The sequence below is a fragment of the Strix aluco genome, chromosome 13 (assembly GCF_031877795.1).
Source record: "Strix aluco isolate bStrAlu1 chromosome 13, bStrAlu1.hap1, whole genome shotgun sequence".
NCBI lineage: Eukaryota > Metazoa > Chordata > Aves > Strigiformes > Strigidae > Strix > Strix aluco.
This window is the reverse complement of record NC_133943.1, coordinates 2634902-3150234: the sequence shown is the minus strand read 5'-3', so window position 1 is coordinate 3150234 and position 515333 is coordinate 2634902. Positions and strand designations below refer to the sequence as shown.

The window sequence follows — 515333 nt, the reverse complement described above, 5'->3', positions numbered from 1 at the left end:
GATGTTTAAATGTTGGATTCGGAGTGGAGGAGGAGGAGGTGGTTAATGTTTTCGCACCCAATAAGTTCAGTAGCTTTCTCCTTAAATAACATTCATAAAGTGTAGTGATTTTTGACAGTAGAGAATAGTATGTTCACACTTTGCAGAACACTTGTGTTTCCTTTCAGCTTGGTACTGCAGGCCTTAGAGAACAGTGCACAGAAGTACAGTGATACCCACATTAAAAGTTTCATTTCAAATGTCATTTTCTCTTAAACACATCCAGTGAATTAGGCCACCAAGGCAGATATCACACTTTTGGCCACCTGACTGACTATAATGGCTAGAATACTGTTTAAAAGATGTAGAAAATTAACATTGACCTAAATTAGTAGAAGTAAGGGAAATTTTGTTGATTCCTGGCGTTCATAGATGTGTTACTTTATTCCATCTTGGATGTCTTCCAGAACTCTTGTAGCATAGTTCAACTGGCTGAGTCAAACCAATCTAAATGTTTTTCTTCCAGGCTTTCTGAACAAATAACAATGTCCTCTTTAAGACTGTATGTTAATATATTGGTGGAAAAATCTTGCATTTCCTTGCCCTCCCTCAAATTTTTTGTCCTTGTGAAAAGACTGTCTGTAGGGAGAGAAATTTATGCGCTTTCCAGCTTTTGAGGTGTTCCTTCCCACAAAGCCACTCTTTTAAAACCCTGAGCCTTTTGCTGGAGGAGGACTGCACGCAGCTAGTAGCGACGAGATTGCTCTTTGTGAGCTTTTCAGGGAAAACCGTCAAAGGCCTAATGTCAATTACTAAACCTGCTTCTTTGCAGTTTGTTTTGCAGTCATTTTAAAATGCTCTTGCATTTAGCTGCACTGTGACAATACTTGTCCCCCAGATTTAGTATTTATTAGGAGCACGTGACAGCATTTAGGCCTAATGGACTGCAACTCGCTTTGGCTGTACTGCAAATGTTAATAAATTCTCTTCTGAAATGTCCATTTAGCTGTCTTCTCTGAAGATGCTCTTGCAGGAGCTTACCAGAGGAGAAAATCATACCTTGAGCTTTTTGCTTTTGGTAGTCATATCAGTACTGAAATCTTTTGGGTTAGTTAACTGATATTTGAGGCCATGAAATGATGGCTCACCTGTGTGTCTTCTCTAGCAGAGTGCAGCTTTGCCTCACTCCAAGCCCTTAAGACGAGCAGTGATTCTTTGCTTGCTCTAGCTATTGTGCACATCCTCTTTGTGTTGCAAGCAAGAAAAATGTCTTTAAAATATTTATACAATTATTTTTTTAAATAAAGCTATTTACTGATGGTACTGAGGGCAGCTTATTCAAAAGTTTTTAAATTCACAGGGAATTAACGTGAATTTGAAATCCTTGAAGTTCTTTAAACAGGTTTCATGAGGGGAATTGTCTCAACAGAGTCTCTTCTAGGATGCTAAGATATTTTAAATACTTGGGGTGACTCTTGCTCCATCAGGGTGACAGTGATTGTAGCAAGTTGCCCCAAGAGATAGGTTTGGCCATACCGAAGCAGAAGGTTTGAGGATGCCTCTAAGCAAATTAATTTAGATAATGATGTTTGTGGAGTATCACTGTTCTTAACACCTGCGGATCTGCTCCAGCATTCAGCTAATACTGCCAGCGTAACATAGGGGCTGCAGAGCCCGTTAACACGGGTTATTTGTGCCCTGAAAAGGTGATGCTCAATAATCCACTTGTTACCCAAGACATCTTGCCATCCAGTTGCCGCAACGTGGCATGGACTTGCTCACCTGCACTCGTAGCGAGATAATACCAGAAACAAAGTTAAAAAATAGTGAACTCTGACCTCCCCCCCAGCTAATGGCTGTGCTGAATTGCTTCTCCAGCGTGCTTCGTGTCACTGTCACCTTGGTGCTGTACGAAAGGGCCCGCACCCTTGTACAGACCAAAGATTTGAAATGCGTACGACGACTTCGACACGCTTTTTTCCAGGATATTTTTTCATTTGCAATAGCCCTTGGATTGTTGCCTGAACAGGGGAAGTGCCTTGCTGAATGGACTTGGGTAGTTGATAACGCTGTTTCCTGATAGCACCAATAAAAAGGGAAAGGTGGCTCGTGATCCAGTTTTATAAGGGCTCCAGCAGCACTGGGAGAGTGGAGCATATGTCATCCATTGTGCAGTAAAAGAGCCATTTGCTGATGAGGTAATCAGGATTGAACTACAGTTTTTTAATTTCTTTAATTGAATTTGCTTGTGGAAAATTAAGAGCAGGCAATCAAAAATTCATAAAGTGCGGCGATCAAACAGAGGAAAAAGCAAGCAGATTTACGTCAGATCTTGCCAATGAGAAATGTCTTGATGAATTTCTTTACTGAAGAAAGGAAACTTTCTCACATTAAGGTGAATTATGACTTCCATCAATATTCTGATAAAAGAAATAAAATATTCCTGAAGAGCTTTATGATTAAACTTCTCAAGATGAAAGTTGAAGCTCTATTTATGTAGGTTCTCGTTAGTGGTTCAGTTTTATGAAATGAGGAAAGAAATAATGAATAGGATAGTTTAAACAAATTATACATTTCACTTTTACTATTCAGGAAATCAGGTATTTTAAAATATTTATAGTTTAATTTTTATTTAGCACCAGTGCATATTATTCAGCCAAGTCAGCTGTCCTTGGCTGCAGCTCAGTTGTACACAGGGTGAATAGAGAAAGGTTTATCTGAGCAGGGTCGTTTGAGTTATAGGAAATTAATTTGCAACGTGGAGATGAAAAATGTGATCTCACTCAAATAAATTTAAATGCTACAAAAATAATAGGGGAAAGGGATATTTCTGTGGCTCTGTCACAGACTTATTAATATTAGAAGGAGAAGGGGGATGCTTTTACAGCTGTAACTCAGGCTTGGGAAATGTTTGCTTAGTTTCCAAGTGGGGAGCAGCACAGCTGCAGGCCAAGGTGGACAAAACACTGCTTGGGGATTTTCCAAGTCATGGTCAGTTTAGGAAACCTGCGATGAGCCCCAGTGGGTGAGATTTTATTAGCTTGATTGTCCGTGAAAAGCTGGCATGCTGAGCAAAGAGAAATCTGGCTGTCAGCTGGTACTCGTTTGGGCCTCAATTTTCTGCCTAAATCCCGAGGGAGTGTGATCCTGCAGCTCTTCTTGCTCCCAGAGGGAAGGAGTGGATCCTCCTGGGCAGGGCTCTTCTGGCTGAGCTGCTGTCAGGAGGGTGGAGGTTGCAGGTGGGTGGTGGGATGGTCCCCCTGGGATCCCCAGCAGCGGGGTTGGGTTACCGAGAGCTCCCAGCACCCTGAGAGGAGGCTCTTGCTTCCCCTCGCCACGCTCCTCTGCTCTGGAAGGTAAGCAGGTTCCTACCCCAGTAAAACAATTCCTCTTTTAATCTTTCTTCTTCCTGGGTTGATTTAAAGTCATTTTGGGACATTGAGCTGGTTTACCATACAGCCAGACCAGTGCCAAAGCTGGCTCAAGGCAAGCGATGGGAAGTGTTTAGGACAGAGATGGGGATGTTCTCTGTTCAGTAGCAGCAAACTCTTAATTTGGTTTCTCGTTAAGCCGTTATTAAACTATGTTGTAAAACTAAGCCCAAACGAGCATTTTACATTGTAGATTCCAGGTGAGCGACTGGTTGCTGCAGTCTCAGCATAACGTTGGGTTTTGTTGCTAAAAGGCCAGGCCAGCCTGAGGGTTTGAGATTTCTTTGGGTTTGGGTTGGTTTTTATGGTGGTTTTCTTGGAGGGAAATCCCTGAGCGGACTCAAGGGGGAGGCTAAAGGGTGGTGCTGCCCTGTTGCAGTGATGGTGTGGGTATGGTCCTGCTTGGCTCTGCAGCTTCCCTCTCCTGTCCCAAATCCAAACCAAAGCTGTATTTTGTGCTCCTACAAAGCTGAGTAGCTTTATGGGAGTGCTAAATCCTCATGTAAGGCTGATAGAGCAGTAATCTTCAAGGCCATATATCCCAGCCACCACAAAGCAGCAGAACTGATAACATCGTGTGTAAAGTGTCCTTTAAAGAGGAGTCCCTATACTGGTTTTCATTAAACTTTTCTGATCCAGAGCATATGAATGTCCTCACTGTGTTAAAAAATGGTTAATATCAAAACTTCTCAGCTTCACTGTTTCCAATATATCTAATTAGAAAGGGAAGAATTACATCTTTTCTGTAATTGGTCCTTAAATCATTATCAAAATCATTTAGCAGCCTCTTTAAACTTATTTTTAATTACAAGGTCTATTGCCTTGTTAAGTTATTAACACTGAAAATCACTAATCTTGGCAATTCCTATCTTTATTAAAATGAAAATACAAGGGTTGTGTTATCCTTATTGAGGTGCACTCATTGAGGCTTTATTAAAGATTAAGTGAAACCAGATCTAATCACTTTACTATTCTGTAAACAGTGTTGAAATGGATGTGATTAGGATATTTAAGGAAGCTGGTGGGGTTATGAACTGAAGTTCAGGTTCACAGAGGTACCAAGGATGCTGAAATATTTCAAATTCAGATTACATGAATTAGGGGACTCTTGCATTTGTTGATCGCAAAGCTGGTACTCGTTATCAGTGAGCTCTGCAAGGCAGTGGAATTATGTTGTATATTTTTGTTAGCGCCTTACTGCCTTTCATTTTCCAGTGTCACATGGTGACTCGTGATGACTGATGGAAGTCCCTTTTGTCCCTGCATTTATTTACTGTTTGTCAGGGGGGAAATGGTTATTCTCTCCACATGTTCCCCCTCTGCAAGTGCGGGACAGTGAATAAAATTGTCAAAATATACCTACATGGCATGGTTTTTGCATTACAACAAGCCATGATGATCACTTCAGGATGTATCTTTTAAGGTTAACTCATGCTTATTCTTAACAGTTCTGTTAAAGTTTCCAAATTAAATTGTAACAGGGTGACTGTTCTTGAGCTGCAGTCACTGGGGCAAGGAACAGCTGTTTGTAAAGGTGCAAAGTGTTTTCAACATCTAAAAATTGTATTTTCAGTATTAACTGACAAATTTTACCAGTTAATCTAGAATAAATTTTAATTTCTAATGCGTGCTGACTGTGAATCCCAAGAGCTGGAATGCCAGATGTTTAGAAAAGGAGAATTTTATTCCACGTTTGGGGAGGAAAAGAAGGTGGAAGTATAATGGCATCATACAGAAATTAAGCCACAATTTCCAAGCGGTGATGTCACATTTTCAGTATCATTTATAGGAAGGATTCTCTGCATTTGAATAGCTGCTCCCTAGAGAAGGAAAACTGTCCTTGATCCTATCCAAGTTTGGGCTGGATTGTACCATGAGGTGACAAACAGGCTCTGTGACACACACCTTTGCAGTATTGGGGCAGTTTGAGAGGGAACCTTCTGTCAGGCTCTTTGCTATTATGTTTAGCTTAATCTAAAGTGTGCAACTTCCTACAGAGGTGGCTGCAGTGTGCTCGCACGTACCGGTTGGGCGACGCTGGGGGAAGTGGTGGCATCTTCAGTGCTTTGCTGTGGCAGGATGGTTTGTGATAAGGTGTTTAGGTGGTGGTTAGATTTGACCAAAATGCTTGCTGCATGCTGGGTGGGCTGTGCAGATGTGCCTGTCTGGGATCTTCCTCCTGCCTGGAACCAAACGAAGATGATTCTTCCAGAGAGTAGTAAGATGTAAATGCTTGAGGGTCATCCTGGCTCTGCGTAAGCGGTAGAAGGCCCTGGAGCAGCTATGTATGCTTTATGTACTGCACGTTCCAGCTGTTCACGGCTGAAGCCTGTGGGACAGGCTCTTCAGCACTGTGTCACCGCTGAAAGTACAATCTTCTCGAATGTGACATGACAGGAGTCCACACATGCTCCTTTTGTGAGCTCCATGTCTGATTTCTCACTCTGGAGGTCAAGAAATTAGAAGAGGTTGGATGCACTTGCCTGACTCCACCTCTTCCCACCACCTTAGCGGTCACATGCCGATGTGACAGGTTTAAGGGAGTTTTGCTGACTCTGGAGGTTTTCTGCCCATCCAGGTCGGAGGGTCCCAGGGGCCCGAGCCCTGCGTGAGGAGGCGAAGCTGGGAAGTGTGAGCTCACCTTCAGTGACCCACAGGTGGACAGACAGAGCCTCAGAAACAGGCTTGGTCCTTCCACATCACCCTTGGTCTGCATGGGGCTGATTTGCAGAAGGAGCCTATTCTTAAAAGAAAGCCAGGACAAAGAACTGGGGGGTTTCTTTATCTCCTCACCCCAGAAAAGCCCTACACTCATCCCTTCTTGTTTCAATGTGACTATTATGGGTATCACAGTACAAATGAGATGCGTTCTGCTGCTGGGCAGGCGGTGGCTGTGAGAACAAAAGGATCCTGCTGTCATCCACAGCACTTGCCCGGAGCGCTGCCTGCTCCCTGCCTAGGCCTCTGCTGGTGGGTGAGCAGATAAAGCATTAAATGAAAATCGTATTACAGGAAAAATTCAGTGGTGAGGCAGAGGAAGGTATATTAACTGGCAAGGAGGCTTACCTTGCTGGTTCTGTGAAACCGTCATTGCCGAGGACAACTTTTCTCTAAGTAATACCCAGAAGGAAAATAATCATCCGTTTAGTTATTAAAATAATTTCTTTTTCCCTGCTTTTTCCTGATGCTGCCCCGCTCTCGGAGAAGCAGCCAGCAGGGGGGAGTGTGACTGCACCATGCAATGCAGCCGTCCAGCCACCAAAAATCTGGAGAAGTGCAAAATAAATTCAAAATGAGCTTTGGGATCCCTTCAGACAAAAGCTCTGACATGGTGAGCCAGTCGGTGTGATCCCGTAAAGCACACGCCTTCGCTTCCAGCTGCTTGCTTGGGGAAGGAGAGGGATAGGGCTGCGATGGTGTGTCTGGACCGCACCGATGCGGTGCTGGGATGAGGCTGGAGGGGCTCCAGGACCCCTCTGCTCAGCGAGGACAAGGTGATTTCGGGTGCTGGCCCATAGCAGGTCCTTCACGGTTCCTGCACCAAGGCAACAGAGATGCTGAGGGGTGTTTACCTACTCTTTTTAATTTAATTAAAAAAAAAACCCTCAAGAAATGGAGTTTTTCCCTTTGAGTATGCTCTTCTTACAGTGCATCTCTAGACCTGTATATTTTTTTTTTTATTCCTGAAAAATGTGGGTCTCTAACATCATGAGCTCTTACATATTAATCCATCCGAGCTGTAATGATACGTTTATATGAATGAAAACAATCTCTTGTAGGGCTCAGCAAAATAACCTTCAACTTTGAAATCACAGAGATCTCCTCTAACCCCAGGGAAAATAAATCTGTTTCCTCAACCCAACATACATTTCTATTATTGTGCAAGAGGAAAACATTGGAAAACACACACCAATCTCCCTAAATGTTACTGCATGGTAACAGAACTAAATACAAAGGAAAAAAATGTTGCTAATTATGGGATTATAATATGATGAATTTTACCTGACAGCATCTAACCTTTTCCAGAGCAATATACAAATGATTGCTACGTGCTTGAGTAAATACAGATTTAGAAATACGTCACCAAAACACTAGTTAATAGATTAATTACATGCATGCTGTTAATACCCATTTCTTTGTTGAATTTGGTGTCTGGAAAGTGGTTATTTTGTATCTGTAAATAGTTTGCTTGCCTAATTACTTGCTTAGGCATTTCTCCTTCCAATTACACACATGTGCAGTCATTGTATGGGAATTGCTAATGCTTGTGGAGCTGCAATGTTGAGCAAGGATGTATTTTAGAAGAAGTGGGAAAGACTCAGAACAGGGAAGAAACATTTTTCCATTTGGGAGAGTCATAAAAATTCCAACAGCTGCTTTATCTCTGGTCATGTCCAGTGAAATCCTCCTTTCTTCTCCAGTGCTAAAGAAAAGCAGCGCCCAGTGCTGAAAAAGACCCCAGACCAATGAGCACCACTGTGGGAATTGTACATCTCCCACAGTATCCATGTGTCCTCCTTTCTTCTTCAAGCCTTGCCATGCTCTGTATGGATCCTCCAACAGCTATTGAGCCGTCAAAGGCTGTACCACCCCTTCTGAGGGCTCTACAAGATGCACAGGTGATTTATTCACTGTATAACAGCTGAGAGCAGGGGAGGGTCTCCTACTCCCTGTCCTCAGAAACCCCAGTCCCAGAGCAATGAAAGCCAACCCTGTGCTAGCGATTCATTTTCATGTTTACAGCAGCACTTAACTTCTCTTAAAATCAATTGTGACTCCCAACAGCGAGTGCTCAGAGCAGAGCTCTGCTCACGTTCAGAGGACTCCGATGTACCTCTGAAGCATATCAGTCCTTAATACTATCCCTCCTTATGCTCCATGCAAAAAATAAAATTGAATATAAAAGTTAAAACACCCACTAAATTGGTGCAGTCATTAACACGCCTCTTTTGCTAGGATTAAGGTGATTGATTTCCTAACAAAGGTTAATCAGAACTATTAAAAGGAAAACGACCATCATGGCACCCACCACGCCTCCTGGGTGACTTCCTGCTTTATTTCTTTGTAACATGTCAGTCCTAAAACATAGAGCAGGACCCAGAGGTGGAAATAGCAGCAGCAGAGATGGTTTTTCATTAAAAATATACCAGTGAGACTTTGGGAGAGTTTGAAGATGACACAGTGTTTAAGAAGTGGTGGCTCAGCAGCAGCACCAGAGTGATACTGGATGGTGACTCACGATTATTCTAGTGCTTGTCTTGAATATTTGAATCTATTCTTCATAAGCTGAATATCCTTAGAAGTTTTAGACTGAACCGAATGAATTTAATTCATTTATATTATTTATTTAATAAAAGTGTTGCAGTTCCTTTAGGCTTCTCTGGTTTCCATCCAGTGATGGACGCAGGAGTTACGGTGCCTCTTCCTCATGGTAGGGTTGGTTATGTTTTAGGTAGTCCTGTGAGAAGCAGGGAGTTGGACTCGAAGATCCTTATGGGTCACTTCCAACTTGAGATATTCTATGATTCTAAGGTCATGTAAAGCTTCTCAGGTCCTGATACTAATAGTGGTAACGAGTAAGGGCCCTACCAAAGCTCCCTGCTGACCTAGCTGTGGTGCTACCAACTAACCCGAGATGGGCTACGTTCAAAAGGCAGGATGAAAGCGTGAGTGACTACTGCAGGAGGGGTTTGGTGCCGTGAACACAGCAAGATTGAACGAGTCTACATATTTCTGTCCATTTTCTTGTTGCATTGAGTGTTGTTTAATTCCCTCTCTACACTGAATTGCAAACAGATGCTTGGGTAATTGAGGGTTGAGGCTTTGGAGATGATGGTCCGTGTTCTGATGCTGTTACTCAAGCTGGATTATACCCTGCTTCATAAGCAATCCCACCAGCTTTGGTACAATAAACCAAACAATATTGAAGGGGGGAAAAAACACCCTAAATTAAACTGAGCACTGTGTGCAGCACTGTAAATGAAACTTGTTCCTATCGAAATGCCACTGACAGCTTGTGCTGGAGATGCAGGAAGGACAAAGTGGGCTTTTAACAGGCTTTGCTTCTTTTTGCCAGATGGTCTCATTCTCGTCTGGGTTTACAGCAATTCTTTCCCCTTCTCTCTGAATTTTTTTCTGGGCTTAATATCTGCGGTTCTGCAGGAGGCTCCACTGAGGGTGAGGAGCAAAGGGGAAACATTCTGTCTGTGTGAGAAAATAAAAGAAAATGCAGAAAATCAGGGAGTAGTTTGGCTCCTTTGGCCCTGGTTTGAGAGCAGGAAGAACGTGGTTTCCTCCCTTTTCTCCAGGGCTGGTGGCTGCAGCTTTGCTAACACCTTGCCAAGGGGAGGGATGCCCTGTTAGGGGTACGGTGGAAGCTGCTGACTGTGAAAGGAGGAAAAAGATGTCACTTTTTCTCTAAAAGTAAACAATCCTTTCTGTTCTATTCATGGTGCTTGCTGCAAAGTGTGGCTCAGAACGCCCTGTGGGCTCAGGGAAGGGGTTGGCTGTGTTCCCCTTCAAATGAGGGAAGGTGAAGCCATGTCAGTGTTGAGGGCAGGAGATGAGCAGGTAGCTCTTGCGTAAGCACTCAACAAGCAACTGGGTTTGAGAGTGCTTACGCTGTACCAGCAAAGCTTCCCCAGCCTGACATCACCCTCCTAACCCCAGCTGTATTCTCACCCAGCCTCAGGATTATGCAGCTCAACCAGCTTGATCATGCTGAGCCTTAGTTCGCTGTTAGGAACCCAGCAGTGATGAAGGCATTCAAATAAAGTAGCTAGTTTTTATATTTCAGGACAAGATTATCTTGAAATATTTACCATAGAGATGTTGATGGAACCAGCATGTTCATGTCAAAATGACTGACATGTTGGTTCTCAAATAACCCTTTGCTCTTGAGATACTTAAAAGCTTTTCCAAACATATTCTTCTATTTCTGGGGGTATAATCTGCCTGTTTCATTTCTGGTCTGCTAAAGACTGTATTTTTGCTTTTAGGTGAGAATATTTGAACGTCACAATTTCTTCTGTTTGGTGAATGGGACATTTACAGATTTTTATACAAGCATTTACCATTTGTTGTGGAAATCACTGGTCAGATAGAGGTCTTCACTACAAAAATGATATATGGAATGTATCACCTATTACCATCAAACCTCTTGGGGGGGAAAGAAAAAAAAAGTGAAACCCTCAAATATTTTAGTCTATTGAAGATACACAAAAGCCTGTTGCTTCTCACAGACTTCTGACCCCAAAAGAAAACTGCAAGAGCCAACAGTTTTTGAAGTTATTGTAGTTGCTATAAATACTCAGATACTGCAGTTACATGTGGAAATATGCAGGTGTCATGCAGAAAAATGAGGACCCTTACCTCGCAGAATTTATAATCCCAAAGAGATTTTTGAGCCTTTAATGCTGCAAGGTGACCCGAAGAGTGGGGAGCACAACACTTGGCTTTAGTCAATCACAGCTAAAATGTGCCTCAATTAACAGCACAGTCTCCTCCTCCTCTTCTGGGCTGCAGCTCAGGGCGTGGTTCAGACCCCATGTGCTGAGTATAACTGCCACAAAACTCTGAATTTCAGGCATTTGAAAACTGAAAAATTTTAGAGTTGAATCCCTTCCTCTCCAGCTAGTGTTTCCATTATTTTACCACATTTTAGGGCTTACATTTGAACTTTTGTCTTTCCCTTTTTTAGGCAGATTAACCTTGATAAATAAAGATAAGAGAATTACAAAAACTCTAGAGAAAGACAGTATTTGTGGTGATAAATTATGCAGTAGCCCTGCCAGTGATATGCGCGTTCATTAGCGGCGTGATGTGACACATAATGTGTTTGATGCCAGACTGAAAGACAAGCCTTTCCTTGTCCGTGCGACGGATCTGTGCATCCCCGCTGAGCAGTGGGATCTTAACTAACTGCACGGCAGGTAGCCTGGCGTGGTCCCCGGGTGGGTCCGAGGGCTGGGACCACAGCCCCATCCTCCCATCCTGGCAGCGCTGCTGCCTTCGGGGGTTATTTCCGACTTCTGTGCCTAATGACGGCCATCTGGGCTGGGGTGTGCTGTCATGTACCTAGATCTACTTACAATAACACAGCAATAAAATTGCAAGATGCCTACAATCTGTTAGTAATCATCTCCAGAATATCACCACCTGCATCCTGTGACTAAAGATGTAAGTACTTCCTTCTGTGCAGAGCGGCTAAAACTTTCCCAAGGCTCAATTGTCAAGTGAACGGGTTTAGTTTTGCAAATGTTGTAAAGCCTTTCCCCCCCCCCCCCCCCCCAAGAATGCAGCTTTTGCCCCTCCTTTTTATTTTTTTCCTTCCTTTTGGCTTGCTTCTCTTTCCAGGGAGCCTGTTGTTCGATGCTCAGCCCAAGGATTTAGAGAGCCTTGGAAAACCCTGGGTTACGGCTGACCCAGAGGCCCTAGAGCAGATGAGATCCTTTGCAGCAAAATTGTGCATAACACCTGACTTATTCTGTATTACAGAGGGGGAGAGAGACTGTTAAATTGGGTACGTGTTTTCCAGTCCACACAGGTGTCTTCTCTGGCTGTAACACTATCTGAATCTGAGGTAGGCAACTGGTATGAGCTATGAATACATTTATTACTGAACGATAGCGATGGGATATGTAGAATGTGCATGCAATAAAAACATGGATGCCTTCCAACTGCTGCTGGCAAAATGCTTGATTTGGTGGAGATTTATCATAACAAATCATCTCTGCTGGAGGTGGGCTTTCAGATACCTCTGCTGCTGTACAGGCTGCCTCCCGAAGAGCAGCAGTCACAGCAGTGGGGCTGAACTTGTGACAAACTGCAGAAGAGCTCATCCTCTATGACACTTGCAAAGTGGCGGTGTGCCTCTCCTCTGGAGTTCTATAATTTCCTGCAAATAATTTTATTACAGTGTTGTCCAAAGGCCTTAAACCCAGCTCAGAGTTGTGATGTACTGAACATGCTTTCACACCATTAAAAAAAAAAAAAAAAAAAAAGCTGATACAACACGGTGCATCGCCGTGACTTTCTCACAAGCGTGGCAAGGCTATCTAGTCTGTGCAAAATATTGCAGCACTTCGCTCTCCCTGCCTTTGACTATGATCTTTGCATGGCAATTTGTATTTTGGGGTGGTGACAGCATCTGATTTACACCCAGGCAGCTTAATCTTAAATTAACACTTCCGTGGCAGGATCATTTACAAGGAATAGCACATTCCTTGTCTAGAAGATCATCGTTGCTGTAACTAATTAACACAGCATGATTAATTGCTTTGTGCAATTGAAGGTGGAGTTCTATATACCTCCAGTTAGGTGGGGGGGAGCCTGGTGAGCCCCCTCTGTACAGAGTCACCCCAGGGCTGCACTGGACCTTTTGGTGATGGCAGAACTCCTATAGGGAGTCTGGCACCTATAATTATTTTCTTTAAAGACTCTCCCACAGCTGAGCATTCAGAATATTTAATTAGCTGAAAGCCCTGATATCTGTCAATCACGTGTTGCCTCAGATTTCGGGTTTAAAGGGCAGAGTTATTCCTGAAGAGTTATTATTAAAGGAAATTAGTAGTACAGTTGGCTCAGATCTCGCTAAGAAACAAGATTATAGATGGGTAATGTTACCATGGAAAGCCAAACACTTTAATCACACCCCAGCATGTAGCAATAGAATTTCGAAAGCCACGCTACAAGAAAACTTAACAAAACCCAGGTGTTAGATAGATACTTGAATATTAGCACGCACTCAAGGGAACTTTTAAACGGTTGAATTTGTCATGGGGCTTTGCAGCCACAGCAGCAAGTCCTCATGTGTGCCTTGCATGTGTTTGACATGTATGTAAATGGCTGCACAGCTTCACAGGGCAACGAGAAATTAAATCCTAGAGGAAAAAAAAAAGCAAACTATCAGATTTCCAAAAATTAAGAAGTTCAGGAACATGTTGCCCTACAGAGGCTGCTGCATTGTCTGCTGGCTCCAGTTCATAGCTGCAGTGTATTTTACTGGTTTGGTGCTCTTCCCTGAAAAGCAGGACTCAAATGTGTGCTCAGGCTAATCTAAATCTGGGCTAGACAAGAATTGCAGTGTGATGGAAACCATGAGCATGTCGCCTTCAGAAACCTCTTCTGAACAACTCTGTGAAGTGACAGGGTTCACCCGGGGAGCCAGGGTGCACGAGCGATGTCTTCAAATGTTTTTCTTCTGTACGAATGACATCTCAGCACCCCTTTCCCATCTGAAATCAGGAGGTTTGTGCTCAAGATGTGCCAGAGATTTCATGGAGTCTGCTAGGAATAGTGCTCTGAAAATATTATACAGGGAAGGAACCTGGCTATCGAGGCAGTTTTACCTGTTCTGTGGTCTCTGTGGCTTTAGGCTGGGTGCCTTTTCTTGCACCTGAGAGGAGAATTCACATCAAGGAGGACAGAGAGTAAATTACAGCATCTTCCTGTTTGGTGACACAGTTCATGGGTCCCTTAACATCCCCCATGAAGGACTTCTGCTGGGAGCTCCCCAAGAGTTGTGCAGACCCGACATTTTCTGACCTCTCTCAGCTCTGGTCAGTCAAGTATGGGGCAGGTTGGCCTTGTTTGCTTCCTGAATTTGGGCCTCTTTGGAAGAACAGCAAGAAACTGCCATGGCAGGGCCCTGCTCCACAGTGGTGGCTCTCAACTGAAGAGCTGCAGCGTGGGGATCTAGGTAGAAAGTGGTTGGATTTACCAAATGAATCTGTCTTATTCCATAATTGCTGGAAAATAGATACAATTTGCCAACAGTGACTGATACCAGGAGAGTCGTTGCTCCTTTTTTACCCAGAGAGAAAGCGAAAGAGAAGGATTATTCACTTGCTCATGGCCAGGGATTAGGAGATGTTGGTGCCAATGTTCAGGTGTGGACAGGTCCGAAGTTTTGGCCATGCTTTGGGGCAAGAAGACACATCAGTGAGGTAGCAATCAAGAGGATGGGATACAAATCTATGCCTTGTTCTAGTGGAAAAATGTCCAATATCCATGATCTGAATAGGTGCAATACCATGATAACCTGCAGTCTGCCATCTATTTAGAACAAAGTAGTCTCAAGTGCTCAAACTTCTGACGGAGCCAGGATAAGTTGGCTTTTACTGTCCCCTGTAACCCAAAGCTGAAGAAGAAATCACATCATTTGGGATTTCCTCATGTTGTGGCAAGACAATGAGAGTGACTTGGACATTTTATTATAGCCACTGGGAACCAAACGTAAATTATGGACTTAAAAAATGAAGCCGATAAAAAGCAAGGAGATTTAAATAGGAAAGTGGCACATGGCAGTCAGATTTAAAGCCAGCTGGAGGTTATGTAGTGGCAGTGAAATTAGGAGAGCCAAAGAGAAGGCCCTGGGACATAATAGAGCTGATTTGTTATGGGTACATAGCTGAATTAATAATAATAATAATAATAATGTTCTGCCTCTTGCCACACTCTTCCCCTGATATCATAACATTAATAAGATCATAACGAAATGCTGGCAAAAAAAGTGAAGGGTGTGCTCTGGTCTTCTTCTCCTGAATGTCATAGGACAATGCATCTCAACGTTGCAGACTGATAATAGTTTCTTCTCATGCAATCAAGTTATGAATATTTTGATGCATGTTCTCTTAGGCAGGATTTAGTGCCTGAACTGTGATCAGTGTCGGTAATGAGATAATACCTTTCTTCCCCCTTCTCCTGTCTGTGCATAAAGAACAAGTATTATCAAACACAGTGAGGGGGTGAGGTTTGATGTGAGCCAGGAGAACTTTTGGACTCCTCTGAAGGCAGCCTGATGTGGACATGTGCTGATATCTTATGGATATGTGCTAGTAATTTCCATGATGGACAAAGCTTCCTCTGGGAAGATGTTTCTTGGTCCATTCGAATTGGGTTAGCATGTTTCCTAAGCTCCAGTTTCTGAACCTCATGAATCTGGGAAACAAAATGAGAGCTCTTGCAAATGGATCAGTGCAGAAGCTGGTGGAAAGAAAATGTGGGTAAGTGCCTTTCAAAGAGGTAGTGTGGGCTGTGAAATTGTATTCATGGCTCAAGAATGTGAATGAATGCATGAGGAGGCCGTGCCTAATCCCAAACACTCTCGGAGTCTGAGAACGGTCACTCATGGATTTCGGGCTTGCGGTCAGACAGTTACAGACTCACTGATGATTATTAGTGGTCCATCTCAATCATTTTCTCATTCACTTCTGAGTAATCCCCGTTAGGTTAGAGCATGGCTCCTTAGCTTTTACTCCTTTTACTCTTAATTTTGGAGGGACACCCTCGTGCCTCACCAAACCACCCCTCTCTCTCCCAGGACAGGATCGCTACCTCCTCCATGGCATGTGCCTGTTCAGACCATGCCATGACCTGCGTGGAGGAGACGGCCACAGCCAGTCTCATCATCTCCTCACTCCATTCTGCTCCTGCGTGCAATTTCAGAGATCTTCCTATTACTTAGTGCTTTGTAAAAATAAGTAAGCATATTCTGTTGCTGTTGCAACCCAAGCTCGTTGCTTGCTAGAGTAGCAAGAATGATTGTGCATTTAGCTTCCAGGCTTGTTCAAAGGGAAAGTCGTGTGGCTGCAGGCAGCGGTGATGGTTGCTGGTGTTTATGATGCCTCCATCTGTAGCTCTGCTCCAGGAGAGGCTTTGTTAGATGCCAGGATCTAACAGAAGTTCCTGCCTTGCTGGTACCAACAATGTTTTTATCAGATGTTTTCGCAGCCTTGCTCTGCCACACTGCCCGTATCAAGTGTTGCCATAAAAATTCCAGCTGTGCAAGCTGACACTCTTACACCCGTAAAAAGTTCCTAAGTTGCTAGCATGATAGCTTCAGAGGCAGTTTAAACACTTCTGCTTTTCTCTTCCTTTATTTCTAACTTTCTACACCTTTTTTCTTTTTTTTCTTTTTTTTTTTTTTTTCCCCTTCTCACCTCCCTATCTCAGTTATTGACCTGTGGACTGATTGTTAGGCAAAGTGTGGGGGCCCTCCCAGGTAAAGGACTCTGTCCCCTCTCCTCTTTTGCTCTACAGCCAGATTGCACACTGTGAGCTTGTTGGTTAAACCAAAAGGTACAGAAATGACATTGTATCCCTCTGTGTGAGTACCTGGCAATTAATCGGTGTTTCAAGTTCGTTAATAGGTAAATGAAGTAGGTAAGCTTTCTTTTTGACTCCTGAAGATAAGAGGAAATAATATCTTGTTACTTAATTGGACGCACATTTTAATGATTTGCTATGCCTCAGGCATGGCAGAAGAAAAGAAAATGTGTGACTGGGGAATAACCAAGCCAAGAGCTGGAGTTTAGCTAAGAAAAGGTTGTCCTTCTTGGACGTAGCTTTTTAGTTTTAATTACCTACGTAATGTTATCTCAAGAAAATCTTATTTTTTGGCTAATTAGTTAATCCCTGCCTGGTGCTAATGGAAAACTGTGTTTCAGGGCGGTTTGTTGCTGCACAGCTGAGGAGTAAGGCAATTAGTAGTAACATACACTAAAGCTGAGTCTCCAAACTTACACAAAATGTTTAACGAGACGACTGGGACAGATACGATCAGGAGCCAAATGTGTTGCAAGTTGCTTACTGTTACTAAACCAAAAGCATGTAGTTTGGATAGTCTCCCTTATATCTGCCCGATTCCCCCCCGTGCCCCCTTGGCTGGGTAGTGCCTCTCGGGCAGCGCCTGCTGCAAGCGGGGTGCTGTGATCCGAGTTCCCCATCCAGATGTTTCGCAGAGCTGTTGAGCGCTTTCTTTTGCTGCCAGATCTCCAGCAAGGTGAACAGCTTTGTTGTAAGCACCGGATTGCAGCGTCAATAATTGATTTCTTCAATTCCTACTGAGATCTTGGCAATCCAGTCCCTGGCAGCCTGGAAAAATCTCCGCAGTTAGGTAGAAGGTCTTTTGTCTTGGAAACTGGTATTTTCTGAAGATGTATGTTTAATTGATGTGGCTATTATTTCAGCTGGAAGAAGGTGCATTACCAAATAAACACCCTGTCTGCTGCTTTAGTCAGGAGCCTTATGAATTCCTGTAATTCCAGTCACACACATCAAAAGAAACAGATACCATGTGGACCTTGCCCTACAGCCACCACCCATTTGGTTGAGCCCCAAACACGCAGTTTGAGGGCTGTTTCTCTGCAGGCCAGCTGCCTGCCTGGGTACGGGCTTTGGGCTGAGAAGAGTCGGCTTAGGCACTGCTGTTGGACACTGCTAGCTTGGGCTGGGCTTTGGGTGCAGCTTCTTGAAAAGGGAATTTCTTCTGGTGCTGGAGGGAAGCTGTTGCCCAAAGTGCATGTGGTGAAGGGGAGAGCTGGGTGTCCATCTGCTCACGGTGGTGACGCTTAGTTCATGTCCATCAGTGTCACAGGGCAGAGAACCATTGTTCCTGGACCATTATGGGCTGTGAGATGCATAGTTCATCCGATGGTGTCTTGGGTGGGAGTCCGGCTTGTCATCCCCTTGATGGTAGGAGGAGGTTCAGGTGGCTGGTAGGGTTTTTTAATATATTGTGGAGAAGTTGGGCAGGACTCGGAGCACAGCATGCTCCATGTGTGTCCAGTGCAGCTCATGAGTGTTATGTGTGCTTAGCAGAAAGAAAACATCCTTATTTTGGATATCTCCCCCATGCATGTCTATGAGGTCAGGATTAGCCACTAGTTTCTGACCGCTTGTGTGTAACAGTCTCAAAAATGACTTAAAATTACGGTTCTTGGTTTTCTTTCTTGTATGCAACTTTTATAGCGGAACAATCTCCTTTTATTTTAGAGCTGGGGCTAAGAAACAGTGCAGTCCTTACAGCCACTATGATCTTTCTGCCTAACTCCCACCATCTCCCCCAGTTACCCCGCAGCAGCATTACTATAAGAGTCAAACAAATAATTTTCTTGAAGGAAATGACACGCCAGAATGAACTCCCAGGGTGTCTGTCTGAAAAGTGGTTGGCTCCGTAGCAGTAAATTGCACTGTAGTAAATTAGACTTCAAAACTGATAAATTTTTTAATAAATGTTAATATATTCAAAGGAAATTCTGTGATCCAACTGTGCCAGCCAATGCAAGAATTAAGGCAAAGAGTCAATCAAGACACAATTTTGTGATCATATAATTCAGAGTGCCTGTGCGTTCTTTCTAACTCACTTATTTTTTTATTGCTGCGGCTCTATTATGGATAGCCATAAAATGCTGTTTATGCCTATTCATTCATTCTCCTGATCCTTATTTAAAATATAGTTTTTTACAATTCATTTTAAGTTGACAACATGTCAAACTCTGCAGGTAATAGGAGTGTTAATAGAAAAACACTTTACCTGCAGGCTTTCTCAGTGCGTTACACATCGGTTGCTAATTGGACTTGAAGAAATTGCTGAAATATCTTATGAAGGTTGGGCCTGATCCACTAAAGCATTTCTCTGGATCTGTGTCAGTACAATCAATTGCCTGACATCTGGTCCCTTTCCAATTCCTTAAGCCCAGAATAGCCTCTGTATAGTTTGGATTTGCAGAGCGCAGAATTAAAAACTGGCTAAAAGTTGACATAAGTGATACAGGTCACAGAACAGATCAATTAATTTTTTTAGCTTGGTTTCCTAAAGAAATGACACTTGTATTATCAGGCTGCCAGCGTACGTGCTTGTATGAGGGTGTATCCTTTCTTCTTTCAACTTTTGAACCTGTTAACACGTTTTAACCCTATTTTCCAATAGTAGAGGCTTTGAAGTGATGATCTTCCTACAAATTTAGTGAAAACAAACAGACAGCAGAGAAAATCCTTTTCAGAGCTTTAGACTATGGGAAGGGCTGAAGTGTTACCTCAAAACTCCTTGCTGAGCACCAGGGATTCAGCAGAGGAGAGGGATCACCTCGCTGCAGGTGAGCAGAAAGCTTCCCCAAAGCTTGGGCTTTTGAAGGCGAGCAGAAGCTGCACAGGCTCTTCCAGAACTGCTTGTTTAGACGAAAAGGAGGAGAAGAGCTGGATTTTTAAACCGAGTCATGAGCCCTGTTGTTTTTCTTAATTGCTGTAAGACATCTTTCACACTCTCTATTTCATCTTTGGATTCTTTGCCTTGGAGTAAATCCAGACACAAAGCAATCTGAAAGATTGCATGTGTGCACAGTTTTTGTATTACCGGTCTGGTGTGCAAGGTTATAATTCTGGCTGCAATGGTGTATTAGGTACATATATTTTTTCAACAGTCCATCTATGCAGGACCCGTGCAGGGGCTGTGTCAGGCAGTAGTTTGCCTTCCTGTTCATCTGTTGGGTTTATTGTTACTTACAATGCACTCCCAGGGCTGCTGGTTGCTTTCATCTTGCCTTTTTACTGCCTTGCTTATTTTTACCTTCATCCTGTTGTCTCTAAAGAGGTCTTTATAAAACAGTGTCTATCTGCTATGCACGTCTCGCTTTTATTAATAATTCATTAATCAATTTAGACTAGAGAAAAAAGGCTCCAAAACCAACAGCTAGAAGTGATCACAGCTCGGGAACTGCGCTGTGCATATTTTGCACCTCAGGCTGCGTCATTTGCTAGCGCTACCTGCAATACTCCTGTCAGAGATATCTGGAGGTCTGTCTTTGTAGATCTGCTTTTTTTTTTTTTTTTTTTAAAAAAAAAAAAGGTTCTTTTTTGTTACATGGAAAAATGTTCCCTGGGAAATTGATTGATACTGAGCAGAAATGGCATGGCACCGTGTTTCTGGAGCTGGTGTTTGATTTTTGCAGGGAAGCAGACATTTGTCTGTGCGCTTACCAGAGTCTGCTGGGCAAAGCAATTACAGGTTCATCAAGAATTAAAATTCACCAGTGACTGCACAGTCATTTCACTGAAGCTTCTAGTAATAAAGTCAAAATTGTTTCGATGACATGTGGGAATTAATGCCTAATTCTGAGCAGGCAGCTTGTTTTTAGAGCCAATATCATTTGCCAGTTACTTTTAATACATCTTGGAGAGGGAGATTTTGGCTTTGTCTGTGTGTGGGCCTGAGGACTTGCTTGGTCTGACTCGGTCTGAAGAAGCCCTGCCTCATGCCAGGGCAGGACCTGGGCACAGATCCCCACGCTGCCCCTTGGGTCCCATAGCTGGAGCCCTGATGGAGAGTGGCTGGGGAAGAGACTGTGACCACTGCTGTTGTGCTTCTACCTAATTTCTCCCAAAGAAGTGCTGTCTAAGACCCGACACTGCCTCTGATACTCCTCAAGCAGCTTGTGCGAGGCAGTTTAGTGATGCTTCTTCTCCCCAGCTTCAGTTGTGCACAAACTCCTCCTCGCTGGCATTCACCACTGAAGTGTTTCCAAACCCCATTATTTTATCATAACCAAATTCACTCTACATACCTCCTCAAAGCTGCATGGTAAGATTCGCTTTTACTTCTGTCCTCCAGACAGAAAAATATAAAGATTTGCTCAGTTTTCCTATAACCTTTGGGTTTGGTCCTAATCCTGCAGTGTTAAGGCAGTTTAATGCTCCATTAATTATTTTGGAGGCGGTCTGAGACCTGCTCAGGTAACAACGGCACTGCTTATTCAATGCCAAGTAACTTCGCAGCACAATGTTAACCCCCATTAATAAATGCTGCCTGGTCACCAAGGAGAGACTTTTCCCTCTAAGGGAAGTTGAAGCCTTTTCTCAGTCTGCTTCTGACCCAGAGTTTCCCTCCTATAATCCTCCTTTCGGTAGGCACAAAGCAGCACACTGTGAATTAACGGAGCCTGAGCAACCCTCCGGAGGTAGATGAATCCCCAAATACGTAAGATGTTAAACAACTTCCCATACTTCATCCGAGCGTCTGCCACTAAGTCACAGGAAGGGATAACATTATGAGTTTGTAATTTATTTCCATATTCTTTAATCATATTTCAGTGGCTGTTTGCTTTATGACCTTTAAAACCACCTTACATTTAGATTGATAAATGGGTGGCAAATAAATTTAGCAAAATAAGCAATTTCAGCCTATGGAAGGTCAGCAGAGGGCTGTGCAATCACGGCTTCCATTAATATGTTATATTTCAGTCAAAAGCTTTTAAACGCTGAAGGTTTTCAGAGGGAAAACCTATAGCTTTGATGAATGGGTTTCTTCTAATAGCTGAATGGGAAATGAAAATCAAACTAAGGGAAAAAACCGCCTTGTTTCTGAAGCAGAGATGAAGTTAGGCAGCAGGTTTTCCTCTGGTACAGGGGCAGGACAGCCAAGTGGGCTTGGTAACAAGCAAATCACGTTTCAGGTCTTAAGGTCACTTGAATAGTCTTGTAAATTAGTTAACTGACAGAGATTATTCATAATAACTGTTATTATTATTATTGACATGGGACTTGAGCAGAGGAGAACCACAAAGTACAGGTAAACTAACCAGGCATCTTTATTAACAAATCTTAATAGGGAGAGAGAGGAGAGAGCTCAATGATGTTAACTCTCCATTTCCAACTGGCAGCTCTTCCAGCAGTGTCAGCCGATGTCCGAGCTGGCTGGGCAGGGGATTAGACCTCTTTGAAGAGGAAAAGTTTGTTAAATTAATTAGTTGCTGCATATTAGCTCAGCTACATTCATAACCACGTGCAGAGATTCCCTTTTTGCTGGGATATAAGAAGTCAAATTAATGGAGAAATCAATACAAAATCTTCTTATTGGACTGAGATGATCTTTGTGTTTAAAGCTATGGAGCTTTTGTGTGGAGTAGGAACTCAGATCTGTCGCAAGCAGCAGTGAGGAAGAATCATTACAGGAGAGATCCAGGAGATGCACAAAACCAGCACATCAAAAGCTGAGTTAGAGCTTTTTTCTGATTCTCACAAAAGAGTATTTTCACCACAAGTGGAGTTAAAAATCCATTATAAAATATCTTTTTTTTTTGAACAGTGAAATAAAGTCAGTTGTTGCTTCTAAGACCTGTGGGTCGGATCATGGGCCTGGATAAAAATATCTTGAATGGCCCCTGCAAGTCAAAGTTGCCTTAGAGGTGATGTGAGTTGCGGGGCCGGGGTTTGTGTGGGACAGGGAGCTGGGACATCCCTGTCCCCTGCGTGAGAGGTTGCTGGGGTGGGCTGTGGTTTGCCTCTAGGAGATAATTGATGGGGGTGGACTCGGTCTGCTCTGCCCTGGGACTGACGGGAGGAGGTCTCACAGTCTCAGGCCCTTGGGGAAGAGCAAGCAGAGATGTGCCGTTGCCCCATTCCTCTGGTCCCGCCATCTCCCAGCACCTACCGCCAGCCAAGGTGGAGATGTGGGACAAAATGTGGTTGGGGAGAACAAGGATGGGTGCTGGCTGTTCTCCAGCATGGGTGCTATTGCTGTAAAATAGAACCTCCCTGTTGCACTGAGCCACTAAAATAAAGATGCATATGACAACTGAAGCAAAGACTTGTCTGTGGGACTGATGTGCACAGCAGCAGCGATGTGGGATGGGGTGGCAGGAGCAGGGTTGGGTCTGGCTTGGCAGGAAGCCGTCAGGTTTATGCTGGCAGAGGACCTGTTGTCTCTGGAGCAGGGAACTGGTTATTAATGCTTGAATTGCCAGTGGTGTTTGCGTCTGATTTAGTATCACTTAAGTAAGTGATGTATGATTTCAATTAGGAAGCAAAGATGCTTACTGCATCTCCATGATATGTTTGGATGGAGAAAAGTGCTTTGCACAGTCTTTCTGTTTCGGGGGAGGTAAATGGAGCACGGGGTGTGTGGGTTGCTTGCTGCAAAGTTATTTCAATGTCGGCTGGGAAAGCAAACTGCATCAAGTACATTACGTGTGTGCCAAAGTCGATGTAAAGTCACTGGGGCGGACTCAAGGGCTCTGGCTGGCACTGGAGCCGGGCTGGTGAGTGCAATCGGGGGATGATTTTTCTTGGTGTTGGTGCTCTCTGCCAGCTGGAAGAAGAGCGGCTCTGCCATGTGCTGTTGGCCATGCGCTGCTGACACCTGGTAGATATTTTAGGGTTGTAAGAACCTGTGGTCTTGAAGGAAAATGAAAGTTTCATCTTTGTTGCTAATGTGAAGTTCATCAATGTCTGTAATTCACAGATCGCGGTGGTCTGAGGAGCCCCAGGATTTATTAAAATGCTAAAGTTTTGTCTTGCAATGCAGGGCCAACATTACTGCCAAACAAAACCCAAGAGCAGGAGCAGACAGTGGAGTGAGGGAGGGCAACATCAAAAGTCTTTTAACCAAGACCAGCCCCATGATGCTTGAGTCATTAACATCTGAAAGAACTTTGTGTAACGGGGTACACACACATTTCTGACTGGAATCAGCACAGCAGTCACAAAGAGAGGCACCCAGCTCCCCTTCCGAGCCCCAAACCGAGGTGCCACCATCAGTTCAAAACCACCCCCAGGCTCTTGAGTCTGTGCTGCTGGTGTTTGCCTTCATCTCCTGCTGTGTGTTTTAGCAGAAAGCAGCTGGAGATGAACTGTGGTTTGTTCAGCCCAGCAGCTGCATGGGCAGGGGCAGAGCTGTGGGAGCTGCATGTATGTGATATGTAGGAGATCCCCGGACCCGCTTTCATTTATTAGGCCTCCATTAATTCTCCTTCCAGGTCTCTCTGCACTTTGCTGTTCTCCAAGCAATTAAAGCCATTGCTCTCATTGCCTTCTCGCTGATGGGAGTTGCACTGGGTCTGCTGTCTGAGCCTCAGAGCCTGAAATATTGGGCAGTTTTGCTTCCATAGTAGTATTTCTTCTAGAGCCACAGCATTAACTAGTTTGGTTAACTGCATCAAGAAGTTGAGATAAGGGATGCTCAGGAATTACAGGCTTCATCCCTGGGGCAGCAGCTGCAGCTGGCATCTTTGTGATGGCTTCTAAAGTCTTGCCTGTTTTCTCAGATCACCTGTTGACAACAGAGAGGGGTAAGAATCAGGCTGTATTTAGGAATAAGTAGCAGAGTATCTCTGACAAAGTAGAATTATAAATTACGGGTGAGAAAATGCACACTGCCAAGAACAGCCCACCAGAATCTGTGAGTTGGTATTTTTCACACACTGCCCAGCATTCTTGCTTGGGTCAGCTGGAGACCTGCATTGCCCAGGGCTTCAGCTGTAAACCACACAAGGTACAGGATTTGGGTACCAGAGCTATGCTGGAGCTGGCGGGAAAGTGAGGTAAAATGGCTGATACATGGGTCTCCTCATGCTCTCCATGCAAATGTTGCAGTAGCACTGTGTTTCTTAGCAAATTAGTTGATACCAGTACTATTACCCTTATAAAATAAATGCCAATGGTGATTTAAAATGTTGTTTTCAGAACCCAGTTGCTACTACCTCTGCTGGTGAGAGACGTTCCCATGTTTCAGCCATATGAACTTTCAAACTGCTGAGCTAAACAAAAGAGATATATTTTTCCTTTAAAATAACACAGTGAAGTGCTTACAAATTAGTTACCTTGCGCTGATTAGAGGAGTAGCTGGAAAGCCCCTGTAAAGCAATAACAGAGATCGCTTAATTGCTCAGTGATGCATCACCAGTTGTGGCAGCGTTGTGTTTCCTACCAGATCCCATCTGATCTGTAGGCAGAGCAAGTTTCCTAGAACAGGAGAACCTCAGCCTTAGTGCTTTCCTCTGGTAGCTGTGAGCTTTTCTTTCTCAGTGAGAAGCTAGAAGAAATCTTTTATGGGTGCTGGATTGGCTGGAGGTGCTGGACAGTGGCTGTTTTGCTGCCTGCTGGAGTATCTAAAAAGCAACATCCTTTCTCTCCTGCCACCTCCTAGCTTGTGTGTGACTGTTTCTGCTTTACCTGCACAGTCCATCACTTCCCTGCATTGCTTCAGCATGCTCGCTCCACCTTCAGGAAGGGTTTTCCTCTTAATTAAATGTGATTTATTTGCATTGCAATGAACTCCAAAAGGGCGTGAGAGCCCAGACCCCTCTCAACGGACGGGGTCAGCTCCCAGGTGTGTTGCCCGTCCTCTGCCAAGGGATCTTTCAGGTCTGGATTCCCGCAAGCCACATTTTCAAGTTGAAGGTGAGGATGACAGCAAAGCTCTTCAGATTCATGCACTACTCATGCAGTCCTCTAGGCTCCAGTGAAGCCCTTATAAGATAATAAGGAATTAATGAAACGTGGCAGTCTATACCTCCACTACAGTTTTCATCCAGGGATATCTGCGTATCACTAATATTTATTAACTAAGTCTTGCAATAGTCCGGCAGGGTCTGAGATTCATTTTAGACCCGAGAGACTCTCTCAGTGCTGTGAGTCTGTGGCAGGGTTGGGTTAAAACCTCAACTCTTGCTTCCATCTACTGATTATTGTGTGAGGACGGGGGTACCCTGTTTCAGACTCCTCGCCCCCATTGCTACCCCTAGGATGCTACAAGGTTTGCTAACAGAGCTGCTTGCACCTTTGGGGTACCTCTGCCTTCAACACCATGGGAATGAAAGGAAAACTTTGGGTCCTGTGCCTGTGAGGGAGCTCAGCAATATTAAACACAGTTGTGAGTAGAGGTAGATGCAGTGGAAGGATAAAATTAGCGCTGAAATGGAGGACATGGTCAAAAATAATGTCCCGCTTGGCTCTCCTGGTGCAAATGGAGGGAATGGAAGTATCTGGAGACAGAAAGTTATGGATGAGAAAGGGCCAGAGAGCAAGCAGGAGAATTTAGGGAAGGACAGACCTGAGTGAGAAGGGAATGGCAAAGACAGGAGCTGGGAGGTGACAAGAAAGAGTGGCAGGAAAAAGGCATTTGAAGAAGGACAAAAATAATGGGCTGGGAAAATGAGTTAACAGGAAGGATTAGAAAGCATCTGCAACTGTGTGACTGAGTCACTCCCTTGCACATTTCCTATTTTTACAGAGGTGTAAATGTTTTTTTTTCAGCGAGGTTAAGTGTCGTGTTGGCTCTTATTTTCATTTGAAGCTGACGGATCAGCCAGCACCGGGGCCGTATTGCCCCACTTCGGCACTTGGAGCTCCAGGCAGGGCAACCTGTTGACCCTAGCAATGCCCCTTGATGAGAAAGCAGACCCCCTATACTGTCCACTTGAAAAGATATGCTAAAGAAAATTACGGCCGTGATTGATGTGAATGCCTATCTGCCACGTATTGTATGTAGCAAAGAATGTGAAGGAAAAAGTCCATAATTTTTCAGGTTATTGAATCTGTCTCTGTAGCCCACAGATATGAGGCAGTTGACATTCTGCGTTTGCTTCAGAAATCAGAATAATCCCAACCCACAGGCTAGCTCCTTTTCACAGAGATTTCATATCCTTTGTTGTGTTTTTTAAAAAATAAATTGGACAACTAGACTGAAAAATACCTTTTTATTCTCTATGCTTCCTAAGCAATATTTGAAAGCAAGCTTCTTCTGTACTTGTACCAATTTAATTTAAAACTGCTTCTTTAGATCTGTGATACTAAGGACCTACATGTCTTTCACCCATAGGTAGTAGCATCCATACAGAGGAAAAGATGTTAAATATTGCCCGAGTGACTCCACTCCAGCCCTCGTTGAGTCTGATATCCGTGTTTCATATGGTGGTGGATACTAGAAGCTGTAAGAGCTCCATCACAGGCGGATGTGAGATAATCTATTTCTGCCTCTCAATACCTAATCCTAATCCCTAATAATCAGCAAGTGTTTTAGTCCCAGAAAACCCAAGGTTTGATATTCTTTGCAATGTTTTCTTCCGTTGTTAATTACAAACCTCAGTCTATTTGTTAATGTTCAGTTAAATGTCTGCACCTTCAGCTACAATCCTTGAAAAAACCCTCTTACCAGCAATTTAAATAAGACTCGTATTGTAATTTTTTCTCCGCCTACTAAAATTAGATTTCCTATATATTATTTACAGTTGTTTACTGTCATCCTGCTGTGATAAAGACAAGAGCTTTGTGGCTTTTCTGCAAAAATCTGTTGGTAGCTTGCTGTGACATCCCCTCACACGACTCTGTGTGTCAGCACAAGGGTGTTCCTCACGTGGCAAGTTGAAAGCCAGAAACGATTTACATCTGCGGAGTGTCACCACTGAGGTTACTTTTGTGAAAAATTGGTGCTTATAAAAGCTGCTTCATGTGCCTTGTTTGCGCATTGGGTTTTTGCGGTATCTCATCCTTTTCTGTTGGCTTCTGTTGGAGGAGGCTGAGCCTCACAGGAATGAAGAAATTTGGGGTCACATGGAGCTATTCCTCTTCTCTAGAGCAAGGTGAGTCCCCATGATCAAAGCAAGCAGTGACGGTGACAGAAGACTGCCTGGCCTTAGCTCTCCTTTTGTAGCCCTGGGGTGCTGGCAGCAGCACACCTTGTTGTTTCTCAAAGCTGCGAGAGACAGAAGAATTTCAAAGCACTGAATGGGATCCTGCAATGAGAAGCCTAAGGGAGGATATACACCCAAAAGTCTTGAGTTACTGTAAAATCGCTCTTCCAAAGCAATGTAGGGAGTGAGAGAAGAAGGTGTTTGGCTTCTGTAAAAGAAATAAGGTCTCTGAGCAAAAACCAATAGCTCCTGAGGGGTAGGACCAAGCCAAGCCTCTCCATCTTTGGGGTATGTTCATCAGTCAACTCGGGACATTTGTGACACTGAATTCCTCACTTGAAGACAAGCTGCACATGTCTGAGGTGCTCATGGTGACCCAAATGCCCCCTGGCACAAGTGGGGCTGGTGGCCAGGGCCGGCTCCCCCTTTCCCTGCCACAGACCAGAGAGGGGCTCTTTAGGGCACACTTCCATGCAGACTTGAGTCACTAGGTACCGTATGTGTTACCCAAGATGCAGAGAGGTATATCTCACCTGGCAAGGTGCTCTGCCTTTACACCTCCATGTGTGAGAAAAGGATAATTTATTTAAATTTATGATGGCTAACGGGCTTATCTAACTACAGTTAAAATAACTTGCTGAATTATTCATGTGATATTTGGAATCATGATTGTGGGAACAAATTAGCTAACTGAAAACTGGGGACTGATGTTGAATAATGCATAGAGGGAGGCCGGGTGCTGGGTGAGCAGGCGGGCTGGCTCCGAGCATACAAATGGGGTGTTTCCATGTTAGAAATGTTCTTCCTGGGCAGTGGTTGTGTGGAAAAGTGTCACCGGCTCTGCCACTGGCTGAGTGGTTGGATGTGATTGTAGAAGCAGGCATCTGCATTGCATCGGCCAGGTATTCTGTGCCTGGTGCTCAGGATGCTTCTGAGCTGAAGGACCGTGTCCTAGGCAAATGCATGGCCATCCCATGGAGAGTTTATACTTTTTAAAATGTCTCCAACAACAGCCCAAATGCTGCCAGCTTCACTTGTGCAAGCAATCCCAGCAAAGACCTTTTGATTCTAGAGAGTTTCCTTTTAAAGATAAAGTGGAACCCTAGGTCACTCAGTATTTATCAGAGTGATACTTTCCTTCTTTTAGGTCTTGTTTAAAAAGTTAGATTATGTGGTGGATGTGTAAAGAAAGCAGTCTCATCACCTGGAGATCATCTAATGGGCGTTGTTGATAGAAATCTGTTCTTGCAGCATCGAAGAACTGAAAGATATTTAAGGACTCAGGATCACATTAGCTCTGAGGATTTGCCAGATGGTTTGGTGTGCCATCAGATAAGGATGATATAATACAAACAGGGCACGACTTGGATAATGAGGGGCTATATGTGAAGTGACATGATTGCTTGATTAAAATAATAGTTGAAGCATGTGGAGAAGGAAATTATAATTTATATATTGCTGATCGTGAGGTTTATTTTAAGGACATAATTTAAAGATTGTCAAAATCAGAAAGATCCTGAGCAAATAGAAGTCACCGAAAGAAAAAAGTGAAATTGCTACTGAACAATAAATGAGGCCAAGCAAGAGGTGGGCAGCAAAGGGTGGAGGCACTGGAGATGACAAAGACAAGAGCTCCTGTTCTTAGCAAAGAACAGAACCAGGAGCCAACCACCCGTCGGGGTCAGGAAGGGCGTTGCATGTATCATCCTTGGAGGGTAGGTGCTGCTTGAGTTCAGCTGGATGCACGGAAGCTCCTGCCACCGGCTCCTCCAGCCACCCACATCCCTGTTGTTGGGGTCACCAGTGCGTGGGGTCTGAGCCAGGCAGTCCTGCTGCATGTCCTAAGCCATCTGCACAACGCCACGCATCTTCAGCTGTTGGCAGATATCTGGAAAAAAAATAATTGCTGCACCATCTGGGGGAAATCACAGTGTTCTCAAATCAGGCCAAAACATCTAGTGTGGGCGTGACTGCGACCAGCCTTTAGCATCTGGGTGATGCTTTGGCGATGATGAATGTTGTTGGTGATGGTGAAATGCTGCTGGGTGGTGGGAGACGGGGGAAGGGGGTGGGCATGGTGGAGAGGGGCTAACATGGCCCACAGCCACCTGCAGCGGCACGTAGACATCCCGGGGTCTCCAGTGCCACGAGTGCATGAGGACTTTCTCCAAGGCAGCCAGTTTTCTGCCTGCATTGCTGATTTGTTCATCTGCAATGTCTTTAATATGATTAATGTAGAGGCTTTTGCAAACTGATCAAGACAGACCTGGTCTGCCTGTAATTCCAGCTAAATTACAGTGATGTTCAATTTCAAACATACGTTTGATACGGTAATAGAAAAAGCTAATTTAGCATATTGCACAGACTTCAGGTAAAGTGGAGGCGATACTGAATATTGATCAAATACAAACACAGGTAGCAGTATTGGGGGATAGTGATAAATATTTCTGTAGAGACTGAGTAGATTTATATTGTTATCCCTCTGCAAGCTTGTACCTTAACTCCTAATATCTTTAATTAGAGCTGTTCAGGGCAGGCTTTCAGCTTGCTTCCATTGTATTCCCACTATGAATCAAAAGTTTATTTGCTTCTCTGGTTGATGTGTGGGAAATAATGATATGGCATATAAGCTCACAACTTGCACAGCCACCATCAAAATGCCACGGTGAATGAAACTACCCATGTGTTATGACCTTGATGCACAATTTAAATAGATGATTTTTCAAGGCAAATAAAACCTTTCACATTAGGCAGTAGATGAGCCACTTGTATGTGCTACAAATGCAGCTACCCCCCTCTCCTAATTAATAATAGAAAATAGTGGTGGAATAGATTTATGCTTGTCAGCAGAGCAGTTAACTGTCATGCCACTGATGAGTCAATGGCTTGTTGTATCGTAAGTGCTGATAATACCCAGATCTGGGCTGGGCACTAAGCTGTGATATGGCAATTTAGTTTTCACACACCATTTAGTTATGCTTTTATTTCAGATTAATCTCTGTTTTTTCCCCTTTTTATTTCAGTTCTAATGCAATAGGCTCAACAGTGACCATGGGGTCACAGTGTGAGAAGTTGCTGTCACAGGCTGAACTTCACCCGTGACTGTTCCTGCGGGTTTTGGAGAGAAGGATGCCCGGCAGAGCCAGGGGAACAACCAGCTCACGGGCACACCAGCACCCAGTGATAGCTGAGGACCAAAGTCCATGGACGCAGGGATCCTACAAGCAATAGGGAAATGCCACCACGAGTAACTGAAGGTGCATTTGCCTTTCTACAACAGCATCAAATTCAAAAATTCAAATGAATTGCAAAAGGCAGAGGTTCCTGTTCCCAACCATGTATTTTTTAGAGGAAGGGTAATGTAAGGGTTCTTAGGCTGATACTGCATCACCAGAGGGTTATTGTTATTCCATGTGATTCAAGGTGGGATTTAAGACGAGTTTAGGCAGCGCAGGAAGGGCCTGGGTCAGAGCTTGCTGGAAATGGTGCTACGTTTGATTGGAAAAGGGCTGCAAGTCTCTCTTCATTAACCCACAGACTGTCTCCAAAACAGGGGCTTGAAATAGGGCTCAGTGGTCTGTCTTGTTTTGAGGATCCTCAACAAAGATTCTCCTTTAGCAAAATATATGAACATAAATGATCAGGGATCATCTCTGGGCAATCACCATCTGTATTTGGGATTTCATGCATTTGTCCTGGGCTTTGTGCTACCTCTCTCATACTTTTATCTTCCTCCGAGGACTGGCACGTTTCTTTTTGGTTGATAACATCTTCAGCTCTATTTTTCTCAGCAAGGTTCACTTGGATTCCCAATGAACCTTGTTTTATAGGTGACCAGAGCCCTTGGGATGCTGCTGTATCTGCTGTACGTGAGCATTTAGTCCACAGCATTGCAGTTCAAGGAGCATGATGGGTTCAGGAGATGATGGGGGTCTGCTTCTTCACAAAGCTCTCACACCACCTTCACAGGCCTGCAGAGACTCTTTGGTAAAATGGTCCTTGCAAGATGAATTTCCGAGCCTTTTGTGCAGCAATAGATTTTCCCTGCAGACATGGAAACGCTCAATACTGTGCAGACCAGGAGTACCCTGAACCTGTTTTTAGCGTTGCTCTGTTGACATTTCAGTGAAGTTGCATTGAATGAATTTATTTGGGGAAGGAAATCTTGTAACCCTGCACCCACCTTCACATGTGGGCTTCCCAGTGTTAGCAGGAAAATGTCATTCAGGGATAGACAAGCGTTATTTTTTCAGGAGAAAAAAGGAAAATCAGCCTTCAAATAATAACGCATCTTTTAAATGATTTTTCAGTGAAATGATATCTACTATATTAAATTTATGTGTATTTTCTCACATAGAATAAATAGCTTTCTTGGTGCTAGCCTGAAGCTCTGTCAGACTGACCTTGAAAGGTAGAGGAAGATCTCCCGTACACGTGGGACGGAGATGCCTGCAGCAGAGTGGAGGGCTCTGTGTCCAACAGCTCTTCTCTGTATTTTATCATTCACGGTGATATTATACAGAATTCACAAGGAGTCTATTTCTGCTGCCCCAAATCTCAAAGCTTTTTAAAAAATTCAGTCTGACCATTCTTTGTGCTTGTGAACATCCTAGACTGAGGAAAGGTTCTTGTCCATCTGGAGCAGGGTCTGGAAATTCATTGAAAAATAAGACCTAGTAAAATTGAAATGTAGAAGGATCATTACTCCAGGTTGGTGATAGGAGATGGAGGGTAGCTGGTTGCTTTCTGAAAAGTCTGCTTTGAGAAGGAGGTATCTGACACCTAATTTTTGACAGGGTTCCCATGCTCTTCCTCCCATTTCCTAGTCGGTCACTGTGATGTTCGGAGTGAAGTGTTTTTGAGGCAGCATTTCCACACATTTGACTTTTAAATTAAGGTGGGATTATAGTGGTAGCACACGGTTACATGCTTACAAGTGTGAAAGAAACTGCATTTTATATTCTTTAACCCCATGATAATGGGCTTTGGGTGAAAACTTTCATCAGTAATTTCAGATCCCCATTTTGCTGTCGGATTTGCATGGTTGTCAATGGCTTCAACGTGACTTCATGTGCCCCCAGGGATGCATCGCTGAGAGCAGAGACTGAGCAAGCCTCTGTGTCTGGGGTTAGTGGCCTCTATGGTAAGTTCAGTGAATATCTCTCCCCACCAACAGTAGTATTTTATGTTTTTTTTTCTTAAACATCTCAATTGAGCGTCCCTGTTGTTTGGTGCAGTGTAAATTAGGCCGTATGTCCCCCGGTGCTGGGAAGTCTACCTTTCTGAAGGTAGGCTTTAACATTACCATGATTATAGCCTAATGCAAGTTTCTCTTAGGGTATGGCCTCAAGTTAAGGATTTATTTTTTTAGAAGAAAACTAAGTGGGTTAAACTGAAAGCAACCCAAGTGCTCAAATGTCAATGAACTGCGGAATCTAATCACGAGAGGTCAGTCAGTAGCTTTTGAGCTATGTTATTTGGGCAGAGGAAGTCAAAGGCTCTTGTTTATTTTTGCCCATGGAAATTTTTGAACATTTGTCTGCATGATTCCTGTTGAATTTTATGAATTATAGACTAGGTAAATTTTGGAGCATGCAACAAAATGGATAGACAACCCCAAATAGACATACATTTCACCGGTCATCCTGTGGTATTCACATTTGCCAGGAACTCCACAGCAGTGGAGAACACTCCCCTCTGCCACTGCAGCGAATCTGAAGACTTTCATGTCTTTTTTGCTGTTGCCAATGCACTGCAACGTGTTTGAAATAGAAAAGTTTGCAAAGTTCATGTATTTTCAGAACAGGTATTTCTGATATATTTTCTGAAGATCTGTGGATAACTGTAAAAAGGTTGCATTGACAAAATATAAAAATTAGTAACTGAGTTACAAGACCTGGAATATTTAAAGTTCCTGTTAATATGCCGAAGTGCAATAGAAATGCCATATAAATTGTGAAACAGGGAGGGGGCGACAAATCTTTTAAAACTAACTGCAGAGTGTTTGGATGGAGGGGATGCTAGAAAAGTGAATACTGGAAATCTTGTGTATGTGCAGGTAACTGCTAAGACTGTGACACCTCGCCTGCTCCCCGTCCTCTGTACAGTGGCAGCAGATGGTACCGGAGATAGTTCTGACCATTTCTTTATCTCAGTGCTGGAGCAAACAGGTTGTTCAGGGCAGACACCCTGCACGCTGCTCTTTCCTCTGCTGTGCACAGCTCTCCGCAGAGGCACCTGCAATCTCAGTGGCAATAAGATAATTTTTTTTTTTTCTACCTCACATTCCTGTCTGGCAGCATCAGCTCTGGAGTACGGAGCCTCCAAGAAAGGAGAGATGTGCACAGTGTTTATGTCTTAGCTGTGCTCCAGGACCAGCATGTGAAAATACAAATGCTTCGCTTAGATGATAGCCACTAACATCAGTAATGGCTACTTCATAAAAATAAAGCTTGCAGAGGCCCTGAGCTTGGTCTTGGCAGAATGGCAGCAATATTGTCCTTGTTTAATGGGTGGAGAACTGAAGTGCTGGAAAGAGCGTGTAGGTGTCTGAAAAGAAGTAAGGCAAGGCAGATCCTGCTTTGTTTTAAGCATCAGGTTGTCCTCTCGGACACTGCGCTAAAATGGTGTTGTATACCCAACACACCTTATGCTGAAGCTGTTTTATTTGAGCTCAGGGGAGCTGAGCTTAACTTGCCTGTGGCCAGTTAGGGCTGGTTTATATTTCCACTACCTGTCACCCTTTTATATTCTTTGTTCATATACATAAGATAATAAGGCTGAAAGAGGAAAATGGCTATGGTGATAGAGAATATATAAAGAGAGCAGATGATGCTAAGTAATGACCGTTAAACTACGTAATAAATCCTTGGCGATAGTACAAAACCTTTGCATCTGCTCACAAGGTAGAATTATTTCATTGCTTCCAGGCCCCGTACGTGGATATATAAGTCAGTGCATCAGCATCTTCAGGGACACATCCATAATAAAGATAATACTAATTTTCATAGCAATGTTTTTTCCTGTCAGCCAAAGGTAATTAAGTGGTTAAAGGAGAACTCAGTTTGCTACCTAATGTAAAAAATAACTCATGCATTTTATGTCTCCTAGTCTTCTAACTTTCACCAGTGTCAGGCCACATTGGTTTTGCATTTACTGTAACAACCTTTCAGTAGATATGAGACAGAACATGCTAAGTGTGGGGTTTCTAATCACTTTTCTTTTGTGTCTGATGTCCCAGCTATCCATGGACCTTAGGCATGATCAGATCGTGGCTCTGAACTAATCAGATTTAATGTAGAAATAAAAGAATGGATCCAAAATGAGGTGGAACTAACAAATGAAAATAGTAAGGAAATTAAATGACAGTAATTGAAAAGGTTTCTAATGTCTTAGATGCAGTACAATAACACTCCTTTACTATGTATCCAGACTTGAGACCAGTTATTTGCTTTTGAGAAGTTTTGCAAAGGTATATATGTTGGTATAAATGCTGTATTTTTTGTACCTACTCTACCTAGACTAATTAAAAAGCTATCATGGGGACAAAATTGGGTTGGTGTTGGGAGTTCGTGCTTGTGCTCTGATCTTCAGGAAGCTATAGAACTTCTGCAGAAAATGAATTGTTTAGACTTGAAAGTGCTCCATTAAGCTGAGGTAATGGGCAAATTCAACATTCCTCAACAGTGATCTCGGGTTTCTTCCAAATCTTACTACACTAATCGTTATTTCTGCACCATTCAGTCCCGTATTTTCTAAGTTTGCATAGCATATATTGCCAAATTACCTCTGCAGTTGACGAGGCATCGTGGCAGAGGCAGGTACATTTTAAATTACAGAAAGTTTTGCACTGCCTGTTTTAAAAGAGAAGATCATCCCAGGGCAGCAGAGTTCCCACCACACCAGCACTAGAAGGGTTAAAAATCCCCATAAGAATAAAAACACATGCTGAAGCTTCATTTTTCATGTTGTTTATGTGTGTGTATAAAAGGGACACCTGAACCTTGTTTTCTGGCCAGGTCTCCATGAAGTCCATCTGTCTGAGGACCACAACCCTCCCGCAGGAGCAGTCCCTCCGCAGTCGGCACTCGCAGCTCCGCATCGGCCTGTGGTTTTATATCCCTTCTGACCCGCAGTGCCTTCCAAGTGCAGAAAATCCTTTCTTTTCTTCTCTTTCTTTGCTTTTTATGCTTTTCCTTTTAACGGTGTATTAGTGGCAGAGACGCCTGTGGAAATAAAAGCTCTCCACAAAAAGGCTACAACAAAATACTTGATACCAGGGAGGGATGAATGAGACCTTGAAATTACAGCCTGCAATATATGACTCGGTCCTGCTTGTGGGTACTAAAGGCATTAATTTCTGAATACTGTCTGCTTTAGTAGGTAATTTTTGTGAAATGCCTGGAGAGGCTGGTGCATTTCACCATATACTATAATGAAGTATGGCAGGTTTTAGAGAGATGAAGGACTTTGCAAAGGTGCAGCAGCCTGACACCAGGATTCATTTTGAGCATGAGCTGGTTCCTATTTTATCTAAGCCTGATTCCGTCATCCTTGGAAAGGAGGGTGCTTGCTTTTGATGGTGAATCTTGTTATAAGTACTTATTTGGCATGCCAGTGAATAAGAAAAGCTATCATGATTTGACATGTGAAACGTGAAGTCTCAATTACTTTTATGTTGTTTTTCCTTCTGTAGATCGGGAGTGAAAAATATATTTTAATTAAAAAGTGAAATATGATATCCAGATCTCAGCACGCCTCCTGGAGAACAATCTGAATTTTGGAGTGCTTCATAAGTCTTGGAGCAGAGCTTACGCTGCACTTCACAGGCATGGGCAGCAGGCGTGGCTGATAATGCTGACTGATTTATTTGGCCATTATCTGACAATTTCTTTACTTAAGGGAAAAGGAGGCTGTGGATGATGTCCTGCATATTCAGATAGCTGTTATTGTAATGTTCCTTTATATATTTTATATTTTAATCCTTTTTTTGCCTTGCGGGCCTATTTTTTTTTTAAGGAAATAAGGGTTATGAGAGTGTGCTTTCTCCCTTCCTTCATCACCTCCTGCCCAGCCACTTCTGAATCCCTTGACCAACCTCACCTGGATTTGATCATGAGATGAAGGCTCAGAGATATTAAACCTCTGAAAGTGCTGTACTGGTCAGTGGTGAAGCAAAGATGTTGCTCAGGTAAAACCAGGAAGAAGTTGGTTATTATGCATTTTTGCTGGTAACGTGTGTGGGTTATTAGTTGGCCTCGAAGAAGGACTGGCTGCAGCACATGCTCTCGGCCATGCAGCAAGCCAAAAGCCAAAAGTCACGGAAAATGGTGCTCAGGTTGTGGTGGGAGAACGGTTGCCTCTGTATTAAGGAGTTGAGCCTCTATCCCCCATGTCACTCCAACCTGGCATTATATTTTCCACTGACCAGAAATATAACCAAATAAATTCTTTTGCTCAAATTAGTGCCTAATTTAATATAAAAAGGATAATTCTTGGTATGTCGGGCAAGAATGTCTCCTAATGCATTTTGAAGAGCTATGTCTGAAAATGTAGAGGGTGTTTTCCTTGTCTTTGTTTCTTAATGGTTATTAAAGGCATCTCACTATTAATAAACAGTACTAACACATTCCTTCAATCACTCTATTTAGGATAAAGACCTTGGCTCCTTCTCCATTATGCTAAGTGGACTAAAACTAAAGCTTTTTATGGAGTGCCCTCTAATTTCCAGATGTAGCACACCACTTCACCAATAAAGCAGTATTTTTTTCTGAACAGAAAATTCTATTTACCCAACACTTTGCTAAGCTAAGTGTCTTGAAAGCTCACCATCTTTAGTATCTAGCCCATAATGATGCTTGCACTTTCCTTTGAATGCTCCAGCTGCTAGAGGCTGAGATCTCTGTTTATTGATGGATACTTCAGCTGGTGCTTCCTCAAAGCAACCTCACTAAGCAAGCTTAAATTTAGTCCATTCCTTACTGAATAACACTAGAATTGTAAAATCCTAGGCTATGAGATTGGCAATCACTATGCTTGGTGGTGTGTGGTTTAAGCAGTAGTCTGTATGTAAAACTGTCAACAACTTAAAAAGGAATCAAAATCAGCCATGACAAAAATATGGATGGATAATTATGCAGTATTTTAATAAAATCATAAAAAAATCTTTATATTATCTGCGTATCTTGCTCTCTTAAAAAAAAAAAAAAAAAGGCAGAAAAGGAAAAATTTTAAGAATCCTACCTCTGTTAAATTAGAAAGTGCCACAGAATTTTTGTGCTTAGCTCCAGAAGTGACCCAGTGGAAGTTCATGGTATAATGACCCAAAATCTAAGTGACTTTAGGACTGCAGTAGATGGAAAGCTGAGGAGCAAGACGGGGAATGGGAACCCCTGCCGAACCCCTCTGTCTTGCCCCAGCAGAAGCGTTGGGGTACCAGCATCCTTCCTGTGGAGGTGGCAGGGTTTGCCCTTTCCCTCCCAGTGCTGGAACTGATAGAAGATGTGGTAGATGTAAGACTTCTGCTCTCACCCCCTGTCCTCCCACAGTAGGTATGGCCAGGGGACCCCATCCTCTTCTCCAGGTGTATGGAAATGGGCAGGACTCACAGAGACCAGGGGTTGCTGTTTGTAAGCTTTCTGCCAAGTGCTGTTATGCAGATTTGGTGTATGTGGCACATGCTTTTAATTGGGTTGAGGGGTCCATGATTGAATAAACAGGGTCTGCCTACATTAGCCCTTTTGGCACTGTAAGTCAGGCTAGAGCTCATAATAATTGTTTTTTTAGTACTTAGTTTATGTCACTAATCATCTTTACTTGCAAGGAACTGATTATATTTAAACCCTGGGAAGTCAATGGGTATTTTATTACCAATTTCATTAAGGCCAACATTTTAATCCTTGACATCTAAATCTCTGCACTGGAGTAGAAATTTCTCTAGAGCTCGTTACTTTAAATAGGAGAGCAATGGGTGAACCTTACCAATCACACCATCTATTATTATATTTAGTACTGGGGTAGTTGCGATGCTGGAAGGACTTGTCAAATAAACAGTCATTAAGTATGACAGTGATAATGGAATGTGCACTGTGAAATTATCTAATTACTGACACTTCAAGTCTGTATCAACAATTTATTTTGAAATAGAATATAATTAAATTATTTTGCTCCAAGTACATCCTGAAAAGCAATAAACTTTCAGACTTCGAATAACAAAGAGTGAGCAAAAGGTGCCATGTAAAGATGATTTTGAACATTTGGAGGATAATATTCTTGCAGAAAATGTATGTCGTGATTACCATTCTTGGACCTGTTTGCTGGGATCTATTAAAACCTGTTGATGGTTATGAAAAGGATGTTCCCAAAGGAAAGGGAGAAGATGAGAATATTAACAGATGCTACAGCACCCCAGAATGCTTTACTGTTGGCTGTGGAAGATATCTAGAGCCTGATTTGAACGGTAATTGCTTTATTGGGTCATAGCTTTGAAAAGTAATGTAACAAAATGAACAGATGCATCTAATCTGTTATTCAGAATAGGAATGGTCATAGAGGCTTCTAAGTGTGGAAGGTCATCATTGCAATTTGTTGATACAGGCTGTGAAACAAATATGAGTCAGTGCGCTAAGTAATAATTAGAGTTAACTGGACACTTGGAAAGGTGTCTGCAAACATGTTTGATCCAAATCTGCTAGTTTCCCATAAATCTGAGTGTATGAGTGTTGCAGGGGGCAGCTTGTGTTTCACAGACGTGGAAGCCGTGGACGGGGCGGCAGGAGCGTCCCTGCGCTGCTGGCACCGACCAGCAATGCCACACAGGAGGGGACCCAAGGGCTGCGCCGGAGCTGTGAGCCCACCCTTGCTGGGTGTCACTCGTGCAGTGGGTGCTGAGTCACGGCCTGGGACCCTGCGCCGGGCAAGAGGCTGTCTTCTCACAGGTGACACCGACTGTGGCGGATACTGGGTGCTGTGACCTGTTCTGTCTCCTGATGCATGAGAAAGTATTACACTCACTTTGCCAGGAGTCTCCGAGGAGAAAATAGACTCCAGAAATATTTCAAGGGGGGCCTTTCTAGGCCCTAGCACGCGCACCCTTGTCGACAGTAAAATTCAGGAAAGAAAAGACGCCAAAGGAAAGAAAAATTGTTTTCCAGATTACGTTGCTTTTAGCTTGCTAGAACTCCTCCCTGTTTATGTACCTAACAAGAAATCTAGGTTGCATACATTTTTAAAAAAATGTCACTTTTCATCTACTAGCAAGAAAACTTGGGAGTAGTGTTCTCTTCTCATTTTTTTGGAATTAATTAAAAACCATATAACCCAGCAGTATAAACCTGCCGAGAATGTCATCTCTCAAGTATCACAGCCTTTAATAAAAGTCAGAGTGGCACCGTTCATGACCATCTGATGTTTACGGCTGCTGCTTCTAAAGTGCATTGTGTCTCAGCGTCCACCTTGGCTCGTCTCCATTCTTGCTTTAACCTCAATGACTTTGACATAGTTGTTTCAGTGCTGAACTTCGCCCATTTTGTCTTCCGCAGAATATGAAGTCTGCTGCTTGCTTATCAAATATGAAACTGTGTACAACTGGGCAACGTAATGCTAATGGAATCAATATAGCAAAAGAGATCCCACAACCCCTCTGTACTTTTTACAATTTACTTTGTTCGTCACCCATTAATTCTTACATTGATTTTGCTATAAAACACAAACTGCATTCCTATCACAGCCCAGGAAAAAAGCACATTGATTATATTGGAACAAGGTATGTTGTAAAAATGAAATGCCTAAAACATTTAAATGTAGTAAGCTCTGCTAAAGTACATAAATCACATTGTTTAATGTTGTAAATGAGTGGTGCTGCCTTAAACAAGGGAAAAATATGGCGCCATAAACCAATTTTGACACAAAATAACAGTCTCTGTTTCTCTGTACCTGCCATTTTAGAAATACTATCAATAATGGTTACGGTTGTTTGCAAGTGGGAGGGGGGAGTTGTTCTCAAGATCCCCTTTAAAAAGTTCCTTCAAAGTCACTTTGTAAAATTGACAACAGTGGTGTTTTACCTGGCTATAAATAAAGCCTGATTATTATTGTGTCCTGTTTACTTTTATCATTCACTCATCGAAAACTTTTTGATGCATCATTACTAATGATCTTTCCAGGAGCCAAAGTCGAGCCATGTGCTTGACTGTTATTGATGGGGAGGAAACTGCAGCTGCCTCCTACCACCTCGGTGACCACATCATCTGCTGAGGATCATGGACACCATTCCACCAGCTTAAAGAGAAGATGGTTCAAAGGGAATTCATCTTTCTGCACCACTTAAAGCTTAACCCTGAGTAGAGAAGATTACTGATTAGGTATAATTCTGCTCTGGAGGGTGTCATGGAAGTGAAGAGTGAAAACAGAGAATTTTGTGATGTTTATAAAATAAGTGCTTTTTGTCACCGAAGTTATGATTGCAGAAATCTATTCTAGTTGAGATTCCCACAGTGCTTTGGAGCCCTGGTCATGATCCAGGACTCCACTAAGCCCAGTACAAACCCAGGAAAGTCTCTTTGGAGAGCCTGCAGATAACAACGACACAAGTGGCACTAGCCAGGCAGGGGTGGATTTGGGTCCAGCAGGAAAGAAAGGGAGGATGGGAGTAAGAAGGATTGGGAATGGTCTCAACAGCTTAAAAACCTAAGCTGTTTCCAAGGTTTTCAGGATCCATGGAAATAGATTTGAGGGGGATGAAAAAAGAGAGGAAGGCAGGAAGAAAGGAAAAATGAGGGTGATTAAGACAGGTATTGTGCATTTGCTTAATATTTAAGCTGATCAGACCGGAGGCCTTGGCTTCCTGCTCAGCACTGCGTCTGTGCATTATGCTACAAAGTCATCCCTTGTGCCAGATTTTCTTGAATGAGCTTGGGAAGAGGGAGAAGAGGATTTAATTCATCTTGGATTAGAGATCGCAAAACAGGGATGGGACTGGTGTCTGCTGCCTAACCCTTGGATGGGTGTTTCTGTTATTTTGGTTCTTGCTTCATCTTGTTCAATACATTTACCTTTTTGATTCAACTTTTCTTGTGTGTTTTTCTCACCTGTGAATCTGACCAGCTGCTGCAGAATCTGGGATGGCTCTGCCAAATTTTTCATCTGTCAGCTAAAGCCTCCCTGCTTCCAGCCACATCACTCTAAAAGCCAGCAAAACTCAAGTGACTGTAAAGAAGCTGCTATAGACTTTACCTGGCGAGAGCAGAATTTGTCCTGTTCCCCGGAAAGGAGAGAAGCAGAGGATTTTTGTTAGGGGATGTGAAAATTCACTGAAGCTGCTGAGACTCTTCCCACCTGTGGTGTCCCCCATGACAAGGCTGGTAGAAATGGAGCTGGGTGACAACCCTTGGTGCAGCCTGTAGCACTAAACAACAAGCACTGGGGAAGCCAGCACACCTAGAAGATGTGCTGGGTGTAGGTCCCTTTTTTTGGAAAGGGAATATTATCTGTAAGGAGGTAGCAGATGTGAGATTGACTTTGCTCAGCAGGAAATCTGCAGCTGCAAAATTCCAGTTAATTCCTGGGTGCTTTGTTATTTAAATTCATTAGCACTGTTTTTTCCTGTGTGGCTGGCAATCGTTCCTCCTTTAAAGTTATAAAGTACTTTTCTGATGGGATGTTGCTCTTGTCCCTATTGGGTCAGCACCGTTTTTTCCAATTCTTTGGGAAAGTGCACCAGTGGCAGAGCACAGCAGGTTGGTTCTTCTCCATGGGTTTGCAGGGCAGCAGGACTTCTTTCTTACCCACCTCCAGCCTCTCTCTTCCTCCTAGACATGGGGGGAAAAAATTCATAGAATGACTTTAATGTTGAAAACCCTGTGAAGTGGACTCCTGTTTCTGCAAGAGGGAACTCCACGAGGACTGTGCTTATCTAAAAGGTCAGCTCCAAGGCTTTTCTAAGTTAATGACTAAAGTAAATTATCTCAGATATCTCGTCAAGGAAGGCTCTGTTTTTTCAGGTTGACGGTCTTAATTTTTTATGGCAAGAATCAATTCTGTAAGATCCTCATAAGTTTAGTTAGGGCATTTTTGTCCTAATGACAGCTCCTTTGGTCAGCTGCTGCAAATGAAAGCAGCCACAAAGAGTCCCCTAGGCCCATGTGGGTGCTGGAGGGCTGGTTCCTATCACAACGGTTGTGCAAACACAGAAAAGCTGAGGAAAACAATAAAGGGAAGAGCCTCATTTATTTTTTTATGAGTGTTAAGCCCAAATAGCTGTCATGCTTTGCCTGCATGCAGCACGTCTAGGAGAGCAGGTTGCTGTGATAGATGGACAGGAGCTGTAGGTGCTCAGAGAAGTGGCTTTAGATGGGTGACTTGGTACAAGCGTGTGGTGCAGTCTCCCTGTCCTGGGCCATATACCAGCCTGGAGGGATAACTACTGCTGGTGGCAGTACTTCCAGCCTTCAGACATCCCTTTACACCTGGGAGAACAATAACAGAATCGCACACCCATCAAGCTCTTGGTAACTGGCCAGAACACCTCACTGCCCAAGGCTGGAGTGATAAGTATCTGACAAAAGTCAATTAGCTTGGGCCCTAAGTGAGACCCTCTGAGCTCTCCTGGACTGCAGCCGGCCTGGGACCAGCATCTCCCCTGAGCTGGGACACCTCTCAGGCATTAACTCCTCCAGGGACCATCCACTGAGAGAGCCAATGGGAGCCCAGGGCGAAGTCGACCTGCTCGAGTCTCAATTACCACCCATTGAGGGATCCCGAGGCATTGTGAGTATTTAAACTCAAGAAGAGGGAAATTTTACTTTCAGCTAGCTTCTTTTTGCATCCACTCACTCTCTGCTTACAGATGTGTTTAAATATACAGTTATTTTCACAAGTGTGGGGACATACCTATTTTTACTGGATCCAAATACTTTTGTCTGTCTGTGTGATTGTATGTTTTGTATTCGTGAACGTGCATGTGTATATGTATAGATTTAAGGTACCATAGAGTGAGTTAGTGTCAATCTTGTCATCTTCGAATCTGTAGTTAAGTCACTGTTTCAAATTATTTTGTAAACCTTTAAATTGGTTAATGATTAAGTTTTGCTAGTTATTAATAAATTTTGATTTGCTGTTAAATCATTACATTAATAGTCTCATCCACGACAACAAGTTGCTGGAGCTTTTACAAAGGCACAAGTGTGAGGAATTAGATGCAATCCTCCTGCAAACACTGAAAAGCTGAATGTCTGGACCAGGCTTTTAGAGGCTCTGCTCAAACCCCAGCTATCGCTGCTCCATGGCTACTGTTTCCTCGCTGATACCATAGCTGTGTGCTGGGACACATAATAATAACCGAGCCAGGAAATATGGTTTATGGGGTTCTCTGTGGGATAAAATGGGGACTTTGAGGCCAACAAGCAGAGTTACAAAGGGGCAAGTTCAAACACCAGTCCCCAAGCTTCCCTTTTCTCTTTTGCGGAGGTTTTTTAACGAGCAGCTCCTGCAGTCCTCTTCCCTTGTAACTCCTCCGCAGCACACTGTGCGCCTGCAGGAGGTTAATTAGGGAGCCAGGCAAAGCTGGGTCTCTCAACTCACACGTTTTGAGTCACGAAGTTCGTTCTTCTGTTAAAACTAACCTGCATTACAAGCCTGCTTTGTATTTATCTAACGAGGATAATTATCACCTCTAAAATGACATGATCCATTTGAGCCAAGGCAGCTCTTCTGGAGATGGGGAAGATGTTTTACTGCTGGTTTCCTTTGACTTGTCCCTGCAGAGCAGCCTGGTGGTGAGCTGGCCTGGGGCAGCAAAAGCAAAGCTCAGAGCCTGCAGGATGATGGTCCAGATCTGAGTAAGTTGAAAGGATTTTCTTTGTTTAAAGCTGAGTTGAGTATGTCGTTCCCAAAGTGAAGGCTGAACTTGCTGTGGTGCAATGCCAGGAGCTAGTGGCAAAGGTGATGTGTGGAGGGGGAAGCCTACCCTGCTTGGTTTGTCGGTTTTCTGGTGCAGGATTTTTTTGGGGTTGGTTTACTGATTTCCAAGTTTCTGTAGGTCGGTGTCATGACCATGGTATTAGTTAAGCAGTTGCTTGTACTTAACAGATGCTGTGGAGAGGATAAAGTAGCCCAACTTCTGATGGGCTTTAGACATCTGGTTACCAAATAGGTCTTGCTCTTTCTCCAGGCAGTTTCTCTTTTAAGCAAGTCATTGTTAATTGTAAATGCTATTTTGTAATGGCCTGGTCTGTGCTTCTAAGAAGATGCTGTGCCCTCAACTTGAAGTGTTTCATCTCTGTAACTACTTGAATTGTTCTTTTCTGCCTTAGACATATTATTATTGCTGCAAAATGCTTTCTTGTATGATTATCAGTTGACTTGTATTAATACTTACAATAACTTTTTTGTTAGTAATTTTTTGCTACAACAGGAAATGAAATGCAAATTAACAACTGTAAAGATTAAAACATAATGAAATAGGACATGAACTCCAGAGAACTAATGAATAAAGTGGCTTGAAGGCAAAAAAAGATGTCCTTCAAAAACAAACATAGAGATAAATAATAAGATAAATAATTTTTAGGCATTAAACTGACAAAGAGAAAGAAATACCAAGTATGGGATAAATTCTGTCATGCATTATAAGTTATAATTGCATTCCTTTTTCTTAATAAAAAGATGAAGTTTCTCCCTGAAGTAAACCAACTGTGTAATTGCTGCATGGTAGATTTTTTCCTAATTTACAAATCAGCACATCAGAATGTCTCTCTGTTTGTTTACCTTTACTGTACTTATCTGGCTATTTAACAAATATGTTGGTCTAATAGACAGAAACAACTTTTTTTTCCTAATAGTATTTGTCTCCTGTGCTTTCTGTTTTCTAAAGCAGAAATGCGCCTCTTGGAGCTGCTGGGTGCTTTTACGAGGTGTTTAAATCTTGTCCAAGCTGACAGGTATTAGTCCCTGCTTCAGCAAAGCAGCTCCCAAGCCCTGACATCTCTTGTCCTTCATGAGACTCACTTTGGCAGCTGGTTTTAAGACAGTACATCACTCCTTTGTCTGACCAAGGACTGGGGGAAAAAAATCTGTGCATGGGTGCTGCTGGCTGCTGTTCAGGGCAAACCCTCATTGACTAGGTAGCTGTGTTGGTGTGTCTGAACCTAGAGCTGACCCCCAAATAATCTGCATTGCTGTAAATGTTGGCTACATTTTGGCTTCATTGGTTTAAATTGTCTTGGATCTTATGAAATCATGAGGTATCTCTGATTCAGTGCATCTTTAATGCTCTTTCCTGTGTTATGGCACAGCTTTAACATGGTGCAAACATCTGCACACCTCAAGTCTTTAGGTATGAGTCTAAAATACCTCCCCTAAAATCAAGGAAGAGGTTCCCAAGGCATCGCTCTCAGTGGGGCTAATCCTTTAGACTGTAAGTGTTGTCAGGGATGGGGTTGTCCCTCCTGCTTGTGGCTAAACTATGTACAGCTCTGGCACTTCAGAGGAGATGGAGAGGAGCCTTCAGGGAGTTGCTGCTCCCTGATTTGGTAAGATTAGGACAGCACTTGTTGCCCAGGAGGCTACAAACCTCTTTGTCCATTTGGATTACACAGTAGTAGCCCGAGATGCTTCTCCTCTTGCTCTGCCAATAAAACTACTGGTTTTATTAGGGAAAAGGATGAAGGTTTGGGCTTCTGAAGTATCTGCATGCTCCCAGGTGAAGATACTTGCCTAGCTGGATTTTCAGGAGTGCTTGAGCCTCCCTGGAAATAAATTGAAATTAACATTGAACCTGGCTGAATTACTAGACTTAAAAAAATAAAAAAAATATAAAATTTTATTGCAATTTCTGTTCATCAATCTTCTGTGACTTTTCATGACACACTTTGAAGACCCAGGTGGGACCTCGCAGTAGTTACTTGTCCAGGTGAAGTTTGTTTGCATGTGTGAGTCAAGGCAGTTGGGTTCTCCAGCAGCTCATGTCTGGAGCCTGTAATGGTCTGTAAAGATCCAGTTCAGCTTTTACTCAGATTTATTTTTTTTTTTTAGCATCTTTCTTCTTTGTCCCTTGCTATCAAGAACAAAGTAATAAAAATAAGAGCCTCTTATTTTAAAGAAAATTCATGCAAACACCATTTCTATTTATTCTCAGTCTGATGTCAGAATAATTCTGTGTATATCACATTCATTATCATACGTTGAGTTGTGATGGCAAACAGAGGGCTTCACCCAAAGAGCAAAGAGGAGGAACTCTCAAAACCAGATCAAACCTCAAAGGTCAATTTTAAAAAAGAGCTAGCTGTACAAAACAGTGTTTTGTCTTTTCTCTTTTGCCATTTTCACATCAAATTCCCTTGGATGGCCAAGCCCTGGCACAGTAGATTGAAATGTTTTCAGCTTTTTATCATGGAGTCTTCTTGCCTCTTAAATGTCATCTTTAACCTCTGGTTCTAGCTTTGTATCATCTAGCAGGTTCTGGTGGCCTCGAGGCTGCAGCTTGATTGGCTAGAGTTAGTGCTTTCCAACTTGGTAGCACCTCATGATGTCTGAGCAATTAGACCAAGCATAAAAATAGTGTCTTTTACCCTATTACCTGTAGAAGATGATCTATCCTAGTAAATATATCTGGGGAAAAAAATCCTACCAACATTGATATACATTCTCCTCCACCTTTCCATAACCTTGGTGGCAAGTTATACAAATATTTCATCTGCTGAATGCAGACTTGGCTTTAGAAAGTGTGTATTTCAGCTCTCCATAAATAAAAATAATGGGCCTAATTTTCATTTTTGCTAGGGACCACTTGTATCTATTTGGGGATAGATCCTCAGCTAGTGTGAGTTGTCATAGCGTCACTGCAGCCAGTGGAGTTTGGATGCCTTGCACCTACCCAGGGCCTGTTCTTGGGTATTTCATGGCCCCATTGAGTAAGTGCAAATTTACACCGGAGCATTGCACAGGGCCTGAGCCAGAATGAGAAACAGGTCTAATTAAGTTTTGTAACTGAAATCATTATTAAGGTCTCGCTCATTTTCACTATACAAATATTCCAGTTGAAAGGATTATATTTACAAGTGCTATTTATAATTAAGCATTTCACTTGATTTGCCTGCAAACAGAATGTAAATCTTATTTTGCTCCGCTAAAAGGCAAGGAAAAGGGGAAAGTGTCTCAGAGTAATTTATATTACATTTTGTGGTTAGCAAAAACACAAGTTTATGCAAATATAGATTTGTTGAAGTCTGTGTATTTTACTTGTAAGAGTACTTTATTTCAATCAGGCTCTGTTGAGTAGAGGAGAGGGGGGAAAAAGATTGATTTGCTCATCGTCTGTGGTGCAGCTGAGCAGCCCCTGGAGATGCCCGTGCTCTGCAAATCAGATTGGGGGGGTGAACGTGTCCCCCCATCAGTGGCTGTTACAGCCAGGCTGTGCCCACAACAAGCATCCGCAGGGGTCCCGGGAGGTTCAGGGGTACCCGAACCTCTCTGGGATGGGAAAGGTCTCGGCACATCTGTAAGGCGGTTGCCTGACATCCAGGGGATTGCCTGTTTGAATCCAGTCCGTCGAGATGTAAGGGACGATTAAACCCCTGCTTTGGGCTGCCTCGGGTAGGGGAAAGCTGTCTGGAACAAGGTACTGGGATATGTAAGGAATCCTTTTATGTGAGGATGAGATGAAGCTTGTCAAAGCACTGAAAGATGAGGATAGCCAACCCCTTTGGTACCTCCTGGCTCAGTTACAGATCAGATTTTATTGCAATAAATGAGCTCCTAATGTTGCTTAAAGGCTTCTGGGCTTTGTTCCTGAACATGGAAGGAGACTTAATGTACGGAGGGCACTTCTTTACCCCACCACCTCGGGAAGCTGATGCCCAGGAGGTGACCCCTCAGGATACTGTGCAAGAGTTGCTGGGTAATTTCACATTGTTAAGTGGTGTAGCTCCTCCGTCACGTTAGGGTGGATATTACATTTCTATAGACACAAGCTTATTTGCTTTGTGAATCTTTCTGTAGCTGCTACAGCAATATAACTTAATTGATGTGAATGGTAAGGATGAAGTAACATAGGAATTATACTCCTGATGTTACCAGGTCTGAACAGACAGAAATCCATCTTCATGCTTGCACATAAGCATCCAAATAAGATTATTTTTTTTTAGCTTGGTTTCTTATTCCCCTTGTCAGCTGGCAGTTCAAGGCCCTTGTGTGTGGTGCGTGTTGGTTTTGTGGTTTTGTTTGTTTGTTTGTTTGTTTTTTTAAAAAACCCAGCTGATTTAATAAACTATTATTTTTCCACCTTGTCTGCTGTTCCTATGGGAAGAGGATTTTTTGGGAACATTCCCAAATTTGCTGCAGTACCAAATTCTGTAGCCTTTATCTGCATAATGAAGTTCTGATTTGCATTTAATAAATAATCCAAAGTTTTCTTCTTGCTATTCACTGAATTTCAGTAGTTGCAGGCTACCATGAGCCCTCCTCTTGAAGGCTGGAAGAGCCAGCCACAGGCTTGTACTGACAAGATGGCTTTGAGCCACATTAGGAAACGTGGCATTGCTAAGGGTGGTGAGTGACAAAGCTTTTCAGTTCCTGGTGATGCTAACACCAGTGAAGCCGAAAAGGTGGGAGCAAAGAGCAGTCCCTTATCCTCCCACAAAATGACAGTGTTTCAGAAAATTGCAGTGATGCCTGAGCAGCCAGGTAGGCTGGCATGCGGCTGTGTCTGACTGTTGTGAGAGGAGGAGAGCCATCTTCTAATCCGAGGGTACGGGTTCTGCATTGAAGATGAAGGCACCTGCCTTCCTCAGCTGCAACTCCATGCACCTGGGCTAGTGTGCCTGGGCCTCGGTATTTTGTGGTCCATCAGGCAATAACCTGGAAGGGTTGCTTTGGGAAAAGAGCAGTGCGATGCAGATGATGGGAAAAACGGGGCAAGAGAAAAGCTCAAACTCGAGAAAGGGCCAGGACAAGGCGTTTGCAGGAATGGGGACCTCTGGCCCCATCACCAACACAGCAGCCATCCCATACATCTCCCATCCAAGCAGTGCTGGTGTTTTCTGCTCTGCAAGAGAAAAAGTGCACAGGTGTTAGTTTTGGAAAAACTTTTCTTGAATTCCACCTGTTTCTATCTGACACCAGCTAAACAGGGAGAGAAAACCTAAACCTGCAAGCCAACATATTTTGGAGCCTTGACTCTCTCTCCTCATGTTTCCCTGGGCTGTGTTACTTTTCCAGTTGCATTGCTCATTCCCAATTCCTCAAGCTGTCTGCTGGCCGCTTGCTTTGGCTTCTTCTGCGAGGCAAGAACTGGTGAAAGAAATCAGTGCACTGTGGGGGCAATATTTCTATGCCACCATTCATCCATGAATTGGGTGGTTTTCCCTCTTTCAAACGCACTTTGAGAGTGTTTACTAAGGAGGTTAAGTTGGAGGGAAATGGAGACAGATTCTGATTTCTGTACTGGTACAGACTGGGAATAATTCAGTACTGAGGTATGGTGTTCAGGTCCAACCTGATCAGTGTGACTCACGCCCAAGAGGAGTTTGTGACTTGTTCAACTGTAACCACCATTAAACAGACAAAACGTGAATCCTTGGCCTTTGCAGGCACTTCTGCTCTATACCCAGTTAAGAAAATGAAACAAATTGTGAGCAAATGTTGCTGCCCTGTTTCCTTATGGGTACTTAATATTTTCTGCCTGGTATTAAGTGGGATGTTAGTGCAGGCTACAACGTTATGGGTGGTTTGCTGCAGCTGGCAGAAGGAGTGTTTCTAACCTACCCTTGGCTGTAGCAAATATTTCCTCTTGGAGCAAGGCAGGGGATCCCATCCAAAAATATTCCTAAAGAACTGGAAAAAAGGAAACAAAAGGAAATGTTTCCAGTTGGATCTGTGAGCTTGAACTTTTCCATGGGCATGTGGTCGATAGAGCTGACGCAACAAACGGAGAGTGGCTTCATTCAATAATTTAATTTTATACGTAAGCTATAAAAGCACATTGTGTTCAGTTTGAATTACATGTCTTTTTAACCATATTTTTGCTATACTTTAGGTATTTATCCTTTAGTTATCCCAGTTAATTGAGAACCGACTCTTCAATTTACAACTGAAACAGAAATATTTTCATTACCGTGGTGATTAGGAGCTCCAGCCAAGGGTTAGTCTCTGCTTGTGTTAGATACTGTACAATCATAGCTCAAAGATGATACCTGTCTTAAATACCTCATAATCCAATAGGAAGACAAAGAAAATATATGTATCTAATTACAGGGAAAGGGTCTGATGAGCAGAGGCCTGGGAAGGCAATAACCAAGTGATGGCTCGCGCGGGGCTGTCATCAAGCCCTTCCCTATGGGGGGATGTGAGTCACACTGCCAGTTCTGCCTGAGCAGATCTCCAAAATTAGGAAAATTTAAAGGCCATCTGCTGGTAGATTATGTAAATAAAAATATAGTGTAATTGGATTGGGTGCTCATCTCAGCCTTCTGGGTTATAAATGATAGGGAAAAGGTCACATTTCTTCAGGCTATCTGAAGTTGAGTGGATTTATTGTCTCAGCTTTTCATAACTCCCGGGTTAAGATGTAATATCAGTTTCACTGTTATCTTTTTTTTTTTTTTTTTCAGCTGTGGAAAATCTCTCTTGCAATGCCGTGTGCAGCACAGTGCCGGCGATGCTGGCTGGACCCGTGCCAAAGGGTTGCGTGTTTATATCTCTCCCGACTGTGTTTGGAAACAAGTAGATTTCTAAATGACGGGACAAATCAGTTGGGCTGGAAGCTTCCAGCTCAAGTAATTACAGTTCTGTAATCTCCTGCTTCAAAACTTGGTGTTGCAGATACCTCCAGGCGTTCCGCAAACAGCAGGAGCTAAGTTAGCACAGCTGGATCCTGACTGGAGAGATACTGTCAGGGCGAGCAGGATGGGAGGGGAGAGGACGGATGGGCAAATGTGGGGAGGACATCCCAGGCAGGAGATGTGTCAGGCTGAGCAACCAGCTGATGAGATGGAAGGATAATACAAAGGTGATGATGTTATTTTTGACTTTATTTCAATTAATTGGGGAGCCCCGGAGAAGCATAGTGTGACTGAGGCAGAGAGAAGGGATGCAATAAATTATTTTCAAATGTGAGAGACCCAACCTGGAATATTTGTATCTATTTATCAGTGACACCAACAGGATGCCTGGATTAAGAAAACACAAATCAGGGGAACATGACTGATATTTAAATCATACACATTCAGTTTAAAGAACGAATCAGATTTGGAGAGTGAAATAACTGCTCCAAGCTCGTGTCTGTATTTTAAGACAGAGCAGTTCAGCAGCCAGGAAAGCATCCCAAGGTGGAGAGGGAGGTTGCATTGCTTTATGACAGAAGTTCAGTCAAATGAAAACATGACTGTGGAAAACAAAGAACACTGAGGAAGTAGCTTTTGTTCTTCAAGTAGTTTCTTTAGAGCTTTTCTCTAGAAGCATTTATTTTATTTTTTTAAGTTAAAAATAATAACACTTTACATTTTTACAGAATATTTGATTTTAATTACAGGAACTAATGTAATATTTCAGTGTGAAACTGCACTGCTTTTAAAACTTTCAAATTGTTCTATCACAGGTAGACGTTTCCACAACACAGGTTTCCTTCTGTCTAAACATTTCCCTTTCACATACATGGCCATGCCACCATCCCACCTCCTGCTCGCTGTGTGGGTTCCACAGACTAGAAGTGAAACACGATTTATTTTCACCCCAGCAGGACCAGTTTCATTACAGCACCGTTATGCAATGGCACAACACATGCCCAGCTGTAATTCCCACTGTTTAATTTCCGATATTTTAAAAAGTGTCCGAACAATCAATTTTAGGCCAACTTTCTGTAACCCCAGCCTCCCACAGTGTGTAGCTATGAAAATGTCTTTTTAAAAAGTCCCAGCTGATAAAGGACACAAGGGTGAGGACAAGGGCTGCTGTGTGGTGCCACTGGTAAGAAACCAGAGGAGGAGACATCCTCCAAACTAAAACGTGAAGGGTACCACATTGCAGACAACAGACTCAATGTGTGAGTGTTATTTCGGCAATCAGGATCTGGATGTTAGATCCTAACAAAGCAAAGTTCAGTTTCCCCGCGTTCTCAGTGCTGGTTTTGCAGAGGTGCCATAGGATCTACTGGGTCAGGATTCAGCAGCCCCATGATAGGCAAAGAGGAGAAGCTATTGAAGAGCACATTTAATGAAGCAGAATGAAAACAAGGAATATGGGGTGTAGACACACAAAAATGTAATTGGGAGGAAAAAATGAGCTCCGGAGGCCCTGTAGTGCAGATATTAAACAATCCATTTCTCTTCAGCCTGTTTTAATTCTTGCCAGTCTCTGGCAACGCTTATTCAGCCTGGGCTTGCAGAGGCAAGAGGAACCCCATGCCATGGAGCTTGGAGGGGTCGAAGCATTGAAGACTTTTGGGGCAAAGTTGGTGTTTCTGAGCTTGTCTCTCTGGTGGGACATACATGTGCCAGCTCAAACATGGTGGGGGTTTTTTGGGTGCCAAAGGTACCCTGCTTGGTCCAGTACAAACGTGCTTCTGGTCTGGGTGAAGCAAAACTGAGGCTTTTCCTGGCGCGCTGAAACAAATCCGTGCGAATCGAGTCTGTGTTCAAGGAAACAAAGCCCATGAAGATAAATAGGGCTAATCCCACCGCAGCCTGCAAACAAACACCACTGTTCAAACCTGAGACAGATAACACAAACAACCCTGGGAAAGCAGTTTGGAGAGTGTCAAATCACATGACAAAGCCAATCTATTGCTCTGTGACTTCCAATTAGAGACCTGATGCTGTATAATTAAGTTTCTGAAGACACTGTATTTAAAGTCATGTCAGTGCTTTCATTTTTATAAATACTGCTCTGCAGGTGCCTGAGTTCCCAGCTGGAATCTGGTTTTCAGGATCTAATCCTAGAAGTTATTTTTATTTTTCTTTTTCTCATTTCAATTTTGAATGGAAAAAAAAATCCCTCTGAGCAGTTAAGGTACACAGGAGGGAAAAGAATGAAGTATTTTCAGTATATTTTAGTTCTGCTTTAGGTCCCAGCTGAGGATATGCATGCTTTATTATTGGCATTGGGGTCTGTGTGTACCCATGTTTGCACATGTCTGTAAATTAGCAGTAATCACACCTGGAACCTGTGCTCTCCTGTGTATTTTATACTTTACATAAATTGCAAAGGACATTAGTTCACCTATTTTTTTTTTTTCCTGCTTTATTTATACCCCTTCCATCGTAAGATTCATGCATGCAGAACAAAATGTCCTTGCTTTTGTGGGATCCCGAAGCCTCAATGAGAGGGGGCTGGGGTGGTGTTTGGTAGCGCAGGCAGGCTGTGTGCCTCTCGGATGTGTTTGTTGTCACAGTCAGGATCTGATGGGCTGAGTCAGGGCTGGCGTGTGCCCGGCTGCCCCACGGTGAGACAGAGGCAGTAGGTGATATTAAATCTCCTCTTACGTCTCTGCATATAAAGCAGTGAGTTGAGGGGACTGGGAAGCATCCCCCCTCTGGATACCAGTTCATACCCTCATCTTCAAATGTGTCCAGAGCTGAGATGGTGCTAACCTGAGCTGGGAGCCAGCCCCAGCCAGGATGACCATTTTAATGCTTGTGTTTTAACTTTCTCATTTTTAAACTTTTGTGTTAACTTTTGTCAAACGCCAGAGCAGACACAGCAGACTAATTTTTCACCCCCAGCTCATGTGTGCAAGCCCCATCACACGGGAGTGGGAGGTTTTGCCTGGAGCAGGGGACCAGGCTCTCGCCTGGGCTTTTCCCTCCTGGGCAATCGCAGTTCCCAGGGTGGTGAGAGGTGTCGAATGCCACTGATGGCTCCTTTGCAAAGGTTGTGTCCCCCAAACCCAGCACGTTCTCTGCTCTCATCGGGGTCCTTGGCTCGGTGGTGGCTCTGGGGGCATGGGAGGTGGTGGCATGGTGTGGCCAACTCTGTCCCTCCTCCACCTCCTCCTGGGCAGTCGCTGCCTGTGACAGGGAAAACAGTCTAATGAGTTGATTTTTCTTTTGAATATCTTAAAAAAAACCAAACCAAAACAAACCCAACAACAAACAAAACACTCAAGCTGTTGGTTGTTATAGTATATTTAGAGCCAGATGTGGACGCATCCATGCAGTCCTTTTGATTTTTCTGTGCTGATTGAAATTACGCAGAGCCCTGAAGGATGGGGAGCTGGCAGAGTCCCCTGGGGTGAGGAGGACTGTTGGTGCCCTTCTGCCAGAGGGATGGTGGATGTGGGTGCTCCTCCGTTCTAGAAAGGTGTTTGCTCCATCAGATGCAACAGACACAAATATCCACAGAGCTGCAAAACCATGTGTGTGTGCACTTGTGAGGACTAAACCATCTGATTTAGTCTCACTTAAAGAACTGAAATTTCCAAATGGATAGCTGAATTCCTGAGTCCATTAAGCAAGGCAATTTACAGCGTCCTCAAGCTTTGCCCATGGAAACACATTAACACAGTTTCCTGTTTTGCTTGTCAAAAAGCCATTATTTTAAATACAAAAAGGGAGCAAAAATAATTTTGCTTTTTCAAAGTTTATTTGTTGTGTTTGTACCAGCACAGCAGTGTTGAGTGGTGCTGTGTGAAGCCTTTGATGATGTTGGAGGGAAGTGGGGAGGAACACCATGTTCCCATGTTAGAATTGCTCTTGACAGCTTGGATCTACCCAGGTAGCACCCGCTGCTGCCATGGAAATCTGCATTTTTCTGTTTTAGACATGATCTAGCAAATGAAGAATGAAGGCAGTCCTTGGAACAGGCCAGAAAGATGTATCTTGGCATACCTGATCGTTCCTGAAATTGCCAAAATATGCATGAGGAGAGATGGTAAATTGTCCCTGATGTTTAGCACCTCCAAAGAGATTAGGATGATTAATCACTTGTGATAAGATCAATTATTTGGTTTTGTTTTGGTTTTTTCCTTGATATTCTGACCTTTTTTGGGGTGTTTTTGTTTTGTTTTTTGTTTTTTTTTTTTTTTTTTTTTACACCGAATGAGCGTATTTCTCCTTTAGGTGTGAGAGAAGGGATGGATTTGAGGGAAATAGGTGATGTGAAAAGAGGTTTCTTGGCTGGGGTTGGGAGTACTTTGTCTCCCTGAGTTTCTGTTTCCCCTTTGTAAGTTAAACAGCTGCTCATGACATCTAGTTTCTTCCTTGTGGCTTTGGCTCTCAGTGGCATTTGTGGACAAAGCACAGGTACTGGATAGCTCTAGGGATGTAATTTGTTCTCTGCAGGTATTAGCTAGTGACTTTTTAATTCTGATTTTGAAGAGAAGTGGAATTTATCAGTAGTTAATACACTTTGTCTCAGAGAGGCAGCCCATGTAATCTCACTGTTCAATTTAATGCATTAACACTATTTTCCTTTCTGTCAGGGTGATGCTGCCGAAGGCAGGGACAGTTGTGGGAAGGGATACCCAAGCCAACAGCACACGTTATTCATGTAGATGGGTAACTTTAGCCTTACGCTGCTCCCTTATGTTTCCAGCAGAAAATACTTCCAGCACATCTATATTGGGAATTAGCAGCAAATCTTGTTTATCTCTCATATGCTAGCTAAGCAAACACCATGTATTATCTCAGGCCACCCATGAAAAATTCACTTGGAGATGACAAAATGAGTAGGACCTTTTTCCTTTTAGTGGTGACAGTATCTCCATGAAGATCTACCTGAATGGTGGTGTATAAAAATAGCTAAATTGGGCAGTAAATGATCTCCTTTAGATTGAGTTAATTGCTGTTAATCTGAATTCCTTGTGCTGGTCTGTCTTTTGCATTTTTAATTATGAGTTACTAATAATGCTTTCATATTAGTAAGGGGGAAATATAGATTTGCTCAAGTAACTGTGTCCCCTTGCTGACTTAGGAAGATGTTTCCCAGTTCACTTTGATAAGAATTCACATCTTGCTGGCAGAAAGTTATTCTTTCTGTTGACTTCAATGGTCATTTATTTCTTCCAGTTTGTTGCTTTTTCAGTCAGGTTGCCATAATCTATCTAGTTATTTTTGCTTTACTTAATAGTCTCTAGAAACTTGCTGTACCTGGCAGGTGCAGCTGAAACCTTCTGGGTGGTCAATAAGAGGGTGGTCTCAGAGCCTTGAGCAAAAATAGTCTTATAGAAATATATTTCAAATATCGGTTTTGGCTAAAGTAGCTTTCCATTGACTTTCCTGCCTATGACACAGCATCAAGCAGTGGTAGTTTATTTTGCTTTTATGTTCTAATTACTATCTGCTGGTTGAAATTTTGGCAGACAGTTTATTTGAACACGATGATGTGCACAAGGGTAGGAAAGAAAGGAGAATACAGATAAGGTATTACTGCAAGAAGAGATGCATTTGCAGGAGAAACTTGCTTCAAGCCTATTTAGAGGGATGACAGTTGAAAGATGATATATTCATACACATAGAGGAAGAAATGGCTTTTAGAAGGTAAGTGGGCACTCTTTATTATTATTACTTCTGTCGATACAGGTGAAAGAAAAGCTTTCTTTAAAGATATTTCCCCAGCACACAGGTAACTGCAGCTCAGTACCAGGAGGCAGACTTGTGGCCAAATGTTTGAGAACACTTAAGAAAAGATTAGGAGATAAAGAAAATTGAAAAACAGCAGAAAAGAGAACTCCAGAAGATCTGGAGATGCTAATAGATTTTCTTGTGAAAGAAGAAGCATAGAAACAAGCTAGTTACTTCAAATCATAACAGTGATAAGAAAAATACCCAGACCAGGTGTTTCATCATGACTAGTAAACAGGTGGTGTGTGGGCATGTGCGTGCTTGTGGTCATGTATGTATGTGTGATCCTCGTGCTGATAGGGATAATTTGAGCAGAAGTACCTGGGCACACTGTTTTTCCTTGTTCTTTCATTCTTTTTTATTCTTTTCAACTCTTAAAAAAATTAGAGCTTTTAGAAAGGTGGGAAATGGAGGTCCTTCGTGTTCTTTATCTTGCCTTGAGGTGCTCTCTCAGAATAATTAGTGTGGTGCTTCAGGCTTAGTCTGGATCTTAGTCGCAAACCTGGTAGGATTGTCCATTTTTACCCATCAGTGAAGGGGTAGAAGTGGTGCAGTATGAAAAGCTCTTGCTCCCAAGTTACCTCACTGTATGGAGACTTCACTGGAGTCCCTCTTCGGAGCTGCCTGAATTTCCCCTGTCTTCCTGGTGAGATTTAGGGTGCGTGTGCCTCTTGCAGAGCTCACGATTCATCATGGGCTTTGTGGTGTGTTCAGGCTTGCAATGCAAGGTGAAGCTTGCTCGATCACCTTCTCTGGAGGTCACAGTTTGAAGGTCTGGCAAGCTCCTCGCTGTAAAGCAGGATGTTATTTCCTAGATTATCTTGTGAGACTTACCACCAGGCTGCGGAGTTTGTCCATCGCCGAAGCGCTGCAGCAGGCTATAACTAGTGTGATATGAAGGCTCTACAATTCCAGCTGATGATTCACAGCAGATCATTTGATATTTAGGGCTCTGTTCATTAATAAGTTATGCTCCATTTACCTTGTTTTCTGTGGAATTTATGAGTCAAAAGTGCAGAGTGCACCAAAAATGATCCATTCATCAAATTCCTCTTCTCTCCGTATAATTGGCTAACCCATCATCGCAGTCCCCAGGGGCACATTGCGCAAAAAGGTGTGTCCCGCATGAGAGAGCAAAGTGGCCTTAGGAGGGGAAACAAAGATTTGCCTTTTGTTTGAGTCTGCAGGTTGCTCCAGTTGGTGTCTTTGAGCTGCGTAGGCAAGAAACGTCCCAAGCAAATTTGTTTCCTTGTTTGTTCTGTGCGTACCCCAGGTGTTGTGACAGCAAAGGAGATGTCCTGCTCGTCCGCGGGTCCCACCGAGCGCTTGGATGCCGACGTTGCAACTGCAAGAGTCGAGAGCGGAGGGAGGAAATGGCTGTTCTGATACCCTAGATCCAGCTGCAGCTTGCTTGCATGCATGTTAGCATAACCTGGCTTGTGACACAGAATAAAGGTGAATTTGTTGAGTGACAGAACAGCCCCAAGGTGCCAGAAGTTGTAGCACTGAGGGACTGTCAGCTGTGGGAATGCAAGAATTGCTGAGGGGTCAGGTTATCTAAAAAGCAGAAGAAATGAGATGCCCCTTTGCTTGCAAATAATAGGAAAATGTCTGCAGACCACAGGGGCTCTAGTTGGCACCTAAACAATGAGTGCTGTTTCTTTTTTTAATGTTCTTTTTACTTAAGCATATAAATGCTTACCAGTTGGCACAATTACTTACACGTTGACATAAGCTAGAGAAGAAATTTAATAGCAATGAAGACAAAAGAATAACTATTGCATATATCCTTTTGATTTTCCACCACTTATGGGTAAAGCCCTAAATAGAAGACAAAGCAAATAATAATTAGAACGTACTGCTTTACTGGATGAATTGTGAAAATGTCTCTGCTGCTGTCTGCAGAGTAGTGTAAAGATACCGCCAATAGCTTTAAATGACCTGTCTAGCTGGTAAAGCAGGGAGACTAACATAGATTAATTCACCACTTTTAGCACTTGGTATCTTGTTTAAAGCTGCTTTGGATAACTACTGCATCCTACAATATAGACACACTGCCTCACTCCCTTCTTTCCCTGGGTCGCTTGATGAATAACCCTTCAATACTGGGGGTATCTGGAATGTGGTCTTAGCTGACTTTGGGATAATGGAGGTTGAGGAAAGTGGGGTTTAGAAATGCAAACCAAAACTTGATTTCATATACAAAGAGCTGAATTTGCTGGGTAGCTGATTTTCATTCTTTTCCAGATCTAATCTTCTTAGTATCAGGTGGATATAAACTCAGAATATCAGACTAGAGGGTTTGTTTTATGGTAAAAGGAGATACTGTTGCTTTTCAGGGGGCTAGAATTCACCTACAAGTAACAATTCTTGAGGAAAACATTTATATTGAAAAAAAAAAAAAAAACCTCACCCAAAACTGCTTGCTCCCTACCAAGAGGTGAACAGGTTGGTACTTCACCAGGCAGCATTAGAGAGATGGTAGACAGACCTGGCAGATCCTGGTCACGATTGCTGGCTTCCTGTGTTGGATAGACCTGTAATTCCATCCAATTAAAAACATTTAAAAATGTCTTTCAACTTTGAAGCTCAGTCAGGAGAGGCTAGACATGCTCATTGGTTTTCCAAAACCTGTGCTCTGTTGGTTTCAACAGAGTTGCCAGGTGTCTAAGGTTTCTTGTGCTGAGTCACAGACTGGTTTGGGTGGGAAGGGACCTTAAAGATCACCGAGTTCCACCCCCCCTGTCCCGGGCAGGGACACCTTCCACTAGCCCAGGTTGCCCAAAGCTCCGTCCAACCTGGCCTTGAACCCTTCCAGGGAGGGGGCAGCCACAGCTTCTCTGGGCAACCTGTGCCAGGGCCTCACCACCCTCACAGGGAAGAATTTCTTCCTTACATCTAACCTAAATCTCCCTTTTTTCAGTTTAAAACCGTTACCCCTCGTCCTATCCCTACATCCCAATAAAGAGTCCCTCCCCAGTTTTCCTGTAGCCCCTTTAAGTACTGGAAGGCTGCTGTAAGGTCTCCCTGGAGACTTCTCTTCAGCTGAACTCCCCCAACTCTCTCAGCCTGTCCTCACAGGGGAGGTGCTCCAGCCCCCCGAGCATCTTCATGGCAAGTTGAGGTGTCTTGGACAGTGTCTTAGGCAGAAGGCTGTGTAGGTGGCTGTTGCTTTGGACAAGCCCATGGTGCTGCATTCAACATGGCTGAACCCATGTGGTTTGTATGATACAGAAGTTCACACTGATTTATAGGTGGCCTCAAACTGATGTTTGCTGGAGCTCTGGCTTCCCTGCACTGCCTACGAGTGGGGTGCAGCTGAGCCACTGGTTTGGGGAGGGGAAACTCGGTCTTCCTAGCACGTAGGCAGAACTGAAGTATGATTTATTGTGCACTTCAGCTCTGTGCACAAAGCAGTTTTTAGCGCTTCTGTTGATATCAAGCCAGTTGCTGATGTGCTCAGCCGCTTCCAAGAAGGGAGGCTCCAGGCTGAATCTGGCCTCTCCAGTGCAGCTGTGGGACTGCTGGGCTCATGTGTGTGCACCTTACTGCACCAGGGCTTGTGTCTGGAGGGGCCAAGTTTGAAAAGATTGAAGATTTGCTTTCAAAATAGACCCGCTGTACGCAATTTGTGATGTAAACCTAAAAGAAGAAAAATTAATCTTAATAATTTGTCTTAATTGCTATGGTACTTGAAGAAAAACAAACCTCTTTGCATGTGAGTGGAAGCAAGAAGAAAATATTTGGACATGTTTTGGAGGTCATGACTATTGGATTGGAGCTTCTATGAATGTAATTTCTGTTAGGAGTCAAGTCTAATAACAATGTAATTTATACGAAATATATAGCCAGGGGCTATGTCTCGGTTCCACTGAAGTTAATGGTAAAACTTCAGTGTCCTCAGTGGGGGCACGATTTGATGCCTGGAGAAACGTTTTATTATTAAAAGTTTATTAGCACTTCATATGGAAGGGCTATCTTCCCTTGCTGTGTTGTTTTGTCTGTGTAGGCATAAGAGCTGAAGAACTGAACAATAACAATAACGCACCAAACCTTCCTTTCAGTCTGAAATTCTTAACGCAAGGTTGTGTTGAAGGACTGTATTGAAAACATTTAGCAAATAGATTAAAATATGGTTCTTTGAGACAAAGAATCCTCGGAGCAGGGTATACGGAAGAGCTGTAATAGAGTTTTATCCCTGCAATTTTTGCAGTATAGTAACTCGTACTGAATTACAACAGGCAACGTACACAAACAATGAGCAATTTGGCTCGTTAATTGTACATGCTTCTGTCACTGCTCCTGTAGGATTAGCTCTTCACACACCTGATGAGTCCTCCTCTTTCCTGGGTTCTGCCTGCCTGGGATTAATCTCACTCTGCTTTTTTTTGGTCTACGTTTTGAAATACCTCTTATATTTTAGAACTTTAAAGAAATTTTTGGTCTATATAAACATACTTGATGACCGTCTTGTTCCAGGAGTGTCACATGTCACTTTCTTTTCATTCACATGTACTTCAATAGCACTTTTTTTATGACCTTATAGTCCTATCAACCCTGTACTGCAGTTATGGGTATTGCTCTGTCATATCACTTTAGGGGATTGTTAATCTTATAATTAATTCCCACCGTAATCTCAATTAAATGTGCAGACACCTTAGCTTTGCGCTCTTGTCTATGGAAAATGGATGGTCTCTATTATTGCACACTGATGACTGAAGGTGCATTGCCTGTGTATGGAGCTGACGGCTGCTTTTTTAACCTTGTGGTTAAAAAAAGGTGCCCTGCAGTAGAGAGGTAACTCTTTGCACAAACAGAAATGTTCCTTTTTTGCTTGTTTTTGGACCGGTTCTGCTGCCAAATGCGCAGGATTCTCAGGGGGCTTATGCATGCAGACGAGAGAGTAAATTGGAGTTACTCACTAAAAGGATTTCAGCAGCGCTCTCTGGGTGCTTTTCTGCATCTTTAGGCAACTAAATACATTTATCAACCTGACTGCTCGTCTTTGAGAAGCGGCTGACTGCTTAAACACAAAGCTAGGGTATCCCTGGATGTTGGGATGGAGGATGTCTGAAGGACTGTGCTGGTGACCCTGTTCCTTGCAGCCCGTTGGTGTGATTGGGCTTGTGGGATGTTGTTACCCACTGACATCCTGAAGGCCTGCAGGACCAAAAGTGAGCTTGAAAATTTGCTGTACAGCTCTTCATCTCTGTTAGAGGCTGAGAGAGACAATTTATTAGTACTTCACAACATTTTTCCTGTTAATATTTCATACAAGTAAGTTCCTGAAAGGCTTGAAAGGAGTTCTGAAAAATTACCCAGTATTAGTTGTTAACACTATTGATAGCAGTGGAAAATTCAGACTACGGAGCACTTGGGTAGGACTTGCCAAGATAAAAAGGCTGTGATTATGGGGGTGGATTTTTTTTTTGATGTATCTCTAGAGCTAGCCAAAGGGTTATAAGGCTGTATGACTTGTGAGAAAGCATTTCATGTTATAAGAATTCGCAGAAGAAAAGCCTGTTCCTTATCAGTTTTGAAGTCTGCCTAATTCAAAAGCAGATATTACAAAACCAAATCCTAAATGACAGCTGTGTCCACAGCTGCCGTGCAGCAGTTCGTAGCCTTTGCTGGCATCTTGAAAAAACACAACAAGAGTTGATTCTTAGCTGTCAGTTCTGCTTTCCTCCTTTTGGCTGCACTTTGAGATTTCCATCGACTGCACTGTTTTCCTTTAAAAATAGCTGAACTAGAAGATTTCTTATTCTGCTTCTTACTGGGTTTCTACTATTGTGTTATCAGTCCCAGCAATGTAGCTCTGTTGACGTGATTTTAATTGGAAGCCGTATTTATGAACTTGACATCTGGCACAGTGTGCAGGATCAAGACCAGGGAAGACGATTTACCTCCTTGGGCTCTGTGGAACACTGTGAGTGTGAAGGTGAAGAGCAAACAGGGCTGGTGCTCGGGAGTGGTGCTGCAGCTCAAGCATCACTTATCTCCAAGAAAAGCAATCTGGAGCTGCTAAATCAGCTGCCACCTGAAAGGCACAAGAATTTAGGAAATGGGATTTGGGGAGAGAATGTTTGAAGAAATAGAAAGCACCTGAGGTCTGCTTCATCCATAGTTAAATGTCTTAGATATTTGCATTTGAAAAAGCAGCCACCCCAGGTAAGGCCTCTAGCCAGAGTCTGTTTTTAACAGCTTTGAAGTCCAATTCATATTTTCTTTTGCAATTTTACTTTTTTTTTTTTTTTTTATTTCCTGAAGGCTCCACTGTGAAGGCCTGGAAGCAAAAAGTATTATCCACAATGTTTCATTTTAATTCAAATTAGTCCAAAAGCCTTCATGCTTCAGCAGCTACAAACTCAGTGACTTACTGGCAGGTTCAATAAATAAATAATTAAAAAACCCAAACCAAAACTCAGCCTCCCTCTCCCCCACCAAAAACCCCTAACCCCCCCAAAAAGTACAAACCCAGACAAAAACCGAAGCCCAACAGCAACAAGAAAAACAGCCCAACATCCTGCCCTGTCATTTGGAGATTGAGTCTAGGTGCTGAAGGTGGGCTAGGCTCAGGATACCCTAACAACATTAAGAATTTTCTGCAGCCTTGAAGAAGTCTCTGAAATGGATGTGTCCAGCGGAGATTTGCAATTTGGAGGACTGGCCAAATGAACACAATAAGATTTTTGTCCCCCCGATTTAACTTTTAGATAAGACCTATAAACTTTATAGCTTTACCCAGCACTTAAGGAGCTTGGCTGGAACAATAAACTGTGGCTTATGGGACACCATGAATTAAACCTGTTTTCCTTATTTTGATCCTTTTCTTCCTATGTTATTGCTTAAGAAGGAGCGATACTCAATGGCAAGAGAGAATTGGATATAAATTGCAAGGTTTAAAGTAGCAGCAGTAGATAGCTATTTATTAATCAAGTATTAGTAATGGTAGTTAAGCATTTAAGGGTAATAAAATGTAAATGTGCTTTCAGCAGAAGTTGTGGTTCTTAAAAAAAAAAAAATTCTTTAAGAAAAATTCTTGCAGTAAGGTTATGGCTAATAATATTTGCTGAATTTACCTGCTGTACCAAACACTTCTTATACTAAACAGCAACTTAAGGAATTGTTTTTATTAACATATACAACATGGCTTAAATTGTCAGATCTTCTACAAGGTAAAACGTGAAGTCTTTCCTGGAAGATTCTCATTTCAGCCTCCTTGCTCGTGCATCTGTTTTAAAAGATGGTAGATAAGTTGACCCTGTTCTTCATCTAGAGAATATATGAGCACAGGATATAGTTTGCTGGGCTCTAAAGATTGCTCTGCTGTGAAATGGGAAGTCAGACCACAAACATGGCCCTTCAGGTTGGGATTTGATGTCTGTCCTTCAGCAGGAGCTATATCTGTTGATATTAGCAGGCTTTGTGGATGTAGGAGGTGATTTGCAAAATACTGATGTAGGTGAGTTATTCCTCACCTGCTCTCCCATCTCTCTTTCCTGCATGTGTAATGCCATGTTGGTGTCTGTGGATAGATCTAGTTAAAGCAAAAAATGTAATTATAATTTTGTAGGTAAACTTAAGTAAATAAAATTTAATTAGGAAATATTGTAAAGAAAAAACCCAGACACGGTAGATAAGCTTGAAACGCTTCTATGAAAAGCAGGAACTGAGCATATGTGATCTTGGTTGGTTAAGTAGGAATAGCTGATTAGGAATGTGGAGTCTGCTGGCTGGCTGGTGTGGAGAACATGAGAAGCAGCTGCTTTTCCCTCCAGCTGACAAAGATTTTTGCTAAAAGGATGCTTTATCATGAGAACTTTGCTCCTGTATCCAAGTGACTTGGAAATGCTGGAGAGCACTGTATGTCCGTACCCACTGCCCACCCCATAAACACCCCAGGAGGGGTGGGCACGTCCCCGCGGTGGTACCAGCCTGTGCTGGTGGGGTCACAAAACGGGACCAAGATGCTGAGACTGGGATTGGCGGAGCAGCTGTGCTGGGTCTGGTGTTTTCGGGAATGAAATATGGCTGCAATCAGCAGCTACCCCTCTGCTTGTGGAGGACTACCACGCAAAAAAATTGTATTGATAACACAAAGGGTGGCAGCAAACCTCCAAGGTGGAAACGCTGCGAGTCCAACGTTGCTGCCGAGTGCCTTGCTGACTGCGGTTGCTATTTCTGTGTATCAGAATATTGGAGACATTAAAGAGATTTTATGGGCTAATCTATACCTTTGATTGGCTTTAATGATCTTTGCAGCCTGTTATTTATACATGGCATTATTACATAGCAAGCTTTGTAATGCATTAGGTCATTAATGCATTGGCTTTACAGCTTGTTGGTTTTGCTGCCGAGCTAAGCCGTCGGGGGCGTTCCTGGATATGTGCCTTGCTTCTAGATGAGCCTCCTTTATTGACAAAGGCAAAAAAAAAAAAAAATTAGTAATAAAATAAGAAATCTAAAATGGCTTGGTAAGTGAAGGGGTGGCGGCTGTCTGATGCAGCCCTTTCCTTGGGACCTGCTAGGATAACATCTCGTTTGTCCTAATTCTGGCGAAGTTGGACCTTTATTGACTTGTTCCTGGAGAGGATCAATTCCCTTGCAATGGGTAACAGGAGCAGACAAAAGGCATTTCTCAGTTTTACTTCCAGTTCCTAGATAATGTTATGTAAAATCCCTCAGGTCATTCATTTTGTATAAAGCTTTATAGACTCTCTACGTTTGTTTTTCTCCTGGACTTCCACTATAATTCTGAGGATAGGAGGAAGGCAGGTAAGTGCAGCACTGCTTTTCTAGGCTTTCAAGGTGGATCATCACTTATCAAACCTTGATGGACGTGGTGTCTGTGGCAGGGAACCCTATAGCCGTGAGATAACAGGTGTGCTTCAGAAGAAGGATGGAGAGGGAATATTGAACTCTCCTTTGCATCCCCCCCTAGGTTGGAACTGCTTTTTTTTCTCAGCTCCCTTCTCTGCCACTGTTCCCGTGTGTGTCCCTCTGCTACCTTGTACCACTGCGACGGGACTTATTGTCCTGTTAATGAATGTAGCAACAGTTGTCTGAATTATATTTTATCATTAATTCTAAATTTCTTTTTTTATAAGAAAGGTACAATTCAGAGGCTACTGCTTTGATTTGTGCTGCAGAAACTGTTCCCCTGCTGCAAAGTGTGGGTTTTTAACACCAAAATAAACAAAACCACCTGATGTGAGAAGGTCCTCGTGAATGACTTAATGCAAAAAATTGAGTAAAAGGCACTTCAGCTGCAAAATGTTTTAGCAAGGCAGACAAGTCTGAGTGACTGAAAAGTGGAGCTTTTTATTCTAAAGGACGGTATGTAAGTGCAGATATGTAGCATTTCTCCAAGATGACTCATAAAACACATGAATTGGATGCTTTTAAGAGTCAGCTAGACAGGGTGCTGGGCCATCTAGTTTAGACTGTGCTCTTGCCAAGAAGGGTTGGACCAGATGATCCTTGAGGTCCCTTCCAACCTGGTATTCTACGATTTAAGTATCGAGGCAAATTAATTTTGGACAAGAACCCCAAGTGACGCTCAGGTGTTCAACACTAGGACTTGATTTCATGGGTGACAGAGAGCTGGTGTCTCTGCGGGGCTCAGGCTGGCAGCAGGGTCCTGCTTAGTTGTGGGGCTGGGTTTAAATGAGGGGTGCATTTCCCTTCCCTGCCCAGGCTGCTGATGCTGAGCCTGCTGCCAGCGGGTGCTGGGGCTCTGTTGTGTCATTGGGATAGTTTTCATATGGTCCAGTTAATTTCTGATGAGTTCCTGACTTGGGGATGGAGTTGTGTGCTTTAGCTCTGATTTCTACTCCTGGTTCTCTGCATTTACTAAGGGTGTTGCTCAGCCCGTGAAAGCAGCAGGTTATTTGATAGAGGCTATTCCAGTGGCAAGCACTGGGTAAAAAAGGATGATTTTTGTGTCCTCCTCTGCGGCTGGGGGGCTGACAACACCCCCCCTGCTCCATAGCAGTGTTAAATTGCTGAACAAATGAATGCTTTGAACTTGCAATGAGCACCCAAAAAGTCTCATAAAGGTAAATAATCACTTGCATCTGGTTTCTATTATATTCTCATCTTATAAATTAGCACAAGATGAATTTTCTGTCAAGGACTGGAACAAGTCAGAACCTGAAATTTTCTTTTGGTGGGAAATTCTGTCATTTCAAGGCTTTTCACCTAGAATTGGAATGAAAAGATAAAATTGTGTGAAGAAAGAAAATTACTAAAGAAAAGTATGTGAATTATTCACAACTTTTTTATTATTTCAATAAGACCAAATTATTGCCTTCCTATAATTCTGTAGTTTTAATATGATAAGATATGTTATTTCAATTACTTGAAAGCATAATGCATTAAACATATATAAGTGGAACAAAGCTAGTATTTCAACATGATATAAAATTTCAAATGAAATTAATTGAAATAACAGGTTAAATACAAGTTTTTGCATTTCAGAACACAGAGACAATTGTCCGTATTTCTCTTTGACTTTTTCCTATTTGTCCAGGATGGATGTATTGCTACAGAGGGTTTCAGTTTTACAGGCACATGTCTTCTCCAGGAAAACAACTCCATCAAACTGTGGTCAGCAGTCCTGGTGGGTGCCCACAGCACCTTACCCGACCTGTACAAAATGGGGCTGGAAACTGGTATTTAGAGAGATGTCCCTTCCCATAGTTTGACTAGCTGATGTATTATAACCCTGATATCAGATATAATCAAGCTGCAGTTCAGAAATAGCTGGAATGTTCTTACATGTATTCAGTCTTTTTCTCTGAGAACCCAAAACCTTGTAGGAATTTTGTAAGTGAACTAGATGATCTTTAAGGTCCTTTCCAACCCAAACCATTCTATCATTCTGTTTCCCACCTTTCCGCTTTGGAGTTGGATGAGAAAAGTCTATTCCTTCCGGCACATGAACATCTTCTGGCACAGGCACCTTCAGCGGTTTGGCAGGGATTCTCCGGGTGTATTGCATCTGCAGTTGATCCTCTTCTACTCTGGCTTCCTCTGATGAAGAGGTGCGATGGGAGTGCCTTGGTGAGCAGCTCACCTTGAACAGTAAAGAAACATCTGAGAGCAAAGATGCTGCTCTGGCGGTGCCTGACAAGAGGCTGCACAAATGCCCCTTGCCATTAGCGGCTGGGGGGTGCAAACTGAGCTCTGCTGGAGGAAGGGGGTCTGGTGCAGGGTAGCCAGTGAGATCGAGCCACGGACTTGCAGTCTGAGGGACAGTCACCCATACAGCACATCAGCAAGTTGTGCTACTGCAAATGCTTTCACCCTTCTGAGAATATAACCCGATATGCTCAAAATGCAGCGTAATTCACAAATGGAGTGATTCTGGTTAAATAAGTGGCTCGTTGGTTACATGTTGTATCTCTGGTGACTAACTCCTGGGCAGAGCATGCCCATCAGTATTATTACTGTTGTATGCTCAGAGTAAACAGCCTCTTTGTTTTCTTTTGTTTGTCTGCTCCAGTTTGGCTCCTGTCCCTGAAGGGTGGGAGCTGGTGAAGGCAGACCCTGGCCTCGGCAGCCTGGCCTGCAGCTCTCCCAGCCCACGTGGCCACTGCTGTCCCTGGGATAATTTCTCTCTGCGCCCTGTTCTGCCACTGCTTGGGTTGAAGCATCTCATGGCAGAGTGAAGCAAAGACAGCAGCTGCTGTAAAGCTCTGGGTTTTGGGAAGATGTCTTTGGGGTGAGATTGAAGGAGGGAAGCAGGAGTGATGGGAATCCTGCAGAGAGGACCTGTTGTATGTCCTGCAGTGGATGGTGGGTGCTCAGATTCTCCTGGAGGGGTCCTGAGGGACTGTCTCGGACCTGGCTGTGGTGGGAAGGACTTGCACATAGCACAGCTCTCTGCTTATCTCCATTTCTTATGCAGCTCATGCAATGCAATGGCTTCAACAACCAGAAATCAGGTGATACGCAGTTGTATCCCCTGTTAGTGGTTGGTTTTTTTGGTACCTATGTGTTATATGTGCTGAACCCACCCTGACTCACCCTGGCCCATGGGGTGCACCCATACTTCTAGGCTGGATCCCAAACATGGTTCCCCTTCTCTGAACCCAAGGCTGCGCTGTGACTGCCTCCCAAACGCTTTATTGAGTGCATGTATAGAGCAGTGCCAGAAGCTTCAACTTCTCAGTTTGGTTCTCAGTCTATGCTGAGAGGAGCAAAAACTTTGATGGGAACGTGAAATAATAGGAACCTGCCCTGTGCTCGCAGCACAGCTCTCCCATCCCAGTGACCTTGAGCACTGGGGGGTTAATGTCGCTTTCCCTTTGGAGCACACAAAAATGGAGCAGCTTGAATTTGAGGCAGGGTCTGCCTGTCTCTTGGGCTGTGGCATGCTGGTGTTTAAGATCTTGCTCTGATTCTTAGTATTTTATAGTCCAGAGAAGAGCTCAGTGTGGGGGGTGAAAGTGGAGTGAAGGAGCTGCTCTTGCTGGCTTGAAAATTTGTCCTTTTTGATAACATTTCCATTGGAATAAATAAGCTTCAAAGAAACCAAAGAAGCTTTCTCCCTCCTCTGTGTCTCCTTGTAGATAATGACGGTAGTTGTGCTCAGCTGGGATGATTTTGACAGCTCTCCTTGCCTTTGAATGTCTGACAAAGGGAGGCAAAGCATTCTTAATAGACAACTGTTGGCGGTGGCATTCACTGCCAGAGAGAGGCAAGTTTCACTGCCCTTCCAACCCCTGGTGAATGGCTCATCCATATCTTCAGGGCTCTGAGGGTGGAAATAGTGGAAAATATACAGAATATTCTTTTGAGGCAAGAGTCTTCTGGACTGATAGTATCTCCCCTTCTCCTCCTCGCTGTGTACCAAATGCGGTCTGTGTCATGTGGCATCTGAAGTGATGATGCCGGTACCACACAAACCTCCTGACAGAGCGCGTGTTCCTGGCGAGGTATAACTGGTGCCACACCAGCTGAACGTGTGAAAGACACATGCGTTGCCTTTACTGCTGGAATGGAATAAGAAATAAATCTTGTCCTGGTATTCTAAAACAAAACGATATCAGAGTCCAGGGATTTTGTGACATCTCCTTAGAGAGGTGTTCTACCTTCTTTGTGCCAAGCTGGAAGCAGCTCTAAGGGCTGTCTGGCTCGGCAGACTGGTACCTGCAGCAGAGGAGGATGCTGGGGTTTGTGCTGAGCCCATTAAGGGGTGACTCCTTCCTGCTGGTGTGTGCTGGGGCTCTGCCCTGGGTGAGCCCCTTCCCAGGGTGTCCTCCTGCCCGGAGGTATTGTTTGTTGTAAAGAAATACAGTACTTTAAGGGAATGCTTGTTGCAGCTGAAGCAATCTCTGGGAGCTGTGTGCTGCTCCAGCAGTCACTGGGGTTCCCTGGAGGGGGGACCCCCACCCCACCAGCAGTGAGAAGCTGAGCACTAGTGTTCACTGATACATCAGAGACCTGGCGGGAGGGCAAACAGAGCTTCTCTGATTGTGGATCAAATGAGGAGAGGAGATGGCTGGTGTTTGGCCAGCATGTAAAGCCCCAGAAAAGCCAGATGATTTAAGGAATCTTGTGGCAGGAGCTTGGCTCAGCCAGTCCTGGGTTTGTTGTTCTGCCAGTAAGCCTCTTGCCTGGGCTCCCTAATTCTTGCCGAGATGGACAAATCCAGAACACCAGAGCTGTTGTGAGTGTAGTGCTGTTGAGCATCTCTGCAGCACAAATAATGGGACGATGGGGTCCTTATCCCGCTTCCTCTGGGACACGGGTGTGAGGAGCAAGGACAGGTGCTACTGGTTGGCAACAAGGAGGCAGCCCAGGCTCCTGTGCACTGCAGAAAGTTATTTACAAACCTGTTGTGTACAGATAATGAAATATTAATAAGCTGCACATGGAGTTCTGCACATAGTTTTGTTTAGGTCTTTGGTAACAGGCTGCGTGTCCTCACGCTTGCTGTGCTGGTGTTAGTTAAGAGGATCCTGGGGTGGGATTGCTGCTGTGGTCTTAAGCTGCTCTGCAAAGAGATTGGTATGCTACGTACTGTCTGTGTTGGGGATCTTGCTGGCCTTGCAGGGATGAAAGAGATGTGGGGCTAGTGCAGGTGTTGCAGGAGCTCTGCCCCGCTCCGTGTCCCCTCGCCCTGGCTGTGCTCCCGCATCCCCACAGAGCGTGGCGTGGCTGGAACCGGGCGATGCTGCCTTGCTTCTCCTCTGTGAGGAATGGTAATGATAAACCACCTTTAAAACAAGAGAGATTTGTACGGTTTACATTTATTAAAGTTTGTAAAGCACTCTGTGCTGCCTCAGATGGATGCTGGTGCTGCTACACGGGATTATTTTACTTCTGTACCGCTTGGGAGAGCTGCTGTGATTTGCTGTTCTTCTGGCTCCTGGGGAATCTGCAAGGAGTCTTGGCTGCTTTGCAGTCCCTAAAGAGATTTTTCTGCATCCTTAATGTATTGAACTTACTGTAATATAAAGAACATCATGACACTCAGGAGGTTTCATATCAGATTTCATATGAATAGCATTATGGCCAAGCTCAACTTTTGATAAGGAACTGCAACCCCCCGCTCTTGGCTCTGCCAGTGTTTGTTTTTTATTGTTTTTATAATGAAGAGAAATAGGTTGATACAAATGCACGCTGAACGTGATCACCAGCAGGAAAAATATTACCCTGTATCTCAAGTTTTGCTCAAGATGGAGTTTTCTGGTCTGAACATGGATATATTCAGGTTTTGCTTCCTGAATAGGACCCAAACAGGAAGGGAGAGAAGCCCGAGGTCTGACTGGGTGTGGATCCAGGACTAACACTTGCAGCTGGGCTGGGGTGGTGTTTGCCCCTGCAGCGAGCAAAGGATGGGCATTGCTGCTGTTCGTGGTTACTACCAATGCTTTATGTATAGAGAATGGAATCAGGTCAGGAAATTCATCATCCTTAATGACGGATTTCCACTCACTGGTCGTTTCTGGGAAACCTCCCTCATCTTTGTTATCAACAATGATCTCACAGAGTTTGTGAAACGTTTGTATTTTCTATTTTAGATATAGGGAAATAACATTATGTGTTGAAGAGGATTGTGTTGCAAGTAGGGGGAAATGATGTTAAAACAGAAACTACAGTGATTTAGAAAAAGAAAAAAGTCATAAACAGGACTGAACCAGTATCTATCAAGTCAACTTGAAAGAAGGCAGCAGGAGGAGAAGCCCTGCTTAGCATACGGCTAATGACTTGGCCAAATTGCTCTGAATTGCCACGCATGTGACTGAGAGCAGAATAAAGCCCAGGTGTAATCTGCTCAATTCAGGCCAGAAAGGTTGCAGGATGTTTTCTTCAGAATAAAGCTTTCATCTCTGGGAGTTTTTTTTTTTTGTTTGTTTTGTTTGGTTGGGTTTTGGTTTTTTATTTTTTTTGCACAGCAGCTTTGATGTTAGATTGCGAGCCGGAGCAGTGTTGAGTGGAGCCTGCCCGTGCCGGGGCAGCAGACCAGGTGGTCTGGAGCCCCCTCCCTGCTGGGCTGGCAAAGAGAAGCTTGCTTTATTTATTTACTTGTTTTTTGCAGAATCTGCATTTCCTATGGAAATGAGCTGAAATCTGCTGAGATAATTTTGTGCTTGGCTATTGATTAAGCCCATACTGTTCCTCAGCAGGCGTTTGTTGTCCAAATGCTCCTTTTCTTTTCTCCTTGATGATTATAATGGTGCAAATTTAATCCGTGCCCTTATCAGAAAAGAAAGGACACTTCTTTATCTAGCCATTGATTTGAGACACAGCGCTCTTGTCCAGCTGTGCCCTTCTTCTAACAGTGGCTGGTGGGTGCCTGAGATGGGCACCGCAGGCGGACACGGAGCCTCTGTAGCAGCTGAGCAATGGTTTGGATTTGTTTGTTGCTAACGAGCACATTTTGGAGTTGATTGAAACGGGTGTTAATATTGAAAGAGATGCTGTGATGCTGATCTATGTGCGCAGACAGGTTGTATAGATCTCTGCGATGCTGTTCCAGAGTGAAGTTAGTCTTGGATGAAATTATGAATTAATGCCAAAGTGGGGAGTATTGAAATATTTAATATATCATTTATAATATATGTCTCATGATGATAATATACATCTCATTTTGACATTTCCAAAACAAAGTGTTTCTTTGGCTCCAAAAGTATGATTTGAGAGTAAAGTTAGTCGGTATATAGGTTTTTCCTTTTAAATCAGAGAAACTAAAAGAGACATTCTGACTGCAAACAACATTTTTGTTTGTTCTTTGACAGAAATCTAGTAGATTATCATGAGGATGAAAAACAAATATTTTGCTTTCAAGCACTTTTGGGTTTTCCTGCTGGAAAGCCTGCTTTTGTCACAACTCCACTTGGTCCCTGTTTCCTGAGTGTCCAGAGAAAGGAGCTGCAGCCAGGGAGAGGATGGAAAAGGACTGAAAGGATGGAAAAGGAAAGGGCTCATATTTTTCTGGGATGCAGCAGTGGAGCTGAGAGGTCCGTGTGACTTAACAGGGCCACTTTAAAATTCTGTCAAATTAATTTTCTTCCTGTTGTTAAAATGACAACCTCTGGCAATGGGATTGACTTGAAAGGCAATAAACAAGGAAATTGCATATTCTATTGCCAGTGTATTAATTTCATCGTTTGAAACATGAACTCATTTTCTGCCGTTGCCCTGGGTGGTGTCTCTGTGCGTGTGTGCAGGTACCAGGCACTTGGGAAGATCTGTTCCTCATCCCTGCAGAGGAGGGAAGACAACCAAGTGATTTGATCGTTGGCATTTTGGTTGGAGACCATCCGTGGCCCCTCGGCAGCCTGGTGCAACAGGGTCCCACATCGGAAAGGGCAGGAGGTGTCTGGAGTCAGACTATTGCTACTTATCATATAAACCATTTATCCAAAATTTCTGACCTTAAACTACTGACTACTCTACGATTTACAGCTTAGATTTTTATTGCAAGTTGTTGGTTGAAAATGTCCTTTTCAGAGAGATCATCGCACCCGGGTGCAGGGTTGTTTTTGCAGTGTTATTCCACTGAATTGTCATTCAGGAAAGACATTGGAGGTGGTTTTCAGGCTGAAATTTAAAAGTGCCTGAATTGGAATAGAGGTTAAAAAGTATTTCTTGTAATACATGTTTAGTTTCACCGGAGAACTAATTTCCTTCAGGTTTAATCAAGGTCATTAGAACTACACTGGGGCTGAATTTATTCGTAATTTCTGTGTCTGAAGCAGAAATTGCTGCAAGGTTCTTCACACGGATGTGCAGCATGTGTGGAATATCTGGGCTGACGTGTCACAGAGGTTAACTGACTTACTGCAGTATAATAAATAAGTAACTTTCCGTAAGACCCTGGAAAACTGTGGCACTGGACTGTAGCTGTGTTGTGGACAAGGTGACTATATTTTGGTGTAAATGGATCTATTAATAGAGTCTTTTCCTTTTTTTTTTTCTCTTGTCTTTTTTCTTTTCTAGACTCTTGTCATTTTTTCCATGTTTCATGACTGATTCACTGATGCACAGGTGTTCCTGTGCTGGGGAAGGAATGCTACTTATATCCTGATTGAATATATGCTTTAGAAATATCTATAAACCAGATTCTTGGCCGTCTACAAGAGAGCATCTCCACTGAAGTTAATAGAGAATGGAGTGATGCTGCTCATTAAAGAGTAATAAAGAAATTATAATTTCACAAGCAGCTGGATCAGTCCCACCTGTTTAGAAAATGCAGATTCATAAACTGATTCTTCTGTTCTTTGGGAAAGGCTTTTGCACTGACTAAACAATTGGGATGCAGCGATACGGAAACAGGGGGGTGAATAAAATGCTTCCCCTTTTGATGTTCAAGAAGCCAGATGACAATTTCAAGTGCTCCTGAATCCGATACTCTTCCAAGTTACATTTAGAACTGATGATTAAGCTTCCTTTAACTTTTTAATCTTGAACTGATATTGAGAAGTCTTTAAAAAGATGTTAGAGTAAAACAACGGACTTTCTAATCAATCACACAAAATTATAATATATTGGAAACTTATTATTAATAATGGACTATTATTCTTTATGTATCACGTCTTACTATCTAATCTATCTATATTAGTTACTTTTAAAAGGAATCGGGTGATAAATTACTCCATTAAAACAGAACCAGAAGACTTAAGCTCTTCAATGGGGAAAATTACGAAGGGGATTTTTACGGTGACTTAACGGGTTTTGCCAAGCACATTACATGCTGTTGGCTTCCTGGGCGCCGAGCGCTGCGGAGGATGTGGTGCTTCCATCAAGGGATGGGCGTTCATGGAAACCCTGTGTCGTGGTGGGGAGGTGAGTAACATGAAGGCCAACTTGGTGCAGCATGTGCATGCCATGCAGGTTCGTTTCTGTTTTTCAATTTGGTGATGATGAAATAGAAGTTTAAACAGTGTTGTTTTGGCTTGGGCTCCCGTCAGCTTCCATCAGGTCTCTGCTGCGTTCAGTGAGTCCATACAGAACGTGAGCTATGGAAACTTCTCTGCTTGACCCTGTGTAGGAGCTGATAAAAGGAAAAGAAAGCAACAGCCGTTTCCTCAAGCTCTTCTGAGGCCGTAGAGAAAATATATAGGTGAATTTGGGTGAAGGACTGAGTTGGGACATTTACATTCCACCTTTTGCTTTGTAATTTGCCCATCTTTGTCTCATTTTCTATCACTTTGGGGTGAGTTTTGAAAAACTGACTGAAACAGTCTGCTCATGTGTGGTGTGTTTCTGTGGGCACCTTTCCCTGACAGGTGTGGATTTATTACACAGTTTCCTTAATGCACTTATTTTTTCCCCTCCAGCATGCCATGCAAGTCTCTCGAGTACGTGCCAGGCTTGGGGAGATGAAGTAGAGAGATGAGCACATATGTGTTTGCATTTGTAATGGATAGGGAAAAAGACTGCAAAATAGCACTTTGTTATTTTCCTGTGGGCTGATAAAGAGCAGATTTTGTGGGTTTTGGGAAGAATCCCTGTCAACTTTTGGGGTAGGTTCAAACCAAGGTGGAAGGACCTGGATCCTGCTGGGGACATGGGCTGTGTGGGGCTGTTTGAATGCTCTGGGAGTACCCCAGGGCTGAAAGGGTCATGATATTGGCACTGTTATGTGTGGGCTTAAATTCAGCCACCTTTTCTGTTACTACAACTTATTGCTATTAGAATAGCACCTAGAAGATTGGGTTGGCATTGTGTGGCACTGGGCACACCCCCGGGACGTGCTGCAGAAGAGCTGCCAGGTGCAGAGGGAGAATTTGGAAACTCAGACAAGTGGGGAGAGAAAATCAAACAAATGAGCAGAATGGGATTCATCTGTTTGAATGTTTTAGCCGTGCAGTGCACATATAAGGGAAAAATCAATTTACTGAAATCCTAAATAAATAACTGATAAAAGAATACGTTCATCTTGAATTGAAAACAAAAATGGAAATGGTAAATAAATAATTGTCTGAATGGGTAAAAGTGTTAAAAGCAGCACTAGCGGAGTTGGAGGGCTAAAGGCACTACATTTTCATATAAAACAAAATATAAAAGCAGCATAAATTGAGGATAAAGGCCTACTAGTAAGAGGCCTTTGTTTGTTTACTGATGCTTTAAACAGCTCATTTTTCCTCCTCATTTTGATTTAAAATAATCTAAAATGGTGGGGAGGGATTTTCTGGGAAGAGCACAGTATGCAGCCTAATCTTCCATCCCACAGACTTACCAGCATTATCATAAAAATGCTGGAGGTTTTCTTGGTTTTGAACTCATTTTTGTGAAAGTCTTGACAAATGAGCCCAAGTGCATTAATAATGGAACGGGAGTGATTTTCATGTGTATAGAGAAACAGGCAGTCTATTTGAATTTTTTATTTTCATTGTCTTTGACAGCCTTTGTAATGCCCCACTGGCAATAACAAACCCTTCATCTGGGGTTTGGTTTGGCCGGGTTGGGTTTTCCCAGTGCACTGCATCATCCCAGATCCAGCTGGCCCCGTTTTAAACTTCGGTATTGATGGCTGGAAACTTTCCTGTTAACTTTTGTGGGGAGTAAACTGAGAATAAACAGCAGCACAGCTGCTATTCGCATGACCCTCTGCATGGAGTTATCCCATCTGATTCCCAAATAACAGTATCTGAGATTGATTCAGCTATGTTAGTCATAACTGGCATAGTAAATCCATTGATTTTGGGTGTGTTGATGGATTTACCTGCTGCCCCTGCTGAATAACACAGTGTGGTGCCTCAGCTGAAGATGTGATTGCCTCGGGTTAAGCTGGATCTCCACAACCACAGCCTGACCGCCAAGGATGCTGCAGCCATGGGGTTCAGTACTGTGAGTCCTCCCAGGGCTCCCCAGTGCACCCGTACCCGTGTATCTGTGCCAAGGTTTGTGCAGCCTCAACATCATTGCAGTCGGTACCTGGGCTGGGAGGTTAAAGCAAGATCTGTTATGCCTGTCGCTGCTGTCGTAGGTGTGTAGATGGGCTTGGGTTGTGCTTGGACGTTGTACCAATAAAGCTGCAGTTGGTAGGTGAAACCCTTAATATGGATAAAGTAAACCTGCCACAGAGGTGGTTTATTCCGCTGCTGTTATGGCTCGCTGCAGTATCTGAGTGCGAGCACATTTGGAGACGTGTCAGGAAATAAAATCATTACCTTTTGTCGCCAATTAAATGTGCTGTTGTATATCTTGTGCCTAGGGTGGTTGCGTTTTTCACTGCAATGCTCTTTCGTGGGGGAAAGGAAGAAAATAGTGAAAGAAAGTGAATTTTTTGGTACAAAATGCTGGTTGAGTGGTGTTTTTGAATGTTACCCTGATCTTAAATATCAGAGCAATGCTAGTAGTAGCTGTACTTGGAGAAGATTAAATGCCGCAGTTGTTCTGGGTTGTGGCTGTGCAGATGGCACATAGCAGCTGCCTTTCTCTCCTCCTCCGAAGTGGAGCGTCCCAAATCCATCTTTCTGGGGTGTCACCACCGACAGCAGCTTCGGTTTCAGTGCTGCAGGTGATATCTTGGTATTCAACTCGGTAGGTGGCTGTGGCTCAGCTAGCTTTTTATTAGTGGAAGATGCATTTGATCCACTTTATTTTCTTTATTTTTGATGCAGCTGCATCATGAGATCGTATGTACACATGTCCGGTTTTTGAGGGTTGCTGAGCATGTGAGAAGTTGGAGTAAGGTGGTCCACAGACCTTCCTAAGCAAGACAAAAAGGCTGTTTGTTATTGTCTTTTTTTTTTTTTTTTTTACCAGCATCTTTTATCAGCAACTTTGTTCCACCCAGTGCCCCCCCGTATATCTACTGAGGGGTTACGGTGCTTTTGGGGTGCTTCAGAGTAGGAAAATGAAGATGACATCCACAGTCTCTCCTTGTGTGCGTGCCAGTGCTGTTGGTGCTGTGCTCTGTGCTCTGATTTGTGCTGCTGGACCCCTCTGAGGTTGGGTGACTGGAAAGCAGACACCCTTTGAACTGTGGGGTATCATTGAGCTCTGTGATAAAATCACAACACTTTCAGCCTCCCCTTTCCTTCTCCCTTCTCTCCTGTCTGCTCCCAGGAACACATAGAACACATCAAAGAAAGAAATGGTTCATTACAATAAAACATCAGACACTTGGTTTAAGTGCTATTTTTGACTTAAAGCACAAAGACATTTTTAATTTCTTCTGGCCGGGTGTTAAGAGTTGTAGGAAGGACAAACAGCAAATGTGTGAGTACTCCGGTGAAAAGGTAAAAATTTGGAGGTAACTGTTGCATCAGTACCTGCCTGTTCTCCCTAGCAATGGGTCTCAAGCAAATGCTTGGTGTTTCGGGGATTTATGCAAACTACCTAAAGAAGCAAATTAGTGCTGGTGTGGGATGGAAAGTAACAGATTATACAGTTCACAGTTACAAACTCATTCTTTCTGAAACAGTAACTAAAAGCTGTAAAATATATTAATAGCTCCAAATAATATATTGAAGAGTTAGTGCATTACAACCTGACTTGCTTTTGAACCGTGTTTTCCAGTCCAGTTTTAAGAGCACAGTACTTAATTACTTACACAGTACAGAAGCTAGAAGCTTAAAACATTTATTTTGTATCTGGTCTTGCAAATGGGGGTGGTGGTGGGGAGGGGGGCACAGCCACACGTCTGGAGCTTCCGAGTTGTCAGAGGTACTGCTTGTTATTGGCTTGTTATTGTCTTAAATCTTCCTGATATCATAGTTTCGAGTTAAATGAGGCATTATGTAAGAGCCATAGGCTGGTGGATCCTAGATCTTTTTAACTGGGTAGTTTGGCATCATTAGGGGAGCCACCAGCGGAGTCTATTCCTGGGCAAGGACACTGGGGAGGAAGCTGTTCTGGATAGCTGTCCAGAGGGAGGGATGGAAAATATGGTCTACAGAAAAATGTGATTTTTTTTTTTTTTTTTTTTTTTGTTAGGTGAGGTGAGTTCATTTCAACACCGTGTAATACTTGTCTTCTCTAGTCCCCATATTCAGTACTATAGGAAAGCCTACATTTCTACCTATTTTGCTAGATAAAGCAGAATCTTTTTCTCATCTTGGCTTTTAACAATAACTGCGTGTTGCAGTGGATTTTCCCCCTCTAGAACAATAAATATCCTGCAGGACAGGTGGAATTTTAAGACCTTATTTTGCTGCTGCTGCATGTTTGAAACTTCTATTGAAATTAATGGCAATTGCACTCTTGTAACCATGTTAGGAGAGAACCCTGTGACCTTATAAATGCAGGCAATATTGTGAAGCAGCTAGCTGCCTTCAGGTGGTGAAGAGCAAACAAAACTGCACTTTATATTAGACATCACTCATTTGTCCTTTCTCTTCTTCTATTGCACTCCGGGTCCTGATCCTATTAGCCACTTTGTCCTTTTGTAATTTACAAAAGTAATGCTCCGCGCTGGGATCCGGGAGGTGATTTCCTGCATTGCCTCCATCAGCATCACTCTTTTAACAGAGCCAGTGTCTGCAAATAGTCGAGCTGGGGCAAATTCTTGCAGTTCCAGTGCATGCCAGAGAGTCTGTTTTATTTGCTGGCTCAGATATAAATCTGCTTTTAGTGGCCTGCCTCTCTTTCTCCAGCCCTGTGGAGGCAAACTGATGATATTTGAGGGAGGAGGAAATGCTGGGGATGGGCAGAGAGCAGGAAACGGGATAAAGGGGCATGTAATTTATCTGTGATTCTTCCCAGTTGTTCTCCTCTTACCTGTTGCCCTGGTTATTTGGGTTTTTCCCCAGATACAACCTCCTCTTCTAATTCCCATCTGCGTAATTTTCGGAGTGGCTGTGTAACTTAATTCTCTGTAGTCTCCAACGTGTCTTTAAGCTCAAAGGTGTTAGGGCAGCATGGTGAGCATCACAGCGGTTTCCTGAAGCATCCCATCAGTGGCCATTCTTTTTGATGTATGATTTTCAGAAACTCAGATGTTTCTTGACTTTTGTTAAAGGACCTGTTTTGATTTTTTTTTTTAAAATTCAAGTGAGTCCATGTGTATCAGAAGATGGTGACTCATACTCTCAACTTGCTTACCTGCTCTTAAAAACATCTCCATGGTTTTTTCTGAATGCAGTTTTGTGGCACATTCAAATTTCTGTAAGACTTAAAAACTTGGTGTTCTGCATTTCTGTTAACAGTGAAAAATTTTGCATCACTGTAAATGGATTTGGAGATGGTCTCTTTTCCTAAACAGATCAAGGAGCCTACATTTCCTTCTGTTAACTTTTTAAAAATGCATTTTAATATTAATTATTTTCCCCCCAAACGCATTTTAATCCAAATGTTAGAGCACAGTACATACTTTCTCAAAAACATAGAACTTCCTGGTTGCTTTAAAAACATTTGAGCACCAGTAGTGCTTGAGTTCTGCTTTTTTTTTTTTTTTTTTGGTGGGGAAAAAAGAAGCACCTCTCCTCATTCCCCCACCCTACTTGTGGAGAAATCAAAGGATGGGTGGGGTGACCTGACCTTCCCCAGCCAGCACAGAAAGCTGGATTAGATTCCTGCAGAGGCTTCCTGGCCCTGCCTTCATCACAGGCAATATTTCTGGAAAACGAAACAGTCAACATGTTTATAGCTCAGGTTCAAAACACTTGAAAGAAGACAACCCAAATAGAAAATCTGATTTGTTTCCACTCCATGTGCCCCTTCAATCACTGTGTGTCAAAGATGGTGTTGTTGGAGTAGCTCTTCTCTTTCCAGACTCCGAGAAGGGATGTTGAATCTTACTGTAGCGCTAATTACTGAAAATGTCTTGGTGTCCTTTATCTGAATCTTCAAAGGGTGAAACTATTATTATAGAGAAATATCATATCACATGAAATATCGCAATTGAGTGTGCAAGGCCATGGATCAGGAAGATTGCCTGAATTAACTTGACTCGGTGATGAATGAGAAGGGTAATAACTTCTCAGAAGAGCCATAGGAGGCAGGCAGCAGCTTGATTAGCAGTGATATATCATGAGTAAGGATCTAGGGAAACACAGATCCAGAAAAAAATGTCAAAATTTGACTCCTTCATGAAGCCGTGCTCTGGGGAAGAAACTGGCAGTGAAGGCAGGGGCAATGGAGCTTCATGGAAAGCAAGTGAAGGGTTTCCTGAGTGCCAGGGCCAGCACCACGCAGTTGTGGGGGGAACGTGCACCTGGGAAAGGAAGAATTGGAGGAGGGAAGAGTTCCCTGGTCTCTGCAGATCATTCTAAAATTCTCCATCCTGGGGATAACTTGTTATGAATTACGAGGCAGTGATAATCCTTCTGAAAGAGAATTCCCAGCTTTCCTCTAGCTTACCCAAAGGCAGATCAGCGACTCCACAGAAATCAGTGGAGTTTATTTTGATTTACTGAGTTTTAAATGAAAGGATTATGCCAAAGGGCCCAGACTCTTTAAGCTGCTGTACTTTATTGAAATCAATGAGACAGCATCACATTATACCAGCTAAGGACATGGCATGATATATTTTGTTTCTGGGATGCAAATACGAAATCTCTTAATGGGGACGGATATTTAGAGATCCTTCTCTGTTTGCTCTAAATTGTGTGTCTCTCCTAATTACTTAGTTCTAAATAGTCCAGGAAGGAAATTCAACTGTTGATTGCTGGGTTTTGGATTTATTTATATTAATTTCTATTCATGACATAGTTTCAGACAGCTAGGATCCTGAAGATAATGTAACATGAATCAACATTTCATAATCTGATAACAATATTTAACAAACAAAGTGTTATTTGTTAATTCATTGCTTCCTTTTTCTATCTTTCCTTAAAATACAATTTTACCTTATTTTATTTTTAAATCTAGTAAAGTCTCCAGCTCCTCAAGTCTGGGTATTTGTATTTTTTTTTTTTTTTTTATAGTACCATGTATGCTTAATTAAAGCCCACTGAAGTCGACAGAAAACTTTTGATAGATGTTGGATGTCTCAGTAGCATGTTTGCTGCTCACCGTGATGTCCAGGGACAGCTGAGCACTGGTACCTGGCTGAGTGGACCACACCGACCCACGCTCTAGGGAGCTCGGGGATGTCAATGTTGCAAACTGCAATAAAAAATACAGGGTTCACTCTTCCTTCCCCAGTGCGCATTAATGATTTTTTTCATTTTGCATTGGGATGCTTTGTCTGTAAGGTGGGAATAACCCTGGGGTGGCAGGGGACACGGTATGAAACCCTGTTCATACTGTTCCCAGTAGCAGGGGGGTTTGCAGGGTGGTCATCCCAAGAACCCTCTGAGTGAGGAGGGAGTCGCAGCCTCCTGGGGTCTCTGATCTGTGCCTATGGCTTTCCTGGTGCTCCGGCCTCATCTCGAGTTGAGCACGTGCTGAAGCCCTCCTGGGTGATGTATGCTGTGGGCACATCGCCTCTGTTCAGCGCTGATTTCTCCTGATTATATCACTGGACTCAGAAAAATCACATAGCTCTTTAATAACTAAAAACTAAAAAGGGGAGGAGGAAGGAATAAAGCAAGTCTCTTGAGTGCTTCTAAGTACAGGCAACCCACAGGGTAAAGTCAATGGGTCCCTGCAGTGCTGGAAGCACTTGAATTTCCTGCAGCGGGGTGAGAGCTTCTCTGCCTAAATGTTGAGCTGGTTCAGTGCTTCTCCCCTTGTGCGTCTCCAGCAGATGCATCTTTAACAGCCAGCTCCTGATCAGGCAGGAGGTTACAAACTCTCATTTACTGAATTCTTCTTAATACATTAACCAGTTCGCTGGCACAAGATTATCACCGAAACAGAAAATTTACCTTTCTTCCTTGACCATAAAACTGCCAGATTGATACAAATCCTGCTTCTTCCTTATGCAAAATCTTTGTAATACAGAAAGCCGCTGTACTATGACAATTTTTACGAAAGTAGCCCTGCAGATTGCATGTAATGTGGGGGGGGTGTGTGATTTTTTTTTTTTATTATTTTTGTTTTTACTCATGAAGTATTCAGAAGATCACCTAGTGTATAGAAACACACTGCTTCTCAAGACCACTTCAGGTGCTTTGGGATTAAGCTACTAGAGAATAGCCTGGTGTAAAGGGACTTAGTTTTGAAGAGCTGTGTGTGCTGTAGGGTGGGTGGCTGCGTGAAGCCTTCCCAAGAAGTTGGGCATGATGCACCACATCCAAACGCACACGCCCAGCAAGTGCTTTTGGCCCGATACAGCGCTGAAGTGGAAGAGTGACCTGTGTCATCCACTAAAAAGGGAGGCTGAATATCTGTGCTGAAGAGAATAGTTTATTGTAAAATACATCAGTGGCTAGTTCCATGTTAAAGTTCCTTCTAGAAATGGACCCGAGCAAATACCTGAACTGCTGATATTCTTCTGTTCTCACACCGTCCCTCCCCAAATAGACTCTGCTATTAGAACCTTAACTTGTTTTAAATCCTTGAGTGTATGTGGGCTGGATGCTCTGAAAGCCAAATCTTTCTGTCCTGCCTGTCTCTGCTTGCAACACAAGAAGTTGATCCAGCTCTGACAGCATGCACCTGGGTCTACATGCGATGGAATCACTGCAAACAATAGAAATTGCCATGGTCACGGTGGGCTGCTGTTGGTAGCTGTTGCAGGAGGAATTGCTCCGGAAGGTGCCACTTTGCTTTCTCTCATTTGAGATCTCTAAGTAGTCTGTGCAATTAAAAGACAGAAGATGAAACAGCTGTCAGCAGTACAGAGCACCAGCTTTTTGCAAGGCAGTTGGAGCTTAAGAAACTAAAGAAACCTCTATCCAGGGTTTAAGTTCCAAAATGAGATGAGCTTTGGGAAGGTTATGCGAGAAGGAGCAGATACCCAGCTGAGTGTGCAAGGATTAAAAAAGAAAAAAGCAAGGCTATTGCAACTATCACTTTAAGGATTTCAGACAGACCTGACAAAATAATGGACAATATTAAGGAATGGGTTATATTTAATAGAACAACATTTTCTACCATATAGAAGGCTTTTAGATCCAAAAAATTCCTTGTGTAGAGTCCCGAGCCTTAGCCTTGCCCTGATTAAGTTCTTATTTCTCAAGTTCTTATAAAATGCTGTGAAGTTAAAAATTCAACATTTTTAGAGATTACAATAATGAGTTTTAGATCCCTTTCCAGTTTATAGATAAAATGCCACATTAAATGTAAGCAGTATTATGTTTCATTATGCAATTCTGGATAGCTCTCACTCGAAGATAAATCAAAGTAGACTAAAGAAGAGTATTTTTTCTAATGTAGATTTATGGCAGCGCACAATAAAGTGCTGCTTCTCAGTTGCAGGTATTTTTGGCATTCTAGTTAAAAGTGTCAAAATAAATGATTAAATTTAAATTACCCAGTAGCAGCTCTGCTACCCCCATACCAATGTAATAAAGCAAATACTAAACCCATAAGAGACAAATCCAACAGCATCCTCCTGCTGTGTCATTAACTTTCTCCCAATTGCTGAGATATTTACAAGTCTTGCTCCGTGTCTACAATACAGAGGAGGAAAAACACGGATGATTTTAAGCCAGGGGCAGCAGCCCGGCAACCCACATCGTGGGTTGCCCCTCGAGGGGAGAAGCAGGGAAGTTGCAAGGTAAGGATTTAACTATGTCTGTCCCCAAACCAGACCCCGGTGGCTGTGAGGCAGTGACCCCAGTCCTGCACGCTGCTTGCCAGCTTGTTAACGTAATCCTCGGCAATTACAAAGGAAAGGGGACCTGGAATGACTCGGTGGGTTATGCCTGCATTGAATTAGGATCTCTGTTTTGAATTATGTGCTTGATTATACTTCTGTGTCTGAGGGGGAGCTTTGGGCAGCGGGAAGAGGGGTAGGGTGGTGGTACCCATCTCGTGGTGGGGCAGTGAGCAGGAAGCCCATCACTAGGACATGCTCAAAGTCAACGGCCTTCATGGGCAGAGCCTGTCCAGCAGGAAATATTGAGCCCTTTGGCTTTGATCTGATGTGCAGATCCTGGGTTTGAGGAGAGGAGCCTGTAGTTTGTTTGCACTTAGAGTCTTTTGCAGAGAGCAGAAAGACCACTGGATAAATTGCAACGAGTCAACAACAACAACAAAAAAATTAATTTTAATCCAGTAACATGATTTTGAGGCCCTGAGTTGTAAGTTTTGTTTTTATTTTTTATTTTTCCCCTCCCCATTAATCCAAAAACATTTGCAATACTGGCTCCGTAAACAAGTGCTGGGCTAAATACAAAATAATTCTCCAGTGAAAGGTTGTGACAAAGCCGAATTTGCAATGAGAATTGCCAGATATTCAGGCTGGCAAATAAAGAGTGAGAGCAGAGGTGAACTTCTGCTCGATGTCCCTGCTGCTGCAGAGCATCACATCGGCTGGGGGTGGCAATTGGCTTCCCGTGCAGTCCAGGTGTGGCAGAGGTGATCTTCTCCGCATTTTAAACTTGACACCAGAGAAAAACATGTTGGTCTGGGGTTTCAATTACTCGTGTGGAATGTAGAATTTGATGATATTCTATGAAAATTCAATAAACCTTGAGAACAGCATCAGGGCTGATATCTGTAATTTAAAATAATGGATATCAAGAAATTGTTTCTCATTTATCTTTACTGCCGAGTTTCAGAGGCACCAAAGAGACTTCATTAGGCTTTTTTTTTTTTTTTTAAATAGCTTCATTTATCTCAATCAATGATGGGTTCTAGAGGTGGCTGACTATTATGTTTAATAATACACAGGATAAAAAAGAAATACCCCTATCCTTTCACAATTTTTGACATATGTGCAAAGGATGTATGAAATCTCTTCTCAGTGGGAGATAGAAATAGATTTTTTTAAAAACTTCATTATGCAAGATAAATGTGTTTTTTGTTGCACAATGTGATCTATAGGAAAAATATGTAAATCTTTGTTTTACACATATTGAAGTTTCATTAAGAGAAATTACTTTGGAAACTCAGATTTAAGCAAATACTGCTACCTGAACACGACTTGATTTAATCTTGCAAACGCTATCCCCAAGAGGTCTCTTCAGGAGATGAAGATTAGCCTCGACCTTTGAAGAGAAGTTTTATGGAAACCTGAGAATTGGAAGTAGCTGTTTTTAATCCCTCCCAGTCCTCTCTCTCCCTCTGTGAGTGCCAGTTGCCTTGGCCAGGGGTTGTTTAAGGAACATGGGTTTAACGTTATCCCCTGGCTACATAACCTGAGCTTTGGACCCGCTTAGCTCCCTGCAGTGGCGTCTCCCATTCCCCTCCCCTGGGCCCTGTGCTCTGCGCCAGAAAAAAATGTTTCTTTTTTAAACTGAAACTTGGGTCCTGCATTTGGGTGTCCCAGAGAGTAGATGAGTCTCTGCAGGTATGTACCTGCTGCTCTGGGTTGTCGTGGGCTGTTTCAGCCTCGCGTTGCATCTTGACCTGATGGAAGTTGAAATAGGTTTCACAGCTTCTGTTTTTACTCCTCTTTCAAAGAATTTGGTTATGGGTTTGGCATAGATTAAGAAGTGGTCTTGAGGAATTAAACTTATTTTTGATCTTTAAAGTCCTTCAAAAATTTGCAAAATTTTTGAGAACTGATTTTTCACAGGTTATCAAAGGCAGGTTGCTTGTAGTGTCTGACCAAAGGAGTGCTGAGTTTGGGAATGAGGTGAGGTGCAGACGAAGAGTTCAATTAATGGAGAGGAGTAAAGAAAACTTATGTCCAGGAAATGAAGGAATGCAATAGATCTTACCGTTGTGGGCTCACAGACAGTGCTGCCCTCTGAAGTGCTGCTCCCTGGGCTCAAAGGAATTAAAGGAGATGAGAGTAAAAGAAAAATACAATAATAAAAAAAAAGTGGATTCTAAAGAAAAAGTAACAAACCTGGTGCCAAACATGGATGGCAAGCTTGCAGCTCACATCTGTGACTTTGTATGGTGATTCGAAGTGGACAGGTACTCTGACTAAATCAGGGTTTTTTTCACTAAATAAAATTCTAGTCTGCTCTTGCGTGCAGTGTGCTCCAAATCCCAAAGGCCACTGTACAAGCAGACTAAAAAACAAGAGTTTCTATGGAAGGGCTTTCTGAAAGGGATTGTCCTTCATGGTTGTTAGAGAGGAGACTTTACCTGGCAGATTTGAATACTGAAGTCTGCCAAATGAGACACGCTCCTCTGTTCATGAATGCGAGGAACTTGGGAAGTTCCACTCGTGTTCTAAACTTATTTTGCTAGGATTTGGCAGGGAAGAAAGGCTTGTTTGGGGTATGTAGTGCCACTGGGGAATGGTTTAGTGGTACAAGCTCTGTTCTGAAATAACTCAGATGGCATGATAGTGACATGTAACTAGTTCTGTATACAGGCAACAGATGCAAAATATGTCTTTATTTAACTTTGATAAATTGTAGGTGAAATACAGAGGCTTTGTGTAATTGCCAAGAGAGAAAAATGAATTTCTGAAGAGAACTTCTGGAGTAACTCCTCCTGGGAAGGATTGGGCTGGCTATTTCTATGCTCCAGAAACACTTTATTTCCTTTTGCTGCAAAATCTGAATGTTTGGGAGTCCACATTTGAACCGCAGGAACATCAGTTTGTTAATTCAAACTTTGTGGATAATTTCTAAGCAATTTTCTGGTTGAGTGGTCATGTTTCCAAAGTGTAGAGGACAGAGGAAAAAAGACTTGAAAAGCATAAATGGAAAGAAGGCCTTTGACTTCCACTGGCATACAGGGAAATTGGGAAATTTGGTCTATTCCTGTATGGCTGCAGTAGTCTCAGCCTTTTTATCAAGAGAGGATGAGGTTGGAAATGTTAATCCATACCCATAGTTCTGGGTGCTCTGGGATTGCCAAGGAGGTTGCAGAAGTAGGTAAGCAGATGGAGTAGGTGGGTGACAGCGAGTTTGTGACATGTAATGCTGCTGATTCCGGTTAGGATAAATATAAGTGTGATGATTATTCAAACACTCAGAGTATAAATATCCAGATCAAAAATAGGTCTTTACTTTAAGAGATGGCCATGTGCCTTGAGGCTTCCTGCATGACATCCTTAAATATCAGCAAAACCAATTTGATGAGGGCAGAGAGGTTTAAGCTAATGTGAAAATAAGATTAAATCAGACAGGAAATGTGTTAAAATGGTGATCCTTGGAGGTTTTGCTGTATCATCTGGTGTAAATATTAAAGCTGGCAGTTCATCTTCGCATTAAGAGACAACTGAATAATTTACACATTCTGGCAAGCATTATTCTGCAGCTGCAGAAGTAGGGAGAGAGCAGTTAATGTGATGGCAATTAATGAGTTAACTGGAGTGCAGAATCGAGGCAGATGTGCACTGCTTTGCAAAGTCCCATCAAACATTAGCGCAGTTAACATCCAACGGTTAAGTTCTCCAGATAAGCGCAAAATATTAAGACCCCTCTCATAATTCACAGCAACAGTTTACGTGAAATGGGATAATTGGACATGATCTTTCTTTGCAAGTCACAGCTTACCAAAATCAAACATGATATTTCTTTCTAACTTGTTTCATTCTTAACACAAATAAATAATAAATACCTGCGAATCTGTTTTAAAGGTATCTAAGATACAGTGTTTTCTATCAGAGTTTATTTCTTTCAATTCACTCCTAAGAAAAATCCCATCACTTTTGGTTATGTAGTTTTATTTCATCTTCACATTGCAGCTCGAACATGGATCTGTGCTGACAGTATGTTTTCAACAGGCTGTGTGGAGTGTCATGCACAACTAGAGGCTTTCCTGGTGTATATTGTGGAACTGTCTAATTCAACTTTCTGGGTTTAAAATACATCTTCTATTCTTATGGCTTGTTAAAAATGGAAGACTGGTCTTCAGGTTGGTGGTTCAAGTAACTCTCGAAACACCAGAAAGTCAGGGCCAAGCTCTGTTTCCAGAGGCAAAGCTTCTGTTGATTCATTGAGAGTGCTGGGGCAAAAGGATGTCATTAGTTTTAAAGGTAATGCATTTTTATATACACTTAAAAATGGACTCTACATTCATGCTGGATTTCTCAGGCTTCTTTCTTTGAGATCCTATTCACTCTCTTTGCTGAGTGCTATTGAGAACTATAGTTTCCAAAGGTTACAGCCACTCCTGGGATCAATAATTCTGACACAACTATGTACAAGGAACAAATAAATCTCAACTTTCCGACACGTTGGAACGCAGGTTTCTGTGGAGGATGTGACTGATCTCTGGATTTGCAGGAGAAGGTGGTGAGCTTGTACCAAGGTTACTCTGAAGATACTGCCAGGGGCGTTTGCTTAATTATGAGCTCCAAGCAACAAGGGGAAAGGTTTATTCTGTTGCTTGTGGGAAATAAGGGCTCTCAGCTATGTATAGTGTGTGCTTGTGCTGTTTGCCAGAGGGGCTGCCCTTGGGTTGTGGGTAGGAAAATTTTCAGGCAAAAGGATGGAAGTGGCCTGGCAGGGCAAAGCTCTCCCATGGGATGCTGGTCCCTGGTGGGTCCTGGAAGACTGTGGAGATGCTCTGCAAGTGGAGTGCTGTCAAGGGCAAAATCATGAAACCAGGCAATATGCAGTTATTTTTCCTCATGTTTACAGTGGAATTACGTTTCGAGCAATGCGTGAGCTAGAGACACTACATTAGCTACTGTCACATCTAATAAAGTGATCATTATTCATCAATCATTGTCTCTGTTCAGGACGTGTCCACTGTGTATTTATACATATTTCTAAGCTAATGGTTCTTGATACAGTTGTATCGGAGATCTAAACTTGTCACTTAAACTTGTAAAGTGCCTTTTATTAAATTAATCTTTTCATGTTAACATTTTCAAGGACTGGTCTGGAATTTTCTATGAAAATATTGAGCAAAACACTTTTTTTTTTTTTAAAAACAAAATCTGCTGAACTGAATCAACCATCTGACAATGTACCAGACCATCTCACCGGGTTCACGTATGGATGTTGTGTTTCAAATGCTCTTCTGTCCTTGGTGAGGAAACCCATCCCATGGTACCTCATAGCCCTACCAAAACTGGTACAATCACTTCATACAAAGTTTGGCTCATTCTGGAGGACTATCCCTGGAATAAAACATTTTATATATATATATATTTTTTATTTTTTTTTTACTATTGCTGTCTACACATACATGCTGAAGGCCACAGCTTTCATCCAGACAGTTTACCAAACCCTTGTTGAGATTAGCATTTTTTTTTTTTTTTGAATCCCATAAAAAAAATTTGGGCAAAGGTCTGAAATCCAACATTTTTTCATTTGAAAGAAATGGCCTGTTCCTCCCTGTTACAGATTATCTTTTTCCTCTCAAGGACATTTCGGACGTACAGTGTCTTGTGTGTATACTACCATGTGTGGGTTTTTTTAGCAAGATGTTACGCCTGGTTCCCACTGTGCTTGAACTCACCTGATGAAGTCTTCTGATGAAACACTTAATAAACATGACTCATTCTACCTAGTTCATACAAAAATATTATTCCTTTTGAGTGATATTTATGATTTTGAAAATGAAATTCAGAGGGGAGCAGTCAGGGCTCTCCCACTCCCCACCCCAGTGCTGTGACTCAGAGTGGCTTTGGGTATAGGAACAGTCTATTACAAGGAAACAGGACGTATTTTAGGACCTGTTGTAACTCATCTGTGGCTCTGGCAGAACATCCATCTCTGCTGAGCTCTTTCCTCTATCTGCATTAGCAATGGGAGTTTGGCTAAAATAATAGGCTTGAAAGCTCTCTAATATGAATCCTGTCAGTATAAAATTTCTTCTCTTTCCCCTTAGGATTTTTGCTTGTTGGTTTTCCTTGAGATTTTTCTAATATATTTGAATTATTTCCTCCTCTTAATTTTATAAGATTCCTTCTATGTGAATAAATTTTAACTCTAAGACTGCAGCCATTCATACAAACTGTAAATCCTGGGGAAGCTCAAGAGAAAAGAAATGCCATTCTCTGAAGATACATCCCACTTTATTTAATTTTCTCCTGTTATGTTTGTGTCACGTCCAGTGGGGCTGATTACACCTGTCTATGTGGTATCATCATGTAATTGGAATAGAAGGGATTTTTAATACTGCAGTTATTAAGAGATTTTTGTGGCACTCACTAGCACACAAGAAAGTTAACCTGGAACACAGCTACCAGAGCTTAGACCTTCTTCCCACTCGTTTTGGTGTGAAATTTGACTTGGCTTCAATAGGCTTTTGAGGCAAAATTTAAAATGAGCTACTTGCTGCAGAGAATTTTCTATTGGGGATCTATTCTTGAGCAGTTTTCAAGCCTGCATATCTAGAGGGCTGATGGTGCATGTCCCTATCCTGCTGATTAAACAAGAATCCAAACGTGTCTTTATGGTATTGTTAAAGTAACACCTGCGGGATGTTGTAAGTAAGTAAGGGTTGATCTTGCTCATGGCAGGAATGATCTATACACAAAGTGGTGTGGTGTTAACTAGCAGGCTGGCAGTTTCGCTGGAAGAAAGTTAAAATAATTTCAGTTGTTGATTTTTCTGTGGTTTTCTGGGTTTTGGATACTTTTCACTGGTTCTATACAGAGAATATTATGTATTGATTGTGAAAATTGGTTTAAACAGATATGGCATCTCAGAGATGTTTAAAAATGGCTTTTCAACCAAAGTGCCCTCTTTGTTCTCCACAATTTGGAGAATGCTGTAGCTTTCATGATTTCCCGTTTATCAAGCATTCCTCTTTTCCTAGTACCGAGCTACATACTTTTCAATGGAATTTAAGATATGAGGTTTAGGTACATTACAAATGTGGAGATTTGTTGTTGTTTTGGGGTTTTTTTTGTTTTGTTTTTTTTTTCCCCAAATGTGTGGTATCTACAGATAAAGATAACCACAATTCACCAAAGGGCTTTATCAGTGTTCCTAAAATGGTTTGTTGTGTTTGAAAGGGGGGACTTATCAGTTTGAGTTATTTAGACATTTCTGAAAAGTTTCTGTTGTCCAGTAGTTCAAATACATCATGGTTTATCAAATCAAATTTTGTTTCAAGAAATGCCTGGGTGATCCTGATTTGCAAGAATCATGGTCTGTAGTGAGATGGAGTCATATTTGGTGAGATTCATTGAACTTTTCTAGAACTGAAAGGAAAGGATAAGAAAAGAGGGGGAAAGTAGCATTAAAATCTCAAATTGTTAACTTTATCAGTATAGGAATTCTTAAAAGTACTGCTTCAGTATGGGGTGGGACAAAAAGAAAATAAAAAGCCAGAAGAGATTGCAGGCTTGTTACTACTTTTTGGAATCAGGTGGGACTAGTCTCTATCCTCCATGTGTACTCCTCTAGATGTTTGCTCAGGTTTTGCTTGGCCATCTAATTGTTTTATTTTCCTACTTCACCTCAAGCTTTCTGGGAAACCTTGGTTCTCTACCCCCTAAAGGTCACAAACTCCACAGCTCAGTAACGCTGATTTTGTTTCACGAACTCCTGCTCCATTAACACAGTCCATAGGTTATTTCTAATCCCCAGAATTGATTTATTTAATCCTTGTAGATGCTATTTGTTACACGTTATTCTCTGCGTTTATTCACAGCACAAACAGATGGTCAACAAAACCAATTAACCTTTCCGATCTCCCTTTCAGGCTTTCCACGTTTTTTTGAGTCTATGGACAAATGAACAAAAACTATCAGGAGACTTCATGCCAGAGCGTGATGAATAGGAAAGCCGACTGGCACGCGTGCTGCGCTCAAATAAACCTCACCCCCCCTAGGCTTGAGCGCTGGGGGAAGACTATTGCTGACAAAACAGGTAGGAGAAAAGCACTGCCAAAAGGTGGAGTGACCTAAGTCTGTCTGTCTGCTTGTTTAACGGTGTGGAGGGTTGGGAGAGATGACAGCTTAACCTCATTTGTTGTTTGTTTTGGTTTGGTTTTTTGTTGTTTTTTTTTTTTTTTTTTAATGGGATTTGAGGATATGAGGAATGTGTATTTTGAGGTTAAATGACAGGTTTTGTTATAAGTGGTTCTTTCAATCATCAAAGCCTTCACTAAGTGCCATGTGAAAATGAAAAAAAAATCTGTTTTATGAGCAATAAATGTAATATATGAGTAATTATAAATTGCATCCCTGCCCTTCACTGATAAACTGGAAGACAGACCATGTAAATTTAGAACAGTATTAATTGTTAACTTTTATGATAAACTATAAATAAATATGAAGGTGGATCCTATCTCAATCTATTTATCCGTGTAATAAAAACACAACTGCATTTGTGTTGTACAAAACATCCTTTGATTGTTTCATGGCCGATTAGTTTATTATCAGAGCATGTGGCCTGTTGGATGGACACATCCAACTTGTCCTTTTGTCAAAATCCTGAAGGAAATGGACTGAAGGGACTTGGCAGGGCTTGGTAGGGCTGTGTCAGGGCTAAGAGTGGGATTTTTGAGAGTTTCTTTAGTCTCCACAGGGTTTCCTGGTCCTACCTAGCAGATACTACATTGTGTGGAGAGCTGCAACTGTTTTATCTACAAAAGCTGCCTATCTGTGTAATGACCACAGTGATGTTTCTTACATGCTTAACGCTACCCGGGTATCCTGTGCAGATTTTGTATGTGGTAAGCAGAGCTAGAACTTGACAAACCTACCAAAAAAACTCACTCAGACTGTAACTCTTCTGGTTTTAGCGAAGACAGCATAGTCTGTTCCAGCTAGAATAACATCCCACACCAGTCTCTCATGGCTGAGTAGCCTTAGCCTCTTGGAAAGGTTTACTTGGGATCTGAGGTGATGACTCATTGCCAGTAATAGCCATGTACTTGTCTATAGAGAGATACTTGCCATTTATCCCTCCTTTTGCTTAGGCTGTCAGGGTTATTTAAGCTAGGAAATAGAAAGCCAAAGGTGTTTCTCTTTATTTACACCAAGCGTGCCAAAATAAGTGACTCTAGGTATCTTTTCAAAAGGATGCAGACTTTGGTATTGATTCAGTCCACTGGTTGGTCAGATTGTGCTCTGGTAGCAGGTGAGGGACTGGGGCTGTAATTACTCATTTGGGTTAATCCTTGTCTCAGATTAGTACTGAGACAAGTGTGGGGACCTGCTCTGCATCGCGATGGGCACCGAAGATCAGCCCCGGGTTCCTGCTCTTGGAGGCGGTGGGAAGTTGCGTTTATTATTTCTGCAGATTCTTTTCCCTTCGTTTCCTCCATGTGTTAGAAAAGCTGGGTCTGCACAGAGACAGCTGATACACACACCCCCTTCTCCCTCCAGCCCTGAGCTTTGATGCCTGGGTGTGCGCCGGTGCTCTGTGGCTTGGGCTCCATCTGCAACAGGTCTGAGCCAGGAGGCTGAATCCCTCTCTGCTGAAATGCACAGCATAATCATTCAAATGAGATCTCTGCATCTTCGGTCCCTCTCTCGTTATGGTAGAAAAGAGGCAAAGATTAAAGTGCGAGTGACTGTATTCTGCAAATCTGAGTCTGATCTCTTCTGTTTTTCAGACTCCACTCAAAAAAAAAAAAAAAATCCTAGATTTTCAAGCGGAATCAGGGCTCTCTTACATCAGGCTGGACATTGCTTTGTGGAAAGAATCTGTATAACAGAAGTAAATGTTTGAGGAGTTCCTGTATGGCACGTTTGAATCCCTTAACGCTGTGCACGTCTCACGGGTGGGCAGCTTCTCCGAGCAAAGCTGAATTCAGCTGGGGCAGCTTCCACCGCAGACCCCCACGCTCCTGGAAAGGCACTTTCCTTTCCTGAGTGTTCCAAAAATTGGCACTTTCTGAAGTGAAGGTTATTCCAATTTTAATATCCCTGCTCTGCTTGTATGTTCAATTACAGACTATGCTTTTTCACAACTGCAAAAGTCACCGTCTGAGAAGGAATTCTTAAAATCCCGTTATCATATGTGGTAAAAACAGATGAAGAAATCCTACCCAGGGCAGCAATAGTTAATGATACCTATAAAACAAGCTATAAATTCATGCAGCCCTCTCAGCAGGTTTGAAGTCTCCATCCTCATCTTCACAAAGTTTGAGAATGCTGTGTGAGTACGTCGGGAGAGGTGTTGGTCTCATCGCCACCTGCCCATCTCTCTAACCAAAACCCCCCAAAATCGCTGCATCCCCAGGACATGCTGGGTTTAGCTCTGGATTTGCCCTGTGCTTTTATCCCAGCTGCAGTGGGTGCAATTATGTCGCACTCATTGGAGGAAAAAGGGTCCCATGAAATGGGAGAGCCCAGTGGTCTTGTGGGGTGGGGGTCAGTGTAGGGTGTTTCTCTGGTCTTGCGTTATATGAGAGCACATTAATATTTACAGTAAAGACTTGTCAGCAGCAGAAAAGATTGTTTTAAGTTACACTTGTTAAGGTTTCACATATAAAAGCCTTTAGGTATGGTGGCTATTTTATTTTATTTTATTTTATTTTATTTTATTTTATTTTATTTTATTTTATTTTATTTTATTTTATTTTATTTTATTTTATTTTATTTTATTTTATTTTATTTTATTTTATTTTATTTTATCATTGAGTTGGCCTGCCTGTGTGATATCCTACTTCAAGTCTTTTGCATGAAACTCCTGTGTTTTTTGAGGGATAGAGGGGAAATGACTATGTGCCTGCTTTTTAAAACAGGAGTGACGCTCCCTCTCCTTCAAATAAAGGGCATTTATGACTGATAATATATTTCATTTCCCAAACATTAAAATCAGAGGCTTAAGTCTAATTTTGAACTTGACATTCTCTGATTAAAATTTAAAATTTAATAGAGCTCTGTATGTGTCCAGCTATAGGGAAAGTAGTATCTAACTTCCAGCTGGTTGCTCCATCTGTTAAAACATCTCTGTGTAACTACTGGGGCTGTTTGTAAGCTGACACAGAAAATGGTGAGGATGGTTTTTTTGCAGAAGGGGGGTATTGACACCCTCCTGTTGGGAGGTTTTTGCAGCCCTTCTCTGGCCATTGCACGTGGCTGAAACCAGAGCTGCTGCTTTTTGCCTGAAAATTCTCATGGGCATTGTCCTCACTGGGACCAACCATATCGTGACGTGGCTGTGTGTGCAAGTGAGAGCAAGAAAAGCTTTCAGTGAGCGGCTGCTTTGACAGAAACTCTTTAAGGCAAAGGTTTGTTTTGTTTTTTTTTTTTTAATGCCTGTCTACCTCTGGTTTAGAGAAAGATGAAAGGCAGTAGTGTTTATTTGCCACCATTTGCTGGTTCTCTCCCTTGTTTTTATTCTTATTTGCATGGTAAATGCCACAGTTCAGGTAGCTGCAAAGCAATAGTCATTCAAAGTGTATATCAAAGGTATTTTTAAGATTTTAATAAAATCAAATAAGTGGCGAACAGTTATCTTTTAACTCCTATTTAAATCTTATGTCAAAGTATAATGGAAGCTGACGAGGATGCTGTCTGGTGGAGAACAACTTCTTGTCGTGTTTTATGTACCTGATTTGTCATGGGTTTTATTTAAAAAAAAAAAAAAAAAGGACTGAACTGGGTCTTTAAGTTGGGTTTAGGAATCTGTGTATTTTGAAGTTGATAAAGAATGAAGTTTGTAGTCCATCCACAGGGGAAAAGATGATATTTCTTGCAAATAAATTAGCCAGCTTGGTGTTTCATCCCCATGGATGGGAAACGACTCCCAGTTCTCTGGCTGGAAGCTGCTGTGCATCAAGTAGGTGATGCTGGCAAAGCCTGTGTCCTTCGGGGCTTGGGGGGGAGTCTGTGCCAGCGCCGAGCCAGAAAACACGCTGCTGTGTTGAGTAAAGATGAAATCTGCCTCTTTGTGAGCAGCTTCATTACTGACTTAAATTTATCCTCCTCATTTCCTTTTAGAGGATATTTGCAGGATATATACTGTAAAAAAATCATTAAAAGCTCCAGAGAATAAAGACAATCTGCCTTTAGCCTCCTCTCTCTCTCCCGAGAAAAACCAACCTAACCTCCAAAAAATCCCCCCCAGACCCCCCAAAATATTCTTCCTTCTGTCCTGTGTTTCCTGCTAAGGTCTAGTTCTCTCCATCTTCAGCAGAAACATAACCTGAGCAACACTTGCAGTGCTAGAAAATAATGTGCCAGCGGTAGAATATTTCTATAAGTAGAAGAGATCTACAAGTAAACCTAAATTTAGCTTCAGACAGTAAATTTCTTAATACCCTTCATGAACAGTTTCTTGCAGGAGTTAATTACATTTTTAAAGTGGTGATTGATTATCCTGATGTGGTTGAAACCACTGCAATTAAATGTAAGAGCAGTCAGAACAGTAAGAGCAGTATTAATATGCAAAATGCTCAAATAACTTTTTTTTTCCAGCTCCCTATTGAAACGTTCCCACACCTACATGTGCTTAGCTCCCCTCTTTTTTTTTTTTTTTTATAGTAGGTAATTAGCAAGCAAGTTAACTTGACAAACACAGCCAGTTTTATACAATGATAGTTGTGAGATATTTCAGCATTGATATATCTCTGCTTGCATTTAATGCTTTTGGATTAAATCTAAGCTGCACAACTCAAGTATTTTAGTGGCTCTAAAGCAAAGTACTTTTTCTTCTATAGTTTTATCCATTTGGATTTGTGGATTTGTAGTTATTGATTTGTTGGGAAAATAAATATTTCAGGAAGTAACTCCTTAAATTGAGAGTTAGATGTCTTGGTTCTCCCTGTTTTAAATCAAGCTTTGGTAGTTCTGCAGAAAATTCTCCTGCTCACTCCTGATTCACAACTGAAGGAGACTTAAAATCTTTTAAAACTTTAAAATCAGTTTATCTTTTAGCACAAGGGATGTATTAATGAACAAATACTGTTTGTAGCATTAAAGATGAGCTAGGATAAATTGCCCCAGTTGCATTGAGCTCCATCAGCTTATTCCAGTTGGGAATGTAGCTGACACGTTTGGCAAAACCCTACATAAAACTCAATTAACACACATGAGTGCTTTTTGAGGTAAAATCCAGCAGTGTGACCACAAGCTTTTCTATTTTTATCCGTTGAAAGATTTGCTAATTGTTCTGCCTAATGGGGCCTTGTAGAGTCTGGAAAAGTAGTCTAATTTCCTGCTTCAAACCAGTTTTTTGGTTTATTTTTTTCATTTCTGTCAAAAACTCCTCAAACATCCATTAGTTTCATTTGCTATATAGACAATGAATTAATTTCCTATTTTTTTCCTGTCGTGCTCAGTGCAGATTTAATTAACAATAAATAATCTCTCTGTATTCTTGCTGCCTGTTATTTCTGGGTTTTTTTATTATTATAATTTTTTTCACAGAGGATCCAACCCCCCTAAATCCTTTACTGTGGCCCAAAATGACCTTCGGGAGTGACAGACCTTGACATCTGCTTCCCCGTCCCTCAGGAAAAGGCTGTAAATACAGGACTGGGCGGCTGCAGTTGAATCGATAGTCACTGCACCTACTGACTGGGGACTCTAAAAATCGCCAGTGCCAAACGCATGCCTCCGTTAGTTAACAGCTACTCCCATAAGCACTACCTCACAAGAAAACTATATAACTGCCAGGATGATTTATGGTTTTCTGTTGCTAAGCTCCCAGTCAGATAATTTTTCAGTGTCCACTTTTCTGCAGTACTGCGTAAAATAGAATTAAAATTTAGAATGCGGTTAGAGCCTTCACTTTGGGAAATGACTTATTTTGGGAAATGACTTATTTTGGGAAATGACTTATTTTGGGAAATGACTTATTTTGGGAAATGACTTATTTTGGGAAATGACTTATTTTTGGGAAGTGGACAGCAAGGGCGCGGAGGCGTCGCAGCCCTCTGGGCTCAAACCACGACAAGCCACGTGTACCCTGCGGTGGATGTTGGGTCTGGTGGGTTTTTGGGTGCCATTCCCGACACATCCATCCCTTGCTGGGGCTCACATGTCATGGGGAGCTGCTGAAGGGGGGACATGTGCTGCGTGATTAAACTGAAAAGCTGCTCAGAGCACCGCAGAGGCTCTGGGAAGAGGAGACCCTCTAGGCTTAGGTGTGAGTGGAGCAGCTTTTTTTGCAGGAAGGTTTTTATGGGAAGGGTGCCGGTATAATCCTGGGCTGGCAGGATTATCCAGCTGGAGTCTGGCATATAATATTGTAAGCAGAAACTTGGGGATGTGGCAGGGCGAAAAGCCCACCTTTAAAATATGAACAATTTTAGAGAACTTGTGTCATCCTGCCCTGTGCCTGCTAAACATGAGCTTGTGATTTCCCTGTCCTTATGTCCTGGCTGTCCTCTGCTGCCAAACTGGAAGCTTCAGAAATAAAAAGGCACAAATCAAGTGGTGTGGGCATATTTAATAACTACACAGTCATTAACACAAGAACAAATATTGGCGCAACTCGGTTCCTCCAGGCTGGCATCTGGGGGACGCTCAGGTCCTATCCTGTTGAGGCTCAGTGCCTTCAGAGGCCTGCAAGCATTTGTAGCTATATCTCACCCTCTTGGCTCTTGCAATTAAACCATGTTTACAAAGCCAAAAGCATCATTTGCTACATCTCTGAGATACTTCTCTGCAGTGGGTGATTGCAACAGCTCATTCCCCTCAGTGGATTGGTATTGCATTGTGCACGGCTAAGTGTACTGCAACACCTTCTATGCCATATTTTAGAGTTCCTGCTGCCAGCAGGTAAGGGAGTAAGGGAGGATGCCTTTTACTAGAGAGAGACAGATATTCATTGTTATTGCACTTCATTTGTGATAAAGGTGCAGAACATCCGCCAGCAGCAGGAGCTGGTTGATGGCTGTTCTGAAATGAAGTGCTGAGATTTTCCTGGTGGGAACTTTTTCAGCATGTCATGTGGTGAAACTCCATCTTATGTGTTTTTCCTCACAGTCTGGTTTCTGAGCTTTTATTATAATAAAGCACTGACTCTTCTGAATATTTGATTAATGAAAATTGGCCTTTTGCATGGCTGCACTGTGCAATATTTTATATTTTGTATTAGGCACCGTAGTGAGCCCAGCAATTCTGCAGAGATAGAGATTACGCAGCACAATGATAAAGTATGAAAGGTGATGTGAAGTTTGCAAGAGAGGAAGGAAGAATAAAAAAAGAAACCATAGGCAAATGTGTCTGGGTTTTACAGCTTCTTGATATAGCAGCTGCATTGCAATTCTGATATACAAGTGCAGCAGAAGCACTGAAGCAGCAGATTGAATGAGACAAATTTGCCCTTAGGATAAACCTCCGATTTATTTACATTTGTATAAGCACGTGGTGATCTACAGATGAAAAAACCCTGGAGAGCTGCATGGCATTGTAACCGGAGAGCAGAAAGTTCCGGATGCAGGCAGCAGCAGCTGGGACAGATGTGTATTCTTTCACTATCCTTCTCCCTTCTTAGAAAGCAAGAAATGCCTGGCTTAGATAAAATAAGTGTATAAATCACCGCAAATGTGTGTAATTTTATGGTGCTAATTTGTAATGTTGGATTTATCTCCTGCCTGGAGAGAGAGGAAGAGAGTTTTTTCTGATGCCCTCAATGGCTGCTGCTTCCCAGTTTATATCACTTGTTGTCATTTTTTATATCACTTGAAAGGCTGTGTGTGAAAGTGGAATTTGTACCAACATGTTACAGTACAGTTAAAAATAACTTTGGTGGTTGTCCAGGTTTCCTCCTGTTCGCTGGAGGAACAGAGGGCTTTCTCTCAGAGGACTGGTTAATTTGGATTCTGTCTAAAGGTATAAGTTTATTTCAAGATTTAAAATGAGGGCTGCGAAGGGCTCGGCAAGGCAGAAGAAGAAACAGAATAAAATGTAATCTTAAATTTTGAAACTGCGCCCGGTTTCTAAAGTGGGTTCTTCCTGGGAAGAGGCTGGTAAGATAAATAACCTTCCCCTAAGAAATGCATTTTGCTTTATGATTTGGAGAATTGTGATCAAAACTCTTCCAATTTGCTTTTTCACCTCTGTGAGAATTTCTGGTCCAGGTTTTCTCTGAAGCATAATGGTGAAAAGTTATGCTGGTGCACGTGCTGATGGGCACGGGGCAAGGTTGGAGGGCTGGGATTGAAGGAAAGCCATCCGACCTACAGTGCTTGCTCTGCAATTTTTAGACAACTGTGATCGAGCTTTGATTTTTAAATACCTCTGGACAAATTAACATCTAAAACCTGGGTTATGTTCTGATCTTGTTCTTTGAGATAATATTCCTGAGGCCAGCAAGATAGCACAACTACTAAGGTATCAGGTTAAACTGTTTTACCTTGAACCCAAGTATGAATTATTCAAAGGTTTCACATTAGTATTCATCCGTATAACCTCACTTGTCACTCATCAAAGGTTACATTTTCCATCTATGCCCAATTCTTCTTGTCCCTGTCTAGACTTCCCAAACCCTTGTATTTTTTATTAAGCACTGAATTACAGGGGCACAACTGATGGTGCCTCTTCCCCTCTTTAACTTCTGCTAGTGCTAGAGCTTTTAATTTTTATCCAGTCCTCCTAAATGCCAAGCCAACGGCAGCACAAGCTTTTGTAGTTAAACTCACAGAGAACATGGACAAGCAGTTTTCTGGTGAGTGCTTGTTTTTTCCAGGGTTGCACTCTGCAGCAGATTCCCTTGGAAATCAAACGGTGCAGACTGGAGTGTTGTGGTCCCATGAGGTCTGGAGAGAGAAGTATTCTGGAGGAAGCAGTGAGGGACAGGTTGGTGGCAAGTGATTGAAGTAAGAGGTGATCTGCAAAGGTAGGGACAGATGGAGCGTGCAGGTGTTCAGCTGCCGAGGGCTTGGCAGGGAGCTGGGAAGACTTGAGACTGTTTTACTAAGAAGTTGGAAGTATTCAGACATAGCAGATTTGCTATGTTGGGGTTTTTTTCTTCGGTATTTGAAAGCTGTGTTCCTGTGTATGCGTTATCAGATGCATGAGAGCCCTGTCTTGAAAGCCCATCAGGTGATGAAAAGGAGTTGCTGGGGTCAGTGGGTGCTTCCCACAGCTCCAGCTTGACTTTTGCTGGTGTTGACAGCAATGGATGGTGCCTGTCTGGCTTCTTTGCTCTTGGTTTGCGTGTTGCATTCCTTTAAAACACACTGAGCGTTCAGGAAGGAGGGACTTCTGCTCAACTTCTCCCCGGAGATCTAGTGAGGTCCCTGATGTGGTGGAGAAGGTGTCAGGGAAGGGAGAGAGTTTCAGGGAGGAGCAGGGAGCCCCAGCATGATGCAGGGACCTGGTCAAGGGCAGCAGGAAGGAATCTGTGCAGGGAGGAGCAGCGGGCTTTCATGACATCCCATATGCTTGATCCGAACTTGAACACCCACCCTAGGAACAGGACTGGGTGCGGGAGCAGGTTGTGAACGGGAGCAGGCAGCTGAAAGGGGACTTTCAGCTGGCTCTCCTGGGAATCCTGATGGCCTTTGGTAGATCCACAAAAAGTCCCCAGGAAAAGGAGAACCAAGAAAAGCACATTCAGACTCTTGTCTGCCTGTCTGCTTCCTCTTCCCCAGCAACTTTTGAGCCTGTTTCAAGTGCATCCTGACAGCAATCTGGAGGGCTTAAAATTCCTAGGAAGATTTGTCAGAAGAAATGTTTGTCTGGAAGAGGGAGACCTAACAAACACCAGAAAATCCATACAGAAATGTGCCACAGAGAAGCAGGCATCATAAACTTGTTTTTCCTGGAACACGTTTTCTCTGCTGGCACCAGGAGGTGGAAACTTGTGCAGATGTTGTGCCCAGTGGACGTGCCTTTAGCACAGCTGGGACCATGTTGCGAAGGAGGGAAGTGTTGTTAAGCCAGGCTGGGCCGTGCTCTGGCATTGTAGAGGCAGTGGGAAGCTTTTGGCAGCTGCAGGCACCTGGGGAAAACCCTCCTGTCTCATACAGCCAAAATGATGAAGTGAGAAAACCGCTGTGTGATCCACGTGATTTCCTTCAGTATCACTCGATTTCATTCTGAATCTAGATTGAATGCAAGTAATGCATTCAAGTTAATTATAAAATTAAAACATTTTAGGAAATAATGAATTTACACATGATAACTACAACTTGTTTTAAGGTCATTGGGTAAGGACTGTTTAAAAATCTATTAAAGATCTTGCATCTGCAAGACTATGTGATCAAATTAATTCCTCTCCTGGTAGCGGGCTTCTCTGAGTTATTTGGATTTATTCTTGGGTAAAAGGAGGTGGAAGGGGCCTTTTCAATGGCTTTTATTTTAACATTTCATTTCACCGTTAAGGAAATGTGGAAGCTGATGATTCAACCTTGATTGCTATTGCGGTGGTGACAATGATGATTATATATCCATAACGTCCGTTGAAAAAAATTCAATCTGCTCTGCTGCTGGTGTTGTTCCGTGTAATGCGGTGCTTGATTTGACATGTTTGTGTGTTTGTGTCCTTGTCTGAAGCATGGCAGACCTACGGAGGGGCTCCTCGTGCATTCTGCTGCCAGATCTGCCTCTTCTCTTACCGGGGTCACTCCTGCAGCTGGAGTCATTTCAGGTCTCTGTTGTAGGAGTCTCCGTATCCTCTACATTGAATCTGGACCCGTTCTTGTGTTCATTAAAAATTACATCAAAGCTTTCATTGGTGGAAAGAAGAGCTGGGGCTGGACTGGAGAGGGGGAGTTTGACCCATTTAACTTTAGGACTGCAACTTCTATAGCAGGGAGAGCAGAGGAAGCAGTGGTTGTACATTGGGTGCCTGAATTGGTGATTGCTGGGATGGATTCGAAGATGTGGATGCTCTTAATTTAATGGTATTAGGACAGGGGAATTCCTGGTAATAGGAACTTGGGAAGAGTTTAATATCCCTATTGCAATCTGCTCTTTAGCCGCACTGCCTCCCCACTTTCCCGGGGCCATACCAATGTGTTTTTCCTCTCCCTCTGCCACAGCACATTGATGCAGCAGGAGGAGAAGGGGTAATCAGGGACCAGCTGAAACCTGGGCACCACCACTCCCATTATGAGAATTTCAAACCCACAACATCTGAATGACTTCCAATTCTTTCCAGAATCAGCTGCTATTATCCTTGCTTCTCTGGCTGAATGAACCGACACAATTTTATTAAATTAGCCATTTGTTATGTCTCTTGTACACCATGGAAAGCAATTTCAGAGACTAATGACTGCAAGGCCCCTCACAATAGCAGGTGTGAACTCTCTCTGCTGCAGCCAGTCTTGCTGGGGACAGTGTCACCAGCGCTGGCATTGAGTGGGCAGAGATGACAGAGCACTGGTGACATGCAGCGTGTGCCCTTCAGACAGAACGCACCTGAACCCAGGTCACACACCAGCGGGAAGATGTCCCTTTACCTAAGATCAGATCCTGAAAGAGGTCATATTATTTTCCTCCATCTCACACCCCAGTGTGGTGTCACTGGGCCAACTGACGTTTGGGAAAGGAGCTGTGGCTTATCCCATTAGATGGATGTGTGACTTCTGTTAGCTCCCCCAAACTGCATCTGTTAGAAAGGTAAACCAGCCTGGGTGCAGGGAAAGTATTCCCTCTCCTCCAAGGTCATAGAAAGATGACCTTGAAGACAAGAAATTAGATTGAAAATAGAAAAATATGATTTTATAAAAGCAATACATGGGAGGAAGGATGGCCAACCATGCAGTAAAGTCAGGAAATGTTTTTCCTTGAGGAGGAGGAAGGGAAGTGTGTGCAGGTCTGGCAGCCAATAGGCAGCATTTGTGCTGCTGAATCTTGTTTGCTTTAATATGGAGCTTTGCTCTACCCTGCTACAGCAACTTGTTACCCAGCGAGAGGTAAGATGGTGCAAGAGGCAAGTGGCCGCCACCCACTGCACCATGCTATTCTCCTCCTCCCAGCAAGTCACTAGTGGTCATCTTTCTGTAACCTCTGTGAATCAGCTTTTTATTCCTAGAAATCACCAGAGATGGTAGCTTTAAAAAAATGATGCCTTATCCTGGGTCCTGTCCCTGCAAGTAGGTGGAGTTATGAATTGTACTCCTTCCAGGAGGTCACTGGGTTTCCCATCTACAGAGGCACTGGGATATTTATGGGGCACCTCACAGCATTTCTGTCAGGATCCTTTCTCCTAATATATGCATTAGAGATTTTGAGCTTGGTGTGCAAGAAAGATTATAAAGCCTGCACAATAAATCTGCTCATATTAATTCAATGGCTCTCTTGTGCAAAGCCTTTTTACTGCTACCAGTACCGAATAAACACAAAGCAAAGTCAAAGCACAATGATATTTTAGGACAACTTGTGGGTGATGCATAATGCTGAGGAAGCCCATACAGACAACATCAGCCAAATCACATTTGTTAAGCCCTAACAAATGATGGGGCTTTTTTCTACAAGCTAAGGCAGAGGATGTCTAGCAGTGTTTCATGTGATCTGGTGAGCTGTTTCCAATAGAGGACAGTGTTGCACAGTCACACTGGCTGCTTATTAATTAGGATTCCGAATCCAAAGTCATAACATTATCGAGTTTAAAAATCCTGGCCCAATTCTGTAATGGGCTTAGCTCTCCTCTTTTTTAAATTCTTGTTGTTGCAGTGTTTGAGCCCAATCCTTCCCCACAGTGGGGAGCATGTTCTGTTGGGATTTCTGGAATCTCTGCATACTGCTGGTTCTTTGCCTGTTTTGATGGATCGCATCAAATCTCACTGTCTGACAAGGAGGAAGATTAAATTGAAAGGAAAGAGCATCAGAGGAGGTGATGCTGCCCAACCTGCTGCGAGTGACTGAGCAGGCATGCCTACAGCCTGTACCTGCGGGCAGGGTGCTAGGCAGGGTTCACAGACAGCAAAGCCTGGTGAGAAGCTCAGGTTAAATAACCATTAAGTTCCTTGAGGTTACCTGGGCTGAACTCATCGTGTTCCCTGCTAGCACGGATCATGGTCCTCTCCTTTGAACCATCTGAGTATTTTGCCTAACAAGATCTTTACTGTTGAAGAAACCTCAAGCATCCTCATTTTTCTCTTCTTCTGGGGCATCTCGACTGGTCTCTTTAGTAATGTTTTAGGTGTGTTATAGACTCTGGGAAAGTGTTCTGCATCTTTGTCCAGAGAGGCTTTCAGTGGGCTTTTCTGAGTCCAACACCCATCACAAGGCTGTGTGTGATTGCCAAGGCTGGTATTTTTAAGGGAAGGGTCTTCTCCAGTTCTTGTTTCCATAGAATAGACGGAGGAGTTCATAAATTAGCACTGGATTGCTAATTTAGGAGCTAAATTATGTGTTTGTGACTTTGTGACATGAACAGCAGCCTCTGTCCCTAGCGTTGGGGTTTCACACCTTTCAAGAGTAGAGGTTAACCCTGCTGTTGGGAGGCTGCTCATCTCTCTCGGAAAGTGAGGTGTTCTGAATTTTAACCAGAAAGTAGCTGGGTTTGGGTCTGGGAAGAGTTTCCTGGAGCATCCATTCACCCTTAACCTGGAGGGATGGACACTTGGCTATGCCATCAGTCGCTGCCAGATAGCTGGGGAGAAGCCGGTGACATCTGGCATAGGATCACATACTGCTTTCTTATTGTAGTTCCACTGCTTTCTTATCTATAGCTATAATATTAGAAAACTGGGGAAAACCTCTTGACAGATTGGGCAAATAGATGCTGCCAATAAACCCCATAAGCAACAAAGCCTTTTTTATTGCATTGTGAGGCCACATTTTATTGGTGAATTAATAGGAATAACCAAACTATTTTAGTGGCTAACTGGGAACAGTATATTAGTAGCAGTATTAATAAGTGTGGAGTGACAGGAGACTTTTAAGAGTGGGAAAATGAGATAGAGTATTTATCCCTTGTGCAAAATCTCTTTTATTATTAAAGACATCGGGTTAACTAGGGATAGATTTAATACTTCAACTCTATTTTTATTGGATAATTAGTAGTGAGCAATCCCAACCCTGGGACAAGGACAGAAATCTCAAAATCAAGGATGTCATGAAAGGAGGGGAAAGAAAAAGAAAACAGGTAGCAGGTTTGGTTTTTTGCCTTACATCTTTTTACACAGCCACAATGTAAAACTTTGCTGGAGCAGTTGGAGGGGCAGTTCCTCACTCCAGAGACACACGTGGGGAGGAAGGATGTGGGTGTCCCTCCGCAGCCTGGTGCTCTGCCTCTCTGTGAGATAAACCCTTGCAGGAAGGTTTGCTGACTTTTCATTAAACATCTCGCCACCCACCAGCCTGTGCACTGCCAGGTCTGCTACAAGGAAGAATGAAAAAACCGTATCAGTTGTGTAATGGTAAAGGTCTTACTTAATTTTAGCTTCCCAGGTAAAAGCACATACTAAGAATGATAAAGACATGATTTTCAAAGAATTAGAATTAAAGTTGAAGTTTTGAAAGGCTCTGGAGATGTTAAGTGTTGACGAAGGGCACACGGGACGCCAGCATTTTGGGGGGGGGGGGGTTGAAATGTAAACCACACTTCTTAGGCTAATTGTGCAGAAAAAGAGCCTAGTGCTGCAGTTTTCTCTGCAAAACGGTGTGATTGTGCAGCAGTACTAACATTTACTGACTATGGAGTCTGCTTATTTCCCCCATTTTTTATTATCAGCAAAACTTTAATTACAGCTTACCTACCACCTTCTGCCTACGTTTACAATGCAATAAATTTTCAGTCTCCCTATGCAATCTGCATCTCAAACAGTGCAGTGCTCTGGCAATGGACGTTATTGATTCCTTGAAGAAATTATAATGGCATTTGTTCCAAGGAAAACAGGAACACAGAGGCATACATGTGTGCATGCCAGGTATTAAAATGTCCCCTCTCTCCACCAGCACTCTCTCGTCTGTGCTTTGATGAGCAACACAACTCCAGGTTAGAAACCCAGTGCAATTATTTTAAAGGGATTGATGGGAGTCAGGAGGAGCAGAAGGGGGAGCAGGAATTTGGACTGAATTTGATTCCTTACTTTCTAAAAACAGAAGCAGTTTTTGTTTGTTTTCTTCCCCTGGGTTGTAAGACTATTTAAAACTGATATGCAGGAAAAGGCGTTTGTGTAATGATTTAAAAAGTAAATGAGAAATCACTTTGTAATGTTTAACTGATTTTTTTCTGTTTGAATATCAGGAACAGATGTGGCTGTGAACAGTAATTAAAGGTGGAATCAATGGGCTCTTAGCTATTGGGAAGGGAAAAACTAGCTAGAACTGGAGTAAATGAAATATTTGAAAAATAATGTCAGATTACTGCTAGCTTGAAAATATATACAATGGAATTCATTAAAAGAGTCTGAAGGTGAAAATTTACTTCTCATTTGAAGTTTGTGTTAATTTGTCATTAATATTCAATGGTTTTATGAATGCCATAACTGCTGCAGCATCTGGCTGACCTCAGACGAAGCTCCATGTGCTCCAGTGCACTTTACAGAGAAGGCTTCCCACATACTTTCATTTAATAAATGTGATGGCCACATTCTCATCTGATGTAAATTAAAGTGAAATAATCAGTAGAGCCGTAGCGATTAACATCCCGTCACAGTTGTCATGTGTTGGAAGATGCTCAGTCCCAAGGTATAATCCAGCGGGCGCAGTGCTGGCGTACGGGAGCTTTCTGTTACTGTCCAGGGATGAAATAGCTAAAATACTACTAACAGGAGAAAAATGGAACTGTTCAGGTGACGAGTGAAGTACAAAGCCTGTGACTTCGCTATTCTTAGCGCGGTGATGAAGAGATCAGTCAGGAGGGTGATGTGATTCATTCAATCACCGTACAGTGAAAGCAGCGCCGCGGCTGTCTCTGAGCTCCTGCCCCTTCCAAAAATGTGAGAAGTGCAGGGGCTCCGCACACGCGTGTCGGGCGAGGTGTAAAACCGCAACACTGCGTGGCTGCATGCCAGGGATCGCCTCGCAACCCTCCAGGGCTTGTCCTAAGCAAGAAAAATGTCCCTGTTCTTTTATAGTGCCAGCTATTGAATGTCGATAATGATGATTTCTCTCTAGAGTTAAGCTGGAGGAATATTAAAAGGTTGTAATTGTTGGAGAATGAGCCTGATTTTAAGCATGCCGCATCTTATTCCCCTCTGTAATGGGAGGAAGAGAACTTCCTTCTTTCTGAATCTCCTGTGTTTCTCATGCTATAATCTATCCCAAAGCAACAGCCTGCAATGTTATCAGATAAGACGGCTTTGAAAAAAATTAAAGAAAAAAAAGCCAGAAGTGAGGGGTGCTGATTTAGTTTACAAAAATGTCTCTGAAAATGAGGGTAAGGTTGGTGCAGGTCAGGCTGCCTCTGCCAGCCTCGACGACCAGAGCATCACCACGGGCACAGGGGCTGCAGGAGCAGGGGGTGATGCTGCCACTGGGTATTTCTGGGCTGCCTATGGGTGTGTGTTGCATACGGGCTGTGCCTGTTACTCCCTATCACATGCTGCTTATATGGGTGAGAATATTATTCTGTAATTACAAATACTCCCACCTGGCCTTGCTGGCTGAAGGGGATTAAAAGCAGGAGCTTGGAGGATGGTTTTGGCTGAAGACATACCCCAGTTTGCAGAGAAATTAATTCAGTTTCCTTCTATTATGTGATTCTTCTTAATTATTTTTTTTTTCCCCCAATTCCTGCAGTATCTTCTGCTTCAGTTCTCAACCTGAGTGACACTGTGAGGGTTAAATTTAAGGATTTTTCAGACTTCTCAGGTATTGCTGATAGAAGAAAGGCTGGGTTTTTTGGTTTTGTGTTTGTTGTTGTTTTGGGGTTTGTTAATGTAAGATGTGATTCTTGGCTGTGGCACTAGATGGTGTTTAACCAAGCAGGAGCCGGGAGATAAACTGGAATCCTAAACAGAAAGTCAGTGGGGTTAAATAAAAAAGAATTATGGTTCAGGTGTTACCCACGTGAATGAGCACTGCATTCTTGACTCCAAAATTTATTTGAAAAATTCAGGTTTCAGCACCCCTTTTATTTTGAAAATCAATAGCCCTGACATGTAACCTGCACTTAAAAAAAAAAAAAAAAAAAGTTTAGATTCCAACTCAGCCACATCTTCAGCCCTTATATAATCAATAATAGTAAAGGGATAAATCTAGCAATAAACCTTATGGATTCTGGAAAAAATGAAAAATATCAGGCCTGGTTCCCTTGAGGAATTTCAGTTTATACTAACTCTTAAACAGGAGGAAGACGTTTCTCAGAATGAATTACACTGTCCTTGTCCGAGAGGTTCCCCTCAGCGTGCATGGTCCATACGTGAGCATAAACCCTGCTATAAACAAGTGCCAGGTGGAGGGCAATGACGCCAGCACGGCTTTCTGGGACAGCCTCTTATCTTCTAGGTGAGGTAGAAATTGGATGCTGTGTCTTTATAGCAGTAACGGGACATGTGAGGCCATCAGATGAGCAGACCTGGGGAAAAAACAAAATACAATAATAACAACAAGAAAAAGAAAGCAAAAACCCCCATGATAACAGTCCCCAAGTGCTTCAGGACACTTAGGCAAATTGAGTGGAGTTAGTTTAATACAGTACACTTTGTGTACTCACTTGGTGTATAATCTAAAAATAACCGCCACGAGGTCTTATCTAGGAAAACCATTTACAAAAATCATACAAGAAGTGTTTAGTTTGGCAAGCCAAGTGTTTTCCCATGTGTTGATGCTGTCTAATACCTTGTGTTACAGTGTAAGACACTGAAAATTCTGGACTTGGACAATCTCAAATTAAGTTTTGAAGCTCTGATAAACAAAACATGTACAATATTAATAAAAGGTTAGAAAGAAATGAAGTGATCCTCCTTCAGCTGAATCTCCATCCTAAAATACGTTTATAGGGATAAAATTAGCAGCTCTTTTAGATTTAGCGTTATTGAATGTTTTCTAATCCTAGCATACAAGGCTATATGTACAGCTGAGATTAGTCATCCAGTCTAGTGATCCAAGTACACGATTTACCCCCAATGATTGCAATGGAGAAGTGTCTGCAGCACTAGATGCTTTCCATTTTCCTTGTCATACTGTGAAACAACAGAAAACAGCAACGCTTAAAAAAAATTTAAAAATTGAACATCACCACCAGCAGTGAAGCCTGGATGGCAGGTTGTGGTGCTGGAGCTGTGGGGCCACCACCCCTTTCATTTTTGGGACATCTGCTCTGAACGTGCCGCCACGACTGTGAGCAACAGCTGCTGCAGCCTGACGGGGACGGAGCCCTGAGCAGGTTTGGTAATTCCAAACCCATTCCACGTAAACAGCAAATGCTGGTGGCTGTGTGTGGGGCTGGGGTGGGCTCTAACCCCCAGCCAGCCGCGGTGACTCGGTGCTCTCTGTGTGCGGGTCAGGCGTCCACAGAGTCGATGTGAGGTTGTGTGTGCCCAGGCTGAAGTACTCCGAGCTGCTGATCTGTTTTTTTTCCTTAATAGTGTTCTTATGAACACATTGCCCTTACATGAGGCTTTTTTTCTCCAGCTCTCTAAATGCTCCATGGACATGAATTACATCTGAGGTCACTTCTGGGGGGTGAATCTCCAGGTGACTTGGGGACAAAGTTGGGAACAGGGTGTGGAGGTCCCGAGCCCAGCCCATGGGCTGGCAGCCCTTGATGTGGTCAGTGGTTTGGGAAGCTGCTACAAACTCTGGGACCAAAATAAATAGTGAATAGAAATGCAAGGATTACCACATGGGATCAGAGCCTCTCTATCAGTGTTCGTGGGTTTTTCAGTAGCCTAACTCTTCCTGCGTTGATGCAAACCAAGTCCCAGCTTCAAAGACTCTTTATTTAATCAACTGATTCATCTTTTTTATTTTATTATTGGTTTACACATTTAAGTACGTTGTTTTGCATTGCTTCTATCAAGCCAGTGTTTCTTCCCTTACAGCTAAGACAATCAAGTGATGTATGAAATATATAATGCTCTTTGATTAATATTAAATGTGGAGAACAAACACATTTGGAAGATCTTTATCTTCTGATAGACTCAGTTGTTTGCAGTGCTGGGGCTTGTGACAACTCCTTGGGGACACATGGGGTGTCCTCCTTGTTTTCCAAGCCTCATTATGATTGAGCAAAACTTAGACCTTTTCTCACTGTTGCTTTTTTGTTGTATTTCTAATATTTTGGATATTTCTTGGTTCTTTAATGTTTCACACTTATATTAAGTTTTGTAAGTGCTGGTTTTAGTTTACCTTTAAATGGTAACAGTCTATAATTATTAAGGCTTCATCCACCATTGCTCTGTCCTTCCTGATAGAGCAGAAAAAAGGCTCCTTTATGCTTTGGAAGTCAAGCTTTGCTTTATGTGCAGTACTGTATTAGGTGAAATTTTGCCCAAAATAGTAAACAAGTATCTATAACAACTCTGCTTTATTGCGTTTTAAATTAATTTCCTATTCTTTGGGGATGACAAATGTTAGGAGGAAAAAGGTATTTTTCTGAATGAAAGATATACTAAGCATATATGAAAAGAAATGTAATGCTTGTGCAAGGTTCTGCAAATCTGTTATTTTCTGGCCAGAAATAGCTCTCTCCTGTTTACAAATTGCTTTGAACACAATCAGTGGTATTACCACCAGTCATTACATATTTCTGTTGTGTCTCTTCTGTCTTTCACAGCTTTTCTTGGCATTTTATGTCCAACTGTTTGCTCAGTGAGATAAGGAAAGTGCTATAGCTGTGAGTAAATATTCCAGACTTTCAGGAAACCCTGAAGAATTGTTGAAGAATGACACTATGGGGGGTTTGGGAATATAGCACACTTCTGCCAGCATTGACCAGAGTCAGAGGTTATCAGAGAGGAAAGACAGGACACTCGACAGCAATAAGTACTAATGCTTCCAATATCTTTTGACCTTAAAGTCAGTGATGTTGGCTGTGGTGAATCAATAGTATTTCTGTGAGGTGGGACTGACCTTGGACATGTTTGTGTGACATCTGGGGCATAACCTCGTCCAAGGCAGGTGGGTGGGTCCGTGCGTTGCTGGCTTATGCTTTCATTAAGCTGTGTTAACAATTAAAACCAAACAAAACTAAAGACTGAGATAAAACCTGGATGTGTCAGAGGGGCTGGGGGACAGAAGACCTCCCTGTGCTGAAGGCAAAGCCTGAAAGCTGGTGATGTTCCCACCCATCATTTCATCTAACATCCAATGTTGGACAACAAATTGGAGGAGCTTTCACTAGAGCTTCATAAGGCGAGAGGTATTATCTATTACGGCAAATCTTCTCTGTCGTCGTTCACCTTTACAAGTTATTTGTAAATAACAGAGCTTTCTTTATGCCTATAATAGAATTACATAGATAAATCAGTGCTCAGCTCCTTCCCTTTGCTGTAGCCTCCTGCAATTTTCTCTGTGAAGTCTTCACATTGGATGGCCTCTCCAGAGGCTTAAAATGAATCACAGAACAAAATGAAACCTGACCTTATGCTGTATGTATTTTTTATGACTAGAGCTTATCTTCTCAAGCGCTGTTGCCTACCTTGCACCAGAAAGAAATTCCGGCTGATGTTTCCAACCAGAAAGAAAGAGATGTTGTTTTTTCAAGGCTTGATGATACCATCAACCTTGTATATATGTTTTACCCAAGCATGACCTTGCTTAAGAATAAAGCCATTTCTGAGCTCTGTTCTTAGCATGGCCTAGCAGAAGCCCAACTCCTTGGTGGCAGTTGAGTGTGGAGGGAAGGGGTGTTGTGACGGGGCTGACGGCGCCGCTGCTGTCGCTTGGCTTTGATGGTAATTGGGTCGGGCAGATGTCTCCGACAGCTGCAGCTAATGGGCTGCCGCGCTGGGCAGGGACCAGACCTCGATGTTCTTTCTGCTCCACAGCAAATGTACAGGCCTGAGTGCATGGAAAAATAAAACCTGTTCTGCCTTTAGCATTATTATGAAAATTCTGCCCTCGCTACTAAATCAACAAATCGTTGATGTTTTACACTTGGAAGTTGCATTTTTCTTCATAAGGTTGGTTCTTTGGGGTTTTTTGGGTCTTTTTTTCCTATTTTATTTGTTTGAAACGGCTATTTAAATTATTGATAAGATCTTAAAATTGACCTAATTCACTTCAATTTATCTAATAGACAATACTATTTATAATTAACGGAGAAGCAGAGGTCACTTCAGTGTATAATAGCTACCAAGCCAAATGAATAACAATTAGGCAGTTTTTTATGCTAAGCTAAAAATTATGCAAGGACTACCTTCTGAATAGCCTTGAGATGATTAGCAAGAGATTCAGGTGGCAGGCTCTGGGGAAGGAGGAAAGAAATCCAGGGGGGGGTCTCAGAAACTGTGCACTTATTTATCTGGTTAGACTAGCTGTGTTGGCACTGGAAACAAATGATCTTTTAAAATAAACCTTATCTTTAAATCATAGTGGCAGCAGAAGCTATTGTAAGAACATGACCATACATAATTGAAAAGGACAAAGGGTGAGGGTTTTACATAAAACGAGTAGGATTTGAGTGGTGGCTTGCTTCATCTGTCAGTATTTGCCTGGGCAGCTCCTAGGGCTGTTGGTATGCTTAGTTCAGGTGGGGACTAATGTTATCAGTTACATAACCTTTGTTTTTCTTAGCATTAAGACAGGGAGAAAATGTCCCTAAAACATCCCCACCACCTTACTATAGGTTCCTCTGGGGCTTGCATGCTATTTGAGGAAGCAAGGCATGAAGGAATGGCGTTGCTCATACACTGTCTGGCTAACACGCTTTTGTTTGCACAGCATATTTTATTACTGTGAAGCAATGAATGGTTAAAAGAAAAAAAAAAATAATGTAGGCTACAATACAGAGTTGTTGCGCCAAAGCTGAAACAAGTGTAAAAAGTAGCAACAATTGCATAATGGAACGATAAAGAAAGCTTCTTACCTTTGCTTGCAGGACATAATACCAGTTCACAACACAATATAATTAGATTGCCACATCGCCCCTTGTAAAACTAGAAAGAAAAGAAATGTAGGGGTGCATTAAAACTCCTTTCATTTTCTAATGCCTTTAGAGAGCTATAAGACATAGAGGACTTGCTCTGGCAAAAAGCTCTAGTGAGCTATTAGGTTTTTAACTATTTTATAGGGTTTTTTATTGTTGCCAGGCCTAGTTTTTCAGCACAATGACTTTGTCCTCTCTCCCCCTTCCAGCCTGTCACACATTTATCAATCTTACAGATAACATTCACTATAAAGATAAGTCCAGGCTCTTATGAAGCACTGTGTCCTGCTGACCTATCCTTCCTTCCCCCTGCTTTTTTTAGCAGGTCTCACATGACTTCTTTTATCTGATGATCTTCTGATACAAATTTCTTGTGTCAGCTTCAGATCCCACAGACAACAGGAACAAAACCCTGTCATGCAAGAAGTAGATACCATCACCTCCGGGCCAGGTTTAAGTGGAACACATCAGAGGTGAGCAGAGACTCTTTCGGGTCAGAAGATGACCTTTGCTAAACAGTTAACACGAGCAAAGCCCTTACTCTTGTTTCCTGTTAATTAATATAATTTTTTTTGCTCCCCATTAAGACTGTAAGGCTAAAATGCAAGTGGCTCGGAAAGAAAGGACTGAATTTTGAAAAGCAGCTTCATTCTCTCAGTGAAGCTGATGAAATTTGCTTCTAGAAAAAGACAGCTTTTGCCAAGGACAAATGGATGCAAAAATCACTACATTGCTGTGGGTTGATTAGAATTGGGCCTTTTCAAAGAAAAACAATATTACTTATTAGTGGACCTGTCAAATTTTGTCCTGACTCAAATTTTTTAAAATCTGTGGAAACGTCAGAGCTGCTATAAGTGTGCGCAGCTGACAATGATAAGTTGTGTGTATCTCTAACCAGGAGTTTTAAAATGATGCATAGGGAGAGCAGTTGAAAGAAAACTTGCAAACTGATACGAGCAAGAAAAATGTTCCTGATTAATGCGGTGGAAAAAAGAAAGTTGCAACTTCCTTGCATTTATCGTTTTTATGGCAGTGGGAGATGTAGGCTTAGCCGGGAGTTAAGGATTGATCATGAATGTCACCATCCACGATGAGCCCTTCAAGGCTTCCCAGGCAGCTTGGGTCTGTGCTACCAAAAGCACACTGAGAAAGAGATGCTGACCTGGAGAGTGAATGTGTCTTAATGTGTCCTAGTTCACCTCTCTCACCTATTTCACGTTTAATCAGCCATGACTGGTCTCCAGAGCCAGTTCTTGGATCCATGATAAACAAATTCATGTTGCTGTAGAGAGAATAGGACAAGCCTGTCTGGTTTATTCCCCGTCCAGCCATCTGTCCTGGAAGCTGGCCCTTGGGAGCTGAGATGGGGTTTGCTTCCAAGCCACTGCAGTGGCTTCTGGGGCTAAGGCTGGACTGCCACGTCCGCAGCTTCCCAGAAAGGTTTCTGTGACTTTCTCCTGGTCTTAATAACAAACTTCACAACATTGTTTTGCCACTAATAGAGACCTCAGCTGAGCATTTCACTTTAGATCTGTGTTTTGAATTGAAGAGGAGATCAAGAGGAGTCTGTTCTTTGCTCCCTAGGTTGAATTTCCTACCTGAGTTACAGGACTTTTAGCAGGTTAAGTACGCTAAGCTGACAGAATAAGGGTGGGCCACACAGTTCCAAAGATGACATTTCCAGCTGGCCTAGGCTGACATGATCTGTGTATTAAATTAAATTCAATGCCACAAATATCTGACAAGACAGCATGAGGCACCTCTATCAGACTTAAGCTTATGCAAGTGCTACATGTATATGAGTGTACATGAATGTATATGCCACAGTTTTTATATATTTATGTGTAATATATCTATGTTGTTCAATTATCCCTGCTATTGTTAAATTTTATTTAACCCAGTGTGTTGACTCTTGCTGCCTGCAGTGCAGCAATTGAACAGTGTATTTGTAAGCCTATAGAAGATAACAAGAAGAAAAATAATTAACAAGAAGTCACGTCAAACCTATTCAGTTTTCATTTATAGCAGCAACAAACCTTGTGGGTAGCAAGCCAGTTTCACATAACATTACCATAAGCAAACATTTACAGTGTAAGTACAAAACTGGCTGGAAAATTTGCTCCAACGTTAGAATATACCCTGCAAAGAGAGCCTGCTCTGCACAGAGTGGAGTGGATGAGGGGAGGGCCAAGAAGGCGGGTTTTGTGCACAAAAAAGCCTGTTATAAACAAAAACTGAACAATGTGGTCTTAGAATAGTGTAGAATATTTCAGTTGGAAGGGGCCTTCCAACAGAAAAGTCTTCATGTGGATAGGACGAGAAGGAATAGTCTTAAATTGAAATAAGAACAAATCAGGCTGGATAATTAAGAAAAAAACTAAAACCAAACAACAAACAAACAGCAAACCAGAAGAGGTCTGTTGGGGTTTGCCCAGGAAGGTGGGGACGTCGCTGGGGACAGGTGAAGACGACGCTTGCTCTTTTCTCTCTCTAGAGCAAAATAATGCCATCAACAAATGAGGGGCTGGGGCCTTGTTTCTTTTTTCCTCCCTTTACCTCTCCCCTTCGCTAGACAAGGTCACCAAGGTCCCAGAGTAGCTGAGCAGCGGGACCTGCGAGTGGCAGTGAGGTGGTGGCAGAGCGGGAGGCAGGAGGTGTGGGAATGCCCCGGCTACCTGCGGGTTGGGCCCAGCCGGCGAGGTGACGCTTTGAGATGCAACCTAGTGACTGTGCAAATGTCTGGGAATGGAGCCAGTAATTCTACAGCGGCACTCGGCACAAGAGGAAATACCAGAGAAAATCCAATGAAACTTTAAAAGTGAAATGTCTCTTAATTGTTCAGCAGTCACAACCTCTCTCCATCAAATCCCTGAATAATGAGTTTCCCTTCAGCCCTGTTTGGCCTTGTCTTTGCAAGGTAAAAATCTGAGCTTCCAAGCATGAGTGACAAAATTGTCAGTGTTGTCTGTATTTGTGTGAATGGACGTGCTTTTGCTGCATACGAAGAGCAATTTACCCCATTTTTTGGCAATTTTTCTCTGTGATGACAATTGAGCTGAACAGGAAATGATCTAAGGAAAGCAACTTTGAGAACAGGTGTTAACATGTTAATTATTGCAGTGTTTCTGCACTAAGTCACATAAGTTTACCCAGAATATAAAGCCTGGTGCTCGAGCGCTGCTGGGTGATCAGCTTCCAGAAACAACCAAAGATGACTTTTTTTATTTATGTTTCATGTTTCTTGCTAATTTAAATGTCACAGCTCATATCTATGTCTCTGTTACCTCAAGGGTAGGCTACTCAAGTGTGAACTATAATAGTGCTTCATCTCAAACACACTTGAAAAGGTACTTCCATGCGGAATGCCCCTGTTTACATTTAAAATGATATATTATTATTTATTATTATTTATATTGCAGTAATACCCAGCAGCTCCAGACATCTATTAGGAAGCCTTTATGGTCAATGCAAAACAAACCATAAAGTAATGTCCCTACCCCTGATAGCTTTCATTTATAAGTAAATCCAGCCATGAATATATCAGCATGTCTTCACAGAAACCAGATAGATCTGTGTTGCAGTGCTGAAATTATTAGTTTTCAGTCATACAGCTGCCAATGGACTGAGCTTTTACTACACAAAAGGCTTCATCTTCCTTCTTCCACAGCTAAAATCACTTCAGGTGTTCCAGTCTGGAGCTACTCAGGTAAACAAGAAGTAGTATTTATGGTCTGGCTTTTAAATTGGCCTTATTTGGTGCAAATAACAATTTGATAATAGGTAAGTTGCCTTGCAAATGTTCTGTGAGACTTTTGGGACGTTAATGATGAAGGAGTATTATTTGGGTATTCTCTCTCTCTCTCTGCCTCTTTGTTTCCTGGAGCTGAAAGGTTAGAAGCCCACACTACATGGAAACCTTTTAGATCTATTTACCCAGAGATTTTTTTTTTTTCCCTACAGATGTGTACAGGCTGATTGGCTTTGACAGACAGTGCAGCCTCTGCCTCGTTTGATGAGAAGGGCTCTGTGCTAATAAGCTAATATTCTCAGTTGCACTCATAAATGATGCAGTGATCCTAACAGGCTCTTCAGCTGCGACCAAAAGTCCCTGATCCATATGTTTAAGTGCACTCATAAATGCTGCAGGAACAGGGAAGGTTTGCTGCTCATGTCAGGGAGCAGGTATGGTTGTTAACATGTTGTTGCCCTTTTCCATTCTTCTGTACATCTTTTGTTAGACGAGCTGTGCTTAGCTTCCTTCCTGTGTCATGGAAGAAAAAGTCAGTAGTACTGAGTGTGGAAAGACTGTTTCATCTTGAATGAGATGGCAACCTGATGTTGTGCTGGCAATACTGCTTGGTATCTGGTGGATGGAAGGTAGGTTCTTTCATATTGATGCTCATATGTCAGAGGATGTGGCACCCCAATTCAGGCAGTGGTGTGTGAGATGTGAGTTGGGCTGAGGTCCTGGAGACTTTGGGCTGGGATCCAAGACTGGCTCGAGTTTTCTGAGACTCATATGTAGCTCTAAAATATGTCATACAAGATAGCTGGACAGGCTTCTTTGTATGGAGAAACCAAAAATGCCATTCCTCCTTGTTAAACTTGCTAAGTGTTTGGTGGTACGGTCAGGCTGGTGGCTGGAGCAGCCAGTGGCCCCTGCGTTTTGTAAAGGCTTTCCAAAAACATTATATATTATGAACTTGTCAGCATCTCAAGCAAGTTCTGTTGCCTGCTGCCCAAGTTAGTCTCTTGCTCCTTTGTATCATGTACTGTTGTTGTTTGTTTTTCTGCTAAGAAAAAAGAGAGTTAATTAAAAACAATATTTGAACTGGGTTTATTTAACATGCATCTGTTCAATATGCAGAGGCATACCTTTTCCTGAAATTCCCTTTGTTCTCTTTCTTCGCACAAAGACATTTCCTTAACAGCCTTAGCAAAAGCAAAACTGCACTAAAGCTGTCATGACCAGCCCAGACGTTCTTCCTGCCCCCAACTTAAGGCTTGTGTCTCCAGCGTCCCGTGCAGTCGGTAGGAGACAGCGAGCAAGAGACTCTTTGTCTTTGCATCCACTAACTGTACTGGAAATAGGGGGAGAATGGTGGTGTTGTGTATGTTCAACTTGCATATCCAATGATTCACACCCACGCTAACCATCACAGTCATATGAAGATAAGCACAAAATCTGCCTTTCCTCAATTTTTGCTGCCAAAATTATCTCCCCCTGAATCTTCCCTTTCTACCTTGAAAAAAATTCCCCACTGGCTAACCTGGATCCTTCTGGTTTGTGTTTTTCTATTGACAAAAATATATATTTTCAGGCTAAATTGTTGCTTTGCTATACTACTCCAAGAACAGATCAAGGCACGGTTTGTTTCTCTGTTCCCTTTCTGCTGCTTGAGTGAGTGTCTGTGTTTAAAAGCATTTGCCTGAATTGAACCCAGTAAATTCACTTGCAGTATTTAAGAAAAGCTGACAGCGGTGCTGTGTTTCTTGTATTTAATCCAATAAGTATCATATATGTTCTGAAGTCCAGAATGCGAGATGTCTTTGTGTGCCTGTGGGTGTGCATCTGGCTATTTATCTTCTGGTTTTCTGACTACTCTTCAATAGTCTGGACATTAATGTGATCCGTCCTGCGGCCAAAATTCTTTTGTCACACTATACTCATCAGAGTTGGGTTTGATGCAGCGGCTCTGAGTGTCTGCTTTATGCTTGGCACTGGATTATGAGCAGAACAGAGGGATGAGCTGCTGGAAGGGGGACCCAGCAGTGACTGATGGTGGTAGACCCTAGAGGTTCCTCCATGGACTGCAGTGCTCTCCATGATGGCCCCAGTTCCACCACACTGTCCCATAAAGGAGGCATGTAAGGAAGAAGTAGTGGGAACTTATGGGGGAGTACATGGGGTTTTGGTTGATTTGTGTGGCTTTTGGACAACTAGAGTTGAGGATTTAGTGAAATAAAAGCCCTGTGGTGGGTAGCCCTTCACCAGCAGCCGTTTTGCGAGCCCTTCCCAAGGATGACAGAACTCACTTTTGTGAGGACAGAAGACAAGGCTGTAATTAATAAGTAAATCTATGATAATTTGGTGCTGGATCAGTGAAACTCACACTGAAAAGCCTTTAAAATCTCTCTTGTCCCCTTCCCCCGCTCCTGCCCCCTCCAACTTTTCATGTACTTGAAGGAACTGAAGGAAGTAATGCTTCAAACATTCATCGACACAGAAAACCTCAAGGACAAGCTGTGGCCTTTGGATTAGTCTAAGGAACATCACCCAAGGAAGCAGGAGTGTATCGAAGGATGCACCCCCCACTCCCTTGCAGTTGCACCGACAAACTCCTTAGATAAGCCTCAAAGGTGGGAAACTGGGCTGAGTGAAACCAAATGTTTCCCCTCACGCACAAGTACCGCTAATCACTGGCTTTATTGTTTAAGCCCGATACTTTGTGGCTCTGTTGTGCAAGCCAGACACCGTGATTGCCTTGCTAATGTCTTCGCCCCTTCCCCATTGAAGTGTAACAAGAACTGATTGAGGTGAGCATTTCTGGGATGACTGATAAGAAGCATGAAGTCAGCAAAAAAACTCTGGAAACAGAGGAAAAATCAAAGGTGGGCAGGGTGAGTAGAACCACCGACTCAATTGGAAGCCGTGCCCCACTCATGGAAATGAGTTTGTGGAATACCTGCCCCTCCTCATCTAGTATGCTAATCAGCTGATAAATGAACTTAAAAGGCGACAGAAACTTTGCTGGGTGTGCACCCACCACCCAAGATTACTGGACCTGAGACAACGCTGGATCCAGGGGTGGTGATCCAGATTTCTTTTCTCTTTTCTTTTCTTTTCTTTTCTTTTCTTTTCTTTTCTTTTCTTTTCTTTTCTTTTCTTTTCTTTTCTTTTCTTTTCTTTTCTTTTCTTTTCTTTTCTTTTCTTTTCTTTTCTTTTCTTTTCTTTTCTTTTCTTTTCTTTTCTTTTCTTTTCTTTTCTTTCCTTTTCTTTCCTTTTCTTTCCTTTTCTTTCCTTTTCTTTCCTTTTCTTTCCTTTTCTTTCCTTTTCTTTCCTTTCCTTTCCTTTCCTTTCCTTTCCTTTCCTTTCCTTTCCTTTCCTTTCCTTTCCTTTCCTTTCCTTTCCTTTCCTTTCCTTTCCTTTCCTTTCCTTTCCTTTCCTTTCCTTTCCTTTCCTTTCCTTTCCTTTCCTTTCCTTTCCTTTCCTTTCCTTTCCTTTCCTTTCCTTTCCTTTCCTTTCCTTTCCTTTCCTTTCCTTTCCTTTCCTTTCCTTTCCTTTCCTTTCCTTTCCTTTCCTTTCCTTTCCTTTCCTTTCCTTTCCTTTCCTTTCCTTTCCTTTCCTTTCCTTTCCTTTCCCTTTCCTTTCCCTTTCCTTTCCCTTCCCTTTCCTTTCCCTTTCCTTTCCCTTTCCTTTCCCTTTCCTTTCCCTTTCCTTTCCCTTTCCTTTCCCTTTTCCTTTCCCTTTCCTTTCCCTTTCCTTTCCCTTTCCTTTCCCTTTCCTTTCCCTTTCCTTTCCCTTTCCTTTCCCTTTCCTTTCCCTTTCCTTTCCCTTTCCTTTCCCTTTCCTTTCCCTTTCCTTTCCCTTTCCTTTCCTTCAGATATATAAGGCACCACATTGCTTATTATCCTTTTCCAAGTTTAAATTGTTTTCTACCACAAGTAAAACATTTTAACTGGTCATTTGGTGTCATTTCACCTTAACCAAGGGGATCACAGAACCGTTGGGACTCTTTGGGCTTCCAGTCCAGGTTGTGACACTACTGAACTGTATTTTGCAATGGATTTTCAAAGATTTTTTGTTTGGTTGGCTTTTTAGGTTGGTGTCTTATGAGTCTTCCAAAAGCACACAAGAGAGTTGGTTAGGCTTTAACTCCTATGAATTTTAATGAGGCTCAAGCATCTACACAGTCTATATGCATGTGGGTTTTTCAAAAATGTGTGTTTGTGTCACTAAGCACCTTGATGTTACTAGAAGAAATTTGGCCTTCAGATGGTGAATTTTACCTTCAGATGGTAAATATTATTCATTTGCATAGTGTGTATTGATAATTGCTTGTTGTTATTAGCATGGTGAAAAAAACCTGTCTTTACAGGCATTTCTTAAAAAAAATATTGGAAATGGGAATATGGCTGTTAGTAATGCTAATTATTAGAATGGTGTCATGATGGGGAGACAACTTTGTGGATAATGTCAGAGGAACATCTAGAGGTAATACATTGTGAAGTCTAATTATTCCTTGATGTAATAGCTCATAGATTTCTTACCCAACAGCCCTTGAACCCACAGGAAGAAGTGTTCTTCTACACCTCCTTTGTAGATTTATTGGAGAAAATAACCTTTAACTAAGTGACATGAATAACTCCATTTAAATTAAAAGGAATAATAAGAAAGATGAAATCTCTAGCTAATATTTTTCTTCAGAAAGGCAAACCTGAGAAGGTAATCTGTTGGAGCGAGTAGCTCATGAGAGGGGCTTGGAGCATCTCTGTGCCCAGAGGTACAAAACCTGCCTGCCACTGGCATCCGTCCCCTGCGTGAAAACCAGTTGTACATAAGGCCTACAGGTGTGCTTACCTGTTCTGTGGATATGTAGGAAACTCAAAAGGGAAGGAAAAGTGAGACTGATTATGGACTTAGAGACTTGCAGTGAGGATTGGCGCTGTAAAGCAGAAACTCATCAGCTAGAAATGTCTAATGAGGAGAAAGATTCTGGCGTGGTGTTTGATCACAGGGTGATTATGAACCACTAAACCAGTACGGCTGTTTAAAACCCGAATGTACTGTAAGATTAACCAGCTGAAGTATTTCCTCCGTTTATAGAGAGGCATTAATGTCTTTGTGGAAATGATCAGTAAGGGTATTGAATACAGCACTGATCCCTCATCGTCAAAATAGATGGACTCAAGCTGAAAAAAAAGTAGAGCAAAGTGTAGAGAGTTTGATGATAATGTGGGAGAAAGTATGATACAGGATGAAACTAAGAGAGCCAAACCCGTAGGTTATTTGGCCCAGCAAAATGAAACCTTTGAAGGTTGCTCTGTATAGATAGGGAGGAAGAGTAAGGGAAGAATTTCTTAACCTAAAAGATGATACTGTGGTGACAGCAAATGAATATAGATGAGCCACAAATTAATGGGAGCTGGGAACAGCATGGTTCTCTGAAGCCCTTGCAGAAGCTGGCAGGGTAAAAGAAAAGTCATTTAAGATGATGTTTGACCCAAGTGATGCAGTTACCTGCCTCGTGGGGGACAAAGTGACCCAGGAGAGTCCTTCCAGTCTCATGTTTCTGTCTTTCTTTTTTTTCCTCTTACACTTAATCAAGTAATAAGTACCTTCACTTATTATTTGGATGACTTTGTCACTGTTTGCAAAGTAATTCAATTCAGATATCTGTTCAATACCCACAAAAATATTCATGAATCCTGATTGTTTTGTGGATTTCAGTGCCATAATCAGTCAAATAAGATGTGTTACACCTTGGTGACTAGACAGTAAAACACTAGTTCTTTGCTCCATATAAAGTGACAGAGATTTTAATTGCATGCTTGAAAGGTCTGGGGTTGTTTCTGAATGAATGAATGAATCTATTAGTGTCATTGTCTTTGGCTATAAATGTCTTTGCATAATGATGAGGCAAAGCTATTACATTCACTTGTACGGAGCACTCCCACTCTCGTGTTGTTCAAATTGGTTTTAGTCAATGGTCAACACTGCGTTGAAATTGTGATCTCAAAAAGCAAAGTGGAAAACTAATGTAAAGTACCACTGACCCTTTCGGAATTTAAATGGTTTTCAGATTATTGCAGGAAGTGTACCTTCACCTTGCTCAGACTCGTTCCCTGGCTGCAGAGAGTATCTTGCATGAGTTTAATGTGAAGCCTTATATATGCTGGTAGGTTTATTATACTAGTGGGATTGGTCAGCTTACAGGATCAAAGCCACTTTTTCTCCTCAAAAATAAGGAATATATTTTATTTGGCTATTTCTAGCATGATATTTTTGCAAAAGGCAATCCCTAATGCCCAAAACACTAGTGGAGAAAACCACTGGGAAGAGTTTTGTATCAAAAGCAGTATTGTATGGTTTATTACTGACAAAATATTATGATGCCTGCTGGTTGCCTTGTTCTGAATCTTGCTTTAGCATCCAGAGTCTTTTAAGAGATTCCTCTGCAGGTACAAAATCCTGTGATAACGTGGAAATCCTAAGCACTGGCTGTAGGATTTTTTGGGCATGCTGGAGAGCTTTGCCAAAATAGCTGGAATAAAGAAGAGGTTATCTTTGCTGCTAAAAAAAGGTACAATTTTCATCTTGAAAATGAATGTTTAATATAAAATAATATGTAAGAATGATGCCAACACAGAAAACCACCCTGAAGGCTGGATGCATTAATTGCAGTGCCTCGATGAACGGCAAGTTTATTTGTGGTAAAACTGAAGTGTTTGCTCTTGCTGGAATCTGTGTGCTGAGTATTTTTAGACTAAAAAGACACATCCTTTCGTTCAGTCATGACAAGCTCCTGCTGTAGCCACAGCTCATGTCAACCAAAGAGTGCTTTGGGCGCTGTTATTACTCATATCAGTTCTGTAAACAGTCTTCTGCAGGGATAACTGGATCTTCAGTGGGGTTTTTATTGCTGCAAAATAATGTTATGCTTGACTGGAACAGTTATCTAGCCAGGAGTTAAGTGTCCCAGTAAGGGTGAGGGGTCTACAGACTGTGTGAAATGACCCCAAGTGATGGGTACGCAGAGAGGTTGGTCTTGGGCAATGAAGAAATGGGCAAAATGACTTCAGCAAAGGTCGGTCCCCACCGTCCTGCATTGGGGCTGGATTCCTGCTGCTGAATCCGAATGTTTCCCTCCTGTTTGTGTCAGACTTCTTAAAACACGTAAAAAAGTAACTATATGCTAGCACAAAACTTAGCAAATGACTATTGTAGACCACAGGTAGAGTGGAGATGAATGGTAAAAAGAAGATATTTGAGGACATGTAATTATTTGCATGGAAAATCCCACAGTAGAGAATAATGGATGGGGGAAGAGGAGAGGGAGAGATTTCCATTCAAAAATGTTCTATCTGGGTCAAAGGGACAGGCAAAAATCTGGAATTAGTCCTGGGCCTCTCTAAGTACTTGGCTGCATATTTAGGAGCCTTAAATAGGTAGATCGTAAGTTCTGCTCCCACTAATGCAGATTTGTGGGTTTTCTGCTCTCATTTCTTCCTTAGTGTGTATATATCCTCAGCAATAGCAAGCTTGAAGTTACATCTTTCATTCCTAGCTGCACAAAACCAATAAGACTAAATGACTGAAATACAGCATTATGGAACAAAAGCTTCCTCCTCCCTCATTTTCTTCCTACATGCCACAAGCTAATGACATGTCCTCAGAATTATTATATAGCAAGATATCGTTTATGAAAGAACTCCTGCACATCGCTTCTTTCTTCTGTGACACGGGGAAGCGATATCCCTGTGGCACAAAATCGGTGCAACGGAGCACGGAGTCAGATTCCGAATGTGTGATGATGTCTTCGTGTAATAGGATAAATTAATTCCCGCAAAAGAAAGCAGCGCACTATTTGTCAAGGGTGTCAATAAATTTCCACCTATGTTTCCTTTTGTGAGCGGAAAGCAGACAACAAGAGAACTAACAAATTATTCCTCTCCTTCAATGCCTCAAACATCACTATAATGATGGGAAAACAATGGCAACTTCTATAATCATCACGAAACTAAGAATTTACTGTCGTGTTTCTCATGGGATCTAATTTAAAACAGTGTTCTCAGAGAAACTCAGGTCAAGAGTAAAGAAGAAAAAGTTGACGGAGATCTGGTTTGACAGCTGGAATATCACAGAGCATACCAGGTTAAACTCTGAAGGGCTTTATGGAAAAAGGACTTCTTACGGGGAACATGCTTGAATAACAACTAACTGGAAACAAATAGCAAAGCTTTTCTGTTTCTTTGTATATAATTTCCCTTATGTATATATACATATATATATATGCTGTAAGTGCAGACAATTTTGCCAGAAATGTTTTCACGATCTGCTATCTTCTTGCAGCGGTCCCAGGACATGAGTCTTGCCTTTCCTTAGAAAAATTGCAGGGTTTTGCACTAGGGTCAGCGAGTGGCTATGGCTGTGGCTCTTTGAAGAGAATGCAATCTGAAGGCAGAGCATACCTCAATCTGCTGGTGTGTGTCTCTCACAAGGATTTCTTACCTCTTGCTAGATCGTGGATCCTGTAGCCAACACGAATGAAGAAGTCACCTTTCTGACCAGTGAAGATGTGGCTTTGGTCACCCAGCAATGTGCATTTAATCCATCTTCTGGACTTAAGCCCTTCTCTACCAAAGTCTAAGAAAATGCAGTAAATGCCTAAATTAAGCAAATTTTTACATCTTTTCTTTAGGTTTCTGTGCACTGTGCAAGATTCCTTCCACACTTACTCTAGAACTAAATCTGGCACAAATGTTTGTCAGAAGCACAACAGCTAAATACATTTTTTTCTATCTTCTCTGAAAGGATAGGAGAAGAACATACCCTTTAGTTTTAGTCAATATTCCTAACTTCAGAGAAGCAAAGAAGTAACCTTAAGCTCTCAATTCCTTGTAATTTGTTTTAAACTTTTGCAAAGGTCATGTAAGTGAAAGGGTGGGGGGTGCCTGCAGAGAAATGTCTCTTTTTTTTTTTACTGTAAAAGCAGGAACCCACAGTTAAAGCTATTTTTGTGGATTTTGCTAACAGAATGGGGTTTTTAAATGCCTTTATATTCTGGAAAATTTTTTTTATTGCTGAAGGTAGCAGACCACTTTAGCAATACTAAGAAAATAAAAAGCCCCATAGGGTCTTTGAATTAAATGCTCCTTTTGCTTTAAAAGCTTTGAGACTTTGAAATAATGAATGGTGAGGCCTCCTATATTTGGGGACTTTCCTTTTTGAAGTGTCGGTTTTGTTTTACCATCCAAAACATGCTCTGGGATCCTGAAAACACCTTTACAAAGCATGAGTCCAAAAGTCACCTGTTTATGGCAAAACCTCACTTCAGAGGAGGGGAATAAGTGAAACTGAAGTAATTCACCTCAAATAAAGATCAAAATAGACACAAATATAATCAAGCTTTGATAAAAGATTAAATGTTGCAAGACTGGAGAGGAAAAGAGCAGAGGATGAGGAAGAGAATGGGGATTGTTAAAGAGCAGGATCTCATCCTGGGGGGTGTTCCTCCATTTATTGATATTGCTCATTTTGGGGGCAAGCGGTGTCAGCTGTGCAGGATGAGCCCTCTCTTCCTCCCATCGGCAGAGGTCCTGCTCCAAGGTGATATTAAAGACCATAAAAGTTAGAGACATTGCCATTCTGTAATCAGGAATTGGCTGGTTGTAATCGACCCAAATCCAGAACAAAACCTCAGACAAAGCTGACAGGGATCATCTGGTCATTACAACATGAGCCTCTGCCAAGCTTTTTAACAGCATTAATGTAAAAAGCAAACAACATCATGTTAAAAAAAAAAAAAAGTCAGGCCTGAAGTATAAAATAACTTGGAAACAGAGAGAGCTTCTTTTGAAATGTTACAGTCTTCATTTTTTTTTTTTTTTTTTAAGAGAAGCTGTATAAATGTGGTGCCAGACCTCATCTTTTCCATGAATACAATGTCATTGAGAAATATTTTTGCTTTTCCTAGTGTGGCTTATTTATTTAGAAATATCAGAAGTTTTCATGGGTTATAATCAACAAACCAAGGAACTAATATATGCTACTGAATTTTTCCCACACCCTGGCCATATTGTGTTTTCTCTAAACAAACCTGTGCTCAAGAGCTGCCATAAGCTGGTAAAGATAAAAGCAATGTGTCTCCAGGAAAGCACAATTTTGCTGTCTTTATTCTTGTAATTTAAATGGACTAACAAGAGCTGCTCTGCTTGACCCAAATTTTTTCTTGCTGAAGTGGGATGACAGGAGATGGTTCTTCTCTATGAAGAAAATAGCTCAAGGCGGGCCAGAGAGAGATGCTCTCAGCCATTAATGAAGCCAGCCTTCATCACAGCTCTTCAGGTCTTTTCTTTCAGTTCAGGCAAAGGACATCTGCTTTGGCATGCACTGTTTAAAACTAGGTCATTTGATCTGCATTGGGGAGGAACATCCAAACCCAGGGCTGTAGAGTACCCCTGAACACGTCCTCTCCTGGAGAGAGCCCTTCCTCAGGTCACCAGGAATCCACCGCTTTGACCTCCTCTGTACGCTCTGGTCTTACATCTCATCGTATATAAGGTGCATTTTTCACATAAAGAAATCCATGTTGTAACATAAGAGTATATTTTCCCAAAAAGACATTTTTGGCAACCTGACAGAGGTCATCTGCACATGCCAGCTATTCTTTTAAAACCTCAAATTCTCCGGTAGAATAATGATGCTGAAATATGTTTTCATGTTTTAGAAACTTATTTGTTGGGTCTTTTAGTTTGGCTGCTACAGAATGAAAAACATTATCTTCAGTTTGGTTTAAAGCCTTAGATAAAGTTTCCTTGGGTATACGGGTTTGTTAATGTGGTAAGTTTGGGAATTAGAGCTTTTAGACTGTGCATGTGAATTCTAAAAATCTTAACAGCAGTGGAATAATCCACAAATGGGTTAAAGAAGAAAAAAAAGAGCTTTTCCCAAAGAAGGATATAATCCGCAGCTATTATCCAAAGTTTATCATAAGATGATGAAAACAATCCCAGTTTGTGTTATAACTGGGATGTAATGGAAAAGGCTGCAGCCAAAATGGACACTGGGCTTTGCAACTCTGAATTGAGGCTTCTGTTGGGAGACTCCACACCCGGCAGCTGACCTTGTGCGTTACTTCCATGTAGAGCTGCAGCTGGATTGGATGCACCCCAGGTAGTGCTGTCATTTCAACGTGCCAATCACCTTATGGAAAACTAAATGAAAATGTTACCAACTAATAAGGCCTAATTTCATTATCCTTAAGTGCTAGAGATGAATAAGCAGTGTAATTAGACTAACACTGTCAGTGGAGAGTTGCTTTTTAAGCAAAGCCAACAGAAACTGAATAAGAAAATAATTGGATTTATGGGCTTTGACCTGTAGGTTTGGTAGCAATTTTTGGTGAAATGGCTGGTGTATAAACAGTGAAGTCCCACAAGGGGTCAGGCATAGGAAGGGCTTGGAAGGTGCATAGCAATGCACAGCACCATACAACTTCTTTATGGAAGCTCTAGTGATCTGACCTTACTGCTGTAGGTCTCTACTTGAGAAGCACCTGCTTTGTTAGTCCAAATTTTATAGTGATTTTCATATGCTGATCGGCTAAGAGTAAATTTAACCTCAAAGTTAGAAATATGTGGGTCTGTTCAAGGAGCTGTTAGCTCAGGTACAACATGTTAACCTGGTCCTTCAGTAGCTTTTGCCGCCTTCCTAGTGGGTGCATGTAACAGCTCTTCCCCCAAAAAAGTTCTTTGTAAATTAACTTAATTAGCAAATGACCTAACATTAAAGTACAATGCTATTTTTCATCTAAAGAATTTCACTGACAGGTCTCAAGGTACCGGAACATTTTTATCTACAAATCAATAGCAAAGCTCCCCAACACTTGTACTATCAGACGATCAAAGCTCCGATAGCCTGGCAATCAGTCATAGCCACTGAGAGCACAATACTGGCTTCTAATGACAGGAGTGTTATCTGAGATTTGCAGGACCTGATCAATTGAACAAGACAGTAGTTGACGATCAATAGTTTTCTATCATTATAGCGACCCCATTTATACTGCTGGAGTAAGAGGTTTGTCAGCATTTTCATTTTGTGCATTTTTCTGGGTATTTATCCACTCAGATGTCTGAACTCAAACTCAATTTACCAGATGTGTGCTTGGAAGCTGGCTTTGCTTACATCCCAAAGAGCTGAGTGATTTTTTTAATAGTTATTTTTTATTGACAATTATTTTTCTGCATATCCAAAAAGGGAAGGTGAATGAGCCTTAGACAACACTTTTTTGGGGGAGAATTGCAGAGGAGATAATGCTGCCCGAGGGTCACAACTGCTGTTGTCAGTGTAAGTACCCAGGGTAGGGTGGCCCATAGTCCACAAAATTGCAACCACGTCAGTTGTTACTCCATCTGCCTCTCCTGTCCATAGGTATGCTTACATCAGTATTGGATACAGGGTTTAAAACCTTGAATTTTGGCATTTATTTTATGAGTAGTCCTGCACAAGTAGAGCATGACATAGAAGTCTTCTCAGCCAATATTTTTTCAAAAATAGAAGCCAAAATCAGTCCCCTAAATCTGTAGCCAGGCTCTTAAATAGAAGACCTGATTTCTTCAACGCTAAGCCCCAGCTAGCTCCTATTAATTGGATACGCAGCAGTCTTGAAATCAACTTATTTATGAGCTGAATTACAGATTTAAAGCTCGAGTTCGGGTTTCTCTTTCCAATACCCCAGTTTTTGCTGTGCCTGTATTTTTTAAATCTGGTGTTCCAATCATGCTGAGTGTCTGGCTGAGAGGCTCACCCCATCTGCAGCAAAGGTTTGCAGCTTCCCCCTCGGGTTAGCAGCTCTGAGGTTGCTTCCCCCCTTCCTCACGACGCTGGGCTGAGCCAGGGGCGGTTGTTTCTCCCCCCCCCTGCCCAAAATAGCCTGAGCCTCACCTTGTCTTACCAAAGCATTGGTAAATTTTTATATTGCGTTTAATTAAGCAGGGGCTGGAGCAAGACTTTGGTGATAACAGCTCCGCCAGGACTAGTTTCTCCATTAAATTTAGGGCAAGATGATTGGATTCAGTAAAGAGGAGGTGAAACACCCTTGCGCCCTGGAACCACTTTGTGCCTTTGCTTGCTGCTGACTTGTTAGCCGAGGTCTTTTAACACTGACCGCTGGCCCAAAGTAACCCAAAACTTTCATGTGAGAGACGACGAGTGTTTGGGACTTGCTGCCTGGCAGAAACAACATTTTCTAGCAGAGAAGGAAGCCCGGGAGGGTGATTCTGGGGCCAGAAGGTGCCTGCAGGGCAGGGTGGGTCCCATAAGTTACCTTCAGCTTCAAAGTGGCTTTCTTTGCTCATCACACAAACCATCACCTCTGTTTGATGGGAGCTAAAGTTCATGGTCTGCTTATAAGACTAATGGAAAAAATAGTTCTTATTACACAGGGTCATATACTTGACCTTGCCCGTTAAAAAAAAAATACGGAGGTTTAGGATCAGACTCCCACCTTTGGCTGGAAGTTAAACTGCTGGTCATGTGGAAAGCTCTGTGCCCTGCTTTCATTCATTATTTTGTTGTGTAAATAATTCAGTTTAATATTTTCTTGTGATCTCTTGCCTTTGCTGCAGTTTGCTTATCCCCACAGCCATCAATTTAATCACATATTACAGCTGGATTTGGGTTGCTGGCTGGATATTATTTTTGGGCTCCCAGACAGGAGCATATCTCTTTATAAATTCTTTATCATATTTATAGAGAAATACACTATCTCATTTGAATGTAATTAACTTAGTTACTACACAATTAGTTTATAGGATTTATTAATGCAACTATTAAAGCCAGCTAACAAGCTCTGGCAATCCCTATGTGGATTTTAAACCACAATACAGACAGGCATAATAATAAAAGGGAAACTTTTTAATATTCTCCTGTGGGTGCAATCGTGGATCCCCTACATGTTTTACACTGCCTTCAAATTAAAGTGCCTGCCAGCAGTTCAAACCCCGAGGTCCTCACTTGGTTTTTACTTTGGCTGCTTTAGGCAAATTTCTCTTGCCTTTTGTTTTTTTGGGGGGATATTTTCTGTATTTATAAATAAGGGTGGAATTTGATACAAGTATTCCTGAAAGGACTTTCCCCGTGTTTAAGCTGATGTGATTATGGGAATTATCTTGCTCAGATAGATGATTATTTGTGGAGGTGGGTTTGGCCCTGTCTGTTGCTTTAGCAGAAATCAGTGTACTTTGAAAGGAAAATTAGGACTGCTCTGAATTTACGAGAACAGAATCAGAGCATGGAAATGTTTATGATTTCAGTGTTATGTTTGAAAGATTTGTTCTTGTTCTATGTTTATGTATTCATAGCAGTTTATACAGAGGATAGTTTTTTAAAAAAAAAAAGAAAATCCTAAAGCCAAAGCTTCTATTTACTACATTTTTTTATTTACAAGGAAATTAGAAAATGCTAGCCTTTTTCTCTTCAGGATTCCTACTTGACGTAAAATGGCAAAGATCAGGTTTTCATTGCAAGGTTATTAGATTTGGCTTTATGTGGGTTCAGTTTATAAGAATTAAAGGAAATCTTAACCATGCCCCTTGCCTTGCTCCTGTAGCTCTCATGGCAGGGAAAGACATGTGATCTTTTCCCCAGAAGAAAACGATTATGCCCTTAAAGAAAATATAAAATGATGTAGTCACAGGTAAGTGCCATATAGGCTGCGTGGTCCAACCCAGGGACCAGGCATCTCTGTGCAGGGGCTGCAGTGACCCCAGCCCCGTAGCCATCGTCCCCCCGGCTGGACCGGGATGTCTCTTTTTGGCAACACAACACGGTGCAGAGCTGCAACGCGTGGCTGGAGGAGAGGAAACCAGAGCACTGTAATTAAATCATGGGGTGCGTAATGCCTTGGAAAACAGCAATGCCTTGGCAAGCCATGGTGTGTACTTCTGAGCCTCGGTTTGTCTATAAATTGAAAATAACATGACTTTACATTAGAAGGTCTAAGTGACGCTCGTATCTTGCTGTGAAATCTTTAGGTGAGGAATGGTGCATGGTGTGAACGCAAAAGGTATGGTGGATGTTGTTTGTTAACAAACGTGCAGAGAATTGATGGATATATCTGATTATCCACTAAAAAAAGAGGTTTCCTGCTGCCCGCACAGCCCCTCGCATGAGCCTGGCCACTCCGAGCCCTCTGTTTCATACAGATTGGGCTGCTTTTCTTGCACGGGACTTGCTCTGCCCTTGGACTTGAGTCAGAAGTTGTCCTTGGACCCCATGGACGTGTCCCGGTTTTTCCCCTGAGAGCAGAGGATATCTGTAGGGGTTATTGAGTTTACGGAGCTGTGCTCCTTCTTTGAGGTCAGGAGCTGTGATTTCCCTGATTTAGACATGTGTTTGCTCTCCTTCAAAGCCTGTTATGCAGATTTGTCATGTGAGAATGGGTGCTCCCAGCTGTGTTGGAAGTGCTTTGCCATATGTCACGAAATGAGATTTCTGACTTTACTCCAGGTGAAGCATCAAATCGATTTAAATTTTCTATTGAGAGATGGAAGTTATTTTCAGAATAATATTTTTGTTTTCTCTTTACTGGATTGTTATTTTCACAAAAAGATATAGGGGAAACTGTTACTGGAAAAATAAGTGCAGTCTTTGAATGGAAAACCAGAGGATTTATGTTTACATAAATAAACATAGGGGGTAAGTAGGCCATTAGTTAGAAATTTCAGGTTTTGAATCAACATATATTGAAGAAATGACTGAAGTTATAAGCATTAAAAATAAATAACAATAATTCAAGTTTCATAAGCCCAGGTCATTCTGTGTAGTTTAGAGCTTCAGGTTTGAATATAAAGGCTGAAATTCTGGCTGTGCTGAAGTTAAGGCAGCTTTGCCATTACCTTCAATGTGGCCAGAATTTCACCCTGAGGGAAACTGCTGCAAGAGCACAGGATGATTTTCCATGGCAAATTCTGATTTTCCTCTCATTAGAATATTCAGTTTGGAGCAGAGTAATAAGTGGGAATTTCAGCTATTTGTACACCTGAAAGGTGGTGAGAACGGTTTCCCTTCTCCCTGTCCTGCCACCTGGAAGGGAAACCTCAGCTGTATGAGGGGCAGACAGAAAAACTGCGCAGTAAATTCTTACTTGGAAATGTTTATGTAAAGCAACAATCATGTAGATCTGACAAAAATATCTGAAATACTGAACTCCCAGTACCTGAGAGTCTGGTTCTTAACAGAGAATACAATTTAAATATTTCTTATTGTATAGTTATATTTTTCTAAAGTTTGTCAAACTTTCAGGTTCGATTCAATAACAGAGCCGTTAAAAGCTGGTTGTATCACTTCTTTCTTTTCTCCTTGTACCAAATAATTTTACTTGCTCTTTGATGGAGACTTGTCTTTTATATCGGACATAGCTCCCTGAAAAAATATTTTCCTTGGGAGTGAGTTAAACTTAATTATATAGACAGGCTTAATTTGGAAAAAAACTGTCTATCTAGAGTTGTAATGCTGTTTAATTTACCCATTCTTATGTTGTCCTTCAGTTAACTCAGAGGATCTTCCTTGAGAGGCTCGTTCTGGTTTGAAAGGTTTTGAAGAGAGAAATTGTACTAAGTCGTGCTCATGGAAGGTGCTTTTTCACTCTCCATCATTTAGAATGGAGAATGTAACTGGCTTTATCCCAGTGTGGGCTGCCTAGAACAAGACAGGTGTGTTCACTGCTGCCTCTTGAGCTGTGGTCTTCTAGCTTCAGCCAAATTTATGATGGCTGTGACCCCCGGGACATCTGTACGTGGCTCAGTGAAGGACATAAACCCAGGGGTGAGTCTCAGTGGGGCTGGGAACAACTTGTTCTTAGCCAAGCTGCTTAGGTGTGAAATTAATTGCTGGAGTAATTTAGATGGAGACAAACTCTATTAGCCGTGGCCATCTGTGAGGTGAGGATGCTCCTCCACAAGTGAAAAGGTGTAAAAAAAAAAAAACCAACCCCAAAACAATGAAAAAACCCCAAAACCAATGAAAAAGAAGGCAAATACTGAGAGAGTTTCCCAACCTCCAGAGTGAGAGGTGTTATCAAAGTGCTGTGTTGGCTTTGCACCACAGACCTGGCTTGCTGACCCGTGCCTGGGGACTGGGCTAATCTTCCTTTTAACACAATGATCATTGAGCAGTAAGAAAGTGACTTGCCCAAAACGTAAGTCAAGCCACAAATTCACCAAAGAGCATTTTTTGTGGTATGTTGTACCCAGGGACAGAGTTGAAGAGCAGGGTGGCACTTCAGCTCACTGAAAACCCTATGCTTTGTTGTGGCTCATTATTCTAGTGATGTTTCCTGAAGGATCTGATGATTATTGCAATCTTCCTTCTCATTTTGTGGGTGATTTTCATAGGATTTTTGATTTTGGAAAGAAGCTGTTTCTGGGAAGGCAGGAGCACCTTAGTGTTGTAAGCATGGTCTTTCTGGTAGCACCTGGAAGACCCTTCAGTACGTTACCAACCAGGGCCCCTCTGTGAGCTTGTCCTGAACTCCCACTCCAGCTGCTTCTTTCCCCTTTCCATGGCCGTTTGCCTTTACCTGCTCTGTGCATTTGTAAAACTGCCCGTAACAAAACCAAACCTCTAAAGAAAACAGATGCTTCTCTGGACAGAGAGCTGTCATCACATCTCTTAAACCACATTTCCACCTGGGTTATGCTGACATGCCCAATCTATCATTATTTTGTTTACTCGGCAAACACTGAGCTGTGTTTCACATGTATTGTCTTTGGTCTTAAGTGATCCTATCAAATGTTAAATGATCTGCATCTATTACGGTTTTGGCAGTATCTCTCTGCATATCTGTGGTGAGTCTATTAACCCTCTCCAAATGCAACTACCTTCTCTCTTAATTTCCTCAGTCAAATATCAGCACAAAATCACAGACCTGTATGAAGTCAAAAGCCAGAAAAATCAGTATTTTTTTCCACATCAAATGATATTAGGAGAGATTTGTATTGTATTTGCACTGACATTTACCTATACACTTCTGCATCAGTGAGCTGTGCTATTTTGATTTTTTTTGGTATTGAAACAAAAACTGCTGCAGGCACTAATGCATTGAAAAAAACCCGATTCCTTGACTTCTTTCCAGCGTATGTTACTTCTTTTTCAAACTGAAATATTCCAATGTAAACTCTGTCCTGCAAATAGCACATATTACACCCAGATCCAACCAGTATGTGCCAGTGAACAGTTTTGTACATGCACATGAAGGAGCTGAGTTGAAGCCCCTTTGGAAAACATCGTGTCCAAGGTAGAGAAGTTTAAAGGTTAGATTTCCATGTTGTTTTCCTCAGCTACATCTTCAGGAATTGAGAGTCCATCTACTTAAACATATAAACCATCACATTTTTCAGGCCGTGTGTTCTGATGGAGATTTTCCAGACACAAATAAATGGCACTTTCAGCTGGCCCCAATGGGGATATTGCTGACAGCCGGTCACTGTCCGTGGAAAAAAATAATTTCCGTTTTAGTATTTGAAGTTATATCTCTTCAGCCAGAGCCTTAGTTCATGTCTCTGTTGCTCAGAAAGCAGACTTTCTACTGTATAGGTGGATAGTATGGCACAAGCTTGCCCTGACATCCAGGTAAGACAGGCACCACCTGGGAGAAAAAAATATTAATGACTCCATTTTACAGGGGAAGAACTGAGGCACGGAGTGAACCAATGCCCTATCTAAAAATAGAGTGGAAGACTACAGCAGAACTGAAATTGGACCTTGATAATTTAAAAGGAATACATAAGTCTTACCCGCACATCTGTATGTTCTCCTGCCACTCTTGGGGTGTCAGAGTTGCTTTCTGTAGTTTCACCGTTGATATTTGCAAAGTCATCCTGAAGTACTCAGTTTGGTGCAGTGTAGTTTAACTTTTCTCTCTGGTTTTGCACTGAGCATCTCACACGGAGGTCCCTTAACATCTGGGCTTCCAGCTGTAAGACTTTCACCTCGCTCCCCCTCTCCCACTGTCACTGCTGAACCTGAATTGTTTTTGTGATGAGATGATGACAGCCATACCCATTTACAGTTAATCTGTTCTAACTACCAAGACACAGACCAAAGGTTTAGGTTTCCCACACTGGAAATGCCCCTTGATATTTTTTAAAATGTGCAATAATGTTCAGTTTCCTTCTAGTTAGCTTTTCTGTTTAGAGCACAAGCGCAGGATTTCTTTTCAACAAGATATTTAGCATGTAACTCCCCTTTGTGTGTCCTTGTATTGAGAATCTCCTCAGATAGTCACCAGATTAGGGAATATAAACTCATCTGCCTTCTAATCTTCCTCCTTTACTTGAGCTTTTGCTGTGCCCATATACTTAATGCTTTTCCAGTCTTTTAAATTTAAGAGTAAGAACAGATTCCTGGATATTCCTTACTTGTCTTTGATTAAAACAGGACTGTACAAGTAAAGAATCATATTTTATATTCTGAACATAAGGGAAATCTAATAGTTCTTGAAAATTAAAACATGAAATTAAAAATAAAATCAAATTTCAGTCTTTAATTAATCTGATAAACGGGAAACAACCGAGTTGATGAAGGGGATCCAGATTGCTGCGTGACATCAAGTTGAACAACTGCTGTGCTCCTACAGTTCTGCGCCTTCAGGTTGGCCAGGGAGCCCTGTCCCCAACAACCGCAGGTGTTGCGAGGTGAAACATTACCGTGTTAATGCGAACGTGGGTGCCTGCTTATCAGAATTTGAGTTTTAAAATCTGCTTAATTCCCTTTGTCTCTTCTCCTGTACAAGTACAGCTGCCGGTGCTGTGTCGCTTGCCAGGTGGTGAGCTGCTTCGCACGTTCTCCCCTCTGACGGCAGCTAAAAATATCACCGAGCCTTGCAGGATCAAACCTGGAGATTTGCTAATTGTCAAAGCCAGCCAGTGCTGCAGAGCACAGCGGCACCGAGTACATCTACATCCTCGAAGCAGAAGTTTCCTTTGGAAGTTTGCTGGCAGATGTAACAAAAATCTGTAGTTTCTCGGGGTAACTCACGCAGCCATGGATATTCATGCTAGCGTGGGTGTTCGTGAGGTGTTGGGCACCTGTGAGCGTTGATTTAGTGCACTTTATACGGCCACTGTAAATGCTGGGTGGCTCTTGCATTCCTCCCAGGTCAGTCGAGGTGGGGGTTATTCTAGTTCACGTGCTCTCAAAAGAACGTGATTTCCAGGTGGAAGACCAACAGGAGCTTTTGTCTTTCTGCACCCCCATCCAGCAATGGGGTACTCCAAAGCAGGGAGCTGGAGCAATAACACAGAGTTCAGTCTATGTGCAGTCCAGTGAGGATGTGGCACTAATTTCTTACCTCCTTAGCTTTGGGACAAAAAGGATTTCCAGTGAGAAAGCCAAAGCCACTGCTGATGTAAGACTGCATGTTCCTCTACATTTTGACATTTGCACACACAGATGCTACTGTCAAACATTGAAGCCATAGTACAGATTTTTTTCCTCCAAGGTCAAATTCACTGATCTCAGGGAAGAAGGGAATTACTGACACTTGCATAAAGCAAAGGTTCTCCGCCCAGATTTTCTCACCTGCTTTCAAAATTATTGTTCTTTCTGACGTGCAATGCGCAGGTTTCCCCTTTGCTTGTTTGGCTGCTGACCTGATCCTTGATGTCTGGCTTTCCTCTCTGTGCACAGGTAGAAATGCACACTCATACCTCGTATACACAGTCATTATTGTTGTATTTACACTGTGTTCGTGGGGACACTGATTACTAACCCTTAACTGCTCCACACACTGATAGCTGTTCTGGCCAAGCTACTCCCACTACCTTAATGTGTTCACTACCTCCCCACCAAGATTCATCCTTAAGGATTCAAATGACTTTATCCATCAGCTCCAGGAAGAAATAAGGCAGGAGAATATGGTATTTTGTTGGATTATTATTCAGTAGCTTGAACAATTTGAGTGCTTTTCTCAGTAGAATTTGGTGAAGGAAAGTGGAAAGGAATTGAAGGGCTGTATTTCTGTGGGAAAACACACGGTCCATTTTCTTTACATTATCTCCTCTGAGGTCATGAGACGGTGATGAAATAGGTCCCACGGGATGCGTTTGAAGTAATTATGCTCCCAGGTTATTTAGTGAGTGGGGTCTTCTTTTACTTACAGCTCCGTTATTTAGAATTAAATAAATAATTTGCTTTAATAGTTAGTCTCCAATCATTGTATGAATTATGTTTGCTGCACATAATGAGAAAATTGCACCGTGCAATTTTAATGTGTATGTTAGCATATTTATCTTTGGACTAGGTTTATGTTTAAAGAGATGAGTAATCATCTAAAAATGTGTTAAAATGATATTTGAATATTTTTTTTGATGGCTTAGCAACTAAAACAAGACTCCAACCCTGTTCTCTCTCTGATAAGTAGAGAAGACCTGTAGTGGTTTGAGGATGAGGATGGTGCTGGTATTGTTTGACTATTGTTTCTCAGCTCAGTTTAACCCTGCGTGTTTCAGTATGGCTCAGTGCATGATGATAAAACTGGAGGGATAGGGAATAATATATAAAAACAAGTTTTAATAATAAGTGGAGAGAAGTTAATGCAGCAACAGGGCACGGAGACACTCTGAGCGGGGAAGTTGGCAGAGACTTAATTGGTTTAATGGGTGCAGCCCCTGCTGTGGGCCAGCCAAGCCTGTCCTGGAATTGGCACTGGGGGAAGAGAGAGAAGGAAGGAGGGTGGAGAATGATAAAAAGAAAAAAAAAAAAAAAAACAAAAAAAGAGAGGAGGGGGGAAATTCATGAGGAAATGGAGGATGCTGTGTGCAGCACCAGAGCTGCACTCGGTAAAGGGTTGGGCTGAGAAGACCAGACTAGAAGAACTTGGGAATTTGTGTCACTTTAATGCAGCTGAATTAGTGTCCTTGGGCTGGTGATGATTCGTTGTAGGGGATGTATTCAGTGGTGGTAGGGCAAGTATCTCTGGGAGCTATGGCTGCGATGCAGCAGCTGCAGATGTGTGTTAGAGCTGGGGATGAGGCGTTTCCCCTGGTCTCGGCGGGCGGCTGGGGCGAGCTGTGCTCACGTGTCTCCATCCCTCCCACCAGCCCCTGGTTCCTCTGCACAGGATCAGCTCCCAGCAAGTCACCTTCCATCAGTCCCTAGCCAACACGATAAGGGAAACCTCAAACAATGAATGTCTTAATTAGGAATTTTAATCAGTTCAGGAGGAAAAAAATCCATTCCTTCCCTCCCAACCCCCCCAGCATGTTCTTAGCAACGAAGCACTTAGGTAGATCCCAGCCTCCAGAACTATGAAATCGGCAAAAGCTAAAAATATTAAAGAAGGAACCTTTCCTACTGTGTGAAGTTTCTTCCCCATCACTGAGTGAGGAGAAATCCCTCCCACTGCTCCCTGCACTGCTGCAGCCAGGGGAACATCTCCTTGAATCATTTCACATAAAAACCTTTAAAAAAATCCATGGTTCCCTTTATTAAACTAATTCTTAGTCTGGATCACTCTAACTTGGAGCAATACTGGCTGCTTTTCCTCTAAGCCTTTGGCTCCCAGGCTTGAGGAAGAGGAGTTTAGGTCTCCTGTCCTCCTACACAGCTGTATGGGCAGAAGTGCTGCAGTCTAACTCCCATCCTGGGTAAGTTTTATTTCCAAAAGAGAAGAAAGCATTAAGGTTTAATCTCCATGGGAAAGAAATCAAAAGATGCAAATCTAATACAGAGCAATCATTTCACTTTAAAAATCTCCCATCTCGAGCACATCTGGATAAATGCAGACCTTGCACTTGTGCTAGGAAGAGCTTTATTAGCCTAGGAAGAGCTTTATTAGCCTAATGGAAATGGCTTATGATATCTAAAAAGGTCTGAGTCAGTGGGGTCCGTGGCAAGCCAATAGGGCATCACAGAAATTTCTTTTAAGCCCTCACCAAACTCTGTGGAGAAGCTGATCCCTTCGCTGGGGTGGGGGCTCTGCCCATTCCATCTGATTCTGACACAAGGATATAATTTTCTGTTCAGCTGTGCGTTACAGGCCAGAAGCTGCTATTTTCTATCCACTGAGCTGCTCTTTAAAAGTTGTTACGGAGGTTAATAATTGTACCTCTGGGGATCTAAGTTTAGGGATGTGATTTTTCTGTCCGTATAATAGAGTCTACTTAAATTCATGAATTTAGCTCTGCATTGGGAACAGCAGAGAATATTCCCAAGTGCATAATGAACAAAACCTGTCAATAGAGATCAATATAATTTTCAACTTATGAAAGACTACTATTTCGCTTTCATATGCTTTATACGGCTGTCACTCCCTGCTATGCACAGTGAATTTAGATCTTTTTTTATTTTACTTTTTTTTTTTTGGTAGCATAACAAAACAAAACAAAAACTTGGTTATTTAACCATGGACAGTCCAGGGAGAACATGTCCCGCTCTGAGATAGTGAACATTATGTTAAACCAGTGTGTGTAAGCAGGCGTGAGCGTTTCCGTACGCTTGCTGTGCTTCCACAGCTATGGCAAATTGAATGAAGAGAAAGGGGTGGTTGTTTTCCAGGATATGCTTAGTTTCACTGTTTTCCTCCTGTAAAACTACTGGATTGTTAAATGACCCTGCCAGGGATTTTTCCCCATCTAAGCTCATTTAAGCTGACCTGCCGTAAGCTGAGACCTGACGCAGTGCTCGTCAGGTTTGGCTCATGCCAGGGCTTGGTGGGGAGGAAACATCAGGGGGATGCAGAGGTTTCCTCATCACCCCGGACTCCTCCCATGTTTGCCAACGCTTCTGTTTACCTGAGCTCAGATTGCATGTACCTGGAGTTGCATGTCTGCCTGTACGTGAAGACAAAAAAAAAAAAAAAAAAAAAATTGAATTTAGTTTTCTCATCCTTAGAACATCACTGATTTATTGCATTTGAGAAATCTCTTACCCCTGACTCTGGGGCTGGGCTGACTGCTCAAGGTGGGGTATCTGGTGGACAGTTTCACGGCTGGGGATTCAGAAGGGCTGGGAAAAGAGGTATAACAGGGACAAGGAGGTCAGAGGTGCTCTTGGCAAGCACAGAATGAACTATTAAGACCACAACTAGTTGCTAGGACTAGCAGCAGAGTATTAAGGGAGCCTTGGCAATCTCTGCCTGTGAGTGTATATTGTGATCAGGCTCCAGAAATGGGCTTCCTGGCATTCATCAGTTTATGGAAACAGAGAGGTGATGGAGCAGAATTTCCTTGGGTGGGTCACGAAAGGGAAACGTGCCACTATCCTACTTCATGTGCCTCTGAGCTGCCCAGGAGCCTGGAACAGGAGGAGAATTATTCCTGTGTCTGCCAAAATGGTGGAGGAGCGCAAGCAAGGGTCATGTACACTAATGTCATGATCTGGCTCATTGAACATTTCTATTCATGTCTCCTGTAAGGAACTGAGGACACAAACTAAATACGTTTGACTGATACAAGAGGTTTCAGCTTGTGTCTGGAAAAGTGACCTTTTGGATCCAGGGGCTTGGCTATGAAGAATTGTTTGTTGGTCCAGCGTTATCTGTATTTTCAGTGCTGCAGAGATGCAGGATGCTATGAATATAAATCTTCACTAAAAAGAAATAAGAAAAACAAGAGCAGCAGAACAGCAAGCTTTCTAGTAAAAAACAACTGTCAGTCTTAACACTAGAATGTGTATGTACAGTGTGTTCTTATTTATTTGACCTATCTGAAATTTAGTGTTTCTGTTCTGTGGAAGACTGACATCTCAAATTCAATGAAATATTGGAAATTGCAACTATAATTGAAAAAATATTTCCATGCAACCAAAATATTTTTTGTCAATAAAGTTAAAATATTTTTATTTTGGTGTTTTAGTAATGCATATTTCTGTTTTACCTGTAATTTCAAGTTATTGTTCTGAGAGACATGCTTTAGATGGTGGTCTACCTGGAATTGGTAATCTAATAATAACTTGTTTCATAATTTTTAATTGATATTCTAATTAATTTGTTTTGTCATTGGTATTTTAATTGGATCAGCAATTGGGACTTGTTTTTCATGTATGGTTGGTATTCAAAGTGTCCTTTGTAAATGATACCTAATCCTGTTAGGGTGGAAGTGAGGGACTATAGTTTTGGATTTTGTTCCTGTTTAGCTGCAGTGGTTAATGAGTGAAGAGAGCATCAACAAAGCCCCAGGCTCCTTTTTAAAAATTTTATTTTAACTTTATTTCTTCTTTCCTACCCTGCATTTGTTCTCACAGGATGATATTAGGAGAGGGACTATGCTTCAAATCACACCTAGAAACCAGTAACCTCTTCCAAAAAGTTGCACAGGGTGCAGTTTATTCACTTCTTGCTACCTAGTTCAAGTCATTAAACCAAAATATAACCCTCCTCCCCACCCACCTCCAATATTTGAATTCATTGCTGCTACTTTTTATTTGATGCACAAAATTATACTCTATAAAATACCAGAAGCATCTTAGTGCTTTGAGGACAGAAAGTGTGCTTACTGATATATTTTATTCTGTGCCTGGTTTCAAGCCTTTGTAATAAAATGAAACAGGACCTGGCTATGAAGTGAACCTTAATTCAAGCAGACACATTTGTCTCTCGAGGGGGACATGCTTTCCTGATCGGTATGTGTGTTGTTTTAGCCTTTAATACTGGGTTTTTGCTTCAGTGGTAGACATCTGACTTTGAGTGGAATGTGAAGGAAGTTCCCTCCTGGTGGATATTGTCTGGCAAAGACTGGCTGTGATGCGCAGTCCCGGCTTGTCTCATTCAGGGAAAAAATGCCTTTGAGGAGGAGATTTCAGAGACAGTCCGTGGGTATGACAGATGCCAGTGGAGCTGGAAAAGGTGCTGTGATTGTGTGGTGCCTAAAATCTTTACCAAAGGCAACTTGCAGCACTTTTTTTTTTGTTCATTTTGATCAATGTAATGAGCTTTACAATGCAAGTTTAGACAGCACGCATCATATAAATAGCATTTTCTTACCTGTTTCTGCAACAGATATTGACAAATTCCAACTGAGTGGATAGACATGACAGACAAATTCCTAATGGTGCAATAGCAAGGGCAGATTTTGGTCAGGATTACACCTGTGTAACCCCATTAGTGCCCTGCTGATGTCAGTGAGGGTGGGAGTTCACCTGCAGCATCTGCCTCACTGGGAATGAGCTGAAGGCCAAGATTAACTGAGCTGTTGTTTTTAATTTAACATCTTTTTTGGCAGCATGGACAGTGTCAAACTCAGCAAGTTTACCAATGACACCGAGCTCTGAGGTGTAGTTGACATGCTGGAGGGAAGGGATGTGCTGTCCTGGACAGGCTGGAGAGGCAGGCCCGTGCCAACCTGATGAAGTTCAACAAGGCCAAGTGCAAGGTCCTGCCCATGGGCTGGGACAATCCCAAGCACAAATCCAGGCTGGATGAGGAGCGGATGGAGAACAGCCCCAAGGAGAAGGACTTGGGGGTGTTGGCGGATGGAAAACTGCCTGTGAGCCAGCAATGTGCACTGGCAGCCCAGAAAGCCACCCGTGTGCTGGGCTGCACCCAGAGCAGTGTGGGCAGCAGGGTGAGGGGGGGATTCTCCCCCTCTGCTCCGCTCTGTGAGACCCCCCTGCAGTGCTGGGTCCAGCTCTGGGGGCACCAACAGCAGAAGGACACGGAACTGCTCAAGCAGGGCCAGAGGAGGCCACGAAGATGCTCGGGGGGCTGGAGCACCCCCCTGTGAGGACAGGCTGAGAGAGTTGGGGGGTTCAGCTGGAGAAGAGAAGGCTCCGGGGAGACCTTAGAGCAGCCTCCCAGGACTTAAAGGGGGGTACAGGAAAGCGGGGAGGGGCTCTCGATTGTGGGTGTAGGGATAGGATGAGGGGTAACGGTTTTAAACTGAGATTGGTTAGATTTAGATTAAAGGAAGAAATTCTTGCCTGTGAGGGTGGTGAGGCCCTGGCACAGGTTGCCCAGAGAAGCTGTGGCTGCCCCCTCCCTGGAAGGGTTCAAGGCCAGGTTGGACAGGGCTTTGGGCAACCTGGGCTAGTGGAAGGTGGCCCTGCCCAGGGCAGGGGGGTTGGAACTGGATGATCTTTAAGGTCCCTTCCTGCCCAAACCATTCTGTGATTCTGTGAATTCCAGGTTGAGGTTGCAGACTGCTCAGGTTTCAGGTTTTTCATCAGGACTTGCCATGAAATTCCTGAAAGACAGTGAATTTGCGATAGTGCATGGTGTTGTCTTCAGAGCATTGCCTCAGCCTTGCACTACCCTTTTAGAGATGGTGTTTTGCATCTTCCTTTTTCTCATAATGGAGCCAAAGAATTGTAAGATTTCTTAACTGTGTGAAATCCAACACATAAAATTGCGTGGCTTTATGACTTTTTATGGATATATGAAAAACCAGTCAGAGATGAAAATGGTATTTATTCTTCTGCAAAGCAGCCCGATGTGATGGAGCCAGGTGATACTGTGACCATTAGTAGTGTTGGCATGTCCACACTGCAAATGTACAGAGTTGCTAAGCAACATTCAGCAATGCATTCATATCTTGGCACATGGGCATCGATCCTGCAAAATTTTTCATGTGTACCCAAGCAGTTCAGTTAGATTTGACCAGTCCATCCATGTCATGCCAGACATCAACCTCCTTGTAGAAGCGGGGCCCTCTCTGCTGGACTAAGTGGTGCTTTGGGGATATGTGATGGGTGTTGCAGCCCATGTCCCCTGGGAGGTTGTCCAGGTGTCCCCATGGTGCTCCTAAGGCACAGCTGTCCTCATCCTCCCTAAAGTTCTGTCATCAATGAATGCTGTTAAGAGGCTCATTGGTGTCCTCAGCTTGAGGGTAAAATGAGGGGTGCACAAGCAGAGAAAACCCTATTACATTTCCATGATAGGTTGAGAGGTTCCCGACATAATCAGTTTGTACTCTGTGATCTTTGGTTGAAAATTACTGACTAAATGTCACTCTGTATCATCCTCTTCAGATCTTTGCAAATGGATAAATGTTACTGTTTAATATGTTGCTTATTCTGAACTCTATTATCAGTTTCTATTTTTAAGGCTATTGAAATCAAACTAGATTAGCTAAAATTTAGACTACTGAGACAACTAAAAGAACGTTTTATTATCAGTTATTACTGTAGCACTGAGCTTTTAAGATTCAATTATTGTTTTACTTTGCTGCTGACAGCTCCTACACCCTTCACCCATTCTGATTTAACTTCTCACGGGTCCCTTTTGGTTTTTCTTGTCTGCTATGTATTGTTTCATAAATACCGAGGAGAAGAGCTTTCTTTCAGCAGATTGACAATAGGTGGAAGGAAACCCTTGGGAATCTATCAAGTTAAAACCACAGAAATGTAAGTGAATTACTAGCAGTTTGAGTACATGCTTGGAAGGATAGACGTTGGCACATTAACAATTTGTTAATTAATGCAGGTGATGAATATAGGTTGGAAGGGACTTTTGTGAAAATCCTAAACTTAATTTACCATATTTTCTATCTAGCTCTTGGTCAAATCTCACATGCCAGCTATGAAACCAAAACTCCTGGTAGAGTTAATAACATATCTGTGTCTGCATCAAGCACTGGATTGTGCCTTTAGCACAGTAGCCCCACACCTGAATGCTGTTATTGACTTGCCTGGGGCTCCCTGACCTTCCCTGAAGCTTGCACTGTGAAGTGTAAATAGTTGGGTGTATTTAAAACAATTGAAAGAGAGGAAATTCATAATATAATTTGTTCTGTGCTCTGACTAGTTTGTTTGGCAATAATCGGGGTTACAAAAAGTTTTATACCAGCTATTGTGGTAACCACACCTTTTACTTAAATAAGAAACAAAGAGATCAAGGTCCGGAGGGTATTCAAATCTGCTTGACCTCATCCCTTAACTGTGCTAGGATTCATACCGGCATGCAGCAAGTACAAGAAAGGGAAGCACAGCCGATGATAACCATCACAGAAAATTCTCCAGGAGCTCCTGGTAGCCAATTCATCATAAGGGGTGAATTTCACCCCTGTACTGAGTGTCACTACAAGCCCTATTCATCATTTATGTCTCAAAACGCTGTATTTGGAGGAGGTAAGCGGTGCGTAGGCATTTTGCTGGCTTGCTGCTCAGGGTGAATTTTGACCTACATGCTCAGAGTTATTCTAAGTAAGCGGAGTAGAAAGTGAATGTATGTAGTCCTGAGAAAGAAGCTCTCCTCGTTGTAAGAGTTTCAGAAGTGACAGTTAGAAATGATGAACCGTGCGTACTGCAAACAACTGAAGATTAATTAAAAAGAGAGAGTTAACATTCTGCACTATTTCATAATGCTGACATTCTCCTTGAAATATATACAACATCTGCATGCTGAAGTTCAGCCAGACACAAGACATCAAGAAATACTCTGCCTTGAAAAATATAACTTCTTGATAAATATTGCATTAAAGAAGATGATGCTGGTGTCTGCTCAGTGTCTGTTTGGTAGCCTGGCAAGACAATATTGAAATTATGTGCTGCACTCTGCGTGTGTTGCATCAATTAGAGCTCAGGCCATCTCCTGCTGAAGTCACCGATTCGTTATTACAGTGGCTGGAGTACCCTTTGCTTTATACCATCTCCTTCTGTATGGTTCCCACCCTGGAAGGAGCTCGGAACAGCCTTCTAGAAAAGAATGCTTTCTCACCAATTCTGAAAGTGTTATTTCCATCAATATCAAACTAATTAAAACCTCAGTGATCAATATTCCAGCCTTTGTATTTGTTTCTCTTATCTATTTAAACAGGCTTGCTCTGACTCTCCCTTTTGCCCAAGAGGTCTTAATTAATCAGTTGGAATTGAATAAGAACAACTGAGCCAAAGAGAAAATATGAACTCACAGAAACCCTAATGCAAGCTTGGAAAAATTATTTGGGTGTTGGGGTTTTTTTTTGACCACTTACAAAACAGGTCGTCTTCATCTCATCTTCATGGTGCCCTGGAGAGAGAAGCTCATCAGTGCTGCGAGGGAGGCTGCTCCTGTGTGTTTCTTCTGATGCAAATAACGGCATCAAGAGTGCTGTGGCTACCAGTATTCATACCAGAAAAATACTGTTTATTTCAGAAATGGGTCTCTGAATGTAGGAGATGATTTGTTTTGATTTAACAAGGTTGTCTAAGATGTAACAAATTCAAGTGTATCTACAGCGCCTGTCAGTACCACGCAGCAACGGGAAAACGAACCAAAAACACTGAGTTGAGTGTGGAAAGAGAGCAAAAATGGGGAGATTGTGAGAGGAGAGCTGCGGGTGTAGATTTCAGGCTATGGGAGAATTGTGTCATGTCAAGGCACTGCTAAATTATCGTTAGTGTTAATTAGTGAATAGGAAACACGAATGTTTGTTTTTGCTGAAGTTTCTTAGCAACACTTCCAACAGTTTTTGAAAACTAGAAAAAACTTTGTTGGACAACCTCAAGGCAAAGGCCAATGCTTCAGAACTGCCTACCAATAAAAGCTATTTAGGATTTGAACCTAATTCCAAAGTTTTCCCATAGTCTTGGTGGTGTCTCGTGCCGCTCAGATACGAGAGGTTTAAGCTGTAGTGAGCATAAAGGAGAGTCTTCCCGAGGCTGGAAGCTGTTCTCTCTGAGCCATGCAAGATCTTGGTGGTTTCCCAAATCCCGACCTAGACCTTGAACTTATAGAGACCTCTGCCCTGCAGAACAGCCACTACCTTTATGAAGGGCTGCACAGCCATCCCCAGCTGGAGCCAGTGCAGGCAGGAGATGGGCTGGATCTGCATCTCAGTTTCACCTCACCCCAGCACAAAGAGCGGATCCATGCAAATGTTCTTATTTTATTTATCCGTTTGTTTGAAGAATCAGATAACTTGGCAGTTGATAATGTTTCTCTCTTCAGCTACACAGATACAGTGCCAAAAGTGAAGCTTCTCCTCCTCCTGCTCCTTTTTTAACCTGTTTTTTATAACTTCTTTGGCTGAAAGTAGCAAACGGATAAATGTGTTGACAAGCAGCAGCTCAGCAGAGAACAAAAGTGGGGAAGAACAGCTTGAAAGAGGCAATCTTCTTCTGCGTGAGAAGCAAATGCACATGGGAGTGGGAGATGAGCAGGTAATAAAGGTACTTTCACCTTTAATGCATCCAGATCCTGGTATGCAAGCAGAAATGAAATGAGAGAAGCTATTTCTTACCCGGACAGAACAAACATCTGGCAGCATGGGCTACACACATGCAGTGCTGCTGGGTCTGCCACGGACTCACTGCTTTCTCCCTATCAAGCCCATTCAGAGTTATCAACAACAAGAGACAGATGGAAGTCTCGGGGTTTTTTTCCTTTTTTAGCAGGTATATATAACTGTGAAAAATTTGCAATAAAACTTTCAGCAATAAAGCAGAGAGAAGATGCAGATGCTTGATGGAGTCGCTCAATAAGGAAATAATGGGAAGGATCACACCACCAAGTGGGATTTTCCACACAAACTCTTTTTGTTGTTTTCCACGTAATTGGTAGTTTTTGTTCTCTGAGACGGACCTTTAGGATATACAGACTGCATTCATCCACCACCATCATCCGTAACTTCCCTGCTATCTGCTCCTTCGCTTTCACCCTCTTTCCCTCTCCACTTCTCCTTTACCCTTAGGAAAAAGGAGATAGAAATTGTATCTTACATGGATTTCCACTTCAGTTTGCGCTGAGGCTGTGTCCTGCTTAAACTAGAACAGTTGTGGCTGTGGGTGCAAGTAGAAATGAATACTAGTATCCAAGCAAACCCAAAATCTCTGCGAGAAATACCAGCTGAAATATCAACATTAGAATAATGTTATTAGGTATTAGATGTCTCTGCCCACTGTGGGTTGTGCCAATATATAAGCCAAACATATTTGGAAGTGGCAAGATCTAGGTCTTAGCCCTGTCTGCCTCTGAGTGGTCTCTACATCCAAATGCTTTTCTAACCCACACCTGTCATGCTGCAGTCAGACCTGTTTCTCTTATTCAGAGAAATATCTGGCTGAGCCATGGTTAGTAGTGCTTATTTAGATCCTGAACAGAAGAATATTCAGCTCGAGCCCTTCTCAAACTGGAAATTAACTTTCAAGAAAGAAAGCTCAGTTGACCAGCATTTCCTAGACCCAGGGATGATGGAGACAGTCTGCTTCCTGTGCTAAATGATCTTGTCACCCCCTGTACCTCCATGACAGTTAAATGTTCTGCAGCCTTCCAGGCTGGCAGGTAAGAAAACCATTCTCACAAATTACTTTTTTTCCCTCTAAATCGTTTGGTTTCTGAAGAGATTAAATTTTCTGCTCTAATATTTCCAGTTTCCATTGAAAATGTCTCCCTCAAACAACCTATAAATATAGATAACAATGCACAGAAACTGGAAATATCTATAGAAACTCTAAGATGTACATGCAGAAAATGTAACAAAAGATATATAAAAAAGAAAACCCTTAAAACATAATTTAATCTCCCTATTGATTTAGAATTATACCACCCCTTCTCCAAAGCCCACCAGGCAAAGTTTACATTTACAAATCTAATAAATTTCCATGCAAATAAGTAATTGCTTGTTGACTTACCCATTTTGTGCCTGCAGCTTCCTTTCTGTAGCACAAATGTAGCAGAGAAGTGTAATGGGTGCTCTCCTGTTGGCATCGAGCTGTCGTGAAAAACAAGTACGCCAAGATTTTGCTGTTAGTAAGACTCAGTGCACAGTTGTTTAAGACTATCATTCAGATTTGGATAAACAGTTTGTGCTGTTATGGGTAAATACAACATTTCCAAAGAGTTTAGGGCTCTGCTGACAGCTGGAGAACGGGGCACCACCAGCAGCAGATCTGAAGAGGTCAGCAACATCTGTACCTGATAAAAGCTCTTCTGATTTCAAGGGGACTGAAGACACGATGCAGTCCTGCGGGTGCGGGTCTCAGCAGCTTTCCTAACCCCAGCAGAGATGGACACCTGCGTTGTTTCAGTCTGCACTTTGTTCAGGTCTTCGTTATCTCTTGAAGGGTTCTGCTACGTGGGAGAGCCCAGTCTACAGCCTGTGTGTACGTGATTTTGAGGGGAATTCAGACATCTGAAACTTTTCTGAAAGGTTTAGGTCTTTCTTACCCTTGCACCAAGTGGAAGTGTGACCTAAGAGGTCAGGCTAGATGAAGGCAGACATTCAGCTTGTCCCACTATGGTTTTCTCCCACTTATCCTATGTTGGAAAAAGCCTGTGGAGTGCCTTGTTCAGAAGGCCCTTGCAAAGCTTATGTGCTCTTTAAAGCTTCAAAATAGGGCATAAGTAGAACTTAAATAGTTCATGGATGTTGGCCTAAGGGGGAATGTCACATGAGTAGTATTCAAATCTCCCTATCTTCTTGGCTGGGCCTTTAGCCTTTATTCTGCTTAACAGCATTGGTCAAAAGCCAAAGAAATGAAAAAAAAAAAAAATCTAACAGGGTACAGAATCAGCAAAACCTCACAGTAATGGATATATGACTTCTTTTCCCTCCTCCAGACCTTGCATGTAAAAGGAGCATCAGCAGTTCGCCTGTGCTGAGGACCAGAATCAAGTGGTGTGACCGAAGAGGTAGATCAGTTACCCCTTCTGCACAGTTACAATACTGATCCGGGTTGTCACAGTGAGAATTATTTATTTAAGGAGATTGAAATGGAAAAAAAAAGTATATAGCAAACTGATTTTATTTTTTTTTAGATGTTTAGTAGGATGGTGGACTTAAGCCCTTAGTAATTTTCAGTGGCTTAGATCTTTTCCCTGCTACACAGCAAAGCAAAGCTCTTGGCTATATATAAAATTTGACAGCTGCTTTCAAGCCCATATATTGACAGCAGATCTGCCTGTTACAGGTAGCTTCTCTCTTAGGGACTGATACAAATCTTAAACTGATAGGGAGAGGTTAAACCAGCAAATTTGGTAGAAAGGATTTAACAAAAATCTTGAATGAAATCTGGAAATAATAAAAAAAGTATTTGTAAGCTTAAACAGGACCCTGTGAAAAGGTGATAAGTATTGTGCAGTTTCTGCTAGATTGAGGGGTGTTTTTGTGCTGGCTTAGAAGGAGATACTATTCATCTTTATTTGTGCTACAGCTTCAATAGAATGGGCTTAAAAGGTAAGATATATATGAGCTGTGCTCAGTCTCCAGTAGCAATGGCAGTTTGATTTTATCACTGCCAAATGCAATATGCAGTCTTGTGTTCAGTAACCCTCCAGAAATCGAGATGCATTTTAAATGCAGCTGTAAAGGATTTTTTTTTTTTTTTTTTTTTCTTCATAAGAAGCAGTAAAGAGCCTGGCAAATACTGTGCCTCTTACAGAACTTGATCATTACCTGGTGGTGCAGCTGCAGGTGGGATTTGTGTTTCTGTCTCTGACTTTGGGAGATACAGAAATGTGGCTTCTAGTCAGTGGGCTAGGGCAGCTAAAATCTAACTTAGCGGAGCATGTATCCTTGGATTACTGTTGTACAGCCTTTTGGTTATATCAAAGCAGCTGGCATACAGATAATAGTCACTGTCATGAGTTTGAATGGGCTTATTGAATTGGTGCAGGCTACTGTAAATTGAAGTGAGGACGGCTTTTCAGAGATCCTAAGAGGGAAGGGAATAGCTAGGCTGAATCTTCTCGCGGTTAGAACATGTGCACGTACCTTTTGGGAGGAAATAAATATGTTCCTATCCAGTTTCCTTAAAACTAAAATCTTCCGTTTGCTAGCTTTGAAATAGGTAAAGGGACCGTGTATTCCTGAGACAGAGATGTTAGCAATTGCCAAGAGAACTGCTCCGAGATAAAACATGTGGTTGTTTTTGAAACCTAAGGCTGGAAATGAAGCAATTTGGATTCTGTTCTTGACTCTGGCCCAAACATTCAATCATAGAAAAGTTATTGGAAACCTGGTAAAATTTCCTTTATTTCAGTTTCATGATATATAAAATGGGAATAAGTGCACAGGTTCTTTGATACTATGTTAAATATTAAGTGACAACATTATCATAGTTAGTCATTGATATTTGTGAAGCATGTGGAAATCTTTGAATATGTAGCTGTGGTTTTGCTAGGTAATGTTGGTGTTGTAAAGCATAAGTAAATGAAGAAATAAATAAAGAGAAATAGCAACCTTGTAAGATGTTGCTGGTATTCACTTCCCACAGGTATTTTAGCTCAGAGTTTGGATTTCTGGGTGCAAATATAGCCTAGCTCTGCCATGCCTGATTTGTGTGGGTATTTTGGGGAAACAAACAAGGTTTTGAGTATACCCTGATAAAATGAACACTACTGTATCACAAATATTTCCAGCAAGACAACCCCCATATGTAAATACATATATACACAATCTTGCAAAAGGAAATACTGATCAAACCCCTGTTGTTTGAATGAATTATGACATGGCAGGCAGTGTAGTATTTTACATATTGCAGTAACATGAGAAAATTATGTTTCACAACTTTTCCTGCCAGGAAAGTATATTACATGCTTGAGTGAGTGAAAGGTTTCCTTTAGGGGAGGCCAGATATGGGGTAGATAGTACGTGCTGGAGTGTCTCTTGAACTGTCATTATATGCCTTTAAAGTAGAGTATGGTTTAGACAAACTTATTTAGTGTCAAGGTCACAAAAATCCTGTTTAAGTTGGATATGGTTAAATACTATTGAAATGGGTAGAAAGAACTTGAAGGAGCCTGTAGAGATCACTTGCTGCCAGCTTTAGAGAGAAATACTTCCTGACATTTTACTTAAACAGTGTCAAAAAAATTGTTTTTGTTAGTATGATTGCTCTTTGTGAATCTTCCTTCAAAAAACTTGCAACGTTTTCCCACAACCTTTTTGGCCTTTTCATTCCCTCACATCTTGGGGCAACGTTGATGGTGAATCCATGGAGTTTGCCTTTTCTCCTCTCCCTTCTGGGTACGATGAACGTAAGATCACAATCCCTGTACCTGACTCCACATCCTGCTTCCTCTGCCCTCTTTCACCTCACTTCTACATTTTACTCTTTTTGGGAAATCTCATTTGCAAAAATATACTTTTCTTATGAAACATTATTTGCAGGCCTACTATTAAACTCTCACTGCATTTATATTTTTGACAGTGTGAACCAAATTGCTCATAATTCCATTATGTTCTGTATATCACTGAGTTGGGAGAGCAATTCTGGCATATGCTAATGCTCCTTGGTTTACACACATAAAATGCTATTCTGGTAACAAAGTAGTGAGTATGTTTTATAATGGGATATATATCATTATAAATGGAACACTGGTTTTACAAAATATTTTAAGAGGAAGGTAAATTAGATCATGAAAAGTGCATAAGGCCTATAAATTATGCAGTAGCCTAAAGAATTATTATAAAGAGATTTGGTTGTGGCCTGATCCCATGAAACCTTTAACTGTGGCCGTTAAAATAAACCATATCAACTGCTCACAGCCACAGAAGATTTATTACATCCCATGGAATGGTCACCTGAAACTTCAAAATTGTGTACAGCATGAAAATAATGGTCACCCCTAATTCTTGATGCAGATGTTTTTTAATGAGTGATATTAAATGGGAAATGGTGGTATTTTCAACTGGAGATTTTATAGTTCTCTCTCTTGACATTCGAAACATTTTTCCCTTAAGAGGTGCCTAGAATTTTTAGATGGGAAAACCTTTAATGTCTGATTTGGCTTGTGAGAGATGATTGGGGGTGACACACTGAAGTACCATGAGGTGGAGCAGTGTATTTGAAACCATCACTGTCATTGAAGTTCTTCCTTGGGTATTGCAAAAAAACCTTCAGTTTCCCTCCTGTTTAAAACAGGCATCTCTTCACCTATTTTTTTTGTCTTCCTAATTTACCTATTCTTTCTTTACACCACATTGTTTGTCTGTTGGCCTTCTTCCAGCTTATGCGGTCAAACCCTTCTCTCAGGCCAATTTCCTTCAGAGTCCATTTATGGACCTTCTAAAAACTTCTTGGTTAGGTGTCACATCACAGCTGCGGGCAGGAATAGTCTTGAAATGAAAATCTTGGAGAATTAGCAGCAATTTCGTGCCCTTCTCCCTGCTGGAATGGGGCAGCAGGTCAATCTCCCAAGCCCCACCAAGAGGTCTAAGGCCCCAGTAACTGAGCTGAGGCCATGCAGGAGGGACTTGGAGGACTCATCACAGTGTGGTTCTGGGGTATTACAAACTTGCTTAATTTTTATACTGATGAGAGATGAAATCGTGGATTATAGTTAATGATCAACTCTGTCGTGGAAAACGCCCATCAAGAAATCTGAAGAGGAAACTGCATGTATTTAATTTGTGAGCTGTAACAGGTTTGAATCATGGCCATTTTTAAGACCTGAAAAAACCTTTTGCTGCTTCAGATGAACGTAGTGATCGAGTCCATGTTCGTGCTCTGGCACCTGCGCTGAAATTTGGAGGAACTTCTTTAGATAGCACAGCAAGGAAGTGCTGTTTATGAAAAAGCAGAGGAAGGGATAAAGCAAAGTATCTTTGAAAGAAATTAAACTGTAGGCATTAACCAGGTCATTAATTTCTGAGTTATTTTAGGGAAGGGGAAACCCTGCAGCATTGTGTGGAGGAGTCATGCTTCTCCTCACAGTCCAGATTTCCCTGAGATCCCCAAATTCTCTCATCCCTATTCCCTGGGATCAGCAGCCACCGTCCCTCTGGGTGGTTCAGGCTGTCTGTATGTCTCTGTGTGTCTGAGAAGTTGAATCCTTATGTCCCTGGAAATTTCTATTAGTCACTAAAAATTGCCACTTTTGTAACTCCACTATGTGGCTTTTTGTCAATGTAGAGCAGTTTTAATGTTGCTTCTTGATCATCATCACAGCAGTAGATAACATTATTTTTTTAAAAAATGTGTGTAATTTCAGTATAGCTGAATTAGTGTGGAAATGGATCACAAACGAGCAGGCTTTGGAAGGCAGAGATCCAGCAGCCAGCCGGGCTCATCAGGGGCATGTTCTCACTGGTATCCAGAGCAGGTCAACAATTTGGACGCCCTGCTGAGAGACCGAGCGTGGCCGAGGACTCTGAGCACCTCAGATGGCACTCAGTGACTCCAGAACGTGTCTGCAGACCCTGCCTCCAAGCAGGCTGATTCTGACGTCCCGGTGAGATGTGTTGGGTACCACTGTACGAGCTGCAGGGGACTAGAAACGTTACCTTTGGAAGCAGCTTCTCGCCAGTGTGCTGCATTTAACTGCAGGGCTGTGACATTTTAGACAGAACAGCCTGAGAGCTCTGTTCTCTCAATGAGGGAAACACTTCTATTTACTTCTGTTATTGTGTTTTTGTTTTTTTTTTTCTCTCCTAGGTACATGTGGTAAAATCCCATTAATTTCAATGACGCTCTTTATGCTGCTACAAAATAGGAACAAGGGACAATCTGGCTTTATAGGTGGCCACTGTACTTATTCTCCTTCCTTGGACCCTCAGCCCTCCGAAATCTATGGGGAGAATGATGAAAAATTAACGCTGCTGCCCATCTGCAGCTGTTCTTGGTGCATTAGTGTCAACAAGAAAGCATCCTGTGCCCCTATAAAAAATATGTTTTCTGCATATTATATATCCTGTGACAGTCTGCACAAACTTTCGTTTGAATGCATTTTGTTGTTTGTGCTCTGTGACAGCATTGCCAGCTCTAGGGATTTTATCATTAGTCTCCTGACAGGTTTTTTGTTTTTTGGTTTTGTTTTGTTTTTTAATTTCTTCTGACAACAGTACTATGTGGCTTTTGTCAGTTTATCCTAGTTTAATGCTAGTTGATAACAATTATACTAGTAGTTAACCATACTTTTATAGGATGGCTATAATTTGTCTGTAATTATAGCTGGAATGATAGAAATACATCTCCATTTTTAAAGGAAAGTAAAAGTCTAATCTTCATGGTACTGGGGAAAAGAGCTTGAAAATGTTATTTTCAAAAGATTAAAAGCTGGAGGGCTAAAATTAAGCCCTCAATTATATTAAAGCCTAATCTTGTGATACTAAATCCTTTCTCATGTTTTGGGGATCTGACCTGTGATTTTTGTGTGTCTGGGGCTGACAGTATCAATTACATTACAGCAACCCATTAAGCCAATGGCCTTTGGGCATTGACCTTTTCATCTCTGATGTTAAAGGAATTTATGCAGGCGGAGTTTGAAACAAGTATATTTGTTTGCTTTCCCATTTTTCACAAGTTGGCACCAAACTAAATCATCTGTAGTTTCTGGGTGTTTTGTTGTTTAGTCTGGAGAAGAGGAGGCTGAGGGGAGACCTCATCGCCCCCTACAACTACCTGAAGGGAGGTTGCAGAAAGCTGGGTATGAGCCTCTTTAATCAAGTAATAAGTGATAGGACAAGAAGGAATGGCCTCAAGTTGCGCCAGGGAAGTTTTAGACTGGATATTAGGAAGCATTTCTTTACAGAATGGGTAGTTAGGTGTTGGAATGGGCTGCCCAGGGAGGTGGTGGAGTCCCCATCCCTGGAGGTTTCAAGAGGTGGGTTGACATAGCGCTGAGGGATCTGGTGTAGCTGGGATCTGTCAGTGCTGGGTTAACGGTTGGACTAGATGATCTTCAAGGTCCCTTCCAACCGAGATGATTCTGTGATTCTGCCTTGTGCTGATGGCACACCATGATTTCTACAAGCCCTTCTCTAACATCCGTTTGCTGCTTTGAAATGTCACCATGCACTAACTTCAGAGTCTGTATTTCACTCTAGAAACAAACTTAGTACGTATAAGGTGCCCCTCAGGGAGTTGAAAAGGCTGGAAATGTTTCTGTATCGATAAAGCAGGTGCAGCACGGGTGTCAGCCATACAAACACAATCCCACCGTCTCACCAGCACACAAGGTCCTACAAGACAGAGATGAGAAAAGAACTCAGTGTCGTCTGTTTGGAATTCTGCAAAGTGGTGTTTTTGCCATACATCACCACTAAACGCAGTTCTTGAACAGGTGGAAGGAGGCTGGTGAATCGCTACCTAAAGGTTATAATCAGGTTTTGCAGAATTAGGCTTTTTGTCCTCGTGATTTGTGCCCAGCTGTCTCAGCTCTGGTGATGCACTGCGCTGCCTGGTGGGTGGGGTGAAGGGAGAGGTTCTGCATCAGCTCTGGTGATGGTTTAACCCTTGGTTTTGTAAGTCTGTAAAGTGTCCTGAAGCCTGTGGAAGCTGCTGAATAATCATAAATGGTAATAATGTGAAGCAGCAAAAGAGATTAAGGCTTTCAATGATTCTTTTTTGAGAATTGTATGAAAATGTCTGAACAAAATAAGGAAAAAATAGTCTTTTTTTTTTTTTTTTTTTTTTTTTTTTTGGTGTGTGTGTGCCTGTTATCCTGAACCCTTATAATCCAGAAATATTTCCTGGAGGTTTTTAAGCTTTACCCTTGGGTAGATTTAACTCTTTGCTTCAACCAGGGAGTCCTCTTGTGTTTTCAGATTGCTTATTTGATATTTATCCTATCTGAGTTGGAAAACATGTTCCTTTTGTGGGTAATTTGTTTTAGACAATCCACATGACTAGAAAATGAGCTGAAATGCCTCAGAGGAGCCAATTCTTCCTAATGTATATATTGGATGTCACGTATTTCTTCTTTACTCTTTGGATGTTTACCATCCAGTCTTATACAGGGCAATGCTGTAAGTAGAAAAATGCTTATAAATGTACCATTAAGCAGAATAAAAGCCTCCAGCTAGTTTTAGTGGTGATTTAATTAATTATGAACAGCACAAATGCTGTGTGCATTTAGTCATTCTTACGTAGCAATTATGTGTATTATGAGTCTTTATCCCAGCTTTCTGCATATGGACATTCAAATATCTGTATAATTTAACATTAATTATGTATGTATGAACCCTAAGCATATTCATAAGTATACATCAGCTAATTAAAGCTGTAGATTGAGTCTGGATACTCTTTGCTCCTTTTCTATCAGGACTGCCTTTCTTCTCGTGTCTCCCTCCTGACAGCAATGGGGAAGACTGAAGCTGGTCCAGCCCCCATCTTCCTGCTCTCCAGAACCATCATCACCATCAGATTTTCAGCAGTCTGCCCTTCCTTCATCACTGTCTCTGCCTTGCCACGTCCTCTGAACACCTTGACACTCATTTCTCTGAAGCCCTGGCAATCTGGTGATGTGTGATCTGGCCACGTATCACCAGATTGTACATTCATGGGGTTTTTAATTACTTTTTTCTTCCTCCAGGTGGTGAATGTGTCTTTGTTTAGAAGCACAGGGGACAGACACGTGACTGTAGGGTTAACTGATAACCAAGTTAACTCTAGCCCAGTTATGTCCAACCAGTGAGCCCACCTAGCTCTTGAGACCCTGCCCTAACCCCAAACCTAACCCTACTCCAGAAATTCCTGTAGGTATCAGAACAGGCCATGAAATCCCAAATTTTCCTAATGCAGGCTGGCCCCTGACCTAACTTTAGCAGCTGCCTAAGTAGTCCAGGACCAAGCAGACTGCAACACATCTTTAAAAACTTATCTGTGCTGTAATTCCAGGGAAATTGCAGTTGCTCTTTCAAGCACTGGTGGTGGAGGAGAAACTGAGGAAGGCTGGAGTTGGGGAGTATGACATGAGCCACTCCTGGCACTTGACAAATCTAATTTTCCCAACTGGTCATCCAGTATCCGTGGAGTAGGTCACATACCTGGAGGGAAAATGAATTATCTGGTTTATGAGCTCTGAGGGAGGCAGCAGCTCAACCATGACATCGAGATTGCTTTTCAGCCACCTTAAGAAAATCATGTAGGAAAAGGCCTGAGGTAAAATACCAGAGCAGAGGGATAGTCTGGTGCATCTGGAGGAGAAGACAGAGTTGTATCTCAGAAGGTGTAACTTAACCTCCCTTGATCTCCTCTAACACGAGAGAGTGAGCAGCTTGAATTGCAAGGGGATGACAGGCAGAAGATCACCTACACCTACGAGAGTTTGGTAGCTCTTGACTTACCATCGCCAGGGCCTTAGCTAGATTTTTACAACCCAGGGAGCAAAAACTGGTACAGTGATAGAAGAACGAGTACAGCCAGTTGCAGCTTTGGTGAGGGGACGATGTCTCTGCAGATGTTTTTGTCATTTCTGTTGGGCTTTCACTGATGTGACCACATCGCTGAGTGAACATGCTTTATGACCAAGTGTTAGAGACCCAGCCAGCCTGGGTCTTTCTGACCCAGGTACCTCAGACAAGCGGCCTCTCCAGACTGTCAGACAGCTTTGGGGAGCTTGTTAAACAGACTGAGGCTTTTGGGTGTTTCATTTCCACACGCATGAACTGGACTTGAGCAAGATATCCAGTGAATTTGAGATCTTCGGTAAACTTCTCGGCTTCAGCACTCATGTTGGTATCTGCCTCCTTCTGAGGGATCAAAATGGTTAAGATAAAGACAATATGGCTTCCATGTGAGATGGGGGCTGCTTTCCTTTTTCACCTTCCAGCTCTGAGACTGTAATGTTACAGCTGATGTCAAGGAGGATCTCTCAAAAGCAGCTTGTTAGAAAGGATTTGGGGCAGGACTCTGCCTCTGTCCCTTTGTTTCTAGAACGCTCTCTGTCTCTTAGACTTTTCCCTCTTTAGAGTTGTTTCTAAATTCTTAAAGACTACTCTGAAAAGAAAATCATTGAGGAAAGGGGTAATTGAAATTTCCCAGAGGGAATGCTTTAAGGTGGCAATGACTCAATGGTTGGCCAACACCGCTACGAGGCTTTCCATCCTGTTGTCAAAGCTGGTTAACTAAAAGGCTTTCTCCCATTGAGGACTGTCAGGCTGAATTTGTCATGGAGCGTGAGGGTGAATCAATGAACTGATTAGTAATTGTTGAGTGGGGTGTTTTTGGAATTAGCACTGGTATGATTTCCATGGCTTTGTTTGTGTTTTTGAATGTAAAGGACCATGATCAGGCCAAATATAAATAGGAATAGCTCTTGTAATTTCAATGCCTGGATTTGTCCCAGGGGAGGTTTTAGTCCACTGTGCAGCAGAGGAGACATTGGAGTAGAAGTCTTTGAAATAAAGTAAATCAATTGCCCTTCCTTCCTGTATTCCTTTCTCTTTTCTCTTTTAATATTATTGATGAAGTGACCAAAATGGTATCTGGTCATATCTGAAAAATCAATGAAAAAGTAAATCTTAAAAAAAAAAATCAATTGTCCTGCTGTGTGAATTTAAATGTGACCTGCTTTTGCTGTACTGTGTATATACTACATAAGGTACCTGACTGTCGGGAGATATATTTTGCTTTATTTCTTTCAATCGAATTTTTGTAGGAGCTAATTTCTTAAGAGAGGAAGAGGCTGTTAATTTTAGTTTTTCCAGCAAAGGTCCCAAATCCAAGCTCCCTATGTTAGAACTCTTCTGAACTTTAGAGACCTCTGAGGACTTCAAAGAGCTTCCTAATTGCTTTCCATTAGATAATCGTTTAACCAGCTTTATTTAGATTTCCTTCCTGTCTGTTCTTCCTGAGGTTTGTTCTTCTTTTTGACTGCATCTCTCAGACCACTGTACAGTATCTTATACTTTATGAGATCATTTTGTTTTGGTTTAATATTCCAGTTTCTATATCTTTGTCACTGATGGGCAGGCTCACCCCTGCTACATGCAACCTCCCTCTGATTGTTGCCCTGACTTGTTTCTGCTCATGGCTGTCTCCTCTGCCCATGTGTGGCTGCCAGTATTGACTGTCTTCTCCCATCCTACACTGTGTCTGTATTTTCCTCACTCTGGCTGTTGCCTCTGAGCTCAGGTCATGAGGATTTACACAATCCACAAAGAGGACATTTTATATAAAATGCAACAAAATTTAAAAGATAAGAGATCTGCTGTGACTACCACTGCTGATGGAATTTCATCAGGAAGGTCTCAGAGCCCACGTGGAAATATGTATTTTCCATATTTATTATTGATGATACAGATGTGCACAAAAGCACACTTGTAAATCCCTGCTTAGGCAGCACTGCTCAAAGAGCATGTTCTTCACATGAGGGGCTTTAATGAACATGTATTCCTTTGACCAAACCTTCATGTTTTATGAGGAACCAAAGGGTGCATAGCAAGTCTTGGCTGATGGTAGGGAACTGGCCAACAATGGCTGGAAGGGTGCATTTTAAAATGTATAGGGAATGTGGTCTCTGCTTGTCCGAAACAGGACCTGTGCATGCATGGAGGAGCTGTCAGCCTGGTGACTCCATTAAAAGTGGTATATATTGGATTTTACAGAATGGCAAGTACATATCACAAGAGATTGTGATGCTGGGCATGTGCAAGGGTGGGATATACACTGGTCATCATTTTTCCTTCGACCGCTCTTCCTGACAGGCAAAGAAAATCACAGAAGCAACTTGTCCAGAGCTACCCAGTGCCAGGAGCCGAAGTCATGTCTTCTGAGCACAAGGGCAGTATTCAGTTCAACAGTCCCACTTTCTATAGGGATGTGACAGCATAATTTAGCTGTACTGTAATTTATTATGCCCTGCTACGTGTTCTACATTGCAGCAAGGCTGACCAAGTTTGTAATTTTAGTGTATATGATCAACATGCCGCTCATTTTTCCATTATCAGGGAAGTCTGTAATTCATCTCCCTCACTCGTGTCTCATAGCGGAGCATTTCATTTCCATGACTGTGAATTATCAGCGTCCAATCCTTGAAGGTATGATTGGAGATAATAGCCTAAAGTTTCCCAGGTGAATAATTACCTCAGCTGTCCAACTTGTGACATCTTTGAGGGTCTTTTTTTCCCCTACAGAGGAAAGTGTTCAGCACTTTCTGAAGACCATGACCTTCTACAGTGACTAAAACCTATTTTGTTTGAACTCTTATTTGTACAATGTCTGTTATTATGTGTCCTCAGTTTAGTTCTCCCACTCAACCTCCAAAATATTAACAAATGTAGGGCAGAAAAATGAACACTGTTTGTGCTACTAGCCATTTTTTCCAGGTTGCTGCCTGTTATACGTGTTTTGAAATAAGGTTTTGCAAAACTGCCCAAATTGGTCTGGAGCATAAGATCCAGTGAAAGTTCTTGGGATCTGAGCTTCTTCATTTGGGTTTGTTTAAAAATCCTGTCCTTGTTGCCTGGCAATCTCTATTTACAACACGCAGAACAAAACTATCAATTTGATATTTTGAAGGCATAAAGGCAATTAACTTCTCATTTCACACTCAAAAGGAATCAGGTGCTGTTATTGAACTCTCATTTCTCTTTTCAAAACTCTCCCCTAGCATGGAAACATGGTATTTGGTGCAAATATTTGTCCCAATTCTACTATATATACAGTGCAATAAATACCTGAGGCAATCTGTACATGAGTCCAGCCTCTCCAGGGCTTTTGACACAGCAGCATCCCCTAAATGTGTGGTCAGTCTTAATATCCTTGTCACAGATATGATTTATCCTGAGTGTAGAGCCCCAAATGATGCCTGCAGGACATTTGGTGACGTGTGTTGAAGTGCAATGGCCCTTGCTCTTGAATCAGCTGGTGGTGACTCCAGCTATTCTTGGTCTGCCTTATCCAAAAGCTCCATTTTTTAATAGAAGCAATGTTTGGGAATTTGGTCCAGTGAAGCAGAAGGCCAGGCTAATTTCTAGCAAGCAGATGTTGTCAAGGGATTGCTTTATCTTCTCAGCCTGTGTGAGTTTCAAAAGAACAAGTTGTGAGTTTTAAGCATCCTATGAAGGTACTCTGCAAGGCACTAATGAAGAGCACATTGAAATGCTGAGCACACGGAGAGTGTGTGTTGCTCTGATACGCCTTGCATGTGTCTAGTGTGTTCTCAGAGACTTCATTCCTTACGCAGGCATGTTGTGAGCCATTTGACTGGCCACTAACGTGCACAGTTGCAAGGTACCTGTTGTTTTGTATTCACAACTCCATGTCTACAGTTAAAAAATTGGGCAGAGTTTTAATACATCAACAAGCATGATGAACTGTACTGAGCCATCCACAAGCTCTTCCTCCTGTTGGTACAGATAGCAGCAAGCACAATGTTCCCCTGGAAGGACAATTTGCATGGTCTATCACCTGTGGAAGTGAGAAGATTTAAAATGCTCCATTGTGAATCATAGGAAAACCCAGGCGTTGATGCTGTGGGACTGCCAGGACTTGTGCAGGGTGTAGTTATCTCTCCACTGGTTCTCTTATCTTCCCAGGTACCTCTGTTCAAAATTAATTTCTTCTGACTGTGCATCTTTTGTTCCGTGACTTGTCAGGTTCACTAATGTTGGTCACTTCCATTAATGTCAAGACAATATTTGTTGACATAACTGGACACAGGAGTCACTGTAATTGGTCAAACTATCTCAGAAATGTAGGCATTTTTCTGAAAGTGGCTGTTACTTGTTCTAATGATAAAAGTGGAAACAAGAAAACTGCTTACCTTGATCTTGTAGAGATTTTGACTAAGGGATGTCATTAGGTTTAAGAAAAGTGGTTGACTACAAAGATTCACTCACATACAATTTATTAGAAGATGTTAAGGATTACATTTTTATTATTTTTTTAAATACTTCAACTTTTCATTTGCCTCCTGCAAAGTTCATTATTTGTGAGAGGCTTATATTTCCTGGATTTGAAAAAAATGCATTTGCTGTGTCATAGCTAAGTGTTTTTATTGCTACTTAAAACAATGTGCATGTTTTATTGATCACAGGTCATGCTTTAGGAAGCACAGAGCAGCTCTGACCCCACAGAGCATCATGGTTTGGGTGAGAGGGTGGTGCTGGGTCTTAAGTACAGCTCAAGGTGCATTGACAATCCTTTTCTGTTGGGGACATGACCACAGGGAGCTGGACAGAGCTCATAAACTTCTCTTAATGGTCATCAAAGAGTCATTGCTTGTAATGGCTTTTTATTACTGACCTATGGACTAAAATTTTCAAAAGGAAGTCAGGCTCTTGAGCCTGTGCCCTGACGAGTCACTTGGGTATAGCCTCCATAATTCTCAAGGGTCATTGTTTTAGAGGTGTGAAGTCAGTGCAAATCTGGCACATAAATGCTTGTAAAGGTCTGCCTTTAGCATCAGTGTCAAAAACACTCAAGTGCTGGAGTGAATTATACTGATACACTGACAAGCAACACAGCTTTCCCTCCCATCCCCACCCACATAATAAAGAGAGCCGTTAATTTTCATATGCCAATTTGTGAACTGTGCTCTCCTGGGAGCTGCTACACGCTCATTTTGTGGGAGCAGAAAGCCATGGGGCGGGAAGGGTGGAGAGCAAGTAGCAGGAGCTGGCTCAGCCCTTGCAGTAAAATCAGTCACCATACCTGAACTCACACCAGAACATTGTGCCAGGGAAGTGCTTAGCCTACTGCAAGAATGTGGGAGCTCTCCTGTTGCATCCCAAAGCAGTCCATTCCTTGGCTAATTTTAGTTCTTGATTTTTTTTTTTTATTATATCTTGGCAGTTTCCTTCCATCCCAAATAGCCACACCATCATTATTGCGGTAAATAGAAACAAGCATCCCAAAAGTTGTAGAGTTTTTAATCAGTATGTGGAGTCATGTCTACTTAGAATTACAAGCAGAGTCACAAAAATGTATTAAAAAAAATACATTTTTTTGTCAAGAGCTAAGCCAGCAACACATGATTATAATGGAATGACTAACTATTGTAATTGGGCATTGTATGGCTTTAATTTACAAAAACAAGCAGTAATTCAATAACATAGATGCTGGTATTGCTTTTGAAACACTTTCATGCCTGAAGGATAAGTAAATATCCTGGAAGAACTGTCGATTATTTCTCTTGCAATACCTACAACAAAAGGAGCAGAAATGGCTGGGTTTTAAAAAAGCCTGGTACTTGGTCAGGGAAGGCATCTGCATCCCACACCACCTGGGGAGAGTTGTGGTGTGATGCAGAAGGGGCAGAAAACGCCTGTCTGTGACAGTCACCCAGCAAAGCTCATGTAGTCACACATAATATATTCAAGACTTTGAAAAAAAGCTTTCTTAAAAGTTGCTTTGGAAAAGTAACCCATTGTGAGCAACACCACACCATTACTTTCCTAGCAAACCTGAATGCTTGTGTTGGTATTCAGTGCAGGCATTGGTGTTTAAGCCACTTTGAGTTCAGGTTTTGAATCGTGGATTGTCTTTGCACCATGTTCATCACCTCTGTGAAAGAACAGATGGATAGCATGAAATTTAAGGGAGCCTTTTTTCTTTTTTTTTTTCTTCGAGAGATGAATGTTAAGGCCTGGGGTGCAGCCATTATGACCCAGCAAAAGGACAATCTCTACTGGCCCATTCCCTTCTCATATCATAAGACCGACAATATTTGGTGAAGGGATAAGGTAAAAATCTGCCACATTTTCTAGTGGTTGCGACACACATAAGAAGTGAGAGAGAAAAGGAAGAGGTTTATTTTTTTATTTTAAGGGAATTTATATCAATGAGGGGTACCAGCAGATGAAAATGGAGACCAAAGTCCAAAAAGGTACAGCTTAGCCAGTGGATTAACACCAACTTCTCTAACAAATGTGCCTTGGCCCCGCTTGTGCCATGCGCTGACATCACTGTCGCTGCCTGTTTCTGCTGCCCTGCATCACTGCCCTCGCCACCTGCCCATCACCTCCTGCACACCCAACAGCAGTGGGCTCTCTCCTCTCCCGCCTCCTCCACGCGGCTGAAACGGGGATGATAGGCTGTGGAGCATTGGAGGTGATGCATTGGATGAACAAAGCTTGATATAACTAAATTAGCCCCTGTGTTGCTTAAATTAATGATGTTGTTGATGATGACAAGCCAAGGTAAACTGGGGAAGGCTCACCTTTCCTGAACAGGAGCTCACATCATGCTTTTTAGGTCTATGAACTGGAAAATTAATATGAGGTTTTACAACCTCCTGTTGTGCTTAGAAATGGAGGGCTGCGATATGCTTCTCAGAAATACATATTTTTGAAATTATACTTTAAAAATATTGATTTCTTCAAAAGAACTTTTTATGTCAATAAATTATTTTTGCCATACACTTTATTTAACAGCATAAATAATTTTTACAGAATGATATGATATTTTATAATGTCACATTTAGGCCAGTACTCCCCAAAAGCATCTTCAGATCAGTGTGAAAACTGTTATTATTATATAAGCTGTTTACTTCCACATATAAATCTACCTTCCAGGATGGTTTTTGGTACCCTGATGGGCTACTGTAGCATTTAATTTCTTTCTCAGTCTCAATGTACCTTAATTTTAATTGGGAATAGTAAATTATCATGGTAATTTGCGATATTCTCAGGTAGCGATTCACAAATAGCAGGAGGTTTGTTAACATTGTTTGTTGCTCACTGCTGGGAAAGAGGCCTGGGAAGATGATGGTATGAGGAAAACTGAAAAAACCCAAATTATATGTTGCATGTGAATTAGAAATGTGAAAGCTAGGAAAACAACTTACAAAGGCATCTGCTTTTTCCAAGGAAGGGGAATGCAACACACACACACAAAGTAGAGAGGAGAATAACAAGCACAGGCCTGTCCTCATCCTTCACTGATTACCAGTGGTTTCACTAATGGCTTCCTGCATGATTTCATTTCTTCCACCAGTGATTATTTCAGCAACTACCATGCCTAAATCTAAAGGCATTCTTCTCTCATGAATGAGAAAAAACTGTGAGTCTTGGTCCCAGTTGTTTCTGACGTGTGCTTCACTCTGGTTTTCTAACATTATTAATCTTTTTTACCCTGCAAAAATATCCACAGTTTATGGGTATGGCATGAAAAAGAAGGGCCCAACAGCTTATTGTTAACAACATGTAGTCTGTTATTCCACTGTCTACCTAACTGGTTCATATCTCCACCTGCTCCTTCTATTCTTGTTTTTATTTCTTCTGCTACTACACTAGAAAGGGAGTTAAACCTTTCAGCATTCTCCACTGACTTTTGAATAACAGTTATGCTGGGTTTGTTTGTCATTCTTACAGCTGTACATATCCGGTACCGTTTTCATGGAAAATATTTTTCCACCTTTTTTCAGTCCTCCCCTGCATCACCCAAGGTTTGGTGTCCACCTGCTTCTTGTATGCAGAAAATGAGAAGTCTGCTTTGCTGTCTGCAAAATTTTGGGTTGTTGGTTTCCTCCTTCTAGTAATTTTCTAATGAACAAATGCACGGGTGCGGGAAAAGCTTTGCTTGACTCCAGTTGCTACTGTGAGCCTCTTACACCAGGCAGGTTCTCCATAAAGGTTTGCTATTCTTCTCACTATCTCCTGAGATAACCCACATTTAGCCTTTATCTTCTGGAAGCATTTTTGTTGAGACTATCACAGGCTTTTTCAAAGTCAATAAAGTTAATGATGATGGGTGCACAATCCTGCTCCTTAACCTTTTTGTTTTGCTTTTAGCTGCTTGTGTGTCTCTGATTTCATCTGCGATAAAATTATCCTCTTACTAAGTTTTTTCTGATGCTGACAGTAAGTCTATGCTGCACCGATTGGTACAATCTGTCAGATCACAGTAATTTGGCAGTTTGGCAATTAAAGCCTTTTTCCAGTTGCTTGTTACTTTCTTGCCTTTCCAGGTTCACTTGTGCTTGTTTAACAGCCGCATGGTTGTTTTCTCACATCCTGCCTTTAAGCACTATTTTGTCAGCCCCAGATGATTTCTGCTGCAGCCTCTGCCTTCCCGGAGAAGCTCCCTCCGAAGCCACCGGTGCTGATGCTAGGGCTGAGGCTATTTCTGTGTGCACGCCATTATCCGCATCGTTAGTCCTTGGGTTTGGTCAGCGAAGACACTCTTGAAAACTCCCTATTTTGCTAGTTCTTTATCCACAATCATGACATCACAGAATGGTTTGGGTTGGGAGGGACCTTAAAGATCATCCAGTCCCACCCCTCTGCCCTGGGCAGGGACACCTTCCACTAGCCCAGGTTGCCCAAAGCCCTGTCCAACCTGGCCTTGAACCCTTCCAGGGAGGGGGCAGCCACAGCTTCTCTGGGCAACCTGTGCCAGGGCCTCACCACCCTCACAGGCAAGAATTTCTTCCTTCTATTTTAATCTAATTCTAACCAATCTCAGTTTAAAACTGTTACCCCTCGTCCTATCCCTACACCCCCGATAAAGAGTCCCTCCCCACTTTCCTGTACCCCCCTTTAAGTCCTGGGAGGCTGCTCTAAGGTCTCCCCGGAGCCTTCTCTTCTCCAGCTGAACCCCCCAACTCTCTCAGCCTGTCCTCACAGGGGGGTGCTCCAGCCCTCCGAGCATCTTCATGGCATATTTCACAGCAGATTCTTCACTGGTAGTTTTTCCACCATTGATAACTTTTTAGTCTCTTTTTTTAATACGATCTTCTGTGTATTCGTATTCTTTTTTTTTTTTTTCCTTTAGGTCTTTTGTCTGTTTGTTTGTTTTACTCAGTTTATTTTCTTTGCCTGTTTACTTGCAGCTCACAGAGATCTCTTAGATCTCCGCGTTGCTGCGGAGGAGAGGCAGTGGGCTGTCTTAGCCCAGAGTGGGAGGACACCAGTCCCAACAGGATACCCACAGCCACAGCATCTTTCCAGACAAAATGGACTTTATTCTGCTGAAGTAAGCCAGAGCAGACAATAATTTGGGGGGCAGGGTAAAGGAGGAAATTTACTGCTATTTGCATCGATTCTTATTTGATTAAACCATAAAGGGAAGATACACAAATAGGGGAAAGGTTTCCTGAGTATAGGGAGAAATACTGTCAGTGCAGTATTTTTCTCCCACATCAAGCAGCACAAGGAAGTGTTTCTGCCCTTTCGTCTCTAAGGTGTTTTGCTTGATTAACGTTTGCGTCACCCCTGGATTCCATGCAAGGATGAGCTTTACTCCTGTTCTGTGGGTAAACTTTCTCCAAATAACACTCACGCTGCCCAGGGGGCTGCGAAAAACTTTGATTTTCTCCTCCTGCCTCTGCTCCCTCGCAGCGAGTGGCAGTTGTGGAGTCTCTCCTCTGGGTGGCCATGCTGCAGCACGGCTTCTTTTCCCATTAATCTGAGATTTAGGCAAGTCGTTATAGTCTTTCTCTCCAGGGTCAATGGTATAGATTCTTTTTGTGTGATTTTTTATTGATGTAAATAAACACTTGTAAGTAGGGCCCACATTTATCTATTCGCTGACTATAAAAAGGCAGCCAGGATCTTACCTCATTTTGTGAATTCAGCACATGCCTGGTGCTTCAAATGGTCAAAAGCCACTCATAAACATCAAGTTGGAAATTCCTTCCTATTTTAAGTTTGTACTAAGAGTTCCTTGATTGCTGTTCTGGGTACCTGTGAATGCCAACGGGCAGTTAGATGTTTTGATGCTTATTAGCATATGCTGGTCTACTAATTTCATGCAAATTGTTGAACCTGCGTGGGAAGATTAGACAAATAGTAGCAGATGCGTTTTTATATGCTGTGTTATGTGCTTGATTTTTTAAAAAACAAATATCCCTAGTGTGAGCACTGCAATATTTGAAATTCCTTTTTCATCCTTTTCTGAATACTTGGGAAGTAAAGTTTTGGTACATCACTCACAGTAACTATGTCAGGGATGACCTAGGATCACTGTTAGGCAGAAATGCAGGGTGGTTTGAATGCAGAAAGTCTATGGGATCCTGTTCTAAAATATCCACAGATATATTTATTCTGGGATGAAAAGTGAGAAAAGAAGAAATGCATCTGAAAACTGCTTGGCATGGTAGAGAAAGCCATTTTGGAAACAGTAAACATAAAAATCTGTGCAGAATAGTTTAAATAAGAGAAGGGGGTGTGTGACAGGACTGTGCAGGGTATCCTGGTCCTGTGGAGGGCAGTGTGCTTTTCAGCAATCTTTGGCCCTTGTCACTCATTATTTTGTTAATTGTTAAAATAAGCTCTTTTTCCTGTCATATTTTGATCTTGTATTAGTAAAGTGACTTAGCTCCCGAGGAATTCCAAGGTTAACGGTAAACTTAAACAAGTTTCAAAGCTATAGATACAGACACAGACACAAAAACACATAAACATCACTTTTCCTACTGCTAAAGCACATTCTTAGAGTGAATTTCAGTAGCTTCAAAAAAATGCTGGTAGAAATTGTTCAAAGCAAGCAAAACCATCATTTTTCTTCTGAAAACCATGAAACACACTGGTATCTAGGCAGATACTTCTTTTGTTTAAAAACACCCAACTCTTTCATTTAAAAACACCCAACCAACCAAAAAAACCAGAAGATAAATCCTTAGAATATTTGAAGTCCAGGCTTGAGACGGTTGATCTGCAAGCAGGGAGGGGAGCTGTTTGTTTGTCCTTTGATGCAAGGGCTTTCTGCTGAAAGTAATGAAGGCTTAAATGTGACTGAGGAGGAGATTTTGTCCAAAGTAGGTCAAGAGAAGAAAATCTTTACTGTCTGCCTACGGCCTGTCTCATCTCTGGAATAGGAGAGACCAATGAGAAACACCAGGTTGTGCCCCAACAAATACAATTATTGTGTACTGTGTCTTCATTTGGTTGCCACGCTCAGTTAATAACCAGATCTCCACCATACTTCTTTATTGCTTAGGCTGAAGGAGAAAGTAATTAAACTTAATAGGTATTGCCCTTGCTTTAAGGCCACTATACATTTAAAGTTGCCAGCAAAAGTAATTAATACTAATAGAAGTCATGAGTACTAAACAAAGACATTTGTATGCCAACTAATCTACAACATGTACTTTTTGGAATAAATTATTTATATTCTTATACGCTCTTATGAACATAAACTTCCTGCTTCATGGGGTTCATTCTCTCTCCCAAATTTGTAGTGAATTTTCTTTTTCTGTGTCTCTGAATCCCGCTTCTCCCCCAGGATTTCTTAAGAAAAGCTATGAGTTCACCATAGATTTGATTTTTTTTTAAATATTAACAACTTTTAATTTGAATGTAAGCAAGAATTTAAAAACTATATTTCTGTGTTGCAAGTTCTAATAATGCTGGGCAAGCATTGTGCAGAGCTAATTGACCATATGGCTCTTTGATATTCATAGAAGGGGGGAGATTTGTATTATCATTACAAATATGATGATGTCAACATCTTAATGCAGCATCAGCAGAGGCATGAGTACAGCTAGCTGAACTCCTCAAGAAAGCTATCAGTACCATGCTCAGATGTAGCTGTATGATCTTTGAATCATGATAGACAAGGTTTTGCTCAGAATTAGTGTCATGTTTTCCCATCGTAAATCATTTTCTACTTACCTGCCACTCAAGCTTGGCTTGGTTGGCTGCAGCATGGGAACAGATCAATTTCTGCATAGAAGTAAGACAGAAATTGCTTCTAATTGTTTTCTGGGGGAGCCATTAGATCATCCACGTGAAACCTAAGCCTGTACAACCTTGGTGTACTTCCATGAATAACCCGTTTCAATACTTTAGTGACCCAATTATTTTAGTTCTTGAAAAAATGAACAAGTAACTTCAACTCTCACCAACTTCCCAAGGACAAAAAGCCCTGTATTCTCTCTACTGTCAGAATGATGTCAAAAGACCTGTCTGCCGGGTGCAGAACTCCCTCCTCAGCTTGGCTTGCTAGTGCTGAGCAAAAAAGAAACAGTACAAAGTCAAGTCATGCAGTGAGAGGAGAAGAAAAATCTTTGCAGCTCAGAAGCATGGCTTAAAAACTCTTAAGTGGCAAAAAGTGAACATCTGCCTTGGGTTACAAACTTTAATCAGTGCTAGGAAGCTGTACGTTTTCTTTTGAGGTTGTTTGTCCAACTTCCAACACTAAATTGTCATTATACCTTTTCTTTAATGTCAAATGTTCCCTAATACCAAACAACCCTGTGTGTGAGTGTGTGTGCTACTACCGTGTGTTGCCCTTAGGCCAACTCACCAAGCTCAGCTCAATGAGCTTTACACATAAATAACGTGTGTTTTATTTTTCAGCCACTGGGTACATTCTGGGTCCTTTGTGTAGTCTCTTCCCCAATACTCCCATGGCCTTCTTGAAGTGTGAACCTAGAGACCAAATGTGATATTTAACAGCAGTTTTGCTAATGTTACTGTAGGAGACAATATTACCAGTATGTGATGCTTCCTGCCTGGTGAGGTTTTTGGGGAACTGGGTGAGGACAGTCAAGCCTCCACTGGAGAAAACTTAGTGATAAATGCCCTTAATGTTATTTTAGGTAATATGTTCTCTCTATACAGATATTGACAAAAAAGCCATTAAAAATTACTAGGCATCAAGAAGGTTACTGAAGGAAAGCAAAGATTATTGATTTCTTGCTTTACAAATATGTTATTTATCCTATTTAGCAGTTGCAGTTTTGCTGTGGTATCTCTTGTAAGGGCAATTATCAAACTGGTGGAATTAATTATGTGGCCAGGAAAACCCCATGGAGATCTGTCTGAGGAGAGGGAAAGAAGGGAGGGAGCAGTCCTGCGGCTGCTGAGGGACGTCTCTTCCTTTGGGCTGGGTGGAAGTGATTCACGGGCGGTGGGCTGGTGCTGGGCTCCATCGTCTCTCTTTGATGTCCGAGTCCTGATTCAGAGCTGTCACTGTGAAAGCCCCTACCTGTAGGTGTGCAACAGCGTCCTCATTCACTCGTGCACCTGCAAGTGGATATGTGGTATACGTGCATGTACCCTCACTGTTTATGAAAAGAAAGAACAAGATTTTTCAAGAAATACCCTGCTGAGCAGGACAAGATATCATCTTTGTTTTCTGCTTTTCATTTGACAGTGCCACAGTGGAGTCTGTTCTTGTTTTTCTCTTCCATCTCTTTTCTCCCATAGATTAACACTGAAGCTCAGTTTAGGATTATTTTGTATTCTTTCTCTCATTTTGGAGTTGATGATCTCCTATACCACTAGTTTTGTCTTTTGAACACTGAAATAGGCGTGATAAAGATTTAATATCAATTCTTGTTTCTCTTTTTTATTTGTATTGAGAAAGCAGATGGAATCAAAACAGCATCTCTAACGTCGCAATTCAATGAAATACGTAAAGGAAACTCCCAGAGGCTGCTCTAAACAGTCCTGTGGAGAGCTCTCGAGATCTGTTTCTAGAGATTACAGAGCAATGGAGGTGGAAAGGATCTTGAACTACTGGCTGCTAGGCTGCTGGGATATACATCAGCCTAAAGCCAATGGAAAGTCTTGGACATGCTCTTGATTTGTTCAGGGGGCAAAAGATCTCAAGAGAAAATAAATGAAACATGAACCTCATTCTGCTGGCAGGGATGGCCTGGCTCTGCCCCATGGCTGCCCCTGTGCAGGGGGCAATCTGTGCAGGTCTGTGGCAATCTGCCTCATCATTGCTCTTTTACAATTTGTTTTCTCTCTAGGTGACCAATGTCTCTCAAGTTCCTTTGTAATGTAGTCTAGTAATTTCATTTTTGAAGACTTGTCTCTTTATTAAGTTGCTAATTGGCTTTAATAATTCAGACCCTTGTTCTGTCTTTGTTCCTGCTGTCTGACAGGTTGTTCCATTGCCTCTTCTCTACTTTGTCCTCTTCTGGGATCTTCACCTCTCTGCCCTCCTTCCTCCACTTTTCCTTATAGTCTGAAAATTTTGACCCTGCTTTTAATATCTCTGCTGGCATTTCACTTAATGATCCTATTACACATTCTTGAAGCCCTTTTTACTCAAGATTTTCAGGGCTCTATCAGCATCAATTAACTTCCAAACACTTCCATTTTATCATGCAGACTTTACAGATGGGTAAACTGGGGCATGGAAAAGTCAGACAGCGCTCAGCATCGCAGACAGAAGTAGCACAGCTTAAATAGTGGCGTGATCTTCAGTGCTGTCAAGCATCTCCAGCTCCTCTAGGCTTCATTTGTAGCTCTAAGTGGTAAAAATCAAACCAGAGTAGATTTAATAACCATGCACTCATTCATTTCCCATATGTTCGTGTGAACGAAGCATCTCTTGGTCTGTGCAGTTACAAAATGCATGGCTGAAGTTAGCATACTGTTAAACTGAGTACTTCAAAGATCCGCTAAAGAGTGCAGGATAATATTTAAGCTCCTGAGATAAATATCAGTGTCCCAAGCATCCAGTGACATAAGCATTTAAACATCAGCAAAGCCATTCTTATCGTATCGTTTTGGTCTCTTCTGCTTTATCTTGTTCAAAGTAACTTGACCGCATTTATCACGACTGAGCTGAAAGTTGCCACTTCAGTACCAAATCCTTTAATGGCTTTTTCATGTGACCAGCACTGCAGGGGTCTTGTTTTGATGTTCAACAAGAAGGACACATAAACATAAATGCCTTGCTTCTGACTCTTACTTATTCTTTTAAATTGAATTCATGAGTTTTCATGTCAATACAAATTAGATAAATAGCTGGAAGACTTGTTAGCCTGTTTCTGGTGTTTTGGTTTTTTTTGTTTTTTTTAGTTTACTAGACTTGATTATGCATTTGTTGACAAACGGAAGGGAAAGAAAAAAAATCCATCACAATTATGCACATTTTGCTGCAAGGCTTGAAATGGCAATTTGGAAATCGGATGATAAAGTAGTTAGGCAGATATATTAAAAAATGGCAAGGAAACAAAATTCCTGCTTTTAAACTGTCGGGCAAGTGCTTATGCGCTTGCTCTGTGGGTATCATCAGAATAAACATCTTCATCTCCTAAATGTCCAGCTAATATCTGGAGATGACCATGAGGGATTTTCCTCCAATCTATGCTGGACCAGACATGATGGAATATGGTGGGTTGGTAATTGCAAGAGGCTTGAGCAGAAGCCAGAACTATTCCCCCCCTCCCTGCCTGAAGGCAATGACAAAGCTCATGGTGGTTAATTGTGGCAGGTCGGGGACACTAAGAAGACCCATCATTAAAGCGATGGCATAGAGCAAGAGGTGAACAGGGAAGAGACCACAGTTTGTGATTCTGGATGCTGCAGAGAAGCAAGAAACACACAGTTTTTCGTTTTCAGTTAAAAGTATAAAAATGTGGCCAGCCAGCTTTATTCTCACACTTTCAGATAACTACTTATTTGCAAATAGTCAGCACTTGCCTATTAAAAAGTAATATGTGGCAAATCTTGTCCCAGTGTGGCACTCAGATAATGAGCTCATTCACCAGAGGTTTCATGTTCTGGTCAGGGAAAATGCTCCTCAATTAGGACTTTTCTGCTGGAGGAGAAGGAAGTTCATGGAAATTAATTTGTCTCTCTGATTGTTACCCTTTCTGACCATTTGTAGCACATGACACTCTCCTACTGACGGCAGATTTTTCTCTTGAGCTTTCTCTATCTCCTTCTGTGGAACTTCTCCCCTTGTTTCAAAGCTTGTTTTCAAGGTCTAGTGAGGAGGGTGGCAGTATCTGAGCCAAACCCTACACTGGGAATCACTCAGTGGTGAAGACACGTGCCCATTCATGCATATTTGATACCTGGCTTCTAAAAATAAGTAAGAACAATATATTTTCCAGTTTAAGGCAGAAATAAATCAGATGACACTGCTATTTTGAGTTTTCTTCATGCACCTTTGACTGCAGGGAATGATTCCTAAGCAATACCTATAAAAAAGGAGGGCAAAACTTGATTCTCAGCTTGTTACGTTTTCTTCAGTGATACCTTAGGGTGTTGGGGGTAGCCTGAAGGGAGCAATGGGTGTTGCAGATCCTCTAAGATAAAGTTGAAGGACACAGCACAGCCTTGGAAAATACGTATAAAACAATCTGCTTTCTCATCTTCCAGGAATGGAGCGGTGGCCTCCCCTAGGAGATCAGGATTTTTTCCCTAGAGCCTTTGTCTCTCCGAGCTGAAGGAAGTGGCAGGGGGCACCTCTGCTGCATTTCCAGGCAGCGCCAGGCAGATGCCTTCATGTCTGCAGGTTGTAGTGCTGCCCCACCCCAGCTCGCTGCTGAGCTCCAGGATACACAATAATTAAAAGAATTTATCTCCTCTTCCCAGGGTCCTGCCTACCATGGCAGAAAAACATTCCTAATAAAATGATCTAAATGAAATGGGAAGGAAAAGGAAAGCTTTATGTGCTCAGTGTTACTCCACAGAGGCAGAGATTGCCATTTTTCTGGGCGAAAGTGAGCTTCACTTATCTGAACATCAGAAGCTCGGGAAGAAAGTCTGGATTAGAATGAATTCATAAAGCAACCTGAATTAGGGGCCAGATCCAGCATTTCCACCGTGTAGGACACTCTGTGTCACTGTGTTTTTTTCTCTCTCTGCGTGTATGTGTGCCCTTGTATTTTTCTTGTAATTGTTGGGAGAGGCTCTCTCTCTCTCACTAGTTTCCCTCAATTCGCAGAGATCTTCTAATCTCTCTCAGGCCACATAAAGGCACTCTTTCATGCTTGCCGTTCCCATAATGATGGCTTCTGTTATGCAGGAGCTACTTTCTATCTGCTGCCGTATTCTACCCTTTGTGGAAGAATTGATATTGTTCATTTGTCTGTCGCACCCTGCTATTAGGAAATGCGATGGAAGGGCTTCCTTTCTGAGACACGGCTTCTGCTTTCTTAATAAGAGAGCAATAGATGCAAAGTCTTCCATACACTAAGAGAAAGGGAAGAGAACGCAGGAGCAGCATCCATTTCCTCCATGCCCTACCCGTTAGTGTATCTGCTAGTCCTGAATTCCCTTCACCCGCACAAAGGCAAAGGGCTGAGCTGCGCCTTTGTGTGCACAAACAATGAACGTAGATACTTCCATTAACTGTAGCTTTTTTTTTTCTCTTCTTTTCTTTTTAGCCATTTGGCATATTTTGTCTGAAATCTTAGTTAAGCCTCTTCCTGGTTATTCCACTGTGGTTTTGTGTAGACCAAAGGAAAAAAAAAAATGAGCTTATAGGAGCTGGCCAGAGTGGCAGAGTTGAGAGAGTGCGATCCTGGAATGACTGGTGTGCAGTTTAGAAGGTTGCTAGAGAGGGCTGTAAATTATGCGATGTGTGGTTCATCAATTATATAGATAAAACTGTGAAGGAGAGTGGTTTGTCAGAAAAGATAAGAAAAGAGGGACTGAACCTAGATATATATTCTGTGCTGATGATCTGGTCGTTTTTAGAAGTGAGAGGAGTCACTTGTAGAAGCCACTTAATAAATTTAATGACTATTGGAAGGGACAGGATAAAAAAGAGCAAGGATAAAATGTTAAGTATGCTTGCAATTGCAAAATCAGGGTTACTTTTCTTTAAGTTTGCTAATGACTGTAGGTGTGGTCAGGAAATAAAGCACAGGTTGAAGAGAACGGGGCTACCCTCCTCGGACTGAAAAGGGAAGGGGTCAGGGTCCTGTTTTGGGGCTGGATTTGGGCAGGGGCTGGGACATCACTTGAAGGGCTTCCAGGCTCTTCACAATGTGTTTTCTCATGTGATTAGACTGCAGATGTGACAAGGTCAAGCACTACCTCCCCCTCCCTGCCAGGTTATGTGTGCTTCCAGACGTGAAATAGCACAAGAAAAATATGGGTGCTGTTATCATTTCTTCTCTGTTCCAAATGGAAGTAGGAAGGAAGAAGGGAAAAACACACATCCAGAAAAGTATACATAAACCTTCTTGGGTATCAAAATAAGCTTGGGTTGGATTTACTGGCATTTATCCTCTTCCCTTACCCAGATGTTCATTTTACCCTGTGCCCCTTCGCAGCGGGGAGGTGTGGGGCAGAGCCCCCGCTCCTCAAAAGCAGTTACAAAGAAAATGAAAACCAAATCCCCCCTCGTAACTGTTGTCCCAGTGGCATTTTTCTAGAGCAGAAGACAAAATGACTTCCTATATGTCAATGACAGAAAGTCCTCTGAGCTGTATTAGAGAAGGGCCCTGTGCAGGGGACAGTGACAGGGGTAGTTTTTCTTCACTGAGTTGCTCTATGGCTTTTGGTGAGGGGAAGGTCCTTCGGGAAAAGAATAAAGGGGACCTCACCAAAAAAACCCCGGGGGATTGGGAGGAGGAGAAGGCTGAAATGTGCGTTTGTCTTTTTGGTTTTAATAGGCTCCCCATCCGGTCGTTTAATGGCCTCTTTTCTGTGGGTAATAAATTGTAATGCTCAAAGCCCATGGATGGGATTGATGGGGTGTTTCATCAAGGCCCTTAGCATTAAAATAAAACAATCTCCTTCCAAAATCAGCCTTAATAACAGGTATTATCAATGCACACTAGTTTGTGGCTTTATTTGCCTAAAGATGGCAATATTCCAATATATAAAATTTTCCAAGGGTTGAAAAGTAGAGGTTGCCACTGCTGTGCTGTGACCACTGCCACCTCTGCTCTGTCCTGGCCGGAGGATGTCATCATCCAGGGCTGAACTGCATCGTCATCACCTCTCAATGATGATTTGTAGAGCCCGTGAAGCTGAGTACTCAACTCCAGTGGGTCACTGCATTTTGGAGCAGATGTTGTGCCACCTCTCAAACGTCTGGGGTGGCTTTATGGCAGAGACACCAGGGTGCTCCCCAAGGCCGTTCAACACTCCAGCTCACAAGTCTCACGGAAGAATTCCATGGGCAGTTTTTCATTAACAGCCAAAGTGCTTGAGAAAATTCACCTCTGCTGCAAATCTGCATGACTCTGCTGAAATTATATCAAGTTACACCCTCAGTCAATTTGGGCTATTATTTGATTTTATAAATTGTATCAAGACAGTATTTTTTTTTAAATTAAACCAGAGCATTTCCCTTTTCTGTACCTTATTGCTGACAGAAGGCTCTCACACAGCAAAGTTTACCTTTCATTTGTTCCTGTGTAATAACCCATTAGGTTTGCTGTTTCTTATGCAATGTCAACACCTACTTCCATTTACTCTTTCTCCTCAGAAAACACAGCATGAATCCCAGATGCTGCAGCATGCTGGTGTCCTTGACCCATCGGAGTGCTAAGAGAAAGTAATTAAAGGAATCAAATTGATGAGGATTTAAGGCTGGTAAAACGCACAGCTTTTTGTTTTCTTTTCCCTGTTGCAGCGGTGAAGTTCACTAGGCAAAATGAGGTTGAAGGGTTTCCAGCTGGGTCATAGACTCTGTACTGGTACTTCCTGAAGGCCAGAGGTGTGAATAATTTCAGGAATGCTTAGTTTTATTTTTCAAATTTATTTTTTATAGTTTGCATCAAACAGACCTCTGAGATTTCCTCTGTTAGTAAATAATTTTCTCTGTTAGGTGAGGAGATAGGCAAGGTTAAATGGGAAGATGCCATCTAACATATTTATCTAGGATGTTTACCAATGGAATCTACCAGCAATTTGTTTTCATCTCTAACTCTTATCTTCAGATAAAAATCTACCGCATTTTTTGCGGAATGTATCGAAGTCATGAGATGCTTTTCAGATACTTGAATAATTCAAGCACTGACGTACACTACAGCTCCTATTTCCCTGATATAGTAACACAGACATTATGCTGTTAGTTTTAAATGATTTATTCACGTGCTAATAAAACAATGATTCTGAAAGACTCTTCCAGTCTCCTTATTTAAATTTTGAGTACTCTACCAAGTTTTCACAGTACCATCTGCAAACAAATCCAGTGCAAACACACGCTTTTGGGGTTTCTTTTAAAAGATGCTCTTGCTTGAAGGGTTTCTTAACCAGCAAGACTGATGATTGGTGCAAGATAACTTCCAAAAGCTGCAAAACACATAGTTTCAGCTAGAATTAATGGTTCTGGTAGGTATTTTGGGGTTCATCTTCCATTATTTTATTTTTGGCTAAATAAATCAATAGAGCATCAACCAGCTCCTCTGAACTTTGTAAGTGCTGTATACATATTTACTGTATGAGACCTGGGGAGTCTTGTTGGACCCAGAATACATGAAATCCCCTGAAGCCCTTCCCATCACAAGGGTTACTCAAAACTTCTAGAAAATTTTTAATAAGTTTTCCTATTTTTACATGCTTGATTGGATTTATGCTTTTCAGATTTCTTTCTAATTAATGACTGGGTCCTTTTGACTGCTGTTGCTCTGGCCCGATGGGCAGCTCATGGGTGGAGGAGCTGAGGACAGCTGCTGCTGGGGAGGTCATTAGGGAGATGAGCAGTGGGAAGAGATGAGCCTTCTTGATAAAAGGGGAGTTGCAAAGGTAGGAGGGTACAAGTGATCTCAGGGGCTTGTACTGGAACTAAAATGCTTTGTAGAATTGTTAAGTGAGGGAAAAGAAGGTTAGCTGTGACTGAAGCCATGCTGGGATGCTTGGGAAGCAGAGCAGAGGGAGTGATTTCTGGAGGTGGAAGAGTTAAGGTGAGTCCTGGGAGTTTTTATGTGGTGAGAAGCTGCATGAATCAAATGAGCCCTGAGAGCTGCTAAATGCCAGGTAACTGTCAGCAAAAAAACCCCAGGTGTGCAGTCAGAAAAGCCAAGGGCTGGGATTGCAGTGGGAAAGCAGCCCACTTCATTTCTGTGTTATAGGTGGAGCAGATGATGCTGCGCTAATTCATCTCTGCCTTGTCATGGTGGTGGCAGGAGTGGCTGTGCTGAGGCCTCCTTCATGGCTGTATCTTGTGTGTCTGTGTCTGATGAATGTTTTCACCAGGCTCGTGCAGCTCCTGGCAAAGACCTGATAGCACTGAGTAGGGAGCTGGCTTAACCCTGCTCCTGCTGCATACATGAGCTGGGCTTTCTAGTCTTGTTCTCTTTGGTTGGGGCGAGGTAGGTTGAGGCTTTGGAGAGTTGACCCGATGCAGAAGGGCTCCCTCTTGCATGTTAGAGACCTCTTATTGCAACCCCCTAACTGCAGAAACACAGCATGTGCCACCCTGACCTCCTGCTACGTGTGTGCCAAGAGGGTCTTGGAGCTGGATGAGAACTGAGATAACAAATGATTTTCCAGAAGAGGTAACAGAATAAGGATGGAGACTCTGTTGTAAACATTTTGGGCAGGGAATAAATATTGCAGACTTGTTTATTATGAAAATGCTTTATTGCCATTAGTAAGACTAACTACACCTGTGGAGGAGCTGGCTATTATAGCTAAATGATAGGTGTCCAAACTGGCATCGTACTAATCAAAGGGTTTTTCTGAAGTTTTGGAGCATACAGTAAAGCAGCTGGTATGTATGACACTTGTGTACCTTACTCAGGTTAATGTTTGATGTTGGTCTTTAAGGAGGGTAACCTGGGCAACTTGCTCCAAAGTCAATCTGTAAGTCAGCGAGACAATTCAGAACAGACCCCAGGAGTCTTCTCCACTTGGCCCGAGCAATGTCATCTCCACTCCGTTTGGGACTTGTTCTAAATTAAGTGTTAGAAATTTTATATTTATAATGTATAATTTATGTTTTTAATATGATTTAAAAGCTGAAGCGTTACTTCCACTGAAGTCTGGGGTTGCAAAGTCCCTTGAGCACTTAAGCAGTTAACTTTGAACAAAATGTGTGTCGTGAAGAAGTACCGAATTGCGTCAATTTAATTCCCAGGTCACTGGATTTCTCCTGGTTCAACCGAAGTAGCACAGAGTGTGTTTTTAGCATTTTCTCCAGTTCATTTGTTCATTAGCTTATTTTGGATTTGAGCCCACAAAAATCCCCGTAGAATGTGAACTTGGATTGCACAGCTCTTTATATTTAATTTCTGTTCTTTTTAGGGCAGGTAAAATGAAGCCGTTAATCACGTACCTTAAGACATATCAGTAAATGTAATATTTAATATGCACATCTTCCTATGCAATTACATTGAGTATTATGTGTACTTAAAGACCCTCATAAAATTGGTGGAGGAGGGAGTTGCTTCGTGGCAGTAGGACATAGTAAGGCCGGAATACTTCGGAGTGAAAAGCCAAACAGACTGCAGATGTAGCACAGTTTCCCACTTATTTTCCACCATCTTTGGCCAGGACCACTGGCCTGGCTGATGGGGTTTAAGTGCTGGAAGATGTATCTATTGGGTTACCCCCCTCACATATTCATGGTGTTGGCTGGGAGGTGCAGGACTTGTCCTTCAGCTGCTTAATACTATTTAAACTGTTGCTTCTGGCACAGCACGTTTAAAGAAGTGCTCATCTCTAAAGCTCCATCACACATACAGACACACATTTATTTATCTCCTCTTTCTTTCCATCTGGTTCTGTATTTCCAAGTTGTCGTCTGAGTGGACTAAGGATAGTGAAGGACGTCTGCTTTAGAGACATGTATAAATGGACATTTGAAAGCCAGATGGGATTTTCATCTCCTCCTTGCACTTGATACTCCTTTCCTTCTCTCTTTCCCTCACGCAGTAACAGAAATATTAGAGAAAGAAGAGACCACTCACCCTGATCCCATGTAACCTGCCTGGATATATCCCCCACTGCTGATGGGAATATCAACATGTGAGGAACCAAAACCCTGCACAGACTATGGTTATTTTCAGTTACATTTCAGCCAGCACATGGGGTGTCATTGCTACTTTTCCTGTCAATAGAAAACTTATGGAGCTCTAACTTAAACTAAGTTATCTTTATTTTCCTAACAAATACTGAAAAATAACTGCAGGTTTTTGAAAGAAAAACAGCTTGGGTTAAATGTTAAAGGAGAAAGCCTTTATACCTAATTCTGTTGCATCATTTTAGAAAAGTCTGAAGTCAAGACTTCAGGCTTTTTCCCATCAAGGAAAGCTTATGAAGGCTGTGCCTCTTCTCTAATTCTTTACTTTCCTAATTAAATCCCTAACATTGAAATGTTAAGTAAAGGAATTATAAAATATGTATGTTGGGACCCTGCCTATGAGTTCTGGGGTATTTTGGTAGTAACTCAGTAAATTGACCTGGAGGTTCACAGGTGTTGCCTGATGGAACAAGTGATCAAAGGATCTGACAGTTGGATCTTCATGAATTGAACAGGATGTTCATGTGGCCAGGGGCAGATCTAATAAAAATAGGAAGGACAGTTGTAACCGAGGTCTTAAAGATGAACAGAGAACCACAGCTCTAATAAGTATTAAAATTCATCTCTGTCTTCTATGCAGGGTTTTGGAGGTGTGTTTAAGTTAAAGCTTTTCACATGTGAGTCTCAAAATAAACTATTTTTCAAATTTTGAAGGTATTTGGGAGTACCCAGGGGACACTGAAATCCATGGGATGGCTTCAGTGTGGATTAAATCCTACAGACCCAAATGTAGTGACTGCAGCCTATGAAAGGATGCTTTAATAGAAGAGATCAGGGATTAGGATTTGTAGATAAATTTTCAGCTTAGCCATACACCTTATGTCTGGCCAGTCTGTTCCCTTTTTAGCTAAAATAGGATGGATGTTTCCATTTGTCAGGGGTGGTATTAAGAGAGCAAAATCCAGTAATTTTGAGTGTCTCAGATGCTGGTGATACAAACTGTCCAGCTATTTGTGCAGAGGGTTGGGGCTATTTGGGAATAGCTCTAAACCATGTTAATATTTATTGGAGTCTCTGAATCACAGAGATAAATAACCCAGAACTGAATATTTTAAGTCAGTCTTATGATTTTTGATGCAGTCTTGTGATTTTTGGAAAGGGGATGGAGGGAGCTGACGCAGAATATTTTCACTCCTGATGCTTTCAGTATTGGCAGAGAGAGGCAACATTTTCTCCTGGGCAGTAACACTTGTCACAGGTGGGAGTTCAGATCTAGGCTCTCCCCCAGTGCTGAGACAGGTTTGCATACAGTGGGCTTTGGTACATCCACAGGTTGGGAGCCAGAAGTAAGAAACTCTTCATTTAATACCTGAAGGGGTGCTGGCGTGCTGGGCACTTGCTGAGATCTCAACAATCGCATCCATGCACATCTCCACAGCTCAGAAAAAACAAACTGGACTGTGCAATGTCTGTTATCCTTTTGGGGAAAGTACATCTTGTTTGGTGGGTGTGTGTAAAGACTTTAATTCTGTTGAAGGCATCCAGACTACTTTCTGTGCCTGGGTTGGCTGATGCTCCACACCTGGGTGAACCACACTCAAGTGGCAGTGTGGAGGGGAGGAGGCAGCTGTATTCCCCTTTCTACTGGGGAGAAAACTGATACCAAGAGAGGGAAACACACTTCCCTGCGTGGCTCCATATTGTTTAGATATTGAGGTTTTTTTCCATGAGGCTGTTATTTTTCAGAGTTAGTCTTAGTCCTTAAGTAACTCTTCTTGTGTGTTCAACTTTACTACCTTATTTTCCATATGCTAATGAAATTTGGGCTGTTTGTTACAGTTTCCTAATCAAACTTTAAAACATCTGTGTATTTAATGAGTAGTACTGGCAGTCTTAACTATTCAGTATGGCTGGATGATGAAAACATTTAATTTTCTCAGTAAGATATATACAAGTCAAAGCTTTGCTTAAGAATGATGCAATTAAATCCAAGTGGTCCATAGTTTTCCCAAACAACAAAAAACTTGTTTTAGTTTTTGAATGTATATCTTCAACTGAAGAAGTTGAAGCAACAAAAAACTAATCGCAGATGAGGAACTGGCTTTAAAATTCATGATCAGCCTTGTACACAGAGCTTTTCACTACGGCAGATGATGAGAAGATGCAGGCTTAATGCAAGTGGAGGGTCTGGTCCTTGTCCTGTTTTCTTTTGTGCCATTTCAGACCCAACCCCCCTATCCCCTAATTTTACCTGTTTCTATGGCAATGTTTTAACACCAGCATGGAGTAGCCAGTTGTGTTTGTCTTATCTGAGCAGTTAAGTTTTCCATGTAAGCTGATCAGTTTAGGTGAAATACCTGCTTTCTGTTGTTGTTTTTGCTTTTCCTGTACAAGGACATAATTGTGTATTTGAATTATTATTTTTTCCTCCTTAATGTAGATTGTACTCTTGACTTCTAGCAAGTACTTTTTTACAACCTGCCACATAACTTTTGAATTTGAGATGCTCCAGATTGTCCTGACCTGGCATCCCATCTGTGGGTGGCTGGGGGCAGGTGTCTGACCTGGGCTGCTGCCCCATTCTGGCCAGGAAAGCCAGAACTATAAAATGAGAAAATCTAATCATATAATTCCTGAGAAATCCCAGGAAGTTAGAAGGGAGTAAGTATTAAAATAGAGGTGAGGGGCAGTTCAGGAAAGGAGCAGGACAGACACTTTTTGCTTGGATTTTTCTATATCCTGAAACATACTGCAGGCTCTACAAGTTCATAAAACGACATTTTAAAATATAATCTCTCCAGGCAAGAGAAGTAGACGGAGGGGGTTTCTCTGACTGTAAATCAGGCTGGTGGTAGGAGCAGTGGTGGGAGCTGGCAGATCCTCAGGAGACCAGATCAGTTGGGTAGGAGCTGAATTTCCTTTTGGAGCCCAACTTCAAGCACCAAGGGATGTATTCAAAGGTACAGATTGCAGCTATGCTCCTAACTGAGATTTGTGCCTTTGAAAATGTCCTTCCTAAATTTCAGTGCAATCTCCCCACTTCTGGTAGATCATGAAACACTTTATAGTCTCCTTTTATGCTTACCCCCAGGTAAACATGGGGGAGAAACACCTTTCATTTCTGGAGATTACTGTGAAATGAGGCCACAGGATACTCAAGGCTTATAACCAGGATCTCTTACCGATAGAGTTAAAAATTTCATTAACAGTAACAGGATACCGTCATCAACTGATGATGGACATGCATGGGCTGAGCAGGTCAATGTGGCATCCAGGTGTCCCGCCCCCACCATGGGTAGCATCCCTGACCCACCTGCACCTGGGCAGCTGAATAGCTCTGGCAAACTTATGACTGATGGGTCTTATTGGGAAGGACAAATACTGGCTGGCAAAAGTTAGGATGTATGAGTTTATTCCATCTTAATTTGAGTTTATTATTTATTCCATCTAAATAGGAGTATATTCCATCTAAATAATTAAATATGCATTTAAACACTATTGAAAAAAAAGCTATATTTAGGGATTTTTTTTTTTTTGCTTTTCTTTCCAAGATGAAAGACTGGAGAAACCTTAAAGAATTTATTCAACAGTTTTATGTTATGAAAACATATCAAAGAGATTTCAGCCCCCAAATGGGCAATGTTCCAAGCCAAAAAAGATGAAACAGACCCAAAGTAATTATTAATAGCCAGCAAATATGTAGGTTTGCCTGTCAGTGCATATAGATAGTAATATTTGACATGGATTTTTCCATATCAAGTACTTGCATTGCTTCTAATCATATGCATGGACCTGATCATCTTAAGGATCTCTTCCAACCTATGAAAACCCTGGAATATAAAAGAAAAGGCAGACTAATTTCTGAAGAGAAAGTCGGTGTATCTTTATTAAAACTTGGAGACTTCTAGCTTGAAAGAAAAAAAAAAACAACAGAACAAGTGTCTTCTGGAGTGTCTCGTTTCCCCAGAGAAATCTGAATTTCCCCACAACCATGACCCATTGTACTCCTCAAATCTGAGTATTGAGGTTGATACCGCAGTTACTTTAAAGGCAGGGTTTTGCCTTGTGGTACTTGTTAACAGCACATTTTTTTGGCTGTGATTTGATGATTTCCCTGTACTAACCCAACACTGAGAAAAGAGCAATTAGCAAATGTTGCAGTTAAAGGAGTTCAAAGTGATGGAGGATACCTGGCCAGCACAGCCCCGAACCTGCACTTCATTTTCAAGAGTTACTCTCTTCCCTCAGCACTGCTGCCAACAGGAGTTAATTCCAGATTTGAAGAACTGTCCTAACGATAAAAGATGGAAGATTACTGCAGAACGTCAATGGGGTTTAAATCAAGGAAGTTGTATTTGCAAGAAAATCTGTCTTAACGACTAGCATCAAGTAACATATGGTCTTGGAGTTGTCAATAAGAGACATCCAAGCTCCCTTTTGGGAATATTCTGAGAAGCTACTAATTGTTGATGAGGAGAAGTGGTAGGTCTTTTGATTAACGTGATTAAAGTAATCTTCTGATAGAGAAATTGCCCATTTGATATGAGTCGTTCAGACTTTGTCCCACTTCTGTGATTATTGTAAGAGCAACTATTTATTGCACTGATGGGGGGTTTGGTGCTTTATGGATTGCAGCACTAGAACCAAGTCCTCCTGTATTGCACCGAGCACTGTAATCACTGGGTGACAGTTGGATATTTCCCCCTTCTCTGTCTCTATTCCTCCTTCTCCTGCTTCTCTTGAAGTGTCTTGTTTTCATTATAATGCAAATTAAAAACCTTTTCCAAGACCTTAGAAATAATTTTATGAAATGAATCTTTGTTTTCCAGCCAGTCTTAATCAAAGCCCCAAGTCAGGCCTGTGTTTCTGTAGTTTTCTTCGGGGCCAGTTTTATTTGTCTCTAAGGCAACTTGCTGCCATTGCAAAGACCCTCAAAGTGCTGGATGTTCCAAATGCCATTTACACTTGCTGAAAGACCAGAGCATTTGAAAAGCTTTAGCAATTTTATCCGATCCCTCTGCTGTTGAATTCTGTGCCCTTGATTTACAAACATTTACCACACACCCTCACTAAAGTTATGAGATGCTTGGATTTTCTCCAGAGACTTCACTCACTAGGAATACTTGAAGTTTCATGTGAGTAGCTCTGCATTTACTCTTCCATCTTCCTTTAAGTTTACTCCTTATCTGCAGTTTTGCCATTATTCAAGTTTGCATCAGCTGCTGACACCATGATTTTCCCAGGTTTAAGAAGACAGAAGGCAGCTTTGGTCTCCCTTCCCAGTCCTACCATTTTGATGCACAATTAAGCAGAGCTAAAACTGGAAGTTATTTCTGAGAAGTGTGTTAGAGAACACGTCAGAAGGAGGCTGCTCAGCCTCCCAGTTCCCTCCAGCTGTGGAGTGACAGTTTCAACAGTGAACTTAATCCATGTTTAATCCAATCTTCCCAAGCTAAATATTTCTTTTGATGTTTAAAGAGAAAAATATGTCACTTTCTCTAATTCTTTTTGTCAGGGGAATATATCATCTGGAGATGAAGCCCTTTGTGTGTCAGAAGGCCTCCATCACCTATTAATGTAGCATTTTACAGCTTTCTTCTGTGGCTACCTTTTCTCACCCTCTTCCTTATGTCAGTGCCCAACTGGAAGAAGCTGCTTCGACAGGTCTGTGGTAAACTGGCATCAGGATGGCACATATAAAGCTCTAGAAGTTAGTGTATTTCTAAAACACTGGTGTTTGCTTACATTTTAAGGAAATTAACTGCTTATAATGTTGCGAGTGGCAATTAGTTTCCCTGTCTAATGAAGTTAGTTCACCTCTGAAGAATCACTTCTACTTCCATTGAACTCTTTTGGAAACTTGGATCTGGGTGCTACCTACAGCCAGAAGCAACGATGATGCCTACTTACAGTTGACATTTGTCATGTTTTCCTTTTGGAAAGACTATTAAACTATCTTTGTTTTACTGTTTTGTTTCCTTTCCTTTTGTTTTTCTGTTGCTGTTGTTGTGGGGGATTTGAGGGGTTTTGTTGTTTGTTTGTTTTTCTCTGCGGTGTTTTTCTGTTTTGCCTTTTCTTTCTTGTCTCTGTTAGATGGAAAGAGGAATATATGAAATGTTTTCTCGGAGTTCTCCAGCACATTGGAGTTGCTGATCTGTTCTCATCTTGAGTATTTCCAGGATTTCTAGCTGTCCTGTTCAGATTAAATGCACAGCAGAAATAGCTGAATATAAGTATGGAAATACTGATTGTTAATCCACGGCAAATGGCAGTGCTGATGGTGTTATGTGCTGTAGAGGCCAACAGATGGATGGTATTCCAAGTGCTCCCAGGAAAGCCGTGCAACGGGAGGTGTGGAAATGATGCTGGGTTGTCCATCGGGGGCTTCTTTTGTCAGATTTGTCTCTTCTTCCCCCGTCTCCCCTTGCTGCTGTGGCTGTACAAATTATACTGAGGGAGCAGCAATACTGTTTTCTGGATGTGAGAGGTTAGGTTTTCTCCTAAAAGCTGGAGGGAAAAAACCCTCCCTAGCAGTTGCTAGTTCTATTATAAGTCTAGAATCAAAAATAAACCATATTATTCTGGTTCCTGTTTATTTGCAGTCAAACCTCTTGTTTCTTAAACCAAAAAAATCCATAATATGATACTTAGACTTTGGTAGGATTTGCTCACATGTAATCTGCTCTCCACCCATAGGTAGCTACATTTTGTATTGAACTTTCCCTCGTACAATTGCAGAAGTGAAAATGAACCCCATATTTACCACAACTAGCTGAACCATCTGTGTGTTCATGGCATTAATGCTTTGACCTCAACCTGCAGCCTGGGTTTTGTTATTTAGAGGCATGTCAGTACAATGACATTTAGATTTGACTTGCTTTGGTCACTGTTTGCTTTTTATTGATCAAATCTGCTGTACTGTGGATAGGTTAGTCTCCTAAGCTATATATTGTATTATTACCAGTGATAAGAGCGTATCCGTTGGTGTTATTACTGATATACATCTTTAGCCCATTAAAATGCAAATTTTAAGGTGTGCAGCAGATAGAAATCTCTGCACCTTAAAGCACTGAAAAGGCTGGCTAATTATGACTCCAACTATTTTTCAGATAAGTGAGCAGTAAGTCATTATAAAATTTGTAATGTGAATCCTTTTATTTCCCTCGTCCCCTGACTATTGAGCTGCAGATAATCTCATAAGGCAGTCTCTTGTTTCCAGAATTAGTGCCCAAGAGTTTATTCATTACTCTAAATTTGAAAGCAAATAGAACTACAAAACCCAATCCATAGCGCCTACTATTTGTTTAAAGCTACACGAATATATGCAGCCCAAAGATGTGTAATTTATGTCAGCGAGACCGAAGATCAAGGTTTTTCTTATCATGTAGCTATCAGATGCCTCTTCTGTTTGCAGAAATGATTTTTGGGTAGTCCTGTTTCTGGTATCTTCTATCTCAAGGCTCAGCAAGAACATAGAGATTTATGCTATTAAACATGACTCCAGGAGAGACTTGAATTCTTTTCCAGCAGAGAGCTGCCCTCTGAGGACAGACCCTCTTGGATATTGCCTAAAACCCTTCTGTACACCAGCAGCCCATGGTCTCCCATGCTGCAAAAATTCTCAGGAAATTCCTGCCTTGAGCACTTAACTCTGCTGAACTATTACACCAGTGTCTGCAAACATATCAGCAAAAGAATATATTTTTATCATAATTCAGTAAGAAATTGCCAGGATCATTTGTGCAATAGCATTTATGTATGGTTGAGCCTGAACATCAATTTTTGTACGTGTGAACACTCAGCGGGCAAAGCGTACTATAGATTTCATTTCATCTGAATTTACTTTCCCACTGAAGTGTCTCTTGATCTGGTTGGTCTGATATTTTTATAGTCGTTCCTGTTTGAACATGGATGGCCCCATTGTGTTGCAGTCTACAGCATGAATGCAGTTGCTGTGATTAAATAAAGATACAGGAAAAATCTGATCTTCTACTTTGCAACTTATGATCTTCTGATTTAATATGACATTTATGATGATCATTTTTCTCTTTTTCCTGGGTTTCAACTTTTTGGCCAAGAGATTAACTGTGTATGTGTTAAGCCAGAAATAAGCCCTTGGCAATATGGCAGAGTTGCTTTGTAATAAAGCAGGTCTCAATATTTGTTCCAAACCGAAGAGGAAACTTTTCTTTGAGTTAAAGTTTAGTTAACTTTCCCCATGTCGATTTTTCTTTGACTCTATTTGAAGAGTCCACCTCCAGCTGGCTTTTGAGACACAACCAAGATCTTTGAAAGAACAGCAGCCACATTAAAGGAAGAACAGAGAGCAGTTCCAATACAGCAGGTTAAATAGGAAAGTCTATGTCAGGAGCTCTAATTACAAAAATGACACTGTATGGCTACGCTGGTGTACTTTGTGTTACTTGTATGCAGAGCCAGAGAAAGGAAAACCAGATAACCTTTGAGTAGAGTACAGGCAGGGAGACATTTATAAATGGCACTTCTTATTCCAGCTCCCACTGAATTTGGGGCATAGAAGGAAGCTGTTCTGAACCCCTCTTTCCAGTGGGGATGGGTCCACCTAGCATCAGTATGGGTTTGGGATCCTCTCCCACAAAAATACTGTCTCTGCCACTGGGATACGGTGGCAGCTGGAAGGGAGCAGGCAAGTGCTCCTTGGCCACAAAATGTTTGAACTTATCTCATAAAGGCAAATTCAGTTCCGTGGCCCTGGAAAAGGGCTCTTTAGCTCATTGGAGGGAGGGAGGGCTGGAGGGAGAAAGGAGAGTTTCTCTGTTAAAAAAATATGTTCTGGTTTTGAGGCATTTTCTAAATGTAATTGGACAAGTGCAGCTCCCTCAGCGGCTGCTGCCGGAGACTTTACAAGAAAAGAACTAAACATTTTTATGCAAGATCCCCTATATGTGCATAGCTGCTGGCTCGCCTGCGGGGCCGTGTGTCCCAGCCTTCCAGGGTGCCTTATGTAATGTAGATTTTTATTTTTAAGTTCTCTATCAACTAAAGGAATAGAAGTCTGCATGGTGAGGGGAAATAAATGCCTTTGCAGATTAAAAAATAGAGGCAGGGATAAAAAACACCCAGACCCCAACTCCATTTAAGCATGGATGAGTTGTTCCCCTATTTGCACACGGGCGTCACCTACAGCCTAGATGCCTGTAGGAGTGCATGGGCTGGTACCAGTTCAGGATCTCTCCCTCCACTGGTTTTGGGAGCATTTGACTTTCAGATTTGGAGTGCATGGCTTGAATCCTGCTTTCCGAGCAGGTCTTTGGCATGGATTCATTCTGGGGTGCGGGTGGCACTTCTCTTTCTGTTAAGCTATAGTGGAAAGGAGACAGGATAATGCATCCAAAATTGGCTTTTTCTGCCCCTGGCCACTTCAGATCAATGAGAAGATCTATGGAAACCCTCATCCTGGAGAAAATAAAGAAAAAGAAAGGGAAAAAAGAAAACTCTTCTCCTGAGTGATCGTTTAAACCCCTCTGACAGCCCTGGAAATGGAATTTCGCTTTCTCCTCTGCAAGTTCAGCCCAGATTGTTTACTCTTATCTGTGGACTTGTCTTCACTAGTTTTTCACCTTGAGTTAATTGATTGATTGCCATAAGGTACGTAGTTAACACAATTGCAGACCTGTCTGGATGCTCCCCAAATATTTGTTGCAGTGATTTTACCCTGAGCCAAGTCCCAGTATTAACACTGGGGACATATTTGCATAGAAAAACCTAGAGCATGTTTCTACCTGTTGGTCTACATCAGTATAATATCCACAAATGATTTTTAGGTATCACAAATACTAGAGCCGTATTTGTGGCAGAGGAAGTAAAGGTGACCTTTCCTATTAGATAAAGTCTTTGTAATTTTAGTAGCTAAGGTAAAGCTTAGCAGGATGCAAGGAACATGTTAAAATACTGATTCCCACAGTGGAGATGGTTTGAAAGTGTACAGCACAGGCAAGACTGTAGAGGAGCATCTTTAAATTAAAACTAGAATTTTAACTATGTCTTAGCAGAAAGCAATTACCCAGGCTGAAATTTGACCCAGCCATCAGGATTAATATGCCATCATTCTTGAAGAAAATGCCCTTGGATATTTAGATTTCATAAGCAGATAGAGGACTGGGTTTATATCTCAAGAGAAAGAGACAAATAGTACATAGCAGTAGCTCTAGCAGTTGGCTTATTACAGAAAACTATTAAGATGTCATGCTTTGTATGGCTGGTGCCACAATTCCCATCACCTCACTGGCAGTTTAGAGCTCGACTGCAGATGTGGTTAACACCTTTGCCCAAACAGCTATGATCTTTGCATGCATAACATAAACCATCTTGCCCACAGACCATTTTTTCCTCTTACGTAATTTGTTGTGCCTACATAACAGTATATATTTTTATTCAATCTTTTACATATAGATGAGTTTTATTGAATAAATGTTGCCATTGTCCATTCTCTGCACCATATTTTAGCTCTGTAACTTTAGTGAGTTTATGATTCCTCTTCGATTCTATTGCAATAACAAGTTTGTTTATTGCTTTTTAAATCTCCTGCACTGACACTGTGTAAAATTAAGGATGTGGTTAAATTCTTTATAGTTTCAGAGTGTTTTTAAAATCTCACATTTCCATAACCTTGGATGGTCAGTGTTACAAATCAAACCCTAGACATTGTGGCTAGCTGGGTCTGAGCTCGTGGCAAGCCACCGCAATCTGCTGGCAAAGCCTCTGCAGAACTTTGAAGGTTCCCCATGCAAAGGCAACGCACTGCTCAGCTTTAGTGAGATGGATTGAAATACTGGATAAGCATTTTCATCTGGTTTTATTGTTTCTCCTTTCGTTTTACAAGTCTGTGTAAATTCAAGCTGGGAATGGGTGGAGGTGTGTGGCTGGCTCTATTTGAAGATTTTCTGAGTAAGCAAACTTTTTTCCTCTTGGATGGCAGAGGATGTTTGTGTATATATGAAACATTCAGACCAATGCAGCGTGGATTTGAATAGGCTACTATTATTGACAGAAACTAATTACACAGCCAGTCTCAAGGCTAATACATGCACAAATAGTGTAACTATAACAAGAGATGTCTGCAAACATTCAAAATAAAATGAAAACCCACAGGTCCTAATCCTCCTCTTCCATAAATCAACAGAAGTTTTGCCTCTCAGTGCGGTAGGCTGTACCTGTTGTGGTAATCACAGCATCAGCTGGGAAAGCTGTTGGCAGGGCAGGGGCAAAACTGGAAAAGCAATGGGGGCTACTCTTTCTCTGGCTGGTGGAGCTCAGGATGGGACTGGTGTAAACTGGGGCAGAATGGGGCTGGGCACACTCCTCGTAGGCTGTCGGCATCAATCCAGTATCATGCTGGGGGCAAGGTCAGGTCTTCCTTGGAGAAGACAAGCATTGCACTAGTTTCAGGTGTTCTGTGCTGGAGGCTAACAGGCATCATAGACCACTTCCAGGCTCTTTGTAACATCAATTTTAATAGAAAGCTAATTAAAATGTAATTTGTCACAGATTTTTCTAATGCAGAGTTAAAATGATGCCATAGTGACTAAAGTTGTACTTCTATGTGTAAGCACATGAATGTATTTGTGTTCTCTGTGTAGCTCAGGCTTTAATGTGGAGTCTTGCAATAGCTGAAACGTTAATAAGGGAAAATCAGAGACTTAGGCAAATGGAAGACTTTCAAACAGTCTTTTCAATAACGTAACGAACACACCTTTTCATTTTTGGCCTAGTAAATGGGGGAGGTTTCCATCCCTCTGACTGCAACACTTGAAATTGAGGTTACTTTCCAGCTTATGAAAAGATCTTTGTGGCTATTTGGCTCTATTTCGTTTGTGCACTCTTCTTTTCCAAGTGTAGAAACGCTCTTCCCTGTTAAAGGTGGTTATTGAACTCCTCTCGTACAGTATAGCCTTTTCTACAAAGCGTTACATTATGGGGTCAAGAGAGAGGACGTCAGATAAAAAATGAATCGCAGCCCCTACGTTCCCAGGTAATTCAGTGTATTAAGGAAATAGAGGAATTTCCATGGGAGTGAAATGGCAACTAAATATGTGTTGAAACTAATGGCAGGACTCCCACAGCCTCAAACGGTGCGAGAGTCTGGCCATAATTCAGTCGCCGCTAAATTACCGCTGCTGTTTCAGAGAAGGTTAGTGAGGTTAGTTTATTACAAGCGCAGTAATAGGGAGGAATTCAGGGGAAGAGGACAAGTTTCAGGGTGAGATGAAATAGCAGAGCGAGGCAGTTCCTCTCCCTCGGCCGGGGAGTGACTGAGCAACACGAGAGCTGGGACCCAATTCCCGACTGCTGTGACCTGCCAGAGAGGGGAAAACAAATTAACTCCAGCAACAAGGTGAAGGCGAGTTTCTTCCTTGGCCTCCCCAGAGCACGGGGGAAGCGGGAGCCATACTGCGGCTTGCCGGCAAGGCAGGCTTGCATCTGCTCCCTGGGCTGAATGCTAATTTTACCAAAGCAATCTAGGGAGCTTTTGGGATGCTGAGCTTGCTTTTGGTTTTTTTTTAATGTGCCTTAGCTTCAAAAATGAGGGTACTACATTATACAGTTATAGGTTGGATTCAGGTCTTCAAAATGAAACAAAGTGCATTTAAAAGCTTTTTTAAAACTGGAAAATATAGATGCTGGTCTACTCTTCTTTTATATCACTTTCCTTGCTGCACTATCTGCATTTCTTCCAGTAGCGCTCTAAGTGTCGTGGCTGACATCTGACACGTGTTTCATTCTTCCTATCATGCAGTATTTCAAAAAACCAACAGTAAATTCTTCGCATAATGTATGGGATGCTTTCCTTGGAGTAAAATTGTGCTGTGCTTCAGGGAACAGCCTCTGCCTGCTGCTCAGCGATACAGCCCTGCTCGCAAACCCGATCTGTCGCTCCCTGATGAAGTGTTTCATGTCTATGAATGTGGTGATGTTTTATGTGGTCCACACTCAGCCTATGATCTCAGCGGCTCCCCAGCTGCTTCTTTTGGTGTCTTTCCTAGAGATAAAGGTGTGACTGAAGCCCTTGCTGATGGATCCCAGTGAGCTGTGAGGTTGCTCAGCCTGGCTAGTAGTGACTGCAGGGAGCCCAGCACGGGCTGGGAAATCTTCCCCAGGAAATCTGCTGGGAATATAATTAGGTGGCGAGTCCAGGGTGAGTCGCACGCTCTACAGTCAGCCTAGTTTAACTAAGTAGGTTATCTTAAGTGAGTGAAACCACAGCTTTTCTCCTGATACAGGGATGCAGTGAGAGTGCAGCCGCTTGTAGGGTGGGCAGGGAGCTGCAGTCGGGGGTGTGGGGCTGCCGTAGCATCCCAGGAATTTCTGTGCTGGCTGTGTTATGAGAGAACAACAACACTGAAATTTGTCATACAGAGACCACAGCTGCTGGGAGGATACTTATTTGCAGTGTGGATGTAACCATATTTTGGAGCTGGCGAATGATGTTAAGTCCAATACTCCAGAGGTCAGGCCTAATTAAGATGTTGGTATTGGATTCTAAACTAATTATGCAGGGAAAGTGAGCTGTACATCATTATGTGCGAGTTGTTGCACACAAAGGTAACGCACACTGATTTGTGCAGTGGAAGGAGATGTGGCCCATAGTGCATGTGTTGTGAAGTCAGACCAACCACCCGGCCTGATCCCAGCAGCAAAGGGGCTGAGGCAGTCCCAGTCACTTAGAGTCGCAGAAGCTAATTGAAAAGTGACTTATTCTCGAGGACACGGTAGTCTGCTGGAGGATATTCCCCAAGGGAAGAACGAGGCCAAGCTCGTGGGATGCCTCGTTCATTGTAAATAATTCACTGGGCTGAGGGCAGCCGCTCTGCTGAGCGGCCTCAGAGCACAGCTGGCTTCTGCATCACACCGAAACCACGGCAGAGGATTGAAATGCTGTGCAAGGCGTCCCTTCTAACAGCCCTTCCTCCAGCTTACAACGGCTATTTACAGTTCAGTGATGCGGCCGCTGCTGTTGTACGAACTCACCAAATAGCCACGTGGTGGGTTGATCCTGGCTGGATGCCAGGTGCCCACCGAAGCTGCTCCATCACTCCTCTCCTCAGCTGGACGGGGGAGCGAAAATGTAACGAAAGGCTCATGGGTTGGGATAAGGACAGGGAGAGGTCACTCACCAATTACTGTCGTGGGCAAAACAGACTCGACTTGGGGAAAATTAGTTTAATTTATTACCAAGCAAATCAGAGTAGGATAACGAGGAATAAAACCAAATCTTAAAAACATCTTCTCCCCACCCCTCCCTTCTTCCCAGGCTCAACTTTACTCCTAATTTTCTCTCCTTCTTCCCTTGCAGTGGTGCCAGGGAGCAGGGGATAGGGCTTGTGGTCAGTTAATCACCCATTGTTTCTGCTGCTCCTTCCTCCTCAGGAGCAGGGCTTCCTCGGCTCCAGCGTGGGGTCCCTTCCATGGGAGACAGTCCTCCACAGAATTCTCCACTGTGAGCTCTTCCTGAACTGCTCCAACGTGGGTCCTTTCCATGGGGTGCTGCCCTGGCCATGCAAATCCAATACAGGCCACAATAAAAATTTTCTGAGAAGCAGCATTTAGAAGCTGTTTTTGCTCCCACAGACAGCAGTGGCCAGTTCCACTGAACTGATGAGCAGGTCTCAACTGGCATTGCTCAAGCCAAGGGACAGAAAGCCAGGATAAAAATAAAGAGTGTCTTCAAGGATGTAAAAGTCTGCTACAGAAATGATGGGTATAATCTCTTTTCCCTCATGTCAAGAGGCAACAGGCTTATACTGAAGGAGAACCAGGTTAGACATTAGGGAACAGCTTTTCTGATGTTAAAGATGGGAAATGGTGGGAATGGTGTTTAAAACTAGACATCATCCTCTCCATGCAATATGTTTTAAAAGGTTTCAAAACTAGGTTAGACAAACATCTGAGACTATAACCCTGTGATGGCCATGGGAATAGTCTCCACCCTTACAAGCCCCATGTCCCTAAACAAATTTCTCATAGATTATCTTTGTAAATAAATAGCAATGATTTCAGAAGGGCAGTTGTGTGCGGGTTTTGCCTGCAGGCTGTGGTACAGAATGATAATTTCCGAAACTGCCATTTTACAAGGGACTTTTCAAATCCTCATGACATTTCATTTAAGCCAACAAATTTCTCCTCAAACCAGTCAGATTTTGGAGTTACTGAATAACTTATTTGAATTCTCTGTGCTTCAGAGATTCCTGGTAGAGAAGACAGCTATGTACAAATGGAGAGCAGGACACGGTGTCCTGGTTTCATAGAGGCAGCCCATGTCACTTAGTGTGCTGTCCCTGTTGGTTTTCATCAGGGCATTAAAATGACCCAATTTTCTCCTGCTTTGCTATTATCCTCCCTTGCTTGTAGGTATTGGTGATATTTAAAGTCATCCTTCTTTGCAGAATGTCAACTGCTAAGACATCAGGACAGGTACTGGAAACTGCTGACAGAGAAAAGCATCAAAAAAAAAAAAAAAAGGTTTCTGGACTAAGTGATGCAGACTTCTGTAGGTAGCCTGCTTTGCTCACGGCCGAGCTGGGATGCACTGAGCTCACTGTTTTCCAGGCAGAAATGGTGCATGAACAGGAAAATCGTTTGGGGAGGTGGCAGCTGAAATAAAGATGGGGGTAACAACGGAGGTTGTCATCATCACATCTTCGGACCCCGTCCAAGACAGGAAAAACCCTGATACTAGCTCTGCATAATAAATGCAATATAATCAGAACCTATTATAATCTAGTTCTGCTTGAAATTCGAGTGGTTTGGAGTTCATTTTATATATGCCTCTAAATAAATTGAATGTGTTCCCTACTTTTCCTTCCCCCTTAGTCTATACTGTAACTTAATGAATAACAGCCTTAATCACTCTGGTATCAAGATAGCCTTTTTACAGCCATGCAATTGTTCTTTGGTATATAATTTGTACATGCTTCACTCATCTATTATCATTGTTCTTTCTAAATGAGAAAATGCAAATGTTACACCAAGGGCCCCATCTTTATAGCTTACCAAATGTAATTCCTGACAGCAACATGAAGCTGTTTAGCATAATTTTGCTGTTAATAAACTGCCAATTACAGTAATTTAGTTCTTAGCTTCCAAAAGACCAAAAGGTATATGATGATTTTCAGCACCCTCCCAATGAATGTCTCGGTTTATTATTTTGGTATGTCTGAGAAAACAGAAAAATGGGAAGGGCTCAGTTGTTTAAAGATAATATTAATGCAATTTCCTTTCACAAATTCAGAAGCTTTTCTCATCTGAGAAGCAAAATGCAATTTTGTGGGTATGCACTCCCCCTCATACATGCACGTTTGTACATATAAAACACCAAGAACAGCATCAGATATGTGTATTACACATGAATGTGAGTCAGCTTGAAAAACTACCAAATTAAACTTTGTAAAAGCTCTTAGAAGCACCTGCCAGCAATGAAAAACTTTTTTTTTTTTTCCTCCCGGTAACTTCTGTTTGTTGTTCAAATGCTTCCCAAACTCAGATTGTTACACAGCACTTTAATAAAGTCAGTGGGAAATACTGCAAGGGCGGGGAGGGGGGGAGAAAAGAGAATATTTAAGGAAATGTTTATAGTTCCTGGAAAAGATTCAGAAGTATTATATTTAGAAGCAATTGCTTTTTGAGCAGCTCTTCACGTACAGTGTTTTCTGTTCAGATCTCTTCTCAACATTTCTTATTAAAGGGAATTTGCATGAAAACAGAATCCATGTTTCTTAAGAGTTTATCTGATCTTTTTCTTATTTCCCACTCCATGCTCCATCTGCTCCTGAAACCATAATTCGTCATGAACAATTTCTGAGGCATGTCAGATGGATTTTAATTGAGGAGCAAGCAATAGAGAATCTCAGGAATTAAAGGTCCTACTTTCAATGCAAGTGTCTCTGTGGGTAAATGTAGGAAACAAATTATTTTGGTTTGGGGAGAAGCTGAAGAAAATGGCGTAGCTTGATGGAGCCTTTTGGATGGTTTGTTTTGGATACTGCCTTTTTTTCCCCCTCCTTTTTGGAAGTAGCTCAAGAACTTGTCCTGTGGTTTTTTATTATTTCTTTCAAGAATATATGTGCAGATTCTGTGAACAGATTTTGCAAATTTTGTCTCGGGTGGTTACATCTCAGTTTAAAAAAAAGAAAAGAAAAAAAAAAGGCATGTGAGATTCCATCCCTCCCACAACTGTGTGCAATCCTTTGTGAATGTAAGAAACTTGGCTGAGCCTCCCGATGCCTGCCGGAGGACAGAGGCAGGCTGCAAGTGATTAGACTCCGACTGTAATATTTATTAGACATTCAGGAGTCAGGTTTGGCAGAGAAATTTCTATTACCTGTATAAATACTCGAGTTAAGCCTGCTCTGCCTTCTCTAAACACTGAGTGGGCTGTTTCAAAGGACTTGGCGTTGGTGTCGCTGCTCTCAGTAATGAAAATGAATTGACTCCTGCAGAAGCACAGTTAGGTCAGGGCTAAGCAGTTCCTTAAATTCCACCTCCCTGAAAGCTGTGTGTAGAGAGCAGAAGCTCGTGTAGTGCCATGGCCATGTCTTAGTTGCCCAGTTGCCTCTCAGTGTTAGTGAATGCATCACCCAGGACCTCCAGCTCCTGAACACAAGCAGCCCCCGTGTCTAAATTACCAACCCTGCCTGCTTGTTTTTGGTAGCCAGCAGAGCAGCTTGCTTGCCCAGCTGGCTCGGTGCAAGGCCAACAAAGGCCAGAGGTGCCTTTCACTCAGAGGTCCTGCAGCACCGCCTGCACGAGCAGCAGGATTAACACCGGGGCCAGCGTGAGCCAGTCGCTACAGCAAGGCATAGAGAAATTGCAATAGCTTTGAGGAAAAAGAGCCGAGTGAGTCTGTTCGGGGACTTTATTCAAACAGAGAGTGCTCTGTTAAGCTGTTTGTGTGTCTTTTGATGTTGTTGATGGCGTTCGCCTGCTCGGCCAAGTCCTCCCCAGTGCAATGCCTCGGGAGAGGGCTCAAAGGAGAGAGGTTCCTCCAACGCTTTGAAAGCTAAATTGAAACAAAGTTGTTGAAGTTATTAAACTTTAAGAAGGTGCAAGCATATGTGCCAGCTAGTTACTTTTTGATAAGTGTATACTATTAATAGCACTTTAAAAAAACCCAACTCAAGATCTGCACTATAGGTATTCTTCAAGATACTTTTGACTATTATGAGATTAATGGATATGGGGCAGTTTGGAACTGATACATTAATTTTAATCACTTAACTCAGTTTGTATTAATGAGAGAGAAGTAGGTGAATCCTATAGAAAGACATGAGAATATATACCTTAAAGGCATATGTGGCAATTTTGTGTCAGAAAATTATTGCTAAGCACTGAAAAGAACTGACAACTGAATTTATCAGACGGACACATCCAGCACATGGGGCAGCACAGCAATATATATAACAGCGGCGATGCCACTTTTCTGTTAGCTTAAACAAATTCTGAAATAAATCTTGGGAGTGAAATAATTGTATTTCTTCCCACTGAAAACCTTCATATGTGCTCATTGGGAGCGTGCTGGGGTATTTGCCCGTGCTTTTACTGTGAATGTTGGCTTATGACCATGTTATATTTTTTTATACACTTGAGTGTTTGGTTGGAGCTGCATGACTCAGAATTAATCATATAATTTTTCAAGTGCCTTTGGTATCAGTTTTTTTATTTATCGACTAGAGTCTTAGGGCTCTATAGTATTTCCTTGCTGGCCTCGAAGCTAGCAAGTGCTCTTCTTTTCTAGCCTGACCTCTCTCCCCTGCTCTCGCTGTAAGCTCATCACTGTAGCCTGAGGCTGGAAAAGCCTGACAAGGGGCTGCTCTGGAACTGGTGTCAGGTTATTAAATGGAACAAGGAAAGAGCTTTATATGGGAGTGACACCCCTGCGAATCTGCCCGGGGGCACCGCCTCTCTACCTATGCACATTACATCTATACATATATGTTATGGATATATGTCTATATCTATATGTTAGCAGCCCGAGGACCGGGACTCCTGTGTTAGACACGTTGTGTGGTGCAGGCTGAAGGGCCCCTGCCATCCCGCTGGGTTTGTGCTTCACTCACCAGACAGCCCGGAGGTGATTTAACATGATGGGATGGGGTGAGCTTTCATCACTAGGAAGCCTACAATGTTTGTAGTTATAATTAGGAAATGTGCTAACGCTCCTATTAACCTGATTGATGTGAAGTCTTGGTTAAGCAGAAAACTGATTTCTGCCCCCCCCCCCCCCCCCCAAGTGACTGCAGTAGAACATCTATTTAGTTTGAAATGGGAGTGCAAATTTCTAATGATCCCTGTAAATGATGAACAAATAGTGCATCTTCCAAGGTTTGTAGTGTTGGAAGAAATCCCCAAATGAGGAAGTGTGTTATGTGAGGACAACATTTTTTTTTTTTTATTCTCTAGATAGGACCACAGCACAGAGTCGGGATGGACAGCCCCTGTGCAACCACTGTGCTCTGTCCCACGGCCAGGCTGTGTCACTGACCCAAAGCAAAGCTTGCTGACACTGTGTCATGCTTACCAGCTACCAAATTTAGGATGTGTCTGTCCTTCCAAAAGGATGAGATCATTTTAAAACTGGGAGCAGAAGAACCACATATAAAGCTAGGCTGATTATACCAGTGCACCAATACAGGCACAGAATTTGTGACCCAGGCTGATATTTCCAGTGTCGAGCTGTCCTTGCCACCTTGGGTAAATGCTATTTCCAACGCCTCTGTACCATCCTCCATGGCACCGTGAAGATGTGCCCTCGCTGACCTAACCGAGCGATAAAGAAATCTGCTCTTTTTTAATGCAATTCTGGGAGAAAATGGCTGCTTTTCAGAAATAAAATGGTTTCTGCTAAAGGTTTGCCCAGTATAAATGCCCTAGTGATGCAGCTGTGGCTGTGCTGCGCGGCTCTTCACAATGCAAAGTTTCTGACCTGAAGGAGAGCTTCTGTGCCCAAAAGCTTTTTTGTTCTCCAACTGCATTCACTGGTTTAATAAAAGATTGTAGCTCTCCATGCAAACCTTGCTGTCTATACCATGAATTAAACTCCGACTTCCAAAAGGACTTGATGTTGACCTCAAAAACCTTGAAAACCTGTTAATCTTAGGCAGATTGAAGAAGATATATAGAACCAGGGTGGATCTTTTTTCCCTTGTACACAGGCAAACAAAGTTTTGCAATATAATCAAAGGCAAAAAAAAATAGCTCTAAGTAGATGCAATAGAGCCACAATGACAGTTACTGGACACCGCTTTGTCCCATTATTATTTATGTATTAGTTGAAGTCACAATAATATTAAAGTCACCCTCTCTAAACATACACCACTTTGTATTTTGACAGCACTTCATAAACATTAATGAATTAAGCTGAAGTAAACATTTCTCTAAGATCAACCTGTCCTGAACTGACCTGCAAAGGCAGATTAAAGGCAATGAGGAGCACACTGCAGTTCAAGCACATAAAAACCCCTTATTGCTTGTCCAGGGCTTGAGGAAAAAAAAAAAATTTAGACCTTCCATCTGCTGCAGATCCATTAGCAAAGTATCACAAGTGGCTTTTATGTGCTCTGTCATTTGGATATTATACTAATGTGAGGGAAGGAGAAGGGTCAGTATAAAAATACAGTCGAAAGGACCTTGCAGAGCTCAGTGAATTTGGATTTGTGGTGGTAGACATCTGTGTTTATGTGCTGAAAAAAAAGTACCCCAGGCTAATCTCATATCTCATTGGTTAGCTGTCGAAATTCAGGTGATGCCACCTTCAGGGATTATATTTGTGTAAAAATAATCAATACGCAAAGTGGCAAAGTAACGTGGTGGCAGCCAGCAAAGACAACATGTGCTGGCTGAAGCACGGGGGGTTGTTGACGTCTGTAAGGAAAGTGTGTGGAACCGTTTGCTGGCTGCGAGGTTTTTGGCAGCAGCTGGTGTTGGGGTGGGCCGTGCCGTCGCCCTGTATTGACCAGGAGCACCGTGCCCTTCGCTGGCAGCCAGTGGTGCTGGATCCGCACTGCCGGCAGTTTGCTGGTCACTCCTGGCTGCGTACTGGGCCAGGATGGCTTCAGGACAAGGGGCAGAGTACTTACAGGCCAATTTTTTAAAGGGTCCTTCACACAAAAGTGCTACTTGTCTGAGTTTTGGACAAGCAAAACTCAAATATCTGAGTTTTTTTGCTGAACTTGCAGGAACTCCTGAATGCAGACTTAATTCCCCCAAAAACACAGACAAAAAACTCCCTTAGCATCTTAATGGTCCCTTTGGGAAAGCTGGCCAAGTCAGACAGTAATGTTCAGTAAATCCTTGTTATCTATGCTTGCTTTACTAATGAGCCTGAGTATCATATTTAAATCCCTGTAGCTGCATCTCATATATTGGCTGGCGTGAAAATAAAATATTTCCGTTCAGCATTTGGTGTATATCACAGGCAGCTCCGCTGTGCTCCCGAAATGCCTTTCCTGTTATTAGCGTGTCACAGGCCTTTGAAGGGTCACCGTGATGAATAGGACGGTGGAGGCCATTGGAGGACAACATTTCAAACTGAAAATGTTACAGCTATTGGAGGGTAATTGAGATACTGTATATTTACACAGGTCTGTCTCAGAAATATTCCTCTAGCAAAGGCTAAGTTTGATGAAGGGCTTTCCTCCCTGGATCAGGGCAAAGACAAATTCAAAGAGCAAGAGGAAAGAAAGAGCAAGGGAATCTGGAAAAATGAAATGAGCCGTTTCCAGTGTAGCCCAGCTGATGGCTGTGGATGTTGGTCGGGAGCAGACAGATGTGGCTCCGTTGTGGAGGTGGGATTTTTTACTGATACCTTGTGTGAGCTTATCACGACCCATTTTCTTTTGATCAAATATGTGCTGCATTATGCAGAATATTTTAAACAACATTTTCCTGAAGGGTTATTTTTAGTAGGATCAAACTTCAGGAACAAGCATTCATTGTGCAAGACTCTCCTTCCTTGCTGTTTTGCTGCTTTTCCAAGCTGAGTTAAAAGGAACAAACTATTATTCGTACATTTATGGAGGTCTGTGTCCCCTTAAGTCATTAGTAAAATCCACAGGCTCAAACCTATGCTGAGGTTGTGTTTGGGGAGCTGTGTTTTGTCCCCCTGTCCTGAGCAGAGGCTGGGACTGTGGTAGGGAAGGCAATAGGATTTTAGATGAAAAACACCCAGACATCTTAGAGGATAATCACATTTTTGACTTCCAACCTGGGAATACTTCTAAATGAGGTGGAGGAGACGGCATGAGTGGTTATGAAGAGCTGCTCCTCAGTGCTCCCAGGGAAGGTGTGCTTCAAAGTGAATTGTTGGTTCTGAAAACACGGGCTCTCTTTGTATGCAGGAGTTTTTATGTCCTGCGGCCTCATTATCTCGGTAACTTATTATAGTTTTATGTCTGTGTTGTGCTGCAAATGGACTGCCCATAATCCCCTTTTTATAGACTTAATCTGGCTGGTGATAAACACCTACGGAGTCAGCATAACATCTTCCTCTTGGTGGTGGGGGCACAGTGTGAGCCATTGCTGGGCAAGCCAAAACCACCCCTCCTGTCTGTATTTTAAAATCTCTTCTATTCAAATCTGACTTTAAAGAGGTGTTGGTGGTGACATTTCTGTGTGACATACAGCTGTGTGTTTACTTCTGGAAAGATCGCTGCCAGCTGTCAGAGCTGCAGCCTTCTGTATGTGCACAGTGATGATCTAATTAACATCCCCTTTGGTACCTAGAAATTAACGTTGGACAAGTCTCTAAAGCTGTTTTTTGGAGATTTTGGTAGTTTAGGTACTTATTGAGATATGTTGGATGAATTTTAGAAACTGCCTTCTCAAACATTCTGTGAAATAACTATTACGATTTCACATCACCTGTACACACAAGCCAGTTAATTTGTTTTCAGTGAACATTTTGTACGAGTGAATTATTCACCCATCTGCAATATTTATCTTTAAAATGACTAGCTCTGTGTGGAGATGTGCCTCTGTATGAATTCATAAATCCATGATCACTGGCAGGACATTTTCTGCAGGGGCTGATGATCTATTTATTCTCCCTTTTCTTCTCTCCAAGGGTTAGCCCAGGCCCTCTTGCTTTGACATGAACTGCAAGCAAACAACTTGTATAATATTTTACTACTTCCTAGTTTGAGTATAGAGCTCTGACAATGCTCTCCACAACTGCAGCTTGTCAGGTTAGCAGCTCTCAGATGATTATAAGGCAGCAATTTTGTGTAATTCTTTTTCCCTTGCACAGACCAGACATAATGAGCAGAAGGGACTATGTGATGAGCTGAAATTACTGAGCTAAATAAGGAATTTCAAATGCAAATTTGGAGCCTTTGCATCTATTAGTGGTCAGCTCTGAGTCTACCTAGCCAAGGGCTAACTTTTGGGAGGGGGTGTTCTTTTTTCTCTTCAGAGATGCTCGGAGCTCCTACGCTCTGGGGCAGCTTAAGGAGGACACAGAAGGATGTAAAATCGCTGGTCTAGATAGTGAAAATCATCCTACCAAAACTGGTCTTACTTGCCCCAGGAGCTGGGATTGCCCCAGGACTGGGATTGCCCCAGGGGTGGTACTTCCCCTGGCAGGGAAGCAACTGGAATCACTCTGTACTTTGATGGCCGATGCTTTTCCTGGAGGAGAATGGGAAGAGTATTACTGGCAGTTGATAGTTGCCTAAACTAATGATTCAGAAAATTGTTCCAACGGCTTCATCTTAAGAGAGTCTGGGTTTTAAAGAACAGCGAGGATCTTACTTAAATGGCATTCCTGTGTAGTCATTAATAAAGCTATTCTTTGTCAAGGAAAGATCCAGTATGATGAGCATGAGGGACTCCATTTTACGAGTCTGGAGATTTGGGGCTTGATCTCAGCTTGTATGAACTAGAGCAGTTCCAGTCAACTGAGCAGTAATTTCCATAACCTTAGGAAGTAAACCTGAATATCCATGTTTTTGAAGAGCAAACTGGCTGAAGCATTTACTTAAGAAAATGCATTCTTTAGATAGATCAACATTTACTGAAGTGCACTGAAATATGGTGGGTGAGGGACAGCTTTTACTAGCACTTACTAAACGTTGCAGTCACACTTTTGTCCAGTTGCCAGTACGCAGCATACAAAGAACTATAGCTGAATTTCTCTCCTAAGAGTCTCTTTCTTCACGTATTTTCTTCAACCCTTTCCTAAGAAAGAAAAGCATGCTTCTCTGTGACAAGAGAGTTTTCTTCATCTGCAAAGGAAAGGTTGTATTTGCCTCGGCTTTAAATTATTCTGAAATGACTCACGAATCTTACCTTGAAAGTGAAGTGGTTCACTACATTAAAGAGTCTTGTGGAGAAAGCAGCTAAAATACTGTAACCCATTTCCACTGATTTTAGGATTTAAGTTCTGCTAATGCATGTGTACCCTTTGCTAATGTCTACATGGAGAATAGAGTGCTTTACACTTGAACTTTAGTACCTGAAAGTGAGAACAGTGCAGCTGCAGTTGTAGTCACAGGGCAGAAATGATCATAACCACCCTGGCTCTAACTGTTAAGTACCCAAAAAATAGCCTGATATAAAGTAGATAAATCTTCTCGTGGTACAGGAAAGATTTGCCTAGTAAAGGAAGAGTCTAAATCAAAGTTGTCCTGGATCAACTAGACACCAGCTCTCTAACCTGTGTAATTTTGTTATCTGAGCTATTATCTGTGGTGTGCCCCTGTCCATGCTGTTCTAATTAGAAGTATAACTAATGGAGCAGCGTGACACCTCTAACAGGGAGACTGAAGTTTTAGTTGAATGCACAAATTATCTCTGAAGTTTCCTGCAGTCCTAAAGATTTTATGGTAATTTTCCATTTCTGCATAGTCATATTTGCATTTTGCAAGACAGTTTAGCTCTAATCATTTGTCAGATATTGCCAATCTGTTGTCAGTAGGGCAGAGCCACCAACTTGGAGAGCTTTTAATATTACTGTGCCCATTGTCTTTAATGGGCATCTGGGAACTGGCTCCTGGGGACTGAGCATGGATAGAGCAGAAGAGGCATTAAGGCATCAGACTGACCCAGTGAATCGCCCAGACCAAGTCTGCAAAATGCTGCAGGCAACCAAGCAGGCATATAGTATCTGACCAATAATGCATTGTGGAGCATTTCTTACTTCCCATTTCCCTTTGCTGCACAGAATATGTTGATCTGTTCAAGCACGAGGGATTCTGTAGCCCCTGCTTTTGGCAACAGTTAGAGACATCTATAGGTACTTGCCAGAAATATCAGTTGTATGAGCCACTCTTCCTTTGGTTATTACTATTGGAAAATGAGGAGCAAATTGAGAATAACTTTGGAGCATAAGTTCTCTGGACGTCTCCTCTCCTCAGCCAGGTCCTGTTTTCAATACAGAGGTTGGCAGAAGGCTCTTGCTCCTTGGTTCTTCTGCTGTGTTGAAATGCAGGTTCTATTACCAAGCAATTACAAATATGGCACCTCTGTGACCTGTCTTTCATTTATTTGTCAGACTCGGGGTTTTTTGGTGCCGTGCAGCAGTGTCCCTCCTCCCTTGAGCTATCACCTCCTTACCATCATGTCACAAATTTCCTTTGCTTTTCCAAACTATCCTTGTTGATTCAGTCCCACCTCTTGGTCTGCTTGCGCATCACCTCACCCAGCAATCCTGGCTGGAGGTTCGCTTTTACAAAGCAGTAGCAGACTTTGATCCCAGTGCCCTGCAATGTTACTACAGCTATGCCACTGGCATAATGCAACACGTGCCTGTGGCTCAAGGCATGCCTTGTGTGTCCCCCCTGCCCAGCAGCTTCACTTTTACCTCCTCCAGCTCTCTACTGTTGCTTGCTCTGAAAGCTCCTTCATTCTAACTGGAGTTTCTCTTTCTGCCCAAGCCCCCTCCAGCCTCACAACGCAGAAACCTCTTTCTAGGTCTCTGATCACAACCTGCACCTCTCCAGACCACATAGTCAAGCTGCTTCCTTGCCTTGTAATGTCCCTGCCTCATCCCTCTTCCTCTGGCCTCTTCTCTGCTGCTGCAGCAGCAGGAAAGTGTCTCCTGGCCCCTTCTTGCTGCTGTATCCCTGTTTGTCAGCAGCACATTTTCCTGCCTCGCTGTCCAGCGTCTTTTCAGATCATGAAAAAAATTCACACAGACTCACAGTTCCTCCTTCCACAGTCCTAACTGAACTTTAACCAGCTGCTGTCACAGCCCAGGCCTCATTTATTAGCCAATTCCTTGTCCAATTGATTATTTCACTAGCCTTGCTGTTCCAACAGCCTTATTGAAGTTCATTTAAATCACATCTCCAATCTCACTCTGTTCTCTCGCTGTCCCTTTCTCAGGGATGAATCAAACATTAATATTGATCAGCATTTAATGCCAGACACAAAGGAAAATCTGCTTTCAAGTAATATGAAATATTAATAAAACATTAATGAGGGCAAAGGAGAAGGTTGCAAACACGATGGCCAGCTCATCTCTTTCCTCCCGCTCTAATACAGAATTAAGACATCCCTGCGTTATGCAGTGGTCTGGGCTTTCAGCTGCATTGAAATTTGGATTTGATTTCTAGGTCCAGATTTGGAAAAGTCAAGGGACTTACCACTTGAAAAGACTGACTGGGAGGCCTTAGGTGCTTTTATCCTCTGTATACACCCGATGGTTCCTCAAATACTTGTGCTCTGAATTTTGACATCAATCATTTTATCAAAGTTGGACATGTTAATCACTTTCAAATGCCGTGCCTCATTTAGCTGGACATTTACTCATGTTCTGCTATGTGTTCCCTATGAAGTAGGGTCATATTTCTAATGGTGTAGACGGACGCTCAGAAAATGTCAACTGAGCTCAACTACTCAAAGGGACTTTGACAGGTGAGTCCCTGTTTTGATTTCGGATAGGTGTGGGCTCGCTTGAGGTTGCTTGTCAGGAAACTCTTGAGGTATAACATGAATGCTGAAAGTGCCTCCTCGTTATTCTCCTATTAGTGGTGAGGGAGAAAATAATGAATTTGGGTGTAAAGAAAAGAACCAGAAAGTTAAATGCAACTAAATCTGTTTGGAGGATTTAGAAATAAGGAAGCCAAAGTGATCTGTAAAACTATACTTTGAGCTGATTTATAACCATGGCAGAGGGATCACGTCTGAGCTGCAGCAAGACAGGCAGCCTCACTCTGCTGCGTGAAGGAAATCAGGGATACAGCTAAGAGAAAATAAAAGGGTAGGGAAAAATGAAAAATAGAAGAGGAATGTAGGATGAGAAGAACAGAGGACCCAAAGAGAGGACGAAGAACACAAACATAATGAAAATTGCATCTATAAAGGAAAAAGACCTCAGAGTACTACATCTGCTGTGAAATGAGTTTGTTCAGTGTAGATTGTGGAGCAACTCCACCAGATGGATCCAGCTACTTTGGATATCCAAAGGCATTGCTGAATGCACTTCTGGTGTGCTGGGTTTGATGCTCTCCCGGGTTACACCTGACTTTGATGTGGTTTATGCAGGTGTGTGTGAGCAAAGAAGCTGTAATCTGAGAGCAATTGTCAACTAATAGCAGGATATAAGAAAATAAGAAAAATAAGGCTAAAAAGATTGAGAGCTGCCTAATCTGGAGATCTATCATTATACTTCAAACATCAGATCTTGCTAGGAAAAAAAGCCACTCTTAGACCAGGTTGGTTTTTTACCATGAACTTTGAAGATGCTTCAGTGTTTACCAGTATCTGCTGATTGTTTGATCTTCAAGTTAAGTGTAGCCTCTGCTAGATTTATGAGCTGCTGAAAGAAAGAGAAACAGAGTTATATTTCTACCACACTACAGAGTAACTAGAGATGCTGCAGTCTTCTAAATCATTACTGCTTATTAGGAAAACTTTCGTTTTCACTGCTGCTGGATGACAGTTCGTTTTAATTTTGCTTTCTGAGGATCCTCTCCATCAGCGACCTGCAGTCTGTGTAAGTGGGAATATAAAGCAATTGACATGAAATCAATATTAATTCAGGAGTGTGTTGGGTTTTTTCCTCCTTTTGTAACAGATACTTATCAGGGTGTTACGACCTGGCAGTCTGAAGCCATTGAGCTTCTAAATGCAGGACTCTGAGGCTCTTGGAGGGATGCTCCTGAATGAGCACAGGCAGCATTCTTCGGGCCATGATGTGTTGTGTGCTCAACTACATACCCAGATCAAATGTCAGTTTTGTGTTCTTGCTTTTTATCAAAACCAGTCACTGCAGTTATTTCCAAGACTTAGAGAAGCTGGTCTAAACTTCAGAGCTGTTTCACTCACGAATCTGTTGAGCAACTTCTTGGTTTGGTCAGTGTTCAAGCAGTATGGGTCGGGTCTGGTTTTATTTTGTTTTGTTTTAGGTGGAAGTGAAGGTAGAGAAGGATATGGGGAGGGGAGGGTGTTGTTGTTGGCTTTTAATAGGTCTAAAGCAGAGTTTGTCACTCGTGAACCTGGCATCAGGACTAGACTTTCCAACCATCACAGAAGAGATTCAGAGCAAATTTTAAAGGAAGATCAAACCGATGATGCTGGGATTTTACTAAGGTTTCCCCCAACACGTAAGAGGTTAAGTGGAAGGAAACCCAGGGATGTGGGAGACAAAAGCTGATGCCTGTGGATTGGTTTGACACTGGAGTCACTGCAGGATGCCATATATGTTGGCTATGCCGAAGGCTCAGTTATGGACAGCTTCCTATTTAAAAGACAAGAATATGATATTTAATGTAGATTTGAAGCAGGTAACACTGGAAGGACTCCAAGAAGAACTTGCTGTGCAGAGAGCAATGAGCCAGGATGATGTTAGGGGCAACATCTCAGGAGACTGAAGAGAAAAAAAGCTGCAGTGCAGTTGACAGGGGAAAACCTTTCAGTCTTCTATCAAGCACCAATCTAAACAGTCAGCCTTGTCAACAGAGGTTTGACCTCAGGAGATTTGGGGTTTATTTCTGGCTCTGCAACTTTTTTTTAACATTGAGCAAGTCATTTTATTGCTCTCAGCCTCAGTTTCCCACACTTGAAAAAGGCATTCATGGTACTATCACCCTTTATAGCGTGCTTTGCTACATATTTCATAGAAGTGTGTAATAAAAGTTTAGCACCATTTGTTGCACCCAGAAAAAGGTTTTCCAGTAGCTATAACCAATGGGGAAGAAAAGTCCATCATCCAAGGAGGCTGGCCACTGAGCATCTCTCTCATCAGTGCGAGGAGAGTGGCAAGCCGAGAGGCTGCTGTGCAGATCTGCCTTCTGCATCCCATCAGAGGAGAGGGATTTTAGTTGTCAGGGCTGTTAATCTGGCACCTTTAACCAGGTTTCTATAAAAAGTGGGGAAAACGATGAATCATCAGTCTCAGGTGCTTGTTAAGTGTTCTTGTTAGAGACTGTTTCCAATGGTCCGTAGCTTTAGTCTGCTAAGAGCAATTCTGTTCATCCTCCTGGCTGCCCAGCAGATGAGCAAAATGACTGACAGCAGAAATATTCCAAAACAGGGGATATTAAGCAAGCACACTGATGACTGATGTCTGCTGTTCTCCCAGTGGAGTTATCACTCATGTGATTTAAGTTGACTTCAGTGACATTTTTGCCCTTGAGGATTTCTCTCCTCCTTTGCAGAACTGTGTGCACTTTACTTGAAGTTCTGTAAAGAGCCATGCAGGGAGGATCTTCCCGCTGCAGGGCTGCGTTTCCATCAGTGTCACAGGCATCAGTCAAGCAGGGCTTTTCCAGTGACAGCAAATGTCACGAGTGTCCCAAGACTTGAGCTAGTTCTCTGCTGGCCACTTGATCAAAGCTAAGATCCTAATGTCAAGCTGTAGAGACCACGACATCGTCTCACACTGAAACAGCAGTTTTTGACAAAGGGGAGTCAGACTGACTCCCCAGATTAAGGCAGTGGTAGTCACTGGGGAGGATCTTTAGCTCTGGAATGGCTTTCCCTCAGAAACCTTGCTGGCATTCAGGACACAGTGGCCGGAGAGGCATTTGCAGAGGTTACCTATGGCAACATGCAGAAAAGGCAGGGGAGCTATTCCTGCTACATCGGCCAAGGTAAGGAATAAATCCATCTTCCTACATCGACTTATGCATCAGAGCATATAAATAGATGAGTAAAGTAAGTTCATACAGTATCAGACTAGGAAGATGTGATGTAACAGTTTCATTACCATATTTATGTCTTCCTAATTGCACTCCACTGAGATCACTTGCAAGCCTATGATGGATTTCCGTATAATAAGATCAAGTTGTATTTGATCTTAAGCCTTTTTCAACAGGAAGCAGAAATGAAAGGTGAGATTCAAAAAAGATCATGCAAATTATTGCCTAAATTTAATACCAAAAGTATTTTCTCTTAATGGAGCTTTCTCCCTGTAAATGTGTGACCTATTTTCGAGAGTCCACCTGTGTATTCATAACATGCTGGGGGAGCAGGAACTGAACCCCAAGGACTTCTCAGGTCGGGTTGGCCCTGTGCTAAGCAAAGCAGCACTTATACATAGGGAAGCAACTTGGGGCGGGGTGCAAGAGGAAGAAATATGCCTCCTGCATAGATTATAATATTGGCTTAAATCATACTAATATCCGCTCTCCAAGGTCATTTCCAACCTCGAAGTACTTTTGGCTTTGGTGCTCAACGTTGGTTTTAGTCACTGGCTATTTTGAGTGACAGTTGTCAGAAAAAAATACATAGTATGCTTTATTTGGGGATGATCAGCTGTTGTAGCAAAGAGCCAGGGAAAAGGAGCTGGTCTTCATCATAACATGATAAAGCGTGACACAGAGTTCTGGAACGCATTGTTTTAAACAACTTCTTTGCCCTCCTGTGCTTGTCAGAGACTGACGGGCAAGTCTTGCTGGCTCAAAGTGCTGTTGACAAGACTGAAGGTGTATTAGGGAAACTGCTTTCTTCTGGGCATGAAATTATCCTGACAGTCACTAAGGAAATGTATTCCAGTAATCTACTGCCACTTCATGTGTACTGCAGAGAACTGGAGAGTGCTTCTGCAAAAAATAACATCTGCATTAATACTGTGTAAAATCATCAAAAAATCAACCACTTGTTTTGTTCAGCAGTCAGAAAAGCCAATTGCTGTAATTAATGGATGTACTATTTTTTTTTGTATGTATGCATATTATCATTCTACCCATTTCACAGATGCAGACATTGAGTTCACAAAAAAAAAGGCATCTTAAGAAATCATGATTTCAGTTGTATGCTCAGACTTTGGTTTGCACCATAGGCTCTCACACCGGCAGAATCGAACACAGCTGAGTCTCAGGCCCTCAACCACCAGCCTTAGGTGACCCTCCCTCCCTTGTGAAGAAGTTGGTTTTGACAGATTGGCTGGTGTAGAGGACTGTAGCCCTACGGTATGATATAGTTCCACATTAGAAGCGCTCCATCTAGATAGGCAGGACAGCTGCTCCGAGAGGTCCTTGCCAAAGAGGTTTGTTTCTGGGACAGTGAGGGATGACTGAAGAAAATGAATAGGAAAAGTTAGAGGAACTGTACTGAAGAGTCTTACTGAAGGCTTTTTTTATTTGATATAGTCTTACTCATAGCTGTGGTAAGTATGATAATTGCCAGAAAGATATGCAGAGTTGGTGCTTTGGGAACCATCACTCAAAGTTAGTAAATAGTCCCTCAGCTGGATGGATTGCTGCCTGCTCCAGCTTACTGCCCAGGGCTGGGTCTGCAAGGTCTACCCAGGGTGCCAAAGAACTTCTCACAGCTGAACCACATGGTCTGCACTCCCCGTGCAGCATCTCAAAGAGCTTCCAGGGTGGCTAGCAAAGTTAAAAACACCTTGGCATAAAACCGCCAAGCTTTATCCTCCCCATAAATTTATCCAAGGACTAGGAGTGTTTTAAGGCACATCAACCTAAAGAAGTTTTAGAGTGCGCTGGAAAAGAGCTATAGTGCTGCGATTTACAGCCAGGAACATTCACCTGGACAATAAGAATCCTGGTGCATTGAGCTGAAAAATATGCTGCAGTGTACGGTATTGGCTTGTTTGTAATAAAACACTAGCCTAGTTCATTTTATTGGTTTTACAGCCATTTATTGTTTTGTTTTCAGAAATACAGTATGTAAGCAAAACCGATAAAATAGTTTATTACGTAGTAATTGTTCAAGACCTATCAAAAGAGTTATCTCTTAAAAAGTGGGGCTCATGTGTTAGGAGACAAGATGGAGGAGATGGTTGAAGACTGTCCCGAGTTCTCCAGTCTTTAGTGGAGCTGGATGGACAATTTTTCACAAGGCCTTGGACAATTGTCCGTGAGCTTTACCAGTGGGAGCCCAAACAAGCCAAGAATGCAAAGCAGAAGCACAATATTTACTACTGGTTATTTATCAGACTTTTATGAAAAGGTTTTAGCTACCCACTGAGAGAGCAGAGCAAATCAGAGGACACCTCTGAGACCAGACACAGAGAGAGCAGCAATTTGACTAACAAGTATTGCGTTCAGGTGGCCAGCTGTGGTTCTCCTACACCTTCTTTTGGATATTTCTCTCATAATATTAAATATGCTTGCTTAAATTCAAGCCTAGGCTCTGCAAAACCTTATCTACTTGCTCACCTCTTCTTACCTGGGCAGTCATGTTAGCACGGTGCATATGGTAAAAGAAAAAGTCCATGTGAGTGTTTGTAAGATGAGGCCCTGGATTCAAGTATTTGTACGGTGAAATTTTTTAATGACAAATGAGCAATCAGTGTCAGCTTTATAGGACCAAGTCCAGGGAGATGCTGTTGAAAGAAAATCAGCAGAGTTCTGATGGTTTAGGATAGGGCTGAGTTTACTGTGGTTTATGCTGGGAATTTTAGCAGAAATCTCAAGAAATGGACTAAATAAATGGCAAAATGTTGCATCAAAACAGCTAGAGACCGGATAGTCTTGGAACATTTTTTCTCTCCGTTGGTTAAATAATTTATGTCAGTCCTCAAGTCCTCTGGAGTAGCTCAGCACTGGTGTCTGGTGGATTTGGAAGAGCAATGTCACCATTCTGCCTTTTCCTGCTCAGCTTCTGAAAACACAAACACCCAGCAAGCAGCGGCTTTTTCAGGGGGAAAAAGCAGTTTTATGGTATAGTGTTCATCTTTCCAGCCCCATTGAACGAGACTCTCCTCCTTTATATTTCCTTGTAGGTAAGAACAAACAAAAAACCCCACCACATTTCCTGAACTTCCAAAGGTTCGGGTGATTTCATTTTCAGAGGTACAGAACAGTCATGGACCATGATCCCTAGCTTTGGACACGTCAGTTTGGACGATCAGCCATAGAAGGACTACTTCTCCCCAAAGGATGTCTTTGGGAAGCCAAATTCCTTCAACACATATGAGGTATCCTGACCCGAATCTGTAAGGAGGGGTGTTTGGTGCCTGCTCGGTTCCACCTGCAGCCTTTCAGCAGCTTGAAATGTTTGCTGTATCCCGTGTCCTATTTAGCCTTCCTATTCAGCTGTCTGTAATTGAGCAGCTCTTTCCAGCACACCCACTACAGCTTCATCCTTAGACTGCAGGAACCAATTCCAAGCTATTATTGCACTGCTTAATGATCCCGTTCAGGCTGTTTTGGAAGAGTAGTCCTCAGCGTCTCACCCCAGGGATTTAAATAGGCTCGTACATCAAGGCCAAGCCTTGATAATTCCTTTATTTCTGGTGGCATTTTAAATCATACGGAAACCAGGAGCTGCTTCTGAGCAGGGAAATGACTTCCTGCCATTAGGCAGCACCTATCACCGACCAAGAACACTCTTGAAATTTATATTCTTAACTCTGGCACTTGCTCAGATCTAATGAATTGGGCTGGGACAAACAAATCGGTGTTTTGAATGTTAAATTTCTCATCAAAGGGTTTGCTTTCAAAAATGTGTTTTAGTAGTAAGAGGTTAGGTTTTGCTTTTTTCTTTTCTGTGTTTTTACTTAGTTTACAAGCCCATATGCAATTCCATATTGCTGTTTCAAACTGTATCTCTGAGAGCTATCACACCAAATCCATGCTTTAGTATATTCTTCCCTGTGTGCCCATTTACTCTGGTTTCTTCCTTCTCCCTTTAATTTCTTTAGCCTGCGAGTTAAGGACTCATGATAGTGTGAAGGGAGCAAAACATTTTAAATCTTTCAAATCCAAATGAGAACTTTTCTTTGGAAGAAATAATCAGCATTATGGCAATAATGAGCAATTGTAAGAAGTTGGTAGCATTTCAATAATCGTACTCCTGTTGCTTTGTTCAATAGATGTTAGCTTACGTTTTTGAGAAATTCTTTGTATGCTACTTAGATCATCCTTGTAAAATGACAGATTTCCTGACCTTTTAACTTTTAAAAGGATTTTCACCGAGCACACTTGTTCTACAGAATAATTGTTGGTAGCACTCCTGAACTCCAGGTACTTTCAGTTGAACCTCTGGCAGTGTGAAGGGCTTTATTACCAGAACATGAAATTCTCTTGACCCTTTTTGAGCACCGTCAGAAATTATTATAGATGGATTTCTTTGTAAATACTGTTGTATAAATAGAACTTTATCAGAAAGGCAGGAGAGGATGATACAGCTCTTTTCTTGGAGATCTTTACGGGACTCAGAGCTTTCCTTGCATAAGGGCAGGAGGATTGTGCCTGGAGGATAAAATTATCTTCTAAGAAGACACAGAGGTTGAAAGCAGTAGAAAGAAGAATTAATGTCCAATAGTTCTTAGTCAATCAAAAAATTAGATCTAGATTTTATTTAGGATGCAACCAAAAGCTGACAACGTTCTAAATATGTATGGAATTTTAACATGAGATTTGTTACACAATGCAGATATTCATTACTCAATATTATTGATGTAATTGCAAACAAATTCACTGATATAACATGTTTGTGAAGGTCTGTTAAAAATACTCAGCATCAGAACTACAAAGTGTTGTGCTGTGTTGGTTAATGACAGGAGAATTTCTGTCAATCTTTCTGCTCCCTGATTAAATTCTGTGACTAATGAATTCAGTATCTGTTTTGGATTTTGCTATTTTAAGACTTACAAAAAAATACAGATTTTCAAAATGGCTAATTATAAACTGTTGAAATTATGAATCACAGCACTCTCATGTTTTTAAGACAGTAAAATTAAGAGGGTTGAAGGCGCACCAGCAGCAGACCCAACCTAGCTACAAATATTGGTTTACTTGGTTCATACTGATAGGTCTTTGCCCCTACTTACTAATGCCTAGCGTCAGCCGTGTGATAAGCTCCTTGTGTTGCTTATTGTCATGCATTTAGTCTCAGCCTGCAGCGCTGGGATAACAGCGTGTCTCAGAAGCAAACACAGATTAGGTAGAGGTTAAAGAACGGGGCTCAGCCCTGAGCTCCTGGCTCCACAGCAGTGCTGGGGGTAACTCTTCACACAGCACTGGCAAAGGGCTCTCATGGGCTCATGAGATCCACCTCTGAGGACTGAACATCTACTGAAGGCTTTCGGATCGAAACCAGAGATGGGCAGACCCGCACAGGGAGGTGCACCTGAGGGGGGGCTTTGGGAAGCAGGAGGCACCCGTAAGGGATGCAAGTGAGCAGCTGAAGGCCTCTCTGGGTGCTTCCTTCCCATGAGGAGATTTTTCTGCACCGTAGACATGAGCGAGGGCCCTACTACCGCGTTTTGCCAGCGTGGAAGGAGTTGGTGGGGCAGAGCTGTGGTGGTCCTGTGGCAGCAGGAGTCTCCTGGCTGTGGGTGGAGTCTCTTTGGTTGCTGTATTGCTCTGGTACATATAATTTCCCAGAGTCCTGAACTTCACTGCTATGGTCATTTCAGTGTTCGGGTCCCTGAAATGAGAACAGGAAGCAGTTTCCTTATGAACACTGGTGTGAGCAAGTTGCAGAGCCCAATCCTGCATTGCTGAGAGCATCAGCCATAAGTGGCTACTGTAGCTTGGGAACCCTATGGTCCCATCTGACCTCTCCCTACAAATCTTTCTCCACCATTTTCTCTCAAAATATATCCTGCTGCCACACAATATCCCTCTGCAGCCTTGTTCCACGACCCACACTTTCTCTGCTGTAGCTCTTTCCTCCTGGCCAGCAAAAGGTGGTCAGGATTGCTGCGTGTCCCCGTGGGTGTTTGTCGCACAGGCATACGGTGATGAATAATGCGCTGAACTCATTTAACTCTGCTTCCATTTCTGATGCCAGCTCTTCAATTCAAGTACGTCTTCAGTCTTTCTTTGTATTCAAGTTGATTGAGAGGGTTTAACCATATACAATATTCAAATTGCTTTTATGCATGAAGAGATTTTCAAGAAATCAATGCACTCTTCGAGTGACATAATTAATACATGAACTGACTGCCCTTTAAAGACAGTAGTAATGCTCCTTACTAAGACCAATGCACTAATATTACATTCAGTAATATACTTTTTAAAAGTTAAATTCTTCATCGTTGGTATTTGAGTAGGACACAGAATTAGGCATGCCGAGCTGTATTTATTAGCAGAAAAGTGATTATTATTACTGACCAATCTGCTTTTTAATGATTCAGTGAGCATGTTGGTTTTTATAGTAATGAATACAGGGCTTTTAATCAGGTGATCTGACAAGTGTGCAATTTGCCTGGAAAATTATGCTGGACTGAAAGTGTTTTTGTGAAGAATAAAAAAGGGAAAAGAACCTATAAGAAGTTGGCATTTAGAGGAGAGACAGGAAAAGCTCAAGGAACAACACTGCAATTCTTTGTGTCTAGCATCTATATGCAGATATTTGGCCAAAATGCCCAGTTAGTATCAGGGTTATAGCGTGTCCAGCTTCAGGCAGATTTCAGGTCTGTTTTTGCTGTTTTCCACTGGAGATCAAAGGAGCAGGAGTGTACTGCTCTTTACGAGCAGGAGGGTAGTGTTTGTGCTATGAAAGGCCACTGTAAAATCAGATGGCTGCAGTCCCCTTGTGCTCTGATGACGTGTTTACGTTCCGTTAGCTAAAAAGGAAATACTTATTTTCACTCTGAGTGCATATTTGTCTCATTCTTTACCTCCGCATGTGCCCCTAAGGCATCTTAGTCTTTCCAGCAACCTGATCTATTTTCTGATACTTGTCTTCTCTTGCTTCGCACTCCTGAAAGATGCCTTCTCCTACATCCAGGAGTCTGGGCTGAAGGAACGATGATGGGTCTTGTGGGCTGCTACTCACACTCACCACAGCCTAAGCAGTTTCTTGCACTGAGGAAGTGTGCAAAATTAAATAGCTGACACACATCTGGCAACAGAGATCAGATGAGGCTCCTTGGGGACGACTTCTGCTGGCTTTAATGGCCCTTGATCAGTCAATAAAGAGTCACTGTCACCAGTGACCTTTATCAATGTACAACCTCAAAAATGAACGTACTACTAAAAAATACACCAAACCTTTCCTTTTTTGATTTGCCTTTATTTAGCAATTTCTCTCCCTATTCTGTTCTCTATGATTGACCAGATCCAGTCCTGGGGTTCAACTTAAGAGGTATTGGATACTTTTCATTCCAATCGACTTCATAAAGAAAGTAAATAAAATATATTTTTGAAAGAATGATCCTAATAACTTATTAATGGTGAACTCAATGTTGTAAGCAGGTATATAGGAAACTCCCTAAGGAGCTACTTTTAGGATTATGAACAAGTGCTTTTCAAATTCTGGTGTAGCATCAGAATTAATACAGCAGCTTTTTCACGTGTTCTGTGTCCCCTATAGCATTTGAATAATGAATATCAGTCTGCGTCTGCTGCCTCCCAGGTCACTCACCTGCTAAAGGCTGATCGAAGGCTCATGGAAGAAAATGGAAAGAGCCCCTTTGATGCCAGTGGGCTTTGTATCAGCTCTAACTCACATCACTGGGGTCCTTCGTATTGTGCACAACTTAATATGAGGCAGTGTGTGTTGCCTGGAGGACCCACCTTCATCGGTATAAACTTTCTGAGGTTTAGGTATTAAAATTTATGCTTCAAGAGAATTTTCAGTGAAGCCATTGGAAATTGTATATAAATAAAAATGTTGGAAACTATAGTTGCCTATTGCATTGGAGGACCAGGTGTTTCTGTCCTTCCCTCCATTTTCTCCTCTTCCCCAGCCAATATGCAGAATATTTGATTAGAGTTTCAACGTAACAGGTGTGTTTTCTTTATTTGCTTTGGAAAAGAAGTTGTCAAATATGACAGGCAATGGAAACAGGGAATGAAAGAATTCTGCTTTCTTGTTCTTAAAGGACTAAATGGAGCAAGGAGGCAATTTTTACTCTAGTCTCATAAACACCCTTACTTTTTTTCCCTCCTAGGTTTAGTATTATTTTTATATTGTGCTCTGACCTCATACAAAAAAGGGTGTGTGAAGCTGATAGAGAATAAGCACCAGCAGTGAATCAATATAGGTGAACTAACTCCAGAAGTAAAAGCGCATTGGAGAGAAGTAATATCGCGTTATTTTTTGTATTGTCTGCAACAGCTGAGCCTTGGGTATCATTTGGAAATACAAAAATGTCCTTTTATCTACATTGTTAAGCCAAAAGGATTCCCTGTCTATTTGTTCTTTGTCATCAAAAGCTGTTGTCCATGATTGCATGGTATTTTGTATTGTCTTCTGTAACAGTCTAAAAGGACTGTTTAGATTGAATGCCTGAAGTGAGCACTAGGTAAGTCAGACCACGGTGTATTTCCTTTCTGGACCTGGGAGACAGATGCGTCACTCAATAGCATCTTTTCTCGATATTACAATCACAAGGTGCTTTAGTGCTTTTGTTCCACAATGATGAAAATTACTCTTTTTTTTAACCTGTCTTGAAAGCCACTTGGTGTGAAATTTAGTGTAGAGAAACTGTAAAGTTTAAACTTCTAGTTACATACGAGTTGGACACTGATGTCACCGGTAGCTGACCCACCCAACAAGTAAATAGCTCAGAAACATTCACCGTAACCTCTGCCCTCACAAACAAAACTCCCACTGCTGATAGAGTTACTCATTATTTTCGTTACAGTAAAACTTGGGTAACTATCAAAAACTGGGCTGTGTTAGACCAGGAACTACATAAATTGAGACTAGTAGCTGCTCTATGCTCTGATGAGCTCACAGTCTAAAAAGACAAGACAGCCTTGGGCTGGGGTTAGGAGTATAACTGTGTTTTTCAATAATCTCACATCAACCTATGGATTTTTTTTAAGAATGATGGAACGCAGTCTTCAAACATTATGATTCCCTGTACAACTTAATATCTTCTTAGTCTTCAAAACTCTATTTTTGTGACAAGAATAAATCAGTGGCACAGTCAGCATTTCTACACACATAGCCTAGCCAGCAAAAAACAACTCAACTTCTCTCAGCTTCCAAGGCTGAACACCACAGCCACGGGTCCTCAGATAGCTGCTGTCCCGACAGGGAGAAATTATGGCTTTCTAGCACTGCTTTAAATCACACCACGAAGCGCTACCATAACTGACTGGCCCTTTCATGAAACGTTCCCAGTACTTACAGTTGCAGAAGGTGTGTGCTTTATTGCAGTATTTGTGAGGTGTTATCTGACTTGACCAAGATTTCAGCTTGGGACTGATTCCCCCAGTCCCATGGAGGAATCTCAGACAAACTTACACCTGACTTTGATGCTGGTGCACTCCTCTTCAAGTTGAGCCATTTCTGAGTATTTCTCACCTTAATAGCTGCAGACTGACTAATTCTAGAAGTTTAGTTCATTACAAGCAACAAAAAGAATGGGATCAGCAAAACCAAGAGTCTGTCACAATGCTTTGCTCAGGTAACAAATATCTGAAAGTACATTCAATAGCATAAAACATTAAAAAAAATGCATGTTACCTAAAGTTAGAACACTTTTAACCTTGAGGGGGGGGGGAAGATTCAAAATTAATCATTACCTAGAGTAGGCCAAATGAGCTCATGCTTTGCATTATTTATCATGAAGATCAGCTATCATTCTTTCTAGTGTCACAGTTTTAGGCATTCGTTGTTTTGACACATCCTCAATGGAAGAGCTTTGCAGTGATGACAAAGAGTGAGAGTCTCACCAGCAAAGGTGGCTTGTTTTTACATAACATGGTGTTGATAATCTGGAAATTTTGCAGTAACTACTAAAAATCAGTAGGAACCACAAGAAGGGGAATTGGAAATCTAATAATTCTGTTGATGTAGAGTTGGTAACCAGGAAGTTTATGGGAATTAATAGATTTTAACAAGATATTTGTGTTGTTTTCACGGTGGAAGACGTGGATGACCAAGATCATTGTATGTACGTTCTTGGAGATGCTAAGCAGCTGTCTATATTTTGTTCCATGTTTCAACTGCACTTTGAAAACTTTTCTCTGTAGTTAATGGCTTTGTCACAAAGTACATATTCACTGTACTTTGCAAACTTAATAACTTCTCCCTGAATAAGAGCCTATTATGGCAATTAAGAATTGCTGGTAGCCATGGAAATAATCGCCTTTCTTGACCTAACAAAGGTGGTGTTCTGCTCTCCTGCAGGAATTGCATACCTCAGCTTTTTGGATAATTTACATGTTTCTGATTTAAATGATGCAATGTCGTTATTGCACTTTTGAAAATATAGAGCATAAATCAGTGAGAGCGGTTGTTCCATACAGAACAAAACACAGTCCTTGAATGTACACATACGTCACTTGCTGACTGAAATCAATGCCGTTTTGCTCACCTAAGGACAGGATTTGTCCCATGCGCCAACTGGAAAAACTGAGCTGATGGGGAAACAATGGGACTTGCACAGAGAGAAAAAGGTTGATATCCTCTGCCACAAAAATCAAATGTGAAAAGTTCATAATTTAAAGCTGTCCCGGGTCATAATAAATATTTCAATCCTCAATTATATGCAGTTTCTCCTTAACACAGAACTATCTCTTCAGGTTTTTGTAAAAATCAGTCCATAGAACCTTATCATATATGTATGTGTATATGTAGAGATAGATAAATATGTGTATATAAAATCTCATGTCATGGTGATAATTTACTTTGATCTATCCAGATTTGCTTTTGGTTCATGAATGGTTATCTTGTTGGGTTCTTTGTAGTATATGATCTACAATAACCCAAGCAGTAAAATAAGGGTTTTCAAGTGTGACTTCACTGGATTTACTCCCATATTCTATAGGTATAGTACAGATGCATGAAGCAGTGCCAACGTGAGATTTAACTAAAACAATAAAGCTGAAAGTGTCCTTTGCCAGTAGCCTTAATTCACCCTCACTTTCTCTTCCTAGGATTGTCGCTAATAGGCAATGACTACTTCTTAATTATTATTTAAGTTTAATAGCTGATTATTATTGCTTAATGATACGAATGCTTCTAGCTGCAGTTGGTCAGAGAAATCACTTCATTTCAGGCTTCTGAATGGATATGTTTGCAAACATTTTGCCTGGCACATTTATTTAGGAAGAGTTGAAATCCACGTTTCATGAACATGCTTTCTGAGTTCTTTAAATTCCTTTTCTACAAACATGTCAATTACTCCAGGAAAGGCAGTGAACTTTTCTCAGATATGAGCAAAAATAATTTAAAATTTGGATTAATATAGGCTTATTTCTTTGCTTCATTGCTTCTTCAGTTTTATTTGAAATAGAAAAATGTATATTGAATTAGGTAATAGGAGCTGTATTTGAAAGCCTTTGTCATGCAGCAGATGCAGAAGAGCAAGCTGAGTCAATGTGGCTTGGCTCATCCCACCTAATTTTGGGATTTAACTGAGGCACACAACTGAACCTCGTTTTCAGCATTTGCCAGAATTGCCCTATGACATGTGTCTCCCTCCTAGGACAGAAAAAGGCGTATTATTGTCTGAAGAAAATCATCTCCTTCCCAAGCGGTCGTGACCTAAAATGCTCATTTTCCTTTTCCACAAACCGGAAAACTTAGCTCTATGGAACAAAAATCATACATTAGCCAGCTGGCTGCCTAGTCTGAGGAAGTAGGTAAATTTTGCTCCTACCGAGAGGCTGAAGCAATTAAATTTGTGAGCTCTTCCACAGAAGAGTTGTAACGCTCATAGATTTGCTTCTGATTTTTTTCCCTGCCCCACCTCAACTTCTCTCAGACCCAGACAGGCAGGATTGACTTCCACCAGTCCGCGGTGCCTCTGGGACTGCCAATGGTCTTGTTAAATTGTGATAATAATTTTTAGGCTGTTGGCCACACATTTGTTATGAAATGAAGTAACTCTCTTCACATGAGCTGTCAGACAGAAATTACTTTTAGTCACAATCAATCTAAATTTCAACTGGAGACTTCAAGGTGAAGGCTGTGAACTTTGTTACCTATTAAAGATCCGTGAAGCCATCCAAGCTTTTTCATTTTTAGCTAGAACAGTATTTCTATACTCCTGTGCTGCAGAAAGTATTGTTTATATGCCAAAACTCCATGGCATTAAATGCAATAAATCCTGTATTTCAGGAAATGACCTCCATCAAAGTTGAGATTTAATTTCTTCAGGCCAAATTCTGCTCTCCCCTCCTTCTCCTGTTCAAAGCAATAAATGCTTTAAATAAACTCTGGGGAAAGTTTCTGGCCCCATGGCAGTAAAACCAAAAAAATGATCAAAAAATTATGTATTTATAACATTTCATTAGGCTTAAAATTACCTCTGTTCTTCTCATGGAAATGTTTAGGATTTTCAAGCAAATGGCAGCCTTGTTACGCTCGTTATAACATACTCACCCTTAAACCACTGGAGTACGGAGCCTGTGAACTGAGGCTTTGTGAACTTTAAAGACTTGTGGAAGAAGCCTGAGTAAGAGACAGCGAGCATCCATAAACTCTCTATAGTTACACACACAAGGATCAACACTGTACTTTGCACTGGAATATTTCTCTTGAATGCCTTTTGCTTACACTTCATTTTTAATCAAGCAAGTTGAATGCAACCCAAAACAAGACCTCTACCTAATGCTGAATTTAATGACCCTTTTAATACCAGTAGAGTTGGCCGCCTTCTCTCTCTCTGCTGCTCCCTTATAGCTTTGGAGTGTTAAACGTGTTATAAAAATGACTTTTTGGTATGGTCCACAAATTAACCGAAAGGCGCACAGAAGCAGTATACTCATCTAGCATGAAATCAAAATCTCATCAATGCAGATTACGTTAGATTAGCTAAGCAAGTAAACAATTAGCCAAGTTAATGTTACCTACCCTGTCCTTCAGCACCTAACAGTTAAGGAATTTGTCTTCCCAGACATGTTTAGTTCCAGCTCACGTTGGCGACATTGCAGATTATTGGATGAATTTTTCAAACTAGCAACTCCCATCAGCCTGTTGTTTTCATTCTGTTGTGAGTCTTGAACAAAAATGAAGGAAATCTTGGTAGGAAGAGGGGAGTCAGCTGCTTGGGGAGAAATTGTGGATTTTGATGTGAACCCACAGTGCTGACTAAGGAATTATTCTCAGGCTCTAGTCGCCACACACAGCAGCTTCTCGCTGGGCTAGATTACGGGGGATTATTCAGGATTATGATGTCACTCACTCCTGGTAGGGTTGAGGAGCTGGGTCCCCAAAACTGCTCTAACCTAATATTGAAGTTTTTGGCAAATACAAAAACTACATAAGTAACTGTTACTCTTTAAGTAAATTGTTGGGGGGTTTTATTCTTATTTTTACTGATGGGTGCATGCAAGTTCTGTTTCCTGCCTCTGAATTGCACATATTGTTCAGAGTGACTTTTTGTTCATTAAGGTCACAGTGCAAATGAAATTAGCAGCTGAAATTCTGGGACAGAAAAACCTGCTCCATCACTCTGCCCTTTGCTTCAGGTCTCATAAATCTCAGTGCTCAACTTGTGTGGACTGATGGTCTTTGAAACATATGTTGTGTGTGTACAGGTCTTTCTACAATATTGCATTTCACTTTTGATTTGCTCTGCCTTGCTTTCAGTTCTCTTCGGCCCAAGACAAGCACATCAACAAAAATAATTAATTTAGCAATATTAAACCAGCTTCAGAGCATCTGTTTGCTAATATCACTGTTATCTAGCTACAGAAAAACTGTGAGTCTGACTTTAAAGTTCTCACAGTGACGTAGGAATTGAGTGTATTTGCACAGTTAATTCCTTAAAACAAAACATAAACCTTTTTTAACTGCTGTTTTTACAGAATTGTTGATGAAATAGAATTCATACAGTGGTGATATCTAAAACGTTACATCTCTTATCATTAACACAAGATGTTTCAACTTTTTTTCACTCTAAATAAGACTTGCCGATATGATATACCCACCTATATTTCAGTTTTCTCCCTTACTTGCAAAATTTCAGATCACTGTATCTTTTTTGGTGTAAAGGATTATATCCCATGTTAAACAGTACTACAGCCACTAAAAATATGAATTCACATAATATATTAGTATTTAACTCTAATCAGTGACAACCATACCAGGGCACCTTATCACACTTTGTGGCAGAGGGCACACTGGGGTAGAAGGGAAATACTTGCAAGATGTTTGTCATAGGAACAGGAGTTGTAATTTGCTTAAGCACCCCTAACTGCTTATTAAGAGCAGATGAACTGCTAGAAATCTTTTATGGTTAAACTAAGTTTAATTAGGTTGTGACTGCTTAGAACCAGTCAGCATCAGCCATTTCTTTGGTTTGCATTTCCCCAGAGCTTCCAGCAGCAGAATTTGCTCAGATTTGGTTTTATTGGGTATTTTTTCTGATGTTGGGGACAGATGATGGGTATCTTTGCGCTGTGGATGGGTGGTCCCTTTATCCTCCTGATATTCCCATCCCTGAACAGCTTTGTGTGCCTGGCACATTGAGCAAGACGATCCTCTGCCTTATGTATTTACGGTGGTCGTTAGTACCTTTGCTGTTAAATGAGATTTGGTGAGTAAGTAAGTAGCAGGGGCAATCGTAGGTATATATGCATTATGTTATATAGTGCCATAAAACAGTCCCATAAACTCCACGGTCTGGGGTTTTCACTTCTTCAGTGGGGAGGATCCTGCTGGCATAAAGTCAAAAGTTTGTCTTCTGAGCAGAAAAACGCAGAAGGTCAAATACAATTTTGTTAACAGGTATTTGGGGTGTTTTTCCACTTTAACAAATTAATTATAGTTCTTTTTGATCTTCAAAGGCTTTGCTGAATCATTGTTTGTTTCTTTTTTTGGCAGGGAAACTTATTTGCAATTCTGAGAAACAAATTGCAAACATTTTCTAACCTGAGGGCAAAACCTGCTGGCGTTTAGGTGTTTCCAGGTGGCAAATATATGAGAGATTGGAAAAAGTAAATGAACACCAACATCTATAGAATTTTGGGGGGTTTTTTTGTTTGTTTGTTTTGGTTTTTAAATCAAAAACAACAAGGATAAATGTGTACAGAAATTCTTAATCCATCAGATGCTAGCTACAGTTTGTAAAGATAGTTTCTTAACATTGAAATGATGGGCTTTGTGGCTGGCTGGCTGTGTAAAAAGAAATGAATGCAAGCAATGATTTGCATTGTGAAATTTTCCAGAAATTTCTGGCTTCTTATCAGGTGGCAGATTATCACCATGTTGATAACATGACAAATGCTGACCCAGTAACGGGGTCGAACAAGGCACAGGATTCCCATGCGGAGCTGAGAGAGCCATGGGAGGGAGAGGGGCAGGAGCGGAGATGGGCATTCTTGGGGCTCAGCACCAGCTGCCTGCTGTGTTTTACCCCTTCTGCCCTTGTGCCATGTTCAAGGGTGCTGGCTGAGGCCCTCCAGGCTCTACTTCAGGGAAAATATCAAGAACACGGCTAGAAATAGCAGTGAGGGGACTTCATGAGCTGTACTGGTGATGCTCTGAGACCTTCTCTTCCCAACCCAGGGGAATGACCACGGATTGGTCAAGGATTGCACAAGGATGCTGGTTTTTTCCTTCCCATTGCAACTCTCATACGTAACGTGCTGTTTCAAAAAAACTGTGGAAACTTTCCAGTCTACAGACTCTTTTTCCATATTTTATAGTTTGCTTCCAGATTTTTTCTAAGGGATATTTTGCTGAAAACAATAACAGTTCTAAAGCATTCTACCCTCTCTCCCTTTAGGTGGAGCAGAGGAGGAGCTATTCCTGGAGCACCCCGGCCCTATCCCACATGGCACCTGCAAACCCTTACCCTGTCGCTAAAGCGATGGCAGCTCCTGGGATGCTCCTGGTCCCTGCTCCAGCCCATCATGTGCCTGGTGCCTTTGGCCCCGACTCCGCTATCTTTACTCACAGTGTGAGATCTTATTTGGTGAACAGTCTGTTTGAAATATGAGTCTAATCCCAGGGTAATGTACTATTCCTCTTAGATTTAACTTTAGCTGATCCCTACAGTATTAATTTTTTATCAGGACGGTGTAATCTGTCTGTGAGATCTTGACAACAGGGTCCCTAAGGAAAATGGAAACTTCTCAAACTTGCGATTTAAATGCAAACCCATGGGGATGTGCTGTGGTCATAGGTACTGTGCAGAGAGGACCAAATCATTCCGAGCACCAGTGACACTTCCTCCTAGGAAAGGAAAATGTGTAGTGTCATCTGGACCCTTCTCATCACCGTGCAGCTCCTTGTAGACCTTCTGTGGGTGCTGCAGCCAGCTCCTGGCCCCGTGGCCCAGCCCTGGCTGCAACACGGCTGAAGGGACCCAGAAACAGGAATGGGTCTGTAACACTAAAGGAAAAATGTGATTTTTTTTTTTGTTGTTGTTGTCAAGTCTACAGCTGGATCCTTGCCAAACAGATCCTTGTGGCGACATGGATTTCCATTTATCCAACTGCTTGACAACATCTGGGAATTGTTGCAGCTGATTGTTATATTAGCGATACTGGGAGTGTTTGTTCTGTGACGTGCATCTCTAGATGCCACAATGGCATAAATAATCCAAGGAACAACACAGAAAAATGTTACGTGCTACAGCCCAATGCAAGAAAATAGGTAAAAGAGCCTATATATGAAAGCAATCTTTGATACAAATTTTACTTGATTCATAAATAAGACTGATTCATACAAAAGGATTAAACTTTATCAAGCAATAGCAATAGGTTGACTTCAGTTACCTGAAAGTCTGAATTGACTCAAGCTTTAAATGCAGTTGCTTTTTAAGTTTGAATTTAAAAAGGAAGCATCTTTGAACAACTGAACTCATTAAAGAAATTTTGTATTCCCAGCATTTCTTAAAAAAAGAGAAAAAACCCCAAGATTTTGGTTTAAAACTCTAAAGCTTTAGATTATTTAAGTGTTTTGAAATGTAAAGAAGTCTCCATTAGAAAAAGAGAGTAAATTAATTTCTTGGTCGTTTTCCAAAATTTCCTTAAACACACATTTTATTATTTTACTCTGGACAAGGGATCCAGATTATGAGATCAGTTCAAATTTAACAAATGTTGAAGCCATAAGAGTGTAACTCAAAGCATGCAAATGAAGAGAATGGTTACTGGGCTCAAGGGAAGTGGGATTAGGGTGAATCGCATGCTATTTTGGCAAGGATCTACACCATTTTTGAGACTCTGACATTTTCAATGAAATTCTATTTATTCACAATTTTTTTTTTCAACTTTCTGCACTTTTACTGCTTGATCTTGGTCTTACTGCCTCATCCGTGCTCATTTATTTTGATGGAGTCCGTTTTGATTTATGTAGTTATTGAGGTGGAATGCTGAATTACTCCAAATTAGCTGGGTTTGTGTATACGTGTGGATTAATGGGCAAAAGAATAAGCACCATCTGAGATTTACAGATGCTTCCTTTCTCCATAACATTCTTATGATGTTTTCTGACAAATATTCTGGAACGAAAAGGATCAGATTAGCTTCTGATCTAGAGCAGATGCTTCTTGCATCCTGAAAGTCAGAGGACTTCTGCCGGCTGGTTGCCATGACCCATCCAAACTGTGGTAAGTAATTGTGAAAGTTTGTGCACTCTGATTCACTTCAAACAATGTGTTGTGCAGTGACAGTAAAGAACAAAAGCCTATCAATAATCAAGGGGTCGCGGTTAAAAAAAATTAATGGCTCTCAATATAAAATTGGATCTCTGGGTCTTCACTCATTCACTTCAGAACTAGTTCAAAGCTATCCAAGGTAATAAAAGACCTTGCTAAAATAAAAGACCTATCCAAGCTAATAAAAATCTTGACAGAGTTACTGTGTGTCATTTTCCAGGGAGCTGTAACTACTGCGTTACAGCCAGTTCATTGAGAACTAAGTACAGAGCCCAAACACTGACGAAGCTTTGGAAGAAAAATGAATCATGGCTGGATCAGATACAGACACAAAAGTGCTGTGTTAGAGGTTAAAACCATTCCAGGAGCTGAATGCCTTTGCTGCATAGAAAAGGATGTGACAATGAGTTTCATTTAAAGACTGAATTCATTTGCCATGGGAACAATGAGGTTTTGCTTTTTTAATCAAAATGCAGACAAGTAATTTCTTGGGCAAGCAAAGCTCTGAATTATGCTTGGGAAGATACAACGTGAGTAAACAGTCTTTTCTGTAATACAGCTATAAAATATTATAATATACATATACATGAAATAAAGAAGTGATTGAACTTGTCATTTAATTGTATTATCAGATTTGTGGCTTGTGAAAATGTCAGGGAAAATAATACAGTATGTAGGATGGGTCAATTTATTAATTGTGGATAATTTTTGAGCCAACTCCAGTCAGTGCTATTGTATTTCTTATTTATAAGTATTCACCAAGTTGCTTGGATAAATAATTTTCAGCCAGCAGTTAAGTTTTTCATAGTCTTCCCATTTCAATTACTTCCCAGTTGTCTACCAGTATCAGTGACTGGACTCCGAGGTCACACAGCATCATTTTAACCTGGATGACCGTAACTTTTCCAGTGGGAGAGTAACGTTCACCAGCTGGTCAGTTTGAGCTTTTTGACGATCATTCTAAATATTTGTAACCTTCCAAATAACAGGAGAAAAGGGTTAATTTATTCGTGCATATCTTTGTAATTCTTGCCGGCTTTCCCTCTCACAACACCAGCTCTATTATAGCCTACTTCGCTCACTGATTAAAATTGAATCACAGAAAAGCTCCAGTTAGACCAGTCCAACTGGGGGTCAAATCTTGCTCTAGTTATTCATTTTCACTCCAACAAAAATTGGGAGTTTTATCTGAATAAGAACTTAGGACTCAAATCTGTTAACTAACAAAGCAAAAACGCTGGTTAGAGATAGAAATGATCTGTCAATACGTGCTTGAAGTATATGTCATTGTTATTGTTTTCATTAGAAAAGGTGCAGTGACTTGAGGGTTTCTACTTACATGAGGAGCAACGCTCATGTCCCTGCTTGGAGCAAGAGTTTGGAGGAACTGCCCCCATAGCAGCACCAGTAAAACCAGCTGCCCCAAATGAAGCCTCATCCATGCAAGCTGTCCCTGTCAGGCTTTCTCGGTGATGCAGGAATGTTAGAAATGTAGGAATGATAGAATAATTTTGTCACTTCTTTAAGTGAACGAGAGCAAAATGGGGGAGCTAATCTAAAGCTCTTCCTCCCTTCCCAGGAGAGCAGCTCTCCACATGGAGCTCCCCACAAAGCTCCCATATATCCAGTAAGGAGCAAATAATCTCTGATGTGAGGTGAAAAGAAATTTGGGGGCAAGGAGAGCAGGGCAGGAGGAAAATGGGATATTTTATCCACTTCCCATGGGAATGCCGCTGTAAAAATAGGTTTTGCCCTGCTTGTAGAAGTCTTTTATTTCAAGTTTCTTCAGGTTCATCAGCAGCATCCCTAGAAGGGTAAAGATGTCTAAGCTTGGCCATATTTCCTCTTTATGCTGTGCCTCTTTTTAGGTTTAAAGCTCTACTTCTCTGCAGAGACTTGTTTGTATGTTGCTCAGGAAGCCTGGAACAAACTATTTCAGATTTCAGTTTGGGGGTTGAGGCAGGGACAGGATATTTAAATGCAGATATTAGATGGTACCCACGTGCCCTCGGGGAGACAGGATTGCAAAATCTCCATTAAGGCCATGTGGGAGGCAAAAAAAAAAATGAAGAAAAAAGGATTCAGGTCTTCATATTATTCATAGACAGGAATACATTGTCTTGAATATTAGCTGTGGGTCTTGTCCCTCGAGATCTGAACACGCTGACAATGAGGAGTTTTGAACAGGTTCCCAGACATTAGGGAATTACACAATATATGAAGAAGGTGAGATGAGAATAGGGATTAGAGATGTCCCCATTCTCTCTTTCTTCCTGTTTAAAATGCATCAATATTAAAAAAGGAAGAGAGAAAGAAAGAAAAAATCAGAGCAGTGGGAGATTTTGTAACCCTGTTAAAAAAAGAAGAAGCAGCAAAGATATATACAGCCTGCAGTTGACACTAACTTTTTCCTTTCTTTTCCACCCGAATCTGAGCTAATAGGAATAATAATAACTGTTCTGCCTGCCCACTGACCCAAAAGATGCGTGTTATTACGCTAATCCACTTCTACCGGTATTGACTGCTGGTCTCTATGGGTTTGCCTTGCAGAGTCAGAAATAAATTACCCATCAGTATCAATGAAACTCATGGCCGAGCTTTACCCAGATGTAGCTCTGTCACCCATACTTTCAAGTGATAAGTGCTTGCAGATTACTCCCATACTTCATCTTTTGAGTGTGTAAGGATGTGCAAGCCACCCTCAGGAGAAACCCACTCATCGGTGTATGGTCACTTTTGGATCGTTGTTATCGCTTCGCAGTGCCGTCAGGTTAGACAAATTCAAAATCAGGGTTGCTTCTGCTCCTTGGTATGGAAACAACAAGTTAACTGAGGGTCGTGATGCTGATGTCTCAGTGACACTGAGGTTATTGCACTCCCCCAAAGCTCAAATTAAACTGAGGAAGCACAGCTACTTCCCAGCCTGTGTTGTGCCTGGTACACCTTGACTTTTAGATAGTTTAATTCATTATTTGTAAACTGCCAGATGTAGATAGTTCACTGGCTGCAGGATCGGTGGTGTGAGTAAAAGAACTAAGTCACCTAATGGGCAACTGCCTCGTGACTTTGAGAGATCCACTGGTATCATTAAAATCCACAGAAGAGGGATGTATATACTGAGAGTGTGCCATTACGTTGTGGAAAAGATGGATTCAAGAATTCAACAGCAGCACTAATAACATTTGAAGCCAAGTCAGGTAACCTCAGGCTGAAGAGAGCTGCATGTTCAAGAGAGAAAAGTCCTCAAGATGCTGGGTGTGTACGTTGGAAATCTCTGCTGAAGCAGCGGCGGCCGCGTGGAGCAGCATCACCCAGGACGTGCACGACTGCAACAGAGCAGACACCAGCGTAGGTGAAAGATCCCCGTTCAGGCCTCATCAGGAGTTTTCATACGGGTGAAAATGAAATAATAGATTTTTTTTTTACATGTGTTAATCTTATTTAATAGCAGAGCAGCAACTGGTCATCATAATATCCTATATGTAATTTTTAACAGAACTTCTGCTTCTAGACAGAAAATAAGACTTTCTATATCAGTTTTCACTATTGATTTGGAGTCTGAGCCTCTGCTTCGCTCTTTTAGTTAGAAGTCAGCTGGGTACTTGTTACTTTCAACAGCATTAAACTATACATATACCAGCCTGATTGCCTGAAAGTGATCACGGGATTAGCTGTTTATATTCTCTAAGTGATGCTCCTTTTTCTAGAGGCTGATGTCAAAATCTATTTATAAAATCACAGAATTGTAGACTAACTTAGGTGGATGGGACCTCTGGAGGTCACTGAGCCCAATCTCCCACTCAAGGCAGGGTCTGCTAGAGCAGGTTGCTCAGAGCCTCCTCCAGTCAAATTTTAAATATCTTGACGGAAAGATCCCACAACCTCTCTGGGCCCCTGTTCCAGTGTTTAACTGCTCTCAGGGTGATTTTTCCCTCCCTTCTATCTAACCAGAACATCCCCTGTTGCACCCTTGGCCGTGCATGGTCGCTGTGTGCCCATGAGGAGCATCTGGGTCCATCTCGCTGCCCTCCCTCTCTGTAGCTGCAAGCACAGTGAGGTTCCCCTCCTAAGGTTTTTCCTCTTAAGGCTGAACAAACTCATTTAGATAAGCCTTTATTCTTTCATTTACGGAGTTACAGCGTAGCAAGTGTCATTAGCAGAGTGTAACTATAAAGAAATTAGGGGTTTTTTAATTCATTGTAATATTTTCTCCATCTGTGTTTGTAAACAGCTATGATAGGAAGCCTTAATTGTGCCATTTCCTTTCACACAAAACTTCTGTTAGTTCTGTGCAAGCTCTACACTTACAATTAAGGCGGCCTGTCATGTTTTGGCTTTGTCTGTGATCCGTTTTGATTCCTTCTAATCCAGAGTAACCCCCAGCAGTGTGACTCTGCCCCTCCTAAAGATAGAAGAAGATGAAACCAAAGTTTACCCCGAGGATCTGATTAAGAGGCAGTCAAAAGCTGCTTTCAGTCGCAAGGATGCTGAAGGAAGTGGTCTTCACCTCAGTGTGTCACCACGGGCTGTGAAGCACCCACGGCTTTGGGTGGTACCTCCAGGAGGTACGTGGGACTCCTCACAGGCTTCCCTGCACCACCACGGAGCCAGCACCGCGGGTGCGGAGGGCGCTGCGGCTGTGACAGCACAACGCTACGCACAGGTTCACGGGGCAAATAAACACTCGGGGGCTGGAGTGGGGTTCACAGCCCTCTGCTCTCTTCTGCAGTGCTGCGGCTGTCAGCGCTTCCTTTAAACCAGCTTAAGTACCTCCCTGTGAGTTGTAGCGGCGTATTTGCATTGCGGCACAGATGTACCCAGTGTAACACCACATATAACTCTGTAAAGCCAACATCTGGTCCCATTAAATGCGATAGAAATATTGTTATTGGTTCCAGTGGGTCTGGTAGCTCATTTATTTAATTTGGCATTTTTTTCTACAGAAAGCAAAAGTCACTCGTATGATTGAGCAACCTGTCTGAACTAGTCAAAACTCTGACCCAAAGGTTTGGTGGGTGTGAGCAATTACATGGTTGCTCGTGTGACTTTCACACATTTTATGTTTTCTTCCAGGTCACTATCTATTATTTTCAGAATGGAAAATTCAAAGATCTGAAAGCACTTAATAGGTTGAGAGAGACAATGCCTTATAAAAATGTTATTGCTATTGACTTTGTGGAAGATTTGATTACAATGAATTGGCAGGGAAATGATTTAATACTAAACATTGACGACTGTAATATCCAAGAGTAATTCTGGACAATAAGAGACAAGAGAAACAATGCATTTCCTTTTACTGTGGGAGAGACTGTTGCTAAAGGGATAACGGAGACTCGGTATAGTAACTACTAAGAGTGAGATGCTTCTAATAGCAACACAAAAGCACCAAAACTGTTTGTGTTGGAAGACTTACAGTAGAAATTTGGCCAAACAAGAAAAATATGTAAGGAAAAATAATTCCATAAGCAGATGAAACAAATGTAAAATTAAATTTTTACTCCTTTAAACATTTTATCAACAACTGTTACTAGTGAATGGCCACAAATAAGGCAAAACAATCAAAAATTAATGTCTATACAGGGTCCCAAGACAGATTTGTTGAAGCCATTCAACACCTTGCTTTCTCATTGGTGTGTGTTTGAGCCTTAAGCATGAGAAATTTCGACTACTGGCTCAGACTATGGTCCCCAAAATTCTCTGTCAAGCTCGATTATTTCTCCGCTTGCTCCGTTCTGCCGTTTACATTTCCCTGTGTATCGTCCCAGCCAGGGTTTTATAACCCGTTGTTTCAGTTCAGCTCGAGATTGTGTTACAGCGCAGCCAAAGAGCTGTCCACGAGAAAGTAAAAATCTTAGCACGATTCCAACCAGAGACTCTTTATCTTTAAAATACAGCATTGCGCAGCCTAATGTCCTCTGGTTTTATTAGCTATTCTTGAGGGGTGCTTAGCTGGCAAGTGCAGCATCTGCCACCGGCTCATCGCAGCTTTAACAGCCTGAGTGCAAACTTCCCAGCCTGTGCACAAATAACATTTTACGGGGCCCGACGGCTGGTGGTGGTGGCGGGTTTTGCTGTTCCCAGGCTGCCGGTTCCTCCGGGACCCAGGCACCGCAGCAGCGTGCAGGATGCGACCCTTTTCTGAGCAAAGCGGAAGATGGGACCTCGGTCCCTGTGGTCACTGCCCCTCTCTGGTAAACCGTCCTTTTTCAAGGTAAACCAACTTTTTTTCAGTGAAACCATCCTTTTTACCCTCTTCTAGCTCACTACGGTCGAGGGAACAGGAGGGGCTGCTGTTGTGGTTCAGAGACAATTCTTCATGTGTGTCCAGCAGGTATAAACCCTGCTCGTGCGGAGGGGACTGTGCATAGCCAGTGACATTAATTTACCGTGAGGGGAAAATTCCAGCTTAAGTGGTCTCTACTGTGCATAAAACACTCAGTACCAGTGACATTTGCCTCTTCTCTTAGTGATAAAATATATTTATTTGTGAAGTAGATCTTAATCTATCTCAGAAAAGTGTTTTTAGTTTTTCACAGTAGCATTTAGAATGATTGAAAGTATAGGCTAGAGAGGACATCTTTCCATAGCAATGAACAAAAAAAAGAATAACTTTTCAGCATTACCGTATATCAATAGCCAATTATTTTTGTATGGATGGGTTCTGGCTGGCTGCTAATGGACTGACAATGAGATAAGTCTTCCAGGAGAGAAACCATCATCTTAAAGATGGAGTGGCTGGCCTTTTAATTTTAAGGTATTACCAAAATCACACCTTTCACCTTTAAAAATTGTAAATGATCACAGTCTTGTTCTAAATCATTTAATTGCTGTTTGAACTGAGCCTGGCTCATGCTTTGCAGGGGTTTGTCTTTCTTAGCACTGATGGTGCCATTTACATTTCTTAATTTTTCTTGAAGAACGACATCTTCCTTTCTTGTACTCTCCCTCCCAGTCTGCTTGCTGGCCATCTGTCTGCAGAGGCAATTTAAGGAATCTGTAGCTAATTCACCCTTGCTCATATGTATTTCTTGAACTTGATACGCAGTGTAGATATGCACAGGCATAAAGTAAAACCTATTAAGCAATGATATAAAATATGAAGATGCTTTAGAAAACTTTTTCAAATGTTTCAGATGAGGCAGGCTCACATTTCTTGCTGGTTTTTCTTCTGCTTTGGTGCATATTCTTTCATCTTCAGCGATTTCATTCATCTGCCTTTTTAACATGGGGAGTTTTGTCGATGTGGATTAGGAGTCCCGTACCTCTGAGCGGCTGCCTGCTTCTCTGCTGTACAGCCTGCGTCGTAACAGCTCTGCTAAAGCTCCTCACTTTAAACTTCCTCTTGAAAACAAGCTTGAAAGAAAGATCACCATATGCTCCAGAACGTGCACCAAGACCTTCCCACGTCTCAACTGTACGTACGAATAGCCAAGGAGCTTGGGAAAAAAATTTAAACACCTTACTATTATCCATGCCCATGGATCAAAGTGCTTTCTTGTCTTCAGATAAACACTGTCCGCTGTCTTTGATGATCTCTGCTGTGCATCTGGGAAAAGAGACCAACAAAATATTCAGAGATGGGTAAATTGAGGAAAATAGGTGCCATCCCCAAAGCCGTTCAGTCAACGGCCATGGGACCTGTTCAGGCTGGTCCTGCTGATAGACCTACAGGTAGCCTTGCACGTTTGGTTTCCCAGGGCAATGGAGATGGAGGGAGCTGCTGAAAGTTGCAATATCAGTTTTAATTGAGGTATCTGGGGCTATTTATTTGAACCCTCTGCATGTCCCCTACACAGCAACAAGCTAGCTGCTCTGACAACTCCTAAGAAATAAGAAATGTGCCTTGAGTTCCTGTGACATTTTATATTCTAAACTTTGCCCAGTGGCTGATGGTTCCTTCCTCAAAGTGACATATTGATTGTGGGTACACGTAGGGCGAGTATGATTGTGTTCAGTATTTTGAGCTCATCATCTGTTATCCCATTCTCATTGTCATCCGAGGCCCAGACACTATCAAATTGGAAGCAGTAGTGTAGAAAATTACGAACAAATCAAAAAAGACTACAGCTGTGAAATGAATCAAACCACTGTTTCTACGTTTAGTATTTCCTTTGGTATAAAACATCTTTTACAATTTATTTTTTTATTATTTTGGGCTTACGGCTATGAAGGCAGGGACGAAGCACTGCAATCCAGCATCCAGAGTCTGCGGGCACTTCCCGAGCAAAGCAATTGTTTACTAAAACACGATGGAAACGGAGGATGGGTCACCAAGGGCAGCACCTACCTAGATCTACCATTTTGACCACCCAAAGCACATGCCACTGCTGCGGAGGCTCGTCCGTAGACGTCCCAGCTGGTAACGACACGGGAGAACAGCGCCCACAAAAACCTCTGGCATGTTTGCAGCTCTTGACTTTGGTCATCTCCATTTGCTGCATCTTAAACAGAGTGATGCAGTTAGACAAGTTCAAGTCTGAGCTCCATGTCAGCTTTTCAGAGCAGCCCCTCGGTGTGCTCATGCTGTATGCAGAGAGCAGGCTTTAAATACGTGTGTGTTTGTATGAAGATGACCACATTAAATTTAAGCAGAAATAAATGGTAATTTAACTGGCACAGATACACAAGGCTGACATAATCTCTAAAGGTTTGAGGCTGCTATTAAATTTGTTCCTCCTTATTAATTTGTGACCAAGAGGATAATGAAAAACTAGCAACTCTAAAGTTGACATAAAAAGTAAGAGATATACAGTTGGCATGGATAATTTTATGCACTGTCAAAGTGAAAAGGCTTTGCTAAATGTATGTAGGAAAAGATACACACTGTCATCTTAATGAGCAATTAACAGATGGACTCCTAATAATTGAATCATGACTCTTGTCACATCTGTATTTGTTCAATATCTCTAGTTTTGGTTGAATCTGGTTATGAGTTCCTACTTTAATCAGGTCTGATTTAGGCTCTTGGTTCAAATAACTAGAAGTGATGAGCATGAATCTTGTTGTTCTATTACCTCCTCAGCTTCTTGTTTCCAGTGAATACAATGTTCTTTTAAAAACTCATGTTTAATTACTGCATTTAGCTAGCAAGGCTGGACAAAGGGGGAAGGTGGGTGATTTGCTGTCATCCAAAGTTTGAATTTTCAAGGAGGAAACCTTATCTTTCTCTTCTGAACATCACTTACTAGATTTTGGAAGTACTTCAGATGGCTCAGATGGTTACCAGTTAATTCCTTTGCTGGTAGAAATCAGGGAGTCTTGGCTATGTGCATTGCTCTGTTGTGATTTTTTTTTTTTTTTAATTAAAAAAAAAAAAAGCCCAATAAGAGAAGACCATCTGTTCTTCAAAACTCTTTCCCTTAAACTAACTGCCGTGGTCACCCTTGAATGCTATCATATCTTCAGTGACACGGAGCTCTGCCTTGCCAATCTGTTGTTTAAAATTTCTCATCAAATTCCTGAAGTCGCATCAGTCAAAGCTGACAACAGGTTGCACATCTCCAGCTCCTCTCACTGAAGTATGCAAGACCGGGACTGGCCCAGGTCTCTCCTTCTTCACAGTCCTCCTATTTACCCACGTCATATTAAACACATTGTCACTTGCAGCTTCAACTCCTCTAAACTTCCGTCATTTTCTGGTCTTAACGTTTATTTTTTAACTGAGGGAAGGGGACAATGCTTAATTCTCATTTCACTGGATGGGTTATCCTGTGTTTTCACGAGAAAAAAAAATAATTGCAAACTTGTTTTTCCCCTTTCTCTGTGTAAGAATCTTCCCCTCCTCGAGTCTGTCTTTAAAATCATCCATTTTTCTTTTCCTTCTAACTCCAATCACAGTTTTCTGGGCTTCTCCAATTCCGAGTTGAAAGGAAAGCAACAATTCTTTTGCTTCAAACTCATCCACCCCTGAAGATGAGGAATTTATCAGTTTTTCATTGCCAGCCTGCTCTGGAGCAAGCAGCAGTTTATTTCTCCGGTTCCGTAAGTTAGCTGTTTGCTTTGCCCAGCCTTCGCGGGCGGGTGAACCAGCTCGGGGGGACAGCAGACACCCCCCAGCAAAGCTCCCACAACAGCATTTCAAAAACGCCCCTTGGGATGCAGCCAGGCTTCCACAGGGTTTTTAAAAGGTCTCAGAAGAGATTGAAAGTGTTTGAAAAGAAGGGGGATGGAGCTGGCTGGAGGTCGAGGGTGCGAGGAGGGGTGCCTGCCAGTCGCTTTTTATGAATAGTGTTTTCAAAAGGTTGGAAAACATCTAAAGATTTTGAACCAAAATATCAGAGAATTGCATAGGGCCCAAGTGTGCAGGAGAAGGCACTAAAAATGACTGTTGGTGCCTAAATGTGCCACCAGTGGGAAAGAGAAATGGGACATCCTGAGATACCTGGGTTAGGAACACGGTCACCCGCGGCACCCGATAATTGTCGGAGGACTTTACGTGAGCCGAACTGCCCAACACACCCACTGCGCAGGGCAAACACGCGCCTGATTTATGTCAAGAGCGAGATGCTCGGGTTCAGGCACAGGCGTGAAAACAGCAGGGACTGGCGTTGGCGGTGGCAGGAGGCGGGGGAGCCCCGGGGGCACGACGCGGGGAGCGGGGCAGCCCCTCGCCGGGGTGGGGGTGGCAGCAGGCTTACGGCACTGCCACGCCGTGCTCCCCCGGGTCACGCGGGAACGCAGCAGCTCCAGCTTGTGCATTTAAAACCGCATCGGATGATGTAAAATGAGCAAAATGCGCCTACTGCCACAAATGGGGGGTGGCAAGAGTCACCCAGGCAAGCTGTTGGTGGGGAAGAGACGCGGTTGCCTGTATCCTCCAGCGTGTGTGGATATAAATAAATAGGGGCTGTGCGGATACTTCAGATGCCTAATGCATCTCGTGTTTATGTCCGTCTTTAAGAGATACAGAGAGATTACTAAATACTTCAAATTGTCAGCACAGACATATTTTTGTAGAATAAATGATGTTGGTAAGTGGCAAGACTTTTCTTCCTTCCCTTCAGGAAATGGGGAAGAGTTGTCTCCACTGATACTATTTCCGATTTTTTTCCCTCGGGAAAGAGAAAAATATCTCACTGAAGATAACATATTTGTCTCTGATTAGATTTCGGCTTTATTTTTTAAAAACCTCAGACCTCTTAAACCCATAGGCCAACTGAAATATGCACTTAATTCTCCTTTTAGGGCACTCTACCAAGACCTCCTTTATATCGCCCATGCAGAATTCACAGTGAATTCTCCCCATTTTATCACATTTGTGATTTCTCTTTTAATCCAAACCTTAAATCAGCCATCTCAGATCATTTGCTTCCTAAAGAAGGAAAGCAAAAATACCCAAGAGTCCCTACAAGCCTTTGTGCGCGGTTTGGACAGAATAAGCTCCATTTTTTTGTAAACACTGAAAATATTTCAGAGGTGCTGCATTTAAAAGGCCACAACTAAAGGTGTGAAAAATTCCAGAAAACCAGCCTCTCTGATCACTTGGTATTTCATGCAAAGAAAATGAAAAGATAACAAATTTTTTTAAAAAAGCTTATTCTTATAAAGAGCCTCTTCTGCAACCTTGTCCCTAATTTTGTGCAACGATTTTTTAATAAGATTTTCTCTGGGCCAGACCCAATTTCCAAGAGTAGCCTGTGTCTTTTCAACCATCTGAACTAGAGGGTCCTGTCCTTTTCACGCCAAAGCCAATGACAAATCCAATTTAATTCAGCACGATCCAGCTGTAACGTTCTTTATAGGAAGAAACACAAAAATTGGCACGTTCCATCAGGTCTTTTAGAGCACTCATTGCTAATTGTGGGCGTTCCATCGCCTTTGCCACGCGTCCAGTTCGCTCCTAATCCTCCTCGCAGCCTTTAAAACCAAACACCCCAAATCCTCTTTGCTTCTGCAGTCCCGCCGTGCCGCCTTCTCCTGTAAACATCCAACCGTTTTTAAAAAATAAATGAGAAATGATTATATTGATTTTTTTTTTTTTTGGAAAGCAGATGGGATGGTGAAGAGAAGGAATGAATTTCCAATGTTTGCCTTTCTCTATAACCACGGATATGGGGAACTAGAAGCAGCGTGCTGCTCTGTTGTGCGGTGCAGGCTCGCGGGGGGGTCCCACGGGGGAAAACCCGGTGCCCCGTGGGGACACCCCCGTGTCACGGAGGTTTGCGGCCTCCTGGCCCAGCCCCCCCGCCCCGGACCCCTATTTCCCCTCAGCGGCTCTCCCGGGCACGGCGGCTGCCCTGAAGCAGGTGTAGGGGGGGGGATCAGCAGCAGCACCCCGAGGCGCTGCCCACCCCCACGGGGATCCCCCCTCCCGACGTGTTTCTCGCCTCGCCCACCCCCCCCGGGGGGACGCTCCAGGGGTCCCCGTGTCCCCTCACCCCCGCCCCGCCCGCCCTTCCCGCCGCGTGCCCCGCGGGGGCGTTCCCGCCGTCCCCTCGCAGGTGCCGGCGATTGGGTGGAATATGCAAATGCGGCGGTGACGTCACGGCGGCTCCGGCCCAGAGAGCAGAAATAGGGCCGGCCCGGCACGCGCCGCGTACTCTGCCGCCGCCTTCACCGTGCCCGTCCCGGACACCCCCGCCCCTCAGTTATCGCCTTACCCCCCCCCCCCCCTCCCGGTTCCCTCCGCCCCGCAGGTGAGTGCGGCGGGGGAGCGCCCCGCAGCGGCCGCCCCCGCGGGGTTCCGCGCTGCCCCGCGTCTCTGCGCGCACGGCGGAGCGCTGCCGTCCCCGCCCGGGCTGAGGGGGAGAGCGCCCGCGGGAGCCGCGCCGCTTCCGCGCTAACGGGGAGAGTGTGTGTGTGTGGGGCGGCGGGGTGCGCGCTCGGGGCTGGGCAGCTACCGCGGAGCTCCGCGCCCGCGGGCTGGGCGCGGTAACAGGTGGGAGCCTGCGGGGTGAGGGGGGGGAGGCGGGCTGTGGGGTGTCGCGCCCTCCGCGCCCCGCAGCGTGGGGAGCGAGAGGTGGGAATTGCGCCCGTGGGGGGGACGCGGCTCCCTCCCCTCGGGCGCGGAAAGCAGCGCGGAGGGCCGCGGTGTGTCCCCCCCCACACCCGGTGCTGAGGGTGCGGAGCTGCCGCCGTCGGTGGGGCGCGGGGCCGGGCGGTGCGTCCCGCCGCGGTCGCGAGTGGGGCTGGCGCTTCCCTCCGCGGCCCCTGGGTGGCGCCGGCGGCCGTCCCCGCGGAGCGCCCCGTCGGGGCCCGCTGCCTGCCCGCTGCCTGCCCGCTGCCTGCCCGCTGCCTGCCCGCTGCCTGCCCGCTGCCTGCGGCGGACCCCCCACACCCCCCCCACACCCCGGGCGACCTTCAGCCTCCGGTGCCCCCGCCCGCGGGTAGCGACTTTGAGTTTGCAGCCGGCAGCAGAGAGTGATGATTTTTTAAAAATTATTTTTTATTTATTTATCAATAAGAGATACTGCGCTCCCTTCCCAACTTGTATAAAAATGCTTCTGCGTGGTGGAAATAAACGGCTCCCTGGCGGTGCTGAGCTGGGGGGGTCGCAGAAGGGAGGGTACGGGATGTGTCTGAGCGTAACCTCGGAGCAAAGCTGTGCTTGAAATGTCACGGAGGCAGCCTTGAAAACAGAGGTTAGAAACCTGGGAGGTTTAGGAGTCCTTCATCCCTGCTGGATTGATGTTCCCCAGATTTCCTCTGCGAGCGTTCCTGGAGAATTTAAAGATCAGATGAAATATTCTTAAGTACGCTTCTGCTCAAATGAAATGTCTGGTTTGTACTTAAACATCAGGGCTGATTCCAATGAGTTCTCAATGCATCAAAACTTTAAGTATTTATCGGAGATACTGCAGATAACTGGCTGAAATTGTTCTTTGGCTTCAGTAATGAAGGGTTATCTTAGAACGGATTTTCTCCTTAATTTTGTAGGTTAATTTTTGTAGCACTTGTGGCACCCAACAAGAAATTATGCACGTCAGAATTATTTTGCAGGCCATAGAAATTGCTGTTTAGATAAGGCTGAAGCAATTGGGACCGTTGATGGCAGAGGAACTGAGGACCAGATTCTTATCTGGTGTTAATAGAGCCAATTTATATAGAGGTAAGGGTTTGGTCCGGATGCTTTCCTTTTGCTATAGCAACAGTCATAACTTCAGGTAATTAAGTTTTCAACCTCCTTCTTTCTAATGTGAAGCTTGTTGGAAATTATTAAAAGTTATTGTGAACTATTAATTTCTCAATAGTAAAAAAAAGCTGCAATTTAAGTAGCCCTGAAAACAAAACCGATAACTGCTTTTGGCAAATTCTTAATCTTATTACAGTCACTGTAATTGAATTCTTGAAGCTTCTGTGCTGTGGAGGAAAAAGTTGTGGGATCTCTGCAGCAATCTAGCTGTTTGACAGCTCATATTGCGTGTCACAGAAGTGTTTTAACCAATTTGTGGTGTTCTCCACTGAAATGGCCAATGTGATTAGTCCCATTCCTTTTTCAAGGTGACCTTTTTTACTCGAGCAGCTCTAACACCTGTACCTTAAAGCCAGTGCCTGTATCTCTGGCTTGCATCTGCTTTGCTGTTACACCTCTTCGTTCAGAGGTGTTGCCCCAATTTTCTTCCGAGTTGAGGCTCTCTCTGGGTGTTGGTGTTGGCACAGACCTCCCCCCCCGCCCCGAGCTGGGGATGGGTTTTCTGCCTTGGTGCTTGTCCTGCCAGGCTGTGGTGTTTGAGCTTCTTCGGATAATGCTGCGTAGCGTGGGACTGCTGGGCTTGTGCTGGTGTCTCTTGGTAGAGCAGGGAAGGCTGTAATGCTGCTCTGGCTCGGGAAGAAACCACAACCTTTAGGTAAACTTCTAGGCTTGGCATAGTCTCTTCTTTAACAAGAGTCAAAATTGCTTTGGAAGGCGTTGCCCTGAAACCAAAGGAAATGTGTCACAAACGGATGTGATGCTCAACTTGGTTTGCTTTGAAATGGTCTGGTTTAACTCTAGCATCTGCATTACAATTGCTAATTTCTGCATTACGTAGTAGGTTAAAATCTGTCTCTGCTCACGCGCATTTCTAAGAGCAGGTGCGAGACAGACTCCCCCTTCACCCCCGGCTCTTGAGAGGCTTCTAGTGTTTAGACACAAATGTTGTTCACTTTTTCTTTTGAGTACACCTGCTTGTTTTCTGCAGACCTTTTCCATACGCAGGCTTTGATTTATCTGGGCAGCGATGTCCATACAGGCTCGCATCCTGCCAATCTATTCCTCGTTCAAGTGAGGAGAAGCAACTGGTAGTAAAACTTGTCTGAGTTTACAGTGGTGGTCTGGATCTATTCGATCAATTTGAATTTTTCTCTTGACTTCAGGGAACTTTAGACCACAATCCAGTAGCTGTGTTGCATGATGTGGCTGCAGACCACATTCTGCAAGGAGCCTTCCCCTTAGCTCAGGGTAAGGCGATGCTGAGCTATGGTTTAGGATGCCAAGTGACAAGAAAATGCTGTATGATTTCAGAGTTAACCCTCACTTGATATTTATGGTGCATGTTTGCTGCTTGTTTTAGGCTCTTCAGATATATAATGTATATTAGTGTGTCTTCCTCTTACTATGAGTGAGAGCAATTAGTGTACTGTCAGTCAGTATGCAATAAAGATAAGTAATTTCTAAACTGACTGGAGAAAGATGTTCTATGAATTCCATTTATAAAACAACTGGAGTTTCTAGCAGGTAGAGGCTGTCCTTTTCAGTTTCATCAGTGTTACAGGCATCCTAATTCAAACACCATCATGTTTTCTAGCAGTTAGTTATTTACTAAATACACATTAAACTAGCTAGTCCCCTGTTTTGCTCTAGGATTGTAATTTCAAGCAGCATATGAGTCAGAGGTCTCTAGAACTGCAAAGTGAAATAGTTGTATTTGCTGTGATGGTATCAACTGAGCATACAAAATACCTCTATTAAAAACGGAGAAACGGTATTGCCGTGCAAGAGCAATTCATAATGTAACAATGTACTTGTCGCTTATTGATATAGTGACTTTGGTTTATTAAACATTTATTTGTAGCCCCAGTAACATTACATCTGAGGTTTCTAATTGGAATTTAGAAAGCCTAATAAATTTTGATTTCATCCTGAGTGCTCTCAATTCAGGGTGTTTACATTAGCGCCGAGAAAAAGCAATGCCTGAACTCCACGGGTGCGTGGTGTGTGGCGGCTGTCGGCTGCGCTCGCTCTGCTGATGGTGTGTCTTTGGGCAGACGAAATAGCTGAGACCAACTCACTGCTGGTGTAAATGGTCGCAGCTTCAAAAGTAATAGCGATGCACCAAGGCTTGGGTATACCCCGCAGCAAACACACGGCATGAAAACACTGTAAAATGAGGCCTGTCAAGACAAGGTATGTCATGGTGACTTAATTCAGCTAGGCTTAATTTTGCCATTAGCAGGTAACTCGCCTCATTAATGTATATTGCTCCAGCCAAGCAGCAGCCTGTCACTTGCATGCTATAGAAATGCCAATGCTTCATTAAGTGGTCGTCATGCTTCGTTACGGGTCCGTGTTAGCATCTTCTGCAGCTGCTGTGAAAGGTCAAAACTTCCCGTGCTCCCATGGGAATGGTGCCAGGCCTGAAGCCTCCTTTGGTACTTTTATTGGGAAAACTAATGACACAATCTGGTGTCCTATTCCCAAAAAAAGTTCAGATGAAGCACAGAGCTCTCCTGGCTGAGCTTCCAGGGCACCAGCATGGGGCTGTACATGTATGAAATACCTGGTAGTTCCACCTGACAATGCTTAGAGTGACTGCATTGCTTGAAAAAAAAAAAAAAAAAAGCCCTGTACAAGACAAGAACCACTGCTCAAAGTGGATGCAGTTGTGGTGGACATCCTTGCTTGCATCTTCCTGGTCCCCTGCAGCTGGTGGGGTGGTGGGACACTGCCAGGGAAGTGGTGGTGCTGCTGTTGAGTAGGATGAGCCTGGGAGGGACTGAAAAAGTCTCTGGGACAGAGGGAAATGAGTGGAGAAACCACAGCCCTAGGCAGGGCTCACCTGTGTGGTGGCGGGAGAAAGGCATCAGCCCTCTTCAGCACAGAATTTGCTTCAGGTCTTGCAAGTTTTAGTGGGTTTGGTGGCCATCAGGGTAGGAGCCCTCATCATGGGGAAGAACGACTGCTCTGTGGTTTGGGTATCAGGGGGCTGGCCCTGCAAACCTCATTGTCACCTGAGGGGGTGGTGGTGGCTCTATCTGCTCAATGCAGCATCATCCTCTGAATACAAGGGAAATAATGATGTTTTCTGTCACATTGCTGGAAGCTGCCAGTGATCAAAGAAGTAAGTGAGGGTGTCTGAGGCTTTCCTGAAGATTTGCTGAGGGTACAAGTGTGAGTCTGTGACTATGAGGGACCCTGTGCTGCTGGGGCTTCTGGAGGTGGGATAAAGTCACCCTTTGGCTTCCGCAGTACCATAATACTGTGTTTTGATGTGATTTGCTTTTGGCTGCAGTAGTTAAGATTTAGAAATGCCAGGGCTCCAGTTCTGCAGGTGCTGCGTGGGAGCAGCATGTCCTGTGGAGGATAGTTTTGGGGTAAATATTTCACAAAGCTGCTACCGTATGGGAGTTCATTGCCAACACACTGATGGGTGCAAAACAGGGAAATCGGTGTTTTGCTGCGTGTGCTGACTGAGAGTGGATGGGCACCATCAGCTGAAGCTTCCGCCGTGTTACTGAATCTGAGCTGGGCTTTGTTGGGATGATTGTTTTATGACCGTTCTCTTGTTTTCAACAGACGTGAAATGATGAAATCAAGAAGCTTTTGGTTATCTCTTGTATTGCTTGGGGTTTTCCCGTTGGTCACGAGGGGATGGATGGACACGGACAGAAGCAGAAGGCTGTATTCGGATGCGGGGAGGTTGCATCAAGAGGTACTGTACCCCAGCTGCTGCTGCAGCTACAACTCTTGTGTTTCTATTTTTGTGCTGTGTTCAGTCTCTCCACGTTGTGAAAACGGAAAGCAAGTGAGGGCTTATCCCTGTATATTTGTATTAAACATCGGCTGAGGAGGTTAATGAAGAAACAGTGAAGCAGAAGCTCTTCCCCTTTTTGAGTGTACTGACATCGTTCTGGGAGTGCAGTTGTGCATCTGTCCATGGTGAAGATACTGTCTTTGCCCCAAAGACTTTACAGTATGCTCTGTCCTGGGGCTGCTGGGACCAATGAGACTAAATTTAATAAGCAAATTTTTGTCCTGGCTCTTCATTTGGGTCACTGGACGTTCAGGTGAAACCTGAAAAAAGTCCTTTTGCTTCTTAAAAAAAGGAAAACGCTCTAGGTGGTTCTGAAAGAACCAGCAGAGCTCCAGCTCAGAACGTTTCCCTCCTGACTTTCTGATGTCAAACCCCTGCAAAGCGCAGAGTGATCGAAAAGGGACCGAGGGAGCAGGGTGGCTGTAGTGAGGGATGGCCTCCATCCAGCTGGAGGGGACCCTCTGTGCCTGACGTGATGGGGAGGTGGGACTTGGGTGAGTGGAGGAGTGACTGAGCCTGTTTTCAGTGCTGAAGGTGACAGCGTTGGCTTTCCTTGCGCTGATGGGACTAAGCAGGTCCCGGTGGCGGTCGGTGCCCCGTGCGGGCTGTCCCAGCAGGGATGGCGGCTTTCCGAACTGCAGCTCACAGTGTGGTTTGCTGCACGGGTGTGGGTAGGCTCAGATTTTCACGTCTGAGTCTAAGGCATGCAAATAAGGCCATAAAAATCTAGAAGTGTGACTTCCATGAAGAGAAAATGATGAATGCTGAAACAATTTTAGTTATTTAATTAGTTCCTGATTATCATAGGTTTGCTAAATGATTGCTCAAATGCCTGAAAGTGGGAGATGGTGGGGGAGGCAAGGGAAAGGAGACTTTGATATTTTTTAAAATGCCACTGCCTAGAACACTTACATACTGGCAGAGACGTTAGTCAGCACCAGGGTAGTGAGGAGCCTTTGATGGATTCATGCTGCAGTTGGATCTATTTAAGCTTCAGGATTTTGTTCTAGTTGGAGAATCCCATTTCTCCAGTCACATCCCATTTACAAATACCCACAGTTGTGGGCGTTATTTCAATAAAGCAGTTTAAGCAAATTAAAAAGATGCTTTTTGCTGCTTAGCAGGACTCAAAAATCATTTCAGTGGAACTTGAGATTCTGCAGTTCAGAGTTCTCTCTTTCCTTGAGGTATCCATCCTCTGTTCTGTAAAAGTGAAGAAAAGCAGTTCTCCTCCACACCTCTGCTGTTATTTTGTCGCTGTGTAGACTCAGGTAGTACACTGACATTCTGTGAAACATGCTCCTGTATTGTCTCAGATAACTTTTGCTTTTTTATTAAAAATAATTAAATATTTTGCATGCTTTTGTATTTAAAGTTCTCATTCTTCACTAATGAATATTAGTTTTGATTTTTTGAAAAAGTTACTCTGAGGAATTAAATTCATTACTCAAATTATTTACTTTAACATAAATTGTAGAACTATTATACTACTTGAAAGTCTTTAATTCATTTGCTCTTCCTCTAAAAACCATGAAGTTATTGTACCAATTACTTGATCTTGCTTGAGGTGGAAGGATCTAAACTAGAAACGTATTTGTTCAGATTTGCACAGAATTGAACAGGTCTGAATATTAAAACTTTTAATGTATGAAGAATGAAGTTAAAATAGCTTCAAGGGGTTTAAGTTATAATGCAGACTTTTTAAAAAAGTGACTGTACAGAAAACTTGTTCCTCAAGAGAGGGTTTATGCAGTGTGGCACCAAACAAGATGAATCTGGAAGCCCCAAACATAGCTTCCAGGTAGGTCAGTGAAACGGACGTAACTGCTGTTTTGTCTCAAAAGGTGTTTATTTTATCTTTCAGAAAATAGTTTAACCATAATACCTTTTGAATAATAAAAATCATGTGAAATGCCCTTCTAGTCATATAGGGCTCTGTTCAGTTTGGAGCTCCTTATTCATGAGAAATGTTTGTTATCAAGTTCGTGATTTGATTAATATGTAATTCCATTAACATGTGCTTAAAACATTGTGTCACAATTAGAAAAGCTCCTAGCAATTCACCAGAAGTGCTTAAAAAAAATATGTAAAGGGTTAATTTACAGGTCAAATAATTTCAAGTGTGCTCTGATATAAAATTCCTATGAATTTCATCAAAGCAAATACTTGGGAATGGGTCACTGACCTTCACTAATACTTGTTCTGATCTACATAGGAACAAGTTTACTGAATTAAAAACATTGCTTAATTTATGTTCAGATTGCTAAATCGATTTCTTCATGGTCTGTGGTAGAATTATTGCAGTTGTGCTTTGCATTTATAAAGGAAAAATAAGTCTTGAGGCCATAGACTGCAATATAGAGCCCTTCTGCATGAGAAATTAACTCTTACCACAGCAGTGGTGTATGTTTTCCTGATGCTCAGCCTTCCACCTTGCAAATTTATGGGGTGTTCCTGAGAAGGAGATCGTTTTCTGAAATATTCTTAGTCCTGATTAGTTAATAAGCACATCCATGCAGTCTGAAATTCCATGGGTGTAGAATGAACTAAAATAGAAAACCTAATGAAAAAAGGACAATGTTAGTATTTAACTGAAAAGCTGCAATTTGCTTGGTCTGTATTGATTTTGGAGAATAATGCTGTCACTTTTACGTTGTGGAACTTTTCACAGGCTGGTTCCAGAGGGTGCTGGAAAGCTCTTGAAACTTCTGGGTGCTGCACTGGCCTTCTGTGGAGGTGCAGCTTCCCAGGGTTGAACCATCATGGGACTAAATTCTACTGAGTGGAATATATGCCAAAATACTTAAATATATAGAGCTCACCACTCTGGGGTGATATTTTTGGGCAGGTTTTGCCTCTGCCTTCAGCAAGGCTGATTCCATGCTAAAATTGGATGGTTTAGAGATGACCACGCTTCATGGGCAGCTCTGTGCTGGTTTAGAAGGGCTTTGAGTTGCTCATGAAGCACCAGGTTGTGTGATCTGGGGTCACCTCTCGTTTCTTGAAAGGAATTCTCAAAAATGTAGCGCTCTGAGTCGTTGCCAGCAGCTGTGAAGGGAGTTTCCAGTATGAGCAGAGCAGAAAAGAGACATAAACAACCTGGATATGAAATAACTCTGGAGTTCAGATTAGAGGGAGAACTTGGCCCGGAGGTTCTGATGGGAAGCCAGCGGTACTATTCCACTCAGTTCCTACAAGGTCACCCACACTAGTAGCTCAGGCTGATTTTCAACCTACTGGGGTATTTTACAAAAGCATCTTACTAAATATTGGAATTGGACAGCTAGTTTTCCTTCTCCTGTTCCCTGCCTTCTGTGTGAGAGGCTGCTTTTCTGTATGTGCCAAAGCCAAGCTGCTTTTGCCATGGTTTTCGGGGCAAGTTTCTCATCTTTTCTCAACCCGCGGTGCAGTGGAGCAGTGCTGCAGGTCTTCAGCAGTTCTTCCAGGAGTGGGTCTCCAGTTTGCTGCAGGGAGCTCCTCAAACACAAGCTGGCACAGTGCTACATCTCAAATTAAATTCTGTATTATGTTTTCCGGGGCACTGCTGGCAGGTAGCCTGAGCAATGTTGTCCTAGCTGGATAGTGTGAAAGTGGAGAGTAATCCTGTGTTGAGGTACATGTATAGTTGTTTTGTGCTGAATAGTTAAAGGAAATAGTTGGATGTCACTGATAGCTCCTGAGTGCTTACAGTACAGACTGGCAGGCGTCCTGTGATCTTCTCTGGGCTACAGAACCAGAACTGCTCTGTGGTTTTGTAGAAATACTTGCTTTCATTTGGCTTTCATGCCACGCTCTGTTTTTTTGCCCCCATCTTCCTATTTAAGAAGTCTCGTGAGACACCAGGGAAATATGCACAGCACCCCACACTCCTGCGGGGAGGAGAGCTGCGTCCCCGGGGAGGCTCCTCCAGCACAGAGCTAACGAGCGATGCTCAGAGTGCTCACACGAGTACCCGTGGCTCTTGCAGATCCAAGCGCATTTGCTTTTCCCTTTTCTGTGCTGCATGATGTTCATACCTCCCTGATGCACCTTAACTGGCTGTTCCCTGCGAGGAGCAAGACACTGCTGGTGTGCAGCGGTACATCTAATTTGGACTGTGACAGCACGGTGCAAGGGTAAACTAGATCAGCTTGTGCCAATGTTATTTCAGTTCCTTGATAATTTTTACGCGTTATGTTTGTTGCCTTATCTGACTTATGCCTTGAATTATATCACCAACCTCAAACTATCATGTGTAGATACCAACACTTATTTTAATGCTAATGAATGTAGCAAACATGCTCATTTGTTTAAGGTACCACAGCTTCTTTATTGGCATTTGGAAGGTATTGGCTGCATAGGATATCCATCATTTGGCTTCTTCATTAGTTATTATTTGTATGACACCTGAGCTGCTTAAAATCTCCAAGTAATAAATGTCACCTTAAACTTCACCACGACTGCAAACAACTGGGTCATAGCAGCCCTTCAGTGCCATCTTGCACAGGATGAAGCATCCCTCTGGAGTCCACTCACAGCTTCAACTGCGCTTGTCCAGGTGTATCAAATATTGCTAAAATTCCTAATTATCTTCAGATTCTTAAATGTTGTTTCACTTACTGCTGCAGCTAAAGACCACAGTTGGTTATTCCAAGCAGCAGGGGAGTCATGGGGATGATTTTGTGCTCCTTCCCCCAGCAAAGTCATATTTCCTAATCTGACAGACTATGAAAGGAGTGCTTTGGGAAGCAAGGTACAAAATTGCAAAGGCTTTTGATAAAAGCTTTTGCTTATAATTCAAATAGAGGCGTAATTTCAGAGCATGAGCTTGGAAGAAGACAGGCACAGTGTATCAATTTTATATGCAGTTGAAGATCTAATATCCTGGTATTTATTTTAAGAATTATTATTAGTAATGTATTCTCTGCCATGTGTGTACTCTTCCTGCTTGTAAGTCAGTTTGGGGAAAGGAAAGGAAGAATCAGATTTGAATTAAAATCTATACTGGCTACAGCCTGCTCCTGTTTTAAACATTAATGAAAGTAAAGGGAGACAAGACTTAAATTTATTTTTGTATCACTTTGCTATATACTGATAATTCATTCCTTGTTACCTGCATTTATGTGGTATCTCTAACAAGCTGTAACTGCTGTTTGTAGACCATTTTAAATCTTAACTAGAATATTATCCCTGTGAAGATGAGAAGCTTTTGCTGTGAGTGCTGGTTATCTGCAGTTCAAGGTGCTGTGGAATATTTTCATAGTATTTGGATATACATGTTGGTGTCCTTCCTCTGCATCCCCAAACCCCACCCACCCCCTCCTGTGTACCTAGGGTTTAATAAGTGGTATTTCTAAGGGGACAGTACCCAAAGGGTTTAATAAATGCTATGTCTTACGGGATGCTATTATGCTTGAAGTACTAGAAAATTTGAATGTTGGGTTATTTGAAACAAGGTGGGAACTGTATACTTGAATAGCAGCATAATATCTGAAGAATTTTTGTTTACCTAGATGGTTATTGTTCAACAGTGAGTGTCAGGGATTGTCAGGATGCACCCATAGCACAATTTAAAGATGAAACCCTCTTGTATGCAGTTCTTCAGAGAACCAAAATCCTGCTTCCTTTATTTTTTTTAAACTCCTGGTAAGATGCAGTGTGTGATACCTTTTGGTGGTCCTGCACTGCCCAGCTGGCCAGGGGCTCTCACCTTCCAGCCAACAGCAACCGGGACCCCCAGCTGCTGCTGGGGTGCCCCCCCTGCAGTTTCAGGGGTGCCTTGGATACTAATGACCTTGAATTTTGGTGCTGCTGGAGGTAGCTAGTGCTTGGATGCTGTCCCCAAGGGAGCAGAGGGACTGTGGGCTTGGGGTGCCCAGCTCTGGGCACAAACTGACCGCAGGAATCAAATTTCAGTAAGTTTTTCTCATGTCACAGGTGAGCAACTGTGAAAACTCATACCTGGGTGGGGAAATGCTGGTATATTCCTGAAGCAGAGAATAAGGCCAGAGTAAAACATCTTGCAAATAAAAAAGAAATGTAAGGCAATTTTAACTTGGCTATGATGTGGTAGTTACACCTTCTGATATTCTGTTCAGAAGCTACTTACCCTTAAATGACTAAATATTGACTAATTTTTTTCCAAACGTAGCATATTATCTATTAAAAAAAAAAAGCTGTAGCAGTAGTTTTTAAAGGAAAACAATTCTACTTAAAGTACTTTCTAACATCAAGAAGGGGAATTCTCAGGTTTTTTTAGATTAGGAAGGTTTTTAGATTAGGTCTGCAAATTTGGGGTTTCTAAAACAGGCATCCCATGAGCTTCCCTATGACAGTGTGGAAATTTATGGAGCTATACCTGGGTTTCTCATCTGAAGTCCAGAAATAGTAGCGAGTAAAATCAGAGATGCAGCAATTATCTCAATTAGCTACCGTATGGGTGAGCAGATGATACTGTGTGATGTGAGACATCAGAGCTTCTCTCAATGTTTATACCAGACAGGACAAATCTAAATTGCCAACGTCTGTACTGATAGCAAGCTTTCTCTAAACAGTAGTGCATGATTTATTTTTTTTCTCGTGCCTGCTCAAAAAAAATAAAGTGGATGTTCTCTGCCTCATTAGCATCTTTTCTGAAAATACTCTGTGTTCATGGTTGTAAACAGAAAATCCTGGTTGTCAAACTAAGCTGTGTATTAGTCATAACCACTGCAAATGCTACAATCTGTATGCAGAGTGCCTCACCTAGCCCTGTAGTGGATGTCAGTGTAATTTTCTTGACCCCTCACTTGAGATAAGAAAGAGCATGCTCTGAAGGGAAAGAAAAAAAACAGCTGGGATGATAATCTATTAATAGGAACAGCCTCTTCTTTATTAATTTGCTAAATGAGTCAGGGCTGCATATTTAGAAATTGTACAGCAGTTTGGCTGATCCTGAGAGCAGGTCCCTGGAGACTTGGTGTGTGCAGAGGTAACATCTGATTTAGTGATAGACCCAGCGTGAGCCCAGCTGCATGTGTTGAATTTGATTTATCCTCTTGCACAAGCACTGCAGTCTCTTCCACAAAGTATCTGGTAGGAGGGTTGCTACAGTCCAGCAATACAGACAACTTGTGGATGGGAAGTGTTCCCTGTTCTTCCATCTGCTGCATTAAGGTGTTTTTTGGCAAAGACCTTTGCTTATGGTCATAAAAAAGGGACTTCTTATGGTTAAATCTGCATCAGTATTAAAGGGCAGGATGCTGAAAACACTGCAAGGTTATCCTATGAATTGCTGTATTTGAGGGCCCTCGGTACCTGTTTGGTACCAGGCTTGGTGGTACAGGTTAAGCATCACGCTTGTGGGATCAGAGGCTGCTAACAGAAAGAGGATGGCAAATATACAGCCTTATACCCATCTCTAAATACTGGTTTGCAAATAGAGGAGGTTGGGAAGGAAAGAGAACTACAGAGACACTGTACTGCAAAGATTTGCCCCTTAAAATTCTACATTGAGCTATTGCTGGGTGATTCCAGCTTGTGATGTACCTCTGTGCATGTCTGGATTATAAGCACTCATCCTCTGCTTTTAGTCAGAGGAAAACGAAAAAGAAATAGCAGGCAGGAACTTGTCTTTCCTCATTTCAAGCCTAATTGTGACTGTTTAATTACTAACCTTGCAAAGTGCGCTCACTTTTCAAATTAGAATGCAGGAAATTGCATGTGACCGCATGTGGATGTGCAGGGACAAAAAGAACAACAACTGTTGCAGAAATCAGGAAACAGGCTTTTTTTTTTTCCCCTCCCAGTTGGTAGATTGTCTGTGTGCATTGCATATTGCTTACAAACCAGGTGTAAAGTACTGTGTAGCTATTGTAATTTGTAACCGTGCTAGACATGCATTTCAGAGCAGTGTTTTAGTGCAGGGAGCCCTGCCCGTGCTCCGTCCGCAGCCCCACGGGCTGTGGGATGTGCCTGTGCCCTGTGCCCAGGAGCGTGTGGCACAAGTACGTCCAGCCCTGAACTGGGGAGCCACGTGTATGACAAAGCACGTGTGGCTGTGATTGTTGCCAAACCATAGGCTATTTTAGGAGTGGGTTGGCATATTTTTATTTAAGACTGCTAAGGGTGTGTACTATATGTACACCTTAATGTCTAGTCCACTGTTGTAGGATCCAGGTTAATAGATTGCTTTTAATCGTGCATAGCAGCTTCTAGTGATGTGACTTTATACCTGCACCAAGCAGTTATAAATTTTAGATACCTAATGACACTTTTCTTAACCTGCTGTCGGTGGTTAATATTACCTGCCTGAAGGCTGGACCAGGTCATTTTTCTAGAGTTGGGGACAACGTCAAGAGCAGTTTGTTTGTGTGTCCACATCTTGTCCCCAGACCCACGGATGTTTTAAAGCTTTGGGGAAGCTCTGCTTCGTACTGTGCTTCCTGCGGGCAGCCCTGGATGAGCTTTGTTTCTGAATGACCTTCCCTTGCTCATGCTGCAGTAACAATTTCGTGTAGTTAAGCATCCACATGACTTCTGCTCTGCCTGCTTGTTCCTTGGCTGGAGAGAATATGTGGATGTTATTAATAGGGATTGCCCTTGAAGTGTGGGGAATTAGGTTTCTACATGACAAACAGCCCTCACAGTTTGGTACAGTAATTCTTGGGCTTCATAGATCACTATTTTCTAATCGGAAATTAGCCCTTCAGTGTGTCGGTCTTGCCTGTAGTTATAAAGCGAAGAGGAACATGCACATGGTCCTTCCTTGTCCCCCTGTTTACTTGAATGCAGCTCTAAAAAGGAAAAACAAATTGGTATTCTTAGTGTAGTGGTGGTTCTACATTTCCTGGGCTTGTTGAAGACGTTCGAAGGCAGCACCCCAAAGGCTGTGTACCAAGACACAAATGGGGCTGTCCAGCAAACTTGAGTTTGCTCAACCACAGGAGAGCTGAGGCCAAATCTTCCATTATTCAAGCGTGCAAAAATCCCATGAGTTCAATGGAGACAGAAGTAAAATACAACCTTTGAGAAAGAAAACCTTTGACTGTGAAATGTTTTGCTGGAAATCGGAGCCTGAGCTAGGAGGGTGCTGTGTGATGCCCCCTTTTCCCGCAGAGCTGGGAGATGAGGGGCCTCGTGCTTTAGCAGCAGAAGAGCAGGCGCTCAGGTACCCTGCTCTCTCTGCAACAGGGGTTTACAGGAAGAGCGTTGCCTTGTATAGTGCACAGTATGTTCTTTGTGGGTATATAGGACAAATGTAGAAATATTTTTATGTGGAGGTGTTTAAAGGTTTTATTTACAGTGATACCAAACAACTTGGAAGTGGTGTTGGTGCTTGATCCATCACTAATGACCATCGGTAAATCCGTTTGCAGCACGCTGGCTACGAAGCACTGTACTATATTGTGTATTCCCTCTGGGTAGTTGTATTTTAACTCTGTACAATGAAATTCCCTCCTCCCACCCCATGTTTGCTCTGAATGAAATCAGATTCTTCGTTCCAGAAATGCTCTGCTCATCCGTGGGCCCATGATTCAGCATTAATCAGGAGCCTATAACACAAACTGGCTATTATGTCTTGGCAGGACATCTCGGTGCTGTCTTCTGAAAGACTGGCGTTCCCTTTTTGTAAGAGCAGAAAAGGGCTTTGTGCAAAACAGTTGTTCAATTGCATCAGGTTCACGCAGGTGTTTGATGTGCAGCACATGGCAGATACAGGGGAGTGAAGCTGTGTGACAGCAGGTAGTGAACTGTATTTCTGATTTTTATTTTCATTTTTGTCCCTCCTAATCCAGGTAGGATTAGTAATTGTACTTGATGACACTACATCTGCTCTCGTGCACTGACCCTGGGTTGGTTGGTCTTTTGGAGATGCAGTTTTTCAGCAGCTACGTGTCTGGTGAAAAGCAATACTGGAGCAAACATACTACACTGATTTCTGCATAACAATAATTGGGGACTTCAGATACAGAACAGAAGGACCTTTTATTCTGCATTCAATTAACTACCATTACAAAGCAGGAAAATAAGTGCTAAAAGCGAGCCTTGACAAATAAAACTGTTGTGTTGCATTAATGAAATGCTATTTAAAATGGGATTCATGAAGAAGCTTTATAGAAGGAATGAGAAATCTGAAACAAATTTTTCCCTTCAAAGCATGTGATTTATGCTCTGATAAAATTAGATTTTTAGTTAAAGGAATTCGCAGTCATTAAATGGTGCCCATGAAATAAGTCTCATTTATAACCATCTGCTTTATGGCTTCTGCAGAAGAGTATTCCTTAGGCAATGCATCTGAGAACTTTAGTGTCATTTTTATCAAAATAGTTTGGTTCTCTACTAGTAACACTATTAAAATCTCTGTGATTTTTTTTTTTTTTTTTTTTACTTAAGAGCAGTGTCTTCAGAGAAATGGTGACTACTCCCTCTTGTGAAGAGATTGCCCAAGTCATAGCGTGCGGCACGGTGCTGTGCCTGTGGCTGGACTTGTTGGTAATGTCTCTTAGTCGTATATTAGATCACTAATAGAAAGGTCTTATGTTCAACATGCCCTCAAGGAGAAAAATTAGCATTGTTTCTTTTTTTTCTGTGCTACAGAAGAGAGAAATGATTTGTCTGAGGCAAACTAAGAAAATGAGTCCTTGCCGTAGTTTCACTTTACTAGAGGGATAGAAACCATGGGTGTGTCTCTACCTGGAGCTGATGCCTTTTTGTGGCTGCTCTTTAAGCCCTGCCATGGTTGCCAGGTATTTTTCCCATTTCCCATTTTTCAGTGTACTCTGCTGGAATGTTGAGCGTTCTCAATGCCATTGGTGTTTTCTCCACGGAAGGGGACATACCAAGTGCTGATACTCCCCCAGGTAATGAGAAGTGATGACTTGCAGCCTGACCTCACGTTCTCCCATTGCATTTCTAACAAGGTTTTCCTCTGAATCCTGCATCTGTTTTTAGGGGTAGTTTATATTCATTAGAGCTTATAATTATAAGGGGTACAGAGTAAAAGAAGGGAAACTTTGAAGACCATTCTTTGTTTTTCACGATGTCTATGCAGTTCTTTTCATGGAAATACCAAAAGGGTATTTAATACAAGCGAGCTGACACTTGAATTTTTTACAGGCTATGATTGTCTTTTTTCTTTTGATCAATGTAATAGTTGTAATTAGTTTTAGTGTTTCTAAGCTTTTGAACTGCAGAGAATTCAAACAGCTTGTTAAAGTGAGGGGCTCCAGGGGAACTTTAAAAGTACTCTTCCCTTTTGCATATATTACATGTACACGGGCTTAATGATAGCAGGCTGTATCTGAATTTTTATCCTGTGCCCCACCTCTCAAACTAATATTTTGAAAAGCTCTGAGAGGTCCCTGGAGTATAACTGTCTGCACAGCTCAGAGCTTTGCTGCCTAAAGAGGATAAATGCTTTGAAGTCTGTACTAATCCTGAAAGCCATTTTACATATTTCTCAAGATCACTGAGGTAGTATCCTACAGGGAATAATGACTTAGTATTTTTATAAGCAAATACCCTTTTTTTTGTTTATCACCCTCAGTTGACTTAGAGGGTGCCACAGAGACCATTTGTGCTGCTCTGATCCTTCTTGGTTTTGGTGAAAGCTTTTTTTTTTTTGAGAGACAGCTTTCCTGTTGCTTGGAGGAAGGAGAAGCAGCAGCTGTTGCTGACACAGTTGGTGACAATGGAAAAGTATAAACTGTCACCACGTTGGAGCGGAGCTGGGCCGGGCAATGTGATGTGGTTTGGTCCCCTGGGCTGGAGGAATGCCTCTTCGTGGTGGGGGTCCTGGGAGAGGGACAGGAGACAGAAAGGATAATTTTTGTAGGCAGTAGACAAATAGCTACAACGCTTGAATAAAACACCTCATTCTGAATTACCTGGGGCCCTCTGAGGTGCTCAGGTGAGGGAGGTAAGGCCTTCAGGAGTTAGCGGAGCAGGTACTGTTGGCACTTCCAGAAGCTGATTTTTTTTTTCTTGTGTTTATTTCTATCTTCTTTCACTTTGAAAAGCTCTGTATTTTTTATTGTGGACTCCAGTGGCAGCTTTCTGTATTTTCAATTACCCTGTGGCAGAGCGCTCCGTACCGCAGAAGGGGACCATGGATATATTTCATTAGATGTGTGGCACTGTACTTCCCTTTGTCTAAATGTGATCTGCAGGGAGGTACTTTATTTTTAAAAAAAGTGAAGAAGTACAAATAAAACTATAATAAGCATCAGGTGGGCCGGAAGGCTCAGATGTCTGGGGGAGGCCATGTGTTATTTTCCTATCAAAAGGAGGAGAGAAACAAACCTTTTCGTTATTTCATTCTCTGATAAACATCTGAGAACGGTGAGCACTAAGAAATGAGGTTAAACAAGGCACATCCACAAGAATAAAAACATGCATTATGAACTTCTTGCAGGGGTCTGGAGAGCTTGCTCCTCTTCCCTGTGTCTGTGCTGTGGGGGGTACCATGGCAGAGATGGTGCTGGGGCCTAATGGCACCTTGGGGTCTTACAGGTTTAAATTTGCACTTCGTGGGGTTAATCCTGCATCATCCATCAGTAGGAACTGTCCAGGTCAACATGACTCCAGGCAAGATGGTCTTTTAGAGTCCTCTGTGATTCTACTATTTTTAATACTGGTTGCAAGAAGTAACTCAAATGATGGGAATTATAAGTATTTGTAATTAACCCATAAATAGTGTTACTGTTTGGAATTAAATATTTATTCCTCTGGAGTCTCACCATTAGTATAAGTAGTGTTGTCTGGAAATGCAATACCCTTTGAGACTTTATGTAATGTCTTTTTAAATCAAGTTTCTTAGAGGTAGTAGTGATGCTTTGCAAGAAATAGGGCAAATGATGTAGGTGTGCAAAGATTGAAATGAACCCTCAGCTCTGAGCATGGGTAGTCCAGTTGCCTTGAAATGATTCAGGTATTTGAACAAGTCTCTGCTAAAAATATCTGTAATGGCTCTTCCCTCCTCAACCCTAAATCCTTGGTATAGTAATAATAGCCCTTCTGGCTGTTCTCTTTTAACATCAGTAGAGGAGAAAACCCATCAATTTTGAAGAAAGATATTGTGCTCTACCATGTAACTTACCGCAGAATGATGGATCATTTTAGGTAGTACGTTGATCCATTAAATATCTGTGGACAAACTGAAATATATGTTTATAATTACTCCTCAGTTACTGTGTAGAGCATTGTAGATGCTTCTCTGGGATAATGACTAATGTTTTTTAGGGGTTTCTGTTCATGCTGCCTTTGAACAATTCTTGTATTAAAAAAAAAAAGCCACAAAAAAATTCTCTTTTTCCTTATAGGACTCCAGAAGGTTTGAAGTTACAAGAAGAAAAGGTAGGAAAAAAATACAGTTTTCTTTCAATGTGTGTGTTGGTGTTGAGTATTCTTGCAGTAACTTTTTAAAACAAACATGAGTTTACACACTTGAAAGGTGTACTGCTGCGGGATTTCAAAGAGACTGCTGCCTAACACTCGCCTGACAGTTCTTAGTGTCACAAATTGTAGATTATTTTTTTTTTTTCAATGAAAAGTTGTTCTTTCAGCACAGAACTGCGTGATGGTATTGTGGATGCAAGTCAAGGTTTGTTGGGTGCTGGCAGAGGATCTAAAGTCTGACCTTGGAGCATTTTGGGCAGAAAAAGGTCCAGACAAGTTTGCCATGCATCAGCACACTGCAAATCCACCCAAAGGTGCAGCAGCATTAACTGCTGGTGCCCTGAGCTCAGATCCTGCTCCTGTAAACTCTTTTTGCGTTAGTAACTAATTGGCTGCTGCTGTGAGTGGCTCTTTGATAGTTCCCGGCAGCTGGGTGAGAATCGACCATCAAAGAGCTCATTCTGGTTATCATTAATTTTGATTTTGTTTAGCAGATGTTTTCTGGATCAGGCAGTTGCTTGCCTCATCTGTCTCAGTAGAATGTGAAGCGGGTGGCACTCTCCTGTTCAACACATTAATGCATTCCCCTGTTTTGTTCCAGCAGCTTTAATTGCTTCAGGCATCCTGTATATTGGGATGAGGTTGTAACTACCACTGGTTTACTGCATAAATGAAAAAGGTCAGGTCCAAGGGTAACTCTCCATCTGGGCAAATAATCTCCTTTTGGGTTTTTTTGAGGTTGGTTGTTTTTTTGCTGTGAGGCTGAGGCAGCAGAGATTTGAATAAATTAAATATATGGCTGCTGCTAAAGGTGAAATTTATTTAGCTCAGGTTTCCAACATATGTGTGTGTTTGGTCAAACTTCTGCCTCTTCATGAAGAAATCCAGTTTTATTGGACTTTGCTTGATCTTAGACTGAGGAGGGCTCTTGGATGCTTCAAGGTTGCTTCGAGATGCAGATTTGCATCTTCCATCCTGGATGTGGAGACGTTTCAGTCATGCTCTAGCTATAGAGTTCACAGTGCAGTTCATTATAGATGTGGAGACTCAGTCCAGTCTTGCAAAAATGGACTTAATGAATAAAGTTTTGTGGAAGTACCTCTAGTCCCATTTCAGATATGATTTGGGTCTCCATAGTTTACTGCTCAGTGAAAGTAAGCAATACTTATAAGAACTTAAATATAGCAATTTTTGAAAACAGGACTGACTTTTTAGATCATGTGGGTGCTTGGAAAATGTTACTTCAGAGCAATAACTGGATTTTGAGATCAGTGCCTCCAGACACCAAGTTTCCAAGCTGAGCTAGACTGATTTCTCATTGCCTTCACAGGATGGGTAAGGCTTGACTTCCATTTGCAGGGGTGAAACCATACCTTTTTGCAGAAATGGATTCAATATAATGAACTTCTGTCAGAAGTCTTCTTAGATCCATGGATGAAGTGAAGGGTATGGTACTTGGGGAATTAAGATCTACAGATAAATTGGGCTTATGCCCAGCAGTGCAATCTGTGAATCAACACATATGTCTGAAGAACTGCAGACTCCTTAAAAGTCAAGAAAATGCTAACAAACATGGTAAATATATCTTGGTCACAAAAGCTTGTGGATTTGTGGAGCTACCTGGGGATTTTCAGCAATGATTAAGTGCCTTCCTCTCTGGAGTTAGTCCTCAATAGTGCCTATAAAATAATTCAATAAAAGCCTCCTTCAGAAACCTCTTCAGTATTAAAATGTGTGCAGAGCAGATACCACTCAGTGCTAGGAAAAAAAAAAAAATAACAGGAGGGTTGAAATGTTTGTTATACACACGAGAGGATTTATTATAAATTTTGTGATATGGTATGATCTGATTTTAAAGACTCAGGCCTTTTTTCCTAAAATGGTAATTTTTGTGATTAGTGGTTTTTACCTGAGGAAATTAGATGATCGGAAAATGTTTGAGGGTGAGGGGTTATGTTTGTTCCCTTCCCTTGGTGGAAGATTTGGCTTTCTGGTGAAAAGCTGAAAAAATTTGAAACTTAAAAATATCTAATAGAAACCACCACAAAGGTGAGAGCTGCAGTAAACTTGCTCTGTGCCTGCTTCTATCATCACTCATGGATGAACCAGGATAATTAAAAAAGAGCTTTTGGTGAAAGGAGGGGCAATCCTGGCTTACACTTTTCAGAATTTTTCTGTTTTGTGCACAAAAGGTTTGAGTCCTTTAGATTGAAAGCAGACATGTTTCTTTCAAAGGAAACAAAGCCTTGATTGTTGTCAGATGGTCTGGGGGTAAATACTAACTCACCATGCTTATTTTCTTCAACAAATAGTCTTTAATAGACAGTTGGTCAGTTGTGCTGGACTGTGTTTATATTAGACGAAAGAAAGATGTCAAAATGCTTTCTTCCTTTCTTAGCTGTGGATGAGTGTAGTTAAACTGGGACACTTTTGGTTTCCGAAGTGTCAGGACTACATATGCTGGAGAAATTCTGAAGCTGCTCCAGAGCCCATTACAGTCATTGAATGGCTTTCCTTTGACTTCTGTGGGCGCTAGATCAACAGTAATTACATGATCTTTTAATTGCTGTGGTACGGAGGGGAGATGCTTCCCTGACTGCAGCTGGCAGCTATCTTCCACTGTGATGTATGATGACTGATTTCCTTCTGAATTTAAATGGAAATGGCTGCACATCCCTTTTGTTGCTGGGATGCCTAGCTGGTGTTCAAATATTACCCTTTTGACTAAAAAATGATCCTTTAACCCAAAGAACCTCATCCTGGTAGTTGATTAGAAGCTGCAAGAGTATTTTCCTAAATTCAGTTTCAGCTAATTAAGTTGAAATTTTGCTCTCAGTGGGTCATGCCTGCGACCCACTGCAGTTTCCATCTGCATTATGCTCGTGTAATAGAAAACAGAACATGGTGTGAGGTGCCAGATTTTTGTGTTGCTAGCTTTAAAAACAAAACCCAACCCAAATAAACAAAAATACGAACTCAATAAAACGCAGCATGTGGTAAACAAGCACAGGATTTGAATGCCATCTCTTTATATTGCTCTTTTTTTACACTAAAATCAGGGGGCAAGTTAGAGCTGGCAGACTCAGTTATTCGGTCTTTCTTTTCCCATTTCTGTCTAAATACTCTTCCATTATTTAGTCCAGATGCTTATATATGGTTTCAGGTGTTAGCATTGTTGCTGGTTCCTATTCACTATGTGCCCTTAGTGCACAGGAAAGGGAACTGAGCAAAAATGTTAATAACCTGCACATTTATATCAGCTGCCCAGGACAGCGAAATAGTGCAGGAGCAGATGGGAAAGAGCAAAACAGCAGTTTGTGCAGATCAGGTGGACACAACAGGCATTTAGTGAAAAGGATGGAGAATAGCATGTGGCAGAAAGTTGAAAGCCTGAAGGGTTCATGGTGAATTGGAAGAAGCACTGGACCGAGCTCTGAAGAGAGCATCTGTAAGCGTTTGGCTTGACAGTGGCAGGGCTTAATTTTAAAGATTGGTGAGTTTTCACTGTGTACTGAGTGTGGATGAACGTGAGATACTTATCTGTTGATGTAAAATATACCGCACAATTTATGTATGTGAAAGCCATATACATTCACGGCCATCGAATTCCCATGTCTAGCAGAACAGGGCCTCCAGTGGTTTCCCCAACTATTTTAGTTGCAAGAACACAGGAACTAATTCTGCAGCTTCTGGAGCTGACAAATGCTCCCACTCCTGTTGGCAGTGTGGGGCTGAAGGATGCTCAGTACTAGAATAAATTGTTTGCTGAGTATAACTCAGTGCCCAAGCATGTGTGTAGTCACATTAAGCATAAAGAGCCAGACCTTCAGTAGATACAAATGAGCAAAGCCATGCTGAGTTTAATGGGCCACCTTTGCTTTCTACTAGCTGAGGATCTAGCCCAAGCACTTAAAACTTTTAATTTGTTTTTATGTTGCTCACAATCATCCATTCAACAAATTAGTGTCAAAAGATGCTTTTGAAACCGTTCAGCCAAGAAATGTTCAAACAGATTGCTTCCACTCTGTTTGACCATATAATCTTATTAAATGAGATGCAACTCCAGATTTATTCAGACAGATGACATCACAGTAGCATAAAGATAGGAACTTTAACTATCAGTTTTGAATTAAAAGGCTGCAACTTCTCTGAAGTACTCACAAGCTCTGTGTTGTGGATGTCCTGTTTGTATTTACATATATTTGTTAAGGATACACAATCCTCATTGTTACAGTATGTATCCTAATCACAGTGAGGAGCAATAGAATATAGCTTTCCATTTCAGAATGAGCTTTCCCAAGTTCCCATAGTTTTATTGAAAAATCTCTGGGGCTGCATCAATTAGTGGTGGAGGATCCAGCCAACAGCTTAAGAAATATTTCATTACTTGCCACTTGACATCAATTCTTATGTCCTAGATGAAAAACTGACTCATGGTTATAAAACAGTAATGCCCTTTAGAAATTCTATTCACTTCATCCTTTCTTTTCGCACATTCAAATTTTTACCTATCCATGGAAGATGAAAGGCTCTCAAACTTGGCAGGAACGGCAAATTTCTCTCCTCAAACCCTTCATGAACACAATGAAGTGATCAGCTATAATTAGTTTTGTAGTAAATTGCCTATTAATTTCCCATCCTGTTCTTTTCCTATTGCCAGAGTCCAAGAAATTTGGTTTTGTTCCTTATGACCTGGTCAAAATGCACCAAAAATCAGTAGATGTGTCTGTGTTGCTCTTTGGAAGCAGCTTTACCCCCAGGATATTGGTTGTGTGGCTATCCCAGTGACATCCAGATTGTATGATATGATAAATACACATAGCTGCGTGTATATGCTCTGTATAGAGTTGGGTGTTCAGAAACACATCAGCTCTATCTTCGGGATATGCCTCAGAAGTTCAGAGGACAGGTTTTACATCAAAAATACCTGGTTTGTGGTAGGATCACAGGTAGGAATATGTTCCGTGTTTATTATACTGATTCTAACAATTACTTGGTCTTTACTTCAAACAAAGGTTCATGTCTCTGTCCATCTCAGCTGCTCTGTTTTCGTAGAAATTTTTATTATCTCTGGCTTTTCAGGGCATGTGTTGTCAGTGAATAGCAAGCTGTTACCTGGGGAAGGATATTTGACTGGGTCAGAATATTAATCTGATGTTCAGCTCCTGTTTTTTCTAAGCTTGAGAAACTGCAGTTCCTCAGCACTTTTTGTACCTCATCCCACTTGAACATTATTCTTCAAATACATGATGCAGTGGGGATGCCTGGTTTTGCAGTGTTGGCAGGGAATTAGGTAGAAATAATGAAGGTAAAAATATTTTTGAGGAGCTGCCCAAGGCATTTTTTAGCTTGGATTTTATTTTAGTCAGGCTAACTCAAATTGGGGAGGGGGGAGGGGGAAAAATTGTTCACTCCCGCGTATCTATCAGCAATGGTGTTTTATTTATAACTTCGCATATTTTGTGGTTCTAAGTGACAAGAGTTAACAGGGGGAGTAAAACCATGTGGAGGGGGAAGAACCCCAAATAATCAACTCATTAGCCAGTGTTAGGCACAGTAGTAACTTAAACAGTAATAGGGATACTCCTAGACAGGCTTACTACAGCTGTTGGTATTGCATGTGTGTGGGACTCTGGACAAGGACAAGTTGCTGCAAACACTGAGCAGTGAATTGTAGCTCAGCCAGGGAGTTTGAGCTGTTTTCTAAACCAAACAGTGCTGGTCCTAGTCGTCATGTTTGGCTTCCAAATGACTGTTTGTTCATTCAGATGGATTAGTTCTGAAAATCTGAATGCAGCCATGGTTTAGCCCAGCTTTGCCAGCAGACATAGGAAACCCATTACATGCCCAGCTCTCTCACTGCTGGAAGCAGAATGGTTTTGCAGACTTAAGGCTCTTGTAAATTGATACATCAGTTTCTGTGGTTAAGTATTTTGGGGCAGGAGGAGAAATGAATTCTGTTCATGGCAGAATGGGCATGAATTTTTAGTAAGTAAATATAATAGTATGTGGCTTTGCTAGAGCAGCAGATTGATGGACCCGATGGAGTTGAAGCAAAAACTTCTTGAGCAGCAGGAAACCAGGCATCTGTTAACAAACAGCAAGTTGGAAGAAGGAGCTTGTAGGCAAGTTTAGGAAGTGGCCAGACTTCAGTTCCCTGGGTGAGGAGAGGGAGAGAATGGAGATAAGCCAGAAAACTAGGAGACTTTGTGAGGATTTACAGGGAGATGCCAAATAGTACATACATGTATTCCATACTATGTAAGTAGGCATCCCCAGTGCAGAGTGCTGAGGCTGGATGTGCCTGATGGCATCTCTCTCCATCTGAAAGCAGAATGAACTGTGCTGGTTTGGCAGCTGAAGAAGCTGCTTGTGCTGGCTGCCACACTGTGCTGCCCACCGCAGCCCTGCCTGGCCATGCCCACTATTAAAGAAGTCCCAGTTCCTAATTTGAGCATGTGGGGAACAGCTGGAGCTCAGTCAAATTTATGATCTTTTAATGCAAAACGGGAAGTTACTAAAAAAGACCAAAAAAAAAAAAAAGGCAGGGTGCTGCCATTGCCTGTGTTCCTTGTATTTAGTATTCATGGGCAGGTGTTGCAAGCAGTATCAGATCCTAAACCCAGACATGGAGAAACCTCAAGCTGCAGTTAGCTGCACTGTGGGATAGTGGAAGATGCGGGAGTTGTCCCTTCGTGATGCTCATTTACAGCAGATAAATGGGGCACAAAACCTTGCGCTGACCTGCCACACAATGGCCTTATCTGCTGGCATGGTCCAGAAGGCTCCTTGAACGACTTTGTGTCCAGGAAACTTGAATCACTTGATGTTTAGGGTTTTTCACAACCAATTACATCATACATGAATTGCTGACTTAAAGCTTGTGACCAAAAATACACACTGTGAAGCCAACTTCATCGACCCAGCTTCTTGGAACAGTTAACAGCAATGCAGAGTTTACTCAGCAGACTTTTGGCTTCAGGCTATGCAAGAATTTTAAGTAAAAAGCATGTGAAAAAAGATACAGCCATATTGAGGTAGGCAGCAGGAAGCATGTAGTGTCCAGCCTAGAAGGTAAGTTCCTCCTGCTCATCAGTTCATGTTATTTGGAAACTTTGGAAGGTAGATGAGCATATTTCCTGGAGTTAAAAGGAGAGTTTGGTCCATGCCAAGAGCTATGACTCGGGGCACTCGTGGCAGTGTCTGCCCCATGCCCGTGTCCCCCAGCGTGGAATGTCCAGAGCATCCTCCATGCTTTCAGGGAGGAGATCAGTCCCAGCAGTGCTCCCTGAGACGGATGACCTCCTCTCTGGCTCGAATGCCAAATTTTGATGAAGACTTAACAGTGAGATTAGGTTCATTCCACAGTGCAGTTTCTCCCTCTCTTTTTCACTTCTAGTCTCTCTGCTCAACAGCCTGTAAGTTACCTGTCTTCGCTGAGAGATAACCACTTTAACATTTTTCCCTTTCCTAGCATCCCTTGACTCCACAAGCTTCTCTACTTTTTTCCAGCTAAACTGGGCAGTCTTTGGGAAGATACCACTTCATCCTACAAACCTTGTCTTGACTGCGTCTTCACCCTCCCAAAGCACTTATCTCCAACTGACCCAGAGCAGTAAAGCAGGGCTGGTTTGAACTGGTCTTTTGAGACAACCTGTCTTAAAAATAAGAGGAGGAGAGATTTTTCTGACAAGCAGACTTTTGTTGACTTAAGCATCCTTAGCAGCAGCCAGGTTGAAATTCAGAGTGAGATTTGAAGTCCTGTTGGCCATTGTTCCGGGTGGTGCATTGCTGTTTGTATAAAATACTACTTTTTTGTCCAGCTACATAATTCTGCTGAAATACTGCTGTTACGCAGAGTATTGCATGATGTGGAAGCCTCTGGCACATGGAGAGGGCATATGCTGCTTGTGCATAATACTGAAAGGTGCAAATGCATTGGAAACCCTGAGTTTTCAGACCAGCTGTAAAATAAACTTCTTTGTAAGGGCTGAATAAAAAACTGGCAGCAGATGTTTCTGGTAATGGCAGTATAATGTAATATGCAAATACTCTTCAAGTCAGTTTATCCAGCATGTCTCAGAAATTAGCAAAATAAGTAACTCGGACTCTGAAAACCCAAAGTCCAGGATCACTTCTGGGCTCAATGAGGCTTTTGAGTCATGATTTTTGAACGTGCTGTTAGTCTGCTTCATGTGTAAGAGCCTGGAATATTTTCAGTTACAGACTTACTACGTTTCAACGTGCCGTTTCTTCCTGAACTGACCTTTAACCGTAAATCAGTGCAATTAGGTTAATATTTTCAGAGCTTCAACTCACTCCCCAAATACAAGATAAATAAGAAATGACCCTCTGGGTGCTCTCTCGGTTCAGGCACTCATAGCCAGGTGGCTGTGGCCTCTGCCTGTGGCAGATGCAGTGTGTTGAGCTGCCAGCCTGGACTAGCCCAGCTGGAGCCTTGTGGTTTTTGGTAGGGGAGGTTCTAATGGTGCTCTGGTGTCTTCTCCTGGAGGTGCCACTTTTTTGCCAGGGCAGCAGCTGAGGCAAGCATCCGTGGGCCTTGTAATACTCACCTGTGGGTCTGTTATCTTCTTCCACCACATCCAATTCTCACCAAACCCTGCAGGATGTGGAGAACAAACCATTCAGGTGGTTGGTGCCATAGCCAAGTCCCTGGCTGCTGCCATGGCAAATACTCTGCTTAAATTAGTGGTTTTCCAGGGGGCTCTGCTTGCTTTGTAAATGTTTCCTCTGGACTTTACATTTCCAAGCAAGATTTCAGCTCGGTAATTAGTGTGTGTCGGTATATTCTTTTAATAAGAACTTAGGAGTCTGTGAAATGGTCCAGTTGTTCTTGTTGTTTGGGAAAGAAAAATCTACTGTGTGTAAGGTAATGTAATTACTTTTCTAAAGGAGTTTTTATTATGCTCCTAACTGCACATTTACTGTACTTGATAGACCAAAATAAAACCAGAACAGAATGAATAAGCCATTTTGGTCCATTGGGTAAATAAAACAGCTAAAGTGTTTATAAATATGTATTTAGTCAGCAGAGCTGATTGGCGACTCTGCAACTGCTCCAGTGTCTGAGATAAGTAATCCAAGTTTAATAGCCTTCCATAAATATTTCCTTGTTTGTCATGAGGCAGTAGTTACTTATCCATGCCATGCTGCTTGCTTGTGTTTGAGATCTTCTAAAGAATATTAAAGAAGTTTCTTGTTTTGCATATAACAGAAGATGGGCACTGTGTGTTTATGAAGTAGCGTGAGAGTGGTCTTCATATCTTGTCCCATTCTCCTTTCCATCCCTGCCTCTTCCTCACAGGTGGTATGTCTTTTTGTCACTCTTTTTACTCTTTCAGTTTTGGTGAGGTTAAAATGTTCTGTCTTTCTGCTGAACTTCTAAATTCCATCTGCTAAAGTGGCCCCAACGATGTGATGATCAGTAGGGCTGAATCTCAGCCCAACTGCTTTTTCTAGAGTAAAACTATTTGGCACATATTATGAAACTCATTCTGGTAAAACATATTACTAGATGAAATTAGTATGTGTGAAAAGCGATTCTGGACTATAGACTTCAAAGATTCTTCTTTCCAAAGGTGTAAGTTGGATTTTGGCTTTTCACATGGGTCCAGCTCTGTCGAGGTTATCAGTGTCTGTTCCTGTGGCTTGTTGTGTGCAATAGTTGGTGGAAAGGCCACAGCTGAAATCCACCTTGTGCAGCCAGCAGATAATAGCATAAAGCTATCCTCTTGGAAAATAAAAAAAACCAAGAAAAAAAGTGCTGTGTTTTCCATCTGCAGAATTAGAAGTTTTTCAAAATGTCACTTCTTAGAAGATTTCAATTTAGTTTCTCATTGCAGCCACAAAACAGGTGACAATAGCATGTGATGCCCCTTCTCTTTGTTTTGCTTCTCCCATTGAAATTCTGTGATGTGAATTGCCTATAATAGGAATTTCTTTCTTTAATTTTCATATTTGAGTGTCGTGAAGAATAACTTTTCTGTTACCTGTTAGATTTTTTAATTATCCTTTCTAAGTCTCCTGATTTGTTTTCCATAGTGTTCTTTCTTTACCCATATTAATTTTTCCAAAATTATTAGTTTTCCTTAAATTATATAATAGTCATATTTAGGTTTGAACTCCTATTGCCCATTAAATACAAAACTTCATCAACCATTTTTAGCAGAATCAACATTATGGCAAACCTTATTCCCTGGGAATAGAGTCAGTGAAGCCAGAAATTGGAAGCAGCCCTATGCAGCTTCTCAGCTGCTGTCAACACGTCCAACTCTGTTGGCACCCGTGTCAATGAGGGATGATCCATTGCCAGAGACATTTGTATGGAAAAACAACAGTTTGGGAAAACAGAGGGTTGTTGCAATTAGAGTAGATTTACTGCTGACTGTTTCTGCACCCCGAGATGCCGATGGGACTTGCCCAGCGTGCTAGTGTCAGGATCTGGGTCTATGTCTCAGCACTGTTCAACGGTGAAATTACTATGTGACTGAGGAACTGTATTCTCCTAACTATATAATAACACTTTAAACAGTGAACCTCAGCAGCAGCTAATAACTGAGCTAAATTAATGGGTGAGCCCATGCGTGGGTCTGTCAGGAGAGCTCGCGGCCTCTCTGCTCTGCTACACGCTGCTCAGGGTGGCTGGACCAGTGTGTTGGGCTCCTCGTGCTGGGAGCTGGAGAGAGCAGCCAGAGTCACAGAAAAGTTGAAGAAAAGACTGATGCCATTCTTATAAAAACAAGATGGTTTTTGCCATTGTGATGGTGAACTGGCCAGCCTGGGCTGCAGAATGTGTACTGGGATAGGGCTGTCACAGCTTACAGTGGTCTGTTGGTCTCAAAACCAGTAAGGAGCAACCCCTTACTGTAAGGCACAGCATGGGGAATAAGTTAAAGCCTTTACAAGTACATTATTCTGGAAGCCCTGACTGCTCCTCAATACTATGAGGCATCTTAATTAGAGGGAAGTCTCACATGGAGGTAGCAGTAAAGGAGCAGAGACAGCAGAAAGTCCTCTCTTTCCCTTTTGGAAGTATAATAAATGCTTCCTGCATTTGGAGGTTCACGTTTGGACAACACCTCTAAATATATTCAAAACAGGTCAGCTGGATTAGAGGCATTGCTAAGTGAGCATTTTTGATAAGTCACAGAATTTGCAATTATCACTGGAACATCCTGACGTGTCTCTGGGAAGTGTGGAGATGCTGGTGAAGTAATCAGGCTTTGAGTGAACTTCAAAAAGATTTCTGTTTGAATGTGAGGCAATGCTGAAAATGACTCTTTACCACCTGTTAATGTTCACCCAATATAAATAACATCACCAGAACAAATCCTTGCTGATCTGCATATCAGGCATTGCAATTCTCCCTTCAAAGGAAGAGTGTTCATCAGGGCTTGTTTATTATAGCTGAGCTGTAGTCCCTCTGATTAGATGACCCCATCATCTTTCAGACATCTTTAACTGAGCACCCTCCAGTATTTTAAAACAGAAATAATAATTACAGCCCTGTGTCTTGTCTTTCACCCCTCTGCCTTTCCGGCAGGCAGAAGCTCTAATGTGATTATTTCACAAGATGATGTTTGTTCACTGGAGGGTGAGAGACTGGTCTCGTCGTGAGAACAGCGCTGCTGGCTTTGCTGAATGCCTGTGCACAGACAGGGACTTCTGTCGTGTTTTTTCTCTGTTTGGGAACATCTGAAGGATTATTTTCAGTTTCAGATATCACAGCAATTAATAGTGGGGAAGGACATAACTGAAACACATTTCAGTGTGTTCATTTAACAACAGGAACATGATGGAAATAATTAAGAGTACCCAACTTTTTTTGCATTTGCATGGAGAAACTAATACTGGCTCGGTACTCTAATGGTGGAGTTTCCATTTTACTTTCATGGTTATGTAGCAATAATTTTCAGACCTTGCTTAAGCCAAACCCGTTGTCCGCTCTTTTGGCGTATTCCCATGGAAGGAGAGGATTTCTGTCAGAACAGCAACGCTGTTCCTTTCAAGGAGCTGCCTGGGAGCGGAGGGGGGAGCGGGGCTCCGTGCGCACGTGTCCCCTTTGCTGATGCTCTCATCAGCGAGCGGCTCAAGTTCACGGTGCTCTCCGGAGAGAGGCAGCTCCAGCGGGAGAGCCATTAATATCCAGCCACTCTGCCTGTGGGAGCTAAGCACAGTGCACTTATTTAATTTAGACATTAAATCTCTTTCTTAGCACAAACAAACACTCCTTTAGCTAGCTTAAAATTCTCCTCCGCAGCTTTGGAGACAAGTTTTTTGTCTGCGAATCTGCTCTGTCGGGAAGGGCTCTGAGGAGGTGATGGGTCCCTGAGACCTCTCCTGAAGCCCTGGTGACCTGTGTTGGCCGATCACTGCTGGGTGAGGGGAAGGGACTCTGTGCCCTTGGTGGCTCCGTGGACTTTGGGTCACTAAGTAGTTAAAGTAGTTAGAACTGCTCTGTTGAGTTTGCAATTGAGAAAACAAGCAAACAAGCAAAAAACAACCCCAAACTAGATGTTTTTAGCTCACCCTTGCAAAATCCCATCTGCAAGATGTAAAGAGGCACTTTGTAGCTTTACTTATAGCTAAAGCTCGTATAAACAAGAGTAAGGTGAACTAACAAAGCTAATAGTTATTAAAACTGGGACTTGTGCTGACTTAAATACAACAAAGTTTTGTTTTGTTCTTTAATTTCTGGTGATAAGGATGATCTCAGATTTTGCTTCTTCATGAACACAGATGAAGCTAAGCATTGTCTAGATCCATAGTGAAATAATTCCTCACCATTTGATGCTACATCTGCTGCTGTGAAAATAAATGTGCTGTTTTCCACAGATACCACCTATGCTAGTATTTCCTCTTAATTACTGGAAAGATTTCTGGTGCCACGGCTGTGTGCCTTCAGGCATGCTGTATGGCAAAAAGAAGATCTGAGGTTTCCAGGTATATACCCATGAGCTACTGGGAAAGTTCTCTAAAGCCAAAGGGTTGGGTTTCGTTTAACAAGATTGAGTTAGTCCTTGGAGAGCACACACAAACTTTCTTTTTTTTAAATTCAGCTAAAATTCTGTGTTTTCTGTGCCAGTTATTTATCAGGCACTAGAATATGAAAGTCAGGGTTGGTAGAGAGAAGTGTAATATCTTTTATTAGGCCCACTGAGATAGAAGGAAATCCAAGAAGCTGTTGAACACAGGAGCCGTTCATCAGGTCTAGAATGTTAATGGCAATCATCCGATACTGGATTCACTCCCTTTATTCTTGAACAGAATCTGCTGATTTTAAAGTTACTGTAAACACAGTCTTTTTACTTGCTATCAAAATCTAATTATGTGTGTTTGCGAGCTGTTGTGATAAAAATGGCTTTCAGGTCTCCCATCCTTATCTCCCTTGTCTTTTTTTTTTTTTAATCTTTCCTTTTTGGATGAAAAAATAAAGATAACTTTGGTGGAGACTGTTTAATGTGATGCTGATGGACTGTAGGACTTCAGATAAGACTGTGATCTGGCAGCAAAAGCTTTGGGGGTACACTAATGGTGGGACATCACTGGAGTCTGAGACTGGCGCATATTTACTTTACGTCCTAGGATTTAGACTTGGTATTTTGGTATTTTCTTTTTGCTGGTGGCATGGACGGGGCCATGCTGCTGTGAGTGTCCTCCAGGGTCAAGCGATAAGTTCATAGAGTGTGGGGCCAGGGCTGGGGGTGACTTGTGCCATAAGGAGCAATAAGTGCTGCTGGCTTCTCGCTGCCGCACGAAACGGGCTGCTCCGTGCGTGGATGCCAGCGTGTACCGCGATCGCTGCATTAGCTGTCGGGGTATTAATTCACCCAGAGTTAGATTTTATCTTCAGGCTGTTAGAAATGAAAATTCACAGAGCAGATACTCAGACCAGAACAGGTTTGTCGGGGGTGATGGTGCATTCTCAGATCCCAGCTCTTTGCCTGCAGATGTGGTGTGTGTGGCAGAGTTGCAAGTGTTTTAGCTGCAGTCCTCTGCTTGTTTCTTGTGCTGAGACCTCCTTCAGGATTTAACAGAAATTAATACTGATAGAAGAAGTTAAAAAGTAATAATCACTTCTTCAGTCATGCTCTTGAGTATTTTTTTCCCCTAAAATTTTCTTCTTCTGCATCCTCTGATAGGAAAAAAACACATGAAAACATGGTTCACAGGAGTGTGAACATCACCAAAGCTGGTACGATTTCCGAGATAAAATCAACTTAAAACTAAGTATCATAATATTTAATTTCATAATGCTATCATAAATATCAGTCTCATGTAATCTGATAGTCATGATGTGCCTTCTTCCTTAGAGTGGTAGCAAATCCTTTAGGTCTCAGGGTTTAGGTTGTCGCTGCTCACTGGTGGCAGTCTGTCATCATTGCTGATCCAACCGTATTGACTCTGAGCTCCAAATAAGTAAAATTGTGTGCATATATGAAGAAAAAACCCAAGAAATTCAAGTAGCAGAATATCCTCCAAAACTGGAGTGTAACTTTCAGTATTTTCTCCTGGAATTGGGGTCACTTAGTTTGCAAGAAAGATGTGAGCCTCTGAGGGCGACAGGCTGGTATTAGTGAGAGTCGCAGTCCCACAATTATTTGTGTAATTGTGTAATTACTTGTCTAAAAGAGGAAGGGTTTTTTTACATGGTGAGAAGAAAGCTCTTCTCCCTAGGTGGGACTAATCTGTAGCATGTTTTTAATGTTATCTCCTGGAGGAGGAAAATGCACAGAAAGGAGCTTCTGCTACCATTTTTTGCTGTCCTTTGTATTTTGTTTTTAAGATTAGGAGCACAGCAAAGTGGCCGATACATTGAAGGCTGCGAGCCGTGACCCCGTCCCTGGTATGCCGTGTCTTTCTAAAGCTTTTGAGGAAGCAAACCAAAATACCATGAATTAGACTCTGTTGGTGTCTGAGAGGCTCCATCTATTCTGGTACTTCCAGTAGCAGAAGCAAAGAAGAAATTTATGAGAATGGTTAAAAATACTCTTATTGATTCCTGGAGCTATATTAGTCTGAGTGATTTGGTATGCTTTACTTTCTCTGTGTGCAAACCTCATTTGGTTGCTATTTTGTGCCTTTGTCATGTTTTCAGTGAGGCAAGTTTAAAAGGAAAGTAATATCAATTGATCTAATACAAGTTGTAAATGGAAAAACAGGCGGTGCTTTGGAAACGGAGATGCTGGCTCCTCCATGATGCTGGTGCTCCCACGCTTTGTCCTGTATCAGCACTACTTGTGCTGAATGTATGGATTTACTGGATTTGTGTTAGTTATTGCATTGATAAGTTGCTTTACCTTGGCAGGTCAGGCTGTAACCAATAAGTAAACCCTATCGTTTGGTCTTAATGGGTTTGGAGGCCTAAAGATGTATCTTAACTATTATGAGCCTAGCACCTATAGCTGAATGTCTCAGATCAGAAATAATTTAAGTCCTATTCACACAATTTTGAAAATAACAGGAATTAACAGGATTTTTTTGTACCTTTATGTTGACTATATATATGTTCTCAGATGGATTTCAGTGATTTATATTGATTTTTATTGACTATTGGGTTTTTACCCTAAAAGCTACTGTATTATATTAACCACAGCAAGTAACCTTTCTCTTTCTCATGTGTGAAACAGAGATAACACTAAGTAAACTTAGAAACGTTGCGTGGGGTGGTAGAAGTATTTTGGTATCTTTAAAATAAAGCTGTGAAAGAAACTGTGTGCGTGTGCCAGCGATACACTTTGCTGTGGCAGGCAGCAGCTTTCTACCCAGGTGACACTGTGTGGGTCAGTGACAGATCGAGGCAGCGACAGCAAGCTGCTAAAATTATTGATGGGTTGGGGACCACCACGATGGTTGGGTCAGAACTTGCCTGGCATCGATGTGTGGGGTTTGAATGTTCCTCAGCAGCATCCCTTGTGATATCTGCAGGACATGTGTTTTTTAATGAAGTTACTGGAACAGGAGGGGCTGGGCAGGCTCTCACGAAGACTGCTGTCCCCCACTGATGGAAGTGCAGAAGGAAATGCATGTGGTAGGAGTGGGGATTTACCCTGCAGAGGTTCCCTGCCCCGCCGGGAGCTCTGGGCTTGGAGGACTGGGTAAGGGCGATCACTTCCTGTGCTCCTCTGGTCCTTCACCCAGCAGAGCTCCTCTCCCTGGCAGCTCCTCCATTTATAGACTGAAGTGTGCCTGGTACTGTCAGATATGAAATGTAAAATTATATGGAGACATTAGGTCTTTGGGAACCTAATTAAACCGAAAAAAATGAGGTTGTTTATATCTGGCCTTGTGTTGTACCCATCAACAATGCTGGAAGGTGTCGTTGGGTTTGACCCAGGCTGGAGCAGAGAAGGTTTTTGCTGCGGGGTCTGTCCTCAGCTGCACTTCATCTCCTGCAGAGCCTGAGCCCTCAGAAGCGCTGGTTCCAGCTCTGTTTGCACCACAATACCGCATCGCATGCGGACGGGCAGAGAAAGCAATTCTTCAAGTCTCTTAAGAGCTTTAAGGCTTTCTTCTGTGGAAGTAAATTTATTGGCTAAAGGGAAGTTGAATGGGATCACTTGTGAAAGAGGAGCAGCAGCGGAATGAAAAGGCTGCCGGGGAGCCTGTCTGCTGCTGGGAAGAGAAACCTGGCGGGAGGGTCAGGGAGATACAATTTCTGTCCTGTGGCAATTAGAAAGGGTGAGAGGGAGGATTGAGTGGAACAAAAGAGGACCAAATGCTTTGAAAGAAAAAAGCCCCAGGTCTAGTCTGGTTTACTGATCTAAATCTTGACTGAATTAGTCATTCATGGAGGTGAGGCAGGAGGCCGGGAGCCTGGGAGATGGATCTGCTCTCTGCAGAAGTTATTTACTGGGCAGCTGCTGGTGCTTGTCCGTGCTTTCCACTCTTTTTTCCTATGTGCATATTCGGAGCAGGTGGTTTTCCTGTTGAAGAACTCTGGCTATTGCAAAAGAAAGAAGCTTGTCATCCTTAGGTGTGCTCGTCAGAGGAAATCTAAAGGGAAGCCCAGGGCATTTTAGCGTCCGCATGCCGTGGCAGATGTTGGCGTCCCTTCAATGCTGTGTGCTCGGGTCCGCAGGGTATTACCAGCCTCACTTCTGCATGGGAAACCTGTCCTTCTGCCCCAATGTCCCCTGGAAGACATCGCCTCCTTCCCATCACCCTGCAGCGTCGCTGTGGGCCAGACCTGCTCGCAGAGCCCTTTGCTCCCCCCAGCCCGGGCTGCTCGCTGCCGTGTCTCGCCCCACCGGCGGCAGCGGTGGGATTTGTGTGCCTGGCTGTGTTTGCAAATTTGGCCTTTAGCTGCTTGGTCTCCCGTTTTGTTGACGGCTGGAGAGATCATGCAGAACATACAGAAGGATGTGGTTGTGTGCAATGAATAATTATTAAGTGCCTGGTTTGTGTTATTGCGTGAGCCAGGTTTGAGAGACAACCTCCGTGGTGTTTGTGTTACAGAACCCCTGTTGGAGCAAGGACAAGCTTAAAGAAAATGAAAAAATGACAAAATTCAGCATCTCAGCTGGTACCTCCAGGACCAGCACTCTCCTGTCTGTTAGACACCATTGTGTGCCCTTCCAACAACCCTCCCTGTATTTAATGAACAGCACCAAATATGCTGGAGGTGGAGTATCTTCAGAGAGCTCCACTGTTGAAGTCGGTATGACTTTTCTGTTTAGCTGTGATGAATTATTTTTGATAGATGTTTCTGTGGTACGGACCAGCCTCAAATGACTTTCCTCTGTACCTCGTTGTGATACACAGCTCTGTGAAACAGCTTCTTACAGCTCTCTCCAGGGAAGGCAGTGCTTTACATTGAGCGAGAGATGAGATTTTGCAAGGTCTGCACCTATCTTCCTTAAAAACAAATAAAAACCATTTCAAGCGGCCAAAGTAACTAAGTGTTACCCTGGTATTTTGTAGCAACGTTTTTAAATAGAGGGAGACTTTGTTAATACCGTAGTGCTGGGGCAATACTCTACAGTTGACATCTGCAAAATCTCTTCAGTTTTGTATTTCATTATTTCAACTGATCTTACTCATCCCTAAAGGTTTTGGCTTAGTCTGAAGGAAAAGCAGATGTGTGTACATGTGATCCAGAGTCATGAAAGAATAATAGGGGTATGCACGCTTGTTTTTTTCTTATGACTAGGATAGCTTTTTTTCCATCTGGATCTCACTTCATGACTGTCTGTGCTCTTCCAGTTAAACTGGGGGAGCCCAAATGTTGTGGGTGCAGGAGCTGGTGCAGTGTGCCAGGGATGGGGAGCTTGCACGTGTGTCTGCATCCAGTGTAAGTGCAGTAACGCTTGAGCCAGGAAGACACGACAAACTCACGGGCTCATAACATTTTCCGTACTGACTGTACAGGATTTTGCTCCTGGTTGCTTACCTGTAGGAGGTGGGAGAAAAACGGAAGCCTTTACAGATTTGTCTGTGGTCATGGGGAACACAGGAAAGGGCATGTGGCAGCATGGGCAGGAATAGATCATGAGCACAGCTCTTTATCTAGAGCTTGTGAAGATTTTACCTCAAATAACTCATCCTGCCCTGTCCTTCCTATCTCTCCCTCAGCTTTGCAAAATGTATTTCACGTACGCAGTGTCTCCCTGCTTGAGGCAGTTATCTGGCTCTCAACAGCTACTTATTCTTTCAAAGTACTCTATTACTGCTTGGATTTGATTTTTATATATATACAATCATTTTGCTATTGTGCTGGTTGTGTGTGGCTGTGGATGTAAAAGCACCTTAGCTCCCTGCTTTCCCGTACGCTCCAGCTCTCACTGCAGTATTGATATTTCTATATGTGGTGGTAAAATTAATTAAATTATGTTCTCTATTTATGAACTAGTTTATTGCTTTAATTATTTATTACTACTGCAGCTAATTTGATTTAGGCAATATTTAGTTCTGTTTCAGTAACTTTTCATTTGAAAAACAAACTGCTGGTTTGAATTCATTGGCATTAACAACCTGTTATTGATTAGTTTGGCCTCAAACTGTGTGATGAGGAAAGAGTGGCTGTATGTCATGCTAAGCCTTCAGACCGGAGCATTAACAGCAAGCTAAAGAATATTTTTCTGGGAGTGGTTCTTTGGAAAGTGTATGAAGACTTGCAGGTGTCTAAAGAAGGTCAAAGCCCTGCAGCAATTTCTGTGGCTTGAGCTTATCTTTATAGGAAAGAATAAAGTAAAGGATGCAGAACTAAAAAACAGCAATACCTCCTCCCACTTTTGTACCTCACTCACAGCATTCAGTGTGCCCTTTACTACAGTTTTTTGTTGTGAATTGGTAATAACATCTGTAGTGGTGAAATTCTGTCTGCTAGTCTGTGTATCTCCTAAGGTCTGCTCTTCAATTTGAAGAGCTTAATTCAAAACCTATTAAAATCAATCGGAAGGTTTCCTCTTTCGCTTGTACTTTATTTCATACCGTATCTCCAATAATGACTTGCTAGCTTTTCTCTGTGTCATTAATTTCTGCTGACTGTTCGTGATTTAAAAGACCAAGAGGTTAAATAGCTTCTCTTCCACCATCTCCGGTTACCTGCGAGAAAAGCTCAAGGGCTACACTTGAGAGCAGAAAATGAAGGTCTTGTTTGTAAATTATAGTTCAAGGTCAGTTTGAAGAGTGTTTCTTGGGGGCCCGGGGCTGATCCTTCTTTTCCATTCATACCACAGTGGCATAGCTTGCATTTTACATGTCAAGACATCGGCATGACTCTGGATTTGGTGAGCTGGCCTGTCGTGACCCTGCAAAGCTGTGCCCAAAGTGTGAGGAAATGAACCCACATTTAGAGGCACAGGCTGTCGAGAGCCTGGGGATTTGCCATGGTGCAGCTCTGACCTGAGTAGTGGACGGGGGAAGAGCATCAGTAAGAGGGTTTTAGGTAAATATATGGAGTTTGTAGCTCATGGGTAGCATATAGTCTGCACTGTCCTGTTGTAGAGCCCACAGCTGTGTGGTCTTTCCACCTTTCCAGTTGCTGTGGGATAACTTAAACATTTAACTGATGGCATCTTATGGACAGGGCCTTTGATCTTTTCCCTGGTCACTCCATGATCAGATATTCATACAATCATCTTGAAGACTTTAATGTCAGTTGGTCTACAGTAACTCCTCTCATCACAATCCTTCTCTTTAGAAGTGAAAATGGCCAACACGATCAGAAGTTGGGGGCTCTTGTCAGGTGGTCGTCATGGCCACAGCACTGGGTTTGCATTCAGCCAATTTGAACATGTGCTGAGTCCAGCCCTCTCCTGGGGCCAAGCTGTCGTGATGGTCAGAGCTCTGCTGCCCACCCAGGGATGTCTGGGGGCTCTGTTTGGCTCCATGGTCCTGGCGTTGGGGCTGGCCAGCTGCAGTTTCATGTCTTTGCCTCAAATGAAGCGTATTCTCAACAGATAATAGGGTGCTGTAGGTCCCCGTGGTTCTTCTGCCTTCTAGAGGTGCGGGTCATCCTTTTTTCTATCCTTCAGCTCTTTTATGGAGAAGTGAAAGGTTCAGGGAGGCTTTTCTGTAACCTTCTCTTTCCTCTGACAAATATCCTTTATTCTGTACTACAGTGTGTTGTTTACAGCATATGTGGTGATATTAAACAGCTGCCACGTCTCAAGCCAGAGGTAGGAATCCTGGAGTGCCTGTGTAAGCTCACGTCGAATCCCTGGGGATGAGGGGCTCTATTAAAAATGTAAGATCATTATCACTAATCTTGAAAGTGGACCGATGCATTTAACATATATAATTATAAACTTTCAAACAACATGATTTCATCTGGTGGAGCATCTGGGAATTGTTTTTTCATTATCACGTTTCAGAGAGTGAAAAATCTTCCTATTCTCTCAGAGGATTTTGTGGGATTAGTTGCTGCTGTTTGCTGTTGCGTACTCCTGCAAATGTTTGTATAATTATGCATGTGTCTAATTCATTCTGCACCCTTTTGGGGGGTTTTGTGTTACCTTCTCCAGTGATGTGCTGGGATAGTCCCCTTCAGATGGAAAGGAAAATAAGGAAAGGCTTTTCCCGTGATCAGTTTGAAAAATGGTCTGACAATGTTGCAGGAGTTTACTGATGCGGCAAAGTACTTGCTTGTGCAATCAATTTGGGAATAACCATACTGACTCAGAAAATCACCTGATAAAGTGATTTGCATGAATGATATTTTCAGCATGAAATGCAGAGGTAAACATATACTGATACTTTCATTGAAAGATTGTCTAAATTCCCTTCTAAGCCCCTGATAGCAGGTTACGCTGTCCAGGCAGCAGCTCTGACCACTTGTTTGCAGGGGCAAGGTGTAAAAAGAAGTCTCTCTGGCCCTGGTGATTGAAAATTTTGCTTCATGGAGAAAGTGCTTCCTCAGTAGTATTTTAAGATAAATGATACAGACAGTCAGAAGTCGCTGTGAAAGTGTGTTTTTACCGGATAAGGATAGCTCATCCCAGTTTGGATTTTCAAAGTATAGGGCTGTTTGCTATTGTGACAACAACTGATCTTAAAATTGTCTATTAGAATAAAACCCAGTAAAGGCAAAACCAAAGTGTCTAAATTTTAAGTTAGTAAAGACTTAATTTCATCAATAACCTTAATTCCCTCTCCCTCTGATACTAACTTTTATAGGGAAGGTTCCCGGTTTTGACAGCGCTGTGGGAAGAGTTGGTTGTGGTGGCCCAGGGATATTGTCACAGATGTTTAAAGTCCAGTTCTTGGAGGAGAAGCAAGGCAAATATACCTAAAAAAGAAAGGCATAAAAAAGAGGGAAAGGTGTAGTTTTTGTGGGGCTTGCTTACAAGCATGTTGCTTAAGAAACATGAGTATATCCGCCCTGCACAACCTGACTGAGGTATGCCAGCGTTGGGATTTTGAGGCAGGTTTTTGCTCTCTAAGGACTGTTGGCACTGTAGCAACAAGAAAACCTGGTGAGTGAAGCCGTGCTCTTAAAAGAAGGCAGTGTGGCAAGGAAGAGGAAAGAAAGGCTTGGGGAGGAAAGCAGCACACGGGAGAGGGGGCTTGTTTGTGTTGCAGGTGGGATTTAGCCCATGCAGCTGAAGGTGGTGGTGCTGTTGGGGTGTGCCCTTTTGATAAGGTGCTGGTGGGGCTCTTGGTGAGGGAGCTTTAATGAAGAAGATGGGAGAATGATGAAAATTTATTGCTTTGAGCTTCGTTCTCCTGGCATTTTGATCTTTACAAAACTCAAAGGACATTAAGAGTCCAGAACGAATCCATCCTTTTCATGTCTTAATTCTTCTTAATGCAGTTCTTGCGTGTTATCAATAGATACAGACTGAAGGATTTTGGTCTCTTGTTCAACTCTGAGTAAGGTGATCAGTGATGAGTTGTTGGAACATCTTTGGCACCCTGAGCCTGTTGTTACCGTAGCACTTGTGGGATTTGCCCCATTCTGTGTTAGCGATGGAGAATTCAATTGTAGGGCACCTCTTTAATATGACTTGTTTTTAAAGGTGATCTTGATCTTTGTTAGATTTTTAGGGTCAGTAAAGTTATAAAGGTGCTGTTGGATTTCCCATCTGAATGATGGTTCCTGCCAGAGATGCTGACTTGCTTCTCTTACTCTGTAATTTCACTGTGCATCCAGGAACGATGGGACTAGCAGGGACTTCAGATGTCGTCTTCTCTATTTAGCTGCCTGGTTGTCACTCCTTACTTTCAGGAACTTAACTAGAAAGGAGAAGCAGGGGAGGAGAGGAAGAGGGAAATAGTGTGAGACTGAGCGGATGTGTCGACAAGGTAGCAACTTTCTGGGACTGGGACCAGGCAAGTGTGAAAGTGGTGGAAATACCTTGTCATGAAAAATGCTCAAGTTCCTACTGAGGGAGGATCATGGTACATTTACACTTTTTGCCAAAAATGATCCACTTCTGGCCAGCCAAGGGTGTTTAAATTAGATCAGTGCATAAGGCTTTTAAATCACGTTCTTTTATAGGATGTTTTAAGGGTATTACGAGTTTCTTCTTGTGACATTGCTTTCCTGTTTCCAGAAGATAAGACAGGAGATAGTGGTGGTGGAGTAGGCAGAGCAGACTTGCTTGGGAATAAAGATACTCCAGAGAGTCCCAAAAGATAGAAGTTAAATGGGAAATGACCCCTTGTTCTGGCTAGAGAGGGAGGATGCATCGGAGCTGCCTGCCAAGGGCAGCGATGTAGCGTGCCTGGCAACTGGGGAAACTGGGGAAGCTCGAGGTTTCATGCAGTAGGTGATGGAAACCTGTGTCGTCCCCCTCTGCACAGCGCTGGGAGCCAAAGGACCTTGTAAGAAGATGGAAGAACATTTCTACTGGTGCAAACATTGTGGAAAACAGTTTTAACTCTGTCTTTTAGAGTCCCGTCTTACGCTCTGAAAAGACCGTGCTAGTGGGGATTTTCATTAGGATTTATTGTCCTTTTTTTGGTAGAAACAGTACAGCACCACAAGTGAAAATAGTGATAAAGAGAAACTCGCACATAATTTGAGCAATATGAGCATGTGACACCTCAGTTTTTTGCCCACATTGGAAAGATATTGTAAGGCTTGCTGGCTTTACAAATTCTCAGCCAACCTGTGATCTTGGTGTCTTAATGATCTTTTCACAAACAAGATATGAGAAAAATAGACTCTTTTCATAGACTTGTAAAACTTAATTATTTTACAAGGGTAAATTTAATTAATAGAATTAATTGACAACTTGCAGTTGAACTGGCTAACACATTCTCTTTCCTCAAATGTTTAACCACTAGTAATTAATGCTATTTTGCCATCTGCTAAAGCAGCCCTAATGTTGGTCAGCCTTGGAGAAGCTGGGGGTTTCTTTTGTAAGAACTTAACTGTAATATTGATTCCAAACACCAAATCTCCACTTTTACTTGGAGATGCCCATGTTCCAGAGAAAGAAGGGTTTAAGATTTTTATTTTTTTTTTAATGGGCTAGCTTGGCTGCTAAAGCCTGATTGCACAGACCCCATCTCTGCGTCTCCACATGCAGCCCATTCACTCCTCTAGAAACCCTTTCAAATAATTTCAAAGTTAGAAATTTAGGAGCACATGCAGTATGTGAAGTGATTCAATGATTTAACACAATTTAAAACAGAGAAACTCCTGTTATGCCTCTCTCTTCCCTTTTAAGCATTTCCATCAAGAGCATTTGAAATCAATGACTTAAACTCCTCTGTGCATCTGAATGTCTCATGGAAGGAGTGAGGATGTTGCTGAAAAACGCTGAAAATTTAAATAATGACTCTGGAAACCAGTAGCAACATGAAATGAGTACATCTGCCAGTCACCACAGTCCCTGTGTGCGGCAGCAAAGGAAAAGGAGGCTTGAAAATTCACCTGGCAAGACAGTGCCCTTAGTGACACTGCACAGCTCGTTATACTTCTCTTGATAAAGACAAGTGTGAGGGTGTTTTTTCCATAAGCACAAACCAGGTGATTAAAGTCAGTTTAAGTTTTGCATTTGTACAGTGGCTTGATTATAACTTTAAAACATGATGGTTAATAAAAAGGATCAGAAGTGAAAGGGGATATTAATTTTACTTGGTCTGTAATATTGTGGCAGTTATGTTCAATCATTTGTAAGACAGAAGGCTGTAAACCACATCCTGTGATGAGGTTACAGTAAAACTAAACATTGTCATAAATAATGAAATTCAGCTATTTATTTACTGATCTCTAAATAAGGTGTGATTGGAGTAAATATGATGGGAGACATTTAATTAAACTGAATGAAGGAGTGTTGTAAACATCACAACGTTGTCAACGAAACCAGAAAATTGATGTGTTGGCAGACCACATAGTTAAGACTCTAAAATGCATCTGTAACTATGTCCCTTTGATAAATGTTTCAGTACCTCTGTGAATGCTTTCAGATTGATTCAGGGACATCCAAGTGCCATAATATCTTGCCCAGCCTCTGTCAGGACTGTTGTGCTTCTTATTTTCAGTGAAAACTTTGCAAGTAAATAATGTCTTTCATAAGATGAAAACTGGCTAATACCCACAACTCTATAAAATGAAAATACAGTTTGCATTGGAAGGATTGATGAGTGTATTGTCACAGATGTCAGACTGTTCTGGTCTCGGTAGTGGTAAATCTTTTTCTGTGGATTGCTTCTTTTTTTTTTTTGATATTTTCAGTAAAAACATCAAAATACATTTTAATTGATCCAATGTTTGCTGATACAGTTCTGTTCCATTCTCCTGTTTTGTTTTGAAATTGCTGGATCCAGAAATGGGGGAGGATTCCTCCTGTGTCACAGGGAGGAAACCTTGTCTAGGATGTGGGTCCTGCTAGAAGTATTATTTTGAACAGCTGATAAAACTCAGCCCAAAGTCTTCTGCTTTGCAGCGGAGAGTTTTTCTTGTCCCCACCATATAAAACTGTTCTGTTGCCTGTATTTAGATCCTCCCTCCCTTTTTGTATCCTTTTTTTATTTTTTAAGGGCGATCTAGTCAGTCAAGCTCAGATTCCAGCTTCCCATTAGAGAAGCCGTTGTTGTCCTGCTGCTTGTAGTATCACCACGGGGCAGCTGCTCAGGGTACAGTAATGAGTCCAACTCTTGAGTACATCTGCCTTTCACAATGTGAACAAAAGCAGCATCTTTAAGTTTCTTTGCTGCTTTTCAAACCAGACCAGTGCCTAATTCATGGGAAGCCCATGTGCAGTCTACAGAGCTGTGTTCCTCAAAATCAGAATTTCTTATTGCATACAAAATAGATAGTAGGAGTTAGCATTCATAGGAGAGCTGTCAGAACCACGAGCTTACCAAGTTGGTAAGTACTGACTTCGTGCTTTTGGAGGACTTTCTCCGTCAAATGAGGTGGAGAGGAGTTGAGGTTAGAACACCAAGTACACTGCACAGACAGATGAAACCAGAGGCCATTAAGAGCCCCGTCTCTTGAAGTGTGCTTTGTGATAGAAGTACATGAAAATCCCTCACTGCAGGTCCCCATCTGTAACGGTGTTAACGGAGCTTTGAATAACACAGTGCGGCGTTGCTGCAGTCTCATGGTTTTATCATGCTTTTCCCATTATTTCTACTTCTTCTGTGGGAACCAGACTCATCCTTTCTATTCTTTCTAATTTTTTGGACATAAAACGTGTGGGACACTGCCAGGTGGGCATCCCTGCCAGGAAGATGGCAGCCTTGCACTGTACCTGTGCAGGCATGTTGAATTGTCCCACGCGGCTTTGCACGCTCCGTAGCGCAGATCTTGTGCCCAGCAATTAATTTCTATTTCTGCTCTCCCTTCTTGCCATTCCCCCAGACGTGGGCTGAGGGGGATGTGCAGACCACACCCCTGGGGAAGCTGGGAAGTGTAACTGCTTGTTTCTCTCTCCATGGGTATTTAAATGAGTTGGGAGCAGAGCCCCTGCACTTGACATTTTATCAATTCTCCCTCCATTAGAAGTTCACTTCTGTTCATTAAAGTTCTCTTTTTAGATGTAATTTGTCACTTCTGTTCAAGTGTGAAGAAGGGTATCTGGGGGAATGGGGTGGTTGCATTATTTCTTGATGTAGATTCACAAAGAATTGGGTGGTATCAGCACGTTGTCTGAGACTCCCCTCCCACTGCAGGAGTTGCTTCAGATCCAGATTAAAATTCCACAGGTTAAGACCCATCAGCAGTTCTGGCTGGTACCAGCTTGAAACAGTGGATTTTGTGGAGCCAAAACATCCTCCTCTTCTGTACCCACATCTTCCATTTGACTTGCTAGAGAGCAGCCATGGATGTCACCTCATCAAGGGCAGATTTAAAATTCAGTACATATTTGTAGTGCTAGTTTTGTTCAGAGTCATGTTCTTTGATTAAATCCAGTCTGTGAAACCTCACCTGATGATTCCTGTAGTGTCTTTTCTAATCTGGACATCAGTGTGATGACCCCTTAGGCTACTGAACTACTAAGGAAACTCTAAGGAAGACATCCAGGCTTCATTAAAGGCTTCAGAAGTGTTTGAAATATGCTGTATGTTTTTAGCTGTACAGGAAGACATAGTTCCTTTTCCCTAAAACATACAAAAGTCAAGCTGAATGTGGAAAATTGGATGAAAGTCTCTTAACAATAAAAACTCTCATATTTGCAGTGCTCTAAGACTTCCACTCCATGCAAAAAGGAGATGTTGGAGGTAGGTGGTTGATCAGCACAAAATGCAAAACTGAAATACCAGGTACAAACTGGTGTGGTGCGTGTATGTGCTTGAAGGAAGGACCCAGGGCAGCTTTCCCTGCTCCCTGAGTGACTGTGCCTTGATTCCTAGTTATTAAGTTGTGATAGAAAGGCTTGGTGGCTTCTTGAGAAACAAATACAACATTAATGTTGACGATTAACCCAGTTGTTCTACCATGGAAAAAGGTGCAATTTTCCTCTTCGTGAAAAATTAAGATCTGCTTTGATCATTTGGACAGTGTAAAGTAAACTAATGAAGCAACTTTAGTACACAAATTCCAGCGTTCATGGTAGGTAAATACGCAGCATCGCTCCTCGCAGGCCCAGAGGATCTAACTACAGTCTCAAAATAGAAAACCACAGAAGAAATTGCAATTAAATTTGCAATGCATTCAAAGAGCTGAAAGGGGATGGTGTCATGCTTGAAAATGTATCATTTATGCTCTTTGGCAATGTGTACAGTTTTTTTTCCCCTCTCTATCAAAGACAGCACCAGCTCTCCAAATAAGTAGAGAAGCTGTCACACAGATGCTTTCTTGCTCATTAATAAAGTCAAGAGTTTCAAGCACAGATTCAAGATATTGATAGAGCAAACTGCAGCATGTGCAGGAGGATGTCTGGATGTGCAGCGTAGGAAACGCAGTGGTGGGGATATTCTGGTGAAGAGTAAGACAGGCCCACTGCATGGATTCATCTGGTGAGAAGAAAAGCTTGCTGGGCCGTGCCTGCGTGGGATGGCCTAGGGGTATCTGAGATAGGTGATGAGTTGGGGGCTAAACCTACATTTTGATTTGCCATGAAAAGTAATGCTCTTGAAAGGGAAGGGTGGATTTTTGATGCAAGAAGTCTGATGGTGCTGGCACAGAGCTGTGGCTCAGGCAGCCTGCGAGCGGCTTCAGCAGGTGCTTCTTGGTAAGGGTTGCAGTTTGCCAAAATGCCCGAAGGCAAAGCCCATCTCTGCCTTGTGTGGCTTAAGTGACCCCTTCAGGAATATATCTGCTGCATCTGTTCAGGGAAAAAAAGGATGGTAAAACACAATAGTGCCAATTGATTGGTGTGGAAAAAAGTTCATATCACTTCCTTTCTGTAAGTTAACGGTTCAACTACTGAAGTAGAACCAAAGTCTACCAGAAGCGAGGAACATTCATACCCATCAGCATTTGAGGATTATGCTTATTTAAAAACCTTTCAGGTGATACAAAAATTATTGCTGCCATGAACCTTGCAATAGAGCTGTGAATAACTTCTTTTTGAGCTCTAACAGCTGCATGAAAATAGTGAAAATTAATAAGTGGACTTGCTGGCCCAGCAGAAAGCCTGGCGGGCAGCTCCTGGCACACGTGTCCTCCTGCCTCGGGAAGAGCAGCAACATTGGATGAGCTGGGATGAGCAGATGAGGCTGTGATGGGAGGACCTGTGGCACCCAGCCATGCTGGAGGTCTGACCCAAGGCATGGTGTGACCAGGAGCCGGTCTGGGGTGGAAGGGGTACCCACCCAGGAATAAATACTGCTCTCACTGAACTAGAGAGAAAACTCCCACTGATAGAAATGCAAGTTTAAAGTGACAAGATAGGACACAGGAACAGAACAAGGAGAGTTCAGTTCTGAAAAGGACAACGCATTCAAGGATTTATTGTTTTTGTACTTCAATACATGCCTTGACGTGTCTAATTGAAGGAGAAAAGTATTAAATGTGTTCAGAGAAAAGTGCCAAGATGTATTTTGAAAAGCATTCAGATGTTCTCATAAGTTCTGGAGCACTTCAAGGAGTGGCCTGGGTTTTTTCATAGCTTGACTTGTTGTGAAGAGTATTTCTGCAATGCGAAAGGAAATTGTATCTTGAAAAGGCATCTAAGCTTACACTGACTTGACTGTCATTTTCCTGCTAATAGGTTATTAGGAGCTGAGTTAAATTGGAGTCAGGAAACCTTTAGGGTCTCTTTAAGGCATCATAAATATGAATACTGCTGTCTCTTGTCTTCACACAACTCTTTTTACTAAGCAAAAAAAAAAAAGTAGAACCCTTATTTTTCTCCTAAAGACCTTATTAAAAAGAATGATTAGTATGTTTGTTTATTTTTTGATATTTTTTCTGTCTGAAAGTTTCCACGCTCGGTGATGTGGTCTCGCCCTCTGTGGACAGGCGTGCTCGTTTTGCACCAAGGTTGCTGACACAAATCCGATGGATGGCACCTGTGCTGCAAGAGGTCTGGCTGTGCACGGAGCTCTGGACAGCGGGGAAGGCTCTGCCTCGGCAATCCCCTCCAGAAAACCAGCGGGGAAGCTGTGCATACGTCTTCTAGAAGGTTTAATTTAACCACCTTGCTTTGCAGTGTCAGGACCCAGCAATGTCAGTTATGTGACATCTACCATCCGCTGTCACTGGGCAGAGTGGAATTGGAAAGCAGGAAAATGCATCTTTAGAGACAGCTGAGTCTTACAGAATTAACAGAAAATGAGCTATGGCGATCTGTTCTTTCTGCTGGTGAGCACAGGGTTTCAGTGTACTTACGATCATTAAAGTTTTTCTCTTGCTTCAACATGGAAAAAGCGTATGAAGTCTGGGCACTAGAATCGTTTGGGTTGAGGAGATGCAATCCACCTGTCATGCTTCGGATCGTGATTTGGAACCTTGTCACTGTGCCAAGAATCCACTTGCTATTAAATCACTGTGTTTTGATAAGATGTTTATGAACAGGGCTGACACGTAAGTCCGTTGTCTCAGAAAAACCAGCGCTCCTTGCCGTTGTCTGCGTCTTGCTCCTCCACCTTTTTCTGGCACAGTCCCATACAGAGTTTTGATGATGTGACAGGAAAACGTGAAGGGTTTGGAAGGATTTATTCACTTTGGGTGCTTATGGAAACTTCTCTGCATCAAGGATAACATTCATTTACCCCTACTGCACAGCGATTAAGCTAAGTAAGGGTAGTTAATATTTCCATGGTGTTTTGAAGGAGTATGGTGATAAATTCCTATATTTTCCAGAGATAATATGAAATCCATGAGTAAACAAGAAACAAGCCACAAACAAGACAAAGTGGATGGGTATATCAGTATTTTGCATCCCCAGCCCTTCTGTCATCTATCCTTCTTGCTGCTGCCATATTGCAAAGCAAAGGCAGTGGAAGCTGGGATTCTGCATCAAAGAAAGTTTCTTATTCTTTACTCTTTCTTTACTCCATACTGACTGTTCTCTGTCTTCTAGACTTGAGATCTGTATTAATGGATATTTGTTCATTCTTCCACAAATAGATCAGGTAGATAATAAGTAGTTGTTTCAGAGTGCAGGTCTACACACTCAGCAAAGCTACATGCAGGTGAGACTTGCCAGAAGCAAAATCAATTGGTTACAACTTCAAATGTTTTGAAGAAGTTTGGTGTTGCATGTGAACAAGGATTAAAGATGCTGTAATGCAGTCGAGCCATTTTTTGCAGCTACAAAACCATATCTGATGGGGAAAAACAGCATTGTTCAAATATGCAGAAATAAACGATGCTACCCCAAGATAAATTAATTACTAAAATGGCTGGTCTCAGCCCTCTAATAATCCAGCTCAGATGCAAAGTTCTGATAGTCTGTAAACTGTTGTAACATGTCTGGACTGCAAAGCTTTGAAGAAGGAATTGATTAAAGCTTAACCTGTCTGAGCTGGGCTTTGGCAGGGTGTGGGCTGTGTAAATGCCAGGGTCGTGGGACCCAGAGCCTGGCAGGGCGTTTCCAAGCCAGGTAACACACATGTCCCCGCCGTGGCACTAGTGAACCTGCGGCTACGGCGTCCAGCTCCTGCAGGGATTCAGCGGGAGCAGGACCTGTGAGCGTCGCCTCGACGCTGGCCCGTTGGGATGAGGCTCTGCGTTATGGCTGGGGGGATTCCCCTTTGTGCACAGCCAAGCTGATGCGCTGTAAATATGGGGCTGCTCCTGTGAAAATCTTAAGGACACTTTGTTTATTTCGGTTTCTTAAAGGTGTTCTGTTTTAAGGATTTTTTTACGTTCTTTGTTGGTCCTTAAGCGTTATTAAATATCAGCATCTCTAAGGTCTATAATGTACAGGAAAGAGCCGTGAGCTCTTCTGTCCTTGAGCAAATGTATATCTGGTGTATTTAAAGATACAGCTGTTTCTCTCTGCAAAGTCCATTGCAGTATGCCCTGGTTAGTGGTTTAGGAGAGCTAACGGAGAATACGTTACTGTGGGTTTAAATTTTGAGTATGACAGACGGCCTTAGTCTGCAAATCTGCCCTGTCTTTTTATTGTCTTATGTAATGTTAAGTGCTCTTTGTGAACAGTCTTTTCAATGTTTGCTAGAAGTTCTTAGCTGTACAAACTTTTAGTAGTAAAATATATTTAAATTTCCTCTTGGAAAAAGGGATTAATTTTATTCCTGATATTCTACCGTAGTCCTTCCAGATTTTTATTGGAGAACACATAAAATAATTTTGCGGACTTTTCAAATTTCAGTGGGATAACATTTGCTAACCAAATGCACTGGTTTTGGAGCCTCTCCATACTCAACTCTCTTTGCGTGTAGCTGTATACATTTTCTCCATTTCGATATCCATTTTGTATTCAGCAGCAGTGAATTAAATCTTTCCACTCACCTGGCTTCTGTGGTTGCTGTCTCTGAATACATGACTGACACTTTGCCTTGACACTTTGCCTGGTCCCTTTGGCTTGCAGGATTCCCAGGGAGCCCAGCAGTGACCAGCACACATTAACTCTATAGCATCTGGAATTAAAAGCAGTTTAAAATGCAGCTAAATACGTAAGGAAGAGATGTGCATAAAAACTGTATGTTTTTGTTTATTAAACTGTATGTTTGTTTACCTTTTTGAAGTTTGCTTGTAAGTGCAGTTGTATTCTTCTGAAATGGGTTAACCTGAAGATGTTGCAAACAATTCTCACCTGTTAACTATAGCTGGTTAAAGAGTGGCAAATAGATACCACAGGCTATCAGTTTTTTGAAGACAGTGGGAAGGTGGCTGCTGCATTTATGAGACTTTTATCTGACAGCACAATGGTGAGTTCTGGCTCGATATTCTTGCTTAGAAACTTCCTGATCTGGTGCAGAATGATCCTGGGCCTTCAGGATCATTTTAACTGATTAGGAAACCAGTTCTCCAGCCACCAGTTGGGCTGTAAGGAAACCCCTATTCTCAACATGGAAAAATTTCCCAGTTTTTGTTTCCAGGGGCAGGAGCCCTGCTCAGATCACAGGGAAGGTTCAGCACAAAAAACATCCTGTGTAATTAATAATTTTTCTCATCCCCCTTATCTCTTTTCCTTTTTCATTCAGAAAACGCTACAGTTCTGGCAAAGGCAGATGCCTCTTTTGACACTGATGGTGTCTGACACAGCATTAATGTGTAGTCAGACATGAAAAACAATGCAAGTAGCATTGATTTGTTGTTTTCCAGGTTGGTTAAGTTCCTTCCTATTGAGGAAAGGGATTTAAATATAGCTTGGCAGGCTGGAGGGAATAAATACAAGGAGGAGTTCTTGTTCCCACTGATATTAATGGTGAAGCTCCCACTGCTGTAAGGGTGTTCCGGGTGGGACCCTGATGATCCTTTCAGGAAAAAAAAAATAAGGGATTTTTTTAAGTTTCTCTTTCATTGTGGTAGGTGTTAAATGCAGCATCTGTTTAACACATTCACACTTTGACTCCATGTTCATTAAATTCAGCAATATGTACGTGGGGCAAAATGCAGCTAAAGGTGAGGAGAGGTATTAAATGCAGTGTTATACAGATAATCAGAATTATAGTTATTGGGTGTAACATTTCATCTGGTTAAGACTGGGCGATTCTTCTGCGCTTCTTGTTGCACTGTGAAATTCTTCCCATGTGAGCTTTGCTACTTTCCTTTCCTCCAGTGATGTTCCCAAGCCAAAATGTGTCGGTGATGCTGGAGGGCCAAGGCAACACCCATCATTGAAACATCAGTGTGGTCTTGGTGGTTTAATGCTGACCCAATTTCCTTTACTTTGCTGTTTCACGTATGTAGCAAACTGATTTTGAAAACCCTACGTTTGGCTGAGGATATGGCTGGTGGTGCCACGGGATGAGGCAGTGGCTGCTCATCATTGTTCTACACAAACAGCCCTCTTCGTATCCACACTAGTTCCAGCATTTTGGGGAGGCGAACAATAGTTTCTGTGGGTGGAAATCTGGAATTCAGCCATCGAAATAACACCAAGAAGACAAACCATTACTTTTCCCAACCAAAATGAGAACATTTTGCTACACTAATAGCTGAAGTAAGTTAGATTATTTTTTCCCCCAGCGCTGTTACGTTCTTGCAATGCAAGTTGTAAACAGGGATCAAATTTTACCAAGGAACAAATTCACAAATGCTCAATGAGGTTTTGCAAATTGTTGTTTACAAAGCAAAAGCCAAAAAAGGGCCGCTGCCTCCAAATACTCACATCGTATTTGCAAATTTGTCTGGCTCTACTTTTAATTAAAACTAGGAGTAGTTCATCCATGATGCCTTAGGAATAAGAAGGCACTTCACTTCCTTCTTGAATTTTATAAGGTTTTTTATTAAGTCTTTTGTGTTACATTTCTGTCTGGGAGGTTTCCAGGCCCCTCTATCCCGTAGGGATGTGTACTTCAGGGAATTGCTGATCCGTATGGTTTCTCAGCTGATTGGAAGATGTATCTGAGTCTTACATGGGATACCAGAAAATCACAACATAATGTAAACTATGTGTTTGCAATGCTTCATATAGTCTAAAATGTATTTCTGAAGTATACTGGGAATGGACTTTTTAGTGCTTTCTAAGACATTGCGTCATGCACACCAGTGGAAGGGGCCCTGGGTTTGCTGGTTTGGGATTGAAAATTTAAATTAGTAGGAGGGAGAAAAGTCAACACGGGTGTTACCTGTGGAGTTGCCATGAGCTGAGCAATTAACGCAGTCTCTGTGTCTCAAAGTTGAATATAAAAATGTGTCAGCGTCAGAAGTCAGTGAAGACGTGAGTTTTCTGTACAGCACCTCCTACCTAGCTCTGAAACAAACCTTATATTTTAATCTTTCATGTATTTTCAAAAAGCGTATCGTTGTTATGCTGAATGAGTGAATGGTCCAACTTCTCAGCTCAATCTGCAGGGTGAAAGCTCAGACTTGTGCTGAACATAATGGAGAATTTGCAACCCGTTGATGGGGCCGCTGGTGCCATGGTGCCCCTGCCCTGCTGCCGGTAGCCCAAGCACTGAGGCTCAGTGCCGCGGGGTGGGGGGCTGTGCCGGGGCATTTTAATCACATGGGAGAAGCAGCCCTGGAGGTCTGTGATCCCCAGATGTTTTATAAAAGTCACTCCAAGGATCAGGAAGGGAAAACCTTCACTGGGTGGTTCTGCAGGCGGCCCATGTTAGTAGGAAGGGTCTCACGAGTAGAATCGCTTTGTCCCTAAAATGTTTTGGATTTAAAAACTGTGAATTTGACACTTCCAAAGTTTCATTTTTTGTGCTTTATTTGAAGTGAGAAATCTATTTCTGCCATGTAGCCTGGCTGCATGTTTACTTGTAGGGCCATAGATCAGTTGTGTGAGCATGATGGGGCTCAGGTGTGGGCAGGAGCTGAAGAAGAGGGGTTGAGTCTTGCTCATAGGTTGCACCTGGTGGTGCTGATTGGAGCAGGGGTGGGCAGCACCTTCAGCCCTTATAAATCCAGGCTCCCTCCAGTTGCTGCTCCTCTGAGTAGTCCCATGGAGTCAGTATGGAAGAGGCTTGGGAATAACAAGCAGGAGGCAAAATTCTAGCCGAGGTGGGTGTCCCAGGTGAGCAAGCTCTGGAGCATTGTAGTAGTACAGGGCAGACCATTCATGTGTTCTGATGTCTGGCATGACCCCACAGCTGGGATTGTTTCCCACTGCCAAGGACACTACCTGGTCTGCTCTTGGGAGAGAGGAGGTTGGCCAGCCAAGACGTGAGCGCTATGAGGTGGCTCTGCTGAGCTTCCCAGGCTTGGAGAGGAGTCTGGTGAGTTGGCCAATGCTCGCCAAGCAGTAACATCCTTTGTGTGCTGGCTGCTGTCTCCAGAGTGTCTCTGAAGGACCTTGTTGGGTGCATGGTCTGAGTGGGGGCCTTAGTCCCCCCTGAGGGCTGGTGCTCCCCAAGAGTGTGGCCAGGGAGGGTTGAGGGTGCCCTGGTGCCGTGCCCCGGAAGACAGACTGAATGCTGGGCAGAGGAAGACAGAAGTGGGTTGTGTGTGCTGGAAGGCATCATTCTTGCTCCTCCTTGAAGAGGAAAACAAAATAAGCCTCAGGCAGGTTCATGTTGGGTGATGGATGCTTCCAGCTGCTGGAGGAGCAGCTGTGTGCCCTGGGCTGTGCTCGGCTGCCCTCATCGCCTACATGAGGCCAAGCCTGGCTCATGCTTGGTGGGGGCACGTCCAGGTGTGATCAAAGTACTTCAAGGAGTAATTCTGACTTGCAGTGCAGCATATCTTTCCCCCCAGGTCACTAAGAAGTTCTTCTGCAGTAGGGATGCTTTGTTCTCTCCTGGATGTTTTGGATAACTCTTTCCCACCTGTAGCCCTCTAAGAGCTTATGGGATTTGCTGTGGCAGCATCAGCCCTGTGCTGACCCTACTGCTTACCCTGCCCTGGTAGAAAACTTCCCTGATGACTGGTTTTGCTTAGGTTTATTGTTAGTGGCAAGGCATCCATTGCTCTGCTCGTCCATGTGGCTGTGAGATGACTTGGGAAAACCTGAAGGGACTCTTCAGCAGAGAACAAGGTGAGGAATATTTTAAAACCTTCATGTAGAGATGTCCTTCAGCACAGAAGGGAGGCTGCAGTGTCCTGCATTTGGTTGTTTGGGTTGGAGTATGGCATTTTGGTGGGGTTTTTTCCCCCCTATGTTTTTGTCACTCAGCTCTAGGCTATCCTAACTCAGATATCAAGTTGCTCATCTTATTAATTTGCTCGATGTGTTTGCTGATTCCAGATGTGGCACTAATTTTAACACTGTGTCAGTATAAGGTGGCAGCAGGGATGCCATATATTGTATTTTGTTAGTCAGGGGATAACGTAGTCCAGAGCTTTCACTGAACTTCATGGGTGCATGGAGGTTCAGGTGTTTGGAGAAGTGCTGGAAGTGCCTAATTTAAATTCTTCTCCAGCTACTGGAAGAAAGAAGATAAATCATAAATAAACCTAAATTATGTTCTGCCGCCTTTGCAGATTTCTCTCCCCACCTCATGTAGTAGAAAAATGTGTGTTGTAAATCCCATGTGAAGCGCTTTACGCTGGCAGTTCATGTGGCTGCGTTAAAAGGGATGCTCGCTGCCATATTTCAAACTTGCACCTTTTATTTTCCACATGCAAGTGTGCTCCTGGGTGCAACTGGGGGAGAGAGCGAGCAGTTTGTCTAGACAATGTGCTCAGCAAGCTCAGATAAGAATATTAGGTCATGACCTAGAGGAAAGAAAAAAAACAAAGGAGAAAAAAGCCCCCATAACTCGGGCCCTTGTTCCCTCAGATAATATGGGGCACTGCTGAGCACACCTGGGGCTGGAGACTCATCTCCCTGGAAGCAGTGAAGTTAAAAAGTGGTGGTGTGTCTGACCTCTGGAGCAATAAGGGGGGGGGGGGAAGAGTGATTGAGTTTTTTGGGGGGGTTTTTTTAGGTCACTGATTTCTGAGGCTTCACTTTTCTGCTTAACTTCCATATTCTGCTCCAAGAGGAGGGAGCAACTATGTTGGTGTTACCACATCCCATCATACCTTCTCTACTTTGCTGCTGACACTTGTTAGTTGAATTGGGGGGGGGGGGGGGGAAATACCCTTTCTTGTTTTTATGTGCTCCCCAAATTTGGTGTTTTAAGAATAAATCAGGAAGTCTCTCACCATCTTTGTACCATAGAGGTGCTGAATCTGCACATGGGTTGTAGCAAAGGGGGTTTCTGACCAAAGATTCAGGCTCTGTGCTGATGCAGACTGTTTTTTTTTTTTTTTAAACACAGTTCAGCTATGCTATCCAGCTGAGCACAACACGAAGGAAGCAAAAAACCCTGCAAATCTGGTATTACAGCATTAACTGCAGAAAAGTGCTATTTAGACTGATAATGGTGTGATGGCATCGTGATATGTGCGGGATACGGTGAAACTGAGAGGATGATGGTGATGTTCATTAATTCCCTCTCTTTATGGATCTCTCTGTCTGAATTTTTGTGTGGTTTCTGCAAAATACGTCTGTTGAAAAGGGTTTGGCTGAAGGCAGGAGGTGTGAATAGGCTGTAGGCTTGGCTTGGGCTTTCTAGGTTGGGCATTGACCAAATCTAGTTCTGCATTTGTGGATGATGTCAGTGATATTCTGCCTCTTTAGAGTCATCCTATGGCTGGGAGGGACTGATGAGACAGAGAATGAATTGGTTGAAAAAGCTAATTTACAGGTGAGACTTTGTCAACGCTGTTCCAGTGCCTGACCCTGCTCTTGGGTTCATGGGATACTTTATTTCTGGGAAGTTTAGGTTTTCCACTGAAACTAATATGCTGTGGATGAACCTGAGGATGGTGGGAGGAAACAGTCACTTTCCAGCTTTCTCTTCCTTCAGTAAGAAATATTGACTAAAAGCTGGTTTAGATTGAACGATCAATTAATACTCCTCAGCGTGCACACACACTGAATTAATTTGATAATCCCTTGTGTAAAGCCAGCGGAAAGAAGAATATTTTTTGTTAGTTTACAACAGGAAGAAAGTATATCCTCCAAAGGTAAATGTCACCGTATTGATCAAAACTCACAACAGCATCTCCAAAACTTTGTGCTGTTGCCTGTATTTTCAGAAGAGATGCTGATACTTTTTTTCCTTTCTTTCCTCCTTTTATTTTAAAGGTAGCACCTTTCACAAACAGTTGCATCACAAAACTTTTCAAGGTGTGGGGTGGGTTTTTTTGTTTTGTTTTGTTTTTTTTGTTTGTTTGTTTGTTTTTCTTTTATTCATGCTCTTAGTACTGAGTAGTTTGTGCTTTGACTGGTCATTCCTGGTGAAATCCTGCGTTAAGCGGGCTGCTGGTGGGGCAAGGCTGGGGGTGCCGAGCTAAGGAAGGGTTTGCTCCGTGCCGTAATGGAGCTAATGGCATTACGCTCAGGACAGCTGCGGGTACATCTGGTGTTAAACTACCGTTATTTAAACTTTATGATGCGAGAGACTGCCAACTCTCCCACTTGCAGCATATAAATTATGTCAATTGCTCATGCACTTTTTTTAACCCTGATTCCTCTTGAATTATGGATGATAGACAGGGCCAGAATTTGCTTTTAGTGTTCCCCTGTGGCCGTGTGTGTGCTGAGTGCACTGAGCAGTCATAATCTCAGTGTGTGCAGTCAGGGGATGCATAATATAATTTGGGCTGTGACCATATAGCTTGTATCCTAACCATTAAGGGAGTTATAACATCTGAAACTCAGAGCTATTTTGGGGCGGGGGGGGGTGCTTTGATGCCAAGTTTGTGCAAAAAAAAAAAAAAAAAACCCGCCGAGGCTGGAAGGGTTTGTAGCTGTGAGCTCCGTGTCCCAGATGGGTTTTTGCAAGCCAGCGTGATGTCCCCTTTCAAGAGAGCCCTCCGTTGTGGAGATTAGAGACTGTCTTCCAGGCTTCATTGTGGGGAGGAAGAATAGCTCATGTCTTTAATGAAAATATTATGGTTGGCTTGCTTTGAAGTTTTCAAGCCCGTGTGTGTGGCAGTGGAGCACATTCATTGAGCCATACACTTAGTTGACTGAATGTTCTTGTGCGGATAGGGAACGGGTTTGATTAGTGTAAATTAAAGTAGTGGGCTCCAGAGCTGCTGGGGACCCTGCTGAAGCTGCTGGCGTTGCTGTGATTTTGACTACTCGTACTGCTCCTCGGAAAGGGAAACCTTTTAAAAGGCGTTAATGTAGCGCGCGGATATCGTAGCGCTTTTGCAGAAGCGAGTCAAGGCGCTGCCACTTTTAAGATAATTTCCGCAGCATTTATTGAATAATGTGTGTTTTAAGGTGTACTAACAGCAGGTGTTTGTAAATTATATAAACCTGCTACATACACTGATAAACAGCATGTCTGCACTCCTGTTGTTGCATTCAGATTCTACATAAAATTTAAGACTTTTTTTCCATGCTTAAATATGAAGAAAGCTTCACTCCCTAGAATATTGATTTTACAAGCATTAGCTCTTTAATCAAACAGCCCTGAAGTTTTGCACTTCATTAACTGGTCTTTAGGAGTAAAGTGCAAACTGTTTGCACTGGGTGAAGTCTGTCCTTGCTGATAGTACTTGAAATGCCCAGTGCTGGAAGATTTTAGACAAAAGTTGTGCTTAGAGTGTAGGCAGCAGAGGTTAGAGCTATGGAAATGACCGGGTGGAAGATAGGAGTACGGGCAGGTGTCATGGCAAGTATTGCTAAGGGAAAAAACACAGCGTTTGATAGAAAAAGTCTGTCAGGGCTGTGAAGTTGTGTGGAAGCGAACCCTAGTTTGGTTCAGAGGAGATAGGGGTGGGATGAAAAATCCTTCTGTGTGGCCAGGCAAATCCTCCAGCTGGTCCTGTTGCAGAAGGAGGTGCTGCCTGCCCTGCCCGTCCTGCCTGCACATCGCTGCACACCGGGCTGTCGGCGCACTTCGGCTGGTTTTATTTATAATACCAAGGGTAAACTGTTTGCACGCATAATTATGAGGGCTTATTAATACTAAGCATTGTACAACAAACACATTTGCAAATAATGACTTCATAATACTGCCTAAATCATTGCTTTAAAAGTGGCTAGAGCGTTACCTTATTAGAGTCATGGTTTTTAAAGTGTGCCATCAAAGCTTTATCTTCTTTTATATTTTCTTTATTCTTCTGTTTTCTTATTTTTCTTTCTACACTGCTATTTTTGACATTCAGGCATATTTAGACAGTCACCAGTATGATATATTAGCTAAAAATACTCTGGAAACACTTTTAAAATATCGAGCTGTGTCTCTTCGCAGCCTGCAGTCTGTCACTGACACGCATACATGTAAAATACTGTGTTAGGAGGTGCATTTAATGGGTGCAATTCATTAAAAGAGTACAGAACAGTGCCTGTTCTTCACCGCAAAGAGCCACTCGGTCCCCAAGACGCTTTGCAAGCACAGACCTCTCCGAAGGAAACCACTTAATCCTTGGGTGAGCAAATATGATGATAATGTTCTGTGCTTTGTTGTGTACTATGATCTAATTGAGATTTAATGCATTCTGCCTTGTCCCTGCCGTGGACTCCCTTTGGACTGTGCAGTACAAAGCTCAGTGTTGCTGTATCCCAATTCATGTCTTCAAAGACATTCAGGCATTTGTTTAGTTTGAGTGCATGAAACAGTTGTGCTGGGAAAGATGCACAAGAAGGGAAGAAATGAGATCCTGGCTTTTCCTTTCAAAATGCAATACTGGCTTTAAGCAAGAGTATTGAATTATGAGTCTTTCATTCTCCCACCCCTCTGTTTAATAACTATGTATTTGCTACTAATTGTGTTAAATACATCTGCACCTCACGCGATGGTATCTAATCCCACAGCAGTATTTCAGTATAAAATCAATTTAAATTGCCAGCACAAATGTGTATAACGAATCCAGAGGGAGAAAGTTTCCAACAGCTTTTGCAGCCTGGTAGCTCTGGCAGGGGTGGCCCTGTGGCAGGGGGTGAGCCCACAAAGCCGCCTGGGCCAGCTTGGGGATGCCAAGCCCCTGTCCCAGGTGGTTGCTCTTTCCAAGAAAAATGGTCTTTCTCCTCACCTCTGAACTCAGTTCCTGGGAATGTGAGCACTGTTTCTAATGGAGAGGCATTTACACGGGAAAAGATCATGTAATTTTTAATTTTTCATGTGTTTCATCCACTTAAGTGGGTGCTGTTGAAGCACGACTTTAAATGTGAACTTTTGGGAAACTTGGTTTCAGTTCAGGATCGCTCCTGCCATCACACACTGAGAGCAATTTGCTTTTTTCTCGTTTTCCCTTTTTCGTCCCTCTCTACTTGCCAGCTGGTCATTCACTCCATTTCACTGAGAGACCTGAGGGATTTCTTTTCATTGACAGTTTCAGACCTTTTTTCCCCTGAAATGGGCACTGTGCATGTTCTTCCACCTGAGTAACCTGGAGGCAGCTGTTTAGTGCCTGCAAGTTGTGTTGGAGTCAGTAAATCACCCTCTGGGATCCCTGCGGAGACGGGCTCTGCAAATGCAACTCCCGTTGGCGTTGGGGAGGATTATGAACGGGAATAGTTGGCAACTCTGGTTTGTACTTTAGCTAGAGACGAGTATTTCCATTGAGAAGTACAGGTTATTAAGTCAAAAGCTGTGCTACATTATTTAGTGCAGAAAATTTTCAAATAAAACCTTTTTTTTTAAAAAAAAAAAAAAACCCCGAACATTTGCTCTGTCTGTTAGACAACCCCAGCTTGTAGCAGCTATGAGGTTGTTTGAATCTCCCCATGCTGGGTGTTAATGGGACTGGGAGCAGTTGAACACATGCGCATCAACAGGAGACTCGGAAGCATAAAAATTGAATTCTCTCCTGCCTTTTCCTTTCCTATAGAGAAAATAGGCCCCATTAGTACAGAAAGCTTTGGCAAGATGGTATTTGCAGTCCAAGGCTGGAAAGCAGCTGCTATCCCCGGTGTGTTGTTCAGCAGAGGACTTCACTTTTCACTGCTGCCAGTAATCCCATTTACCGTGAGCACAAAATACCAGCTGGATTTTGTCTGCTGGGTATGTTCTCCCGTTACAAAGGGGTTGAAGTCGTTCTGTGCTGCAGTTGAGCTGACGGAGCCATGCTCAGGGAAGACGAGGGTGTGAGGAAGGCTGCATCCTCCGACCGTGGCTGGGGCCCGTTCCGAGCCATGCTGTGATGTGAGGAGCCAAGCTGGGGGTGAATGAACGCAATTTTTGTCTCTAAAGTAAATGTTTTTGAAAGTGAACTTTTCCCCAGGCCGTTCCAGCCACCCCTCTCTTGCCCCTCACGCGTTTTCTTTGCAAGCCCTTGGCTCACGTATTGAAATGCCAAACCACAAAACACTCCAGCAGATGTAGGTGTGTGCCAGGCTCGTGGGGAGATGGTGGTGGGTCCTGCACGGACCCTGCAGGGTGGGAGAACCTGGGTGCCTTGTCAAGGGGCAGCATGAGTTCCTTCTCTGCTGATAAATTCATCATTTGAGCCCTATATGCTCAGGGAAAAGGACTGTCTCCTTAGCATGGGATGTTCCTACTTACCTCCCTTCACTCCTGTAGAGCCCAGTATAGTGACTCTCGCTTCTTTTTTCCTTTCTGGTCAGTGGTCCAAAGCGACTGGGGAGAACATCTCCCCACTTGGATTTCTTTTGATCTGATTCATCATCTCATCTTTCCCCCAAAACTGCCCGAGAGCAGCGTGTGCTAATCCAAAGGAGCCAGTTGTAATGGCAGAGACTGGGAAGAGAGACCAGGGAGTTTCTTGCATTGTCCATCAATTTTAGAATGAGTAGATTTACTTAGTTTTTCTAGGGCACCAGGGAGTGGGTTTGAACTATAAACGGGTGGAAAAGCCTAATTTCAGCTTCCAGTTCGAAATACTGCACCTGCCTGCTCCATGCTGAGCCCCTTTCAAGTAGTGTCTTGGCTTTAAACTGGTGGCACTGGTTTTCTGGAGCTTTCATGGCACTCGTCTAACCTACGTTCAGATGTGACCACTGCCTTGGCCTCGTGGGTGTCTGTGCACACCTCGTGCTCCTCTGCTTCTGTAGTTGTGCCGTATCCGTGTGGATCAGCTTAACAGGTGAAATGTGCCCTGCACCGAAATGCGTTTTATTCCATTCCCTTTCTTAAAAGAATAAAAAGCCCTGTAATGCTGCTTTTGCCAGCATACTCTGATGTTGATGACTGATGATTGCGGCTTATTCCTGCTTTTTATCCCAAGCTTTTCCTCTTCTGCTATTAAATGTGACCCTCTTGTTTTCATTTGGTGCCTTTGTGTTCGAAGGGAAGCAATGTTTTGTTGATTTTTATCAGTTGTTGCTTGGCTTTATGCCTTGTACAGAGCACTTCCAAAGGGAAGGCAGTGAATACATATACTCTTATATCTACCCTTTCAGATTCAGCTCTCCACACGCCTTCCTGGCGTGAATGAACGAGTGCTCCCGCACCCGAGGTGCAGGCTGCCGTCTTTGTTTAGCAGCAGGGTAAGTCCTCGATGGACTCTCTGTGTGGCTGTGGACCAGCACTGGTGCTATGCGAGGGGATCAAGCTCGTTGTGGGTGACTTGCAGGGCTCTGCCCTGTGCAGGGCTCTGCCCCGCTGGGCAACTTCCCAAACAGCTGCCCAGCTCTGCAAATCAAGAAAATTCAGATCAAGTTAAAAATGTTTGAAACAAAAATACATCCGCTGCAGAAACCCTTAATTTGTTACTGATTTTTATCTATTTTCACCTCTCTGGATTTTTCTTTTTACATTGTGAGTCTCAGCCTAAGAAATTGGTGATATTCCTACTCCTCAGAATAAAAAAAAATGCAGCTAATGTTAGTGTTTCATTGCTAATGCTCCATTTCTGCACTGATACCCTCTGAGCCAGTTTTAACAGTATATGAAGCTTAAAGGCTTTTCACTTTCAAAATAGCTTTTTAGTAGGTTTTTCATTTTACTGCGTTATCCTTTCAATAGCCTATAACTCTTCCATCAGGTAAATGCAGGTTAAAATGCTTCCTTCTGCACAGAGCAAGTATGGAGGGAGTAAAAGTTTTGTAATGCAGTAGAAATGCCATTAATTCTTCCATCCTCCTTTGTGTAAGAAGCATGGAGAGAAGTAACTGCTGGAGGGTAAGTGGGGATAAAAAAAGATGTCTTTTGTTTAATTTAGGAGCTTAAGATGTTGATGCATGTACTTCTGACTGCTTGGTGCACGTCGGGGTGATGTGGCAGGACTGGCAAAGGAGGGTGGATGTGTATGTGGGGGTATTTACCTCAGGAATAGGAAGAGATCTGGAATCTGATATTTAGGAGCAGGATCGTTAGTCAAACTGTCTTAAAGAGATAAATCTTCAATCACAGTGAGGGCAGTTTCCTTTGAGAAAGTAAAATCCTCAGGAAGGGGATGAGAAATAGGTGTGCCCTAAGGATGGATCCTCAAAAGGCTTGGTATTAACTACAGGCTCTTTGGTCTGGGGGGCATTTGCTGGCAGAGACCAAAATGTCAAGGTGTTGTCCTATATGAGATGGAAGTTTCTGTGTGTTAACATTGGCCCCAGATGGAGCAGGCAGTGAAACAAAACCGTGCGTCCACAAAACACTGAAGCGCTGAAGTATAAAGGTGTCCTGGAGTTAGACAACAAATAGAAAATTAAACCAGTGGAGAATAGCAAAATTAGCATGAGGCGCAGAAAAACTGCATGTAATTGCTTAGAAAAACAGTGTTTCTCCTTATTTCTTAGTCGTGGCAAAGAACTTCATAAAAGGTAAGAGACTGGGAAAGGGGAATGCAAATGGTTACGGGTTGGTGTGTGCTGTGGCGATGTTTCAGGCTGGCTTCAAGCTCGTGGAGCGTTTACTGCTCACCCACACTGACCAGCACTAATTAAAGCTTGAAGGCCCTGTGGTCTCCTGTCCTAGAGCACAGGGAGTTACTGGGGCACATCTATAGTCAGGGAATTTGGGAGGTATGTCTTATTTTTTTTAATATGTTTTGGTGACATTGCAGTTAAAACTGGCTCACTCTGCCTGGCAGTACACACATCTGAACACGTTTTTTTACTCCAAGTGTTCACTTGAGCAATGATTTGAGAACATCCTCAGTCCACTGCTGCCACAACTTTGTTCAGCCTTTGAGCTGCTGAGCAGATGATCACCATCGCTGTGTTCATTTAAGAGTTATTTGCGCTCTCAATGAAACGTGTACATTTGTCTTTGTGACTGTCCCGCTGGCAGATGTTGGTTTTGTTTTGATTTGCTATCATTTTAAGTCAAGCGTACTTTGTTCCAGATAGTTTTAATGAACCTTATCTGAGAAGCATTGCATAATACATATAAAATTAATATTTTAAAGACACATCTTGTTCTTACTAATTTTAAAGGCAGTCGTCGTTTTTTTTTTTTTTTTTTCCAATTTGCCTCTCTACCAACCGGCTAATTTGGAAAGCTTCCCTTTGGGCTCAGAAAGCTGAGTGCGTTTTCAAGTAATGAAGTATTTGGCATAAGTTGTGGTGGCTGCTGGCTCCGTGAAGCTCTGGCTCTTTGCCTGTACCCCCCCCCCCCCCCCCCACTTCTTGCCATCCGTCCCGAGGTGGACGCAGCCCTGGACACGCTGGCAGCGATGTATCCTCCATGCCTGCCTTGCACAGATCTCCTGGGCATCCCTCTTGGTGCAGGCAATGACTGTCACTCCTGTTTATGCAGCAAATTTTAATTTCTCTGGTGCAGTGTTTTTGGCAGGAGGGCTCCCAGCATGGAGAGTTAGGAGGAAAGATCTCACCGCTAGCTTGGAGGAGGTGTGGGCGAGGCTGGGTGTTTGCTTTTTGGAGTTCAAGTTTCTCTTTTGTTTTAGAGCAGCTGAAAAAAATAATTTCAGCTGTGTGTGAGCCAGATCTGGTGGGGGCAGGTTTGCTTTGCTCTATCTGGTGAGGCATCACTTCTTGTATTCAGAGAGGGGTTTGGTTCATGTATGGTCAGAAATGGTTGGGTCTTTTCCTGCAGTGGTTCTCTTTAAAAAAAAAAAAAAGTATATATATGTCTATAAACACATACAGATTTATTTTTAAAATGCTTTCATAAAATTGTTCCAGCAGCTTCTGAGAAGCTTGAACTGGAAAATGCCCAAGTCATGGCTGGGTTATCTGGTGGGGTTTGGGGCTGGAGTATATGTACTGGCACAGCCCTCTTTCTTGTGCCGGCACAGCTGGTAATTGGAAAATGCTTATTGCTTTCCCCTCACTGTCCCACCGACCATCTCTGGGGTCCCTCTGAAGCCTCTTCAGAAGAAAAGGCTTTCCTAAGTACAGGGATTGCTACGGATGCCATATGCCAAAATTACTTTTCTCCCTTTACCTGGAAGGAAATTGCTCATCCCATCAGCCACCGCAGTGTACGCCCAGGTCAAACTCATAGAATACGCAGAATATGCTGCTGAGTCCTGTGGGTGATCTGCAGGTCACCTGTGATGCTCTTGGAGACCACAGGGGGGTTGCAGACAACAGCTCGGAAATCCTTCTGTTACACTGTACTGGCCAATCACTCTGCAAACTGGTGTTCCCCAGAGTTTTGCCTTTTCCGTACATTATTTTTCTTTGCTAAACTGAGCCACCAATGGAGGAGGAGTTGGAGGTGGTGTGAGGGCAGTAGCTGAGCTGCTGCTGATCCATTGCTGCAGGCTCTTGCCATGGCTTTTGTCTCCTTAGACCGTTTGCATGCTGCAGTTTTCAGATAGACTGAAATTAAGTGATTCGTTAAGAATGGCAAGAGGGGATGCACGCAGACGAGCAAACAACTTGATTGCGTGGAGTCAGTGAGAAGGTCCCTCCGCCAGTTACTTCCCTTTCTGGAGAATGGCTCAAAACTGATGTATAAAAACGTCTTTTCTGTGTCCCAACGCAGATGTAATACATCCTCGTTCAGTAGTTCTGTGATTGTAATTCTGTCCATAACGGACCTGTGTGGCTCTTGCCTCACACTTCTGTTATATGGTAACGCTTCTATGCTTGTAATCTATGAGGCTTTAAGGCATCTAGTCAGGAAAACATAAATGAAATGTCTTAGGGAAAAAAAAAAATGTGAAAAGACACTGTGCAACCTCAACAGTTTCCAGCAGGAAGTTTATGCTGATTGAGATGTGCTGCAGGAACGGCACTAATCCTGCTGCCGGGGCTGCCTCTTCAATCAAGTAAAGTAGCCATGAGTCAAACATGCATTACACTTCACCCAGACGTAAAAAACGCCCGAATACAAAACACCTGCACTAACACAAACCCCATTACAACTAAATAGCTTTAATACATATTTTTTTATTTTTCTCTCCATTTATTTCCAGCAAATGGCAACTCTTACAGAACAACCTCCGTGCTCAGAAACAGACTCACAAAATGAGTCCAGTCCTTAATTTTCACACAGCTGTCTGCCTTCGTTTATGCATGGTAGTAAATGACAGAAGTGTTGCAAGTTGTACATATATGCAACTACTGATAGATTCCCTCTGGAAACTTCTATCCTTGAAAATTAATTTAGCTGGGAGAAAGGGGCAAGAGAAGGAACAGTAAAAGACCACATAGATTTATTATCTTAACGGACCAAACTGAGCTGTCCCTGGAGGTGGATTTGCAGGCTCATACTCCCTTCCTTTTGAGGGTGAGAGCTTTCCTTCGGTAAAGAAAAGTAGCTGGTTTGAGAATTTTATTTGTGGCTGCTGGAGAGGGTGTGGTGGGTGTAAGGGCTCAGAGAGGTGGCTTTGTCATGGGTTCATGTTTTGAGTTCTTGTCTCTTACTGTTTGCACAATTAAATGCTTCTGATGGTGGAGCAGGATGAAGCCCATTCCTCCAAGTTATAGAGTGTTTCCAAGTAATGCTAATAACCAGGTGGAATGTGGAAGTTACTGGAAGACCTGGTATTTAATTACTGTATATTTAGGTTGTACCCAGTGCCAGCCTCCATCCTTTTCTAGCAGCGAGGGAAACAGGTAAAAGTCTGGTGTTTCTACCTCTTTTGCATTTTTGGGCTGTGCTTTAACATAGCTTTAAAAATGTTTTTCAAGAATTCAGCTTCATTTGCAAGGTTCAAATGTGCGAGGTGCACCTCTTAAAAGGAAACGCTAATGGAAGTGCTGACACAGGCATCGCTGTGGTGACGCTCACCGAGGTCTCTGTAATCAATCACATTGAAACCTTGTGCAGTGGCACCTGTACAATTTGGTGCAAGTCAGATGATTTTTTTTTTTTTACTTAGAATGGAAGAAGAAGATTTTTTACATTATTCAAGAATAATGTAATAAGGAAGCTGAATGGATATTAATTATAAAAGCTCATTATCTATTCCTCTTCCAACCAAAAATAAATAATCAGAATAATGTTCTTTTTTTGAGACAAACATGATGATGAGCTGCCTTTCTGTTTCTGTTCTTTTTCCTCAATGGGCCTTATAAACTGATGCACTGAATGAGAAAATAAATAGGAAACTGAAAACATCTTTCTGTCCAATCTGAAATAACGTTTGGTTTGTGCGTATGTAAGGGGAAAAAGGCATACAATAAACAAATGCAATTATTTTCTGATAAATGGTCTTGCTGCAAAGTAAGGAGTCAAAAAAATAGTAAAAGGAGAGATTTCTGTGAGACTACAGAATGCCTGTCAGATGGAAACTGGGCATCTTTTGTTCTTGACCCATTGCTAATAGTGCAGGATGTCCTGTGCTTTTACATAGGTGTGAGAAGCGACAGCCATGCGCATCCTCCTGCTGCTGCAGCACGGCCCAATACACTTGGCTTGTGGATTTCCTCCTCCTCCAAGTAGAAATGGTCAAAGCGAGGGTAAAATTGTTGAAGTTTTGGAATCAGGTGTTGAAAAATAGGTGGAAGTGAGAGACTGCTGCCTTGTGCCAAGGAGGTTGGAGGGCAGGGCTGTGTGGAGGGCGCTGGGTTCATGGCGAGTTGTGGCTCTGGAGGGTTGAGGAGCCAGGGGAGGTGTGAGGGGAGAAGCCTCAGATGGTGTGTCCGGGGGAAAAGGGGAGCGAGCGAAAGGCAAACGCGCGTGGACAGATTTAAAGGTCAATAATGCAGACAACTGGGAAGATCTAGACTGTTCCGCTTGCCTCCAGCAGCTCCACTGGTAATGTAATTGGAGAAAAAGCTGGGAAAACAGGCAAGTCATCAGTAGTTATTTTATTATTGGATTCTAACCCCCTCGTAGTCTCTGCCACAAGAACTTCATTGAAGGAATAGCAGAAAGATGCATGACACTGCACTATTGATTTCTCATGTCTTTTATAGTAGCCCGTAGAGTGCTAGGGCTTGCTGTGCTGGTCAAAGGATAAAAGACCACTGAAAACAAGGAAAAGGAGTAAGGCTGGTCCTGTGAGTGAAGGAATGGAGCAGGCAGAAGATTGCTGAGCAAGATTAAAGGCAACAAGACTGATTTTGAGCGGTGACCTATGGGAATTTCATTGCCTTACTTCAGAAGAGTGTATTCTTCTGATACGGAGTTTTACCAAAGAAACCAAAGTATTAATGTGATCTGTTCCCTCCAGATCTGATACTGGAAAGTTTCTGCATTCTTCGGACTGTGCAATACTGAGATAATTAAATACACAATCAAGTAAAATAGACGTGTGTGTATGCACATGCACACCACTACCCAGCTTCACTGGGTGGCTCAACACCGTAAATACAGGTGCCCAAGGAAACATGAAACTAAATCCTTCTGATTAATGTAGATGATCATCTGCTAATATGTGATGTTTCTTGCCTGGCTGGCTGTGGGGACCTGCTACAGCTTGCAAATGCTGAGCAAAGTGTGGTGCCAGCAAGATTTGGGTCTGTATCTATACTTGCTGCATGGAGTAATGTAATAAAATTGTCTTCAATATGCAGTACCTATCATGGGTACCTTTAGATAAACATTTAATAAAGAGCAGTTTTATGAATCGCCTCTTTAGTAGCTCTTCCAAGAAGAGAACAATCAAGCAAATTGTGCATGGTAGAGTTTCATGGCAAGGTTCTAAATATATATGGTCTCATATATTGGCTGGTATTTCTTTCTCGGTGATCTGCATATATGCTTTACGTAGCTGGGATCTTTTGATTTGTACATGTCTGTTACCTCTTTTCTCATGTTAGTACCCTCACAAACCGCGATACCCTCCAAAAATAGTATTTAATGAAGCTTTGATCTCATAATGGTTAAATGGATTTGAAATGGGACAAAAATTAGGCTAATTACACTAGGATAGCATAGTTACTTCAAATTTTCAAATGCCTTTTCATGATATCATCTCTAATGGATTTTGCATAGTCCTGACAGATACAGCAAGTAACATTAATCCCCGTTTTCAGATGTAAAAATTTATATAGAAAATTTTCTTATGATTTTTGAGTGCTTCCTTAGTGTTATTTGCAGAATAACTGCACGCTGTTACTGAACTTTGGCTGAGCAATTCCAATTTGTTTGTATTTGCTGTTAAACTGCAGGCACAGATTAAGAGTTCCCGTGGTGTTTGTGTCCTTGGTGTAACTATTTGTCACCATACCCCTTCCTGGAGTAGATTTTTCCTTCCTTTTTTTTTTTTTTTTTTTTTTAAAAAAACTCTGCAAGAATCCTCCTCAAATGATGTGGCCATCTGGGAAAGTTTGCTAGTTTTTGTTCTGAGGTGGCTTTCCACATCATCCTGTCTTTTGTGTAGAGCATCTAAATTAGTGAAGATGACCCATTTTCTGTCCTTCCCTTCCGAGGCTGGTGTGCCCCTCTCAGCCCTGCTCAAAGATGTGCACACACATACACACACACAGTTATTTCTTGGACCTTGAAAGAAAATAGTTTGCCTGTGTAGCAAAACGTATGCTTGAAGCACATCTCATTTTCTGTGTTATTCTCCAGGATAAGTCACTGGTTTTACTTTATAAAAATAAATAAATTATAGCCCCAAAGGCTAGTAATGGAGGTAATGAATGCACTGTTGCCATGCCCCTATTCCAGGTGACTTACCGTGGCTTTTCTGCCGCTCCACTTTCATAACAGGCATGCAATGAAAAACTGAGAAACCCAATAGAGTTGATTATTATGAAATTCCTGCTTTATGTTTCCTTCCCTTATTTTATTGCAGTAGTAGCAACATGTGTAGAACACGCATTTGCGAACTGAACAGAAGCCAGGTGCAGTAGTCACGCATCTGAACTTTTGTTACTTCCAACCATGAGTTATTCAAGATGTATATTAAAGACGTGCCAGGGAAGGAAGGTTTAAGGCGCCGTGCTGCGGCATCTGACTTCGTATCATCAGCAAAAGTGAAGTTGTGGCAGGTCAAGCATATGGGAAGTGTCTAGTCCCGTGTAAACGTGCGTAACCTGTGTGTGTATGCATTGTGTGTCTGTATATATCTGCACGTATTGGCAACGTGTATTTTTCAGCAGTAAATAGTGCTTACAGGCGTGACGTTTGAGACCAGAGAAAATAATTTAATGCAGGAAATCTGTTGTCAAGATGCTGGAGGAATAGCTCATCACCTCCTATCTCACCAGTTTACCTAATGGAAGTAACAAACTAAGTTTAGAGACTGAATGTTTTTGTTATGTTACGGAGGGTTTGATTTTATTCTTATTTTGTTACAACACTTGCAATGTGCAGCATTGCCTTTGAAGGACTTGGCATAGAAGCTTCCAGTTTCAGTCATACCACTCCCCAGTGCCCCATAATTAAAAGTTTCTAGTTTTGGCTCCAGTCCTGACATAACAGCTAAACTTTTTCCTTCAGCAATAAAACTAGATGTCCAGCTGCCTGCAGGAGCTCGTGGTTACTTGAAGGCAAAATGGCTTTTTACATGTAAATGCAGTATTTACAATTCTGCAGCATATAAGCAACTTTTTATGCGTAGTGATAAGATACAGCAAAACCAAAACAGCTCTGTATTGATGGGTTTGTCTGGTCTTCATTGAAGTCAGTGCTTGTTGTGAGCCCAACCTTCCCCTGAATTCTTCGGGAGTTTTGTTGAAGTAAGGAATAGGGTTGTGTTTGGGACTGAAAAAAGAAAGCCTGTGAGCCTTAGTCTGATCGGTAACATATTTAGTGGCATGTAAAAGGTAGATGAGGTCTCTGTCTTTAGGAATCAATGAGCAGCCAGAAGACACGCATTCTCCAATGTGGCAACAACGTCTTCATTTTCTTATTAAAGTCTTGCTTTCAGCTGAAGGCAGCCTGTTAACCAGCCTTATGAAATTCCTGAACTCAGTTCTTTTACTGCCTGCACCAAGCTTTTGTTGGTTTTCCACTGGAATGCCAAATTTCCCAGGGGCAGCTAGAAACCCATTTGAGAAGTTAAATGATTTCATGGGTGTATGCGAACGGGCTTCCTCTCTCCATCCTTCTGGCTTTAATACAGTATAACAGCTCAGACTAGCCATGTTGGCTTCAACTAGTGTTGAAAAGTGGCTTGTTTTGCAAGATGATCAGTTTTTAACTGAAGTAAATTACTTTCTTCACAACTAATAAATTAAATAAATTATACCTTTTTCCATGCAGTACAGTGGGACTCGTAAATACTGTGAGCAGTTAGTTGGTAGTTTCACTTGATTACCTTTCCTATTTCTGTTTTAAATAATCCTTGTAAGAGTGGGGAATTCAGTCACTTTCAATAATGTGACAAAAAAATAGCAATGGCAGGTGCTTTTCAAGCCACTGAGCTCAACAGAGGAGTCCTTCCTGGCTCAGGTGCCTGCTCATGGGATCAACTGGAGCAGGAACCTCGATGCAGTTGAGGAAAGTCCCTTTCCAAGGTGCTGCTCTGGATTAACTAATTACCTGGATAAAGACAACAGTGCTTTTATAGTCAAATATTTTCTTTCCTCTCTGATTCCACTGGCTCCATTCTGTTTTGTGTCCTGTTGCTGTCCTTCCTGGGCAGAGGGTCCGTCTGTACGGCTGAGTGTGCTTGCGGGGAGCTTTATTTCTTCAAAGGATTATGCAAATAGTAATTGAATTAAAGAGCTGCTACCAATGTTATCAGATTCTGGCAAAGACATCCCATTTAACACTCTGCTTGCAAACACACAGATTTCGGAGGATTTGGGCTAGTAGAAGCACATCAGGATTCCTGAATACAGAAATCTTTCCTTTCTGGCTGTTTGCGGGGTGTCCTTCCCTACCCCCTTACCCCACTCAGGTGTGTTTAAACAGGAGCTCTCCATCTGGGAATGCAGAATAAACCAAACTGTGAACAAAACGAGTGAGGCATAAACGTAGACAGGCTTTCTGCAGTTTCTCCATAGTAACCAGGGTGGATGTAAAACAGCTGAAATATTTTGTCTTTTTTTTTTTTTTTTAATAAGCTGGTGTTTAACCAAATCTTTGATGTATCATTAAAAATCTTAAAATCTCCATTGCAATAGGAATAGTGTTTGTCTTCAGTAATGCTAAGTTTATATTAAAAACCAAAATACCAAAACCACTTAAGGCTCCAAGAGGGTTTTTGCTGCTGCCAGTGCCTGCGGTAGCTGTTGGGGCAGGGTGCAGCTGTGCTCTGCCCAGATGTGACCTGATGCATTAAATCAGAGCAGCCCACCATGAACGAGGAGGCAGAAATAACCTTCAGCGAGATGCACGGTGCAGTGCTTGCCTGGTGCTAGCTCCCAGAGATCAATTTTTAGTGATCAAAACAGCACAGGAAGGGCTTTGCTGTAGTTGTGTCTGAATTAAGGTTTATATAGACAATAATATCTCCTGAATTCTGATTTTTAAATATCTTTAGCATCAACAGCACTCTCCAAAACATGTCCCTTGAAGCACATGGCAATGGATAAGCCAAGTGCCTGTTCAGGTGCAGGTCCTGCCACTGAGAGGAGGAGGAGGAAGAGGAGGAGGAGTATGCTTGACCGGGGCTTCCTCAAGCCCTCATCCTTCGTGCTGCTCTGATCTGCAGCAGACACTGTAAATGCAGATGGCCTTGGCAGTGAGGTCTCCTGGAGGTCATAAAATGTGCGTTCCTGAGGACATTTTGCAGAAATTCTGGAACAATTAGTAAAGTAAATAAAGAATATTCAGATATTCCTTCCAGGGACTGTACTTTTTGCACTGCTCAGAGATGCTTTGACCTTCTAGTTTATTACAAGTCAGGAAAAGTCAATATTTCTTAGCTTGCCAAGTTGGAGGAATTTTAATGAGTTATTGAGTCAAATAGTTAATCCTCCAATAACAGATCTTTTTCCCTTTCAGATTTACAGTGATAAAAACAAAGGCTTAACGAGGACCAAGAAAAATGGTGGTTTTGTAGAGACTTTCGCTTGTCTTTGTGCACACGCTTTAACCCCTTGATCACTAGTAGATGAAATGTAGCTTCAGCACTGGGGCATTTCATATTGGCATAAAATGCTGGGCAGGCACGGGCCATGTTGATGTTAGCAAGGACTTTAGCATGATCAAAAAGGATTGATAGATTGAAGTAGCTAGTGCTGATGCTCCTCACATCTCCATTACATGTGATGGAGGGGTCTTTGGATGGGATCCAGTCTGCTCTCCTAGGCTGAACTGTTCTGCTACGTGAAAAATCTTTGAAGGGAAGAGCCCTGGGTGTGTTTTGGAGGATGTTGCGGTGCTACAGTTGCTGCAGGATTTGTCTCGTTGGATGCTGGAGCACATCTGGAGCGCTTCCACTTGAGCTTCCTCTGAAAGCTAGTGCACACCAAAACCTCGCCAAGAGCCAAACCTACACGTGGTAAACGTAGACAACAGGGATTTGCTTCAAAACTCTCTTGCTGGTCCTGACCGAGTCACTAGCGTGGGTGCAGCTGGCGGCTGCGGCTCTTGGAAGGCTGTGCAAGGCTGGCAGCAGGTTGTGCACTGTGAAATGTTTATTCCTGCTTCAATTATGCCTTTTGCAGCATCCCTTTGTAATTCTCAACTTTGTGTTCTCCAATTAGCATAGAATAATCTAATTTCCTGCAACTCTCTTCGTTGAGTATAACGCTAATTATTGCTCTGAGTAGTGGCTTGTTTGGAAGTACCCTGTCCTGTATGAATTATAGCAATGTTCTGTTGTAAGCCTTTAAGCGGGGAAACTTCAGAAGTAGAAAATGTTATAGCACAAGGGCAACTTCCTTAGCCTTTTAATAGTATCAAACAGCAGATAGTACAGTAATGTTCAGAACATTATATTCAATGAATTCGTAAAAGTAGCAGAAAGCTATTTTTCATTATATGTCATTATTCAGAGTGTAGGAATAGATACTGACGGTCGCTTTTATAGCGAGAAGCATCTTTCCGTAATATTCACTTCAGTGATAGTCTTTCTTGCGGGTTATTTTTTTCAAAGCTCTCAGCAATTGTCTGTCTGAGCTTTCACGGAAGCTGGTGTGAATTTTAGCCTTGGGGATGTTCTGCTTCTGGCTCCCAGGGTGGGAGTTAGGTTCTGAATACAGGCACCGGTACAGAAGCTCTGTGCTGGCACTTAGGGCACTCTGCTGCCCAAAAATGAAGCTCCTTGTGGGTTTTGTGGCTGGAGGAGTGTAGGTTTTCAGAATTACTCTCTGAATGTAGCTCATGGCCAAAGTTTGGGCACTGAAATACTCGCACTGGATTTTATTCCAGGGTCTAGTTTCGCAAAGGGCTAAAAGAACGAGCAGTCACATGTCCATCCTTTCAGTAAAGCATTTTCAGCACACGCTTAATGTTGTGATGAGTGAGAGCTGGAGGACTGGGAGCACAGATGTGGAGACACTCCTCAAACTGCTGCTGTTCCAAGGGGTGCACTTTTCGCCCCCGAAACCTCGTAGCTCCTGCTCCTGTAATGGTTGTGCTGCTACAACAGACGAGGATGGCCTGTTAGGCAAATGTTGCTCACGCTGCTGTTTTCTGCTCTTCCCAGTGCTTTACGGGCAGGATGGGCTGCACGCGTCGTGTGAGAAGAAGTATTGTGGCCGGGGGAGCAAGTGTGTTGTCAACAAGGACACCAACCAGCCTGAGTGCAAATGTGTAGAAGAGTGCAAGTCCAGCTACATGCCCGTGTGTGGATCTGATGGCAAATTTTATGAAAATCATTGTCAACTGCATCAAGCCTCCTGTCTGCAGAGGAAGAAAATCTACATTATCCACAGCAAGGACTGTTTCTTCAAAGGTAGGGCGTCATTAAAAATAAATACTTTTGTAGAACTTTCATCATTCATTTTACCGTAATCCTGCTAAATGGCCCAATGGTATGTTTTATTTCTAAGAGATAAATTTTTCAAGGATGATTTATTCTAGGACACTATAGAACATAACACAATGTTTTATGCAGCTATCAAGCCCCTGAGTGTCATCACCACTGAAAATGTAATCAAACTGGAAACTGGTAAATAATTAACATCACTGTATGCATTGTGTGCACTGTAGTTGTGCTGCTCAGTACTTTCAACCGCCAGTGTAATAACATTTTACAATCCAATTCATTTGGTAAGGCTTTGAACAAGACAAAGATGTTAAGAAAAAGTATATGGTATTACAAAAAGGTTGTTGCAGAAATGAGAAACAAAAACCTACTTAGGCAAATGACATGGGCAAAGGAAAGGAGCTGTTTAGATGAAATAAGAGGAGCGGGAAGTGTAACGCCAGAAGGGAGTTTTAAATAATTTTAAAGACAGTTCTGGTTACCAGTAGGGTGCATACATCTTCAGCTGTTTTACTGGTTCAGTAGCAGATTTCATTATCATCATTATACCAAATCACCAAAGGGATGGAGTCCTGTGTATTTTCTGTTAATATTTTGTATGCCATGTACCATCCTGTCACAAATCAAGTGTGGCTGCAGTAGCAGGAGTGTGTGATAAAATGCCAGGGAGTGGAAGAAGTCATAAATTATTTTACTTCTAATGAGAGGTCTTATAAAGGCCTGAAAACTCATTGTCAAATATGACTTCATATACCTACAGAAAGATTTGAGCAGGTTGTTGCAAATATATCCAGTGACATTTACGTGATCAAATATGAAAATAATTCCTTTATCTTCAGCTCACTGGGCACTTGAGCCCCTGAGGAGCTTGGCTGTATACAGAGATATCCATCACAGGTTCTTGCTTACTAACATGATGCTAGAAGAGTCTATTTAAGAATCAGGAGCCCATTCAAAGAGTCTTATTAATATATCCTTGTGATACCCTTTGGAGATAGAAAAGCATTACTGTTCCTGTGCCTCAGAGGAGGCCCGGAGACTGAGACTAGCCCAAAATATTCCAGAGTTATCTAGGCACTCCTTTGCACAGCATTGCAAAGTCTGACTTAATTTGGAGGCCCGGCTGTGGGTGGGACAGAGGAGCTGGTCAGAAGATTGTCTCAGTGATCACCAGCTGAGCTGGGCTAGTTTGTCACAGGCACGCTCTAAATTTACCAAAGCAGGTAATTAGGTCTAGGATCAATAGACCTTGTATGGAATTAAGCATGGGAAGGGGTCACCTGAAGGCATATTTGGAGGGACAGCACATGAGCATGTCAAGGTGAAGAGGGACTTCTGCTTGTCACTTTAAAAAGGAGCATCTAAAAAGGACACTTGTGCCTTGCTCCTAGTGCTGGTGTTTCTGCCTCTGAGTATCAGGTTGGATCAGGGCACGGATCTGGGTGTGAAACTGCCTCCATCCCTGTGTAAGATGCAGATGGGATTGCAGCATGAGAAACTTCCCAAAGAAAGGGGAAATCTTAATTTCAGAGGTGCTCAGCAGCCCCCCCCCCCCCCAACCCCACTTGATGCAGGGGTTTTTCTTCCCCTGACTCCCCCAAAAAATGTCTTCACTTTTTTCATTCTTGTACATAGCCCACCTTTTTACAACGATGCTTCTGGCCTGGGTTTTTATTCATTCCTTATCGCATATAGTGTTAAAGAAAATGGGTTCTCATTGCAGTAATCAGTGCTCTGCAATGGCTGTATTATACCTAATGATACAATGTCACGCTTGAATACTTCCCCCGAACACACCATGAAATTATGTCAGAAAGAGTAGTTTTGTGTCCCAGTTTAAAGTAACCCTTAAACTCTTGCCATGGAGCACTGCTTAAATCTGCTTTTCATCAGAATAACAGCTTTATGAAAGGGAAGAAGGAAACAAACTCACTTCTCTTCCCACATGAATAAATAAAAAAGTACTTCACACTGCTGTCTGCAGAGATAAAATGCAGAAAAAAAGTTACCTTAAGGGGGAAGTAATCCCACAGAGTGCGACTCCGTAGGAATACTTGGCTTCAGCTCCTGTTTCTGCCGTGCGGTTCCTGAGTAACCTTCTGTGTAGTTTTTTATTGCTTAGTACTTTAGTGTCCTATTTCTAAAGCAGGAATGATCGTGTTTTCTTTTAAATAGAAACGTGTAGTAAGCAATTAAGTACAGGTTTATAAGCAACATGATAAATGTAATATAAAGAGTAAGACACTATGACTGGAGAAAAATCTTAAAGGATCAAAACGTGTTATTGCTTCAGCTGGATGTTGAGTGTAGATCTGTCAGTAGGCACGTGCTTTCTGTGTGTTTTCTATCAAGTAGATAGTTTAATTATTTGAGTACAGTTAGGCTGATGAGCGGGCTGCTTTTTTGTCCCAGTTGACTTGTTCAGTTAAGACTTAAGTCCCTGCGTAGAGCTGAGGGACACCACAGGTTGCATCTGTGTGCTCTGCCAGTTTACCCAGTTATCGATGACAAACTGGATGGCCTTAAAGTATGACAGAGATCAAATACTTCGATTCCACTCTGACTGAGCCAGGTCTGTCCACAGGAAACTGATAACAAAGCAAACAGCAAAGGTCTTGTTTTCACTTGTGTGTTTTGGGAAAGGATTTTTTGGTCTTCTAACATATTTATCACATGTGAAGTGCTTTGTAAATACTGGTGTTTAGCAAATATTCGTGTATAGCTAGAAGCATTGCTTGATTTGTGTTACCTCACTAGCATTTCGTTCTGTATTAGTATTAGGAAAAGCAGAAGAGAATTTGGCTCTGGGCAAATGACCAATTTCTCCTTTGCCCAGCCTAGAATGAAACAGCTCCTTGAAACCTGGAGAGTCCAAGAAGTTAAAACAACCTTGTGTGCCTTCAGACATCCAGATTTCCCCCACGACATTGTTTGAAATTAATGCATGTCTCTGTGAGAGAAGTCTGGAAAATCCCATAGACCTGCTGGCTGAGGGTGGGCCACGTGGAGACATCGGCTCTCTGGTGTTGGCAAATGTGGGTTGATTGCATCAGTGTTGTGTTTGTGGAAGATTTCGTGGAGGGTGTCAGTCCTTGGTGTGCAGACTTGGGGCTGAGCTGGTCACCATGCCCAAGGCTTGGGCTGGCGAATGGACACGATGTCCAAGGTGGGAGCTTGTGGAAATGTGGGTGAAGCAATGAGAAGTCCCAGCAGGAGAGATCTCCGCAGGCTTCATCCTGCACCCTCTGGTGCAACACAGATCCCCAGTGCTGCCATGCACAAAAATACAAATGCCATCCCTTTTTCTCAGTTGACAAAGTGAATGATAAATATGTGGAAAACTTCACTTAGGTGTTTGGAACCCAAAGGGAAATACCATAAAACAGAAGTCCTACATCCAGAGCTCTCAGGAGAAATGTCACTCCTACTTGTAACTGTTCAAATTCCTCTTGATCCAGTTGTCTTCACTGGTATGAAACAGGTTTTCCCATAGGAAGATGTTCCATTTAAGACTTCTCTACTATGTGATGGGGTTTTTTTGTTTTATATATTTTCACTCTTTTGTGAGTTTCCATAGTCATTTGATTTGTGTCAGTGATTTTGACTGGGTAACAAAATACATGAGAACAAAACGCCTCTTTGCCAAAGAGGAGAAGAAAGAAGTTTGTCTTCCCCAAAAGCACTCCCTCTACCCATGAAAACTGGAAAGATATCTGTGCTCATAATGACAATTGTCCCACAGATGTCCAAAATGAGCAGTTGGCCTGGATATGTTCTTATTTGAATAAATACCTCGGATAATGCAGCTATATTATTTTAGTGCAGTGATTTGGATGACACTTTGCTTTCACGTAGCAGTAGTCCCCTTTTTTCCACTTCTATTCATTTTTCTTTTCTTTTGACTTCTCACACTCACTAGGACTCTTCACTCCATTTTCTCTCATTATTTTTGGCCAGCGAAAGCTGCGCATACACCACTTAATACAGTTTTTCTTCCCTTACCTCCTTCCTTTCTCCAGAAACTTTGGAGCAATGCGCTTCTCCAGCAGTGTACATACTTTAGAGAAATTCTTACTGCTTAGAGCTATGCTTTTCCATTTTCAGGATTCAGGAGTAATTTCTACCCTTTTTTATTTCCCTCCCTGCTCTTTTCTGTGCGATCAACAATCCTAAAGCTCCCCTGCATCAGCCAAGCCCCTGCTAGAGGCAGGCAGCTGCGTTGCTTGCCCAAGCTCATTCCCTATTTTCTCCGGTTCTGACATCGTCCCTTTATCCAGGTGTGTTGTTTGTTTGTTTGTTTTTATAAAAAGCTCAGCTTTTCTTGCCAGGCTGTATAGCGGCTTTGTACTGCAGCTGGTCAGATTTAGTCTGTGCTCTGGCATGAAATCAGTCCAACTTAGTTGATGAAATTCTTGAACGTTCCATTATGTAAATGCACTGTACCTGTGCCTATTACTTTTTTTTTTGTCTATTCAGTCCAACTTCTACTCAAGCTCTAATTTTATGAGATCTGACAGAATTTTATTGTGGAGAGATGGGGTGCTATAAAAGCATGTTCATGTCTGGTATTCCAGTCCCGTTCTCCTCCCTCCTCCAGTCTCTCCCGAAATGTCAGTAGTAATTTTTTCAATAATTTAATCCCATTGCTTAAAATTATTTTTTTTCTTTTAAGCAAATACAAGGTCAATTCTTGCCTCATAATAAATCATATTTTTGTACAGATTTTGTACAGAATTTGGAAGGAAATCCCTGTGGAAAGCCCACCTGCCTTTCTCCTCTCCATTACACACACGGTGACCCTGCTGGGTTTGAGCCTTTTGCTGTTGCTGAGAACAACATTTCATGCCACAAACTTATATATAGTCTTCCAAAGTGTACGTGCCTGTGTGCTGGGGTGTGTGTTCGTGTACACGTACAAGTGTGTATGCACATCAAAAGAGTGAGAATAACTTGTTTTCTCATGGCATTTATGCACGTAGAGCAGGGAGGATGGAGCCTGGCTCTGCACGGGGGGAGAAGGAGAAACAAGGGGAAAAGCTGAAATGAGAGGTTCAGCCTGGATGTAAGGAGATGATTTCCCGTGAGGATGGTGGAGTGGTGGGAGAGGCTGCCCAGGTGCCTCCTCCATCTCTGGGGGCTTCCAGACCTGACTGGGAACAGCCCTGAGCAACCTGGTCTGACTCTGCCTCCTCCAACCCATATCATCCCATAATCTTACGTTTTCACGGTTTTAAATGGCATCTTTCATTTTCAGCTTCTCATCTATCTTTCCTCCAGTTCTCAGAAAGTTTCTTTCTAATTATGGAAAATGATAATCTCCTGCACATTGACAGAAAATTTTCTATGCTTGAATGTAAATAAATTACAAACTTGGAAAAAAAAACCCAAGCAGGCTAATAACTTGTGCAATGTATCACTGCAGTAATCTCGAGTAGATATGAATTCAGCCTCAGGTGGTGGTGGTTTATTTCCTCTGTACTTTATTTGTTGTCCATGTGTTAGTTCGGTGCTTTGTTACTTCCAGAAGTAATTTGTTCTAGAGAATAGCATTTCAAAACATCTCTGAGAAGGTGTTGAATGTTTTGCTCATTTAGTGCTTGCAAAACAGGCAAACCCGCTCCGTTGGATGGTTTGCAGACTGCAAAGAAATCTGCTCCATTTAACACTCGCTATCTTTCCAGCTGGAAAAAATCTGACTGTGAACTAATGGCAGATTTCCCAGCTGGCAATTAATATTTGCCGATTTAACTTTGCAGCATTGCTGACAGGCTGCTTCGGTGGCAGCGAGATGGGTCCAGAGCTGTTGGGAGACGTGCAGTTAATCCCTCTGGGGAGGAGGCTGGGGTCTTTTATGTGTAGGTCTGGCCTATAATGATCATTTCTGTGTCCAATGTAAATATATTCGGAGCTTGAAACGTTATAAAGAGATATAAGTGCTATATATAATGGAAGTATGTGTTTGCTCTTAGAACTGATACAGTTCTCGCTATACTGAATAATTCAGGACTCTGAATACCAGAGGGATTCCTTACTATTCCCATGTTGATTTTTCAGCTCCCTCCACTGAGTCTTTTGGGGAGGGATCAATTTTACCTGGCTTTTCAGGCTGAATCCTCTTAAATGTGATTGACAGCCTAACTCCTTATAAACAGACTGCATCAATCTTTGGGGTAAATTATGGAAATTCCATTGATTTATGTGAGGGTGTGAACATGAGACAGTCTGCTCCTAGCTTTGGTAATAGGAATTTTGTAGGAGAATGTCTAAGGTCTGTAAGAGTGTTTTCCATTTTAAAAGACCTTTGCTCACATTACTGAGACTCATGAAAGGGAAATCTTGGCCCTTTAAGTCAGTTGTGAAACTCTTCTTGATATAGATGGGCTTTTGTTGGAAATTAAATGCCAATAACAAGAGAGTATGGAAAGTTTAAGCATAAGAATCAAAATTAGCAAAGGTCCTAAAGAAGTCCCACAAAAAGACCCCAAAGAAGAAATGTATGAAAGAATTTAAAAAAAAAAAAAAAAAAAAAAGACTCTTTGAGACCTAGTACATATTAGTAATAGTAAGCCTTTGCTGAGGACCTCACAGCCATAACGGGAGTCCTACAGGTTCAAAGGAAAGTGGGCCTGGAGCACTGTGATGGACCCTAAATTTCACATAGACAGTCAAAAGGTGAATTATGTCACGGTAATTCCTCGCAGCGGTGCCGTTATCTGCTCCTGCTTCGCCAAAACCAAATCTCTCTTTCCCTGATGCTGTGACTCTACATCGACTGGTGACAGATTTCAGATACGGTCAGTAAAGCTGAAATGGGGAAAAACGTACCATGGATGACGCTAGTGGAAAAAGTGGTGTTATCTAAAGTGATCCCTATCCAGCATTCCTGGTGTTTTTATAGCTCCAATTTGAGGCAATGGCCATTTGGGGAGCGCAGGAGTAACTGTGATGTGGTCTTTTGTTTTTAATATGAAATTGTGTAAAGTTTGGTTTTTACAACGGTCATGACTGGGGCCCCTGTTGAACAGTTTTACTCGGTGACTGTTATCTGTTTCATCTTATTTAAAGCCCAATCTATTAATCTCCAGTTGCCAGTCTTGATCTGTATGGCCGTAATATCTCCCATAAAACCAACTTCATATTATGTATCAACTAGTGAACAAAGGAATTAGAGGGTATTTCAGCAGCAGAATTAACATCTTTTAAAAAAATAAATAAAGCCAGAATTCTTCTTTGTAATTTCTTTCCCCCTTGTAATTTAGGGTGTACTGATAGAACTGCAGTTACTGAAGGCCACAGTTAAGGAAATGTGCAGCCCGTCCACCTTGCTGGAGGACCGTGCCAGCGTTGAGTGCTGTTTGAGAATCCTTCCTCTGCGTGAACATAAAGGAGGGCATGAGAGGTGGTTAAGGAAGAGGTTTAAGGAACTGTTTACACATAGAAAATAGAAAAGCTCAGCCTAAAACACCATGGCATGGAGGAAGACAATGGTAGCATGAGGCAGTCTCAGTTTAAAGCATACAGAGTTGCAGCTTGATATTGTTGAGGGCAGAGAAAGGAGATGCAGCTGGTTCTTCTTTAGGGTGGCATCAGCTCAAAGCCCAGCGCCGGTAAACCTTCACTGCAGCGATTTCAGGAAAGCTGAGAGGTGATAATGAAGCCGCTTTTGATGCGTATTCTTAGCAGTTGTGATGAAAGCAGAGGAAGAGGATGGAGGAGGATGGAGACTCAAAGGATGTGGGAAGAGACGCAGGGATGTGGCTTGCATTTAGGTTGGAGTTCCTACGCAAACTTTGGTACTGCTGCCTACAACAGTATGTCAGGGAATGTTTATCTTCCAATTTTGCCTATTTTTGTGTGCTGTTTGCATCTGGCACGTGCTTGTCGTGATTTGATGGCAGTCTGAACTCACTGCGTCCACCTCGTTTTTCTTCTCTGCGAATCAGGTTAATATTTACTGTATGTGAATTTGAGAGCTTAAACCATACTTAACTATTGAAGACCCCTATGTAGGAAACCTTAAAGAAAATTTCCTTTTGTGTTTTGTTGAATTTAATATTAGCTCTCACCATTCTATCAGCAATTTTCCAAACCACTCTAGATGGTGAATAAACTGAAGAAATTCCAGCGAAGTGGGGCACGATTAAAAAGTGACACATTTACAGAGCCTCTGCATTGCTGTTCATCCCTCATAGTCCTGAAAAGAGGTTGAATGCTCAAAAGTTTACCTGCTTTTTTTTCCCCAAATGTTGTTAGTCTAATAAAAGATCCTGCCTTTCCCTGTAAACCCTGTGCACATTTTAGTTCTTAGACCATCATGGTTGCGCCAACACTACTACAAGAACAACATTTTTTTTCTTTTTTCCCTTTGTCATTTCTTTTTCGAGTCTTCTGTCACTTTGGCAGTAATCTGGAGGATTTCTCATGTGTCAAATGTTATGAAAATACAATTGTGTCAAGCTATAAATTTCAGAATGCAATTTCCTGAGGAATGCTCGTGGGGAGGACTGTCCTTCAGCTGGGTGTCATTCGGGACATACACATGGACAGTGTTTGTGTAGCAAAATGCTGAGCTAACCAAGCTGCTGGCAAAGCACCTGCTGCTGCCTGCTGTCTCCCGTTGGCTCTGACTGGAGCTAATGGTAAAATTGGTGATCTGAGCATACCTGACTAATGGGAAGGATCGAACCTGATTCTGGATACTCTGTGGCTGCACTCAGCTTTGCATATGGGCTCCTACTCAATCCCCTAACGAAGGGATATTTAGATTAAAGCTTGATTCAATTGGATTTCTAGAGCTTGTATCAAAAGTGAATGGAATCAAATCTTACGGTTGGCCTCGGTGATCTTAAAGTTGTCTTCTCCAACCTAAATGTTTCTATTGAAGTGTCTACATCCATGGTTTCCCCAGTGGAAGGGAAGGATAGCATGTGCCATGTGCCACCCAAGTAACTTCAAGTGAACTAAACCAAATAACTGCATAAAAATAGAGAACGGATAGTTTTTTATACTTTCTTCACTGGCAGAGATCAAGAATTCCTATTGCTGTTTAATTTCAAGTGTTCTGTATTGAAAAACCTTCAAAGTTCAGTGCTAAACCACAGTAATTGAACATTATTGGAACGCTCTTTAAGTGCTTCTGCCTAGAAGAGGATCAGGTGGAACTCAGGATGCTGGTTCAAGAGAGAAGGAATTTATATATTTGCAAAATGTCACCTATGGAGAGTACATCTTCCTCTTTGGGGTCACAAGGAAATGAAGCTGTAAAATACTTCTCTGTGCTGGGAGGTTTATGTGAGAGCAGGAGGAGGAGGGAGCCTGGAGTTGGCTTGGTGAGGAGCAAGTGCCAAGCCCAGACCTCAGAGCGTGGAGGTACGTGTGGAAGTTGCACACAGATCAGTTCAGGTGCACAACGTGCCTAATTCAGTTGCACGTAAAGAATATCCTATATTGTGATTTTCTCCTAAGTTGGGGTTTCTCCCCAGGGCTGCTTGCCTTTCCCGGCAGCCACTGCAGTTCTGCAGGAGACCAAGTCCCGGTTTGGCCTGAAATTGCTGCTGAAAAAAAGGCCAGGTATTTTGAACACATTTCCTGTGAGCCATTGTTAGACTAAAAATTAAAACCATGAATGTTTTCTTTTCCGCTAGTAAAAAATGCTGGGAATATTCCCTAAAAATTTGGGTTCTTTCAGAATTAGATATGTTGGCTAATGGAATCGGGAGCTGAGCTCTTCAACACTCATGACACTTGTGAAGTTGCATCATTTCTCTAAAATTATATAAATTGTATTTAGAGAAAAATTACTGATTTATTTAAGGGCCTCACAAGTCACCTTTTAAGAGGAAACGTGCAGTTTGGTGCAGCTGACTCTCCATGGGACACCTCCAGCTCTGTGCTGAGACAGAAGCCAGGGAAAACCTTAATTAAAAAAAAAAAAAAAGAACCAAACAACAAACCCTGAGAGAGACCAAGAGATTGCTTTAAAAGAAAACTGTAAAGGTTAAAAGGTAGAGATGAGTGTTAAAGATTAAGATGATTAGACTGTGGTAAAGGATGCTGGAAACTGAATGGAGGAAAACAAATGTATAGAATAAATATTAGGGCTAGGGGAGACTTGGGCAAGGAGATTTAGAAGTGCTTTAAAGGTGAAAAGGATTGACACTTGAGAATAGCTGATTGAAAGCTATTCAGCACAAATGCTAATTTTTCTGGGTGCTCTATAAAAATCCACGGAGCAAATTGAAATTCTGGGTGCTGGGGAATACCAACAGGCCGGGATGCTGCGGATTCAATTAAGTGGCTGCAAGGAAAAAAAGCCAGTGCAGCTTCCAGCAGCCTCCGCTCCCTTCCTGCCTCTCTGCTCTAGGATTTAACAGACACTTTTTGCTCATATGCTCGAGAGGGCTGAATCCTACTGGAGGTGTTGTGAAGTTGGAGGAATACTGTTTAAAATAAGCACTCTGCCAGAGCTTTGCAGCACGAGGTACTGATAAAGCCCTTTGTAATTCCCTGCTTGCTTTTGCATATTGTATTGGAGCCGTATTCTTGTTGGAGGCGCATGAAGTGCCAGTGGTGAGGTTATCTGCCTTCCCTCGCCCACGTGAAATGAAACTATTCCCACGAACGTTAAAGCTTGACATAGTGAGCTAATGGACGATCTGCAGATTTGGTCTATCTGCTGGTGACTTGAAGGCTCTTTGAATAGAAACTTTTTTTTTTTTTTTGTAAAAAGCTGAGTCACGGAGAGGAATTTCAATCATAAAGTGCACAGTTAATTAGAAGTGCAGCTGTGTTTGTGTAGGGATGGGTGCCCCATCCCTTCATCCAACACCAGTCTGGGTGGTCCCTGTGTGGTACAGGGTTGCAGCATCCAACCGTGGCTCATTGACTTGCAGGTACCGATCGCCTGGTTACCTCACGTGAATTAGCACCGACGCGGTTGTTGGCACCTTCCTGTGGGGTCTGCTCCACTGCTGGAGTGTACATGTAAATCCCATTACCTCTAATTGAGTGGGGATCAATCACAAATTAAGGAGTGAGAGGAAGGTTTCCAGGTGAGATTTAAATGGGAGGCTTTTACTGATAATATTTTGCATTTTCCATCAAGGTGTCCTAGAGTGCTTTACAAAGATTAATGGATTAGACCTCACAACACCCTTGCATGCCAGGAAAATAATAACCCACCTATTCTAGAGGAGGAATTTCAGTCTAGAAGAGAGCCAGTGACTTTCTCAAGGTCATAGAAATGACTGTCAGAGCTCTGGTTAAGTCATCCCAAGTCTAGACTCCCTGTCCCTATAAAATCCCCTGGCATGTGCTGTTTCTCCTGTAGATTTTGCAGGGGTGAAGGAGGGGAACAGACTGGCTGGGGCTACTGAACACCAAATCTCTGTGCCTAAGCCGTATGCAGCAGGTAGTGGTCAGTAGAGGGGTGATGGTGGCCCACAACACCTGTACGGGGGGAGTTGTGCTGTGCTCGGCCACAGGCCAGCGGAACCCATCCAACTTCGGCTCTCGCATAAAGACCTGCACCATGTTCAGATTTGGGGCTCTGGGAGGGAGAGGAAATATTGCAGCTTTGCAAATGCAATTGCAGCCTCCTTGTCTCGTAATGATCTTGCTGAACAAAACAATCCCCATGGTAATGAACGTGTGTGATGGAGGAAACCACAGCTCATTCCTCTTCTGCTCTTTCAGTTAAAAATTCAGCGAGGGAAAGAACTGCACAATGTGGAGTGAGAAACTTGCTCGCTTACAATTACATTTAAATTTAACCTTCGTAGTAAAAAGCCTATTGGCGTGACAAGTCCAAAGGCAGACACTTGTTTTCCTTTTGAGTGATGGTTGTTTTCACTGAAAACAGCCTGATGGGCTAAACAAAGGTTCACCTGTAAGAGGTTTGCTGTGTAAAATGCACGGGGTTTGTCTCTTCCCGCAATGACTGCAATCTCCTGTCAGGCTCTGTCAGAGTTTTCCTCTTCCCTCCTTGCTTGGTTTTTGTCTGCCACTGTGGCAATTGAGTTGAGGGTTTAGTGAATGCAGCTGTTGTTCAGGAATAATGCAAGGAATTCTAGTTTTTAAATAATTTCAGAGTAGTATCTGAAATTTTTGTGGGGTTTTACTTATTTATCCTGCTCAGAGGGTTGTGATCAAGATGTCAAAAAGCTCAAGGGAAAGAATTTGAGCGCATCCAAAAATATACACAGGGCTTTTGCTTTGCTGTTTGAGCTCAGGCAAAGCTTTGCCCCAGCAGCATCGTCACCTCTTCTGGCACAGCAGCTCACCAGGGAGGTTTTTTGGGCTGGAGTTTGGAGGTTTTGGTGCCTGGCGCTGCCGTGGTTCCTCTCTGCAGGGTTAGGGCACGTGCAAGGAGCCTGTGGGTGCAGGATGGTTCTGCGGTCCCTTCTCCAACACCAGCTGATCCCCTCACTGGTGCTTTTCCAGTGGAAACCACGATGCTGAACACCAGGCATTATTATAGGGTTTTTTTTTCATTAAATCTAGAGCAAGACAAATACAGTGAAAACATTTGCAGTGAATATTTAGTTGTATTTTTGTATGTAAGCACTTTGGCTGTACCCATGGCCCTTTAGTTTGCTATTCATGAATATTTTAGCAAATTGGTTTACTAACAGGAATGTTGCCAGGAAGCAAATGTTCCTGAATATTTGTAGAAAACTGGATTTAACTTTGTATTTGCAGTTACTTGCTGTGGAAGCCCCATCTCACAGCTCCTCTGGGAGGACCAGCATAGCCAATTAAAGCAAATCTTGTTTGGCAATGTGATTCTCAGAACCTGTCCATGAATAAACTCAATCAAAGACTGACAGACAGCTGGACCAGCTGTGGATAGTTACCCCTCACCGTAGCATCTGAGTGCCTTGCAGGTAGACTGGTAGCAATAGCAAAATCTCTTATGGGCTTGCAGGACCTCTGATATTTGTCCTTTTTTTGGATCAGAGCTGTGCTCTTCTGAGGGAAGTATTTAGAAATATTTTTGTTTGCATTGTCCCATGTAACGTGAAGGTTTTTGAAGGGTAACTGGTCTCTGGGTTCTGCTGCATTCCTCTGGCTTGAGCTGCAAAACAGGCTAAAAGAAAATTGCCACAGTGCTATTTTCATATGGCCAGTGTTCGAGTATTTATACTTGAATTCTAGAATATCAGGGGAAAAAAAAAAAATCAAGTGCTGTGAGTACCCACTCAGCTCAAGGACTGCAGGTGCTGGGAACTCACTGTGAACTGTGCAAAGGGCTGTGGCAGTGAGGGACTGCAGGGTGGGTGTTTCATGCTCAGGTCCTTCTGGGCAGGGGCTTTGGGGTGCTCCTGCATGGGGGGCAGAGATTTCTGTTCACTCAGCGTGGAGGACCATCACCATCCATGGTTTAAGCTCTACAGAAGCCTCACAGCGGTGCATGGCGAGGGAGCTCTTCCTTCCCGTGGGCTCAATACGTCGGTGCGTTGGCACTTGAGATGCCTGCTTGGGGGAAAGGGGATTGGAGTAAGGAATATTTACTATTTAGAGCATAAAATCCATGCTCTGAACTAGAGCCAAGTGGTTTTGTTCAGTTCATGCACTCTGACAAAAGCAGTTTGAGGGGCAGGTTCGTGCCAGTGCTGCGTGGCTGCTCCTGCTCTGCCGGGCTGGCATCCCCCTCCTGCCTTTGTCCTTTCCGTCCTGAGCACGGAGCAATCTGTGTTAACAAAACGTCAGGCTGCTGAAGCCCTTGATCGTCTGCGGGTTTCTGATGCTGGATGGTTTTCATGCAATTTGCTCATCTGGCCGGGACCTGGGGCGCGGGTGCGCAGCGGAGAAGTCACGCTTGCAGCGCTGCACCTCTCCAGCCAGGGCTTCCCGTTGCTTTCCCGTTTGTTCCATACAATGGTTATCATCAGACTTTATTCTTCACCCTCCTGTAGGCATTTGAGCTACGTGGCCGTTTTCTGGAGAAAATTATTTGTAAGAATACTCTCCCAGAAGCAGAAACTCAGGGGTCAACCTACCTAAACGCAGGCGGCGCAACTCAGATAGCATTTTGGACGAGCTCCGCATCCAATATGTACTTGAGATGCTCAGCACATCTGGAAAACATCTGTCTCAGACTCATAATTTGGCATTGTCATTCTTGGAGTCACTGTAAAACAGGGCCTTGTGGAAAATGTTTAATACTCCTGGACACATTGTGTTTTGTTTTAATGGTAAAATAGCTTGTTAGGTCCAAACAAACTGGCAGAAAATCTTGCTGAAGCTGTACAGTGTCGAGGAAGTAAAAGGCTATTAAGACAAAAACCTCAGCCCCTCTGAACCCATGAGATTTTGGCTGCATTTTTACTGGAACAGAACTGAAAGATAATGAAGGCGTTTTGTGGCCCCACACTGGCTTTCAGCTGGGTTTTATTTTACATAATGAGTTGGTGAAAATCAGAGTGCAGTTACTTTTGGGTTCTCTTTAGAAATGTGAACAGGTTGCAGGCTGCAGTTTTGAGCTCATCGGTTATAGCTAATTCCTTTGGCTCTTTTAAAACTGAAAGGCTTCGTTTTCCTTCGTCAGAGGCAGCGTGGGCACGGGCAGCGTGTGGGGCTGCTCCAGCCGCAGCGAGCTCGGGGCAGCCGTCGGAGCCCCGCTCCTCCCCAGCAGCTGCCCCCCAAGTGCATCCCTTTTCTGGCCTGATGGGATTTTTTGGCATATTTTTTTAAAGCCAGATTTTGCCACTTTCTTAAAGTAATGGCAGTTTACTAATGGACAGAAATTATTCAAAGGGTTTCTTTGTTGTCTTCTTTTATTGTTGGTTTTTTTTTTTTAATTACTATTTTCTGCATTGGGCTAAGGTGTTTTTCATCATGTTGTATGAACTGACAGTTTGGCTCTTTGTTTTTTTTCTTTTCAATCTGGTTGCAGAGCATGTGCTCTGGAGCAGAAGAGGCCACATTTATCTACTTAACAGTTCCTTGCACTCACCTTTTGTTTTTGCTTCAAAAAAGATGAAGAATTGGAGAAGTGTTTAAGAAATGCTTCGTTATCCTGTTTGATATTGTTATGGCTGTGAGAGGGAATTTAGTCTGTAATAGCTTCTCATCTGTACTGTCTTGTCTACACAACTGAAACTCTGGTAACCTAAACTCTAGGAAAGTAGTAAAGTAACTTATTCTTCCTGACATGAAAATATACAAAATACTAACAGTTATCCCAAAAGAACACTTGCCAGTGGGAACCTAACTTAAGAAAGGAGCAGCCTTGAATCCCCAAATCTTGTCTCTTTGCTCCTCGGAAAGGCTCCAGAAAAAGCCATCGTCCCCAATAAGGAGCTGGAGAACTCTGACATTTCGAAGCAATCAGGTAGAATTACTGCATCTCTAGATAACTTTAATCTATTTACTGACATTTCGTTCATATCATCTCTATAACATTCATTGGATCAGAAAACAGCCTAAAGCCACATCTGCAAAATGCTTCATGGAGTGTTTTGATCTGGGAACACAAAATTTTTGTATGTTTCCTATGCAATATTGTATTTCGTCGTCTTTTTTTTTTTTTTTTTAAACTTCTGTGGTTTTCCTCATTTATTTATTATTCTAATTTTCTCCTCCTTTTGGTCACCCAGTAAACATTTACATAGTTTTGGTGCCAGGCACTAGACTGCCAAGCTCTTTGAGGGGATTTTCTTAACCAAGCTCAGCCCGTTTATGGGATCTGCAGAGATCCTGACTTGGATATATTTTTTAGCCATATTTCAAACGTGTGGCTGTGTAGAGGGGCCTGTTGGTCAGGGTGCAGAGCTCAGAATGGAGCCATAGCTGCCAGGCAGGAATGAGAAACTGCAAATGTAAGTCTGGATAGAAAAATTGGTACAGGGTAAAGAAGAGCATCGTCAGAAGCAGCGCTGGGTCACTCAGGTTCTTCCTCAGCTGTATCCCGCAGTATAAAAAACCCACAGTGGCTTCACCCAAGTTTAGAAGCATACCTGATGGCAAAATATGTCTGCGACCCCTAAGTTAAAAGGAGATGTGAATAGGATTGTGAATATCTGTGGTTTTTTTAAAAAGGAAAAAATAGTTGAAATGCAGGGAGAGTATTTTGTAGGGGCATTGAAAATTATATTCAAACTCTATAGATGGCTGTAACTCGTGTCTTTTGGCAGTAGAAGGGATAATCTTTGTAGGCTGCAGTGGCTTTTGAATGATAGTTGAAAACCTTCTAAAAATTCTTGTTCTAAGGAAGGTAGAAAAAAAAACTTCGCTTAGTGTGTTGAAGGAAATACTTTAAACTGTTGTAAAAATAATGTTCTAACTTACAGTCTTGGACTGAATGAGCTTTTGAGTGAGTAGGTGTTTTCTAAAGCAGAGCCAAGTGAGGTTTATCCCTGTTGAGATGTATCAAATACTGAGTATAAACAGGAGATTTATCTATGAATTAGTTTCTATAAGTCCTGCGTTTATATGCTGCATGAAGTTCCGTGTGTTTCAAAGGTACATGTTAGCACCTGAATCTTTTTTTAAGGGTTTAAAAAAAGAATAACCACTTAGCATTGACATATATCTTCTGCTCTGAGATCAATGGTAAATAATGTGGAGTGAGGAAACTCCTGAGCACTTTGGAAGATGTTGGTCTTAATTTTTCTTTCATTATTGCATTTGACTTGGTTCTTGTTACAGTAGGAAAAAAAAACCCTGAATCACAGAATCACAGAATTGTCTAGGTTGGAAAAGACCTTGAAGAAGTTTCATAACAAAAAGCACAAAATACTGGCTATCGGTTTATTGCCATTATATTTCCACTGGCAGTTTACAGTTATCTTTGATGAGGAAGGCATGAGCTCAGTGATGAAAATTGCTTATTGTCCATAAAGGCTGCTTGTAGGAATTTAGCACCTGTAACAGGTAGAAACTGGAAGCTTTTTTCCCTCTGTGTTGTAGTACCATGAATTCTCCCCAAATTTTAATAGCAGCGAGGAGCTGTAAGGATGACGGATGACCAGAACACGTTTTTGTTGAGCCAGTGACACTCGCGTCGCAGCTCCCTGCTCACACTGACTCTATAAAAAGTCACTTTGCCACAGTCTTCCCTCAGTGCTGCTGATCGATACACCAAAAGGTGCAGATAAATGGAAAAATAGATTTTGTTAGCGTAAAACAGGGAGGAGAATTGACATGCCCTTTTTCTAGGCTGATTTATACTTTTCTGTATATTGTTTGTGCGATAAAGGATCTTCTCAGCTGTTTCACAGAATCACAGAATCAACTAGGTTGGAAAGGACCTTGAAGATCATCTAGTCCAACCATTAACCTAGCACTGCCAGTTCCCATCTACACCATATCTCTCAGCACCATGTTGACCCTACTCTTAAACACCTCCAGGGATGGGGACTCCACCACCTCCCTGGGCAATCCATTCCACTGCCTAATAACCCGTTCTGTAAAGAAATACTTCCTGACATCTAGTCTAAACCTTCCCTGGCGCAACTTGAGGCTATTCCCTCTTGTCCTATCACTTGTTACTTGGTTAAAGAGACTCATCCCCAGTTCTCTGCACCCTCCTTTCAGGGAGTTGCAGAGGGCCATGAGGTCTCCCCTCAGCCTCCTCTTCTGCAGACTAAACCCCCCCAGTTCCCTCAGCCGCTCCCCATCAGACCTGTGCTCCAGACCCTGCACCAGCTCCGTTGCCCTTCTCTGGACACGCTCGAGTCATTCAATGGCCTTTTTGGAGTGAGGGGCCCAAAACTGAACCCACTCATCGAGGGGCGGCCTCACCAGTGCCGAGTACAGGGGTGAGATCCCTTCCCTGTCCCTGCTGGCCACGCTAGTGCTGATACAAGCCAGGATGCCATTGGCCTTCTTGGCCACCTGGGCACACTGCTGGCTCATATTCAGCTGTCAATCAACACCCCCAGGTCCCTCTCTGACTGACAGCTCTCCAGCCACTCCTCCACAAGCCTGTAGCGCTGCTGGGGGTTGTTGTGGCCCAAGGGCAGCACCCTGCGTTTGGCCTTAGTGAAACTCCTACAGTTGGGCTCAGCCCATCGCTCCAGCTTGGCCAGGTCTCTCTGCAGAGCCTCCCTACCTTCGAGCAGATCAACACTCCCACCCAACTTGGTGTCATCTGCAAATTTACTGAGGGTGCACTCGATCCCCTTGTCTAGGTCATCAGTAAAGATGTTAAACAGGAGTGGCCCCAAAACCCAGCCCTGGGGGACACCACTCGTGACCGGCTGCCAACTGGATTTAACTCCATTCACCACAACTCTTTGGGCCCGGCCATCCAGCCAGTTTTTTACCCAGCAAAGCGTGTGCCCATCCAAGCCATGAGCAGCCACTTTCACCAGGAGAATGTTGTGGGAAAGGGTGTCAAAGGCTTTACTAAAGTCAAGGTAGACAACACCCACAGCCTTTCCCTCATCCAATAAGTGGGTCGCCCTGTCATAGGAGATCATGTTTGTCAAGCAGGACCTGCCTTTCATAAACCCATGCTGACTGGGCCTGATCATCTTGTTGTCCTGCAGAAGTTATGATTAATTGAGTATTTTAATTAGCTGCTAAATAGTTCCCTACTTGATTAATCTAATTACTTTATTATGCTTTCCTCATCCAAGGAGGAGCTTGTGTCAGTGCTGATTGCAGCCTCCCAAGTCTGCCTGTGCCACTAGAGAAAATCCACGGGAACGGGTTCTCCCTTATTTTTATTTTCAACTCTTTGTGTGGGTTTATGCACTACAATTTTTTGCTTTGTAAATCTATTTGCTGTATGCATCAACGTGAAAAAAGAGTTTTCCAGAGTCGAGCAGTGCGAGCCTTTGCACACTGCCTACCAACAAGCTTAAAAAAGGCTCTTCTGTGCAGATTTTTATCCACATTGTGCTCTGATGAAAGGCCTGAGGGCACCCAGGGACTTCTGTACCGTGACTGGTTTTCTGTGGATGCTATTCCCAGGTGTGGTGGGCAAATGCTCCGAACAGTCACCAGCACCAGGAGAGAGGGCAGAGTCTCCTTGCTTCTGCTGAACCAAGGAAATGCTGAGAAGATGCCATGCTTGGGTGGAAAACTAGTCAGGGGCTGGGGCAGGAGGAGCAGCTTGAGTAGCATTTGAAGATCTGCACCTTGTGCTCTTAGAAAATCACCCTTCACAGATAACCTTTCAGTTATTCTTGGTCTTAAAAAGACCTCGAGCTTCCCACAGGAGGAGTTTGAATGGCTGATCCAGGAGAAAGCGGTCTGTGTGAAATGGGGGGCTGGTGAATTGTGCAGTTTTGAGGATTGGATTGAGGGACATTGCAGAGGTGGTCTGTGAGCCCAAGGTCTTCCAGCAAACCACCACTAAACCCTGTGTCACCCTGCCCCTTTCCTGCAGCCTCCTCAAAACGGGCCATGTCCCATCCTCCGGCGGGTGATGCTGGGCAGAGATGTCCAGCTTGGGGCAAGCCTGGGATGAGTCTCTTGAACCAAGGAACAAGCGATAAGACAAGAGGGAATGGCCTCAAGCTGCACCAGGGCAGGGTCAGACTGGCTCTTAGGAAGGATTTCTTTGCAGAAGGGGTTGTTGGGCGTTGGAATGGGCTGCCCAGGGCAGGGGGGGAGTCCCCATCCCTGGAGGGGTTGAAGAGTCGGGTTGACCCAGCGCTGAGGGATCTGGTGGAGTTGGGAACGGTCAGTGTGAGGTTCATGGTTGGACTGGAGGAGCTTCAAGGTCTTTTCCAACCTGGATGGTTCTCTGATTCTGTGAAAGTGTCATCCCTGACCAGCCACAATCTCGGAGAATTTTGGTTGCACCTGGGGGATCCCACAGTGCAAAGCACTTAAGCTCACCTCTAGTTGTTAATATTACCATGCAGGCGAGGAAAAAAGTCTACAGAGAGCTCTCAGACAGGGAGGGCTGGGATTATAAAGCTTGTCTGGATATCTTCTGAGTATGAAAAATTAATTTAGATACTTACAGTCCTTCAGCTGAGCTCTGTTCAGTGCATTTTATGGTTTTATATATTGCGAAGTTCAGCAGCATGTGATGAAATCTGCAATAATAACAAAAAAGTTTCAGCTTCCCTCTAAACCTTACTTTTCACGTCCTGTCCCCTGCATTGCTGTTGTCCCACAGGGCACAAGGATGAGCCAGGTGAGGTGGTGTTGGCCAGGCTGTTTCCCAGACCATATGGTTGCCCTGTGGCCAACGCCTCTGTCCTGTGCTGCAGGTCCATCCTCGTCCCTGTCCCGACAGTGCTTTACCCTGGGGAATCCTGCCCTTCGCTACAGCCCTCTGCCAGCTCTGCTCATCCCTGTGCTTTGCACATTCTTGCACAATCAATCGTAACAAAATTCACTCTGAGAAGGTCGTGTTTTCGCTGTCAATCTGTCCCAAGAACATCATCTCTTTTATTTCTTCCTGTGTGTCTCTGCATATCCTGAGGCAACCTAGAAGATGCTTCCCATCGCCCTTGGCATGTCCTCGGTCACCTCTACGCATCTCCTCTGTTTCCATGCACTGCTGGAGACTGCACTGCTGTTTTTTTCTTGGAGCTGTTATAGTCCATCTTTCCAGATGGTCTTCCACTATTTTAATACTTTTTGTAACAAAAATGCCAAACTCTTTGAATTCTCTGCATTAGCATAGAAATTATTAAAGTAGCCCAGCATTGATCAATAACAGCTGATACAGGGCGGTCGTAGACACGCTGTAGTTAGCTATCACTGTTAGACAAAGGCTTTAATCCTTAACTAAACAGGGAACATTTGGAATTTACTGCTGGGAGACTGTATTCAGGTGAAGTACTGATGTTCAGAATTTCAATAAAGTATTAAATCCCTTTTAAGCCATAAAAAATGAAAAAGTTTATGAAGGAGAGTAACTCATACCTTTTAATTTCAGTTCCGTGAAGTAATTTCTCCTCAAAACACCACTGTAAATTAATACCTTGGTAATCAAGTCTGTCATTTTAAAAGAAAATAAAATTAAAATAATTAAAGAGCGTAAAATAAGATTCAAAATTTGTGGAAAAATGTAGTTTATAAAAAAAATTCTCGGCTCGGAGGATTTGAGTCGATGCAAAAAGGGATTCTCTGCATGAATAAACTGTAATAATTTTTAAATAATCGCTGTTAACACTTTTGGTGACTACCTAAGTACATGATGGCATATGGTATGTCAGCGTGAAGCGCTGATTTAGAGTTTGATATTATATACCAGTTTTCAAGCTGTTAGTTATAAACTAGAAGCAGCTTTATATAAGCAGACAGGTGGCAAATACTCAGCAGCTTGGCGGGCAGGTGGGATGCTGTGCGTGCTGCTCGCGATGGAAAACCTGTGCCCTCCCTGCTACCTCCTCGGCCTCTTTTCCCCATCTCCACATTTTTTCACCTTTTTTGCCACTGGATATTTCTCAGCATCCCGTGCTTTGGTGAGGAGCTGCGCTGTCCCCAGCCCCGCAGGGACTTTGAGGCGCCCTTGGCATTATTGCTGCTCTCGGGGCAGAAATGGAACTTTCCTTGGTTTTGGGGAGGGGGAGGAGAAGGAGGCCCAGTCTCCTGTTACGCCAATGCAAAAACTTTTAAAAAGATGCAGGTGAGGATTGCAAACCAACCCTGTAAATTTTTCTGCTCAAAAAGTGTCCTGTTTATTGTTGTAAAAAGCAAGCACTTTTTCCTCCGTGAGTTAGAAAGCTTGCACGCTCGAATAACCACATTTATGTATCTTTTGTGTAATTTCCATATGCGACAGTTGCGAACGAAGATGCTAATAGCTATCTTCTGAAGCTTTAGTAGCCAGCTTTTGAAAAGAAAATTCTGGCATTTTTCCCAAATTTTTGCCATCTGTTGGGGACAGCCTTAAAAAGTACAAACTTGCATCTACTCTGTCAAAAATTTCCAGGTAGGAAATCGTGGTGATATAGAGAATGTGTGCAAAGTAATGCCACACAGTGCACCATGTAATACGCAACTACTTATTGAGGGGGACAACGTTGATTCAAACCCACATGTGGTTTGGGCAGAGCCCCCACAGACATGCACAAGTGTCTCGGGTCCCTTTGAGTCCTTCAGGGATTACTTGTGCATCTTGATGATTTTCAGAAACAATTTATAGAAATCCCTTTGTCTACCAGAAGACACATCCAGGATGCTTGGAGTAGAGAAGGAAGAGCAGCCAACGTGGAGCATCATTTTCACTTTGTCCAAGGCTTTTGCTGGCGAAGCTGTCATCCAAAAAGAAATAGTCCCACCTTGGTGTAATTAGCGTGACCTTGAGTTCTTTCTCATTAGTGCAAGAGGGAACTTGTTTTTCTTGTGGTCAGGGCATGTGGAGATGGAGAAGGGCATCGTGAGTACCTCGCTGTATCTATTCTGTACGTAGCTCTGCGAACAGGAAGGAGCTTGTGAAGTCGCAGTGAATTCAGGTGAGTTTGTATCACAAAGCCCTGAGAAGCTGCACCAAGGATGAAGTGGAGAAGCAGAGCCTGTCTGATACAACTTCTGGTTAGAGAGGACAGCATGCAGCCAGCAGGATGCTTTGTGGAAGTTTAAGAAAAAGTTTCCCCCTTCTTTTTTTTTTTATTTTCTTTTTTTTAACTCAACATGCTGCATTTTTTTTTCTGGGGAAGCTTAACAATAGAGCTGTGCTGACTCTTGAGCAACAGGAGATCCAGTCTGTGATGTGAGGAAGAGTTGAAAACGTCTCAGCTGGAAGCAAAGCTCCTTGCCAGGCTCGCCGCAGCAAAATTTGTTGGTGCTCAGCACGCAACAGAAGATGTCTGGCCGCTGCTGAGAGCAGCCGAAAAGGGCTGTGTGGAGCCTCGGGAGAGACGGGCGTGTGGAGGAGAGCCCAGACTGGTCTGCAGGGTGCTGGGCAATCGCCTGCGCTGGCTCTCGAGCTCAGACATCCAGGTCTGCCTCTGTCTCACAAAAGGTGCGTGTTCGGGGAGGAAGGCAGCTGGTGCGTGCGCTGGCTCTCTTGCAGGAGCTGCAGGAAGGGTGAGTCTGGCGTTGGTGGTATCGCAGAGCCCTTGGGCTCAGGGCTTCAGAACGCTGACGGGGAGACTGCCGTGGCGTTGCTTCCCGCCACATTTGTCTTTTTAATCTCAGTGTTAGGGGAGATCCTGTCTATTGAAGGGAAGCATCTGGGCTGGATAAGCCCAAGGGTGTGTGCCGTAGCTGTTGCCATGCAGGGCAAGAGTAGAGTGTTATAGAAGATGATGCTTTAATACTTTCTCAGGAGGAGTATTTTTTTTCAACACCCATCATCTGTTGCACAAACAACTGATTGCACCCAAAATTTTATGCATATAACCCTTGTAGGAATCTCAGGTGCTGTTTTTGAGCTTGTGTTTTAAAGACACCGTAGAGTAAGAAAGGAGTGAGGCAATATGAATAAATATATTTTTATGTACTGTAACGATGTAGGTTTTTCATTGGGGCCTCATACAACTTCCACTGAAGTTGGGATTCAATTTTTTGCTTTTGCATTTTATTATGGGTGCATTAAGCCTTAATTGTTGAGGCTTTCAACAATTGCACTGCAATAAATACATGAAAAAGTGAATGTAAATATCACTTAGAGAATGAAATGCAAATATGCGTGCTTGTGTAAAACGTGTGCTCGTATCTTGTAGTCAAATTTACATTTTTAAGTAGCTGCTTTTAAACACTGCAGAAAACTCTTAATATTAAATAGATAAATCTTTATCTTCAGAAGGGATTCACATGTAGAAATAGCCAAATGTATTCTTAATACAAAGTAACTTTACGGGGTCGTGCACTCTATCTAATGCCTTGTCACTTTAATGGATTCTATTTTAATTGCTTGTATCCCACAGCTGAAAGCAGCTTTTCCTCATTCTTCTGAGGACTTGTTGCTACCATAAAATAGTGTCCTGGGGTTGTAGCCTAAGCTAAAACATATTTGCCAAGTGTTTTCCCTGTGTTTGGAGTAGGACTGGAGCTGCTGAGGTTTGCAGTGAAGCTCTAGCAAAACAAGCTGCCTGCTGATGCTGCATGCGGGGCAGGTCGGGTGCTCACGGAGGAGCCCCCGTGTTTTGCACCCCGAGTTGCCTACGGTCTGAAAAAAAAGCAGCTGATGCATCATTTTTTTGCTCCAGAAATCAATAGCATATGCACGGTGAGCTCAGACAGAGTGGTAATAATTCCTCATATCTCTGTAAGCCTCAAGATAACAACGAAGCTTTGCCAATTGATTATGTAGGCTTATCCCAAATCAGCCTCTGTTAAAATGGAATTACTTGGTAGGAGTAAGTCATCCCAGAGGGAGCTTAGTGGAAGGAGATGGGCAGTCTGGGGAGCTGTTGGCTTTCAAATACACCGATGGGTCCTACTAGCTATTCCCAAATTCCTGTGGATACTTTAATACTTTCTCAGCTTGAGCTGGCGTATCTCTTGCCCTTCCAATGGCCAAGCACATGTAAGCCCAAGAGACAGGTTTTTGGGTCTGGGCTTCCCCTGTGCGGTCACACGGTGTAGCAGAAGCGGAGGCTCCCTTCTGGGTTTGCCCATTGAACATTGTGAGTTGAATATGTCTCTTGATGAGGTTGAGTTTCTCTCGGTGCCAAAATAACAACTCTGCAGACAGGTGAGGGGATCTCGAAGCCGTTGCTGTGCTCACCGTTGGCACTGGGAGCGCGAGTCCGTGGGTGTGAGGATGAAAGTGAATAGTTATAGATGGTGTCTGCTTAAGGCTTTGATAGCTTGTAGTAAAACCTTACCAGCAACTCAGTTCGCGTCATGTCTTAAACTGCCTGTGAAATAAATATAACTGACAGATCTGCAAGTAACAATGCACAGTTTGTGCACAGAATATTTTTCAATCGAAGCAACCCAGAGGTAAAAATAGATGAACTGCTCCGAGCACCAGGCTGCATACCCACGGTGTCACCGCGCGTGAGGGATGAGTGACACATGTCCTAATATCTTTTGGATGGCAGTCACTCAGACACTTCTCCGTGCTGATAATGAAAACAAAGCGACCAAATTTGATTTGAGATCTGAAAATGGGGAAGGCAATGTGGCAGCTGAAGTGTATCATTTACCTTAGGAAGCCTCCTGGCTTGGATTTCCAGGGGAAAGTTAGCAACAGAAAACACCTCCCAGTCTTCAGCTTGACCCCCCTCGTACGAGGGGCGCCGGGATTTCACCTGGGCTGCAGAGCTGAGCGCAGGTACCAGCGTTTGCAGGGCAGTTAGCCTTTAATTTACACAGCATGACATTCCTTCATCTCGGGGAATTCCCCTGGTAAAACACACAGCTCCGTGTGAAAAACTTATTTTCCGACATTTTTTTGACCCTACTCTTACACGTTTTCTTTAAAGAGAGATGAAGGTGTGTCGCCTGGTCCCAGCTGTCCTGCTTTGCTGGGTTGCAGTGTCGTGTTGTTTCCATGGATGGGGCTGGAGCTGAAAACCAGCTGTGTGTTGTGCTGTAGATCTGCTCATCAGCTTGGAGGCTGGGGTGAAGTACGGCGTCTGTTAATGAGAGCTTGTCATTAGCGCTGGCGTTATTAGAATGCCTCGCTCCTGTTTCAATAGGTCTTGTTTTAGATATATAATAGAAAAAGGGAGGATACACTGTGGCTAAAAATACGCTGAAAGGGTATATTTATGGCTCTTGTTACACTTTGACAGTTGTGGGTTGTTTTTTCTTGGGAAAAATGTTCTTTCTGTTGTATTTTATGAAGAATTGGTGACACCTGGTGATCACTTATAATGAGCCCTCTCAAGACTGCCAACAAAAATAAACCCTTTAGTAACAAAGATTTGTCTTGCAGCGCGTCTAGGAGAGCGACTGCAATTAGCACGTAATCCCTACCCGCTGCTCTGCTTGGGGAGACGTTCAAAACCTGTGTCAGAGCAAATACTCTGTTTTCAGCATATTACAAAATGAAAAAGGTTGTTCCCCGGCTCTTAGGCCTAATTGAATAAAGGCCTATCCAAATGAAAAGGGCAGTGGTGATGCTCTGGTCCCTGCGAGACGGGCGCAGAGAGCTCCCGTTAATGTCAGAGGGGGAGTCGTTTGCAGGATCAATACCGACTACGTCTTAAGTTAAATGCATTTCTATTTGCGGGCAGCGCGTGCAGGCTGTTTGACTTCAGAGTTTTGTCGTTTGTCTTGGGAGTATAATAACCCCAAAGTGAAAGAATTAGAAAGCTGGCGTGGAGTGTTGCAGTGTATTGATCATGAAGGATCAGGTCGGGAGGTGTCTGACCTCCGCTGGCTGGGTCGGTTCTGCGTCGAGGCACCTGTAGATCCACGAGCCTGCTGGCAGCAGACACGTACGGGCTTTTGTAGGCAGGATGATCTGCATCATTCATCTCGCTTTTTATTTTTTTTTTTAATCACCATCCAAACTGTTAATACCTTTTCTGGTACTTTTTAACATGGGGAAGGTCGGATTGGCATGGCTTGTTCTGTGAATCTGAGCGGTAAGGTAACCCAGGGCTGCTTTTTAATATCTTTTAAGAGGAAAAAAGAACGTTGTCTTGATTGTAGAACTTTGCCTGGTTCTACCTGTAGTGTGAATAGGGATGGTTTCAGTATGTTGCCTTTGTTTGCAAAACAAAGTTTCAAAAGGGTTTTCTTTGTAGAGCACTTGAAGTTACTTTGACCTTATAAAATGTTTTGTGGTAGCTTGAGAATTTGAGTACTTTTTTTTTTTTTAATTTGATCATGTTTTCATTCAGTGAAATTCATGCATATGTCAGAAGTCTGATAATATTTTTTAAATAGCAACCTTGATCATAAAAAGCTATCCTTTTATTGAAAAGAAAAAACCAACTTTGAAGAGAATTACTATCCATGGGTTAATTAAAACACTTAATTGAAAATTCAGAGTATTCTCTGAATGACTCCTTGTCTCTAGCAGTGCTCAGCCTTAGAGCTTTCTTCCATTTTTAAACAAACAAAAATTAGCATTCAGAAGAAGGGAAAACACCGCTCAAGTAAATACCACCCATTTTGTGCTAAGCTGGTTTTATTGAAAAGATTTGGGTGCTTCAATTCATTGACTTCGAGTGCTAAAGTTGGGTAAAAATAGAGGCGTATGATGCATCTTTCAAGAAACACAGTTTTAACTCAGCTTCGCCTGCAGCGTCGTGAACTTTGCCGGCAGCGTGTTTCTGGTGTGGGGGAGACGGCAGCTTTTCGGGTGCTTCGCATGGTGCCGACCTGCAGCTGCTTTCACTGAATGTGAAGCTCTGGAAAAAACTTGGCTCGGATTTATTTTTAAGAAATATCTCTCCAGATTATCTGAGTTGTGCAAGCCTGGAGCCTGCCTGTGTAATCCCTGGAGAAACCATGGGCTCTTGTGAATAAAATGAGATCGGCAACACAGAACTAATGGTCACGGTAGCATTTCTTTTATTTCTTTAATCAAGTAAGGTCTGCTCTTGCTGTTCGGTTTTGTAGCCATTTTGAAAATATCATCTTTCTAATCAAAAGCAGAGAAGTGCTTTTTCTTTTCTGTCCGCGTGACTTTCTCTTTCCAATCCTATGAATAGATAATCCATGGAAGAGGCTCAGTGTGAGCCCTGGCCGACCCTCCATTGTTTTCTGGTGCCACAAATAGATGAAGCTATTGATGATATCTCTGGATTAAGTGAAAAACAAAGCAATAGCTGGCTCCTTGCAGATACGGGGTAATGCTCGCGCTGATATGGAAACCATTAAGCATATTCTTGTGGGCTTTTCATCTTGCTGGTTTGCCAGGGGAGATACCAGCACAGGCAACAGCTTGGAAGCAATAGTCCCTTAATAACTCCTGCTCTGCTCTGTGCCCTTAGGTGGGACTCGGAGCGGTGTGTCCTTGGGGTGCAGTTTCTCCATGGCCAGATATGGGGTAGTCCTCAATCTCTTCCTATTATTGTGGATCATTTAAAGCTGGTTTGCAATAACTAGACACCGATGTAGCGTGTTCTTTGCTAGTTGCCTGTTCTCTCTAATGTGTTTTGAACTTTATGACTAATTTCATAATTTAATAGCAGAGGCGCAGAAACCCAGACAACGGGTTTCATGATATTTGAGAACCTGTTGTGGTTGTCCACAGGAGGCCAAGGTTGAAGCTGAGCTTGGTGAGAGACACTGGAGAATCAACACAAGAGGGAGCTATTATGTATGAAAATACTTGGAAATTAGCTCAATAAGTCCCAGTTCTCTGGGAACAACTTCTTGTCTCTGCAATTGCACAGGAGGAGCCACCCCAATTCCATGCCAGGGCCAGGAAGGAGAGGGACAGGGGGCTCTGCTGCTCTTGAAAGTCCCCAAGGAAGTACAGCATTTGGGGCACGCTGGCCCCAGATCCAGTTTTTGCTGTAGCTACTGCTACACAGCTGCTTGGTTGGGTTAGGTTTGGTGTTCCAGCCCTGTGGATAGCAAGGGGTGATGGATGTTGGGGTGGGAGATGTTTGAAGCATGGATGGAGGCCAAGACCAGGCGCTCCTGCCCCTGACCTACGATGTTTTGCTGCTTATTTCCTCTCAGCTCTCTATAATTTTAGTCTGGATCTGATGGGCACATCTTGTGGAGGAGATTTGGCATGTCAGCAGCAATAGCTGAGGAAATATGGATGTTTTCTTCTCATTTTTTAAGGCATAAAAGGAATGGGTCCTTTTTTTATTATTTTATTTTCTCTCCTTTCCAAGAGATTGGTGCCCAAGCCAGGCGCCTCCGTCCCCCGCGGCACCCCCAGCGTGGGTCCCCACCTCCCATTTGATTGTTAAATTGAATTATTTTCTGCTTTATCTTTGAAAGCAAAACCGTGTTATCATCTTCTGAGCGTATTCACAGACTATAACCATTTCCATTCTTCTGCAGGATACGATGCGGCAAACCTTAATCAGAGATCTGTACAGCTTGGATTTATGGTGTCTCTCAGTCCTTAAGATTTTTCCTATTAATTAAGATTTTAGAGAATGTCTTTCAGGTTTCCCTCCTGCATTTTATTGCTCATTTTAGCACCTTCTTTTGTCCAACTGCTATGTAATTTTTTTGTACTCTTAAGACCTCAGTCCTCCCTGGGAGCACAGAGCTTCGTCAGCCTGCGACAAGGGCACGTCTCTGAGCACTGCGGAGGCGAAGCCCTTGGCCCAGGAGGGACCTTGGGGCAATGCAGGGGCATTTAAGGGAGGCTGTGGAAGTGCTGTGTGATGTTCTTGCCATCGGAAATCAAATGGAAAGCTGTGTTTGATCTCATTTTATACATGTCTTTTCTCTCCCGCTGTGTTATCTGGCTGTATGTTGAACATGCTTCCACGTTTGTACGTGTAAAATTTACTTTAGGTAGCAAGAGGGCTGCTTGGCCACACAACACTGACATGCTGCCACCTTTAGCTCCCGTCACCCCAGGAACACGTATTGTGGTGCTTGAACAAGGCATCATTTTCAACCAGGAAGGTAGACTCGTGGCTTTTACTGTTTAATAGTATTATTCATTCTCCAATTAATTATGTTGCCAAAAGAAGAGTTTGTGGCTGTTTCTGAAGCATAGAAAACTTAGTTTCACTGCTGAAATGCCCTGGGAAAGATTGTCAGTAGTTATTAATGTGGGTAATTGCATATGGCCTCGCCTCTCTTCCAGCTATGCATTTTCCCCTGTCATTTAGTTGTTTTGCTGTTTTTTAGTGGATTATGTTTATCAGTGTTTATTACCTATCACAACAAGCACTGCCAGGAGTCAAAGACCTGCTCCGAGTCCCAGAGCCGGTGTCTGCTCCCCGGCCATAGACACCCCAGTTACTTCTGCAGGGCCAGAGAACTCGGCTGCTTTTCTGCAGTGCTCACCAGCAGCCAGGCTGGATTTAAAAAAATTGCTTTCATGATGTTTTTTTGGTGCTGCCAACACCATTGAGATCATGAGAAAATGGCCAAAGAAGAGCAAGAATCAGGATGTGACGAGACTTCTCCCAAAACATGGAGGGAGAGAGGGATGAAAGTGGGTTTTTAAGCTATTTTATAGAATGAATAGGTATTAGAAATAGCAGCTATTTCCTTCCCTTCAGCCCAGTTTTAATTCCTGGTTCTTTGTGACATTGAGGATGTTGCTCTGTCTCCTCTGGAAATGAAGATATCGTCTTTGGGGTTTTTTTGATGAGGAGGTCATCTGCCCATAAGGGAGATATCATCTGCTTGATTCATGTTTGAAGTGTGTGAGCCCTGGAGAAACATTCCTTTCATCACATTTTAGTTATTTATTTAGAAAACGGAAATAGAAAAAAAAAAAAATTTTTAGATTCCATATTTCTAACGCTTTTCTGGCCAGGAAAGAAAGAGATGTCAGGTCGTCCAAGAACTGCCCGGAGGATGTTTCTGCCAGGCTGCCATGGGTGCAGGGATGTGCGTGACACCGTCTGCGTTGGTTCCTCCCCGCACTCCTCCTGCCTGCCCTGTGGTCGCTGCCTGTGCCAGCAGCCCCCTCGCAGCGAGACGGGGTCGTTTCAAAGCTTACCAGGTTCTGGGTCCTCTGTATTTACCCTCTAACAGGCTCTCACTTTCTGCGCTCCCCCAGCCAGCGAGCGCCCTGGAAGACAGCATCCGATTTCCTCTAATGGCTGATTTGTTTCAGAGGTCAGAAAGGGCAGCTGTAAATTACTATATAGCTCCTTATTCGTTGTCCAGCTAAAAGGGATACTCATGATTTTGAAATAATGGTGGAAGAACAGCAGACTTTCCTGAAGATTTTTTTTTTTTTTTGTATGTGGACTAGACCCTCCTGATCTTGCTTTGTTTCAGTAAAACCTTTCTACCATTTCTGGCATCTGTAAAACCATCTGCTCTAGTGGGAACGTGCCACCAACAGAGGCGGGCAGATGCTGGGCCAGGTCAGGGGGATGCTCTAGGTTTTGATTGTGGCTGGTTGCACCAGGGAAAGCCTAACACTCCTGGGGATAATTGGGAGGAAAATGTCTGTATAGGAAGACTGATGGAAGTTTGTTACACTGAAAGGCTGGAGCATGTTCTTTATAAATTTTACTCCAGTTACTGTGCTGGGAAATGTCTGTCTTGGTCCACACAGATCATCTGAATCCATAGGAGTCTTAACTACCTGGATTTATGTGAACAGACATTTAATTGAACTGAGTCTTTTTCTTGTTAAGTTAATGTTTTATTTGTGAGTAATGGGAAGCAGCACTGAGGGAGGTGTCCAGCCAACTCGGAGAGTGCTGCTGGCGGTGTTAGCTACTTCGTTGTGTTTCTTCCTATAGTCTCAGCCATCTTTTCCAAAACCTTGTTATCCTACCTGCGATTTTACCCTCCTTGAGGGTACTGTTGGTTTATCTATCCTGTTTTCTGCAGACCAAATTATGAATTTGAGGCATCTCTCTTTACTTCTCACTCAGCCTGGTGTGGTCAGGGGACTGTGAGAGACAAGGTTTGATTCTAAGGTGGTTGGCACCCACGTTGGCTCAGAAGCTCATGAGGAACCATCACCACAAAGAGGGTTTTTTACTGGGAGTGCTTTGACTTGTTTTATGCTTCCCACATCTCCAGCACCTTGAAAGGGCATTTGAGAGCATCACACTTTTCTCCTGAACTGCCAGGATTGGCTCTACTGATGAGTGGTGGTTTTGCCACCCCAAAAAATCATGTCTAGATCACCTCAAACCAAAAGCAGCTCTCTGAGAAAATCCTGGTGATTTGAAGGTACCCCGAGGCTGAAGCTGGGGAAAGCAGTGGCGGTGTACTCAGGCACGAACATGGTGGGGGGTCCCAGTGCCGTGCCACAGCACCGAACACATCCTCTTCCTCCTCCTCCTCAGCTCATGAGCCTGTCATGAAGTGTTGAGGAGGGTGATGGAGGGGAGCTGGGTTGTTATGGAGCAATGTACGTTCCTGCTTGAGATGGGAATGGTAATGCTGGCAGGCGTCACCCACCGAGCCATTGCCTTTGTGCTGCCCTCGGTATCAAATAAACAAGGATTTTATGTGTGAAGCTTGAGGGCTGTGCAAATAGAGCACAGCCTGCCATAGCAAGCAGAGCTCTACGAACTGCATGCGTTGGGTAGATTTTACAGACTAGAGTGTTTGCTGTGTCTGAATAATTGCACTAAAGAGGAATCAATAACCTATAGATTTTACAGAAGTCAGTATGTTTCCTGTCTGCTCCAAGTAGCCATGACTTGGGTGGACGTTCAAGTATTGTACCTTTTACAGGCATTGCTGTCTGGCAGGCTGGGTAGCTAGTCACTGAAGTACTTGCCTTTATATTTAGTTTTAATTTAGGTCTGATTTTGTGATCTGTTAGCTCCATTAAGTTATTTATGAGTTATGGTCACAGTTATTTTGGTAAGAATATATAGTAATATAAGTAAGCATGGCATGAGTAAGGCCATTTCTCATTATTTCTCTCCGATTTAATGTGCTTATATTACCATTTCAAGATACTGATTTGAATTTAATACTGTTTAGAAAACAAATACATGTCCAAATTGGCTCCAGATGTGATTCATTTCATTTTGTGCCTTTCAAGATGTTTCTAACAGCTGATGTATGAGTGTGGTGGGAGATTGCCAAAAGAGATGCTTTTTGATTCAAGTCAAAGAAGCAAAAACTCTTCATCGAAAACAAGATAGGATTTTTTCCCAATGTTTAAAAAGAACCCCTAATTACATATTTTAATGAAAGGAAACTTCTTTCGGCTCTGCATTAAAATAATGAGTGTCAAATGTAAACAGTTCTTCTGCCAAGATACATTCACTGCCAGGTATCGGAAGCCCTCAGGTTACGAGGGCTTTAAGGCTGGAAGGGTGATGGTGGGACCAGCTCTCCGTAGCGGGAGCACACCTACACGCTCAGATGAGCTGAGAAGAGATGGATCCCTGCTGAAGAACGCCATGTATAGATTGCAAAGGAAGAGAAAATAATTAAGCAAGTAAGTCCAAAACAGGTGCCGGGGATGTTTTGAAAGCTGTTGGCTTTGACTCCTTAGATGCCTTTTTTGCCGTAGAAAACACCAGTATTTCCTTCACAGCCTGACATACAGCATTAGGGAAGAGAAATTTTGTAAACTCACAACATGGTTCCATTCCTAGGATTTTTATTTTTTAGTTTAGAATGTATTTTTCCCAGAGCTTAAACTTTCACATGCAGGTGATGTTCGCTGCAAAAGAAGATGTATGCCTGAACCCTCACACCTGTTAAGGCTGCAGCAGCCAGCTAATACAGTTTAGCCAGCACTGAATTAGCCAGCAGCAGCTCCTCTGTGTCCTCCCGTCTCAGACCCACCGAGAGCCTGGCCCGTACTGTTGCTGCACCACATTCTTGTGTGTGCGATCATGTGTATAAATGGATATGAAGGTATTAACGTGATATAGGTGCCCAGCTGTGCCAGCTGGATTTGGGGCAATGTGCTGCCACCAAGTTCAGGAGAGTTTAGATTAAAGAATTCCTGAGTTTGTAGGTCGTGATGCTTCCCAAACCAACATCTGGCCTTAGCGGACAGGAGGAATTATGAAATTTAACGTCTTCGTAGCCTGAATCACAGTATGTGTTTGAGTGCCTCTTAATTAAGCTCCATATTTAAACTTGTAAGGAGTGAAAATAATCCTACCCCTACCCAGTATATTTTCCAGGTTCCATCCAACAGATGCAGCTGATTATTTCATTTTCATAAGGTTAGTGGTCATCAAAACCTCGTACTGCAGTCTCATAAAGGCACTTCTCACAGTGTTTTCCAGTCCACGTAATTTGAGGCGAGTTCGGAGGATTATGTGTGCCGAGGAGCACGTGCTGGTGATGTCCATCCCCGGGGGAAGAGTGACTTTCCTTTCTGACAGACATAGGCAGTGGGGCTTTTTGAGTAGTGATATTCATGGCTGTGATCGTAAAATTAGGAAGAGTTTTTAAGAGCAGCTTGTGAAAAGAACTACTAAAAGGTGGCCTCAAGGCCTCCTCCCCTTTTCCCTCCCAAAAGCCCTTGATACGAGCTTGAGATATTTTCAGGCTCACAGATAGTGTATTGGAAAAGCTGAGGTGCAGATAAGCAATAGCTGTTGACTTTGAAGCCAAGAGATTAGTTTCATTAATAACATCTGCTGATATTGTTAGCAAAAACATGAAAAGGATAGTAGTGTTAGGAAGTTTGCCTTGATGTTGTGGACTGCTCCCATTTTTTATTTACTGGTGCAATCTCTACAAGGTTTGACACTGTCTTACAGCAGTGCCATCATGGTGGAATGATGGAGGACGTTGCTGGTGGCATCCTTCCTTGGAAATGGTCGTAATCTGTCAACCTTCTTATCTCCAAGGCTTCTGCAATTGTAGTTTTTCAGCATTTCACTCCTCAAAGGAAATACTGTAGCTGCAGCCTTTCGTTTTATGACTTGAAGGAGTCCCATCTGCAGATACTTCTGCCAGGTGGTGTTTTAAATGTGCCATTATCACCGTCTTGAACTGTGCTATTTGTTTTTTATCTCAGGTTCTTCTCTGGTCTTCATTGCATCCCTCCCTCGCAGCCTAACAGCTAAGTGAGCATGTGGGAAGTGAAGTACCAGGGAATATAGCATTAGCCAAATGTGTATTAACATTTTTCTTTCTTCCCCTCCCTTACTTCATAAACACATACCCATGGAAAAAGCATGCTCTTGAAGCATACCCCTTCCTCAGATAAAGCTTTTCTAAATGTCTTTTGAGGAGTTAATAAATTAAAAACTGGGAAAATAAATTGATTTTGGTGTTTCTCTGGCTTCTAGTATTTTTTTTTTTTTTTTTTTTTTTAAAGTTCAGACTTAGCTTTCTTAAAATGTATTTTAACCTGAAAGACTGTGGAGATCTTCTACCTGACATGAAAACTTAATTTTTTTTGTAAGACTTAATGAATAGAAGTAAAGGAGCTGTTTTGACATTTGAATATCTCTAAGAAAGCAGTTATGCCATAATATGCCACAAAGCTCTCAAGAAAAAAGATCCTGATAAGACGTTGCAGAGGAAGGCTGTCCGTTAGCAGGATGAGACTCTGCGTGGCTTTCCTGGGCAAGTGTGTGGCTTGTAAACCTCTGGGGTTGGCTTCTCACGGACCTTCAAATGCTCAAGGTTTCCTGTAATGGCTTCCTCCAGCCTGAATGTAGGGAGGGAAGAGCAAAAGAGTCTGTTGGAAGGGAATGAATGAACTGGAAGCCAAAGGCACTAAGTAAGATTTAAAAAAAATATGGAAAAAAGGTGACCTAGGGAGTGGCACAGTTAGTCAGAGAGCAGTCTGGGTTCTTTGTGTGGCGTAGGAAACGGTGATCAAAATTTTATGAGCTTCATAAAAGATGTTGCTCTGCTGACGTTTGCTGGTTTGCTCAGGGCCTTGGCATATGTTGTGTTTTCCATGCGGGTACAGGAGGTAAGAAATGGTGGGCACAGTGATTTGCAAAGAAACAACCGTGTGAACATGCGTTTCTGTAGTTTCTCTCTATGTCTATGTAACACAGACGTCTCGGACTGCAGAGGCTGCATCGCTGCTGACCTTCTGCACCCCTTAACAGGGATCCAGATATGTAATCTTTCTAGACTTCTGTTTTTAAAAAGTGCAACAGAGTTATGTTGTTGCTACCAATCTACTCATGAATACTGCCATCACGTTTTGTGTATGGGTCACCTGCAGTATCTCCAAGATATGAATTAGGCCAACAGGCTATTGGCTGGTATCTTTGGGATGATGGGATGCTACCTTACTTAGATAGCAATATAATTTTTTCACAGCTCAAAATAAATTTATCTGACAGCCCTAGATATAATTTCTGCTTGACTAACTGCAACTCAAAACATTTTGTGATATTACAAATCCATATGTGAAGCATAAAATTTTAGAATATTTTAAAAGTTTTCAGATGTTTGGCTGCTATTATGTTAAGAGAAAAAAAAAACAAACAACCAAACTCAAGAGGTTACTTGCTTGAATAAACTTGAGCTGGGAGCTTAGTCTCATTAATGTGGCTGGCCACTGCTTATCAGAATATATCAGCCAGCAGAAGGAACGGTTAATTTATTTTTATTTTGTTGATGTGGATGCAGACAAAGCTATCAAGTGATGGTCTGAATCTTCTGCTGTTTTTCTTAGAGAGGTCACTCCAGCCTAGGCAGAAGAAATGACCAAACTTGTTTCTTACATGGGTGGGAATTTAAACAGAGAAAATGCGGTTATTTATTCATTTATTGACTGCAGGGAAAAGATACTGAAATAAATAAGCACAGATCTTGATTCCAGCCTTCTGTGCTGCAAATGAAGGCTGAGTCCTGCAAATTCACTGATACTGCACCATCATTAAAACTGGGGTGAGCAGAGTGGGAGCAATCCTCTGTAAAAAGGGCAGTCATGGGGGAAAAATGCAATCACCCTGTAGCATTAATGTGTTATCTTTAATTTACTTTAAAAGCAAAGACCTAGCAGAATTTTGGTGCTGTTTTAATTGGCCAGGCTGTGGTTTTGAGATATTGGGAAGGCAGGCGGGGGCTGTTGGGGGATGATGGGAGGCTGTGGTGCACAAATTGTTTTCATTGCCTGCCACATGGTTTGGCAAAATTTTTAATTAAAGCTTGAACACTGAATCACCTTTTTACTTTTTGTCACATTTCACATGGTTTAACAGAAACCTGTAGTGATATATCTGAGTTTGTACATCACAAAACCCACACGGCGTGTGAGAGAGACCTGACATGACTGAGGGCCTGACCCTGCTTCTAATAAATAGCATTAAATTCCTTGGCTTACCTTCCAGAGCAGGAACTTTCACTCGTTTTCTGTAGCTGTTGTATTTTATGTGGTGCTGAAGATGAGGAGAAAACCGTTTGTGCAAGGCCATGTATAAACTGATTTGACTCTCTCATTAGCGTAGAGTCTTTGTACGCTTGCAGGGGGCTTTAGCAAGATACCGAGATGATTAGAAAAGGTTTTCACTGGGGAAACAGGCATGTTACCGACAAGTCTTATTAACTTACAGAACCTGCCATGTTGGAAGGACTTCCTTACATCACATCACTTCTTCAGGGCACTCAGTGTCAGACCTCTGCTCATGTTGTAATGCCAACACAACCACTCCGCGGTGCCCAACGCGTGCGGTGCAGCGTGGCGGATGACTCGTGCCTTGCGCCGCAGGTTAAGCTGCATCCCTTTCCTGACGAAAGAAAATCACTTTGGGTACCCAGTGCAAAGCACGAGCATCGCTTCTTCCTTCAGAGCCTTTGACAAATAGAGTTTATGTCAATAGAAGTATGTTAAACCAGACTTACCATTACCAAACCTCCTCTCTGAGCAAAGAGGAGCTAAATCCGTGCAGCATTTTAACATCCTTCTCTACTGCAATATTGAATTTTAATCTCCCAGCTGTAATAAACCTCGGAGTTTTATCCTCTTCAGTGGTTGGAGTTTCATTTGTGTCCTGCACTGTTTGGACACAGCGAGGTGGGATTTCGATGATCTCTGTGGGAACGAAAGCTGGCTGTAAATCCTAAATTACCCCAAGCCCTTGGGACACTTGATGGTTGCTGTGAGCATAAGGCCGTGGAGTTGTGTCAGTTCATCAGGCGACAGAGCCCTAGGAGCCAAGGGATACATCGCTTGAATCTGTCACTTGTATTGTGTTTAATGCACTTGAAATAAATACGGAGCGTTATGAATATGGAGCAGAGAATGAAATTAAAAGATTTCCTCGTATATGAAACAAATTCACCACCATGGCTGGGGGACTCTGTTGTAGCGTTGGGCAGGAAGCTGTTAAGATGGTAAGTGTGTTTTGAAGACTATCCTGTAAATGGCTTAAACTCTTTCTTTTGGAAGTGTCTAGTGATGCGCTTTTCTTTGCTTCCCTCTTTCCTTTCTGACCCCAAAACCCGCTCTGATGCCGGGCGTGGCTGTCAGGACACAGCAGGGCACCGAGGGCGATACTCTGTGCTGCCTCCATCCCCTGCGGAGTGGCTGTAATTTGGGGGTTTCAGCTGTGGCTGAGGCAGAAACAGGCAGTGTGGGGGTTTGCCATGAGACAGGCAATCCTCATCCAAATGAGAGATGGAAATTTGGGGAGTCCCTTTCTCTAGGAGCCTGTTCAGGCAGAGCACAAGCCGAAGCTTTGCAGGATGGGGACAGAAGTGCTGGCACCAACTGTGCTGCGTCTGGGTGGGCAGCTCCCCTGGGGCCATCGCTCCCTACATCCCAGCCTCTAAATTGTGCTAATTCCCTCTCGACAGAGGCTCCATGTAGTGCTCTCACGGATCAAAACATAGTGATTTGTCACTCGTGCTTTACCCTGGAATATCTGTCACTCTGTGCTGAAAATCTTCAGCAAAAACATGTTTTCATCCCCTTATTTCTGCAGTAAGAAGCTTCCCTCTGTACTTTAGTGACATATATAATGAAAAATCCCACTGCCGATGGTTTGGTGTGGGGATATTGTTATCTTGACGGGCTTCCAGCAGATCTACTCCAGAATTGGTACCCTGAACCACAGAAAGGTTATTTGTGTTGTCAGCAGCAAAGCACTTCAGTGCTTAGATGACTGTCCCATTCATCATCTATCATTATAGGGCTTAAGAGAAAAGAAAAAATGTCCCACAAAGAAACAGGAGAGGAATTCATCCCCAAAATTCAGCCTGTTGCATTGCTGAGCTTTTATTTATTCATTCTGTTTCCTGATCTGCTGCATTTGCTTCTCACACGTGGATTTAAAGTAGAAATACAAATCGAATTGTTTCTGTTGTCTGGGCTCTGATGGGAGAGGGCAGGAGGAGCGACATGGGTTTGTGTTGTAAATGGGAGGTTAGAGTAGATGTATTTGTGTTCTTCTCTCTGTGTTGGAGCCTTGAGAGCTGTAATGCTGCAGCTGCCTTGGTACGAGCGGGTCAAGGTGTACTCGAAGGTGTAGCTGGGTTGAATGTTGTGATCGATTGGCCAGTTGGTGCGGTAGGAATCGGAGTCCTCGTCTGCACTGTTTGTCACACAGAAAGGGTCAGGACGTTCTGTTGCTAAGTGACAGATTTGGACTGTCCAGCATGGGAGGCTCTACTGATTTCTAGGGTGGCATATATTGTGCAGGATGATTATAAAAAAAAAAAAAAAAAATCCAACTGAAGTCTTGGAAACCCTTAAAACCACTACACTGGAGTAGTTTTGACTTCGTCAAATGCTGGAGGATTAAGTGGACTCTCACACATATATGGGCATATTGTAAATGTTTCCCTTTAATCTGTTGTTGCTGGACCAATTTAAGAGTTTTCTGTGTGAAGTTTCCTACTCCTTTTTCTTTTTTGTCTTTTTTTTCCTTTTTTTTTTTACATTAGAAGTACTTTCTCCCTCCTTGTGAATGTTTTCCTCTTTAGAAGTTAACATTTTATAATTACAGTAATGCCCTTTAGGGTGTTCATTACGATCTGCTAATGAGATGCCTGAGAGGTCTCCTAATGACATCTGAACAACAGTCACAGCACATTGTTATTAGACCATTACACACATCCTTAACAATAATAAATACTCCTGCTTACTGTAATTGTATTGTCCTTTAGTGCTTAGCAAGAGCATCTCAGAGACTTCACAGTTCAAGTGCAAGGTGGCAAAGTGCCTAAAATCAGCAGTCGTTTTGCGGCGTGTTTCTCTGAATGTCTTTGATTATGAGGCTGTGGAAGGACACACAGTCTGGGGAGAATTATGGTATTTTCTTCTTGCAGTTGGATTGAAAATGTCACGAGAACTCAGTGCCAGCACGTGCACATACCCTCTGCTCTCCCTGTCTGTAGGGGCAGGCGTAAACATCGCACACTGCCTGAGTGGGGCTGTTACTGATGTAACTGTGGGCAATGGCAGGCTCAGAATTGCTTAAAAAGTTGCTGTGAAGGAGGATGAAGCCCTCCCAGGGCAGATCCTGCGGTCTCGTGATAGAAGCAAGAGTGTCTCCAAGAAGGCAGCAGGGAAAACCTGGTTATACAAATACCCAAGAAAAAAAATGCAACATTCTTGACTCCATCTGTCACCAAGGATGGCACGCAGCAGCCTTTATTGTTCACATTCTGGTCACTTTTCCCATATGCGTTCATGGTGTGGATAAGAAACCAGAGAGTAGGAAGCAAAGTACCTTTACCAGGGAGTCAGATTCATGAGGTCCCTAGCACGGGGCGGTGGTGCAGCATTCTTCCTGACAGTAGAAGCCAGTGAATTGTTTGGAAAGGTAAGTGTTTCAGAGCACAACAGGATCAGTAAAATTTACATTAGTGCCAGAGGGCTTTAACGTTTATTAAAGCTTCCAAATAATACATTTGCTATCTAGAAGTATTTGATAAATGTGCCAGTCAGCCATAAAAAAGTGAGCATTGGTTACTTCCCGGAGGAATCCAGACAATTTTGCTTTTTCTAATAGGAATAAGGTAGAGGATTGTAAAATGTCAAACAGCAGATTGCGTAGCATCATCAACTGAAGCAGGCATAAGGAGCAAATGTACCGTTTATCTAACAAAAGCCTGTTTGGTTTGGTTAATATAAATTACAGGATGTCTGGGTTAAAGTCGTGATGAGATTTTCCATAGAGAAATGAGGACTGCGAGTTGGCTACAGAGGAAGGGTAGCCAAGGCTTTCTGGTCCCTCAGACCAGTGGACCGAGACTCTTCCTCATGTAGCTACTGAAGAGTGAGCTGAGCTAATTATCTCTGTATGAAAATTAACTCTTCCAGTTCATGATGATGAGTGGATGTGTCATAGATATCTTCAGGTGCTTCAAATGGCCAGAAAGAATTTTTTTTTTTTTTTTTTTTTTTTTTGTCCTGCAGATTGCTCATGGAGATTTGGCTTCAGCAGTAGTAAAGAGCACTCCCCGTATATTAAGGGTCTGCCAGGTCAATCCCCTTCATCTAAAAATAGCTCTCTCGGGTGCAAAATTTAAAACTAAAGCACAGCACCAGGTGTAAACTGACATTTACAGCAAATGCATTGCAAAAGATACTACAGGCTTTAAAAGAAATCTTCCTGTTGTTTACCTGTTGATGTATTTGTTTTGTTTTTTCCTTATCTGGCCTCCAAATCACGTTCATCAAGCCAAGGATGATAGCTCTAAACTTCTCGTCCATCTCCTGTTTTTGCTGTTTCTGTACTTGAAGCTGCAATCCTTCCCTTCCAGCCACATCTCATGCTACCATGTTTGTAGGTAGAAGGGTCCCAGCAGATCTGTTGAGCCTATTTATTCTCATTGTTTGTGTTTTGGCAGCACTTGGAGGCTCTAACCCCGTGCCAGGAACTCTCTGAATGCACGGTGAGAGCCTCATCTCAGAGCTGCTAAATGGAGTGGGCAGACACGGGACAGGGAGAGGTCTGCATTAGTGCAGACTGCTCCCCAACCCCACTGAAATCCCCCCACAATCCTGCAGCTCCCCCCAAATACTCTTTTTGCCCATCACAGCAAAACCACCCCGATCAGAGGCATCCTGCCATCACCAGTGGTCCAAAGGGCTCATCCCGTGGAAGGAAACCTCTCTCACCCAGCCATCCTTACAGCAAAAGCAGGAGGAAATATGTAGAGTAAATATAATCTAGTTAATTCTTTCTAAAAGCAGAGGTTTTAGCTGTACAACTCTGTACAGACTGAAGATGGAGGTTGCTGAAGTGCCGGGTGCCACTGCTGTGTGTGGCTCAAAGGAACAGAACATGGGAGCATCAGGCCTTTGGGATGGATGATTCGACCCCAGACAGCACAGATCACACGAACAGAGGTGTCAGTCCTACACAGGAGGATTGCCTTGAATTACCTTTGATTTGTGGAAGCCATGAAACAGAAATCAGAGTCTGGATTTAAGCAGAACACCCCTGTTTTCAGGAGCTCTGCTCAGCCTTTACTATCCAGGAGCATGGCTTTTCATAGATAGGCTTTTTACCTTTTTGTTGTTGTTGTTTCTTTGTTTTGTTTTTCATATTGGAAAGTGTAATAATATGAAATATCCCTTATGGGCTAGGCTGAGCACAGCAAAGCCAGGCTCCCGTGGGAGGGAAAGCAGTGGTGTCTTTCCCGAGGACACGGTCTAGACGACAGTCCCTCTCTGAGAAATCCCGTGCGCTGGGGAGGCAGACAGGTACCTCAGTATCCCATGACGACTTTGCTAAGCCGCTTTGTTTTGCGTTGCTTGGCTGTTTGTCTCCTCTCCAGCCCCTTCCTGGGGAGCGAGCAGGAGGAGAGCAGGAAAAGGAGTGTTTTGGGACTCCACTTGCATCTGGACCCGTGCGAGCCGAGCAAAGCACCTTGCTGCGCTCCCTCTGAAGTGCCACCACGGCTCCACCCTCCGTATCTTGGGGAATTTGCTGTTTGAGTCCTGCTGTCACCTCTCTGCATTTCCCGTTCCCCAAGGCAGCTGGCAGCCATGCACAATTTGATCCTCCAAGTCCGTGCTCTTCAAAGGCATGTATGACCTACCTGCTTAATTATCCTCAGAAGTGCCGACTGCTCCGCTCCCCCGCCAAATCCAGCCCCTCAGCCCCGGCGTGCGGCTCCCTCCTTGGGTGTGTAGGTCCCTCCCGGGGGTGGGATCCCCAGCACCCACCCACCATCTGCCCAGATGCCTCTCTTGACTTATTTTCTTCTTTTTCTTAACCTTCACAACAGCCTCACTGTCTTCCCAGGCTATTTCAATACAGCGTTTCTCAATAATTGAATCAATTCATTACGCTGTGAATTTGTTTTTACTTGGGATCTTAAGTAATTAGACGTTCTTAAGCTCATTTTGTTGGCACTGCTAAAAACAGCTGCGTACAGTATGCTTTCCACTCCCGCTCCCCGCCCCCCCATCTGCAACTTGGGATGCAGCAACACTAATTTAGCTTAATAGTTTTTACAAAGGAAAACAATACAATCTGAAGACAAAATATAATTTGGAGAGAGTACAGAACAGGCAGATAGAGTTGGTGTGTGTGCGCGTAAGATCACGTCTCTGTGTGGAATGATAGATTTATAGCAGAGTGGGCTGTGTTGTGAATAAATTAATCATTAGACATAGCCAGTTTTCTGTTTATGAATCATGCATAATTCACTCGTGATTTCTATTAGTATATTTGTGCTCACTGAATAGGTTGAATAAGCAGTGTAGGGGTTACTTAGGAGTTGTTTGCCTTGACTGCGTGGTATTCCTTCTTCATCTGCTTTGATGTTCATGGCGTTTTCTTCTCTCTGATTTGACAAACATTTTTAATTTTTTAACGTGAAAATAACAGCTAATTCTCAGTAGGCAGCGAATAATAAAATCAGTAGGAATAGCCTAGTTTGTTTATGGTATCACATAGAAAACTCTCCCAGCCCAGGCACTGCTGTTAGTTACATCTTCTTTATGGTAGATCGTGTTTGGGAACGCTGTCTGAGTGCATCTGTGGAAGAGATGTCCTGGTGGGATGACAGCAGTTGTCCACCATAATCTTCTAGAATTCCCTGGTTTGGGAATGAGCTCAAGCTCTCTGTGGGTGGCAGAGCATCACCCTGTAGTACCCTGAAGGGTCTGAGCCAGCTCGGGGGGTGGGTGCTGAATTGTGGTAGAACCGCCCGCTGCTGACAAGGAGCTGAAGGTTCTTGCAGACGTGGCCATGGTCGTTTTACGGCCCACTATGGGCTGATAAAATTCCCAGAGAAGAGGAAAGAAACAGTCATTTAGAACGTGAGCTGCCTTATTGAGAGCCACTGTATCCCACAGCTCATCAGGGAGGACAGGTAAGACGTGAGCTGAGCCCAACATCAGTGCAAACCTGGGAAGATGACGTATGGGGTATAAGACTTATGGCTTGATGTACCAGATAAATGCGTAACAAAATTCAGTAGATGGAAATTGAAGCTAAACAAATTAAAAATAAAATATGTTTGCCCACTGAGACTAAGTAATCATTTGAAAAATTGCTCTTATGTGCTGAAATCAGGGCTGGAAGCCTTCCTAGGAGGTGTGCTATAGAGCAAACAAATTATGGGGCTGCTGCAGGGAAAATCTTGTTGAATTCAGTGCTTGTGTAATGGAGGAGGTCAGAGTGTGCACATGATCCCTCCTGGCTTTAAAAATCTATAAATCTGTGGCACACCGCCTAGGCGGTGATAGGCACTTGATAAATTACATTTATCGCGCGCTTTCCCACCTGCGAGCTTCCTCCTGCCTCCCTCCCCCGGGGCTGCTCCTAACATCTCCTGCCCGAACCACTGCCTGCTCCCTCGGGGAAGGATACAAATCTAGAACTTGCTTTCGGACTTGGTAAAACCAAGCTGTAATTCTTGGACTTCCTGAGAAAGGCTGCAAATCCATCTGTCTCTTGTTCTACGCATTTGAGGCCAAGGTGTGTGATTTGTTTAGGTTTAGGTAGTTCAGAAGGTAATTGTGTAAGGCAGGAATAAAGTTTTTGTTTACAGAATGAGGAATTTATATTCTGATGCTGAAAGTTTTTAATATATTTTTAAAAGCTCGTAGAGTAATAGATGGGTGCTTTTTTTGGTAATAAAATGAAATATTGAAATAAATATACGCTGAGGCAAGTTTTAGGTCTTCCAGGTTGTAAATGTCTATTGTTTAATAGTATCTACTTTGTAGTATGTATTCCATTCCACTTCTGTGATATATTCAGTGAGCTCCCAGTTGCTGCTAAATTATATATGGATATCTGATAAATGTACATCTTATTAACTGAAACATATCCCTAAGATAAGCAAGTTAGTTTGGGCTTTTATTGTTAATTGAATTTTTTCGGCAGTAGCAGCTGAAGGATTGCTAATGTTCGTGAATTTGCATGATGTTAAACATCTGCTCCTCTTAGCGGGAACTTTACCAGAGTTTCACTTAACTTGTAAATTCAAATCAGGAATGAAATAGGTCCTCAGCCTTTGAGGGGCTTAGCGGTGTGTAAAGTAGGCGGGCAGGTAGCACCGTGATGGGAGCAGCGTGCGATTAGCCAGCTTTGCCTAAATGTCACGTCTGTGGCGTGTGGCTTCCTCTGCGCACAGTGACGGCAAGGATCGTCGTCTGCAGCGGTGTTTGGAGACAGCAGGATGCTCCTTGTGTTATTATCAGACATTATAGAAACATTGCAGTGCAGTTACCTGCAGTGTAATTGCTGAGAAGCACTGCCTGGTATTTTATAGGAGGCTTTCTCTGAGCGATCAAAAGTCAAATGGTTGATATTAAGACTTCTTAGAGGTTAAGATTTGGGTTAATTTTTCTTCATCCTAAATCGGTTTGCTCAGACCTAGTACTTACAGCCTATAAAAATCAGAGCAGGGGAAGGTTCAAAACTCACAGATGTCTCTAAATTACAAGAAATCTCTGAATTTCACAAAGCTTTCTCAATATTCTCCTCTCTCTTACCGCAGCAAGCTGTTGCGCTTCCTCAGAGGAGTCTGTTCACACAACTTGTTGAAAAAAGCAGTTTTTTTCCTCTGCTTTCCAACCACACAGGAAAAGTAGGAAGGAAGTCCATCTAATCTCTTCATGCATGTGCAAAACCCAGCAATTAAAGGAAGAGGAAGATAGATAGAAAGAGACAGATAGAAAATTTGCATGGAGGAATGGGGATTTGCAATGAGACCCCTGAAGAACTGAAGTCATCTTCAATTTTCCTGTCCCACTGTAAACCTGCTCTGTCAAGTCAAACAGGCCACGAGGCCACAGATTATTGATGTAAAGAGTTCACATAACCATCTCACTCTGATTCAGCGGTCTGATGGTTTGGGACCACATTTTCGCAGTTTAGGCATGCCAACCCTTTGATTTTGTATGCATGAAAATGGGCTGTTGCTGATAGGCAATTTAGCCATACACGGCACAAGAATTAAGGAGCCACGCTCATAAATAAATTTGTATCCCGTAACATTTTAGTTTAGTCCTTTTCTGATGCTTCTAACAATACCAGATAAAGCCTGAGTAAAGCGTATGAGAGGGTGGGCTGTTTGAAAACTAAACCTTTCTCAAATCCTTTTAATTTTGTCTAGAAATGTTCTTTTCAGTAGCCACATCTCTTTTGCCCTATGGAAACGGATGCAAGAACAAAGCTTAGAGCTCCTATCTCCTGCACTGAATTTCTTCCTGGAGCTAGAAAACTGCTATCGGAATGGCCAAAAATAGCCAGCACGGTCTAAGAGGAACTGTCAAATAAAATGACACCCTTGGTGCCTCCTGCCTTAGAAATGACGCTTTTCAGCCTGCTCCAAACAGCTTTTTATTGGTGGTGGCGAAGGGTTGCCCTGAAAATGAGTGCCACTGGAGTTCACCTTTGGTGGTGGTTTATTTGTGCTGGGTTAAAATTATACTACCCGGTGGTGGCAGGGAGCAGGACCGTGGTCCTGCCATTGCGGGCGGGTTTCTGGCAGGCAGTGGTGAGGGATCCAGGGAGCCAACTCCACACGGGTTGCCTGGTCGTGGTGTCCTACCTCTCCTGCAGCAATAGCCTGCCGAGTCTAATCCTGGGGTGGGGTTGTTGGGATCGGCAGCACGACTTCTTTTTGTTTGTTTTATGCAAGTATGTGAAAAACATGGGAGTTGGAACTAAACCTTTAAGGTCCCAACCCAAACCATTCTGCAGTTCTGTGCCTGAGAGGAGCCTGTCTTGGGGAGACTTGTTTTATGCAAACGTGTAAAAAACGTGGGGGTTGGAACTAGATGATCTTTAAGGTCCCTTCCAACCCAAACCGTTCTGTGTGATTCTGTGACTGCAGATTTTCAAGGGCTGGAGCCCAGAGCACGTGGGCTGCCATGGGTGGCTGTGCCCAGGCATGCGGAGATGCCACCCAGGGGAACCTCCTCCAGAGTTTTTGGAGGGTCACAAGAAGTTTGAATCTCTGTATATACCCCTTGGGCGGATAATCACATACTCTTGTTCTTAGCCTGGATGCTAATGACTGCACAGCTTTTGTCACGGATTTTCCAATGAGCCGCAGGTGCCACCTGGCATTCGTGCAGCCCCTGCAGTTGTGCTGAAAAATAGCTCAGTAACCAGTGGGGCTCGAATCCTCTACAGACTCTGTACACGTTTAGGTTCACACCTACTGCCAGGTCAGCTGTGCACCAAGGACTTCGAGATTGGTGCTCTATGGGTGTTTTCAGATCATTTTTGATATTTAAACTACTGACATTTCTAGTAATCATTGCATTGTAAGGCGCCTTGCACAATAATATTTTACAGGGAGAGTAGTTTACCCATCAAAGAAAGCCTCTGCACTTCCTCACTTTATTTTTATTTTATGTTACTGCATTCCTTTGAAGGACGCTTAATCCCCAGACTTGCTGTTTCTCCGTTATCTGCTTTGACTCAGAAGTGGGCTGAAGATTGCTCAGGGATCCCACTGTAAAAACCTGCTACAATTCACAAAAAACAGGAGTAAAATTCTTAAAAAGGGCAATTATTGAGGGAACTGGATTAATGATCTGTCATCACAATTTAGCCACATTCACCACTGACCTTTCACAGAGAGGATGCTCTTGATAAATGTAGTTCATTACTGAGTTCTGACATGAAAACAGAATGGCACTTTGTGTTTCTTGGCAGGCTGATCAATATTTTATCTGCCAAAGCATGCAGAAGTGCTAAACGGGATGAATTACGTAGCCGCTGCAAAACAGAGCAAGAAACAGCATTGCTGGGAGTGAGCAGAGCATGTAAATGTGGCAGTTATTGGCCACACTTTCACAGAATCATCTAGCTTGGAAAAGACTTTGAAGATCACTTTAGCAATCAGGCCTTAATATGCTGGATTTTTCTTTTACTTTTCTTCTGTCTTATTGTTTTTCTTTTCTTGTCTGTTTTGTTGTTTTTTTTTTTTTTTTTTTAATTCAAACAGCGCCAGGCTTTACTGGTTTTGAAAGTGCTGTAAAGGGATGAAAAGGACTTGTTTCTTTAGAGATCTCCTGCGGTGTGGAAAGGGGAATCATGGGCTTCCCTGGCCGGGGGTGTTGAGGCACGGTTCCTCACTTTCAGCTCCATCCTCCGTCTCACGACCGTGGCTGCTGCAGGAGTAGGGCTTGGGGATGGAGAGCCACTGCAGGATGCGTGTAATGCTCCATTTCTACAAAAAAAAAATTGCCAGAAATCCCTGTCTGTCAAGCGTGGCGAGTCCATTGAAGCCTTATCCAAAGAGCGCAGGAGGGAGCTGCACCTTTGGTGAAGTTTGTTTGAAAGTCACACGGATTTTCTTCTTAGGGCTACAAAGTCAGGTGTAGAGCTCGCAGGAGGGGTACGAGCTGACCTCCAGCAGTGGGGTGGGACCAAAGGCATCTCTGCCCACCACATCCTACCATGGGACAAAAACCACGTGGCTCTTCCTGGGGAAGGCTTGTGTTTGTTGTACAACACATTGCTATCAAATTAGGTGTGCATTCAGAAAGTAGAGTGGCCATCAGTAGAAGTGATACAGAGTCTCTTAAAATGGTGAAGGTGACCTTTTAATATATATATTCTTTTTTAATTCCTAAGCTGGAATCCAAAGATAGTGGTATTATGTTACTAAAGTTCGTGTGAAAAAACCCCACCCTGTGTTAGATGATCAGCATTTTTAGTTTTGATGTCAGATGCCTCCGGTCTGCTCTTAGCTCTCCTCTTCTCCTGGACTCAGCAGAAAAAATCACACTGGGATCATGGTTAAAGATGGGAACAGAACATGTGTGACTTTTCTAACCAGCCTTCATATAAAGCAGTGAAGAAAGATGGTCAAGTAGAGATTTAGTTTAGGGCATGGAAGACAGAATAGCAGTTTTAGCTCTCCCAAATGTGTGTCTTCGGCTCTGTGTGCCTTGGTTCCCCCAGCTGTGCGGTGGGGATGGTGCCCTGAGCACATGGGTAGGCAGCTCGGACAGGGGATCGGCTGGCAGTAGTACAACACGGGTGCTTAAAACACACGTGGTGGCATTTCTGGTGTTCAGAAACAGGGAAGAAGTCCTTCAAAACCCATCTCAGAAGAGTGGTGGAGGTCACCTCTTGGCGTGCAGAGTGGGAGACCCGTCCCCAAGTAAACCACCTCTGGAAATACAAAACTTGTCTGAGCTGGTCACAATTGCAAACAGAATCCAAGTCCCCTGGAAGGTCTAACAAGGAAACCAAGCTGAGAGATATCCATTAATGAGACCTACCAATGCGAGCAGGCTGAGATGAGATAAACTGCTAATGATGAGCTTATGTTGCAAAGGAAACTGCTGGGGGCACTTAGTAAAGCGGAGACAAGAATGGGGATAAGAGAGAGAGCATACAGATGGCTTTTCTGTGATTTTTTTGTGTTTAACAGCTCTGGTTGTAATACCTGGAAGAGAAGCGAACATGCAAGGGGTGGCAGTGCTGCCAGAAACCTAAAGAGACGGTATTTAGTAGATAAAGCTGGTAGATCCCAGGCACAAGGTAAGAAGATTACAAGTGTCATTGACAGCAGGAGAGAGGTGGGTGGGAATGAGAGAAAATACAGAGCTGTCCTTTGCAAGACCTACACAGCCAGCTCTGAGGAAGGACTGTTAGGAGTGTCTGTAGGGAAGGTAGGTTGAAAGAAGAAATAATAATGCCTAGTAAAGGAGGGGAAGGATCTTTGCTACAGGCGAGCCTAGCTGTCCTTGGCATTGGCCAAAAAGTTGCCTGAATGTGTCTCCTCCCTTCCCTGCTGGAGGAGCAGGCGGTGTCTTTCATAGGGTGCTTCCAGCATCCACGTCTGGTCACTGCAGTGCATTTTAAGTTGTGTTTGAAATAGCGATAGGTCCAGCTTAAGCAGCAAAATATCAGCTCAGGCATCCCAAACGTGGATGATTTTGGAACTAACACTCTGGCCAACTTACTAGAAAGTCATAGTTTCAGGTCTAACAGGATTTCCTTTGACCCGGAGTGCTTTTCCCTCTGTTTTTCCACTACAGAGAGATTAAATCTATAAGTTATACATATATGCATATATATATTACAGTTTTAGTGCATTTTCCTATCAATCTTTTAGTTCAGCCAAAGCAGCACAAATTGTTAATCTCACACCCCTGGGACAGAACTTTATCGCTTTGACTCATCGCTTTGCGCGTCACGTGCTGCGGAGCAGCTCTGCAGTGCCGTGCTCCGGAGCGACTGCTTGTGCGTCGCTGCAACCCTCCCGTGTCTGGGATGGCAGGGGAAAACATTCAGAGGTGCGACACCCGCGGAGTCTGTCACGATCACACTGCAGAGAGATGCTGAGGGGGATCTGCTTCCAGCAGAGCTGGAGAGTGTAGTTTTCTCCAGAGGGAAGTGAAGGTAATGAGGTTTTAGAGCAGTTTTGACAGGGGTCGAGAGCACGTTCTGACCTTCTGACCGTGGCGTGTGTTAACAACATGTGAAGCTGGACTTACTTTTTAAATAGGAGACATAATTGTCTTATTGCTGCTTTTCTTTGCTGTGTACATGGTGGAGCGGCGTTATCCTGCCACGCAGGATGGGGCTCTGCTGGGTAGGTGGTCCCTGACCCTGGACACAGCACTAGTGTGGTGGGGGAAGAAGTCTTGTGAGTGAGTTTATAGCAAGATTTGGGAATTTCTGCCAGAGGCTGTCACCAGCTCAGTCCTGTGGTTTCCTTTATTTCAGTCTTCAGGCCTGGAGGCCGCAGCATGGCTGTGACCCTCAGAAAGTCTGAAAATGAGCACACTTACCTTGGGCTGTCTTGCAGCCCAGATGAGCATGTGCTTTTTTTTAAGAAAAGCAGTTTTGCGGTGGCTTTGTTTTCAGAGCATGTTAAAACCGAGGGTTGTAGTGCAGTGAAAGGAGATCACCGTCTCCTGGCTCACCACCACGCAGTCGAGGGCCTGGGTGCGTCACCGGTGGGCGGCCTGGTCGAGTCCCAGGAATAGAGGTGCAACGTTTGGATTCAAACATCCGCTGCCTGCACGTGTTGCTTATATTTTGCCATTGCATTAACACAGGATTCATACTGGAAATCCTGTTTAAACGTGCAGTTGTGCTGGGTTTTGGCTGAGTCTCCAGTGTTCAAGAAACCATCGCACCCATTTAATCCTCCACGGAGGTGCATGGATTCAGACTGGTGCCAGGGATAGCTGTCAGCCAGAGAAGTTGTCAGTATAAGCTTAATAAAGTGAGAAGGGCTGTTAGAAGAGGTGAGGAGGCTTCAGAAGCACTTAGGTCCTTGTCCAGTTCTGCCTTTTGTGGTCAGAAAGAGGGTTAAGGTGGAGGCGAGTCAGAAGGCCAGCAAGGGAGGAAGGTTGGGAAAGCACTGCCCCAGGCAAAAGTTAGGGAGAAGCCAGAAAAAAAGACAGAACTGCAGAAGATAAAAGGTCTGGAGGGTGTAAAGGAAGAGCTGTGTTGACGTACGCTACTGGCAAAAGTTGGTAGGAGGAAGAAGCGAGAAATAAAAAGGGCTAAAGGGAGTGGTCGGGGCGAGCGGGTCCGGTGGCTGCGATGCAGACGCAGAGCTGGGCATGGGGTGGTCCCCACCGTGGGGAGGACGGTGGAAGTGGGTCAGCCCAGCCAGGTGTCACCTGTGGTTTGCCTGTAGCCGTGCTTGTGCTCACGGATGGAATCCACAAAGCAGAAACAGAGGTGGAAGCAAATTAAATAGATTTTCCCTGTCTTCATTAGCCTTAGATACATCTCTGGGATTAAGATTTGACTGAAGAGAAAGGAAAACTCCAGCTCACAAAAAACTATTATTGCAGTAGCTAAAACGGTATTTACAGCAGGATTGCAAAATTGCTTGATTACACTGGATGTGGCAATCAATTTTTCTTTTAAATAAGCACGTGATTGGAAGAAAGAAATTTCTTCATACTGCCTTCACAATAGCCATCAAATGACATGGCTGGGGGGGAAAAAAACCCAGAAATAATAAACAAGACTAATAGTAGCTGAGTAGCCTTGGTTTTTCCATAAAATGAGACTGATCCCATGTGGGTCCAAGAGCTCTTTGGAGGTTGTTTAGAGAGAAGGAAAAATTTAGCAGCTGCTTAATATCCCTGAGCAGTGAGAAACTCTCAAAACTAGAAGGGTCTGAGTTCAGGGTGGAAAATAAGCCTTGTCTTGCAGTTACTGCTTGGGTAGCAGTAGGGCACTGACCTGACTGGTGCACACATGCCCAGCCTCTGTGTCCTCTCTCACCTTCTCAAGTCATGGTGCTTTTGAAGTTGTGAGCACAAAATATGAAGGGTGAAAAAAAAAAAAATAATCTTGGTAGTAGATGGGTTTGCTATCAGAGAAATGCCTCCCACCTGGAATTTTAATTGGGTTTCAGTTGGAGTGGGACCAGAGGACCAAAAATGGTGCAGCTCAGCAAGAAAAGGACAGGAACATTAGTTGTCAGTATGCCAGAGCCTTCTGTTATTTTTCAGAGGAATAATGTTTGGAGTCTTTGGAGAGCTGGTTTTGCAAGGGTGTTGTCTCTTAAACTGAGGCGAGACCAGGTTCCCTTAGATTTAATCCACCGCGATCAGTGATGGGACTTAAAATAAAAAAGTTGTCTTAAAACCACCATTATAGAGAATAAGGGCATCTATGTTATAGTGAAAATACATTAGAGAGAAAAGGGCGCCTAACGGGAACAGCTGAATGTGTTGGTACGACTGGTGGGTGATGGTTGATGCCCACACGGTGTGGGGCAGCTGGAGGGTGAGGATGCTCCAGGGTCCATCCCACGGCAGGGTCGGACAGGGCTCCTGCGAGGCGCCAGCCACTCTGGTCTGCACTAAAGCAAACAGATTTGCACAAAGACGAGTTGCCATTCTTCATTCTGCCGAGCTCCGCCAGGCAGCAGTTGAGCAGAAAAGGGCCGTAACATACTCTGGGCACGTGGGTATGTTTCTCCCCTAGAAGGATGCCCTTAAATCAGAGCAAGACGTTCCTCAGCGAAGAACTGTGGAAGAGCTGCTGCTGCCAGCACAGCAGGAGCTTTTTGGGTAGTGAAGGTTCAACCAGATTCCTCCAACCAAGCTGGTGTCGCTTCAGAGTGAGTGGCTTGAGGGTTTTTCTGTGATAATGACCTTTTTTCCTGGTCAGGGGCTGAGGAAAGGATTTAGGTCAGTCTGCAGCAGGGGTGATGTGCGCAGGCACCGGCGACAGCCCAGCCGCAGGGGCTCCTCTCTGCCATCCCTCTGGCCATCTTACCACCTTGGGTGGCCTTTAAGGATCCCTTAAGATCAGCCCCATGTTTGGCACACCCTCAGGGATGATGTTAATTTATTTATTTACGTTTGTGGCACTTTCTAAACATCAGGTTCCCCAGGTTTATTTTTTACTTTATAATCACAGGACAGATGAACTTGTTTTATCTTTAGAAAAATGTAGAGCCAACTAAATATGGGTGGGGATTACAGAGCTGAGTGTGGAAGTCTGTAACTGAAGCCCTGTAATCTGGACGGTAACATGCTGGAGAGCATCCTTGACAGCAGGATTTAGAAAAACTGCCAGCTATTACAAAAGGTAATGACTACAGGAGCTCCTCAAGTGCAGAGCTGAGTGGTGCTGTATATGCAGACAGCCTGTCCCGGACTGTGCCTTATTTTTCCCTTTAGGAGCTGAGTCGTTTAAAAAAATCAAGGCAAATGTACGTAGTCCAGTAATGTGGTCTTATCTTTTAGGTGACACCTGTACAATGGCAGAATACAGCCGGCTCAAAAGCATCCTCCTGGACCTGCAGGCTCATCGGCAGAGCCCTCCAAGCAGCCCGGCCGAGGACAGGGTGTCCCAGAAGCGCTTCTTAGTTGAAGATATGTTTAAGCGCTTGGATGTAAACAGTGATGGGCATCTCAGCAGCTCTGAACTGGCTCAGGTGGGTTTATTGTTCAATGAAAATGGAATTATGAAGTGGATTGCATTTTTCATTCAAAGTGTGAATTGAATGTAACGCAGCAGCACTCTTGTGAGAACAGTCGTTTGTAACTGTCCGGCCGGCAGCAGGTAAAGGAGGAAAATCTACTGCAGCATGTGAGTCTCTCTCTGCATCTCTGGGGAGATGAGATGGTGGTGTCTCAAACCTTTGAAGCTCCTCTTCAAATAAAAAACATGGCAGATTTCCAGCCCCATCCATGCTCCTGAAAATAGGTACTAATCCTCACTGCTAACCATCATCTTCTGAAATATTTCCAGGTAGCCGGCTTGGGGAGAATTAATTTGGATTTTTTAGGTGCATCTAAGTTAGGCAGAAATCTCTTAATTCTTCCTTGTTGCCTTCTGGACCGTGCATTAGCATGTAGTAACATGACAGCCAAGTTGGAATATTTTTTGACAGGTTTATTTTCCCAAAATCCCTAGGCAGATGCTGAAATGTTGATTAGCAGAAATTAATACCGATAGAGAAGGTGAGAGCTTGAAAGAAATTGTTACTTCTAATTATGGGCATGCTGTGCTGTTGGAATTCATTTAATTGGTAAAGTGAACTGAATATGCAGCCCAGGCACTCGAGCCGATTACTCTGTGTTCTGAACTTGCTCTTTGCACGTGCAGACCTGAGAAAACAGTCCTGTAAATATGAGAAAACGCATTGTGCCAGATGTGGGAAGATCCTGTCTTTTCCATTTCATTGTGTCATCCATGAGAAGAATTTGAAGCAAACGCCTTTTGAGAGCCCTTTGGAAGCCGTTACCTGCCTGGGACCTGTTTGGGTTTCCGAAGCTGGCCCTTCACCCTTCGCTCTGCAGGTGTCTCCTCTGCGCTCCCGCTTCCCAGCGAACGGGAAGCCGCTGCAGTTCCAGCGTGTAAATGCCAGCTGTGAGCGAGCAGGAGGACAGACACAAGCTCGTTCCTCCCTGAGCTGGCTCCTGTGTAGGACAGTTTGCACTGAATTTTAATCCTCAGGATGTTGACATGATGCACGATCCTTTCTGCACAATGCAAAGTGTCAGTGTAAATTCCCTTAGATCTCAGAGCTATGAATATATACAATACTTCATCTAAATGCAATGATTTTTTTATAAAGACATGGTAGGTATAAGAAAACACTTTTATCTGAATTCAAAGCCAGCTTTTGCATAGTGACATCTAAGTGTCTGTTCTACTCTCCAATTTTTTTCCCCTTTTTACATGAAACTTATTCCGTCAGGATATTAAAACTCAACTCGCATGGAAATAAAGGTTTGGCAGCCTGCAAGCTATTACCTGGAGGAAGAAACAATGACCTGCATTTTAAAGGAGCAGAATTCAGTGCCTTAAGGTCTGCTGCAGAGTTACTATGGGCTTCATTTGCAGCCCAGGTCTCTCTCACAAGAGCAAGCATAGACCCTGGCTACTATTATTTTAATTCTTCTGTTCTCACTGCTACCAAAGTCGATAAACGTGCTTGCACGTCTGGAGCCCACTTCAGTGTGATGGACCAGCATAAGTTCAGCCCTCAGCTAGGAGCCCTCTCACCCAGACATTCTCCACAGAGGCTTGCCACCAGCACTGCGGAGTTGGCGGCGTGATCACCTCTCGAAGGACAAGATGATGCCAGTTAATGCAGAATATGCCATGAATACTTTTAACCCTGAGCTGAGTGGCACTGAGCTTGGGCCCCTTGGTGGGAGCGTGGCTGGAGTCCCGACCGGGCTGAGGACGTGTCCGCAGGGCAGCTCTGGGGCTCTCACACCATTCACAGTTGATATATGGCGTGTCAATCCTTGATTTTTCTTGTTAGCTCTGACAAGAAGACGATTTTCATGTGCTCTTACATGACCAGTTTATTCACCCAGTTTTCAAGGGATTTTTTTTTTTAGGTAATGAGCAATTTTTAATTTTCTGTGGTTTAGTCTTAACAGAACTTTCCTCGCCTTGTTAGGTAGCTTTGGGATTGATTTGCATTGGCTCTAATTTGAAGCTGTCTGCAACTTTAAAATTCCCCTCAAGATAAGAATTTCGTTGCCCATGGGTAGAGGCAGCCAAAATGAACGTGGTGCAGTGGGATCTTGTTCTCTCTGGCTGCTGGATGAGCTGCTGCTGTGCATTTTCTTTGTTTTATTTAAAAGAAAAATAGTCTCTCGAGCACTATAACCTTGTCTGCAAGGAAAAACTGAAGGCAGGTAACATGCACTGCTGCAGAAAAAAGTCATTTTTAAGACCTGAAGGGGGATCTCTAGGAGGCTCATTGCAGAGGGATTCACCCCAAAGGAGAAACTGGAAGCAGAGTCCCTCCGGAGAGGACAGTCCTGCATCGGGGCAGCAGGCAGCACCGGGAGATCTTTGCCCACTTATTTGTTCTCCACAACAGAATTGCTTTGAGCAAAAAAAGCGGCAGCAGATGGTCCATCCGCCTCTATTTAAAGCTGCTTTGCCTCCTGGCTGCCGACAGACCCTGTTGAATAGTTTCCCTCCGGACCCGGCAGTGTGAAATGCCCCTGTAGTTTTGCAGCTGTAGGTATGCAGGGTTATTAACAACGGTGGTAATTGGAATGTTATTTCCATTTAAAACTTTAATGTATTTTAAAGTCAGAATCATAAATCTACTGAATTTGTTGCAGCTGAAGTGTTCTGTGTTGGCTTTTTTTTCCCCTGATGTTAAATCAAAAGGACTAGTAAAAACTTGTCAGTCCTATGAAAAGTTAATCAATTTTCAATACAAAGATAGACAAAGGGAAATTTCCGTCTTTAGAAGATTGATCTTGGATGTTATGGTTGATCTCGCTTTTATTGAACATTTTTACTTGTTAGGTGAAGGGTCATTTTTTTAGCATTATTACTTCAAATTGCTTCAATGTAATGGGCCAAGACTAGAGTAGTAAATAAAAGAGTCCCTGGACTACAGCAAAAAGTCTTCCTGCCTGGAAGATGCAACATTTCAGCAGTTTTCTTCACATTCTACAATAAATTCAGAGAACCCAACGTTTTCATTATGCTTAGATCTGATTTTGGCTATTTGCTAACTTGGATGTGCAACTTCTAAAGCTCTTTGGTTTTAACACAGAATGTGTGAAATCTTTAGAATACGTAAGAAACAAACTGTCAGGGGCTGGAAAAACACATTAGTGTTGAATACATCATCTACTCTTGCCCATTCTAGTCCTAAAAGCAAGGAGTACAATTTTGTCCTTACCTACAGAAGAAGGGGGAAAAAAAGACTTTCCTTTTTCCTTGTTGAATATTTATTTTTTGATACTTTTGCAACATGAAAATGCGTTTCTGTGCTACTGCTGAAGGACGAGGCTCCTTACCCTCACCAATCCGTGGCCCATGAAGTGCTGCAGGAATGCAAATACCAGTTGAATCTTGATACAAAGCAAATACGTAACGATAGATACGATATATCTCTCTATATATATATCTCTCCAAAGGTCATTTAATGGAAAATCTGCTGGGTGAGCCAGGACAGCAGTCTGTAGTTTTACATTATATGTAAGATTACCTGTTCTCTTTGCTACAGCTAATGAAGAAGAAGGACCTGGAAGATGATTTAGTGGATTGTACACTAGAAGACCTTCTCCGGTTTGATGATTACAACAACGACGGCCGCTTAACCCTGCAGGAGCTCTATACAGCCTTCCGTGAGTCCCGATGCTTTTGTCTGTCCTGGGTGTTGAAAGCATGGGATATCTGTGATGGCAGTGGTGCCTTCCCAGACATGGTCAACAAATATAATCCCTTTTTGTATTTAATGCCATGAAAATAGCATGGAAAACTTGCTTCTAAAGGTTACTGCGCTCCAAAGGATAAGCATAAACTAGGAGGTTGGTAAAAGTGTGTGGGGTTTATTGTTTTGTTGGGTATTTTGTTGTGCTTCTTGCTGATGGCAATGGAGAGATACCAGTGAATGGGCTGGGTCTGTAGACCCAAGTATGTGGTTTCTGAGTAATCCTGAGGAAACAGGGTTGAAACCTGTGGTAATGTGAGTTAGTTTGCTGTGGGGAAGGTGTTTTACTGAATATTCTGCCTGGGAAGGATGTTTCCTGCTTTTTCTTCCCATGTTAGTGAGTGGATTATGATGTGCAATCTTGATACATATCTCAGCACCATTTGCAAAGATCCCTAGATCACTGAGCTACTTAAACAGTGCAAGAAAAAAAATAGTACTTGTCTTATCCCATTTGTCTTCATAACTTTATGCTCATGCTTTAAGTTAAGCATTCACTGAAGTCGTTCCCTGGGAAAGGCTCACATTGTCTTCTTCACCTGGATGATAGAAAGTTTTATTGATGCCTGCCTCTTAAAAAAGAAAGACAGAAAATATGGGGGATTATTCAATAACCAGGATAGTGAGCTACAGAGTACTTGTATGTGGTTAATACTCTTTAAACAACAGCAGGATTCATCCATTGATCTGCTGAGTGCCGGCAAGAGGCTGATGACAAGCTGGTTACCTCTTAAGCTGGATTGATTCTCAAAACTTTGCACGTGACATTTGATAGACAAAGTAATTTCAGTAGTTCTTGATTTCAAACCAGGGCACCCTGCTCCAGTGCCTGCTCGGTGGGAAAAGCTTGGTGAGCTCAAGAATCACCATGTGCCCCACACCAGCATATACCTCGTCGATGCTCTTTGGCACGCTACAATGTTATTGCAAAACCTCTATTTTTGCCAAATACCCTCTTTTCTAAAGAGAGTGGTTTCTGTTTTCTTGACTTCCAGCTTTTCATTAAAGAAAACAACTTTGGATAATAATGTTTAAAGTGCTTTAAAATTAGCCCCAGTTGCCACCTTGGACCTGTTTGAACCGCATATGCATTTATTTCAACACAGCACACTCAAACCAGCAGATATACAGTAAAACATAAAACCTCATACATTAAGAAGGCCATAAAGTGAATTAACCCAGCTATAAAGGCTTGACACGCAGTTATTTGGGAGCATATTTGGATCAATGGGTTCTCAAAGTCACAGCAACTTGAAGCTAAATTCCAAGAGTCATTTGTATGAGTTTTTGGTTCAGTGAATTTTAAGCAGGCAATGAAAATAAGACAAGTACGAAATATTAGCCAATGAATAGAGATAGTAATCAATAAACTGCAAAAATATTGTAACAAAACCCAAGGCATAACAATGAGTGTCGGTCAAAAGGATTTTGTATATGAAGAGGGTTGTTCTCCATCTGAAGCTGAAAGTCAGTCTGACTTCTCCATTTTCAATTTTCCCAGAATCTCCACTTCTATCAAGAGCAGTTAATAGCTCATGCGCTTTTAATTTAAAAATAAAGTTCATTGCTTGAAACTTTTGAAATTTTGGGGACTCTGTAAGCAAAATTTAATGCTTGGTGAAAGTACATCTTTTCCCTTTATTACACAATGTAGGAAAAATATCAAAAATACTTGAAACACTTGTCTTAAGCACACGCTCTGGTTTGCAGTCCTTAAGTGTTTATGAAATTTCTGCTGTGTTATGAGCCATTATTTGGCTTGCAGTAGTAGTTTGCAGGTACAACATCCTGCACATTTTTTATATTTTTGGCCCATTAAGGTGATCTTTTTGTTGCTTGAAATTCACCCAAGCCACTCATTTTTGCATGCTGGCAGCAGGCTGTGGGGATGGCTGCTCAGCAAGCTGAGGAACATAATTACCAGAATTCAGTGGCATCGGAAAGTCTCAATCTAATTTATCCTCTCAAAAACTCTGTTACATCTGTTTCGGTGCACCGTGCTCTGATATAGTGTCGCAGTGTTGGAAAGGTTTGAAGATGACCTTGATAATGTGAAGAGCTTTCCAATTTGTCGTTCTTGTGCTGCTTTAGAAGTTGCATTTCATTTTAAAGAGTCTCATGCCCTTTCTGCAACTTACAGAGCCACAAAATGGTCTCTTTTCTCTCACTCTGTGTGTCTCTTGCTTTCTCTTGACCCATTGTCTCTCTCCAAGACCCACAGGGATTCAAAGAGCATTTTTGATCCTTATCCATGTTGATCAGCTGTAAATGAATGAAAAGTGCATGGATGAGAAAAATCCAATCGCTTACCTTTTCTGAAATGTGCTTTCACCTTTACAAGCACTACATCTAATAGGTGCTATTTTAATAATAATTTCTAATCATGCTAATCATTTGCATACACATCTTAATGCACAGTTTTGGGTTATGGGCAGATATAGTGGCCCTCCTACTAACCCTATCATCTTTCTTCTGATTTTCTGAAAATTCTTTTGTTCCTGAATCCCAAGAATACAACTTTTAGAAGTTTGCTTGCGTGTAGGAGGATGACTAGAAATATCTATTAACACAGGATTAAAGTATTACTTTTTGAATTGCTTTGATCGTACATAAGTAGCATATGAGATGGATGAAATGCTCTCTTGGCAGCTCTGGCAAGAACAACTTGTAGGTGTCTTCTAATTTCTCATTAATAAATTTTATTAGATAAGCAGCATCGAGACCATAATTTAAAAAAATGATTTTTAATATGATGATCTCAAGATTTTCACGTTCCAAACATAGTGTACTAGCAAGTATATTTGGCTGTTGTATTTTCTTTATATTGTCACAAAGATTTGATAAATGCATAATAAATGAAAAGCTTAGTTGTCATAAGAGCTAAAGCAGAGCATGCGTCTCATTAATCAGCATGGAGATAGTCTGGTGAATTGGCAAGCGCATCACCCAGCTGAGTCATACTTTAAATACGCTCAGACGAGTGATTTTTGGATATAACTTCTGGAACCGTATCTGACTGGAGGTCATTAGAATTAAGCATGTCACTTTTGGCATTCCTGTTGTCTTCCCTAATGGGAAGGTAGCAGGTTGGCAGATGTGAAAGCCTAGCTGGAAAAAAAAAAAATCAGCATAATCTTCAAGATCTGTATTATCATCAATGTGGACAGGTCAATTTGTAATACAGATATAATACAGATATGTCGAAGAGAGGGAAAACATGCATTCCATCAAAATGGCTTTATCTTGTCAACATTGTTTAGCTAATAAGAAGTTATTAACCCTACAACAGAACCCCTTTAAATTCTAGCTCACTGCCAATGTCAGCACTCTCCTAACCAAGATCCCCTTCTCACAGCTTGCCTTTGCATTTCATTACGTTTTTGAAAGCACAGAAAAGGCCTTTTGCAAGCATCTTTGCTACCCCACAGCAGCTCTTCCCAGTCGGTCACGCTGGGTTTAGAAAGCTTTCTGACTGAGGTTGCATAAAAGACCAGGAGTATTTCACTAGGTCAGGTTAGAAATCATACCCCAAGGTAATATTCCCATCGCGATGCCATCATGGCTTACTGAGGTCACTGTGCGTGCCCCGCGCTTCCCAGCCGGGCTCTTGAAGACTGCCGTATCACACGGTTTCTAGTGGCTCTGCAGTGACATTTTGAGATCCTTGATGTCATAGCTGGACCAAAAAAAAAACCCACCCACAAAGTTTGAAAGAAAAATACTGGATTGTTATTTTTCAGTCCAGTTGTTATTTCCCAAGTACTTGTGCATATATGTTACATGTAGACAGAACATTGCTGTTTCTGTAAGATGAGAGATACATTATCATCAATGGATATGTTATTATCTAAAGAACACAAATATTGTTTAGAAAGATCATATTTCATGCAGGAATGAATGCAGAAGAGGCTGCAGGGTCAACGTGCTCTTCTCTTAAACTTCCTTTTGTAACGCTGCTATGCTCTTAAAAAGGAGTTTGCTTTCTTCCCCGATTCTGTTGTAGTTCAGATTTCCTTTTTTTACCTGTCTTTAATATTTATCAAAAAAGCACGATGGAGAAATATGAGAAAGGGATATATAAGCTTGCAGCAGGAGGTCAGGGAAATGTGGGATAACAGCTGGGGAGTGCAGATGGTACCAGCCCACGGTGTGGGCTCGTGTCCTGGGGCTTTCCCAGCACTGTAGCTGGGGACTGGGGAACCAGAGAGGAGGGTGAATTTGAATGAATTGGGTGAAAAAGTGAACCGGGAGCCTGGGCTGGGCAAGCGTGTTGGATAAATCACCGCCAACGTAGAGGAGCAGCAGTGAAAGGTGTTGGACTGGCTCCGGGTTTACTGCAGTGATCCTGAAATCTCCAGGAGCTGTATTCCTCACCAGGCAATGCAACCGTGTGCTGCAGAGGAGGAGCCATCCACCCCTGACCTCCCCAGGCATCCTCCGGAGGCTCACTAGAGTATAAAACAGATTTATTTGTGAGTTGTGCATATTTCTGATTCGCTGGGAACTACTTTAGGGCAGAGCTTTGTAACTGTCCCAAAAGTGTGGAGATTGATGCTTGCTGGGAGAAGCTAAGCTCTATTTTGAGGAAGAAGGAACAAAACCTGAAAAGGGGCTGTTGGGTCAAGTGGGAGAGGGAGTTGTTGAGTGAGGAAGGAATCTTTCAGAAGCATATCTATTCTTGATAGACATCTCATCTTAAGAAAGGTGATAAATAAATTCTGTGTGAGGAAAATGAATACGTGTATTTGGAAAAATGTGTCCATAATATACGTACTCCACGTACACCTAGTGAGCCAGCTCTTCCAGCAGAAATCACCTGTAAATTCCATGTTCAGGTGAAGTGTTTACCCACATCTTTACAAAGCTGTTCTCCTCGGTGGCGTGGCAAATAGGGTTGGGTATTTGTTACCGCTACCTTCCAGCTAGATTGGTCAAGCCCAGTTAATTATATTGGACAACTATATTGTGAGATAAAATGTTTTGCTAGAGGTGTTCTCTTAAGCAGTGTTGTAGCAACTGTTATCTACAGGATCATAGTCCTAAAATATTGACAATTTGTGCACCATGCTCTGCCTCTTCAGCTGTAATCTCCCTGGTATGTGATTTTTTCTTTCATGTTGCTGCAGATACTGGTACCAACTTGGAAATAATTCATTAGCTTACCAACATTGATTTGCTTCTCCTGTGAGCTATGTGATATCTAAACTTCAAACACGTCTTAGCAAGCAGGGGAGTGCTGGCCTCTGCTTTCGGTTTGAGGCAGTGTTAGAGGTGATGTGAAGTACTCAGAAAAGAAATGAGTTGGCCTTCTGTTGGCCAAAACAACCCATCCCTGCTTGCCTTGAGGGGTGATCTGCAGCTGTGTTACTGAGGATAAAGGCAACTTACTGGGCGTTTTCTGGAATGATTAGTTTAATAGTGCAACCTTACAGCGAAAACAAAACTAAAAGTTAAAAATTAAGCAAAAAAGCAGAAATTTAAAACTATTTAGCTTGATTTCTGCAGTGGGTGCACACTGCCTGAGCAGGGATAACAGGAAAAACCAACAAGCATCCAAGTCACTGCAACGGCATTTAGTAACCGGTGTTTCCACAGCCAAGCCGTGATCCTGCTGTGGGTTTCTCAGGCTTTATTAGGACTGACCCAGCAGTGGTGTGTTGTAGGTAGCCAGCTCAGCTTAGCCAAGGGGAGGTACAGAACCCAGTGCTTGGGGGAGTCCATGCGTGGGCTGATGTCCGTGCGGCAGAGCAGGGCTGAGCTCCAGGTGCATGCTCGAGGCCGGAGGGGCCTTTGATCAGCTCGTGGGATCTCCCTGCCCAATATGTTTTGCCTTTTTCAATGATCTTGAGAGGCACCAAACTCCTTGCCTCGCTCGTAAATGGAGTGTAAGATGCCTGGCTTGAGCACTAGTAATGATCCTGGTGCACCTGAAAATGTAATTTTTGGATGCCTCAGCTGGGGATACCTGAGTGAGTTCATCCTTACTCCATTTTAGAGGGCAGGTGATTTTTTAATGTGGAAAATTTTCTTGCTTTCATTTTCTTTTTTTTTTTCCTCCATTGCTATTGAAGAAACACATTCTGCAAAAAAGGTGATTTCTTTTTCTCTCTCTTTTAAAGCTCTTCTTATTGTGAAAATCTTCAGTTCTGAACTTCAAGTCTAAAATACATCGCTAGGCTCCAGCAAAGTGCCCTGCATTGTTTGCAGTTCCACAAAATAGCTGTCAGAGTAGGTTTTGGTGTGTATTCTCAATTGTTTTGCTGCATTTTGAACAAAGTAAAAAGTATTTTGTCAGAGAAAAAGAAAAGGAATTAATTCACAGCAAGAAAGACAAATTTAATCTAAGCAAAATTGCTTCAAAAGCTAAAATACGGTTCAGAGAAAAAACGAAGAATGCTCAAATCAAAAAAAAAACCCGTTGCATTTGGATGCATGCTTACCAGTGGAAAGAGGGACATGGGTTTTCCTTAGGCCATAAAGGGAAATGTTTCCACGTTGAGACCAGACAGTAATTCATCTAACCAGGTTTGCTGTTCAGTTTTGTACTCTGCTTAGTTTATATGTTTTGGCACGATGATTCGAATTAAAGGAGTCTCCTGAAATGAAATTTTGGCAGATATAATGGCAAATGTAGACATGGTTCAAATGATGGTGATTTTATGCTTTTTGGTCAAGAATTGCTGTCCAGATTTTTTCATGAAAAGGCAGGGAGAGTATCTGACACTGGTTTTGCTGTTTCTGATGCACTAGTTGCATGCCAGAACCAGTGCGCTCAAGTGTGAATTTGCCAAACTCTATTTTTTCAAATATCTCTCATTTCAAAAGATACCATCTGCAAAATGTCAATGGGCTGGATATGTAACAACTGAATAAGAGAAAATGAACTAATTACAAGTTGTTATTGGAAATCTATTGTCTACAAATTGCAAAGAAAACTCACTAGAATACGACGTATTGGTGATTTTAAAATGCTTTTCAGGGTGCATTGATTTGTTAATCTTGGTTTTAAATGCAAGAATTTGCAATGTGGAGTAGTGCTTCAGAGGTGATGTAGTACAAACCATATCAAATGTCTACACACACTCTTGCAGGAGTAGAATATTTAAATATTTATAAGTACTTATGAGTGACTCACTGGCGCATAAAACCAGGCAAATACCATTTCTCAAAAAAATTATTTGATCCGTACCGGCAATGTTCACTGAAGCAATTTCACATACACAAATAATAGTATTTTCAGTTGCTTGCAGACACAAAATTATGTCAGTGAACAGCAAATACAAATATTGGTGAGATCATAAAATGGCTGACAGTCCAAGACACACATGTGTACCTTCAGATCACGTAGATAGGGATCTAAAAAGTATAATTTGCATTTTCAGTGAGCCTGGGAATGAAGAATTGCAGGCTTCCCTATGGCTTCATTCTGCTCTGGCAAAACCAGAGGCCATTTCTGAAAGTTGGACCCAAACTTTTTGCATTGCATTTCCTTTTATTTTTCAGTCAAAGTTCATCTTTCTGAGGAATTTGTGAAGTGCATTCAGCGTAGTCATGAAGGAAAAATGTCTTTTTACTAAAAATGGGGAAAATCATAGTTAAAATGCTTAAGATTTTACATGAAGTCAAAGGCGTGATATGGCAGAACCCTGGGCTGGCTTTCCTAGGTCTCATTTTACTACATACAGACTGGAACATCTTAGCTGCTGTTTTCCTCTTGTTTCTAGTTTTCTCTACCTGTTTTTCCCGGTAGGTAATTGCTAGAGCTGTATTTTTCTTTTTGAAATCTGCCTTCATCTAAGGAAAGATGCTGCGAATGTTCTCTTTGCCCTTTCAGGCGTCTCATGGATGCTTTGAATTGCTTCTCCATCGACGTGCTCTTCATCTTTTCTTCAACCAGTTGAGCAGATTCGTAGCTTTTAAGGCCAAAAATATTCCTTACTATATCAGAAAAAGTTGATCTATCATCTGTCTCAAATGTGTCTACTGCAACTACTGCTCCTGATACATGTTGCACTTGTCTTGTGTAGCTCGTGGGGTGACTTTTAGGTTCAGTACCACCAGTATTGGTGCAGAGGGTAAAATCTCCCATATTACCCTTCCCCTTCTGTATTACCCTCCCTCACCATCCAGGCAGGGATCACACTGGTCGTGGGCTACTGCTGTGTGTTTTGTCACTTATTGACCCTTTTCCCCGCTAAAGGTGGAGGCAGGATTAGTTACCTCATCTGGTTTTCCTTCTATAGTTTTTCCTGCATTCCTTGTTCCTGGACATGTGGTCAATATATATATAACTGTTTATGTGGTTGTGTTAAAATACTTGATTGTGCACAGGTGCAGGTTACTAGCCAACCCAAAAAGCTCAGCACATCCTGCCTTCCACTCCATCCCTCTCTGGTGTCTGTAGTGCCAGCTGGGATTTCTGTGTTCGGTCCAGATCTCGATGGAGATGTTGAACAGATTTGGGCTTTGGATGACTCTTCATGCAACACCACTAGAATCAGCCCCATTTGAGTGGTCCCCTGTGAGAAATGCTTTTAGAGATCTGTCCGTCCGCCAGTTCCTAGTTCATTTAGCACATACTTTCTTGATAATGTATAGCACTACAGAGCTGCAGTGCTAATTTTTTAATCAAAATGCCAGAGCAGCCATCATAAAATTACCAAGTACAGTACATATACCCAGTGCAATGATACAATTTATGTAGAGCCGCAGCTGAGATGGTTTTATTTCATGTTCTTCACAAGAGAAAATCTCCTTGACAAATCCAGGATGTCCAGATAGAAACTGAAAAAAATAGCAGTAGGAAATTGAATAAGCTGAACTCAAAGGTTGGTTCTGCTTTAATACTTCCAAAAAGAATAAAAAAAGGTGCTAGCCTATAGAGAAAAGTAAAAAGCTTCGGAGATGCTTCAGTGGCATCAGGATTTGAGGTGAAACTCAGCTGTTGCCAATGTCTGTCTTTAGCACCGTCATAAAAAGCTCATTCTCAAGTTTCCTGATGATCAAAACTTCAGAAAGAACATCAAGAGCCATCAATAGAAATAAATAACTCAGAGCCCAGGCCTGCCGTGCCTCCAAAGCACCGCTTCTGCTGTCAGATTTTCCCTCTGCAGTATATAAAATATATCTGCAGAATTTTTGTTTCTCTTTCTGCAAACCTGTAAGTACAGGTCCCACTGAACTCATGCTTTAAGCCACACTTAGACCCTGTAACTTTCACCACAGTCCAGGCCCTGAGATCCCAGCTGTATTATTAGAAACTTGCTGCTTAGAGATGTAATTTGTGACCATGATTTACCAAAAAAAAAAAAAAAAAAGTGAAGTATATGCAGTTTTTTTCTTTTGATTTGTCATTCTGTTCATCATGCACACCTGAATAATGTGTTAGAAAAGGTCACGGGTACCTCTCTGGATGCTGAAGCGCTTGGAGCAGTGTCCTGCTCTGTGGCCAGCTGAAACCTGGCATCGGTTTGCAGCACGGTGCATCACAGCCCTAAAAACGCCTGGAGTGGTGATGGAGCACAGAGAGGGACAGAAACCAGGCTGGGAATAACAGTAATTTCAAAGTAAAGCACCAAAAAAGGAGCAGGGTGAAAAGAGAGAATGAAAATATCCGCACCCTGTGATTTCGTAAGTTATACACACCTTTTAAATACGGAATTAAATGAGTGAATCAAGAGCTTTGAAAGGTAACATTGGAAATACACTTTCAGGCTGTATTTTGACATGAACTGTGTTTCACGGGGTTTGCCATAGCCTGATTTCACCTAGCTTCACTGCAGGGCTCCAGTCTGATGGAGCTGCTGCTGAAATTGCTTTCAGGTGGCGACTGATTTTGAAGTTTTTCCTAAAAGATGCTGCCCAGATCAACTTTTCCCGTGTTTTTGTTCTCCTGTCTGGCTCTGTGACCTGATTCTCCATGTCATTCATGCTTCGTTTTAATCGTAGAGAAAATTCAGCTTTCCCCAGTGTTCGGTGCTACCACGAAGTGGAGTTGTCCATCACACCCCCTTTGCTGAAACCGTACCTGCAGCCTGGGTTGCTGTCCTGCTGTTCACACATGGAAGCAAAAAAAAAAGCCCAGATTACTTTGACCCTGGTTTGTGAAAACCCAAGGGCCGTTGCCAGTCTTGACACCGTATCAGCCAAGTTCAGGAAGTGCCACTGCGCTGTTTGTTTTTACAGAAGAGGTGTTATATGCATATTTTTAATATACATTCTCACAGCTATTATTTGATAGCTCTTACAGTTAGAGTCATAAAAACTATGCTGTGCAAATGTCTCCCTTTTATATTCTGCTCACCTCTGACAGGCTATTGATCTAAGGATCCCGTTGCTGGGGGGAGGGGAAAAATTATCTCTGCCATGAAAATTCAGGAGCTGTGTACAGAGCCCTTAGCAACCTGAGGAGAGGAAATGCAGCACAACTACTGCTGGGCCAGGCTTAATATTGTTGTGGGTATCTAACGTACCTCCATTAGCACAGCCCTCTTGAATGCCCTTAATAAAACTGAGAGCTGGAGGAAAAGCATTTGGTAACGCTTGTATGGTGAAAGCGGAGAATGATGTGCTGTGTCACCTGCTACTCAGCATCTTCCCAAAAACCTGGTGGCTTACGTGCCCAGGAGAGGGCTCCTCTGGAGGATCACTACTCATCTGTGGGTACAAATCCACATGTAAAGTTAGAATTCCCTGCTATTTACAGCAAAGAAGTTAAAAATGAACCATCCAGCAGGGCCTGATTGGCAGGATGGGAATCTCATTTCTTTATTACAGAATCACAGAATCGTTCAGGTTGGAAAAGACCCTTGGGATCATCGAGTCCAACCCTCAGCCCGACTCTACAAAGTTCTCCCCTACACCACATCCCCCAACAGCTCATCCAAACGGCCCTTAAACACACCCAGGGATGGGGACTCCACCCCCTCCCTGGGCAGCCTATTCCACTCTCTGACCACTCTTTCTGTGAAAATTTTCTTCCAAATGTCCAGTCTGAACCTCCCCTGTTGCAGTTTAAAGCCATTCCCTCTTGTTCTATTGCTAATTAGTTGTGTTTTTCTTTAATACGCTGGTCCTGCAGCGAAAGGCTGTGGTTGTCTGCTGGGAACACCTTGGCTGGGGTGGGAGGCACAAACCTCCCCCTCCTGCACGGCTTCCTGCAGCAGCGCAACCCGGGTTCATCAACAGACCAAGCCAGATGGAACCAAAACTCCTTTTTCTGCCCTAAAAACTCAGATAAGAGCATGGCAGTCCTGACATCTGTAGCTGATGCGCCAGCAGCACTAGATAGGGTTTATACTCCTGTAGGACCTGGAGGCAAAGTTGTTTCAGAAGTAGTGGTAACATCTGGTTGCATTTGGTCATTATTGAGATCAGAGGCTGTTGCCTTCAGTCTCTTCTCTTCAGGGGACTGCAGTTTATTGTAGCAACAAAGAGCCCCGTGCCAGATTCTCCTGCAGTGAATGGCATAAAAGGCTGCGCTGTCCATCTTTAATTCATGTAGCACTGTGGTGGCCACCAAAATCATCTCCAGCCGCTGAGACAAGCCCATATGGTAATTTACGGGCTTAGGAAGGTACAAAATGAGTATGTGTTCTGACTGTTTTAGAGAGCACGTCTCCACTTATTTTAACAGTAATTATTATTGGGATTTTTTCACCATTAGTATATAGTCAGTGCAATATAAACCACAGAAAATACACATGTGTCTCCTAGGTAGACAGGTTTGCAGTGTGCTGCGAGGTGTAATAAGTCTTCTGGCAGGGCTAATAGAGTTGTTTTGCCTTTAATGCAATTTACTAACCAATCATCTGCTAAAATACGAGATGCATATGAGTCTAAATTTGTTACAGAATTGCTGTTATCCTCCTTATTTTGTTTTAAGATGTATTTTTATGAACCTATTGACTCTGAGTCAGGCAAACTACACTCGTGGAAAGACTCCAATATGTTAATTGGTATTTATTGAATACTTCAGTGTAACGTGATGAACAGGCACTGCGGATCGTAATTAATACATTGACATCCAACGGCTATAGCTGAACGGAAGATGAAAGCAATTTATAATGGACATAGCATGCGTTCATCTTGCAGTGCTACGTGGACACCCACCAAGGCAGATAGCTTTCAAAGAGATTGGAAATGTATTTTCTTTGCCAGAGAGGAGTTTTGTGGCAATAACGAAACACACTGATGTGGCAGAAATACAAACCTGTGGGCGCTGGAGGGGCTGCTGATGCCCTGGCTCCTCCAGAGAGCTGCACATCCCTCCAGCGTTGTCGGGCTCCTGTGAAGGAGAGGAGGATGCTTCAGACATAAAAGAACAAACTTGGCTGCTGCCATCCAGGTGAGCACCGCTGGTGTCTCCTCCTGCTCTCCCCTTCCACATTTCCCTTACCCTGCACCCTCGCTGACTTGAATTTGGTGAAAGCAAGTGCATTCATGGGAGGGATTTGGCTCAAAAAATAGTTTTCTCCTTTCTTAGAGTGAGAATAACCCACCTACTCGTGTGATGCATTTAGCACAGGTGGCCTCTTGAACGTAATGCATTAAACAAATTATATGAACTGCAAATAATATGGTTTGTATTCTAGAGTATAAACAGGGCTTCAGCAAATAAATAAAGCGATGGCAAAAAGCCGCCTTTCAGATTTCACTTTTCAGCCCTGCAATGAGGCCCTAATGCAGTTACGTCAAAAGTGTGTTGAGCAGATAGAAGTAATGAACTGTTGGATTCCTTTTCTGTAAAAGCTCTTTAACAGAGGACGTTGGGGAATAAAAGATTTTCCCTGCAATAGGCATCATGTGTCCAAGAGCTTTAAAAATAAAAAAAAGAGTGGCAGGTTAGCTTCATTCTTCCAACTCCTGGGAGAAGACCAGCGGCTCTGAGCGATCATTGATCAGCTTTCCTTTTGTTAAACATTAGGCAAGGGAAGACTTGGCAGGTGTAATTTCCTTTAAGGAGAAGGCAAGAGGGAAGGGAAAAGGAAAGGTGGGGGACTTGGCACCGCATCGTACTGAGCCGTTGCCTTAATCCTCCCATGCAGTAACTCTCTCAGTTGCAGATCTTCCATCAGGCTTTGCAAGTGTTCTTGTGCCCATGAAACAAAAAGTGTTTCAATAAGGGTTAATTGATCCACTAATTTCCTATAATAAAAGAAACTTTGAAGAAACCACCAGGGCCAGTGGCAAAGCAATTTCATTACATGTCTCTTGTCGGTGCACTGGGTAATTTACTCTGAGGATTAGATAAAAGTTACTCATAGAAGAGGTTGAAATATCTGATGCAGCAGGTATACTACTTGTGGGGATGTTTGGTTTCCTATAGTTATTATTGTTATTGTTGTTGTTATTAGTTTTTGTGGATGGTGCCCCGTAGGAGCTGGATGGAGAGGCCCAGCTAATTTCAAATTCCAACTTCAAAAGTTGGCAGATGAAAACAATTTTAAGTTGCTTGAAATAACAGATTTGTTTCAGTGCGGTGGAGTGACTGGTGCTGGGCTCTACAAGTAGCCAAAGCAAGGTGTAATAGCTGAATCAAGATTGTAGGAGTGGTACCTGAGCCTTACTGTTTCTCTTACAATTAACTAATAATCAGTCAAATTAAGCAAGATGGTTTGCTGTGCTGAAGTAGTATTTAATGTCTGGGTGAACCCGGGGTTCCGTGGGGGCTGTGCTGCTGCACCCCCCTGACATGCCCAGCACTCAGGCTCCAGCTGACCCAGCAGTGGCTGACTCTGAAGTGTGTTATTTCTTGTAAATCTGTCATCTCTTGTAGCAAGTTTGTGTATGAAACGCAACTTCTGCATACCCTGATGGTCTTTGCCTAGTCCAAGTTTTAGCTGGTATGACCTCTCGCTATCTCATTCCCCTCACGTACACCTGTAACTTTAATCATTTTTAAAAAGCTCATTTACTTTAAGTGGAATTTCTCATGTGTCACAACACACCTATCTGTAAATATTTGTGGTCTCAGGTGCTGAGAGACCTCCTTTTGATCCATTTCTTCTGCCCGTTCCATAAAATCACCAAGACATCTCTCATGAGGACAGCCTGCCTTATAAATAAATAAATAAACCAACCAGTGACAGCCCTGGAGGGAAAACAACACGAGAGTAACAGAAACTGCTAATTTATTATTTTTTTAATCCCTCCTTGCCTTCAGCAGGCTAGTAAAGTGCAATGACAAGGAGCCCGTGTGCTGTTTCATTGCGTACCGCAGCTCTGCCGCTGCCCGGGGCGCGGGACGGAGGCTGCCCGCCGCTGCCTGCGCAGGCAGCTGGACCTGCCTCTCCACCCCCAGGCATCACTCAGCTGGCTTGCTCTTCTCAATTAGCCCAGGTTTTTTCATACCTGCCTCTTCCTACTCTGGTGGAAATGAAGGGTTTTCAAATGAAGGCACAAGAGGAACACGAACAATTCCCATTTTGGCAAATTAAGGGATTTCTAAGCCTCCTCCTGGCATAACTCTTGAAAAAATTGAGTATCGGTGTCCAAGATATGTTTCGAAGACTTTTTTTGATGCTTAGAAATTATTCTGTGTCAACAGCAGATGGGTCTCAGCTGTCAGGGGCTATAGCATCTCTCAATTCACAGACACTGAAAATGTGGAAAATTCAAGAGTAAATTATGTCTCTTATCTCACAGATCTCTTTCTAACCAGAGTAAGAAAGAAACCATTTTTTCACCATTTAAACCCTTCTTAACCATATCTGTTTCAGGACCTGCCATGTCCTTCTCCTCCTCTGGTCCTGGGCAGTCTCCAATGTCCCTGCCCTCTCCAGATGAGAAAGAAATTCATTGGTACTACACAGGAAAAAGGTTGCCAGTTTACTCATTCCTGTGCTACAAACTTTGACATGTCCACATCAGCATTAGTTCCTTAAGGTGCAGATGTGGAGATAACAGTGTGACTCTCAGAGTGAATGAGGTGTTGAAAACTCTGCTGGTTTCTAAAAAGGGGTGCTGATGGGAGGTGTCTATGCTCCAGTGGATGGACAACATCTCCCTGCCCTGATAACGCTTCAGGAGTTTTCTTTTCTCTCAATTTGCTGGGCAGTAAATTAAGAACTACACCCAGATTTCACATGATGTAATTTTTTTTTTATAACTGCTCCTCACATTGTTGGGGTGTCCAGTGTTGGAGACTGGTGGTCGCCGTGTGGGAATGCCCAGCCCAAGTAACAGGGTCTTTCTCATCAGAGTGTTAATTTGCGTGAGCTGTGGCTGTGGTGTTCCCTGGCAGAGGATGTGTCCTCTACAAGGCGAAGGAGAGAATGATCCATATATTAGGAAAAGTATTCACGATTTTGTATGCTTGAACAATGTTACAATGTCAACATTACAATCTCATCAGATCACAGGGTTTTAGTTAAACCAAAATGACAGGAAATTTCCTTGGATTTTACCCATCATCTGAAGAAATTGGTTAGAGTCTGAGTTTGTAGAGCAAACACATCAAAATGAGTTTGAAGAACTGCTGGAAATAGAAGACCTACACGGGTAACTTTCTTGCAGTTTCTTTCTATTATTAATTTCTAAAATTGCCTTCAAATTAGGACTGGGAATCTTTTATTACCCAAATAATCTGTTGGTGGTCATCTTTTTGAGAACACTTTTTCAAATTGTGGTTTTTTTTACTACATGCAGCAAAGGGACTGATGATCCCTGTCGTAGCTACACAAGGTTTGCATTTCAAGCGAGTCTAACTCTTGCCTAAAATTAGGAGTAATCGAAGTCTCTGTTAAGCGGGATTCAGGCTTCCCCCCGCGCGTCTCTTTGGGCCGCGGGACAGCAGCGCGGGCACTGCCTGAGGGGAAGGGTTTGGGTGCCATGTCGGTCTTACTAAAGCCATCAACTTCCAGAAAACTGTTTGTTGTGGGTTTTTTTTTTTTTTAATAGTGTGCGGCATTTTGCTTTCTCCACCCTCCAGAGGTGCACTTTTCTATATACTTTGTCTTTTAAGGCCCTTCTCCTGCAGCCAGCACCAAAGGGCCGGCTGTTGGGATCTGTCTCGTTAGAGCCGCAGCGGGGCCGGTGCCGGAGATCCCGACAGCTCCGTGCCGAGCGCGGCCGCGCTTTGCCTCGCTCAGGGAGCCCCCTTTTTTGTCGGGGGATCCTCGGTGCCAGCCGTGGCCCTTGCAAACCCAAATCCCATCACAATGACATTGCTGCTCGCTGCTGAAAAGCGTTTTCATGCTGACTGGCGCTTTTTTTTTCCCCCCCTCTTAGAAAAAAGCCCAACTGCCTTCTAGTTCAAATGGAAACTTTTGAAGAAAACTTTACCTTTACTTTATTTTCAACGTGCTTCAGAGTGACTTTTCCCCGGAATGTGACCTTGCCGTCACCGCTCGCTCATCACCACCCGATGCGCTTGTTGTGTGAGCCGGGGTCCAGGGGAATCGCTGCCACCAGCCACTATTTATCTTTCTCTGAAGTGTAACAAGCACAGTCTGAGACAGCCACCCTTGTGTATCACACACAAGGACTGGAGTAACTTTAAAGCCGGGATGACTGTAATGTTGAGGAGTGATTTACAAAGCGGGTAAAGGATCATGCTCTGGATTTTTAAAAGTGATGCGTTTGCTGGAGGTGGTTTCTCTCAAAGCCCCCCTTTTGCCAGAAAGAGAAGGAAACCATAGGACAGAGAAAGAAACCTTAGGACAGAGAAAGAAACCTTAGGACAGAGGTGTCAGATTTTCCTGTGATTTAGATGCCATCATTTCATTGCAATATGTGAACATAATCTAATTGTGGTCATAAAAATTAGAGGGCCCTGGACCTTGAAAAAAACTTTTTCCAAGAGGAGATATTTTTTCATTTTTATAGAAAAGAATAAGCCATTCATCGTGTTTTGGGTACATAGCAGCTCTGATGCTGGGCGGGGGGGCACTGATGAAGGTTATTACCATCCTCCTGAGCGAAGATAAGGAGTGTTTGATCCTGGGTGGTGGACACCAAGAGTTGGGGCACGTCTCTCTGATGAGGAGAGTTGGGGGGGACATGGGGGCTGCTGCCTCCAGACATCACCTGCAGGGATGGGCAGGGGGGCCACACAGGACTGGGGTGGGGGAGTGGTGAGGGAAAGGCTGTGTGGAGGAAGGCAGAGAGGCAGATCCTGGTTTCCACAGCTGACCAGGCCTGTGTTGGACCGGAGCTTTACTGCACCAGTGAGCCATGGGGGTGAGACTGCTCTGGGTGCTTCTGGCAGTGACTGCAGCCACTAAAGAGTTAACTGGTGCCCCTCTCCCCCAGCTGCTGCAGAGTCATATTTGTGGCTATCTGGGAACAGCTGTATTAGCCTCCTCTGCAGCTAAATCTACTCTAACGGTGGCAGGAGAAGATGAAGAAAGGATTCTTGAAAAAAACCCTCCGAGGCAGAATTGAGTAACTCTGCCCTGCAGAATATGGGACTGTCCAGCCTGACTGTCTCCCAGAAAAATAACATCTCTTGTAGAAAACAGTAAGAAAGGGAGCGCGGTCGCGTCTGTGCTCCAAGGCTATGTCCTTAAATCAGTGAACCTGAATTTATAGAAATGAACCACCTGACAGTTCCCTTGTAGGGCATTTTGTAAAAAGCAGCAGTGTTCCTTTTTACATCAGTAGCCTTGTCAGGGCAGTACAAACAATGGGGCTTTTTCCATCATATTACCTTGGCTAGAAACAACAAATAAGAACATATGAAAAGATTTTTTTTCTCTGAGCAAGATCTCCTGCAGGAGGGCAGGGAGGAGCACCTGCTGGAAACCTGCTGGGCTGTCTGGAAAGGTTCAGTATGGGATCTGATGGCAATATTTCCTTTCAATATTGATTATTTTCATGCATTTGGCAGGTATCTGCTTCATCTCCCCTTCACACTTCCCCCAAAATTGTTGAGCCTATCTACTAGTTTCAGTCATATTTGATGAGAGGCAGAAGTTTTAAATATGCAAAATCTTACTAAAAAACAACTGAAAAGGAAACAAAAATATCTTTTTGTCCTGACTGAGGGAAAAACTGGAGCATAAGCTCACTGCCTAGGGACACACAGAGGAATGCACTGAGGAGAAGGTCCTGCAGGCAGAGAGCATCCTTGGGAGCTCAAGTCGTCTTAGATACCAACGTCAACACACCTTGAGCTGGTGCTGGATAAAACAAAGCTGCTTCAGTTCCAGTGCTGATGGAGATGCTCCTTCGTAAGCGTAAGCAGATGCTCGGAGGTTCATTGCTGAGTAAGTTACCTTCTTACTGTAGGAATTTGTAATAACGGTAAGAGCTGAATGACTTTGCTGTTGTTTTTACTTTCCCTGGTAGGACATGCTAGTTAACCACAGGATATCTACTGCTCATCTGTTCTTATTTCAGGAAAGATTTTTAAAAAATCAAGGAATTCACCCAAGCCAGTTTAAACACGTCTCCCCACAGCTTTGTTTCAAACCATTCATCTCTGCTTTGCTCATCACTGAGCATTCAGGTTCGAAGAGTAACCAGATTCAAAGAGATCAGTGTATGGGAAGGTAGGAAGCAGCTTGATTGATCTGCCTTTAAGCTGTCTGTTCACTTAAAGAAGGCAATAGCCTAAACAGCTTCCTTCCTGGCTGAAAACAGATAAAATTCCATTTCATTCTTTTGCTCTCCTTACTTCCAGACATTGTAATATAAAATAATTAATCCTGATGCATCTCACATGGCAGTTTGCAGCTCCTGTTGGTATTGCTCTGTTGCTCCAAGCAGAAGTAACTTCCATGGTTGCTTAACAAATTGACTGCTTAGAATTGTTTAGAGTGCTCATTTTTCTTTTAGACTATTCTTTTCTTGGAGGGATGAAAAGCTTTCAGTAGGCTGCTTTTTATTGCATCTGTGGGCAAGCACAAATACATTAAGAGAGGACACAGAGTTTATCTTGACTTCATTTGCATAAAAACACAATTCAAACTATTTTGTTTTTTCAGCGCTGTTTTGTGTATTTTTCTCTGCTTAAAGACAGCAGTGGAAAAATCAAAACAAACAAGAGTTATGTTAAATTGGTGCATGTCATAACATGGCAAGATCTTTCACACCGTAGGATTCTGGGGGCAGGAGCTGTGCCTTGATATGTTCATATGGCATGGAGAATGCTTGGACTTGGGGAAAAAAGGTTGGCTTTGGGTATTGTATTGAGATAAGCTGTACATTGCTATCAGATGCTATCCAGTGTTCTTGGAAGTCAACAGAAATTTTTGAGTCATCTAAACTTGTTCACTGCCTGTGCTGTGTAACGATACGTCCACAATTTCTGCATTATCTCATGCAGAAAAGAAAGAAAAGGCTGAAAGTTGGAAATCTGGTTCCCTGAACCTTTCAGATAGATTTAGTCTGGCTGCCATAACTAGTTGAAATTATTATAATACAGTTCTTATTTCTTCGGGTTTTTGTTAATGTGTCACCTGAATAAAAGTGCGAGATATTCTGGCAGCTTGAAGGCAAGCTATTTTCCCCCCTAAAACCAGTCATTTTGAGTGATTTCAGGTAAACCACCTCTCTGTGGTTTTCCATTTTCAGGTAACCGTTTTACACATGCTTTTACCTTTCCTAAAGATTGGGTCTCTGCCCACGTTTTGGTAAAGAATGCACACAGTGGGTGTGTAAACTGTCTGAAGCACTGTCTAACACTGCAATAAAAGAACATTTTCCCTATTTCTTCTTAATTACGTTACTTCTAGGAATTCCAACAACAGTAGATTTTAAGGAGTTAGTGTTTCCCCTCTCTTTTGTTTCCCTTTGCCCATTATCCCTTCAAAAGCTCTACCAGCTTTCCCATCTAGGTTTTGTGGCCCTTTCTCTTTATGTAAGGTATATATTTTACCAAAAATAAAATACTTACTGGTTGTGCTTGGGCATCCGAGCTAAGGGGATGGTGGAAACCTGTCGGGTGTGTTGCAGACATGACGTGTCCTGAGGCTGTGGTGGGATTTCTTTTGCCAGATCCTCCATCACACATCCTAGACAAACCATCCTGCTCTGATAGCAGATAACAAGTGGCCTATGGGCCTATGCAGCTTTGTTTGCGGATTTTTATATTTTTAATAGATTTTTTGCTGTTGCTTCAGTCAGATGACTGCATCACTTAGGGATTGCTCGTGTCTGCCTAGAAACCAGAGAGAATAAATACGTACAACTGTTTTGAACAGGCATACAGTGAAAATATAATTAGTCAATCATGCCATCGTTACCATTTTATATTTTCTTATTTAGAGTCTATCATCTCTTTGAAAGCCTTGGTTCTTTACTGCTTCATTAAATAGTACCGTCTCCTCCCAGCTCCCTCCCATCTCTATTTAGATAGATTGGACAGATCTTGTTAGCTTGCTCCTGGTGATGATGGGGACCAGAAAGTCATTTAAACATATTTGGCAGGCCATACATCTTAATGCTAACCAGTAATAATTCAACAGAAGAAGAAGTCTTGTGACTGCAGGCTAAATGAAATGAAATTAGGGCTCTGTGCTCCCCGTGGGCCAGAGTCCCCTTGTCTCACTTGATGTAAATGAGATGGGCATTTGAGCTGTGTAATCAAGGTGGAGAAATGATGTTCTTCGCTGGAGAGCCGAGGTCTGAATGCCCTTAGGAGGGCAAAAATGCAAAAAATATTGCAGAGATATCTCGGTGAGCCAAAGTGCTGGTAGCTGATGTGCAGACTCTCTGGAAGATGCCAACCATAGTTTGAATCTGCTTTTTCAGTGATAGGCATAAGGAGAGAAACCAAGAGCAAACAGCGATGACAGGCAAGGGTGTTTCCATACTAGGAGAAATCAAACGTGTTGTTCATCACTGCTGTTGCAGGAGAAGAAGCTGAGGTATAAACAGGGCACAGACATTTTTATTACTGTGCCATCAAACCCTGCCCGGGGAGATTTAAGGCATTATTGCTAGAGGTAGCAGTCAGTGTAGTCAAAGAAGTGTCTAACCTCAGTGAAGAAATTATCTAAGCTTCTTGCTACAATAAAATTTATTTTCCCAGCATTAAATAAAAGGGGAGGATGTGTGTCTGGGCTGGGAGACATGCCCCTCCCAGCACGCTCTGTGCTGCTACCTGCCGTCACTGAGCTTTCGTTTCAGCTGTAAACTTTCCGTGGCACTTATGTTACTGGCTGAGGCAGCAACTTCTTCTGGGTTGTGTTTATTTATATGAGCTACCCAAATCCTGGGGCTTTATTACCCGCTTTGTGGCTCAGTTCAGGCCGAATGCCACGTGCAGTGCCCACCACAACAGGGAACCAAACTGCCCAAGAGTGCTGGATGCCTCTTAACCAGATATATTAAATTATAATAACCTCATGCACGTCAGAATTTTAGCTTGGAGCCCCAGTTTTGTGTGTTAGATGTAGTATATGGATCCCAGCAGCAGAGTGGACTCAGATGCTCCTGAGGGGAGGCTGGTCTCCATCACTGTGGTCTCCAGCCCAAAGAGCATCACTTGCCACTGGTGGCAGTGATACCTTTTTGAGGTGGTTGAATGCAAAATGACGTGTAACGTCAGTGGAGCTGGTAACGCTACTGGAGTTAGCGGAGCTTTTCTGATGTACAGCCGGTGCGTGTCTAAAACGAAACTCAGGGCTGCTATGCTCCCCTTCACAAATAGATGGGAACGCACCCGTGGCCGCCAGCAGCTATCCTGGTGCCAGGTAGCCTCTTCCACAACTGTTTTTGTCACTATAAACTAATTTCCAGTATTGTGTTGTCAATATTTGTTCTCCTTCCGTTAAACTCTTTCTCCATTGCCCTCTGTTCTCAGGCTCGGTGGCTTCAGCAATGATTTGGTTGCTGTTTAAGGATTTGATCCACTTGTAAAAAGCTCCGTGACAAAAAAAAAATCCCAAGTTGTTCCAGGCGTCAGATCTGATGTCAGATTCTGCAAGTTCTTTTACAAGTGTTTGCGTGGTTTAAAAAAAAAAAAAAACAACAAAAACAACATCAAAAAGCCCATACAAGCGGAACCCTGAAATTAAAATGACAGCGTAGGAGAATAAAGGTGTAAGAGAAGGGGATTTCAGCTCTATTGTTATTTTAGAAACTTCATTATCCAGTTATGGGCTTTGATATTGCTATTGATTTCCCATAGAAGATACTCAGATACTACAGTGATGCGAATCATATAAAACTCTAAGACAGATCACTGCAAAAATATAATAAGGTGGTGGTTACAGCTTACATTTTTAGTGAAAACTTCCACTAATAGATAGAAGTCTGTAATAAAATTGCTCCTTCAATGAATTATTATTCAGGAAATTTCTGATTAATATAAATCCCCTATTATGTCATACTCCAATTAAATTAGACAGGATATTATTTTATGTGAGATTGTAATTAACTAAGCTGGAATTTGGCCAAGTAGCCATAATTTATACCTGGACTGTGAAGAGATATATGAGAATTTTAATATTTACAGTTGATTGAGAACTAGCCAAGTTTTCCATTCATCCAGAAGACAGTATTTTGCCTTTCATTCACACTTAAAACTAGCTTAGGAATTCTTTGTGACTCCTACCTTTAAAGTTTACTTTCTTCCAAATATTTCTGTGTCTGTGAAACATCACTTACATACTTGTTTAAGAGGTGACATCTCAGCCAAGTTAATGTTTTTGAGTGGTAAAAATAAAAAGGTAATGGCAACGTTTTGGTCACGCTGTGTACCTGTGCGTACACCGGAGCTGCGCAGGCAACCAGCCCAGCTGAGAGAGAGCTTGAAGTCAGAAAGATAAAAAGATATCTGGAATCAATACTTTTTGAATTAGGTTTCTATTTTGTAGGATTAAAAATGTTTCATGAGTGACCCAGAGGAAAAATGTAGACTGGAGGCAAAGTAGAAATTATTACTGTACCTAATAACTTCGCGGTGTCCAGCAATATTCTGAGTAAAAGGGTGAAGTGCCAGTTTCCAAGCATTATATGTTATGAGTTTCAAAGTGGTGCTTTGTTTTCATTGTGGTTGGTTGGTTGATTGTTTTGGGTTTTTTTTAAATTGGTGCAAAAGCAGCCTTTGCTAGAGAACTGTCAAAATAACTGCCTTCTTTCTTAGAGATGAATAACTATATAAACATGATCTTTAGTACTTCTGAAATGGGAAGAACATAGTGTATTTGCTAACGTAGTTTTAAGTCATTCTAGTTGCAGGCTTAACACTTGCACAAGCCAAATCTGTTGTGTAGGAGTACAAATTAGCACACAAGGTAGATGGACATGGTCTGCTCTTACTTACGGCATGGCAAGGCATTTATGGATTTAATAGATTTGTCACGGACTTAGCGTTAATAGCAGCATAATCTAGTTCAAAGTTGCCCGTCATCATGGTATTTTATTTCTTCGCTGTGGATTGGCAGCGGCAGAGCTGGCAGGTCGCTGGCTCTGCAGGGATTTGCTCGGCAGTTTTGGGATTTGCTCGGGGGTTGCAAGGAGGGGAAGGAGGATTGCTCCATCGTGGCAATGGAGAGGAAGATTCATGCAAACTCTAATGTTGCATGTCTTTCCTGATTTTATAAAACTAGTCCTTTGTATAGGCCTGGGATGGGATTATTTATGTGGAAATGGCTATAGTTTCATTTTAAGACAATATTAAATATGACAGGTCCAAGTCATATGCCTGTAGTCAAAGCCATGAGATCCTGTTGTGCACAGCAACTCATTGCTGTCAGCAGCAGAGTCATTTTATAACCTCGCAGAAAAAAAATTAACCAAGATAGTACTCAAAGATTAACAAAAAAACCCCCAAAATGTTAAACTTGTCAGCATATATTTGCTTGGATCCCAGTGAATAAAAACATATTGGTTCTTTCTCTGTCTTTAACAAAAACAAATCCCCTTTCTCACCTGGCAGCTCTCAGCAGTGGGGAACTTTACCCTTCAGATTATCGTTTATTGAATCTTCAAGAAATGGAATTGTTCATTATGTGTGTCAGCTGTAGTTTACCAGAACACTTCTGTCCCTCCAGGAAAGAGCTGATTGCTGTAAACATATAACTGATTTAGTCTAAAATTTTAGAAATCCAGATGCAGTCCTAGAGGATGTGTATTCCTCCTTTCCTTTTAACCCTTTATGGTAGAAAATTGATTAATGTGAGTGTATGGCATTGACTGCCCATCAGCCATAAATGAGATTTCATTTAAAGGACAAAAATATATTTTTAATTAAAAGAACCCTTTCTGTTTATGAACATGGCTTGCATTATAACCTTTACCTTTTTCTCTCCTCATATCCATACCTCTCAACCCAAAATACATTTCATGTCTCCTCATTTCCGTGTGCATCCCAAACAACCAAACTTCCTCTCAGTCTAAAAGGTCAGTGATCTTTTCAGAAGAGAGAGATCTAATTTTTACAGGAGTTAATACCCCCATGAAGACTTGCCCACCTCTTCCGTTAGGCAGAGCTGGGAGTTCCTTCAGCTCCACGTCTGTTATTGGGTAGCGTGGGGTTATTTCTCATACGCAGCATAATTCACGTTTACTTGGCATCGCTGCATCCGACTCATCCTTTCCCACACTTTTTGGAGACTGTCCCTTTCATCGTGTGAGCTGGGGTGTGCGGGGGCACACTCAGGGACAGATCAAGTAGCAGACACTGTTAGTGTGCACTGCTTTGTTCTCAGCACCAGATGATGCCAGTGCTCCCAGTAAGTGCAAAGATGCTCACTCTCTTCCCAGATGGCCTGGCCTCCAGACCATCAAAGAAAACACCACAGTACTTAACTGCGAATATTTTAAAATTATTTGCCTGGTTTGCAGTGGGATTGTTAGTTCCCTCCATGGATGACATCAGTGGAAACTATTTCAGAGTTGGGTGATCCCGTACACTGTACAACACACACCTAGGTTTACTGTAATGCCTTGATTCAGTGGAAGATAATATTTAGTAAGCAGTGTGTGAGGTTCTTCTGCAAATATTTTACATGAAAGAATATGACTGTGAAGCTACGGGAAGCAAATCTTAGAAGGATTCATATATCAGGCCTGAAAACCAGATAAAGTTTCAAATCCAGGCTCATTCAACATGACACAATCCTTTTTTACTCTTTAATGATTGTGGAAGATAAATGCTGTGGCAGTGGCTTGCATAGTGTGAGAAATCTTGTAAGAGTAAAGAAAGGTGCTTAGTGGAAGTCCCAGCAGAAACATACTCTTCACAAATTGCGAAGGGATTTACGAGGCTGACGGGAAGGAGCAAAGCTGGATGCTCTGTGCATCAATTAAAGGACTCGGCAGCACCTCTGCGTGTGTGGCAGGGACCTGCGAAGGGAGCCAGGACATTCACAGAAGACTTCACAGGACATTTGCAGAAGACTTCTTTATTGGAAAATGAAGATATTTATGTAGTGCTTTTGGAGAACTTCAGCCTGTGGCTTTCAGTAGGAGACTCCGCATGGGATTGAGGTTTTAGGAAAGATGTTTTCTGACATCTTAGAATAGGTAGTGTGCAGAGATCCTCTATTTGGGGGAGAAGCATCATGAGATTTTGTACGTGGTGCTGTAAACAGCCTGTAGCTGGTGAACAGTCATACAGAAATGGAGCCAGATTCTATTACATACCTTTGCATTAATGTCAACGTTGGGTTTTGTGCATTACGCAGTGCTGAGCAGGGGATAGAGAAAATATAATACTGAAGAGATTAGGTTAAGCGGTAGTGGCAGGTATTGGACAGGGTATTTGGAGACTAACGCTCCCCTTGGGGTTTTTTGGATGGTGGTGTTTGGTTTATTGGTGTGTGCTCCCCAGTCCTGCACCTCACAGCAAGCGTTCCCACGGAAAGCTGGTCCTTGCCCAGAGGTGAATAACCCAGCGTGCTCTCAGAAACATACAGGTTTTCTGGCTGCTTATAAATCTCCGATTCTCAGTGGCATTTTGGCATCTTTGCATTGCACAGAAAGTCTCCTGGCGCCAGCGGGATAACCAGTGACCCCCCCGTGCCACCTGGGCCGTCCGCGGGTGCGGGACCCCCGGGCTGCAGCAGTCGCAGGGTGGGCAATTGGTCTCATCGGGTCTATTAATGAATGTAACGTTGCTGTGACTACAGAGAAATAATCGATTGAGGACTGCAGAATTAGCTTCTGTATTGGCAAGGCTGACTCAGTAGCAGAGTTTAGAATCGTTTTATGCAGTTTGACCTTTCTGCTTGTGCGAAGCACTAGGGACACGCTTCAGCCCTGAGGCAGCCCTTGTCACCCATCAGTTGCAGAAAAGCCAATAGCCCCAGAGATATGAAAATATCCAAAACCTGCCAGGGCAGGAGACCAAAGACTCCTACTCTGAGCTAACTAGTAAGATCTCAGCTCTTCTGAGATTTCTTTTTTCATCTCCTAACTTTGTTTTTCTTTCTGTCCTGCTTTGGACACCAAAAATAGTTCCTGTGATGGAAAAAATCAGTTTAAGCCTCATTTCTGTTGAATCAGCAGACAGATTGATTGCATTGTGTTGAGTGCTCAGCAGTGGAAGTGGTAAGAGCTGGGTTCCTGGATGCTTGAAGTAACACTTAGGATGCTATACAGCCAGCTGCAGCAAAATAATTACCTAAGCCCCATATGTGTGTGTGTGTATATATATATATTTGAGGTTTTTAAAAATTCATAATGTTAATATAGCAATCTTCCATGTTTTTCCAAGACGTTCTGTTTAAACCTTCTACACAAATGTGGATATGTTTATTTTGCAAGTGTCCATTATAACATGTGCTCTGTTAAAAACACATGGTGATGTAGAAGCAAGAGCTGTGCACGTAAAGGAGCTGCCCCAAAGCACTCTCTGATGGTCCAGTGGCATTGTCATTTCTTAAATTAAGTGCTGTAAAACCTGTAGGAAACATTGTTGGCTTATTTGGTAAAAATTCTTTGCCAGGTGTGGATGGCAAACTATTTTCTCCTTCTTATCCAAGCCATGATGGTGAGAGCCTGCGATGAACCCCACAGCTACTTTCTCACTACTCATTCATTCTAGGACAGTACAGCTGACGTAGGACCCTGTGTATTTTTCTTATCTCATGAGAAACATTGCCATTTGGGGTAAATATTATGCTGTTGCTAATGGGCTTAAAATTAATTTCAAGTTTTCCAATTACATATTTCATTTATTTCATGAATGTGAAATGACACTGCAGAGAGCAAAGCCGTTAGCTGGCATGTGCCGAGTTAGGAGAGGTTTCACTTCTGCAGTTTGCATTTAAACACGCAAAATTAATTAATGAAATGAAAGTTGTTCTTGCTTACTGGGAGATGCCATGCATTTCTCTGGCTAAGATCCCAATGCGTACCTACCCCGTCTGTTTTACGTAGCAGGAAAAAAAGGGATGATCCCTAATGGCCTAATCTACGATACGCTGTCCTGACTTTAGGTGGTGGCTGGTGATAACTCGGGGAGTCTTCACTCCCTGCAGGCTATGTGGTGGTTGGAGGCTCGAGGCAGAGTGGGGTGAAGAAGAAAACGATGCATTTCTAGGTATTGAGGACTTTGGTTTCTTCTGCAGTGCAAGCTGCAGTATGGTTTTCACGTAAGTCAGATGAAAGAAGAAGTCTGATATGTTATGACCTTCCTTGGTATCATTTAGCTCACCTTGCCTCTCGCTCCTGCACATCTAATGCAGACCAAAGATTTGGAGCCTGCTCTCACCTTTTCCAGACCCTGGTTCGTAAACCTCTTCGTGAATGGCATCTGTTGTGTGCTGCAGCTTGACGTTTTACTGCTGGGAACTCTTAAAATGCTCCTTGTACGTCAGGAGGGGAATGGCAAAGCCTCAGCCCCTGCCAGCCGCTGTGCACCGGTGGCTTCAGGGATAACACCCGCCCTCACAGATATATCCCCGTGCAGAGCGGAGAGGGAAGAAGCTGGCTTGTGCTAACCTGTGCTTTCTGTTGTTTGGCCAGTGTAAGTTTGGCAAAATAAGTGTTTTAGGACCAAAATAGTTACTGATGGAGCATACGGAGCTCAACAAAGCCCGGGGCAGTTCGTAGACTCCTACAGCTTAGACTGTAATACATATGTTAAACCTGCGACATTAAAACCAGGCTTTTCACCAATTAGCTTACATTGTTACTTTTCTACTTAAATTAGACATGGTGCTGCTGCTCATGCCATGCAATTCAGTTGAAGAAAAAGGATTACGGAGGGTTACTGAGAGTTATTGCATTCGGGGTGGATTTGTGCTCAGTACAAAAATACCTGTTGTGTTGTTCTAACCTATTTTGTCCTCTACCCTTACTTTCCAGGATGTCTGGGTTTGGGTTTGAGATCTCTTTTCTCTGTGTCTCCTTCTCAAAATCACTGGTTTATGTCCATACTTTTTTTTTTTTTTTTTTTTTTTTAAGAACATGCCTGGCTCTGCCTGCCAAGCTGTTCCTTACTGTAGTGTAATTATTGAATTAATTGTATATATAGTTTTGAAAAACAAAACGTCTTTCTAGTCCTCACTCCCTCACTCTTTGCTCCAGGGAGTGTTAGAGGAGAATTACCAGGTGATATGGGTGACATTGTCAAGTGAATTTATAAGTCTAAAAAGGACATTAATACATGGTGGGAGTTGAGAAGCGTGAGAGCAGGTTTTCAGTGGCTTCTCAGCCCCTGCAGTGGGAGCTGTGGATCTGCTTGGGCATCCCTGAAATTCATAGAAGGTGTTTGTCCAAATCTTTAAAAATCCAAATGATGTTAAAAAATGAAGAATAAATGACCAAACGAGAATCAATAGCCAAATCTAGAGTAACTAAGACTGTCTCGGTTTACAATTCTGCACTGAATGAAGCCACAAAATCCTGCCTGTTTTTCAGCTGTTGATGAATTGTGGCAAGTTCATAAAATCCTGTTTAGGGCCTTAATATACCGATCTTCTGCTGTGTTACACCTGGAGATAGACCCAAAGGCGTGGGTGTGCGAATGTCGTTCACTGATTGAATTTGCAAATCAAATATAGGTCCTGGGAGTGCAAACCCGGGGACTGGCAGAGGTGATGCAGTTGGTCCCAGCCTGTGACAAAGAACCTGCCAACTTTGAACATGAAATCTGAATGTTTGGGGGTTTATGCTGCAGACTGAAAAGAGGAATTAGAGTTCTTTGTTCAGTGATCAGAAAAAAAATGTGCATGTCAAAAAAATGCATTCACATCTTTATTTTTCATTTGTGCATGAAAAGAATCAATGAGAACAAATGCTTGGTGCAAACATTTCAGATGATAAATTATTTCGGGTGTCTTTTTCACAAAGCATAGAAAGCAGCTGTATCCCAGTGTTTCAGGTAAAATCTTAACACACTTCTTAAACCCATGGTTATTCCCCAGTCTAAGATACGTAGAAAGAAAGATAATTTAAGTTATTTCGTCTCAAGCTGAGAGTTTTACCTTTTAAAAAATGGCAAACTGATTTACAAGGTTTCTCCTGTAAGTCCCTTAAAGTAAATTACCTGTCACAAGGGTCGTGGATCCATGTCTGCATGTTTGAATAAAATGTGTAACAGATTTATAGCATTAATAATGGGGCTGTCTTTGGAAAGCTCTCAATTTGCAACAGTAAGAGTAGAAAGATGGCAGTTTGGTTATTTAGCACCCTGCCTGTCTGTCTTCTGAAGTCCTGAGAAGAACTCGACTGCTGATTATTTAAGTTGTGCTCAAGTGCATTGACCTTTACGGAAAAGCCTAAAAATCTTGTAACCTGAATGGAGAGTCAGCACTGGCTAAAGCTTTGGCTGGAAGAGAGGGCTTAGGGAAATTGGATGGTCCCATAAAGCAGTGCATCGTTGTTAGATTTTATTATTTTTTCTCCCTGACCAGAGAAAAATCTGCCATGAAAGCTCCACTTTTTGTGCCACTCGCACCTTTTTTGATGAACTGAATCAATTTACCAGAAAAATATAGGAGGAAAAATTTTATGACGTCTCCAACTTTCCCCATCCGAGGAGGAAGAGTCCATCTGCCAGTGGTTGTTTCCGTGGCAATCACCATACAGGATAGTTAGCGTGCAATAAAATTAACCAAATATTGTGGGAAGGTAGGAGAGGTCTTGTCTTCATCTCTGATGGACTTTAAATGACTTCAAAATTTATATGAATGTATAAATTGATATGAAAATCCTCTTTAGCCCAGCCATGACATGCCCTCTGGCCATCCTGGCATCTCCTCCTCTTTGTACTCCCACCCAGCGTCCTGATTTCTGACGGAGGTCTCGGTGACCCCGGCTGCCCTCCCATTGGACTTTCCAGCCCTGTCTCCCCAAACCCAGGAGCGTCCGTGGCTGCCCACGTCCCGCTCTGCCCAGCTGGTGGTGGGTGCTGAGCGTGCAAAGTGCAACGTCCAAAAGCGGATGAGGTGGGGATGCACATTTTTATTTTCTTCCCCAATTCTTCAGTCAGCAAAAAGCTCCAGATCAATTGTCTGATTCAAGCCATGTGGATAAAATTTGTTACTATTCCTGCAGAAATGGAAATAATGAAATTGCTGTTTTAGAGCCTCTTTTTAATAAAATACACTATCATCAGACTAACATTGTATCTCTGCAGAAATTCATATACTCGTGTGTACATCTCTGAAATTAGACTGGAGCACTTGAAATAAAATCCTGCACTTTATGAACAATTCCAGCTGGGGCCTGCTGTAATGATACTTCTATATCAGACAGGGATGAGTGTCACCACAAAATAGAAGTAGCTGCTCTTCCATGCATACATAGGCTATTGTTTTATATAAATGCGTGTTGCAGGGCCCCAGTGACACGGCCTGTATATCTTACTCATCTGAAAGGAGTTTACATTTCATTCTCGTTTATCTGTAAACAATCCACACAGCTCCATGGCAAGTGAAAGATGGATGGAGTCACTGATGGGAAATTTAATGCGTATCTGAAACGCATGCAGAGACATTCAGGTATGCATCCTCTTTCTTATATATATATTTTTTGACCAGATCAGCTTGCTAGAAGCTTGGACAAAAGCATTGTTCTCTTTTGATGAAACAGCGGGTCGTATGTGGGCAGAGCTGCCTGTGGGAACAGGAGCGCAAGGTCTCAGAGCTGGGCAGCAGCTGCCATGACTCCATACCCAAACTGTATTTTCTTGAATATATCAAAAGATAGCACAGTCCAATGGCTTGAGGAAGTCAGACCTTCCCATCCCGCCAGAATGAACATCTTTTGCCCATCTTTGGCATTTCTCTTTGCTCAACTTCATGGAGTTGCTGGTGGCCCGTTTCTCCAGGGGGTTGAGGTCCCTCTGTTAAAGTTGATAAAGTCTCTTCTAACCCCCTCCCTTGGGTCGTTGGGTAAAATCTGGCTTGTAGTAATTCAACCTTTTCAAATCAGATCATCACACTTTATTTTTCCTCTTGCTATTTATGTCATCGTGCTGTGATGCATCTTCAGGATGAAAACCATGCCTGTAGTTCACAGCCTGTGCTGTCGTGTTGTGCTTTCCCCCGGTGCGTGAGGTGAGTGTCCCTGGGAACACCACCAGGAGAAAATCACTGGAAAACCTGTGGTTCCACCAGAAACCTTCCCCTAGAATTACACTAATATCACTTCCAAGTGCCAGAGGTAATTAGGGTATGAATATGAAGTCTTTAATGGTAGTGTAATAGAACAAGAGATGTATTTGTCATTAACCCAGGATGTGCTGATTGGGAAAGCTTTTCTGAGTTTTCATTAGGTAGAATGAGAGACACTGGAAATATCTCCAACATAACGAGGTTTTAGGAAATGTAATGAAATAGAAAAGAAATTCTTGAAATGCGGTAGTTGTACTTCAAACTGGAATCTCATTCACAAGTCAATTAATTCACTATATTATATGCTTACACACAAACGCATGTGATAAGGCCAATGTTAAACTATTTTATACTTAAGGTTAAAAAAGAAAAGAACAGAAAACAACAAAAGAAAGCCAGAGAAACCTGCATTATGAAAAACGGGAAAAAAGTCTGAACGATTGCTACAATAATTTTGAAAATACTGATTTTAAAAACCTTTATTTTTGACGGAGACCACAGCAAATTTCAGTGCTGTCATTTCACCAGAAGCTGACCACATCCATGGAACTTATTTTTAAAATAGAAAGAAAAATCAGCCTAGGAACTCCCTTCCTGGGGAGCAGAGTCAGCCCTGGGGCTCCCCGGGGCTGAGCAGACACAGCTCAGCCCAGCAGCTGCCATCGAGTGCCATTCCTACATCAGTGTAACTTCACTGATGATATCCAAATTTTTCTCTAACGTGTGTCATTAATCATGGGAGAATTATGCAATAGAAAGCAAAGCAACCATAAGTATCTTTGGAAATGGGGATGGTTGCACAGTATTAATTTCAGCATGGCTCTGCAAGCTCCTGTTCCTTGTGTGATTTAAATACAGACATGTTGGTCACTGGCTTTGAACTTTGGCCTCAGAGGTTGATGCCAGTACGTAGGTGTATGCTGAGGTGTAGGTGTGTGCCTGAGCCCGAGGGAAGGACGTGGCGGTTGGGCTGGGAGGGACACACACATCTGAAGGACGTAGCAGGTTTATTACAGAGACAGACAAGATGACCTTTCCAACACTTCTTCGCTGCATGGAGGAACAAAGGAGCCACCACTGCGAGACTGCTCTTGCAAAGAACGGGAGAAGCTGCCTGGGTCAAAAACACAGTGTGGGTGGTGAAGCCAAGCGCTCTCCTCTCCTCACCAGCCTGTGCAGGTGCTCCAGGGCAGCGCTTCTCCGGGAGGGAAAAATCCTGCCCCTCCGACAGGTCAGTGGAGGGGAAGGGTGTGCAAAGGGTTTCTGGCTTATTCTTCTGACCACAAAGAAAATGAAGAATGTGGTTCTGAATTTACAGGCAGAACTGGTGTAATTTGCACCTCGTTTGCTTTGCTAGGTTTTGCTGCTTTATGTATATGGGCGTATTTGAAGTGAAGGATGTAGTTACACTGGGTTAGAAGAATCATATTGATGTAAGTTAGCAAAATTTGAGAAGTGAGTTGGAACAGTATCCGTCATCTTTATACCAGTATAGGTGGTATAAACGTGAGAGGGCTTTTGCCAATATCAGTGATGGGATAAAAAATTACACTCTGAACTGAGATAGTCCAGACCGGTCTGAGGATGGTGCTGTGCCATCCTGCTTCTTTCGCAGCGTAAGGAAAATTCAATCCTAAATGAACAAGGAAAACTCAGTCCCAGGTGAACTCTGCAGCATCTTTCTGTGCTGGGCAGAGACTTTGCCAGCACTGGTGTTGGAGAGTTGCACGTGTATTGTCTACCTCATGGCAGAGCTGTAGTTAACAAAAAAAAAAGTAAGATAAACCCACAGACAACCTTGAAATTGTTAATGCGTTCTAGAAAATGTTAATGGAATACCAACATTAATACAATTGTTTCAACACTATTAATAGTCCCAAAGTAGTATTTCTGTATCATGTATTTAATGAAATACCAGTGCTGGGTATTTTGGCTTATTTGCAAACCTCCTGCCACCTGGTTCTGAATTTAAAAAAAACCCAAAACACTTCCAGTGGAGTAAGAAATAAGGCATGCATAGAATATTAAATTTCCACAACAATTTATATTGCATTATTTTTAATTACATCAGCTTTCCTGCCACATAGTTACTCTGCAGATGTATTCCTGAGTAAAAGATGTGTAGATTTGTTTGCACTGCTATCTTCCGTTCCAAGAGTGCAACAGTACTTTTTGATATGTTTTATATGTGCATAACTTAACTGGGAAATTTGTTAGATCTTCAAATGCAAACCATAATTCTAATAATGGTGTGTGTTCTTTGGCGAGTTGAGGTTGCTTTTGCTGCTGCTGATTGCATTGCTCAGTTCACGCTGTGCTGCAGATTTCACACGGAGTGCTGCACTGGCCAGGAAACTTTTGTTTTCCTAAGAAAATAAGCAAATGGGACTTTTAAATGAATGCACTAGGGAGATCACCTCCACTGCTGTTGGAAAGGGGAAGTTCAGGGAGGGGGCATGGTGATATATCACCATTAAAAATACAAAACCATAGAGAAGGATACACCTGGTATCAGCTCAGCCCAGCACAGAATCAATCCATTGATTTATTCTCTTGGTTGCACCATCTTCTAGTGCATATGGTTCCTACAGTAGGTTTTTAGACAAATGTCGTGTTCTATGTGACACCTAAGTAACATCTATGCATGTTAACCTTGCAGTAATTTAAGATGAAGTGATACCTATAAAATGTGAAGCTTGCTTGCTTGGTTGATGTCTAGATTAAATTATCATAATTTTAAATTAGACTATTCTAATCTATTAGAGCCACACACAGAGCTGTTAATTTAATTTCATTACCTTATTACTTCTCCATTCAAGTAGCATGTATGGTGCTTTCCACGGAGTGTGACACTAATAATGTAACTAGAGTGAGAAAGGAAATTAGCACTAAGATTTGGTGTGGTTTTTCTATTGATCCTTCATTAGACGTTTTCAGGAGTCTGCTGCTAGCCCAGGTGGAAGTCCTGGACAGAGGCAATGAGCTGCTCAGGGTCTGGGAAATCAAAATTGCATTTAGCACCTGCAGATTTAGCATCTGAGCAAACTCTCCTCTCTGTTCCCAGCGGTCTAATACATGGCACTGTGTTGTACAGAAAGAGGTAAATTGGTCCTTTAATCAGTGCTCAGGTATGGTTCAATGATTTTGATAGGAAAGTGGATATTTAGGACTATTAAGTGTGAGTGTCTGACCTGGGAACATCAAACAGTGAGAGGCGTTGTACTCCTGCAAGCATCACCTTGCTCAAATTTAGAGGCAAACCTTAACTTTAATAATCGTGGAGTTCTAATGCTGCGTAGTTAACAAAATATTACTGATCCCTGCCATATAAATTTGGGTCTTGATACGCTGCTGTGAAAGTAACACCATGCTTTGTCCTGTTTTCCATATGCTGGAGAGGATTTTGAGATGTTTTCCTTGCTTGACCGTTGTCTGCACTTACCTTTCCCATCCACCCTGAGCAGCACCTGGGTGGTATTTTCCTGCTGTTAATTTGGAAGTTTGCTCCATTTTGTCCCGGTGTGCATTTCTCCCAGTCTTTCCTGGGCTGTGCAAGCCTGTGTTGGGCTTTTTTGTATCCAAGTTGCTGGAGAGGGTTTATCTTTCTCTGATGCGAGTTGAGTCTGTCTATAGGAAACATCCAGATCCTTCCTGTGGGATGCGACACACCACAGTGCAGTGAACTGGCAGCACCAGGATCACTCTCAAATGCTGTGGTATCTTGGATCCCTTTTTTGTTATAAAACCATTTCATTCAAGGATGTGCAATTAGAAAAAAAAATGTCCTAAATCTGTAATTTACCTACCAAGTAACATGCAGTATTCATTCCTGGATTTGGGGTTTCTCTGTACTCACACAAACTCAATGAAAATAAAGCTGTAATATCCAGCAGGGCATTAATGCTGAATTGCTGCTTTACATACATTGCTGGAATTTAAACACTATGCAAGAACCATAACCGGAAAGTTAGAGGCATGCTCTGCTTAAGCAGCAGTCTGCTAATTAGATCTCTGAGCCTTGAAGTAACCTTGTCTGGGTTTTGTGTAGGTTTTTACAAGGAAAATCTTTAAAACCTTTCCCTCATAATCTAAGTGTTGAATTTGCTTCAAAGAGCTTTGACACAGCTGTAAAAACCACACTATAATATTTGTAATATTAAATTTACTGTGTGCAATAACATTTATCATTGTCATAGTGATTATCTGCCTCTAATTAGGAAAGAGCAGAGAAATCTATCAGCCCTCAGCCACCACAGCAGTCAGGGGGGTTGGTTAACCTCGTCTCTAAACCCTAGCAGCAGAAATAACGCTTTTCTCTCAAGCCATGGGGCTCTCTCCCGACACCTGCAAGATGCCAGCTAACAGAAACTCATTAAAATGCGTTTTTTAAATTTCTGATGCAAATTACCATGAAGTGTGCTTCATCAGTTAAAAACGGTGAGTGCGTGCATCTTGCTGCTCAAGCTGTGCAAACACCCTCACCCTCCAAAGCCAACGTGAGACTTTAGACTGGCTCTTAGGAAGTGTTTCTTTCTAGAAGGGGTTGTTGGGCGTTGGAATGGGCTGCCCAGGGCAGGGGGGGAGTCCCCATCCCTGGAGGGGTTGAAGAGTCGGGTTGACCCAGCGCTGAGGGATCTGGTGGAGTTGGGAACAGTCAGTGTGAGGTTCATGGTTGGACTGGAGGATCTTCAAGGGCTTTTCCAACCTGGATGATTCTGGGATTCTGAGATGTGGTGCCTGCGTGGGCTCTCTGCTCCTCCCCGGGGGTTTGATGCTGGCGAGTTGCACGGGGTGGTGATCGCACGAGGTAGTTGTCCTGAGAATGAGGAGGCAGCCTGTGTTGCTGGTGCTTAAGTGGAAATTTGGGGTGATTGCAACCCGGCGTTCTCATAATCCTCCTGGGACAAAAGATGTTCTCTCCCCCTCCAAAGACGTTCTCTCCCCCTCTGTCCAGCATCTGCACATCCGTGGAGGTCCAGCCAGCATTGAGTGACAGGGTGTAATGCCACTGACTTGCTAAGTAGAATTAGAAACGGCACTTTGCTTCTTTCTACCTCTAATTTACGTACAGTTATTGAGGCACCGGAACTATTTCTGATTCTCGTTGCAGTGAGTGAGAACACTGAGGAGGGCAGGTGCCTCGCTGCCAGCGTGGCCTGTGGCGTAACGCAGTGTCTCGTCGCGGCAGCATCTCATGGTGTCCTGCTGTGCAGGTGGTCTCCTTGCAGACATTCCCTCTCCTTCCGTGGCTTCATGCACGCAGAGGGAGGCTTTCCATGGTGGTGGTTGGTTCACCACAGGATCCTTTGTTTTGTTGGGCGAAGCCGCGGCAGCAGTGATGTCCCTGCGTAGAGGGAAGCGTGCTTTTTCTTTACAAAAAAGCAGCAATGCTGCTGGAGGGTCTTGCGTGAGGTCAAAGCAGGTGTTTGAACAGCTGTTTAAAATAGATGTTATTCTGGAGACCACAGAGGGAAAAAGCTTTTGGCTTCAGTTCGGAAAGACATTAAAATGCATGCCTCAAATCCTTCCGTGTTCAGCAGCCAGTTGAGCATTTACCTGGGATCAAAACCCAAGCTCCTGGAATGGCACTCCTGTGTCCGTCTGGAGCCAGAGGGAGAGTGCAGGAGCGGGAGGGAGCAGAGCAGGCTTGAGTGATGCTCAGATGGGAAGGAGGCACAGGAGCCAGTACAGTTTTAACTATTTCCAGAGATTTATAGAACAGGATTTGATTTGTTTGTTGATTTATTTCAGTCTGCATAACCACAAGCAAAAAAATACCCAAGACCATCCGTGCCTTAACAAATTGAATGTCAGCTGTGCTGAAATGATCAGTGGGGTGGGAAGTGAGCCAAGCTTGCACTTCATTTCAATACCAATCGCTGGTTGAGGAGAGGCAGGGGATTGCTCTGACGGGTGTGTCGTCCTGGGAGGGGCGTGGGATGAGGATGTGGGACCCCTCTCACACTGAGCTGCTGCCTGGCGTTGTCCCGATGTGTGATGAGGACAGAGAGCCCCCCATGTGCCGCCAGGGACTTCAGACCTTGCAAACACCGCTTTAATCTCCCCTTCGAGAACCACCTGCCACGCCAAGGGGCACTTGGGCTTGCCCAGATCTGGCTCCAGACTGACGGGGAGCTGCAGTAGCTCAAGCCCAGCCTGGGCTGGTAGGTCCTGCTGGGCGATGGGCTCTGTGGGCTGCATGTGACCTCAATGAGTGGGTTCAGTTTTGGGCCCCTCACTCCAAAAAGGCCATTGAATGACTCGAGTGTGTCCAGAGAAGGGCAACGGAGCTGGTGCAGGGTCTGGAGCACAGGTCTGATGGGGAGCGGCTGAGGGAACTGGGGGGGTTTAGTCTGGAGAAGAGGAGGCTGAGGGGAGACCTCATGGCCCTCTATAACTCCCTGAAAGGAGGGTGCAGAGAGGGGGGATGAGTCTCCTGAACCAAGGAACAAGTGCCAGGACAAGAGGGAATGGCCTCAAGCTGCTCCAGGGAAGGTTTAGACTGGCTGTTAGGAAATATTTCTTTGCAGAAGGGGTTGTTGGGTGTTGGAATGGGCTGCCCAGGGCAGGGGGGGAGTCCTCATCCCTGGAGGGGTTGAAGAGTCGGGTTGACCCAGCGCTGAGGGATCTGGTGGAGTTGGGAACGGTCAGTGTGAGGTTCATGGTTGGACTGGAGGATCTTCAAGGTCTTTTCCAACCTGGATGATTCTGTGATATAGACACAGCCATATGGGGGGGCATGGCCAGCCCCACTGAGCTGCCCCACTGAGCCGGCTGCAGTGGTGGGTAGAAGGGAGCAGAGCCTGGGAAGCAGCAGCCATCACCTCCCCGGCTGCTTTGCTGCGTCCCCTCCGCTGGGACAAGCGGTGAAACAGCCACCGAGTGTGGATCCACCACTGCAGGCGGGTGTTGGCGAGCGGGGCGGGTTCCTCTGTGCCTCTGCCGAGGGCTCTGTCCCCAGCACGACGCTGCCAGGCCCCGCTGCTCCCCAACAAGGCGGCCGTTTGCTGCCCGTCGCCTCGCAGCTCTGCCCAGCAGAACGCCATCGCTGCCGAGCCCCGGGCTGCTCGGGAGAAGGTTGTTAGTGGAATCACGCCATCTGAGGTGGAAGCTTTTCTGTAATATTTTTGTACCTGGAATAACCCCGGCACTGATGCCTTGGACTCAGCACATTAGTGTTTTGCCGGGATAGGTATTTCATTGAGGGCTGGTATAAGCTGTAGCAGCAAAGCTCATTTTATGCCCCTATAAATGGCATGTGGACAAGGCAGATTTGCTGGTGTAGCTTATCGTTGCTGGGCCACTATCAGCAGACTTTTTCTAGCAGGCACCTATCTTCAATTTAGACTTTGTCCCTCAGCCCATGTATACCCAGAAGACCTTTGAAAATCTTGGAATAACTTGCTGAAGGCCTTTTATCCAGGACTGATTTTAAGCTTTTAATATTTAAATATCTTTTAATCATCCTAATATTCTTATTATTGCCTACACATACTGCTGTTCCCTGGGGTCATTATGGATGCAGGTTAACTGAGGGGGGCCCAAACCACTCTGCTTCCACCCTGGTGCTGGTCCTGGGCGTGTGACCCAACGCAGTGATGCCGATAGGCAAAAGTGGCCTCACAGTAACACGCAAAACCCTGTTTAAATGTACCCCCGGCAGAGGGTGGAGAAAATACAAAGCAAGATATACCCAGCTCTTCCAGTGGCTGCTAAGGGATGAAATATAATTTGTATTTTCTCTGGAGTAGTACAGTGAGTTCCATTGCTATATGAAAATGCCAACAAGGCTACAGTATTCCATTAATAATGAGCATGGAATAAATTATCTACAGATGACATTTTTTAATTGAATTGCAATCTAATATCCCAGTAATATATTACAATAATAAGAATATTAGGATGATTAAACTATATTTAAAACCTGAACTAACTGAAATGCTAAGATCCGATGCTGGGTAAAAGTCACATAATGTATATATGTCTCATTGATTCTCAAAAACGGGCAGGTAATTTGGTGGTGTTTGGCTCTGCGGTGTCATAAAGTTCCTCTCTGATGTGTGCTTGAAGTGTATTTGTTGTCAGTTTTAAATGTTTCTTCACAAAAACAGCAGTACTGGAGGCTACCTTAAGTGCAAGCATAAGCTATAATATATTTTGCATACGTCTAGCAGAATACGTTAGGTAATGATTGCGTGGAAAAACTTTAGTTCCTTCCCCATTTCCGCCAGGAGAGGACTGGGTACTCAGCATCAGAGCCAAAATCCTCTGGAGCGAGCAAGAGGGTTTCTGGTGGTGTTGGTGAATTGGTTAAAGTTGTTTATATGCATTTAGGATTGGTGACTCCCTGGGTGAAACACCACAAAGATAGGATGGGATGCCTGGTTAGGGAGCAGGTTGACTCCAGTGTGATGTAAACAACTTTTGTTTGCCCTGGAGATTTGATGAATCACTTAGATCCGTCGTCCTGTGCTTCTGTATAGCTCATACGATTCCACAACCCATCATGTTAATTACTGGCAGGTGAAGCATTTGCTGTGAAAGCTGCAGGTAGGAAAAATATCACAGTAGCCCATAGAACCTGCTTTGTGTTCGTTACCTTGTCAGCTTGCGTCTTGGTAGCAGAAATGTAACAGCTGGCAAGGTCAAATACATATAAAATATATAAATGTATATAAAAATTTATTATATAAATATATTTCTGCATATATAATATTTTATATTTATAATAAATATACATATATATTATTTTATATTTATGTAAGTCCTGAAATGGACTTTCCTGCTTGGTTTCAGAAGGAATAAAGGGCACAACTTTGTTAACTGCATCCCTTAGGAAGCTCAAGGACAACACACCTGGCAGCACAGCATGGTGGATCCCAGCCTCTTTCCACCTTCCACCTTCCTTCTTTCCTTTTTCCCTCCACTCTGTATCCAAACAGACCATTCTTCATTGAGTAATCCAGGAAAACTGGGAAAACTGTCCATCGTTCAGCTTTTCCAGTGCCATGAGGCTCAGTCCTCAGGCTGAGAAGCACAACAACCTTCTGTTGCCACAATCTACTCTAAAATTTATTATGCCTTAATTGATCTTTAATCGCCCCGGCTTGGTTAGCGCTTATTTATTACTGAGTAACACGTACTCCAGAACCCATTGAAATAAAACCTATTCCAGGAACGAAACTGCTGACTGAAGACTCCCGCTACCAGTCACAGGGGAAAATAGCACAGACAGAATCCCATTAGATGAATGCCTATAAAGAAGAAGCCAGCCTTCTGTGAACGGAAAGATAAAATGCAGTCATAATTTAAACTGTTTGATATAGTAAACAGTTAGAATATGTTTTGCAAATTCCTTACCGTAGGGGTGAATCACTCCCAATTCACTTACTGCAGAAATACCAGGCTTGTCAAAGAAAAAGTCTTTCTTGTGCATTTTCATTTTGGAATTCAGTGGGGTTGGGGGGAAGCGTGTATACTGAAGTGTGCTTTAGGGGTGTATAACTGGGTGTGCAGCTGTATATACAGGATTTCACATAGTTCTATACTGTGGACATCGGAAGGGCTATTGCAGAGGCTGCCAATTCCAGAACTTGAAAATCATCATGTACCAGATTTACAGTTAGGAAGAATTAGAATAAGTTGGCTTGCAGGCAGCAGTAACAACCCCAAGCTCCTGGTCGTCAGCAGACTTGGACCCCTCGGGCTCCATCGCTGATTTGGAAGCTGTGGGGGGAGCGGTGGGTCGCATGGTCCCGCGGTGGGATGGAGAGAGGGCTGGTCCTGGGGAGGGGAAGGGATGCAGGGGGGAGGCGGGAGGAGAGGACTTCATAGGAGATGGATTATAGGGCCAAGACTTTAAAATAACAACATGGTTTCAGAAGGAGCCAAGAAAGGGCAAACAAGGCAAGAAAAGAGGTGAGTTTAGGAAAAAGATGGAGCTTTCCACTCCTGCCCACCCGCCGCGGGGCTCTGGGTGCCCCATGCAGCGGGGTGCCATGAGGCTGCCTGGCCCCGAGCAGCCTCCGCTCGACGCTTCCCGGGCAGAGATTTTATTTCCAGTTCTTATGCCTTTGCCAAACCAAATCCGTTTGAGCTGAAGTGCTCCGTGCCAGGAGCCTGCTGAAAATGAATTTGTCTTTTTTATTTGCTTTCTGGAAACCGCAGTGAGAATTGCTCAGCAGCTTTTGGTAACAAGATTAGAGAAATGTCCAGTGTTTAGTCCGTGCTACAGAAAAAAAATCTTATTATTACCACTACAGTGTGAAGCTTTAATACTGGATGTTTTGCTGTATTGGATTTAAACGTAGCAGTTGGGCTGTACTTGGAGTTGGGAATTTTTTTCTGAATTGCCATACATATAAAAAATTAATCAAAATGTGAGAAAATTATGAGTTATTGGCAATGTTGCTTTGTGTGTGCAGGGCAAGGCAGTCAGTAGAGAGAATCTAGTGGGGATGAATCCTGACCAACTTTATCCCATAATTCCTACAATCATGCAGACTTCTGGGAAGCTTTGCATCACCAAATTTTATAACAGTCACTAAACAGTGATGTTTCCTTCTCCCCCTTCCAATTTTTTTTTTTTTTTAAATTTTCCACCCAGAATTACATTGATAGTAAATTCCCACCTGGCAGAGCAGCAGGCATCAAGAATAATCATTTATGGCTCATTAGTGTGGTGCAAATTCCACGAACATGGAAGACAATCATCTTGATTCGGAGAAATACAATGCTTGCAACCTTTGGTTGTGCAGAGATGCTGAGGTTTCAAACTACAAAACTGGAATGATAAAGATTGTTTCTACACCGCCTGCAAAGTGTTCAAAAGATTTAGTTTTTATTTTCTCTAGGAGTTCAGAAAATCTGTGAGGGAATCTTTGAAAATGTTTGGGTCGTGGCACTTATTAAGACAAGGGTATTGGAGTCGAATCATGCTTTGGGGAACTGCGTGGGAATTTCTGTGCTTCTGCCAGCCCAAGCAGGTCAGGCTTGCTGCTGAGATCCCCTTTCTCCAGGGTATAGTACATAGATGTTTGAGGTGTTCTTGAGGTCTTCACATGTTACAGTACAAGGAATTTTCTAGGTACTGCTGGATGGAAAGAGTCAAATTTACTGAATTCTTTCACTACATTTCTGAGTCTCCAAGAACAAAAATCTGCTGGTGGTGGCAAGTTTCAGTGAGAGCCAGAATGAATCCCTGCGTCGCCGCAAAGGGGGATGGCTGGTGGCATCGAGCAGTGCAGTGCCAGCCTGCTCCTCTCTAGGAAATCGTTATGAATAATTACACTTTTTAATTATCGCTCCACTCGGAGCCTCGCATATGCCCTTAAACAGTACTAAAAATCCTTGACGTCGTGCATGGGATATTTCTCTGCCTGGTGGTGATTTCAGGGGATTAACTCAGTTTAATCTCACTCCAGTTTAAAGCTCCAGAGTTAGAAATAAACTGAAGGGAACCACTTTTGTGCTGTTTTCCATAACAAAATGTCCTCAGACTGCATTGCATAAACTCTGGGACAAGCCCTGCCAGCTAGAGCACCTGACCTTTTAGGGGTTCAATTAACTCCCTCACCACCCTGCCTTTTATTTCAGCTTTTCCAGTGGGCAAAAAGTTTTAATGCTTTAATTTGTGAAAAGCCTGGGAGCTAAGGAACACAACAGGGAAGAAAAGAAGCAATCATGGCTTTGTCATCTGAGGGGGGAGGCTGACCCTTGTGTCCTATCAAATTTAGTCCTAAATATATTTTACCTTTATTGTAAAATGCCCTTCAGCTGGCACAAGAGTGCCTCGTGCCCTGAGCTAATGCATTCAACAGCACAGGCTCTTTAAGGTGAGAACTGAATCTTGTTGCCCCTTGACAGAGATGGAATAATAGCGTAATGCAACAGAACATTTTTGAAATGCTAATACTTGCCACCTGCAACTTAATTTTATTTTTTTTCTTATTGCCTTTTTTATGACATTTCACAGTCCCATAGTCTCAATAGATGGATCTGCATCATAAAAATGACACACTGATGATTTAAGAAGGGTAGTCAGTCTGAGTGAAACGGATGGAGTGCTTTAAGAGTGTCAGTTTAGCACCTATTACATAGGGTCAATGTTCATTTTCAATACATCATTAAAGCATCCTGCTAAATCACTCAGAAAATGTTCATGTTCTCCTTTTTGAGCCACCATGTTAGATTACAGGGATAATGAAGTGTAACTGCACATAAATGGCAGTATTACACAAGCATATTTTATTGTTTTCAGGGCCACTGTTTTAGGTTATTCTGAATATGAAACATTAAAAAATCCACAGTGAAATACTGAGTACCTCCTTAGGTGATAGTTCCCATACTTATGTTTGCAGTCAGCTACCAGCTCCATCAAATTTGATATCTAGTGAAGTCATTTTCCCACTCTATCAGTTTTACAATATACAGTGTTCACTAAACTAATATCAATAAAATCAAAACTGCCCTCAGCCTGGTAGCTAGTTCTTAAATTACATTACAGAAGATGTATTTCTATTATTTTGAGAAGAACCTGGGAAGCTCAGTTATTTCAGTAGAAGTCACTTTGCCAAGGTCATTTCAAGTGCAAGGTGATTTTTGCTGCCTCCAGATGCTATTATCAGAACAGAGCCTCAGCGATATCTCTGTCACGATTAAAATTTTGATTATCAGGTTAAGGTTAAAAATCAGGCTTTGAAAGACAGGAATCAGGGCTTACGAACATAAAATGTTAAATATTTAAATAAGTCATTGTAGTCTATCCTTAACATGGACCCTTCCCACAGTATGTGCTGGTAACCACTTGGTATGAAGCTGGATCCTATGGGTGGCATATGCTAATACTGGAAATATTAACTTCTGTTGTACTGAAACAGGGAGCACAATGCTGGCCTCACCCTCGCAGGGAGAGAAAAAAATGTCAGGTTCCCTCAGGTTTATAAAATATTTATTTTCTTTTGTTGCATTTTGTAATGGAAAACACACAAGTATGGCCCAAGGCACCAGTTCTTCATCCCACCTAATCCAGGTCATCTAATTGAGGGGCTTAAATTAATACCTCAGTTACTTTGGGCTTTCATTACCTTCACTAATCAGAGACAGGTACCTCAGACTTTCTGTGTGTTAATTGTGGAGGGGATCTCCAGTGTCAAAGTCCTGACTTGTAGACCACATCTCTCCGGAGTCATCTACTCTGTTGGTTTGGATAGTGTCATTTTGGTGCGTTATAAATAATAACAGATGAAGGCAGAGTGAGCTGTGATGTGGGAATAGAGAGTTTTGAGGATATTGTTCTGGGCAGGTTGGAGAAGAGAAGGGAGCTGAGAAGCGGGGTGCTGCGGGGGAGCCTAAGGGACAGCCACCCCAGAGGCTGGGAGTAGACTTGCACAAAATCTGGCAGATATTGGGCCATATTTTCAGGAGAGCATTGCTTTGCCCCATTTTTTCTGGTTGGCTTTTCCTTACATAGAGCTACAGTTGTGGGCGTCATATCATTTTCATCCCACAGGTCAGGCAGCTGAACACACTGTAGGTCTTGACACGGTGGCTTCTTTTCTAGTTTTGTAACGTTCTTCTCCACTCCAAGCTAGTGCAGATGTCCTCTTTGTCTGCAGTGGAGATGGAAAGGACCAACATGTGACAGAGCCATGAGGGGCTTCACAGAGAGTAGGAATGACGATGGGAAAGGCTCCGGGGTGGAAGTGGCGCAGATGAGTGGAGCAGAAGGTGGCACTGGCCGTTGTGACATGGAGCTGGGGTGAGCAGAGGAGCTTTCCAAGGCAGCTAACGATGCAGGAACTGCAGGTTTTTTAATGCTTCAGCTGGGAAATTCCTACCATTAACAAGACGTTTGTCTTAATGACAGGCTTATTTTAGAAAACGTTCAAAGCTAATAACTATGCTCAATAATGATAGTGAGCGTTATTGAGTTTTCCCCATTCACCTGTAAAGGATTGTAAAAGACTTCTACCCTACTGCCAGTAAAGTCTTCTGCAGGCTGTATTCTCTGCTGCTCAGCTCCAACAGACCCTTCTTACCAGGACTTGCAGGGAAATGTTACGTGAGAAGGTGCTGATTCACGAAACAAGGAAGAGTTATGAAAAGGATACTTAAGTAAAGGTTTTTCCCATTACAAATAAAACAAGTGTGATCTGCAGTGGGAAACTTAGGGGAAGACCAGTGTCATATTCCTTATTTCTGGTCCCAAGAGCAGTGGGTATTTAAGCACATGGTATTCCTTCCTCAGGACAGGTTTATGTGGCTTTGAGCATCCTTTCAGGAAGGGGACTGTAGCTCTGCCACTCTTTTTCTAGCATCAGCTCCCAGCCATGGTTTAAGGTTGGCACAAGTCCCCTGCCCGCTCTTCCCCCCTCTCTCCTGAGCTGTGGGGAATAAGCCCTTCAGCATGAACTGCTGTCCAGGTGGAGGGAACCTTCATTTGGGTCCAGGGAAGGACATTTACATTTGTATTTTTAGAGAAAAATCACTTTCTACAAAGTCAGTAGAAATGATCCCATGAGCTATGGAAGTTGGTCCTGATTTGGAGACAATTTTCTTGTCCTTTCAATTTATTTTCTAGCCTTCACTTTGGAAACAAGCCAGAACTCCCTCCATATTCTTGACTTCAGTTAATTGCCTGAAAAAAATATTTTTGAAGATCTGTTTGTTTTATTTTATGAAGCTGCTCTGAGTTCTCCAGTGTGCCCATATTTCCTTATTATAGCAGTCTCTTACTCCTTGCAAGTGTAGCAATATATCAGTATTATCAGGTCTCCAGTCCTTTCACATTTTGAAAGCTTCAGTAGGTAATCCCAATATTTTCCTCTTAAAGTAGTGAAGACATTATTTATGCCCTGCCCTCAACCTTTCTGGTCTTGGGCCAGTTCTGGGGCTGCAGTATCTGTTTCACAGGGCAGTGATGCTTTGTTCCTTGCCCAGGCCACCTAGGTATAGCAAGCAAGAAGAGAAGTCATGATGCTTTGTTTATTTTCTCATGGCATAATAGCTTTGCTTTGGTTTTCTTACTGTGTACTAAATGGTGGTCTCAAAGGTTTCTGTTCAAAATAAATTAATAAATTAATGCTCACATCCTGTTGAGTGTTGCACATGACTGCAGCAGTTAGCAACTGCTCCCTCAGTGGGTTCTCTGCTCATGGGCTAATTATTTCATGTTTGTCTACGCTGATTGGCAGCTGATTTCTGCAGGTGCAGATTCTTGTGTCATGCAAAACTTCTGGAAGACAGCTCTAGCCTTCTTCATGGTTTACTCTGCTTCTCGACTGTGGGAAGCCTCTTGACTTTTGTGGTTTTCTGTTGCACGGAGAAGGGACCACACTCGCCCCAGCTCCAGCATGGAGTATGTAGCTTCAAATTTCTCCTCCCCTGTGGAGGGTTGTCCCCAGGCCAGCACTGGCCATGGCTCATTTTGTGATTTGTGAAGCCGAGGACCCCAAGGGAGCTGCAGCACCTTGGTGCGAAGCAGCGTGGCTGTGAAGGTGTACGCAGCGGCTGCCGTGTCCTGCAAAACCGGTCATTAAAACATCTGGGGCAGAGGAGCTCTTGCGATAAATACAGCCAAAGAATTTAAGTATTACCTTGAGGATTACTTTACTGTCTGATTTAATTCTGCTGGCATTTTACTGACAGGTCAAAGACAAAAGTGATGCTGTTAGGAAGCAGTGTACTTGCGCTGCAGCTGAAGCTTTTTAAAGGATCATTATTCAATGTGTTGTATGCAACACTGTACAGCCATCATATCCTCTAGCAGCCAGCCCTCAAACATCTTCTCTAAACCTTTGAACCAGTGATTTGTATGATATGTCTTGTCATTTCTATGGCAAACCTTGTTGCACAGATGATCTTAACGTTAATTAGTCAGAAGAAGACACTGTACCTCATTTAGTACAAACACAAGATCCTGAGCGCTGGCATAATTTGATTGTAGAGGCTCAGATGTGGTCTGATGGCTTGGGAAAAAATGGTACTTTTATCTGTGGGTCAGCGTAGCTCTTCTGCCAGTGAAACCCAACTGAACTGAGCCGTTTTGCCCTGATTCTATACATCCCTGCATCTGAATGTGATGCCAGTGTAAAACAAGATACTAGGGCGTAAAATATTAAAAGTTGGTAATAAAAAGGTGATAAATCGAGATATACATAGGCTGATGTGAGACTTCATTTATTTCCCTTAGTTACAGATGACCTCATAACTCTTGAGTGCTGGAGCGAGGCGGAGTTATGAAAGTCATGAAAGGTCATCAATAACAAGTGGAAATAAATGAGTTAGTCTATTGTATTTTCTGTTTGGGCGCATCGCCCAATGATAAATGTGACAGCGGTGTTGGGTTGATGAGGCTGGGAGGGAGCTGGGAGGAGCAGAGCACCCCGCAGCAGTGCTGCTGGGACCCCAGCCCTGACCCTGCCTAGGACACGGGGCCATCTTCTCCATCAGAAATGGGGGATGAAGAAAAGCTTCTAACTGAAGTAGAAAAGAGGCAAGGAAGGTGCCAGCATAGCTGAGGAGGTGACTTCTTGTCCTGGTCCCACAGGCACCGTTGCCACGGGTTAGTGGACCCTATTTTGCTCTTGGGAGGAGGAGCTGGTGCAGGTCTCCAGAGCACGTGCAAAAGCCACGCAAGGATCAAAAGACTTCAGCAATACCAGCTCAGATGACTTATAGCATAATGTAACAGCATGAAGGTGCAGAAAGTCTTTTCATGACTTTTTTTGGGGTGTTAGGCTGTTCATTCAGTGGACGTGTGTTTTAATCCAGTCCCAAGTCTCCTCTCAGACTGTTTTTGAGGTTTGAAGGTAACTGTCCCCACTCTGTCCTTCTGCAAACCCTTGCAGAAGCCAAGGTCAGAACAGGGCGTGACGACCACTGAAAACTCAAACCTTGCTCACAGTTTAAGACGAGTGTTCCAAGAAGGCAGCTGTGTGTATGTAGCTATTCCACCCATAATGGGATTATAAAGTAATCTCAGAGAGGCTGGAAGAGTAACCTTGGGAAATAAGGCATGTGTCTGGTTCTGGTTCAGATAACGCTGTGTAACTGCAGCTAAATAACGTCTGTCTCTGCTTCAGCTCACCATCTGTAAAGCAAGGATTTTTACGTTCTTTCCATAAAGGAATATTACTGGGGAGAGAAAAAAACCCAACTATGAAATGTGCAGAGATATTCTTGTCCTGGAGAACCAGCCACAGAGCAGTACTTGAATGGAAAGTCACTAGAGGAAACTAAAAGAACAGTATTTTGATGAGTCAGTTAAAGAGCCAACACTCTTCCTGCTGACAGAGTATTGAACTTCAAAATTTGGTTAGAAGGCACTGTTTTGCTGACAGTACTGTCTTTCAAAGGACATGCAAAATCAACACCTGACCATCTGTAGTCATTTAAGATTCACCCATAACATTTTTTGTAATAGAGGGGTTGTTGTTAACCTTGACATCCTGGACAAATGCCAGCTTCTCCCACTCTGTATTAGTCATCAGACATAAACTACTCACATCCTCTTCTGTCATGAAATACCCTTTAGAGTTCTTGGACAATTGCTGCATTTCATGCCTCAAGAGCGAGTGCAGGTTTGTGTCTCCCACTGCAAGTTGCAGCAAGCTGTAAGCTTCAGTGATATGGCCCACGTAGGTCTGGGGTGAGGCCACTGCGGACGTAAAGTCTTCCCAAGACAGTGTTCACAAGAGACCATCCCATGCAGGTTTTTCCTCTGGTGCTCTGGCAGGTGTGACAGACAGGCTTCTCTTCAGAGTGGTCTTCAAGGATGTACGTGGCTGGTGTGCAGACCCCTTGTGCCACATATTAACGGGAGACTAGGAAGGAGGGATCTCCTGACTTCTACCTTCCAACCTCTGTAACCCTTCAGGAGATTAGCAGGCTTTTTCCTTAAACATGTAGCACAAATTTTGATGAGCAGTTCATACCCTCAGGTACTGCTAAGTGAAGAAGCTAGGAAAAAATAGTTTAAGCAAGTTTTCACACTGCAGTAGGCAGTATTACAGAAGATCAACGTGAAATATTTCTGTGCCTCCTTGCTTGAAAATATCGGGGAGTGCTGCTTTACCTGGTTTAGTGTCCTTGGCTTTTCTCCTTCCTTCAATCACTATTATCTGTAACTTGGGAATAAAGGCTTCATTCAGCCTGAAAGGAGCAGTTCTGCAGTGGTTTATGAATGCTTTGTTTGCTCAAACATCTGAAATATATTACTCTGAATCATTAAAAGCCTTTTTTCACAGTATGTCCCTGACTTCAGTACTTCATCCTTGACGTTTCCTATATAAGCATTGCGCTTGATTTATACAGAGAGTTAATGATTTGCAGTGCATGAAGTATAATGAGATAGCCATGTTTTCAGAGGGAGGATTTAAAATTACAGGCATAGCTTCAACTTGGGGCAAAGAACGGAGGTGCCTGTGCGAGCCCTTGGTGCCCACCTTGAGACACCACCGCTGGTCTTTGTTTCCAGTGACGTGCTGCAGGGGCACAGCCAAAGCGCAGATGAGCAGGACTTGTTTCAGGGAGCACTTGAATATTAACAGCACCCTGATCCTATACTTCTGCTCCAACCTATTTGCCCTCGCTGTGCTGAGAGCCCATGTGATGAGCCAGCTGAGCACCGTTTCGCAGAAGGTCTGAAGGACTTTTCCTGAAAAGTTCATCTTGCCCGTGGCCGGAGGTGAGGTTTGCTTTGCTCATGGCAGTGCTGAGCACCGCTGTCCTCTGCTCTTAACGAAACGGGGGTGGAAAATTACAGTCCTCCTTGATCTGACCTGGACTGAAAGAGCGGTTTCTCTTGGCTTTTGGCACTAGGTGGAGGCATTTTCATTTGTGGGATGCCCTTTTTATAGGATCAGAGGCAATCTTCTCAACTCCAGACATTGGCATTCTGCTGTCTTGCTCAACGTTGCTTTAGTAAAGGGAAGGGAGAAAATAGTAGAAAACAGAGATATTAGAGGTTTGGCAAAAGACAAAGCATAACTGTAAGAGAAATGGAAGAGTATTCGTGTCACCTGATTCAAGTAGCATAATTTAGCTAATACTTATTAAATCCCTTCCACCTAGGATTAACCACTGCCAGAACCACTCACTCATGCACCTGGGGTCTTGCCAGAGCCAGAGAAATCCCAAATACCTGCAGCTGAGTTGGTCACCATAGTGAAAACATCTGACAACAGAATTCAGGGATAAGATATAAACAATTCTTCCCACAATAATTTATGACATTTTTTCACATTTTGGCAGTACTGCTCAGAAGCAGGGAGACGAGGTTTGCTCTGCTTGATGTAAGTCATTTTATCTAACCGTGCCTTGGTTTCCTGTGCCATTTTAGGCACTATTGCACATTTCCATTGAAGCTCTCTAGGGCTTGAATTGTTTTTTTAGGATACGTTTGAGCAGAGCTTTGCCCCGTGAATCCCTGATTGTGGTTGGGCCCTTTTGGTGTGCTCTGCCTCACTAGCCATACATAAAACCCAAACCAAACCTTGTCAGACATCACGTCTGGTGCTGCAACAGTGTTGGGACTAACTAAATAATAGCTCCATAAATTACCATTAATTGTTTACCCAAATTAGTAATAATAGAGTTGAACCAATTAAAAATGTAGGATTTGAAATGACTTTGAATGGATATAAGCCACAAAGGACTATACATCAATTAAAGTACTGCAGAAGGCTTTTCACTGAATGCCCTGCAGGTATGCGTTGTATCTTAACGAATGAATGTCATGTTACGTTTGTGAAAATCACTTTCTTATCAAAGCCATGATTTACACAATGGATAATGTATACTGACGTGTACAAGCCAGCCACTGATCTTATTAATACTTGTATTTGCTGCCGGTTTTACATTGGGAATGTTTTAACTTTGACATTGCCATCGTGAGCAGTAGCTACACTTTAATGCTGGTTTCTGCGATTTTCCTATCACAGAGATATTATTTAGGTGAGATACTAGCAAAAGCAATTGAGCCATCAGTGCTGATGTTCTGCACGAGATAGTGGCCTTTTATGACGTACTAATTTGTATCTGACCTTTGGTGGGCGAAGGAATATATTTTGTAAGTTGTTTCTGTGTCTCTGCATGCTGCATAAAATAGAGGGGGAGGAAGGTCTGGCTGGAGCAGGCGAGGAAGGCTTGTGTTCAGGGAGGAACTGGCTGTGAGGAGGGACACTGCTTTAACCCTTCCTGTGATTGGGTTGTCGTGATGTGCACAGGGACTTGCAGTCTGAGAGAAATTCTGGGTTTCGTCATGTTAACAGTGAATTGTTTCTTGGAAAGAACAGAGCATCTGGTTGATAATATTTGTGATGAGCACTGTGCTAAAGATCTTAAAAAGAAACTATCCCCAGACTCTTGATGTGATGAATATTGTTCTTTGTGGCACTTGGCATATGGTGGCTGTGCTGGCAAATAATTTAACATTAAACAAGCTTTCATTTGGCCCACTCGATTTCTGGTCTGTTATAAATTAAATATATGCTTAAAGATTGGTGTTGTATTTAAGTTATAGACTTCACCAGCAGTAATTCATTATATATAGTGCAATGTGCATTCCTCAAACGTTCAGTTTATTGAGCTGATTTTAATTTGTGATCATTAAACGTAAACAAGGCATTGTACCTACCGCAATCAGCCTAAAAAGTCAATATTTAACAACCATTACCAAAATGGCGATATCTAAGATTGTATTCTGTTAGTACAAGAGAAATCTCTGTGATGTGGCCTATAATCACCTGTACAAGGAGGAGGCGGTGGGTAGCACAGAGCCATTTAATATCATGTACAAAGAGATAATGAGTTACAGTTGGTGGAAATTGAGAAGGGAACAATTGAAAACTAGGAATAAAAAAAAAAAGACCATTTTCATAGGAAGAAGGAATGGAAATGTGCCCATTATTTTAAATACTGTCGGTTGGAATGGATGACAAAAAACGGCATAGCCACAGGATGTAGGGTGGAAGCAGCCCCGGCGGGGCCGAGCTTTAAGGTGCAAACTTAGGCACGGTTTGCACAGAGGTAGGGAAACACTTCTGAGGTTCTGGCAAAGAAATTCCTTTGGTGAGAAGCGGTGGAGGCCGGAGCCAGGGGCAGGACCGTGCCACGTTTTGGCCCTGTGAGCTTTTGCCAGAGCCGGGAGGTGAGAGAGGGCAGCTGTCAACTCCAGAGGGGATGACAAGAGCCGTGCTGTGGCAATGGGGGGCTGGGACCGTGGGGTGGCTGAGAGGTCTCGGCCAGGTCGGAGCTGGGAGCAGGCTGGAGCTGAGCAGAAATGAGGCAGGAGGGCGAAAAAGTGCTTTGTACCAAATAATCCCTCTCTGAGGCCGCACAACTCACTTAAAGCAAACGTGTCAAAGGTGCTCACGAGCGTTTCCAAAGCGGATTTAACAGTGAAGGGTGTTACAGAAAAATCCAGGGAGAAACGAATCATTTCTGCCTTCAGACTACATTTGAGTAGTTGAAAGTAAGGTTGAGGATGTAAGATAAGAAAAACAAAATGTTGAATAGCTGCTCTCTAAATAAGCCCTGTCTGTTCTGTGCAAAAAATAGCGTAGGCTGACGGAATTAAGAAGGGCGCGCGTGCGACCCAAGCGATGCAGGCTGTCTCCGCTCTCCTTTCCTGCCGTTGCTTCCCTTCGCAACCTGAATGTTCTTCTAATGCCAGGGGCTTTTATGTGACATAAGACTTATAAGCCTGAATGATAAAGAACAGCTTCTATAAATCATTTTGCTCTGCAGATTTAAAAGTTTCAGGAAGCTAATGTCGGTGGGTACACAAAGTATGACCAGCCACTTTTGATTTTGCCAGCGTATCTTGCTTTTCAATATGCTTTTTAATATGATAGTCTGGGTGATTTGTTTTTCCTGTTACTTTCAAGGATGCAGCATTTATCATTCTTGTATTACTGGAATTTAAGTTTCTCACAGCAGTAGCTGCAAATCTCTGCTTCAAAGTATTTTTGTGTAATTAAATTTCAGTTTTATATGTGGATTTTATCTGTGAGCCTCTGAGGGGTTTTAATGAGAAATCCACAGACATGTCACGGTTGTGGGTATTTGTGTGGCCCCTGTTACCGTAGGTGTGAGAAGTCTTTCCAAACGTGTTATTCCTAGAATGGCCTGAGAGGTCTTTCCCACGGGGGAAACTGAGGCAGAGCGGACGTCACTGTCTTTCTGGGCAAGGACTTAAATCTGCTCCTCCTGCCATCACCACCACTCGTCCCAATCTCTGAAGCACTCTGGAGAGGTTTCCACTCCACTGGAGAAGCTTGTACTTACCCCTTCCCTGCTGATCCCTTCCAAACCTTCTGTTGTCCCTCCTGCAATACCCCGTGGCAAAACGTCGAGCTACGTCGGCTTTGAAATGCTGATGCAAAATTTTGTTTAAAAGTCCCAGCTGCCTACCAGGCATTGCGCAGGAGCGCTGATGAATTACCCGGCCCTTTCTGTGCCGTTGTTAAAAGGCTCTTAACTGCAGGGGATTCGGCTTGAAAAGGTTGAACCGGGAGAAAACCTGCCCACAACAATGGCTGTGCTGGTAGCACCAACCAGAGGATTTTCCTTAGGTACTGTTCTTTGCTCTCTGGTTTCCCTTCACCCTCCTCTCCAGAAAGAAATGTTACTTAATTACCTGTTTCTTTGCAAATCGCTGCTGTTTGTCTGCAGATTTCTGACTTTCTCTTAAACTTTAGTTCAGTAGTTTTGAATGTGGGAAGGACATGGATGAGAGTGCTGATGCAGAAGTTTTTATCAACTAATGTATTTTTAAAATGCAAGATGTTATCTGCATAAATGTTGCTGCAGAGCAACCTTGCTGTAACCTTGCACGGTCCCCCCAGCCGAATTTGCACCGTTTGTGCCAGCTCCAGATCTGTATATCACTGCAGCACGCATTAAATCTGTCCGAAGCCTCACCCTCCAAGGCAGGACTGGCAGCACCATTGGGATGAAGAGAAATTCATCCTCAGGATGCACGTTCAGCTGAGCCCAGGCACAGCTGAAGTCTTTATGTCCATGATCCTGCTTTGCAGCCTGGGAGGCAGGATTTTTGAACGATATTTTGCAAGTCCTACGTCCAGCCAGAGGTGCATGGCATAAATATCTGGGTATGCCTTAGAGCTACTTGCTTTTTATTGTGTTGGTTTTCCCCTGCTTATGTAACTCTAATTTACAAATGAAACCTGTTCTGATTTTATACTGCTGGCCTGGGACCCACGAAGCTGTTTGTAAGGGAAATCACCAAAAGCCTTGGAGAGAGGCTGAACTCTGACTTTAATGAGGCAAAACCCAAATGGGCAATGACTGGAGTGGAAGGTGAAGGTGGGGGATGAAGTAGCTCGGGTTCTGGCTTGGGATGGTGTGAGCACAGGAAAGCAGCGTACTTGCATTTATTAAGTATCTTGAGCAGAGCTACAGTCGGAAAAGATGCAAAATCCGTATAATCACCAGAGCTAAATTTGCAGTCATCCATAGAAAGAGCAATGAATGCTCCATGAAAAATATTACTAATGCTTATTTACAACTCCAGAGGTGTGCTATCACTGATTTGGTTGTTTATGAACGCAGTAAATGTGGGAATATGAAAGAAATAAATATACCTGATTTTAAGTGCTTGGGATTTTTTTTAAAAACCCTTAATCTAAGGTTTAGAAGCAGTGTGGGGCTTTTTTCTAGGCTTCTTGTTTCTTGGTTCATCCATTTTTCAGCGTATTGCGTTCTTTGCATAATGCTGGCCAAGAACTTGAAGTAAAATGAACGGAGAGTGAGAGATCAGAGCAGTTCCGTGCAGCCATTTTTGATGTCTCAGTGGTTTTAAACGAGATGTGAATGCTTCTTGAACCCCAAATACCCCATGGCCTGACTTGTCTCTATTTTCGAAGTAATTTACGTACACATTACAGCAGTTCCCACAACTCATGCTGGACTTAATGGTCTGACAGTATTTCCATGATAAACCCTAGGGGTTTATAGAGCAGCCATAAAAATTCACTCCAGGGAGAAACTTGGCATGCCACATCCTCCACCAGAAGCTATCTTTTTCTGCCTTAAATCAGGTATAAATCAGTTCAGCTGCTGCAACTTGCAGAAGTTACAGAAAAAAGTTTAGTGGTTTCATACGGTCCTCTGAAACTCTGATAGTTTAAATACAGATAGTGGCTGTTCTTAAAAGTGTCATTGCTTTGGAAGAACCTGCCCATGCTAAAGAGTTCTCCATTTCAAAGCTAAGGAATTTCTGAAGGATGGGAAAAACTTTTAAACTCCTAGAAATGTTGAAATAAGCCTTTTACAAAAGACAGCTGTTGCTTTTGTGGCAGTGAAACAACTAATTATTTCTTTCAATTCCAATAGGATGGAGGGTGTGAAACAGAGAGCAGCTGCAATACCTCCCATCTGTCCCAGAAAAACTATAATGTTCTTTTTTTCCGTGGGTTCAGCGAGAGATTTTAATACTCCTGTAGTTATTCAGAGAGTAGGTGTCCTATAGTATATAGTAGATATATATAGTATACTGTAGTATGGGTTTGACTCTTCTTAAGAAATAGAGACAAATCTTTTGAGTCCCGTGTTTGACTGGCGTGACTACCAGAAGTAATTAGGAGAGCCTGTTAGACCATTAGCAATTTTACTTTTCACATTAATAAATTGACTAGGAAAATGCGTGGCTGTTACAATCTAGGCAGGACACTGTTGACACAACATGGGAATATTTTATCAAAAATTAATCATATCAACATTGCTCTCAATCTGTGGGAAATAGGAATTTAAAATAAAAACAAATGCATTTATGTAAACTGTTCTCTAAAATAGACTACTTATGCCTATTTACATAATGAATCCATCACTTATCACCCTCAGGAGATTAGATAATTAAGCACTGAACAACTTATATTTATTCATGTACTTTCAAGAATGAATGAATTATCCCTTTCTGCACAAAGAAAATGTTCTCTGTCTGATTAGTAACAGGAGGGCAGTGATGGGATTTTATGATGGAAAGTGTGTTGCTTGTTTTCTTTAAAAAGAAAAAAAGAAATTGATCTTTAGAATACAGTGCATAAAGAAGCCATGTTTGGTTAAAAGTCAATATAAATGATTTTTAGCAAATTTATTAGCTATGTGAATGTGCTTGATACAAACTCATGTGGGAAAGCTGGGCTTCTGGTTTTTGGATGTGTATGATGTTTTGAAGGAACTTGTGTGTAATTTAGACAAAAATCTAAGCAGCTGTTTGAACAGAGTTTGCCTCTTCAGATGTAGACATTTCCAGTGCAGGCGGCTCTATTGGAGTTACTTGAAATTTCTCTGTATTCAGCGTGAGAAATTGGCCTTCCTTGGGAGCAAATCGGCCCATCCCATGACATTGGCCACACCAGGCGTGGTGACCCAGGGCCCCGTGTAGGGACTGAGAGGCCGGCTCCAAGGTGGTACTGGCCTCCAGATCTCTGAGTTCAGGAGATCTGAATCCATCCTCGCAGAGCCAGGCAAGAAACAACCTCAGCTGCTCTCAAATCCAGCTGCTGGAAAGGATGCTCATCCTCCCCCGGGGGTGTTTCTTCACTCCTCCAAAGGTTTCAGGGCAATATGCAGGTTTTTCACAGGAGCAAGGGCAGCTTGGTCTGCATGTGAAGTCGTAATCCCTCTTAGTTAGAAGCTGGACCAGACTCTGATGTAAGACTGTTTTTTCCCTCCTTCAAGTTAACCTTTGTTTTATTCAGCATATTCTCATTATCTAATCAATCAAATACTTCAAGCAACCTGATCTAGTGAAGGATGTTCCTGCCCACGGCAGGGGGTTGGACTAGATGGTCTTTGAAGGTCTCTTCCAACCCAAACCATTCTATGATATGTCAGTGATAGTATATTGTGGACACATTTGCTGGAGAGAAGTAAAAGGCATTTGTAACATTTAATTGTTTTAATAGCTGCTTTTCTCTTACATTTAATCTAAAAGTCATGGTCACACAGACTGTAGAGTTGTTCAACCTGACAGGGATGAGAGACAGGGTCTTGTCCTCTAGCACCGCACCAGAGCTAGATATCACTGGTGATTTGCACACATTTATTCTGAATTTCATGGCAAGACAGGTTTTAGCTTTCAGTGCAAGGTTGGGACCTACCTCAGGGAGTCGTAGCCTGTGGCCTTCAAGAGTAATGACAGAACAGGGCTTCAGGTACTAAATTCTTTCATACTGCTAGAAATATGATTATGCCTTTTTATGACTTAGAAAACAGCATTACTAATTTAGTAGAGAATTTACAATAAAATAGTTCCTGAAGTAGCATGCCCAAGGTCCTGAGGATTTATAAATTATATTAAGAACTTGAATTATTGCAGTTACAAAATAAAGCTGAGATATGAACATTTCTACTTAGCTTTAGCAATCCTTTTATAATTCTCATTAATTAAGTTTACAAGCCTTAGAGAAGCGCTGCATTGTGGTGCCTCTTTTTGAGGCAAATCAAACTCCTGAAATGTCCCACAGAGGCCAGTGGTGGGTCACACCAACGGTGGCCAGAGGCAGCTCTTGAGGGTGTTTTTCACAGGTTATAAAGCCAGAGGCCTCATCCCAATCACCTGCTCTGAACTGATGTGGGAGCTGTAGGAATTCTCTGGGTTAATTAATTGTGAACAACTTTAATCATGTTCATTAGCAGCTCTAATGTTGTTAATTAATAACATAAACATCTTTAGTAACATGGTTGGCTTTCCTGTAATTTTAAGTTGTTGTTCAGAAAATGGAGTTTTCTTTTGGGGCTGGGTGATGGATAGTTGTTTCACCGGTCTGGACAAGTGAGAAGACAGCAGATACTTCTAGGTAAGACTGTCTTGTTGAACCTTAATAACCAGCAAAATGTGATAGCATGGCAACATTTCTTCTGGAGATAGTCCTAAAACCAGCTGGTGTGACAGGCTTGCAAAGGCATGCAAGCCCAGGGTGATTAGTGTACTATGGTTTTCATTAATTCATTTGGTCTACAGAGAAGGGTAGAAACTAAATCACAGGGTATTTTGCAAATACCCTAATGCTAACACAAGTAATTTATAAGCATATTATACAGTGCTTAACAGATTCAGACCCGCTGTGAACTGCCCTTCATTTCATTTAATCTCTCTCTGCAGTGACTAATTAGATGACCACATCTCATCCCAGGGTCTCCCAAACAGTATCGCTGGAGTCACTCTTTGGCCAGCCAAATTTCATGTTCACTTGTGTGTTTATAAATACATTTCACATATAACACGGTCATTTTCAAATCAATTAGCTGCAGTCAGCTCAGATTTAAGAGGGTCTAAAATTGCTTTCTCCTCTCTATGCAAAGCAAAATACATCTTACCAAAATTATTGGGGGAAAAGTAATTATAAAATGTATATCCTCTTTTTTCCTTCTGATCCATTCATTGTTTTGATCTCCTTGATTGACTTAGCTCCTCACCTGAGAGTGTATTCAGCTAGAGAAGGCTCTTTTATCTATTGAAACAAGTGCTAAAATCACGATTGACCTTTGTGCTGCAATATTGGGCCACAAGGCAATAAACAGATTTTACTAACGCAATGCAGTGCGTAAACACGGCTGCAGGACTTGGACTTGGGGAACTGAGTGGAGGCTAAAGTTTTCATCCCATTAAATCGACCCTGACTTGAACCATTTGCTGGAGAAACAGGATGTATTTAGGCCATGCTTCAGTTCACAAACAAAAGGCCTCTTTGCTCAGGAGCATTAATTTGGGGGCAAGAATCTGCGCTTGAGACTTTCTTTGAAAGTCGTCCTCCCTTTGCTTCAGACAAGGCTACATTTTGGTTCGTTGTCCCCCCCACTGAGAGCAAGTTACAGGGTGAAAAAAGTATTGTATTGCCTTGTCCCCTAAGCAGAATCTGAGCAGTAGTCTCAGTTGCTCCATATCCTGTTTTAGCAAGGCAAGATATCCATGAACAAATGTAACAATGATTAAAGGTGGCAACAATGTATTAAAAAGTATATTTTCTTTAGATTTGAGGGAAAAGATCTAATTAATGATATTAAGCAGTTTTTAAAGTGTGAAATCTGTTTCTGTATGTGGTGTAGCATGAGCAGAGGCAGGCAGGCAACCGGCATTTACTATGTAAATTGTCTCCGCGCAGTGGTAAATCAATGAGTTTTTCTCCATAGATGCTCATTCCAGGTTGCTCCCTATAATGACCTCAATTATACATGTCTTCATTGTGAAATTATGATTGCCTTTGGCGGGCTGCAAATGACAGCAGAGAAAAAGATTTCCATGATAAAACAGCACAACAAGTAATACCTGCTCGCATTAGTATGCACAGCTTGCAAAGGTGCAGTGCAACTCCAGCTTCGCACCTTAAGAAATAAAATTGAAGCAGAGGAGGGGCCGAGGAAAATAGTCAACAGTATCTTGACGTTTTTAACAAGAAAAGGAATTAGTAAAACTTCACGTTCTCGACTGTGTCACTGTGGGACCTGGTATTGCAAGAAATCTAACATAAGGACAACAGAATGGCTACACCTGGGTCACCGAAGTCCTTCGCGGCCTCTCTCGGACTGAATGTAATAGCAGGGAGAAAAGGTGTGAGGGACAGGACAGAGCCATCCTTCCCTGAGTAACCTCTTGGCACGCAGGGGGTGATCCCCCACCCTCCTGAACGGGGGAGGTGGGTTTGAAGGTGGCTCTGCCCTGATTTCTGAAGCCACGCAGTTTTCAGGCGCTGAGCTGCCGCCATCGCCAAAGGAGAGCCTGCAGTGTCCCGGCCACCTTTTCCTGACCTTGATCTTGTGCTACACTTGGTGCAGCACTTGATGAAAGATCACTCCCAACCTCTGATACACAGAGACGTGGCTACACCCATCCCCTCTTAAAGGTGATTATTACAAAGGCTTTATCCCTGTCTTGAACTATTAAATGTTGAGTCAGAAATGATAGCATCCCATTCTCTGATGATAGCATCTCTCTCTGATGGCAGAGGAGTTGGCAGGAACCTTTTTTATTTCCGGCTGGAACAGACTGAGGAGTTGCTTCAACTGAAATCCCAGAGAAGAGTACCAGGTTTGACATGACTTGATAAATATGATCAGCTAGGACTGATACTGGTTGAATCTATTGAATATAGAAAGCTGTTTTGCATGCATCATCTGGCAGAATTTCCAAATGAACATAAAATTGCTTGATTTTAGGACCAAATTCCATTCCAGCCTGTGTTCCGCCAGTGAGCGCACTTTGACTATTACCCATTTGTTCTGTTCGGTTTTATATGCGTGGTAAAAATCCTTTTATCTCCTAAAGGTTTTTAAAAATAAAATGAGAGGTGTTCAATACTTAATCTAGAGGCTCTACACAAAATCATTATGGTGACTTGAATAATTTGTACACATAATCCAGCTAGCATCAGGGTGTCTAAGCGCTATAACTTTAAGAGGAAGATTCTGAGTTTTTTAAGAGATTTTGAAAAAGCCCAGCCCTCGCATTCTCTTAGGGAGTCTGTTTCCTCCCCAGTACACTTGGTTATGTAAGAAAATCTTTTATATTCATAACAATAAAGCAATGACTAAAGCCACACAAAATAATCCTGTATTAGTAGAAAGGCTTTTAGATGTTAATAAGATGCCCTCGAATGTACCGGTAATAAGATGCCCTCAAACATACTCCATAGAAATACTCAAAAAAGGAGTGTGCTTGTATTGTTCAAGTGGTCAGTACTAATTACGTGCTTTAACAGAAAAAGTCATCTCTTGGCCTGTTGTGGTTCATCCAAGGATGACAGCTATGCAAGGTGTCTTCTTAATTAAATGTTAATGTATTTTTCATTAGTGTGCTTCTAAAATGTAAAACCAAAACCTCTTTAGCTGTCATTTGGAAGATGGGCAGGGAGCCTTAAATTCTACCGCAATAAAAGACTCAAAAAATATTGCTGAAGAGGGAGCTGATGGGAGCCCAGCATGAGCCAAGGAACTCAAGGCAGAGTGAGAAACAGCAGAGGGAATTAAGGAAAACAGCAGTAAGATGAAAAAACAATTCTCTGGTAAATGAATGACCCTCTATTTCATTTCTCCTCAAGAAAAAATGTCCTCATTAGCCCTACTCCATGCTACAAATTATTGTAATTATCAGTTCTTTATCCTGTCAAGTGCACTCCAAATATTTTATTCATAAAAAAGAGCTCTCTTTTATGCAGAAAATAACTACGTTATTGGCCCCTATGTGCTGTCTACATGCTTCAGGCAGTGGGATGAGGGTGGTGGGATGGGCCATCACCCTGCCTCTGGGCCGGTGTCGGTGGCCCTGAGTTGCCACATCTCTGATCTCCTCCAGCAGGTGCCCGAGGGCGATGTGATTTAATGATGCATTAGCTATTCCTGGCTTTGCCGCTAACCTGCTCCGTGACCTTGGGTGGGGAATGTTCTCCTTCCCTTCCCAAGCTTCCTCCGTCTCCCCATTCGGATTTTAAGGCTTCAGGTGCAGAAACTGCTTGATGGTCTTGACTGGTCAAACATTCCTGGTTTTGATCAACCATATATCAAAACTATAGCTACCATTTCTTTAAAACAGCTTGTACTCTTTCTAAAATAGCGCTGGGAATATTAAGTGGGAGAACGGCAGACACGACAGGCAATGCTGTATTGATCTTTGCAGCCCTAAGTCAGCCTCAGATCTACGGTGGTGAATACAATTTGTGGCACGTTCAATTAACTTCCCGCTTAGGTGGAAGAAGCAGGAAGAGAAAGGATGCAGAGCTGTTTGGGTGCTGCTGCACCAGCAGGGTTTGCACTGAGTGTTCCCAGTCAGCTGCTAGACTGGTGCACTGAAGTGAGTCCTTCCAGGCTTCCCAAGGCTACTGAATATTTTAGTGAACAGATTTAACAGATTTACTACTCAAGAGATGTTAAGGCAATTTTTCAAGTAGAGGGTGTGTGAAGAGATGGAAAATGATGCTTGCAAAAGCAGATACTGGGGGGTTTTATTTTTATTCCATGCATTTCCATAGTGCAAGCCCCATAAACGAGTGCGAGATTTTCCCACCAAAGCTGTTAACTTTTAAGGCAAAATCACATCTTAAGCTGTGAACTGACATGATAAAAATGAGCGTTGGGTTTCACTGAAAGTTAGCGCTTCTTCAGAGGGCTGGAAGAAAGTGCTCAAAGCATTTAGATCTTACCAACGCAGATCTACTGTAAGTGATACGCAGATCTTGTGCGGGTTGTAACAACAGAGATGAGGAGCAGGCAAGCAGGGTGGAGAGTAATTTTGCCAGCTGATGGGAGGGAGTAACCTGACCCCATACGCCATTTTATAGTGTCACCATTGCTGGATGTGGTTTTTCCCAAAGCACGTGGCCCTGGGTGAGGCAGCGTGGGTCTCTTTGATCCCTGTTTTACTGCACTTAATGCCAGTGGACATGAGGAAGGAGGGACCTTGGGGCAAGGAGAGGGTGGTTCATTCCCCAATCCAAGTTTCTGATTTTGCTGAAGCAATTTAACACCAAAGTGTTCATCTCAATGGGCCATTCATTACCTTGAAAAACCACTTTTCAGCATTTATATGCAATATAGTTTGAAAGCTTTCTTCTTGCAGAGTCTGTGAGTGAGAGCAAGCAAAAAACATCATGTGAATGATAAAATTGTGAACACAACAGCTTTGACAATGTGGCCTGATTGCCCTGTTGCTGGCTCACTGCTGCTGAAATGCTTAATAACGACAGTCTGCGCCCACGGTAATTCTGGTATCAAATGTCTTGCCTGTCTGTGTGGCCGCACATGACGAAATAAGCAGACACGTCTTGTGAGCATTGGCCAGAAGGAAATGATGTGACGTGGTGTGGTTTCAGAGAGGTATCGGTGTGGTTTTCACTAAGGCCTGCTGCCTCAGGTGTTTCTTTTGGTGGTACATGTAAGTCAGAATAACTGAGGGTTTTTAATTTAAATAAAATATGAGAAAGCTTCTCACCCCTTGGTTAGAAGAACATCTGTATCTCAGATGCCATACGTGGCTGGATTTGGTAAAGGAGTTTTTGTGATTTGGGCAATTTAAAACTGAGTTTATTTATATTTCAGTGACAACAGTCTTACCTTAATTCTGCTTTTTTAAGGAAGGAACCTGACTCATTCTGTCTTTTCAAAGGACCTTGGCCAGAGTCCTCTAGAGAAACAAACCCAGGCAGCCTGAAGCAGGAGAGCCTTTGCTTGTCCTCCTGTTGCTGACTGCGTTGTAGACTTGGCTATTGCAGCCAGGCTTGCCAGAGGACCCATCTTAGTGCCCTAATGCCACAACTACCACTAGGTGCCTCAGGAGAATGATGCAGCAAGTTCGATCGTGGCAGATTCAACTCCTATGTCTCTTGCTTGGCTTTATTGTTTAGGGTTTTTTTATAGCATAGATAATCCATCTCCTTACCAGAATCCTTCAAAGTTATTCCTGGAATGAGGAAGAAGGAAGGCAGAGGGGCGAGAAGGGGAACAGCTTCCCTTTGTAGTATTTGGTATTATTCCTGTCTCGTTGCCTTTGCAGAGGTGGTTCGGCTGAGCCTGCCGGAGGACCAGAAGATCAGTGTCACCACCATCACGGTTGGCCTGAGCACCGTTCTGACGTGCGGCATCCGCGGGGCGCTGCGGCCTCCCATCATCTGGAAGCGCAATGGCATCATCCTCAACTTCCTCGACTTGGAGGACATCAATGTAAGTCCTGAATTACTCTTGTTGTTTTCTTTTTAGGGCATTGAATATGACTTCATTTAACAGATGATAGTTTTAAGGGAACAAGTTTTATCTTGTTATTATTATGGAAAACTGGAAGGTGGCGTGATATTTTGTTTTTATGTGAATATGTCTCAGGAATAAAAACAAAGCAACATATATGCAGCTGAGAGCAGGGTGACTTGGAATAGGTTATGACGAAATAAAGCTCAGTACTGTAATAACCCAGCATTTAAATAGCACTGGTACTTCATCCCTTGTTGCTCATTCAGTCTGGTGCAACCTGTGGTCCATGAACAGCAGCCCTGGAAGCCCAGGGGAGAGCAGCTCTACAGACCATCAGCTCCTCAGGGATCTCTTTCCTAGTACAAAGGAACAGGTTCATCGAGAGCATGAAACAATACCTTTATGGTTGGCAATGAAACCTCTCCTCTATCTAAATCAAATAATACATTTTTATCGCTGTTCCTCCTGTTGCCTTTCAGGCCATTCTTGTCTCTCGTTCCTCGGCTACTATTTCTGATGAGCAGTTCAAAATATGGGATTATTCAGCAGGGTGTGGCAATACCCTCGCAGGAAGGAAGCTGGATCTCTTTTAATTCGCAGTGCTGGTCTGATGTGTGAGTCATAGTTTGTAGTAAAGACAATACCTGAATAATGGCATAAACTTACTCATTTATTTAATAACATTTAATTACGGAGAGAGTGGAAGGTAGTGTACAAAAAATATGGTCTGTATTTCATTTCTCTTTGCATTAAAGTACACACTAAATCAGGTTTTATTTTAATTACACTACAGCAAGAGTTGATTTATATTTTTGTTCAGCTCTTGTTAATTTGATAACCACTCAGTTCGGAGTTGTTACATTCAGTACTGTAGCTCCCTAAATTGTTGTGTATCCAGGATTGCTGAAATGTGAAAAATCTTTGTTTTACTCTTCTGCATTAATACACGAAAATTTCAGCAGACAGGACAGAAATACGCACTGCAACTCGGTACGTTATTTGTTGACTCTACCTTAGCCGGAAAATCATCTGCACTATGTGTAGGTGATTACTGTGTGCACAAACTCAGTAATTATAACCATCTAAACATTCTTTTCTTTTCATCAAAGTGAGTATTACCCTTTTAAAATGCATTTCTTGTCACCATTTGGAGCATGACATCGAAATGCAACATGAAACCAGCAAACATCCCACTGCAGGATTGGCCCAGGATGATACCGGAACCGTGACGAGAGCGCGCAGGATCGCACAGCCAGCCCGAAGCCAGCGTGCCTGACCAGATTTTTTACAGACATCTGTCAGCACCAGGGTTAGAATAACAACCTTCGGGTCGCTGGCACTAAAAATATATGGAAACCTGCCAAGCCGTGCTGCGCAAAGTCCGACGTTCCCTGCTGTAGGGGGAGCGGGGCAGTGAGCCCTGCAGGGGGTTGACCTGGCAGCTTCCTGCCTGTACCGCCTTCTGCAAATAGTCTTCAGAACAGATCTATTCCTTGACACAGATTAAGCTTAGTAAAGATGACACACGCTGCCAGTGTGCTCAGTTTAATCCGTAGTGAGCAAATTCAACAACTTTGTGTGATCAGAGTTTAGAAGGAGCCTTTTCTTTTGGCAGTTATATTCACTAGGTAGATCTGAGATGTGTTTTTAGGCTCAGTTTTGGTGGGCTCAAGATTGAGCTGGGGTTAGAAGCGCGCTTCAGCTGTTCTGAAATCTTATTTCCACACACTGTAGAGGCTCAAGAGCAGTCTCAGAATTTTTTGGCCAAAAATAATGAAAATTCCAGGTATTCGTCTTACCTTCATGAAATTTTGCTTATGATCACGTTAAAAGTTTAAAGTTCGTGTGTGAACTGGACATGAAATGACAGTCCAGGAATTGCAGTAGAAACACATCCTTGAAGGATAGATAGCACGTGGTTCTGAGGCTTCATTTGCAACATCTACTATTTTAAATAGAATTTTGAGGAGCGCATTTTCAGGCTGAAATGCCAGTTCCTCCCTAATTTAGCGCCGACCCAAGTGGATTTCTGGGTTACTTATAAGTAATTCTCTTTCTCATTGGTTATTAGATGTTAAGAGGAGTTACGTCCTTGCACAGAAACTGACTGGTTGCTGAATGCTTCAACACCCCCTCGGTCAGTACCATACAATACAGCAGGATAAAAATAATCACTTTTTGATCTGTTTGAACTAGTATATCAATGAGAAACTATATCAAAAGAGCACTCTGAGAGTCTTACAAGGAGGAAAAACAGGATTTATGCCTCAATTTTAATGTTTCGCCTGTCAGTTTATGACCTCTATCACCTTGTCATATAGCACCTGCTACTAGCGTGCATCAACTGTTTTTTTTAATCTAATAAACACCTCCACACCTTTTTCATCTTTAATTAAACTGTAAAGTTTTTTTATGTTCTGTATATATCAGTGCCATCTGTATACTGGTCTGGTCACTTGAGGTGACATAATTTGGAGATTACCATCTTTTATTTTCCCTCTTCCACTATGGGCAGTCTGTAGGACTCTTGAGCTGAGCTGTGTCCCCTCTCTGGCTACCTGCACATCCGAAACACTTGTTCGTAGCAGGGATGAGGAGATGGTCCTTCAGCTGGTAAATCCGGACTTTTTATTTAGATTAATCACAAGTTTAAAAAGTCCTGTACTCGTGGAACATAAGCCACATTCATCTGCAGTGTGAACACACTTGTGTTTGGGGTTGTTACTTGCTTGTAGCATGGAACTGGCATCAACATTTGTATTGAGGTTTGCAATGTGAAAATCCGTGCAGCCATGCGTGCTCAACAGCATGGGTCGGGGTGGGTGGCAGCTCCAGCCTTTCGCGGGTGCAGAAACTCACATTAAACAATAATCTATTTAAAGACATTGACAGCCGGAAAGTAAAGGCACTGTGCTTCTTAATATACTTGAAGTCAGTTAATTAAATTACTTCAGTTTTCTTTTAGTACGCCTCAAGCAGAAACTCGATTGCATTTCTGCTTTTCACAATAAGGTTAGCAATTTGGCTAATTGGAAGTGCAACAGGAGATTAATTGTACCTTTTTAACTTCAAGAAAATCCTCCCTGCTCCTGGCACAATGGTAATCACATACAAACCTACAGGATATTCACACACTCGGAAAAATCCTCGTATTATATTTCAATTAAACTCTTTCTCTTCTAAATGCTAATTCACGAAATCAGATGAAAATAGAAGCCCAACTGTGGTACAAACACAATCCTTCCAGCTAGGCGTGAGAGCAGCGCAAGAGAGGCACCGCTGCAAAGTCCTTCATGGCTTTATTCTCTCCAGCTTCGTGACAAACGGGATGTGAGAAGGTTGACTGTGTTCCAGATTAATGCTAGAAGATGGTCAACAAAAACCTAGATAATCCTAAATTTGCACAGAACTGAAAGGTTGAAGATTACTATAAAGCCTGGTTGTCTGAGTGCATCACTTGAATCATTTTTATGTGATGCCTTGATTGGCAACAAAATATTAATAATTTTTCATAGCTCTCTTAATCAGAAGCTTTCATAAGCAACATAGTAATAATAGTCTTGTCCTGTTTGTGAAGAACTCTCTTAATGAGTTGTCACATAGCTGTTGCAAAAGAGCTATCTTAATGGTATGTGTAATTAAACAATTTTTCTTGTAAACATTTAAGATTGCTTTTAGCATAAAAATATTATTTATCCATAAATTACCCATCCATATTATTTATCCATTAGAAGTCACTTTGCAGCTCTACTTTAAAAAAGTCCCATCAACTTTTTTCATGCAGAAAATAACTATAATGTAGCTGAAACTGATAAGATTGTGATAACTACAAATTGATTTCTGACTACAAATAGCGAAGTGGTTAAAATGTGTCATCTTTCAAAATAATATACTTTTGCCCCCTAGGAACAAGCAGTTTGTTTTCCCAAATACTTGATTATGAAAGCATTCGTCAATTTGAAAATATAATAAACTCCTCATGGAGTCAAATGTATTTATACAATATTTATAGGATATTGTTTCACATGATTTGACATTATCTCCAGAGAAACATACGTAAATTTATAAACAAAATTTATAAACAAAAGTTATTCCTTCAGATGCGTGGTGAAAGCATATTACAAACAAGAAAGAAGAGAATATTACTGTAAGAAATCAAACGTTACGGAATACAGGTAGGTAGGAATTTAGTGAATTACCAAGTGTCATGCAGGTAACTAGAACATAAATTCATGAGTGTTTTTCATTATTGATTTCATATTAATCTGTACCCTTTAACTCAAATCTGCATTAGGTCATTAGTTCAAAAATAAGCTTTTCATAACAGATCGTTGGAATACAGGTTTCCTCATTTCTGCTGATGCCAGGTAGGGTAACATGTCCTCGCTCTCCCAAAAAATCCCATCCAGGAACAAGTGCAAGACCCCAGAGTCGAGTCCCACACGGTGGGAAGCACACCAGGGAATTAAAGGCAGGCCAGTGAGAGTGCTTTGCAGCTGCTTTATGACTTGTCTTTCTCCTTGTTTGATGAAAAATCAGTAATTGCCCTTAAAGAGCATGCTCCCAGGAGTTAACGCAATGCAGCGTATCGGTTGCTTACTGTTGTCACTTGTACGGATCAATCAGCTGATCTTGCACAAAGAGAAATGGCCAGTATGACGTCCACGTGCCAAATTCTTGAAGAAGTCTTGAATGTTCCTGTCCAACGTCATGCGTTGTCTTGCGGCCTCGGGATGTCACGCGGGCTGAAGGGCAGGTGGGCTGAAGCTGTGGCGAGACAAGTCTGGGGAGAGGCTGTTTGGCACAAGGACCACGTCCCTGGTTCGGCAAATGACCGAGCAGCAGCTGATGGGAGCGCGGCAGCGTGTCCTGCTAAGGCTCACCCAGTTCCCACACAGCTCCTCTGCCGTTGCCTCCTGTCAGGGGAAGGAAACTTGACTGGAGAGACCTCTGCTCTCACCTTCAGCCTCTCTTGCCTTTGATAAGGCCACGTGAGGGAAGTCTGGGGTTCGCTGCTGAGGTTCCTGTCACCACCCAAGACCCTGGAGGCACCTGAGATACGTAGGCTGAGCTCAGAGGTGTGAGTCCCGCTTGGAGGAAAAGGAGTGATTCTCTTCTCCAAACAGGTTTTCCTCCTCCCTGTACAAATCTGTGTGCCTTACTCCGGCTGAATCCAAGCCTGCCTCCATCTCTGCCCACCAAACCTCTGCCAGGTCCACGGTGCAGGGAGCATGTGGAAGTGGCAGAGGTGAATCTGGGGGGGCACAGCCCGCTTTCTGAATCGATTGCCCATACTGCACATCTACCCCTGCACCTGGGAAGATTCACGTCCATGTCTGTCTCGTGGCTCTTACAAGATCTATGCCTACCCACCTGATAACACATTTCCTGTATATTCATGTACATGTCCATTTTCCATGTGTAATATTTGAAACCCAAAGCAAATGGCCGACCTTTAAAGTGCAAGTCACTCGGATTAGATTTCTCATTAAAACAGTCTGTATGAAGGCAATATATTCCTGTTGATGTTTTTAATGTAGTTTCACCGTTAAATAATAAAAAGATCATGTGTGAATAACCCCACTTAATACCCTGCTAATAGAAATTGGGCCATTAAAATGATCAAACCCTGTGTCATCCTAGATGCTGCAGTAATACAGTGATGGGAGTAAATTACAGGAAGTTGCATGTTTAGAGCCAAGTTGTTTCTCTTTCTAATCAAAGTTTAAGAAATTGCACAGCGCTTATAGTATCTTAGGGCTTTGCAGGCTCTAAAGCAGAGGTTAAGTGGAAAATTAATACTTGCAATATTGTCAGAAGATACAGTCTCCGCTTTGCTATAATGAAGATCACAGAACTTGTATCCACTCGTGCCTTCACTGGAATAACTCATGTCTGGGTCACAGACCAAAGTTTGTAGGTTATTATTGAAAATGCAGAAGTAACTTCATGGAGACAATAGAGTTGTTCACCTGGTCTTAAATAGCCGGTGGAGTATAAGGCTTCACCTTCCTAAGCAGCCTGTTTTTGTGGAGGAAGGTGTTACTCTGGGGTGGTTTTGTTTTGATTGCATTTTTTAGAGGCATATAGGGCACATCCCTCGTGAAATCTTTGAGAAACCCGAGCTGTTAGATGCAACTCCTGCAGATGAATTGCATGTACTCGGTCTGGGTGTTGTAGCAGAAAAGCAGAACTATGAATGCAGCGTGAATCTTCTAAAAATGAGCGAGAAGAAAGGAGTGAGCCCATCTGCTGTGAAGTATTAAGGTAACTAGACTGGCACACTTTAAAAAATGCATTAGAATAAAATTGAGAATGAGATTAATTAGGAGTCTGAAATCGGCTGTGCTCTCCCCTACCTGCTCCGACTGTTGCAAGTGATAATTGAATTACAGACCAAAATCCATGAGTCCCAGTTATCTACCTCTGTACTGTAGGGAGGAGGTTGAAGTTTATGAATACAATTTCCTCCCAAGATTGGTACTTACCTGTTCAGTCATGGTCTTTGCATTTCTCTGAAATGTCCAGTAGATCCAATTAATAGAAACATTTCACTAAATCCCTGGTGTGCTAAGTCCTTCCTTCCAACAGCTCCGGCAGGAAGACCTACCATTGATTTTCCTCATTGTATTGTCTCTGAGTTTCTCAGGATATAAAAGTCACCCATTTTTATCTATATTATAATTGCACAACTATCTAAAAAGTTCATTTCCATATGTTCAAGCTGAAAACTTTTTTGGCTCACCAGCAAAGTCTTATGTTGTGCTAAATTCTTTGAGCAGAGAAGAAGAGAAGATAAATTAATACACCATCAGGCTGTGTTTGCAATAGTTTTCTGGCATTTGCTTAAGGCTGAATTTTTCTCCCTGTAAATTACTAAAGTGATAGCATGTGTAAAACCGAGAACAAATAATATTAATGAAGCATAAGTTCTCGGCTTGTCTCTAGAAATGAATTATTAAAAGCACCAAAGAAAGTGATTTAAGAGCCCATGACTAATTTAGTTTTTATTATTTTTATATGAATCACTCATGAATCTATTGTAAAAAAGATCAGGGACATTTGATTCGTGAGGAGAAATCATTTTCAAAGTGATAGCCATTGTTGTAGATTTTGCGTAATAATAATCTCATTAAACGCTTGGGTACATTTTGTTTTAAAATCCTGTAAACATTATCAGAGAGAGATTTCTAGGACTCTGAGGATCGGGCAAGCTTTTTTAACATGAACTAGTTAGTACATTTTCGTTGCCGTGCTGGTTACTATGAAATTATGATGGTGTTTTTCTTCATCCAGTGGAAAATCAGTGACACCACCTTAACGCCAGTGCTGGGACTGGTTTTGTTGGTAGGCACTGAAACCACATGGGGAAGGCTCCCAGCTTCCCTGGGCTTGGCAGAAGGGCCTGAAAGGGAAAGGTCTAAAAGTGAAGCAAATAATAATAATCATCATTATTATTGTAGTTGTTGTTGTTATTATTTAGGAAGAAATCCCAGCAACTGCTGGGATTCTCCTAAGAGAAGAAACTACTCAGGGAGCTCCATTCCCTCTGTCGTTATCTCAGCTATGGACTCTTTTAAGTCAGCATGGTGAGGGGGTATTGACTGTCTTTGGGACTCACCCCCAGTGTGTATTAGGAACATTCAATACCCTACGGGGGTGATTTAAAATCACTATTTATATTGAAAATGACTTGGGCTGGGCAGTGGCTGCTGCCCGGGGAGAGTGTTGCCCATAGTCCATGCCGCGGCGCGATGTGTTCCAGCGTTGCCAAGAGCTGGGGAGATTTGTCTGCTTTTGTGTCACTGGGACTTGGTTTTCTGTTCCTTCTTCCTATTTATAGCTACAAGGGAAGTATTTTTTCCCTCAAGTAACTGGAAGTTATCCTAAAAAATAATAAGCCTGAATCTACTCTATGCTAATTCCTCTTCAAACTTCCTGGAAAACAAGAAACTTTGCCAAAAATTTCAAGGGCTTTAAGTGTGTTCCCATTTTGTGTTGGAACAACCCCAAGACGTGTTAGAAAGCTTCATGAAAAAGCATCTGAAACGGGCAAAAAAGGCGGGCGGGTGGTGCCCTGCACCCCGCAGCATCGCCGCCGGCTCGGCAGCCCCAGGTTAACGTGGGCTCCCTCTCCGCCGGCTGCGTTCCGGGGTGTCAGAGCCGGAGATTTGTGGCATTACAATCACATATTGGATTTCACTTGAGACAGAATGTGAACGAGATTTACAAGCAATATGCAATGTTTTACACATTTCTAAGCGTGGTGTCTCCGAGCCGCGGCAGATTGCATGACCAGGGAATGCATTAGAAGGGAGGAATGGGATAAATAAATATGAAAAATCTTCTGTTTGGAGAGACCGATGTCTTGGGTAATCAGTAGTGATGGAAAGGAAATACAATACAAAAAAAAATACATATCCATTTTCAAGGATCTGCTTTGTTATTCTTTGAAATTGACTGTGTGCAGTAGCAACTTTTTTTTATTATTTTTTAGATTACTGAGCTGTTACCAATTTAAAATGCAGGGTGGTGCATTTTTTTAATCTTGAAAAGTTTAAACATATTCTGAGGTCACTTAATCAGTCCTTTATTTGAAGGGTAACTGCACGACATAGAAGAAGCTCATGAAGGACAGAGAACTTTTTGTTTGAAAAAGGGAGAGAAAACATGAGACAGACTGATGGAGAAGTCAGTTTATCATCTGCTACTAGTCAGTCTTATCAGTTATGAGAAATTATAAGCATAGCTTGCTGAATTATTTTTTTTACCAGAACGCGTAACATTATTTTATAATGAAATTCATAAAATAGAGGTGATGAACACCCTATCCTTATCTGGCTGCTTTGATGCAACACTCATCAGCTTGTGGGGTTAGAATGGGTTTTGCCTCTATTTTCATCACTCTGTTTCTTCCTCTTCACCAGAAAATTCACCTTCAGTGGTAAATGAGGAAAATCATGTCTCAGAAGTTACTTCTTTGCATTTCTCCCAGTTGCCTAGCCCTTTTTGTGGAATGATACATAAAAATGTCTTTTCAGTTCAACGTTGGGCCTTACTGGGGGTAGCAGTGGGGCAGTCCCAGCTCCCGGGGGGTGCTGAGACTCCTGGACAGCCCTGCGATACTCTGCTTTACGGGTGGGGTAGTTTTAGGGAGAGAAGAATTACGTTGCATCAGTTTTACAGATGTTTATGGTTCCCTCTGGCTGCTTTCAGGCTTGTGGTGACTTGGAAACCTGGCTTTGCAAGCAAAAGCCATCTGAAAAAGAGGCAAAGCGCATGAAATATTTCCTCTGCCTTTTTTCCTGCGTGACTTCTTCCTATTCCCTCAGCCCACCCCATCCTCTCCTCTGCCAGTTCTCCCAGCAAGCTTACGTGTGCGTGTTTGGATGGAGGGATGGAGCTCAGAACCTGAGCCTCAACAAATGTTTTGTGCTAAGCAGTTTCTGAGAACTTTTGTTCAAAGAGCTCCCACTTGCCTGATACACGTTTTTGAGAGGCAAGAAGTCTTTCTTGACTTGCAGTTCCTTCTCAGCTTGATAAAATAGTGTGCTGTGCTACGGTGTTACACCCTGTCGAGGACTGCTCCCCAGCGAACCGAACCAGCAGCAGAGCATCCCGTCAGGGTTAACTTACGCCCCGGTTAGTGCGGTGGCAAGAGATGCACCAGAGCAGCTCCTGTGAGCTCCCAGTTCAGTGCAGGGGGGTGGGAATTAGCCCAAATACCAGGGCTGCCCACTGCCTGCCTGGGCCAGCTTCCCACTGCGCTGCAGGGCTCCTGGCTGGGGTGAGTGTGAGGTGTAAACTTGGAGACCGTTAAGGAATCAAAGACTCATCATTTCCTAATGCTCTAGGGCGTGGGTTTTTACAGCACTTGCAAATATACCCTTATAAAATACACACAGAAAGTGCTTGTGCATAAGAATGCATGCATATATATAAAATGTAACTGTGAAATCCTAATGTACTAATTATATCCAGAGGGAAACACAAGGAGAAACCATGAGCTGCAGTAAACACACAGAAAGAGTCATTAATTTGTTAGAGAATTCAGCATTCTCTTTGTAGCAACAAAAGGTTCAGTATTGAACCTAAATTCCATAATCACCTTTTCCTTCCCATGTCTAATACTGGTCATTCTTAATAACGTTGTAGTCTTACGTGAATTTACTGTGTGTGTGCAAGTTTTAATACAAGACAGATAATTTCCTTCTATGCCTGACATAAATGATGTGGTGTTAACCTAAATCATCTTTGATAACCTTCTTTAAGTGCTAGAAGCCACAAAATAGTTTTTAAAAGTCATAAACCATGCTTTTACCAATATAAGCTTCTCTTTACAAGAGAAATGCATTTGGAGAGGAAGAGAATAATGCTATAATCTTGCATCAGTTTGTTTTTGCAAGAGTCTTTACTCATATTAATACATTTGTATGCATTGGAAAAAACAGTTCGTCCATAAAAAGACAATTACAGAGCACAAACTAAGCATTCATAATATTTTTCTGAGATATCTTAAAAGAAGCAACATACTTAAAACAGAAGATTTTACTGTCCTGTTTTTCCACAACACCTTATAAATCATTCCATAAAAGTAGCCATCCTGCTTTTATTGATCTAAACTCAATTTGAGTTGCTTTGGGATTAACTTTAAAAGCTGTTATTAAGTCCCCTCCACTGCAAGCATTTTCTCTATGTCATGCAAATATCATTTCAACAGGGTTGATATCTTTTCTATTTGCAGTTACTCATGCGTCTTCGCATTCTGGCAGGAAAGATGTAGCTGACCAGAAAACAGGCAAACGCCTGAAGTGGGAATTTTTGAGTAGATATTTGTAATAATGTACTGGGTAGCTTAACCAGCTTATCCCACAGTGTAGATGCCAAATCTGCCTGACACCCACGGTGACAGTAATATCTGAGATGCTTTTGATTACAAATAATGAATTTGAGGATCATCTATGGATTTATCCTTTATAATTGTTCATACATTTGCACATTGGGGCAGCACATGCCTCAGGGTGGCGAATAGCAGAACCAGGGTGGTTATATCTGTGCCCGCTCAGGTCAAGGTCTGTGCTTTGGGAAGGGTTGTCGTCCTGCCTGTAAACTCTGTATTTTTGAAATACAGAAAACTAGGCAAGTTCCCAAACTTCCCTTCCCCTGGCCAGTGCTGGCCTGCCACTGAGAGGAGAAGCATGAAGACATTTCTCTGGTGCCAGACAGAAGTTTTTGGAGAAGATTGGAGAGCCAGCACAAGTAGTGCCAGGTCAATGCTATACTGCAAGAGATGGGCTACTTTGTACTTTGCTTTAAGGGTGCCAGCTGGCATTGCAAGTCTGCCTCAGAATCGCAGCTTGCTTCAAAAAATGCTCAAAGTGTCATGGCTGGAAAGAAAAGCTTCAAACTGCAAAGCAGATGCACCCTGAAGAGACAGGAAATGTGAGATATAAGGAGCCCCAAATGGTTTTGGTTTAGCAAGCAGCCCATCCGAGAATCAAACAACTCTTGCTCATAATTTCTGAGCACCTGGCAGGGGCCCTGGCAGTAACAGCATGGATGAGGATGGTTCCTTGTATGGGATGGGCGCAGCAGGGAAGGGGAGCGTTGTCAGCACCTCTGTGCACAGATTCCCTTTCTTCATCACAGAGAAACGGGGACCCAAGCTCTTGACCCCCCCAACCAGAAGAGCAAATTTGCATTCCTCTTTTTTTATGCCGATCACGTCGTGCTGGCAGAGCCTGGCTGCGAGCTTTCACCCCCCCGCCGCACCCCAGTGCACCACTCCCATTTCATGGCTGGTGGCCGTGCTGCAGGGGGGTGGCAGCAGGCAGGACCTTCGTGTAGGGGCTTCCCCCATACACCCCTTGGCTGCAGGCTGGCTTTCCACCTACACGTTGGAAATTTGGAAAAAAAGTCCTTGGGTTTTCGCAAGCAAAACCACTGCTCAGCACTCACCCTGTTGTACTGGTTTGTGCCACCCCGATTCTAAGTTGAATTTTACCAGACTTTTGCGGTGAAGTTCTGCAAAGAGTTTAGTTTAGCATGCTTCACGCAGGGAGCTAATTAAAGAAAAATCCTTCTTTAAGCTCATGAACTGTTTTTAAATGTATCCTTCTGGGTTTGTGTAGAAGTACAAACATTCTAGAGCTGCAAAGTCTGAACGTTAATGGAGTAACAAGAGAAGCTGCTTCGTATACCCATCAGTGCTGTGGTTCTAACTGTAATTTGAAATAAATTCCTAAGCAGGGCACTTGTACAACATATTCAAGTGCCAAAACCTCTCTACTAACTCATATTCTCCCCATCTATAATCAGAAATTGAAGTAATGCAAGAGCAGATCTAGGACGATGAAGGGGATAAAGAAAGATACTTGTCAAGCAGTTACAGATCAAAACAAGTTTGTTGGAGAAAATGTGTTTTGTCTTCTTCCTTGTCTTCTGCCTAGGATATTGTCTGGGATAAGTGACTAACAGTTTCAGTTCTTTCTCATCAAGTCTCAAGGTTACGGTGCATTTTCTAAGTACCGGCATAGATAAAGGAAACCTTAACCCACCCAGAAGTTAGCATTTTATGCATCTGAGGTTAACGGGTAGATATTAAATTCCCCATAAATTAAACAGCTGGAGATTGCCATCTTTTTTATGTGCAAAGAGCACCTTGTTAGCAACCAGCACAAAAGTTCATGTTCTCAGATGAGTTACTTTGCCTTACTCTTAAATTGCCACTCATTTTCTCCCTGCATGTTGATTTATGAACTTTAAAACTTACTGTTCAAAATTCAAGCTGTGTTCCCAAGCTGCAGTGCTATCAAAACCACTGAACAGGTAGTCTCCCTTCATGCGGTGGTTAAAATATTTTTACTAAGTAATAAGGCACCTTTCCTGTCTTTTGTTCCATGCAGGATTTTGGAGAAGATGATTCCCTCTACATCACCAAGGTAACAACTATTCACATGGGCAATTACACCTGTCATGCCTACGGCTACGAAGAGCTGTATCAGACCCACATCCTTCAGGTGAATGGTTAGTAAATGGCATATATGACAATCCATGAAAACATTCCCGTAAGCAAAGTAGCCCGTTAATCTCCTTCGCGCAGAGACGTGAAGAGCCACGCGCCAAATTGTCTGTGTAGGAGCGTGAATGCGGCTCGGGGTTTGCTCGCTCGTGCTATCACACAGGCAATCAAAGAGAGGTGCCAAGGGAGGATGGGTGTAATTACCTGGGCTTCAGCAGGTATCCTAACTGTTAAACAAGCTGTCAATAACATTTCCATAGAGTTAAGAGCAGTGTTTCAAAGCATCTCGTAGACTAACGACTACTGTTGTCAACAGAAGGCTTGCTTCAATAAATTCTTTCTCCAGAAAATCATTTCTGTTGCATGAAATAGCCCAGGATGTTTAAATAAATACAGCACAGTGTTTCCAAAACCAGCTATCTAACTCCCAGCTATATATCAGATTATTACCAGGTTGTAGGCAGCTTGGTTCGCTGAGGGCTATTTACATTGGCTAAAGATATGGCCCACTGGGTTGCAAAATGAGGGCAAACCATTTTACAGGTGAGAGAATCACACGGGCCATATTCCAGAATTCTCGTTCACCTCCATCCCCTGGACCACATTTACGCCTGGTGGAACTTATATTCGGGCATTTGCTATCTTTCTTCTGACCTCAAACTCAGTCAGTCGGATTTAGTTTAAAATTACATTAGCTTAAACTGGCATTTTATCGGGGGAGTAGCCCATGGAGTATCCACCTCCCAGCAGCAAAATCAGTGTCCAGCTTTAAAACCCGTATTAACATGAGCAACATTATCTGCAGAATGGGAGACAGGGCAACCCGTTGCTCACTATGGGTAGATTTGGACGTACTCTGGTATGAAGTATTTCGTTTTACAGAAAAATTCAGCAACTTTATTGCAGGGGATAGATTATAAGGAAAATTAATATTTAGTTCTTTCTCCTGGTGTGTGCAGACCTCTACAAAGGAGAGCTTTCAGCTGGTGAGAGCAGATAGCTACACACAGGTGAATAGAGAGAGGCTGACACGGAGAGAAACAATAAAAAGGGATATTTATGCACTTTAAGAAGTGCCATGGTGGATGTGGGGTTTAGGTTTGACTGCAGCTCAGGTCTTCTGGACATGTGTAAGTGCTCCCCACCCGCAGCGAGTACCTGGAGGAGAGCACAAAGCATCCAGTTGATTTGAATGAGAACTGACTTAATGTTTCTACATAATAATTTGTCATCTTTTGAGATAGTAAACTGTAAAGGCTCAGCAATGTGGATAACTAGATTGTGCATGCTGCAGCTGGGAAAATAGGTTTCCTTCCTCAAAGTGCTATTTGTTTGATGAATGGCAGTTGAAAGAAAAGCGAGCTAACAACTTAATCCCGTGTATATTATGTGATATATTATGAGGCCTGAATGGAGTTTAGTTGGCAGACAACAATGTAGACTTTATCATCACTGAGAATATAAGGCCCAAAGGCTTTGAAACTAAAACCAGCATGAGAGGAAAGCTAGATGGAGTGTGGGGAGGGGTCGATTCATTTCGTACTCATGCCTGCCACTTAGATTTAACTTGTGGTTGAAAGATCCCATTTCCTTTTTAAATGGAAGTTTCACACCACAGCTGCGTGAGGTTTTTGTTACTACTGGAAGAACACTGTTATACAAGAAAAAAACAGTATCCACACTGGCTTTTTAATGTTGCTATATAGTCACTAAATACTGCAAAAAATGCCATGCATTCTGGTATCAACCCAGGCTTGCTAGAAGACACTGCAGGGTCTAGAAATCTTTGTCTTGCAGCATCTGATATTCCCATGTGAGCCATTAGGCTTTTGCAAAGCCAGGTTTTTGCAGTTCTTGACGTGGCTGGCTGGCTGCCCACATCACTAAATTACCTCCTTTTCTGCCTGTGTCGTGGCTTCCTTCAGCAACTGATGTTGGGGCAACAGCACTGATGACGGGACAATGTTGCTTACCTTCAGATGCATGGTGGGGTTCCCAGGCAGAGCCCTGCTCAGGAAATCCTTCTTGGTTTTTAGTAACTTAAAAGACAAATTGAGGAATTTCTCTTGACAGGAGTAGGGAGAAGAAACTGAGCCGAGCTGAATTGAGTGAAGATGCTGAGAATCTAAGTATAGTTGATGGGCTCTGTTCAGCACTGGGGATTGTCTCTGTCTGTCTGTATCAAACTAAAAACTCCATCTTCAACACAGGAGATTTTTTGTTGCTTCTCTGTATTGGACTAAAACAGTAAGAGAATGTGACAGAACCAAGTCAGCCAGAACTCAGGTGTATCTGCTCGCCTGTCTCCTCCAGGGAGGGACTGATAACGTTTAACGTTAAAAATACAGGGGTTTTGTATTCTATGAAAACGATCAGATTTTTTTTTTTTCTTTTTAATAGAGAAAACTCCCAAGTTTCTCTATTGGGAAAGAGTAAAGAAAGAAGAACCAGCTGGAAGTAAAAGCATTTATCCCTGAGCCTTCGTAGCTCACTGTCTGTACAGGCAGCTGCCAACTTTTAGACTGCATTTCAGTTAATTCAGTGTTTTTTGGAGCTGCAGTCTCTCTTCCTGTGTCCTTTGATCGTTTTTGTACCACCTGGGCTCTGGCTTACTGTTCCCACTGAGTCCCATCAGTCCAGCTTACAAAATATTTTCCTTTGATTGCCTTTTTCTCCTTAAAAGAATCTGCTCCTAGTTATGTGCACCCTCTTCATATGCTTTTATCCAACATATTCTCTTTATCTTACTTTCTCCTTTGTCTCTTTTTAGAATGTAACAGTGGCTTGTAGCAGCTCATTGATTAGGTGATACAGGAAATTAGGAAATAAAAGCTTAAATAGAAAGCTTAGAGCCAATTTTGACAAAAATTAAAAGTTTCTGGGATTCAGAGGTGAATGTCTCGAAGACTAATCAAATTCATCAAAAGTTTACCTGCAGAACGCCTTGCTTTCATCCCAGTATATTGCCACGGTTGTTTCTTTTCTTGCCCAAGGAAGCTGAGTTTAATTCATCGCAGTCAGATCCCACTGGAGGATGGGCAAGCTCTTGGCCAGGACTGGCCAGCAGCATCCTCGCCACTCCTGCTGTGCCTGGGCCACCCAACCCCGCCACACGCGTGCTGGGCTCCCAAATGCCGTCCCGTGCTTCCCTTTGGGGCAGCTGGGTCAGGATCTCAGAAATATCATGGGCAGAGCCAGATGCTCATTTTGACTTGCAGAGGTGAGAATCCTGTTAGGCAGAAAATGTGAAGACAACCAGATGAATGCCCCAACCCGCTGGCTCGCATCTTCCAGGCAAGAAGCATAAAGCACAGGTGTGAAATGCAGCCTACGTGTGACATTTGGTGTGGTAGGTTTGGGTTGAGCTCATCAATCCTAGGATTCACAGCAGTGGTAGAGTTTTAAGTCAGTTTATTTATACAGCGCGCTGAAAGGCAGCACAAAGTTTTAAGAATGAAAAATTCATCTTGCGTGCTGGTATCTTTGATCAGGAGAAGCCAAGAACAGTAGGAAAATTATGTTCTCTCCTACGTGTGGATATTGCTTGGGAAATGTGTACAGCATACACTAACTGTAGGGAGGAAAAGCAATTTATCACTTTCAAGAAGAAAAAAAAGAGTTGCTGAGGATAAAGAATCTCATAAAATTGTAATCAACTATGAAAATTGATAGTTTGCAAATCAAGAGACTGCTGAGTGTAGGGCATCATTTTCCTTGGTCCTTGCACTCTGGAAAACATCAGCATAAATCAGAATATTGTATTCCTTGAAAACACTTTTAAAAAGCCATTCAATCCTCAGCCCAATTATAAGGGTCCAATAGGACAAATTTTCCAGTAACAGAGATGTTTTACACACGGATGTTTTGTTAATGTGGCTTTTCAAGAGAAAACATATAATGCTGCAAACTCTTTTCAAACCATAAATGGAAAGATTAAAACATCTCAAGTAAATGATTAATCTATTAATTATTATTAAGCCCTGGAGTATATAGGTCCTGTAGCAGCAGTGTACGTCTTTGGGGCTTGATACTGCCATCTGTGCTCATCATGTGCTTTATCACCTGAGCTGTTTTACTGTAATGAATTGGTCTGCTCACAAGTAAGGTCCTACTCAGTATGCAGCAGTAGGCAATCTACCCAATCTCGTACTTGTTTGAATGCCTCTTTTTTCCTACTTTGCTTAAGATAATAGCATTTTTATATTGCCCTTGGCTGCAGACACAGTAATGGTTAGCAATGATATATATTCACCAAGGGAAATAGCAAAGGATAATCCATATATTCCAAAGTCTGGAGCCGAAGTCTTTGCAAGTTTAAAGTAAAATGTGCTTACTTGGAATATATTAATTTGTAGCAAGGACAATAAAAATGCATTCTGCAGTTTGCTGTTATCACAAGGCAGTTGCATGCAATAATTTACCTGTGCAATGAATTATGTAAGACAAGGGAGAAGAAATAAAAAGTTCAAAAACGGAAGGAGCAGGAAAATGATAAGAGAGCAGGAATGGAGGTGCAACACATATTTTTGTAGGTGAAAACAAGCCGTTTCCTTATTAATCACTCTTGTAAAGACACCTTGCTATAATTTCAAGTTAAGCTAATTTTCATGCAGAACACTGATTCAGTGTCTGGGACCCCTGAGCTACCTTCTGCAGTATAAATCTGTTGTGTTTTCAGCTCTGCAGGTAAAATATGTGGATTACTCACATGCAGACTAACATGGTTTGAGGCAAAAAACTGAGAGATGCAAGTAACCTCTGCTTTGGGAAGGAGTGCCCTGTTTCTGGGGAGCATGATCCTTGTGGCAGTTGTTGGGAGTGCTGACACGAGTGCCCACACGAAGAGGAAAGCCTAAAGCAAACCATTATAAGAAAATATGTTTTGAGAGCGTTAAAAAGTATCTCCTTTAAGAGCTGGTGGGTGAGAAAACACTAGGCTTGGAGTAAAACTGCTCCAGTGCCTTTGGCAACTTGGGATGTGTCAGAGAAGGGCTGGAGCCCAGCTGGGGGGTCTCTGTCTCACCTGGAGCCGAGCAGGCAGTATCCTGGAGGAGCAGAGCTCAGCACGGGGCACAGGACCTCGCAGGCTTTGCTCCAGAGCTGGCTTTCACATAACTAGCTGCAAGCACGGGCACACAGGGCTGTCTGCACGAGCCTGGCAGAGAGGGCCAGCATTGCTTGTGGACTGGGAGAGGCAGGTTGTGCCATCTGGAGAACGAGGAAAGTACCTGGGGACATTAAGTACTGTCAGTTGACTTCACCAGGATTTGGGCATCTTACCTCCACGGGTGTTGTAAGTTTTTTCCTATGCATTTGTAGGAGACAAACCACCTCTCATCTATGAGTCTGAATAAATCACGTAGGCTTACAGTGGACCTCAGTTCCTAAATCATTTTGATCTAAAAATGTTGCTAGTAGCAAGCAAATCATAGGTGAGACAAGCATTGAGTGCAGGACCTTCATAAAATTCTGTCAAAGTGGACCAAAATTACTGTCTTTATCCTATCACACCTGGAGACACTGAGTCAGGAAATTTAAATTAATTTTCTGAGGTACAGATGAAATGAGAAGCTCCTGACTTTCAGTCTTATTCCCCTGAATTGCTTGGGTGCTGTCTCTTAAATAAACGTGGGGATGGCTCTGACAGCTGCCAGCCATCTCCAACAGCAGATTGCTTCCTCTGCTCACCTTCCACTTGATCTAACACCTCCTCAAGTCAGGAGGAGCTGCAACCCTGACAGTAACGAGAGGAAGAGAAGATAAAAAACTAAGAAATGTTTTTATTTAGGATTTGAAAAGTCAATTTAATAAAACAAACCTTGTCTTTTTGGCAACCTCCTGATTAAAAAGCTCTTGGATGGTGTTTTACTCACTGCCCTGCAACTTGCAACACGTTTTCTTTTCTTCCCAAGGAAATAGAAGACAGGGAGTAAGCCCGCACATCCAGTGCAGAGGTGGAGTTTAAAGCCATTCCTTTGCTCAAAATCCCCATTTTTTTGTCTCTCAAGCTGCCCCTAGGCATTTCCTATCAGATTACACTCAAACAATCTCTCGCTTTTAAAGCTATAAAAAACAAGTAGACTTGAGGGCTTTCTGTCGGGGCTGATTTCCTTCCAAGCTGATGACTCAGCTCTGGTTAATACTTGGCAGCTGGTAGGTAAGACAGAAGTAAAATACATCTCTCTCTGGTAAGGCCCATAAAAAAATAGAAATAGAAAGATGGGAAGTGTATGCTAGTGAATGTAATTATTGAAACTATCCCCATATGGATATATAGACACCTAGCAAGCTGCAAACATAGATTCCATTTTATTCTAAAGCAACTGTTAAGACAATTTAATTTTGCCAGTCCTGGAGCCTAATGATGGACTATATAAAAACACGGCATTGATTTAGGTACCTTAAGACAGTGATTTCCACTAGAAGTTTGTTATAACTCATTCAGGCTCTCTTAAAAAAAACCCACAAATTTTCCTCAATCCTCCTCTAGCACCAGCTTGTTTTCCTTGAGGAAGAAGTTGGGTCGTGACATACCACATCCACGTTTGACTCTGACCGTGGTTTTACAAAACTGGACACCTTTCAAAAATTACATCATGAGTCCCAAAATCTCCTAATCTGGTAGAAAAGTTGACTGCTTGATTATGAAACACATCAGTCCATGACCACCCTTCAAGTACCATCAGCCGTGATATGGCACATCCTCACGTTTCCTTTTATTATGTCCCTTGAGGTGAAAGGAAGGAGCACCCCACTGATATTTTTCACTGATATTTCAAATTCTCTTTGAAGTATGTGAGTAAATTGTTAAGAAATAGTTAATGGGTGATATTAAGCCTTGTTGGTTTGAGCAATGAAGGCAACATGATTAAAAATCAATGAACTTGTCTGAAATTGTAATATAATTAGTAGTTCTGCCAATTGAGTATATTAAATAGTTCAGAGGGGCCTTCGTTAAACAAGGTAAGTCACGTTTTGAAAACCTCTCAGAAAAAAAGGAAAGTCATTTATAAATGCTTTATTTGTTCAGAATAACAGGCAGCAAATGACCAGGCTGTTTCCTGATGGGTATTTAATTAAAGTGTTGAATAATGTGCTACTTCTAATAGGGAAGAACTGTTAATTCCTTCCTTACTGGATTCGGTGAAGGTTTGGAGTTTATACTTTAACTTATAAATAAGTGAGTACCCACCTAAGGTATAAATCCAACTTAAGTTCAATCAGTCACTTAATGAAAGAAAGCACGAACAAGCAAGAACGGTCTAAATCCAAAATCGGATCTCGAGGTTGCTCCCTGGCATTGGTTTATTAGTTTACTCTTCTCTATTATTATTTTCTCTTTTTTGTCCCCAAAGTTGAGCTGTAGCAAAATGATTGCCGAAGGCCAGGACACTGCTTATCTCCCCCGTTCTGGGATCAGACCTCTCCCTCTCTCGAGCCGCCGCCGCGGGGCTGGCACCTGGCCGGGGAGTTAAAAGTCGCCAATTCCTTGTTTCCCGCAGTGCCACCAGTGATTCGCGTCTACCCTGAAACGCAGGCGCAGGAGCCTGGCGTGTCGGCGAGCCTCAAATGTCACGCCGAAGGCATCCCTAATCCCCGAATTACCTGGCTAAAGAATGGCATTGATATCATGCCAAAACTATCCAAACAACTAACGCTCCTAGGTAAGAACAGAATTTTGATTAATTATAGTATTGTAGACAGGGATTAAGGAGGATTATTTTGCACTTTAAACTAGAAGTTCTTGTCCTTTTGCTAAGCCACAGTTGTTGGAAATCATGTTACAAAACCCCTTGTCTTTCTTTTTATCTTTTTCTCCTGTGAATTTCTCGGGAAATACAGTATTGATTGATATAAGTGATAACAGTGTTCTGTTAAGACAGTGTGCCTGGTTCTCCACTGCCTCGCCTCTTGTGTACAGCTGTGCAAATCAGAAGAGAAACGCATTAAATTATTTGTTCCAGTATGAGCAGTACGCTGGATGCAAGTCAGCTGAGAATCAGGCTCTGGTTCTCGTCTCACACCCACCTCTGCAGAGGGAATCGGGCTCTTGGCTCCTGTTGGTCCTTCTTCAAATGAGGGTGCAAAAGACACTTATCTGTAATTTTCTGTGTAAGAATATTAAAAACCTCCCCACCCCCACCCCCCCCACCCCCAGTCTGGCTGTGGTGGGTTTGCAGCCCTTAACCACTGTTGGCAACACAGAGGTCCCTGCATGGTTGGGTGCAATATCTCAAAATCTTCCAGAGGTTTTAGGCAACAGTCCCGCTCCAAAAAGCAAAATGATAGGAGGAACTGCAGAGAGACCCCTCCCAAACCCAAGTTTCTGGTGATCTGATGAAAAACAGTTTGCAAAATTGAAATTAATTTTTCTCCACAAAAGCCAAAGCATTTTTTTTGACAAGAATAAATTAAATGTAATTTAATGTTTGCACTTGGGATTGTTCTTTGTTCATTTCTGGCGCAGAGTGTGTATGTGCTAATGGAAAGAAGCAAAACATCAATTCTCATGAGAAACCCCCAAGTACCTCTAGTTACATACGGGGAAGCCTCACGCGGTGAAGCCACCCTGTTGAGCTGTCGCTGGGTGGCTGCGGCGATGGAAGGCAATTAAGGGCAGTAAAAGCAATTAGCAGCAGTGAGAAACACTGTTTATGGGTGTCTTTCCTACAGCAAACGGAAGTGAACTTCATATCAGTAGCGTTCGATACGAAGACACTGGTGCCTATACCTGCATTGCTAAAAATGAGGTGGGAGTGGATGAGGACATATCTTCACTTTTCATAGAAGATTCGGCAAGAAAGACCCGTAAGCTCAAATTTCCATGTGTTTATTTCTTTAAAGAGCATTTAAATGCAATGGTATACGTGCAGTTTAATAGTTCAGTCCATTGCATGCGGTATGGTGGGCTCTTACTCGTAGGGTCATGACAGTTTTGTCTGCGCTTTGGTCGGAGGATTGTATGCTGGTGGGGAAGGAATCACGTGGGGAAGGTAAAATCTCCTTATCCAGGACGATGGTGCCTTTCACGTGCCAGAAGTGTACTGAGTGTGGCACAGGTAACATCTTTACTAAAGCAACAAATTGGCAATCGTTCTAGGTATCAGAGAATCCAAACCCTAATATTTTGTCAAAATAGATGTGGTTTCAGAAAATAAATTTCATCGATTTCTGTACAAGACTTCTTATTTTAAAGCCAGTTAAAAGTCAAAGTTCTCAAATATTTAGATGCTTGAAAAATGTTCAGACTGAATTATTTATTTTACCTGTATTTACATCACTAGCTAAACCAGGTTTTCCTCGGTGCAAAATTATCTTCCACTTCAAAGGCAAATATTCTCCCAGCCACTCGCAGCTGCATGTCTCCCGTAGGAGTGCGACAGTGTTATCTTGACCGCGCTGTCCCCGAAACACAATTAATGAAGGAGGTGATTAGTTGCCCCAGTGGAAAAGCTCCCAGAGGCCTGATCCTTCGTAATTCTGCTGTCTTAGCTACTTGGGAGATTGCCTGGGTTTATGGTGATACTAAAAGGCTAGGTGCAAATGGGATTTTTGCTACTTTTCTGGCTGTTAATATAGAACAAGAATTGAAAACTAAGTTAGCCATAAATATGTGCTCTCATGGCGATTCTTTGGAAAATATATTCTATTCCTTATTAAACAGATTTATGTACTCTTGTTAATATCGGTCGTTTTCCCTTGAACACTTGAGCAAGGGAAATTACATTATGTTGAGAAATAATTGGATGTATCTTAAACAGAAATTCAAATGCAGATGTACTTTCAAAGACTATTTGAATCCTAAAAGAGAAGGTAGTTGCATGAAATTCAAGAAGAAATGCAGCAAAGCGTGTAGCTGCTGTAAGTGCCAGTCTCAGGCTTCTGCAAGATGTCATGTTTCCTTATTGAACCTGTACAGAAAATCACAGCCTGTACCGTACCTCCAATTACATTTGAAGGTAACATCTTCTCTTTCGTAAGATTTTGATCTTTGCACAGGCTAAAGTTGGCTTCGTGTTAGGGAGGATTTTTCCCATGTCAAAGTTTCAAAATTGTCTCTAGAAGGAGCAAATGTATTTAGAACTATCTTATCTTTCCTGATACTTTATTTGAATGAATGTTACAAAGTTTTCACAAAGTTCATGTAAACATGAGTATTATTTCAGTTACTTGCTGCAATGAAAATTTTGACATTGTTTTGTTGTTTTTTTCTTTTCCTGATTATTTTCTGGCTTTCCCAATTTTCTGATGCTGCAGTTGCAAACATACTGTGGCGAGAGGAAGGTACTGCAGTAAAGTTCTTTTGTTGTAGTGATAATGTGCTTGTCTGCTTTAATAATTCCATGATGGGCCATTCTCCACTGACTTGCCACTAACTCTATCAACTTTCACAGTTACCAGATTAAGTACAGACCAGACATTTAAAAGCTAAACTATTCAAATAAGAGATGTCACTCTCGTAATATAAATCGTACCTATAACTTCTTACGTTTTCCCACTATGAAATAATAGATGACCATAAAATACATAAAAATGTGAATTTTATATAAACTGCCACCAGTGTGAGTAGCCTGAGATTCTCAAGCTGCATTAACAATTGCACAAGTGTCAGAACTGCTCCAAATTACCATAATTGAACAAGTAAGACATAAATTCAATACACTGCATTTTTAAGCAAGCAATTCAAGCTCTTCCTCCTCAGTAGCACATATTGATGTTTACTAGATGGGCAACAAAAATTGTGTTCTTGACGGTTAGGCAAAAAAAGCCCCCCACAACAGGTTTTGCTTCCCTCTATCCTTTAAATCGATGCAGGGTAAAGGTTGGCCCCATTTCTCCTTGTTTTAATTGGCAGTTAAGATCTCTAGTCTGATCAGATTTATAGCGTGCCCTGCACAAGGTCAACATCTGTGTATCCTGGAAGCCAAATTAGAAAAAAACCCAGCCTAAACAGCTAACTGATTCGAAGATATTATGGAGGCACTTGAAATGAAAATTTATTTGATTTTGTGTGCATTTGTGCTGTCATAATTTCCAAACCACACAGTAAGAGGGATCGTGCAAAGGCCCAGGGAGCTGTCAGGCGGCTCGCCCTTCTGCCTCTGGGTACGGTGCCCCGGCACGGGGATGGGGAGCCTCCGGGCTCCTGGGGGCTGAGAGCAGGGTTTCCACTCCCTGGAGGAAAATCCAGGCGTAAGGCAGTTCTTACATCTGCCAGTTGCATACGAGGAAGCTGGGACCTTGGTGTCCTTCCAGCCTTGTGGGGAAGGTCTCTGTGCACTTAGAAAGTGCTCCCGGCCGCATCCTCTGCCCGCTGCAAACACCCCTCCCTCCCATTGTTCCTCCAGGAGGGGCTGCATGCTCATGCTGCCTTTGGAGGGTGCAAAGACTTTCCCGTAAGTAGTGCCTCCAGGTACTGGGAGCTTTCTGGATTGCCTTGGCTCGGCCCAAAGGATTTTAGGGGCAGGAGGAAAGCGCCAGCCCTTAGTGATCGGTACGCAAACACCTGCTGCTGCCCGCAGACGTGTCCACGCAGCAAGTTCAGCTGGTTGGAGGTCAGGAGAGGTGGCACAGCTGCCTACGAGAGCTCTCCAGCTCTTCTTCCCAAATATGCCACCTGAGGAGTGTCTCTTTGCTGTCGATGTTCCTGTAAATGGCGTTACGAGCGCTAAGAATTGCTATTTCCCTTCTGCTTGGAAGTGAAATCTCTAGTGCATCTAAGCAGTCCAGCATCATCTGCGTGATGCTACACGGCTGTTTATAATCTGCATCCCTTATGCTCCCTTTTAAAGAAAGTGGTTGGATAACCCTACCAGATGTAGAAGTGTAGTAACATTTAAAGAACAACGAAGAAGTTGGTTGCAGAAAGTCTTGTTGTAATGCTGCTAAACAGTATGGACTTACTGCTTATCAACCTTGCACATTTTAAATAAAAGTATGAGCAATGTACAGGGAAAACATGGGCAGTAAAAGCAGATTTGCTATTGATGTTCCTAAACAATTCAGTATCTTTAGAGCAGGTTTATTCCCCTGCCTGTGTTGTTCTGTAGTATTTGATCGGCGCATTCATTCTAGACAAAGAATCCATAGAACAGACTTTAGCATGTGAAATCTTGGCACAGAGAAAGCTGGAAGAGAGGAATAGTATTTTTGTTTTTACATTTTAAAGTATTCTTCCAATTCCACTAAAATGAAAACTTCTGTGTAAGTAGCAATATTAACAAATGGATTGGTAGACTTGAGCTCCTTTAAAATGATCACATCCTCACACCGCAAGATCTGTAGTAACTAAAGCTATTGGGAAAATGCCAAGACAGAATATTGTGTAGAACAAGCTTTTGCTGCAAGTCCAAGTTTTAACACAAGTAGTTGGTCATTTTAAAAGACAGTCTATCAGTCTGTTCTCAAAACCTTTCCCAGACCATGCACACATAAAACCTGAAGAAATGAGTGCACATAGCATGACCAGCCAGTTAAACATGAAACTGGAAGCACGTGCAATATTTACTCAATGTACAAACTAGTTTTTAATTTTGTTCAGAGAAAACTGCGAGTAGCCCAAATGTAAGGTAGAGATTTGTTTTCATGCCAGTGTTCATTTCTGCAGTGAGTGTTGCTTTCTTTATAGCTGGATAAAGGGAGCATATCGTGCCAGCAGGCAACCATCAGTTATATGAATGTATGCACTTAAAAAGTTGAAGGCCTTTTTGTTACCAAATTTAAGTTCTAAAATATTTCCAATCATTTAGATTAAATGGAAGAAAATTATTCAGGTATCAGATCAGATCAGAGTATTCCACGGTGACAGATTTGCCCTTTGATCTCCAAGGAGGGAAATACAAATGTATACTCAGATGGAGACTGTATTCCTCAAATGAGGAAAACTCTTGTCATCAGGTGTCCTCCTGAGGTTTTTGAAAAATAAAGATGTGCGATTCAACTTCATCTGGAATGGTTCAAATAAGAACTGTTACGTTTGCGAGACTCTCCCCATTCTTAATGTGGTTTTTGTTATACAGGTGAGGTATGTTGCCTTTTATAAAGCCTTTAATTTTTGAACTAGTTGTGTCATCCAGCCTGAAATCTGTTCAGTTAATAAGGGGAAGAAAAAACCCTCCTCATTAGTCCCCCAGGTCCCAATCTAGTACCCTCCTCACTAGTATAAATAACACAGCTGAGAAAAATTCTCCATTGCCCACCTCTGTACTGAAGTAATTCCCCAGACCGAGGAGTTGCAGCAGTATCATCAAGAGTGGAGTCTGTTTTACCAGTGGCCATGAGATTGTGTAGAGATGTACCCCAATCAAGACTTGGCAAATACTTCTTAAGTCACAATAAAACACCTAGTTTGTCTAGTAAAAAACCTGTTTTGTCTAAAATTCAGTGTGGATATTACTCTCTGAAAAAGTATTTCAATTTAAATTGGTAAGCTTTTTTAAAAAGAGAGTTCCTGAATGCTACCAGTAATTTGTATCATATTTTAACCAGTCAGCAGAAAAAGTTGCACTCATTTTACTGTAAAATAAGTGGTGGGACTTGCCAAGTCACTAACTCTAAACCTACTGGGGTAAAATTGCTATCAAAGTATTTTTGTGACTAATTAAGGCCTTAGTTCTAAAACACACCCTCATTGTAAGAGGATCATCAGACAAAATCACGCTACTATTGTGCATGAAAATAATGATAAGCATTTTCACAATGGTCATAATTTGTTGCCTGCCTGTTTCCACTCCTTAGGGTTAAAATCCTTTACTCATGGAAATATGTGCACTCATTCCAGCCAGGGTCAAATTCTGCCCTCCGAGGTATTCACTCAAATCCCACTGAAGCAGGTGGGAGTTGTGTGCATGCCGTGAGCGCAGGTTTTGGTCCGAAGTACCCGAATGAAATGTTTTAACAATATACTTGGGGAAAAAAATAGCCCTTGGTCCGTAAAGATAACTTAGTTCTCGATGGAAGTTTGGTAGCTTTTTTCCTACGTGCATGATCCCTCACTGTGGCATCACATTTAAGGATCACGGCTCCTGTACCCGCCTGATGCCCTAACTGGGGTATTTCTGTGCTAGGGTTTAGAGAGACTCAGCTTAAACATTGTCAATACAGCAAACACCACATGCTGAGACATGAAGCCACTTATTTGGCACAAAAAGAGGGGTTTTTAGCACCAAGAAAACCCTTCTATTGTGAAAGACTATGTATTTTACAAAATTTTCCAAAAATGCATTTATCCAAATTATCCGTGTTTTTACTGTGAAGTTTTCCTGTAATGATTTAGACCTCAATCCTGCAAACACTTGAGAGATGTGAGAAGCTCTGTAGACGTGAGGAGTGTTTAGAGCTGCCACCACAGGACCAGATGAGGGAATTGTAACGCTGAACGTTGTTCAGATCTGTAGAACTGAGACCTTGTTTCTCCATGGGTAAAATGCAATTAATTAGAAATTACAAATTATCACATCACCATATCATTGGCAGATAAGTACACTATCAACGTTACTGGGGGTGACAGTGGTCATTGCAAACACTTGGTGGTGGTGGTATGAAAAAGATGAAATGACGCTTGGATCTTTCTAACTAGAGTGTTTGTAAAGATCCTGAACATTTATTTCTTAAAGATGCTCGATACTGCAATTGCATGTAGCTGAAGAACAACTAAATTATCAGTGTTTTAAGGCATTTCTGCATGACCGAAATGATAAAATACGATCTCCTAACAACAAAGCAATGACAGACATCCAGTTTTCCAAACCTCCTGGAATGCCCCAGTTGGATAAATGAGTGCTATTGCAATGCTGAACTACTCCACATCTGTGAATTACAGTTTGCAAGATTTCAAAAATGTATTTGTTTTGGTGGCTATGGTTAGTTCATCCAAACAGTTTTAAGAAAATAGAGAAATATATATATTTTTATTCATGGAACAGATGTTAAGCAGTTCCATTTTGCATCACAGTTGCAAGAAGCCAAGTTACCTGTAACAGGACAACTTTCAGATTAATTTTAACTAAGGCTTCTCTCTCAGTTCTCAAATTATTAGTAAGCTGCTTTTAATGAAATCATAGAAAAAGCAAAGTCCTAACCTGAGGGAGTTAACAGTGCAATACAGGGGCTTCTTGTAATCAAATCCCACTTTGGTACACGTGCACAAGAGCTGCACATAGTTATTTGTGTAGAACCGCTGCCACCAAGGCAATGCATTTTTGAATGTGTCTGTACCTCTTCGCTCCTTGAGGCCCTTGTTGTGACATGAAATTTGATTTTGTGAATGCACCAACTGCATCCAAATGACCAACTTCTATGTAAGGCAGATTTTGTTTGTTGGGGGAGGAGGGAGAATTTTTTTTTAAAAGTCCTAACAGCTATGGATACATAAAAAAAAAAAAAAAATCCTACTCCTTTTGCTTTATCCCCCTTCAAGGCCTGAGTGTTGGAAATATGTTCTATGTCTTTTCTGATGATGGGATCACAGTCCTTCAGCCAAATGAATGTGAAATCCGGAGGCACATCCGGCCCGAAGAGAGGATTTTCACAAGTTATGTAAGTCCTAAACCCAGCAGGTACAGTCAACAGCTAGGAAGCTTTCTCTTAATCTCCTCAAAGGTTGTTATTGCTAAAGGGCCCCTTTGACACAGTGATGGTGGAGCTTGGTGGGCTTCATGTGGCATCACTGAGGTATATCAGCTTCTCCTCTTGAAAACTAAGGGAACCACGTATGTTAAAAGACTGACGTGGAGGATTACTGACACGCTGCAGAGAATTTAGTTATCGTGTCAAAACATAGGCAAAGATTTTCACTTGTCCTGTTTGACCTATTTACATATCCATGCCCAAAAGTTGTAGCTGGGCTGTAGGGAAAGTGCAGAAGTCAATAGCAGAGAGATGCTAACTGGCCCCTTTTTCTGCCAGCTCCATTGGCAAAGGAGTGGGCTACTTTCTGCTCTTTAGAAGTAGTTTCCCAGGTTAAATCACAGCAGGGAGGTGAATAAGAATGCACGGAAGATGGTTGTGCCACGCTGCTCCTCTGCATCTTCCTCCACTGAACCAGAGACCTGCACCGTCCTTGTTTGCTGCCCAGCATTTTTCTGCCAGCACTGAGTTTACCTGACCCTTGCTTTTGGAAATCACAGGGAAAATTTGTCCAGGTGTCAGGGAACGTTAGGCACTGGCTCGTACGCAGTGGAGCTCCACATGGCAGGTGGGAGAACCCGTGCCTGGAGGCCCTGTGAGGCCGATGTTTTCAGCGACCTGTGTTGTGTACTCTTGTGTGGTAACACACATCATATATATGCTCATGAAGCTATGAAATCTTAGAAAATACAGGTGCTGAAATACATCCTGAAATGCTTTCTAGTCACTCCTTTATTTAGGTTTTTTTTAAAGAGTCAATTTACAGGGGAAGCTGAGAATGTGGCTCCCTTCTGAAGAAAAGGACTCAGCTTTGCTTTCAACCTTGAGAGGAATAAAAGGGGAAAATCACTATCATGAGCCCTGCGGGCTGGGTCAGGCTCTGCTGCCGTGGGTCAAGATCTTGTGAGTCTGTATTCAGTATTTTTAAAATCTCAGTAAATTTGTGGTTGATACTGGGGATTTTTTCACTGGATTTTAATATACCTGAGTAGAAATCCAGACTGATGCTCACGCCAAGCCTGGTCCTTAGCATGGACTTAATATTATTAAGCCACACTTGAGCTGTTGCTACTCAAAGACGGAAATCTTGTGTTTCTTTTCCAAAGAGCTGTAAATATTGAAGAGGTGGTTCTGGAGAAACAGCTTGAAAAAGAACAAAGGGGAGAGGGCACTTAAGGAAATAATGTCAGCACAGTGGTGGGCATAAAAGGTATTTTTAACGTCATTACTTGGCTGCCTTTCAGAGAGACCTCTAAGGGTTTCCTACAGATATCATAGGGCCTTTTGCCTTGACAGAGGGAGGATTGACTTTTTTTTCCCTCCCTTTTTCCTTTTAGTATCTCAAGTATTTGCCACATAGACAGTGACAGCAGCCTGCAACTTTAGGAGGGTTTCTACAACAAAGATTTCTTCATTTGCTATTAGAGGTCACAAAAGCAGGTAGAGCAGCTGCAGCTGAGCGCTGTAGCAGAAAGGCCGGTGACCTTTCCCTGCTCCCGTTGGTTTGGGTGGATGCTGCGCTGTGACAGCCCAAGCCCCAGCGCACAGCTGAGGATGAGGAGGGCAGTTTGGAAGCTGTCAGGTGCTTGGCTGCACAAACAGCCGCTGGAAGCCCAAGGCTGGGCTTTTGCAGCATCTTTTAGCTTGCAGTAGCGCAGATCCCCAGCCTGGCTGGAAGGCCAGAAAGGAAAGTGCAGCCAAGCTGTTGAGTCTTGTATCTTCAAGCCTTACACGTTGAAGTGTTTAAACCTGGCCGGCAGCCAGACACCACGCAGCCAGACACTCACCTTCCTCCTGCCCCAGGGGCTGGGGAGAGAATTGGATGGGTAAAGGTAAGGAGACTCTTAGGTTGAGATAAAAACAGTTTAATAATTAAAATGAAATAAAATTAAAATAATAATTGAATATACAAACAAGCGATGCACAGTGCGATTGCTCAGCTCTCACCAACTGATACCCAGCACTTCCCTGGCTAGTGATCCCAGAGGAGGGAAAATCCCCAAACTCCCATCCTGCAGAGAGAGCTTCCTGGCCAACCCTCATCTATATACTGAGCATGACGGTGTGTGACATGGAATATTCTATTGGCCATTTTGGGTCTGATGCTCTGGCTGTGCTCCCTCACAGATTCTTGTGCCACCTGCACACTAGCAGGACATGGGAAGTTGGAGAGTCCTTGATTTCTTAGCAACAACTGAAAACATAATGTGTATTACCAGCATTCTTCTCATACAGGAATCCAAAACACAGCATTATTCTAGCTACTAAGAAGGAAAATTAGCTCTATCCCAGCCAAAACCAAGACACACGTGATCTCCACCAAGGTACCTAGCTGACAGAGCTGTGCTGCTTCGAGGTGAAGTCTTTGTAATCACCGCTCTCATACAGAGCCAGTGTTGGCATTGTTTTTTCTTGTACCTCTTCTTCCCCTGAACAAGTTCTGCTGCTCTAATCGCTTCCCCCTTAGGGAGACTGTGCCATTATTTAAAGTGACCCAGCTGTTGTACTGACAAGGTTTAAAACCAACAGTTGTGCTCACTGAATTATATATATATATGTGTTCAAATAGTCCGACCCCCATTTCCACACCACAGCCTGGTCCCACACAAATGCTCTTTCAAATAAAGCAACTCAACAGAAGGAGGAGTGATGAAGAGGAGCCAGCGTGCAGAGGCTTGTTGGTGAGATCACGAGTGACTCTTCAAACTTAGGGTACCAGTGGGCTGCTGCTAAAGCTAATACCAGTTTTGCACAGGACTCAGTGAGTGGAGGATCAGAGACAAAATATGGCATCAGGCAGCTGCAAACAGGATTTTCTCCAAAGCAGCAGGATTTGGTTCCTTTTCAACAGGGGAAGTTTCTCTGTTGGAGCAATAGCCTGTAGGACCCTGCTTGTTTTGCTACTGTTTCCCTGAGCACAAGCACCTTAGAGGACACTGTCCTGCACTGAAAATGAAGACTTTACGAAAAATATAAAGCTGTGATTTGATTAATGTAAATCACTGGTTTTTCAAAGCACAGGGTCATATTTCTATTGCTAATAAATGCTGACAGCACTGCAAGTCTTGATGAACCACGGCGTACTTCAAACGATGGATCCATAGACTGTGTGATTATTTAAATTCAATGTGAGTTTGCAGGAGGTCCAGCTGTTTAATGTCACGGGGTAGAGCCAGGGTGCAGTGTGCTACCTGATAAAATAATTATTTCAATTTTTCCAGGAAAGAAAGGGGAAAAAAATCATCCTAATGGAATCCCCATAGAATTTTTTTCTATGGTTTTCAAGGCTAAGCTTCTTGCTGCTCCAGGCCCTGAACTTATAGAAATTAAACCTTTTCTCCTCTGCTTTTTTTTTTTTTCCTCAGGAAGAGATCTGTCCTAGAGTGGAAGATGAAGGCACTCAGTCCTGCCTCTGGGCTTCAGCGGTCAATGTCAGAGACAAGTACATTTATGCAACACAGCCTAAGCAGAACAGAGTAATGATAATTGATATCCAGACTCAGAAAGCCGTGCAGGTACTTACAAGGGGAATGCTTCATTCAGTGAGGGCAAAAGACTTTGATACAGGACAAAAAAAATAGATCTTTGCCCAGTGGATCTGCTGACATCACTAAAAAGTTGGGCCTGTGTTGCTTTCACCCATGGGGTCACAGTGTTTGTCACCGCAGTGGCAGGAAAAAACTCCTTTATGGGCTGTTTATCATCATCTTGGGGCTGCATCTGCAGCCAGGCTTGCAGCTAGCCTGGTAAAATAATGCTAGAGTGAATTTCTGGCTTACACTTACTGAGCCACTGCCTGACCTTACTTATAAGCAGGTTGGGAAGAATGAACTGGTGTGGGTATAATTCAAGCAGAAATTGGCCCCTGATCTACTGGCTATAAGTAACAGCAGAAGATGGAGTGATGGCTAGCAGGAAACGGCTCCAAGCAGCCAGATTTTTCTCCTGCTGCTGCTGCTCCCCCAGTTGGTTTGAAAGTAATTGTGGAAAGCTGCACCAGTGGGTGTGACCGTGGTACATGGGAATGTCTGCAGGGAACTAACAGAGTGTTCGTCATGTGCATTTGGGTCACTGTGTAAATGCCTGTCTCTGTGTTTTTTTAAGTCCCTGGATGTTGACCCGTTACCAACCAAATTACATTATGACAAGTCCCACGACCAAGTCTGGGTGCTTAGCTGGGGTGACATGCAGAAATCCTCACCAACGCTGCAGGTAAGTCCTTACCCACCTGAGCCTTTGCCCTTCCTCGGCTTGGCATCATCAGTAGCAAGCTGGTGGCTGGTTGGTTGCAGGTAATTAACAGCATTTAATGGTCTGGATATAACGCTGCTCTTTCATTTGCATATCTAGTGTGTTTTATTCATCCCTCCTCTGTCCATCCTCACATATTTTTCCTGCTGTTTAATTTGTTTTTGAGCAATGACTGTGCCGTAGGCTGGCAGCAGGACTGCTTTGCTGCCAAGGTCTGTTTTGTTTTAAGGCTGATGACAGAGCCAAGTGCCGTAAAGTCGTGCAGCAAGGGCTGGCAGCTGACTGCGAGCAGTACGAGCCCGCCATGCTCCCAGTCATTTGTGCAGCCTGCATGAGTGCAGCTTCTTTTTAACTTGATTGAGGTCTAAAAGCAGTGGGTACCAGGAAGCCACAAAGAGCATACTTTGTGCACAGAAATCTGTTACTCTTCAGGTTATTGGTAGCGTTTCATCGGAGGTGCACACCCTTCTCTGACATTATTATGACCTGCAAATTTTTCTGTCTGCAGAGAATTTGGGGGCATTGCATATAAAAGAAGCATTAAAAGGTGAATGAATTGTACCGTGCCTCAAGATTTGTAGCTCTTTCAGGATTGCTAGCCTAGCACCCTCATTATGCACTGAGCAAAGCCACCCTGTTTTCCCATTTGGTAAAAGCATTTACCTCTTCCTGTTTTCCACATAAGACAAGTCCAGGTTTTCTGCCAGCAGACTAAATAGCTACTTATTTTCCTTGAACTCATTTTGTCATTTGTCTCACAAGCCTTCAGCCTCCTTTTGGATGATGATGGAGCATAATGTGGTAGAATTGTTCCTTTCATAGTAAAATGCATCCCTAGGGCATGAAAAAAGCATAAACAGCAAAAGTAAAAGCTCAGGGACAAATTCTGTTACTGGGTGTCAGTGACTCCACTGGAAGGGTGCCAGGGAGGTCCCTGGAGCTGCTCGGCGCTCAGCACCATCAGACCCACGGTGATGTTGAGCTCTCTGGGGCACAGTAATGCACGTAGCTTTGGACAAATAAATTAGCTTCCATTTCTGGATTGCCCTGGAGGATTCACTGTTCTGTTGGCAGTACAGAAACGCTAAGTACAGGCATCTAATTGGGCGTTTTGCTGCTGCTGTGTGTCATATGACAGACTTGACACCAGAGGTGATGTGATCCATCCAGACAGACCTTTTTCCAGTAGTTATTTTCTGGCACCTGCTGCCCAACCTTTCTGGAAACCTAAGTGTCATGTGGATATTAGGAAGTGTTTCTTTTCAGAAGGGGTTGTTGGGCGTTGGAATGGGCTGCCCAGGGCAGGGGAGGAGTCCCCATCCCTGGAGGGGTTGAAGAGTCGGGTTGACCCAGCGCTGAGGGATCTGGTGGAGTTGGGAACGGTCAGTGTGAGGTTCATGGTTGGACTGGAGGATCTTCAAGGGCTTTTCCAACCGAGATGATTCTGTGAATACTGCCTCTGCCAGAAATGTTTGCTTCTGAGTCTACATTAAAGCATTCCCCAGCAGGCAGAGGAGAAGGGTGGCTGTGCTTTCCGACCTAAAAACCTACAAATCTGGAGTCTACGTTAGTCGTGGGGTGGCCCAAAGGCTTTGCTGGGGATGCTGCCCCGTGAAGGTGGGACGAGCCGTCCCCACCAGCCACACGCTCCATCTGAGATAAAGGCTGCAGCCTGCAGGCTTGCAATAATAAAGAATGGACCAGCAACTCAACATGGGCTTTTTCAGGAAAAGATGCCAGAAACAGGATGGGGGCAAACAAAAGAAGGTTTCTGAGGCAATGCCACCAGCTTGTCTCACCTGGGGACAAGCAGTTTTCTGTACAGGGTATAAGGAGACAAAATGGGCTCTCTTTACCCTTTCTGACTTAATTTCTTCCACCCAGCTGTGAGAGGTTTCTGTAATTAAAGGAGAGATGGCACAAGCATGTGATTATTAAGAAGAACACACCATCTGCACAGTTGGAAACTTGTTATAAGGCTCCAGCTCTCAGATAGTCCTTTTTGTTATCTTTATGAAGTGCTGTTACACACGTAGAGAATGAGATTAGCATCAGCAGATCTTTTTTTTTCCGACCTTCTTTCTCAAAAGGTGGGCAGTGACTGATTTGGCAAAGTTTGTTCTTAAAACCTGCCGTGATTAGTTACAGACATCCAGTAAAATATCTTTTTTTAACAAAGATGCTACTGCAGAGGTTGATCTAAATTTCCACTCTGTCTTTGGAAGTCAGGTATTTATCAAACAGCCCTTGCAGCCAACTAATGGGATGCTGTTGTTTAGCCATTATTGGCTTGTGGGAAGCAAACGTCTGGCCTCGTGAAAGCACTGTGCAGGAGTGGGCATCTTTCTTGAGCAATCTAATTGGAAGAAATCTAAATGGCACAACCAGAACAGCTGTCTGAACTAAACCTTGTAGGGTTTTAGCATTTCCTTAATGAATTATGTAGCTATAAATTCAAAGCAGCTACTGCTGCACATTAGAGCAGCAGAAGTTCCTGATGAATGGACTAAAGTCATCTTGAACCGAGGAAACAATTTGAGTATTTAGCATTTTAATTATTGAAAACTTTTACCTCTTGTTTTCCGGAGCGGTGGAGGAGCCGAGCGTCCATGTCCATGAAGGTGTGCACTGTGCTGGAGGACAGCACGGGGGGGTCAACCAAAGGGCCTTTCTCTGCTCCTCCCTGAATTTTATATGGTGTGATAGATGGTTGAACAGTTCTTCTCCTTCAAAGTGATAATTAACTGCTGTGAGTTAGTGTTTGATCCTTCAAGCTGGTAAATTATCATTGTGCATTTAAGTGAGATTAATAAATATGACCATGAAATAAATGTTTATTTTAGACAGTGCGGGATAAATTATTATGGTCTTACTGTTGTCATACTACTGGAGCAACTGCATGACTGCTCTTTCTCAAGATATAAACATCTTATGAAAGTCAAGTTGTGTACTTACCTTGCAAATGTCAAGCCTCAAATACTATTTATTAGCGCACCTTTTGCAAGACAGCTACACCGAACCATATTTTGAAGTCATTCATCAATTTGAGTCTTCTACATCCCTGGGAAAAGCCACTCAGTACCGTGTATGTCTGTGTAATCTGTGTTTACCTTCTGCCTTACCTGCTGCTTTTCCGGTACTCAACCTTGTGTGTATTTATTGTAGGTAATACCAGAAGCGAGCACAGGGGAGGATCAGCGTGTTATCCGCACGCCGTTTGAAGGAGTGGATGATTTTTTTATACCACCTACAAATCTTATTATTAATCACGTTAGGTAAGAAATGATCTTAATGAATAGCAGTAGAGACCATGCTGCTCTTCCAGTGGGCATCCTTCTAATAATCTTAGAGCACTTTACAAATGTGAACGAATGAATTCATGATCAAGTTAGCTACTCTTGTCCCAATTTTCACATGTGAAATGGAGAAATGGTTGAGCAAATTACCAGTAGTTATTCAACAAATCATTGAAACAGCAAGAAACAAACCTGGATTTCCCTTAGCCCATGCACGGGCATTCAGACCTCAGCTTGGTCAGCCGTGCCTCCTTGCAGCAAAGTACGACACGCTGCCCTGCCTGGCTTGTGCTGGGAATTTGATGGCCAGAACGTTGCCTTCCCTGCCTCAAAAACTGCTTTATGGATCTGGGCAGAAACCTGTGTCAAAGATTTATTGCCTGAAGTGGTAAAAGTTTATTCTGCCTGAAGCATAAAGCATGGTTCTTCCACGTGTTTCCAACTTGTTCAAATATTGGATCTCTGTGTGAGGTGCACGGTTTAAGCAGAAAAGTGGTATGCACTGCATATTAAAAAAAAACACCTCTATGAACCATCAGCTTTGAATGTTAATGTAATGTAGTGCTTAATGAGATTGTATAACTAACATACTAATAACTTGGAGTAATACTGGCTGCTTCCCAGCAGGCACAGGAAGCCTCCCATTAACATTATCAAAATTGATGATAACTGCACAGCAATTTATACTATTCTTACCATGTTATAACATAACAACTGTTTAACCATCTTCTGTCCCCAGTATAGTTTAACTAAGTTAAACACTCAAAAAATCATAATGTAACTCCATACATTAATCTGAGGTTCCCTGCAGTGAACACCGAGAACTGAGGGGTCACACTTAAATGATTACGTGTTGAATCTCATCCAAAATAAATAACTTTGCTTCCTGAAACACAAAATAATGAGACATACTTCATGGCTGTCATTCTTAATTTTTCCCTACCTCATTTTTCCAGTTTGTTTTCAAAATATCATTATGACTAATGGTAGTGCCAGGGGGTAGATGATCTGCTGAATGTTAAAGCCTGCGATGAGAAGGTATGGTCTGGGGTCAAAGACAGGAAGGTGGAACAATTGCACCTTTTTTCAGTTTTATTGTCTTTTTGCTTCCGTGTGATTTATCAGCTCTATACAGATGATCTTCCAAAAGAAATATTAAATGTAGATAATCATCTATAGTTTTCTGTGCGCAAAGCAGAGAATGCTGTGCCTAATTTCCTATTTCATTTGTTCAGGGCCAGATCTTTGTCCGTTCTCTCTCACCCTGAGCACAGAAAAATAATTGCTCACAGTCTAATGAGACTTACTGAGATCATGTTCTAAATTTTCCACTCAGAAACAATAAATGGCAATACCAGCATGTCCCAGGAAGGTGAATATTTAAGCAATCTCTTCCGTGAGCCAAAAAATATTTGTATGCAAATGTTCCTGCATATGTATTTCAGCTGCCTGTTATTTCAGATGGATATCTAGGAATGTATCCATTTTTATTAGCTCCCAGGGTAGATTGTTGTCTATTAAAAACTCCCTAAGTGCAAGGTTTTCTTTGAGATTTCAGATCATAGATTTCATGCAAGCGCTGCGCCTGCTCTGCAGCTGTGTGCACATAAAACACATTCTGACCCACTTTTTTAAATTAAAGTTTATGATAAGAGCCATTTTTTAACTTCTTCAGGCATTTGGCCAAGTATTAAGGAAGTCTTGGGAAAAAAATGCTGTGAGGGAAGGCATTTTTTAAAGTGTACTTAAAATGCATTCATCCAGGAGAAATACAAGTGTCATATCCAATTTCCCCACACACAGTGCGCTACGGATCTCCACTGCAGATATTTTCTGAAGTCTCTAATGGATGTGAGTATAATGGGAAGATGAAAGGCTTAGCCCAGTGATTTTCATGGGATCATACACTACATTGGCTCGTTCTTTAGAAGTGAAATCATTGCTGAATGTCTCATTGACAGATGGATTAAGAATAAAGAAATAAACCCAGTGTTTTAAGCAAAATATGTATTATCTACACGCAAGCATATTGTCCTCCACATTTCACAAAGCAGTTTTACATCTTTCGAGGAAGAGATAGAAAACTAAGCACTCACTTCATTTCCTTCTGTCTGCATTGAATGGATGGAAAGATACTCGATGTAAAATTAGTTTTTGTAAGTCAGTATCAGTGACCTGTGAATCCAGGGGAAACACAAACAGGCTGTTTCTATGGGCTCCCTCTCAAATTAAGCAGAAACCTTTCTTGGCTATTCTTGACCTTTTCTTGTCTTCAGCAAAGGTCAGATGTGCTGCAGCATATATCTTTTACAGAACATTTATTCTCTGCTCACTGGTGTCTGCTCTCTCTTGAGACAGAAGACAAAGACCCCTTTTCATCAGTGCACCCTGTCTGGTTGTGTTCCTCGAGAAATGTTTTACACCTTCCCCAGGCTGGCAGGACGGTGCTTAGCAAAGTCTGCTCTACACCTCAGCTTTGCCAGCTCCCGCAGTGGTCCCCAGGCACCACGGGGAGCAAACGCACATCACAGCTACCCTCTGGTGCTGTAATGTAAGAGATGAGGCTGGACGTGCTCTTCACTCAGTGGTTACACATACAGCTCGAAGTTGCTCTCTGGTGCCAACCTGGCAGGGATATGCTTTATTTTGAACAGTTTTGAGGTTGAAGAAATGTTGAGTATATATTGAATTATATCTCTCTAGACTGGAAACAGATTAAATACAAAACTGGTCAACACCAGCCTACAAAACACCCGAGCCTTCATATTATTGCTGTTGTAAATTGGTCTTCCCAATCAAAAGATTCAGCTCTTGAAGATGATACTCAAATACCCAAGCACATATTCAAGCTTCCAGGATCAGGTTGCTAATTTTAACTGAAATATATACCTCCTTTTAGCACATTTTAGAAGCACTAAAACGAGAGAGATTTCTTACAGAAAAGAGACAGCATTATTGCACACGCTTTCCGAAACCAACAGGATAGAGTTTCCCAGTTCTGCTGACTTTTGTCTTTTCTCAAGCATATCACCATCTCTCCAGAGATGACTTCAGTGTCATGTTTTCTATTTCAGGTTTGGCTTCATCTTTAACAAATCGAAATCCGCAGTTCACAAAATTGACCTGGAAACTGTGACCCACATCAAGACTATCAACTTCAAAAACTATAGCTGCATGCCGCAGACCATGGCTTATACCCACCTGGGCGGTTACTTCTTTGTCCAGTGTAGGAGGAATAGGTCGGGGGCCTCCTCCCCGCAGCTCGTTATTGACAGTGTTACCGATGCCGTCGTCGGCCCCAACGGCGACGTGTCGGGCGCACCCTACGTCTCACCCGACGGACGCTATTTGGTCAGTGCAGACGAAGACAGCGGCAGGATCAAAGTCCAGGCTCTAACCGTCCGAGGGGAAATCAAGTTGATTTATGACTTACAAACAAACATACATGTATCTGATCTGACATTTCAACCCTCTTTCACTGAAGGCAATCAGTACTATATATATGCTACTTCACATTTGCAAACAGATGTGCTTTTTGTAGAGCTGTCAACGGGGAAAATGAATGTACTGAAGAATTTAAAGGACCCTATCACATCCAAAGACTGGCCCTGGAGCAGCTACAACAGAATTATGAAAGACAGTGGATTATTTGGACAGTATCTCATTACACCAGCTAAAGATTCATTGTTTGTTATAAATGGGAGGCAAAATACGTTACGCTGTGAGGTTTCAGGTATAAGGAGGGGTAACACAGTGGTCTGGGTCGGAGAGGTATGAAAGGGTAATAGCAGTAGAGCCTTCAGCAGGCAAGTACCGGTTGGACCTTTACACTGCAACAAATGAGCAGTAGCATTGTATATTTTTACACTGGGAAAAAAAAAAAAAAAAAGAAAAAACAAAAAACCCCTGTATAGGCTTCATGGTACAACACTGGTCTACTTGCAAGTTTTATAATATAAGGTATGCTCTGCTAATAGGAAGTGGTTTTGAAGGGATATTTTTTATTTGGGGGTGTGATTTGTGGTTATGAGAAAAATGCTGGGAAGCGAATAATATCTCCACTGAGATATCGTATAAGCCACGAAACCTAGTGATTCTGTAGAACAAAACAGACTTTGAGTTTCCATACTGAGGAGCTTTTATGTTATGTTCAAGCCATCACTTTTCTTTCCCGTATACCTTGCCCGTTAGCTGTGCTGACTACCCCACCCTGACACAGAGAGACTACAGAAGCAATGACTGCAGTTAAAATTCACCTTTGGGTGATGAGGGAAACTAAGCATCAGAGAGCACTTTTCAACCCACAGAAACCTCGGAGAGCGATTTAATGAAAACTGATCAGTTTTCTCTGCGGGATGGCTTTGGGAGGATTCACAAATGCGATTTCAGAAGGAGGCATAACAGAAATAGTAACTGTCAGCTCGCTTTCTTCTGCGCTTAATTTTGCTCTTGGTACTACTGAAGGCAATGTTATGAGTCCCCCCTCTTCTAATGCATATTTGTGTGATTGTACTTGAGAAATTTGGCATGAAATAACCAGGCCATTAGAGTGGGTAAAAGCCCCGCTGAGGGTGGGATCAGAGGTTGTAAAAAATTTTGTTGAGAAGGGGGCATTAGGCTTTCAGCAGCTTGTGAGTGCAGTCAGCTTGGGCACAATATGCAAAATCTGCTCTTCAGGGGCAGAGAATTAGTTATGGTTATCCCCATAGGAGGCAGCAACACTTCTAGAAACTGTTGGCTTCTCTTATTAAATATTTAGTAGCACTGAAGTCACTTGGTTCTTCGTAAAATAATAGCTACAATGACAGAGGGTATTTTTAATAGAAAACTCACTCATTTTCTAGTCATAGCCTTAATTTGCCTATTTCTTTTCAGACATCCTGGGAAACAATTTTTCTTCGTGATTTTTTTCTTCCCATTTATAGTACACTTGTTTATAGTCAATTATCTTTTAGTTATGAGCAAAGAGATTCATGTAAAACCAGCTGAATTGCCCTAGAATGCAACAGCTGGCATTGAGAAATTTCAGTTGAGTTCCCATAAAAATACAGATCCATTTGCACATTTGGAAGATATAAAAACTTTTCTAGTTGCGTTTTTGTAACTTTCTCTATCCATCACCATGAAGGAATCAGGGCAAGAGCAGCTATGGCTCTCCAAGCAGTGCAAACCAGGTGAGCGACGCTGCCGCCGGGAACGGGCGCATCCAAGCGGTTGTGTCTCACATAACGCTTTGAAAAACAGCGTCTTGAGGTGGGTGAAATCCCTCTCTGTAGGTAAACATCTGTCGCACCGGAGCCACCCATCGGCCTTTCGAAAGACCCAACTCGTTGCCCAGAGTTTGTACGAAAGCAGCTGCTGAACGCAGTAATTATTTTCCAACGCAGGTGCTTAAAGTCACCCATTTCACAATGCACGCAGAGGGATTTTAAGTGAGAAGGATGCAGACTAACATTGGTAATCTTTGCTTTAAGTGTTCAACTTTACCAAAAGAGTAGCATTTTAGCATGGCTGTAGACCTGAAGTAATTTAAACCATTTCGGTTCTATAGAGAATATATAAAAATCTGTTCAGACAGACGAAGAAGGGGAGCTGAATCCTATGAATTCATTAAACACGGAGTCCTTGAAATTGCCCTTCAACACCCATAGGCTGAAACCTCCATCTCTTTCCACTTATGAGCCATAGGGGTTAGAAGAGACGATCCCATCATTGCGACACAGACATAGAAAACCGATTGGCGTAGCCTTCCTTTAGCAATGCATGGTGTCCATGATTTTCTACTCATCTGGTTAGGAAACATACCCATGTCAAGGAAAGGAGAAGACCAGCTTTGTAAGTACCTTTAAATATGCACAACTCCTTTCTTGAACAAAGCTGTATCCATACATTGCAGTCATCCTAAATGTGTTTTACCAAGGCCAAACACTGCTCTCGTGTTCTCTTTTATGAATTCTTGAATATTTTATTATGCCTATGGTAAGTTTCCCTGTAGAGACGTTCATTGTGTCATAGATCAAGCAAATATTACTTTTTTAAGAATATTTAAAAAAACTGTATATATCTGTTCAGGTAAATATTCTTGAGGCTGGTTTATATATAGGCTGTGAAAGATGTGTAACAGACCTCACTTCTTCCTGTTCGTCGCAAAATATTGGAATAGCGTTCACTTGAAAAATCCCACTTGGACCTTCCAAAGATGTTCCCTTTCTTCCCTCTTCAGCCCAAGTTCTGGTGATGTGTTTTCTAAGTTATCCTAATGGTTATATATCATACTTAGAAAATGAAGTACAACTTAGATTGTCCACACTACTTGTGAACAGTTCCAACGACAGTCAAATCTGACATTAAAGTGCTGCACATTTGTTACTCTGATTTTATTTTTTTTATGACACAGAACTTTTATATATACTCAAAAATGTTTCAACTCATTTTTGCCTTTCAACTCTGTCAAAAAGACACTACATTTCCTTGTTTGCAGTCTTTCCCACTCCCTTCGTGTTCTCCACCAATTCACATTTATTTCCTAGCTAATAAATTAATTAATCACAGTGATTAATTGAAATGAATTTAAATTGAATTAATGACCATTTAGTTATCCCTTAACACTCACATATCAGTTGGGTATACTGACACTAGAATCATGGAAAAAATAGTCCCTTGTTGACAATAAGACTCTAGTCCCAAGATCAGATGCATTTTCTGTTCATCGTTGAGGTTAAACAGCAGTATAATGAAATACTGTTTTGTCTTAGTATTTCCCTCAGTATTTTCACTTTTTGAATGAGAGTTTTTACTTAACATTTTCAACTATGCAGTTCAGTGACTATTTAGAAACCATCCACTGTTCTTTTAAATTGGGGGGAAGACTCACAAGTGCCTTAATTTGGAATCTGTGACAATAAGTAACATATCCTTACCATGTAATACTCTGATTATTTTTTTTTTACCACTGAAAAAAAAAAATCAACAAAAGGCCCAAAAGATTTCCGTGGGCAGAGGTGGGCAGTGCCCACAGGATGGGTGGAAGATGGGAAACTGCCAGGGCTGCTCGGTCACTGCTGCAAAAGGGACGTAGTGAGGGGGGGGCTATCGAAAAACCCTGCACCCGCCTTGACGGAGTTGGGCCATTTGGCTGTGTTGACCATTTGGCTTTGCCCGAGAGACACACGAGTCCTGATGAGCTGTCGACAAGTACTTATTTACTCGATTTATACCATGATTAGGTCTTAATTACTAGAGTGCCCGATAGTGTGCTAGGTGCTGCGTAAAACAGATAAAAAGGCCAAGATCTCAATTCTGTAAGGAGATAATGGCTAATTCCCTGTATGACCCTACAGCAGGTCAACAAAATGAGCAGGAAAGTGGGAACTGAGGCTGGGGGAGATGTAAGAGTTGACACGAGTGCAATAACATGGTTATTCCGCAAAGATACAGTCATGCCATGATGTCTGTATGTTTTTTTCCCTAAGACCCCCTTTGTCCCTCCCCGTTCAGGGCTTTATTTTAAGTGAACATCCCTAGGGTTACGTGTATAACTGTTGCTCTTCCTAGAAGCCCTGGGACTGGGCCACTCGACCCCAGCGATTCCCCGTCTGCTGCGTATCCTGTGACTCGCCACCTCACGCTCGGATAATTCCTCCCTTAGAAAACCTGGGGGTAAATCCTGCTTGGTCTAACAAAGTGCATCCCACAAGGTGAGCAGCCAACACTTGCTTTCCGTACAGGATAACAACTCCCACTCTGCCCCCCATCCGAAACCTGCGTTTATTGCCTGACTCACCACTTCGCACGTTTTCTTTTGGTCTAAGCAAAAAAAAAAAAACAAACCCAAATACAGTTAGTTATGGCAAACAGAGCAGAGAACAATCTTATATTTACCTCTTCTAGTGCTGCTACTTGCTCCCAAGAGCTCGTCCACCCCCAGCCTGACGAGCCTCCCTTCTGCCCTCCCTCACATGCATCTCCACTGCCAGCCGTGTGCTTTCACGACAGGTACCACCAGCTGCTGGTCCCCAAAGGCTTTGAATGGCTTCCTGGGTTTCACCCCTCCTTCCTGCCTCGTGCATCTCTACCCTGGTGCTGGAGCAAGAGCTTTTTATTTATGTTTCTTTTATATAAGAGATGGTACAATTATATTTGGTGCTTAGGACAGGACAAATTCCCAGCCAAGCACAGTGAGCCTGGGAAGAGAGTGCTCGTATCTGCTAGAGGAGGAGAAAGACACCTGAAATGTCACCTTTCTTGTAACCTGCCTCCACAAGAAGGTTGGTTCTTTCTGAACACTGACCTCTAAAACTAAAGAATGAAATAGCAAGGCTATTAGGATTTTTTGAATGACCCCAAAACCAGAAAAAAGACAGGCAGGTGGGAATCTCACCTCTGGTAAAAATAAAGCTCACATCTGGTAAAAATCAGGATGCCCCCAAAATGCAAAGGCGCTGACTCAGGGCTTGTGCCCGAGCACTGAGACTGAGCTGCAGCCCGGGCTGGGGCCGTGTGATGAAGGGGGCTGCAAATACAGAGCTACAACTCTTTAATTTATTTTTTCCTTGCATGCAATGCGAGCTGGCTGTTGCAGCCCAGCCTAATGCATTTGCCAACATCCTTAGATGCTGAAATCCCATGGCTGCCCCGTACGACGAGGTGGGATTTACAGCCCGCAGAGGCAGAGCAGGATGGTTTGAGCACGAGCAGTGTGGCTTGTTATGCTCTCTGCAGTCTACTCTCTGCAGCGGCTGGATTGGGGCCTGTAACTCAGTTCAGCGGCGTGTACGGTGTTAAAGGTCGGCCCCCACAGCGCGGTGGGAAGATGTACCGGTGCCTTCACCCGCTGCCGTTAATGACCCTCCTCACAGGGTGCTCCGGTGACTTACAGTCCTCACAGACGTGACTGGCTAGTAAAAGAAGCTCTGTTTGCCTTTGGTTTTATATTCCTTCTTGTAATTGTGTTTGTCCCTCACTGTAAGAAAAAAGAAACTTCCTGAAAAAGGGATGAAAATTCACGCTACTGGCACAAAACTCAATGGTGGACAAGGCTCTTGCATGTCTCAGGTCTGCGAAACATGAGGGACTGTGGGTCATATTTTCCAAATGCTTGTAGTTGCGAGGCAAAAAGCAAGACCAAAAAAAAAAGTCATTATTTTTTTTAAACAGTGCCCAGTACTAACTTGAAGAAAAAAAATTTAAAAATAAAAAGCCCTGCTGTGGTGCTTCTACCATGCAAATTGCTGTGGCCTAGAGGCTTGTTTAATTAAGCACTTCAGCATCTAACCCTTGGCAGTCTATGGTGTCTTTGACACTTGTCCAAAGCCATCGGATAAAGGCAGTAAGCACAGCGGAGAGCAGAAAGCCAGCTGCATCTGGTAAACAAGACAAGCACTAAATCAAAAAGGAAGCCCATCCCAATTTACAAAGGTCAGAGCACTGGCATTTCCAGAAGTAAAACTCAAATTCCCGCATTATCGAAGGTTTCTCCCCACAGCTGCGTGATGCCACGCATGGCTTGAAGGCCACGTCGCTCTCTCTCACATCGGATGCCCAACCCACGAGCCAAAAGCCAAGAGCTTTCCAGTTACTTTTTAACTTGCAGCAAGAGGGTGCGATGACGACCGGCACTTCAACCGCCTGGTAGTCATGGCAGCGTTACCTGAAGAGATTTCTTTTTCACTGCAAGGAGTATTGCAGAGGGAGGGTTTTTCATGGTTTATTTAAGGCCACAGTAAACTCAATGTTAATTGACTTCCAGAAAGTGGAGGGACGTTTCTGCATAGGAAAGTGCCTAATTTCTGCAGAAGATTTGCTTCAAGGACTTGCAAAGCCTGATCTGAGTGGGGTCAGGCAGGGACACCAGGCTGACATCTTGGACTCCCACCTCTCTTTCCTTTAGGCAGGTCTAATCGAGCTAGGAAAGAGTAATATGACATCTGCTAGCATTTTTTTTTTTTTTTCAAACAACTATATTCCTACTTTCAACCCTCATCTGTTTTAGCACAGCTGCACCCTGCAGGCCAGTACCTACTGTACCTACTGTAAGCACTTTCTGAGCATTAAGAATGCAGAATTTTCCTAACATCAGCCCTGAGCACCCTGTTGTGCAGACAACTCAATAAGAGCAGCTCTATTATATTTCTCTGTATTTAGAGTGTTGCACTGGGCTCCAGTCTTACTTTTATATGGAATCCAAGATAATTACTTTAAAGTATAGTTTCAAAAATATTGGTGGACCACAAATAGAGGCTAACTACTGGCTTATTAATTACTCTCACTAGCATCACTTCCTTTCAAATAGCTGATTAGAAATGGCCTATATCCCACCTGATAGCTAAACTTCAGGTTGTTCTCTTCATCCAGATCATCAGCATGTCTAGGCCTGGTGCAAATAAACTTCCCCGCTGTGTCGAGCACAGCTGAGCTCCTCCAGGAAGATGCCACATATTGACCCAGACAGCAAGCGCCAGCGAGCCCCGCGCTCTCGGCAGATTTCCAATTCCCAAGCTTGCTCAGCAGAAATTCAGCCCTGTATGAAACACAACTTCAGCTTTGAAGCTGGCTGACTGCATCCAACAGTTGGCATGCAGGATGCCATCTTTATCCCATAGCCAAAATCACTCAGTATTTTCTCTCAGTGAAATTACTTCAATCCTGCAGATACATCAGCTTCTTTATGATTTCTTAAGCAGATCTTATTCTCTCAAGACACAGCATTTTCTCAAGCCTGAAAGCTCTTTATGTGATTTTTTTTTTTTTTTTAATTTTCATATCTTCAATAGCCTTTCTTTTTTAATGGTGGAAGGGGATGTAGTCATGTTTGTAGACAACATCTTGGTGCAGCTTTGCTCTTTCTCCCCTCACACATGGACCACATCAGCAAAAATCACAGTGAGTACTGGCAATTTCTAAAACCAATAGGGCAGGAAAAATGCTGGAGCAGAAAGCATAGTACTGCCCTGAACTGGTACCAGCACCAAAGAAATACGGACCTGTGCCATGTGCTGTGGCAGCAAGACTGGAGAAGTGTGCCAGAGCCCACTGCCAAGGTGGCCAAAGTGTCTTGCATGAAGCTAAAACCTGTCTCCATCAGACAGTGTATAGCAGAATATCGAATGGGGGAAAGGGAAAAGAAGAGCATTGATGTAAATATAAAGGTTTGGGGCAGCAGTTGCTGTGTTGAACATGCAGGATCCAGTGTTGGTGGTCCATGGCTGGTCCAGCCCCACATGCCACAGCCCCGAGCCTGGCACTGCTGTCCCCCCCCCGCCGAGGAGGCGGCGAGGCCCTTCAAACAGGCGCTTCAGGGAGTCACTTTGCTGGGCACTTTCTGTCTGCGTAGTTTAAAACAGACTAACCACTGGTAGCTCTGAGCCTGCATGGGAAAATTAATAACATCCCTGAGGTGTACTAACGACACTAAGTTCTCGCTTCCGAGGGCACGAGGCTTTCCCAGGCACGAGACATCCCAAACATCCATGAAGAAGGCTTCATGGACAAATATTTGGGCAAACATATGGCCAAAAATAATAACCCAGCGAGTTATTATTCTCTCCAAATAAAAAATGAGGAGACTGCAGGCTAAGAGGTTTTTTTTATTTCCCCAAACTTCATTGAGGACACTGAAAACTAATGGAGATTTGTGATTAAACTTGAAAGCTACAACTGAAGAAAACAAAATTCAAACACTTTTGTCAATACCTAAATCGTGAAGAGCAGAGAGCAACATTTTAGCACTCATTTGCATTTTAATAGACATGTATTTGCCTCTTTTGCTACAGCTTTGTACTTTAGACACACAAGCCTATGATTTGTCTGTGCGATTTCCTTACTCATCCTGGACTTCAATGTGTCCTTTAACCATGAAGCACAAGTCTAGAAATAACACCAGGAATCTCGAGGGAAATTGCCACCCTGCCATGGCTACGAAGCTTCCCTCCTGCCCACCGCCTCGGGATGAAGCGTGCGAGGGGAGCTCAGGGACCGGCCGCAGCCCAAAAGTAGATTTAGCATGGCTCGAGCAAAATAACACAGGCAAAGCCTTATGATAAGTGTATGAAGTGGCCTGCTGCTAATTGATGGGCTGTTTTCCAAACTGAGGGGTTTTTCACCTTTTTTTCTTCCTCTCCTTGTATCTGAACAGCATTTCCAGCTGCTTATTCCCCCCGCCCCAACTTCATCAATCTCTGAAATCTCCGTGTGCTCCCAGCTCTCGCCAAAACCAGGATTCTGCTCTCATCCTGCAGACAAAAGCTTATTCAGCAGGAGAATCAACGCAACCCCACAAGACCTGCTGAAAAAGCCCTTAGTAGGTGGGCTTGGGGTGGTTTTTTTCTTTTCCCCTTGACAGAATAACTTCTGCATCAATGGGCTAACTCACACGCTGGTGTCAGTGGTCCTGTACGTACACAGCTAGAGCGTGTCAACAGCACATCCCGACCCTTTAAGACTTGCTAAAAGTCAAGATTCATTTGTCTCAAGACAGACTAATAATAATTTTCAGCACTGAACACATACACTGGAAAATGTGCAGTGGAAGAATAAAAATCAGCTTTGCCTGAAAAAGCCTCCTCTTGTAGTGCTTGTACATGTGAATTTCCCCCATTATTTATAAAATATATTAAAGTATTTTTAATACATCAACTTTAGTAGAGATTTGTACCAACACAGTATTAGCGTGCAACATTTGAAATACATTTGTATTTACTTTGATGTGTTATACAGCACCGCTCGCACAGTGTGTTGGTAGTAACCCGGTGTAGAAGAGGAGGGGCAAAAAAGAATCACACGAAGTGCTCTCTACAGATACTGTAAATGCTTTTTTTCTTCAAATTTTACAATAAAACTTGACAAAAGGTCATGCTGACAGTGTCTGTTTTATCCTTTGCGTGTTAGGGTTGTTGATGACAGGGTACTGCCTCTCTTTTGCACTGGATGTAAGTGCAATCGGTGGCTTTTTAAACTGTGGGTGTATTCATTCAGCTGGAATACAGTCGAAGTGAGGAGCAGGGCTCCTCTGTGCTCGAAAAAAGCAGCTGACTGTAATTTCTCTATGCATGCATGTGTTGTTTATATGCACAAGTTTATAACTGTATATTTGCAGCTGGGAGCTTGCAGATCCAGACTGGACAAATCATGCAGGAAGGGCTCGAGGCACCTCGAGGGCATCTGCCTCCTGTCACTGGCAGGGATTAACTTCTTCCAGGAAGGGATGAGCTTCTTCCAGGAAGGTCCCACAGCCCGGAGCCATTCAGGGGACCCTCTTCCAGTGCGCTCACTCTGTGGAACTCAGCCCAAGCCCTGTGAGATCCTACAGCAGCTTACGGGCTTGTGCAAGGTGTAAACCAGGACAGCCTTTGGCCCTTGGTCTTTGATTCAAAGACATCAATCTGGATGAGCTGTGCAGCTTATCACACGCTTCTCCAGCAGCCTTCGCCCTCGGCGTTTCAGGGAGAGCAGTGAACACTCAACACCGGCCCCTCCGCAGATTGATCTGGTGGCAGACCTTCTCCTAAAAGCAATCAGGTTGGAATAGGTGAGCTCCCGGTTTTCTCGTGCACAGTGTACTACAGCTCTGTGGTTTTATATTTAAGATTAGCCTGCCATATCTGTGTATTTAATTTATGATTATAATTTTGGCCCGGGAAAAATTAGTCTGTCTTCACATGGAGCTATTGTAACACTGAGACACAGATGGCTGATTATCACAATGTCTAATAGCATCTTTGTGATGTTCCTAAGGCAAAAAAAAACCCCACTTTTGACAAGCATTATTTGCTGAAACAAATTCCATTTAATTAAGACATGAAGTCTGCACTGAAAGACATCCTAGCTTGTCAACAATATTAACTGCAGCATATACTGCTAGAGGTTATGCTTTGCATTAAGGCTAAATGGCAAAGGACAGGAGCTTTTTGAAGAATTTCTTAAGTTTTCCTGTGTAGCAAGGCTAAGCTGGTCATTTTTCTTGAACGCTGTTTTACTTCAGAAGCTCAAATCAGTGCTGTTGCCAACACCCAACTTGACAGCTTTGGAGGCTAAAATCCTCCCTGTACCCTAAAAACTCATTTCACCAGCACAGGCTGCTCTGCATGCCCTGCCCCAAGGTCTGCAGAACCCCGACCTCCCGGAGGGGTGCAGCGTCATCACCGCTCAGGAGTGCTTCTCACAACAGGAGGGGTGTTAGCAAACCATCCCTCGTGCAACCCCATCAGCTGGACAATATTGCACCGGAGACTCAGCAGAAACCGTGGGCTTAGTCCCAGGGATGCGGCGGTTGCTGCGCACCGCTCGTTGAGTGAGACTCATTAATGCACGGAGGGGTTATATGCAGAGCCGGCAGCTCGAGGTCCGCAGCATCCCATATGGCAGTAAAATTATTCAAGGAGAAATTATGCAGATAGTCAACATGTTCAAGCTGCAATGAATTATGCTGAAAACATCAGCACAAGTAGCAGTCAATTTGTGTTACGGTCAACGAACGCAGCTTCACTTGTTTTCTCCTGTTCGAGCCCCCGGGGGGCTCAGGGACCTGGGATACTTGGGGATGCTCTAATAAACACCCTAAAGCTCCTGCTTCTGCATCGCTATGCACCAACACTTGGAAGTTAGCAGGGAAATAAATGTTGTAGCCATCATGTAAGTGGCACAACACTTCATCCACTAGCAGTTCATCCACTAGTTTTCCAGATGCACTAGAGGACATTTTAATCAAGACAGGATGGGTTTGGCGTGTGTGGGAGGAATAAGGGCAGCAGAGAAGTTGCTGGTTTTAATTAGTGCAATTTCGACTACAGGGTGACTCCCAGCTCTTGCTGGTCCCTTGTAGTTTCCCTGGAGGTGATGGGAGCTGTGGGAATCCAGCAGGACCTGCCTCTCCCAGGCAAGACCAGGAAAATGCACTGGTCCATGTTATCATTACAGTGGGGGGAAAGAACAATTAGTAGAGGCACTTACCTGGCATTATATTGAAATTAAGAGTACAGCACTCTTCAAAGTAAAACTGTCCCTCCAACAAGCCAAGAGTCTGCTGATGGCTGCAAATCACATTTTTATAACCAGGTTCATGTTGATTAGTAACATCTACTGATGCTTTATGAGTGAGATCACCAGGAAAAGGTCTCCTGGTGCAGAGTCCGATGGCCACAGCATCAGATAAAATGGACTCTGGATAAGGCACAGGTTTTGGGAGCTATAGTCAGGTTTGTGTCAAACATCCCTGCAAAACATCAGCAAAGCAGGATGGAGGCAGATACAGTCTTCACAAAACATCGAGGGGTGATATAGAATACATTAAATTTGTGTTTATTTAAATCCTTCCAGCAATAAAATCAAACCCACTGGCAGTTGTTTTGAAGTGTTTCTTTAAGTCAGCCAAACAAACCCCTGAATTATCATCTGCAGCAAACAAAATGCAGACACGCTATTAAGCCGGGCTGTAAATATCATTGAAAAGCACACCCTGACTAATAAATTAGGGGCTGTGGTGGCAACGGTGTTAATGCAAGCCTGGAAGGAGACGCTCACTGGGGGCAAATAATGTATTTGTGGTGTCGCAGGAGAGAGGAGAGAGGCAGCTAATGGATGTCGGTTGTGTAGCACATATTGTTCACGAAAAGGTTCAGACGCTGCCAAGCGCCTGGCGATCGATGGGCGGGTGATAGCTGGGGAGATTTACACTCACTTTCACACCTCCTTGGGAAGACTGGGATGGTCCAGAGCATGCCCTGAGATTGCTGAAAACTCACAGCCAAAAAAAAACCCCAGGTCACCCAGCCCCGGGTACAGGCTGCCAGTTTCCAGACCTGCAATAAAGTGACCGTGACATCTTCAAGGGTTTGCTGTCCTTTTCCCTGTCAGCGGGAAAAAATATTTGTTAAACAAACTTTACGAATGGCTGTAGCGATCTATCTGCTGCGTCTGGAGTTGGGAGCTGAAGGAGCCTCAGCCACTGGGATTTTTGGAGGCTGCTGCAGCATCTTGGGCTTCGTGTCTGCTGCAAAATCACAGCCTGACGCTGCTATTCACCAGCCTCAACTGCTGGGCGGTGTGAGTGGAATAGGGTCCTGGGGTAACAGTGTGAAGAAGGGGGGTGACACGGCGGCAGCACCCGCCGGTGGGTCTGGGCATGTGGGGCCAGCTCTGGCACCAAGCGTGGAACCAGGGCTCCAGCTCTGCACGTACCTCCGGGGGTCCCAGAGCTGCACCCTTCACCTGGGGGGACTGTTCCAGGGACAGGGGCAGGACACCCTCTGTCTACTTGGGCTGTGCTGAATGGAAGAAGAACTGTAAGAAATCTAATACAACCTTACTATAATCCTTTAACAAATCAGAACATACTTAATGGTTTCCAGCAAGCTTCTACAGCAAAAAACCCTCCTTTTTTCCCCTTATTTATTTTGTTCTGGAGGTTATATTTATTCAGAGTGTCACATGGTTCAAGAAAGACAACAAAGCTTTGCAGGATGGAACTCAACACATGATGGAGGGTTTGACGTCTCAGGACTTTGAGAGCAGAGAATTTCCCACAGGCAGCAGAGTAAAGCACTGCAGGTGCCCCCCCACCCCTCCACTAAACATGAGAAATGTCCCTTTGCTGCTTGGGTTCAGGACTGGATCCCATGGCAAGGTAGATGGCAAGGGTGACATGAGTAATGCCACCTCATGGAGTGACTTCGGTGGGGTGGGACGAGGGGGAGGGAATCATACCCCTGCTGCAAAATGTGCACAGGAGCTGCTTGGGAGATGTTAATCCCTGCTGCAGGCAGATGAAAAAGTGAAGCGGGAAACAATCAGCAGTGATGGAGCTCATCACAGGATTGGCATCTGCCACTCCAACTGCTCCGTGTATGAAGCACAGATGTCCTTCCACCTTCTGCCTCGCTGGGCAATATTTCATGGCAGCGAGCTGCTTGCCCTTCTCTGTGCAGTGTCCAGAACAAAAAGGATCAGAACCCTGGCTGGCTACTGGCATAAAAAATAATTGGAAGGAGCAATGGTCGTCTGAATATGGAGCAGTCGATAAGAATACTGGATTTGCCAATATTTCATGTATTGGGAAGGCCAAGCTATTTTCAAAATGAAAAAAAAAAAAAAAAAGAAGAAACATTTCTACCTGCAACCCTTAAGATGGCTGTTAGCAGTATTAATACTCTGATCACTAATGGCTTCAATCCAGCATATGGGATTCAGGCCCTTCATTCCCTGTGGGGACGGTAAATCCCTACTCGGATGCTCCTGGCCTGGTGGTGAATCAGCTCATGGACGGTGCTTCTGAGCCCAAAGTTTATCAGCTGCAGCACCAATTTGTAATTAACTGCTAAACCATAAGTTAAATCAGCATGCTTTTTCTTTTTGTAAGATGCTTTATGGTCACTGCATGGGCCACGCACTTTCACCTTCCTGTGGTAACTTTAGCTAAGTAGCATCAGTTCAGTGAAGATGAGGTTTAAATCTTCATTAAACTCATCATTGCCATAATAAATATTCACAAACTATTGTTCATGTTTTAGTGGGTGAATTTTAAGTTATTTAATAATTTGTCCCATTTTATTTACTACCTTTTCATTGCACCATCACATGTCTTAATTATTTAATGGCAGGGCAAGGCAGCAGCCTCTGCTATGTATTGGTAGACCACAAAAGTCATATATGTCACATGCATTAATTGTTACTGTTAGGACTGTGCAAAAAACATCCTGTAATGACAAAAACATCAAGAAATGATTCTTCTTGTACCTTTACTCCAGAGGCAGAGACTGGATTGTGATTGTATGGCATAGCTCAGGGTTACATGTAGTCATAACCTTTGAGGGGCAGTCCAGGATCACTAGTTAAAAATAGCCATATATAAATATAAATAAATCCAGCAAACATTATGGCAACTGGAAGTGCTGCATATAGAGATTACACCACACCCTCCTGTGCCCTGGCAAGTCTGGTCTGTACAATCCCAGTATGGACCAGTCAGGCATTACCCAAAGGTGGCCCCATAGGTACCCCAGGATTGGAAAACTTCACTTCTGGCTCCACTTTCCTAGAGGGAGTCTCACTACATTGATTTGATGTATGAGAGCACGAAGGTGGCGTGGGAAAAAAATAAGGGAATTTTAGTAGAGTTAAATAGGATTTACAATGCTGTCGTCTCTAGCAACTTTGGCATTTCAATTCATTAAAAGTCCAGACAAATTAGATGTTTGTGTTCATTTAAAATAATTTCTCCTCTTTGACCTACCTTAATTTATCATTTTATGTCTTTCTGCAGCATTTAGGAGAGCTGCTGTTCAAATGAACCCAAAAGAATATACAAGTAAAATGTTAAGTAGTTGTCATTAACAACATGGTACATTAAAACCCAGCACCATAGCTTCCCTACAGCTATTTTTGCCAAGTCAAACACAAAGCGTTCTCCTACAGACGTAGGATTTGTATTTCTTGCAGTATTAAAGCCAAGACACCTTGTGACTGTTTTCACAACTAACACATGTATCTCGGGAATTCAGTTGTAGTCACTGCAGAGAAAAAGAAACAGCAAAGGAAAAATCCCACACTTCAACTTAAATTAATCCTTATTCAAATATTTTTTTTCTTTTTTCTAATAATAACCTCCCGTGTTTTATTTCCGCCATTTTGTATACATTTTGGAATTTTTTGTGCTTTTATAAGTAGCTACGTTGTGGTGATGATACGTGCTAGTTATAATTTTGTACATTCAAATATTTTCAGAAAGGAGAGGCTGGATAATCAACAAGCATCAACCCAAACATTCATATTTTCAATTTCAGAAATGAATTTTTGTTTATGTCAGCACCGGGCATATTCTGACAGGTCTAACACAGAGTAACACCTATGCACTCATTCAGAGCTACAGGCAACCCAAGAATAAGCTTCTCTCATAACTGCGTTATTCATTTCTCCATCATTAGAAAGAGATAGTGTCAGTGAAGGCTACATAAATTATATTTATCCACCAGGCATAAACAGAGACATAAGGAATCCTGCTAAGGGTTTGGTATCTTCTTTTTAAATGATGTGTATTAATGTGGTTGTTGAGTGGAGAGAGGGATAAAGAAATGATATAGGACTTCCCCAACATCTTGAGCAAATCAGGGACAGAATGGAATAAACTAGTAAAGACAATACAAATATTACCTACATAAAGATGATGTTACTATTTTATTACAGTGCTTCCTGCATGACACAAAAACATAAAAAACTCTGAACTGCAACAAAAGCTAACATTATCACCAATTTCTCCCATAAATAGCTAATCTGGGCTGCACTTACATTGTCTCAAAAAGATCTTTTCCAGGATGGTCCTCTATCAGATGCCAGCAAAAGCCATTGCTGTGGTCTAATAATAGCAGAGTACACATACAGATGTACTCTGCACTGGAAAACAGGGTGGCACCTCTGTCCAGAGTACAGAGAAGTGCAAAGAAGCAAAATGTGTGTATATTTACATTTACGTTTACATTTACATTATCTATAGCTATATCTATGTCTATATCTATAGCTATGTCTATATCTAGGTCTATATCTATGTCTATATCTATATTTATATCTATATATCTATATTTATCTATATAATCAAGTGGCTCTCTGAAGAGGATGTGGATTTTCACCACGTTCAGCAGTCAGGGCACGGTCTGCAGCAAAGGCTGTTCTTTCCCCTATTTCTCCTACAGCACTAAAGTCTGTCACGTGGCACTACTGCTGTTTCAGCCCTTCCTTATTAAAAGCTTTTTATAGAAGACTTAATTTAAATGTACACTTTTGCTGCTCATGGCCATGAGTTTCCCAGGTGAGAAGGTTGACTCTTAATGTCACAACTACCATCTGTTGACTGTCTGAGATGTTCAGGGGGATCTTTCCATGTGGTCTGATTCGATTTCTTCCTGAAATCCATGCTCCATTTTCTGGATGGCATCCAGAAAACACCTGTGATTTTTCATTTTGAAATACCATTTGCAGCTTGCTACATGCTGACTTGGGAGTTAAAAGATCTGTGGGGAAATGAGTGACATCAGCACGAGCAATTTGTCATAATGACTCAGAAAATTACAGGATAAACTGTACATATCAGCATTACAATAAAAGGGGGGGGGGGGTGTCACTTGTTATCACCTTCAAGTGAGTGGGACTTTCTGCCCCAGACCACGACCTCCCTCACCCCGTGCTGAACACGAAGCACAATGGGCCATGCCTGGGTTTGCAGAGCAGTCCTGGATGAGGGACTCAGCCTCTTTCACCACAACTCAAGAGCCTGCGAGACTGAGGTCAAAGATGTTAACAAAAAAGGCAGGAGCTCAGAGAGCAGGAGGGAGGTGGCACAAAGATGTTAGCAAAAAGGTCAGTTAGGCGTGGAGAGGACAATTAACTCAGGATTAGTAAATAAACACTGTTTTGGCCGTCAGCTAAGCCTACGAACCGCTGTGATCTGCTTGAAGCATTCCTGTTTGCTCTGTGCTGTGACATCTCTGCAGGGACCTGGCAGAAGATGAACCCCGTGAGAAGGGACACGTCAGAGACGTCGCAGCAGAGCTGGGCTCTCGACCACGGAGCAAGCTGCCAAGAGCAGCAGGACTCTGTGAGGTGACGGGGGAGCAGGCAGAGGGACAGGTAGCCACAGAAAAACATCGGTAAATAAGTCATAGCCCAGTGAGTTCTCCCTGGTAAGGCTATGGCAGCCCATCTCCAGACGTGTCTGCGTGTGAGTAGAAGTTTCTCTTCACGTTCAGTAGCTGTTCAGAGCTCAGAGAGGGACCTCTGCCATACTGGCTTGTAATATAATAATATATGTGTAATATCTGAAGATCAAGATCATCTCTCTATTAAATTAGATAACAAATAATTAGATAATTTTAATTTACTTTATGAATCTTCTAGAGAGTAAACTGCTTACAGGCAGCTAATGCAATAAACTTACTTTATAAGCAGAGTGCAACATCTGTTACAATGAAGAGTCTGCAGCACACATTAGGATTCTGTGCACGCCCAGCCGTAGTTAGAGTAAATGTATCATTAAGTTGGTATCCTTTCCCATTCAAAGCACACTTTTCAAGATTTATGTACTGCAGACAATAAGATAGCAGGAGAATCAACTCGCGCTCAACTCTCCTTGCAGTCACCCCCTGTCCCATGGCAAGATAATGTTAATAAAAAGGATAAGACGGAGTATGGAAGTTAGGTCATTTCTACACATGGCAAAGGAAATAACAATTTCAGCCCCGCACACATCCAAAGGCAGGGAAATGCAAAAGCTGTGCTAAAAGTATCGTTAAGGTCACAACATCAAGCCCTGAAACATCAAGGAACTTCCTCACGCAGCCTTCCTTGCACACACGTTGCTGTCAGAGACACAATTGCAGTGAGTGTCCCAGGCCACAGCCTGCCCAGTGTAGACTAAAACCTGGATTAATATGACTTCTGAAAAATCTTAAATATCTTAGCTGAATATGGGCAAACTGCAATTTTTCCAATAAACTCAACAAACTAAGCAAATAGAAGTGACAGAAAAGGATGTTTTTGATAAAGAAACCTACTCTTGCCATGGACGTGACATGCTATTCCAGGTCTGAAGTGTGCTATAAAAGATCAACAAATATATTGTCACTTGGGCAAAACAATGTATTTAAGGGAACATTATCAGCCCAAACACCTGCCTTTTTCAAAGTTACAACGATACCACATTTTCCGAAGTGACCAGTGATTTCTTAGGTGACCTCACAGTTTGATTGGTAGAGGAACCTCGGTTTTGGAGGGTGGATGCTTTATTGCCAGTGATGCAGCTTGTCTGTATTTGTAATTGAACTGGCAGCACAATATAAAAATAAAACCGAATCAGCCGAGCAGTGCTATTGTGCATCTTAGCTGTAATAGAAAAACCACATTGTCCCTTCAGGCAGATGAGCATAGCACTGAAGATACTCCTGATGTCATTTAAGTGAAAGTTGTATTTTTATTGTAAATTAATCTACCATGTCAGTCACAGATACAAACCCTGTCAATGGTCATTACACACTCCAAGAAAATGAGCCTTGCTTGCTGCTGGATTTCGCAGTTGCTGACTTCCTCTGTTTAAGGACAAGTCAACAAGGTAGTATTAATGGGCAGGAGTTTGGTAATAAGCACAGTTTATCTGTCTTGGTGGGAAAGAGAGCCAGCCCCCGGCACAAGCACAGGGCTGCATCATCCATGTGCTTGCTGTGAGTGAAACTGCTGGGAGATCCAGGACAGGTTAGATGGGAAGAAAGACTGTTGTATCTGCACTTTCACTAGCAATCATGGGCTCTTATAATCCCCCTTTTCTTCTTTTTAGAGCCTGGGGCAAGTCCCAGTGAGGGTCACTGAGTGTATGGATGGTTTGTGTCAACGCTTTCAACTTTGTGTCAGCGGCTTCCCTCCAAGAAGATTAAAGGCTTTGGGAAGAACAAACTAGAACAGCATGAAATAAAGCAAAATAAATCAACACGCGAGCCACACCAGTCACCTACAAAACAAAGTCCCCTCCTAAGATACTGTATGTGGTGGAAAAATCCAGCAGAGACAGCTGATTTACCCTTCCAGACAGAGCTACCGGAGTCTGCGCTGAGCTCTAGATAAGGTGCAATCCAAGTTCTTTGACTGCTGGAAGGTGTCACTTGCTCTGCGTAAGGACACAGAGATACTGGCATGATGGATGGCCAAGAAACCATCATGACAATGTTAGTACGAGGTTACTGTATGAATTGCTGTACACCAAAATTGGAGCTAACCACACCTTAAACACAGAGCACAAGGCCCTGTGACGTCCAGGAGAGCAGAAAATGAAGCACTGAAACCCTGGAAGTTGTAGCCCTGAGGTACCGTTACGGACAGGAGCCCCTGGTTATATTTCACTGCTATGCTCAGCAGTGAGCTGCTAAAAAGACTTTTTTTTACCTCCTGAAGATGATTCTATCCTAGACTAGAAGTTATTAAAAATTCCTGGGGGTTTCAGCACCAAGGAGCCAATCCCTGTATATTCCCTACCAGTGGATGGGAAGAGCCTGCGTGCCCTGTGCCCTTCTCCAGGCAGTCACCCCCAAAAGCAGATGGAATCGATGTGCACAAGTCGCTTTGACTCTGACCATGAGTTTTCAAAGTGCACATCTCAGGTCAACATTTGTCAACGGGCTTTATATGGGAAACAGAGGCTATTTTTAATCTCATCATCCTTCTGGTCCTGAAAATGTGCCTTTTCACAGAAAAACTCAACCGAACCAAACTCACAGAGAAGTCTAGAACTGCACACATTCCAGAGAATGGCATGTTACTGTGCATGGAGGCTTAAATGCGGATGTCGAGCTGTGCTTTGCCTGCGTGATCCAGAAATAACCACGAGGGAACATACTGAAGAGTACCTGAGCCTTACTGGGAGAGCGTTAAAAAAGGTGTATGTCCACAACCCGCAGCACAGGCACGTCTGTACTGACACTGGACCTGGAATTTGTTCAACTTTAAATAGTCCACGCACCAACCTATGGACCCTGTGATCACAGTGCTCTGACTGTGAAAATTGGGTTGAATATGGGCCTTCATGCTCCAGATTTGGACCCATTATCTGTGGTTGAGTCAACTGGTGTAGAAATACGTGTACTGCCTCCAAATAGCTTTCAGCCTCATGGGCCGTTGAGAAAATTACACACAATTCCCGGGTGTGCAGAGAACCCTGCACAAGCTGTGACACGAGCTGCTCTGCGAGGGGAAGGAGGTATCAGCTTAAGATGCACTGAAAATTTGATAACTGGATTAGGCACAAGGAAGAATTTCCTGAGGGGGGGAAAAAAATCCATGTCTTGTCTACTGAGAAAGATTTCTAGACCAATCTCATTTATCATGCATTCATTTGTTAAGTAAATATTCATAATATATAAATGCTAGTGTCACTTTAATATTCTGATTAGCATGGTACATCTTTTCCTCTGTCTAGATAATGGTGAAAGTCATACTAATTGAAGTAATGTTGTGTGTCAAATGATATAGAGCTGATTTACTTAAGACTTGAATGTCTGCTCCAATTAACTTCCAAAGTAAATGGCACTGAATTTCCTTTTTCTGTCTTTTATGAAATAGAATACATAAGAAGTGGGAGTTGCAAAGCAAATCTGCCAAAGTTCTCTTATATTACCTCTCCACATACTCACTGACCTTCTGCCAGTCATTTCCAAAGCAGAGAGAAGTCTGCAAAACTTGAAACAGTTATCCCCCGCTCCTGCAATAAATTCATATCTATTTGCAAATACAAGCTCACGGCGCTGTCTAGTTCAGATTTCAGGCTTTTCTGTACACTGTGTAGCTGTTAGAGCAAGCAGCCATTCAAGAAAGAAAAAAACTGTACATGGAGTAAAGGGTATGAGAGATACCGAGTCCATATGGTTGAGTGAAATAAGATCATTATGTCTAAATTGCTTTTTTAACTGCTGCTGGAGTGTTTATAATCCACCTTTACAAGTCACACAAAAAAGCATCTCTCGGGTGGGTCACCACTGAAAGCCTGACCTTATTAACACCCACTGTATCTTGTCGTTTGGACTAACATTACTGGAATATGTTGTACCACCCGCTCCTATATTTTTGCAGTTCAGAAGTGCATTTGAAAAGTAGTTTACATGACAATCAAGCATCAATTTCAGGCCAAGTGAGTGGAATGAATAATGAGTTAAAAGGAAACATTAGCTGGGCACCAACAGTAAAAACAGAATTATTTTGGCTACATCAGTTTCTAATGAAATGAAATAGAACAAAATATTTAATGCTTGCACAGATATCACTTAAGAATAAGGGAGGGGGAAGCATGAAAGGCTGGAATGCTAGTTAATTTAATTTTTAAATAGCGAAATTACTAGTTCAGTTGTCAGCACACTGCCTGTATCTCAAGTCTATAAAAATTAACTGTAGGAGACCTGATTCAGGCTCTGATTCAAAGCACTTCAGCCCAACATATAACTCCATGCTCAAACCCAAACGGCATGATTTCCTAAACGCTAAGCACTTGTTCACGTTGCAGTGATTTTTAAGGGGAATTTAGATACAGGCTTCATGGCGTTGCTGAATCAGCTCTTAGCAGATCTTCTGGACTTCTGCAGTCAGTAGCATCAACTCCCAGGAAAGGGTTTATGTGATACCCACAATGTGTAAGTGCATGAGGGGGTGCCCTGGCAGCTCTGGGGGTGCGGGTGCCTGGACCCCACAGGGCTCAGCTGAGGACCACGGCCACCACCGTGCACACTGCCACAGCCCTGGCCACTCTCCTGCTGCTGCCCAGCTGCTCCTCAGCATTTAGTGCCGCTTTAAATTCTCCTGGTGTACTAGAAGTACCTGAGAAGGAACAAGTAAATATTTAATCTACTGTCTGAGTTTTAACAGGTAGTTCTGGGGAGAGCTATTGAATTTCTATCATCTGGAAAGATGATTTGTGTGCTCAGAATATCAGAATCTGATGCTCACACAGGGATGTTCAGAACAGCCAACTCTCCCCAGAAATACTTGAATTACTAACATTTCGGATGATCTTTTAATGACTCTTGCCTAAGCTGAGGGTGCTTCATCAGTATTCATGCGACCGACCAGTCAGGGAAGCTGTAACCATACCACTGACTTTTCAAAGCCATGGAATGAAGTTGATTGGCACCGATCAGCCACCAATAGCAATATCAAACACAGTTTAATCAATAACCACTGACAGCACTGGAATAGCTTTGGAGACGCAGAGGTGCACCCGACCACACGCTCTGCCAGCGCGGCGGCTATCAGCACCGTCACAACGGGGACCGCGCTCCCACCGGCTGGGCTCCAGCACCAAAACCTTCGGAAGGACAGAAGTGAAGAGGCTCAAGCCTGAACTTTCTGATTTTTAATTAAGTTAATTCCTTAGGTTACTTTAATTTAGTAATTTGTATTTAATTTCCTGTTCAAGGGGGGAAAAGGGAGGAGAAGCAGATGTTGCCCCCTGCGGTCTGTAGAACAAAAAGAGCCATGAAAACTCATCCGTCCATCTGATTGCTTTTTTTATTAAGCAACACAGATGCTGGGAAGGTGGCGAGAACTGAGGTATGTCAAAACATTAACTTCTGTTTTGTTTTGGTTTTTTCATTCTGATTTGAATTACCCAGTAAAAAATAAGATGGAAAATAAGGTAGTAAACCTGCTTTCTCTTCCAGTCATTGACTACGCTGCAAACATCTGGTTTTGACTTTTTTCTAATATATGAGAGAGGAGTGTGACTGGGGACTTTTTGCAATAAAGCATTGATTTTTCTAAAGGATGTTTAAGCAAAGGTTTATTTATGTGTTTCATCTGTAAAGGATTGGTGTTTCTGTTTCATGTAGAAGTTCAAAGTCATAACTGCTAAAAAAAGGTGCAGGACTGATTTAATACAGGCTGACATAAATGCAAGTTCTGGCCACACTGTTCGAAAACTTGTCAAATGCTGCAGCATTTTGATGTATCCTCCATGCAGCTTGGTATGGGTTTCAAATGTAAAAATTGCCTTAAGTTGCAAACCCAAAGGGAGCAGGCATGCTTCTGCTCTGGATGGGGCAGTAAAGATAGGAAAGAGAAAATAAATTCTTCAGATCTGTTTGGTTTTAGCCGTTTGGTCAGATCTGTCAAGCACATTAATATATTCAAAAGATGTGAAATTCTGTAGAAACAGGTTAAATGGGGAACGGCCTCTTCTGAAAGTGAAAATCTATTAATCCATTTCTAGAGCTCTCTGCCAGTAGTCACATGAGTTTAAGGTGGTACAAATGACATTGCTGTAACTGTCCTTTGATTGCAAGTCAAGTCATTGTGAAACAGGGAGAGCTGAGGGCCTGAAGGCTGAGCCTGGAGGAAATATGGAGGGCTAATCAAGAAGCAAGAGCAGAGTGTCTTCGGCTGTCATTGTGCTCTTAGTCACCTCTCCTTCTGCTCTGCCGACGGAACCTCATCAGTCTCCAGGCTTTGGCTCACAGCTTCCACTCGGCAACTTCTTCACTGGCTCAGCCACGTCTGGTTCAGAGACTATTGTTATCAAACTTGGTGGAGACCCTCAAGAGCCCTTGGTTAGACCATTTATACTGAGAAATAGTTTGACTATTTCTGCTGCACTTTTCCAGCTGGAGGACATGACTATCCTACATCTTGTCTATGTAAAGATCTTTTTATCTACTTTGGTTTAACCAGTCAAAAAGCAGTGCGAGCTATGCTTTTCCCACCTCCAGGGGACCAGGGATGCTCAGACCCAGAGTTTGCAGTAGATTTGCCTCTGGTAAAGCAGAGAGTACCTACGGAGGAGGCAGGCAGCAGGCATTAACTGGCAAGAGAAAAGTCGTAACTTGGCCCTAGGAAAGAGTGCAAGCATCATATTTTTAGGGAAGAGATCGTTCTGCTGGAAGAAGATTACACTGTTTTCTTCAATAAAAAAAGTATTTCAAATCGCTAAAATATGCGAAACATTCTCTTATATTCCACTAGCTACAAGCCATAAAAATTTACAGCTGAAGCCAACTGCATGTCGGGCTGATGCTGGTAAAGGAGACTAGACCATGACTTGTTATGTAAATAAGCCCATAAATGTCTTGAGTTTTTACATGAAAATCAGATCTGCAACACCCATTCTGCCTTTAGCTTTGTGGATTGTTTAATTTGTATGTACATGATTATGCAGCATTATTATACAGAGAAGGCATTTATAAACCTTTAAATGATCAATCAGTTAAATAAATAAAGCATCTCTGGTGATGCCGTACTAACTTTTTAGGAAGCACCTCACCCTTCTGTCATTAACATAATAAGCTTGAATAATGTTTTCACAGCAATTACCACCAGTGGGTCAATGTCTGCTATTAGCAACCTTTCCTCCATGGATCATGAACATAATAAAGCATGACAGCCCCAGAAGACGATGTGTGTCAGAAGACTTTCCCCAGTATCGGTGCCAGGCTGCTTTAATGTGGCACGTATTGTGACAATTGGTTGTCAAGGATCATTCAATGCAACAACAATTTACTGTCTCAGTGGGAGTTTTCTCATTTTGAGAAGTTCAGCAAGTGTTATAAGTCTGTAAATTATATCAGACATAAGAGGAAAGCACATATATACCAAAATGGTTTGTAACAAATAAAAGTTGTACCTGCTCAGATACTTCTTTTCCAAACTATATTTCCTCTCCCTACGTTGTTACCTTTTGGCATTAGTTCACATGGGGTCAAGCTGGCACAACATTCAGGCTTTAAAGAGTTTTGTTGTGGAAGAAGTGCCAGTAAAATGTTTTAGAACAAGCAGTACTTGGCCACTAAACTTAATTAAAAGCAATGTGATTTAAACCCAACACCTGGGGGTTACCTGGGGGTTGCAGAGGTTAATTGCAATTGTTACTGTATTACTTTCCAAACTCAAATTTTCATTCCTTGTATGCAATAAATTCTGCAAAGTCAGATTAGAAAAAAAAAAAAAATAAACAAATACAAGCTCTACATGCAAGACATGCATTCTACAGACAGTAATTGAGTCTCTCAATACCTTTGCAGAGCTGGAAAACAATCCACTTTAAAGGTGGGTGGAACTGATATTGCAGACTTCATGCCAGACCTCCAGTGGCTTCAGGACAAGCACGGGAGCAGAACCCATCTCTCAATCCCAAAGAGCATCCCAGAGATGCCACCAGTCCAGCAGAGAGGTTTCAAAGCACTAGAAAATGTAACGCTGCAAAATATTCCGTTGTGATTAAAATAGAGATTTTTCTCATAAATACATCGATGGGGTTTTAATTTTCTTATGCAAAATACATGCAGACACAAATTTGTCCACATAAGTAAAAAAATTTCTTCCTTATTTTAACAGTGAGAAGCTGCCTTTCCATCCAGCCTAGAGATTTGGATCCTCTGTCATGTGCTTTGGAAATATTTGCCCACTTCTTACCCCCAGGCCTTGCAGAGTGAAACCATCACCTCCTCCAGCTTGGGAAACTGAGCTGGGGCTTTCCACAGGCAAAGGGACCGCAAGGGATCTGCTGGGCCTTCATGGTGGGCACCAATCCCTTGGTAGGCAGTAATGTCAGATTTCCTGAAAAATATAATATTACTGAATAAGCAAACAACAAAAAATCAAGCTCCTATAAGCGTGTGAGTAATATCTGAAGTATTGATTTGAAAATAGATTTTTGCCTTATGTTTAAAACTCTTTTCTCCTGCCATTTTGAAGTAACAACCATGCAAGTCTCATGTTTGGTACACTAACATACAGTAAATTATTAATCTGTAGAATTTAACATGATGCATGCAATCGGGAGTTTGAAAAACAAACCCTACCTCTGTCTTCTCCTCTTAGAAACATTTCAGTTATTCCCAGGTTCAATTATTCTCAATTCCACCAGTGTGATCAGCATATTTAAAATTCAATCAGCTTTCTCGTTTAAAACATTTCATGTGTGTGTCACACTAACAATCAACAAGAGTCCTGAATTTAACATCTGTTCCTACTACTAAATGGTTTTAATCTGAGAATTGAAAAAATATATAAAGTAATTACTAGGCACTCAATCACAATGAATAATGTGTTTGCTACGAACAGTTCTGTCCTGTCAGCAAAAACTCTGGAGAGGCAGAGCAACAGAAAAGTGGAATTGCTAGAAACCAGGAAAAAAACTCAAAATACTGAACCTGGGAGCAGGATGCTGCTGCACCTTTCCTCCAGACAGACCTGGGGAGCGCGGGGATCGTTGCTGGGTGGACGCAGGTACCAGCGATGCTGTGTTGGCTTTTGCATCTCATCACACCATCCCCCTTGCCCATGTTCTTGTTTGTCTTCTAAAAACGGGTTTGATTTTGTCACCACAGGTTTGATTTTGTACCCACAGGGTGGGTACAATGGCCAAAGCTGTGCCCAGCATGGCTGCCCCCCCCCCCCAGCTTTGGCCAACACTGCCCTCTCCCATCACCTCCTCAGCAAATATTACTCATTTTGCTAGATACTGACATTTTGTGAGTTGAACCAATATTTTTTCTGCCAGCAGGTCTTGAGGGTCACCCAAGAATAAAAGGACAATCTGAAATAAAATAGCAATGAGGTCTGTGTGCTGCAGAGCAAGTCCTGCCCAGCGCTTTGCATGCAGACAGGTCTGATGACCTGCAGAAAAGATGTGCTGCTGCCGTGCAGGCAGGGAAAGCAGGAACAGAGAACTCAGATATGGCCAAGCAGAGTCCTGCAGAGACGTGGAGGCTGCTGGGGCTGCTCAGCTCAGACCCAGACTCCTCGGTAGCCGTTATCCCCGGAGACCTCTGGGCTGCTGCTCCAGTGTCACGCTGCAGCTTCCCAAGGGAGATGCTGTCCTCACACCAGCTCCACAAACAAAAAAATCACCATGTTTTAAAAGCCATGGATATATATATACACATTATACGTACTTTTTGAAATAGATTGTTTCATCTGGTTGGTGTCCTGTGTGACCGAGTACCCCACACACCTTGAGTTTTTTAGAAATCAAAATTCAAGCAAAAAATTATTTTTGTCCTTACGAGCATTAAAAGCTTTAATGTTGAAGACTTCACTTGGCTGGAGGCATTTTCACCCCAGGTGTTTCTGGAGAATAGGGGACTGGATGCCAATAGGTCTCTGGGAAATCCTGGACCAAGAACACAGATCAGACAGGAATGTGCTTTTTAGCCTAACGTAAAGAATTTTTCTCGCATGTTTTACATTATTGCAAGTAACATTAGCACAGCCTGATGCAGAGGATTTATCCTCTGAAGAGGCTTACTGCCCTACTTGGCCTAGCAAACAGCACCCGTCACTGTCTGACACACACAGCTTGATTCATTTTATGTGTATATTCTTTCCTGAATCACATATTGGGGAGGATTTATGACGGCATTACGCACCTCCTGGAGAGACTGCTGGGCATGTTCACAAGCCACTCGCCCCGTCAGAGCCATCAGCTCCTCGCACCCGACCCGCCGTGTGATGTTTCAGGGTGATGGACCCATGGGGACATCCACCACTGCCCGAAACACTTGGAACCAAACCTACTTTTCATTTCTGCCCTGATACTGGTATTTGACATTGGCCTTTGATGGGCGTTGTGGTGGTTACTGAACCTTACAGACGTGGGAACTGCTTGCATGATGTCTGGGGGCAGGATCTCTGTTATACAGGTCTGTTTGCCATTGGAAATGATCCCTTGAAGCCTTCAGATGGATAAAAGTGATTTCAAAAGCCATCATGCCTGGCATGTTACAGCTCCATCCTATAATGCTTTATTCCTGATTCCTGGCAGCCCCTCGCACGATGACTCCAGAAGAGCTGATGTTCATTTGCAATGCCAGGGAAAACAGCCCCATCTCAGCACTTTGCTCCATTGACTCGACCATTAAATGCTTTTGGTATTTGGGGAATAAACTTGCTCTGCCCTGGGGAGCGGGAATCCCATGGCCGAGGTTTGCATTATTTATCCAGGACATGCTGCTCTTTGCACCCACATCATGTTATATCCCAGCAGTACATGGATCCTTTTATGAGCATCTGATAAGGATAAGCAGCGTAAAAACTAAATAAAAGTCGGCCATCCTAATACAGTTGGACTTCACCAAGCAAAAGAATGACTTCTTGCTTTTCTGAAGTGCACTGTTCACTCCAAACCTACCAAAAAGGGCTGTTTAATGGTGCTGCTAAATGCAAATACCATTTACAAAGACTATATACTCTGTGCAGCACCACTGACCTTGCTGGAATAGGGAACATTATTTTCTTTTTTCATGTAGTCCTCGCAGCACGATTCCTAAAGCTGCAACAAGAGGCTGCAAAATATTTCCCATAGGGGATTTCGGTGTTTGGTGCCAAGCTGGAAGCCCAGTTACAGCCAATGAAAGGAGAGGGAAGAGATTTGGCCTTCAGACCAGCGAATAAGCATGAACCTAAGGATCCCTCCAGTGACACAGCTGGGAAATCAGCCCATCGGCCTGTTGTCTGTCAGTCAGAGCTGTTCTGCGAGGTGTTTGGAGCCAGGATCAGCGGGAATGGTACCACTTCTACGCCTATAAATAACAATAAACCACCCTGCTGTCCCTGGGGTCAGCCTGGCTCTCAGCATCCTCCTCTGGAAATCATTGCAATTCTTAAACCACCATTTGAATCTCCTGTCATTACCAAGGCATCTTCTGAAATTATTAAGGTTTTTGTTGAAAGGAGGTAAAACCAGCACTACTCTGCATCGTGTCGACTGAGCCCCTGGGGCTGCAGGAACCTCCTTTCCCCACGGTCCATGGAAATATCTTCAGTGTTAAATCTGTCTGTGCACCCAAGGAAGAAGCCATGATGTGCACTGGAGCACAACTGATGATACTTGTCAACACACTCAGGTTACAAGCAGTAATTTTAATAACTGTCGATCCTTAGAGGAATTACCAAATTCTGTGCAAAATTACCAGTTTTTAAGTAACCTCATTCATCTCAACATGTCTTTTATTCCAGAAGCAATATTTTCCCTTCCAAATCCCTAATTCTTCCATTGCAATTATTTTAACCATCATTGAACAACAATTAAATAATAAAACATCCTAAGCCCTATACATGCTCTCTGCTGCAAACATTACTGATACCAGCTCCGCTGAACGCAGTGCAGAAAAAAAATCAGTGCTTCCAGCTCACTGGATTTAAACCAAAAAAAAATACATATTTTATTGAAACATCTTCTGATGATTCACTGTATGTTGAGGAGAAACGGGAAATTACAGAAGAAAATATGGGACACATTCCAAATTATTGCCATTATACTGATGTCAAATTAAAGCAGTGAGCCAACAGACTGGTTTGGCGTGTCTAGAAATAACTTTTTTTGCCAAAATATTGTTCTGTTGAGTTTGACACAGATATCTTTTGCTCATCCCTTGGAAATACAGAAATAAGATCCCATAACACTTTATTCCTAAGCATTCCTAAGTGGAGGTGACACTCGAGAGACTGGGTGCTCTCTGGGACGATGTGCTATCTGTATGAGACTAAACACATTCTCCAGCTCTCACTCAATAGGTATCCAGCCTTGCTCTGATATTAATATCAAATTATATATATTGATATGAATAAACTAAACCTCCTGCCGTGCTGCAGTCAGTCAAGGCCGTATCTGGCACAGTTATTACCTCTGAGCGTACCTAGAGGTGCAGCTAGCCAACACTGCAGAGATATTGAGATTTCCCCAATATTGTTTGGACCTATATTTTAGCTTTTTTTTTTTTTTTTTAGCAAATTTTCAGGCACAGGAAAACAAATAGAAACAAAATGCTAATCATTTTGAACTATGGTGATGTAGAATATACTTATTCACTCCTTTTTGCCTCAGAAGTGAGAAAAGTATTCCACTTCTCATATTTGCTGGTAATGCTTCATTTGTTTCATAATTTAGATGTATGATTTTGTACTTGGGATCTGCTCAGTCAGATGCACAACCCAATTCTTAATTATTTCAAAATTATTTAAATGGAATAATAAATCTAGCATTTGATGTAACATGGCTGTCTGACCTGAAGAAATATGTAGGTAATTATCATGCTTCCCTGGTGGATTTTTTTTTTTTCCCCCAAATCAGTCACTAATTATTGGCTACACTCGCAATGATCACTTGGAGTAATTGTGATGTTTTGCTGCATTGTTTCGGACAAGAACAATACAATGCTCTTAATGAAAATAAATGTATAGATTTTATTCCTAGGCCAAAATGCAAATATAGTTGGTCTGATAGTTATGAACATAATAAACAGAAGTGAGTTAAAAAAAACAAAGGTTAGGAACTTGCAATACTAATTTTCTAAACAAGAAAACTCATTATCAACCCTGGGCGCAGGCAGTTTGTGCGGGCTCTGGAGAGAGCACCACAGTGTCTCCCCGAGGAAAAACCAAAGCCAGGGCTGCACCACGCTATGGAGAGCTGCACCTCTGGTTTATTTGCTTTTGGTTTTTTTTTTTTAACTGAGCAAGGAATTAATACTATCTTTGAAAGTATCTGCAGCGTCGTTTCATTATAGAACCCTTAACAAGGGTCACAGCAAATGAAGGTAAATGTAGATCAGTCTAGGAATGAAAGGGTCTAGCCAGGAATATAGATTCTTGGTTAGAAGAAATAAAAACAGTGTACCTCAGATATGTTTTTAAAACTTTTCTCCATAATAACTCACGTGTGATAGAACACCATTCAAAATCACACCTTCTCAATCTAGCACAACCTCCTAACTTCCAACTTTACATGGTGAAGTCCTCTTGAAAGGCCGACAACCTAAATTAAAAATCAACAGTGGTAATAATCTTGATTTATCATCTGTAGAGTTATATTTTTCACAGATGTCTAGTTAAACTTCAAGCGATATCTCCTCAATTACAACACTTTTACTCTGAGTGTAGTTACCCAAGTGCAAGTTCCAGCTGCATTTAAAGTTGCTCTCAAGGCTCTAATCTGTGTTCTGTCTTTGATTGCTCTGGGAAAACGAAGTAAAAAATAGGTTGCTGAATGAACAAGGATGAAAAGAGCCAAGATGAAGACATGAAACAAAAGCTCTGCCCCCAATCCTGCTCCATTTCATAAATCCTTGATTAAATATAGAGGGTGACATAACCTCAAAAAAATTCCCTCAGACTTCTATAGTATTTCAGATGAAATGTTCCTTCTCACTTTCCTTTTAGTCTGAATATAGCTTTTTTCTTACTATATTTGCTTTAAAGAAAAATACAACTTTGCCTACATACTACAGTAGTTTCCATTCTTTACTTGTATTACATAAATATGTATGTAAACAAAACCAGAAAGGGAAAGAGCAGCTCTGCACACAGCCCTGCCTTTTATACCAGGCTTCCTGCATGTTTAATTTGAAAATGTTCTGACAGCCTCTGTCTTTGGAAGCACAATACCTATTTTATTAAAGTAGGTACTAATACATCGTGTGAACCAGAGTGTAGGAAGAAGTCCCGTAATGCAAGCAGTAATCTGAGTTGTGTTGTTAAAAAATGCATAATAGAAAAAAATATTTATTATGTACTACCTTCAAAATAACTGCCATATATGTGTGTGTGTGTATATATATATGTGTGTATGAACACACACACACACATATATGTATATGACACATTTACCTACCTATCTATAAAGAATAGTGTATCCTAACTACAATCTTTTTAGTGGAAAACTTTCCAAAATATGATAAACAAATCAGGTAAATAAAACCTAGTGTTAATTATCTTCTGTGATAACATGGAGCTGTTTGTAATGACGCATTGGTAATTTCCTCCAGAGAACTGCACTACCAAAACCAGCACAAAAGTTCCCAGCCAGGTGACACTTAAACCTTGAAAGAACTAATCAAGGGCCCTGCAGAAAATGCATTATGGCCAACTTTGTTTTGCTGGCATTTCACAGGAAATGCATGACTGTAAATGTCTGACAAAACAAATTTACCCCTAATTCTCTTAGATTTACTGTTTGCTTTCAAAAGTATAGAGCATGAACTAATCACAGCAGCAATTAGCAGCTCTTTTAAAGAAGCAAAACACTTAGCGGGTGGAAATAAAAAAGGTTGGTTTGTCATTATGGCCCATAAATTGGTTTTCTGAAAATTTCATGAGTGACATTCTCCCGCGGCTGTCAGCGGAGGCTGCGCCGTCAAACCAAACCGCTGACCCCCGGCACCGTTCTGCCTTCAGCGCAGAGGACGACAGTCGCCCGAGCCAGTGTCCTACTTCTCTTTGCTATTCCGCGTCTCTTTTGAACGCATTCACGTAGAAGCGAGTCGTGCTAATCTTACTCTTATCAGCAGTTGCCAGGGCTTGGGACGGTAACTTTGAATTAGCATGAAGTGAGTAATTCCCCGAGTCCTTTGCAAGAGCTTTAAGCAATAGCTGCTGTACGAAATTATTCATTTCCCATTGCTGTCAGCAGTTCTTTTATTTACCATGATTTTTCTATCCTTTATCCCCAGCCCTAATTTTGACCTTTAACTCATCAGTTATGTTTTATGCTTTCCACAGCCCTCATAAATTTCCATTACTCCAAGAGGCTGCAGTGGAGGATGCTGTGTGACAGCAGGTACCGCTGCTCTCGCTCCCCAGCTCCTGGGCAGACGTGCTTTATGTCAAGTCTGGTTTTGCATGTCTGCATCCATCAGAAGTGCTGATATATGGGAGCAACCGATCATCCCTGGCAGGGCTGCAGGAAAATGCCCCCAGGGCATTTGGGAGGGACTGGACACACGGACGTGCACAAAGCTTCGCAGCTCGTCTCATAAACATGCACATCACACAGGCAAAATTAAAGTCGTTACGATGGCAAATGCAAGCCAGAGAGATCAGCAGCATAGTCCAGTCCTGTCCCTCAGGGCATCCTCTCTCGGTCGGTGTAAGGGGCTCCTGGGCAATCCGACAGATCTAACAATGTTTGCTGTAAGCAAACCCACATCTCGCCATTGCTGCTCTGATGAAGTTATCAAACACACTCAGCTTCAGTTCCCATCCCACCTGTGCTCCGTGATGGTGTCAGTGCTCCAGGGTTACAGGGTGTCACACCATTAACCCTGACATACCTGGGGCTGGGGACCAAAAATTCCAGAGCTCACCCCTTCCTGCATACACCCGGCAGATGGAAACGGAGGGTAGAGACCGCTACAGCTTTGGCTCCTCTTTCACAGTGACACATTTCAATCAGAATGGCTGGTTCTTTAATTATTTCCTCACTGTATATGGTACGATAGCACTTGTGTGCGAGCTGTTTTAACTAATGTGATTTTGCTATGGAGAATGTGAGAGAAAGCACTTCGTTAATTGGCTTGCCTGCGAAACAGCAATCAACGTGATGAACACACCCCACACAATGAGGAAAATACAAATTGAATCATTCCCACAGCTTTCATCTATGCACTTTCCATCCAGGTGCATGGAAAACACATTTCATATTAAATCCAAACCACATAGTGGACATAAATTTATACAAACATATTAAATTGTTTCTATTTATAAAGTAATTCTGGACGAGATTATAGACTCCTGGCTTGGATTGACTGCAAATTATCCATCCTGTGACTTGATTAAAATGCATTATGGAAGAAAGATGGCAGCAAGGCAGCCTGCATTTTCAAGTCGGGAAAAAAGCGCCTGGTTTGCCCTGCTGAATGTCCTTTTGAGCGGTAGGAGCTGCTTTAGCAGACTGCCACATCTTTGCTGCACACTCAGATAAGCCCGGCTCCAGAATGCCACATTTTCCATTCCATATTTCCATTTAAAATTCCTGTTTCATATGCTATTCTGAGACCAGTTACTTGCAATCTGGATCTTAATGCAAATATTTAAAGCTTAAGATAGAAACAGGAATAGCTAGCTTGAGAAACTGATAAAGCATTAGAAAGCCTTTTATCTTCCCAAGTTACCATTTCACATTTGATTCAGCACAACAAGTAATTGTGCATGGGCCCATATGCATATTCTCATTAATGAAAATAAAGACAATAAGAACAAACAACTTAAATAAACATCACATGAAAATGCAATTTTTAGCAGACAAGAACATTTCCCATTGCTGAGCTCCAGGGGGCTGAGAGTGATAAGAAGGGCTGAGCTGAACACGAGGGCTGCAGACACCCCGCAGCTTGCCCAGGGCCCAGTGGGACCTGGGGGAGTGGGACTGGCCAGAAAACCACAGCAGTAACACCACCACCAAACCTTATATATATGTATATACTTTATATAGTTATCTATATATGCTTTTTATATATATATAACTTTAGATATATACATACATATCGCAACAAATTATGAACTCATCAACTTTGGTTGCGTTCTGATTTGACAACTCTTTCATTTTTTTCTGGCATAAAACTACCCTTGAAGTAGCTGATACCATCAGCCTTTCATCTGGAAGGGGAAGAGCCAGTTTCAAGCCCTTGCACTCCCTGATCGGGCAAGGTCTGATCCTGCATGTCCTGCTCACCCCACAGGCTCCTTCCCTGCAGGGCGATGCAGAGGGATCTCTACTAAATCTCTACTACAGAGGAGACCAGCTTTCAGTGGTGGGAGGGATAGAGCATTCTTAAGACACTTTTCTTGGACACAGAAGCTGCCAAAGTCAGAAAAGATGCTGAGAAACCAAGGGCTTACCCAGCCCAGGTGAAGGGCCAAAGCAGCTGGGAACCTCACTCCTCATCAGCTCTGGCCACGCTGCTTTTGCAGACTCATTTCCAGCAAACCAATAGTACCAGGAACACTTTACCAGAAGACTCTCTGTACTCCTGAAT

The 515333-nt window shown here is 42.7% G+C and overlaps 1 protein-coding gene across 2 annotated transcripts; it reads left to right on the top strand.

Annotated features, from left to right (window-relative positions):
- Positions 1–244597: 244597 nt before the first annotated feature.
- FSTL4 (follistatin like 4) lies at positions 244598–483453 on the top strand. 2 transcript variants are annotated; one of them, XM_074839055.1, is made up of 16 exons: positions 244599–244656; positions 249735–249870; positions 263253–263286; positions 319031–319279; positions 372762–372952; positions 376514–376634; positions 440693–440859; positions 453789–453909; positions 461407–461568; positions 462578–462712; positions 464162–464188; positions 469323–469441; positions 472897–473046; positions 473636–473743; positions 476948–477057; positions 480153–483453. In XM_074839055.1, the coding sequence occupies exons 2-16, from the start codon at positions 249742–249744 to the stop codon at positions 480853–480855; spliced, it is 2526 nt and encodes an 841-aa protein (XP_074695156.1). In that variant the 5' UTR covers positions 244599–244656; positions 249735–249741; the 3' UTR covers positions 480856–483453. The 2 variants fall into 2 exon arrangements, with proteins under 2 accessions (XP_074695157.1, XP_074695156.1); XM_074839056.1 differs by lacking the exon at positions 464162–464188 and having other exon boundaries at positions 244598–244656.
- Positions 483454–515333: the final 31880 nt, after the last annotated feature.

What these genes read in the sequence shown, in the direction of transcription:
- FSTL4 (XM_074839055.1), top strand. Translation starts at nt 249,742, where the DNA reads ATGATGAAATCAAGAAGCTTTTGGTTATCTCTTGTATTGCTTGGGGTT. An exon ending in TCGACTTGGAGGACATCAAT is followed by an intron (nt 440,860 to 453,788) that starts GTAAGTCCTGAA and finishes TGTTCCATGCAG; the next exon opens with GATTTTGGAGAAGATGATTC. An exon ending in CCACATCCTTCAGGTGAATG is followed by an intron (nt 453,910 to 461,406) that starts GTTAGTAAATGG and finishes TGTTTCCCGCAG; the next exon opens with TGCCACCAGTGATTCGCGTC.